This window comes from Ciconia boyciana, chromosome 3, assembly GCF_034638445.1.
Source record: "Ciconia boyciana chromosome 3, ASM3463844v1, whole genome shotgun sequence".
In the NCBI taxonomy this organism is placed as follows: Eukaryota; Metazoa; Chordata; class Aves; order Ciconiiformes; family Ciconiidae; genus Ciconia; species Ciconia boyciana.
Genome location: NC_132936.1, coordinates 56,164,159 through 56,597,413, shown reverse-complemented (window position 1 = coordinate 56,597,413; position 433,255 = coordinate 56,164,159). Strand labels below are relative to the sequence as shown.

General features: G+C 41.8%; 4 protein-coding genes across 4 annotated transcripts; 1 reads left to right on the top strand and 3 right to left on the bottom strand.

Moving 5' to 3' along the window:
• Positions 1 to 36,087: 36,087 nt before the first annotated feature.
• SLC35F1 (solute carrier family 35 member F1) lies at positions 36,088 to 299,708 on the bottom strand. The gene is made up of 8 exons (XM_072857893.1): positions 299,433 to 299,708; positions 154,733 to 154,908; positions 98,322 to 98,449; positions 78,443 to 78,602; positions 72,954 to 73,110; positions 67,711 to 67,763; positions 62,276 to 62,430; positions 36,088 to 40,234 (listed from the first exon to the last, which is right to left on the bottom strand). The coding sequence occupies exons 1-8, from the start codon at positions 299,633 to 299,635 to the stop codon at positions 40,010 to 40,012; spliced, it is 1,257 nt and encodes a 418-aa protein (XP_072713994.1). The 5' UTR covers positions 299,636 to 299,708; the 3' UTR covers positions 36,088 to 40,009.
• A 63,661-nt stretch (positions 299,709 to 363,369) lies between these two features.
• On the bottom strand, positions 363,370 to 381,090 carry NUS1 (NUS1 dehydrodolichyl diphosphate synthase subunit). Its single transcript, XM_072855745.1, has 5 exons — positions 380,433 to 381,090; positions 371,382 to 371,504; positions 368,782 to 368,934; positions 364,319 to 364,418; positions 363,370 to 363,602 (listed from the first exon to the last, which is right to left on the bottom strand). The coding sequence occupies exons 1-5, from the start codon at positions 380,839 to 380,841 to the stop codon at positions 363,512 to 363,514; spliced, it is 876 nt and encodes a 291-aa protein (XP_072711846.1). The 5' UTR covers positions 380,842 to 381,090; the 3' UTR covers positions 363,370 to 363,511.
• A 2,397-nt stretch (positions 381,091 to 383,487) lies between these two features.
• On the bottom strand, positions 383,488 to 401,056 carry LOC140649880 (nephrocan-like). Its single transcript, XM_072857716.1, has 4 exons — positions 401,016 to 401,056; positions 391,745 to 391,889; positions 385,893 to 386,794; positions 383,488 to 383,935 (listed from the first exon to the last, which is right to left on the bottom strand). The coding sequence occupies exons 1-4, from the start codon at positions 401,054 to 401,056 to the stop codon at positions 383,488 to 383,490; spliced, it is 1,536 nt and encodes a 511-aa protein (XP_072713817.1).
• Positions 401,057 to 401,600: 544 nt separating this feature from the next.
• On the top strand, positions 401,601 to 432,021 carry GOPC (golgi associated PDZ and coiled-coil motif containing). Its single transcript, XM_072855744.1, has 8 exons — positions 401,601 to 401,928; positions 417,804 to 417,968; positions 424,202 to 424,377; positions 424,663 to 424,828; positions 426,080 to 426,175; positions 426,960 to 427,124; positions 427,807 to 427,987; positions 428,510 to 432,021. Exons 1-8 carry the CDS (start codon positions 401,635 to 401,637, stop codon positions 428,626 to 428,628), a joined length of 1,362 nt encoding a protein of 453 aa, XP_072711845.1. The 5' UTR covers positions 401,601 to 401,634; the 3' UTR covers positions 428,629 to 432,021.
• Positions 432,022 to 433,255: the final 1,234 nt, after the last annotated feature.

Below are 433,255 nucleotides of genomic sequence, written 5' to 3'. Positions count from 1 at the left end.
AGTAGGACCCTATTCTACTGCTCAGTAAAGTGTAATGAAGGATGAACTTCAGAGCAGGAGCACAGTGAACCTGGGGCACCATCACCGAAGGGAGAGACCACAGCTCTCGCAGCTGGGACGCAGTAACTCCCACTGAGACCATCAGCCGTCACGCTGGCTCTTTCAAACTCGCCCCAACATGAAAGTCCCTTTCCAAGATGACCTTTCTGTACTCATTGTGGTGCTTCCTATAAAAGATAGCTACAAAGAGCACCAAAGTGAATGGCAAGAAGTCTTCTTAAAAGAGACTTCCACGCTGGGGCATATTTGAAAGCAGCAGCGGTGCACAAATATCTCCCTTTGCCTGCCATTTTCCATCTCTCTCATGCTCTTGTTGCAGATCTGTGCTGTCTGTCCAAGCTCTTGCCTTCTCACTGCATTTCTATCCTCAGCTGAGCAAGGCCCCACACAGGAAAGTGGAAATGCTCAGGATGGTTGCCAAACTGGCCCGGATACGGCATGATAAACTTAGACCAGTGCATTCCCCAGCGTGCTCCTTCCTGTGGTGGAAAGCTGTTTGGGAGGCCTGGGGAGGTATGAGGAGCCTCCAGACCCTCCCCACCAGCTTCAAGCCTGTCGCAGCCCGGAGCTGCTCTCCTTCACTCGCAAAGAGGCTCTTCAGGTGCCCTCGCTTTCCTTAAAGAAAATCCACTATTCATGCACTATGCTCCTGGTCTCCAACTACCTGCTGTGGCTCGCAGCAGTTATTCTAATGGCCGGTAGCAGTAAGTGTACTGCTATGTTGAAGAGGGACAAGGCTCAGCTTTTTGGCTCAGCTGCCGGCTTTATTCCCAAACTCTACTTCGTACCATTAGCAGGGGCAACCCGTGAGCAGTGCGGGCACGCTCACAGCATGGCCCTCAGGAACAGAGATGGATTTCTGGTCTCCTTTCAGTCCTGGCAGTGCAGACGTGGCTGTAGAGACATCTTTGGGAATAATAATAGTAATAAAAAAGATTATTTCTGCAGCCTTCAAGCTTCATTTCTGCTCTGCAATTTTCCCTGAGTACTCAGCAAAACTATTCAGATGTCTGGACTGTACAGTAAGAAAAAGATGACTTGGATCCCCGTTTGTCTTGGGTGAACATTTATCTTTATTAGTGATTTATCACCAGTCACTATTTAATCACCAACAACATTTACACTCCCAATGGGCACATCGGCTACATTATTAATGCGGTAAGGAATTCGCTTCCTCCATTAGCTGTTCTGTTTCTCTTGCAAAGACAAGAAAAAAGCATTTAAAACCAACCTTTGGTCTTAATTTATTTCCATAACAACAGCTGCAAACTTGTTTATCCTGACAGCAAACACGGGTGCAGCTGGCCAGGCTGATCTGCTCTGTGCCACTCCCAGGCTCCTGCTGGTGTCCGGCACCGGCCGGCAGAGACGGGAGATGATGATACACAAAAAAAAGCTTCTTCACAATGACACCAAATCAGCCCTTAAGGAAAACTGCCCTGTTCCTGCTGGGAATTTCTGTTGGCTGGAGTCAAGAGACATGAGAGGTTTACATGTTTTGCCAAACCCTAGGTTATCGTATAGCAGGGAATGATCACATCTCAGTTCTCCATAAGGAAGTGCAGTAGGTTCTAGAGATGTTTGGCACCAACCACTGTCCATCCCACCCCCCACCCCACAACCTTTTTTGCAGGGATGTTCAGGGACCCCTATTAATTAGCAGTACTGAAAAACTCAGCATTAAACTGCAGTTGGCTATTTATAATCCCACTCTTCCAAAGCAGGATGTGCAGGGAAGCAAATGAAAGGGGTCACTGCTTGTGCCTGGGAGGGCAGGAGCTGGGTATCCCACCCAGGGCTTGCGCAGCTCCTCCTCATGCCGCCCCGGTCCCCGCTGCCCTGCCCCGGCTGTCCTGCCCATCCCTGGGCTGAAGGGCAGAGCCCATCCCCGTCACTCCTGACCACAACACCGCTGCACTCCGGAAGGCACCATACCTGGCTCTGGGAACACATTGCCTTTGGTTTTTTTTTCAGGATGGAGTGGGCAGAAGGTGAGCGAAGCAGCTTGTCAGGAGTATGCACAGCACATACACGTTTGTATGGTGAACACCGCTTCTCCCTCACTGAATTTTCGACCCCTCTGATGAGGCGCGGGATAAAGAAAAATGGTGAAGGGCAGAAAGGTGTTCCTCCCACAGGGGTGAGCACAGTGCTCTGCTCTCTCAGGAAAAAAAAAAAAAAGAAATTCCACATTTGTGCAGGATGACCCAAATTTCTTTTTTAAAATATGCATGAAGCTTTAATCTTTTTCTTTCCCCTGACATATCATTTACATTCAGAGCAATGGAGGTGTCTATATCCTGACAGACACTCAGCTCATTTCATTCAAGGTATTCATAAAATATTTCACACACTAAGGATGGCTGTCACTACAAAGAGCAATTCCTACATAACAGTAGAAGTTATTATGATAGCATTGAAATGTATATATTATTTCACAATAATATTTTTTTTCTTGCCAAGCCAGAAGATGCTAAAAGAAAAAAAAAAGTAATATCAAACAGGAGCACAAACAACTTCACACTAAGCACCTAAGCCTTCATCCTGTCAGTCACTGCCAAAATATAATCTATTTGTTCTTCACAGCCGTGACTGACATTTCTGTTTTCAGCCACTGCTTGAATAGTCCTGGAGGCAGGAAGGGGGTTTGTGGCTGCTCACCTCCAGCAGCTGAGTGCAGAGAGGCAGCCACCCTGACGCCAGCTCCCCTCACTGATCTGGCAAACCTTGTCCCCTGGACCACACTCACAGCTCCCCCCTGAACTCATCTAATCACTGGTTCGCAAACTCACCCAGGGAACCAGAATAATGCTGGAGTCAAACTCACTTTGACTCCAAAAAAGCCAGAACCCAAGTTTTCCAAGTCTCAGGCAAGTGCCCTGGCACACGCTAGTAGGTTGTTACGAGGGAGGAGGAAACAGAGCAAAATGCATAAAGCCAAGCCCTTGCCTCCTTGCTACGGAGCTACTCTGAAGACAGTTTAAGACTAATAGAGGTGCCCATTGTGAGGCCTTCAATCAGGCAACTGTTTGGATCTACTTCTGTGCCTAGGACAAGGTTAGCAGAAGACATGTGAGAAATCACTGCTTCAGATTAAGTCGGTTCACGGCACTCACTTCGTCTATGGCCAGTGGAGAGAATTATGCCCCTAACATGAGGCTTTCCATCACTCCTCATAGCTTCCAGGCACTCTGAAATTTCTCGATAGATTTTACACATTACCTGGGAAGCATCCACATTTTTAAATCAGTAGAGAGAGGAGCTTTGAACTGGTAAGCGTATCTTGACAAGTTTAAGTAAGTCCAGTCCCTCTGGGCCCCACACCCATAGTCAAAAAAAGCCATCTAAAATCCATTGATTTTAAATCTACTTGCCTCAGTGTAATTGAAAAGCAAATCTCAGCAAAACATCTTGGCTAAACTAATGAGTTTCTCTTTCAATCACGCAACGATGCCATTCTTACAGAACTATTTGTTTGACACAAAGTACACAGGCTCTGGAGACCTCAAAATCTACCAGCACTTAAGCTTATGACTGATAAAATTGCCACATCAGAACATGAGAAATTAATTGCTACTAACAGCAGGACTTGTCTGATGTACTCAGTTTAAATGGTGCATCTTTCAGAATAACATGAATTGCTCATTTAATGGACTTTTACATAGGGCACAATTGTAGCAACACCTTCAAGACCTCAAACATTTGCAAAAGCCTCAGAAAAAACACACCAGAGCTGAAACAATGTTTGGGACACCAGAGACTTGGTGAGATGGAGTCATTTTAAATGAACTTTCCAGCCTAAACAGAACCAGAAACAGCAAATTATTCTGTTTTTTAACTCATGACACCAAAAAATTGAAGTGTCTGAATCACTAAGTATCAGCATTTCAAAGAGTTCACTGCAAATAAGAATAAAAAAGTCTGGCAAATTTAATATATTATGTATAAATATGTAATGTAAATACATATGTATGTACATATAGTGGTAATTATGCATGTACAAGAATTAAATTTAATTAAAAAGAATAAACCACCAACTTGTGACAGAAAATATAAAGATGCTTGAGTTCCTGTACGAAAGCCATAGCCCATTTAGATGTTGGATCATTCTGTATTATCTACATGGTTATATCTAATAGTCTTTTTCTTGTTTTAAGGTCAGCACCTAAAATGCTCTTGGGAAATAATTTGCTGTCACACAGCGTTAGAGATGTAGATGAAGAGGCACAACCCATGCTGAGATTTAGAACATTGCCTGGTGCCCATGAATAGGACTTTGAAACTGAGGATGGAATCAGAAGAAGAAGAAGGAAAGACAACTGTTAAGTTATGCAGAAATCCTCAACTGAAAAATGCTAGGAACTCCATTGTTCAATAATAGGCTATCAATCTTCAGTAAGACATTAAAGCACTAGAAAGCACTACAAATTTGTGTCCTACAAGGGGGTCGTCTACTTGACCTAATGCTCCACAGTCACATTTTGTGAAGACAGAGAGGGAGCAAACAGGCAACAGCAATCCCGACGTCCAGGAAACAACCTGCCGCAGCCACAGAGAGCTTGTGGGTGGAACCGTTACAGTGCTGAAGAAAGACTGAACAAGACCAATGGAAGTGCTGCCGTAGACTCACAGCAGAAGTATGGTGCATTTGTCAAGTTCCACTTCAAAACTTCTGGGACTTTGTTGATGTCTGAAAGGCAGGAAACAGATCAGGGCAAATTCTCCTGTGGTGTAAGCCTATTTATTTCACTCGATTTAGATTAGATTTGAAATTGGTTCCTACTGGGATTTTAAATGATGATTAAATTTGAAATGTCACTATCAGGCTTCAGAAAAGCGAGAGCTCCGGCAGGCGCATACGGCCCGGGGAAGGAAGTGGTGCTGAGCCACCTGGAGAACAGCCATCCATCTTCCTGAAAGCAAATCACTAAATTCTTCAACCAGAAGCTTATCAAGTTACAGGACTTTTAACAGAGCAACCTTCGAGGTATCATACTTTGTCGCCCTGAGAGTAGCAGAAGTTGCCAAATTTCGTTACAGCAAGGATAAGATGGTTGGACCTTGTGTCCAACCAGCTGTAGCAGCTGTCTGATGCCTGCAAGAACCACTGCTCAAAGGAGCTCAGTACTTTCTCTCTTCAGTGCTGTGCCGGCTGACAAATTCATGACATGGCTCCGGATGTTGGCAGGCAGCTGTTCAGTAATGCTCCAGGTGGTATAAAATATGCAGAGGTTCTTGTGGCTTGAACATCTTCTGCCCTCATGTTAACCTTTGTCCCGTCTCAGCCAGGTGGCTCTCACCACCTCAGTGGTGTTCATCAGTGGCACAGGTGGGAAGGAAATACAGTATTGACTTTATTTAGACAGTTGTTCAGCATGGTCTGGACTGGAACAACCTTCTCTGCGTTGTAAATGAGTCATTATCATGAGGTGAGGAAAATACTAAGGCCTAGTGGCTGTCACTCCGTACCCCCAACCTTGCCTGCAAACATGTTCTACTTTAATAGCAAATGCAAACAATGATAAAACTTTAAAAATTTGATAAAACTCCTACCTTTACAGTCCTGTTAAACCACTGCCCACCCTAACCTTTTCTGGCAGGCAGTATTGTAAGCTTGGTTTCAGCAACTCCTTTTCCAAAATCAAAATTAATTGCCTTTCTTGTGTCAGCAGACGGTTGTGCTTCCCTCCCACTGAAGATCAGAGGCGCTTTTGTGTGAACACAGTCCCTCCAGGTGACAGCATCGTGGATTTGCAGTATGCTCCCTATTTCATTACAAGCACCCAGTCTTACCTGCAGTGCAAAATAGGCGTGCGCTTAACAGTGACCCACCTTGCCTTGTCCACGGAGCTGAAGCGTGCATTGTAGGGCAGCTTCATATACTGTGGATTCAGAGCTAAGCTTACTCACAACTTGCTTGTGAGCGACAAGAGAGATGTTTTTCTTTCCTGAATGCTATTTTAACCTTGCTGAATGCTGATCAACAGCACTTGGGTGCTACCTCTCCAAGTGCTGGGCTGCTGGTAATGAAATGTTTTGGAGGCACAACTGCCCCAGAATGGTCCCATTGCAAAATGGGGTTTCTGGGAAAGAACACGCAATGGGCAGGTGGGAACGCTAGAGGGATGGCAGTACAAGGGGAGGTACTGCTCCAACAACGCTTGGGCGAATACGTTTTCGAAAGATATTTAGGGACTGACAAATGATAGGATCAATATTTGGACTAGAGGTTTTCAAAAAGTGCTTCAAAGTTGTTCCACTGTTGCCCCTCATAAAAATGAGAGCTTTCCCATGAACTGTGATAGGAGAGAAGTTTGAGGTCAGTGCTTAGTTCCTCTTGAAACAGTCCAGCACCAATGTGTGATACGCTGAAGTGGTATTACGGCACTCTCTCTCTGAGAGCTACAAAAGTACATAAAAGCAGAGAGAAATTTATATCTGGAGACATATGCAACTTTCCAAGGCGGCAAGGAGATTAGTGGAAGAGTTAAAATCAAAACCACAGGCAAAAGGCAATACAATTCTATCTTATTTTGCTTAATTTAAAGGATTAGAACACAGACACTCACCCAAAGAGGAGATCTTGTTAAGAAAATAAGGTAGAAGGGGTAACTGCAAGAGTTAAATCTTTAGAGGGGCATTGAGACAATTTAGATTTGCCTTTTTGGGAGCACAGAGCAAATAAAAAATCACAAAATAATAGAAGAAAATCAGGAACATCGAAAGAAAATCAGCATGGCTATGTGCCAAGGTAAAAGATATTACTAAAAGCAAGAAAATATCCTTCCAAACAAACAAAAAAGGCATGGTGTCCTTCTAATGAGGATTGCAAACTCTGGCAGTACACTGGCCAAAAATGTGCAAGGAACAACTTGTAAAGTTTACTAAAAAAAAAAACCAAAACTTTTTTGAACTCATTAAGGTTGGCATCTAAAGGCCATAGAGATGATCCAGATATGATAGAAATTGCTAGAGAAAATAAACCATGGTCAAACACCTAAGTGAATCTCTTCACATCTGCAATTACCATTAAGTAGCCTGAAGAAGTTCCAGTGCTAGACCTGCTCCCTCTTGTCCACCCCCCTTTTTTTTAGTAGAGGACACAGAGGTTCTCTATCCAGATGCAAATTTTGGCAGAAGGGCTATGGAATAACGAACAAAGTAAAGGGGAGGTGAGCAAGTGGTAAATGGACAGGACGGGCAGCAGCGAATGGCCACGACCTAGTTGCATTCGCTCTGGAGTTCTCAAGAAACTCTGAGATAAAATAGCTGAACTGCTGCCAGTGGTGTGCACCCTCTCACCTGGCGTCAGAGGGAAGGGGAAGGTGGAAACATGATGACAACATTCCTAAGAGGTGCCAGGGAGGTCGGGCCACTGCAGACCAGGGATTCCCAACTGACAGGAAAAATGTTCAGTGCTGTAAAGAAGAGCACCGCTGGGTACACGGATCACTGCAACATTTTGGAGAAGACTCAGCCTGGATTTTGTAAAGGGAAGCTATGCTCATCTATTGTCACTCTTTCAAGAGAGCAACAGCCCAGACCTCCTTGTCCACGTTCCTGTGCCAGCTACTGGTTTTCAAAGAGGTTTTCTCAAAGTCACCAGAGCTTCTTAAGAGACTCTGGTGCCCTGGGGAGAATGGAAATAGCCTCACATGGATAGACAGTTTGTTAGAGGGTCAGAAACAGAGGGCAGAACCAAACAGATCGTTTACACAGTAGAGTGAGATCTCACACAAATCTGTGCTCAAGCTGATGCTATGCAACATATCCACACATGATCTGGGGAAAAAAAAAGTTAAAAAGATTTTCTTCCAGTACTAATTTAATCAAGATATTAAAGGGGATGTGGGGGGGCAAGAGAAGAACTATAAAGGTCTTTGTGATACTGAACAATTGTATTATGAAACAGAAGACGAAGTGCAGCTTCCCACTAAAATTTCAGTTCAGTAGTAGTGACAAAAAAAACCCCAAAACAACCAAGAAAAGAAGAAGAAAGGAGACAGAGGAGAAGGAGAAGGAGAAGGAGAAGGAGAAGGAGAAGGAGAAGGAGAAGGAGAAGGAGAAGGAGAAGGAAGAGTCATTTGGAACAAGATACAAACCCAAACATAGAGCTGGGACCCTGGGTACATCTGTACCCTGAGAACTGTAGGAAGTTCCCTGTCTCAAAGACAGTAAAGGAAAAATGGATAAGTTTCTTAGAAGGACAGTCAGATGTATGGAGCAGCTTTCAGATGAGGAATAACTAAAGTCACTAAGACACTTCAGTCTAACAAAAAAATACCCCAGATCCCCACAAAACTGCGTTGTCTATAAAATTGCAAGTGTCGTAGAAGAAACAAGCAGGGATATTTCCCATCTTTTCCAATATAAGTAAATGGGGCATCAAGTGACACTAGCAAGTGTCAAGTTCAAAACCAAAACAAAGTGAAGAGGTTGATCCCCACACAGCATGGAGAGAAGATGATAAACTCCTTGTTGAACAACATTACGGATGCTAAAAAGCTTCTTTGGGCTCAAAAGAGCACCTGGAAAATTTGATCGAAGAAAAATCCATCACGACCTATTATATACAAGTCACCACCTCTGGCTCAAAGTTCCCCCAGAGCATTTCTGCCTGTGGCTCAAAAATGTGTTCTGGGAATTATTGCTCTTGGCTTACCTTGACCTTATCGTCTCCTCTAGGCATCTGCTGCTGAAGGCAGGAAACTTGGCTATGGGTGTCTTTGCTCTGTCCAAGAAAAGCCTTTCTTTTTCTCTGATTAGCCTAGCCAACAGGAAACATGGTACAGACCTGTCCTAAGAGGAAAAACAGACAAATGTGTAAGTGCAATTGAAGAAGTCTTTTATCCAAGTGCAAGACAAAAGACCTCATTGCATCTGTATATGAAACACCATGTAAGCAGTTTCTGTTTGCATTTTTAATCAGATCCATTTTCATCTTTCACTTTGGAGTCTCAAACCCATTACTAAATTTCCGATAGGATGCTAATCACTGGAACCAGGTACATGTGCACTTTTTTTCCAAAATGGATCAGAAACAAGCACAAAGGAGGCTAGAAGATGAGGTGTGTTAATTATTCCTTCCAGTGGCAACCTTATCCAGAAGATGTCACCAAAACACAAGTAGTGCTCAGAGTTCCTAGAACAAGGAACACAAATGGAAGGACTTCAGACTTGTATAAGAACCACAGAAAAATCAAGAAGGATGCTGAAAGAACACCTCGAAATAAAAATTACCCTTTTTCAGGAAGAAGATTAAACCCTCGTATCCTCACAGCAAGAAGATTGGTATATAGATGAAATGAGGTACAAACAGGAAGTCATAGAGAAAATATCATGATGTTGTTTTGAGTGGAGACCGCATTCTTGTCAAAATTCTTCCCTTAAATTAGCAAAGCACAGGCATAGCAACCAGAAACCTGATTGCTCTATTTTTCCGTCCTCACTGAGTGCCTTTGCTATTTGTCTTCTCTGCTTCCTCCTTATCAATACGTTACTTCCGTCAGGGACTTGCATGTTAACAATCTGCTTCTATCTCAGCTTGTGTCTCTGTACTGTTAGGGAGTATATCCACACACATACTGAATCAGCACTTAATTGCTGCATTATAGGGATCAGCTTCATGCTTCAGAAGAGCATGTTCACCAAGTCTTTTCCTTCTGCACTTGCACTGTGAATTTTAAAGCACTGAAGATCATCTTTGTCTGACTGCAAACAAAAATTGAGCAAAGAAAGAACAAAGGGATTCACAACCCGAAGGAAAGCAAAGTGCATCAAGTGCAGCAACTAAAAACATTAGTGCACACAAATTCAGAGCTACTCTAGTGGTACCTGTTGTGTGACAGCTGAACCCAAGCCACAACAAAAACTAGGTGGTTAGTTAAGGTCAAATCAGTGCCTGGAGCAAAGTCTCTCAGTGCTTCTGAGAGTTTGGTCTAGCATGGCAGAAACGTTGCCAATGCTGCAACCTCACGCACATCAGCAATCAGCAGCTGCTATCTGACAGGTAAGTATCACTTCACTTGTTTGCGACAGCTGAGCGCAGGTATGAGCCAGCATGGCTCGTGTTGACTAACGCACTGTGGCTCAGAAGAGATGCTATTGCGGGAATAAGTTCAACATAAAGCACACAGGCCAGGACACCAGCCAGCAGGAATTGTTCCGAGTGTTGAGCTTTGGGTTTAAGGGTTCTCTTGACCCTCTCTGGCACCAGGAGATAAGCCCCATCCCACCACATTTATCCTTCACTGGGAAGAAACTAAAACAAATCTACCTGGCAATGGTAAAATACACAGATGCTTTAGGACTGACAACCTGTTAGGGTGTATCACCATCTGAATATCGCTTTTCACAGACCTCCCTGATGAAGGTGTTCTAGGAGCGATAACAGTATGAATCACAGAGCTTTTGAACTCAATAGCCCTTTATTCAGATCTTGTTTGTACACTTGACTGTCCCAACGATTTACACCATTTTGAGCATGAAGTTAAAAGTAACATTTGCTCCCGTGGTTTTTGCACTGTTATTGGAAAAAGTTTTGTATGAAGTGCTCCTAGGAGATTGTGCATAGTAATTGCATAATATGAGTAATCATGTTCTTATAATGTCAATTAGACAGGTTTAGCCTAATCTCTAGGACCTTAGGCTGATGGAGAGTGTGTCTTTTCTGATTTTGCATCAATTGAAACAATGGAATGGGGCCAGGTCTACGCTAAAAGAAAAAAATGTTTGTTAACTTGAAATTTGAAAGCATTTCAGCATGAAGTTCCAGCATCCTGAAGCTAGCTGTAGTCTAGGCAGATGTTGTTATATGCTTCTATATTATAAAAATACACACACACACACACACACACACTATTAGGAACAGTTCATTTCCATAATTAGATTTTCAGCCTACCCAATGCAATAAGCAAGTCTTCTGTAAAAATTGATATTACTTTAAAGTCTGGACATCTAGCACCTACTAAACAAAAAAGTTTTTCTTTTTCAATTTCTAAAAACTCATAAAAAAACAATTTAGCCAGTAATGAGGTGAAATGAGAACTCCTTTAAAAGTGGAATTTATTTGGGTTTCAAAAAATGAATAGCATGCTTTTTGGCTGAAGAAGTTCAAATTGCAGACAGATTCCTTAAAAAAAATCAATGCATAGAACCTAGCCTTGTTGCTTGTGTCAGAACAATGAAAGCACTGTTTTGTTTCAGATAAAGAGAAGCAGTTTCTTTAGCAATCTCTGAATGTTAAAAAAACACAGCAACAAGAAAAAAGGTTTAGATGCACACGCATGCTTAAAGTACTAATAAAAATGCTATTCTACTTTACTAGCATGTTGGGTCCCAAGTCATGACTAACAGATGAAATCAGCATCTTAGACACCACATAGTCCCAAGCTCCCCCACAGGGAAGAAACTCAACAAGGAGAGAGGGTCAGGAAGTTAAAAGCAATCTCTGCAGAAGTCAACTGCGTTATAAATGTAATTCTCCAGTGCTTACGGTGAGGACTTGCCTGGTTCAGAGAGTCCTTTTCAGAAAGCTCTTCTGATTTTCCTCTACCCATAACAGGGGTTTGCTTTCTATTTTTCTGAGCAAAAATAAACAGAGGTGGAAGGAGTGGGGCAGGTTGTTGTTTTAGTGTAAGCTGGGACTGGAGATCAGGTCAAGTTACTGACAAAGATTCTTCTCTTTCTCACACATTAAGAAGACCATATAGCTTTATATAAGGGTAGACTTTATATCAAAATCTAATGCCTGATTAGACATAATTTGGGAGATCAGGCAATGTAAACAGGCATCCAGGCTTAATGGGTAAAACAAAATCAGAATTTCAGGCTCTGGGAAGCTCTATTTGCAGATCTACCAGGCAATAAATCACTGGAAATGCACAGGGATTTAGACGGAATGACAGAAATCCTCCTCCATTCCACAAAACCATTTCTTGCTCTCTTTGCCATAGCCTAAAAGAGGACGATTGATAATAAACACTCACAATTCTCATTAATTTTCTGCTGTTTGTGCAAAACCATCCTGGTTTCACACAGATCTGGACAACCAGTATGGTTAGGAAGTAAGCTGTTGGGGCCAACCAGAATCAGCATGGTTATCAACTGGGTAACCGATGAGATCTTTGCAATTTTCAAAATCAATAAGCTTTCAGTGTGTACTTCCATGAGCAAAGATACTTACAGAGAAATGAACACAAGTCAGGAGATGCTGAAATCCACTTTTTTCTCTTTTGTTAGATCCAGATCCTATTCTGTGTAGATATCACAGTTGGGTTTGCTGGTAGATCCCAAGAAGAGCATTTACCTTCCTAACACACATTTTTCGGGAAAAATGCTTTCAAATGCAACAGTGAGTAACTTGAGCTACTGTCAACTGCATGCAACTGAAAAGTCACATTTTACTTCACATGCTGATCATTTAGTCTTCTGTATTTTCAACCAGTGCTTAGCAGTATTCACAGGTTGCCATATACTTTACAATTAAAAATAAGGCATAGTTACGAGAAAATTACTAGTTCTTTACACCTACTTTCATCTTCTGTTCTGTGCTGTTGTCTATATTGGTAGAGAATACAATATTACATATTGCTCTTTTATGAAATTCTATCATGCAGTACTTGCTGGTACGGACTTCTTATATTCTAAGGAGCTACAGTCATGAAGTTTCTGTACCTGGTGTACCCACAGTACCGATTACTTAAAAATGGGATGGCAAATGTAATTATACAAGTGTACCTTCAATTTCATTCAGAGAAGGACCAGGGTTACACTACAGCTGACCTCTCAGTCTCTTCTCTGAATGTTTCACTGCAGGCAGCGAAACAGAAGTGTTAGCTCAGAAGCTATACTATCGTGGTGATGGTGATCCATTGCCAAATCTGGCACTGATGCTAGGGCCAGAGGTTCGAGCTGACACTAAGTTTCAAGGTCTTTTAAATTAATTTGGCATCAAGTAAAACAGCCTGGCAGACACAGTAAAGGCTGTGGTATTTTTCTCTGTCAGTCTGGTTTCTCAATGTTCATTTTTCAAACACACCTCCTTTATCTAAGTTGCTTGGCCGGAGCTCTTGGAGGATGCAGAGACAGTTCCTACCCAAAATACAGTGGGTACGAGGCTGGGTGAGCTTCCCCTCCTGGTCCTGGCTGTGCAATTTGTTTCCTTAGCTGAGACACTATATAGTGATTAGAAATAGCAGACTTGAGGGTAATACGAGAAGAATCTGTATTTCTCTGATGAAGAACATTGGCCACGCCTGTGATGAGATGGGGCTTTGACAATCGCCACCCTGGCAGCAGTACTTCCAACTCCAACCTTTTGTCCTTAAATCAGGAGTTCCTCAGGGCAGGTAGGTATCTTCTCTTGAAGTCCAGAGAGGAAAAAGAATTCTGAGCAGCACTGTAACTAATTAGGGGCTACTATGAGGGAAAATGGAAAAGAAGGTTAACCGAGTTTCTGTGACCATTCAGATGCTTAAGGACTTGCTAATTAAGAGGCTGGATAACTCATAGGCCTAACCTGAAGTATATAGTTAAGCACATGACTGCATGAAAGCCTGTATCTTCAGCCACTCTTGGAGGCACTTGGAGCATCCTGGTATTTACAACATTTTGTGGTACGGAATCCTGTCTACTAAAAACTAGTCTGAACCCTTAGTTTATTTTACAAGCAAGTAAATGAAGAAACTTAGATTTTAATAATTTTCTGTTAGCATGAATGTAGGATGGTTTCAAATAAATCAGAGTAAGTAGGAACGTACTAGACAGCCTATACACTTAGCCATCTCAACTTACATGTCTGTCTTGTTTATTTTTAAAAACCCAACAAAGTAGAAATATGCAGCATCATTCCTTTTGATTTGGTAAATGACAGCATTGTTTCATATAAAACAAAAAAATATTCATGCTGATCAGACACCCACACACATTCTTTAAAGCTCTCATAAATTGGATCAATGTTTATAAAGCACAGCAAGTACTGGCATTTAACTAATATAAAAACAGTCAAGCTGCGATAGCGAATATGTATCCTTCCTTTGTACGTTAGCTTCCCTGTGCACACACGATGTTATGAGATGCTGCTCAGCAATACAAGAACATGATTTTCATGGGAATTTCACAATTAGAAATCACCTCTCCCTTTACATATATGAGCAATGCAGGTAAGCTCCCCCTCTCGCCAGCACCAGCTACTCGCAGAGCTGCTCCCTCATCCTGCCTCTGATTACGTAGTTAACCTCTGAGCCCGGCATCTGCATCTCCCCATGCAAGAGGTTAGCCACAAGCTCCTGGGCACGGTCAACTTCGTGGTACTCCCATGCCTCAATTTAAACTGAATTGGATCCTTACATGCCCTGGGAACAGCTACAGCTATTGCTGCGCCATATCCCCACCTCTCCCAAAGTTCATGGCTTTATCAGTGGTATGTATCCTCTGCTTCCAAGGAAAGACAAATTAAATAAGATAAAACTATTGTAAGATTTGCTCAACTCCAAAACACAGAGTTGCCGTTTCATTGTTTTTCATATACAATGCAGTTGCATGAAAACAAGCTTGGGTTGATTTTTTTTTCCTCAGTGTTTCAGGGGAAAGTCACTGTGAACAGTGGTGGTCTCTCATTCTGCTGCTCTGGCTCTGGCTCTTATTTAAGGTTTCTGTAATGTTTACATTCTTCTACACTTATTTTTAATGTAGCTGTATTTTGAAACACATACACACAGAAACTCAAATTTTAGGATGATCTCTCTATTAAGCTGGTCAGATGCATTATTATCCTTTAAAAGAACACCAAGTCTTCTATGTTTACCCACTTCATTGCCAGTCCCTCCTTAGCACCAGTCTGATCTCCATTTGTTGGGATGTTTGGGAGGGTTTTTGCCTTGAATTTTCAATACAGCTGGAAGTTAGCAAGTCATTGCGGTCTTGTTACTATTCCAGCTGAACCCCTCCAAACCTGCGTGGTCAACCCTGGTGAGATGGATTGCCCAGGAATGTGAGCTGGCTACCGGCTTCTGAAGCACCGCAGGGAGAGTGCAGTCATCCTGGGAGGCCACCCCACAGCTGGCCCCAAACCTGAACATTTTTGCAAATGGAAATCCTAACACATAAACCAGCGTTAGCATATGCAAGAAATATGTCAATCAACTTGAGTCTTCAGCTACCTCACATTTCAAAGCCAGGATACACATGTTAAAACAACGGACCTACTTCAATCGCTTGGGTTGTCGGCTTTCCACTGATGTCCTTGCAGTCCCCTCTGGAGCACATTGACTCCTAAAGGAGGGCAGCCAGCAGGCTTTTGAGTGTAGTGAATGTTACTTTCTAGGGAGGCAGAAGCTGAAAAGGCTTGTAATATTCTCTTTTAGCTTGCATACCACTACCGTTGGTGTCAGAGTTGTTGGTAAGCAATCATCACAAGTCATAATTCTGATTTCTTTGATCTGTATCATCTGCCTGCGTAATCTTCACGGGCTACAAGAGACAGGCAAACACATGCTCTGCGAATGAGCAACTGTGGCATGCAACTTTTTTTTTTTATTCTTTCAGGGAATGCCAGGGCGAAGGGACCGGCATGGGGCAAGTTCTTTGTAGGGCCTCACGCCACCAGGATGGGGAGGGATAGCGCAGCCTTGGCTGGCTGAGGCAGGAAGAAGACAAATCTGCTCAGCGCTGAGGCTTGGAGGAGAGTGCCCAGGACTGAGGGGCTTCCTGGAGTGCAGAAAGGGCCCCTCACTCCGCACTTCCCGAGGGTGGCCGGCAGCTCTGGGCGAGGCTGTTCTTCCTCTCTGCCACCCAAAAAGGCGCACGAAGGCTTACATGTCTTATAAACCACGCCTTGTGAAAGTTAAGGAATGGCTGTGGCCAGGGTGCACTCTCTTTTTAAATAGAAGTGATGATGCCTGCAGCGGGATGCTGGATCCTATCATCTGCCCTCAAGGCAACATCTACCCACTCATTAAGTGGTCCAACAGGTTTGGTCTGCTTGGGCTAAGCACTGACCATGCAATTCATTTCACTCAGAAGTAGAATTTAAAGCAGAGCTTAAAACTGCAGACCCAGAAAATTGATCTTAAAAAACCGCTCGACTCTGTGAAGAGCTCATAAACCTAAAATTAAAGCTTTAAAATAAATGCAAAAGCCATCATCTACTGCATTATGTTTCTCAGTTATACCAATTTAAAATTTTCACACTGAGAGAATCAGAGTAGCCCAACTCTGTGTCAGTAATATCACCTACGCTAATGCCCTGCAAGCACAGCAACAAACCCTCTCAGGCAGGAGGCCAGGTGCCAGCACCAGCTACTGAACTTGAAATCAATTTTTTCTCTCAAGTGTAACTTTATTCTTGTACTCTATGAATATATCACTGTGTACAGGGACAGCTGTACACACATTTTACAGAGATAAGTAAGATGAAATCACTGACTTAATAAATTCATTTTTTATAGATGTACAGTACTTCTGTGCAGCTGTGTAACACAGAGCAGGATGGAAGCAAAGTAATGCAAAGCAGGAAGAAAGTAAAGACAAGGAGATCTTTAAGATCTGTTACAGTTTCTTGCTTTGGAAAGGGAGCCCCATTTCTTTCCTGGGAGCTTTATTGTCTCAGTGAGGGATCGCTTTGAGGGTTTTCACCGTTGTTGTCTCAAGGGGGTTGACTACAGGCTTTATTTCTCATTCTCCTGCCACCCACGCAAGCTGGTATTTGCATCCCCAGTTCTCCTTCTCCCGTGTCACAAATGTTTAGCTTTACCTGGTCTCTAAAGTGTCCCAAAATAAGCTGGACTTGGAATACCCTTTGCAGATGCCAAAAAAAGAAAAAAAATACAGATTAACTACTTTATCCTCTGAGTTAACAGATGCAATTAATTATTTCCAATACTGAAGTATGGCATATAAATTCACTTACCCAATATTTACTTGAAATTGGAGGGGAAGAAAATAAGGAAGAAAAAACCACTTTCAGAATAAAGAGAGCTGACTACTGAAGGCAGCAGTTAAGGCTCTGCCGGCAGCAGGCTGAGGTATCTGCATTTATTCTAAAAACTAGCGAAATGTGAATAAGCAAGTTCTAACGTACCACTGAAGTAGTAGAAAATACCCTCTTATAACCTCCTGTTTGTAGTCATATCATTAATGATATGAATACCCATTTCTTTTCTCATATTAGACCACTTGAGCCTGACCTGAAATTCTTTGATGTCCTCTTTCACCGCAAGAGTTAGTTAACGGCTCCCTCTAACTCCAGGGTCACACATCTCAGCACGGGTCAAGCTCACACTTTGGGCAGAGGTATCCCTCACAGGAGGCAGATCTGCTCACCGCTGGGACCATTTGACGATTTCGGAACAAGCAGAGGCGCTTAGGCAGAAGTGCTGTGGTCATCTTGCTCTAATGGCTTTGTTACCTGGCACGATGCCCGGCATCTTTTGATGCCTCATTATCTTGTAAAAGCAGAACAGCCGCACACGTGGTGCAGTTTTTCCAATGAACAAGTCACAAGACTCTCGGAGATATAACCGACGAAAGGCTGTTGAAATGCTCTTAGAATTATAATGACAACTTATCAATGCTTGGAACAAAATCATCCTTTTACTGATTAATTCACAGGCTCCAGGAAGAGTGTTTGCTTGTGAAATCTCTTCTGCTTTTCTTTTTTTCTTTCTTTCTTCGTTATTTTCTAATGGTGATCTGTAAAAAGGGAATGTTAAGAACAGCACAGCCATGGACTCTTCTGAATTTAGCTCTGTTATCAGATAGCTTTCTTGGGAGACTAATAGATAAAAGCAAAACACGACTTTTCTCACCAAATAACAACTGCTTTGACATGCAGTTTGAGAGATAAGCTGCCTGTGCATGTCATCATCTACAGACCTGTGATCTTTATACTACAGCTCTGTTGCCCACTGGGTAGCCAACCCTAAAATGTGGGCATCAGCCCACGTGTGGCCATGCAGAAAAGGAAGCTCTTTAGAACTCTTCAGCTGAGTAGAGATGGCTTCGCATGAGAGCTGGTAATACAGAACAGCTCCAGATGAAACTGCATCTGGCTTTTATCAGCAAGCAATAGCGAGAGCCTGTATTTCAACCAGTAGCCAGTAATTACAGATCCCTTACTTGACTTACTCAACCCCAGGCAAAAAAAATAAAGATCTGAACCCACATTGCTTGTTAGCAGATATTCAGCTGATGGACTACAGCCTTTAAAAATGATGCTACAAGAAAACAGAGATGATAAGCAGAGCAGACTCAATATGAGATAAATTTACACATGGAGAAGAACTTTTCTATCTGACAGGTCTGAATCACACTCTCTGAGGACAGACAGCTCCACATCTTTCCAAAATAAGCCGCGACACAGCTTCTTTCAAATAGCGGAATGACTCAGAGGGTGCCACTGTCACCACGTCTGGCTGTGAGTCCTTCAGAAGTCACAGTGACACCCTCTCTTGCTTTGAACACTGGACGACAAAAGCCAGAGCGATCTTCACACTTCAGGCTGCAGAACAGCAGGTGGTTTGCATTTGTATTTAGTCCAAGTGGTACAACAGCACAGTTTATATAAGTTCACACAGCGGATAATTACAAAGTCCCCTATGGTAAACCAAAAAAGCCCCAGAAGCCACTCCCCCTCATCAAAAACCCATGATAAGGACTATAGTCTGTGCAGAATAGCTCCTCTGCTAGAAAAGTCCTGTACCCTGAGACCTGACCAGTGCCAAGGCTTGCTCTTTTTGCAAACAAATCACTGAGAGAAGAAAAGGACACAATGACATGTTTCTGAGAAGGCAGATTAGAGACTAAGAGCACTAAACCAATGTTTGCCTTGGCTGGAAGAGGAAGTGTGCTGAAAAGACAAGTCTCTGAGTTTCGTCTGTGGCACTCCTACTTGTGTCCTGCAAGGGGAAGTCCCTCAGGCCAATACTAGGTGACACTACTATGGTTACCATTGCGTTATCAGAAGGTTCTAGTTTTAAGTAGTGCTTTTCTCTTCAGGTCCAGCTACAAGGCAGGGTGAGCGCTGGCAAGAGATCGCAGCACCTAGAGGCACTCTTACCTTCCCGAGGAAAGGAGCCCCGTACGTGTTTGTCAGCCTTTTGAAGTTACATTTCTAAATGGAGACAGAAAACTCTTTGCACCAGCTCCCCAGGACAGGGATGAACATTTCTCAGTGCTGAAACCTCTGCTTTACTCACTGATCTGGTTACAACTTTTCATCTTTTACCCAATCTGAACCTGAAATAATCTACCGTCCCTGCTCACAGCAGACAGTTTATGCAACCATTGCTGACCATTATCTATCAAGGGTAAATTGTCTACAGATGCCCAATATGTGATTATGAAAGATTAAACAAACAGTATGGGAACAGCTTTAGGAATCCCAAATGCCAGTGCTGACGATACATACACTCACAGCTTTATTATCGAAGTGAGCACAACATCAGCTTGAATTTTGAGTGCTGCACAGCCTGAATAGATTTTACATGTTACAGTAGCTTTTTGCTGATGCTTCACAGTGGTTCAGGAAATAAGGGGGATACTTTTATCCCCAACAATATTTTCAAAAAATAATGTAGTTGATACTACTTCTCTTCCCTACTTAAAAATTCTCTGATAATTACTAAATACCGGAAATATATTAGAAGTTTTTGAAAATAGCAACACCCCACTAAAAAAGTTCCTTGATGATCCCATTCCCTAAACTTAAAGGCTTCTTTGGCTTCTAAATTCCCAGGAATCTTAAATAAAGCCAACACCTTTCTCAACATCCAAGCCAGGTCCCCTAAAAGTGAATAGCACTGTCACAAAAAACCCCTACCCATTCACAGATTAAAAAGCAAACAAGCAAACAACTCTCCCATGTCTAGGATGAGCCACAGTAATTTCCCCCCGACTGGTTTGCTCATTATCTTTTCTGACATCCACACAATATGAGAAGCTGAGCACAATCAATGCTGCTTTTTGCTGACTTACGCAGCAGGTGAGTTGCTTTGGAGCATGCTGACTCACCGCTCACCTTTCATTGGTTCCTTTGACATTTTGGCAAGCTGGATTTTATGGAAGTCCTCCAAAATAATACATATGGGGTGAAAGACTGAGGCTGCAACTGTTGAAAGAGAGGTAGAGAAGTTGCACTTTCTTGACAGTGACAGAGCTCATAGGAAGATAAGCTATGCTGACTCAAATGGGGTCATCTACAGCTTTTTGTTTGTTTTGCCTTTTTTTTTGGCCTTCCCCTTCCCCAGTCTTCCTTATGCAGCCTTTGAAAAGCCTATAATAGAATGATACCATATTGGTAACAATTACAGAGTGTAAACAGACGTAGTGAGCTCTTTCATCTCGAAGTTGTTTCCAAGAAACTGAGGCACATATTAAGATCATAAATTGCACACTCGCATTTGAACACTGGCTGTACAGTTGAGAAGGCAAACAAAGTACTTTATCTTTATGTGCTAAAGACCAATTTTGTTTACTTGCACTGAAAAATACTTTACCCCAAAAGATGTCTTGCCAGTATGAGTAGGGTCCTCAGGTTTTTAGTCCCATTGGATCAGCCCTTGGCTTATTTCTAAAGAGACATGGTCCAAAGAGTCCAGAATGAAGGGACTCAGGTGCATAGCTCCAGAAGCAGCTCTACACGTTGAGAAGATGCTCACTAGGGTCTAAGCGGTATTACTTTTTTATTTTTGGCAATAATTAACCCCAATGAACTGCAAGAATTTTCCAACTTGGTAAAACTCAGACAAGAGTGATGTGGCATTACTAATACGGGGAGGCAAATATTATATTAGGATATGAAATATGGTGAACATCATGCACATAATCTGAAAATCACAGCTCACTGCTGACTCCTAATGAGGTTTTGCAATTGTGACAGAAGAGGCTTCCCCAACAAGGGAGTAAAAATCTGAGCTGTTTATAATTTACTAACATATCCCACAATTGTTAGAGACAGCTTCTTCAAAATCTAATATTGTAATATGTATTTTGACAGCTGTAATCTTGGGATAAACAACAAGGAACATAATGTGATTAGCAGCTATAATTTCCATTTGATGTGAATGCAATAACCCTAACTCAAATCTAAACCAGAAAATGAGTAACTATGAAGTTTTCAGCCAGTCAGCCCTGGAGATGTAATTAAGCAGAAAGCACCTATGTCCATTGTGGAAACTGTCTGAGGCTCTTCAGACTGGTTCAGCTGGGCCCCAAGAAATGTCACTTCCAATAAAGCCACTCTAAGCAACTCATATCAATTTAACTGTAAGTTATAAAGGGTGCTTTTGTTAGCAGAATAGGGAAGTTTTCCAAACCCTCTGATTATTTTATACTGCATTAGTTAGTATAGGAAGAACTGATTCCTGACTAACAAATCTGTTATTACTGCCCAACACCACTCTTGGAAATCAGAGACAACAAGCACCTGGTACCTTATTGACAGTGTGGTTTAATCCAAAAGATTTTCTTATCCCTTCTTTTCTTTCATTTTTTTATTCTTGGTGGGTTTTCTTATGTTGCTTTAAACACCTTAAGTAATGTTGCTTCTTCATCATGTTTTAGGAAACCATTCTAATTTGATAGGTAACAATTACAAATTTACCTGCAGGCTAAATTTTTTGTTAATTAGTTTAATGTCACTGATTTCAGAATATCTCCCTCCTTTGAGAGTCAAGCCTTTCAGATACTCGGGAAAGCTCAAAGCTATGGACAGATAGTGTTATTTTACCTACTTGTATAAAGCCTTTTTTTTGCCCAGAACCAATCTTTCCACATTTCAGACATTCCTGACAATCCCTCAAGACTTCTTACCTTCCTGCAATTACTCAAATTTGCCAGAGCCAATTCTTTGGAAGTCAGAGATCAGAGCCCAGTCTTGGTGCAGCTGTACATAAACTAGCCCTGGCTGAACTCTGCTTAATCACATAATGCAGCACACATCTGAGGAAGCTAAAAATCTTTCATAGATTTTTTAAAAATTATTATTATTTTTTTAATCAAGGTGAATTCTGACAGAGAAGAACTTTTTTTCCCCTCCCCATTTTTTCTCACAATCTGAGATTGAACAGCAAATTTTTACTCTCTGAAAGATGTAGTTGCTATTGTGGAATGAAATTAAATAAACCTCAGAACTGAAGGGTGTGTACTGAAAAAGAAGATAAAAGACAAACATGAGGAATGTACAAAAGGTTTCCAGTGGTCTTATATGCTTCGTTATGCATGTAATATAAGATTGCAGGTAGCAGTTCAACCCTCAACCTAAGAGGTCCTGTGAGAGCATCAGCAAAAGACAGTTGATCACTTGTCCTGAATATGCGCTGTAGAAAAGTGACACTAATGGCTATGAAAAATAGTTATCTAAGGAGACTGTCAAAAACTCTAACTCAGGACCAAAGCCTTATACAACTCTGCAATGTACTCTATACACATAGGATAAATTAATCTTTATTTAATAAAGTCAAGCAGACAGCTCCAGTAACACCTCATTCCTATGCATCAGTCATTGAGCTTTTCAGCAAAACACAAGCATCATTAATTAAAAGAAAAAGAGCACAACCATTTAGCAAGAATTACTTTGAACAGTTGTCGTGGTTTAGCCCCAGCCAGCAACTAAGCACCACGCAGCCACTCGCTCACTCCCCCCTGGTGGGATGGGGGAGAGAATCGGAAGAGCAAAAGTAAGAAAACTCGAGGGTTGAGATAAAAACAGTTTAATAGGTAAAGCAAAAGCCGCGCACGCAAGCAAAGCAAAGCAAGGAATTCATTCACTGCTTCCCATGGGCAGGCAGGTGTTCAGCCATCTCCAGGAAAGCAGGGCTCCATCACGCGTAATGGTTACTTGGGAAGACAACCACCATCACTCCGAATGTCCCCCCTTCCTTCTTCTTCCCCAGCTTTATATACTGAGCATGACGTCATATGGTATGGAATAGCCCTTTGGTCAGTTTGGATCAACAATCCTGGCTGTGCCCCCTCCCAGCTTCTTGTGCACCTGGCAGAGCACGGGAAGCTGAGAAGTCCTTGACTGGTGCAGCAACAACTAAAACATCTCTGTATTATCAACACTGTTTTCAGCACAAATCCAAAACATAGCCCCATACCAGCCACTATAAAGAAAATTAACTCTATCTCAGCTGAAACCAGGACACAGTTCAGGTAACAGATGTGATGTCCTAGCTACTGCCACCGTTCCCAGAGCACACATCAGAGCCCTCTTGCTAACAGCGGTATGCGTGTAGCTACAATGTCTGCCTTGTACGTTATGTTCAGCTCTTTCTCGTGCTTGCAAGGGCTCATTGTGCTATGTTTTGGGGACCCCATTCCTCGTGGCTGGGGACCTGCTGGAGTACAGTATGTGGAAACCACAGCCAGAGAGGACTGGTGCATCCCAGACCTTACATCAGTGTGGAGCTGATGTGTGGGTAGGGCATAGCTGCAACCAAAGCACTTCTGACTCGCAGGTCAGATGTAGCCCGCTTCCACCTTCCACCGCTTCTTCCCTGCTGTCTCTTTTTTCATAGCATGCATTTTTATTCTCACTTCTCTCCTCCTGTTGTTGTCTCTGCCCCTTCATAAACAGTTCTGTGGTGTTCAAAGTGTACATGTTGAGCATGCATCCATGTAGTGGGCTACCGCATATCCTTGCATGACTGAAGAGAAAGAGGGGAGATATCTATACACACACTCTTGTATAAAGGATATACTCTTTGCCTTATCCCATGAGAACCAAGATAAAAGTCAGATGCTAGATGTTGCATCACATATAAATGCAAGAGGCCATATTTTCAAGAGCTGCTGTGTATGTCTGAAGTTTTCTTACACATTTAACATTTAAAATCAGTTAAAAAATCATTTTTGCTGACTCACATATCTAAATGTCAATTGTCAGAAAGGCTCTAGCTACTTATTTCACTAAGAAAAGATTCGGCACCTAAGTATTTCAGTTTTCTATCGCATTTCTATTAAAACCAGTCATATCTATAGGGCACTAAGGCACTCATTCATGACCTTCTTAGAGGAATAAATCCTCTGTTTGAATAATTGCAAATGGAAAGTTAAATCCTGAAATTCAATTGCAGTCTGAGTTTTCACTGCAGGCCACAATGTTCTAATAACCTAAACATTAGAAAAACTGAAAATCTACATAACAATGTAATCTCCGTGGAGAAAGGAAACTTCAGATTCAGCACAAGCATTTCTCTCTTACAATTAAGTGCATCTTGTTGGAATTTGTAATCCCCCATTGTAACCCTATCTTAACTATTTTGACAGAATGAATAGTGTTTTCAAGCCATATAATTTTGACATCAAAACAAAAATATCCAACAACAACAAAAAGAAAACAGATGAGAAGCCACTATTTGATCCCATAGTGAAGAATGGTCCCATCACAGCCGCTCTGTGGTAATCAATTAGAAGTAAACACAGTCAAACTCGGATTTAACCCTCACTTGCCTGCCTTTAATCCACAGGTAATTAGAAAATGTTCCAGGCTGAACAGCTAATGGACAGAAGTTTACAGAATGCTTTCATTAACCCACAACAGTGTCTTCAAACTACACGTTTTCCCAATGTGAGGTAAGAAGATGAACAGATATTAAAGTAAGGGAACTAAAAGCTACTGCCAATTCCTTTTTGTAGCAGGAGCAGGAAAAGTGTTCTGGATGGAATAACTGCAAGAAATTTATAATCTCAAATGCTGTTGTAGAAAATAGACAAACGATAACTGAACTATAGCAGCAGAACACATCATGGCAATTTATCTTTTTTTTTTCCTCCAAGCAGACAGACCAAGCAGAAATAGTGAGTTCTGGGGGGAGAGGTAAACATGGAAAGATTACCTGGATTAATGACTTTTTTTTTTAAAGTCTTGGAGCTTAAAATAAAGATGTTTTATTGCTGTTGGGATTAGAGTCCAACTCTTACATACAAGCACTGCAAAACCAGTGCAGATAATTGTAAGATTTTTCTTCATTTGTAAGCCGAAAACCAGTCTAGTAGATAGGAGCAGAGAATGCTCTAAATTGATGGGGTGAAGCAAAGGTCGAAAGGACTTGCAATGAAAGAGACCTTAACTGCTTATGCATTTAATGTTTCACTGAATTTTTGGGCTTGTGTTAACAGCTGGAACTTCAGGTTTGCATTTTAGTACAAGATATGGAGAAAAAAGTCAGGCCTTAAAACTCATATAGCTAAAATTCCTATAGATCTTGGAAGGTTTAGAACTAAGACACACAGGAATGAGGGCTTTAAATGGTCTTTTAATCACTGCTCTTCATATCTGCAGAACAATAATAAAAGTATTGGGGTTGAGGGAAAGACCGTATTGTCAACTTGCAAAAGGACAGCTTAAGAAAGTTGGGTTGCAGAGAGACCCAGTATACAACTTTTCTACCAAAAGCAGTGTTCGCATTATTTGATTATTGTGGAAAATAAGATCAGAACCAGACTTATTTCATTGGAGGGAACGGGGAAGTAATGCTACACAGGACAGGACACTGGATAACGAACATCTCCCTCTTCTTCTACACTATGGTATACATATCTCTTTTTGATGGCAATTACTTCCCCGATTTGAAACAATATCAGCTTTGAAAGAGCCAAAAAGACTGCTCCCCGGGAATCCACCCTCTGCTCAGCACCAAGAGTACAGTCCTCTTCCCCAGGCAGACTCCTGGGGACTCACTGAGTGTTGAGCAACTACTTCATACACACAATCTCAGCTGACCTGCTGCCAAGAGATGCTAATCACTTCATTTTCCAAATTAGCTATCTGCATAAAAACACAAGTGTCTCTCTGCTTTTATACTTCAGGGAAAAAACTAGTTGCATTGGAAAATTATGAAACAGATGCTAGAATTATTTGTGCTCAAGAAATAACTTCCAGCATTTTAAGTTTCTTGGCCATGGTGACTTGTTTCATGTTCGTGTTGCCATCTTTAAATTTTTTATAGGCCCTTGCAACTGGGGAAGTATAAGCCTGTCAGGTAAAAATGGAAACAACTGAAAGCCTGTACCTCTGGTTTATGTCCTGTGGTATTAGATACACATATACCAGCAAAAGGCCAAATGACCAAAATAAATGACCGTCACTGCAAAATTTAGCTCTACTTTGCCATTCAGACTGTAGGTACAGAAATATTTGTAGCAGAAATACCAAGATTTGTCCGAATGTGTCTGCCTGTGTGTGAGGGCACCAGAAGAAAATAAAGGGTTAAAACAATAGCATATAGCGCTAGATAGCCGAGTACATGGGGGAAGGGAAATCAGACCTGTAAACACAATGGAATGCGTTGCTGTCAGGATGCAGGTCTTCTCATCTGGATGTAAACAAGATGATGGCAACAAGGCTACATCACATGTGCCATTGCCACCCCTGTCAACCAGAAGTCAAGTTACAGCCAGAAAGATAACCAAAACAAGGAAATATAGGCAACGGGCAGCAACTATGCCTAAGATCAATGGAAGATAAGCTAAGCAAGGTTCAGAGATGAAAGCTCACCCCATGGTAACTGTTGAGTCCTCAGAGGCACAGCAAGTCTGTCCAGGAATGAGTTTTCTCTCCTGAGAGATGTGCTGAGGACTTGGAAGCTGAAATCCTAGTTCTTGGTATTGTTCACTACTGATCTTGGATAGCTTGTGAGTACCTGGGTGTGAATGAGGGCAATCCATGAGAGAGTGCGTGTGACTGGTGGCAGTTGTTGTTTAAGGTATGTCCTTCTCTTTCCATAAGGTCTTACACAGACTTCTCTTACATTAATTTACTACAAGATTTCAGGTACTAGAGGATTGTTCTATTTGAAATGAAAGAAGTGACTAGCTTCCTTATACTGAGGAAACCTTGAAAAAGAACCCCAAAACAGCATCCACTTGCCTGATGCCAGCTGAATACACAAGACTTCAGTGATAAACAGTGAGGAGCCTCTGCTGCTGGAGACACTTGTGCTAATTACTTTTCCCCCTCCTTATCTGCAGCAGAAGCAAAAAAGAAGTGGAATTGATCTCTTAAGTGCTGTGCCCAAAAAACAACCTTTAAGGAGAAACTACCTTAATTAAACCAAGATGAGCAGCAGTATTTCTTCAGGACAAAACTGCACACCCATCGAAAGGAGCAGTGGCTTCAGGACTGCAGAGTTCACAGTAATTAATAACAGACATGAGCAGCTCCTGTGGGAAGAGACTGAGCAAGGCTTAAGCCATGCTGTCACCCACGAAATGATGTCAGAGAGACCAGCAGACAGTTTAGTCTGGACAGAGAAGGCTGATCTGAACTTGAGAGGAAGATTTGGGAGTCATTAGCATTCACCTGGCAGATGGTATATGAACAAGTTTACCCATGGATAAGATGAAGAAGGAAGACAGAAAGCAACCAAGGAATTAAATTCTCCAAGACTTAGAGGAGAGCTGGAGGGGGCACAGTTAAGAGCATTCAGAGGATAAGTTGTAAAGCTGAGAAGACACAAACCAGAAGAATGACAGATTTCTAGATCTCAGAGGGGCATGCAATTGCCAAAGAGACTTGCTGGATGATGTCAAGGTGATTGCCAGTCAAACAGGCAGAGAAAGTGCAGGATCAGAGATGTGTTCATGAAGATCTTCCCAAGGGCTGGGCAGGAGCCATCCTGACGCTTCAGGAACATCTGGCAGCTGGGCAGAAGGCAAGGGGGTTAGCTACTGCCCAGCCAGCATTTGCACAATGCACCTCCAGAAAAGGTCAAAATTTGCAGCTGTCTGTTATCAAACAAACAGCTTGCTGTAGATGCTGTTCCATGTGTATGGATGCCTGAAGGCATCGTCAGGGGATGGAGATAGGAGGGTAGCATTCAAAACGAGAAAGTCCATTTAAAGAGAAACATCAGTTGACAGCTCAAGAAAAGAATGCATTTCAAGAATTATCTGTCTGTGCATATTTTGCATAAATGCAAAATCTATTAGGTTGCTCCTAATTTTAAATCCAATACATAGAACACCACAAATTCATTGGAGAAACAGGTATAAATGTGGAAACCTCAGTAAGAGCAATTCAGCACTTATGGCATTAGTTTTAAATACAACAGTATGTTTAAATTTTAAGAGCTATGCCATATAAAATTGGGAAAAGGACAAATGTATTTCAAATACTTAGTCCCTTTATAATTTTCAGTTGTGTCCTTTAAGGGCTTTTAAAAGTGTAGGACTTTTATATCCCAAGTATATTCCAAGTAGAGATGTAAATATAGAGAAAAAATTGGATATTAAATCATGGCAGGTTAAATTATTAAATCATCACAGTGGCAAGACCCAGAAACAAGACTTGGCTCTGCCATCACTCAGAATTAGCACTGATCACTTGCCTCCATAAGAAGAAAGTATGAAGGCCAAATGGGCATGGTACAAGTGTCACCCACAAGATACATGGAGCAACACTGCATATACAGCTCTGCTGTATACAAGCTCTTACTTATAGTTCTGTGAGCATAATAGAAGCATTCAGATCTTCTGTACCATGTTTCTCCATGTGACAAGTCAAAGTCTCAAACTTTATATAAAACAAAGAAAATATTCTTTCTTTTGAAGCGCTACTGGATAGCACAAATATCTACAGTATGCAAATGAGCATCACCTGCTACATCCTCAGCAGGCTGAAAAACATTTTTGCTTGTATCTAGGTAATATAAATACAGATAGTTGAATGCTAAATTGCTAAAGTGAAACTCACCTTTGCATATGCAAAAGCCAGGTAACTGATTGTGTTCTGGTCACCAACTGTAAGTGCAAGGCCCCTACAGAAGGGTTTGTTCTGTAGGGCTGTGGATAAATACCATGGCCTCAGAAGTATAGCAGATGCCACAGGTGATGTACTTTCATCCCCAGCAGGTGCTATTGCAATGTGGGGACAGTTCTGCATAGACATCTTCCATTTGGGGATTACTCCTTCTGCACTCTTCAATGGATTGTGTGACTGTCTGGTTCATTTTCTGTGTACTACACTTTTCATTTCATGGAAATCAGAATGCCCAAGCAATTTAGCTGTGTTATTTTATCAAAAAGTATTACTGACATATACAGTTTGAAACAGTTCTTGGTTAGTGGTTATAAGCTTCTGTTCAGTGTGCTCTCATATGTGCTGCTTCGCTCTTTTTTCTTTATTCTCTTTATCCATTCTGTGTATCAAAATGGACCCCTTAGGATCTGCTATTAAAGACTCCAGCACATCACTAGGTCTAGGGAGAGGAAGATCCCAGAGCAATTGTGGCTTTACTGCTTTATGAACCCACAGTTACAGAGGCGAAACCATCACATGAGAGGCCCACAGAGCCCCAGCAGTATTTCTCCCTTTCTTTCTTTCCCCTCATCATTTCTCCTTCCTGCAGAACGAGCAGTGACAGAAGTGACACCTTTATTTCCTAGCTCTGTTGCAAGCCAAGTATGAGGCAAGCAGAAGAGGAAATGTTGAACATAAGATCTAGGAGTTGCTTTTGTCCAGAAATGTTGATATAAAAAGATTGAGTTATGTTATAAGTCTTAAAATTCTCCCAAACAAAATATTTTGAAATAACCAACAGAAAGTGCCCGAGACTTCTCATTAGATTAAAGTGTCAGTGGCAAAATCCACGTGCTCCTCTTACAGCTCCTCAAATACACTTACCAATTGCCATTCAGCTTGTGCAAAGAACAGTCAGAAGACAGCCGGTATCAACGCTGTGAAATACAGAAAAACAAACTAGGGTGGGTTATTTTCCCTCTGCTCAGACATACTGAACATCTCTCATGTTCACAGAGATGACATCTCCCCAAAATACAAACATCCAACACAGCAACAATGTTCCCTCGTACACTGATATTAGTTTTTAAAAGTCAGTTTGGGGTGGGGGGCATTGGTAGGAAAAAAAACCCAAAAAGCAACAAGAATACCTTGTCTGACAACAAGAATAAAGTCCCTTTCCACGCTATCATTCTTGTTTGAGGAATTTTTCTTCTGTCTTGAATATCTGGGAAGGGTTGTTTGTTGGCTTTGGCAGTGTTTTTTTTTAGGTACACACACATCCAACACAAGCACTGCAAGATACAGCTTCTAAGGAGGAGCCACCTACAAATTCAGCTGCTTTCTATTTCCACCGTGATTTCAGAGGGAGGTATGGGTGGTATGGAAATGGGAGCCCCCAGGCAAAGCACTGCTGCGTGGGAAGGCAGGCAATGCCAGAGCGCCTTTAAAAGTCAGTGGGAACAGCTAAGAGTAGAAGTCCTTACTTTCTAGCGCTAGTAGAAGTCAACAGAAATGACATTGCAATGTGGAGGAGACCTGTTACTTTATAAAATCAAAAGAACTCACAGCTGGCTGCCTGCAGCAAAGGGCAGATGCTCCTCTGGCAGGGGTGAGGGCAGAGCACGTTTCCCCCGCACCCACTGCTGATCGACAGGAGAGCTAGAGCCTCGGATTTTGCAGCGTTTGGATAGCAGGCAGAGCGACGAACCCCTCTCCCACCCCTCTCCAGACTCCTAAATATCCCCCCAGGCCATGGCCCCTCTGCCACCAGCCTTTCCTTCCTTCACAATTCATGTCCCTTCTCCAACCCTTTTCCATCCCAAGAGACCCTCTGTCTCTCTCTCTCTCTCTCTGCCCATAATCACCACTTTCCTCTCTTCTCCACTGCCATGTCTTTGCCTTTCACGACTGTGAGCCTTCTCCCTCACCATCACAGGGGGCTTCAAGAGTCTGGACCTGGCCTTGCAGACACCTTCTTGCTTGGAACGCTTATTATGTAAGCAAGGTGCAGGACTGAATTTCATGTGACTGAAAGTCTCCTGGGCTGCCAAAGCCTTTTTTTTTGGCCTTTTTGTATCTGCATTTTGCTCTAAGTCTTGAACGCTGATGTGGAAAAGGTCTTTTGGTGCTGTGTGTGGGCAAAAAGCATGGCAAACTCACAAGGAAAATGCACAAGTTAAAATGGGAATGCTACAGTATTTTTTTAATGAACACGTAGCCTCTCCCTGATATTTCATGATGCACACACAGAGCAAAGTCCATCAGTATTCCCTTGTCATAATAAAATACCTGTGCTGTAGCTGGCAGTGATGTTGCCCCTTCCACAGTAGTAGAGACAAGCCATTGCCAGTGCAGCTTCTGCAATTACTTTCTTTAGCTCAGCAGCTTACAACCATAATTCCAATTAAGGTAAACCTGTGGAAGGTGCCAGACTGCTGGCTCGGCTGAGCATGGCCCTGTATCTAGCCACAAAATTTGAACTCGAGTAGCTGTAGCAGCACAAGATTTCTCATGTTGTCTTGAGCATAAATCCTTCCCTCCCACACCCAGAGGAAATAAAAAGAGCTCAGCTGGGTCTGTCTCTCCATCTTCTCTCATGAACTGAGGTCTGCAGTAGAAGTGAAGATTTAGGTTTGGGGGCTGAGTATTCACAGTCGTGCTCCCAGCCTGTGATGCCAAATGCTAGCTCAGCCACAGTTCACATTTCCACCAAACATAGCTCAAAGGAGTCATTTCTACAAGGAGAAAGAGAAGCTGTGATCTATCACAGTTATACCTTGGATAAACCCTGCCCTTTTTTTGTTTTTCTCTTTTCTTATTTCTTTTAATTGAATAAGCCTTTCCTTGGTGCGACCAGCTGCAGAGAGGCTGGAGAGGAAAACACGAGCTGCAGGAGAGACGACTTGGGAAGAGGAAGCCAGTCTCTATGTATGTGAATGGATTGTCAATGCCATCTCTGTAAATAATTTAAGTAATTACAAGCTGGAGAGGCATTTTGCTTTTTATGTTTGTCTTTACCACCAGGAAGGGGTGATGTGGGTTACCGTCACTTGCTCACTCCAAATGTCATTTCACAGCCTGCAATAATATGACTTCTTTTGTTACTGACTTGTTAGAGCCAATGACTTCAAGGATACCTGTAGCTCATCCTCCACCAGCCACCCCTCTTCATTTCAAAGTTCGAGACAGCTTTAGCAAGCAAGTTTTCACCTTCACTGTAAGTCAAATGGCAGGCAAAAGCATATTATTTTTTCAAATCTCTTATGACTGGTTGCATACCATATTGGTATACCATAGTAGAATCGGGGCGGGGAGGGACATTTAAAATTGTTTTGAATTTTTGTTTAATATCTCCAGTTGCAATGGAGCAGAGCTGGAATCTGACATTCATATAGATACTGAAAGAAGCTCCTGTTCAAATATTCTGTGACCAGCTGCCCCCATGCTGAGGCCAGAAGCCCATTTGGCTGGACTACACAAGCAGCAAAGCAGCAAGATGTTGTCTGAGAGGTCAGGGCGCAGGCAGAGGACCCACACTGTGGTGGGAGAAGCAGGGAGAGGCAGGACAGCTAAGGGTCTTGAAGATGTGAATGAATTCATTTAGGTCAGGGATTCAGAAGGTAGTGTGACTAACTTAGAGCAAAAGGGCAGAGAAGATGAGCTTAGCAGTTGTCTTGGCCACGTGGAGATTACTGGATGGTGACTTGGGAAAAAAGATTGTCAGGCAAACTGGGTAACAGAGCCCAGGTACTAGGTAGCTAGGTGCTATCCTCTTCTTTTCTTCCAATACATACCTGTTTCACTTCAAAACCCTGTTTCCTTTTGTTGTATGTTGTATTAAAGCTCAAGACTAAAATAAAGACTAAACTTTTGGGGGTTTCAAATGCTTTGCTGGCCGGTGTGGCCCACTTGCACTGTAGCAGCATGCCCTGCCACAGGAGGCGGCGTGCTCCGAGGATGCAACGTCAAAGCAGGTCCTGCAGTGCTAATGTTCCTCATCAACTTGGTTATTAAATGAATCCTGCTGAATGGAGGCTGAAGCATGGAAGATCTGAACCGCAACAGTTTTAAATGAATAAAGTTGTCATCTTGTTTTGTGGGTACTCTCTTTTCTCTTTAATTAAAGTGTAGGCTCACAGAGGAAGTATGGGGACATAAAGACTTAGGAAATCCACTCCAGTGGTTGCATACGTGTGACCTATTTAGCATCTGCAAACCTGTTTAATGCCAAGAACTACATTAGATAATTCAAGCCAAAGCTCACAGGGAGTCATGTAAGGAGACTGTTCAGATTATTATCATTAGTTCATTCCCTTTCCCCTTCTCACTTAGGAAGTTCATTTAGGCAAGCAGTCATTTCAAGAATATGCAAACGCTGATTGCTAGTCTGCTATGGATCTGGCAAAAAGCCAGGCTTCAGTGATGCTGGCTACTATAGGCACTGTGAAGTTAAATATGCATAACCTCACATAACGTTGATCTGTGGGCTCGCAGGCATTCTGCACCTGTAAAAATCCAAGCCTACCAACTATCAGAGTCACTGTTCTGTAGGCAAAGTGTCTCTAGAGTTGTAGTCGAATCACTTAGTGTTTCAGTGCTCAATGATCATATAAAGTCAGCATGTTCATTATCTATCTGCTTTGGTAAGGTCTCGCATAAACAAAATCCTTTCTTTATCCATGGAAAATCCAATACTTTGCTCTTGACAAGCATGTACATATTTCACATGAGGAGGGGAAGATTTCATACTGACAACTTTGCAGTTATGTTAAAATCGCATGAGTCCACTGCTATCAAGACGTGGGGAATAAAATGCAATAGTTAGTATAAATAATGTATTTGGCAGTAGGAAATTAATAATGCATTATTAAGATCAGGGTAGCACTAGGCAATTGCCTTGAGGGCATTGTACATGATAAGGAGTCACGAAAAAGTCAACTATAGCTCAAGGTTATAAATCAGAATCTAAGTAGAACAAAATTTATAAATCCAATAAAATCAGCTTCACCTAGTCTCAATTTACAAATATTTGTATTGGATATAGGATTGACAATATCTGTATTCTTGAAGATATTCTGCAACATTAGACTATCCATAAAGGGACAAATTCTGACCTTATGAATATCAGAGGAACTCAGTGCATTGTTTTCAATTAAAAATGGAACTTCTAGGATAAGAAAAAAATGCCCCCAAACAATAGCAAATGTATGCTTTTACAACAGAAAGGACTGCAGAGAGGGCTGACTTTTCACATTGAGCCTCAGGACTTTCAGCCAAGTTTTCTTCTTCTGCCTGGCTGCTCTACCATAGCAGTGGTAGCAGGGGCTCCTCCTTGCCGAGGGAGATGCCGGTGAGAGGCAGCGCAGCGGTTCCTCCCTGCACCCAGCAGAGTGACCTCATGGGACCACGGGCCACCATGGTGTTTTCCAAGGCTGTGGAGGCTGCTCTGTGCCACCCCGCCAGCGATGGGGCCTGAAGAAACATTGTGGGCCTTTTACTGAGACTGAAATACCAATTGCAATGCAAATTACGATGTTTGAGGGTTACAACTGGCTTTTTGTGGTCAATTTGTGGGTTTTTTTGTCTCATGTTGGCGGCTCACAGCCAGTCTGTGACTAATCACTGATTAGTGATCCCAGCCCTATGGAATGAGCATCCTCCATATAGCAGCAATCTTTATTAATGAGTACTGCAGTGCATGACCTTGCACTTCAAATTGGAGGAGGAGGATGACATGGCCAATGCTCTTACTCCAATGACATCATCACTGCTGCGTTGTTGGCGTTTGCTACCCACTTCGCAATTGCTGTGGGAACAGCTCCACGGCTGCACAAGCAGAGGTGTTCCCTTTCGCAAAGGGTTGGCGTATTTTTTATCTTAAATTGTGGAGCAGACTTAACAAAACAACTTTGGAGCAGACAGAAAACAACTTCTATAACTGTAAAAAGTATTGCTTCCTTGTTTGTATGCCATAGCATATTGCTGTTAAGCATGCAGCTTTGGATTTGTAATATTTTGGAGAACTAGTTCTTAATAAACAAAACCAAAGGGAGACTGGTAGATTTAAGCTGATTGACTGGCCTTCAGTGTTGAAACATGCTTGATTTAAGCACAGAAAGATCTATTAATGCCTATTTATGATCTACTTTTAGAGTAATTTCAAGCAATTACTTTTCATATGACTCAAGCACTCAGGCTGAATTCTAGCCAGGCAATAAAAGGAGATTTTTGTAATGCCAGAGAGAGCCTTGAGGAGATTTGGAGGAAAATACAAATCAACTGTTAACATGATAAGGCCATGCACACACTAACTCAGTTTCTGGAGCTCTTGACAACTCAGGAAACATTCACACTGGAAAATCAGACATAAACCAGCACATTGGTGCAGCACTGCTGGCTTTGTAATGTCTGGGGTTCCATGCAGTTACAATGCAGGGAGAGGCTGGAAATGAGCTCCCCAGTCTCCATTCCCTTCTTTACTCTCAGCAATGAAGCATGTGAGAAATACGGATGCGAAGTTTCCTGCGGAGACATCAGGCAAAGAGAGATGGACAGATGCATATGCTGGCAAACACTCTTAGAGGTGAATACACGTTCACAAAATCCCTTGCTCTCACACACTCAGGATCTTCCTTTCCTTTCTTCCCATGTGGACTTTAAATGAGCCAAAGTCGCATTTTCTTTCTTTCCCCAGTTATGCTCCTCCTGACACTCCTTTTCCCCCGATGTCTAATTTTTGTCTCCATCCTTTCTTCTCCTGTTTCAGGACTCTCCAGGGAACACTGCTGCAGCGGGGCCACCGCAGGTGCCCCGCGGGGCAGAGCATCCGGGAGGCAGGGCTGGGCAAGGCAGCTGCAGACACTCAGTAACATCTGCCAGATAAGCCCTTCAACATCATCCATGTGCATGGCTCCAGATTAATTCTAGCGTGATTAACCAGTTCAGGAAGGCAGTGGGGGAGTGCTTTTGTGTCCAAACGAGGGCAATGAATATCAGGATACCTCAGCTAGCCATAGGGAATGGCAGGTTAAGACAGAGGGTGCGCAGGAGACCCCTTATCCTTCTGGAGCAGCACCTGGGGGCCAGGCAAGATACCTGAGGGTGCCTAATGGCACCTATGCTTAGACACCTTGCAAGGAGTTGTAAGTTAACCACCTCACAAGGGAAAGAAGCCCTCAGCACAGTGAAAAGTTATGCCCTGCAGTCCAGATTTACACTTCAGAAAAATCATTGTAGGCTAAGAAAGCAGAAAGGAAACAGGCAAGGAAACTAATAACCCCGCTTTCATAAAGCATTTATTTTTTTTATTTGAAAACATTATACAGGCATTACATTGCCACAGCCAGTCCATATAGGAGCATGCAAATATCAAAATGGAGAAAGGTTTGTTCAGCTTTTCGATGCAGGATTTGGGGTTGGGATTTTGTTTGCTTGGTTTTGGTTTTGGTTCGTATTTCCATCTGCGGTGTCAAGATTAGTGTGCTTTATTATGGCATTTAACAATAAAATCCTACCCATGGGGTAAAATTTATATTTGTAGCTAGCGCAGGAATACTAAATGGTTTTAAAAAAAAGGAAAGGAAACAATACTACACGCTTGTCAAAATGTTAATAGCACAAGTTAGCAATCTCTACACTATACATTGAAACTTCTTATGACACAGTGGTGCAAAATTTTCAATTGCTTGGTCTATCATTGTGTGTTTTGAAAGTTTATAGCTGGAACAACGACAAGGTCTGTCTCCCAGTGAAGGTTTTCATCCAGTAGCAGAAAATTACATCAGTCTTGCTAAGGGCTGCTCAGGGCCAGCAGTATAACAGAGTTTCAGTTTGTTCAGGCAAGGAGCTATACAGAGCTAGAGACGTCCTACGCAACACGGAGAGTAGCTGCCGGTTAGATAGCTGAACCTTTGCTGGTGCGTACTGAGGTCTCGAACTGAAGAAAACAAGCAGGTAGAAGTAACGTTTTCCTTTACTAGACCTCAGTTTTTCAGTCAACACAGTTACTTGTAAAGCTATACTACTGCTTTCCGTTGAGGTCCATCCAGCGCTAGCGCGCTGGTGCTCATCCAAGTATCCACCTTGTTTGATGGGAGACACAGGCAGCGAAGCAGCCCCACTTTGCACATCAAACTCCTCCTGTGCGAGTAACACAGGGGACGGTGGCTGGGTGTGGAGGGCACACCGAAACATTCATAACTTATTTCCATACAACAGAGCCTTCTAAAATAGCCTAGAAAAATTGCTCCAGATGGCACCTCTCAGCCACCCGTGGATGTCAAAACCTTGTATGTAAAAAACCCCAGCCCAGTGACCTGGCCGGGAGATGCCTCCTGCCCAGCTGTTTCTGAGAAGCCTCTAACAAACATCTACAAGTTAGTGTCAGAAAAATGAGGAGGGGGAGGCTGAAGGACTACAAACATTTGGCTTAAAAATAAATACTAATAATGAAATTAACCAAAACAATTATGCAAAAGGAAGGCATTGTAAACATGAAACAAACACACACGCACGCAATCCTCAAAGGTCTCAAGACCAACACAGGGACTAATGTTCCGAGAAAGGTATTTAATTGGTATAAAAGGTAGCAAAAAAGACTGAGATGACAGGTGCCCTCCAGTGTGCCCCTGGGTACCTGAGGGAGCCGTGGGGGTTGTAGCCAGAGCCCCTGCTCCTGGGGAAGGTACGAAACCCACCTCAGGTCGAAGCCCTCCTAGGGCTTGACCTGAGGATGCTTGCTGGCCCCTGTGCAGGAGGGCTTCACCCGACCATGTGCTTCCCACCTGGACTTCCACCCCACAGACCTTACCCTGAAGTATCAGGTAATCTTTCTTGTGTGGTTTTTAATTTTTTTTCTTTGAATCTCATAGTATTTAGACTTTCCTTAATATCCCCAGAATACAGACTCTGTTTCTCTGTGGGAATTTTTTTTTTTTTTAAATCCTCAATGGGTTAAGTGAAAAAGCTTGGAAACATGAGTGCTAAAAAGATAAAATGAACAGAAGGCAGGGAAAAAAATCATACATTTGTTATGATTTTAAAACCAAGCCATCTTAACCGAAGCTTTTGGGCCGGTTTCGGGCATGGTTTGGCAATACTTGTGGAGCCTTCCCTCAGCTGCAGCAGGGTCACAGCAGACAGCTTGAACACAGTGGGACAGAAATCGCCTCTCCTCCTCCTCCACAGCAAGCATAAGATACAACACACTTCTGCTGTTCAATAGCATTTTGGCATTTGCCACTTCATGTATATTATGCATACATACTTCTCCCAGTCTGCTTCAGGGAAGTCCCTTCTATATTAAAGCAGAACAGGACTATAAAAGATGAATGTTACCTCAGCAGAAATTCATCCCGCTTGGTTGAACTGTGTGGCCTTTCTAATCTCCACAGTACAGACTGACTTTTTTTCTTTTTTAAACAGAAATAGGTAAGTTGTATTTTTCAAACACGAAGCCCTACATTTTTGCTTGAGACAGACTTCTTCAGCAGAATAACATTCAAATCAAATTCATCTTCTATGCCCACAAGCAAAATATTCATCAACCCTGCCGTAAACTCTATTTTCAAATACAATGAATCTATACACACTTTTACAGCACTATTGTGTACTTCTTAATCTCCTTCCTTCTGAAGATCCTGAAGCATTTAAAATAACTTGGTCCCATAGCACCCCTGTGAGGTAGGTAAAATATCATTATTCCCGTATATACAGATTGGGAAACTCAGCCACACAGAAGGTAAGTCATGCCCAAGATCACGCAGAGATATGGCAGATCTGTGAATAAAACCAAGCTCTCCTGGATCCCTCTCCTATCTGTTAGACATAAGACCATCTCCCCTTCCTTAATTTTAAATTAAAAATAGATGATGGATGTTGAAATAATGATTTCCTTTTATTGGGCTCTCAGAAGAGCAAACATACAGGCAGAGATGGATTTTTCATGGTGGTGGCTAAGATTTACTCCATTCTGATAAGGCTCCTGGAGCAGAAGCACAGTTGTGGAGCACACCCTTACTATTTTCACATGTCCCCAGGAATGTAAGAAAACTGCTGAATTCTTCTGCTAGTTTTTTAGTTAATGAAAAATAATTGGCTGCACCCTGCCAGTATGAATGCCTTTGTGCTACTGCAGCAACACCAGCAGATGGTCTAGTCTTTCTGCTCATGAATTCCTCGCTTAATCTTCCTCACTTTTACGATTTGTGGGTTTTGGTGAAAAACTGACACCTTCCTAAATAGCTATTGTTAGAATAATGAACCACAGGAGACTAAGCAAACTGGAACAGCAGAAGGCGCCCTCGATGCACTGAGTATCTAAAATAAGTGCCCTGATCCACATGATATGTCATCTTACCATGGAGAGGTACAATACATAGGAAACTAGAAAATGCGTTTTTCTTTTTACAGATTAAAATTTAAAAAGTAAGAAATCTGTGTTAAGTCATGACTACAGAGAAACTAACTCCCTGTCACCTGATGCAGAACCTCAGCCACTAGGAAATCTGCCATGGATCATAGAGAGGTCAATGCTTGAGTACTTCACTTCTGCAAATATAGAAAGGCTAAAATGCTCGCCTTATACCTATTCCTAGAATAGAGACGGATATTGTAAGTTGTCCCTCCTCTGGATTCATGGAACAGATTACCCAGAAAGGGCAACTAGACAGATAGCACAGATGAATTTGTTGTCTTTCCCTCACCAAATCCAAGGTGCTAGCAAAAATGTGTCAGGGTGTTGCTACCACGAGTAACCCATCTATTTTGTGCAAACAAACAAATCTTGGAGAGAAATTAACAGTGACTGCACAAGTGTATTTGCTGTAAAAAGGTGGCTTTTCCACAACTGGTGTGGCTTAGGCATAATATAGCTCCGTGGGTGCAAAAACACCCTTCTATGAATTTCTTTTTGTAATTTCAGCTTATATATTGAATATCTTTCACAGGTAGTTTGACATTAACTGACTCATATACAGCAGTTTGTATTGCAAACATGCTGCTCGTATCGTAAATGAGGGACTGGCATCTCCTTGCAATGAACACCCTGGAACAATTAATTTGTATTTTTATGAGCTTTCCTTATTTGCTACCTTGCAGCTCATCAGTGTAACTGCACCTGGTAAATACCTTTCTCTATGTACAATACAGAGATAATGGATATACGAGCTCCACTGAATCATCAGTAGGTGATCAACAGCCCTGGGTTTAAGCAACTCTAACGTGAGGCTCCTCTTCTGTCTCCTGCCCCAGGCTGGTGTATGTTACCGAAGGCTCCAGCTGGCCAGTGGCTGGCAGGTCTACAACAGGTCCTGAAGGGTTTCGAAACTGCTTGTACACCCGAGGATCCTGGGCTACGTAGGTGGATGTGGAGGAGTAGAGCACCAGCCCAACAAGGATAGTGAAGAATGACAACAAGTAAAGTCCTGAAAACTAAGCAGAAAGAAGAGCAGAGTCATTAGACACAGCACCGATTATCCTGAGCTCATGAAGACCCACAGACGGGGGTAGACACAGACCCTTGTTTTGGCATGAAAGGCACAGAACAAACCCCCTATCACTGGGATGTCCATTTTTTATGGGAATGTCTCTTTGAAAGTTGGTTTGCTCCCATTAACTTCCCTGTCTTCCATAAGCAACAGCTAACCGGTGCCTTCGCATGCCCCGAACATCTTAAGTATTGGTCAGGTGGGACTTGGGACAGGTGGGACTTGGGACAGGTCACAGATCCAACGCTGATTTTATTGTGCTTTTAGACAAGTCAACTACTTCTCTGAGTGCAAGTTTGTCTGGCTGCAGTGTGGGGCACCATCATCTACAGTTGTCTGACAGGTAGTGGACAAATCTGAAGTTAATTACAGCTAAACCACATGTCTGAGAAGTATAACATGCCATTGGTAATATAAAAAGATAATCAAATAAGCATTTAAATAATTTAAATAAACATTTAAAACATAGATACTTAAAAAAAAAATTAATAAAGGCACTTAAAAAGCCCACCTGCAGCTTCTCTTGCTTGTAAACAGAAAGCAGATGCTAGAAGACTTAATGTGCGTTCGGAGAGGATGAACTTCAGCAGTGAAACATGCTCTGGCTTGACCTCAAGAGGTTTGAAAGTACATGTGGAGGGCAGTTAACCGAAAGCTTGCGTACAGATACTTTGGCACACAGCTTCACTAGATCAGAGGTCAGCCTGAATTTTCTGACATATCCAGACTCAGTGTGCCTGGACTAGAAATACAACACAAATAACCTTTTTGGCAATACGTTAGTCCTTGCAGGTAAAGGTAAAGGCAGGGATTTAAAAGTAGAGACCATTGGATATTAGCTTTAGATACTGGGTTTCTACTACGGGGGACACAAAAATGGCTTTAAGCCCATATGACTTGTCTCCTGATCCTAGACTCTTGCACGCTGTGTGTGAGAAGCCACAAAGGACAAATTGTATAGCCAGCTTGTTGGTGGGGATATAGAACTGGGGATATACACATCAGTATTCAGTGTGACTTTAAAAAGCGCCTGTATTCTGCAACTGCCAGGGATCAGTACTTAAACACCAATGACTAGCTGTGACCTGTTATTAGCTGCTTCATGAGGTACTTCACTATTTTACATAAAGGTGTCTGCAAGTCTGGTTTTTTATTCCTAACTGACTACGGTGCTTTGATGGATGCCCAGTTTGTTTCCTCTGGATCATTTTAGCACGGCAAAAAATGGACAGAGTGGACCATATTATCTAAGAAGAACCTTTTTAGCAATTCTGCTTTCTATATTTAAAGAAATAATCATTATGGTGAAAACAAATTTTACTTAAAGGTAACTTTGTAGTGATGTTAATCTGTTGTCATTTAAAAGACCTACAGAACCTGTGTCCAACTTCCTGCCTGAGGAAGCATTTGCCTTTGTTAAAGAAGCCACAGTATCTCTGAAAGCTTTGGGCATATAACCCACGGGGCTGTATGTTTTTGTTTCCCACAGCTAGCATGCGTGTTTTAGAGGGAAAGCACCATAATGGGGAAAGTTTAAAGTGTGTCAGAAGGATTACAGGGTAGGAAGAGCTCTGCTTTTCATCAGCTGTTAATTGCTTTCTTCCAGGAATGTCACCAGGTCTTCACGTGTCATCTGGCAGTACGATTTGCTGTAATCACCCAGCTGTCCCACCAGCCACAAAGGCAGTGTCCAGCCTCACCCTGCGTCTGCTGAAGGATTCCCCCATGTGACGCAGCTCTGAAAGGACTGCTTAGGCTTAGATCTCCCCCATGTGGTAAATCAAACCCAAGTCAATAATTTCAAAGCATTTTCCAATGGATTTTTTTCCCCATTTTCAGTTCAATTTTGCTCTCAGCACTTTGCCCCCCATTTCCTCTTTGCATGTGAACTTGGGTACCACTTGGCAGCAGTGGACTTGACCAAGCTGAAGCAAAACTCAGGAGCCAAATGCATCTAGTTTGCCAAACTGGGAACTAGCTCCCTAGCTTCCCACTGTCCCTCCTTCCCACCTCATGCCTGAATTTCTCACCCCGGACAGCCAGCTGGCTTGCTCCACTGTCTAACCAGAGTGCCAGCCAGATTTGTGATTGCCTTGTGTCCTGCTGTGAGGAATCTGTGGGGCTTCCAGCAGCTAAATGTGCCTTTTTTTCTTGCTCTAGGAGCTGCCCAGCCAAAACCAATTCACTTTTGCTTTAGTTTGTGGCTCCAGCTCTACCATATCCCCCTCCTCCTGGCCATGCCTCTCATTCCTCTCTCAGCAGCTTCCTGCTAGTGGGCTCTTTCACTCGATAATATTCTCTCCATGGCAGTGTCCCCCTCCCGTGGCCACTCTCCAGCCTGGGAGAAAGGGTTTGGACGAAGCTGGGGGAAAGCTAAACAAAGGCCTGTGAATCATTTGTCTTTGGTATCTATGCACAGCTAGTGCAAAGAGACCTGGGTCCTGACAGCCCTGTAACAATTCCATCTTTACCTTCCTTAGAAACAAGTTAAAGTTCAGCCTGAATTGTTTTCTGCAGCAGCTCTCTGCAGCACTGAAGTAGAAGGGTTGTTAGTGAGGTTAATATAGGAATATATACTGTAGGTATATGAGAAGTCTCTGGTTTTTGTCATTACTCTGTCAGATTGACCCAAAGCCCCTTGGAATCAATGGATATTTTCCTCCTATTAAAATGGCAGTGAATCCAGCAGTGTGATGGGAGGATGCAGACTTAGTTCAACAAATAAATACAAAATTTGTTGTTTGCTGCACTGTGTTCCTCAGACTCTAGCTGAAATCTTTGCATTTTATTGAAGATAGGATTTCCAGGCACACCCTACTGCTATGTCTACATGTAGGTTTTGGAGGTTTTTTTATCTTGACCTGCAATCCTCATCTGCTGAGATTCACTATTAATAGACAGCAAAAGACACATTCAAAACCAGCAGAAAGAGCTATTCCTAAGAAATGAAGTGAGAGAAGATAATTTTTCATTGCTACCCTCTACACAACTGCAGTACCAAACTGCAGGCTCTCAGGGAGTGTGTAATTCCTCTCTTTGGCTAAAAAGCTACTTGAGAATGATACTGTGCTTTCTTTTTCTGACTTATCTCTTATTTTCTACAGAAACATATTTCCTTAAGAAAAAATATTTAAAAAATACCCAGATTTGTACGTCTCTCCAAATCTCACTTCCCTCCATGCTGAACAGGATAACTGTAAACTGTTCAAAGAGTCACACAGTCAGAAATGGTTTATCTCAGTGTCACATACTAAACAATTGGTGTCACGCCAATTGGTGCCAATGGGTGTCACATACCCTAGAATAAGCAACCAAAAAAACCCTTAATGTTTCTATATAATTGAATAATTTTACGATAGATTTTGTATTTACACATATAGGTACATATATATATAAGCTTGCTTATCATGTAGTTCATTGGCAGACCAGATGACTTTGTGATTAAATCAATGATCTAACACTCTTGAGTCCTGGGATTGATTTTCAGCCTATGAATTTCTTTTGTGAACCAAAATTATTTTAGATGACCCTCAGTTTCTGACCCATTTAAAAGAGACAGTAACACTTGGTTACTGAATAAAGATGGGTTTACAGAACAAAAATGGGAAATAGGGATATCATCCTTTGAGGAGAAGACAGAGACCTCCTTTGCAGAGAAAAACTAAGTGTCTTAGTTACAATAACATTTCAGATTTCACCACTGACATGAAAGGCATCTGCCAAAACTTACTCAGTAGTCAAATCAAATAGTTAAATCATCCCTACAGACCTCACCATGGCTGCTCTGCTCTGACATCTGGGTGTCTATAAATGCTTTCCCAACTGAAAGTATTCAATATGGAACACACAATGATATTTACACACATTAAAAGGTTAGGAAAATGTAAAAAACATGTCTTCTCTCAACATTATTTAGTATCTGTGGCGAAAATAGCTTACACCAAACTAACATGAATTTTCAGCATATAAAAAGCACATTTTAGGTGCCTGTCAATTTGAAGATAAACATACAAAGCGAAACCTAGACAAATGTAACATGATAACATGTATAACAAGATCTGCTCAGTCTATCAAAATCCGCATTGATTTTGGGTGAGTAGATGTTTCTGGTATTTATCTAAGAGATGTTTCTTAGGGACCCAGTACTTGAATGCATCCACCTGGCGAGGCTTAGCAGAAGAGTTAATGGCATCCGATGGCCTAGCTGCAGGAGCAGGGGTCTCGCTCCTCGCTCCGATATGTGCTACTGCACAACCCCACCAGAAAACCACTGCAGCAGTAAGGTCTAGCTGACCACAGAAAATATATCTGGTGAAATCAGTCTGACTTTCTGTTATCCACGCACAAATTCTTTTACATTAAAAAAGAACAGAACCCAAACACATCTGCAGCTTTTTTAAAAAAAATAAAATACCTTACAGCAGTGCAACATACTATTGTGGATGATGTTTACAAAACCCATTTGAATTTTAGTCCATATACAGTATTTTTGTTCTGAGTGAATCAAAATCGGGTGTTTTGGGAGTAAGTCAAGCATCACAAGATTTCTAAAATAACAAAGAACAACATAAAGGCATCTGGTAACTTAAGATTTTTAAAAATCCAGAATGAACAATTAAGCCTTTCAAAATTTACTCCCCACTATTTCTTATCCCCTACTTCTTACTGTCTCTCTGTGCCAAACTTGGCTTTCATATATCCTTAAACCATTATGGCTAAAACACTACTACTATTTCCAGTTGAGAGTCTTGCGCTTTAAAGTAATCCAGTTGAAAAGATAGGTGCAAAATAAACTTCTTGGTGGGGAGCAAACAGTGCATCTGATTTCATCGTCTTGAATAGTGATAAGACAATGACAGTAGAAGGAAAAAAGAAAGAAAAGCTGTTCAGAAGGCAGTAAATAGATGGCTGGGTCTGGAGAGAGCGAGTTGTTCTTCGGTACACAGATCATGAATTTAGAAGGGAAAGCAGGAAGAAAGGGCATGGAAGAATCGCCGTATCACAGCTAGGAAACACTGCACTGACTGGCTGACTGCTGCAGAGAGAATTTGCAGAAAAGTAGTTCTGACTGTCACAGATGTCCACATCCACGTTACCACCGACACTACGGCAAAACAACATCCAAGTGACAAAACCAGACAGATGTGAGTCTGCAGAAAAGCCCACACAGACAAAGAAACTCAATGATTTGCTAATTTTGGTTTTTCACTCAGCTATCATGATAATGATCATGGCCATTATTACAATGGTTATGAAAATGCAAATTCTCTTTTACTCGGTCCATTGAACTGGAAATAGTCTGCTGGAGCAGACTACTGGAGCTGTGGCGCTCCAACTCCATTTGTATTTCACAACAGCAGCCGTAGACTGAATCTCTTGGTAGGTAATATGAAGCCCAGCTCCTAGCCTATGGCAACCTCACTGTGCTTTTTAAGTCTTTAAAAGGAATTGTTGACTAATGGAAAATTTAGAATTGTCCTGTTTCATATATTCAGTGATAAAGTATGAAAAGGAATAGCTAGCTTTTCCCCTACCTCCTCTAGAAATTCTCCACATGTTGACAAAAATGAATAAAGAAGTCAGGTCTATTAATTCAAATTTTAAAGAGAGAGAGTTCAAATTTTCTTTTCAATTGAATTCAATTCAATTACAATTCAAATTTTAAAGAGACAGCTCTCTCTTAGAGAGGAGCGATCTCCTCAGAATCACGCTGATGAAGAGGGACAAAAATGTACATATCAGGTGGAATTCACTTAGTCCCGTATTTCTGTTGACACCCTCCATGCTCTCCAGACAGGCAGTTCCCACCAACATCTTATTCCAATCAGTGGGTCTGTGCAGTCTGATGAACCTCGCTGTTTTCCAAACTAATTCCGTTTGTCGCGTACGCTGCACAGCCAATCAAAGCTAAGGCCAAAAAGGGCTCCTGCACCGACTTATGTCTTTTCCCCCTGGGTAATTTCACACATCAGTACCTGAGTAGGCTGAGCTAAGGGAGTTAAAACTAAATTTCTCTCATTATCTTTTATATAGCAAACACACATTTCCACTCGCTGTGATGAATTGATCGAGAGACTGGGCTTCTTTTCGCACTGTTTTCTATTTTTGCCTCCAATATAGCAAATGAAGTTCACCGTGACCAAGTACAGAAGTTGCGCTGTGGGACGCACACACTCTCCAGCCAGCAGCAGTACCAGGAAGGGGGAGGGCTCTGAGAGCTATGAATTCACACAGTGCTTTCACTTGCATAGCTGGATATTACAGACATATTACTTTATTAATAGGATCAGAAGCCAGCATCCTAGTCATAGCTCACAGTGCTCTCTGGAGACTCCCTTGGCTCAGACCCACGAGGATCTGGCCACATTTGTCTTAGGTCGGGACTGTGACTCACTCAAACTATTGCTGACTATTTTTGTCCCAGCCTGTGAGGGAGATGTCTCTGTTTGCTCCTCCCGGGGAGGAAGGGATGCTCCCTTTGGGATTCAGGGTCTGCCCTGCTCTTTATCTGGTGAATGATCTGCTGGTTCAACCTCAATTATTGCTGTCTGCCTTCAGGGATGAGGGATAAAGACCTGAGCTTTGGCTGATCACTGATCCCAGCTGAGAGTTATGGGCAGAATATTTCCTAGGGATACGTAGACATCTTTCCAAATAGAGTGCAGAACTAAGCTCTAGGCACGTGATGATACATCTTTGTCATCAACAGAAGTTGGGGCTGCCACCAACAGTGGAACGCAGTATTTTGTAAAACCCAAATGGCACCAAACACCAGAAGGGCTGCTGTGAGTTTTCCAGACTGCGTTTGAACAGACAAAACTTGCCCACTTGAACCTTTATATGTCCTGCCAGATCTCTCAGATCTTTAGTCTAGAGATCCCTAAAGGGACTCAAACCACTGAGATATGCTTTAGCATGTCTTCTCAGCTCTCCAACTGCAGAAGCTTGAATGCCTGCACAGAAGTGTTGGTTCTCTTGCTGAGAAGGGTACCAGAGGGTGCTGGACAGCTTCAGTAATGATGATAACTTCTGGGCAGGGAATCCGTCCACTAGCAGCAGGATTGCATTACCTTCACACTTTAATGAGCTCCAGCTATTTCCAAGGCAAACTGTAGGGCTATAGTCTTAAGTGATGACTTAAGGTCCTATCTTGCCCTCTGAACTCAGCTGGGATGCCAAGTGAAATTTGTAGCTAGTTATTCCACATCTTTTTTCTTTTCTTTCCTGTCTATTGGCAGTCACATAAGAAGTTTTCCACTGGATGAAGGAGGCTTGAGCTGCAGGGCATCTCTCAACACATCATTGTTGCTCATGCCAGCCAGCACTCAAAGCAAGAAGCATCTGGCTTGCTCTAAAGACAGTGAAAACCTGACATCGGCCTCATTGCCATTTGGTCAAAACAAAGAAGCCAAAGGAAGTTTTGCCTCCATCATTTCACGGATGACAGACAGGCCATACTCCTCCATTCCTGCTGCCTGCTTGCATCCTCAATGTGCTCTAACTCGGATGAAATGCTGCCTGTTACTATGGCTAATCAACTCCTGCTTATACTGAATCGCAAATGTTGCATAGAAATTGTGATGTGAAGTAATCATATGACACATTTTCTGTATTTTCCAGTTGATTCTCAAAGACCCTGTTCTAGTGCTTGCATGTTTTACTGTAGGTAAAACATAGTGGTCCATGCCTTCTGTCATATAGAAGCACCCTCTTTTTCAGTCCTTGCATGGTATTTGCCGGTGGGCACGGTTTAACTGGTAAGACCGTGGTGAGTGGGAAAGCCCTAAACTCTTAGATGCTGAGGTTATCTATATGGGAGAAAAAGGAGGAGGGGGTTACCAGAAAACTGTCACCATTAATTATTTTAAAATTTGGGAAACTTCATAGTTTTCCTGGAATTCACTGGTGGAATGAAACAAACTTACGGAGAAAACTGATAGCATTTGGAGAAAAATCTCCGAGGTTGATGTAGGCAGCTGTAAGGCAAATACTGGTTTTCCACAAATCTGCATGATTTCATGCTTCTCAAATGCTATCACCAGAAAAATTTCATAATAGGCTGTCCTTTCTAAATACATGCCTGTTAGGGCAAAATATTTGTGTGAAATGGCTTATCTTCCTTTCCTGGGTGCCAGGAGAGATGGGAATGCTGCTTTCTCTTCTGTTTCCCTTTGTTGCTTCTGCCATCAGATGTGGAGAAAAACGAGCCTGTGTTCAGTACCCCTGCGGTACCAGCAGTCTGTCTAATTAAAAAGTGCAAGGTAGAATGAGTCCTGCAATCTGTTTTCATCTTATCTTATCTACATAGGAAAGAGATTTTTATGTGAAGTTAAAACACTTATATTCCATTGCCCTAATTTCCTGTGAGCATCCTTACTGTGGGATAAGGGTGTTTCATTTCTGGTTATTTTATATCAATCACTTGGCAAGAGAGTGGTAAAGCAGTTGTCCTTTTAAATGTTCTTAATACTAAAAGGAGGAGCACAACAGAAATGCTTATGAAAATAAAAACAATTCCCCCTCCCCACTTTTACCTTTCAATATTCTTTGCTGGTTTGCTCTATCAGCTGTCAGTTGCCACGTGCCTTTCTGGTTTTGTGTGTAAGTATTTAATATAGTAGCAGCTGTCTGCTGTACTTGATTCTGTATTACTGTATATGAGGCTAATTGTGTTCAATGTGTTCAAAACCAACATTACAATAATTAATCTTGGATCCTTGGTTTATATTTTTCTGCTGAATGTAACAATATATTCCTGCAGTAATGTTCTCCCAGAATGGCGTTCTTTTCTCTCAGCCGTACAAACGGGGAGCACTCTTACCCTGAGGCACAAGGAATATGCAGCTGCAGTCACCCTTACCACGAGGGACTATGTAAGCTGTCTGGAGGGAGTGTGATACGGCTGTTTCGCATCAGGGTTCTCCGTGGTCTGGTGCGTTTGCTGCATGCAACATGAGGCCAAACTCCAGGAGCTCCAAGAGCTCTCAACTGAGTCAATTCACAAGACAGGCGCACGAGGGAATCAGAACGGAGAGCACGTCCTAAGCCATCGAATTCAATTCCCCATTACTGCGTACAGCCAAATCACGTATTCCACCTGGCAAATACGGCCTGTCCTCCTACAAGCATTATTTTTGTCCAGGTTTTTGTCCAGGTTTCAGCTGGGATAGAGTTAATTTTCTTCCTAGTAGCTGGTATAGTGCTGTGCTTTGGATTTTAGTATGAGAATAATATTGATAACACGCTGATGTTTTGGCTGTCGCTAAGCGGTATTTACATTGGTCAAGGACTTTTTTTTTCCTTCAGCTCCCCATGCTCTGCCAGGTGCCCAAGAAATGGGAGGGGGCACAGCCAGGACAGTTGATCCAAACTGGCCAAAGGGCTATTCCATACCATATGATGTCATGCCCAGTATATAAACTGGAGGAGTTGGCCGGGGGGTAGTGATCGCTGCTTGGGGACTGGCTGGGCGTCGGTCAGAGGGTGGTGAGCGGTTGTATAATTTTTTTTTTTTTTCCCTTTTTTTCCCTCCCTTGGGTTTTGTTCCTCTCTCTCTCCCTCGTTGTTTTCCTTCTCATTATAATTCATTATTATTATTATTATTATTTTGTTCCAATTATTAAACTGTTCTTATCTCAACCCACGAGTTTTCTTACTTTTGCTCTTCCGATTCTCTCCCCCATCCCACTGGGAGTGAGCGGCTGCGTGGTGCTTAGCTGCCGGCTGGGACTAAACCATGACACCCCCTAATCTATTTGAAGTCTGTTCTGCAACCTCCCTGCTACAATTGCCAAAAAATCCCCCTAACTTCTATTCCAAATTTATGCTTTCTCAGTTTCCACCTGTATGTTCTTATGTCAGCATTGGTCTTTAGCTCAAATAATTCTCCTTTCCCCCCTGTGAATTTATAGATTAATTTATATATGTTGAGGTATGATAGTCCCTCGCAGTCCATCAAAAGTAATCAAAGTAATGCTACATACAGCAAACATTTTTTAGGATTTGCACATTCAGTACGTTGTTAGTGGACACACGCTTACTCTGTCAAGGTTTTGGAGCAGATAAGAGAAAAAGCATTGGTGGCTCTCTTGGGCTGGCCAAAAATCTCCATAGCTACAGCTAGCAACGTGCTGTCCTGAGATGGTGAGTTGTCCTGTCCTATGGCATTAGCACTTCTCCATCAATACTAGAAATACCTAGACTGACCTATTTGGGAACAGCTTTGTCACAACTGTGCTCAAATTCCTCCCATCTGTTGCCACAGACATTACCTTGCACTTCGTGCTTCATAGCATTTCTCAATGTCATCCAGTTCTTGTTGCCTGATATTTTAATCCTTCCTACTGAGGGTGCCAAAACTGTTACTACAGTCACCACACAAGACCAGTGTTCAGACCAACTCTTCGGGACCTCCATCAGTGAGCTCCTTCTAGCAAGCTGTTTCTCTCTCAGCACATTGCCTTGTCCTTTATCCTCATTAGCCAGTTTCTTACCTAGCTTCCAATCTTTACGGTGTTAATCCTGTTCCTTAGCTTAACTGATAATTTCCTACACTGCACCGTACAAAAGCCTTACAGATTAGATCTACCATTTGTCTTTTGTCTACAAAAATCTGTTAAATTATCAGACAGACATCAGATTTAGACTGGCATGATTTACCTTTTGTGAACCAGGTTGTGTTTTATCCAATTTTCCATGTCCCTAACTATTCCTCCCTGGTGTCTACTTCTGATTTTAGCTTATTGCCTACTTCATATAGAATTCTTCCAACTGTCTATATTCCCAAACTTCAAAGTATTCAGATTATTGTGTTCTGTTTCTACTTCTGATATAGTAACTTCCATTTCTATTAATTATTGTGCATTGTCTTAATATTTAACTCTCTTCCTTACTGGATGTGACAGAAGGTCCTGATTTTGTTTTGGTGCCAAACTAAAGGTTGTTTAATTTTGGCCTCTGCTGTCTTTGTATACTGAAACTATTTCTTCTCTTCATATACAAGAAGCACTTTTTGCTGCTTGTTTCACTTTCTTCTTCATTGCCAAGCTTGGTTTATCTTTTATAGCAATTAGACTTTACTCCTTTTCTTTTTCACCTGTACAGGATCTGTTTTCTTTTGTGATTATTCTCTATTCCTTGTTTTCTCTCTGTTTATTTCTAACAATTTTTTAAAGGGATGGTTTGTCCAGTTGCATTTGGAGCTCTCCCCTACAAGTTCTCCTCTTGTACTTAAGATACAAAATCCAGATTACTTTAAGTCAAAGCTATTTCAAATCTCCTTCAGGCCGATTATGAGCCTTTTAAAGACCTGAAAGAGCAGATACTCTTGCTTGCTAAACTTAACACATGCAGGTGGTGGAAATAACTCCAGAAGTTTACTCTAGTTAATTAAGTTGCTTAGCAGCAGTGCTGATGACAAGTATCTATCCCATATCATGGGTTTGAAAGCTTCCAGTTTAGTGGGAAGGGGGAGTTTAGACAAAAAGAAGATGCTTTTTCCTAGCAGTTAATAAAATACCCTACTGCTTAGATTGACTGATGTTATGTCTGCCTGTTGACCCGTTACTTCATTTTGGTAGGAAATAGAAGGTAATTTGGATGCTTTAACCCTGTATGTCTGTAGCATTGATTGATTTGGCTGGTAGGAGGCACAACTGGAGTAAGCACTTCAATCCAGTTAGTTAATAAAACCAGATAAATTAATTCATTTCCATTTTACATATGTTTCTTCCCAGCAGCTCATGGACCATGTGGACCGCCAGGCATAATTCTTAACACTCTTCCTAAATATTCTACCTTCTTTTCTCATCACTTCTGGAAACAAGGACTTACTCAATTCTGCAAGAAATCTCCAAATTTATAATGCAGCTATTGTATTTAACCCTTACCATTTGCTTTCAAAGATGATTCTGTCTACATCTCTGGGGAACTTCTAGCCTCTGTGTCCATATGCTAAGGTGGAAATAGCATTCAATTTGAAGAATCATAATTTGAAAATCTTTGTAGATTTTCAGTAACTGAACCTTATTTAAGCTTTTGAATGCAGTTGCTACTTTGCTAATTCATGACTTTTTTTTGGCTGTCTCCTCTGAGTTGCAAATTATTGCTGACGAATGTAACTCAACGCATTCATTGTACTCCCTTGTCTTCAAAAGTATGCTTGACTTGAGAAATGCTGAGGTTCTTATTTAATTCTTTTTTTTCCCCCCACAAATAATTATCAACCTAAGCCTCTTGGTCTTTGTTTTCATATTCATTGAGCTATCATTTAGTAAAGGTATGTTGTTGGTAAGATCCAGCTCTTTTAATAGGATGTCTTTGTTATTTTTCTCTGTCTGTCCTTTTTCTTGTAATAAAGTGAAAGACAGTATTTGTTACAGTATTTTTTGCTTTCTGCAGTTAATTCAAATAATTTTCTTGTTCTCTTTTGTTATGCATTTGTATTGCTCCACTCCCCCAAATTTCCTTTTTCAGCCCACTCTCACCAGCACCTTTAAAACTCATATGGTTTTGTTGAAGATTTATCATTCAAGAGTTAATTAGTTCCAATAGCAGGAAGATTTCCACTAATATGTCTGCACTTTCATATTGGGTAGGAATTATAAGCACTTCACCTTTACCTTCCACATGACTCTTCACTACTTTTTCCAAAACACTACTTATTTCCTTCAGAATGTAAGAACTAAACTTCATAATGTACTCTGTGGTATATTTAAGAGATCTCTGAGCAACTTTTTTCTTATATTGAAACACAATACTAATTCAAACAAGGTAATTTGAGATGACTGTTATTTGGCTCCAAGTGCTCAAAGCCCATTATTACAATACTTGGCTTTTTGCATTTCTTTAAGTTAATAATATCCAATTACTAACTCCAAATGAAAATGATTGATGGATGGAGGCCTTACGCTAAACGTAAGGATACTGTTGCATGTTCCACCACTACAATGCTGTTGCCTCCCTTCGGCTGCTACAGTGCTCATGTGTTCAGAGCACTGCTGAGCCTGAGGGCAGAGGTGGGGACAGAAGAGACTAGTGGGATCACCTCTTCTAACTGCAGACAGCAGTGACTTCAAATTACATACAAAATGAAACAGCATCCTGAATTACACACAACCCCAATTCCCTAACCATTTCTCACTAGTTCCCCAAACACCGCTCTCCCTCACCTACCCCTGCCAAGAAAGCAATGAAGACTTGGAGATGATGGACACAGTATTCTGCAAGGTGTTGAAAATTCAGGTCCCATGACAGTGATGTGAATTACCTTCCTCAAGTAGTCAAAGTATACTCCTGTTTATTTATCCATGTTCAACTCATTCTCCAAAGACAATTAGTTGTTCAAGACACTTAAGAAAGAGTATTTTGTAATAACTGAAAGTGATACCAACCCTCAGTGTAACATCATCCGTATAGAGAAATGTCAGTGTTGGAAACTTACAATCCTGTGGTTCCTCTTCATTTTGTATAAAAAAATTAGAGGAAATGAATAGGTTCTATGCTAGGACTTAAAACCTATGTTCATGATTTTGTTTGAAAAATAACAGCTTCTCACCATAAGGTAAGTAAACCACTTTCCCAGTGCCTTATAGGTCAGAGCACTTAAGTGGTTCATTGCAAGCAAGTCTGAGCATTGATTTAAGTAGATTGCACAAGTAGATATACTGTCTCTTTTCTTTCTCTGCGGACTGTCTGTGAACAGGCTGATTGTACACATTTGCTTACTACAATTAACATTTAAATTCTTTTTTCATTTCATGTATTCTTTTAAGTAGTCAATATCCATTAGGCAATTTGCTATCCAATATGACCAAAGGCAAAACTCAGTTACATAGTGGTGCTTTTTTCCCCCGACTAGTTGGATTGTCAGTATAAACTACTTCTTACTTCAGTCTGAAATTGGTTCTCTTTAGTGATTACATGAGTTTCAACTGACCTCAAACACCCTTTGTACAAATGAAAATTTACTTGTCTGCCTACCTTATGCAGGTATTTAAAAAGAGTATAAATGTGTCAAATTGAAAAGCTCTTTTGAAATTGCAAACAATTCTTTTAACATTTTAATACTTAAGCTATGCAGGAAGATGTGATACTGAGACATCGAAAGATTTGATTCAAAAGTTACACACAATAAAAAGGGGGAAGAAATGGAGAAAGAAAAGAAATATTATGACCATCTAATCTTTGATACAAAAAACCAAAAACCATACTATGAGTTGACAACGAGGTGTGGAGTAGCAAGGCACAGAACAGTGTTGTTGCCAGTAAACCCTGTTAACCAGGCATTCACTAAGAACATTAAGAAATCTAAATTACATGGTTAAGAGAATACAAGCCCATGCATAGGCAGGTAGATCAACTCCTGGCTGTTCTCTTGCTGTAATTATGAACTAGTTCCTGGCTAGGAAACCAAACTGTTGTTCTGTAATTAAAGAAAAGAAAAAAATTCCTAAACTGAGATGAGAAGTAGAAATTGAAGCTAGAAGAACAGAAATCCCACATTTTCTTCTCTTATGAAACACCTAAAGCTGTTGTTTCTAAAACAAAGTACGCTTGCTGGAAACTCTGGCAACTGAGATTGCATCTCCATGGCAGATGCCTGGAAGCCTTAAAAGCTCCTTCTCGGCGTTCTGGGCTGCCTAATGCAGAACTGAGATTTGTTCTCTGGTTTCCAGAATCCATGAGCTGCATAACTTGTGTCTTCTCATGCCTGAGATCTTCCAGTCCTAGAATACCTGGCTGAAAACATTTGAAACTGTGCGTTGCTGCAACCTCTTATGTGAGTGGGCAAAACAACAGTCAGGGTCTGAGAAATGCCAGCCTGTGTCTCCTTGGGAGTGTGATGGCGTGCTCCCCTCCTCCCCCATCAACCTGACCTTTTCCCGTAACTCTGCTCAAGCGATAACCACCAGTGGCGGTCGTGATGGATGCGTCTGGTTGTGATGGATGCATCCAGCTCAAAGTGGATTCGGGGGAGACAGATAACAACACAATAGCCAAGGGCTAATTTATGGCAATGCATCCACCTAACCACAGTGTCGGTCAATGTCTGACTCAAGTCAAATTTGGAAGAAACTAATATCTGCAGCTGATATGCAAATACGACTATGAGTCAATCATCTTACCCCCCATAAACAGTGAGCAGCCCAAGAGCCCTTTGAGCTCTCCTGCACGGCAGCGGGCTGCACGCCAGGATCTCCCCTTGAGCAGGGACGCCTCTCAAGGTTACTCCTCGAGGTTGAGAGATTCCTTGCCGCAACAGATCCTCGGTAAGTGACTAATAGCATGCTAAACTTTGAAATCTTAGCTAAGTGATATAAAGGATTGATTGCACATATATAATCCTTTAGACATAAACCGTTGACCAAGTCTGGGACTAGGACTGGATCTAGCCACAGCTAGACTCCTCTCTGAGAAGGAGTTTAGAAAGCAAGGGGATCCTTTCTGAACCTCATGACTCAATGGGAGGGTCTCCCTGACAGTTTTGTCTGACCCTGTCCTCTTATGCCGTAAATAATCAAGTGTACCTTGCCATCAAATCTTGTTAAACCACTGTCACATTGAACTTTGTTAACTCCCTGTTCTATATCAATAAAGTATATTTTTGCTTCTCTCTTACGAGTGAAGTACACTCTCACTCCATCTGTGACAGGGAGCATACTGAAAAAAGGATGTTTTCACTTAGTGTTTCTGTTTTTATAATTAGGCATTTCCAACAAAAATGTATTTTGCTAGAAAACTCCTAACCAGTTCTGTTGTGAGCAGTCTTTTAACATAAGACAACAAAAAAAATAAAAATAAAAAAAAAATCTCAAGCTAAAAGCCTTGAAAACAACCTACAAAACTTGACATTTATGATGAGCTAGTGTCTGAAAAAATATTGAAATTGAAGCTTTCATCGCAACTTCTGCAATACGAATGCCACTTCTTTTACACTCTTTTTTGATGGCTCCAAAACAATGAGTATCCATGTTTCACTATTCATGCTTTGCAACTAATGAATCTATTGCAAGATAACACTGTGAAAGGAAGAGATACCCTTTTAACAACACAGTATTTTCAGAAAACTGCCATATCTGTGCTGTGTTGTTAAAAATCTATCATCAGACTGTGCAACATCTTGGTGGGAGTAATTTCATTTTCCAGCTTCTACTCTTTTTTGTCATTTTACTTCATAGCTTTTTTATTGTACCGCATCTTGCACCCTCAGACAAAGGGTGAGCAGATGTATATTCTGTCCCAGGAATATACATTCAAGTGTGACCAAAGACACACCTAACTCCTTTCCACCTCAAGGTAGCTCTTCAAATATAGATGCCTAACTATTTTCTAATTGATTATAATTTGGAGGAGGAAATTCAAATAAATAAATAAATAAATAAATGTAAAGAAAAGTGAAAAAGAAGCTTTTAAAATGCCACTTAGATGAAAGGCATGCAGACAGTACAGCTTCATGGGAACAGAGCTGTTGAGAGGGAGTCCCACTGTAAGAAATTTAGTACTCTGGAAAAGAAAGGGAAACACACGCATAGATTTCTGCACATTACCAATGGCATAAAGAATTAATTAGTAATATGATTTATCCTCATTATTATCGAAAGCTTAGAAGCCTTCACCAGGATAGAGGCCCTGTGAGATTACATTCCATTCAAACAGAGAGTTTATGGGTCAAGCAGCTTGCATATCCAAGTTCATCAAGAAAATATCCAAAAGTATATGACTGAGGAAGTAATAATGTAAAAAAGAGTTGTGTAGCCTGCACTGCCTGCTCTACTAGAAATAATGATGCACCACTGACATCACCACTGTCAAAGTTTAAAATACGTAGGTGTCAGTCCCCTAACAAGTGCAAGCAAAGGATCTTACTGCCTTCAGCTTATACTTGCAGATAGGTTTAAAAAAAAAAAAGGTGAGAACACCATTTGAAGTATTTTCTCAGTTTGGCCAGATAATTGGGAAAAGTCTCTCAGGTGTTTATGGATGGCTGCCAAGTAAAAATCAAACTAATAAACAAACAATTCTCCCCCAAACCAAACCACTTCTACCTCCTGCTCCCAAACCACACACATCATATCCATCCTTCACTAACAAAAAAAAGGACTGTGTGAAACATATGGAGTCACAGTAAGGCATGGTCTTTAGCTCCACAGTCATGAAACTGAATTTTTTTAAAGATTATTCCTTGAGTGGCAGACTTTCCTAATTTAGGAAAATGAACTGAAGCCCACTGAAGCCAGCAGAAAAGCTCATACTGGCTTCAGTGATTTGGATCAGGACGGTAAAGTACATGCTTTTAATGGAGGCTCCTAATTCTTCTCCTTTGTTTCCAGTAAGGGCCACATTTTCACCTCAGTGAAGTCTACGTAAATCCCCAATTCATGGGCATTGCTTAGGATCTGTGCTGGCAAAAATGAAATTGGAACCTATTGCCCCCAGTTTGTATCCCCTCTTCTCCATTATGTTAAAAACCACTCTCTTTTATGGTTTGTTTCTTGATGTAATGGGAAGGCTGTCATCTGCTCCCTTCCATTGGAGGGAATTAGCATTGAAAAGTCATTTTTAGAAGCATCAGTAAGCATCAGCAAGCAAGGTTTCAGCTAGCATAATTTCAGATTTCTAGTGCTGAAAGGTTTTGAGTATCACGTTTATCTGTGCAGCCAAGTCCTTTGTCACAGATACTCTCCAGGATTCTAAATCAAGATATATGACTTCCTTAATTTATTATGAAATATATGCATTTTCTTCATTTGGAAATTGCTACTATATCCAGAAATTCTGAATTTTTATAGCTGCATCTTGGATAAAATAATGAATGAATTTGCCAAGGCAGAATATAATTGACTGTGCTTGGCTTGCTAGGTAATGATATGATATAGTGTGATTCGACCTGCTGGTGCAGAACACAATCAGTATGCATGCTCTAGCTGGTGGAAAACATAAAATAAACTACTTAGATTATTTAGTGAGAACCCAATTTGCTTAGAATGACTAAAGCACAACATATGGCTTGCAAATGAAAGTATGAACTTTAAAAATTCACATAAAAATAAAGCTAAGGCTGAGACTAAAATGTAAAAAAGAACACCTCCTAAGCTAAAAAATAAATGAAGTTATACAAAAGTTTGAACCCCGTACACCCGGAGAGCTGGCCCTGAATTTCCCAGCACCACTGGTATCAGTGTATCCATGACAAAGAACGGCTATTGCAGTCTCTGACAGGGCAAGGACAGTCCTGTTACTCAGAACGTTAAATTTCCTCCACGCTATGCCTAGACATCCCTCTACACAGTGTATCTCACATTTGTATCGCATCCTCCTGTTTGGTTCCCAAGCTGTTTACCATCATGTAAACCTGTTACCAACCTGTTAAGTTTTAGGACTCTGATGGCCTTTGTTTTTCAAAGCAAATTTAATTGTGCTTAAGAAGAAGGTGAAATGAGAACAGATAGCTAGGAAAGTTTTGAAGATCAAAATTGTATAAAATATATAAATATGGTGAGAATTTAAAAAAAGGATTGAAGATATGGAGTTGTTAACTTAAATGCTATGGCAGTGGCCAGTATTCAGGCACCAAAGAGGCCAGCCACCTTTCCCCATCCACTGGAATATTTGGAATCAATTATTGATTACAGAAGAACTAAAAAGAGAGCTTTTATTTGGGGGATGTAGATAATTTTAAGAATGATGCACTACAATCTAGTCATCTATCTCAAACTGAAAGTCATAAATCATTACATTTTAATACAATAACACCTTGAACAATTCACATCTTGAATTATGAGTATATCACCAGAGTTGTGTCAAGTTAACATGTATTTCTAGCTTCCATGGGCCTGGGAACTGTTCAATGTGCTACAAAGATATCTGCATATGGGGTAAGAATATAAATGCAGCTGTTTATAATCTCACTGTCCTGCATGCCATGATGTTGCAAGTCCATGTTATAAAAAAATGAAATGCTAACGAATCAAAACACTTCAAATGTAATCTTCCCCTCAGTTTGGTTTCAGAGGCTCTAAAGCCCAGTTAAACTAATTTCCCGCATTTTCCATGGATTTTCATAGATTTACTGCTATAGGTGCAATAAACCTGTCTGGTGATAAAAGTAGCAGCACAGGGAAAAAATCATAACTGTTTCTTGAAAGCCTCATAAAATGATATTCTGCAAGGGGTACTAAACCGCTCAGTTGATCCTAATTCAGCATAAAACCATTTGTTTCCCAGTGAAGTGGGGTTTCGCCCATTGGCCAGTGCAGCAACAAGCAGAAGATCTGTATCTGAAGGAGACGTACAGCTGGGCTGGGAATGAAACAGCTTTTTAGAAGCTAGAAAACAAGCAAGAGTACACAGTCTTATGAGGGGAATCAATTTAGATCATTTGATGTTAACATATTAGACTTCATTATTGAGTGCAAGTTGCACGTTTCACAGTTCTACTTCCCATATAAAAGGGCACCTGATAGTAAACCAGAAAGAAAAGGAGGAGGTGATCTAACTAAGGATAAAAACATGGTAACTAAAGAAGTAACCAGATAATTAAGTGGGCTTTTAAAGCTAGTTGTTCTCTGAATACAGCCTCCCTTTTCAAATTTCCTCTGCAATGTAAGTTTGAAGGGCATGAAAGGAGACACTGACAGCTCGGGAAGTTGATACTGCATTTCAGGTAAAGGCCCTTCCACAAAGTCCTGACAAAGGTCTTCTCCTTATCAGCACTTCAGCTGGGAAGAACAAAGAAGAGACACACACGAGTTACATGGCTTGCAGGATGAGTGCAAACCACAAAGGAAAAGCAGCGATGAAAAAAGTAAATACAGTCTTACTATTTAGGGGCTAACATGTTTCCTGAAGAAATGGAGAGACAAGAGCACTGCACCAGGTGCTGGAGGGATCTTTCCTGCTTCGCGAGTTGAAGGGACTGTCTCAGGAAGGATGAAATCCAACTGGATGAGGTGCAGAGAAAGACAGAGAGGTGCTCGGGGGAACAGGTAAGAGTGTGGCTTGCTCGGACTAGTGAACTAGGGGCTGAGAGAGGATATGATTGCTCTCTATCAAGGTACCAATGGAGTAAAATGTCAAGGAGACAGGGGCACTCTTCATGCTAAGGGATACTCTCGGCAGAACAAGTGGATCAAAACTAACCATAAGTAAATTTATGCTGTAAATAAGAAGGTTTCTAACTGTTGGAGCAGTCATGTTCTGAAACAGTATCCCAAGGAGAGCAGTGGAGGTAAAAAATCTAAATAGGCTGAAGTAAGAGTTTGATAAGAGTTTGTGAGAAGATTGCATGATACGGTTAACTGCAGGAGAATGAGATTTTCAAACAGTTTTCTAATCAGATGAGTAAGGCGCAGAGGGGACCACCAGCTACTTCAGAGGTGGAACTCAAGCGGTTTATCAGGACAGATGATGAGACCTTGCTTTCAACCAGAAAACCGGCTCTGAGCCTTCTCCTCCTGAGCACTTTTTCAGTATGGGTCTTAAAGGAAGGCCAAGGCGCCACTGCGGTCAAGAGCTGAAATGCACATACAGTAGAAAGACAGGGGGTCAATGAGGTTGAAAAGTCTGCCTTCCTGGCTCTGCCAGTGTACTCAACAGTTAGACACAGGGAAAAACTGAAACCTTTTATGCACCTTCTGTCTTTCAAGTGCCTGAAGTTTAATGTTTGCATTTGCAAAATTGTATTTTTTGTCAGGTTTGAGCAATGCTGAGCACAAAGCTGTCCAACCCTGCTGCTTTTTGAGTCTCTCCCTCTAACAGAGTTTGATTTTGCTAAAACAACACCGACACTGTCTTCAGAATTAAACTTGTCTGTCTTCTATTGTGTAACATAGGCATTTTTCTTAGAAACAGTGGAATAACATCACTAAATATATTTTACTATGGGTATCAAATAATATTATTAACAGGGGATAGCAATTTTCAGCTAATACCTAATTTCAAACACTTTGGATTTGAAGTGTGGGGCAGAAAGAACTAGGAACTAAATCACCATGAGATAGACCTGCGAAGCAGCAGACAACCTTTGTTCTGTGTTCTCAGTAAAATTTTTGTTTTATACTTGCTTTTCTTCTGTCTGCAAAATTCTTAAAGCCATAAAAACAACATAAAAGGAAATAGCAAAACCCAATTTTATGTTGGACTCTGAAGCTTTGAACTTTCACTGTCTCATTCAGATTCATTCAGGTACCATTAGTATCACAAAATCTGTTTTGGGCTGGTTAGCTACTCAGTATTTTAAGGCTTTCATTTGCCTAACAATTCTCTGGGCCACCATTTTAGTTACCAAGTAACTTCCCTCTTATGAATAAGTGACGGTACAAAGCAATGGCCTACGGCACCCTGATGCCACTTTCACATGATGGACACTTGGAGGGAATACTTGTGAATAATGAAGTGTCATTCCTTGCAATTGGAGACCAAATGTGTGCCTGTACAACGCAGTGTTGTAAATATCTGAGAACCCGAGATATAAAAGTTTAATTTCAACAAATATCTGCTGCACGTTTTGGCATTTACACTAACAGGCAAGCCATTGGTTTGGCTGACAAGAAAGATGTAATTCATGGACAATTATGAGTAATACATTCAGAATCAGCATGAATGAAACAACCTTGTTAAGGGGCAAAAAATTTCTATGGGATTTTTGGAAGAGTCCTTCCCTTCATGTTGCCACTCTGGGTCTGGTCACAGCAGTTGAAAGTTACCTTTCAACTGCAAGTAAAATGAAATTAGTGACACAGTTGCTGATGAACAGGTACTCAAATCTTAAAACTTGTAACAACAAGACCAAATGAGCTCTCTTTAACAACTGGAAATCACAAAATAAAACTAGTTTTGGTGTGGGAAGCCTGAAGTATAAAAAAAATCTGCACTTTTACTGTGCAGATCTAGCAAAGCTTGGAGGCTTCTTTTGTTTCATTGTTTTGCACTGGTATTTCTTCAGGCTTACAGCTATTACCCAAATACGTCTCTCATTTCCACATACCTTGTAGTGGAAGAGGAATAATCCACAGAAGAGGCTGTACAGGTCAGCTGTGAGTAGGGAGAGGTTGACGGCAGTAGCACTGGTTTTCTTTATGACCACTGGCATAAAGCTGTAGAGGCCAAACATACAGGCACTAAAGCCGACATACAACAAGCCTGCGGAAAAGAAACAAGAAGCAAAGTGACCTTCCATAGCTTGCAGAAATGACTCGTGTTGGGAGGACTAAGGCTGTGTTTTTAGAAAAGGATGAAGAATCCTTTTAAAAAAAAACATGGATTCAAATTATTAAGATGCACATATATATATAGATTAAGAGCATCATTCTAAATATATACAAAACCCATTGAAAATTATACCTACACAGCAGTGGACACATGGTCTGATCTCTGTGGTCCCCATAATAGTAGTGCTGTTTTAAATTGGTGTCTTACACTACTAGTGAATACCTCATGTCCAACATAAATTTGGATGGAATGATGCATTTGGACACATAGAATCTAGACTCTTAAGGAGCTGAATGTCCCCAACACCAGCTGAGTTCAGCTGAGTTGGATGGAGCACACAATATTTTCTGGGAATGGACCCAAAAAATGAATGCAAAAGTATTTGCAGAGGAGTTAATAGATGAATGCATGAGGACAGCACTCAAGTGACAGAGGTCCTAGTCTGATTTTGCCACCAAACCTGATAAAACACTTCACAGTTTTGTGCTCCTGTTCCTCTACCACTTTTTGTCTGCCTTCCTTAATAAAGCTTTCCGGAGCTGAGACTATTTCTTGCTACAGGTTTACAGAGTGCCTCACACAAATTAGATTGTTAGACACTAATATAATAAAAATACATTACAGTAAAAATCTAATTTCATTTAAAAACCTAAATAACTTACTGGGAAAGAATTCATTGCTTCAGTTATTATTTGATAAATCCCAAGACAAATTAATCAATATGAAGTTAAAAAAACAGCAAACACTTCACTCATCTGCTCTCATGCAAATGATATTTCTTAGGCTGCCGTATGCTGCAGAATTCCCAGCTGATATGTGCACGAGCCTAAATTTAGACTCACGCCAGCTCTTCAGAGCATGTTGTTATTGACTAAAAGTTGCAGAAAATCTGATTGCCAAAGTCCTGAAAGGAATTAGAAGGGGGAAAAAAAGCCCATATGATTTGTATCTGCTTGTGGATCCACTTAGTTAAAAACTCTTTAGAAAAGCTATCTAAAGGACAAAATCAGCTGTGATAGTTTGAGTCCCTTAGAAGCATCTGAAGTGTATATTCATCTGAAACAAATACAGTAGTCACAAAATGTCAGTGTCTGTGTATCAATTGTTATGGCATGATAACGAATCTGAATTTACATTCAGAATATGGATAATCATGGTAAGAACTGCTTTTAATAACAGCTAGCAAATTTTTAAGGTGTGCATTGTATATGGGTAACAACTGAATCAGTCTTAGGCTTTGCTTTATGCAAACTCTGCAACTCTTCTGTAGTAGGCAATGGTTGCATCAAATGGAGTGTAGTTTTGATCAATGAGAAATTGTTTGCTTACATGAGCATTAAGTCAACTTTTCTTCCAGGCTTAAATCAAGAAATGGTCAGGCGCAAAAGCCATTCTGGACCTGAAGTCAGCATTCCCAAAGTATAGTCTGCAAACCGCCAGCTGGTCCACCAAGCCCCTGCTAGTCAGTCTGGATTTAATAAACATATTCAGGTGCTTTGCTGGGTTATGCTCTCAACTAACAGTATAATTTTATTGTACCGCCTTGGTGTTCATATTCTTCGGCAGCCAACTACATGCACTTCACAGGCTGCTTTTCCAAAGGGCATTTCAGTTCCAGTGAAAAATTGCTTAAACTGTAGCTGTCCTATCAGAGGTGAATGTAAAGTGGCATTTCATTTAAATCTTAAAAATACATGTAATACCCATCAGCTGGATGGCATTTAGTGGTGACAATAAGCAAACTGGAAATAACTTCATATGATTTTCAGATATTGCTTCTTAGAGGGCCAGTTTTCAGACTAAAAATATGTTTTAAGTCAAAGGCTTGGAGCCTCAGCTTCCTTGGGTACCCCTGCAGTGCTGATGGCAGCCTTGGGAATCACCACTAGTGCTGCAGTCCCAGGTGCTGGGACCTGTGTCTAACCAGGCACTGAGTCACCAGCACCGATTGCCTGTAGCAGGCACTGGAAGGAAGCAACCTGGTAAGTTAGGAGGTGCTTTTGTAATGATCAGCTGATCAGCTGGTCTGTATTAAACCCTGAGAAGCTCATCATTCATAACTGTCTGCTTTCAGATGTGCTGGCATTGTCCTGAACTGAAGGCTTAATCGCAGGAAGGCACCTGTGGGTGGGATTCTTCACACCTAACTCTGGACACATACTGGGGGTTGGTGATCAATGAAGAGATTGGGAAATTGTCCATCCTCTTTTAGACACTAGCTTTAGCATAGTATGATTTCTGTCATGCCTGTTTACTCTTGCCAATGATAAAGGGATTCTATTTAACTAAATCAGATGTCCACATCCCAGATATCTAAAGTTGGTGGAAGGAATCCCATCTTGTCTGTCAGTGCTCACCCTAATGGGTAAGGTCACCAGTTTTCCCTGTTTGGGTGTGAATGCCTGGTAAGTGTCTGAACTGGGCACTTAGGATCATAGGATCGTGGGGTGATTCAGGCTGAAAAGGAGCTCAGAATTCTCTGTTTCAAACCCTGCTCAAAGCAGGCTCAGCTGTGAGATCAGACCAAGTTGCTCAGGACTTTGTCCAGCCTGGTCTTGAAGCCTCTGAGGATGGAGATCACACATCCTGTCTAGGCAACCTGATCCACTGCCTGCCTGTCCTCTGTGTGAAGAAGATTTTCCTTTTATCCAGTCTGAATCTCTCATTTCAGCTTCTGCCTGTTGTCCCTCATCTTCCTGCCATGCACCGCTGTGAAGACCTTGGCTCTGTTCTTTTGATAACTTCCTTGTAGGTAACTCCTCGAAGCCTTCTCTTCTGCAGGCTGAAAAAGTCCCAATCCCTCAGTATCTCCTCACTTCTCTTAAGACTGGGCATCCTCACACAGATGGGCAGGATCTACCCCCAGGGACTCTCTAAAGTAGCGCAAGTACCACCAAGACTAACATGCCTTGGGAACTTCTGTTTTAGCTCCTGAGCATGCTGGTTGAACATTGCATGTTTTATCCTTTGTGTTTTTACTCCAAAAGCTATCGTTTCATTGGGATGAAATGGAATCAGTTATGATTTTTCATGCTGTTTTCTTGGAATAAAGACCATTCAGAAATATTCAAACCCTCTGTAACACAGAACACTTCCTTGGAGATTCAAACTGGCTTTTCTCTTAAATAAAACCGATGTTAATTTATTTGTTATTATTTCATGTATCACTCTCCAAAACGTGTCATGGTCTCATATGAAACCACTCAGTCAGAACAGGATAATCATTCTCCTTTCAGTCAGGTTGTCAGCAAGTATTAATACTTAAACCTTCAAGGATTCAAAGAGAGCTACACTGATTTATACTAAGTGTGAAGATGATGCTAGGTATCAGGGGAATTTCCAAAATTAAAACCAGGAGGGCCACAGCCTGTTTTAAAGATGATAGACATAACAGATTGGCTTTAGATCTTTATATTCCAAAATCATTTGCATTTTACATCAGTTGAAAGGTAGCTCATCCATTCTTAATAGCACAATTATGGCAGATGGCAACAGGCCACCCTGAGTTATTTATTAGGTTGCCTGCTGTGACTTTATCACTACCATTCAGAAGGCTGGTGATTTAACTCTGCTGGATTGCAGGTTTGAGTCTGTCGCAGTGGATAACTATTGAGGACAAGGCTGTGAACACCCTGACATACATGTGTCAATCACTACTTGACAACGTTGTATCACTGCCAATGCAATGGAAAGCACATTGAGTGCAGTGGAAGCCAGGGAAGAACACAAAACTACACATAATTGTCGCCATTTAATCCATGTTCAACTGCACTGCATTTCCAATTATTGCTCTAACAAAACAAGTACATATCTACGATGCTCTTGCTAAGACGATCTCCTCCTTATGAAGCATAGGGACTCTTCAGAATCAGTGACTAACTTTCAATGACATTTTAATGGCATCACAGACCAAGTAAGACTTTATTTTAATAGCACATTTCACTGATACTGAGTTACAACAGAACTCCCATGGAAGTATATATGACATTTACATGGATAGTAGATTAATTCACTATGACCATTGCTAGTTCCATCAGTACCAGATTAATTATGTCCCTGAGCTCCTTATCATGAAGTATAAACAAACACTGATGCAATTATGCTAATTATCTCAGATTAAAGAAGGCCAATACACTTATAGCATGCAGTTGTGTGTGTTTCTCCATGGATACTTTAAATTGATTTGTCATTTAGTTTTAGAGCTCAACCATCAAACTCCAAGACTTCTAGGTGCAGTGTTTTGTGAAAGATGCACTGTTTTTATTAAGGTTTATAATGATGAGAGGAAATTGTGAACTAAGTTTAAAGAAAACAACAGTGTATTCCATTACTTGTACCCCCTGTCCTCAGGGATTCCCCACATAATCAGTTGCCTTTGCACACTTCTGAGTTGTCATTTTGATGTTCATTCTGAAACTAGGTAACAAGCTATTGTCAATGGATTGCCAAGGCTTTAATCCCCTGCTAAGTATATCAGCTCTATACTATTAGTATTTTATTTCTTCTATTGCCATAAATAGTAAAAGAGTGATTATAGGGACGCTCCTAAATGTTGATTTGCTTTTAAAGCAAATAATTTGTTGGGCTAATTAGAAGGAAGTCTTAGATCATAAACTCAACTTCCAAACTGAAATGGGAACACACAATCCACTGCATAGCAAAACACCGTAAGAGCTTCATTGTGCATGATGCTACCTAAATTTGTCTAAAAGCCACATCGGCTATATTCCACCAAGACTACTTGGAAAGCAATTAACCGTTTGCATACAGAAATGCTCCCCTTGGAAATGAGTTTATGGGGCTATAATATGCACTGCAAGTACTTTTATAGTTTTTTGTTAGGTTCCATTTTCTTTCTTTGGCATTCATTGAAAAGGTTTGGCTCTTAATGACTACCTCATTTATTTGTCCCAGTGTTGCATTGAATCTTAGAACTGGAACCCCATTATTGCTTTACTTCACGGCTGTCTGAATAATTATCTTATGGCATTCATATGCTTAACCTAATGGTGCAAGGAAGGCATAGTATGGCAACAGGAGGACAGATCATTTAACAAACGTTATGAGGCATGTGGTTCAACCTTTGGCAGTAACTGGCGGAAAAGTCACAAACATTGGCTCCTGTGAAACTTTGTGCCAGCCTCCCCAAACATTGGTTGTCTCCACACCTCCTTCAGCAACTATCTTCAATGAGTTAAAGTGTTTTCTTACCTATTTGCCAATCCCAGGGAACTTTCAACAGTTCTTTGTGTTCCATGATTGCACTATAAGAGAAGAGAAGGCAAAATTTGATGGAAGAGAACAGAAGTTAAATTACTTCCACTCATTCAATTCAAATGCTGGACAAAACAACATAAATAACCTTATAACAAAAAATCTCTGTAGGAACCAAATGCAATCAGACTTTGCTAATCCACTCTGGCATTATCCCTGTGCCTGTGTATTTGAAAGATCTTCAGGGCAGTAATCAGACGTGATAGCATACAATTTGTACTGGTTTATTTCCAGCTCTCTATATACCTGCCCAAAGTACCCATCCCCCTATATGTTCAATCCTCTTATACTCTTCTGACTTAATATTCTGAAAGCTTTTGAACTTTAATGATTAATAATGTATCTGTCTGAGTTATTCACCCTTCAGAGCAGCTCTGCAGTGTCAAATAAATAGATAACACAGGCTGGCTTTGGGGAGAATACTGTGATTTGTTACACACTGAGAGAGATCAGATACTCACAGCAATGAAAGTCAGGACACAAAGCAAAGGATGGGCCAAGCTGCAAAAGTCCACTTTCAACACCTTGTAAGTCTTGCATTGTACATTAACATCAAAATCCCAGATCCAGAAAATTCTAAGGTGGCAACAAGTCAGCCTTTCCCAATCCAGGCAAATAGACCCTTTGAGATTAGATATCTCACAAGCTAGGTCTTTACTCAGCTAACCACTTTCTCTGATCTGTGATTTGCAGATAACTCCTGCTGTGCAGAACTCTGCATGCTAGTCTGGACACTATTTTAAACAAGTATAAAACATGGAATTACACAGATTGAAAAACAAAGTACCTAGTACAAAAGGTGGTATATGGAAGACCAAGTCTAACAGTAAAACTGCAGGAACTCAGTGCCTTACAGATTAATCTGGCCTAGAGAGTTGCATCCTGGAAATTCTAATTTGCTTGCTGCTGATGTGTGGCAAGTCTAATACTGTGTACAGAATAATAAGATTATTTTGTCTGCAAAATAACTAAATTATAAGTGTCTTTGCACGCATAAGGCATATGTTTATTTTATCAGCAATTCCTGAATTATACCATCAAAACAAAATGCAATGTCTCTTGTTCTGGCAAACAAATTTTGATATAACTTAAATGTAGGAACATTGCTTTCATACTATTGCCTATCCGATACAAAAGAAGTATAAAACAATATGCTATGGTCTGTGATTCATTACGATCTGTGAAACAAAGAGGGGTAAGAAAGAGCAACTTTGCCCAAAGTTGCCATTTAGTGATGCCAGATTCACTGAAGAATGGGAACCACAATGATCTTTGAAAGGCCGTGGTGATTGGAGGAGGTCCCTGATGACCGAAAAGAGACAAATGCAAATCCAGTTTCAAAAAGAGAAAAAACTATAGCCTGGCCAGCCTTATGCTAACCTTTGGGAAGATTATGGAGCAAATCTTCCCAGAAGTCTTTTGCAGGAAATGAAGAACAGATGACTGGAAACCGCCAGCACAGACTTCTCGAGAGCAAACCATACCTGACCAAACTGACTGCCTTCTATGATGAGATGACTGGCTCAGTAAATAAAGGAGCGGGAATGGATGAGAGGATGAGGTGTAACCTACCTTGATTTTAGCAAAGCTTCCAACATGATTTCTTGAAAGATCCTTAGAGACTGAACAGGTATGGACTGGATGGGTGGACTACCCACAATGTAGTCTGAAGAAAAGGGCCAAGAGAAACCTCGTGAAGTTCAAGAAAAGCAAATATGAACTCCTGCACCTGGGGTGGAATAACCCTATGCAATAGTACAGGTTGGGAGCTGACTGGATAGAAAGCTGCTTTTTAGAATAAACCTTGGAGTCCTAGTGAACATCAACCTGAACATGAATCAGCAATGGGTCCTTGGAGCAGAGAAGGCCAACAGCATCATGGGCTGTGTTAGTAAGAGTCTGGCCAGCAAATTGAAGGATGCGATTTGTGAGACAGCAGATGAAGTACTGTATCCAATTTTGGGCTGCCCAGAATAAGACAGACTGACAAACTGGAGGTAGTATAGTGGAGCTCCACCAGAATGATCAGGCAGCTGGAGCATATGATGCAAGAGGAGATGCTGAAACAGCAGGGGTTGTTCAGTGCCAAGAAGAGAAGGCTAACCCAGGGTGAAGGAAGACGGGACAATAAATTTGCTGTCTTAACTACCTAATGGGTAAGTTCAAGAAAAGACAGAGTCAGACTTTTCTTGGAGGTGCACAATAAAAGGATGAATGACAATGGATACAAGTTGCAATGTGGGAAACTCTGATTACATATAAGGAAAAAAATATTGCTCAAACACTGGAACAGGTTGCCCAGCAAGACTGGCATTTCAGTTCTTGGAGATATTAAGAAGTTAACTGTATGAGTTCCTGAGCAACCTGACTTAACTTTGAAGTTAGCTTTGAGTTGCTTTGAGTAGGGGCTTGAACCAGATGACCTTCAGGGGTCCATTACAAAGTAGGTTATTCCATGATTATGTGATTCCATCAGACAGCATTATCTCCATTTGCTGGGTAGTTGCTATATATGTAACTCTTGTCAACAAATGTCTTCTCTTGTTTTCATATAGAGTTCCTCCCTGCTTTAATCACATTCAACCCACTAAACTTCTCTTTCCACCATGCCCGGATAGTTAGCCAATTCTTTCCTTTACTTCACTGTTTGCCCTGACACCTTAGGCTTTCATGTGCTGTCCAACGGGCATTATCTGGGTTTATTTTACATTACAGTCTAATATTAAGCACTCTTGCTAAACTGTTCTAGAAAACAACAGCCTACTTTTTGAAAGTCCTCTTGGAGACACAGCCCTGTACTGGAGCTGAAGCATGAACTAACATGAGTCACCCACACTTATGTAGATATTTGTACTTACACCTGGAATAAAAGGCAAATACCACAGCTTTTTGCTACTATATTATTTTGAGATCAGTGCATGTCAATAAAGGGGACATGCACTTGTGGGTACTGTTTTGTCTTTCCTACATTCAGCATGGTCCTACACACTTTTCAATATTTTCCCTGCTTCAAAATTGTACTGCTCCCTGTAAATCCTATGAACATGAGACTTACATCTCCAGTGGTATTAGCACATATGTTCCCCATCCTCAATCACTTTGTGGATGCCCACCAAACTTTGACCAGCACTGTGTCTAGCATGCTGGGAAATGGCCCTATTTTTGAGTCATTCCTTCCCCAGATTACTTTAGTTTATAGGACCTAAAGTTCCTACATTGCACCAAAGTGGCCAGTAGTGTTTCAAGGAAAGAGTCTGCAATTGTAACATGGGGAGCTGGCTTCTCTTTGAAACAGTTAGTGTATTTAGTTAGAATAAACCTCTGTGAACTCATAACTATGTGATGTCTGCTCTTCATTACAGGTAAAGGTAAGAAAATGCTGAATTGCTTCACGGAGCCAAGTAGCAGAAACATTATTGGCCTCTCCCAAAATGCAAGCTTTTGCCACCTTGTTAAAAAAGTACATATATGAGCTAAGTGTGGTTGGGGGTCCACAAAGTGTCACAAAAGCACTAGCAGCAAAAAGCTGTGGAGGTCGGTGAAGAAAAACCTGCTGGCAAGAACTTTTGGGCCAAAGGTTGACTAGAAAAACCTTAGGGCTTTCAGCAAAGAAATGGTTTCTTATTGCTTCCTTCCAGTTGTGTTCTCTGTATACAAAGATGCCTTGTTCCAGCAGCAGCTTCTTCTCCCCAGCAAAATAACTCACAGACCCTCAATTGTGACTAACTGCTTGGGTCAAGCGTGGGTAATGGCACTATAATTAAATTCAGGAATACGAGACGTACCTGACAGTTTACACACACAGAGCAAGACAAGGGCACTGCTTTGATGCCCTCAGAATCAGTTAGTACCTACCTACCATGAACACTGTCGGTAACAAAAATGCTTTAGCCAAAGATACTAGGCACATTTACGTGCTCTTGAATTCTAGATTTTTAAAAAAGGAACTGCTTGTGCGGCAGCCAGTTAATATAAATAATTTTAAGTCACGTGTTCAGATTCCACATAAATATAATAAGCTTTTTGGCTAAAGAAATAGAACTAATTAAATGCAAACTGTTGGGTCATCGTTTTGATCAGTCTCTGTCTTAGAAGCTGAGTAGCTCAGATGTGCAGGGAAGCAACCTGGTTTTGACTAATAATCAAAAGTTATTCTGTGTGACAAGCACTAGCGAAGGATCTGCATAAAATGTGGCAATCTTGCATGGTGACTTTTACTGCACTTTCATCAGTCACAGTATTACAACACTGGAAGCTACCCTTCAACTCTTAGGCTTGCAGGTGAGGTGCTTATTAGGTACATGTGGACATAGACAGGACTCAGTAGTTCCTGAAATCCATGTGACAATCTTCTGAGTACTAAATATTTTGAAGTGAAAATGCCAGTTTCTTAAAGGCTTTTTCATTTTGCCATATCATAATGTAGTTACATAGAATGAGCCAATCAAGTAAAATACCTTCTGACTGGACATGTTTTCTACCTGTTTAGAAATCTAAGTGACTTTTTAAAAGTATGAAACAGAACCAGAGAGAGTTGTAGATCTTGTTATTCACAGATCAGATCAACATATGAAGTATCCACTTGTCTTCAAGCAACAATGTGGTAAGATGTGTCTTCTACTCCTCCCTCCCCATGCAACTATTCAAGAACAGCAGTCATAGAATCATAGAATCATAAAATGGTTTGGATTGGAAGGGACCTTAAAGATCACCTAATTCCGCCCCCTCTGCTGTGGGCAGGGATACATTCCACTAGATCAGGTTGCTCAAAGCCCTATCCAACCTGGCCTTGAATACTTCCAGGGATGGGGCATCCACAACTTCTCTGGGCAACCTGTTCCAGTGTCTCACCACCCCCACAATAAAGAGTTTCTTCCTAATATCTAATCTAAATCTAGCCTCTTTCAGCTTAAAACCATTAACCCTCATCCTATCACTACGCTCCCTGATAAAGAGTCCCTCCCATCTTTCCTGTAGGCCCCTTGAATTAGAGTACTTAGGTACAAATTTGTGTTATTATTCAAATCCACCGATCTGAAATATGAAAACCAATGCAAATTACAGAATTAGAGGACACCTACTCTCCACAGGAGATGGCTACCTTTGAAGAGAGGCTACCTCAACGGAGGCCACAGCTGCACTTATTTGAATGACCTTGGGGCTCAAACCTGCTCACTTACAGCTGAATTCCACTGAAGAAGGAGCCAAAGAGTCCGATCATGCCCAGGAATTCCACTCGACTCAGATTTCGGACGATATACTCCTCACAAACGTTCGAGATGCCATATAGCGTTGCTCCGCCCAGTACTAAGAGATCCCCTATCAGTTTATTTTCACCTAGGAATAAACAGGGGAAAAATCAGAACGTTTCAAAACAACCATCTTTTGCCTAGAATCATTGCAAGTTCTTCCCTATAGATTTCAATCCTCAGTCAGTAAGTAGCCCATATCTGGGTTAATAAGCAGAACGCAAATGTTCTGTCATTTTGACAGTTTTCATTCAATACCCCAGCAAAGCCTAGCAGAGGTGAAGGGAGAGCATTATCCTTGCTGTGGATAAGAGAATCTGAAAAATTTGTGAAAAAAAAACAGAAGCCAAGTGGCACTCCTCAGTGACTAATCCTTTTTATTTTATTATTATTACTTTTTTTGCAGATAGAATGTGACTCAGCTATAAAGAGCAGTTTGCATCTCATCTTGAAATCTAACCAGTCTAAAATATGTCCAGTATTTAGACGTGAAACCAACTGAAAAATTCTGTGTACCTGTGAAATGAGTGACGAAATCATTACAACCCCAATATTGACCTCATTCTCACATGAAGCTGTTTGACAAGAAAGAGAGGAGGAAGGATAGGGTGTAGACAGGGTGATGATAATGACAGATTTTTAAAAGGGGTTCAATTAACATAGCAGTACCTAATGCATGCAATGAACGCCAATAGGTATTTTCAGCACCTTCAGGTATATATAATTACTAAAACATTGTATTATCAAAGACTGTTTGAAATCTTTTTAAGTCTTGGAGGCTTTTATTATTGGGGGGGTGGGGAGGGCTGCAGGGCGATTTGATCAAGATCAAGTTCCAGCTTGAAAACTGAGGCCCTGGCTTTGCAAACTGATGCACATGATTCCCTCTGCACATATGGCTTGTTAAATGATTTCTACAAGAGCTACAGCTTCGCAAAGCTGTCAGACATTGCTGCCGAACCATATTCCAAAAGGCTGGATATAATGGAATTTCCTTTGAAAAGGTTCAGTAGAAATGCTGAAGTACTAGACTGTAATTTTTTTTGAAAGAAACCTTGTTTTCTTTTAAAATACCTCTTGATTTATTTTTTGAGTTCCTGCCTTTTTAGGTTTTATTATTATTGATTTGTAAAATACACACTGTAGTAAATAAAAATGGAAGCCAAACATTCTGATTGGTTCAAAATGATCTTTTCAACATATTTCTTTATGGAGTTCTTTTAAGCCTTCAGTTTTCATTCCAAACTACAGTTCTGAAATTTCCAGTGAGAAGAAATTTATGAAAATAAGAACAGTCATAACAGGACAGATGAAGGGTTCATTTTTCCAGTATCCTGTCTTCAACACTGGCTATAAGCACCAGAAACGTATAAGTTGTTTAGGGACAAATAGGAACAGGGCAAACATTTAAAATACTCCCAGTAATACTCTCTTAGTCTCCAACAATTTTCAGCTCAGAGGAGATGGGGCTTCTGTGTATTTAGCAAACATTACTAGATATCTCTTTCACGTACTCATCCAGTCTCTCACTGAATTTCTGTTTTGCATGTACCTTGACTGACAGCATGTTTATATTTGACCATTTATCTTTTTGAGATTTGGTATTTATTTTCCTTTTAGCCTTCTTTTGCAATCAGCCACAGAAGATGCCCTTAATTTAAATAAGCATCAGCACTTTACAAAACCTCTTCATACCCCTGATGCATTTGACGTTCCAGTGGCTCCAATCATCCCTCACCGAGCTCACTCATTCGGTATTTATTACAGCTACTCACTCACACTTCGGGGAAGTACTGTTGAAAAAGCTTTTGACCTCAGAGCTCGGCTGCGCTGAACTGCTGAGACAAAAATATCATCCTTTTGCATCTGCGAAGTAAAGACGGCTCAGAGGCTGAGCGTTTTCATAGAGATGGGATGGCCCCAAGCACCACACCATGATGACTCTCCCCAAAGTGCACTCATGCTCGGAGAGCGTGGGCCTCAACCTGCAGGGCTTTCCCAGAAGAGGAAGCCAAGATCTGGTCAGAGCACGGGTCTGCCTAGCCCACCACCCTCCTCTGGCACTGGGCAGCACAGGGTGGCTGAGGAAAGCAGGAAGAAATACAGAAGCACAGGGGAATTTTTATCAGACAGTTCTCAGCAGATTAGAGATCTTCTGAGATGGAAGTTGCATTAGACCATCAAACTTAACAGATCCTGAAGGATTCTCCATGAATTTGTGTAAAGTCCATATAGTTTTGGCCAAATAGCATGCACTATTAAAAAGTACTTTGTGTTTTTAGCTTTTAAGGCTGACACCTCAAAATTGTATTGGGCATTCCATAATTTTCTGATTCTAAGAAACATTTAAGAATCACCCTGTACTGACCCTGTCCTTACCACTGAAAACTTCATGTACCTTTACCATATTGTCTCTTTCTTGCCTTTCCTGGGAGATGAAAAGTCCCAGTCTGCCTACAATCTCTTCATCCTGAAGCCATTTTATGCCCTTGAACAGCTTTCTCACCTTTCTCCATTGCTTCTATAAGCTTATTTTCTGGTCATTTCTTTTTGAGATGCAGTGGCCAGAGTAATACATGGTACTCAGGAGGCTAGTGCATCAAAACTTTATATACTGGCATAAAAATGTTTTATACTATATTTTGGGTTTCTTTCCTAATGATTTCTAGCATCCTGATTGTCAAATGCTTTTTCTTTGCTTCCTCAAAGGGCTGACTTTGGAACTTCCCCCCAAGACTGACATATCCTAATAGACATATTTTCAGGGATGTAAAATCCACATGCATCTACTGGTTTATTGCTAAGGAAATATGTATCAACTGACTAGAGGCATTCTAAAGACTTTTAGGTTAATACAGTTGTACTTGACCAATTTAATGGCATAGGTCATTCTCCTGAAGAAACACAAGGCGAAACACGCTTTGCGTTAATCATTGTTAGCATATTTAATGTTCTCTGGAAGCTGAAGTCATAAAGTCCAGAGAGGAGTTAATGCTTAGGGGACTAGTTATAGCACTATAGTGTAACATAAATCATTTAAGTGTGAATGATGTTCTGACACAATTGCTTTCCACACTCTCACTAGGCCACTTTGCCACATTTTATGTCAACTCCCACCATTAAGTGGTGTTTCTCTTTGCTTTTGATTGTAATTACTGATAATCATAGTATCTAAAAATCAGTCTCAATGTGTTCCATCTTAAATTGAACATACTGTCATATACTTACTAACAGGACTGAAGTGACTGCTTTTCAGAGACTGTGGTAAGCTAAAGCTGTGAAGTGCTTTGAAAAATCTAGATGAAACACTTAGACCTCTGTGTCTTAGACCCCTGTGTATTACAGGAGCACAAGTACCAAGGTACCTCAGGGGTATTAGTTCAGAAAAATGTTATTTTAAGGTACACTTGGCAAGTAAGGTGATAGAGCACAAAGTACGTGGTAGTAATTGCTTTTCCCATTGAGAAATGTGCAAAACATCAGTCAGGATACAATAAAAAGAGGTAAACTACCATATATTTATTGATAGTTGAGAGCATGCCTGCACATTATACCTAATTCCTGCAGATAGTTTGGAAAATACCTGTTAATCTCTCAGTGATGCATTTTAAATTCATTTTCCTTTACTGTAACAGTTGGCAGGCTAGATTGCTGTATGCAGTAGGTGCCTACCAGAGCCTTATGGCACTTCTAATACAGTAAATAGTATGGTCAACAGGGGCACACAGGTGTCAACAGATCTTGTCCCCTAAAATATAGGATAAAGAGAGGAGTTTACTGAGGACTAATTCAGCCTCATTGCTTTTGGTGTATTCCTTTCTTTTGTTTGCCCAGTCCTAGGAAATATCCTATAAATGATGTGGAACCCCTTAATGAAGAGTTTCAAGAAATTTTTTCTTTTGCTTCCAATGCTTCTTTTTATTTGTCGATTTTTAATGCATAGTTTTACCCCTTCAGATAAATTCAACCAGCTGATCTATTTTACTCGGTTAAAGACAACATGACTAATAACATCATTTTGCCACTGAAAAAAAAAAGCTGCAGTCTCCCTGCATAGCAATAAGCATGGACACAGTTTTTCATGTGTAAGTCTGAATTAAAAGGCAATAGTACATGTTAACAGATTTTTCTGGACAAATTTACCTAACAGCTATGCCCGTGCTTTAGTAATGAATATGGCAAATAATATCTAATTATTGCAGCTGGATGGCAAAGTGTCAGTGTTCTTCACTCTGTTCCTTGTCCGCTGAGGTCCATTGCCTGACATGCTCCTGCTGATCCGCAACTCACCTGCCCTAGCATGTTACTCTCTAGACTACTGGGACACAGGATGTTTCCTCTGGAACCCAGGGTTGGAATCACAATCCCTCTGAAATCAGTCATTCCTCATGCAGCTTTGGCTGGCTGATTTCATAGTACAGAGTATACTATTTCCTTTTTAGCTGGGGCAGGGCTATTTCTGAAGGAGACCAATGAACTAAAAGTCTCCTTTTAGGATAAAGGACAGGGATAAAAGGGGGCAGGGAGATATGGTGAGTACTGTCACAAACTCCCTTGTTTTATTTAGTAGCATCCTGGCAAATGCAGTTCTTGCAGCACTTGCATTTGTCTTCAGAAAGCTGAGTCAAGAATTTTAAATCCCAGTGTATTATGCTCCACTCACAATTCAGTGCTTTTAATTAAGAATGAAAACTGTGCCTAATTGACAATCTGTGAAAAGGATTTCCAGCCTTCCCACATCATTTGGGTTGGCACTAGAGAAATCAATGTGACACAGGAAGTTGATCGATGAAATCTAACTCTGTCTAGTCTGCATTAATAGCTACACACACATTATTCATATGATGCCGCACATAAAAAAGAATATTTTACACACAAGAAGGTTCTTTTCAACAATGACGCAGGCAAATCCCAAACCTTTACTCTGAGACTGTGTCCAATTGGTAGAGTTAGTATGTAGGTTCGGTGTCTTTTAGCATCTATCCAGTGACCCCGCCACCATACAAAAAAGGAGCAAAGTTGAAAAGTAAGAGTACATAGTGGATGTGAGACATGCTTATGGTTCAGAGATATAGCCAATTTGGAGAGGAAGCAACTGAGGTTTGCAGTCAAACAACTAAGCCAAAACAGAAGGAAACTACAAGTATTTCGCTCGTCCCCCTGGCCTGCACAGAGGGTGATCTGGGTTGCAGACACAGGGCCCACCGAGTCTGTTTGCAGCAGTGCTGACTTCTAAGTGTTGACCCATTTTTGTTCTCTGTCCCTTCTGACAAAGAAGCAACTTTGAATGGTGCAGTGCTTTGGATCCATGAAGACACAGGGTTTCTTGCCGATTTTCCCCTTTTTCCCAGCGCAACATGTTCTGGTCAATGGCTTTTCTGAGCAGAAATTGGTCATACAACACATCCATCCTTACTCACCTGCTCCCTGCTGTCTCCCAACGAGGACATCTGCTCCTGCCATGCATCCCATGCCCAGAATGCAGACCACGATCCCAATGAAATGTACTGCCTTGTACCGTACCAGTAAGAAGAACCAGGAGAGCAGTATCACCACTGGGATGACAAAACAGTCTAGGAGCTGTCAAGAAAGAGAGGAAAACATCAACAAATCAACCTGCTACACTTTGCCATAAAATAGTAGGATAGATGCCAGCAGAGGGGAGCAGGGTTATTTAGTTAGTAATAGCACTTTCTACCAGACAGAAAGTGTATTCAAGTGGTTAGTCATCCATCAGGCAGAGGATAAGACTGTACTCTGTTCATTGACTATTACACGAATTCAGGAGAGCTGTTGCTCTACGGTAACACTCAACAGCACTGCCTTGCTCTTGGATTCAGATGCATATTTCCAATCCGTGGGAAGGAAACCTGGGCCAAAAGAGAGCCACACCAGTCCATCTGGTCCTCACCCCTGGTGATTAACAGACAAAGACTGAGGGCACTCTTCCCACAGTCTAGACATATGCTTTAATTCAGTCATTTCAGGTCCAATTAGCAGGAATGTTCATAACGCACAAGTTGACCAGATTTATTAAATCTGGCCATATAAATCAAGGGGTTTCTGCATGCAGAATACCTATGAAAAATCTGCCCCCTGTGGGGACTGTTAACTCCTTGAAAATACAGTCCCATATGCCTCTGAAGGAAAAAAAACCACAAAAGACCACCTTGCCTGCAGTGCAAGAAACTCAGTCTTCTTGCCAATAGACCCTGGGTAAGATCTTTCTCAAAGAAGTGTTATGAAACACAATCTTTAATTGTTTTTTTCAGAGACACCCAGCAATAAACCCAGAGAACCCGTGATAAAAAAAGAAACGCACCAAATGTTTGTGAGAGGACCCTGAGATTTTCAAATTAAAATATATTTTAGAAACTACCAGTATATCACCAGGAAAAAAAAATCCTGCGTAAGAAACACCCAAAGAAACTTGACTTTAATCCCACTTCCTAAAAGGATAAAGGTAATTAAGAGTCGTGATTCTGTGGACTAACAACGGGATTTAACAACTTGTGAAGGGTACACTGCTGTTCAATGCCAATTGATATAGCAGGAACTAGAGCTATATGGTTGCATCTGCTTTCTAATCAAAATGTCTGGAACAACCAAAGGAGGAGACTGTGTCCTTAGTTCTGGAAAACTACTCCAGATGTTGTTACCTTGATTTTAGATGATGTAATTTGGTTTTTTCTTCCCTTTGGGCCTATTACCTGCTACTTGCTCTCTCAGTGTGATTTACCACTAAGCATGCTAAGTATTATCAAATAATGATCACATCCCTTTTAACTTCTTTGTCTGTCCATGCGTTATCTGAAGAGAAAAAGACTTGATGATTTCAAGAACGACAGTGCTTAGAAAACTATTCTTTACACGCGAGATACCTATGTAATAAATATTAAATTTGGTGGATCAGCAAAAATATAAAAGCTAATTTTTGGACTAAGGAAAATTTCCCTGAAACTTTGTTTGAAAAACAAGAGTATGCAGTGGAAACCCATCCATTCCAAAGATTCCCCAAAGAGTGAGTGTCAAAAGCCTTCAGAAGAGAAATGGTTCAGCAGGGGGACCACATGGCTCTTGGGAGGCTCATGCAGTCCCAAAGAACTGCAGAACAGATGAGGGAAATTACAAATGGGAAAAGTCCATGCTAAAAGCAGGTTCTGCATTTAAAACGAGAGCTAATCATCTAAAAGGCATGGCCAGGCCTCTTTACAGCGAAAACTTCCTCCAGCAGTCCTCAAAACGTTGTCCTTCACAGACCGAACACGAAAAGGGACAACAGCTGAACGAACCCTAACAAGCTCCTTCGTTTGCATAGGGCATCTGCTCTGCCTTTGAAGAGCCTGTAGCGTGTACAGTGTATAATGGAGCTAGCACTCAGCAACCACTCTTTGCAAAAACACGCATATACAAGACACCACATACACAAGAACAGCTTCAGAAGTCATGCTGCCGGGAGCAGCCGGCTCCTGGGGCAGGGAGGGGAGGACTACTGGGCGTACGCATTAAATCTGGTGTGAGCAAGGTGGCACACGGCCTTCTCCTGTCACTGGGAGGAGGGACGGGACCCACCTAGCCAGCACAGATGGACACTGCTGCATGGATAACATCCACTGCACATTTCTCATGCGCTGTGGATTTCTACACTTTGTCAGTGCAGCCCTAGCAAGCACCAGTAATGGCTGTCACACCTGCGGAAAGCTCACTCTTTGGTGTAAGCCGCGGGATGTGGACACAGCTCAACACCTCCCCTCTCAATCCACAGCTCATGTCATCACGTCTGTATATGCTGGACGTGTGTTCTTCATTAGCTGCGCTAGTATACAGCGCATCCATCATCTCTGCTGAAGACGGAGGGAAGGTGGCAGCAAACAGTAGGGAGGCAATTACTATGTACATTGCTCATACCTATCCCTGAAGGTGTGAATGCTTCTATCCCATTCCCTCCCAGTGCAGCATTGAACACGTGAGCTTAACTCACACAGTTTTCTGACCTCATCACAGTTTTCCAGTACTTACAGTGGGGCTACAAAGAAGAGAGAGGCTCTCTCTTCAAAAGGAGCCACGTGGAGAAGACAAGGGGCAACGGATACAAGTTGCACTGGGAGGAGTTTCACCTCAATATAATAAAAAAATTTTTTACAGTCAGAACAATCAATCACTGGAACAACCTCCTCAGGGACATGGTACATCGGAGGTTTTCAAGATGCAGCTGGACAGGGTGCTAGATAATCTCATCTAGGCTCACTTTCCCATGAAAGGCTGGACCAGATGATCTTTTGTCACTTCCAAGCTGGGGTGTTCTATGGTTCTGTGATTCTAATTTACTGATAGCTTGCGTCAAAACAAGGTGGAAGAGAAGTTCATATGGGCAGGCACCAGTCTTACCTTGGAGAAAGCAACTGAAATCTGTCACCAGTAAGAACTACCTTTACTTGGCTCAGTGCACTTGGCTTCCCTTCAATGTTGTGTTGGGAGTCACCAGTAGGTTATACCAACTTGATTAACTTTGCACTGGAGAAGAGAAGAGGCAGCCTTACACCTAACTCAGAGCTGGATGTGAGTAAAATAGCACCAATCAGAGATACCGCACAGTCTGCCGCTGTCTTCCTCAGGCGAGCACCTAAGATTTGAGCACCCTCTTCCCCATACATACAAATACCATCTCAGAGACGACTGTGCCCTAGACAGAGCAGAAAGCCTTATGCAACAGTTAAGCACAGAGGTGTTTTAGGAGACCACTTATTAAGTAAGACAGTAAGCATCTGCAAGCATCTTTCCAGTTCTTTTCTGGGCAAAGGTGAGTAAGCGAACCTCAGCCATCACCAAACCAACTATCTGATTTTGCAAAATCAGGAGCTCCGGTCACTTACGCAAACAGTGTTTAAGAACAGATTTAAGAATATGAAGATGTCACCTTTCAGCCACTAACTACTGTCTCTCAAGAGACACAGAGTGACTCAGTGGATATTTTTAACCCCCAACATCTGGAATACAGCCCTTGTTCACCTTTACATGCAGGACATGACACTGCGTGTTCATTGTGGGACAGCAGCTCTGACGAGGGCTGCTTTACTTACTCCAGGCTAAGGACACAAAAAGAACATTTTCTTGTGAATCTGATATATGTTAGGGTGCTAGTGTGTTTTCAATAGCCAGTTCTAAAAATTGTTTGTACCTGCAGCATGTGTACTTCAACATGCAAATTCCCCACTAACAGTCTTTTAGAGGAAGATGTAAAAAATTCCTCTCATCCATAAATATTTAAACATACCTATGCTTTCAAGTATGTGAAGATGTGTCTTTTAAGCACTAACATGAAGGGATGCACAAACGGAACTGTCACAAACAAACAACACTAACAGCAGCTGGAAAATGCCTGTTTGGGGCTGGTAGTCCAAGGTCTAATCCACAAATTGCTATTTGGAATACTGCAGCATCAATAGATATAAACACGAAATGTAGGTAATGTTCATTGACATGTCGTGGTTTAGCCCCAGCTGGCAACTAAGCACCACACAGCCGCTCTCTCACTCCCCCCCCCAGTGGGATGGGGGAGAGAATCGGAAGAGCAAAAGTAAGAAAACTCGTGGGTTGAGACAAGAACAGTTTAATAATTGGAACAAAATAATAATAATAATAATAATAATAATAATGAATTATACTGAGAAGGAATACAATGAGAGAGAAAGAGGAACAAAACCCAAGGGAGGGAAACAAAAGGGAAAGGGAAAAAAAAAAAAAAAATAATAAAATAAAATAAAATTATACAACCGCTCACCACCCGCCGACCGACGCCCAGCCAGTCCCCGAGCGGCGATCGCAACCCCCCGGCCAACTCCCCCAGTTTATATACTGGGCATGACATCATATGGTATGGAATAGCCCTTTGGTCAGTTTGGATCAACTATCCTGGATGTGCCCCCTCCCATTTCTTGGGCGCCTGGCAGAGCATGAGAAGCTGGGGAAAAAAAACAAAAAAAAAGGTCCTTGACCAATGTAAATACCGCTTAGCGACAGCCAAAACATCAGCGTGTTATCAATATCATTCTCATACTAAAATCCGAAGCACTGCACTATACCAGCTACTAGGAAGAAAATTAACTCTATCCCAGCCGAAACCAGGACAGTATCCACCCCTTATTCCATACCATTTACGTCATGCCCAGGTTCTACCCTTTCTAATACAATTAATCACCACCATTTTTTTTTTCCTGTCTCTTGGTATATATATATATATATATATATGTACACACAATTATCATTCCCTTGGTCTATGAGTCATCCTTCTAAAATGTTTATTAAGGTCATTTAGTTCATGACTTTGGGCTTCATCTGTCATAATAGTCCTTCAGGGCAGAAGAGATGCTGCATGGTGCTGGATTGTTCTGAATCTGAATTGTTCTGGATTGTTCTGGATGCTGAAGCCAGTTCTGGTTCCATCACTTCTGCACTTTGCTTGCTTTCATCGAAGTTCATTTTTCACTAATCTGGGTGATCCTTATTGAAATACCATTGATATGGTGTATAATAACCATAAAAGTGATGACACACAGTATTATATAGCAATTAACATCATACCATTTAGTTCATTGGCTATTCTCACCCAAAATCAAATCCCCTTGAGGTACACATTGGACTTCCCATCCTTTCGCATTACCCACCAAGTACAATTGGTCCTTGAGCAAAAGCAATCCCACGAATGGGCTTGCCTTTGCCTGAGGCAGGAGTAACCCAAACTGTCTTCCCCAGTATGTTTTTTATGTGTACTACAGGGACCTTATCCCCTTCTACAGTGTGTAAAAGTTTTGATTGGGCAGGGCCAGCTCGATTGACAGATCCTCTAATGTTGACTAACCAGGTGGCCTTTGCTAAATGTGTATCCCAATGTTTAAATGTCCCACCACCCAGTGCTCTCAGTGTAGTCTTTAACAGTCCATTATATCGTTCAATTTTCCCAGAGGCTGGTGCATGATAGGAATGTGATATACCCACTCAATGCCATGCTCTTTAGCCCAGGTGTCTATGAGGCTGTTTCGAAAATGTGTTCCGTTGTCTGACTCAATTCTTTCTGGGGTGCCATGTCGCCACAGGACTTGCTTTTCAAGGCCCAGGATAGTGTTCCGGGCGGTGGCATGGGGCACAGGATATGTTTCCAGCCATCCGGTGGTTGCTTCCACCATTGTAAGCACATAGCGCTTGCCTTGGCGGGTTTGTGGGAGTGTGATATAATCGATCTGCCAGGCCTCCCCATATTTATATTTTAGCCATCGCTCCTCCATACCACAGAGGCTTTAATCATTGGCTTGTTTAATTGCAGCGCATGTTTCACATTCATGGATAACCTGTGCAATAGTGTCCATGGTCAAGTCCACCCCTCGATCACGAGCCCATCTATATGTTGCATCTCTTCCTTGATGGCCTGAGGTGTCATGGGCCCACCGAGCCATAAATAATTCACCCTTATGTTGCCAGTCCAGATCCACCTGAGCCACTTCAATCTTAGCAGCCTGATCCACCTGCTGGTTATTTTGATGTTCCTCAGTGGCCCGACTCTTGGGTACGTGAGCATCTACGTGACGTACTTTTACAATCAGGTTCTCTACTCCGGGCAGCAATATCTTGCCACAATGCTGCAGCCCAGATGGGTTTGCCTCTGCGCTGCCAATTGTTCTGCTTCCATTGCTGTAACCACCCCCACAGGGCATTTGCCACCATCCATGAGTCAGTATAGAGATAGAGCACTGGCCACTTTTTCTCGTTCAGCAATGTCTAAAGCCAGCTGAATGGCTTTTAGTTCTGCAAATTGGCTCGATTCACCATCTCCTTCAGCAGTTTCTACCACTTGTCGTATAGGACTCCATACAGCAGCCTTCCACCTCCGATGCTTTCCTACAATACGACAGGACCCATCAGTGAACAGTGCATACTGCTTCTCATTTTCTGGCAATTTATTGTACAGTGGGGCCTCTCAGCACGCGTCACCTCCTCCTCTGGCGATATTCCGAAACCTTTGCTTTCTGGCCAGTCCATAATTACTTCCAAGATTCCTGGGCGATTGGGGTTTCCTATCCGAGGCCCGTTGTGTGATCAGTGCAACCCACTTACTCCACGTAGCATCAGTTGCATGATGTGTAGAGGGTACACTCCCTTTGAACATCCATCCCAGCACCGGCAGTCGAGGTGCCAAGAGGAGTTGTGCTTCAGTACCAACCACTTCTGAAGCAGCTCGAACCCTTCATATGCTGCTAATATCTCTTTCTCAGTTGGAGTATAGCGGGCCTCAGATCCTCTGTATCCCCGACTCCAAAACCCTAGGGGTCGACCTCGAGTCTCCCCTGGTGCTTTTCTGCCAGAGGCTCCAGGTAGGGCCATTCTCTCCAGCTGCAGTGTAGAGCACATTTTTTACGTCTTGCCCTGCCCGAACTGGCCCAAGGGCTACTGCATGAACTATCTCCCGTTTAATTTGTTCAAAAGCTTGTCGTTGCTCAGGGCCCCATTTGAAATCATTCTTCTTCCGGGTCACTTGGTAGAGAGGGCTTACGATCAGACTGTAATTTGGAATATGCATTCTCCAAAAACCCACAACGCCTAAGAAAGCTTGTGTTTCCTTTTGCTAGTTGGTGGAGACATGGCTGTTATTTTGTTAATCACATCCATTGGGATCTGACGACGTCCCATCTTGCCATTTTATTCCTAAAAACTGGATCTCCTGTGCAGGTCCCTTGACCTTACTTTGTTTTATGGCAAAACCGGCTTTCAGGAGGATCTGGACTATTTTCTTCCCTTTCTCAAAAACTTCCTCTGCTGTATTGCCCCACACGATAATGTCATCAATGTATTGCAGATGTTCTGGAGCTTCGCCCTGTTCCAGTGCAGTCTGAATCAGTCCATGGCAAATGGTAGGGCTGTGTTTCCACCCCTGGGGCAGTCGATTCCAGGTGTACTGAACACCCCTCCAGGTGAAAGCAAACTGTGGCCTGCACTCTGCTGCCAAAGGGATTGAGAAAAACGCATTAGCAATATCAATTGTAGCATACCATTTGGCTGCTTTTGACTCCAGTTCGTATTGAAGTTCCAGCATGTCCGGCACAGCAGCACTCAGGGGCGGCGTGACTTCATTCAAGCCACGATAGTCTACTGTTAGTCTCCACTCTCCATTAGACTTTCTCACTGGCCATATAGGACTGTTAAAAGGTGAACGAGTCTTACTGATCACTCCTTGGCTCTCCAGTCGACGAATCAGCTCATGGATGGGAATCAGGGAGTCTCGGTTGGTACGATATTGCCTCCGGTGCACCGTTGTGGTAGCAATTGGCACCCGTTGTTCTTCAACCCTCAGCAACCCCACAACAGAAGGGTCCTCTGAGAGACCAGGCAAGGTAGATAGCTGCTTAATTTCCTCCGTCTCCAAGGCAGCTATACCAAAAGCCCACCGGTACCCTTTTGGGTCCTTGAAATACCCTCTCCTGAGGTAGTCTATGCCAAGGATGCACGGAGCCTCAGGGCCAGTCACAATGGGGTGCTTTTGCCACTCATTCCCAGTTAGGCTCACTTCAGCCTCCAAGACAGTCAGCTGTTGGGATCCCCTGTCACTCCACAAATACAGATGGGTTCTGCCCCGATATAGCTTGATGGCATTAGGGTACACTGTGCACCGGTGTCTACTAGAGCCTTATACTCCTGTGGGTCTGATGTGCCAGGCCATCGAATCCACACAGTCCAGTAAACCCGGTTGTCCCTTTCCTCCACCTGGCTGGAGGCAGGGCCCCCTAATTCTGGTCATAATATTCATTACCCATTTCTTGTATATACGAGTCAGGAGTTTCTTCATTAAAATCAGAAGTAAGATCAGCCCTTTACTCTGTCTGGGGAATTGTCCACTGGAAACTGGAGCAGCAATTTTCCTGGAAGAACCCCTTTGGTGATTGTTTTTCCTTGCAACTCACGTACCCGTGCCTCTAGGGTTGAGGTAGGTTTTCCATCCCACTTCCTCATGTCCTCTCCGTTGTCACGCAGGAAAACCATAGAGTGCCCCGTGGTGTGTACCCTCTATATCCTCTCTCTTGAGCAGAAGAACGCTGACTCCTAATAGCTGAGACACTGGTCCGTATAGGTGGGGGAGTAGGACATATCTTCTTTGAACCGTTGGAACTCCTGGGACAGTTTCTCCACAGCTGAGACAAGGGAGGAAGAGATACTTTCTTCATATTCCCGGAGGTTACTAGCAGCTTCATTCACTGTTGGACCGTCTCCGTCTTTCCAGGTCAGTATTGCCACGAGTTGGCACACGACGGTGGTGCGTTTCGTACCAACTTCCGCCACATAGGTCTTGTGCACTGGACTTCATCTGGATCTGTGGGTGACCGCACGTCGCGTTCAGGTCACTATAAATCACTTCCAGCACAGCTAATTCCCTCAGGTACTGGATGCCTTTTTCCATGGTGGTCCATTTCCCAGGGCGATATACAACATCTTCCTTGAAGGGATATCTTTCTTTTATAGCTGACAGGAGTCGCCTCCAGAGGCTGCGGGCTGGTTCCCCTTTTCCAATTGCTTTGTCAATGCCCCCTTCCCCTAGAAATAGATCCCAGCTGCTTGGCTTCCTTACCCTCCAATTCCAGGCTACTGGCCCCACTATCCCAGCATCGGAGCAGCCAGGTGACAATGTGCTCCCCTGACGACGGCTGAAATCTTTTCGCATATCTCGCAGCTCACTTAGGGATAGGGATCGGGTGGTTTCTGTCTCATTTACGAGTTCTTCCTCTTCCTCTCCCTGTGATAGCCCTGCTCTTTCATCTTCCCTTTCTAAACGAGTTGACTTTCGCTTCCAGGATTTCTTTTATGTATAGGGGCGACTGATACTGACACGGGTTCGTTCCTGTTTGAACCGCAATGCTTGTAACGGAGTTATCCGGAGCAGCTGCAACTGCAGTGCCTGTCGCAGGGGTAGTCGGAACAGCCGTAGTGCCTGTCGCAGGGGTAGCCGGGATAGTTGCAGTGCCTGTCGCAGGGGGGGCTGGAGCAGCCGTAGTGCCTGTCGCAGAGGTAATCGGGACAGCCGCAGCGCCTGTCGCAGGGGTAATCGGGACAGCCGCAGTGCTTGTCGCAGGTAATCGGGACAGCCGCAGCGCCTGTCGCAGGGGTAGTCGGAACAGCCGCAGTGCCTGTCGCAGGGGTAGCCGGAATAGTCGCAGTGCCTGTCGCAGGGGGGGCTGGAGCAGCCGTAGTGCCTGTCGCAGGGTAATCGGGACAGCCGCAGCGCCTGTCGCAGGGGTAATCGGGACAGCCGCAGTGCCTGTCGCAGGGGCAGTCGGAACAGCCGCAGTGCCTGTCGCAGGGGGCACTGGAGCAGCTGCAGTGCCTGGCATTTTGCCACCGGATCCTTGAGGGTACTGAATAGTGTTGAACAGGGCTCGGTAGGCATGGGCCAGACCCCAGCACATGGCAGTGATTTGTGTCTCCCTAGAATTGCCAGGGTGACAGCATACTTTTTCCAAATAGTCTACTAATTTTTCAGGATTCTGCACTTGTTCAGGGGTGAAGTTCCAAAACACTGGAGGTGCCCACCGTCCTAGGCATTTGCCCATGCTATCCCACACACCCTGCCACTCATAACTATCCAGCCTTGGGGCAGATCTCTGAATTATGTTCTTAAATTGCTTACTAACCTTGGACAAGATCGAAACAATATTCCCAAGCAATACTCAATAGAAGTATCTTAACTACCCAAGGTTGTTCAAAATACTGAAAAGTTATTGTAATGAAGGAGGAAGCATTGTAGAAGAAAAGTAGTGAAGGTACAATTCTGCATTTCCTCCATAAAAACCTCTCAGAGGCAGAGGTATAATTGCGAATTGTCTCCATAAGCTGATACCCGACATACAATAACGGTTTCAGTACAGCACTTAGATACCAAAATAAACCCAAGGTCACTGTTTTAATAACAAATCTCACAGGCAAAACATCACCAATTAAAGCAGAGCACAGCAAACTGCAAAAACCAACACCGATCTTTAACATGTACAGCAAAAAAATGAGCATGGTGCAGATCAGGTAAACCAATGCTAGGAACAGATGGATCAATATCACGTCCCACAACTACTAACAGATCTGAATTCCTTAATCACACTCTGGTTAATCTGTTATTATCTCAACCCTTCGAGCCCCACGTTGGGCGCCAAAAGGACTGTCGTGGTTTAGCCCCAGCTGGCAACTAAGCACCACACAGCCGCTCTCACTCCCCCAGTGGGATGGGGGAGAGAATCGGAAGAGCAAAAGTAAGAAAACTCGTGGGTTGAGACAAGAACAGTTTAATAATTGGAACAAAATAATAATAATAATAATAATAATAATAATGAATTATACTGAGAAGGAATACAATGAGAGAGAAAGAGGAACAAACCCAAGGGAGGGAAACAAAAGGGAAAGGGAAAAAAAAAAAAATAATAAAATAAAATAAAATTATACAACCGCTCACCACCCGCCGACCGACGCCCAGCCAGTCCCCGAGCAGCGACCGCAACCCCCCGGCCAACTCCCCCAGTTTATATACTGGGCATGACATCATATGGTATGGAATAGCCCTTTGGTCAGTTTGGATCAACTATCCTGGATGTGCCCCCTCCCATTTCTTGGGCGCCTGGCAGAGCATGAGAAGCTGGGGAAAAAAAAACAAAAAAAAGGTCCTTGACCAATGTAAATACCGCTTAGCGACAGCCAAAACATCAGCGTGTTATCAATATCATTCTCATACTAAAATCCGAAGCACTGCACTATACCAGCTACTAGGAAGAAAATTAACTCTATCCCAGCCGAAACCAGGACATGACATTATACAGATCTTGAATTGTGCTTAGTTTATACCTATAATCAAACAATGGGGTAGACAGAAATAAATTAGGTTGCTACAGTATAAGCAATAAGATGACCTAGTGTATATTGCTTAACTATTTTTCAGGCATTGCTTTACATTTCATTTCTCCAGGACTAAATTCGCTCTACCTTTCTTTTTTCCTCAGATAAACCTGTCTAGTAGAAGAAAAAATGCACATATATTCTACAGACAAAAGAAGTGAGATTGTGGATTATCTGATCTGCAATAGGGCTTCCTTGTTTATTTTTTTCCTTTTTTCCCCCTTTCTTTTGTTTGTTATTAGTTATTTCAGCTATTAAGAAAAAAAAATTATACCTAATTGTCATGTTTCTGACTATAAAGCTTTTACAATAACAAAGATAAATTATGCTTAGCTTGAATTTCATTTGTAGTACATAAAGGTCAGTTGTTTACCAGTATTTCCCTAAGAATCATCTTTGATATTTTCCTTCTTTTTAATTGCATATTCAAAAGGTACTGCCTATACCCTGTCATTATGTTAAATTAATGAGTGACCTGATTTTAATCAACATTCCTGTTTTAATCACAGAAGTTATCAGATCTCACTAAACTAAAAGAAAACATATTCCCTATTTTGCCATGGGAAGATAATAAAACTGATATGAGTGTGTGGTGCAGATCATGTTCTTTTGACCCTGCCGTGTTTGTCTGTGGTTCTCTTCAGTCACAGCTCTGAATTGGGCTGCTTTAGAAGGCAGGATACAAAAATATATAATCTATTGATATACTGTCCTACAGCAACTCCTTTCTATTATAAAAATGCTGTGTTGTTACAGAGATTGAAGATTCTTATTTCATTCTAAAAGATATCACACTGCATCTAAGTCTGTTGATGATACACAATGTTGAAATGTATTTTCTCTGATTATTTGTTTGTTAAATTATGTTGACTTTATTATACTTGTGAATCATAGACAAATACTCGCTTGCTAACAGTAAATATCCAGTCTCTGATCTCACAGATTCAGCATGTGTTCACACATATATAGCAAGAGTGTGCTGTTAGTCATTGGAAAGGAGAGCTGGCAAGGTTTAGAGAAAAGCTCTGTAATACAGAGGGTGAACTGCTGATCTGCAGCGATATCAAAAAGAAAAAAGCTGGTCAGCAAACTCCCTATGGGAACAGCTGAGCTGAATCTTCCTTTTTAAACATTCATTGCATTCCCCCCTCAGTTATAAGCCCTTTTTTTCACATTAGGGGTTTCTCATTAGCGCTGCCCTCCAGCAAATCATGCGGAGAATCAGCTGCACCCTCTACCCAGCCTACTCTCCAGAGCAGAGGGATGAGTAAAATCAGTGTTGTATCCGTCCAGCGTTGTATGGCCAAGTACCTGTGGTGGCTACTGAATTTCAGCATGCAACCTGGTAAGTTTAATCCAACAGCAAGTGCCTTATCCAGTAAGAGACACACCTTCTGACATTTGCTTTGTTTTTTCAAAGGAAGAAAGGGTTTGCTGCCCATTCAAGGGCTCTTTCTGTTCCAGTTTTCACACTACTTTCACAGTACCACACACACTTGATTCAACTGTACGTTACACATGCACAAAAGCAGCCAAGATGTGAAACCTCACAGAGGTGGCTGCCAGCTGCCAGAACTGTGTGGCAATTACACTGCTCTGCGACCGAAACCTTCTGCAGGGAAGGTGTGGATGCTGGCAGCATTTCTGACAGGGTTATTTCAAGCAATTCAAATAAAAAAGGAGCATTGTTTTTACTTTTTGTGTTTCTATTTGCTAGTTCATCACAACGTAATCACTTTCTTGCGTGGTTGTTATATAATCACAGAATTAATTTAAAAACTATTAATTTTTTAATCCAGCCAAAATGTAGGGTACTCCAGGTAGGAAGATTGGTGAAAGAATCAGTTAGTGATGTAATTTGTTTAAAAAAAATGTAAAAATATTTAATTTCCATGACTTGGATGAAACAAAAGCCAGAAGACTGCTCCCAGCCTGAAGCCTCTTTAAATCAGTATTTTGCCCACAAGATGTCTCATTTTTTTTTCTTTGGGCCACACGACCGATGTTTCTATAACTGTTCCCATCAGTTTGTTTGATCTGTTCTCAGGATTTTCTCTTTTTCCCTGCGGACACAGAAACTCCCTCAAAACTTTCACTAGTGAAAGACCTTCACCTACATCTGACTTGCATGCACTAACACCCAAGATGAGGATTATTACAGCTCCAGCTTTCTGTGTATATAAAAGGAATTCAGTGAGTTCTTGCAGTCATGTTAAATGAAAGGTGGCGGTCATATCCAACCCACAGTTCCTCTGCTCTCAACTCTTTACACATGGCTTTACTACCAACACAAGTAATCACATCTTGACTCTTTTTAAAAAGAAATACCTTAGGATACACCTCTCCATCCTCTCTCTTGTTACACGCACTCCAGCTGTGCTTATGCAAGATCTGCTCAAATGCCAGGAAGAGTTACCAACAAATTGACCACTGAAATGGCCTTTCCTTTAACTGTCTTCCTCCTCTGATTTTACATACCACTGTCAGAAAAAGATCATTCTAAGACAGCAGACAGTTCTGCCAGCAGTCATGTGTTTCTGCAGAAAAAAAACGTTTTCTGTTTTGCTTCTCTCTAAGTAAGATGACTGGATATGGGCTTTGAAGACCATTTTCTCAAGGTTACTTATTAGAAACTTCTCCATGTCACCAGTTGCTGCAAGTTATGCAGGGGATTAGATCCTGGTCTAGGAAAAATCATGGATGTCTCCTGCAGAAAAACCTCTGCTTTTGCATTTCACCTGCAAGAGTATGCAAAATGGGCACAGAACGCCAAAGATCTCTGCTGTTGTAATGGGCACAGCTCCACTGACTTTAATGAGATTTTGCATATTTATGCTAGTAAAAAGTTTGGCTCAGGGTCAATTTTGCCATTAGAGGCAGCAGCTCTGGATGCTGAGGGCTCAATTGACTCCAAAACCATGTACAGAGACTGAGGATACTGTAGGGGCTGGTTTGTGAACCATAGGCATGTAACATAGTTAAAAGACAGAACAGCAACTTGAAGTGCGATAATAAATCAGATGCAAGATACACCCCACAGACTCTCACAGTATCACTGTATGATATGCAACACTTCTGCACATGCTGATCTGCCAACCTTATTAACATTGCAGTATTCCCTCACTGCCCTGAAGCAAAACAGGAAAGTTTGGTCAATCTTACATGCATAGGATGGGGGGAGGAAGGGAAGGAGTGGAATTTATCTCTGCTTTTGAGATATTTCATATTAGCGGGCACTGGACAAGGTGGATCAACAACTTCAATATTGCAAATCCCCTGCTCCTCACCTCCCAGATTTGCTTCAAAATTATCTCAAATCTTCTGCCTCAATGCACATTGAGTCCATAGGGACCAAGAACAAAGCAAAGTCTATTGCCATCCAGCACTGCTATAATAAGCACTTACTGCTGACTCCTTTCCTTTTCTGGTGGCAGTTGTTCAGATATGAAAACTGCCAGAGGTAATTGGAAGTATGATGTACTGCTGAGCCTCACAGTGATCTAAGAGTAGCTGAGAACATCAGCATTGTAGTTTTATTGTCTGTCTCCTGGTGTCTATAAATCCTAGCTTTTACTACCTTTGTTTTCATCATGCCAATCAAAGGCTTGATTGCCCAAGGAATAAATTACCAGATAAATCACTATTTGGAAACATAGCTCGCTCTTTGACAGAGCCTTATTTCTTGTGACATTGTATGCATATTCTACAGTACCACTATGCAAGGCGTTGCAGAAATAGTCCAGATTTCTATGTGATGTCATAACACAGAAAAAGGGTAACATTACCTCTAGAGAGTGCAACACGACAGTGTAATATGCAGGTGGATAGAACAGTATATTCGCAGAAAGGAGAGCTAATTAACGTGGGGGCGACAGGGGAGAAGGGAGAGGACAGACTGCCTCATAACAAAGCTTGGCATGATGAGAAAGCACTTACCTGGCAGCAAAGGTTACAAACGTTAGTATCATAACAGGCTTAGTGGAAGACATTATGGACTTCCATGGTCCATAATGGTAGGATGTACCATATGGTAGGATGTACGTGTGCAGTACGCTGTAAATGCAGTACAGGGAACTTGAAGTCAAAATGTAGTTTCAAACAAATTAAATATCTAGATCTAAATAACCGCAAGAACTTCAGAATCTTTTCATTCCCTTTGGGGGAACTAATTTTATCTGCTGTGTAAAAGTGTCTCTAACAGTAGGTAAAACACTCTTCTTGAATAGTTATTAAACCTTCCACAGGCCTACACCAGGGTTGTTTTAAAAACCATTAGGATAAATATGGAAAGCATTACCACAGGCAGTCCTGAAAGTTAAGTGTATAGTTTTTTAAAAAAGTCCATGGGATTGGGTGCTAGTGCACACAGGAGTGTTTAATGCACTTTCTGCACCTGCTACAGCTGACATGCAAGAAGGCTGCAAAATCTAGTGCAAGGTAGATTAATGCATCAAAGAGAAAGTAAAGATCATTTTGCAAGTTTTTGGCCATCTGGGAATCAGGACACATGTGTCTGAGAGCATTAAGTGTGACTGATCTCTGGTACTTCTTGAAATACGTGGTTTTGGATATCAAATTGATCCATCGACAAACTACTGTGCCTTTTACCTGGTGTATACTCAATTTTTAAATGTACCCTCTAGAGAACAGTCTTCACTTACTAGCCTGAGCATTTTCATAGCTGTGGGAAGCTTGAGTTTCAATACCCTCAGCTAAGATGGAGTTAACTCAAGCCCTCTCTGTGAGCTACTGTTTTAACAGCTATGACTTTATGTAAAAGGTGGCTCTACTCTTGCAATCTGGAAAGCACTCCAGGCTTTCTGTAAGCACTTGAGGCATGCTAAGATCATATCTAACAAATTGAGTTCCTTGGGGTACTTTGATGTAGGAATACTTAGCTTTTGAATTTTAAAATGGAGGCAGGTATTTAGGCATCTGGCTCCATCAATACAGAAGCACTATGGGCATGCAAAGAACCAGAACTTAAAGCTACCAAAGAAGGAGCAACCTGAGAGGTTCAAACACACATTTTCACGTCCCAAGATTGTGCTCTGAGCAGCAGGTTAGTATGCATAGACCAGGGGATGTTAGATGTCTATGACATTTTAGATATGTAGACAATTATCTGTGGGTTACTTGGATCGTTCTATTAAATCTATTTGCCCCTGGATTGCACTGCAGGTACCTAAACGGTACCTTGGATTTTATCCTTAGCAACTGACCTATACCTTGATGTCTGAAACATAAACAGCACATCGGTTTTCAATCTAATTTTTTTGTGTCATCTAGTTTATAAGGGAGGTCTTTTAGTTTGGCTTTTTTTAAAGGGAAAATTATGTATTTCTAGGCTTCACAGTACTTTGTTTTCATCTTATGATGGAGCTGAGTGCCACATTCTCAGACAGTAATTACAGAGTACGTGAGGATTTGAAATAACCAGAAGTACATCCAAAAGTAAAGGTTAGGTACCATTCATCTCTTGATTCATGCCTGTGTGCCCTCGTTTACTGTGGTTCTGAAGGCATTCAGTGAAAGATGTATAGGAAGGTTTATTAGAAAATTTTGTTTTCCCAGACCAAAACCAAAAGGGAATTTAAAAGGAAATTTATTGGGTGTGAAACAGTGGGGAAAAGTAGGGCACCATTTTCAGTCTTTTCCTAGAACCATGATGACATAATGTCAATTACAAAAAAAGATGGAGTTTAAACTAGAAACTTTGATAGTCCTAAGAGTTTAAAGATACTTGGCAAACAAAGCCATTGAGTTCTTGGAGTTGTTTGGTGAAAGCAGAACTGCAAATCAATTGCAATAAAGGTATATTTTTACAGTTAAACTTTGGCTTTTTGCTGGGAGCAGCTTAATGTTTTTTGCCTAAAAGCACCACAAGCCCAGTACACTCGCACACTAGTTTTGCATGATGGAGCAGAGATACCATGTGGAAAAAAGTATATGCTGTAAAACTGATTTCCTACTGAAATGGTCCATGTACCACCACTATAAAAATACTGCAAGATTTCTCATTTACTGAAGTGACAATTTCAAAAACTCTTATATTCTCCCCGTCAAAAAAGCCTTGGTGTAAAGCCTATTGAGAATAAAATCCCCTGGTATTGACTTGAGGGGCTCGATTCTCAGTCAATGTATACATTGGCATAGCTCCCACAGCCTTCAGTTGAAGCCGTGCTGATTTGTGCTAGGTAGTAATGGTTTCTCAGGTCTCAGTTCTGAAGATTTGAACACTTCTTGCTACGTGCCAGCAAGCATTTATGGCCTCACAGGTAGTGCTCTTGGAGGATCGGACCTTTCGGAAGATGCTCTCATGAAAGTGGGTCCTGTTTGCTTCTACAGAAATCGGATTCTAGGAAAAGCTTGCTTTTTTTCATCTTTTACTTTCCATTTGTTCAGTTGTCATTTCATACCATTACACACTTTGACCAATGCTGTTTCAGGCTGACTAATCCCCTGAGCTTCTTCTGTTTCATCTTTAAATGAAATAGGGTGTTGTTTGGCTACATTTCATAAAATGTGTCATTTGATTCAACATCTTATTGCATTACCTCATACTCGTCCCATTCTCACCATATCTTTGAGCTTGTCTATACTTAGAAGCTCATTAAAATTAAGGCATGAAGTGAATTTAAAATGCAAAAGGTATTCCCAGTGACTCCATGTGTATCCGAGCAATCCAGGACAACTATGGGAAAAGGAGACACTGCATTCATTCCCCTCCTGGAAAAAAGCTTGATGGCATTTGAGCTTCTACCTCTTCCCTCTTTCAAGCTACATGGGAAAGAGACCTGAACTCTGTTGTAATCTTTATGTGGAAGAGGTCTAAAAAGGACACAACACAGTTTGTGTCCTATGACAGTTCTCCTGTTCCACCCTTCCTCTCTCTCTCAGTCTAAAAGGAGAGTGTGGCTCATTTCAGCTAACAAATTCCCTGCTGAGGCACAGGCAACGCCCTTGAATTCTCCTGCCTGCTTCCTCCTCGCACTGCAGTTTTTGATCTCTTACACTAAAGGCCATGCTCATTGCAGAAGAGCGGGAGGGTTTGCATCTTCTGGAATCGATGTTTCATGGGTCCGGCCAGACGAACCTGTGATACGTGCTTGTTGGTGGCTGCGGGAGATGGGATTTAATGACCTGGATTGTCTTGCTCAGTCCGCTATTCCTACTTGCTAGGAGTGAACACGTAAAAGAAGCAATTCAGCTTTTGCTTTTCTCTTTGAGGCTTTTAGTAGCTATAAAATCAGACAGTATGAGGTTCGCGTGGATTTATGCTTTACTCCATACTAAGTAACATGATTTGTAAAAGTGTTAAAAGCAATATTACGTTGTCTGGGCACATTTCAAAGAATTCTCAAACCAAGATTCTGATGGCGGAGACATTTGTGAAAATTTAGTATAAACCTCACATTCACATTCCTTGAATTCATAGTTTTCTTCTGGTTTTGCTTCTTATTCAGCTAAACAAGCTCAGTATTTTCCAGTATCACTTTTCAACTAGGGAAGAGATATAGTCCTAATTAGCTTTGATTCTGTAGAACATTAACTGGTGCTCCTCTACTTTACTGGCTCTATTGCAAACTTCAGGCAAATAAGGTGTCAAATACACTGAACACTACCTAGTGTTGCCCAGTTATTTAGAGATAATGTAAAAAGGAAGTAGGTTTGTTTTAGAACAAGTAGCAATGAAGTATGCAATGACTTCCCAAGACAGACAATTTCCAGTGTCTTAAAAATGTTTATTATTCACTTCTTCACTTAAATGGGAAGAAGCCTGATTCTTTTGTGTTTGTATTTAAAATATATAGGTTAGATCTTTGGAGAAATCGCTACCGTAGCTTTTGTTCACTGCACGTATAATTTTTTTTAAGGGAGAGTACACTTTTTGATAGCTGCAGTTAAGCTGTTATATAACATAACACATCTAACTGCTTGCATTAAAGTAAGACCTTTTCATCATAACTACATTCATTTTACTTAATGACAACTTTTGCACTCAGATCTAATTATGGAATCCTAAAAGAAATGCTTGTATTTTTTCCAAGTACAATATGAAGTGAGGAAAACATTTCAGCCCATCTGAAAATACATCCTTAAAGGACCACATTAAGTAGATAATGCCAAAAATGTGATTATGAATGGTTTAGCACAAGAAAATAAAATGAAAGCCAGTACGTTTTTGTACAGTTTGGAAAATACTGAGTAATAAAAATAGTCCAATATGAAAAAACGTGTCTTATGAGACAGCATTAAAAAGTACACAGAAGACACAGGCAGCAACTAGCTATTAGTGCACTGAAGCCAATGGACACTGTGCCATTGACCCCATTGGGCCTATTATCTTACCTCAAAAGGGAAAATCCTTTGAGTCCTTACCTGTACACTAGTAAGAGTGGTGTATTGATAAGCTTTGACTACCAGGTAATTGGCTTCTATGTCTATTATCCCCAGGATCATGTACTTCCACCATCTCCTTTTCAAAATTGCCAGCAAGTTTTCTTCTCCTGTGGTAACAAACAAGAAGAATTATGTAAAAGAGTTAGGTTTACATGCACAAAATACCTGCCTGTCAAGAGAAATTATCTAGAAGATCTCTCGCTTTTACAATATGCAGTTGAAAAGCACCATATATAAAGAGGTACTGCAAGGAGGTCAAAACTAACACACCCTATTTGTCTCGCAGATATTAAAACAGCCAGCTTGGTGGAGTAATATGTGAGGGTCAGATTGTCACTTCACTTAAGATGTAAACAACGCCAGGAAAAACAAGTGCAGCTTGGGCAGACTGTAAATGTGTTCTTAGTTTTACTTTTATATATACACATATATATACACATATAAAACGCTAAAGAATAGAGCAGTTTATTATATACATTTATACTTTCCAGACATACTGATAAATGTTGTATCACACATAATGCAAGAGGGTTTTGCCAGACGTTGGGAGATTACCAGTATTTGCAAATAGGAAGGAATACTAGAGCAGGAGAGTAACAGCATCACCTTTGGGCAGATTACAGATCCTGTTCCAAGGATGGTTATTACGATCCTAGAGGTTCAAAATATCAGACTTGTTTAAAGAAAGGCTGCACTGAGACAGAAAGATTTTGCGTGACAGGTTGCTCCACTCCCAGGATCGATTTCTGAAGTAGGCAGGTTTGCTGCCTTCTATGGGAGCCCTGCCAATCACCCAGTACTTAATTTCCTCCACGTGAAGACTGACAGTACAATACGGCCTGCAGATCAAACCCACAACTTTCAAAAGGTCAAAGCATTGCTCATGCTAGGCTAGGGATTATTATTGTTCTCTGTTCAAAAGAAACCAGCTCATTAGTAAGGGTGGGCAAACCTGTTACTTACTTGCGTTACAGTAAGCTCCAGACATGATGGGACCCCACTGTGAAAGGGGCCAGACATACCGACTGTGACTGAACACAGTACGACTGGAGGTCTTTAAGAGCCTGTAGCCTAAACAGGGATCTAAGTAGGGTTGACTTGGACTGCCAAAGTACCATAAACAGAATTCGAACTGTTTTGAAAGTTTTAAAAAAACCCCCCACTATTCTGAGATTTGTTCATGTTGCTGCAGCCTTTCAAAGTGCCTGTGATCATCAAAATGAGTGGTGGAAAATAGAGAAGAAAAGGAACATTATTGCCAATTGCCACCAAATCTTGCTCAGGCTTCCCAATTGTCCCTCATCATTCTCCATCATCACAAGTGTGTTCACTCTCTGGTTCAAATAGACCCAGTGATATATGTGCTGCCATACCATCAGAAAAGGCAGGCTCTCTATAGCACAGGACTATCTCAGATCTAATAAGATACAATCACAGAAAACCAGATAATTACTTCAGAAGTTGATTCAAGATCTTAGACGTTAAATCGTGGCCCCACTGAGTGACCTGAATGGGTATTTACCTGAGCCAAGCATCTGAATCATTTGACGTTTGTTCATTAACAGATGCGCACACATACACGCTTCCGGTGGGATATTATTAGGCAACAACCTAATTATTTGTTACAGTGATAATGACGCTGAGTGCAGAACTGTAAATGATAAAAAGCTTTCCTTCCTGCCTGCCTTTTTCTTTTTCTTTTTCTTTTTCTTTTTCTTTTTCTTTTTCTTTTTCTTTTTCTTTTTCTTTTTCTTTTTCTTTTTCTTCTTTCTCTTTCTCTTTTTCTCTCAGTAAGCAGCAGAGAAATAGCAGAAACAAGGTGGTGAGTAGGCTAATTATTTAAGACCCTAAATAAGAATGAGTCAGTACATTCAATCATACCACACTTTCCTGTTACCACCGACTCACAGGAGAACTCACTAAAAAGAAATTCCCACCTTTTGTTTGTACAGAAACAATGCACTGCAGACACAAATTATGACTACATTTATGTATTTGTTATGATGATTTGAGCATGAAGAAAGAGGAATAGTGTAGATTTTATTTTTTAATACATTTAGGGAGGTATTTTCAAAAAAGCATTTGAGATTAGATGTCTTAATTCCTACTAAAATCAGTGCAAAACACAGAGATAGACCCTTTCCAGGTACTGAAACTATATCTCTAATTCTTGTGCTGCCCAGATAATACCTTTAAAACACCAGCTGAAACACATCAATGCAATGGAAAAGCATGGTTAACACTTCAGAGCAATTTTTCTTGTTAATTGTAAAGAGAAAGTTTAAAAATCAAAGACATCAAACTATTAGAGAGTATAAACCTCTCAGAGTCACTGCAGTCTCTATCCAACACCCACCTAAATCTGTTTTTGTGACAGTAAGACCTTGGTGGTACCTACAAAGCAGAAAGAAGAAGCAGGTTCAAGAACTGCCACTGGCATTAGGCTGCCTGAGCAAGGACTATGGACAAATCTCAAGGAATCTTTTGGTACCTTTGGTTTGCCAGTGTTTGTTTTCTCCAGCTTCAATTTCCAACTGCAGATCACTGTACTGTTCAGATGTGGCCAAATAAGTTAGCTTTAAAAAGGAATGTATGGTCATGACTTCTGGCTAACAGGTAAAGTCAGAGTTTCCAGAGATGGAAATTAAGTCTGTAATTTTAACTGACACACATGGTTCTCTCTTGCTTTCTCAATTCTTTCTGGGCTAATGACAAAAGTAGGAAAAATATTTGGCAAGTGGTATTTTATCTGATATACAGCTCTGAGATATTCCAAACTGCCAAAGATCAGGTTCAGCTGAGAAGGCTCTGAGAAGCAAAAAGCAATGCTGAAATGAATTTATGCAGGCACTGTGCAGCTCTGATGAACATTGGTTTAGCTTCACAGCAAGTGTCTTTGTCTTGCCCAGTGGAAAGCAGAGAGATGTACAGGAGTTCAGCGTGACAACAATAAAACAGAGAATTTGTTCCGGGAAAAAAGCCTTCTGCGGGAGCTGCATCTTTCTCTGTGGACCATACGTAGTCTTCCCTTCCACTCACTTGCTGCATCTCCTGTTACTTAGTGTGTAAGAAAGGTCTGGCTTCTGACCTGCACCCCTCTGCCCACATAATTGTTATCATTTATCATTAACATATCAGTTGTGCAGATCTACGAGCATTAGCAAAACTGAGGGACCCCGTTTGAGGGTATAGCTGAGCAAAAAGCAACGCATGTTTAACATTGTTAATCTGGGGACTTATTTGTTTACTGCTATTTTTTTTGGCATTGTCATCACAATTCATAGAAAGGAATGAATCGCTCCTGAAGTGGGAGATTTTCTGCAGAGAAGGGCAGGAGAAAGATGATTGATCATCTGCAGTGAGTGTCGGTCCAATGCTATGGACAAATCAAGGAAGAGGCAGGTGGAGTCCCGGTTTTGAGATGGGGCTGAAATAAAGCCACCATATTCAAATGTCACACTTTTGCAAGAGTGGCCCAGTAGAAGGCAACAGGGGAATATAGCCTGGAGAAGGCATGGGCTGCCAGCAGGACACGATCTCTGGACAGCAATCAGAGATGGCATCCTCAGGGAATTCAGAGACAACAAGGAGAAGTGAAATGGGAGTTAGGGAGATAAGTGAGAAGCCTTGACTTAACTTGGGAAGACTAAAACAAGAAGCAGAGGGAATCAAGTGCTTCACTCAAAAGTCTACATCCTGAACAGTAATAAATATCACCTTTGCATAAAAACAAAGTGGGGGAAAAAATATCACACTTAATTAAAAACAAAACAAAACCAGACAATCTGGGGGTTTTTATTTCCCTTGTTGACAACTCAAAGCAAACTAATTATTCAGGTCTTTTGAGTTGTAAGCATTGTAGGCCAGAAGGACCGAATGTAGATGCCTACACCTGAACTAGCTGGTAAGGCATTTTTAAAGTATTTTTCACCTAACATATTCCACATGAATTGTTTAGGATGAGATAACCAGTGTTTTGAAAATAAACATCTCTCCCACTGAATGTAAAGGGAAGAGAGATTATGTCAGAACATGTGTTTTTGTTATTATCTCAATAGGACTGTGACTAAGTCTTCCAGCCGGTCATACAAACAAACACTAAACCATTAACTGTGCAGGTTAGCTTAAAGGCAACATTTCCAGCGAGCCAACAGCACATATTGATGTTGGTGAACATGCATTTATGTGAGTGCACAGAGTAATGCCATCTTCAGTGCCATCTTTTGATGGAGATCCTCTTTCAAAAAACAAACCCCTAACTTGTTAGCACTCGAGCTTTTGAAAAAGTAAGCCTTCATATTCAGTCTCATCCAATGTAATGTAGATTTAAAAGCAAATTGCATATTAAGAATGTTTTTAGATTCAGAAGTCTAACATACTGTTAACACAGAGAAATACAAACCTCCTCTTTGCCCCTTCTAGAAGGATACGTTTAGGTTTTACATTTTTTGCTAATTTTGCAGTGAGACACACAGTTGACAGTTATACATACAGAGGAGCTCTCAGTGTTTGGAAAAAAGCTACAGCTTTGCCTCTGCTGGCTCAAATTAAAAATCAACAAATAAGCTGCTTTGTAGAAGAGATGATTTTACATCATATAATAAGGATTTACCCCTGAGGGGTTACAAAATTAAAAATAAATTAGAGGGAAAATTAAAAGAGGCTTTAGCTGTGCAGTGTCTACCAAAAACACATATATACATGTGCAAAAACCTTTTCACATTCACCCACACAGCCGCAGAGGTACAATAAAAAAAACCAACAGCCATTAAGACAGCAAATTCCCAATTACTTGTGTATGGGCTTGGGACACAGGTAGAATAACAGCACTGCTAGACCAGAAAATAAGCATATTGCTTCTCTTTCATCCACTGCAGTCTCTCCCTTTTAATTCAGATGACAACTTGCTATTTAGATCAGGATCATCAAAGGAGCTGTGCTCTCCTTCTGCTTTACAGAGCTCAGCTGAAGAGATCTAAATGTGTGCAGGAGACTTGCAAGGGGGAAGGCAGTGCGGAGAGGGAGGGCTGCTGGGCACGCTGGTCCTCCCCTGCCTCTAACAGGAGTGTCAGAGTCAAGGTCTACATGGTAAAGAGGCAAATGTCTCACAGAGGATGAAGATTAGACCAGAAATTACTTATTATCACTTTCTTTGAAAAAGAATCTCAGTCACAAAGCACAATTATGGGATAATTGTTTCTTTTCCATTTTCACCCACTATAGTGAGTCTTGAGGATACAGAACTCCACCAACAACGTTGCTTCTCTACAGACTTTGTAGTCATCCAGCCCTGCTGCAGGACCAGGGGAAGGAGGCAGTCAAATGGGGTAATACCGTGTCGGGGTAACACAGATTGTCTCTGTATTACTACGTCAAGAGGCTCCCATGCCTGAACAATAAAACCTTGCTTGTCTCCTGCTTGGCCAAGTTGCTGGTTCAGCGGACTTAAAGCCTGTTGTAGAAGGCTTTCAGCTCTCCACAAAGCTCAAAAGAACGTTCCCTTTTCTGTGTGACTTTAAATCCTTGACCCAGAATGGTTTCTTATTTCCTCATATCTATTTGTATTGCTGATGACTACTTTATGGTAATACCGTTGCCTAAAGGCAAAACACCACCACTGCTTAATTATTTACGCAATAGAGAAAATGCTCCCTTACAGGAATGATCCTCCAGTCTGGCTTCACAAAACACCTGAATATACTCTGTTCACCTTATGGATGACTGCTTATAGACTGCACTGCTTTTGTCCTATACCATGCTTTCAGTAAGCCTTTTGGGAGACTAGATAACCTCAGCTCCTTTTGCCTCCTCAGAACATCTGATCTTATCCAGCCTAATCTTATCCAGAACTCCCTTCTGCTTCCTCTCCTGCGGTGGGAAAACTGCGTAACCCACAGACATGCTGCTGGTGTAACAGCCCCGAGTCGCTGCTGCAAGCGGCTCCTGTGCCCTCCAGCTGCTGGCCACACATTCCTGCCGCTTGCCCTGTCCAGCACTGGTGCTCGCAGGGCTGCACAGTGAGCCAGGGCAAAGAACCGCCTGGAAGCAAAGATTTTGGGTTTTCAGATCAATTTTCAGACTGTGTCCTGAACAGTCTGTGAGCAAATTAATGTTAGTCCTGTGGGAGGTGAGTAGCAAGTAACAGGGGACCCAGGCAGGGGACAACTACCCCCTTCCCTTGACACAGCCTGAATCGTGCACATGTCCCATTTGTCACAAGGCAACAGCAGTCATTGAACAAACCCAGCAGCCGTCACCACTGCCCTTGCTGCAAAACGCAGCGTACAATGAGGCTGCAGGTCTTCCTGCCATGTGTGTCGAAGCAAACCTGCAATGGGTGGTGCTGCTGAGGTGGAAGGCAGTCACAGGACATGAGCTTGCGTACACGCCTCGCCAGGGGTGAGCTATGCCATGGCAATGTGCTTTCACCTTCTTAGGAAGTAAATCTTATTTACCAGGCACAATCAACAGGATTTTTCAGTTTTGAAGGGGTCCTATATATTTTCGTTGCCTGTTTCAACTCCATAGTGTTTGAACGTCTACCTATCATACTACTGTTTATTTGGCTGGCACTTTAGAAAAAGGTACTTTATATAACCTTTGATCTCCAGATTATCATAGGAGTAACACAAGGTGAGGTAAGGTTTGTGCCCTTTCTGTCTGCTACTTTTGTCATTTTGATCCTCCTCTTTTCTATAATATGCTTAGCCTATTAACATGACATAACGTAGCTTTCCAGTTACTAAATTACAAGCTCATCTGAAGTATTTAGACTTGCTATTTTCTTTTAGAGATTTTGCAAATCAGTCTGGTTCAGCCCTGGATGAAAATCGTAACAGCTGAAGTCAGATCTAGGAATTTGAACATGCATTTTCATAAAACGTGAAAGGATTAATTTCTGGTGCCTTGATTTTGATCCAGCCTAAGCTCTGTGGTTAGATCTGATAATCTTCAGATGTATTCTTATTTCATGAGATTACTGGTCATACAATTTACTTTTAAGAGTAAATTACAACTAAAACTGCCACAATAAAGTAGCTGGTGATTTTGTAGATGCCTCAGTTTCTCTCTACCTGCCTGCCCACTAGATTACATAGTTTTTCCCTTGGTGGCAGACACAATCCTGTAAGTTACTGCCGTGTGTTACTGCAAGAAGCAGCCCATGTCAAGAACCATGTAAGACCTGAAGAAAGCTCTGAACAGTGCACTGTTTCAAAAAACAGACTTCTAAACTCCCAGCCCTTTAAAATGTCAAGACAAAAACACCGCGATATTTCTAGCACACAAATTTTTCATTTAAGTTGTTTTATCTCCCAGCCTAAACTTAGGTAAGCACCTTTCCTGAAATGGCAGACCGCATCCTGGGAGAAGCATCGGCACCTCTGTAATGCAGAGGGACACGAGCACACCAAGAAGCCTTCCCTAAAACCTGAGATTTGATTATGTCCTTATGTCTTCATGCATGAAATTTTCAAAATTGATTTCTGATCTACAGTACTCTCGGATTTAAGTTACCTCTGAGCTAACACTGTAGTCTGCCAGCTTTCAGGGTTAAATCTGGCTCACTCTCGCACAGAACTACTTCGAATCAATCTTATTACTTTACTCTGTAAGCTCTGCAGTCAGGCCCTTTTTCATTGTTTATCCTATTTTATCTAGTGTGAAGCTACTTACAGCACTGCAAAGAAAGGTTTTCAGAAGAAAAAAGATCTCGTTTTCAAATTTACCAGAGTGTTAGTGAAATTCAAGAAATCTGTATATATCTCTGTATATCATTTATAAATGTGTAATTTGCATTAATAATTTATCTTCCTGGATAATCTTGGGCATGTTGATCATATTCACAAGACTTAAAGTAAAATAATCTTAAAAGAAATAATGTTCATTGTTTAAGGCAGAGGAATCAGCTAGGGTGCATGAGCTTTCTTTTTTTTTTTTTTTCCCTTTCATCAACTCCTTACAAAAAGTTGGTCCCAGCCATCTACCCACTCTGTGACATTTTTTCCCCCAGCAGACAGATATGAATAATGAATTATCTACTTATTATTTGTGATTCCTACAAAATTTATTCCCCAAAGCATGAGATTTGCCTCAGATAATAATAAAAAAAAGACACAATGCAAATTGTCATTATTATTAACCACCCATAGATCAAGCAGATCCAACTGAAGTTGAATTTCTAGCCTTGTCTTTAGAAGACAAAAAGAAGAGAATAAGGATGTCAAGGAATAAGTATCTTTCTCTGTTCCCCATCAATAACATTTGAACACACTGATCCAATTTAAATCTAATCTGACACAGATAGAGTGCAAAGATATTAGTTCCTACAGGTTTAATGTGAATAGGTAACTGAGCAGAAGAGAGAAAACCTAACATCACTGCCACTAAGTATAGGTGCAGAGGTAAACTTGCTGCTTACTAGACACCAGAGTCTGGACTCTGCATCTTCTTAGGTACCAGCTCATTCAACCCTGAGACATAAATCCCTAAGAGATCAGGCAATCCTGGTTCTGGGACTCACCAAACCACTCCCTAGTAGCAGGTGCTGGCATGAAATACGAGCAAGGACTGCATACAACATGCATTAATCATGAAAGAGAACCTGCTTTTTACATGAAGCCTCAAGATATCTATTAAGAAGGAAATCTGTCTGCTGATGACTACTAACTAAGAGGACAGTACTATTAAAAGGAAAAAGGCCATTGGTGAATAAGTGAAAATGGGAGTGTTGTCTTTTGTGGTATGAGCACTATGGGAACATACGCACTCCAATACTATGACAATTCTTAGGTTAGCAATAGCATTGGGACATTTTAAAGTAGAATAAGATGGGAAGCTGATGTTAAAGAAGCACTGCTGGCAGAATTGAAACTTCATCTGGAGTCTATAGTGGTAACTGAAAATACAGAAAATCCTAATACCCAGCACTATTTCATGTCATTGCCCTGGGCCAAGGGGAGAGCTGAAGAGTTCAGAATACATCAGGGCTGGGTGGCTCAAGACAAATATAGCTTTACAGATGCTCAACAATCTCTAGAGGTATTTCAGTATTCTTCTGTGTTAAAAGGCTGCAAACACACAGTCCTCTTGGAGCATCTATTTGCGGTAGCAGCCGTGGGACAAGCTAGCAGAGTTATTCCCCTTCTGGGACTGTCCTCACACCACTGTTGGTGAAGTGGAATAAGGTTTGCTAAACTTCCAAATTAAATATTAAATATTATCCCTGGAGGAGTATAGAAGCTTTGGGAATGTGTCGCTGTCATGGGTTATAGTAAAAACCTCATATCAGAACAACCACAGATTATTAAAGAAACGCCACTGATTACACATGAAGCCAAAAATATAGGAGCTGCCACTTGGTTAAAGCAACTGGGGGCCGGTCCAGGACACTCCTTGTCTCCAAGGTGACCAGCAGCAGAGGCTCAAGAGAGGCATGCAAAACACACCAACCCATTGTGGCTCCTTCATTGTTGGCCACAAGCACCTTGTTTTATGCATGGCAGGAATTCCAAAAGGCATGAATAAACCCAGTTAAGAATAGAGAAAATGCAGGCATGAGCACATAGAAATATATGAAACACAACGGCTTCAAACAACACTCAGAGCTGGTGCATTCAATAATTTGCCTATTTCATGACAGGCAAATCGGAGGGAGGCAAATAGGATAAGGAGAGGAGTGGCTGGAGAGCAGCCCTGCAGAAAGGGCTCTGGGGGGGCTGGTCAACAGCAGGCTCAATAGGAGTCAGCAGTGTGCCTGGCAGCCGAGAGGGCAAACCGCATCCTGGGGTGCATCAAACACAGCATAACCAGCCGGTCAAAAGAGGTGATTATCCCCCTGTATTCAGCATTGGTGCGGCCTCACCTTGAGTACTGTTCTGAGCCCCACAATTTAAGAAGGATGTGAAGGTCCTTGAACGCATCCAGAGGAGGGCAACAAAGCTGGTGACAGGGCTGGAAGGCATAGGAGAGGTGAAGGGCTACAAGAGGCAGCTAAGTACTTTGGGCTTATCTAGTTTGGAGAGAAGGAGGCTGAGGGGCGACTCCATTGCTCTCTACAGCTTCCTGAGGAGGGGAAGCGGAGAGGGAGGTGCTGAGCTCTTCTCCCTGGTATCCAGTGACAGGACACGTAGGAATGGTTCAAAGCTGTGCCAGGGGAGGTTTAGACTGGGCATTAGGAAGCATTTCTTTACTGCGAGGGTGGTCAAACACTGTAATGGGCTTCCTAGAGAGGTGGTCGATGCCCCACGCCCATCAGTGTTTAAGAGGCGTTTGGACAATGCCCTTAACAACATGCTTTAACTTGTGGTCAGCCCCAAAGTGGTCAGGCAGTTGGGCTACATGATCACTGTAGGTCCCTTCCGACTGAAATATTCTATTCTATTCTATTCTATTCTATTCTATTCTATTCTATTCTATTCTATGATACTTTCAGGAGTCATATACACCAGAAATCTCAATGTTGTGTCTATAATGATCAAAAGTACTTAAAAAACCCCGTTTATATCCTTTGCAGCGTAACTACTGGTGTATGTTACTAAAAGCATAAAACATCACTGAACCATGCTAATTAATTGGCATAAGGCATCACATAGCTACCATGTTAACTGGACATTTATAGGCAATTCTGCTGAAGAAACTGGCTATTTGTTATCACATAATCCTGAATGAGTTACCCAGAATGACCATTAAGATTGGAAATCAGGCCAGATATTTTTTTAGATGACGAGTTGTTTGGAGCAGGTGATATTTTGTTGTATCTATCGTGTACCTAAAACAATGGGTTCTTGATGGGAACTTTGGAAATTTAGCAATATTACTATCAAATAACCAGATAAACAAATCAGCATTATACATCCATATATCTACATAAAGGAGCAAGCAATCTGAGAGAAAACAGGAATGATGGAGAGCAGCCCTCCATCCTGGGTAGTTACTGGGCATGCACTTCTTTCCTCCTGAGCTGGCAGAACTGGGCTAGAAAAACTTTGCAATGGAGTCAGGTCTGTAGCATTTCTGACAAGAAAAATACAAATTTTCCATGATTCAAACTCTGTAACAAGACAACTTATAGGTTTATGAAGCACCTCTAGCATGTGTATAGTCAGAGCAGTACATTTTCGTGTATTTCTTGCCAGCTTTCACATGCACAGTTGTCCAAACTAGCATGGAAGTGCAGTCATACCCAGAAAGGTGGAGAGCTGTGCAGGCTGATGCAATACAGTTCAGACACTGTTTTGCTCTAGATAGAACATTAAATGTTAATTAAATGCTCAGTGTGTATCAGCTTAGCTTCAGTAAATTGGTCAAAGCAGCTTTGTAGCAGGGACTGAAGCTCACCTGGTCTTGTTTTTGAGCAAAATAATGACTGCCATACAAAGTGATAGCCAAGATCTACAGACAAAGGAAATTTCGCATCCCTGCCTAGTGTAGTCTTAAGCTAGTCTATGAAGTCTGAAAAATACAGAATCTAATTATTGTAGCTGTGCAACTGAAATAATGAGGAGATTGAGAGTGAGACTGATAAGCAGTTGGATGCTATGCTAGCAAGCTGGAGGTCTGCAGTCCACCAAAAGCCTGGCAAAAATTACCTGCAGTGGTACGTACAAGCTGAGAGATATTCAGTCAGTGTTATTATAACCTGAATTAAGTATCTAGTGCTGCTGATGACTGGAGATTGTGCACATGCTTAAGGTATCAAAAAAGTAATCAACTGACTATAACATGTATTATCTTTCCATGGCAGAAGGTGATAGCCAATAAAAGTATGACAGAGAAATCCAGGATCTCATTAAATATATAAAGTGGTGTAGTTTAGATCCTCAGGTATGCAGGAGAGCTAATGCCACTGTGCCGCTGCTTAATCAATGAAAGACTAGTAGTATACTTGCTACACTACCACAATACAGAAACCCCAATAATTCATCCAGTATGAAACTGAACTGTGCATCTTGGAAAAAGCCAAGGGTGGATTTAGGAAGAGCTGGTGCTAGGGGCAGAATCTGGAGCCAGCACATAAGCAGGTGCTTCCCAGAACAGTGGTTTTGGGCCCATTGGGGTCCAGTCCCAGGAGAGCTGAAGTCCTGGGAGGTCAGGAAGAGATCAGTGGGGGAGGCAGCTGCTGGAAGAAGCAGCCAATACCCCCATTTTGGCTTCAGGGTAAACACAAGTAGATTGCAATGGTGTATATTAAGATCCCTCCTGAAATAATCAGCACTCGGTGCTTGTCATCTCTGAAACTCTCAGTCACTTTCTGTAAACTCTCCTGTAACGTGTGGTACTGCATCATATCATGTTCAGCAAGGCGCACTAAAAGTTCCATGTCTTCCACTCCTCCCCACCAAGAATTCAAGAGACCGTGTATCTGAAAACCCTGCTGAGCAGTACGCAAACTTGACACAGCAGCTGTGAGGAGTGACTGCTCCTCTCTTGATCCCAGCTGATTGCCACAAAACTAAAAAAATCTCCAGCAATAAAAAAGCAGCGATACTCGCAATGAGTAACCTTATTATAGAAAAGTATTTCCCTTACATGCATCCTGATTTATAAGCAAATTGCTGAATACCTCACTGGTATTTATCTTACCATGTTGCCTGTGCTTTAACAGCAGTTGACCCAGTAGCCTTTCTGCAACATTGAGAAATAACACCTAATGAGAAATATGCCCGAGTCCTTTTTTAGGAGAGGAAATACTGATGTGTTAGGAAGGTATTCTGGCTGATAACTGCAACATGAAGTTCTATTATGTGAAACTGCAGGGTTAGAGTAAGAGGAACTTGCATCATGTACAATTAACATCCAAGCAGAAATTCCATCAACTGATGAGGTACCCTACCATTAATGTGTGAATTACGACCATGTATCACAACTACAGGATGCCCCCTTACACATCCAGCTGGTTAGTTACACCAACAAAACCTTTACCATCTTGCCATCTATCATTTTGTTCAGGAGCACATCTTCCTATGCTTACAAGCATGCATATCTGACTCAGACACTACTGATACTCTTTGACAATTTCATCAATCCAGTTGTGAAAGAGTCATCGTTTTTCTCCCTTCCCTCTGTTCCACAGTTGAAGCCCAGGGACAGTTCAGTCATGCACCAGCTGTTCAGGACATGAAAGAAGGGAGTCAATGCACCTTCCTAGCACAAGCTGCCGATACAAGCGACAGAGCACTGCGGGCTGCAAAGCACAGAGAGAGAACATTTTTTATATTTTATATATGAGAGCGTATATGCTGAGCAACGCATCAGCACAACGCTTCAAGAAGAGGAAACCATCCCAAAAGTAGGGGTCACCTTACCAATTCCATCTCTCTCAGAAAACTCATCAGCACAGGCAGAATGAAGGTACATCACACAGGATCAGGCAGTCAGAAAGCCTGAGCAGGCTGTCTGACCCTCTCAGAGAAGAGATGTTACCTCAGTTTCAGTGTGGAAGACTCAAACGTCATCACAAAGGCCATGATGGATAAGTATGAAATCTTGTTTGCCAGCAAAAGTAAAACAGCCCCAGACTGTGAGAGAAGTAGAATAATAAGCTTTCAGGAAATGCAGTTAATATAATAATTCCCATAAAACACTGGGTGGCATCTAGCATCAAGAAAACCTTCTCATTGTAAAGAAAAACTGGATGAAATTTTTTTATGGAAGACAATTCACAGGTGATGAACCTGCACATGAACTTGATGGGAAAAGGAGGTAGCAGCTGCCGCTGAGCCCTGAACTATAGAAAGGAAAGCCAAGGGTTCTGTAAGCCCATCAAACAAGAATGAAGGCACCACTGAACATCCCATAATTGTTCCCATTACTTGATACTTAAGCACACATTCATAATTTTTTAAAATTATGACGTTGATTTTCTGCAGCCTTGTGCCCAGTGAGTGCAACCTGGGTGAGGATGAGTTACACCTGCTTTGTCCAGTGTGGTAATGGCTCCATGAAGCGCACGACAGCAGAGTCAGGGCTCTCTGCGGTGTGGAAGCAGCACTGGGTGTTTCAGCTTATGTCCTCTACAGCAGATCTATAAACCGTGAAATGTATTCCCGCTGTGAAGGCTCAGCCCTTTCAGCCAACTTTACCACTGACAGTAAGACAAGCTATAAGATGTAAGTAGATGTTTCAGGTGAAATTTATGTGGGGCACCCCAGGTGAATTAGATCCTTTGGGATGTTCACACAGCTGTGGGTTTCTAGTCACAAGCACCAGGCTGAGCTCTTCTAGTGACAAACTCCCAAGAGGCAATTCATATTTGATGGCATAAAATTCAGCATGCCAGACAGATGGCAAAGGAAGAGGAAAAGAATGAAGGTAGCACTTGGACATAACTATGCTGCTTAGACATATGCATTCACCTGTTAAAACCATACATGCAGTACCTGAATAGGAAGGGGTGCTTATCTACTTTGCTAGCGGTGACATTAGGCTTATGCAAGAATTAGAAACACCCTATAGAGATCGTGAGCCACCGTGATTTATAGGCTGGTCATGAGATCTCTATCAATCCCCAAGCAAGTATTGTAGCCGACTATAGCCACAAGTGCACTAGTCGGAGTTCAGTTTTCCTGCTCCCCATTTTTCCCTGTTGCTCTCAAGATTTTCATGGAAAACCACAGACAGCCTTTCCATGGTCTTAGGGAATAGATCAATTTATCATTATGCTCTTTACTGTCTTCCATGCGTATGCAATAACACACACATATCTTCAGTAATTTCAGCCTGGCAATATTCAGCATTTGCATAAAAGATCTTGCTACTCCTAAGTGAGCCAGAAGACAACTCCAATGGGATGATTTAGGCCTGTGTATGGGCTTAATAACAATTTTTTTTTGTTTTAGGCATATAGATTTAGCTTTGTTTTCTAGATAGGAATAAGTAACGAGCCATTTTTAGTTCAAAAAATGGAAACCATCAGTGCTGTCTCGTGTTGTGACAGCAAAAGAGCTCTCCTGACTACCTCTCTTTCTATTTTTTGGTCTCTCCTTACACCTTGCTCTATTTAATGTTGCTGAAGAAGAATGCATAATATTTGGGCATAAAACCACACAAATCCTCCTTTAGGAGATTATGTTACTTTGGATAGAATGGGTCAGTATAGTTCACCTATGTTAGGGCCATGGTATTATATGATTACTTATCTCACCTTTACATTTGTATCCAACACACCCATTACAGATATTGTCCTGGAAAAATATCTTTAAACAAACAAAATCCTCCAATATGTTGGCCCAGGAAAGCATACCCTAACAGGTGAGCAAGCTGTACATAAACATGTATGTCACAGCCATACCCACTTGAATTTATGCCCCGGAACTTACACGCCACACAAACAATACCACATGCAGATATTATCTTGTACACTAGTTTAGTCAAGATATTGACCTACGTAGGCTCATCTGCTGCCAGATTCTGAGTTTCTCAAATGTGTAAGATCCATAATAACTATTCAGGTCTGCTGTGATCCGTCTTACATGTCTCCTTTAAAAAATTCCTGCTTCAAAATAAATGATTGTGTTTATAATTGCTTACCAGTTTACACAATTTGCAAATAGGGAAGGCTGAAAAATTCTTCCTGGGATTCAGACTTCTGCATCAATTTCACTAGTCAAAAAGCAATAAAATTTCCTTTGACAATTTTTTTTTATGGGAATTGAACAGTATCTCCAGTGAGGAGAAAATGTAAAAATGTTTGCATTAGAATTCTCATATATTTGTTTTACAAGTTTGAGATTTCATTTTGATTTTTAGTTAATGAATTTTTCATGTTTTTATTATTTATATGCTTCTTAATAATTTCATGGCAGGTCAGGATCAGCAATGTGGACTGATAGACTCATGGTCTGATACTAATGACATATAACCTATCAATATAATAGTGGAAATACTTATTTTTAATGCATGATCACTTTTTTAAAAAACTCATAGAAAAAATAGAGACACTTTGACATTGAAAAGAAGATAAACTTCCCTTAAGAGGTATCAAAATAAACTAAAATGAAATAAAATAATATTGCAACTAATCATCAGTCACAAGGTACAGAGTGTATTCTGAGATGTGGCTTTACGTTCTCAGCGCTTGCTTCAAACCTTCTGCCTTACAGCATGCAGTCCTCTGTCAGAGGAAAGGGCTAAGGTGGATGGCTTCACCCGGGCAGGAAGGATATCATTCACAACCTTATTTTTTATCATCTTACTCTGTGCTGTCACAGATACCTTTACCTACTGCAAGTATACTGTTAGGTAAAGAATTAAGACTAAATGTCGGAAAGGACCCTCCTTTGAAAGAGGGTTTGATACCAACAGGCCTTTAACAGCTCTTGCAATCAGAGTATTTTGTGAGCTGGAAACACACATGCAGATGTTTCCAAGTGTTGGTTTGACTTGCATTCTGGAAAATTCCAGCATTCAAATGCAAAATACCCCCCAAATAATTATGCGCTCTCTCTCTCTTTTTCCTGTTCACCTCACATACTATTCTCCCCCCTTGTACTTTTTCCCCTGCATGCCCACTGCAGCTTCACCTTCCCTTCTCTGACCTATTTTGCTAGATACAAATACGAATTTATCTTATATTGACGTGCCTGCGCTTGTGGTCAGCCTGAAGCACTTCAGGCTGGAGCCTTCCACCACGCCGCCGTTTCACTCTCTTCGGCAGGTGGCTCCAGCCTCGAGACAGACATTCCACCTTCTGCGTCAGGAGCTGGCACATGGCTTTATGGTCACACTCACAAACCCGGCAGATTTTCCTGCCCCCAACAGAAAAGAGCAGGGCCAGCTGCCTCCAGCTTCTGCAGAATCTCCCCTCCCTTCTGAAAGGGGACAGCAGCCACTGAGCTTCTCGTTCAAGGGACTAAACGCAATGAATACCGCCTGCCTGGTGCACACCATATACGCACATGGTTTCATGCAAATATTTATTTTCCCCTTAGTCCCCTCTGAAATAATTTCAGATTGGATTGCTTTGTCCTCCAGCAGAAGATAGCAGGAATCATGCCGAGCACTAGTTGGTATTAGCAGCAACTACGGATTACGCCCCACACGATGTGATTACTCGTTTGATCCTCTGCACGCTATACATGTACACACACAAACAGAGCGGTATGGGCACAGTTACTCACCCAAAGAAAACAAGCACAACCTGCTCCAGTTTCAGTACTTCTGTAATTCTAACTGTCGGCTATTGGATTTGAATCGTTTCGTTTACGCTTACGTCTTTTCCTCTCAAGACTAGCTGTAACAGAGCTGTCTCTTCTCTCGGCCGGCGCTCATCTGAGTAGCTGCAGTTGGGAGACAGGGAGGAGCGGGTGTGCGCGCGCACGCGTGCATGCACGTACGGGTTAGCACAAGCACGCTTCTGGTGAAGGAGCTCTTCACACACATAATGCTGAGCGTGTCTTCACATTTGGTCCATTTCTGTCCTCCTGCAACAACACTCATTCCTGTAACACGTGTTGGTGCAGGCCAGACGAAGCAGAGGAGTGCAGCGACAGACCATACTCTGTACCCTTCACTCCTCCGGAGCTCTTCCAGCTGCCGCTCCCTCCTGTATCCCTCTTTCCTCCCCTCATTGCCATGCAGCTGATCCTCTCTCCTCTGGCACTTGACAACAATCTAGGGCCCTTTCCAAAAATCAATTAAAAAAAATAAAGTTTTCCAGCCAGCAGGGGTCAAATGACTCGGCTGCTCACAATATCCTTAGCACCCGCAGCACCACAAAGGCTCTGGCTAACTCTGTCACCCCTATCTGCCGCACCAATGCTGCTGCTCTTGAAAGCCAGAGAAAGATACTATCAGCCCCAGCAATAAACTCAACATAAAAATTAGGATTTGGGTATGTTGTTTTAAGAGCTACTTTTACAGATACATGTGTTTACACTCACCCCACTGCAAAATACCAGTAGGTGCTTAAAGAGCAAGACACAGGGCTGGACAATATCCCTTCCATCGCAAGCCTGCCTCTCCCTTGTCTGTAGAAGAGAAAATGTAAGGAGAAAAAGAAACTGCAAGACTCAGGAGTTGCAGCTAGGACTGGAGCTGGGAGCATCAAGGGGGGGAGAAAGCTCCTGCATAACCATGGGAATACCCAAACGCTAACCCAGCATGCCTTCAGTATTTTTATTCTTTACATTTCCACTTCAGTAAAAGATAAGAGGGTTTTCCTTTTCCCTTAATCGCTGTTTCATGCTGTAGCATAAAAAACTGGAAACCTGGGGTTTCACACACAAACTTTATTTAGCTGGGAGTGAAAGGAGATGAAGGATAGCACCTGTGATCTGAAAGGTGACTGGAGTGTTAATTATACAGAGAGACTTGAAGAACTACATTTTAAATGCTGCAGCACATTAATACCACTACATTTTGATAGCTTCAGCTGAACCACATTATAACTTCACCATTTTAGGTGAATGCAAGCTTTCCTACCTAACTATTCCTGTTTCACAATTGTGCTTTTCTTGAGGCCTGTCTGGACATGAGGAAAAGGAGCAGGGGGGAGCCCCAATTCCCAGGCTTACGGTCTAAAAAGTAAAAATTGCTTGTTATATGGGTCTGAGAAAACCTGATTGGGAAAATGCATGTAATGAAACCTCCTGCCAGGTGAATTTCTCAGGTCATCTGTCTTATAAATATTTGAAAAAAACATATTCCAATTTTCCCTTTGCCATGGTTTGGCATCTCCTTGTGCAACAGCTGTCCCTGTGGAAATCTGTCCCTCCTGGCTTTCCAGCAGTGGCTGCCTGAAAAGGCCATCAACCCGAAGCCTTTCACTCACCCACGGTCTGAAAAGCTTTTCTGCTATTCCCTGCAATAGGTGGAGCTTCTCATATCAGGTTGTCAGCCTCGTCCGTGCTCTGACAAGGGTTTGCTCTGCAAGTCTCCTGCTCTTCCCCCCCGCAGGTCCCACCGCTGCCCGTCTGCTGCAGCTGCCTGGCTCCACGCCCCACAAGTCACCTCTCCTGTCGACTCCCCCCCGGCCCCTTCCCTGATTTTATTAATGAAACCTCAAAAAATGCCCTTTTCTCATCTGCATGTTTAATTCCTCCTCCTTAGACAAGTGAGGCAGCTCATGAGCGTTCATGCTGGCATCCCCTGAGCTCTTGTTTCTCATCCACCTCCATGTCTAGCACTCCAACATAAGGCAGAGATAACAAGTGCCTTCCCAAATATTGCTACGCCTGCTTTATAGTTTTACCTTTAATGTACCTCCTCGACCATCAGCCTGAGCATCAAGGTGCAGTTTGAATGGACTGTTGTCATTTATATATGAGCTGCCACTATAACTTAGCTGCTTTTTAGAGGGACACCGTCAGCTCTAACCACAAGAGTCACATTTAAGGAAGGAAAAGATTGTGGTGAGTGTGTTAGCTTCCCTTAATACTATCTTTCAAAAACCGCAGTGATAATGCTCTAAAAAATCTTTTGTACTTCCAATTCTCATCAACTCTATCACTCCTAAGAGCATTAGCCAAAGTTGGAGCAGTTCATCATCTCTGTTACATTCATTTACATGCCATTGGGCTTGCCACTGGATAATAAGGGCTTATCCAGCAATACTGCACTTTTTGATCCGGTAAATTTACTATAGGCCTTATTCTTTAAAGATATTCTCCTTTTTTTGCCACCAATTGCCTTTTTTATTGTAGCTCGCAGCAGCACTGATTTTTGAATATAAAATAGTTACGGAAACATTGATCTTTAAGTTATTAGACCTCCTGCTCCAGTTGCCTTGACCAAAAACTCCCTCTCCAGTAATGAAAGGACCTTTTGTTTCCTTCAGAGGTGGCGTGAAAGCTATTGTACATAGGCACCATTTACTGGATCACAGACATCAATCATATTTCTAGTGTTCGGTCTATTATCACCTAACAAAGACAGACAACTGGCAGTTGGACCGGAAAAGACCCCAGGCCATGTTTTCCCACTGGGATTCACACCCATGTACGGTCCAATTTAGCAGCGTGAACTCGCCGTGACATGTGGGTCCTCTGAAAAATGTTCATCTGAACCCTTAGAAACGTTTGTGATCTGCTTGCTGTTTACCAGCTGCCTGCACTAGGCAGGTGGGCTCATGCTGTGAGCATCACCAGTGCTCGTGGGTACTAAAGGCAGTTGTTTAGGTGCTGTAAATTAATTTGGTAGAAAGGGACAACATTATTTTAGGCATATAGCTGACGTGCACTTCTCCTCTCAAGATAAATAACCTAGTAACTACGCAGAAGACAGTTAACAGCTTCCCTTTGTGTTTTATGGAAAACAAACTTATTTTAACATTACTGTAATTATTGTAAAACCTTTCTATAAAATGCAAACCAGTATATTTAACAAAGATTGAGTGAAAGGCAACAGGCCATTTATCTAGCTAAATCTGCAAAATTAAAGTGCTAGCTTGTACTGAATAAATATATAGAGAAACAGTGAGCCTGGGCAGGGGTATTAATTATGTTTACTGCTATTAGTCTGCAGTGCCATTTGTGTGACCAAGAAGTGACTTCTGGCCTTCTGCAGGGCACTGTACTAATTTATCTGATTTTTAAGACCACGGCAATGTCACTAATGTCTGCTCCCCATCTTTCAAGAATATGAGCTCTCACAAACAGCTCCACTGGGAAGGAGCGGAGCGGAGTGCCAGGCATGTGTGCTGGGTGGGAAAGCAGGCAGTGGCGGGAGACTGGGATTCAACAGCGTGCTTGGCCGTGAAGACAAGTGTATGATCAGTCAAATATGCGGCTAACAAGAAGCCACATATTTTCAAGTATCAGCACTATTTTACCCATGAACGGCTGGATGATAAAGTTTAATTAGGTACATATACAAGCAACCATGACAGTTATCATCTCTATACTACAACTTTTTCCACTTAAAGCACATTTTGCAATGCAGCTAAGGATTTCTTAACCAAGTAACTTCACATTGCCAATCATCAAGAGGAATACCAAGATTAATGGCAGCTAAAAAACACGCTTAAAACTCATCCAGGCAGAAGTGAACCTTTCTTCAGAGGCTTCCATATGCTGAAGCGTTCAACACAGGGGATGTTGCCTGCAATGGTAAAGGTGCATGCTCTTTTTCAGTATGCTATGTGCAGGACTGTGCAAATATGGATTAACAGCAAGTTGTGATAATTCACCATTTATTTGTTACTGCATTGACAAAAATCTTGCTCCTATTTCCCCGCGATACTCTGATGTATGCTGTGCTGCACCTGGGTAGTAGCTTACAAAGTAATTTTACTGATGCCTGGCAGACTAACTCAGGGCAAAGGCAGAAATCAAGAGATTACTTTGTTCTGTTGCCCTGATATGGCTGCATATGTGTCCTGGATTAAAATGCATAGCACACGGATGTTGTTGGACGTGGATAAATATGAAGGGAGTGATCATACCCCTCACATAGGACTGAGGGTCCCTCACTTTAATGTTCTTAACCTGACATTTTTACCACAGAGATGTGGGGGGAAGCAGGCTTTCGAGGCACCTTCATCCTCTTTCCCTGCAGGTATTTTTGAAGGAAACGGGAAAATGATCCCACATTGGTTACATGCTAGAATATAAAACTGAATGGGGGAGAAAATGATCTAGTCTTTACACTTGCCTTTTCTTTTACAACCAAGAATTAAAAATACATTTAGATTACTTCACATTTGGAACTCTCACACTAAAAAAAAAAAAAGGCAAGCGAATCGCATCTGCTAGGTCAAGCTTCCCGTCCCCCATCCCAGAAAATCACCAGCCCAAATGTCACTTGTCTGTGTTGGCTCTCACAGAAGGCAAACCGTATGTTATATTCCCAGTGTCCGTGCATTTCTGCAGCTTCTAAATAGCTGGCTCCCCCGAACTGCTCTTTGCCAGATTTTGGTTCTCTTCCAGTGCCGAAAGGCACAGGGTAGGAGATGTCCTGCTGCTACTCGCCTTTCATTTAGAAAATGGAGAGGTTGTCTGGCTGCCAACCTGTCAGTGCAAATAAGTCCCCTCTGCAGACCTTATCAGATGAATCCCAATGTGAAAACTTTTTACATATGAATTGCTTTGCAAGGAATGCCCAACTCTTTTCAGAACAAATAAGGAAAAGAACAAAATAAAGGAAATGAAAAAGTAAAGAACCTGCACTGAAAGGTTACTTCAAAGGAACGAAAGTCCACATGGCTTCTTTCTCCTGTTCTCTTTCTTCGCAGTTGGCTCCCCAGCATGTACATGCTGCTCCCCTAACTGCAGCAGGCTTAGTCACCACAAGCCTCATCAGTGTACGATTAATTACTCCTGTTAATCAAAGCTGAAAGGCTGAAGGAACTTGAGTGCCCAGCAGATCGGTAATGGAACACTGTACCCTCATCAGTGCCAGGGGTTCACCGACAGCCTAGGTGAGTACAGACAAGAACAGCTCATAGCTACCAGGTTTTCAGCAGCCTAGGCAGAATGGCTAGCTGACGGGAGTGTCAGTCTGCAGGAGAAGTAATGCTTATCCTGGAAAATCACCAGCGCTGTAAACGGTAGCCAGGACTGTTGGTTATATTAAATCAATATTATTAGTTACGTTATTAAATATTAATCTAAGATACAAAAACCAGAGGGTTCTTCTGGGTTTGCCAGAGAGAGACGGTGTAATCTTACACAAATCACTCCCATTTCAGTTCCTCTCAAATTCCCACCCGTAAAACTGAGATAATAATATTTCCAGCCGTCCACCTTTTGCAAGCCTGTCTCTCTAGGCAGGCTCCCTGGCCGCCTCTCACATTACATACGTACAGCCTGCCGGAGGCTGGCACCTCTAGAGGCCACTGTAATGTTACAGATGAAGAGACACAGCATGGAAAGGTCACACAGCTTGCTCTGAAGCTCTAGGGTCTCACCAGCTCTTGCTAGATGCAAAGGAGTAACAGCTTGGGCTAGAAGAGTGAAAGGATAGATTGGAGCGCTTTAGATAAATTTTGTGTCTTAAAACCAGCTGACTCCGAAGAGCCTTGTCCTCGGCTGCTGAAAAGAGCTGTTGAGACAGCCACCGAATTGTTATCAGTTCTCTTTGAGGATTCATAGAGCGTGAGGGAATGCAATGCAAAGATGGGTAACAGTGACACAGATTTGTCAAAAACAAACCATGTAGGACCAAGCTTATTTCTGTCGCAGGGAAAGAACTGTTACGGGCAAGGGAGAGGCACTCGGTGTCACATTTACAAACCTCAGCGAGGCTAACGCTGTCCCTCCTCTGGCCTCTTCCAGCACCTGCTTTTGGCACTGCTGCGGGGAAGGGGCCAGGGAAGCCGGGGGAGAAGGGGAAGGGCTACAGCCCATGCTACGCTCTCACCCAGTGCAGCGCAACCAGCTTCACCCACTTCGTGTTTCCCGGCTTCTTTGCTTCTGTTTAACGAATACAGGCCTTCAAATAGATACTCTAGGTACACAATCGCAGGAGTCGAATCAGAGCACCTTGAAGCAGGATCGGGCCATCAGATCATGAAACTCAACAGTCACAAGTATAGACCCTATAATTCTGACTGCATTACCTGGCCTTTGTCAGAATACAGCCATTCTGATTAAGAGTTAAATGAACCAAATGGTTGAGAACCGACAGGTAATTCAGTACCTTGAAAGGGACTGGTGCACCCACCCTGAACACCTGCATGAAGGGAACCGTTAATCCTGCTGAGCTCCATCAGAGGGTTTGTCTCTTGTTAGAGAAGTCAACTTGAAATAATAGTGGGTCAAAATTAGCGAAAGCACATGTGAACATTTCCTCCATGTGAACAGAAAGGGGTTTGAAAAGGGCTAAGAAGGGAAAGAAGAGGTAACAATTTCATGTTAAAAACAAGCATGACAAAAAATGAGGACAGGAGAAACCTCAGGAATAATTAACAGGAATAATTAACAGGAAGGAGTGCAGGCCTCAACTGAGGTTGTAGATAAACGTGTGCTTGAGTGATATTCTGACCTGGGGACAGGTATGTATGAAAGAACATAGATGACAAGTGGGATTAAAGCATACAGAAATGCCAGCTCAGCACATGCATCCTATTTCTGCCAACAGTACTTTAAGCACTCCAGAATACTACTGAAGCCTAAACTCCTGACTAAAGTTAAGCACATGCTTAAATGGCTTCCTGAATTAAGATGAACTGATGAAATGGGATCCCAGAATATAATAACCGAATGACAGGGAAACTTTAAGTCTAAGCAGCCATAGAGAAATCAAATTCTTTATGCTCTTGACAGATTCCTGTGCTGTGTTCATTTTTTTCTTCCTAAGTACAATTCTGCGATAATAAAAAAATAAAAAGCAGGACCACACTCGGACTCTGGGACCACTCCCTTTTCACTCAGTGAAAAGCCCCTGCATGTCAGTCTTTCAGGTGCCAGCAATTCAAATTGCTTTTCCCAGGGGGATGGTAGGCCAGGCGAAGTGACATTGGCTCAGCAGAAGGCCACTGGGTGAGGTAGTGGCCAGCACTGATTGCAGCATGGTGTCCTGTGTCCAGTACCACAGCATCGGTGCTCACTTAGAGTCCAGTTTGCTTGGAGGGCAGACGTGGATTTCTTGTGCATCTCGAAAGAGCTTACTGTGTAACAGATAAATAGTATCAGGTTTAAGTAATAACAGGAGGTTGTTAATACTGAATATGAGGCTGTTGAGTTTCACAACTGATTGAAGTCTCTCACCTGTACTGAAGTCAAGCCTTAAGCTAGCTTTTAGCACTATTACAACTTTGAAATACAAAATAGAAGATGCTGTGTATGGAGCAACCAGGCTGACAAGTTACTGTGTAGGGAGCAAAGTCTCTTATTGCTACACAAAAAATCAACTTTCCTTTAAATTCAACAGCAGATAAAAGTGATTTGTGTTCCATCTAATTTGTTTTGTTTCTCTGAACATATTGCCATATTATATTTTTCTATTTGATCTTCATTCCCCTTTTAAGGCTGGCTTATTTCTTCCTGGTGGTTTATGCTAATTTGTTACACTGTATTTTACTTGAGTAATAGCTTAATAAATTCTTTAAGAGCCTAGTGATTGACACAGATGATGAGGCAGTAGGGAGATTAGCTTTCTGTGGAAGTCGTACGCTCACACCAACCTACCCCATGGTGGGGAAACTGCTCAAGCAGAGTCAAGCTTGGATAGCGATGGATAGCAGTAACACTACAGTAATGCCTGGATTTTGTGGTCTCATGGCGCATTCTTAGCCATAAATCATTAAGAAGCTGTAGAGAAAGAAAACATGAGAAAAGGGACACTGTTGATGGGTTACTGTTACTTTCTTTACTATGGGCAGCCCTGTCCGTTAAGAGACTTGATGCTGAACAGAAACAAGCGAGCTGATGTCTGTAATACAATAACTGCCAGCTTGGTATCCACTGGGACTTCATAAATCCGTATGCAAGAGATCTAAATCATAAAAGAAAGATTAGTTTTCATTACATCTCTCCTAACATGATAATTTCAATGGCTATTTTCTAACATGTTTGCCATAAGCATCACACAGAATTTGTTACTTCTTTTAGCCAAGACTCTCACAAACACATATGGTAAGCTTTGTACATGTTATAACATCTTATCTGCAGGCCAGGATGGGTAAGAAAAAAGCTTTCGGAAATAGCTATTGATGTGGGGTGCTAAAGCACTCAAAAATTAATACTTGCAAGTCAATGAAAGAAAAATTTGGCCACCAATACAAGTAGCTTAAAAAAAAGCCTGAGTGCAGGATGTGAACTTCAGCCTGAACTGGAAAGTCTCAGTGATTAAATGACTCCACAGCAGACAGGGTCAGACTGTTCCTAGTCCGTCCCCGAGGAAGAATGAACTTCCCTTCTTTGGGGGCCCTCTATAAAGGACACGTGGGAGATGCAGGACTGATCTCTCACCCTGGGGAAAGACAGTAGGAATGAAAAGGACTGTGGTGTGCCTATATTGGTATGAAGCTATGGGTCTGGTCTTCCAACGCATGGTGGGGACCCTAACTGGGAAAAACACTTGTGATGCTGTCTTCACAGGAGGGTGGCTCCCAGTGCAAAGGCTGTGCCATAAGGAAACATCGCCCTGCAGCAAATAGCACCTTAGCCTGCTGCTGCCCTGGTGCACCTCGGCTTTCAAACAGGGCCCCTTGCATCGCTCTCCACCCCTGCTGTCACTCCAGGACTGAGGCAAGACTCTCACCACTTCTGGGACGCAACAGCAGCAAAGCAAAGGAGAAGACATCTGTCTGCTTTTGAGAGCTATTGGCTAGAGAGCTAGAAAGCAAGAGAGCAGCGAGCACCAGCTGAAACACCTTCACGTCGGGACGTCAGCTAGCAGCCAACCTGATTCAGCTCTGGTTTTGTGAGTGGACCTCCCCGCAGTTGCTCCATCTGTACTTGTCTGACTGCCCATTTGGCTAATGCCAGCGTTGCTGCCTGGACTTGCTGCCGTCGGTGAGGCCCCAGAGCACTGTGTTGGGAAAGCACCAGCTTAAAGGGATTTTACTGAATTCAATGGGATTACAATGGAGGTACCAGTGAAGGGAACTCTTATTTCTACCAGTCTTATTTCTACCATTTACTGTATTTATTTTTTTCAGTTTGTCTTGGTCCTACCCATAGCTGTAACTAGTTAGATACATTTACAAATGCTGGTCCAGACTTTCAGCCAGCCCTTTAAGACCTAAAGGCTTCTTCCAACCTAATAAAATCTTCCTTTCTCTATAGAAAATGACGACCTTCTATCTGCTCACCTGACAACAGTGATGCCATAAGCCACTGTAATTGAAGTCCAGAAGCAAGCCTGACACAGAGATCAGCTTTTTTGCTGCTCTCTATCAAGACAAACAACAGAACCAGAGACCGGTTTTGCAGCTAAGGACTAATGTAATTTCTCCACATGTTCTATTGTTCTGTTGAGTGCTATGTTTCCTTAACCTGTATTAAATTGTTCAACAGACTGACTTCTTTCAATGGTGTCTGCCAGCTAACTGCAGACCAAACTTTCCCTGGCAGAGCATCTCTACACTCTGTGTGAGCGTTTAATCAGTTCCCCAGCTCATAACGACAGCGTATCGTCAGTTCTGGTACCCAAAATCTGATAAGTTTCTGAAATTAGAGAAACCTTATAAATATCCTGCATTAAACATAAGCAGTGAGATCCAGAAAACATTGTGCGGTTTTTCCCTCCACCATCTCCTTGTAATTCCCAACCCGGAATGCTATGAAAAGCAATAGCCAAGTCGGTTTTCTGTGGAACTGCAGTCTTTAATTGGGAACGGGACCGATTTCCTTCATAGCTGTTCTTGGAGGCGAGAAAGCCCCAATTCAACTCTTGCTTTTCCCCGAGTGAGCCACAAAGAGAAGGGAGCCAGGCTAAACAACAATAGCTTCAATCAGCCACACACGCACGAAACAAAGGGAATTTTTTTGCTGCACAGACAGAAGAGGAGGGGTCTGATTGGCATTCAGACTTTGCAGCATCGCACTGTGGGAGAGAGGTCTTCTGCAATCATTACTCTCCTATGCTATTGACAGCTCTTTCGACTGACTCTGGCAGAGAATAAAAGTATCCCTCTCGGTAATATCATTCACTTCCCCCGCTTGCTGTTCCCCCTCTCTGTGCCTCATCCAGAGCACATGTGCAGCTGACACAGAGTGAACACGGTGACCTCCTCTGAATATGCATAAATGCTAAGGATCGTCTTTTTTTTTTTGCTCTGCTGCCATGGCTGACTGAAGCAATAGCTTGGCCAGCATTTTGCTTATGAAAGAATGTGCTAGTTTGCAACTGTTAGCCCACAGATGGTCAACTTCTGAGTCTGGCATCCAGACCTCGTATTTAGTCTCACAAGTAATTTAGAAAGCATGTAGTTAAAACTGATGAGACATTGATGTTCAAATAATGTGCACCTGCTTTTATTTTCTTACAACAGTTGGGAGACACATCAATGTGCTGAGCATGGAGTAGAGAGGCAATTTAAGGGAAGAGAAGATTAATGTTACCAAATGATTTTTTAGAATTTAGCTCTCTAACGCTTGGCAGTCAGAGTTTGCATGACTAAAGTACACTAGAGCTGTGTGAAGCACACTAGAGCTGTGTAAATCCAACACTGCTGAACTTCTGTAGGTTATACACATGAAAAAGGGGGATTCACCATCTCCATTGCTTTAAAATCACAATGGGGGCTCCTTGCAATGATAAGAATAAACATAATTAACTTTTGCTCATAATTGTTGAGCACAATGCTCTTCAGTTGCTTCCTGCTTTTTGGCAATTATGATCTTATTTTAAAGCATTTTCTTTATCCCTGAAAAGTTAAAGGCTCACTGTTTAATTTTAACAGAAATTGACTGGCATATTATTTACACTTTAAGACCAGAATTTTCAAAATAAACATGAAAGTGATTAAAATATCAGAAGAAACAGTACTGCAGAATATGGAGATAGGTCTGCTGAGGCTTATTTGCTCTTCTGCTAGTGAGTGCTGGGAGGAAAACAAAGAAAATGGATAGTGTCATTGTCTGATGAGTGCGTTTACACAGGATTTGCTTCAAGGACCTTGTAACACAGAAATAAGATTTCAATTAATCACAGACAAAACTTTAAGAAATCAGTAAGTCAGTGAAGTATTTGGGAATGTTACTGTACATTCATGATTCATGCTTTGCCTTCCTTGCAGAGTTCAAATCATTCTTAATTCTCAGATAAAAGGAGGAGGAGGGCAATATAAAGATGAAAATCCTACATTTCTTATATTAATTTCATTTTTCTTTGTATTCCTACTAGTCAGCTCACGCTGTCTGTTGGCCACCAACTCCTTGGCTGTTCTAGCTGGAATAATGCTTCCAGATGACCGTAATCACCAGTGCCTCCGACAAACAGAGCTGCAACAACTTCACTCTTCTTGGGCCTGTGATACTGATTGCTTGCAACAGGTCTCCTGTAAACACCACCAAACACCCAATTCTCAGCCAATACAAACCATTGTAGCTGAATTAGGGTAAGTGTTGATTTATACTAGTTAATTCATACCTGTCCTGAAGTCCTGAACACAAATCCTCCTCTAAGCAGCCAGAATAATAACAAAATTTTCCTCTGAGGAAGCTTAAAAAAAAATATCTAGGTTTCCATTATAGCTTGTTTGTCATTACTGTTGAATCAAAACCTTGGAGCTCTTGTAATGAGAAGGTAGTTTAACAGAATCAAACACAAGAATATCACAGCCCACAGCAGGAATGAAGGATCAGAAATCATCTCTGGTAAGTATTACTGCTAATAGGAGACCCGCATCCTAAAGAAATGAAAATAGTTGTCTGCCAGTAAGAGAAAGCGAATGAAGCAGGCAGATGGAGAGAGGGAGGAAAAGAGGGGAAAAAAAAAGGAGAATTTGTAAGGGCTTGTGTCAGGAAATAGAGGTAAGGAACTGATCAGCACTGAGATTTTTAGTGAGCTTTTAAGCAAACCTGCTATTATCCCACAATTAGATAAGGGAAGAACCCCAACTGAAAAAAAAACCCCAACTTTGCTTGTTCTACTAACAGTTCAGTGAAAGAGGAGTTGCTGGCACAGCTTTGTTCTCCAGAAAGAAGTGAGGATCTGGTTCTGCTACTGTGACCTCAAAAGACACTCATCCCTCAGAGTCAGCATTGCAAGGTCCAGATTAGATGCCTGAAGCGTTAGCCATCACTTCTGAAAGACTTGTGAGCTTGGAAAAAAGAAAAAACCAAACCCCTAATAAAAATAAATTAAAAGTAACAGACAAAATCTTCACAGATAGGAGTGTTCATTACCAATGCTAAAAGTAATTTAATACTTTAATATAGAATTCAGTATGTATTCTGCTGTAACTGTTACACTGCCTTAGAAATCTGTGTGGCACAGCAGTCGTAGCATTTCCTCTGCCTTGTGGCAAACAAATAAAAAAGTGTGTTAGTGCTGAGTTCTGTAAATAATCCTTGAGAAGTGATAAGAAATTAAATAATTCATGCTTTTGTCCATTGTTAAGTATGTAACCCAAGGGCATGCGATGTCATACCATGCATGGCTGCATAGCATGTGACTTGAAAGAACCTGCTTGCAGTTTATATTTATGTAAAAATGATAGATCACAATGCAAAAAGTTTAGAAAACAATTATTTTGCTTTGACACTGCCCTCTGGAGTGTGTCTAATTTTCACTATTTTGATGTATCTCATGATTTAAATAAGGTAATGAACAGATTTGTTTTTACATGCGCGAGCAACATTAGACAAGAGCAAAAAAAGATTTTGTATTGAAGACAAAAAATTTCAAATGTCAGGAAAATGTTTTGAGGATATTTGGGATTGAAGAAAACATTATTTAAAGTGTTTTGATTGTTAATTTGATCAAGCATTAAAATAGAATACAATTACACTATTTTTAAAAATTAAAAGCTTTCACATTTAAGAAACAAGAGTTTCATTTTGAAAAATGTTGAAAGGGTATTCTTGGACTTTTAAAGAATTACATTATGAAACATTTGAGAAAAATAATTGAAAAAAATTCCTAAAACATTTCACTGCTGCCGACCAATATTTTCTTTGTAAAACACTGCATGCACAAAACCATCCCTTAGTTCTAGTTACAGTAGTTGATATTTCCCTCAACATACGGTTTCTGGCATCAATTCATTTTGCTTCTACTGGAACCTCCATTAAAACCTGAACCCAAGCACTGACTTCATATAGCAAAACTTCAAAATATGGCTTACGTGTATTCTAAAAGTTAAAACCTGCCATGAGCCAAAAGGCATCCAAAATGTATTATTCTTAGAATTCAGAATTTTTTCATTTGTTTGATTTTTTTTTTTTAAGGTCAGTTGCATGGTATTTGAGAAGTTAAGGCTGACAAATCTGGTACCATAAGCACAACAGAAATATAAATCCTGTTTCCCCAGGCTATAAATAAGAGTTACTGCATAAATGAATTATACCTTGAAGTTTGTAAGAGAAACAGAAATAAGCATTGCCTTCCTAGAAATCACGACCCTTGGGAGCATTGGGAAAGATCACTGTCGTGACAATAAATTTCCTGTATAGTAAGAACTTTTTCAGGAGAAATAAACTCTATTCAAACCCAAATACCTTTGAACTGAGACAAAGCTAAAGTCCAGAGTTTGTTCTTCAATTCATATTTTAATTAAAGAACTCAATGAAATATAGAGAAGTGAAAAACAATTTGTATGTACATAAATAAAATTTGAAATGTAATCTAACAAACAATACAAACCAACCAGACCGATAAAATACTTCTTCTCCTACACAGCTGCAAAAGTAATTTTGGTTTTCACCAGAAGGAGATGAAAGAGCTGCTATTTAAGGCAACACCTGCTTATATCTTCAAGTGCAATTTTTCATTTGAATTGTTTCTAGTCACAGCTGATTGTATTCAAGCACACAGAAGTAAATTAAACAGGTGAACAGAAGTAACTCAGCCTCCAAAAATCAGTATGTGCAAATTGTTCTTGTAATTAGTGTTAACTGAAAAAAAAAAAAGGGTTGGCTGAAGGTCGTTTTTAAATCAAGGGTCAAGATGATTTGTTGCCCAAAGAAAAAACAATCCTTACAGGATAACTGTGATCACTTCTGCGATGAACATGACTAAGCCAAAACACTGAGTAATCTCTGTGGACAGAGCAGCTACAGAAAACTCATATCAATAAACGATCAACATAGCTTTTAATGAGAATGTTAAAAAACAAACAAACAAATTTAAGGCCTTTTGTTTTCTTACCTAAAAGGGACAGTTTTCTCTGCTGAACAGGTGATTAATGGACCTGCCACTAGAAGGTGAAGGCTGCATTTTGGTAAAGGATATGTGAAACCAGGCCTGGTCAAAGCCTTGGGACTGTCTTTCCTGCTTCCACACTGCGGGACCCCGCTCACACATATATCAAATAGAAGATGAAGCTTCTTGCTGATAAGAATAACGTTAGGTGATCCTGGACTTCATGTGGGAAGAAAAGTGCAAGCAACAGGAAAGATAGAGCAATACTGAATTTGACATGGTACAGCTTCTCCTGCAAGGAAGGCATCTTCTTCCTGTCCTCCTATGCTGGGAAGCAGCAGATGTAGCTACAAAGTTCTGGGAAACTCTTTTAATGTGAAAGCTTCTGGATTCAAACCTCTACTGCCTTACAGCCCCCTTATTGAACACTATTTTGCCTGTGTGGTGTTAACGTGCTTTATAACTCAGGATGTGAAGAACTATATTGTGCATGATTTTCTTATATAATTACATGATATAAATTTGCATTGCACGAACACAGAAGTCAAAGTGTTTCACAGCATTATTTGAATAGGCTCCTTTGTATTTCACACATATTTGCATTCCCTGTCTGTTAGATTATGACATAATAATCTATTTTTGAATAAGGTAGTTCCAGTTTCTTGGTCAAACAAGCACTTTTGCCATCTATTACAAAAACAAATGCACTTACTTTTTTTAAATTTTAGTATATATCTGTTGATGGGCAACATTTCTTAGATGCCTATGTTCTAAATTTTAAATGGGGATAGCAATTTTTATTGCTTTTGTCTCAGAAAGCCTTAACTGATGGGACAGCTCTGAACGGAAACATATCCACAGAACCTTATGCCTAATTGAGCTAAGTATGTCCAATGATCCACTACGCAGATGAACAGAAAATGCTTTTTTCTCTGTGCTCATAAAAATTCATAGCATATTAGGCAGCTATTCTACAACCAAACTCCAAAAAGAAGCTGTCAAACTGCAAACCACTAATAATCCTAAAGGAAAGTTTCAGAATATTCTTCCCAATGCAAATATGGATGAACTAGAAATCAACAGTAACCTGGTTTTGGAGTCTGTTCCTTCCTGTTTGTAACTATATCACATCGGTTCAATTACAGCAATTGCTTTTATAGAATACCTGTCTGAGAAACATAGCTGGTTTTAATAAGCATTTTATCTTGGAAAACTTAAACGGGCTGCTCCATTTTGCTCTTCATTTAATCTCCTGTCCTCCACTACTTTTTATCTCTTAGCTTAGACTAACTGCACCACATAACAAGCCCAGGGAAAGAACTGACTGGCGGTCTCGCAACCACAATTTGTTGACTTTTTTATTGGAGCACACAAGGAAAGTCCACCAGAAGTGCCTAAAAACAATTAGGGTATTGGCTCTATCAGGAGGCCCTGTGGAGTTACAAGATATCTTAGCATGAGACCAATTTATGGATGCTTAAGTTGTAATGAACCAGAAATTGCAGAGAAAAATAAACAATTTAAAAATATTTAAGCTTTTGGAGCATGCTTCAAAATGAGAAAATTTCTATCATATTTTCCAAGCCGCAGAGTACACTATGATTTAAGAATAGGCTTGTTTCTTGAGAAACACTAAAAATTGCTTTAAAATTAAATGGTCCCATGTAAAAGCCAAAAAGCAGGACTATATTAAGCTTGGAAACAACAGAGGACTTAACCCTCCATTCAGCACAGAACCAATACTCCATTAAGAGCTAGGAAACACTAGGTAATAGAGATGAAGGCCAAAATTTGATCTTTAGACAAGCTGTCAAACAAAATCTCATTAAATCCACAAGCACTGAAAGCACTGAAAGAGCTTGAAAAGTAGACATCACGGCAGAGGATGAAATGGTACTAACCGCAAACATCCAGCAAATGCACTGAAGTCAAAAGTTCAACTTTCCCTTACAAATTCTGCTGTGATAATACTGATCATGATGTGTTCAGAAGACTAGCAGCATCACGGACAAATATATTTATGTTTTGGATTTGGTTTTCTAATTTTTTTGATGCAAGTAGCAAATCGTGACTGAAGAGATGATGCTCTTAAGAAACATGTACCAGTAGTTTCAAATACCCAAACAAAATTAAACAACAGACTGGGGGGTTCTAAAAGGCCCTCGAGAATAGAAGACATCAGGCACAAGGAATGTTATGAAAGCATTTATGCAACTAAGCAATAACCTTGAGAGTCAGAAATCTAGAAGGTAGTGACTATGTTCTTTGTTATTAATATTTATCACAACCTTGTGCAAAATACTGTAAAGATAGTGCTCTTAAATATAATACAAATTGAATTTGCACAGATCCGATTTTTTTCTGGGAGATCTAGAAGTATTTCTGAGAGGGCTATGTTGGAAACTTAAATAAATGGCTGAAGATGAAAGTCAACTTCTTCTTTCTTCAGACAGTCCCTGCTTCCTAACTTTTCTTGAATAAAATAAGAAAGTTCTCACTGTTGAAATTACAAGTGAGCTAGTTAGAAGAACTGGGCCATTAGTGTCAAATCACAGAAACATGGTGGGTTGAGTCGCAAAACTGGAGTGTTGCAATGGATGGCTATAAACTCTTCAGAAGGGATAGGCAAGGAAGGAGAGGTGGTGGGGCAGCCCTGTATGTTAGGGAGTGTTTTGATTGTCTAGAGCTTAATGATGGTGACGATAGGGTTGAGTGTTCATGTGTAAGAATCAGGGGGAAGGCCCACAAGGCAGATATCATGGTAGGAATCTGTTATACACCACCCAACCAGGATGAAGAGGCAGACAAAATAATCTATAAGCAGCTGGGAGAAATCTCACAATCGCTAGCCCTTGTTCTCGTGGAGGACTTCAACTTACCAGATGTCTGCTGGAAATACAATACAGCAGAGAGGAAACAGTCTAGGAAGTTCCTGGAGTGTGTGGAAGATAACTTCCTGACATAGTTGGTGAGTGAGCCAACTAGGGAAGGTGCCCCACTGGACCCATTGTTTGCGAACAGAGAAGGACTTGTGGGTGATGTGATGGAGGCCATCTTGGGCATAGCGATCACAAAATGATAAGAGTTCTCGATTCTCAGAGAAGTAAGGAGGGGGGTCAGCAGAACTGCTACCTTGGACTTCCAGAGGGCAGACTTTGGCCTGTTTAGGAGCCTGGCTGACAGAGTCCCCTGGGAGGCAGTCCTGAAGGGCAAAGGAGTCCAGGAAGGCTGGACATTCTTCAAGAAGGAAATCTTAAAGGCACAGGAGCAGGCCATCCCCATGTGCCAAAAGATGAGCCAGCAGGGAAGAAGACCGGTCTGGCTGAACAGAGAGCTAGGGCTGGAACTCAGGAAAAAAAGGAGAGTTTATGACCTTTGGAAGAAGAGGCACGCAACGCAGGAGGACTACAAGGATGTCATGAGGTTATGCAAGGAAAAAATTAGAAGGGCCAAAGCCCACCTAGAACTTAATCTGGCTACTGCTGTAAAAGACAATAAAAAATGTTTCTATAAATACATTAGCAACAAAAGGAGGGCTAAGGAGAATCTCCATCCTTTATTGGATGCTGGGGGAAACGTAGTGACAAAGGATGAGGAAAAGGCTGAGGTACTTAATGCCTTCTTTGCCTCAGTCTTTAATAGTAAGACCAGTTGTTCTCCGGGTACCCAGCTCCCCTGAGCTGGAAGACAGGGAAGGGGAGCAGAATGAAGCCCCCATAATCCAAGGGGAAATGGTTAGCAATCTGCTACACCCCTTAGACACACACAGGTCTATGGGGCCGGATGGGATCCACCCAAGGGTACTGAGGCAGCTGGCGGAAGTGCTCACCAAGCCAAGCTCATGCAAAAGGGGGGCTGTTATCGCCTGAACCGCAGCGGGGGGTGCTATCAGGGTTGGTGTAACAAACAGGGTCATGTTCTGCCTCTGACCTTCCACTTTGTTTGAAACATGCCTTTAATTTCCTTTCAAATTGAGTCATCAGTAGTGACTTCTTTTTTCTCCCTAAAGTATTTAGATTATTAATGTAGGAAGAATACCCAAGAACGATATGCAGTCATTCCAGGCCACCTAATTAAATTTAATTTTATTCTGGCTGGACGGTGAGTATTGACCGATTTGCTTGCAGTTAGCTCCTGCCCTATTTCACTCCATTCAAATACCTGCTTACTAGCACAGTGAATCTTCTTTTGGCTATTAACACTACAAGGAAATATCTCGTTTTGTTTTTGTGAAGACCCTGTTCTCACCAGAGTTAAGCAACAGAATTGCTCTTGGACCAGCTGACTTGCACTAGAGGTCCAGAAACAGCAAGAAACATCATCAGATGGTGGCGTAGTGCCACTGGGCAGGATGCTGGAGACACAGACTGACGCACAACGGGAGCAGCCATCCAGACTCCTCTCCACGGAGCACAGAAGCAACCTAGGAACACGTTGCAAAGTGGACTAGTCTTTCCTTAACTGTGGGACATTTCTACTCACCAAGGTATCGTAAATGACAAACACGTATCTTCTCCAAAATATTGCCCTCTTCATAGACTAATATTAAGTCTATAAACCAGCACAAAACACAAAGCGATAAGGAGCTGATGTGAATAATCTCCTGTTGAGAACACCATAATGCTGTAAGAAGCAGCACACCTTTGATTTGCAGAAATAGTCCCCAAACTCTTTGAATCCAGTTCTTTCTTGCTATTTATTGCCTAATTTACACCTGCACAGAAGTCAGCAGAGTCAGATTAGAGAAAGTGAGAGAAGAATGGGAGTTTTATGACCTTGTTTTCCATTAGAGAACCCTCTAAGGAGAGCATGGAAATAAGTACCCACAGGAGAGGAAAAGCTGTAGGATCCCCTACTTTTGTTCACAAAGAGCACTCACTAGAGAGACTAAAATGTTTGCATTTATACAGTGCCCTTAAGCATTATTACTTATTATCATTTATGTAATTACAAGCTGTGTTCACAGCAATAAAATAAGGCTAAGCTTGGGTAGTATTAATAGCCCAGCTAATTACACTGCTATAAAAGGTTTATGGGTGGTATAAATTTCAATATTATTACTACCATGCCATGACACTGGCTTTGTCTAAAGGAAGGTGTTACAAAGCCAGCCTCCATGTGCTCTATTTTCGCTCTAATTCATAAACAATTAGTGAAGACAATAGGATATAGGAACATTCCCACCTGGTTGTAGGGCCAACTTAAGTCATGTCTAATCCTGCAGCTACAGTAGAAAAGCATTATCACTCTGGATTCCTGTTTAGAGATGGAAAAGAGCAAAAGGTTTTTTTCTCATTTCTACGGTCATTTAAAATGCCAGCAGCGTTCCTTCAGCTGTGCCCAACCTTGTCAGACATCAAGAGCAATCTGAGATATTCAACTGGAAAATTAAAAACTCTCTAATCTTCTACTTTGTGAATTTGTTCTTATTAATAGAGAGACATGACCCTACTATTATCTAGACTTGGAAACGGCAGAAGATCCATTTAGGCAGGATACACACGAGCTTAATGATACTGCTTTGTGGAATGCTTCACAGGTTCTAGGTCATATTATAGATAAATTCAGAAATCTCAGAACGATGCTATTTGGTTTTAGCAAATCAAGATTCTTTTAGCTCTTTGAGTAAAAGAAGGCAGGAGGCTATATATTATGGCAGTGAACCTCAAAGTTTATATATGGTGTAAGAAAGTAGGATCTGAATTTGTTCAACATTGTTCTACCACTGTCCATATCAAAACAGAGCTGTAGAAAATGGATAGCTGCTATTTCATTCAGGAGGGGAAGCAATCTTCCAACAAGCTAGCTAATCTTCCAGCAAGCTAGCCAGTGGGGCATTTGAACCAAGCGGAAAGTGTAAAATGGAAACACAGGAGAGCCCCTTGATCAGGTGGCTTTTCTTCCATGTTACCGCGACAACTGAGCTTTCTAATATGATGGATTTAACAAGGCAACTGGGAACAGCAGGGAAGGAGGGGCTGCTCACTTACTGGAGCCAGAAGATGAAAGCCAGTCTGTCAAGGCCAGACAGAAAAATATTGATGGTGATCATCCAGAATCAGGAAATGAGGATTCAACGGTTACTGGAAGGAACACATTGCCACATCATGTTGCTGAGTGGGAGGGTGAGATGGTAAAGTCATTACAGCTGGTTTTAGAAATGAACAACTGGGGCCATTGCTGGGGCATCGGGCCACCGAAGACTGAAAGAGATCTTTTAAATTGGATTGGAAGTGCATGTCATCCACTGCATAGCTGCATCTGCATTAGTCTTTGCAAGACTAAGGCTGCAAGACCCGTAGGGACTTCTGATACTGGATTCCAGCTGGAGTGCCGGGCGACCCATAGTACTCATGCAGGAAAACATGACTGCTTCAGTATGTTCCTAAAAGATTGTTCTACAAGATAACCATCAAAAGTGGCAAATAGCATCTTGTCCTCCTTCACATTCTGTACTTGATGCCAGTAGGCTTTCTTCCTTTAACAAGTGGAGGGAGCAGATAGCCACCATAACAGTATATAAGGAGGCTGTGTGCTTTTGGTGGCATGGGACTCCTCTGCACTCAGTGAAGGCTGTACAGTCCGCTATACTTCTAAAAGCTGGGATCAGTGGGCAAACCGCTATGCATTGGGCATAATACTAGCAGCACTGTTCATTATAATATTTTCCCTGGTTTGTCACTACTTGGTCTTGCTCTGGCCAACAAAAGCACAGGCAAATGTAGTCTCTTCTTAAGAGCAGCAAACTTCTGAACCTATCGATCAGGCATGTACTGTTCTCAGTACAGCCAACCACAAACATTCAAAAATTTATTTGAATGAGATAGCTCATTCAAAATTTGAGAGCTTTAAGAATCACATTATGCCAAACATACTAAGCTTGAGATTAAAAATAAAAAGGATTTGAGATTCCATGTTTGAACACTTTTCTTTGCAACCATGTAAGAAACATACTTCTTGTAAAACTCAGAGGAGATATTCTCAGCTGACAAAACTAAATGAGGGTTTTAAAGAAAAAAACAGACACATATTAACACAAATCTCTTTAAATTACAAAAGTGTTCTATAAAAGTTGGCAGGACTATTCTGTACAAAGCACAATCTTTGGCAGTTCGGTTCACTGCCTCTGCTGATTTTCTTTCCTGTCCACAGCAGAGAAACAAGAATAAGATTATACTTTAAACAACTTGTTCTGTGTTATACACTGAATCAAAGCTAGAAATAGAATTTTGACACTTTAAATGTGTTGTGTAATATATTTGAACATATGGGGTCTAAAATAAAATAGCTTTTAAAGGCACTCAGCTACCACAGTAATGGACAGATGGACAGATAGATAATCTGTGTGCTTTTGAAGTGATTTACTGCCTGCCAGGAACCTGTGCTCTACAGCATTGAAACTATAAATTCCCTAAGACTCTGTGCTTGACTGAACTCTAACCACAAGGGGTATACCTTTCAAACATAACTTAATTGGTTTTATTTCCACGGCAGCAGCTATGAAAAGGTTATCCCACTTAGACTAACTGCACCAATATTTGTGATGAAATGTTTAATCATCAAATCTCTGTAAGTTACTATTTATATATACCATAATTCAAAAAGACAGAGATGCAAATTTGTCTGTGTTACTGGAGCACATAGCTCAAAAGCTGATCAGAATCTTCTGTGTTAATAAAATGCCTGACTTCAAAACAGTCTATTGTCCTGGTTTTGTCTGGGACAGAGTTAATTTTCTTCATACTAGCTAGTGTGGGGCTATGTTTTGGATTTGTGCTGAAAACAGTATTGATATCACAGGGATGTTTTTGTTATTGCTGAGCAGTGCTCACACAGAGTCAAGGCCTTTTCTGCTCCTCACCCCACCCCACCAGTGAGTAGGCTGGAGGGGCACAAGAAGCTGGGAGGGGACACAGCTGGGACAGCTGACCCCAACTGACCAAAGGGCTATTCCATACCATATGGTGTCATGCTCAGCATAGAAAGCTGGGGAAGAAGAAGGAAGGGGGGGACGTTAGGAGTGATGGCGTTTGTCTTCCCAAGTAACCGTTACGCGTGATGGAGCCCTGCTTTCCTGGAGATGGCTGAACACCTGCCTGCCCATGGGAAGTAGGGAATGAATTCCTTGCTTTGCTTTGCTTGAGTGCGTGGCTTTTGCTTTCCCTATTAAACTGTCTTTATCTCAACCCACGAGTTTTCTCACTTTTACCCTTCTGATTCTCTCCCCCATCCCATGGAGGGGGAGTGAGCAAGTGGCTGTGTGGGGCTTAGTTGCTGGCTGGGGTTAAACCATGACATCTATTTTTTCTCAGAATTCACCTATATGAAAAATTCTCCTTACAACTCAAAGATAAATCAAATTGTTGTGAGATTTCATTCAACTTCTGTCTGTATCGTAGGTATGGATGTAATCCATTACTGATATAGTGAAAATGCAGCTCTGTAACAGAGAAAACATCTTGTTCTCAAATGCAGGTTCTTTTCTTTTTTCTCTTGCTCTATACTACATACCTCTCCTCTATACTATGATTCTTTCAGACAAGGGCCCTGAGAAATGACCTCAGAATTTGGTCTTATTGTGCCTCGGTCTTATTGTGCCTCTAACAGTGTGCCTTGTACAACCTGCTATTGCTGCTCTGATGTTAATTTCATTTCTCCTCCTAAATATAGTAAACAAATTCATCCATATGAAACTGTATTAGAATAAAAATTGTTCCTGACATGTTAACATGGAGTAGGTGGAAAAGAAGCTAATGCCTGGCTCAGAATCAAATGCATCGTTTGAGGCAGTTTCAAAGATGTCATCAGTTGAGAAGCATTTTCCATCTATAGGCAATATTTGGAATAAATCACAAAAATGCTTATAGGATAAGGCAGGGAAGCAGGGAGTGGTGCCTAATACTAGCGAAAGGACTCAGCAAAAAAGGAAATCAGAACACCAGAAGTGAGAAGAGAAACAAAGCTTTGGATGGCACTGATAGTAGGGACAAGCAGCATAAAAATAATTTTCGTATGACGGGGAAAAATGTAATCAGCAGGGAATTCCTCTGATCACAGATGCAACACAAGGCTCTCAAATTAAGCAGAGGATGAGAATTCCTGTTCTCCAGGCATGCTGACTCACTCAGCTTTCCGCAAGCCTACATCAGTGTTTCGGTCTCAGCTCCCACTGCTCGTTACAGCTTTGTTTTCTTGATTTACATATCTGTTTGTCTATTCAGCAAACCCTTCACCAATTCTTTGTACACGATCTCCAAAATTGCCCAGAAAGCTACATGAAAATCATACTGTATTTATGTTCTGAACTTAAAATAATAAATCATTTTGTGCTGCACTTTGCTTTTCTCCCGGTCCATCCAAATCCTAACCCTAAATTCTGTGTTCACATTCATGGCCATTTCTATTTCATTTTGTCTTTTCAAATGGAACTGGACAAGGTCAAAATGCAATTCTTCTCTGTACAATTGTCCCCTGAGGGAGTGAAGGGAGTTAGAAAGGGGTACCATCAACTCTTGTCCTTAAACTGAGCTACTGCCAAAAAAACCCCACAAATCTGCAGTTTGTATAGGGATGGTCTGGTTTGTAATAATATAAACCTGACTGTCCAAACAGCCAGCCACCATGTAACCATCTGGAGACTGTGCCATCAGCAAATCCAGACATCCAGAGCATAAAGTATCACAGCCTGTGCCTGGTCGTTGGGTCTGACAGAGGTAAATCACAGACACATCATGGAATCAGATTTCTACTTCCACATGCTGGAACCAAAATCCTTTCTGTTCCCCTAGGCCATTTCACCCCTGGAAGGAGTGTCAGTTCACAGCATTTACAAGAGACGATCACTGAGCAATGTCACTTTGTGACTCTGGTGCCATTCTGAGTTGGGGAAACTGAGGTTAGTTCTCTAGGAAACGTCCTTGAGGAACTATTCCACTTAAGTGCTCCTGTCTGCAGTCCCTTTCTGTAGCAGTTCCCTCACAGAGTCCTTTTGTCAACTAGACCAGCAAAAACAGAGTTCCAGCAGTGATATTTCAAATCCTCTTTGCAGTGACACACAGCTAATTGAGTACCACCTTCCCATGCTGGGAACACTTGACCAGCAGAGGGGAAGAATGACCTAGGCAGGTCTCGGGGAGGGACTTGGACAGTACTGGTGGAAACACTCCTGTGTTTTCTTTACTCAGAAGAAAATGCTGACCACAATCCGTGGAATGCCTGTTTTGTGACTGTACTACTCAGCCACAGACGCCTGCCACACACCTATCAGCCTGGTGCTTAGGGCATAGTGAATGGCCCAATACAACAAAAATAATCCTCTTGTTAAGGGTGCTCCTGTGGTGCAAGGGCAGGTCCCAGTGCACATATTTGCATTTCCTGAGCTTTCCCACCTTGCTGATGTGGTCTGACAACTTTCTTAAGAACTTCTTCTCTGACCATATCTCCCTGAAGCTTCTCCAAACTCAGTTTCTTATGTTCACAATCTCCTTACCTACTAGATGGTACCTTCCTTTGAGAGGATGTGATGGGAGCATGAATACTGTTTGTGCTTGGCCAAAGAATTACAGAAATGTAAATAACTTAATCCAACCCCTTGCAGGATGATTTCTTGTATCTATGTATTATCTCTAGAAGATATTTTTCTAATACTAGTTCTTAAAACTGAAGGAGGTGTTAAAACCTCCATTGGTGATGGCTGATGTGGTGGTTTAATTGAGTGGCACAATGTTTTCTGCAAGTTTAACTTAGGAGATCTTTTTACTTTTTATGATCACGTAATTATCACCAGACAACATAATTTTGGAAGAAAGTGGAAAAAAACCCCTTTCTGCCAATCATTTGAAGCTCTGATACACTTACTATCATTTTATCTACTAAAACACTTATTGTCCTTGCTTTGAAGTTAGTAATATTAATAGGTAGTAAAAATAATTTGTAATGAAGAAATTAGTTTACTAAATTCCTTGAAAAGGAACGGTTTATTCCTGAATGTCACTTTGCAGCTAAACTGTTGATATAGGATATGATTTTCTGTCAAAAAATCACTATCAATAATTTGCTCAAAACTCTTCACTAAAGATACAAATTTTGACTTCTACAACTAATTAGTTCCAACCTAACAAATATGAAACTTTGTGAGACTGCAAAAGGCAATGAATGACAAACGTCAGTGCTATTGATCCTGTTACCTGCTGCTTCTTAATTCTACAACTTTTTTGACCTGCCAATAATCTCTCTCAATACCCAGGTTTTCATGAAAAAACTGCTTTTTTTCAGTGTTGCTTACTTCTATAACCATTAATCTGTCAAGTCCATTAAATACTATTCAGTACACAACAGATTAAATCCATAAAACATGTTAAACAGAGTTTAAGAAAGTACAAAATAAAAGCAACAGTGGGAAATATTAATACTACGATAGATAATTATTTTATCAGAAATATACTCAAGTAGATTATCTCTCAATATTGTCATTAATAAAAGATAGACTGTTGCCTCACCAATGCAGGATTAGTGGAAATTACGGAAATAAACACAAGAAATAAACTCAAACGCATGAGAATGCAATGAATATGACAGAGACAGCTGACAATGAATTTCCATTTTTATTCCACTGTTCAAAATATTAAGAAATAAGGAGATGACATTTCATCACATTACTGACAAAATATGAAATATATTAACAAGGACTAAAAAACCAAGGCTTTTGTGAAAATTGAGAAGGAAAGTTGATAGAACCTGACAATTTGCACTAAGCAGCTTCCAATTAGGAATGAGTTGCTGCTGTACTATTAGGTGGGTATATAACAGAAACTGAAGGCAATTGTGAAACTTTTAGGAACATCCTGTTTAAATTTGAAAGAAGTTTTTTCTTTCTTGTGTCAGTTGGCTTGTGTTTATTAGACTGTTTAACTTGGAATTTCAGGTGCACATACTTAGAAACATCTATTTAAATGCTTGTTGTGTACATTTGCTTAGAAAAGCTTTTCTGTACAAGTTCATTGACACAGCACCTCTAAATTTTAGACCTTCCTCCTTTTTCCATGGAGAGGGCTACCACTGTCTTTACTGCTTGACAAATGAATCAAGCACCTTGCTTTTAAATCAAGATTGTTTTTACATCTAGATGATTTTCAAGAAAAATTAATCGGCTGTAAAGATGACATGTCTTTACACAGCTTTAGGCATGGATACAATCCTTATAAACAGAGACACTGAAATGCAACGTGTGTATGAAATGAGTCAGCCCTGCTAGAAATGTTTCTATTGTCAAGGCATAGTAATGGTGCAATTCTTTCACAGATGCTCTGGGAGCTCTTCCTTGCAATCATGCATTTCTGTTAATGGCAACACAAACATATACAGCAAGAAGTAGTTGTGTATACATGTCCAAACTTCTGTGTTGCCTTGTGTCTTACATTTATCTCAATGGGCTGCATTATGAAAAGCTCTTGCTGAGTGTGATCTCTATTTTGAAAAAGGATCCTATTCAGCAGTCATTGTATTATTGGAAAAAATACTATCGTAAATACCACAGTCATTTGTCTTCTTAAAGGCAGGTTGTTCTGAGATCTGACTTGAATTCTCTCACCTTGAAACAACACCACGTTTCTTTTCTGCAGCAGTGTGCCATATCCTTTAAAGAAAAAAGAACCCTACTTTTTTTTAATCAGTTTTATTTCGCTCCATATTTCAGAGAAATATTCTTCTGATAAAGACAGACTATTTTATATTTTCTAAGCAAATAACAATAGAAGAAACAAACACATTCAAAATCCTCACTAAATTAAAACTGACTGGATTCCCACATTTCCAATACCCCATTCACCAGAGAAAAAGCAGGTGGTTTTGAGTGTGCAGATCTCAACCATCACACACTGCAGAGCCACAAGCATTCCCAAGTATTATTATCCAGGCAATTTCAGTGTTACAGCTGCAGTGTGGGGAGACAAGTTGAGAAAAGTTTGAGAGTCTTGCTTCTGCCCAGTAACCTCCAGTGATTATTCCTTTCCCTATACATCCACAATAGGGCACTTTCCCACAGAGAGAGGAAGAGTCTGCTGTAGGAAGAGGAAAACACCAGTGGGAAGAGGAACATGCCACTTGGGATGTGACAGTGATATATACCAACCACAGTATCATCTGAACAGGAACTAAAATACCAGGGCATACCCTTGTTGGTACAATGTGCTTGTCCCTTGACACGATTTCTCCACTTTGCCCACCTGACATGCTGCGGTTCCTTACGTACCAGTGTTCAGGAGTGCACTGGGGCAGGACCATTTCCAGCTTCCACTTAAAAAGATGTTTCTCACTCAGACTTCTGATTGTGAAGCTGCCTCTGTCACTTCAACTTCTGCCAGCCTGCCGCCCCCTCAGCTAGCTGGTTTTCTTAGAAAGCACTCAACCCGATGATTTCAACCCAGTGACTGCTGGCTGCCTGGCTCAATGGCCAAGTCCATTCAGACCTCTTATCTCCAGCTTTAGCAGGGACCCGTTCCCAACAAGCATTTCTACAACATCAGGTTTGGCTCAGAGATGAGGGCATCAGAAATTCACTGGAGTCCTTCAAAAGTTTTTGCTGCTCTCTTCAGCTTTGGAATACAGTCTTAACATAAAAGCCTTAACACAAGACATCTTTTGTCTTAACACAAAATTTAACCCATGGTTTCAGCATGCTGTGGCAAAAGGCTCCATAGGATCCTTCATCAGTGTCCATGCATTCAGGAATTCACCCTGGGGCATGCTTGGGAAGAGCTCACGGGCAACTTGGTTCACATGGAAAGCATGGTTATTGGCAAGCTTCTGTCCCTTATGGCATTTCATCTCTTTGAACTGTTATAAAAGCTGTGAGTGGACATGAGATGTTCCTGGTTACATCATGGCCTGTTTCTTATCATATGCCTGTCCGAATAAGCATGAAGCCCAGCTCAGGAACACCTGAAGTTCACTGGGATCTTGAGATGATAAGCAATATAAAATAATACTAAAAATAAATTCTGCTGACAATACATAGGGGTTTTTGTATATGTCTATATGTATGTGTGCATGTATGTAACTATATGTGCGTGCATGGAAAAACTCTTAGGACCACTCCATAAGGGCAAAACACTACAAGTCCTTTAAAATGGAGCCAAACCTCTTACATGACCAGGTATCAGATCGCAGACAGATACTCAGAGAAGCATGGACAAATAATATTGCATAAATATTCTAGTAGCTGCACAGAAACAAGTTCATGAATATTAAAGTCAGAAAAGGTACAGATGTGTAACTTTCCTTTGAAACCTCAGTTGCTATATTTCTATAACAGTTACAAAAATATCCCTGTGAATTGACTGTCACTGTCATATTACTGAAAACTAAAGGATAAGTGCTCCTCTGAGACATGCACATGGTCTCTCACTCCCCTGTGTGTTCAGAGCACTCACTACTACTGTCAGCAAAGCTCCCACCTTCCCTCAAAGATTCCTCCTCCCATCAAGAAAACATGTGCAAGAAATGGAGGAGGCTGCTAGACGGCATATATTATCCTTCTTCTTGTCTCTTTAATGCTAAATCAGGAAAGTTAACGTAGGGAATGGTTCTAACACAGCTGGTTGCTAATGACCCTGAGCTGCTCTATTCAGTAGAAACCTGACCATAAAGCATCCTCAGGGTTTGTGAAGCAAAGTTGCAGCCAAAGGGAGACCTAAGCCAAGAGGTGAGTCCCCAGGTCCCTGAATTCTGAGCATCTTCCAGAAGTGACTTGGTGCTGTGCTCGGCAGCTTATGAGCAGAAGGGAGAGCATACAGCACAACTGCAGCTTGCATATTGAGTACTAAATGTGTAAATATTTTTTCAGATGAAGCTGCAATTATTATTATAGCACCATCATCCAGAAATGCAACAGGAGTTTGAAGTAACCATATGCCAATGGCTAACAGCTCAGCCAAATATAAAGGCAAAAACATGCTTACAAAATGGTGGAAAAACTTACAGGATATTTGTATATTTTTGCCTGAAAGATGTATTTAGTTGTAACAATAATTATATGGATTACCCTGATAATAATGGAGATGAAGGAAGAGAAAATTACTGCTTGTGTTATGGCTTGGTATTAAGTGTAAGCCAGAAGAATAAGTCGAAAATAGCTTTTTCCCACTAGCATAGCTTTTTATTCCCTTGATTCATGTTGTCTCATAGTCCTTATTTTAGAAAAGGCAGTTTACTTAGATTCAGTTTTATAGTTGTGGCTGTGAGTTACCTGAAGCATCACATACGTTCTTTGCTCTTCCCTCTGTCCCAATACCATCTTGTTAACAGAAGCTAATGAAAGCAGAAAAAGAAAATGGAGAGGTGGGCTATTTCCCATGTAAGAGAAATATACTGCACTTCCAAACCTTCAGAAAGGATGTGATCTTCACAGGGACTTTGCTGCAAGTCTTGTGTACGGTTTACAACTGGGCTCTGCAAAATGGGATGCCGCTGAGTCTTTGATTTAATGAAAACTTAGGAAGGCAATCCAATTCACTGCAGGGACTGCTTTGTTCTTGCATTATGATTCTTTTTTAATGAGGAAGACGATCACAAGGATAAACTCTATTCCTCAGAATTTTTACACTAATTACATACAAAGCACCATTCTGGCAGAGCGGGACTTATCTCCTTCAGGCAATACAGTTATCATCTTGTAACCACACTTCAAGTCTCCTGTATGAATGCGGGAGCTACGTGTGCTGAATGTGGATCCTGCTACCCTGGCTAGCTGCTTGAATTGATGAATGTTTAAATATTCAATAAATCACAGGCAAATACTGATACTGCATAAAGTGGCAGAGACAACCCTCTCATTCTGCTTACAGCTGTAGGATCAAGGGTACACTATTTTATCAGAACCATTAACTTCCTCATTGTGGTAGGAAGGGATGGTTGGTTTTGTAAACAGCACTTGAGATGTTTATGTATTAATAAGAAGAGTCAGACCCATATACTAACACTACAAAGGACAGTTATCCCTTAATTCTACAGAAAATCAACTGTTATGCTGTTTGTGATTCAGCTCACACCCTTAAGAGACAATTTATTATTCGACATACTGTAAGGCAATCTTGGCTAGATAGGGAGCTGCTTTACCCTCAAATAAAATTACCAAGAACCACATTCACCCCTGTGCAATGCCTACTGTGGGCCAAATGTCAAAGCTCGGTATGTGCTCACTGCCATGGTATCCGAGCATTTCCAGGATTGCACCGTGCAACACCTGGCTTGCCGCATGCTCAAAAGCCTTGATTCTTTTACCCAGAACATCTGTGCCCCTATCTGAATCTGTGGTACAAATATAAATACATGTAATGTCGGCTGCTGAGATGGGCATGCAAATCAAGCAGCAAGATGCACGAGTGTTCAAACTGCACTTCTTCAGAGCTTCCTCGAGCCTGCCCACTCATGCCTCTAGTGACAAGGTTTATCTTCTCAAACAGGTACTCACAGACTGGTGTTCAGATTAGCACCACGTTTGAAAGGCTGGCATTGCTCCAGTAAAAGTGTGCAAAGAGGGAGCTTCCCAGGCTCAGCAACAAAATCTAAGTCCTGATCCAAACAGAAATGCTTGCAAATATGTTGCAGATTTGCCCCAAGTCTCAGATTTAGGTGCTGGAATCACCAAGAAAAGCATCACAGTATAAAACGCCACACTGTGATCCTTTTTTGATTCTTCTAAATTCCACTAGCTACCTGCGATGTTGCAGCTGTGAGCTGAATAACTGCATTGCCTCCCGTTTTATTGCATCTGTGGTTTCTATTTATGGCCTTACTGGCATAGAATGGCCACATCTGGCTAAATGTACCTAATCTGTATGTACGTTTACCTCCAGGGTAAAACTGCCTTATTCTCAAGTAGTATATTCAGTACAGACATTGCCTCACAGCAATGATGCAGTGTCTTGATGCAAACATGGTCCATCACCCAGGACTTCGGCCAGCCTAAAGCTTGGCATCTCTTTTATGCTCACTGCACTTAGTGCCTGTAAGGTTTGCTCTCATAAAATATGCACTAGTCTTTGACCCATGGTGCAAATCTTAATGCTGTTTCTTGGAGAAACTCGTTGAGGGCATAAACCTGGCAGCCAGAAACATGACCAGGTCTGAACTTCCTGAAGTGAGAGTGACCTGAGCATCTGTGCGTTGAATTGCCTGATTTGAATCCTCCAGGGACTTTGTTACAAGGAGAGGTACCCTTAATTCACATGCAACCTTAGCCCAAATACACTTCTCTGTGCAGACAAGACCTCCCATTTCCTCATTTACATCAAGAGGATGGTAAGAGATGTCCCTTTTTTTTTTGTCCTCTTGTCTACATCAGCAGGCACAAGAAAAATGAGGTGCTCCTGTCCTTTCGCTTGAAGCCCTCTTGCAGCTTCTTTTGTCTCTGATGGCACAAAGGATACTTCTTTGAGCAGCAAAGCTATTTTGAAAGCAACCTAGTAAAACAAGAGGCATCTCTGGACTGAATGAGCTGCATCAAGGATCATGAGATACCACTACAGAGAACGCTACAGCCTGGATGCTTGATTAGGCCTGGTCTTTATTGCTTTGGGGCCATCAGAAGTGTATTAGTGTTTGCATCATTAAACCATGACACACAGCGTTCATACTTAACTGCTGCCACCTGCACCCTAAAGGAACAGTACTTTCCAATTTTCAATTTGTATGTGCTGTGGGATGTATATGATTTATTCCAATGATATGAGGCAAGAGGATAGACTGTGCTGCTTTGGCCAGGATTAACAGAAGGACACATATTTTGTAACATGGGACACGTGCTGTGGGTTCGGAGAGCAGGTGCCTAACCTAACAATGAGGAGCACAGAACTGAGAAATAAAAACACTAGAAAGAGCTGAGGTTTCTTTTGTGCCTTTACCTGCCAACACATTTTCACTAGGTTTGGGGCCAGGATTCCTCCCTGTAAGTGTTTATTTGTACCTTGCTAAACAGCTGGCAAAGCAAAACACACCTGATAAAAATGAAAATTCACTAAGCCCTGAGATACCCTGAGATGCCTGGTCCCTTGTGTGGGTGGAAAGGAGCAGCAGGGCCAAAGCAGAAAGCATCTGTCTGCTGGCTAGTGTAACAAGGACAGCTGACAATGAAAAACCCCGAGGACTAAAAAAAACCACCCCACCTCTCCACTAGGAATAGCAAAACAAAACAAAACAAAAGACAGAAAGGTCAAGCCTACTGGTTTTAACCCTGCCTTCACATCAGCAACGTGGTCTATCATTTTTTACCCTGTCTTCCTACCAGCTATGTGGAATAAATCATCCTCTGTTGAAATTGCATCTGTTTCTGTATTATGGCTAAGAATGTGAGAAGACTTGGTTGGACTGGGAAGGGAAATTCTGTGGGTTTGGGACCACAGAATAATAGGATCCCAGAATAAATAATAGGATCCCAAGGTCCATACAGGATCCCAAGGTCCTCTGAAAACTAGACACACAGGAAAAGTTTAACACCTCACTGAATTGTAACCACCTACGCAGTAAAATAATAAAGGTTCATGCAGTAGAGAGAGCCGCAGTATTCAGCATTTTACAGCAGGAAATTTTTAAAACTCATTTGAAAATAGAGGGAAAATTCAAACACAAACACAATGATTATGTAAATGGGACTGAACAGGAATCTGGCTCTAGTCATACTGTTTTTTTCTAGCTAGCTTGTTGTGGTGTCCATGATGTGACAGGCAAATCCCAAACACATATACATCATAATTCTTGCTCCTGTGAGCATGCTATCCAACACAGAAAATTGCACGTTACAAAAAAGATCCCTGCAATTTGACGTGCCTGTAAATAGCCAGCATTCTAGTTTCATTTCTCCTGAAGTACAGAATTCCCTCTGAATATGAAAAGGGCTCTTCAAAGCCCAGACAAAAGGACTGTTTGCCTGACCATTTTCATAACAAACATATCCCACACAGTTTGGCATCCCTAATTAGAAGCCCAGAGTAATTAGGAGAAAGTGCACTGCAGACTGCAAAGCGCAACACAGCAGGGAGAATCTGCAGTGCTGCTATGAGAATACCAAAGACCTGAAGGTCATTATTTTTCACTGGTCCCAAGCCATGCTCACTGCCGTGTTTCATTTTTACAACCCAGGGTTAGCCTGGCCCCCTGCAGTGGGAGGGCCAGAGGAGCTGGGCCAGCTTGACGTGCCTTCCCCCATGCTTCAAGGGGAATGCCGCCGCGCTTTGCGACGTTTGCTATGCGTTTGCAGGCCAGTGTGTGGGCTGGGTCATCGCCTCGAGGGACCGAGGACCACTTCTGTTGCAGGCAGAGAGGACCATGAGGCTGCTTGGCTGCAGCTTGTGCAGGTTTTGTTCAACACTGGAGGGATAACTGAGCTCTTTGTTCTACAGCAGAGGCACGAGCATACTTAGGAAACCGAACGATGATGAAATGCATCTTTTCTAATCAAAATCGCTCCCTGTCATCCTCAGTGAACAGACAGTCCCATATTTCTGAAGGCTTCTCATTGAAAATGCTGACGGGATCAATGCCTTTCCAGAAGACATTTCATCTCAATGGTACAACACATATTGCCCAAAGTACATTATATCTAATTTAGTTTGATCAGCTTAAATCATGTACTCTCTTTGTTTCCCAGGCATGTTCTTATGGGCAGTCGACAAAAAAAGGTGTTAATATCGAAGAAATTCTGGTACGTCTACCTAAGTTAAGAGCATAATACTAGCTTTGTGTTAATATAACATTGCTAGTGGAAAAAAATTGAGTAAAAAAAGAGACATTTACCCTTTCTATCATTCAATAAATAGCTGACAAGCACTGCAGTAAAACAGAGCAACTCCTATATAGCTCTACTTTCCTTCAAGTAGCCTGTTTCAGTCAATTTTGGGGAAGTAGGAAGGATGTTAGGGTGGAGGGGGGTTTCATGTATCTAAATGCAGATACATATTTGAATAGCAGATAAATCATGAATTTACATATGACTGAGATACTAATGTTATAAACCAATCCTAGACAGAAATGCATAAAAAATGATATTCCAGTAACAGGACTGCAATCCTTAACAGTCTCACAGGACTCTCTAGCTGACTCAGGGGCACAGATCACATCTGATTATATGTCAAATCTAAGACATTACAGTTACTCTAGGGAAAACCATATTTCCATTGACATATGCTATAACCTCATCACTTAGCCTAGAAGCAGAATTCATCCAGGCATACACATATTCATAAAACCTTTTCTGAACTAGCAAATTATTGCCAGCCCTCAGTAATGGTGGGCTGAAAATACTCGGTAACTTGTTGCACTAAAATTAAAGGAACAGCTTGCAATGTGGAGCCCTACTTGCACAGAATCTGGGCCTTAAGGCTTTATGGTTCCCTTCTGTTCAAAAGACATCTCTACTGCTCCCTCGTTTCTTGTTTTCCAAAATAACAAAAAAATAGCAGTTTCATATTTTTTTCTTTTTTTAATGATGTCTAGTAGATGTGTTGTTTTCATTTGTAGCATATGTGAGGTGGCTTTTAGAAGTAATTTATTTTTGGTGGCAAGCTGCTGATGCTTGCACCCATGTTGACTGTTAGTAATTAACACCTTCTGGTCCACTATGGACAATTTCCCACTTACTGCTTTTTAAGGTGTTAAAACTAATCTCCACCAGCTCTATATCCCATAGCTCCATTTCACTGATAGGAGGCTTTTCTTTCTGATAGCCAAGGCTTTTCTTTTCCTCAATTAATAATAACACACAACCCAAAGGAGTATCTGGAAGTGTCCTGACAAGATTTTGTTAAGCAGAATCCTCTGCTGACGAGGGGACTGAGCTGAGATAATACGTGTTAAAACCTTCTTCTAACTCAGAGGTGTTACAATGGACAAATACAGGTTTTGGCTGTGAAAACAACACGCATGAGAGGAAGTTACCTCAAGAGAAAGAACTGAGGAGGTCTTTATTACCTATTAAATTTTTGGCATATCAGCCAGATAAAACATAATGACATTCATTGCCTTATAATGCTGCATTAGTGACATTAATTTTATAGCATTGTTCTCATACAAAGAAAACTCCTAAAGAATTATATTCAGACCTCAGCACTGGTGCATTAATGAGCATTGGACTGGAAGCTCTAGTGGATACGTATTTGTGGGTAAGTGGCTACTGGCATCTGTGCATGCCTGAGTGTGTGCACTCCTAACTGTGAAGAACCTCTGCAACTCACCTCTTTGGGGAAATAATAAGTTCAACTTAAATTTACCTATAACAAAAAAAATTAAAATTAGCATTAAAATATCCAGAATAAAAGATAGAGTTTTCTAGATACGGGATTAATGTTTTAACGTTAGAGTTCAACTGACAGAAAAGGTGGCTGGATTTTGCATCAGAAAAATCCCAGTTTGGTCAAATTCTTTCCCTTTTCATGCCCTCTACCTGAGTAGTATCCACAGTTTAAGGCTCATATGAAAATCTCACAAGAACAGACCTCCTTTAACAGCTCTGTCACTTTTTATTTCTGGTCATGAGAACAAAATTGCAACAATGATGAAAAGCCTTACTCATATGGATTTCACCGCTTAAAACTGTTGAGTCCACTTTTACTGCCTTCAAACTGGTTCCCCATCTAGAGCTACAGGACAAGCTTTTCCTCTTTTTTTTTTTTTCACCATGGGAATGAAGCTTAAAAGTCCTCAGAGATTCTGGCACCTGCAGGACTTGTGCATCTTCTACACTGATGACGTGCATTCATTGCAAGGTGGTAGTCCTAATCTTTGCACCTACTCAAGGGCTGTGATAAAATTATTTTGGAAAAAAAATCTTGATCCACTATTTAAAAATGTAGTGGAAGCTGCTGGTGCCCATGGACTAACTTTAGCTGCTGGAAGCTGGGCATTCACTGCAGAAGGCTTTAGTCAGAAGAGCTCAGGAATCAGGAGCTTTAATCATCTGCTAATGATGATTTTCAGAGACCAGTGCAAATTCTACCTTTTCATTATCACTCAGGGAGTTTATATGGGGTGAGAAGACGAACAGCGAGGGAAGGCTAAGTCAAAGGGGATCCACAGTAAATCAAAATTTGAGAGAAGCTTCTAAAGAAAGAGGAGTTCCTAATGTCTCAGGAAATTATAGTTTTCAGTCTGCAGTGAAGTAAGGGTTTTTTTGGCCACCTCAAGTGACACCTCCTTAGCCTGTACATTCCTGCAAAAACCCCAGAGATTAAGAAAGCAAGCAAAGAAAAAGACAAAGGGATGCAGTTATTTTTGACAACCAGCCAACTTAGATGGTTTGATTTCTGAAGGAGAAAGAGGATAATTTAAAGAATCTTAAATCTTGCATAGAGTAGGAGAACCACATTTGATAAAAAAGCCTTCTGATGTTCTCAGCACTCGGAACAGAATCTTCCCATATAAAATTAATATCATTATTATGTGATTTCCATCTGTCAACGAAGCCAAACGATTAGAGCTGCTAGAAAAACTGCCTTAGTGGAACAAACACAGATAATGAATTTGAATAAATACACAAGCAAAAAGACAATGTCAGGCTCAATCACTTGGCCATATTAAGTGCCGAGTAAATGAGCTGGCTGTGTAGTGCTATACCATCCAGCAGGAATGTTATGCTGAGTGCCTGCATCACCGCTGTCCTTGCTTCTGTAGCCAATTCTGTTCTGGATTTTTTTGGACCAAGCCATCTTTCTTTTTTTGACAGCTCCTTTTCCAGACTATTCCATTGGTATTCCATTGGTACGCTTTACGTTGTTTGTATGGTCCATATTCAACAGCAGGCCTGTTCAAACACCTTCCCCAACCCTTCTCACTTGTCCAGAAAATATTTTTCACATATCCCTAACACTTTCCCTATTCCCTTCCCAAACCTGGCTTACTGGCACAACAGATAGCTCTGACAAACTCTCTTTAGTCCACCACTACATTTTTAAACAAAGTCAGAAAATTATTTATAAAAATAAAGTACAGTTTTAGTACATATTTTTATATGTGTAAAACAGAGTGCTTGACAGCATTTTTGAAATGTCGATATATACCAGGTGTCAAACATTATTCTAAATAAACCCCTGTAATGCACAGCAGTGTGCTGGCCCATATATCCTGTCACAAGCTAGCATCTTCAAAACAGTAAAATCTATTTAAAAGTCATAGGGACTTGGCTTCCACAGTATCTAAATCAGTCCCAAGAAGGACATTTCTGGGACAGAACTTGTGAACACCTAGGCAATCCTACACACAGAAGAATTATTTTTAAACACAGTTCTCCAGAAAGATGCTACTAATACAAGTTTTAAACCTTTTGCAGAGCAAAGCATGTGGTGATGTTTCCCCCTACACAAACTGAAATACCAAGACATCGAAACGCTGCCTGAGCAATCTCTCCTTATATAAGAGCTGACACTTCCTCTGCAGATTGGCCTTCATCACTTCTGAAAAATGTCAATGGAGACCAAGGTTTATAAAACTTAAGTTGTAATACATTTAAGCACTTTGTGCTGGAGCACAGCGGTATATTTTTGACTGTTCTTTTTTTGCACGGAAATTAAGTCCTTGCTGTTTTGGAACAATTGTGTATTGTGTCACAAGACTGTACTATGAGGGAAGAACTTAAGCTTCAGGGTTGCTCCCAGATCATTAACAGATGTGACATCAAAGAACGATCCAAAAATATTTGTTCCTGTAAGAAAACGTGAACTTCTCAGTATGCTGATAAATGTACCACGGCCTAATACATTTTGTAGTTCTTTCCCTCCATAGAGCCCTTCCCTCTTTATGTCAGGAGAGCCGAGTCAGGAAAGCACATGATATTTTTGCTCTTTTATTTTGCTTCTAATCCACGTGTTCTGTGAAGGTGAATAAATAAAACGATTACCAAAAAAAGAGTGGGTGAGAAATGTACTTAAACGCATTCACCTCCCACACCTCATCTGGATATGAAATCCCAAAGAACAGAGGATGGGCAGGAAAGGCACAACCCCCCTATATTATATACAGACTATCAGACAGAGGATCATTTGATACACAGTACCAAAGCATACTATAATGGATTTCTCACTTTGAAGGTCAGACTGGTTACACAGGCCCCGTCGCAAAGCAGTGGCAGGACTGTAGAGCTGCTCTGTCCACGCAGCACCCCAGTGAGACAGCACCTCGAATTCCCTCCCTTTATCTACTGCTTCCCAATGGTTAAAAATTGGCTGCTGTTTTTTTCTAACAATAGGTGAACTATTGAATTGCCTCGATCAGCAACTAGAACTAGCAAGCTCTTCTTTGCTTGCATCTGAGCTCTCCTTAGGCTACGTAAGATGTAAAGCATACTAATATTTCCAAGTAAGACATGCAGTCAAATCCAAAGCGAACCCTGCGTGTGTGGTTGTGGTGGCAGCAAGGCAGGTGTAAGAGGAGCATTCCCATGAAAACAGTTAGGAAGTGAAAAGTATTGATGTTTCTTTTTGCTTTGCTTTTTGTACCACTGTCCTCTGATGGTGGTACAAATCGATATCTACTGATTCATTCTTTGCTAATTAAGATTTGTTGGGTTTTTTTCAGTTCATCCAATATGTATTACTAGATAACGTAAATATGTGACAAATGTTAATGGGATATGTGTCTAAATCACATGGCTTGCTGTTGTTCTGCAAAAGCCTTTATCCTCGCTGTTTTCTACAAAACAGTTTCAGAGAGGCACTTACCTTGTCTGACAGCCAGTGTCGTTGTGTAGACCAAGAATAGAAGGATATAATTGAGGAAACTCTGAAAAACAGGTGTGTTGGCATGGAAATCTTCTGACAAATACTTGCTCGTGAGACCAATGCCACAGATAAGGAGGGAGAGTACCTGGCCAAGTGCCACAGACAGCAAGAGATCCCTAAAAGGAATGAGAAAAACACAGACATAAAACACTCAGCCCCCTTGCCAAGGAGGAAATTCTCATCGTCCTACAGGAATCACGTTCGACAGCGCTAAGACACGGGAAGAAACGCGATGCTTTGGTCAATGAAGGATCTGCTGGGTGTAGCCAACATAACGTTTCCATTTTATCCGCTCTTATCACGGGCTTAAACGATGCCCAAACACGCTAGCTTTTATTCGCATATTAAACAACAGCAGATGGTACATCTCTACCATTTAATTTTGCATTTCACATTTCACAAAGGATAAATGATAGTTTAACTCAACCAAAATACAGCACTGCTTCCTTTGAGCATCTTCCCTAACAGAAAGACCCAAGAGTATCATTCAGACAGAGCAGGAATCACAGCTCTTCCAGGACTTAGTAGCCACAGAGAAAAATCAGAGAAAGGATTTTACAGTGTTTCACTATCAACATGAATTTACTGTATAACTTCCTTCCCCTCATTTCATTTCCATTTCATCAAAGTATTCTTTCGATCTACTGTGCAACTATATGTATCTTTTCTTTCATCTTTGTCACCGCATACTTCCCCTTCTGTTTGGTGGGAGCAGGAGGTTCCACTTTTTCCCTTTCTGTCTCCTTCTGGTTCTTAAAAATGTATTTTCTGGTTTGGTTTCTTGCTTTAATCTGTTTTTCTTGACTTCGATCTCCAGTCTCCTCTGCATTCTCCTGTTACAAAGTTCCCCATTCTCTCTCCCCACAGGCCTCCGATAGTTGCTCCTTTTGTGCATGTTCTCTGTCTTCCTATGGTTTTCTCCTCTTTACTCAAGAAACTGCTATATCTGAAAGCCCACCCTTTTACAGTGTACATTATTTTTATATCCTTTCTTCAGTCTTCTCAGTGATATCCTTTTCCCTTCCAATTATCTTTGTCTCTTTTACTCTTCTCCCAGAACTTTATTATCTAACCACACAGCCCAACTCAGCCCAAACAATTCTCCTTTTCCAATTTTTGTCACAGGACCTCCTATACCCGCAGCACAGGAATACATATATTTTTTAATTACCCTTAAGAGGTTTCCCAGGTTCCCCATGTGTCAGTACTTTCGTGCTGACCAGGCTTGCTCCACAGCTACACCTTCCCCATGCAGAAGCATGAAAAGCAAAAGTGTTGGCCTGGAAGAGGAGCAAGCACAACTGCAAGGGAGAGCGAAAGGACATCGGAAGGGGACGTTTAGTCCAAGCCCAGCCAGCTGCTGCTGTCGCTGCCACCAGCCCCCAGAAAAGAGGAGCTGTAGGTCCTTGAGGGACCCATGAAGGAGAGGGGAAGGTAGGAGAGGAGCACGCTCTGCAATGTCTCATTAGAGCCTGGTTTGAGGAATGGGGATTAGGCAATCCTAAGGGAGTAGAGGAAGGAGGACAACACTCTGCTCAGCTGTAACAATATTTCATGTGTGTTCTCCTCTGCCAAACGGTTAAAAAAAATTGCTTCAAGGCTGCTTTGCTTTCCCTGACAGATTTCCCTGACCTCGGTTGTGCGTATTCGGCAGCAATGAGCATCTGTGCTCCTGCAACAACTTTCCTGGTAAACTCAAGTGTCAAATTTGTTTCCCTTTTTCTCATAAACAATCCTCCCACTAATGTGTCTCTGTGTCAGTCATGGTGTGATTCAACCAAACAGACACTGGAAAGCACAGGAGACTGGATAGTTATATTCAGCTAACACACCTCGCTGACAAACAGCCTGACACAGATAGTAAGAGAACAAACTTTATTGTGCTAAACCCCGTGTTTTGACGGGAGACTGCTGGATAAGTAGCAAGTTAAGTCTCCACAACTGCTGCCTCCACTTTCAAATTACTCACTCTACTGTGAAACATAACCATGGGAAACAAACATACTCCACGGAGATGACATCTGAGACTACGATGCAAATGCTGCCAAAACTATGGATCCTCAGTTCCTGCTGTTACCTGCTATGCTGTTGATGTGGAATAGGAAATTTAAATAGTGACTGCAATTTAAATCCACATATTAATCTCATAAACTTGTTTACAGTTCTTCATTTAGTTGAATAGAGTTCCCTACGTCCTTCTCCTGCAATGAAGTTTCACACAGGGCTGTCCTCTTGCCTACTGCAGTTTTTGTAGTTTTATTTAATTAGTAAATTAAATGTTTGCAAATCTGTATCTCTAAATGCATTGCCTCCTTTACCCGGGATGCAGGTGGTTATTAGCTGTTCTCTGTATCTCAGCTATGCCCATGAGCGAATGTTGTATTACATCCATTCTGGGACTGCATCTGTTCTGGAAAGAAGGATCTTGGATCCTACTTTGATTTACAGAAAGCTAAATGTATCGTCACTCATGAAAGGATTTTCCCAATAATATATTCCTTGCTCCATATGGCAGTTAGCTGTTGGACGTGACTAACCATTACATTTTTTCAGACTGGTGGGAAGTTTGATGAGGTCTTATAAAAGGCATAACTTTTTTATCTCAGATCTCTATATTCAGGTGTGTCACCAGGCCTAACCAGGCAGTACTGACCTCTGTATTAAAAATCCAACCAACAAAAAATGAAAAACACCAGGTAATTTTTCAAGGCTGTATACGATAACTATAGCCCTCTCCAGAGTACATTCAGATTCTGTCGTTGCCATTTTGCAATTTATAAAACAGACATATTTTTTTCACAGTTGATTCTTCGGCAAGTCATTCAACCACATCTACAAGTGGTAGTTTTCCTAAAGAGTTCAAGCAGCTGTCTACAGCCTTATATATATATAGCCTGTCCTCAGCTTCCATATTTTACATTTCATAAACATACAAACAAGAAGGTAATCCAAGCTAATTCAAATTCTATGGTCTTCTTCCTAAGAAGTCATTTAGAATAGCTTTCTATGTCTTCTGTCAATTACAAAATATGTCAAAAATTCCATTCACTATTGTATTACTGAAGTCATCAATGAAGACGAAGGATAATTAGGAGTTCAGTAAAAACAGACTAGACAAGACTATGAACCTGAACACCTCCAACTCTGTAGATGAAGGTTGGATGTGGATCAGAGTATAATCTCTGTAGCTTGAAATAGCCTTTAAGTAAAAATTGTCTTTTGCATAATAACAGAATGTAAAAAATGCAGAAAACTACTTTGTGGAAGACCAGTGCAAGTAGTACTGTCAATGCCACCGGCTTTCAAAACACTGCGTAAATGATATTGAATACGTACTGCTTGTCTCTGATTTTTGCACACATTTGGTATTTCTAATTATGTAAGAAAACTCATTCTGAAATCAAGCTGTTGTGTTCCTCCTCCAGTCAGAACTTAGTTAAACATTTCACAGATTATATATCACATAGAAAGATACGTCTTCTTTTATTCTTATCTTGTCAGTGCAAAGAGTAGCATTTAAGCAGAACTAATTCAAACGTCCATGAAGTGCTCAGACTTCAAGCAGAGATGATCCATTTTATACAGTATAGTTATTCCTAAAATTGTTCATGCCCACATTAAATCTCCTGCCATACCTAAAGATGTCCACTACAGACAGGAATGACATGTAGCGGCACAGAAGATTTGGTATGCTCCCCTTCTCTCATCGGTGTAGGCTGCAACTGACACTAACCGTTCCCATGGAAAACAAGTGAAATGAATAAATAAGAGAAACCAAAGCACAAAATCAGTAAAATGCTGGTTTTTGCCTTGGGTGAATGGAAGAGAACAACCCATTTCTCTCCAAGCAGAAAAGTAGAAACAAATCTTAAACTATTTGTTTTAATTAGTGACAATGTCAGCAGCAACAAAGAATAATACAATGTTTGGATAACCCTAATAACCAATGTAAGATGCCTGAATTGTACAGAAAGTGCCTGATAGCATTATCTCTGTTTCATTTTTCCTGCCAACAATGACCTAATAATACAGGAGTCTTAGCTCCTGCGCCTTTAATACCTGGGTAAGAATAATAACATACCTGTTCTTTTTTAAGAAGAAGTAAACAAACATGGAAAAGAAGCTTTCAGTGGCTGTGGAAAACCTACTACTTCCTTTAGACAGAGCAAAAAGCAACTAACTCATGGCTGTCATGTCCGGCACTCATTAATACCTTTCCTAAATATCATCATACTGTTGAAATATGCAACATGGCTCCTATCTGCAACACTTTCCCTGTTGGTTTTCATACCCTCCACCACTCAAAGACTGGCACAAAGCATGATTTCTTCCCTAAGCCTTTGGTCTATCATGCTGGCTTCAGTAGTACCTTCATTCACTAAGGAAGCAACATTCATTCATATCTTGAAGAAAAGCTGTGTGGTTTGAGGGCCTTCAAACAGTACACCAAAAAGAGTCTCACTGCAGAAAGCTTTATAAAAGTGAGGTTTTCTGCTGTTCAGGGTCCAATTTCTCTTTAGTTGAGTGCTATTTTATTTCTCTACTTGTATTCCATTTAAATCAAAATAAAGCAATTCTACAAAAATCCCATTTTCCCTCACTAAGATCAACAGCATCTTCTCAAGCCAAGTTAAAACAGGGAAAGATCTTCAGCTTGTCTCTAAACTTTGATCTCATGAATGCATAGAATCATAGAATCATTTAGGTTGGAAAAGACCTTTAAGATCATCGAGTCCCACTGTAAACCTAACACTGCCAAGTCCACCACTAAACCATGTCCCTAACCACCACATCTACACATCTTTTAAATACCTGCAGGCATAGTGACTCAACCACTTCCCTGGGCAGCCCATTTCAGTGCCTGATAACCCTTTCAGTGAAGAAATTTTTCCTAATATCCAATCTAAACTTCCCCTGGTGCAACTTGAGGCCATTTCCTCTCATCCTATCGATAGTCATTCACTAATACAGACCAAATAGAAGACATTCTTCTCCTGTAAACCACCAATTTAAGGCCTGCTCCTTGAATTTTTTTGCTTGAAATAAAATCCTGCATTGGAACCAATCAAATTAATTTCACTGTAGCCACGCTTGCTAGCTAATCTGTCCAACACTTCTTATTGAGTCAGATGAGTATTTTGAAGTAAGAAGTACATCAGAATTACTCCTAAACCTCCAGGTGTCACACTGCTAGGCATCTATCACAGGTTTTTCATGATATCCTAACAGAAATTAAACAATATTTCTTTATCGCCTCTTTAGAAGTGGAGCCAGAAGACAAAGCCTCATCTTCGCATTGGGAGACATTTAATTCTGTTTAAATGCCTGGGCTGGTAGCTGCTGTGCATCATTTCTACTTGGTCCTCCAGGCATATGGACATTTCTGTCACTTGAGTTTCTCCTTGTTTATTAGCCATGATAATGCCATAAACTTCTGAAGGCAACACATTCTCACATCAAAGAATTCCGAAGCTAGTGCTTGGTTCCTAGCACATACACACTGGCAGGAAAGTACTAAACAGCTATCCTCAGGTTCTCCTGTAATTATTTTTCATAAAGTTAAAACATTTAGCTTTGACTATTAGTTCATTTCCACGTCTTCCGCAGAACATTGGAATACCATTCACAACACAAACTCAATGCAGTGCAGCACTCAGAAGGGGCCACACAATCACAGCTGCTGTATGCTGGAGAATCAGTGACATGCAAAGGGTGGCCAAGTGATTGAAACATTCGGGCCTGTTTTATTCTGACACTAAATCCTGTTTTAAAGCACTCTCCATGTCAGTTTTCTTTTAATTTAATTGCTTTCCTTCCTCTCTTTTGTACTTTATTTGGTCTCTTTCCACTGATAGGTCCCCACTGTATCAGCTAAAGAGTACCTCAGAGGGTAAAGAACAGAGGCTACCGCTACTTTTAATCTCTAGCATGAGGCGTGTTAATCCTTCAGCATACCACAGGCTCCAGCAGATGAGAGATTAGCAGTCTGTTTCCTGAGCTGAGATTTCACTAGAGGAACACATCTGTAAAGGCTGCTCCATAGCACTGTTAGAGCGGGCCTGCAGGCAGGACCACGCTTTCTCCGTGATGGTAATGACTGCTATACAGAGTTATCACTCCAAATGTTCCAAGCGTGTATTTAAAAAAAAGAAGAGACAGATACACTTCATTTAGAGACTGATTACTGCTATGCCATAGCTAAGTTGATGATGTCTGTCACAGCACTGTGATTTTGCCAAGCTTCTTCACTTGAGTGCGTTTTAGTGTTCTTCTATAAAAGCGCAAGGAAAAATAAAACAAGGCCTTAAAAACTTTGATTCAAAGTGAGCTGAAGTTATGCCCCTATAAGAATCCAGTCAAATTTATTTAAATGTTTAAAGGTGGATGTGCAATCTTATCTTAAACACCTATCCCACCTACAGAAATGTTGACACACATTACTATAGCAAAAGCAGGAACGGCACACATGTCAAAACCTCAAATACCAACCACACATCCCGCTCCCACCCCCTTCCCCGGGATGTAGCTGCTTCCACTGTGGCTAAGTTCCCACACCACCCCACATTTGAATAGCTACTTAATCAGGACATGGACATTACTTGCATATTTTGCTTCTCGCACTTAATGCACACATAGGCAGCTTGTGAAAGAATAAATTAACAAGATTTGGTAAAACTTTTTTCAGGACAATCAATTGAGCTGTCATTGAAAGCTAAAGCTGCAGATTTTCTAATAGGTCTTAAGCATATGAAGCCTCCTATTAGTTCTGCATTGCTCTGCAATCGATTGCATCTAGAGAGCACAATTCTACACTAATTTTGCACGGAAACTTATCTCTTCTTATTCTCCCATTATTCTGACATGTCTGTTACACAGGGGAGAAATTCTACAAGTTGGTACGTGCAACCCTTCCCTCCTCTCTGCCTCTCTCAATAAGGTAAGGACTGCAGCGAGTATCTTCAATTAATGCATCAAAGCTGCTGCATTCTACTTCAGAGCAATTTACAGAAGTAGTCACAATATTCTATAATAAAACGTTCATAGCACTAAAGAGCAACCGAGTTACCCCACATATATACTGATAATAACACCCTTGGCACATGTACCACATTTATTCTATTAGTCAGCTACTCCCATAGTGTACATTCTCCACAATCATACTAGATGATGTCTCAAGAAAACAGAATGGTCTTGAAGGTCTAAACAAAAGATTTTTTAAATATGTCTGGTAAGGAAGAACAAACCAACCTAAAATATTTTCAGAATATAAGCATCAAGCCATCGTTGCACAGTGAAATGCCAAAGCCTGAATCCCAGCTAAATTCATATACTGCATTAGAATATGAATAACACTAATATTAACCTACAAATCAGAGAGTGAAACCCACGCAACACCAAGCCTATCCATCACTTAATTCCTACTGAGTCATTATTTTGAAATCTTCAGTTGCATTTAAATGATGTATAGGCTTTGTACTGGATCTTGGCACAAAGGGTGTATTTTCTGCATGGTGAGCTGCAGGGGACCTCGAGCTCCCACTGATGCTCAAAAGAAATGAAGATTCTCTGCAGTATCTTGAGAGGATTAGCTCTTCATTTTCCAAACGTGAACACTTTAGTCTCTTTACCAGAGGACAGCACTGTGGACTCCATGCATCTCAAATCTGTAGGCTGGTCTGAAAAGCTCCAGGCCTTGATATTCTAGGCCTATTTTTCGAAGAAAAGCCAGCAGAGGAGTAAAACACTACCCAAGAGTTCCTCAGCTGTTTTCTGCTCTGTATCCCAACTAAGCTAAAAATTACTTTTTTTTTTTTTTTTAACCAAGACTTTGAGCCCTTCCAGGTGGGCCAGAAGTACAAAATTAATTCCTTCTCCACCACCTTTAATTAAAGGTGGTGGAGAAGGAATTAATTCAAAATTAATACAAAAATTAATTCCTTCTCCACCACCATTAATTCCACCTCCACCACCTCCTTTGCACTGCAGCTCTGGACCAAACCTTACAGATATTTTCTCAGCGGAGGGAAGCTCCGTATTGCACGGTATTGGCTGTACCCGCGTGTTCCCAGTTCCCGTGACGTGTCTGTAACAAGTCACTGACTGGGATGGGCCCCAAAGGAGGGAAGTGGGGTCGTTCTTCCCTTCAGTGGCCCCAGGGAGAAGGCTGTGGGGACGGCAAGGCCTGGGCGGGCAGAGGAGAGTCACCGTGCGAAGCCGAGGGCTGCAGCTCAGGCAGCGTCCCAGGGATGGCCCTGAGGAGCAGGGAAGGGACAGCCAGACCTGGCCACGCGGCTGGTGCTCCCCAAGAGCTGGAGAAGTCCCAGCAGTCACCACATTGACTGGAAGGACACACCGGGCAAGGGGAGAGCTGCGCGCATTTCTTATTCTTCCTTTGGCTTTCCTAGTTGCTTTGAGGTTTTCCTATTCAAAGCATTAAGGTTCTAATTTTTATTCGAATACAACTGGGCTTGAATTTAAGAGTGTTTGGGGGAAGCGCACTAAAATTCAAGGTCTAGCTATGTCCACCTCAAAGTTGTGGCTGACTCGGGCTCTGCTGCTTGTAAGTGACAGCTTGAGGGACCAGCACGGATTGCTGGCTTCAGATAAAAACAAAGCAGAATCATATTCAGCAAGTCTTGGGAGTCTCTGGAGCAGTTCCTTAAAATGAGATCTTACCTAATAAATTTCCCAATTTCTTGTATATTGCCAATTACAGCAATTCTTGAAAACGGGTTTCATTTATTATAAGCTTTTACCCCAAGTTCACACACACACATGCTCATAAATTATGTGTGTTTTACAATTCTTTAATAACAAAGGAACTGGAATTTTTTAAAACTATTCTTACACATCTAAAACTTACCCCTGCACTTAATATCTAGCAACATACTGCTGTGACAATCTGCCGCACTGACTATTAGTGCAAAGAAGGCACTTTAAAAAATTATTTTTTAATAAGAAATACATTTAAAAATAGCAAAGGAAAGTGTGGTGACAAAATTTCCATGCTATTATCTTAATGGAGTCCAGTGGTAAATCATTACAGGCAAACTGGAGACAGGGGGCTGTGTGGGTGCAACTTGTTAACAGTCAGCTTCATTCTACCAGTGAGCCAACAAAGAAAAAAAAGCAAGTTCATCCTAAAAACATGCCTAAGTTTTGAAACAGCCAGCTGCCTTCCAATCAGCAATTTCCTAGTGCTTTTTCAGCTATGAATCACAGGACTTGGAGCATGACAGGCTTTTTCTCTTTAAGAATGAAGGTCTCTCCATATACAGTTCTTGGCAACTTCCCAGTCTATGGAGCACTGGATAGACTGAAAATATTCCAGTCTTTCTGATGGAATAAAAAATATAATTATAGATGACCATGTGATAGAAGAATTGTATTTCAGGTTATTTTGGCCAAATAAACTGACTGAAGCTAGCTGCAGCCCATAAACTTTTATAAATTGTCACTGTCTACCCAAGTATGACTAGAGAAATTAAGACTCCTAGATCTAAAGATTTGATCTAGATTGGAATAATAAATGACAGAATTAACTTTCCACACAACAGCTTACAAAACTGGTTACAAACACTAATTGAGGAATACAGTACTTTTAAACAAGTAACTCTTCTTCCATAATTTTCCAGAAACTAGTTCAAAAAGTGAGATTTCCAGTCTTAGAAATAGAATAAGGGACTCAAGTATGGATAAAGAGTAAGCTGTAATTCCTCTAGGCTAGAATTCGAACACTGTGTTCAGTTTTGGGCCCCTCACTACAAGAGAGACATTGAAGTGCTGGAGCGTGTCCAGAGAAGGGCAACGAAGCTGGTGAAGGGTCTGGAGCACAAGTCTGATGAGGAGCGGCTGAGGGAACTGGGGTTGTTTAGTCTGGAGAAAAGGAGGCTGAGGGGAGACCTTATTGCTCTCTACAACTGCCTGAAAGGAGGTTGTAGAGAGGTGGGGGTCGGTCTCTTCTCCCAGGTAACAAGTGATAGGATGAGAAGAAATGGCCTCAAGTTGCACCAGGGGAGGTTTATTTAGACTGGATATTAGGAAATTTTACTTCACTTAAAGGGTTGTCCATCACTGGAACAGGCTGCCCAGGGAAGTGGTTGAGTCGCCATCCCTGGAGGTATTTAAAAGACGTGTGGATGAGATGCTTAGGGACATGGTGTAGTGGTGGACTTGGTAGTTAGGTTTATGGCTGGACTTGATGATCTTAAAGGTCTTTTCCAACCTATACGATTCGGTGATTCTGTGATACTGTGAACTCCATATGAAATATGACAGCTGCTGAAAATATTACATTTTAGCCTATGAAACCTAGGCAATCATAGGGCTGCTGATCACTGTTATTTTTATAATTCAAGAATAAAGCACACAAATAGATGTCTTTTTATTAGATAGATACTTCTTCTTACTCTGTTCCAAATGCACCAGTTTGAGCTTTCAGCTGTTGGAGGAAACTGGGACATGGAAGGACTGACAGCTCTCTGTCTCTTGGAGAAAACAAAGTTCTCTGTCAAATTTCATTAGTTCATCTCACTTGCAGTGGTTTTTATGCCTGAGGCTCAAGGCATTATAAATACAGAGATGAATATCTTTAGATAATATAAGAAATGGTTTTAAAAGTTTCAGTTCAATTGAGATCATCATTAGCTCCCAGTTTTCTCAGAGGAGCTGAGAGCCCACAGTAATAGACCTGGATGATTCCCAGCGCCAAGAAAAATAGCTCACTAGTGCCCTAAGAAGTACAACATCACTCCTTATTGCCCTCTTGCCATTACTGTACAGCGCTAATACAGTTTAAACTGATGGGGGTTTATGGACTAAGTCTTACAGCTATTGAGAGACAGCTGATAAAGAAGGAGGTGAAAAGCATTACAGCTCCTGCTATACCCCTGCCACTGATAAGCCAATCTTGATTGAATGCTTTGATGGAAAACAAGTTTAAATGACTCCAGATTCCTCAAGTGATAGATGCTACTGTAACTTAATTCAGCGTTGTCAGAAACAAGAAGTATGTGCTTGGAAAATTAGTCAGGGTTCCTAGAAAATGGTATGTATGATGGTATGATGGATGATTTCAGATTTGTCCTGATGCTCCTGGAAATTTCAAAAGTCGTTTCTGAATTTCTGTCCCTGTAAAATGCATAACTCTAAGCATATGCATTTCTGAGTACTGGCTGTGCATCCACAATTAGGCACCTAAAGCAATTTTAGTTTATTTGCTCCTCCAATAAAATTAGAGGTTAAAAAGGTGGCAGGTATGAATATTGAAAGTGTGAAGGTGCATCTATGAAGATCATGGCTGGTTTTTGGAAAACTAAAACTACTAGTTCAATTATTAAAAGATGTAGATTTTTAAAAATTTTTTTTAATATCAGCACATCTGCAAAATGCAGATATTAAATAACAATGACTGTTCATTCTAGAGAGCATTTAATATCTAATGTAGAAGTTTAATTTAAAAATCAAATTGATCTGCCTGGCTTTTGCAAAATCTTTTGCTTGGCTAAAACTAACTATATATAATGCTTCAGAACACAACTATTACTTTTTTTTTTTTTTGCAACTTTTCTGGAACTTATCAACGATGTTTTCAATAACAGTGAAACCCAGAAAAATTGAAAAATCCCTGCTTCAGTGGGCCACGTTTTCTCCCCAAGTAGGCATGTGCAATTCCCATAAATTTGAATCTTCTTTACAGTAAGTTCCAACTATCGCCTACATTCTTAAAACACCTAAAAGAAACCTTACGAAAAATGTCCTTACATTGGCCCCTGCATATTGGCCCCTTAATTGCACCACTGGTACAGAAAGACAAAGGACACCCACATTAGCATTTCACTGAGGATGGCACTAAGCTGCTACACACTTTCCCACATCTCCAGCTACTTCAAAGGAGAGAAGCCCGTGTGCCTGTGGCTTATTCTGACTTCGACTCTTCAAGGCCTGACCTTCTTTCACTGTTTCCCATGTGTGTGCTAGTATTGCTGCTGCCTCGTTCTGCAGCCCCTCAAGCAGGAGTAATGCTCAAAGTTGCTTGCTCATGGATATTATGACAAACGCAAGGACATTAAAATTTTATGCTTTTTTTTTTCCCCAACAGTTCTTTAATGCACAGAGGCCAGGATTTTTCCCTTTTGGTTAAGTGTCTTTCTCTGCCCTCTTCTTGCCTGTGAAAGCTGCATACTTAGTTTCATGGTGGCACAACTTCATTAAGGAGGACCAGAAAACACCCCCATCAGATCCACCTCTAATCTGGTGGTTAATACACCACAGGCGGTAGAATGTATGAGTTTGAGTCCTCAGAACAAGACCACTGAAGCCACATAGGCACACAATTTAAAGGTTCAGCTGTTTCACAGAGCTGGGTATCACCTTCTGGAAGAGAAGTTTGTGCTCCAGAGGAACTGCGGAGGCACAGCTGGAGAGTGAATTCCTGGTTTAGGTAGGTAGGTAACTACCCCAGGGCTGCAGTAATGAGGGATTTCAGTAGGCTACACCCTTCCTGGCCCAGCTGGTTTCCCTTAATAGGGAATTATGGTGCTTAACTCAGGCTGACAAATTCTGCTGCAAGAGCTATCATGTAAAAATGATGGTAGCAAAGCTCAGCATCATCACCTCCATGTCCCTCTGCAGATCTGGGCAAAGCTGGGTGCCCAGAACTGACACAGTGATAATCCATAGTTGCTTTCACAGGTCCTCTCTACCTTTCTACTTCAGTGATACCACAGGTCTGCGGGAAAGGAAGCACTGGGTGAAAGGGGCCGCTGCAACACCAGCCTCCTCAAAAGGATGTGGAATGCAGGTACTTCTCCCTCTCCTTGCTTTTGCTTTTGCTGTTTGCTCACTACACAGCAGCGATGGCCATTACCCAGCCAAAAATACATGGGAGGCCCAAACTTCTGCATCTGCATTTAAATTTCTATTCCATATAATTCAGAAAGAAAAAAGATATTTTGAGCGGAAATTACAACTGGAGAGAATTCACCTCCTGCTAGATGGAAAGTCCAGCTATCTGCAGCACAAAGTTCTTCATTTTTAGGTATGAGTGCAACGGTTCTGGCTTACTGCTCTACCCTCAGGCGCCAAGATAAATCTCTCCCTTCTTCTCTTCCTTTCAGTTCGGTGAAACAGCATGACTGCCTCTGTCAACACTGTAAATTTACTACAGACCTGACACACAATGATGGAACAGGCTCAGTTGAAAAAACATAAGGGCACTGATCTCATTTTTGCTGTTTTTAATAGAGTTTAAAATTGCAAGGTGTTTGAAATAAAAAAAAAAAAAATTGGAAGTGATCTGGGAAGGTGTTAGCTGCAGATTTTTAGAGGGTCAGGAGAGAGAAATTCCTGGCCTACAGGATCCTGCTGTCGTGCCAAATGTACGACCAAAGCGACCAAGGACCTAAAGGATGAGAATGATGACTCGCTTAAAGTAAAATGAAACCTGTGAAGAAAGGGCAGCTATAAGGTCCTCGTGCAGGAGATAAACCGAGTCTGACACTTTGATAGAGCATTGATCTGCCTATGCTCCCTGCCTCTCAGGTTGCTTTATTGCAACTTCTTTGTAATATTAGCATCTATATTTTGGATATGCAAGAAAAGAAAAGAAAACTCAATCATGTACAATAGATGTTCTTAGTGGGATTTGGCTATAATTTTGCCTTCCCAGCACTGAACTGTGGAGTCACACAAAGGTGACGAGCAGGCTGTAACCCGGCCACTGAGGGTCTCCTCAGCGTGTGTGGCCGATACACCATCTCCTTCCCATACAGAGGGTGACGGCAGGCCAAAATGCACTCCTGAACCAGGAGAACATGGATCAGAATCGACATCCAGCTGCAGTAAATGAGATCAGCCTCATGAGGCTTTCCCAGTTTATGCTGGGAATTCAATCAGCAGCACACGACTCTCCTGACGGTGGCGGGTACGGAGGAGGCATAGATCTGTTCTTCCCCTTATCCTTCAGGTGTGCCAACCTCCCCATCCCTGGCACTGGAAAATGGCACTCCTGTATTATCCCTCGGGATGCTCCGCATGTAGCGCTTCACTGGAGGCACTCGAATTGGTTCACCCTCACGTGCATGGATTGGAGAGCAGCCTGCACAAGCTGAAACTGTCCTCTGAAGAAGCTTGTCTCCTGCAAAGACAGCCATGGAGGATGCCATCCCAGCTCAGGCATCTCTCCAAAATGATGGCTTCTCAAAAATGGAATAAAATGTCCATTGGGGCGCAGGGAGGCTTCCTCACAGACCAACTGCTTTTCTTCAGCAGAGGATCTTTCACCTCCCAGCCATATACAAGCGTGGTCACAACCTTCGGCTGGCAAGTTTATTTTATTTCCCCTCCCAGCACAGTTTAGATCTGTGCTTGGAGCAAAAGGAGCAGGGGGTCAGTCTGACAGTTGAAATGAAAAGTGTGAGGGAAAAATCAGGAATTACATCATTTTCTGTGCACACATGACATTTGAGACACTGTTCTAAAGCTTTACGCAGCTACTGTTACAAAAATACATGCATAAACCCACCATTAGCATTAAAAAGAAGAAGAAGAAGAATTTCTGTGTCACTCAATAGCATTTGCTCTCCACAAGTTACCCCTCTGAAAGGCATCTAAGGCTGTAGTTATAACCCAGGGATAAAATCCCAGCCTTAGCTCTCTGTTTCCTTGCCTTTTGGAACTGAAGTTAGCCATTAAATAGGATTTCACTGTAACAATATGCATTTCATTTTCCATTGATCCCCCCCCCCCCAATAAGAAATAAGAGAAATGGAGAAAAGGCAGAAATTCTCTCGTAAGCTGCATGAGTGAATCAAATGACATACCTATCATATACAGCACACGCGCTGGGCTAAGGGATTATATTCATGCAGGCCATACTGCGACATGATTGTAGGTATCTTACACATTGCTTTTGAGCAAGATGCACTGGTTAATTTATGTGTGGAAGGGATTACCTGACAAGGGCCACATAAGGCTGTAAAGCACCTAAATACTTCATAGATATAAAAAAAATAAATGAGCTTTTAATTTCCTTCCTTAGTTTACTTATGGATTAAACCAAAATTTGACTAAACTGTAATTAAATTACTCTGTATAAGTCAAATACTTTTGTTTATGAAGCCCAGTTTGAACACGTGGATCCATATTTATACCTGAGTTAATCAGGTGCAACTCCTCTGGGAGGTCCCACTGCCGGTGACCCGAGGCCGAGACGGGGCTCACCGTGACTCGGGAGCATGCTTTCCTAAGGTCACTGCACTCACCCCGCAGTTCCCCACACAGAAATTTGGCTGCAGGTCAAAACATCCCAGTGGCCTGCCCAAGCAGGAACAGGGAAATGCAGAACAAGACTGAAAAGTTGTTGAGGCTTGTGAAATATAACGAGTATGATTTACCCAACGGGATGACATTCTGCTTTTTCAGATTCTGTTCTTTATAAAGAAGATTTATTTTCTTGGGAAGACAGATGGAAAGGACATCACAGAAGACTGTTTGCAGCTGCAAAAACATCTTTACCCACTAAAACCAAATTTGGCATGACAACGGCCCTTCAAATGTTCAGCTTCACATGAAACTAATGAGGAGGATTTTTCTTCACTGTGACTATTTTCCTATTGCTCCCTAAGTCTGATCACTAGGCCAAGTGCCTGGACAGACATCAGAGGGCTTCAAAGTGGAAATTATCTGCACAAAACAGTGGCAGTCAATGAGAAAGTTTTGGTATCAACGGCCATCAAATCATGCCACATTGCTGTTACAGCTTCCTTACTGCATGCATCTTACTATACAAAGGTAGGTAGTATATGGCCCTTCAAACGTGACAGCAATCTGAGAACCAGATACTATTTTTTGCTAGTTTTCAGTTTACGCTGTTGGGATGTATCACACTTCACCTGTGTGTACTGTACAACTATGTGAGGTATAGAATATCATCAGTATCATATTAAGGTGTACATATAAATATTTTCATGCTCAACTAATATGATTATGTATATGTAGGCATACTTGAGAGATAGCATGGGACCAGATGAGAGAGATTAATCTTGTAATTAATTGTGTGCTTGAATTTAATTTATATGCTTTTATTATTTAGTACCTGTGTCAACCACTTAATTTGCCTGCAAATCATTTTCTTATATAATATTAATGAAACATGCTATACTGAAATTCATCAAACTATGGAAATTAGAGATTAGGAAGACTCATTATACCATCAATTTATCCTCTTCTAGTTTGAAGCCACAGCTCTTGAATTGTTTTAGAAACCACTCCTTCAACAGTTCAAGAAAGAGCATTTGTGGCAGAATGGACAATGATTATTCATAGTCAGAGATCAGAATTAAAAATCCGATTTACACTGTGGAGCAAACTACTTATGGGAGTCTAAACTTCATTTCTTTCCTCAAACAAGACTTTGAGAAGGAAGAATTAATAACAGTAATACTCATTTCAACACAAACCTTGCACAAAGGTCAATGTTTTTACAGTTCTGTACATATGACATTCTGAGCAAATGAAGATCATGAGATTTACACAATAATAAACCTACAAATCTGTCTGCACAACCTGCTCAAAACAATTCATGCCCAAACATGGAGATGGGACTGCTTGGGGTGCTGAGGGGCTGCTGACTGAGCACAGGGAGAGATCAAATAAATGAGAAACATCAAAGTAATCGCTTGTTTAATCTTTGCTAAATTGCTTGCTTAATCTTTGTGTTAGTCTAATGAATGTTTAGGGCACTCCTGGACTACTCAGTTGGGAGGGTGCACTGCTGTATTTCAGAAAGAGTGTCTGGAAATGAGAATGGCTGGGAACTGGCACTGTTGAGAGAAGGGGAAGAAATTGCTAAGATGAGAACAACCTGTCTACAAGGTCCTTGGAGGTCATACTGGGTCTGGCTGGGATGAACTACCTAAACTACCATCTCGACCCATGAATTTTTCATCTTACTTTCTCCCCCTGTCCTGCTGAAGAGGGGGAGTGAGAGAGCAGCTTGGTGGGCACCTGGCAGCCAGCCAAGGCCAACCCACCACAGGGGTGGAGGAGATATTGTTGCAGATGGATGTGGGGGAACACTAGCAAGTCTCACACAACCACAGGAGCACTTGAGACACTTCTGCCCTCCCTCTGCCTGTGCCCGACACCAGGAACTTGGAAGGTGTAGCAGCAACCATGCTGAGGCCACATTGCGTGCTGGGCTTGTGTCATAGCAGTGTCAAGCAGTTAAAAAAAAACAGCAACCCTGCATCTTCTGACCCTCTGGCAAACATTTGTTAGGCTTTCTATTGTGTCTGATTATTTTTGCAAGGCCAGACAGAAGAAGCACTCCAGTAGTCCAGCCTGGCTGGTGGGATGGAAATTATGGTCCATTTGCCCAATTATTGTCCAAAGGTCTTACCCTTGCAGTGGGGATCAGGAAAAGCAGGCAAAGGTCTTTAACTGTGGGATTTTTTCACCAAGGTCTATTCCCAGTTCTACCACAGATCTACCATGGATATCTTCAGCTCTTCCTGCCTCAATTTCCTCTCCAGTAATGACTGTTGTGGCTGTTCAGGTCATAAAATCTCAGAGAAAGAACCCTCATATATTAAACCAGCACCTATGAGAAAGCCTTTCTTTATGTAGGAAGCAGAACAGGAACTGAGACGCAGCACAAAAATAGTTTCCACAAGAAAACCCAGTGGAAGGTGCCCACCAGTGTTGGTGGTTCCACCCCTCCTAACTCCTGATGGGCAAGAGCTTCTCATCCCTCAAAGAAAAGCGTATTACATTGTCTCTTTGTAACTGTGGTTTATTTTTCACAATTTTCTTGAAAAAACTAAAGCCTTAAACTTTCCTTGTTTCCATTTTCAGTGAACCTTTTGTTGTGTGATGGCTTTTAGTTCTTAGTAATAAAAATGCTTTCATTGCCCGGTTATATTGACTTTCAGTTTCCTGAAGCTTTGTGTTTTCCTTCTTCTAAGGTTTTTCTGACACAGCTTAGGCTGAGTCTCACAATCCCATTCCCCCCTGCTCCTGACTGAAGAAACAGTTCTGAAGAAACTGGATGAAACTCATCAAGCATTTAAAAATTATGCACGTTCAGCTCAAGCCTCCTATTTTGTCCATTCTTTTCATCTCTTCCATCTTCCTCCTGGCATTTCAGGACAGGAATTGAATGCAATTCAGAACGTGTGTTTTAAAAGCAAACCTCTACCTTGGCGAACTTGTTCTGCAGACAATTGGCCTGTTGCAATAGGACAAGGGGTAATGGTTTTAAACTGAAAGAGGGTAGATTTAGGCTAGATATAAAGAAGAAATTTTTTAACATGAAGGTGGTGAAACACTGGACCAGGTTGCCCAGAGAGGCTGTGGATGTCCCATCCCTGGAAACATTCAAGGCCAAGTTGGACGGGGCTCTGATCTAGTTGAAGATGTCCCTGCTCATTGCAGGGGGGGTGGACTAGATGACCTTTAAAGGTCCCTTCCAACCCAAACTATTCTATGATTCTATTCTATGATACAATTACGACAGTTACAACTGTGATCTATACACATGGGGTTTTATAAGTAATTTTGTTTCTATCAAATATACAGGTACTGAGGTCAGAATGTAACTCACAGAAGAAATTTACACTGACAAAATTCAATGATGGCATGTCCAGTCTCACTAGAGGTGAACCTGGTGCTATGTCTCTATTTCTTATTTCGATCAATTGAAAAAGGACACAGAGAAAACCAGATTCTTTAAAGTGAAATCTGAGTCAGGCTTGAAAGCCTCAGCAGCCAAACATTTTTCTTGTCATTGAGAATTCCCTGGAGAAAATGGCAACACAGATTGCCAGGGTAAGTGCTTTTTTGTTTCATTATGAAGCAAACAAACATCAGGCATAATTTCATACCCAAAGTACGCAAGGTTCACAATTTGACAAGAAACTCCCAGAGAAGAAACTTCTTACATCAGCTAACTCCACATCTAGGACCAAGAAGTAACATTTCCGTATTTTCATATCTCAGTAGGTTTTCACTGACTACCTGCTAGTGAGTTCTCTCAAGCTCTCCTCCTGCACTTACTATCTCAGAACTTTCAACATTCGATGTTTATTGACCCTAACATTTAATCCTACGATTACATTTGAGAAGAGTAAAGCATCACAGCACAGATGTAGACAAGACAGAATGCAACCTCCAAATTATTCTTATTTTTTCATAATTCCTATCTGTCACTTCCTTAAGAAGTCTAGTATTTGCCTGTTTCAATTCCTTCATTTTTTCCAACGAAATTCTTTTGATCCCAATTCTAGCATTCAGGCAGCTTCCCATCAAACAGCTAACCCGAGCAGTACAGGATATTTAGAAAAATACACAGCTTGATACTTTTCATGCCATGATATTAAAATTAAAATGGAAATAATCCATTCAGGCAATCTAACCCTGTGTATAACACACACCAAAACACTCTACAGAGCAACTCCAGGATCAAAATCAGCACTTCTTGCACAAAAGCCTCTTTCAGAAAGACATCCAGTTTTGTTTGACTTCAGGGCATGGGAATCTGTCAAATTCCTAATTAGGTTGTTTGAAGAAATGCTTATTTGAACCTTATTTCTAGCATGAATTTTTGTAGTTTCAACTTTCTACCACCAGGTCATATTATGGTTTTTGTCAGCTATCTATTATATGAAAGAAAGTTAAAACGGGAAAAAGAAAAAATCTAGCTATAAACTTCAAGTTTAGCTGAAAAATTGGAAATATAGCTCAAAATACATTGAAGGAAAATCAGTTTCTCAGAACAGCTTTATGAGGGACCAGCAGCTGGCTGACCGTGTAACCAATTGTGCTTGGCGCGACTTGCCACCCTGGCTAAGCTGCCTCTGGTTGGGAAGCTACCGCAGAATGCTTTTTTCCAAACAAAGGTTTTTCCTGTGAAGCTATCTGTTAGAGTTACAGCTAACATGTATGAAAAGAAAACTAAAACAAATACAATTACTGCAGATACTTATTCTAACTCTTTTTTTTTTTTTTTTTTTGCATTTGACTAGTTTGAGCTATGTGTAAGTTCCAACAAAAGACCATAGCTATAATAAGCTAAAACGTCAGCAGGGATCCACATAACCATTTTATTTGACCTCCAGCATAACACAGGTCATGAGACCTCTCAGAATTAATTCCTGTTTGAATCAGAGTACATATTTTATAGAGGCATCCAATATTGTCCTAAAAATGTCCAGCAATGGAGAGACTTGACAAGTTGCTCCAGAGATTAATTACCTAACCATTAAAAATCTGTGTCTATTATTTCTAGGAGGAATTTGTCTAGCATCAACTTTCACTCTACCACTGCTTCCTTATGTTCTATTACCAATTTTTGCTTAACATGTACAAAACTCTATCAAGTCACCCTCTAGTCTTATTTTTGTTTAATTAAACAGGCTGAGTTTCTTCAGCCTTTCACTATAAAGCATTCTTCCTTTTAGCGCTCTTGTGGCTCTTCTCTTAAACTTCTCTAGTTTATCACTGTTCTTCACTCTTGAACAACAGAATGGGACACAGTGTCCCAAAACCAGTCACACCATAACCAAGAAGTGTGCTAATGTAGTTACCCTCCTCAATATTCCCTTGTTCACATATCAAAAAATCTCATTATCCCTTTTGCACCACATACTCATAGTAGAAGGTCATACCCTGCTAATTACACACGAAATGTCTCAACTCTTTCTGTTACTGCTTCCTAGGATTGAGCCAACGATCCTATCAGCGTGGCCCACTATTCCTACATACGGTCCTTTTACTTAGCCTCATACAAACCCCTACTGCTTTCTTGCATTTTGTCCACAGCAATCAGGGCAGACCACTCTGTACAGCAACTTGTTCTGTTAACTATTATCACCGCCTTTAACTTTGCGTCATCTGCAAATTTTATGTGGAATTATTTTCTCACTTCTTCCACATCCACTGACAATAATGTAAAATAGCATGTAATTCATCATCCTGTTTGTTCAAGAAACACATTTAGGTTTAGAAATGGCCACTAAGCCAGTTTTAAAACCATTTAATGTGTGTATGATGTTGATTTTGGATCATTCTATGTTCTTAATCAAAAAGTTGTGTAATACCAACTTGAAAAGACTGAGAAGAGTTGAAAAACACAACTTCAAGACTGTCCCTAAACTAGCAACCACCTCAAAAAAGGCACAAAGCTATTTTGACGAAAGGTATTCACCATAAACCCACACTGATTAGAACTAATTATTTTAACCCTGCCTTAATATTTGATTAATCAGATCCCAGATCTGCTGCCATTTCAGACCAATGGCAAGGTGACAGGACACTGAATATTTGGATCACCTGTTTGGCCTTTAATAAACCTGTACAACACTAGCTTGTTTCCTCTTCCCTGGAACCTCCCCACTGCAAACCAGCATTAGCAGCACAGAGCACTCCTCTGGATGCAGATTGCATTAGCTTGCTCATTTACAAGTATCCAGCTTTGGTTTTATATCTTCCTTAATTACTGCTGGAACGGAAAGTATTTTGTCGTTGCCATACAATACACCACCTGGATTTTTCTCAGAATCCTTCTACTTTTCTGTTTTCTCTCTTGAAACAAAATGAACAAACAACTCCCCCTTTCCCTGCAGGACAACACAATCACCAACCCCCAAGCAAAGCAAAATCAGTTCTCCTCCTGCTTTCTGCCTTTCCTCCCCCCACACGCTTTCTACAGTCCTCAGCTTTTGCTGCGCACGAATTCCCATCTGCTTTCATTTTCTTTCACTGGTTATACATTTTAAGTCTTTTTGTTGATTTTTTAATGTAATCATGAAAGCACAACTGACTGGAAGGTAGAGTATTTTAGGTGTTCTTTTAAGAAATGCTATGAAACACTTTTCAGAAAAACTAAAAAGAGGTACCCACAGAAGACCAGAGAACTATCTAGAGAATGTTTGCACTCAATCAGAGAAATCCATTCAAACACCAGTAATGCCGAGACTGGTGGCATTTCTCAGCTCCATTAAATATCAGGAAACTTTCAACCCCTAGAAAACTTCACTGTAGTTCAAATCAAATTTAGTTTCACTGTTATCCATCTGTCCTGATCTTTCACTATATGGACTGAATATTGTTTTCCAAAAGACAGTTTGCATAGGGATGAATACTTTGCTATGCTGATCAGTGGGGACTGTGATTCTATAGCTCAGACTTTGAAGTTTTTCAAGATAGGGAAGAGTAACACTTTTTTAATAATTCCCCACAGCAGGTAAAGAATGTTGTAGCTGTGAGAAAGCTTATTAGAGTTACATGAGTCTAATTGATCTGTCCTGGTAATAAAAGACTCATTTTCTTTTTGCAAACCAGAGGTTTTGCACCTGAACATGCAAGAAGTCTATACTTCTTTAAATCTATTACAAATGAAAAAAATCATCTTTGCACAAAGAACAAGCATAATTAATTTAAAAATACTGTTTGAGCCATCAGAGAAGGTCTCAAAAGGAAATTAATTGCTGGAAAGTCCTTGTGAGGCTCTTCATGACATAGAATGAAATCTTGGTTTCCCTGAAATCAATAAGAGAGAAATCAATACTGACTATTGAACCACAGGTTTTTAGCTCCTTATTATGGCCCACATTGCCTTTTGAATTTCATTGTAAAAACAGCTGGATTCAAATTAAAATCATTCTCCCTACTGCTTCACTGAAATAACAGTTGTATTGTTCTTTAGTGATCCAAGGGAATAAACCTTATCTTCACTATTAAAAAGGCTGGCACTTTATCAAACAAAAATGTGTGTCGATTCTGGTTTACTTTTCCTGTAAAAATAATGGCTTATACTTTGATCTTTGAGAAAGAGTGTGTAGTGAAAATGAGAGCATAGTTTATACATTTTTAGTGAGAAAGCGACAGAATCATAGAAATGCTGATTCAAAGGGATCTCTGGAGGTCATCCTGTCCAACCTCCTGCTCACAACAGGACTATCACCACCAGCAGATCAGATCAGCCTTGTCTTTGCTTATCCTAGACTTAAAAACCTCCATGGATGGATAACCCACATCTTCTCTGGATAACCTGTTCCTGTACTACAGCACCCTCTTGGCGAAGAAGTGTTCCCTAATGTCCAGTCCAAACCCACCAAGCCACAATTTGTCCTACTGCTGCTTTTCATGTTGAAGCTTGAGTGATTCAACGAACTAGAACCAAATACAGTGCCTGATGTCACGGGACGCTGCTTGCCATACCCTCCTATATAAGTCAATGGGAGTTAAAAACCACTCAGGCCGTTAGCAGAAAATGCTTGGTTTCTCAGTGGCTTTTTCCATAAAAGCCTTCTCATGATTCAGCAGTATGTATTTAGCCTGAATAATGCAAAGGCCTATCAGTCCATATTTCCACAACAGCTAGGTCTAAGCACTACATTCCCCAGTCAAGGCAAGTCAAGGCTGCACTATGGGTAAGATCCAGGGCTGGGCTCCATGTTTGTTCTAAAACGGCTCAAAAGACTGACAGCTGTTTTCTTTCATTCAGTTTTCTATCGAATAATATCAGTTTCTTCAAGTGCAAGGCAGAATGTTACAGATATGTCATGTTTTGAAACACAGGTATGTGTTGTTCATAGTTCAAAACGCAACTTATATCCCACTTGCCTTACTCATGCAAATAAATGCTCTTGATGTAAGTGCATAAGTATGGCCCTATACATGCCTTATTCTCTACTTTCATTGCTCTTAGTTCAGCTTGCTGGCATGCACTAAAGGAAAGAAATAGTATGCCAAGATGTGGAAACCCATAATCTTGATAAAGAGGATGTTGTTCAGCTTCTATGGGAAGTTTAGCTGATGGAAAGAGAAAAGAAAAAAGCTTCTTTATTCCCACTTTTTTTTTAAGAAGAACTGTGCCTGCTACAAGGGTATACAAGGCTAGCTGTAAATGGTGAAAAAAATAGCAAGGAAATAAACCAAAGGGCACCCATGCAAGTCTTATAATGCTATCATTTAGAATATAATTAGAATTATTTCTATTCCTGATTTCAGCAGTCCCAGGAAGCAAATTTCACCTCTTAACACTCTCAGCTTTTTGAAAGACTACATATACATACAAATAATTTGTCACTGCAGCCTGGGTTGATAGGCCTTCCTCAGCCATTAATTCCTGCTATATTTTGTCCTCCATTTGCAATAAGCATGCTTCTTCGGTCAGCCCCGAGCTGAACAAAGGTAACGAAAAGAGATACGCTTGCAGAGCAACTTTAACAAACATTAAATCTTTATTTATCCTAGGAAAGGGTGTTGAAAATGAAGGCAACAAACATTATGAAAGGGTATTAAAATGGATGTGATAAAACAGGGACTCAGTCATCTGTGCCTCATCACTTTCGGTAAAAATCTCCAGCACCAGGGGAGGATGAAGCCTGAACGGGCATATCCCTGTCCTGTCTCTGTTCCAACCCCCTTTTCAATTCAGGAACTTCATCCTCCACTTCATGAGCGTCATTGTGAAAGGGGCCATGACCCACGTTTTCTAAAGACAAGCAACATGTTCCTGCCTTTCTTTATCCTCTTGACATTGGGTCTATCTCTAAAAGCAAATGATGTGACTTACCAGACATAGTGGAAAGCACAATTGATTAACCATGCCCTGGATGAATTATCAGCAGCAGTGAATGAAACCCACCTGCATGTACAAAGTCTATAACCCAGCTGGACTTTTAAAGTGTGATTTGAATGGTGCTTAGGCTTTCTGCCTTTGTTTATCTTTTCAAATGGATGCTCTAGTCCACCTTAGAAAAAGTGAACAGACTTTTGAGGAAATTGCCAGTTGGCAACTTGTGAGAATTAGCAAATGAAACCGAAACGCTCCCTGCACGATGTGAATCCTACGCAGCCATAAAGCCCTCTCCTTTCGGGGAGCAACAATAGCTCTTTGTGCGGAATGCAGCAATATTTCAGTGAGCAAAACTATGAATTTTCCTTTTGCTCTTGGTGAAAGGTAATGATTTTACTGGATGAATACGCCTTTGACATTTTAATGTTTAAGAGAAGGAGGTATTTGCATATAGTGCTTCCCCCTCCATTCTCTCCCTGGTTGATGCTAAGCTCTGGCGTCCCCCTCCTCAGGCAATTTCTCAGCACCCTTCTCTTGCCTCACCAAAGTCAGCTTTCCCCTGTTGTGATCTGCTTATCAAAGCATGGCTTTCTGGTCTGAAAAGGGAATCTTTCCACTTAGGAAAAAAGATGGTAATTACGTTAAATGAATGTTAACTTCTTGCTAATGAATGCATTACATCTCTCCTAAACATGTCTGGAAAAAGAAGCAAGCAAAGAAACAAAAAATAATCAGACATGCCATTCATTTACCAGAAGTATTAATTACAAGTAATTAGAAAAAGTGACTCATTTTTGAAGTATACAAGATTCCTAAAAAGAAATACAAAGGTTTTAGCAAGAGCTGAATAGATGTATCTGTACCAAGCAGATAATACTGTAATGTGTAAAAATACAATATTACATACACAAAGGTTTTAATTTTGAAGGAAAAAAAAATCCAGTCTTGACTTTTAAATTCCCAGTGATAGTAATCTACAACTGCCATAAACTATATCAGTACCTGATTGTTTTCACTGTTCAAAAGATGTGTCCAAGATCTAGTTTGCGTTTACCTTGATTCACCTGCTCTTGGGCCTTGTCCACCCTTGCTAGACCAAAGATTTCCCCACCATTTATTTCCTGCTGCCTAGGTCTCTACTTACAGATAGCCCCTAGGTCAGTTATCATCTTTTCTCTCTATGGCTTCTCCCTTCCAGCATGTATCAGGTACAATAGTGAATTAAAAAAAAAATCTTCTTCCTTTTTTTCCCCTTTGAATGCGATTGCAAGCTCCCACAGAATTTTAGTAACAGCTCCTACATTTTGAATATGAATTTCCGCAGTTGTTGAGTCTAGGCAAAAATTAAACTGAATGGATCGAATTCATCCACTCTCTCCCTTTAATATTTTCTAGTCTTTCTTTTGGGGCTTTTTTGAGTCACCTTCACCGTACCAAAAGCCTGGCTGAGCTGTGGCCCAGCTGCCAGCGGGTGGATGTGGCTCTGGGACTCACAGCCTGGCCTGCCGTTCCGGCTTTTCCGAAATCCCTGTTTCACCGACATCCCCACGTGCCCTGGGAAGCTGCAGGTCTCCCCATCCCCTACGGCATTTGACCAGCACGCACGCCTTTTTGCCTTTTTTTACCGCCGGATCACCCTATTACTAAGACCCACGTAACTTCCCAGTTCGCAAGTATAACATTTTTTTAATCCACTGGAACACAAAATACTTTCAGCAACAGCAGATGGAAACATATATAGGTATTAATCACTTCGTCTTATTAAAATCCATTCACATTAACCATCTCGAATGTCAAACCTCGCAGCTATTGAACAGCACTGGGGAGCGCTACAAAACTGGATAGGAGAGAAAATGTCCGGCTACGCACAACGGGAGCTGCAGCGGAATTGGGCTAGCGAGGCCATAATGCAGGACGGGACGTTCCCGCCTGCCTCAGCCCGTGTCTTCTTCAGCGACAGAGGAAGAGGTGGTGTAACTCCCCAAAAGGTGGCACCAAGGCACCCCTACTTATGCGTACCAATGAATCTTTAATGGCTGTTCTCCCTTTATTGAATGTTTAATACCAGGATGTATGGCATAACCAGAGAGCAGGAGCAAAGCTGTCAGGCTACTTTAATCTTTGCTGCATGTGAGTTTTCTTGATACCCAACAAACAATAACAGTTTATGTTCTAATACTGCTGTACTTCAATTTCTATGTACAGAAGAGAAAAACAAATGAGGAGACTGGGGGAAAATTGCACTTCTTACAAAACAAATTTGACAAAGTGAATTATTTTATTATAATATACTGTTGCAGCATAATTTTGCCTTGGATGTGACATCGAATAAAATATCCCTGCCTGGCATTGCAAAGGGGAAGTAGAAGATCCTTTTACTGGCTCTGCAATTCCTTAGGGCTTTATTCACTATGTGAAGAACCTGCTTTAAAATGGGATCGCTCTTTTCCTCAGAGGTCCTGGTGGGAACAGTAAATCTCTTTTACAGAAGTGCAAGATGAATTCCCAGAAGTGTTAGAGACAGCTCAGAAAATGCAGCAGGGTACAGCAGCATATCTATTTTTTAAGTTCTTAAAGTACACATACAGCAAAACACTATACAGCAATTCATTGTACATTCATATGCACACACTTAAAAATGGAAAAGAAATGTGGAAAACAGTGAATAATGTGAAACGCAAAAAGGAGGGAAATGCAAAAATCTGTTGAAGCTTGTCTGTCATTGATGGTTAGTTTAACCTCACCATTTATCTCAACAGAAATGTTTTGTATTTTAAATCAAGTATGTGCTTCCAAACCATGTGATATTTAAAGGTATGAGAGCCAGATTCAATCAGGTTACTGACAGCGTTGTCGTGCTTGGCACTGTGACTTCCATTGGGAAACATTTATTCTATCATGACTGCTCAGAGAGAATGGAAAGCCATTACCTGACATAAAGGAAGATATCTACATTTGATCCTCAATAAAGTTGAAGGAATAGGGTTCCTCTTCATGGTTCATTGCCTTTATCTGGGAGGTTGGTTTTCCTACACGCAGTTTTATTTGTTCAGCAGTTTAGGATGAAAGAAACATGTTAAACCATCCCTAGAGAAAGATGCACACAGTCCCTGAAAGGCTTCTCCTGTCATACGCTCTGCCCTGGAGGAGGAATGAAGTCTGCAGGATGAAGATTCGCTTTTGAGTCTTACTGCACACAGCAACTCTCCTTTGATAATTTACCAGTATCAGACCGCATGCTTTGAAATAGTTTCCAAAACCCACATGTACTTGATGAGTGATCACAAAAGAGTTTATTAATAAACTTGGCTGTCAGTGCTCCCATCTTCCTACAACCATCCCCTACGTGTTGCACAGGGACACTGTTTTGAGAAGATCCCATAAACATCCCCAGGCTTTTGTCAGCTAAAACACCACTAGTTCCCTACTTGTTTCCACCTTTTTACCCCTCAGTTTACCTGCCTTCCCCACTGTCAGTTACTGTCAGCTGGGCTGCTTTGAAGTTCTGTACTCAAAGCCCTGGAGACACGAACAAATATTTGTATGTACTATCAATAAAATTCAATTTTGCTTTTTTGACCATTATTTATCAAGTTCTCTCCCTTGTGCTAATGTAATCTCTCTGCTAATGTTGTTGTGGGGGATTTTCCCAATCTCTTACAATCTCTGGATTTGTTTGGTCATGTCTCTCTGCTTGATATCAAATATAATACATATGTGTGTGTGTATTTATATATGTATATATGTACACTATGTATAAATCAAATTTATTTTCCCATGTTTTGCAGTCCAAGTATTATCATTAAAAAGGCCAACATGAATCTCTATTCACACTGGGACCAGAAAAGAAAAACACCAAACAACTAAATATAGAAGAAGAAATAACTCTTAGCTGAAATATGCCAATAGACCAAACTATGGTTTGAAAATTTCACTTTAAAAATTAGAACTATTTGTAGAAAAAAAATGCTATTAATTTCATACTCTGGAGAAAATGATTGCGATGTGTGCTATGTGTAGTTCACATGTTGAAAAATGTTGCTTTTCTCTAGGGCACCCTCAGGGCAGTTCAGGGATGGATTTCAATGGACAGCAAGGGCGCACCCGTGTTGGCGGCTAGCACAGCTCCTAGAGAGCTGGCTTTTTTTTCACAATTTGTAAACCATAACACTGTAGGCCAGGTTGTTAGGCTTCATGTGTAAGTGATCCACTCCATTAGGTACATTATCTCAACTTCAACCAACTTCAAAATTATACTTTCTTACTTTTAAATTGGTCTTGAGAGGCATCATTTATACCTCGAGCACAGAAAAGATGAACGCAATGATACTTCTTTCACACACTGCAAACGTGTGCGCACTCTGAAGGACTCGCAGGTGGCTCTAGACCTCAGCAAGGGTACGTTTCCTGCAGTAACCACTTTATTTGAAAGAAATAAAGTCCCTGTCAAATTCCCTATTTGTTAAGAAGGACAATCTCTGGGTCTCTGGTGTCATCCGTTCCTGTTTAAAATGGAAAGGCTTGAACAAAATTAGAGATTTTTCCTTCTGTAAGAAGGGAGCACAACTTCCCTGGTGACCTATCCTATTAGCAAGCATTGAAACTGCGTGAAGCTGCGGAGGCTCTGCTGTCACAGTGGGGCAGACATTGCTCATTAGCTCTGCCCTGGGCACTAACAAAGCCGGAGTAATTCCCTCAGCAGGGCAGTCAGGGCAGCTGAGGGTCTTGGGAGAAATCCTTTGGGTCAGAAAGTTTAAGGTGGTAGTGTATGCAGTAAGGATGCTGTAGGGCCTCCAGATCAGGTCTAAGGAATGATATTTGTATGTCTAATAAGCAGGATGAGTCAAAACTGAACGCTCATATTCAAACTACTCAAGTCCTAGGCCACTTCCCACTCAGCTCACGTGAAGCTGGCCACCCACCTCCTTGTTCATCTTCAAAGCTCTCTAGGCAACCCGAGTTCTGCATTTAGGTAATCCCTAATTTACAAGTTGCCCACCTGCAAATTGAAAAGTTAAAGGTTAGAGCACGCATCTATGATGTCACAGACTGGAGTACGATCCCTCATCAGCTTTGCTGCACCTTCTTTCCTGGACATGGGCTTCTACTATGTCACGTTGAGGCTGTGCATGATGCAGCAATTAAAGACACACATAGGGAAAACTACAAGAAAGAGAGCTTACAGAGTGATAGGAGGTTAGGGTATTCCTTTGAGTACATGAAAATTTCAGTCATATGTGGTGTTGTGGGATTTCTAAGCCATATTTGAGATTCCTTTTAATGTGATCATTATAACCCTTCCTCTCCACAGGTGTCATTGCATGTACTGCACTGTTCTTAGCAAAAATAAATCTTTTTTTCTCCTTCTGTCTAAATACGTATCTCAACCTGACACATATTCCAGGAAATTGAACTGCCTTTATATTATCCAGCCTCCAAAACAATGTGTTTTCTCCTTTCTCCTCTTAATGAAACTTGGAAATGAAGACTTAAGCGATGATATGGAAGAATAACATGCCAGAAGAACTGAGTAGCAAGAGATCTTAAATTTTGTCTTGTAGAGTTGGTATATTATGCAATAAATCCTATTTGTACACCCAGACCACTATATTTAGCTATGCAAAAAAATCTGCAGTTTGAAATATACTTGACAGGCAAGAAGTAAGATTTAACTTTAGAAATCTAGTATTCTGACAGCTGTGCATAGTAGCCTCATTTAACTCACTTTTTAATTGTCATTTTGAAGTCTCTGCCCTTTGTTTTGTCTGTGAGCGGCCAGCTTGCTTTACAAGAAGCTGAGCACCAACCTTATTCTTTTCTCTAGCCCTTTGTCCATCTAAATCAAGAATTAATTCTACGTCCATTCTGCTGCTTCTTTTGGCTGATTCAGAAATGATATAATTAAGCAATAAGACATGGCAGCAGTATACCCATGGGTATCAGTATCATACCACAAATGTCAGGCTAAGATATTAAATTTTAACCATCCAAGAAGTGCTGCAATTGTCCAGAGATATTGTTTGAATTTCCTGTGCTATTATTAAGAAGAAGAATTTACCAGACATTGAAAAAATTAGGAAGACTGGAAGGTTTGCACCGTCTACCTTCACAATGGGTAGAGATGACTAGGTCAACACTTTCAGAAGAGGCGATGGGTGTCCTGCTTTTCAGTTGTGCCCAGCTTAGCCTTTCAGAAATTGTTGCAGAAATCCTCTGCTTGCACCTTCTCTGAGAAGCCCACCAGAAAGTCTCAAATTGGGCAGATGAGACTGATGGCAACCACAACTGCCAATAATCAAGTTTTAAACTCCAACCAAGTATTTCAGCTAAAGCATTGATGATGGGAAGTAATTAGCTTCACAGGACACACTGCTTTGGTTAATCTTTCCTTAGAGTTTCACCCCAGTCTTCCCACATTGCCCATAACAGTGGTGTTGCAGTTTCAGCACTAGACAACGCTACGGATGCTATGGGCACAGCATCCCAGCTGGCAGCCAATGGACCAGTTTATTCATCCCTGAATTATTTTCAACTGTGTAAAGAAGGGTAGCTGGGCTTGGATCCACTTTGGGCAAAGGCAAACTAAAGATGGTAGGAGGCATGTCGATGCTGATCAGGAGCTCCACACGCACCTGTGTACTGCCAGGCATGCATTTCTGTGGGCTATTGCTACGAGGCAGTGCTGCCCTGGGAAGGGAGGGGGTCTGGCTGCAGCCCTGGGGCACTGGGGGTCCCCGCAGGCAGGCAGGCAGGGGGCAGGCAGGCTTGTGTGTGGAGGAACAGGAGCATTCCTGCCTGTGGTGGGTCTCCGGGTAATAACACAACTTTAGGAAAAGGGAATCAGGTGAGAAAACTTCATTTTGGCCAACTCACACTGACAGTGAGCCCAGAGTGGTTTTGCTTAAGAAAGGGAAGAGGTGGGTGGGCAGGAGGGGCCTGGGGTGCGTGTCCTGACCTCTGTTATTTGTGGAAGAGCAGATATCGGTCTCAGTCCATAAGCTGCTCTCATTTTCAGAGCACAATCATTGAGCAACCCTAAAACACTTCACTGCACCAGTAACCATGGAGAGCAGGCACTTGTCACTTGGCCGTATATTTTCTGACTAACTGAAAAAACAGCAACAACAGGAAAGCACAGTCACTAAGTCTTCTCAGACCAAAATTTTATCATCACATTTGTTCTCACAGAAAACCTTGGCTCCTCTGCACTGCTTCAGTTTCTCCTGAAAGCAGCTATTTTTCAGAAACTCCTCCCTACTTCCAGTTTAGCATTACATCGGGTTTTACTGCCTTTTAAACACACCTACTGTTAAATTTCTAAAGCCCAAACTGTCCAAGGTCCTGAGATTCATGGCCAATACACATTGCCACTATTCAGAAAGAGCTTTAAAAAAAAGCCTGCTATATTTATTTCAATGGTTGTGTTATACAGGTGTGCAATGAAAAGGGACCCAACTTCTTCCCCCACCTGGCGGTCTCCTACTGCATCTACAGCAGCTCTGGCACTTGCAACTTGGCAGCCTCATCTACTCACCGAGACGGTTGGATTTTCTCACCGCATCCCCCAAAGAAAAATCTTGCAATAGCACAGAAGATGGCACTTGTCAACACCAAGATAAAACATCCTGATGATGAGCCAGATTGTACTCAGGCATTCAGACTAGCCAGAATAAAAGAAAAGGAAAAAAAAAAAAAACAAACCACCCAAGAGATGTTCCTTTTCAGGATCTCACAGACAAAGCAAGCTACAGCAGTCAACATTGCAGAAATGCCTCCTTTGGTGAGCTGGCATGTAGGCAGGCATGGGGGAGGGCCCTGACTTCTAATGAAATGTAGTAAATAAACAACAGATACCACTTAACATTATGAGAAGCATAATTTTCATAGTATGGGAAAAACATACGTTCATTAGAATTTAGAAAGCAAAGCTCATTTTTTCAAATACAATAGGAGTTGGCCAAATACACTTGAATGTGGACCACCAAACTGGTCACTTGCAGCACGTGGACTAAAAACAGTCTAATCAAATAGCTACAGATGGAAGGAAACCCTGAGCAGCTGTAGGCAAACTAAGGTTTGTTTCAGTTGAATCCTGAAAAACCATTTCCCATCCTTCCATATTACATATCAGTTGACAGTACTGACGGTTACATGCCAAAATACATGCAATGCATGATATTTTTTATTTAGTACTTTGGGCTTCTCCCAGCACATAAAGAAGAGCTAGTAAGGGAAAAGAAAGAAGAAGGAAGAAGGAATAAAGGCAGACCCGATTGTTTCCAATCATCCAACATCCTCAACAGGGTTAACAAGAGAGAAAAAGAAAGCGAAAATTGGGAGAAAAGAAGAATAGGAAAAAGCCTTACAATGGTGTTGTGGTGCCCTCCCACTATTTTAGCAAGGATGCAAACAGTTCTGCTTGTGGCAGTAGCACAGGCCTGCTGATAGAGAAGAGCCTATGAGCGACCAAGCTACAGACCCTAAGTTAATTGATTGCACTATACCAGTACCCAACAGAAGAGAGGATATAATGTACAGTATAGAAAATCCAGCAGCCACTGACTGAGAGAAAACAGCAGGGATACAATGTCTAGCAAGAGAACAAAGTAAAGATGAACTAGGAAGGTAACACCCTGGGCTTCTGAAAGAGTATTAGTCCTAACTGACTGGACACATTGGTCCTGAGAATCACAGCAGACTGTCAACGGACACACTAAAAGCCATGATGACCAAGAATGATGACCTAGTATCAACAGACAAGGAGAAGGCTGAGGTACTCAACAACTTTTTTGCTTCATTCTTCCCTGGCAACTGCTTTCCTCATCCCTCCCGAGTCAACGGACAACATGATGGGGACCAGGGGGGTAAAGCCCCTCCCACTGTAAGGGAAGATCAGGTTCATGACCACCTGAGGAACCTGAACATATATAAATCTATGGGACCTGATGAGATGCATCCCAGAGTCCTGAGGGAATTGGCTGATGTAGCTGCCAAGCCACTCTCCATGATATTTGAAAAGTCATGGCAGTCAGGTGAAGTCCCTGGTGACTGGAAGAAGGGAAACATTGCACCCATTTTTAAAAAGAGTAGAAGGGATGACCCTGGGAAATACTGGCCTGTCAGCCTCACCTCTGCGCCTGGGAAGATCATGGACCAGATCCTCCTAGAAGCTATGCTAAGGCACATGGAGGACAGGGAGGTGATACGAGACAGCCAACATGGCTTCACCAAGGGCAAGTCCTGCCTGACCAACCTAGTGGCTTTCTACAAGGGAGCTACCACATCAGTGGACAAGGGAAAAGCAATGGATGTCATCTATCTGGACTTCTGTAAAGCCTTTGACATGGTCCCCCACAATATTCTCCTCTCTAAATTGGAGAGATATGGATTTGATGGGCGGACTGTTCAGTGGATAAGGAATTGGTTGGACAGTCACATCCAGAGGGTAGCGGTCAACAGCTCAATGTCCAGACGAAGATCAGTGATGAGTGGTGTCCCTCAGGGGTCCGTACTGGGACCAGTGCTGTTCAATATTTTCATCAATGACATTGACAGCAAGATTGAGTGCACCCTCAGCAAGTTTGCAGACAACACCAAGCTGAGTGGTGCAGTTGACATGGTAGAAGAACGGGATGCCATCCAGAGGGACCTGGACAAGCTGGAGAAGTGGGCCTGTGTGAACCTCATGAGGTTCAACAAGGCCAAGTGCAAGGTCCTGCACCTGGGTCGGGGCAATCCTTGGTTTCAATACAGGCTGGGGAATGATGCGATCGAGAGCAGCCCTGCGGAAAAGGACTTGGGGGTACTGATGGACGAAAAGCTGGACATGAGCCAACGATGTGTGCCTGCAGCCCAGAAGGCCAACCGTATCCTGGGCTGTATCAAAAGAAGCGTGGCCAGCAGGCCCAGGGAGGTGATTCTGCCCCTCTACTCTGCTCTGGTGAGACCTCACCTGGAGTACTGCGTCCAGCTCTGGAGCCCTCAGCACAAGAAGGACATGGAGCTGTTGGAGCGGGTCCAGGGGAGGGCCACAAAAATGATCCGAGGGCTGGAGCACCTCTCCTACGAGGACAGGCTGAGAGAGTTGGGGCTGTTCAGCCTGGAGAAGAGAAGGCTGCAGAGAGACCTTATAGCAGCCTTCCAGTACTTAAAGGGGACCTATAGGAAAGATGGGGACAGACTTTTTAGAAAGGCCTGTTGCAATAGGACAGGGGCAATGGTTTTCAACTAAGGGAGGGCAGATTTAGACTGGACTTAAGAAAGAATTTTTTTGCAATGAGGGTGGTAAGGCACTGGAACAGGTTGCCCAGAGAGGTAGTGGAGGCCCCATCCCTGGAAACATTCAAGGTCAGGTTGGACGGGGCTCTGAGCAACCTGATCTAGTTGAAGATGTCCCTGCTCATTGCAGGGGGGTTGGACTAGATGACCTGTAAAGGTCCCTTCCAATCCAAAGCATTCTATGATTCTATGATATTTGTAGGTGCATTGCTCTTGGCAGGTGCCATCAGTCAAGTAAACAACAACAGAGACAAAGAAACCATAGGCAACAGCACAGCTATGGGTAGTTACAATGGGCACTGTCACATCCCTAGCAGAACTCCTCTTGTGCCACCGCATGTTAGGACTCTGTGGTTCCCTCACTGTGATACACCAGCTGAACCTTGCTTTCGAGACCATACAGTGAACAATACGCATTGCTGGCATAATGAACAGGAGAACTGCATGAACTGTGCTTCTGCCCTGCCCTGTCATCCTACCCAAACAACAACGAGTCAAGCTGCTGTGCTGTTTGCTCTCACAGCAATGTTTCATGGGTCAGCTAAGTTCATGCTGGTGATGCCTCTTGTTCTTAATTCAATCTTATCCACACAAAACCTGCAGCAAATTTGTGACTAGACTCTTTACTTTGTTTCTGGTGCCTTTATGTTGCTCTGATGGCGACCAGGAACCACGTCGGCTGCAGATCTTGGAGAACTCCTTAGGTACAGACAAGCTCTCTGCCCAGTGCTTCTCTGTCAGCTCTTGACCACTGCCTCTGTCCCCATCAGTGTCAATACAGTCTGTTCAAAACCACTGGCTCTCCACCCCTTTATATTGTTTTCACATGGCTGTAACTTCATTGATGCTGAAAGATTTCCTCCAAGTTTTCATAAACAAAAGTTGGGACAATCATATCAGTTATGGGCCAAATTATACAGAGCATAAATGGCATTACTCATCCAACAACAGTGGAGAAGCACCAGAGTACGCTAACAGAGAATTTGGTTCTCCGTGTGAAGTTATGTCATAACTGTAATCAAGCATCTGTCCAGATTTTAGTAGGCTTTGATTTGGACTCTCACTGCATTGTATAAATGGACAGCACTGTAATCTGCAATCTCCTTACAGTTCAAATCCTAATTTTCCAGACACAGAAGATTAATTTCACAGGAGTCAGAGAAATGTTCTTTCTGAGCACTTTGTCTCACACTTTTTCTTTTTTCAGGGGCTATTCAAACAGCCATTTCACCTACCCTAATATCCACAATGCCTTTACAAAAGGAATAAGAGGACTAGGAAAAGAGATTAAAATAGCCAAGTAAGAAGGCATTACAAAGCAAACCTAGAAGTCATTAGGCAATGCACATTTCGGAAGACAATGTAAGATATTTTCATTTTTACTACCCAAGAGGGGGTCTTTTCCCACCCCTCTCAGACTCCCTTGCCACGTGGCCTTTCCTGTTAGGGACCGTTTCCACAGGTCAGCGAGCACATTCCACTTCTCTGTCTGGGTGCAGTGCACGCTGTAGCCCTATTTTACATCTGCCCTTCTCAGATTCACTAATGGCTGAGATGGACAGAATAAAAAATGACCACAATTGGACCGCTTCCTTGTTGAAATGATGAATGGGTTATTATTTAATTAAGAAGAGCACATTATTTTTTTAATGATGAAAACTTACTTAATCTTACTTTGTAATAGAGAATGTGCCTGTAGTAGACACAAGAACTGGAAAGGAGGTGCAGAATGTGTGAAGTAACTGGTGCTTACACCCAGAGGCAGCAGGAAAAGTCTTGCACATAACGAATTTAGCATCCAGCACCACTTAATTTTCTCATCCTAGCTAACTGCAGTCAAAAGCAATGTACAGGCAGCTGCAGGTGCTCCAAGTACAGGCTTCAAATAGTAGCAGTAACTATGAAGTGGAGTTGTGCAGGCTCTGAAAACAATTTGTCCAAGAGCTATTGATAACTGTGAGTTCTTCTTGCAGAGCTGGGGCTGTTTTTCTGCCTGAGAAATTAAAGGATTTTACCTGTGATCTCAAACAGAACTTTAAAAAAACAAGCCTCAATTCACAACCATAGTGTCTTTTAAAATTTGTTTCTACCAGATACTGATTTCAACTGTGCAGCTAGTATCATCAAATATCTTTCCATTTCATAAATAAATACTTAGAGCATTGCTATTGCAAAACCCAATCTGATGACAGCCATAGGGATTATAAAGACCTCAAAAGAAACCCATCCTTTACCACAAAATCCTTTTTTTTTAATAAGCATTTAATACAAAGACAAAGAAACAGAATAAACTGAGTCTGATCTCCTCTGCTTCCAGAAGCAAAGCATGCCTTCGAGTACATCTTACCCAGCCTGGATGAAGAGACACTTCCCCAAAGCACCGCGTCCCTATTTCGTCTAGAAGAATTTCTCCCATGGATCATCCAGATCAGATGAATGAGATGTGTACAGACAAGAGAAACAGATGTGGGTAATCTTCTTCAGAGCATTCTCTGTCTTGAGACAATAGCTTCTTAACTAGATATTGCAGCCCAAGGAAATAACTGTTTTAAAGCAATATTCAGTTTAGGCTCCATTCTTTTACTCCTGTCAGAAAGGAAGGAAGGCCATGTACATCAGGGTGGTTGACAAATGGGTTTGTAAGAACAGTGTGAAAGGGCCAGAGGTGTTTAGTAGCTTGGTAGATAAAGCGGTATTTTGAAAGCTAAGAGACATTTGGTCAAGTCTCATCATGGAGAGTAAAGAATGAAGTCTGAATACTTCACCAGCTATTTCCTGACCACCAAAAAAGGCCAGAAGGGAGATACCATCTCTGGCAGTTTACTCAACCTAAACCTCAGTGCATTTAATTTCTAATAAAACTATCTATCTAGTGGATTATTCCAACAGAATTAATGAATTGTTTTGTGACAACTGAAACTGAATTTTTGACAAACTTATTATTCCCTTCCTCTTCAGTGTTAGGCAGCTCTGATTTGCATGCTTAAGGAACTCGAGTCTCCAGAGCCAGAATCAATAGGATTTGAAGGCTTCATCCAATACCTACAAGCTGTGCATGTGTGCTAATACACACGAAAGGAAAAGGAATAAGGATGTGGTTGATTATCCATGCTGCTAGGAGGAAACTTTGACTCCCACTTCTTTAGGCCAAAATCCAAGAGTTTCCAGTATTTCCATAAGAGGATTTGCTTGACCCATTGTCATTAATGAGAGATCATTTGGAAACTGAAGCTTTCTAGGGTCAATCCTGCTCAGACCACTACAATGGAAGGATTATCATTGACTTCAGTAAGAACAGAATTAAGTCTTCTGTTGATGTAAACATATTTGTTCTGTGGTAAACATTTTTCTTTCAAATTTCTATGTTTACCTAGAACATATGGATAAATATTTTTATATATGAAAAACCTTCCAACAAAAAAACTCCCATACATTCTTGATATTAATAAGATATGACCTATACTTGATTTCCCATGAAAATACTGCAATGTAGCATACACACATGTATATATATGTGTACGCACATGTATGCACATATATTTCACATATTTTTGCTGCTGCAAATGAGCATACAAGGTCCCTACACAACTAAGCATACCATGATACCCATCAGGATTACTTCATCATGCAAGAACCAAAACATCAAATGGAAACAGACTTTCATTTGTACCTAATAGTGACTCCGCAAATTTCTTATTTGCATCACCATCCTTTTTGGTCTTCCCTAGGTCAAGAATGCTGACCCAGGATTGCTCGGTTCCTCTCCTTTGCCATTTGACATGCTGATTTTGTTCCTCGTATGTGAGAAAAAGAGTGTGGCACTGCACTGGATTTTGAGTCCAGACACAGGCCAGACCCCGTGACGTGCCTGTCGGGCACCCAGTGCGTTTCAGTTCAAGGAGGGACAGAGATAAGCACGTGCTGCTGCTGCGACTGAGATTCCGGGTGCCCGGACACTTACCCCCGCTCAGTCAAAACACCTACGTCTCCTCCAGCCCGTCAGCAGCTCCCGCCACCAGGAACACTGACAATACCCCTCTCCTCTATAAATGCCTAAACTAGATTATCCTTTTTTTTTTTTCCCTATGCCAGAACCTGCATTTGGATGACTGAGTGCTCACGGGCAAAAGCACAGCAGAAGCTTGTGCTGCTCTGAGCTGCCCTAAAACTTGTGCTCCTCTGCTCCACTCGGGAGAGCAGAGAAGGAGAGGAGAAACAGGCTCCTAGCCCCGGAGCTTCCCCAAAAGGCAGCTTGCAGTCCTTCCTCGGAGACACCCAGCTCAGCTGGAGGGTCGCTGGACATCTGTAATTCTTCCCGCTGTGCACTAGATGCCACTGCGCAGACTGTTTTTAGCAGCCAAACAGCCATTGCCTTTTCTCAGGCAGCCATACTCTACCAGTTGGAGTTCCCTCATTACCACTGGCTTGGATGTTCAACACACTTAGCCTAGCAAAGCTCCCATCAGTTAGGACGGGACTATCATTGTTTTACAGACGGGAAATTGGGGTAGAGAGACTATAGCATGATTTTGCTGTGGGTTGGGTATGGCAAGGCTGACAGAGCATGGACTTCAGCAGCAGTCACCTGCATTCACCACCAGACTGAAGTCCCATCAAGCAGACTTGCTGGCTTTCTCCCCCTACCACTGTTGAAGCCAGATCCAGATAGCAGATCGACCTGCAGGCAGAGTGGAGAGGATGGGGAATAATAGTCACAGTAGTGGCAACAACAGCAATGTGACCAGCTAATCGCAAATAAATTTAACGCTGCATAGAGGTTTCCCATGGCCAACTTGGGTTTCTCAACCTCCTGTTGCCTGCTCAAGCTCCTAGGCATCTCCTCAGGAGCCACCTCCACAGGTCTCATAGCCAGGCACCCTCTTCCCTCTGGGCACATCTCCACATGCCTTCAACAGCAAAACTTTCTGGTGATGAGGAAGGAGAGGCAGCAGGAGAGATTTCCTACAAAGGCTGGAGAATCTTCATCACTCAAAGTTTTTAAGAGCGAGTTAAAGGCAGCAGCAGCAGGTGTCCCCAGATTGTGACACTCCCCCCATTTCAAAGCAGCTGTATGGCCTGGGATAAGGAGGAGTTACTACTGCTGCTACTGGCTCCACAAGCCAGGTGAGGCATTGGGAACCTCTGCAGTGACACAATCTCTTCCAGCCTTACTTTCCTTTGATTCTGGGAATGGATATACAGATCGTGGAGGAACGTCAGTTACTCCTCCTCCTCATCACGGATTTCCTGACAGGACACTCTGTCTGACCCAGACATGGCACCTCACAGATGCCATCCAGCAATCCCAGACGCCTTCCAGCACACCCTCCCCTCCGGCCTGCCCCGTTGGACTCTTTTGCACAAACCTACTCCAGAAAGAGGTGCTAAGCCTTGTGCATCTCCTTGTCCTACGCTTGACACGCTCAGTGGTGGAGCATGTTCACCACTAGCTGAAGGTTATGCGACGTCTGATTTATAACCTGTAGTATAGCTCACTGGAAACAGCCGTTCACAGCTGTGAGTGACAGGGTGCTACTGGTACTTTGAGGGCTGGTACCATTCCCTCCATCTGCTGCAGCAAGAGCACGTGAGCCCTGGCTGAAGGGGCCAGCTTTAAAAACGCTAAGCCCTGCCTTCCGCTTTCCACCTCCCAGCACAATCTAAGCTCTTGGTTTGGGGACAGGCCAGAAAACACGTCCGTGCGGTAACTCGGTGCCAAGAAATACGGCAGCATCCCAGCATCAGCTGCGAGCATTTGCACACCTGCGTGTGTTTTTTATGTTCGCTCTGCCAAGTGAGCTCATTCACAAATTCTGTTTCTGCAGCAGGTTTTACTGGCTTTCAGGAGCTGAGCAAATAAAATTAAGGACTCTCTGACAGAAGCAGGTTTCATCCCTAGGCTAAGCTGTATGAAATAGGAAACTGCGGAGTCTAAATTGAGGTCTTCCTTGAGGTCTAAATCAATTAACCACAAGGTCTGTCAGAGTTAAAGCTACATTACAAAAGATTCAGCTACGATAAATACTTGTGTCAGCTCTTTCTTTCCTAAACGGTGAGTTTTTAAAAGGTACTTTTGTGGCCATGGTAATTTTCTGGGTTTTGATTTCTGCTTGCCAGTTGAAAAGCCTTGATTTTTTTTCTTGTGTGAATTTTAAAGTTTACTCTCACCTGGGCAGCCACTGGGTAGGTCTCCATAGTGGAAAGATGGACGGTCCCAGAGGTTGCAGAGGCTGAGGGCACAGCATCACGCAGCTGTCCATGTTAGTCCAGACCTGGGCAACCGCACGACAGAGGGCTGTGCTGCAGGCGGGCGAACGAGCCTCGCTGCTAACCAGACCCGGTATGGCAGCCCCTCCTCGTGTCACCCATAGCGTTCCCAAACATTCCCTGCTCTTACAGGGGGGTTGGACTAGATGACCTGTAACGGTCCCTTCCAATCCAAAGCACTCTATGATTCGACGAGTCTATGACAGCGCTTCTTCGACCTGGTGTAATCGGTTGCTTCCCTTCTGCTGCACTGCCCTCGCCGCTGCACTTCCCCCGCAGCCTGCATGCAGCTTCCACCCGTGGGGACCCCCTCAGCTTCCCCTTCCCTCCTGAGCCCAGTGGAGCCAGCAAGCATCTGCTGGAGCCAAGAAGCTGGCTGTGTCGGGGCACGTGCTCGGCCAGCCCAGCAGCGAGGAGAGCCGGGGCAGGCATAGCGGGCAGGCAGCACGGGATCGTCACTTCCAGCCCACACCAGCCTGGGGCTCTGCAACAACTTCCCCACCTCCCTAAGACTCCAGGAGCGGTATATATCCAAAGCCTCCACGTTGTGACAACAGGGTTTACATTTGCACTCTGGAATAATTACTGTGTAATTGGTAATTTTTTTCTGATGATTATTAAAGCTTTTACCTGAGTGTTATTTGTTTATTTTATGGATTAGCATATTTTGCGTAGCTGGTGTCAAGTGTTTCTATTGCAGGTTTATCAGCTATTGGTTGCTGCCAGCTGAATAATTCGGTAAATGAGATTTGTACAAACTCTCCCATGTAAGTAAATCTACACACAAAAGTGTCACTCCATGAAAGCTATCTCCTGCTCAGTAGGTAAAGCGTGTGTGCACACCCATCGGACAGTCAGGCCATAAACAGCCCTTGCCACTGAACAGGGGATTGTGGAAAAGTACAAAGCAGCCTGTGGGAATGCATGTAGTATTTTTTAAATCTATAGAAGAAAGAAGGCAAAGGAAACTGGCAATGCCTGTAGGCAAATATTCTTAAATAAAACAGAGTGAGAGAGACACAGTAGCTACTAGAACAATACGGCTTTTCTTATTCTACAGTATTTCTAACACCAAGCATCCAAATTATGAGTTATACCACCCAAAACCAGGGTCACGAGTTTAGTGGGTCATTGCTTTGAGCCCTCTTGTAAAATCTTTAATTCCAAACACACAAAAAAGGATGAGTCCAGACCTCAGAATATTATATTTGCGTTTTAAAAATAAAAATCTGTCAGGTTCATAGTAAGTTTTCCAAGTTTTCTTGAAAATAAGTATGTAAACATTTTCATTTTTTAAAATGAAAGCTAAGATCTCCTTTGAATCCTAGTCTTCCAGGAGCTAAGGCTTTAAAAAAAAAACAACCTACCCAATAAACATTGACAAACCTATCAATAAAATGTTGAGCATTAGCAGCCCATGGACCACAAGGTTTTTCCCCTTTTTCTTTTTTCCAGCAGGGCTAACGCTTCATCATCATCAGGCCTCAGGTTCTTCTCAGTAACCATATAAAGCTTAAGTGACCGTCACCACCATTTGCGGGCAGTTGCTTGAAAAGAAGAGAGGAGGGTGGAGGGCAGACAGAAATGTAATCACGACGGTGCTCATCTGGGTGAGCTTCTAGGAGCTGCAGACAGGGAGCAAATTTACCTGCCAGCTCCGGAGCACACTATGCAACACCGCCGGGTCTTAACAGAACATCAACTAAGCCCATCCGAGTCCGTAAGTCTGCAAACTAACCTCCAAAAAAGAGGGACCAAAATCTTAAGGATTCATAGCTAGGAGGATTTTCTTCCATAAGACCGTCTTAGGGTGTTTACTAAAAAAAAAGAGGAATGTACGTCTTCCACCAGTAGTTGGAAAAAAGGCATCAGTTTGACAATATAGTGGTATTTTCTCTCTTACTTTGCTCTGTGCAAGCTCAGCAATTACCTTTGCTTCCCTGACACGTCAACTAAAGGGCATGATCAATTAGAGACTGACTCAATTACAAAGAATGAGTGAAATGTGATTTCACATACTACATTGGTCCTTTTGTCCTCAGTTAATTTTGGGGGGCTTACAATTTCTTCAACCTTGTGAAAAAAAGCTACGCAAATGGAGGAAAGAAATAGCTGACTAAAAATGAAAGTAATAATGTGTAGGGAGCGTAACTCACCTCCCTACAATAAGACTACCATAAATACCTCTATCAAAATATGGAAAGTTGTAAACTGCAGAACACTTTCTACGTACATGTACGAGTACTGAGTGACTGCTTTGCAGTCTAGTATTAAACTGTTTATTTTCATGCTGTTGGACAAATCGAAAAGCTATCTGTTAGAGCAAGTCTCTAAAATAAGTAATTTTATTACCTTGACTCAAGTGATGAGGCAAGCAGCAGCATCTTAACTCATCTGATTTAGGATTCTCCAAAACCACGCAACTAACATCTGCCAATAATTCAGAGAAATCCTGGTAGAGGCTGGAGAGAGATGTAAGAGACTCGGTACTGTCCGTCACTGGCAGATGTCCCACTAATACATGCTGTTCACTTTTCTCTGTCTCTATCCTCTTTTTTTTAATGAAAATAAGTTTTCTTTACAAAATCTGGACTAACCCAAAATTTACTCTTGGTTCTACACCAAATGTTCAGGTATCCATATCATGTGTGGGCACAATTACGATTTCTTTAAATAACGGAGAGAATATTGGTACAAACTATCAAGAATAAGAAAACATTCTTTGGCTAATAACAGAACAAGACCTGTTGCGCATCAAGTCACCAAAACGCCCTGGGTCTATGGTGTAACCACAGATCCTCAGGAAGGTAACCTTGAATGTCAGACAGTATTTCTTACTATTAAATTCAAGTGAATGACTAAAGTTAAGTCTATATTTAAGTGTTTTGTTGAGAAGGAAAGAGCTACTAAATCAGGATCCTTCAGAATAACCAATTAACATGAAAGTTGTTGCTAAGTTATAAAATTTTTGTTAATCAGACAGACAACTTAGAGATGCAGCAGAGATAAGTGTCATAGTTTACACCCATCTATAAGGAGTGTGCTAATGCTCAGCAGACTTTAAGAGTAGTCCATGCATACCCAATATAGCTGTTAAATCATTAAAGTATGTATAAATTATAGAAAAAAAATACTGAAGGTGGAGATGGGATGCTCCTTATGATCATGCAGTCCAGCTGCTCTACTGCCTCTCCTCTTTCAACACTCGACTACTGCAGGTCTTTGGGCATAAAGCAAAAACTGTGAGAAGCTACAGTAAGTCAGCAGGAAGCATATTTATTCCCCCCAAAATGGCAAGATTTAGAAATTTTGGAAGAAATGTTGAAATCTCATAATTTTCACACAACAAATAATTGCAAAATATTCAGTTCTGAACCTACAGAAATGTTTTATATGGAAGTGTTTCAATATTTACTTGATAATAAAATATTACAATATAATTTATCATAACATTACATATTACATGTGCTGACTAATCTCAAGCAATCATTTGAGTAATTTATTTCCACAAATCTAAATACCAGTGATATATTTCTGCAAAATGTTTCAGTAAGCTTGAATAAGGACTTTCTGTTGGTAAACCCTTCTGTGAGCTGGTTTGCCGGCAGTTGCAGACCGCACCAGGCTGGCTGGCACAGCCCAGGAGCAGCACAATGCCAGCGGGTGCAAACCTGAAGTTTCCCGACCATAATAGAGTGTCCCCCGACAAATGCACACGAGCGAAGGTTTTTAGAAATTCTGTAACAGCCTGCTTGAAAACAAGCATTACCAAACATAAACTACTCTCATCTTACACTCCCAGAGCTCAAAAACGATTTAATCCAAAATTTCCAGTGGCAGTACATCAGTGCTGCTCTGAATACCCGAGACAAGATTCAGCATGCCTTCTGTAATGTAACCAGCTCCTACAGAAGTTTTACTCTGTGTTCTACTGCATGGCAGTTCTTTTAGTCAATGTATCCTATCCACAAGTGCTGGCAACAGCAGATCAGTCCCATTTGAAAAAAATGCTGCAAAGACCAAGCAGTGGACTTCGTATAAACCTTCAGTTACAGGCTGTAATGCATTTTAAGCATGGAAATTATTAGGAGCCCAAGCAAAACTGAACAGCCTCCCACTGTCTTCTCAATCACCATTTCAATCACAGAACAAGCACCAGCATATGCTGAAAGCACTTTGGTGGTATTTCAAACCTGGCTCAGCTTCTAACAGCTCAATTAGGTCCAGAAAAGCCATTATCAGTCAATCACAAGAAATACCAGTATGGAGTTTGATAGCTCCCTCCAAGGGTATCTGTCTGGTTTATTGTACTCTGGCTTCCTCACATTTGGTAGTCCATACATTCAGCAAGGGCACGGAGGTTACAGCCGAAGGAAACCTTGCATGATGCATAGGGGAAATGCAGGTTTGGAATCCCATTCTAATATTTGCATTTAGATTCTGCAACGTAAATATCAGCCCCAGCGTGAGGGAGACTCAGAAGAGAAGCATGGTCTTCTCAGGCGAGATGTCTGTGGTAGCCAGATCACAGGGCAATGTATTTCTTCTTTGCAGAAACATTTTTGAGAGGGAGACCAATTTTCCAAGCTACAACCTGCAGTGTTCACAGTTTCAACAAGACTTTCAAACTACTGCAACAACAGCTTTGACAATTCTAGCACTCGTAATTTTATTCACTGATTGATCCATTTAGAGTGTAGACTTACTTCTCTAAGGACTGGTTGTAGTACGGCCTTCTCTTTTTTAATATCCTTATAGCTGTCTCTTTTTTTTCTGTTGCTATTTAAATGAATGTACCTGAAGAACAAGCCTTCTATGCTGCTGACCTTGAAGAGGGTTTTTGCATAACCAATTCATTTAAAAGAAAGGAAAGAGAAAGACTGACAACCTAAAAGACAACCCTACCAAATAAAAAACCCGACACCTGATGACATCGGTGAAATCCAACTGAGTGCTTTAAAATCCCCAGATGTCATCTCTGAACTCAGGTCAATGCAGACCTGTATCACTGCCTGTTTTACTGGCATGGGTCAAGTCTGAACTAGAAGCTGCCTTCTTAAATGATCTCCCAAGGTGTATATAGAAGTACATTCTGTCAGACGAAAAAATTCATTAAATTCCTTCAAAAATAACACACATTGTATAACACAGTTATCTTCACTTCTGCCCTGTGATACGCAATGCAACTATTTTGTTTTCTTCTAAGTAAGCTGTTGTGTAATGAAGAAATGCATGTCTGTATATAGGCCCCAGTTCACCACAATATTCAAGTACATACCTAGATTACAATATTACATTAGAAAATCTGCTAATTAGACTTCAGAGGCTTCATGCAACCAACCGAATATACAAATTAATATATATTATAAATGTACATACATACACACATACAAACATACATACTCTATTAGTCGGTGTTTTCCTGTTGGTGCTATCTGCACACCTAATTATGGCATTAGTCATCTTAACATTTTCATTACTCTTTCTAATGCATACTGGGCTGCAGTCATCTAAGTCATACAGGTCCTGCAGGAAAAATGTGGTTTATGGGACCACTGTCTGTAGTGTACGGTTTAATAATGTTAAAAAGATACCACCATAAAATTAATGACTAAATTTTTCATGAAGGGAGCATTACATTTCCACTTAATGGGGGTTTAAGCAGTTATTTATCTATTATTACTATATTGCTGAAACTAATACTCAGTAGTCCGTTGTATGATCGGACGGAGAATCCAAATTACTATCGGCGCTAATGATAAATATCCTTAGAGAGTAAATATCTTCTGAATGCTGTGCCAGCTCTCATCTGACTGATTTTATTTCAGCTAGTGTAGCAAAATCTCTTCTGGTGTTTGGAAGAAAAAGATGAAATAAGACTTCGGTTATTTTTCTGTGTCAAAGGGAACATTTTCAGGCTCTGTAATTTCAACTAACTACAAAGTGGAAGCTTTCTAACTGGTGTTGGGCTTCAACATCTACATACCTGGCGTCAAAAACCCAGCACACTTACCTTGGTGCAACTGCACAAGCAGTCGAGAGTGGCGTGCTGCGGTGAACCATGGCCAGCTTCGCTGCGGTACCCCTTCCTACTAAAGGGCAAAGCAATCTGTTCTCAGCACGATACAGGAGGATCTGGGCATGAAAAAGCCAAGAGGATCTGAGCATGAAAACAGTGTTTTCAATTCTTCTGAAACACACATGGCAAATGTTTTACATTTCTTCTGTGTTTCATCTGATGAATTTGAAGGTATTTTAGATATCCACGTTGCCTATGTTCTACAATACATAATCCAACAGTGAGTATTTGTTACATAAAGGGAGGACATTGTTCTCTTTTCTTTCTCCTCCCTTCCATTCCCTCCCATACAGTGCAAGAAGAGCTGGCCTGACAGCCTGAGGAAACAAGCCTTGCATCTCCCAAGAGGAGGCACAGCTTGGAGAGCATGTGCACAAGCTTCCCCACCCAGTCACACCAGGGTGCTTCTGCTCTGGAGGGATGCAGATGCCCTCTTTTACCTCTGTATCCTTTACCATGAAAGCAGGTTCCAGCCTCCTTAGCCACTTCAGTTCCAGTTACTCCACGCATCCCTACCTGTGTCTCATTTTTACTCCTCATTCCTATATGTCTAAAATCTACCCTTTGTCCTCGCCGCTGCTCACATAGCATCTACTCGCATTTAGCCCTTTTTCTTTCCAAACGTGATTTCTGTGACCTTATGGCCTTTCTAATTCCCACATCTTGCCTATGTTACTCATAAAAATAGATTTTCTCCACAGACATCTTACTTGCCTTTTGCTTTGCTCACATTACCTCCTCTTTCTTCACCACTCACACTCATCTTAAAATACTCTCCCTAAAATATTAAATATATCTTCTGAACACTCCTTTTTCCACCAGGGTTTTTTTGCTCCCTGCCAGCCCGACAGCAATGCTGTCTTATGCCTTTGTTCTCCACATTCCCCCGCTGCAGTCAGTGTCTCTGGTCCTGCACACGTCGCTTTAAGCCACTATCTGTTTTCTCCTGGAATTGCCCAACCTCCACCTCCCCTAACGACCGCAAAGCCTAGATGACCGGCAGATCAATCATCCTCCTCTAGCTTCTCACTTGCACACACACCCTTCAGAAAGAAAAGGTTTCCTTTCGTTAACTGGGATAATAGTTTCTGGCACAAACACTTGACTACCCGTATCTCCTCCTCCACCACCTTGCCTCCATGGTACCTGCTTTGGTTCATCCACGGTGCACATTAAACAGGGTTTGGGTTCGTTTTAGTGTTCTCGTTGAGGACACGGGTAAGAAATGATGCAGTTGCCATAGGTAAGGGGCAGACACCTGCAGCCAGGGTTGGGGAGGAGCAGGCACTCCTCCTCAGGGGGAAGGGAAAGCCAGGCAAGGGGAGTGTCTCAAACTGGCTGCATCCCCAGAAAAATCAGAACAGGGAACTGCCGCCTAAGTCACAAGCTCAGTTTTCCATGCAGTTTCTGATAACCGTATAATACTGGTGTTTCCCCGTGAGGCCAGTGTTGTGAAGCAGAGCTAGTGAAAACAGCTGGTTTCAAATAACTATAGCTGCTAAAGCTCACCAAACATCTGAAGCTGAACTAATTTTGATTTGAGAATGACCCCTTCCTCTTCTAAATTGCACGCAGCAATTCAGCACAGCGGGCCACGACCATGGCACAGCACAAACCTAAGCTGGGATGCCACTTCTTCACTGACAGTATTTTAATGCCATTTAAACCTAAATTTATACTTGTTAAAATATAAGTATTCACAAATTAAACTTAGAAGGTGTGGAAAACTAACCTGGTACTTAACCTGCTTCTGATAAGCTAAAATACTGGCTCAGGGAAGTAAATGAATGACAATCCATCAGCCACGACATAAAGGCAAAAAACTGGACAGAGAGACTATGGGAAATGGTTTCTTGGCTTGCACACACATTTACAAAGGCCCAGTAGAAGGAAAAAATGCAGGAAAAAGCTATTCCTACACAGGAATTTGTAAAGATTTACCACCTAGTTTACCACATACAAAGCCTGTGATTCCCCACTTACATTTGTAAACAGCCCAAATGTTTTTCATGACAACATGACAAATATTTCCTCCAAATTTGCATTCTGTGTATGATGACTTAAAGATGCCTTTGAACACAGTGACACCTCCCACTCTTTTTGTTAAGTATTTGCTTTTGTATGACTCGATTTAATGCATCACATTTCCCCACACTGACATTTACAATTTTCCCATCACTGACTTAATCACAATAATTTATTTCAACGGTTTGGCCCAACCTAACATTGTCTGGGATCCAGTCTTGCAAGAATACAGAAAGCCTTTACCCATATTGCTCATTCTTTTTCAAATGGGCAGAGCTGTACCCATTAATGGTTACCCATTCATAGAAGGATTTATATACTTGTGTCACTAATAACAAAATAGAAAGTTTTTATTGAATGAAATGTGCTGATTTTTGATCAAAGTGCCAGAGTTAACACCAGTGCCCCTAAATTGGCACAAAAGACACGCACCATCACCTTGTTCTGGGAAAGTTGGCTTAAGAAGCAAAAAAATGTTTTCCCTCCAATTTAAATTGGACTCTTTCCACTGACTTTACTGTACTGGGCTTTAGATGAGGGCCTGAAGCTCCCCAGAGGCTGCAGAAGGGTGAAGAAAGAAGGTGTCTATCACGCCTGAAAGGTACAGTTAGAAACCTGAGGAGGAAAACTGGCAGTGACGTTGCACCGAGTGTAGAGCCCCGTTCAACAGATGGGTCGTAGTCCTGCTTCATATTTTTCACTTTTAAAAATTAACATTTTTTATATCAGAACTTAAGAGAATCCCTGAGGCACTGGATAACTTAGCCACCATTCATTTTTTATTAAGTTATAAAAAGAAAATAAAAGATCTTTGTGACCAATTCAGGATGCTTCAGCCAGGCTGTAAAGCAAAGGGTCCCCTGAGCTATTCCTTTGTCTAACAGATCATTTGCTTTGTGTAGGATTTTTCTTCACAGCGTGGAGCATGCAGCCCAGATCCCCTTTAATTCTTCTTGACTAAACCGTAAGTCAGCCCTTGCTCCGTGACAGAGCCATGGGAAGTATAAATCATTGCAGAAAACAAGCAATAATTATCTGGCAGCTTAGTTACTGATTTAGATGTCAAGTTACAACCCACTCCCCAAACGTCCCTCTGCCGCTCGCCATAAGCACGCATTCCTACAATAAAATCAAAGAATTTTAAGTCCCATCAGGGCACTTGGAAAGCTGGCAAGCCATGCGAGACTGCCTGCAAACTTTACGGGGTCCATGGGACAAACAGCAACTGTAAAATGATAGTTACAGTATCTATAAGGAATAAGGATGAGAATTTCCTCTGTAAAGCAGACCTACACAACACTAGCTTGGTCTGAGCTCTGACCTAAGGGTCAAGCTTTTGGGAATGGTTTAGGACCACAACACAGTTCTCCGTCTGAGAGAAAGGATGAGAGAAAGAACAAACCCTACAGTGACCAATGCTACCACACTACTTACCACGCTACTTAGGTGCTGAGGGTGTAAGGACACGTGTCCAAAGAAGGGCAACGAAGCTGGTGAAGAGTCCAGAGCACAAGTCTTACGAGGAGCGGCTGAGGGAACTGGGGTTGTTTAGCCTGGAGAAAAGGAGGCTCAGGGGAGACCTTATCGCTCTCTACAACTACCTGAAAGGAGGTTGTAGAGAGGTGGGGATCGGTCTCTTCTCCCAGGTAGCAAGTAATAGGATGAGAGGAAATGGCCTCAAGCTGCACCAGGGGAGGTTTAGACTGGATATTAGGAAGAATTTCTTCACCAAAAGGCTTGTCAAGCATTGGAACAGGCTGCCCAGGGAAGTGGTGGAGTCACCATCCCTGGAGGTATTTAAAAGACATTTGGATGAGGTGCTTATGGGCATGGTGTAGTGGTGGTCTTGGTAGTGTTAGGTTTATGGTTGGACTCGATGATCTCAAAGGTCTTTTCCAACCTAGACGATTCTGTGATTCTGTGGCTTTGGTAAAGTGGAATAAAACAGTCAAGCTCGCTGGACTTCTCATAGATTTGTGCCCATGGATGCTGAAACAGCTTAGCTATGGACCTTGAATTGAGTAAACTGGCAAAGGCAAAAATGAACAGAAAGCAGAGACAAGAGCTCTTCTTCCCTGCTGAGGCAGAGGAGGCCCCCAGTCATGTCAGTCTACCCATGGCAAGACTCTGTCTTCAGTGGGAATTAACCAGAAGATCCTCAAGGCAGTCTACTGACAGTATGAAACAAAGACTGGAGCAGCTCTGAATTAAAAAAAAAAACCAACCAATAATCCCCCCAAAACCCCAACTTTTAGTCAAGACTTCCACATCTGTTTGGGATATTGGAGACAGTTCAAAATATTTCCTACATTTTCAATCACTCCTTGAAGACACTTCTCCTCCAGTCCTCAGAGCAGTGCAATAGGAAGCCAGCACAGCCATGTCACCTGACAGACCAAAAAATCTGCCAAATCAGTCAGCAGCAGCCCTGGTGGGATGACTTTTTCTCCATCTTACACCATACAGTCTCTGCTCCTAAAAGTTCAGACAGCAACTGCAAATTTTCTTTGCCACGCATCCTAGCAAGTCTCCACCAGCAATGACTGTCTGATCAGAAAGGGTACCACTATTAATCAGAACAAAAGTATATCAGGCCAGCTGACAGCAAAGCAGGAAAAAAGGGCAATGCCCCAACCGTGAAATAACACAGTAACGAATTTTATGTATGGTTTCATTTGTTAAAGTCCTTTTGCCCACTGACATTTAGACCTTTTTCTCTAGCCTAATTTCTTATAACATGAGAATATGTCTTCAAATTTCAGGGTCAAGTGGAATGTGGCCTACACATATTCCTTGTGCTGGGTTCAACTTGTAAAATTTCTCTTCTGTGGATGCAGTTACACCAATACAGGTTATTACCTTTTTGTATCCTTTAGCGTCTAAGACACTCTTGTAGTGGTGTAGCTGAGCTCACATAAGGCAACAAAACCCAGTTTAATCATATCCATACTATATATTATTGTCATGAACTTAATTTTGTAATCACAATGCGAAGGAATAAATTGCAACCTTTTTTTTAAACCAGAACTGCTTACATGGTGAGACAAAACCTCTCAAAGCAATTAACTCTATGGGAAATAACTGGATTATTAGCTCGAAAAGAAAATTCCAAACAAAATTATTTTCTACAAATACTTCTACAAAATTATATTTCTAGTAACTTCTCTCCCCTAGTTATTAGAACGATAGGAAAGGGAGGAGCTGGGCTTACACCATTTCTGGATGTGGCTAATCGCCTATACCTCAGAGCCGAGGAAAAATGAGCTGCAGAGAAGCAACCTGGAGGAAAATTAATCCTTCAGCTTCCTGTTTCTGAGGGCCAAATGAAGCCAAGTCTCCTCTCAGGGGTAACGTCTGCCAGGCTCTGACATATTTCCACTCAAGGCCAACTGGCTCACTCCCCAGGAATGGCCACCTCCTCCTCTGCACCCGCATACCCCGACATGCTCGGGGCTGGCACAGGCCATCACTCCCAGCACCTCCACAGGCAGGTCCACACTCGCTGCACAGCTACGGCTTTGCAGTGAGAACACAGGCTTTGACCTCACATTTGTAAAACGTATAAAAAGCTTGACGGTATATTCAAGCAAGAGGAAAACCTTTAAACTTTGTCACACTCTGGGCAAGGTGCTTTAAGGGTACCTAGTGCACCTCTGTAAATAGATTCACTGCTACCCGAGTGCCTCCTGCCTAGAGAGGAGTTATCATGCGATGATGTTTAAGACAGAGCAGCTCAAATACAGCTGAGTAACAGCTTAGGTATTTGACTACAAAATGGGGAAAAGCTACAAAAAAGGAAAACCAGACAAAGTACAAAGTCATAATGGAGATCAACCTGAAACTCAGATGTGGTGCGGTGGCTGTGCAGATTTCCTTCTCAGGGCTGGTCTCTCTAGGGAACTAATCTCAGCACGTACTCCATCTTTCCAAATGTAAACTCGGAGAGCCAACCCCTTCCTGTGCCCTCCATTTATCGGTTACATCCTACTTTTCGGAGTGAGTGCTCAGTCTGAGGAACCTTCCAAACGTGCCTGGGTCTCTGACTTGTCTCTTGTTCCTATTCAACTCATCAATATGACTGTATACTGTCATCCTCTGTCAGACAAAATGCCAGGGAAACGTCTGACTTGGCCAAAACAAAACCACTTGGAAACTCTTTTGGATGCAAATGAATCCTTTTCAACTTGCTTTCCTGCCTATGAGCCTTGGTTTCTCCCAACATCTGTCCTTCCCATACAATGTAAATACCTCAGGTGAGGCTCACCTGGAAGCTGTAACCAGCTCCACTCAAAGCCATTCGTGCACAAGTGCATTAGAGTTAATCCCGTCACTGCGCTCTACAAACCATATGCCTTAGGAACCACTTACACACATCTTATACTATACACACTTCTTATTGACTGTACTGTTTTCTGTTTGTCCCTAGCACTGCAGAAATTCAAAATGTGACATGAACATGGATCTGAGACTGGGGGTACAGGGACTCAGCAAATCCCTCCCTTCCTCCATGCAGAGACAGGGTTAGGGGAGTCGGCACAAATTTGACTGCTTCTCCAAAAATACTAAAAATAAATATTCCAAGACAGTTTTCTTCTTGTTTCTCTCTAAAGGTCCCTTTCTTATGTCTTTTCATAAAACCAAAGGAAATCCTGATGTAACGCTAGAGCACTTACTAGGTACCAAACACGACTTATGATCCTGGGGAAATTTCTCTGAAATTTTCCTTTTTTGCAAATAATATATTTGGGGGATTTTATTTGTGCATGGCCTCATACTGAAGTCTCTTTGCTGTAGAGATATTCCTGTTCACTCTTTGGGGATTTTTTTTTACATCTCAAGTTAATTGACTGCCAATTAACTGAAGCTATTTAGCGTCTTTGAAAAAGCAAGTCAGAACTCTCCCCAAACATTTGTAATGGGCTACAAATATTTGTAGTCTGGCTTAATCTGATCCCTAAGGTAAACTAGAAATGTTTGTAGTATACATTTTAAGATCGCACTAATACATGGTTGACAGAGGGGTTTTCACTTTTTGGAGAAGCTCAGCATTGAGTTGGGTTGCCCTTTGGCTTTTTACACTGTTTTTTTTAAAAAAAAAAAAACAAGTAACAACTACCAAAGTTCCAGCTCTTGGGTCTACGCCTACACAGCTTCCTCTAAATAACTTTTTCATTTAAAGAGTGCTGGAATTTAACTATAATAGAACCCACACCTACCCAAAGATAATTTTGAGGATCTTAGATCCTACAATAAAAAAATAATATTGGGCACCTGAATAGTGCAAGATAGAGGGAGTATTTTTAGGAGTACCAATAAAACAGAATACACCATATATATAAACAACCACAAATATTTTGTAATTTGTATTATTTGATTATATGCAACTTGTAGTAACTGATTATGAACGCCCATCCCAATAGTCTCTACAATTTAATAATGTCAAAGCAGGAACATATGCAATCTCTTCTTTCACTAGAATTTCATTAGCATTTATACTCATGCAGTCTACACATATGTTTATTTACTTGATTGGAAAGAGGCATCATGTATATTACAGCAATTTACTCATGTTACAGACTCCAGTTGCAAGAAACTCTTTCTCTACCCTGACATGAACAGACACCATTTTGTCAAGAAAGTAAAGGGTTCATACCAATTTTTTGTTTCCTTTTTTAATCAATCAAAATTCTACCTCTTCAAATATAGCTAATGTATAAATTAACTTTTTCAAGTTGAGAAGCATAACTACCTTCTTGAATGCAGCAACTGGACAGAAAAATGGCCAGTTAACTCCAATTTCTTTAAGTGGGTGGGATTCATCTTGTCCTTATATTATCTAAACATAGTAATTTAAAACTTCAGTAGCTAGTTGAAGATTGCTGTTTAAGTGCTTTCTCTCTATATAGAAACACATGTCTATCTCTATCCATACAAAGTAGTTGATGAGATGTATCACAAACCAAGTAGAAAAGGATTTTCAGAGAACAGGTATTTACTCAGCTTTGCATATAATGGTTTCCCTGAATCTCAAGACCCTGATGTGCGATTCGATTAAATGAGGATTACTTGCAATGACTTGCAAAGTAGAAATAAACAAATCTCTAGCTTTACACTAAAGCTCACCAAAATGCGGCTATATTTAATTCAGTGTTTGGGTTGACCTACTCTTGCTTTGAGCTGGTGGAGTGATAGAAAAACATAATACTTGGAATGATTAGACCAACCTGCTTAATGGGTATAATCTAAGCATCTACACCCCAGATGTGGTTTGGTTGTTTTTTTTTTCATTTCCTATGAATTCTAGCCTTATGCTATTACTGATATGCTTTTATCTGGAATGATTATATGTTTGAAACATACAAACTATTGGTAAAACATCCATCTTGAGCCCAGTTACTCTTCCCAACAAGAGATTGTACATTTCCCCCCATATTTCATTTATTGTAGTCATCTGACAATCAAATCATGCAGCTCTTCAGGGCTGTTTAAGATTTACATTCGCATGTAGCTTATAAATGCATTGACCATTTTAGCCAATAATGTCTTAGAGAAATTACTTTTCAGAGTCTGGAATATTTTCTTGCTAGCCCATCAGATTGACATAACTCATACCCAAACCTCTCACTTTCTGACAATCCAGGCTTTCTTTAGATACAAATGTTAGCAAAGCCTTGGAGCTCCACAGAAAAGAATAGACACATGAAATTGTTTTCTCATGTGTTCCTGCAAATCTGTTCTTCTGTCTAAAGCTTTCTTTGCTCCACAGAGTAGCAAAGCCCTGAAAGTGAATCTAGGTTTATCTCTGTATAAAGTGAAAGCAGAGTCTGCAATCATGTCACTAATTGCTTATAAAAACATTTATATCACAATTCTGCCATAATATGGGTCCATAAGAAGTGCAAAGGTAAAGCTGTTTCCAACTGCATCGCTCATAGCTTCTGCTACAGCCCACGGAAGTTCCTGCTGTAGCTAAACAACATTAACATCCCTTCCAAGGAACCTACTAATACCTCCCTAAACAAGAGGTAAAATTCAGATGAAAAATTTTCTGGTCCTGGAGTTTTATCATTGTTCACATTTAGCATAGCTTCGAAGAACTTCCTTCCATAATTTATCACAAAGATTTTGTCAACATTTGCAAATCTCCCACATCGAGATACATCTGAATAACCTCTGGTGGGATATCTGAAATACACAGGGTTTCATCACGACCAGGAAAACCTAGTGAATGTGTCTGTTTGATAGACATACCTGCATTGATAAATACATACTATTACATTCAATTTAACAGAATCTCTGAACAAAACTGATGTATAAGTAAAAAAAAGGCATGCCTGTAACATGCTATTATTCTGCTAATTTCAGAAACTCAGATAAAAATTGTCCATTAATACAATAAACAACAAAGGCGAGCTTCTGTTTGTAATGGTTAGTTTTGCTTCTGTTAATTACAAGCAACTGCCATATGAATATTTTAAATTTCCTAAATAAATATTTTTTTAAAGATAATATAGGAACTCAAACAAGGAGGAGAATCCTATGGTCTGTTTGCTTTTGTAAAAACCATCTGTTTGCAGATGTTTAGGATTATCGGTATAACTTTTGTTGTGATCAGGAATGAAATAAGTCAGTAGTTAGAATTAATTCTTGACTTTATTTATACAAGGAAACAGCTACAGCTGAAACATGCTTCAGATCTGCTCCACAGTAAGTGATTTACAGCAAAATCTGTGTGACCCATGTGAGCAATGTGCCGGCCCATCATCAGTTCTGTGATTGCTCCTCTTGCCTTCCACCTATCCATCCCTACAGCATTGCAACCTTTGGAAATAAGCACTAAGCATCTGGTCAGACATCCCCTGGTGCAGTATTCAACTGCCACACCGTAGGGTTCTGGGTGCACAGACACGTGCATCACTGTCCCATAGTGGCTGTCCTTGTAGATCAGAAAGCGGGGGCCATAGAGAAGGTTATTAATGGGCTTGCACAGGTAGACCCACGTACCTACTCTTCACTCCTCATCCACACACACACATATCCTGGAGTTCAGGACAGAAAGGGTTATTTTGACAAACTGCAAGGCTCTGGTGATCAGTGTGGAAGGTTCACTAATATTAGTATGGGATCGTCTGAAGACAACCATAAAGCCAAGCTTTTTATGATGTCTGGACTATTTTCTTCCATGGAAAATTTCCATGGTGGTATTGACAGTCGTGCTTTCTTGCCTCTGCTTTCTTCTTATTTCTTAGACAAGAAGATGGTGAGTTACAGCCCCAGCAGCTGAAGAACGCTGGTGGAATGTGCTTTTAACACACTGAAAGACAGATGGAGAAATGGGATGCCAAGGCTGATGATAAATAACCACCTCTTATGACAAAATAACTGCTTGCTGTATTGTGTATGACCTTTATGAGACCCACGGACAGAAGCTCAGAGATGGATGGTAGGAAGAAACAGGCAGACTAAGGTGTTTAACACCTGCTGCACAGGTTTTTTTTAATTCTACAATACATACTGGAAGATTTAGGGTATGTGGTTTGGGGCTGTGGCTTTGATGAAGACTATGCTGTGATAGTCTCCAGTGTTTTCAGGATAACACCCACACATTCTTTGACAGGTTGATAAGATCCAGGAATTCATAATCGAGTTCTTCCCTGTTGGCACCACAGATGACAATGACAGCAGTGGCAGGACCAACATGCAGCCACACCTACCGTAGGAGCTGTGGAGCCTGAAAGCACGCATGGGGGTCCTGTGACTACTCCTTACACTGTTAAGGCTAATGAAGCTTTTTGGCTCTGCAGAAAGGAGAGTTGGCAGAACATACAACAGAGAAGCTTGCTTCAAGCTACTCCAGTATCTGGAAAGGCCACAACAGTCTCAGTCATGAGTTGTAAAGAAAATATAGATGTGTCATTTTTCTTAAGTGAGAACATCTGGAGATGTCCAATATAATTATCTTTTTCCTGGTGATGAAGCAAGGTTAAGTGGCCCAGCTTAACAGCTGAAGTGAGCAATTTGTGCAGCCCATAAGAATAGAGCATCCAAATGCAATAAACAATAGGATGAGGAAGGGCTTCTTAAATGCCTCTGTGAAATGAGTAAGATATAAATGGCACATTTAAGAAGCAATTCTTTCCCAGGTTACTTTCATTTACCAGGCCAAGTTAAGCAATGACAGGAACCAGGCTGAAGAAAAGATACAGAAGTACTAGTTTGTTTCTGATAATTGAAAAACATTAATTCCCTCTGATTTCTGTACAAGTAAAACCCGAGGCTCTCTCTGACGCAGAGGAAACCTCTGAGAGGTAGAAATTCACAAATCTCAGGTAGGTCCTATCTGACCTTGGTGTAACTAGACAGCCAACACCGCTCCCATAACCGGACCACATCTCCTGGCCTCTCCGAGGCCAGCAGCGGGGGTCCCAGCGGTGTTAAGGCTCACCAAATCTGGTGCCCGATAGAGGGGAGGCTGCTGAAGATCTGTGTCCCCGCACCCAGGCAGAAGCCAGGCTGAGCATGTATTCCCAACCGGGCACAGGTGCACATATTCATACATAATATAGACATACATGCGTGCAGTCAAGGACATCAACTCAGATCGGGAATACAGTACTGACACAAAGACAAACAGCGTTTACAGCCTGGCCAGACACAAGCACTAACCAGCCACTTGTTTACATGTGACCAGCCCCTTTTATATCCTTTTTCTCTAGTTTTCCATGCTGGTTCCTCCCCCAGCCCCTCCCTTTCCCCACCCTTGGTACTCTCCCCAAACATCCCCCAGTAAGTTTTGTGCAACCCCTAAGTGCTCTTCCCCCAGAACGAGCCCATGCTTCCCAGCAGCAACCCCTAGCCCGTAGGTGATCTCAGGACAGGCTCTCCCACTGACTCTGGGTGGTGGGTGTCACCCCAGCAGCCAGCACACAAGCAAGGAAGGGACATCCACCCAGAATAAGTCACCCGAGCAGAGGACAAAGAGCAAGTGGGAAGGATGGAAGAGCCACGCAGCCAGGAAGGCATGGAGGAGCCGGCAGATGCACAACAGCTTTGTCAGGAACGGGATGCGTGAGAGCTGGTGCAGATGACACATAGATGGTCCAATTGACGCACAGATGATGGAGCCTCCAGCTGGTCTGGAGCAGAGGCGGATTCCAGGCACCTACTTACACTTCCCTTTGAAATGGAAAAACTGGGCGTGGATAACATCAGCCTTCCCCCATACAAGCTAGGCCAACTCCATACTGCTGGCAAATAAATACAAATTCTGTGTGTTCTTTGAATTTTAAGAGGCAAACATCCTTCACCGATGCTTGGCCAATGGAGCAATCGGAGATGTTTTAATAGCTGCTGGTTGACAGTTCACAAATTGATCGGGTACGTAGATGAGAGAGCACTTCTTTCTGATTTTGCAAGTATGGGGCAGGTTTATAGACTATGCACACTGCATGTACAGACAATAAATTAACCTTTGAAATAGTATTAATGATCTTACATTAAAAATATTTATCAAGAATCAACCAGCACTAGTGAACATGCAGTGAAGAACTGCTCGTTTTAAAATTTTAATTCAGCTCCTTTGTGCATCTGGAGAGTATTAGTTCAAGAAATTATTCCAGCATGTGCTTAAATCCCTCTGAAGTGAAAAGAATATAAGTGCAAGCTTAAAGTTAAATGAATACTTATGGAGCCTTCCTAGACAAGGGAGTGCAGTTGGGGCCATAATCTTTAACTGTATGATCTTATATTCCTTCAGTGTTATGACATTTCTTACAGGCTAATTAGCATCTTTTTGTCACATGTAGTCTTTGGCTGGAGTCAAGCATAATTCATGAAATTAGTCTCATCCCACAGTAAATTTTACTCCCAGGTCCTTCTACAAATCAACGAAAATTAAAGTGTTACTGCAGGTTGGTTGCACACATACCCTACTTTGGCTTGCACCTCATAAATTCTTGCAGTTTTACAGACAGGACTCTAAGGCCCATCTATCAGCCCATCTGAACTAGGAAATTCTGCTGTCAAAAGACTTGCATGTGCCCCACTCCTGAGAGAAATGTCAACTGGATCCACACACTGCAATAGCTTGTGCAGTACCAGCACTTCTTCCAGGGGATCGTGAACGTCTGCAACCACTTTTCTGCAATCTACCCTTTTCACACTAGTTTTCAATCACTGCTATCTCACCAACAGCACGTATCACTTCTGGCCTCTGTTTTAGAAAGCTGATTTCCATTCTCTTTCACCCCAGCCTCTTAAGTTACTTCTCATAAACAATGATCTTGCTCAGAAGCACAGTATCCTGCAAGACCTGCATAGGGGTGTGTATATATATATACACACATATATATAACCCAAAAGAAATTCATATGAGAACCAAAAGGTACCACTCAAATGGATCCATGCTATTCTTGTATCTTGCCTTTTGCACAGAGAGCTGATTAATTTCTATTTGTGGGATCAAGGCAACTGGCTGCTTAGGACAGAAACTCAGTATACTAAGAAGCAAGGAAACAGCACAAGCAGTCCTTGAACCTGGCCTGCTGCTGTGGCCAGCTGAAAAAGATGGAGCGGTGTTTCTAGGTCCGCCCAGTGACCATCAAGATACGTCCCACTGTTATGCAGATCGGAGGCAGCAGAAGCGACTCCAGAATTTCCAAGCGTTGTAGGGCTTTCAGGGCAGCGGGAACGGGGATGCTTTCCCAGGCTGACATACTGACCACTGGTGGGTTCACAAGAACAAATAGTTTTCTTGAGGATCTGACCTAATCTTTGCTCCTCCGGCTGAAGCTATACAAAAAGTAAACAAAGAAAACAAAGAAAGATGGAAATAGCATGTGCCCTGCCACCATTCATCTTACTCAGGGGCTACTATCAGGCTTAACTAATAAGCATAATCAGCTCCAAACATTAACTTCTGCATCTTTGGGCAAAAGCTTTCAACTGCTCGTAAAATGGGGGCAGAGTACAGGTTACTGGTGAAGAATCCTTCCCCTGGGCACCCCCCGCTCACCTCCAGGCAGGTCTTGGACCAGTCCCAAGAGCAGGGCTAGTGCAGAGCTGCTCTTTTCTTATGCCGCGGTCATGCATGAATAGGGGCCAGATACAAAGGCGGCATTGTATCGGCTTTGCTGGGGAGGTTGCAGCCTCTCTTTCCTCCTCCAAGTCATCCTCCCGATGCAGGCAGCTCGCTGCAGCTGCACAGGAACGCCACGTTATGGACGGAGTATTTTAAAAGTTCCAAAAATAATTCCTGTGAGGAGTGAGAAACTGTGTCTGAATCCCAACAGAGTAACAGACAGGCTGAAGCTGGATGGAGGACAAGTAGATCAGAGACAGAGCAGTCATGACAATACTATGCTATTGAAAATCAGAGGACCTAGTCAAGGTAGAATATCTGCAGTCTGGGGGAGATTGAGGCACTTTTTTCCCTCCTACACAGAGCTAAAAAAGAGAAGAAAAAAGCAAAGGAGTCTTGATAATCAGAGATCTCTGAGTTATACCTGCACCCAAAGCACACTGGACAAGTCCTAACTTTTTGACGAAGTCCTCAAAGCCTGCTGATAAACAAGCTCAAGGACGAAGAGCGTTGCTGTTAAATGAAAATGAAAGGCAAATCAGCCCATCAGAGAGGCAGACCCGAGGCATCCCATATAAGCATCCCAAAAGGCATCTACTCAAAATTTAGAGATTACTTTTGAAAAATTTTGAAAAACACGCCTCGCACTTCAGCAGGTAATTGCAGAGCTGCAGACCATGCTGTAAAGAGCTGCTGGGCTTAGACCCCCATTGCTGTTTTGAAAGGTTGGTTGCAGATTCAGTAATGTTGACAATGACTTTCCTTGAATTGCACATTCTGGAGTTTAGCCTCCCATTATATTTTCATTGCAGTGAAATTAAATTAAAACTGATCAAATGATGGCTGAGGATTACAGCCTATTTTAAGAGGCTGTTCTTTCACTTTGAGCTAAAATGAAACATTGCCAAGGGCTGGCAGAAAAATAGCAAAGAAGGAACATGATTAAGAAGGAAAGCATTATTACAAAGACAAATGGCACATTTTGCACATTGGCTATTAAAGATACTTACAGACCTTATAAAAATAATGCACCGAGCTACCAAAAAGGTGTTTTCAGGCAGGTGTATGGGATTACAAAAAGGCACTGGGGCTGTTAAAGGGAGAAAACCCTTCGCCTCTAGGCAAGGGAAATTAGAGAAAGGCTTTGTACCATGCACTGCTGCCAATCCATCAAGGCAGAGAGAGAAACAACCCCAAACAGCAGCTCTCACCAAGGCGTTAGGGGCAACATGTCTTCACGCTTCACTCCCCCTCTTAATTCTCGCTGCCACGACCCACATGCCGAATCTCCGTCTGTGCTACACGTGCACCGTCCCCAGTCCCCCCATACCAGGCAGGAGGTGAACAAAAGCCAGAGCTGGTCCAGAGGGCTGGAAACCTCTCTCCCTTGGGGCAAAAAGTAAGAAGCAGAAGCAGCTTGCTTTATTTCCCTGCTTTTTGAAGGGCTGCAGGAGTTAAAAATGGTATTAAGAAGAATACAGGATTTTCTACTAACGCTTTAAAAAAGTTCATTAACACCTTGAATGGCAACTCTGCTCATGGTATTTTCTTTGGGTGACAAATCCCAACAGCATTAAAGTATGGGTTGACCTTGTTTTTCTCTGGTTGCTGGTGCACTTAAACCTGAAAATCAAGGTACCATTTAGGTCAGGTAATAAGCCTGGTTGAAAATGGTGAAAATAGGCTTTCAGGAGGCAGTTTCACCGAGTGAGCCCCGAGTGTTTGTGACGGGGTGTGGAGGTGGCATGGCCGATCTATCCCTGGGGAGAGGGGGACGCCCAGGCAGGCAGCGATGCCTCAGCACCCGGCGGGGATGGATGGCAGAGAGCAGAGCTGCAAACCGCTGCACCGCAATCCAGCACGGTTGTACCGTAGCCAACCGCATCACTTATTAAGATAAAGAAAACCTATTTAGCTGACATTTGCTTTGTGTGCCATTAAGCCCGACTCTGCCTTTGCCCGCACTCACCCAGTTGGCACGTATGTTAATGCACAAAAGGGTACAGACAGGCACCCACGCTGCGGCAGCCTTTCCCGGGGTTTCAAAAGGAGCTGGGCCTGGCACCGCCACCCCAGGTCCTGCTTTATTCCAACTGCAAATGGCTTTTACTGTGTGCCCAACTGGCACGTCCTTTGAAGTTGCGACAGGGGGTGGGATGATGGGGGGTTGCTTTCTTAAGTGAATTAAGCGGTTCTGAAGAAGCCAAATTTGCAATTCTGAAACCAGACTTGTGTTTAACTGCAGCCCAGACAAGGGGAGCGGGAGGAAAGCAGCCTTTCCCACACCTTCTCCCGGCAGTGTTCGACACCAGCCGGAGGCACTGTGCCGGCCAGGGCAAACGCTGCTCCCGCCAAGCCAGGTGCCAGCTCAGCGCCAGCTGTGACGATGCTTTCTGTCATTTATACAGCTGTCCTGGAGCAACTGGGCTGCTGTCACCTACTCACTCGCCACCAGACGTTTAACAGCTGCCTAATAACAACCATCTTTGCTCATTACTGGTTTAAACCAGGAATTCAGCGGAGAAGGACAGATTAAATTACTACTTCCCTGAACTAGACTGGCTTCACCTAATATTGTTAAAGCCTTATGTGAAATAATACAGGATGAATTGTGAACCTCTTTATTGGTTTCTGGGTAGACAGCTTTAAATGCTAATTGCAGCTAATTAAATTACTTAACTTCATTTGCCTCTGCCAATGGGCCATGTGATAGGATGACTTTGGAAGACAGTGCTCTTGGAGGCTGTGGCTCTTATATTTTACACCGGGGCAATGTTAATCACCAGAAAATGCAATTACCACATTATTGCTAAATCCATATGTATGAAATAAAATGAACTCCAGCAACGGGAAGACATGAAATATCCAGCTTCTTGAATAATGACAAGAACTCCTATTTAATCTCCTCTGAACACTCAACTCTTGGTTAGTAGGTAACGCTCACAGCACAAGAGGAGTGTGTTTATGACCAAACTAATATTTAATATATTTATTAAAAGTCTACCACTTATCTCCACATCCCAGAGAAGTATCCAGTCGAACATTTGCTGTCGCTGTCTCAAAATTTCAAGAGGTCCCTGCCAAGAACAAACACTGGCACAGAACTCCTCCTCGCAGGAAGACTTCTCGCACTCTGCCTCATCACACAAAATATTTTTCACAGCTCCACTCTACATCTGGAGAAGCTGAGGCAGAGATGTGAAATCGTTTCTCCCTAGCTGTTGATGGAAAGGCTATGAGACTCTGGACTGTAACTCAAGAGATCTTGGGCCCTGTTCTTCTTGCACCTTTCTCCCACATAACACTGCTGTCTTTCTGCTGATCAACACCATGTTCAAAGCCTGCAGGCTAACCTCTGGCTAACTGGCCAGCTGCACCCGCCGGTTGCTTTCATCTCTTCTATGCTAGCAGGCCTGCCATTTGAACTACAGCACTGCAGTCGAAGGACCACTGCCACTCTGCATTTACGTTGGCATGAAAATGCTCCTGGATGATGACTCTGCTGAAGTCAGGAATAGGAGTCCTGCACAGATCATTGGCCAAAGAGCGTAATTTGAAAACACTAGGTGACTGGCCACTGAAATTTATCACTCAATTTCCATCCCTGGCAACAGCCTGCTAAAGAAAACTCCTTCCCATTGCAGCCTGGCACATTGGCTACACCAGTTACAACAGCACAACGTATTATTCACGCGGGGGAGGTTCAGTCCCTCTGTCTTTGCTGGGGTCATCAGCGTCTCCCTAAGAGTGCCTGCTCTAACCATTTATTTTTAACATCAGCACCTGTTCACACTGCTCCCTTTTCCCAAAGGGGGCATTTTTCACGTAGTGGTTGTTCCTTCAGTTCTCCTACCCACCGCTGAGCCTGGCTCCAGCTGGGCTTGCAGTTATTCATTCATTCGGTCTGTCCTGTATCCGCTAAAATAACTCTCATCCTCACTATAATCTCATATACCCACTATAGCCTCGCATCTGTTAAACAACTGCCCATGATGTGAAACACCAAGGCCTCAAGCTCTGCAAACAATGAGACTAGCACTCAGGCCTTCCCGTGCTAACAGCAGGATTTGCGATGCTCTGACTCCATCAGTTTAAGAAAGCAAGTTAGAAACCTCCCGCTCCTTTCTCCTAATGACGCAACTTCCCCAGCCAAAGGCAGCATCTAATTACAATCGTACGTTACCCGGCAGAAAGAGAGTGCACACATCAAGATGGACGCGGGAGACAAAAGGAGAATTAGTTGCTTCAAGAAGGAGAAAACTTGTGAATTCACTGTGAATCACAGAATGCTTTGGATTGGAAGGGACCTTTACAGGTCATCTAGTCCAACCCCCCTGCAATGAGCAGGGACATCTTCAACTAGATCAGGTTGCTCAGAGCCCCGTCCAACCTGACCTTGAATGTTTCCAGGGAAGAAGACCCGGTGAATTCGGCGGTAGTGATACCCTCCATTGGCACAGCCTGGGACTCTCACCAGTCGCTGCATGGCAGCAGGGCGGTGCCGTAGCCTGCAAGTGATGGGCTAGCAGGGACGTTTCTATTCAAAGTATATGCAAACATACTCCTCCTAAAAGGAACGTATATATACAGACATGTCTAGCTTTCCCTTTGGGCCATTTTAGGAGGGCATGCAATTTTCACAATACATTTCCCGCAGAAAGAAGCAAGCAAAACATTGGAGTGTTATTACTTTGTGATATCTTACTAGCGAAGAAGACTGTGAAAAAACCTCTTTCTGACAATATGTCACTACGAGGCACTTTTAATCAAGAGCAAACTGACTAAAATGTTCAGCCTGGATTAAAAACTGCTCTTTTGCCTTAACTACGCAATCAATCAAAGCGACACAATTACCTGGCCTGAATTAAAACACTCGGTGATTTGTAGCTCAAATGCAGACAACTCCAGAAATACAATTATCCCTTTAATATTCAGAACCAAAGCAAAACGCTTCTGAACGCTTAATAAATCTTCAGACGGAAAATTTAACATTCAGTAACATGTTATATTGGTTTTGCTCCCGGTTTTATAAGTACCAATTTGTCTCTTCAAAAAGAAAGGTAAGACTGACAGCATTTCTTAATTGAGTCAGCAGCTTTGCCAAAACACTCCACACCACTTCTTAACACAGGGGCGAAAAAAAAACCTGCTTCAAACAGAAACAGTCATGCCAGGCAGACCTTGAACGTACAGTCTGCACTGAAAAGGCCAAGGAGAAATCCCAAGGTCTTCACGATCGGTTGAGGACTGAGTAAAGACTTGAAGGTCTGGTGCTATTTCGTTCGCATACAGGGATATTGTCCAGAGCAGAGTAAGGTGACTTGGCTTGTTTTTCAGTGATATTATCCCATGAAGTTGCAGAAGAGTGTTCCATGCATTAAGGTAATATTGAGATATATTCTAATTGTTTAAAATGCCGTGTATAGCTTTTTTCTCCATCATCTCTTGTTGTTATGAATTATAAAAAACAATAGTCATTGTTGCAAATAGTTGTAATTGGGGTAAAAAGACGCATTCTTGCTTTCACTGTGTAAATAACCAAATGTTCTTTCTCTGTCAACTAGAAATGAAAACATGATCATGCAGACTACTAATAAGCATTAATAAAGAGATTAACTGTACTTAAATCACTAAGCTCAATATAAATGTTAACTTCAGTTACACACCATGGAGCATACATCACTGTCACAGGAAGACAACTGGTTTGCAAGTTGCAGATTAGATAATAATGAAGCAAATATCATTGTGATCAGATACAGTCCTCAGCCAGAACACAGTGGTTTTATATCAGAAATGGGGTTTGAACTGAGAGCATTTGAGTAAGTTCATTTTCAAATTTGTAAAATTAAAATTGTAACACTTGACTGTAGCAGCAATAGAAAGATGTCTATGCTTGTACAGCAAGACAGTGCTTCTGAAGGAATAACAATCCCAGACGACGCGACGTCAAAGTGAATTTGTCACATCTTAAGATCTTCTTTAGAGTGAAATCGTACCGAGAGGGGCTTTGTTCACCAGGGAGGAGTAGTCCACCATCATGTTATGCCTCTAATGAGTGCACACAAGTTCTGATGTGGTGGCAGCCAGGCAAACCAAAAGGGAAAGCAGAGCATAACACACCTGTAACTCACCTTTGTACCACACCATTTCTGAGTAAAAGCCAAAACTTCATTTCAACAGCTGCCAGCTCTAGCAAGCGAGAAAGAGGGAGAAGAGCCTTGGCTGCAGATGAAAGTGAACCAACTCCACCCATCGGTCCCAGGGAGCTGGGGCTATCTGTTTCATCCTGAAGGGATCTGTGACATTACTTGCATCATGGTGCTGCAGCTGAAGGTACTGGAGGGAAAAATTGGCTCAGTACTAGGATGTAATTCAAACCAGTAAGCTGTAAGGAGATTTACCAAATGCAAAACATTTGACAATAAACAAAGTTAGCAGCAAGGATGAGGGGAAGGGGAACCCCAGAGTATCTGAAGATCTTTTTCTGTGGGTGTACAAAAATTCTAAATTTCCAACAACAACAGTATGATCAACGTGTCTTCCTTTAGATGGATAACAGGTCATTCGCTACACACTTCATAGAGGCGAAGTTGCGTGGGACAATCTTCCCTCTCATTTTACAAACCAAAATATGACTTCAGATTTCAGTTTAGCTTTGTAATTAGTAATTTAGCTGAGATGTAGAAAGAATACGATATATCCATCAAATCTTAACTTCCTTCATGCAGAGGACCTGCATAAGACCTCACGGCATATATAAACCTTGCAGTGCTTAGATGGCAGCTTTAGAGCTGTGGCAAAGCCTTTTCAACCTAAGAATTTTCGCTATGTTAAAATAACATTCAGCATGTAAAAAGCTAAATTAGTTACCTTTGTAAAGGTATATTCTATTTAATAAGATATTTGGTAATCCAGTGCTCTTGCACACATATACTCACATAGAGTAATAATCCTTTCCTTTCCAAATCTAATCCGGAATTACAACCATGTAATCATAATCTTTTAATTAATGGATCCTCTGGGATGAAAAAAAAAATGGTTGGCAGGTATAAATGCAGAAATAGTAGGTACCCAAGTTACTCAAGCGCTAAATAAAAAAGAGAAGCAGGAGATAAGAAGAGAGAAGCCAGAACCAGGACTACGCATGGGAGGGAAAGGGTGATTTTGTTTCTGTGAGAGCCACTGCTGTGACCAGTGCTGGAATGCTGTGCATCCTTCTGCTACGTATCTTCTCCAAAGACACCAAAAACATGGAAAAGGCTATATTAAAAAAGCCAGTAAAAAGGCTACAGATCTTGGACAATACCTCATTGTGAAAGTGTAATTGGTTTAGTTTAAAAAACTTGATTACAGTCTATAAATACCTTTATAAAGAGAGACTATTGCCTGGCAAAAATATTCTTTAATTAAGTTGAGAAAGTGCGGAGAAAAGCTAGATAAATTGATACTGGAAAGAAGCTGCAAAACCTAGCTGCTGGAGCAAACAGCTGAGAAAAGTGGTACATTTTCCATCTGTGCTGTCTTCAAGCCAAAGCTGGGAATCCTTCTGGAAGGTACGCCTGACTCAAAATCAAATTTGGGCTATCACAAACAGAAAACTCGGCAAAGCGTAATAGTTTGTCATTGCATGAGTTTACATCTTATAGCCCTTCTGGGCTGAGCACCTCTTCACCTGAGAAGCATGGTGAAGTGCCTCCCATGGGAGTGCCTCCCCGAATACCGCCCGTGCTGACGCTGGCAGAGTGGCCTCCTTTGGCCTCACATTTCCCATTAGCAAAAGCCTAGAGCAGCTGAGATCCAGTTAAATGAATTACTCAGGTGAAGAGAAACCCGACAGAAGCTCTGTAACTTTTCAAAGGCTTTTCAAGTGAGAACATCACTTTTCAGTGGCTATGGTAAGTCTTTGCTACATCGTCTTTTAGGGTCAAAATAGAAAGGACAACAGTTAATGACACAAATTCCTTATAACAATCAGACCAAGAGCATCTAAATCCCACTCTTGGACAAATTCACAGATTCAAAATTTATCTCAAATACAGGCATCCTTCATGTGTTCTGTATCTTTTTATTATTCCATGGGTATATACTATCAAAGCTAGTCATAGTATGGAAAACATTTCCATGCAACTTTTTAAAAATACTAAAGCAAATTTCACTCTGAACATCTGCGTACTTTTATTCAAAATTGTTCAGAATTTTTCTTTAAATAGCCTTCCTCTTATGGTTTTCAGAGGTTTTTTTATACCATGACCACTATTAATAATTGTAATAATTTCTATGGATAAGGAAGAACCTGAAAGTCTTAACCAGATTTTGGGCAAGGTAGTTGCTGTTATGCATCAAAGACATTACAGTCTTATCACTGCTGGTATAATTGCCTTCACTCCTTTTTGTTCTGCTCTCTACTACAATAGCTCTATGCTTCATTAACCTTCCCTTATTTTCATAAACTGTACCGACCATTTCCCTTTATTTGCTCCTCTATTGCTACATTAAAACAATTCAAGAAGATTAACTAGTGAAGCACAGGCTGCCTTTGCAGAAGTCATCCTATTTTGACCTCATCTTATCATGATTCTCCAGCTGCTTGATAGCAGTATTTTTTTTTCTTTTTCAGTTTAATCAGTTTGCCAGGTACTGAGACAGGGCGTACTGGTTTGTAATACCCTGGATCACCATCAGTGCCTATAAAGAAGACAAACACCAGTGTGCTCATTGCCAGTGCTCCAATACATGTTGTTTTAATCAGAAATGACACAATTTTACTAGTCAGCAGGAATACTCCCAAGGTATATTTTGCCAAATCCGGTGCAGAGGCGAGGCTGCCGCTGCTCCACGTGTCCGTAGCAAATGGTACATCAACAGCTATCGCTACAGTGCAGAAACACAGCACGGAGGAATCGAGGCTGGACCAAAAAGAGCACCGATAACACAGGCTGGAGCCTTGGCAGCGGAGCATGACTGCCTTGGGTGGGCAGCGCTGCTGATGCCCCTGCACTGCCTGGCATCTGCCTGCGGCTGCCTGCACTGCACTGTACGCAAGCCCGCGGGCGTCAGACGGGGTACTGCTTCGTGATGCTGCTCTGCGCGGTCCGGCGAATTAAAGAAGTTGTTGCTATCATGTTTCGTAGTGTACTTTCCTTTAAAACTCAGCCGGGAATACAAGCCACACATAACGGTGCAGGAGTCTTTGGAGAGTGGTGCTGCCACCTGGACCATGGAAACATTAGCATCTTACAAAAACGTAGGAGGAAAGTATACTGCTTGTCTATACTGCTTGTCATTTTTAGGAGCTTCTAAAAATAAGCCATGCATGTTGCTGAGTTGGAGATCTACAGAAAGAAGAGCCTGCCTGTTACTCACCAGTGAGCCTGCCAGACACCAGGCCATGGCATCTGCTCAGCACTACCTGCGAAAGGCAACACGGTGAACGTGTCTGAGCAACAAATACTTGCTAAGTTTGTAAGGGCTTGTCAAGAAAGTTAAAGGCATCTGTAAAACAAAAAATCTTACTATTCTTTTCAACGTTAAAAAAATGACAGGTGAAGCATGACAGGTTAAACTAAACATTTATCCAAAGCCATTTTCTTTTCCAGTTTGGTGAGGAAATAAAATACTATTCTGTAGCTGACCTGAATTTTTTTTTTTTCCCAGTTGGGTAAGCTAACTCACAAAAAAAGAAATTATTCAGAGTATTACTTTAAGAAATTGTGTGTGTGTGTGATATCCTTGCCAAGTTTCAACTCTCTAGTCCAGACCCCAGAATTACAAGGATTTTTAATAATTGTAAAGTAATATTTTTTTTCTAAATCTATTCTTAGATATAGCTGAATGGCTTTTGTAGAAGTAAAGCAAGCAGGTATTCCTCTCCTGAGAACTCCCTCTTACCTCCAGGATTAGGTCCCGCAGACAGAGGCGGTCAGATGGGAACACTTCAGCCCACCTCATCAAAAGCTACAGCCCAGTAGTTAAAACCAACTTAAAATTGGAACCATTAGGTAATATCAATTAGAATTGTCATGAACCACAATATGTAAAAAAACCCCAAAAGCTCATATGATAGCAATGGTTTCAGTGGAGTGGTACTGAATTACATGAGCCTGCAATCTGCCCCAACGCTAGAGCAATTGTAAGGTATCTGTCACCTGACAAACCTGTCACACAGTATTTCTGCAGCTGTTAGAGACTGGCATACTAGACAATCATCCAAAGATTATTAGAAGGGCATGGCAAAAATATTTCTGAAAGTCATAACAGCACATATTGAGCAGCTCTTCTTAAAGTTATCAAGTTAATCCTTCTTTTATTCCCAAAATCCCAAAGAATCTAAACCAACAGACAAACGTTATTCCTTCAAGGCACATTCATAGATGGAAGCTATACGGGCTACGCAAAGAAGAATGAACAAATTAATACAGTTAACTTCTCATTTGTTTTATATTCATAGCTTTTAAAGATGGTCAAATTTATTCTTCCTTCACTTGTTCTTTAATAAGACTCCAGAGGATGGTGCTGACCTTCTGAGAGATGTGTCATAGCAGGGTTGTTAACAGTCGTCTTCATTAAATGTGTGTAATGCCTGACTGATTTTAGCAATGGGATGTGTACATCTAGATACGCAACAGCTCAGTAAAATCAAATGATGAACAAATGCAAATGCACATGGTCAGGTGCCTAATATGTAAATGCATTTGTTAACTGGACTCCATAATTTGCTAATAGTATGCAGTCATTAATGATATAATCACAGGAAAAAATAGGCATAGTAATTCATTAGGTAATAGTCTGTAAAATAATTAGCTGCTTCATAGCATCTTAAATGAATGCACTCAAACTCCTTTAAAACCTACCAAACAAAAAATCCCAAACCTGAATCTTTGTGTGCCTAAGAGTATGTATTTGGCCACAGCTTTATTTAATTCAAGCAATGAAGTGATAGACATTTCTACCATTACAAAAATATACCTTGGAAGATACCAAGTATCTTCCTCACCAACCTCTTAAGAGAAGTGAGAAGTGTCATTTTGAAAAGCATGGTCTCTCTCGTAGACACATTTTTCACCCACCACTCTGGACCACTATCAAGCTGCAAGCATAAACTGGTGCGACAGCAGCTCTACATACCTAAGAAGAACCTGGTGACAAAATGCTCAGCTGTGCTGATCTGAGCCTACAATTTACACATCAAGTTTAAAGTACCTGTATCAATAAAAAAGTTACAGATTATGCCTATAAGCCTGTTTAGGTGCCTGCCTAGCTTGGAAAACCCTCCTTCCTGTAGGGTCCGGCTGTAAGAGACCTAAAACCTCACCACATATCCACAACAAAGCAAGGCACGGAGCAGAGCAAGATCAGTCACTGATATTAATTCTCCAAAACAGGCACTAGTGAGAAGAGCGAAAAGGTCACTGGGGCATTATATCCTCTCCCTGTGGCTCTTCTAATCAATCTAATGGAAATACAGTACAAACAAGTTCAGGATGCACATTTTTTCCAAGAAGGCGCTTGGAAAACTGATGTAATTTTATGTCTTTGCAATTACAGTATCTGCATTGCAGACTGATAAAAGTTTACAACATCAAGCGTGGAACTAAAGTGAACCTTGTGATATATGCTCTCATCTGAGTACCAGAAATTATGCAAGCAAATCATTACTTCTCTACATTGGAGAAATATATGTCGGGAGCAGGAGGGGAGAAATCAAGGGATCTTTGGGGTGGGAGTGCACACCAACCATCAGAGCCCTTCTCCTACTGGAAGGGGAGAAACAAATTTCCTGATGGATCCACTTTATTTGAGTAGTAGTATCTGGAACATTAAAAAAAAGAGAGAGAGGGAGAGAGAAAAAAAGAATCAAAATCTCAATCCTACACCTTGGATTTGCCCTCTATGGCTTATGCTCACATCTCAGAAGACTGCACTTTGAAAACTTTCTTTGCCACTGCTTATATGAAAATTATTACAAAGTCACTGTGTTCAAGAGACAGGTGACGCTATTTATTCTCATAACTTGTTTTTACTGCAAATGTTCTTGTTCTGTGCAGAGAACACAGCTTGTTTTTGTAGAGCTCAAGCTAATTTCTTACATATGTTCAGAACGTGCTCTAAGGCAGGAATGCTTTCAGGTGATGCGGGCTATATGGGAAAGATGACAAAAGTCTCATGATACTGCAGACGGTTTCAAGTTTTAGTTTTTAAAGCACTGGTGTACTCCAGGCACTCTTTTATTGTGTGCTGGGAAAGTACAAGTATTCATCAAAACACAGCAGGAGTCAGTTCTAAAGCCGGGTACCTGACATTTAATCCCACCGGTAAAATGCTGCTGGTGCACAGTTTTTAGGGCAGCCAGGTTAGCCGATAAAGAGCCCTTTTCATCCTCTGCTGTCTGTAATTACTGCATCCCCGTCAGGAACAAGCAGCACATACCCTGTCCTGCAAATGCGGCAGTGCAAATAGTAAAGGCTAAATTTAGTAAAGAATACCAAGTTTAAAAGCAATCACCTACATCAGTGAAGCTATAAGGAAAACAGCTTATTGCTACAGATCAACAAACATTATCACACCTACTTAAGCGCAGCTCTTCATCGCCAGTAATTCAAATCTTTAGCAAAGCAGTTGCTTAATAGCACCTTCTAGCAGAAATAGAAAAGGGGAAGAGAAGGCAGAAAACAACACACAAATGCAGAGACTGGCTCTTCTGCAGATGCAGTGCATGAGGAGGCTTCTGGCTCTGCTTCCAGAGACCTCCGCCACACAGCTTCTCCCACATTTCTGCAGTGTACAAGGCTGGCTGCAGAACTGAGCTTCACAGAGCTAAGACAGGGAGCAACAGCCTCCAGAGACACTAAAATGAAAGCACTGGATATAGAAAATTAAAAGGAAAAAAGAAAAATACATCATTCAAGAACTTTGGTCAATCTTTTACAGCCCCACCTTCTAAACACAAGATAGACAGAGTTAGTCTATTGCAGCCTAGAGAAACCAAGTGTAGAATAAACATCTCTGTGAAACTGCAATTTCAATATTTTTGTGCCACTGAATACAGGAGCTTTCAAGGACATAATTAAGTGAATGCACTCAACTTATCCAGTATCATTGTTCTTTGCAAGAGGGACCCAAAAATTTGCTTTTGACTTATACAGGAGCATGAGCCACTTCTGTAGCTCAATAAAGGCATGCAAAGTCTGGGTCAACAGGGTGACACTGTGGTGAATTTGTTAATGCTGGACAGGACACTAACTCGGATACAAAACAAAACGCTCAAAAATACTTAGAATGTTTAGACATTTTAGAAGCATTTGAAAGCTTTTTATTCATACCTGCAAAAATATCAGAATCGATTGTCAGGCTTTCAGTTGGGCTACCTGGTCACTTGCTAACGGGTCACCTTGAGAATTTAACACGAGAGGTCCAGGAACTCAGGAAAAACTAGTCTAAAGCATCATAAAGGACCAGAAGGAATTGTCTTGCATAGCAGACAGAAATTTATGGCCTAGAAGAATGGGAAACATATGCCAGTAGTGAAAATGTGGTAGGCAAAAAGATCTAGTTTATCAGCAAACTAACCACTGTCTGTCGACTCTCTTGTGCCTGCTTTTAACAGAATAGAATGAAAATCCATCATCCCATGCACAGGGCAGGTACCCCCACCCATGAGGTTCACTAACGCCATCTTCCATCTTCTCTCCTATCACCCCCAAGCAAGTTTGAACTCTTGGGTCAGTAAGGTGTTATTGGTTTGAGTCTTGCAAGATGTGGACAACCAGCTGTAGTAGATGACCTGTGCAGACAGCCAGTATTTCGCCCAGTCCTGAGAAAATTAATTTACTAATAAACTTTGCTTACAGTCTCTGAAATTTCATTTTAAAAGCACCTGAATTCTCGTTTAGTCAAAAGAGCCAGATGGATTGACATCCCAGGATCTAATGCAGTTCTGCAGTCTGCAGACAGCTGAAGAGTCTGCTGGCGGACTCCAGTGGATACATTAATGTAGCATCCATGATTTTCATGGAAACATCAATCACAGCTTCGCCAGTTTTAAATTCAAGGAAGACTGGGGAGTGGGAGAGGGAAAAAGGTGACCCAAGAAGGAAGGCAGGCAGACAAACAAATGAATATTTTAAACCTTATAGATAACATGTCTTCAAGTATCCTCATATCACATGAAAATTCTTGTTTCAATGCCCATGTATTACTTTCATGAAGGTTTGTCCTGACTTTTAGCTACCTTCCTGGGTAGCAATCTGAACAGCGATCCCTGTGTAGGTTTTCTATCAAAGCACTACACTGAAATATTTTTTCCTCCAGTTGACAACATGGGTGGCGAGAACTGTAGCAAGGCTCTGTATGTACCAGTAATTTGATTCCTGAGGAGCCATCCATCCATCACACACCTGTTTGGCTGAACCCCCCCAACAAACGAGCGGCATTAATCCATTCCTGTGACACCTCACGCTGAACAGCTCAGCACGGGCTCCGACACAGCGCCAGTTGTCTTTGCCAACTTCCACCACACTTGGCATTTTATGGATGCTTCTCTGAAAGTAATCAGTCAAAAAAAATTGATAAATAAGTAAGGAGTCTCAATACAGTAATCAGGACAAAAAAAATATTCAGATACGTTGTACTTGTGGCCTTCCAAAAGACGTAGCTTCTCAAAAAAGTTATTTTAAGTGCCGAGCCAGTGGGAGTCAGGAGTTAATAAGGCCATGTAGTATCTGCCACCAGCAGAGTATACGCTTTCACGCAAAGAAAAATTGGTGCTGCTTTAGAATGCAATATATGAAAAAATTACTTGGTAATGTATGGACCCTGAGAATGAGAAGGCAGAGGGAGAAATTTGTGGCCTGGAGGAGGCCAAAACTGGAACGGCTCTGCTGCTTAGAGTGAGAATGACATATCTCAAGACAAGGACGAGCGGCATCATTTGCTTTAGCACTGTACTGTTCTTAACCTGAAAAATAATTCTGCATCAGGTTCACTAATAGAAGGAATATGTTGCAAAGACATCAGTCAAGTCTTTTACATGCTTATCTATTTGTAGTTCAGCCTACAGGTAACAGTGTTATGAAGATGATAAATTACAAAAAAAAAAATTCAAAACTCAGGAAGGAGCAACATTATGAGTTGGATACCAACCCTACACAACCTTAACAGTGGATGTTGACTGATCCCAAGTGCTTCACCATGGAAACTTGACATTTTCTTCATATAGGAAGTATTTTTATTGGATGTTTTTTATTCCTTTAGGATAGTAACAGAAATATGCACACTATATAAATTAAGTGTTTGAGAAAGTCTTAGCAGGATCAGAACCTTGATTTCTACACTTTTTTAAAAAATCACTACACCACTTTCCCTATTTCATAGACAAAAAGAATAATTTATATGCAAATAGTCAAGAGCACACTTCTAAGTTGTCATCGGAGTTCCTCCATCATGATGCATCGATTTTAGCAGATATCTCTATTTCCATCACGGGTTTCCTGCACATTCCAGCAGCTTGGCTGATTTTGTCAGGCATGTGACAGAAACTGCATTTATACACATTTTTATGTAAAGCAATTTCTGAATGTTTACCAATTTAAAGTTTGAGGAATGCAAGTGTCCTATAACTTAACAGGTAACAGTCCCACCATCTCTGTCCACCCAGACAAAAGTGTGAATTCAAAATTATTTCTTCTGATGTACCATGAGAATGGAAGTTTTCTGTTCCAGCAGGTTTATCACTAATCTTTGTCTCTTTCAATTTCATCAGAATGATTGGAATAAAATGCAAGTCGGACTTTCGCTATTACTTTCAGTAGGCATGACATTTACAAAGCAATTTCCATTAGGTGCTCCTACTCATGTATTGGTAATTTCAAAGAGAAATCTGTTTCAGATTTAAAATTTCCATAGTTGGTTTCTGCTCAGAGTTGCATTCTTTATTTGAAAATTTGGAGAGAGAAACTGTGCAATTAAGAGGCGGGGATTTTTCAAGCTTTTAATACTTGCTAAAGAAATTATAACCATATTTTCAAACTGTTAATCTTCTAACTTCTGAAGCTTGGCATGCTGAGGCTTTCTCCTCAAAGCCAAACCTGTTAATCTTGCTACAGGCTTGTGTGACTGAATGAGAAATAGGAAGCCTCCAGACATATTCCCCTGCCACCGCACCCTGAGTCTTGCGTGGCCTCTACACACTGTTGCCAGCACCACTCTACAACACAGGGTCATGGACCCATCCTCTGGACCCACCGTGGAAAAACAGAAATTATTCCGTCAAAGACCAGCCATTCCACATGGTAGTTCAAACAGTTAAACCATTTGAAATGATCTGATTACTTTCCTAACTATTCAGGATGATGTAAAGCGCTAAGTCACGGTAAGCGTTTCAGATCCTTCCAACGCTTGGATCATTATAGGGTAGTTTGAGAACTTATAGGAGGGATAAACATGTAAGTTAATTAAAAAGGAGTGAGGTTGTATGTTATTTCTTTTTCCAATATTCTATCCATCAAATACAGTATTGACAACACTTGGGGTTTTTTTTACTGATTAGGAGTTAAATAGAAAATGAAGTGTTAATATAATATAATTAAAAGTCAAAAGTGTCAGTAAACTTTTAAATAACTGTTCTACTAGAGATAATAATTCATCCTTATTATGTATACTTAATATTTTTCATCTTGCTTTTCTCATTAATTATACAACTTAATATTGTACTACATTTTACACTATTTAACAAATAATGTAAAATACGCAATACGTACAGTGACAATGTTAATAGTCTCACAGGAACTTTTACTTTCTGATGTTTGGTGATCTGCCTTTTTGCCTCAGTGTTCTATTAACAGTTTAATATCACTACTGCTTTGAGGCTGAGCAGGTCCAGTTCCAGCAGCTGTTTCTTGTAGAAACAGCCCAATGTCTGACTATTGACCAACGCTGGGCATTCCTGAGCCCTTAGAGTGAATGCTCAGCCACCAGCAGAATAGGGCTTCAGCCTGGATCGTGTGAAGATTTATGCATCTAAGTTTAACTGTATGTCTTCTTGTGCTGGCATTATTCTCATACAGGTAAGCATATACGAGATCAAGACCAAGGGAAGGTAACCTCAGTTTTGAGGAAAATCAAGAGGTGACATCAGCATTAATTATTTTTGTTAAGATTTTTTTCCAGTGAATGACAAAGTAAGCGACGTTTTCATGAAAATCCTTAACTGAGTCTTGTGGGAACCAATTTATCTATGATTTGTTTTTTATTTCCAATATACTTATGAAATTGATTTAAGAATCCAGTTAAAAACTAATCCTTTGCAAACATGCCACAGCAATAGTTTGCAATCAAAGAGTACATCAGGCATCAATGGGCTATATGAAGCAGATGCGTCAATTTTAAAAGAACAATAAGGATAAAATAAAGGAGAATACGGTAGAGTTAGGACAGCATGAAATGCAAATTATTTATATTGAAAATATTGTTTATATACTATCTTTCTGGGATTACACAAGAAAAAAAGAAAGCAAATTATTTACTGCATGTAAGTGGCTAACGAAGTAACAAAATCAAGCTTATTTCAGATAGTGGATTCAATTTTTATTGTCATCTGGTGCCCAGCCTACTAAAGATGTGTTATTTTATTTCAAAGCCTGAGCTATTGAAGAAGCAGATGGAACAGGCACAAAGCATTCCCAGCCCATTACGTCGACGGCAGGTAGGCTGTGCTGGTTTATGGACGCCTGCGCTCAGTTTCACAACTTCTACGGATGCCGCTGTTAGTACTTTTTGCAAAATACTGATCTGCTGACTGCAGTACCTGTGCCATACTGGGCTGGGTTCAAAGTTGACCACAGATGATGGGAGCCTTTCCAGCTTTTGATTCAAGATCCCTGAAACACCAGATACTAAAAGTAAAGATAGGAAAGGTTTGTTAAATAGCACGGCTTGGCATTCTGTCTGGTACAGTTACACACCCAGGTATGCAATTATAAGCTTTATAATGAGATGTTTGATTTCCTGATACCCAGAAGCAATTTTGGAAGTAACATAGCTCCTGTTTTGGAGGGGGGAGCAGGAACAGCCACCAAAATGCAAAGAATGAGAGAAACATCATAGAAGTTGAAGACTTTGCAGAAAACCTTATGATTGGCAATGCTGCCCATTAGAGAGTGTAAAAAGAGCAAGTCCTCCTCAGATATCTATTAGATCCTGTCCATAGAGATCCTGTCCAATAATTAGATCCTAGAAGAGCAGCCCATATTCTGAGAATGAAATGGGGAGAGTGATAGTAAGACCAAAAAGGCGTAAAAGTTCATGAAAAGTGCTCAGTATTTGACTCGGGCTGTCGGGCAGGAAGAAGGAGCCTCACCACTGTCGCAAGGGCAGCAAACCCTTTGTGAAAAAAAGCCCTGTATAAAGGAGTCGGACTCCTGGGAAAGCCATTGCTGCTAGCTGAAGAACAAAACCAAGAGCCCTCTTGTCATTCCTTGAGGGTTTGCAACAAAACATATGGACTTGCATTTGCTCACTTGTATTGTGAATCTTAGTTGAATATGCAGATTGAGTGTCTACAGATTTTTATGAAAGGCCATCATTTTGAGCCTAAGAATAAACAATCTGGGCTCTTTTCCAGTAGATTTGAATTGTTTAATTTTTGTAAGAAGGAGAGTCTCCTTCAGGGGAAATCAGTCTTGGCCACAATACCCACGGGCAAACTTTCTTAGAGGAGTTTGTGCCAAGCCGATCAACTGTACCTGCAGCAGCTCCAGGTAATTTACTAGAGAAAATTAGATTTTTCTGGGACTATATTTAATATTTTTCACTTGCTAGAAACCATCCAGCATTGAGCGGAGGTTAATGAAAACCAGCTCTAAACTTCAATACAACTTGTGGACAGCTATAAAAAGTGCAACCACTCTCACCTGTGACTGAATCTCTTCTCTTTAAACATGGAAAGTTTCCTATGGCCTCAAGCAGATAACCCGTCCCCACAAACAGAGGATAGACTCAAGTCATGGTGTTTAAAACAGGACTTTTCTTTCATTTCACGTGAAGAGTTTCGGATTGACAGGCTTGCAGCCAGCCACACCACAACACTTCCTAACGAGCGGCCAGCCCCGCCAAGCACTGCTTTCAAGGGTGTTCAGTGCTATCAGCAGGGGTGGTGGCTGGAATCAAACTCCTGTGATTTAAATTGATATCTGCTTCTAAATTACAATTTGCAGATCCATATGTTGTGACTTGTTGAAAGCTTGCTAAGATATTATCATAGTTAATGAAGAGGCACACAGTAACAGATCTAAGCATAGTGTGAGACCCAGTTATGCTCTACATATAAGGGCAGGTAACTACTTGTAAACCCACCCTTCACCTATGCATTCTTCTTCACTATGCTGATAAAAGTACTTGGTAATAAAGCTTCTGGAATAAAGCTTCTGGAAACCTGTGTGTTGCTTTAAGCTCCATTACTAGAAACAAAAATATTTTTTTTCCAAAATCTGCATAATCTTGTGTTCTCTTTTCAGTATTTGAAAAGTATTTGGCACTGTAAGCTCTTAGCAACTTTGAAAGACTACTCAGAAATGGTATTGTAACATGCATTTCAGTGGCATTAATTTGAAAAATTTTACCAGTAGCACAGTAAAATACTTGAAAGCAAAGTGGAATTTTTTTTTTTTAGTTTAGACTCACCTTCTTTTTTTTGTTTCTTTCTGACAAAAACACAGTCTGATCAACTGTTGCTTTAATTCTTTCACTTTGTTTTCCCCTCCAAAAAATAAAATTGCTGATGCTCTCTGATTTTGCCTCAAAAGTATGTTGTTAGCTTTCTGTACTGGGAATAGTTGGAGGAAGAACATCTTTATTAAAAAAGGAGACTACTTGTTCCTTCAGTGAAAGTAGGAGAAATCAAACAACCTTTCATAAAAACTAAGAGAACAGCGTTAACATTACTGGTATTTAGATTGAGAAACTTGAGGAATGGTAGAGAAAACTAATAAACAAGGCCTGAACATTAGAACAACACAAGGAAAAAGTTATTTTCTTTTTCCTTTGCCCATCACTTTACAATATCTGTATCATTAAGAGTATTAGGGCCTTATGATAGATTCCAGGAATCTTGCACATAAGTGAGATACTCTAATATACAGAAAATAGAGAAATCATTTAATGTACCTTAGAAAAATGTGGACAGTGACTGTGAGCCAAGGGATTTGGGGGGGAGATATATGCTCTCTCCTTTTTGCCAACACAGTAACCGTATGAAAACTTCTATGTAAACTGTGATTATCTTCCCAATAAATGGATAGAAGACAGCCATCACTGGGTCGAAGAGCATAAATTAGCTTTAAACAATCTAGGTTGTAAAACTGCAAAGCCAAATCCTTAACATCATGCCTCCCCAAAGCAACATTTAGCTTATCATTCCTATTCTCATTTGCTGGCTCCATATGCTGGCGCTCACTTTCCAGATTTCTCATTTTCGCCATTTCACAAGCAACATCTACAAATGCATAGCAAAAATCAATCTGAAGAAAAACCCTGAGTAGCTGTGTTTACCAAACTCCATCCGCTCAAGTGACAGACCAAGTGATGGCCTTGGAACTCAGGGATGCAACGGGAAAGGGAGGAGGGCTGAGCTAGGTGGCACTGCATTTAGGGAGCACGGGTGAGTCTACCCGGGGACAACACAGAAACTTCTTCCAAGGCACAGGGTCACCTTCCCACCCGTGCACACTGCATGGTGCGTGGGAGAAACCTGGCTGCGTGAACTGCAAAGCTCACATGTGGCAAAAATACTTCCAAAACTGATGGAAGGGAGGAAAAAAAAAAGTCATTTTCTTACCTCAGATTCAGTGATTTCCAGAACTAAACAATGAAAACAAAATAGAAAGAGGGGGTCTTAAAAGACTGATTTACCACTATGTCTTTATTTTGTTTTGGAAGCAAAAAGACACAAGGATCTCCACAAAGTTTTTGAGTTCAACTATGAAGTGACCTTATGAATTTCACTGATGTTTACAGGTTCCTGAATTACCTCCAAAATTTTAAAGTTATACTTAGAAAGCAGAAAAGATAGTATCAGTTTCAATAGTTCCTCTTTTCTTCACTTTCATCATAAATAAACAGAACGCTTCAGCCTTTAGGTGGAACGGGAAGATCCTAATAAAAATATTTCATTTTCATTGCATCCTAGTAAACACAACTATTTAGAGAATCAAGTCTAACTTGTAGTTTATGAAGTGCTAAGCTTTACAAAAATGTTTTAGAATCAGCATGCATAGCATGATCGTGTAATAGGTGTAAGTTAAAGCTGGAGACATCTTCTAAATGACAGAACCAAGAACAGTAGCTGGATCTCAGCTCCTCCATCCTAACAAACATCCCTAACCATTGAGTTACAGAAGCAGCCTCTCCTGCGGGCTGCTAGGTGGCCCTGCTCTAGTGAGGGACTATCAGTGGTCAGGCTATGCTCCAGTAAAATAGATCTGGGTTCCCTCAGGCTGAAAACCACCCAGAAGCTTCTCCTATCTGAGCTTTCTGGATCATCATCTTATTACCTTAACACCTGAATCCATGATAATCAGCTCTGAGTTGCTGCAGCTGCCATTCTACATCACAGCCTACTTGGATGAAGAAAGCCAACAAGCCCTTCTCATAGCTGCAGGGAAAGAAGGCTGTATCCCGAATGGGTGGTTCTGCCTAATGTAGGATTGCTGCCTGCTGAAGGACAGTTAGGAGCAGAGCGACATTGCTGGGTGACGCAATACCTACCCGTCACTTTTCATTTAAAGACAGCGATTAGACAGAAATTTCATATGCTCACAAGCTGCTTCGAAACTCATTAAAATTCTACAAATGCTCCTTCTGCCTAATTCTAGCATGTTTTACTCTATTATTCATGGGCATCAATGCTCATTTTAAATGTCCTATTAGTCGGAAGTCCAAGCAATCATCAAGGAAACTGTAATTTTGATTTATGTGTTGTGGGAGTCACTAGTTTTCATTTTCATTTCAGCCCTTGATGTAGTGACAAAACAGGCATCTTTCTGCAGGAAATGGAATAAAACAAAATAAATCTTTGTTAAAAATGACAAAACTCCAAATCCTGTAGCTTAGCATACTGCAATAAAATGAGGTGATTTTAATGGCAGAAAAATTACAAACAAAAAAAACCCACCAAAAAAGCAAACTCCATATGAGAAAAGCAAAATTTGAGAAAAAGTGTTGTAGATCTGCACCATAAGATTAAAAATCTGCAATGAACCTAACTGCCACAGCAATCTCACGCACCAAACTGACGTATCACTTCAGGCAAAGGAGGACAAGTGCTGCTATTTAAGCATGCACAGCTGAATGCCAAAGGCCCATATTTAAACAGCGCCTAGTGGGCTTCCTTCTTCCCCGGGGTATTTATCAGGGATGCTGCAGCATGTTATGCAGCGTCCCTTTCCACTACCCAACACAGTTGGAAAAGGGGAAACGACAACCAGCGCTGCTTGGACATTCAAAGGACTGCAACCACAAACCACCACGCTCCAGATCAGCGTTGTTGCTTATGTGAAAGCCTACCACATCTGATTCGACCTTAAGGGCAGCCTTAGACATAGGGTACGTACAAAACTGCCTTCATTAAATAAGACATCCCCAGAACAGTCCCCTGCCCGCCTCTGCCGCCTTATTAGTTGCCTTTCCCTGAATTTCTCCTTTCAAGCTGCAGTTCCTGCTGCGAGTGCAAATATATCCAACATAACGGCACATTTGGTGAGGGATGCTAGAGTCCTAGGTGCCCTTTGCTACACCACCTTGCTTGAGGTACTGCTGTAGACAGCCCTAAAGATTCAGAGACTGGTTTAAACTGAGCCCTGATTGCACAGAGTTAAACAGTAATATTACAGCTCATGTAAGGGTTAAACAGAACAGAATTTGGCACAGCAGGGATCTAAAATACCATAATTTTTGAGCTTTCCATGCAAACACAAGTGTAACACAGGCAATGAAGACACACCGGGCAGGAGGACAGGAGCCCCTTGGATGGTGAGGGCAGGACTCCGAGAGCTGCAAACCTGACAGATACACTAGTACGAAGCCAAAATAACTGCACCCAGAGCAATCATACCAATCTGGGGTTGGGCCGGCAAAGGCAACTAAACCTTCCTGCCCCCCAAAACTTCAAGGGAGGGGGGGAGCACTACTGCGACCTTGGCTGGCTCTCCTAAAAACACAGGCAGCAGCCTCCAGGCACCCAGCAATGTGCAGGCAGCAGCATGGGCACCAACCAAACCAGCCCAAGAGTGAGGAGCCCCTGCCTGGAGAGAGGGCAGAGTGTGAGGGACCATTTCCAGTCCCCCCCTCCACCACTAACTCATCCTGGAAGTGAGGGCGAAGGGCATGCAGGATACAGACAGAACAACTGGAAAGGTTCACCTAACAGGTTTTGAAGATTTCCATTTCAGTTAACATCTCCACTCTTTTTTTTCTTTCTTTTTTTTTTTTTAAATCTGTCACAACAACACTAAATCATCCTTGAGAATCTTTTGCCTTATGATCTCCACAAATTATTTTTAACACTTATTATCTACAAAAGTGAAATGATTCCTTCATCTCTATTTGCATAACCTTTTAAAGTGATAAATCCTTTCTTGACAGGCCTTCAACGTGCGATAAATGGAAAAGACAGAGTCAGACTTAGGTAGTAGCTATTACTCTTTCCTAAAGCATCTGGATCCTGTTTCTTAAGAAAAACTCATGCCAAGAAAGGGATCTGAGGGGGAACAACAGGGAAACCCAAAACATACAAAAACGCTTCTGATGGCGTTTTTTCAGTTGTTGGAAAACCACAGGGACAGCACAAGATCCAATTAGCCACTCTAAGATCCCAGCTTTATTTCCCTGGCTTCTGAGAACATTTGGCTAAGTTTTTACAGATTTTCCTGCAGGAGGCAAATCTTTCATATGAATATTGGACTGCTTATATCCCCACTGAGCTTGCCAAACTAATACAGCAAAGCATTGCAAGGTTAAATATGCTCTGCTTGGCTGAGCTGCATCCCTATTAGACAGATACTAAAAGAGAAAAACTAAGCGGAATAAAATGAGAAAGTATACCAACACGCTAACAGGAGTCAGCAGAAGGATTGGCTTCACTAGAGTACAACAGTCACAAAGATGAAACGACTTATTCTCCAGCCAAATAATATCAAAATATCTTTCCAGATGAGATGACAGGAACTGTAATGGTAACTTTATATACATAATATATATTATAATACTATAGGAATGCTAAAGGAATGGAGCTTTGTAGATGACCTGAAAACTTTTCCAAATGCTGTGCGGGAAAGCAGCCTAAAAACAAAACAAAAAATGGGAAACTAAGGAATAACTAAATGAGGCAGCAATATGGGAAAAGAAGGAAGAGAAAACAAAGTAGAAGTCGTCCTTTGTTCCCTCAGCCTTAAAAAAGCCCCACGTATTTTCTCCAGCCTTTTAACATATTTGTATTTACTTCAAAATTACGTATTTTGTATCAAAAACTAGCTGTCTGCATCAGCCCCACATAGATATACGTCACGTCAAACAAACAGGGCTTGATTTACTACAACTGGCTGAAAACCCACAGACTGATCATTCACAATAATTGATTCACAGTGATGACAACCTTTGGAACAAACATGGGAGGATGTTCAGAAACGCTGACTTTACCCTCCTAAACCTAATTTTCCAAGGTTCCCTTTAATAAATGGAGAGAGGGAGAAGGTCTTCCAGAGGTGATTCAGAGCAAAACCTTAACTCAAGGTGTGATTTCACCTTCTAGTCCATCCAGCCCAAGCAGAGGCTGCAGCCAAAAGGGGCGACTCCACTCCTTCCTCTGGTCCTCCTCCCTCCCTCACCCTGGACCGGGCACTCACGCAGCTGTGAAACAACTCAGACCCACCAGCTCGTCCCGCTGAACGCTCTGCGCCAAGAAAGTACGGGTTTTCTCTCAGGCTTGGGTCTCCTGTATCTATCAGTGTTGTGCGAGCACACTCAAACAAGCCTAAGGATCACATTGTCTTGAAAGAAGATGAAACACCAAAGAAGCTAGAAGCTACAAAAGATATCAAACCACAGCTGGAAGATGGAGGCGAGAAAAAAGATGTGGGCAAAGAGGAGCAATGCAAGGAGCCAGAACCCAAGACCGACAATCACGAGCCCCGATTAGGGCCAAGGCCACGCTCACACAACAAAGCTCTCAATCACCCTGGGGGGAAATCCAGCATTGCGTTCTATTAGGGTCATCTGTTTACTTGCTCCAAACCACCCCGTAACACCCAATTGCTAGATTTACAGCTTTTAACCTAATCAAAGATTTTTCTGTTAAGCATTTAACATTTTTGTTAAGAAAATGTCAAAGGAAGATATTTGGACAATTACTTGGTTTGTTTTGAAATGGGAGCCTTCAAAGTCTTCTCCAACAGTTTTGGTTTCTGTGAATCGGCATTTTCTGATAAAAGAAACTCTTGCTGGAAAATTCCTGACCAATTGTTAATTGGTTGATCGTGAAGCCATACAGTTAATTGCTGCATGAATACTTCACCTGAACTGCAGCACCCTCTTCATTTCATAGTTTCTTCACTCACATACTGAATATTGAGAGGTATGATAATTTATCACTTAGGCAAAACCTATTGACTTATGAGTACGGATTAAGTGGTATTTCAGCATCCTTAGTTGCCAAGGTTATTGGTGTCTTTGCTGTCAGAACTGAAGAGCAGTTGAGGCACACTCTCTATCCCCCAAACCCACCCAAAACAAATCCTGCCAAATGAATGAAAGGCATCAGTGATCCATGGGTAAGCACGTGTTTATCTGGGACAGAATCACCTCTTCAGTGTTTCCTTGCCCCAGTATGAACAAATCTAATTTTAATCAAGTGCTGGTTTCATGAGGCAGCAGAACTTAGTCAAGCAGTGAAGTGGAGAAAATTAGTGGCATTAACAGCTAATGTACACGAGTTTCAAGTAGTCCTACACAAGCTAGTACCGGAAGGGCACTGGGGCAGAAACACCAACGCTGATGTCTGGCGTAGCATATTTAAACAAAGAAGAGAACTACTTTACTGATCCCCATATGCTACTATTATTGCATTACAAAAGTAGAGAAAAGCAAGAAAAAATTGCATGAGGTAGACAACTAGCACCTCAAAGGGTCTTTCTGTGTACAAAGCCTTGAAAACTTCTATTAAGGTCACACAATCAATATAAAAGTATTGACAGGATAGTCTTGGCAGTTTTATGCTCTTTGGGCTCTCATTGAGCGATACCACAAGTCCAACTCAGCTTTTCCATCACTGGCTCCTCAGTACTTAAGATTGTGTGTGCAAAAATACTTTCCTGTCTTTAAAAAGTCCTAGATACTATCTTATACATTGCCTTGGTTTTTATCATAAATTACAGAACATGCTGAGATGTTCTGCAACATTATTGCATTACACAGAAATGGCAAGGCTCAGCAGGTCAAGTTGACAGCTAATAAGATATTAGCAACTGAGGTATCTCATACATCTCCCATTTCACATGGGTGGAACTTCCTGGAATTTGGGATTTTATGAAAGTGCCCAGAAACAATACTATTGGAATAATCTGCCTCTATAAAATACATGGTATGCATAATCACCTTTTTCATATCTAATGCAGCATTTTTGCTGCTCTGCTCTACCACGCCTGACACTGTTGCTTTTCACCAAAACGCATGAGAGAAGCGACACATTGTGCTCTTCTGCTGCCCAGGGAACGCCTGAAAGCAGGGCAGCAGCCCTCCCCGTTCATTAAGCATGTGTCCTGCATGTGTGGAGAGGAAAGTAGCCATCACACAAGGCTGATGAGGCACAGAGAATGCACAGAACTTGGCACCTTCTATACACCACATATGCAGCATCAGACCAAGGATGCAGCACTCCAAAGAAAAACAGAAAGGAGTGTTTTGGCAATAAAAGCAACTAAGATAAATATGTCCATTAAGTAGCTCTCTCCCAGTAACTCCACATAACTTCTACATATTGTTGTCTAAGCTAATCTTCTCCATGACTGGTGCTTAAAACTGTCCTAGCATCACTTACAATTAGGACCTCTTTTTTGGGATATAATTTCTGCTCCTTCAGACTCAGTCAGATCCACTTACATCCACTGAGTTACATGTAACTGAAGCCACTTCATCCGTCAACTCTGAATCCAGCACAGTAACTTACCTACTTCTGCATTTAAATTGTGCTTGGCCTTCAATTTCATAGCGCAAGTAGCCACTCGTTCCTTGCTGTGGCTCACATGTCTCTCATTTCTTCTTAGACTACAACAGCTTCCGCAAAACAACATAAAAAGGGTTGATTTCAAGCACTTCAGTCAATGAGTACCTTCTACAGAAGAGCACTAAAATAACACCACTGCGCTAAAATAGCACCACTTCCACATTAGGGCTAACACAAAAGCCTACTGCTGAAGAATGATAGAAATGTAATTAGTACGAGTTCACAGCGTTGCTTAAGTTGCTATTATTTAGAAGAGCCCTCTATACTTGCAGTTGGCTTTTGACATGCTCTGAATTTGAGAATGGGTAGTAACAAGGAGTGCCCCAGAACAGCTCACAAGCATTGTAGGAAATCAGAGGGATTTCATTAGCTGATAACACACCAGGCCCTACTGCTGCTAAGAGATCTGGCAGCCAGCAAGCTATGTTTATGACCTGAAGCTTTGCAGCATGCTGCGAAGGGAGGGGGGGAGTGCTCTAAAAGAGCGCTGCAATTTTTGCTCCTATTTTACAAGGCTGTTGAAGAGGTATTGCTACATTGCCAGGCATCACAAGTATGGGCTGGTACCACGGCAGGTGTCAAATTCCTTCCGTGTCACCTAAGAACAGGCACGCATCACTGGAAGAGATAAAGAACAGCAATAGTGTCCAATTTCATGGTTTCCTGGTTATTGGGGCAATAGCCATGAATGTTGACAATCTTCCCAACAGTATTAAAGGTGATAATTATAAAATCTTCAGAAAAGTTCCTGAGATAAAGCCTGACAATAACCCACAAAGATTCTGCATCCAGAGTTAATGAAAGGTAGGAAAAATAAAGAATAGTCTCCAGAATAAGCAAAAGCATATTCTAGAAATTAGTGATGTAGCCAGACTCATTATAGCATTTCCATTAACCACGCACCTTTGCTACCACAAATGCAAATCATAATTTAAAGTTGCCTTTAAAATTGAGGAAAATACTAGATTTCTTTTATGCCTTTGCTGTGATTTCTCTGCTCCTGAATCTATGTTGTCATATGCAAAACGTGCCCCATCTTTCCAATACAGTGCTTCTGAACCTCCAATGACTATGCCTTTTATTTTTTTCCAGTCTAGTCTGGAATTTTTCAGACCTCTACTTGGTATAAGGAATGCTACTTTGGTTTTTATCTTAATGGTTACATTTTTTTCTGGCATGTCAGCTTAGTTCTCTTACTTTACTAATTGATCTGCTGCTAATTTACATCATAATGTACATACACTGAAATAAACTCATGACTGAAATCAGAAGTTTTGGGGGTTTTAGTCCTTACAAAGCAGCATACAGAATAAAAACTTCTATTCCCTGAAGAATGTGAGTCTGGCAACTCCAGCACTATTTTGAATGTTTTATTTCTTTGTTCTTCGGGGAATTAATTTTCTATTCTCTTGAGACTTTGTACACACACCCCAAAAAAAGTCTTCTCAATAACCTTCTAATTTTATGCTATTTCTTTTAGGTTTTTAATGACCTTTGATCCTATTGCTCACACAATGTTCACATTTTATTCTGGTGGGGTATACAGCACAAGAAACGTTTCTGCACTCCCCCTGCTCTCCCCACAGAAAGGATTCTGCATGGTACAATGGAAGGACAATCTTCTGCAGGACAGCAGGGGCAGCACCCACCAGACCTTCCTCTGTTTGCCATCTACATCAGATCACGGGGGAAAAGGTTTGGGGTAACGGGTTGTTAGAGCAATGAGCAGTAAGTGTCTTTTTTATTAGACCTTGCCACCTGACTTTCCAAATGCCTTCTTAAGGATCCTGGACAAAAGACAGTTATGTGCCAAAGCGATAATGGACCAAGAGAATGGGCATCTTAGGGGAACAGGGAACGCAACATAAAATATTACTGAACCAGAGACAGAAGAGTATGCTTACTGGATTATCAGGTTTTGAAATCCTACCGGATAGGTCACTATTTCTAAATCTCCAAGCTACGACGACAGTGTCTTTTTCTTTTTTTCCTTTTTTTTTTTTTTTTTAAATAAATTATACTGTACATTAACCAAATCAATGATACAAAATCTCCAGTTATCACAGCATTCACAACAGCACATCAAACAGAGCAGTCATTATGTTCTGGTCCTTCCCGTTCTGACAGATGAGTAGGCACTGCAAACAGAGGAACGATGTATCAGGAAGGCACAGCGAGTCCTCCCAAGATTTCACTGACCACACAGCAAAATCCCAGGATGGGGATGTAAAGTTCTGCGGTGCAGAAAACCTGGAGGCAATGCTAGTTTGAATTAAACTGACACATTTTAGACATTTACACAAGCATAAACTGAAACAGTTTAGGGATTTCAAAAACAGGTCTGCACTTCTTTACTTGTAATGGTAAATTCAATATGGATGATTTTCTTAGCACCCTGAAAGCTCAAATTGTTGATAGGGGAGGTGGTTCCCCAGGAAATGGCATGCGAAAGGGTAATTATATGACATCTCACCCAATACGACCTTGAGATTCAGAAGCCATGAATCAGTTTAACACTGCCCTGTTCAACATTTTTTAAGTTTTTTCTGGTATGGCATATATGGAGAAATTGGCACCTGGACAAGCATCAAAGCTCCCAAATTGGGGATTAGAGTGAGCTCATCCCATCATGGTAAGAACTAGTCTTTGTTCTCAGTGTGACATCTTGCATTAATAGGAGATCATTTTCTCACAATCACCGCCATTCATCTGGAGTGCAACAGGGTCTGCATCGAACAACTCCTCATTGAATTGCAGAAAACAGGGAAATAACTGCCGAGTTTTCCCGGTTACGCTATTGATATTTAAGTGCCGTTCTCTGTGGGGACGTAACAGCTTAACTCCAAAGAGGCTGTGACCTATTTCCATGATTACTGCTGCACTAATGAACAAATGGTTTCTAAAAGGACATAACTGCACCGCAAAAGTTTGGAGAAAGATGGACGCTCCCAAGAGAACAGGCTGGGTTAGACAAAAGATGTAACTCCGAGAATTAGTTGCTCTAACTCTGTACTGAACAACAAAATAAATGTTTGTGTACACAACCACAAACAAATACTTTCATATTGATTCTGTGTTTTAGCTCTGAATCCTCTTGATTTTGAAGCTATTCTCACAGCATCTTAGGTTTGGAGGAGATGGAAGGGTGAAGATCTGAAAATGTATATTGTCCACATGCCCAGCTCTACCATGTCTGTAGAGCGTGACAAAAGAAGTCCATACTAATGCAAAACATTTCCTTTTCATAAGACAGTGGGTGTCTTCAGTGCTGTGTCTGTTTCACTAAGGAAAGCTCAAATCATAGACAAAAATCTCATTTTCATTGAGAATCTGCTTTTTCACCCTATTTGGCATCAGGGGTGGCAGGACCAAAAGGTCAGCAAGATCACAGGAGCCCATGAATGAATTTAAAATAGCACTTGAGCTCATTCAGGCTCCGAGACCTTTGTTTTACACAAAACAACCATCTGAGTTGCTTTATTCATGAAAGCACAGTGATATGGTACAAATCTTCATCCTTAAGAAATCATACTCAGTCTCTCATCTTTGTGGATTGCATTTAAGCAGCACTAGGTGGGAATCCAGCTCAGTCACCTATGTGAAAGGCCACTGTCTCTTTTGAGAACATACATATGCAAAAACTCACAGATTACTAGAAAGTTTGCAAGTTTAACTTGAGAGAAAAGAAGCCTCTGTGCTTCTAACCACTGACTGACTGGGCTAAACTTAACACAGAAGCACAACAACAGGCAAAACTCTCTGCTCAAAACAACAGAAGTGGTTCTACCTCGGTACGTAACAGAGACCAGAACTGCTCATAAAGCTCCTTAATGATCGTTTGCCAGGTGAACAGCACAAAAGTGCAACCAAGTCCAGCCATGCCCTCCCTAGGGAGGGCAACTCTACACAACACATGATTTTTAACAAGCTCATTACATCACCCTTTTTCCTTTCCCCTATAACTGGTACATAATTTCCAAAGCAATTTACATCCACAAAAAGATTAAAGGAGTAGAAACTAACTGTTTTAAAGTATGACAAAGAGAAGAATTTCACCTCTGACTTCAGCCCTGCAGAAGTTAAGCATCTCATCTAAGACCTGCATCTGGGCTTGCTCTAGTTCATGGATAAGACAGACACCTCCAGAGGGTTATTCATCTGTCTTGCACAGCTCTATCTACCACTGCTGAGGAATGTCCTGGTTCCTCACTGATCTCTTCTGTTTTGACCAGCTAATCTTACCTGGCACTTCAAAAGTCTTTCCTGGGGAAAGTCCCCAGGAAAACTAGTGTATTGCCCAAGACGCTGTTCCTTTGAATCAGTATTTCCCAAGAAAAAGCAGTTTGTGAAAACATAAACGAGCTCTCCTCACTTAGGCTTTTCTTGCCAAGGAACTAAATCAACAAACCTCTACAAAGAGCTTTGTCAAGTAAAACAATTTTAAAAGGGTATTAACAGTTCAGAGACTATTCCCTTCAGTCGCACGTTCCAACCACCAGCCTGCATCCACTGTGGATATTTCCTGCATCCCAAATAAAGAAGTCTTGCAGCTACAAAGCAGCCACAGCCTCTTTGCAAAGCGGCCTGCAATAATTCACAGCCTGTGAATTAATACACTTATCACAGGTTATTCTGCACTGCTGACCTAAATGCTCCTTGGGTCCTTTACTGGCTAAGAAGAAAGAAGGTCTAGAAGCAAGCCCTTAGCAACTTTCTCTCTTGATGGTAATGGATTAGTTTCAAAGAAAAATGAAGAATATACAACTTCTGTGTTAAACAACGGAGATCTGTAGATGGGAAGCTGTCCTGGTTTCAGCTGAGATAGAGTTAATTTTCTTTATAGTGGCTGGTATGGGGCTATGTTTTGGATTTGTGCTGAAAACAGCGCTGATAATACAGAGATGTTTTAGTTGTTGCTGCACTAGTCAAATACTTTTCAGCTTCCCGTGCTCTGCCAGGTGCACAAGAAGTTAGGAGGGGACACAGCCAGGATAGTTGATCCAAACTGACCAAAGGGCTATTCCATACCACATGGCGTCATGCTCAGTATATAAAGCTGGGGAAGAAGAAGGAATGGGGGGACATTCGGAGTGATGGCGTTTGTCTTCCGAAGTAACCATTACGCGTGATGGAGCCCTGCTTTCCTGGAGATGGCTGAACACCTGCCTGCTCATGGGAAGTGGTGAAGGAATTCCTTGCTTTGCTTGTGTGCATGGCTTTTGCTTTACCTATTAAACTGTCTTTATCTCAACCCTCGAGTTTTCTTACTTTTGCTCTTCCAATTCTCTCCCCCATCCCACCAGGGGTGAGTGAGCGAGCGGCTGCGTGGTGCTTAGTTCCTGGCTGGGGCTAAACCACGACAGAAGGCTTGGAACAGGTTGTCCAAAGAGGTTGTGGAGTCTCCACTCTTGCAGATTTTTTTTTTTTATCTGAACTGCACAAGGCCGTGAGCAACCTGCTACAGCTTTGCAGTTAGACTGACTTTGGGCAGGAGACTGGACTAGAGACTGCCAGAGATCCCTTTCAACATAATATTTCTATAATCCTATGAGGTCTTCCAAAAACAAGTTATATCTTTTAATACGCATTCTTCAATTTGAGTTTGTCGTTGGTGGATGAAGCAGCCAACATTAAAACAGTTAACCAAGTACTTATTTATTTCCGTTCGCTTCCATTTACATTTAATATCTTCTTTCATTGCTGCAGGGGGGGGTATAAAAAAGACCTTATAATATATGAGAATCAGGAGCATTAAGTTTTGATTTTAATCCATAAAACTTCATAAATATGCAACAGAGTTTCTTGCTCTGAGCTTTACTGTTTGTGAGGAGCATAGTATATTTAACTCCAGTTAGCAAGCTAACATAAGTAAATATACATCTGTATCAATATTAAACTACATATTATGTCACAAAAGAGACTTTGCATGTGTGGATTTATTGATAACTGCCTTGAGCAATTATACCAACTATAGGGACATTCAACACTGCCATCGTTACATACTGCCTAGTCCCCTGAATATAATTCCCGATTTACATGTGACTTCTGACATACTTTTCCCTACCTTTGACCCCTAAATAACACAGAAATTGCACAAAGATTGTATGTGCCCTTAAGCCCATTATACCTGAGTAATTACAAGACTTCAACTGAGGATGATTACTCTTGTGTTATTCTCAACCTGTATTTTATTAAAAGCTTGAAACACAACAAATAAACGTTGTTCTTTTAAGCTAGATCCAAAGCCAGGGTTTATAAATATGAGTCATGGCTCATCAGTGATGTGTCAGATAAATTACACTAGTGTTTTTAAAGATATGAGAAATCTCTCAATTGTTAGCATTCTGTCTTATGCCCACTCAAACTTGGTGCCACGAAGCATCCTCCAGGCTAGGCTGAACAGGACCCTTTATTTTGTTTTCTTTTTGTCTGTCTTTAAAGTAAAAGTAAAAGGAGCAATCCATTCCTAAAAATCATGCTGCTTCATCAAATTACTTTTTATTGCAGTGCTCTAGTTAACTGGTAACATCCCTAATCTCTCCTGCAGTTTTCTGTGGCACACTATTCTCTGAAGTTTCTATTATTCTTTCTGAGAAATATATGTACACTGCAAATTCTTTGAGACAGGTCTGTTCTGTCAGTGTTTATGCTATGAAGCCCAGATTTTTCTGGACCCTCCAGGTGCTACTGTAACAAAAGTTAAATAATGTTCCAGATGTTCCACACTGCTCACACTGAAGCCAACAGTTTTCAGCAAAGACTCTGGAAAGTTCAAGATTTCTGATTTGTAATAAATCTGTTAAGATTTGTATATCATCCCAGATTTTTATGTTCTTTTCCCGCAATTAAGGTATAGAGCATACATGTGCATATGCTTTCTAATACAGAATAAGTCAAAGGAGCTGAGCAGTTCAAGCTTCCCCCTCATTTTTTTAAGTAGCCAAAAATCAGCAGCAGATGTTGTTCCTGACTGCTCTTTTTGGCTCCCAGATTTTGGAATGTTTTCTTGCTAAATGTCAGACAAGGGAGAGACTTAAAATATGAGCTATTTTACGATACCTTTTAAATTCAGTGGCAATAAAGAGGTACTTTTAAGGACCAATTCATTAAATCCTTTTTTTCTTCCCCATTTTGCGTGAAATGCATCGATCCCACAGGAGTCTTCTCTGCACTGATTACATGGCAGAGCCCAGACATGAGCTAAGACATAGGTTTCTACCTCCATGCTGACAACTCCCGAACACTTCTGCTAGTCTTAAGCTGTGCATTACCCCTCCCATCAGACTTCTCTAATATAACAAGTGTTCCTCAGCTCACAAAGGTGATGAAATAAAACCTTCCAAGTGTAGTTGAAACACAGAAGTTTTGGCTGATTTCACATTACCCTGGCTTAAGCAAGTACATTTTCCATAGTTACTGATACTTACTCCCATGCTGCCTGAACCTGCAATCGATTATTCTTTCTAGAAATCATCTGCCACAGACAAGGAAAACAAAGAAGAACTTCAAACCATAAATCATTTGACAATACCAGTGCCTCAATCTCATTAAATGGTAATCCCTTAAGCATTTTTCTGACCCAGTTTTCTTATTTCTGTTGTGAATTACCAGGCTGCAGACAACCTTTGCGACCCTGGACTCAGAATCAAGGGATAACGCCTAAGTGTTCCCCAGTGACTGGTGGCTCTGGGTGTCCGTCTTGAGATATGGGAACAGGGACAGACTTTAATGAATCGTAAAAACTGATGCATCTGAAATCACTGCTCTTCTCTGAAAGCCTAGGCCATGGCCAGCTTAGCTTGTTGGCACATTTGCATGCCAAATGTTCCTCAGCATGCCATATTGAAAGTTATCTTGATTTAATTCCTGGGCCATTGCAGTCCATTTTACATTTGTGTGCTGTACTACAGCAATGCAGCACAGCTAACGGGACTGCTATAGCCAAAAAGTGACTCACTGCTTCCTTTGACCAAAACCTTGCTCTCATAATAGCAACACTCATTGTTGATTTGCTCAAAACCTATCCATGGAGTTTGAAAAAGGTTACAACCACTTTCAGTGCAGCACACAAACATAAATTAAACAAATTACCTATATGTTCAAAATCCTACTATTACAAAACTCTTTAGGAGAGAGAAATTCTCCCCTTCCATACCAGATTTAACAGCCTAGTGCAACTAAGGATAAAACAAACAATGTAGGAAGAAGAAAATAATTTCCACCTTTCTTTAGCTCTTATTACAGCGCAGAGCGTTGTACTATCCATTCGTGCCTCGAGGGCAGCTCTGTCAGAGCAGAAAGATGCCTTTCCCTCCTCCTTTCTGGGCCTAATCCCCTGAGACACTGACTTCAATGAGAGCTATCGGTACTCGGTGAGAATGGGCTTTTGTTAATAAGTGGTGGAGAAATACAATCCTAAATCTAGTAACTTTGCTGCCAACTAAGTGAAGGAATTAGCACACCAATTCAATATATCCAGAGGAGCTGCACTGAAAGTGCCAGTCTGCTGGGATCTCCTACCTTCTCCAAAACACCAAAACACCTTTGATCCTAATCTACCTTCTCAGCTGCTTCTCATATTCCTTCTTCCCATCATTCGTAGGTAAATTTAACAGTGAAGAGTTACATTTCACTCCTCCCATTTCACCTGCCGTTCCCAGCAATTTCACAGCTGTCCCTCGTACTGGTTTTGCTCTCACCGAGGTCTCCAGCAATTCCTTCGTATTTGAGGCTTTTACCTAGTCCCCACCCCCCTTGGCATGTTTATGACTTTCAACACAACATCCTGATTCACACCATCCACTCCCCTCCCGCTTTCTCCTTCTACTTCAGTGCCAGGGTCTTATCTAACGATTCTTGCTACACTTCTCTATAAAGCACCATGAATCCTCCGTTGCTTCCTCCATTTCCTTCTTTACCCCTGTTAAGCCTGGGATTAATGGTACCTGGTTTATTTATTTGGTTTCCCGTGGGAGTACATTATACGGCTGTTCTGTTCCGTGCAAGTGGGTTGCAGAAAGGGAGGGTCTCTGCCTGCTCCCAGCTGCGGCACGCTGCCCGGGGTGGAAGTCACTGGTGGGAGAGGGAAGCTGTGCCTTCCCCAAAAGCAATGGGCCATGCTAACCTGGGGGAAACCTTCCAGACCACAGGACAGGCAAAAGTCAGAGATGCACAGGAAGGAAGGAGGAAGCCGGGTGAGCATCAGAGGTCATGTCAAGACTGAGGTTTTCCCTAGAGCAGCAAGGAACTCTGTGGAAGCTATTCAAACCAGGAAGTCACCAAAATGAAAAAGATGGGCCCTGCAAGGACAGAGTGAGCAGGATTTGTTTTCTTGTCCTTCTATTTTAATCTGTTGCTATTCAGAAGTCACTGTGTTAACAGAGTTAACTGCACCCTGGTCACTTTTAACATCCCTCAGTCAGTATGCAGGAAACCTTCTCCACGTTCTCACTCTCTTGGGTCTACCACATTGAGGTTGTATCCAAACATTGCCCTGTTTCTCTCTGGAAGATTAATTTCTATCCATCAAGTCCCTCTACACTAGTTTCAGTGGCCACTACTTTCTCTTCTGAACTTCAAATCCGTTATTAAGACCCTCTTCTACCATGTAGAAATTAAAATATTACACATGTGGCAATATAAACCTATCCATCGTGACCCTTCCCAGTCTGTACATTGCTCTGCAGAACAGAAGTTGTACAGGGAGCAAGATGCTTCCATTTAGGTGTCTACGCATAGGTGCCCACAGAGGTACCAGTTGTCTACACTACCATTATAATCGATGCAGATCTAGTCAATACAATCAGTGGAGCCTAGAGAGTGATTGAACTCATGTTTAAGTCAACATCTAGGGTACAATCCACTTGTCATAAACATAGGACATAGACAAGTCACTAGACATAGCTGTCTAGTGTTACATTCACTTGAATACCCATCCTAGCTCCCAGCTGCCTGTCCAAAAGGGCATGGAGCAGGTCTCCTGCAAGCCTGTGTGCCCATGAAGACATGCCAGATTCTCTAGCACGTCTCAAATACCCCTATACATCTATGTTTAGGCAACTGAATTGAGCCCATACTGGTAAATAGCTGAACCACCGCTCTCCAGGCTTTACTGACCATACTGACTGGAAGCTCAGGCACGCAGTACACACTGTAGCACTCAATGTAGGTGTCTTCACCTCAATCTGAGTCACACCTGCTGTGTCCTCCAGGATGCACTGGCAGTGCTTAGAGCTTTGTGGCCATCACAGGAATTCAGCAAGTAATAATAGCAAAGAACATCTACCCTTCTTTCATTTCACTATGCAAACATTCACCTGTAATCTCAAAATCAAGATGGATATTTTCTATGTATCTATCCTGTACCTTGCTCGTTAGATGAACAGGACGTGGGGTTTTGCCCTCAGTGGCAACAAACTTCTGAAGCTGCCTGTAGAAAAGGAGAAATTCTTGCAAATCCAGTGCGATAAATAAGTCACTTAGCTTTCTTTGCATGAACGGATTCATTATGTGCAGATGTTCAGTGCACTTCTACAAGTTTTTACGGAAGAACAAGTCACATCATTATTGTGTTATTTGACCAGAAACGAAGCATGGACTAATGCCATCGGGGGGGCGGGGAATTTCCTGTGTTTTTCAGTTACAACCTTAGGCAAATCTAAAAGATACATGCAAAATGAGCAAGAACACACCTGGAGATGCTAGATCTCCTGTGATAAATAACAATTCATCAGAAAATAAAAAAACTGAATTTTTCATTACACTGCTGTCTCTGTAATATCCTTTAATCTGCTTTGGCAATTTTACTACAACATGCAGAAAATCACTTTAAACTGTACTCTGATAGATCCTCTCCAAGATGAAGCAAAAAAAATGAGCACAAACTATTTCATTATAGCAAGCGAAGAAGCTGAGCATCCGTGGCAATTTTCTAATTCCATTTATGCCTTGGATTAAAAAAAGGTGACTCTCATGAGTACTTACACTGGCAACTACAGAAAAAAAAAAGCTAATTATAAATTGTATCTCAATACTTTTGTCGAGTTATATGACAGAGTTCCTTATTTTCAAATCTTAGCGCAGCAGAGTACAAAAATTCTCTTTCAGATACTACTGACATCCATATAAGTTAGACAAAACAGTAACTCAGAAGCATCCCTATGTACTAGCAAGGAATCAGATGACAACCATAAGTTTTCTAATTTCTTCAACAACAGACGTGGTCTAAATAAAAAAAAAAACATAATTTGGGGCCAAAATACCTCAAACACTGCAGAAGTCATGCTAGGGCAAGGTAGCTGATGAAGAAAATGCTTTATGGCCTACAAGGTTAATCAGTAACTTTTTGTTAGGAGGGACATACATCAGGGAAAGCAGCAGCACTTTCCCCCTACTGTCAGGGCACAGCGGGGGCTGGGGTCTCCCCTGGGGCCAGGAAGAGTGGAAGCCCCCCCCAGGGCAGGGCTACTACTTTAAACTTTCCTTCATTAGTCTATGATACTAATCCTGTTGAAATACACTGTTTCTAAATGAGAGTGAGTAGGAAATGCTTTTTCTGCGAACAATCAGACTGACCCTGGCAAAACTGAAAACTCCAGTCAACAGCATATACAAAATAATTTTTTTTTTTTTTTTTTAACATTAGTAAGAGTATAATGCCATGTTATCACAACCGGTACAGAGTTAACATGTTGTGTGCATCCTATACCTGATGCTTAGGTGCCTCAGCAAAAGACAAAGAACATAAATAGAAAAATACTTCATTACAGATGTTCAAACCTGAAACTCTCAGGGTTTGCAGTAGGACATTTTGGTTTGCAGTTCTTCTATTTGTTCGCTTATTTTGGCATGTGATTCACTGTAGGACTCTAGAGCACCCAAAAGCAGGTGCGATGATACTGCAGAACAGGATAAGGACAGGTGTTATAAGCAGATATCCTTCAATTAGCACAGGGCAAAGAACCAGCAAATTTATCCACAAACCTATGCACACCTTACATGGCGAGTCAGCCCTACCTACCTTCTGGTCACCCTAGCACTGTAGAAGATTTGCAGTAGATGTTCGCTCTAGTGATTACCTCCCAGTCACATGCAACAGCTAGGTCGCCTACCTGCCCAAATACACCAGCTAACCTACGGAAACCACTGAAACTGTGGTTCCATTGAAGGCAACAGATCCAGTAACACAGTTTAAAATTAAGAAGATGCTTAAAGGGCTTTTGAATTTCTTCCTATTAGAGCTTCCTATCATCAGCTAAAAAAAAACCCTCAACTGTTAAAGTATCCAGTGTAAACAAAATTCTACTACACAGTATTTTGTTTCCATAGCACAAGTCATAGCTGAAAAAGATGCTAATTACAGCACTAGTGCAGCTGTATTAATTACAGCTGCATTAATTAGAGCAAATTTCTGTAATTTAACTAGGTTGGCACTTAAAAGTGCTTGCTCAATTGCAATACATTTCAGACCTTCGTCCATCTCTCCTCAACAAGTCAGTGAAATTTTAAGTTAGCACTGTGGGGGTTACGCAGGTATCCATTCAAAGGTGATGCTTCATAAATGGTTTATCTTCAGCTGTTCTTGTTGGGATATCAAGAGAGCTAATAAAACTGGCCAGCAGGCAGAGCTCAGCCTCTTCAAGATATTGCCTACAACAGCCCTCAGATCCTAGGATTTTTCCTCTCATTTTGGGCCTACCCCGACAAGCGTCAGTCTATGACATTCTACACTACTAAAAAAAAAAAACAAACAAAAAACCCAAACAAAAAAACCCCCACCCTGTTAAACTCAAAGTTATAATTTCAACAACAACCAAAACCAACACAGTTAGCCTTTACAGGCTACATGAAACAGGGTAGGAGAAAGAGAAAACTTCTGGGTCAAGATTTGAGAAATCCTGAGGACATTGCTGAGTTTTTAATCAGCCCACACTCCTATTTAAAAAAAAAAAAAAAAAACAAAAAAAAACAAACCACTGCAACCATGGAGAGATTTCCTGTGCAAGGATGGGGTAAAGGAAAAATGAGCAAGAGCCAGACCTCAGGACTTTGCGCTTTACGTGCGGTCAGTGCCTTTTCAAGTTTTCTTATGTTCCAGTCCATGCCTCAGCTGAGGTTCTTGCCAGCAGACACTTTCACTCTAAGTTTTTAACAGTATGGAGGTATTTAAAGACCTGCTAGTCTGCCCCACATAAAAGGAAGAAAAAGTGGAGAATAATGACTAACATAAAGCTTTTACCTTCAATATTGCCATTCCACTGAAAGGAAGAGACAGATAGTCCACATGATATTGCATTTGTACCACAACGTTACCATTGGGACACCACAGCCCCATGATCAAACAGACTGTGCAGAAAGTGGAAGTGGTGAAGGAGAAAGACCAAAGAGAAAAGTTGGGGAAAATGTGAGCAAACTGTACAGCAGAATGGCACGCCTTTACTTGAAGTTGGGATGCCAGCTAATAGCATGACTTTGCCACATGACTCCAGTGATGAGTTACCAAGCAGCTAATGGGCTCCTCTTGTCTTTAGCAACTTGAGACTTAGGTATACACTTGAAGCAGTTAAGGTCTAGTGATGCTCTATATTAATATGGGAAGGTAGATAATATGTTCATAAATATAATTAAAAATTTTAAAACCTCTGAATATTTAAAACAGACATGAATCACAACATACACAATCATCGTGTTTCTTTAAAATTGGTGTTTTACATAGGTGTATATTCTCATAGGTGAATTTTTAACTAGACTACAATGACCTGAAAGACAGAAAATTGTGAAGACATACTCATTTTTAAATGGCACATAGCCATAACATAATCTAACCAGATTTTTGCAGGTTGTGATGACTAATTAAATAAATATCACTGTCTATGGGAACATATGTTAACAGAAACTCTGTGCATGAGCATATATGTGTGTATGTGCTAGTGTGATACCCAAATTCAATTAACAGGTCTCTACTAAAAATGTCTATACAACAAGGGAAAGCTAAGTAAAAAATACATCTCAGGCTTGACTGAAGAGGCAGTGAAGAGGCTGAAGCTGTGGAAATGGAATGAATACACAGAAAATTATTTTAACTCCAAGTAAATAAATCCTCAGACCAGGAAAAACTCAATAATAAATATTGTTACTGATACCACTAGAGACAAGCTTTGCTTAACAAAATGGTGACATAAATGTAGAAAGCTATGCTGCGCTCAAGATACATAGTGGCCCGAGAGGAAATATTGGCTGTAGTGAAGTTGGAGACATAAACTGCCTGCATGTGGCACACAGCCTACAGGCACATTGATTACCTTCCTATACAAAATCCAAAAATGCATTCCTTCCATGTCAGCCAAAATACCCATCACAGGACGTTCAAAAGAGCGTAAGGGATTCAGACAATCATTTACATACATCTCAACAGGAATTAGGTGCCCTACTCCCTTACTGTTATTATAGATATTATTATAAATGGTTTTAATCAGTGGACAACTTAATAACATCGACATCTGTCTACTGTAGCCCTGATTGTCAGCATGAACTACAACACTTAATATTCTACAGATGATAGCTGTCTGAGCCACCAAGAGCAGCTGTTAGGCACTGGCATGGCAATGAAGCAGGGGATATGGATATACCACCTGCTGATCTGCTCCATCTTAAATATAGGTAAAACTGTCATTATCTCCTGAACAGTGACCCATCTATGCTGTCTGTTAGCTTAACATTGCTTTAGATTGGAGTTGCATTATACTTAAGGGAAGATAAGAATAAAAACTCCCTATCCATATATATATATATATAAACTAATCATGAGTTTGTACTATTGTTACCCACACAAGTTACACGAAAACACAGTATCAGGATCCTGCTACCAAAACCCACTTGTAGCACCTTCTGAATTGGCAGCACAAGCCAATTCTTGGCAACTGGCAGCACAAGCTTTTTCCATGTTGTAAATCACAGTCAACTACCCAAGAAGCCTTCAGGTCACTCCATCTTGTCCAAAACCACAGAAAATTTCAGCTATTATAACACTCTCCCCCGTAATGAAACCTCAAAGTTGCACTCTCATTCCTTAAAGCAGTAAGTGGGGCAAAATTTTATCGTCAGGAATCAGCTCAGGGACAACTAAGCCTGTGCAAAAGAGTATAACAATTAATGCTTGTCAATCATAATATAAATTGGAGGCCCACAGCTCCAGGACTAAAAGTGGTCCACGTTACCCATTTGTGATACATAGCTTGCTAGGTGATTTATCTTCTAAGATCAAAACAATACACTGACTTTTTGTTTTGTAAAAATGATTAAGTCTTCATCATTCAACATCTTGAACTCATTCCAGCCTAGCACTAATCCTGCCCTTTCCCATGCATGTTAGTTTAGTGACCACCTTCTTTTTTCTTACTCTTACCTTCTGTTGCTATTTTTCCTGGGTTTTATGGAGGTCTTGACACTGAAGGCTGTGACATCAAGGGTCGACATCAAACCTTCAGCTCCATTACACATGGTTTGTCTCCAGCTATCTTTCTCTTTCTCAGACGGTTAGCAATCTCTACTGGTAACTCAAACTGAAACTTCTTCTCAGAAGAAATGTAAAGAATGAAGGGGGCTTCAAAAATCCCTAGCTGGGAAGTGGGAACAACCTTAGTGTTAAATTTCATCGGCATTCCTCTATGAAAAAATGCTCAAATGGCATTATGGTGGAGATGTCTTTTCTGCATCATAAAGAAACAAATCTTTGCAAAACAAACCCTATAAACTCAAAGCGAGGTAAAAGTTCGTATCTGTTAAAATTTGAGATTCTCCATTTTAAAGTGGTTATACTGTTCCTGTTTGTTGTCAGGACATATCAGGGCCTGAACCCAAGTCTACTATGCTGAATGATGCCTGACACCGCAGAGATTCAAATACGGCATTACATGGTGCAAGTAAAAGGGTAGTTTCACCTAGTGGCACCATCAATGCATGCTGCATTTCCAAAATACACCTAAGTTACATACGTAGGCCTGAAGATGCTAAATGCCAAAGCAGGGACTGAGAATTGCTGCTCATGAGCAGTCTCCCAAAGCAGAAGCTGATTTCCACAAACTCTTCTGCAAGTAGGTGATCAAAAAACTGCCCCTAGTAAAATGAGAGCAAATGCAAAATCAGGCTGGCTCTGGTCAGGAAGGGGGTGATGTTGGGTTGCTGCGGGTAAGGAGGGACTGCTTAAGGACATTTGGAGAAGTCAAAAGAGGCATCTCAGATAACTGGGTGACCTGCATAATGATCACAGCACTTGGATTCTTGTTGTAGAAAACTACTTCTGACCAACTGGAATTCAATCACAACACAAAACCAGACAGGGTTTCCATCTCCATCTCGTATCCATATCTCATGGACTAGCTACAGAGGCATTTCTGTTTATTTATTTGATTATCTGTGTCACCGACAGTTGTTTATTGATACAGAAAAAGGAACTGAATATTACCACATGATCTGTCTCCCCTACAGAAATGAGAAGAATCCTGCACTCGGCACTGCCAGCCCACTCCCGTTCTCTCAAGACACCCAGCAGCCACAGCATGCAATTATGGGTCAGTACAATGGAGTGTGCAAAAACTCTTTATATTGCTGTCACCAGTGAGACTACAGAGAAATTTAATCTCAGGCAGTCTAAAGAACAGAGAACCAGAGACAGTCAACTAACAAACAATTTCCTACCGGCATCAGTGCAGTTAGCGCCTTGCATCCCAGACATTTATTAAAGGGCAGAAAAAGAAAAACTAATAGATTTGGAATTTTTTTTACTTCTGTAAATAGCACTAGTTAAATGGATACAGAAAGAGAAAAGATTTAAAGGGTAGTGTTCTCCTTTTTTGTTTTCAGTATAAATGCCAGCGATTCATTAAAGAATATGTGCAGGGGACCAGAGACAAAGCGTTCCTACAATGGGAGTAAGTGAACAGCAGCTAAGGTCTAGTAATTATATAGGACAAGGAACCCTTTCACCTTTCCATTTTATGGCCCATTTTATGGCTTTGGCGTTACATGGGATACTGCTAAAATGAAAAGAGAAGTGGTTATAACTACTGCTTACTTAAACAACCCAAGTTACATACATAATATTTGAGCCCTTATTTTCTCTCTGCTTATTATCCTGTTGTGACAAACTCTCCTATTCTGAATTCACACCAGGGTGTTTGCATGGAGCTTTATACAGAAAAATCAAGCCACTACATATCGCACAGACTTTCAAGCAATACTAAGAGATTGCTTTATTTCTAACAGTGGTAGAAAGCTTTAGTACTTGGCAATTTAATACAATATCTGAACTGCAATAATTATTTTGGAATACTGTCATTTTTCTGAAATCAATCCCCCTGTTATTAATTAATATCCAAAACGTTAACTGTGCTTTCATTACAGAGTAAAGAAAGACTCTAGAAAGGTGGTGGCTTTTTTTCTGGAATAATTATATCAGAATATTTACTCTGGAATAACTATTTCAGTAAATTTCTGATTGAAGACTAACCCCTTTGCTACAACAATGACTGGAGCTCCCCAGGAAAAATTTTTTTTTTTTTGCACTCAACATTTAGTTTTTCAGCAATTAAGATTTTTAAGTGAACGGTAGCTTCAACTGAAAGAACAGATAGGACAAACAGGGTACTGAAACTTTGTAGCCACAGAAGAAATGCTGCCCTGCGGCACAAGTGGCATCAAAACCTTCTTCCCCAGTGATGGGCCAAAACTGTCCTAAAAGAGCACTAAGGGCCACTTCTGTTGGGTGAAAGTATTTCAGAGTTTAACCTTTTCATTCATGCCTCAAAAGTTTTAACATCAGGTTCTACGTTACATCAGTCAAGATGAGCCAGCTTGCATTGCCTCACTAGCAGCTAGCCAAACCAATTCACTGCACGAGGCACTGTTAATTTTTTTTTCCCCCTACACATTCTACTATTTAATTTATCTATACCATTTATTCTGATATCGGTAACAAACTTTGAAACACTTCCTCTGTATTTAAAGACCTCAGTGCCATGCAGGAAGGCAAGAAGGATACTGAACACAGGACTCTCCTCTGAAAGCACTGAACTCCTCAGAGAGGTCAGAGACAAAATATACTGCACTCTCCTGGTGCAAGTCTTACTGGGAGGCTCTTCTTTGTCATCAACGCTCCAACGCCCTCAATTGCCACGACAAGAGCATCACCACAGAACATACTGATCACACTTCATTTTATACTGCTACATGCTCAAATAAGACCAAAAAAATTAGTCCTAAACAGTGTAACAGCATAACTGATAAAACCAAATAAACCATATACAGCCAGAGATGCATCACTGAAAAAATATTAACATTGAAGTAATAGATAACATCAGAGGAGACGACTCTTCCTTTGGTGGTTCAGACATAGCTTTCAACCTCATTTCAGCAGATAACATCAACTTTATCGTCCAAGCTGCTGTTTCACACTACACTTGATATCTGACAATTTCATTGTTGAAAGTTATACACATGAAAAATACAGACCTGTAAAACTACTGTTATTAAAAGTTAATACTACTGAAGGCATGATGCCACAGTATGTTGACCTTCACGTCTGAAAATTTTATTTCACATGTCCCACATTTTGGAGGTTTGTTAGACGTACCCAAGCCCAGATCAGGGGCTGAGGGGCACAGCTATAGAGAGAGAAAGATGAATCCAAGGATCCATGCTCTGTGATGCAAAGTACAAATGCAGCTCAGAATAAAGTGATCTAGTTGAAGATGTCCCTGCTCATTGGAAGGAGTAGATGACCTTTGAAGGTCCCTTCCAACCCAAACTATTCTATGATTCTATGAAAATGCAAACTTATATACGGTTGGCTTTGTTACTTAGATAAGGATTAAATAAACTAATTTACAACCTTCCAAAACTTTATGACCCACACAAATGAACATATCCTGACTTAAGATGTCAAAACCCAGCTGAGAAATCTCTTTGAAACACAAGAAAGCTACAAACTTTGGGAGGTTATCTTTTCTTCTTTTCCCTCGCAGGTACTAATATTCTTAGGAAAAGAGATACATGCTGAAAGATTGTTTCTCTGCAAAAACATGACCTTTGAATACAGAGTGAAATTTCCAAAGGCAGAAGAGGCATCAAGGTGCCTGACTCTCAGTGAAAGTCAACAGGAACTGAGTGCCAGATTGTCATTTATGTTTTATTCTAATGAAACGCAAGAGCTTAATTATAGGTCGTCATGGAGCACCCTCAACCTTCAAACTGACTTCAATGAGGGTGGGAGGAAAACAGCCTAATCAGGCTTCTAGGCTATAACTGCCATCCCCAAAACAAAAAAAATAAGCAGCAGAAGTGTTGTGTACAATGCAAACTAATTACTTTCATGGGAAAATTAATTATTGTGACCCCAATCAGTAACAATGGTCACCTGATCAGAGGAACTCTGCCCTCCCCAAACCGATTGAGCACATGAACAGTAAATTAAATTCTAGCTGCTGCAACGTGCGAGTAACCTCCCACTCACTAGAAACCATGCTACACCCGAGGGTCTGCAGTAAGTGCCACTGGGAGAGTACCAAAGCCCTATATTCACAGGAAAAAGCGTATTACTGAACTTGGTTTTCAATACTCACTGTCTCTCCCTGCAAGCAAGCAAAAATGGTCAACATCAGACCTCTGTCACTCTCTTTTCTTTTTTCTGACATGCTATGAGCAAACCACAATGCCCAAGTTCTTGCACTAACAGAGCTGGCAGCGCCAGCTCTCCACTCCAGTCAATAGGCAGGCAGGCTACTCTAAAGTCCCCACACCAACCAATTTGAGATGCATGAGCTCCTGGCAGCAAAATAATTATTTCCTCAGAGGTCCTTATTGTCTCCAGCACGCCATGAATTCTGTTCAAGTTCAATGTCAATTTATCACTCTACATTACTGGAGGCAGCTGACATCATGGGTGCAATTGTTAAAGAAAAGGGAAATTATTTCTGCCCTCGTACATTTAGATTCCCTCCCCTGCCAAATAAGTGCAAAAGGAAAAGGCTTTGAGCAATGTGAAATTGCAGAATACCTCTTTCTATACAAGCATTGCACTAGTCCAGCAAACCTCTTTATCTACCACCACTGAATAATATCAGGTACTAGACAGCCCTGAAAGGGAACAGAGAAAGTGTGACCTGCAGAAAGGTAGTATTTTTAGAATACAATTTAGTTTTTTCCCTCCCTCTAACATGCAACACTTTCTTTGGGCTTGATACAGCCAAGTGCTGAGTGTGCTGGCCCCCTTCTAGCCAAACATGGCAGTTATGTGCTACCTATTAAGCACAGCTAGCCTGGCACAAAATAAACTGCTGGGCTGAGGGGAGACCAAAGTGCCAGCACCTCACAGGCTGGAGCCCACCAGCCTCCATGTCATGATCCTGATATGATGCACGATACATCATTTTGCTTGCAAATAATTTTTTTTTTTTAAGTGGTGTAGTAAGTTGGCTTAAACTAGTGACATCCCCCAAAAACCAAGGAACTGCTTACACAGGATGTGTTACTCACTGTCAGTAAAAAAGTGTTTTACCTTCATCTACCATCAATCTTCAACTCTGAGTTAAAAAGCAACTCAAAAAGCCACCATTTCAACAGAAAACAACACCACTGTGAGAGACAGGACTCGTTTCAAATAACCATTCTGGAAGTTACCATTACTATACTTTTTTTCCAAAGGAATTAAGCAATTTTTAAGTAAAAAAGATGAAATAGGTATCAGACAGGTGCTTCTTCATAGAGTCCAAAAATTCTGTACCTGCCCTTGAAATCTTGCAACCTGTTTGACAATATGGAAATCTTCCAAAATGGTCTAAGCACGCCCTAGCAGTGCACAAGGTGGAGGGGGGTTAAAAGTGACAAGACTGAATTTTAATCACTGCTAAAAGGGAAAACAACAACATCTATTTAATTCAGTGTGCTGAAACCTGCAGTGTGTGCAGCACAACCCCACCAGCAAGCAGCTACAGCCCAGGTGGTGGTACCAATTCTTCTCACTGGTGCCCACTGGCAGGATAAGAGGCAATGGGCACCTACTGAAACACATGAAACAACTGAAGGTGAGACAACTTGTTTACTGCAAGAGTGCTCAAACACTGGAATAGGCTGCCCAGAGAGGTTTTGGAGACCTGACAGTATAACAGGCTTACATGTCTACTCACAGTATTATTAAAATTTGATCAAAGGATAAGAAGTTTTCTTGTTACCTTTCAGTACCGGATAATGTCACAAATGGCAGAGAAATTCCCTTCCTTTAGGAAATTAACCTCCATGGTTTTAAAAACTTCAAAGATGCTTCATTATTGATTGCCTAAGCTAACTTTCCATGGCTTGAAGGCATTTTTTCCCTTTTTTTTTTTTAATGTTCACTCTAGTCAGATTCTTAAGAAGCAGTTTAGCCTGTAAGCAGCAAGTTTTAATAGCCTAACAGATGTCCACCCCGACTCTGTGTTTAGCATTACTAGCTAAAACGCTAAATCCATAAGCACTTGAATGCTTGTCACTTTGAATCCTGTACGACTCATCCTTCGAGGCAGCCTCTGACACCCCAAACTGCTGAAACACTCCTCTGCCACCCTGCAATTCCCTTGTTTGCTGCATGTTTTCCAGCTTCTGATACTGGGACCGGGTCAGAGAGGCAGCAGCAGCAAAGCTATAGTACAGTACCCCAACGTGGTCCTGAGCAAGTCCTTCTGCTTACTGACAGGGCAGGGAATTTGCAGCACACAATTGTATGATCAGAAGCTCTACTGTAGTAGAAAGGGGAAGCAAACTCAGTGTTTACAGGTCATTCATTCTGACAACTGAGATACGCTGCACACGCAACGCTAACAGTACCCTCCCCATGTGAGTGTTTGCATTTAACCATTTAGATTGCCAATAATGAATTGCAAAACTAGTAATGTCCTCGCTGGGCATCCTGCTATGCTGCTAAGGTTCACTGGCACAGTGGGAACTTACCGATCTGCCATTTGGGCTAATGAAGTAACTGAAATGGGTCATAAGTTGTCATTCTTGTGGTGGACCAGCACTAGAAAGAGAAAGCCCTCTCTGCCATGAGATTTCAAGGTACTTGGAAGCTCAGCAGTGGTGAGACCCGGAAAACCGTGTCCTCTTCCAGACCTGGACAACACTACTGCCATGGCAACGTATCCTTCTGTCCACACCCGACAAGCATAACTCCTTCTACACTCTTACCTTTGCCCTATGTCCAGTCCACCTCCTCCTACCTGCTGTTGGATCTCTTTCCCACTCCCCCCCATATCTCTGATTTCTCATTGTCATACAATCTTCCCAACAAATTATCACCCCTGAGCAACACAGTCTGTTTCAGTCTTGCCCTCATCCCCAAAAAAACCAGTTTCTTCTGGTCTTCTAGATCGTGTCCTCTCTACATCTGAAGTGGGAAACCTCTCCCTCTACACAGCCTAAGTCCACAGTGAGTCCTAATGGAGGTTGCAGAAGACAGACAGGTCCTCTGTCCTCCATCCAGTTGCACAAAACTAGCCCTAAGACAGCCCAGGTAAGCCAGAGCTGTAACCACTGGGTGACTCCAGGTCAGCCCACAACTGGAACACATCCAGTATAAACATAACATTCTCAGCAGAGTCTTTTTGGGTTACCTGCAATTTCTCAACACCATGTAATGACACCACTTTCCTAAGTGCGAGGGATTGACAGACAGCACACACTGCACCTCTTCCTTGGAGTTCAGGGTTTATATTCAAACTCTGGAGGTAACACTGGTTTTGAACAAAAACAAAAAAAGAGGGCCAAAACAAACAACAACAACAAAAATCACTAGAATTTCTTAAGGCAAACAACATCCCCTTTCTCTGGTCATATTTTCAGAAACGGTAAATTTGGGCTCAAGCTCAGAAAATAAAATCAACCAGAAATATCCACTGTGCACCCTACCAAATACACCACCCTGGGGAGGGCAGGCTCAGCCCAGGGCAGCAACGAGCACCAGAAGACAGCACGAGAAGACAGCACGTCAGACGGGGACAGTGCCAGGTCCTCATCACGGGCGGAGGTGTCAGCCCCCACCACCACACCTCCAGAGTCACTCCAGTGTACCTGCTGCCTCTCCCTGTCACACAGCCCCAGCTTGGGGGAAGCTCTGCCTCACTAAAAATAACCTTTATCTTCTCATTTTTTCCTCGTCGTACTCTGCGCTAGTTACGGCGAACACAGCTTGAGACGAAGGAGCGGAGCTGAGTTCAAACAGTGCAGGCATTCACTGGAAGAGCGTAGTGGGGAGCTGAAGAACAGCTTTAAGGTCTGGGGGATTCTTATGCAAATGTGGTGGCAACATGAAAGATTTATCCGCATTTCTAGAAGTAAATGGCTAGTCCCTTATTATGACAGGGTTGCTACATACTCCTCAGACCCAGACGTGTAGGATTTTGCTTTGCTATAGAATAGCAAATTCATCCCTTTGGTGTTTTTCTTTTTAGTAGTTACAGAATTAGCTATAGGTACTAAGGCATATTAAAAAAAGCAATAAAATAAAATACAGACAAAACCAAAATACATACACTCTGTGGTAGTACTTATTCTTGAGGTAGTTAATAATGCCATTTCTCAGGGTACACAAAGAAGCTGGGAAATACCCCATTCCCCACCAAATCAAGGCTTTTGCTGTATCAACTTAGTTTAGTCATAGCCAGGCCTAAAATTTGCAAAAAGCTAACTGCATAACAAGGCAAATCTAGGTCACAGAAAAGTTAATTTGCAGTTACATGTTATGCTATGGAAGAATTTTACCTTGCAGATGAAAATAAAATGACAAATACATCAGCACTCTGAGACTGCGAGTCAGGAAGACCTTATGAAAGAAAAGCAAAGACAAGTCAAGTCTTCAGACTGTTTGAGAACTAGCTGCTTTCTGAAGAATAAACTGTACCTCTACTACATACAGAAAAAAGAGACAGAAAGATATTGATGACTTGAAAAAGTTTATTTGAAAACTTGAGGCTTGATCTAATGTGGGACTGTGTTACTGTTTTTAAAGCCAAGGCAACGCAAAGGTCGGTCTGTAAAAAGATGACTCCACTGCAGAGAAAAGGAGCTAAAATTGGATCTCCATTGAATACTGACTTTTATGTCTCTCTCTCCATATATATACACACACACTGCATTTCTCCAGCTTTTTTCATCCAAATAAGACTATAAAATAAAAGAAGAAAAAGTAAAATATAGGATATACAATAAATTCCCATAACTGCAGGGTGTAAGATGTATAAATATGTACTCCTGCAAAATCTATTGCTTCTTCTCACCACAGCCTTTGAGAGAAAGTTGACGTGCATTTGAAATATGCATCGATGAAACATTTGGGTAGTAAAAGAAAAGGTCAAACCAAAGGAAACACTATGGGAACACATACTTAATATAACATTTTCACCTCTGGGTTAAAATAATGCGAGAGGTTCACAAGCAACTTGTATCAATGTAAATCAGCTTTGCATTGTGGTTTGTGTAACCCTTTAGTGTACATTTAGGGGGAAAAAACCCAATTATTTTTACCAGATATTCCCTAAAGCACAGTTTAAGACAGTTCTGAGATTAAAGAAGCTGAAGTCTTTTCATATGCTGCTGACAGGTTTGGGTTGGTTTTTTTTCTTTAAAGTATAGGAAAAACCTCCAGCTGCATGGATGCCTTGCTGGCTGGGAACACAAGCATTCTTCTAAGCTGGGTTGTGTGACAGCTGGCTACACCTATTTCTAACACTTGCCTCTAAGATAAAATGCAAATACAGAATCTCCCGATTACTTATGATCGTTAAAGAAACCATATAATTTTGGGCTTCAGTAGTCTATTGGCTTGGAGACCTAGCCAAAATCCAGCTTCAGTAATTACTTTGAGATGCATCCTGTTGCCCTTAAGCTGCATTCAGCAATATTAACTTGTTTTCATTTTCCTCCCTATGGTTACAGAGAAAATGGTGTAAATTTTGTGTGTGTGTGTGTGAGAGCACTCTCAAAAGAGAACTTCAGTGAAGTTCTACATGTATATGGAGAGACTCTCCTCCCGAAACCTTTCCATCAAATCCATAAATTACAAACAATAAAATCTTGAGTAACCCCACTTCATGTCAGTGATTAAAAGTATAATCAGTCTTCCTTAATACGACAGAGGAGCACAGGCTGGGAGACAGCTCTAGCTGCTGCTGGTGGCCTCTGAATGCTCCCAGATGGGCAGGGATTATATTTATCATCCAGGTAAGTGAAAAAATAAATCATTTCTCTCACCTGCGGTGATATAAGCTACATGCTTCAAATGCAGAACATGTAGTTTAGAATACCTCTGCGTGCATTTTAAATGCACTGCAGTTATGGGAAATCTGCATCATGAAAGATGCAAAAGAAAGACTGTTCATTGGTTTTTGTTTAGAAATTATTATTATTCTTAAAACAGCTTGGTTTTGGTAAAGCAAAGAGAGACATGTGTAGGAGTATGAGAGTAACAAGATTATGAGAAATTCATTAATTGAAAGGAGAGAAGCGTGAAAGCAAGCATGAAGATGTGAGGTGGTCAAGAAGCATGCTTGAAAGGACCAGAAAACCTAGGGAGAGGTAGAAAGCCAGGCACAAGGTAGGAGAAGAGCATGCAGAAAGCAGATCAAGACCGGGATTTCACAAGACAGCCAAAAGGCACAACATTTGAAAGAAAATCAGAGACTGAACATGATGCCCTGCATTGCCTCCACTGCTGAGCGGGGAGGACCCCCAGGGAAAGTTCTCCTCACCGACTGCTGGACAAGCTTCTCTCTCAGCAGGCGAGCTTCTCTCTGACAACGTAAGAGCCTAAGTGACTGATCCAGTCTTATTTATTAGCACCCTGGCAAAGGGACATCCAGCACTTGCAACTTGTCCTGGTTGGACCCTGCGTGCAGAATCGCTTCTTCCTGTGCTGCAGTGACTGCTGAAAGAGCAAATCGCACTGCACCTGATCCAAACCCCACTGAAGGTAAGGAAAAGACTGCTGCTGATCACTGTGGCATTATCATTACAACGAACAAAATCTGAAAAGCACAAGAAAAACAAGATACCGGCTCAGACCCTGCCGCAGGCTCCTATCCAGGCGATGGGACCTGCACCCCTTCCCAGCTGCCTGCCCCACAGCACTGGCTGTGCTGCCTCTGCAAGTCTCTTCAGGTGCTCCTGAAGCCGAGAGAGCTTTCAACTCTTGCCTTGCACAAAAAGTAAGACATATAAAAGCCCTTTTAAATTCGTCTTGCTTTGAAAGACAACTGCAGGGCATTTTATAATTAGCTACTAACCCAGGGAGCCAACGCTGCTGTATATCTAGGCAAACAGATTTTTTATGAAGAGGCCAACTATTCGGAAAAGGTATCAACTAGAATAAATCACCATTTCCCGTTGGTGCAGGCTGATAATCCTGATGCCTCAGGATTTGTAGCAGCCTGAAGACCTGCATTAGCTACAGACCAAGCAACCTCAGCACCTAGTAACTTTAATGCTAAGTAACAGCATTCAGCATTATTTTGGCCACAGCAAAGCACAGCTTTGGAGAACTCACAGGACAAAGGAGTAGTGGGAGGATACTGGATAGGCAAAGAAACATCCAGTTCATAAAGGTTTCTAGCAATACTGTATGTATTACTGATAGCTACTGCAATATGGCAAATGCTTCCTGCACACATGGTCCTTGCTTAAAAAGCTCAAAGTCTATCTTCTCTGGTACAAAACACAAAATTAACCATAATTAAGAAACAATGAGGGGAAGACACAATTGTCCTTTCAGATTACAACTGGTTTTGACGTGGCCATCTGTTGCATTTTAACAGTATCAAAAACACAGCAAATCACTTCTACCACTAAAAATTCCACAAAGATATACTTTTGGGTGTATAATATTTCTTAGAAGTATTATTTGCCTTTTATTCCTCTGTCAGCATGCATATCACTTCATCAGCCTCCCTCCAATTTCCTTTCCCTCTGGAAGAGAACACTTCCTGCCTTGCCCTAGAAAATATGAAACCTTTGGAACAGAAAAGCTCATTTTTCCACTTCATCAGATGCTGCTGCTGTTCAAACTCATCTCAAGAAATACTGCCTGTGTTCGTGGTCTGCACACTCTCTCATTTTCCCATGCCAAGAAATCAGCTATAAATGCCAGAGACAGAATTTCTTCCTGCTTCTGTCCAGTTCACGTGAAAGTCAGCTGGAAACTACCACTATGGTTGTTGTGGAAAATCACGTAGAAAGCAGTAAAAAAAGGGTGATGCCAACTTCAGTAGAAAGAATCTCTGTTCTCCTATGTAGCCCTTCAAGATTTAAAAAAAAGAAAAAAGAAAAAAGCAGCTGTAGCAAAGTTATTTTAAATTGCAAGTATAAATCAGATTCAGAATCTATTATAACCCATAGCCCATCTATGTCTATCATCAGAGGCTCTGGCCGCTCAGTTATTTTACTGCTTTTTGCTAGGGATGCTGCCCACAACAGTTTCACAGGTGCTCACCCACTGGTTTGCTCTATCTGTACCAGTGCACGCCTGCTCACATCACAGCATCAAACTCCAGCTCCCACTGTAGGTACCAGGCACTGAACAGCATTGGAGGTGATATTTTGTTTGCAGGAATTGGACCTCATACACCAGCACGGAAGCCTGGCGGCACGTGACTCCCTAACTTTGACCCATCTGTTGATTCACAAGTGCCAAAAGTAAAAGACATGGGGGGCGGGGGGGGGAGTTCAAAGCCACACCTGGTCGCCACTTGGACGGACGAGCCTGGAGAAGGCACTTCAGAACATGTGCATGTGGATTGCAGATGGAAGCAGCAGCCAGTTTCATCTTGTAAAACCTCCTCGGGGGAATGCTGATCCCCAAAATGATACACTGGATTATTTACGCTTGCTTTGTGATCTTTACGGTACCCAAAACTTGTATGCAGGCACACAGAGATACATTTAGTCATTTACTGAGTACATCCAGGTGTCTATAGTTCACCAGTTATTCCCTGCAGAGAAAAGCCTTTCTAATATATGACAACTTTCTTTTCAGTAAACTTTATATCATATGATCTGTATTCAATGGACAAGAGCCAACAAGTGGGCCGAGTTACAGTCCTCCTTGAAAATCACAACTTTCTACTTAGGATACTTAGACAATGTAGAAATGATCTGATCTGTTATGCCTCTTTCCCCAAAACACCCAACAAGGACCCCACATTAGAGGAGCAGCCAAACCAAGGGAATGTTCCAAAGCTGTTGGTATCAGCAAGCCTCTTTGGAGGCTAAATAGTATTCAATATGGATAAAGATAGAAGCTGCTGCTTTAAATATTCTGGTGGGTATGATTAACAACTATATTTTACAGGACCACTGTGCAAAATTTTAGATGAGTCTTCAACTTTGTTCACTAAATTTAATGTTTGGGGGGTTTTAGCAGTTGTTGGTTTTATGGGGTTTTTTGTTGGTGGGGTTTTGGGCTTTTTTTGCCTCTAAGTCAAAGATTAAAGAAAATCCCATTTGTAAAACTTGTACTGAGATGTAGAGTCCACAGAACTCAAGATTTCTCTAGATCTAAAAAGATAATTGTTCCCAGCCCTGAAACACATCTCACGTTTTGCGCAGACAGACAGTCTCAGTATTTTTTCTTTAGCTATCAACACTGGCAGCCACTACAGTGTCAGAGAGCAGGAGACCCCTGCTCCCCTCAACTGACTGACAGAATTAATTCTATCAACTTGACTGATCGAGTGCATGTTCTATATTCTTCAGAGATTGTGCATATTCTTTTTTCTTGTAGAGACATCAAACTATTAGAAAATCGTTTGCTAAATGTATCAGTGAGATAACAAACCCTTATTAGAATTAGCTATGTTATTGCAGCTAAAGACAAGGGAGGTCCTTCCTTTCCCAAATTTATAGTTTTATAATTGAGTATGTCAATTAAGATTTAACCGAGATTTAGCAGGCAGTAGCTGGGTAATTACTGCAAAGTCACGGAAGTAAAGATATGTGCCTTTATTTTTCTAGAAGCTGAATTAATTTTATCTAGCCATTTTGTACAGCAACCATCTTCTTTATGCAACTTTGCTGCCTATTTGCAAGATACTAGACTTTACATTAGCAGGCCAGAGGATGGTAGTGTCACACTATGGAATATTTTATCTTCTTCACTGTTAAAAAAACCCCACCTTTTATTTGTCCATGGGAAATCTGAATGTATTTTCCTATTCTGACTCTGATGCTGACATTTATACTACCACGATTCCAAGACCGATTTCCCAAACTTAGGTCTTGTTCCTGAAGAGAGAAGCATATTTACAGAGCTCTGAAACTCTTGGTAGGAGACACATTTCTGAGGGTTCTAGATGACGCTCACAAAACACATTATTTTAAAGGCTTGATCCTTAAAAGTGACCATGCTCTGCCTGAACTAAGTGGGGTTTGAGAATGTGAAACATTTCCTAGGAAGACGACTGCATCTCAATGGTTAGATGCCAGGCATCGTTAGATGTTAATCCTAGATGCTAGTCATTAGATGCTAATCATTAGATCCAGGCAGGCAGGCCAGATGCCAGGCATCTATCCAAACAACATATTGATATCAACATGATGGTTTCAAATGGTGATGGTTTATTAATATCATATTGACAACGAAGACAATTTGAGATATGGTATCTATGGGTTACGATGGGCTATCCATGCCCAGTACTACCTCTTCCGAAGGTTAACAATTATTTTAACAGTGGAAAGCAAAAGCAGGAGGAAGACGACACTTTCCTCGTGCTCTGTTGGGTGGCTCCATGGCAGAATTACATTATTGAAGTAGGAGATATATCTATGTCTTATTAGAGGAATGCTTGAAGTCTGGCATGTTGCCAAACACAAGCTGTATTACAGGACATCTGTATGCGACTTGGGGTTTTTTGTTGTTGTGGGGTTTTTTTGGTTTGGTGGGGGTTTTTTTGTGGTTTTTGGTTTTTGTTTTTTGTTGTTTTGGGTTTTTTTTTAAGAAGCGTAACACTCTGCCAGATTAGAGCAAGTTTTCATAAAGCAAGCAGATGGTGTCCCTCAGCCTCCACACCTACTCAATGTTAAGGTCTCACTGAGAGCTCTCAAGAGCTCTCCTGATATGAAGCCTTCATTAAAGCTACAAGAATTATTAAATGACAGAAGTCTAGTACTCACTGTTGCTTCTCCATAACACAGACACTCACCTAAAACTACCCAAAGCTGATAGAAATTAAAGCTGAAGGAACAGACTACGTATTAGCAACAAGGATTAGGTTTGACAGCTTTCGACAGCTATTCGCTCATCAGTGTGAATGCTGCAGAACTGCCCTGGTGTTATCCAGATGAGGATCTTTCCAATGCTGTCTCCAAGTACGAGGCAAAACATGGGATTATTGTTGCAATTGTCTGGAGTGCTAAGATTGTATTAGCTGTAGAACAGCCCAGTATCACCACACAGCACAGCAGCATGAAATATAGCAGAAGCACAGGGGCAGGGAGAAGGAAATCGATTGGTATTTAAAACACCATTTAGTTGATTTACCTATAGCACGAAGCACTGTCATTTAAAAATCTCTCATGGAGATGTCTCTTCTCCAAATAAATGCCTGTACTGAGGAGATTATTTACTAAAAGGCTTTTAAATGCTGCCATTAAAAGCAACACATTAAAATCAATTAAAAGGTTTTCTAAAAACACCCATCTTCTCTCTCGTTTCCTATGCTCTTGCCAGCATGATTCCACCCTTTCATACTCCTACTAAAGCAACAAGGTATTTTTCCCCCCGATTCAAATAGCACAGAAGAGACCATATTCTAGCCATTACAACATGACATCGGAAACCTCATTCGAAGCACCGCTCAAATGTTCCTGGACAGGTGTATGTGCTTTCATTTAACTTTAGTACTCTCTTGTATAACATAGGTTTACCTTGTGTATGTGTTGAGGAGGAGGCAGACAGTCTCGATCAGGCAGTGTTTGTCAAGGATTTTTTATTCCCTCAGAGCAACCTATTAATATTAATTTAGGAGTGGAATCCATCCCACCTAACTTAAGCCATCAAAAACTACCTGTCAGGTCACCACTTCTCACTCTTCCATGAAGAAGAGGGAAAGGCACATTCAGAGGACAAGGACCCATTTTAAGACAGGACAAGATATACTCTGGGTGGGCCCATCTTCCTCCACTGAGCACAGAAAGAATGTGTATTACCAAAGGCCCAGTCTAGAGACAGACAACATCAGGCAAAACAAACCCCAATACACATTACGATTAATAAACTATTCTTTATACATGGGTTCACTATCAAATTTAACCCTATGTCCATGAAAGCTGGCAACACTTGATGATCATTGAAGCCTAGGAGGAAAAATTGCAGAAGTAGCATAAATCATTTAGGAGTCTAAACCCCATTTTGCAAAAGGCATAGTGATGCTTAAGCTCTCACACAGAGAATACAGAAGGATGCAAAAGTGGGATCTATGACTTCCCCACAGACCAGATTTATTTTCTTAAATTTTATAAACGCACATGTATTTATTAAGCATGTGCCCAAACTCAGAGCTTAAAAGAATAAATAAATAAATAAATAAAATCACAGTGGCAATTTATCACTGAAATTAATTACTTTTTAGCCCTTTCCAGCTTGCAGAAATAACTTGGGCTTCTGGTTGTGGCAAGCCTGCTTCAGGTAGCAGAGCTGGCTTAGGTGAAAAACACAACATTCGCACCAAGAATAAAGGATGGCCAGCTGATGGCTGCATCACATGGTTGGCATCTTGAGATAGCCAAAAAGCGAGCAGAAGTTTCCCCTCCTCTTTTTCCTTCTCCGCCTTTTTTCAGTTTGGCTAACCTTTGGGGAAGCAAAGTTTTCCTCCTCTCTGCCAGCATGAAGATGTCTACTCTAAGCAGCAGCTCTGTATCTACACCAACGACAACAAAAAAGTCTACAAGGAAAACTTCTCAAGCCTTTATCCATCAGCATCAGGAGGCTGAAGGTCAAACAAAGCATCATGCTTCCAGGCACTACAGCAGAGAAAAAAAAAAAAAAAAAAACACAAAGAGAAACGGAAGAAAAAAAGAAGGTGCAAGCTCTGCATTATTTTTCTGCTTAGCCCATGAAAAAGAAGCAGCCAGAGAATTCTCAAAGGACCAAAATTTAAAATTAATTTTAAATCACAAACTAATTTAACAGTTCCACTTGCAAATCTCAGAAAATCATTATGTGCTCAGAGTTTGTGTGGTAATTTGAAAGACATGCCATTCCCCATTCATAGCCACGCAGTTGGATTATCTGCTTTAGAAGAAAAATTCCACTCATTCACAGCCTCGGAGCGCAACTGGGGCTTCCATAGGAAATAATAATTAGAGCAGGGAGAGCGCTACCTCAAACTGGTGCTACTCCACTAACTCAATGGAATTGCACCCATTTATTCCAGATGCGATATTTGCTCTCAGGCCGGTAAGTAGAGAAATATGTACCTCATGCCCAGTTTATTTATTGTTTGGCTAGCAGGAGATAGCCATTGTTTCACACTAGTGTTTGGGGCAAAAAAACCCACCACTTTTTTTTTTTCTTTGTTTGTTTTTTTTTTTATCTTTCAAAGGAGCCTACAAAGCGCTGTTTCACCTCCTCATGCAGCAGGTCTCAGCTACGCTTCTGCTTCCAAATGCTCACAGTTCTATGGAAAAGTCGTCTGAGCCCCGAGTTCATGCAATGTTTTGTGGCGATATGTTATTTTTAACACAAGAGATTTAAAACCTCAGAGCGGGTCCCAAGAAGCAGCTTCCCGGCGGCTTGGATTAAGCGACAGAGGGCTTGGGCGACAGAATTTGGCGGCGGCCAGCCTGTTGGGGAGGCCTGGATGCACTCGCACAAAGGCATCATCATTCTTTCAGGCTTGGGTTTTATCAATGAACTGAGCGGATTCCAGGCGCTGTTCCCCCGTTGCCTAGCGGAGGGACACTCATTGAGGCTTTAATCACAGTTTAGGTGCCACAAAGGAGGGGACCAGAAGACTGCACCGCACAAAGCAGCCCAGCAGCACATCAAAGAAGTGGGAGCTATAGCTGTGCCCAATCTCATGTATGCTCTCCCACCCGGCAGCGGCCGCCAAGAAAGATGGTGCTGCTCTCCTCCCTGTCATGGGAAATCCCCGCGGGGGATACCAGCCGGGGTCTGGGATGCCGCTCTCATCCCCGTCGCTGCTCAGAGGGGAAGGGCATGGGGAGCTCCGCGGGGGGACAACCAGAGCCCGCTGCTCAGGGTCTCGTACCTGCCCATGCACAGGGAGGATGCCCGCAACAAATTGAACCCCTGCACCAAGGGAAACAATTTGAAAGTGGCATGCCATAGTGATCTAACAAGCCTCAAGGTCTGAATGTAAAATCCTTCATCCCTTTCTTCAATAACTCTGAAATTGCAGCTTTGACAAAGAGCTCAAAAAAAAAATCACGGAAATCAGAGATACAAAGGATCATTTAGATCATCTGTGCCTCCCTCTTCCGTTCTCTGCTGATGGGAGATTTCCTCCACGTGGGTTTGGAAGGGCTTTCTGTGGTTTAGTTTGGACGATATCTCTTCTTCCATGAAAGATTAGTCCACATTCAAGTAGATATCTCCATCGAGTCCTGTTTCCTACTACCCAACTTTTGTATCTATCCCATTAGTCCTAATCCTGTCTTTTTTGAGATATCCCAAATGCCTTCTGCTACAGCACAGAAAATAAGCAAGACTTTCAGGTTTTGTCCCTTGAAAATAAAAATGAGTAGAACATACAGGTTAGCTAGCACATGTTCTTTCACATCCTTCAGCCTTTCTACCCCAAAATGAATAGAACATTGCAATATGAATGTTGCAAGACAACACAGAGCTAGGACTTAGCAGAAAAAGATATCACAAAAACTTCTAGCAAAGACAGCAAGGAGGAAATTTGACGAAAAACTAGGGAGCTTTTTGGGGCTAAATCAATCTTTAACACACTGGAGGGTGCAGATCTCCTAATTTTTATCCTAAATCAGCCAGCAAAATTCAACTCAACACATGGAGAAGTAATATTTTATTTAGGGAGTTAATAAATCTTGTGTTAAGCTTATTACTATAGTCCAGGGTGAACAGGCAGGTTCTGTGTTCAAGTTGGTAGGTTTTCATGGGTATGCCATGCTGCCCTACACAGACATCAGAACACTTGAGAATTATATTCTTTCTGATTTCTTTACGTCCCTCAGACACCACACAAGATGCGATTGTCAATTTTTCCTACTTCTGTAGGGCCAAACTCTACAAGCTTTACAGGAAAACACCTGTTTTTCTAACACACACTCCACACTGATCTTTATTTTCTATATGCTAAAGACAATCTTTTTCAAATATTTAAGACTGAAATTTCAGGTTCATTAACTGCAGTTAATGTTAGCTTGTCAACACTTGTCTCTTTGTCCAGGTCACCCTGTTTGCTGTAGATTTCTGCACCCTGAAATCTGAATCCCCATCTTTTTTCCTTGTCTGGGCTTATGAATGCATGTATTAGGCTATCATATCATGGCCAGACGACTGCACTTGTAGAAGGCTATTCTGCCTCTATCAGGAGAGAAATTTGTGTTCCACTGCTTAAGCAATAAAGATACCAGTGCCTCAGAGTCACAGAACTGAGATATAGAACAGAAGTTCCCTCAAGTTAAGGAGGATGCAGACACATGGCAAAGGATGCAAGCTGCAAAGCAGGCAAAGAAATGTACTTGCAGACACGTTTGGATGTGAAGCTGGACACAAGCCTTCTGCCCAGGTTTGTTATTACTGTTTCCAGGTCAACTTTAAGACATAAAAGCTCTAGAAGCACTATGTTCATAATATACTTTACTAACTCTTAATTTTACCTCTATTAAAAAGGTACAGTCTATTTAAAACTATGTTGGAGGCCATTCTTATTATGACAAGCGATTCCAATGGTAAGAAAACTGAAGAAAGGCAATGAAGCTGTCAGCAGAATGGCTTTTCCCATTTTTTGGGTTGAAGCATGTGCGTTTACGTGGTCAGTTTAAGCACTGAAGTATTTCAGATGCAATCCTAGAATACCTACCAGGCTGAGCTCAATATTAATTTAAAAAGTCGTTAACAGTCAAGGGATAATTGTATATAATCAGGCCATGCAAGCAAATGAGGAGGCAGCTTATTTACAGAGACTATTCTGTTGGCAAGAAAGAAAGCATTACCAAAATGAAACTAATAGAGAACTCAGTGCCAATATTATACATAATTCAGCAGCGTCCCAATTACATTGCCCTTTTATGTTTTCCTGAGCTGCAGCAAGAGATGGAAGAGGCTCTTCCATATCTGTGCCATGGCCTTTAGAGCCTCTTACTCTCCTTCACCATGGCTGTTCCTCTCCCTTGCCAGCCTGTATTTACAACAAAAATTAGAAGCATTTATAAATATCTTTCCTGTTTTTTCATTAAACAGTCCAAGTCTCCTGATGTAGGGCTGGTGTTTGCATCCAAGGGTGAAAACCAGAAGCAAACTAGGGAAATGCCTTGCTTGAGAGGCAGGGACTGCATGTCAGAACGTGGGTTAAAACTAAAGAGGCTTTGTTCTATGTTCATGCCACTACATTGTAATTATCCCACTACAGCATTCATCTTGGCAGCTAAAAATAACATAACAAAGATATACGTGAAATCAGTTAAAACTGCTCTTCCACTAGAGGGGATGCTGTGCCTCACATGATTTTAATCTGAGTCTGGAAGATCCATAGCCTCGAGAGCAAGACACCAGAACAGCAACTCAAAGCCCTGCACGTGGTGACAGCGAAGCTGCTGCCACAAAGACATCGTTTCCAATCCAATGGTTATTGTCACACTGCACATTCTCAACCACAGAAATCAAATCTTAATGTAAGTTTGTCTTTATTTTTAATCAGACATGTTGCTTTTGTGGGACATGCTAAACAGTTAGATTAAAGCCATGGGAAAACAGACCCAGCTTACTTCTGCTCCTCAAAGCCCCTTCAAGCGTGCACATGTTTAAGCAGAGCCAAATACCTCCAGGAGAGCCCAGAAAAGTTGGGGGAGAGGATTCAGGCTAGCAATTCCTTCTAGCAGGCACCAAAAAGCAGCTGTGCTATTTCAGTCTCAAAACCCTGAACTACCTTCCTCAAGAGCCCTGAGCGGTTGACCCTTGCCTAAGAATATCTTCTCTCTGGGAAGGGCAAGAAGAGGGGGCAGCCAAGCCGGGGAGAAGAAAGAAGGGGAAGCTGCAGGTGATGGGGTGAAGGGAACGGCAGCCACACAGGGAACAGAGAAAAAGGGACAACTGACTAATGCTTCACAAAAACAGAGCACTAAAAAGACAAAAAGTAAAGTAAAATAGTTTCTCAGCGCTGGCCCCGGGGCAGGTGGAGCAGGCACAACACTGCAGGGCTCGTTGCAAAAGCCATCCCATGTGAGTGGTGTGGGGCCACGGCCAGCAGCAGCTGCACTCTGCTGGCTCCTGTCCACTGCCTGGTGGCCCACAGGGGGCAAGGACCTGGGGTTTTTAGCAGGGAAAACTCAGGGATGGGCCACTTTCTCGTGAGGCAGATGTCTCTTGCCACCCCACCAGCCCTGCTGTTCACCTCCATCCCTGGCACAGCTCAGCTTCAGCGGGTGGGAGACCGTAGGAGCAAGCAGCTGCCAGCTCAGTGACACCACACCAGAGTATTGCTTCATCTTACAATATTAGTCGATTTTCCCCTCTCTCTCCCCCTTACACCTTTCTAAAAATAGGACAGGGATCTGTCAGCTCCACCACGTTCAACAAGCAAGCCCCTCACGAAGTAGTTTGCTTGCGTAAGAGATGCAAGCAAGGTCTTCCTCCCCAGACACAGCAGTTCGAAGGAGCCCGTGCACCAACACCAGGCCCCAAGGCCACCAGGACATGCCAGGGCACATCACTTGGCCTTTGCAGCTTCCCATCTCCACATCTGGGCAGCTTTCCACCAGAGCCAGCTTACTTCGATGGTCCTGCTGCGAAAGCTGCTGGGAGTTACCAGGCTAGAGAGGACAGGATGGTATCTGCCGTTCTCAAACGAGAGCGAGTTTCTTCTTTGCCCCTGCTGGCAACGTGAGAAGCTGTTATATGTCATTGTGCTGTGCTTCAAGATACTGTAACTGAAGAGAGCTATCTCAGCTTTCTGCTATTGCATTAGGATATCTCCTCCTGGCCTCTCTGTAGGCAGTTCCACTGGGACCTGGGGAGTTTCACCTAAAAAAAGCCCTGAGAACCTGGGCCATGATTTCCACAGAGGGGAGTCTTGGCACTGCAACAGGTGGAGAAGGATGGAAGGAAGTTTTCAGGACTTCTGCAAGAATACAGGATGACTGCTGAATATGATGCACTGCACAACACCAGAACCTCTATAATCACACTGACATATTCAAGACAAGCACTGCTCACATATGCAGGGCTGCCTGGAACATTTTCAGTGAAGCAAAAATACCATTATGGCATTATATTGCATTAAAGGAAAAAAAACCAAAAAAGAAAACCTTGTACTGGAAAAAAAAAAAAACTGACTTCAACAAAGTTTCTTGGGAAGAACAGGGCAAGAGGCTAGAGTCTGGTAGTTCTGACAGCAGCATGGGTGCAGGCATACCCAAGTTCAAATCCTTGTTCTGCTGGATCATCAGAATCATCCTGAACAAAGAGCCACTACAAGTACGGCAGGAACTGAAACCCACTCTATCTCCTATCCCCAGCAAGCCCTCTCAGTCTGGATGCCAAGACAGGGCTCTGACTGCCAAAGGCAAGACAAGGCCAGAGGACGTCACCATCTCTGACTAGTACCCCCAGGACTATTAGCAAGAGGAACAGGTACTACCCCAAAAACGCCATCTGCCTCGGGGCCTTTCATGAGCCTCTGCTGACCAGGAACTATGCGGACCTGGGAAAGGGGTTTCCACAGGCTCTGTAAAAAGGAAGGAAGGAAGGAAGGAAGGAAGGAAGAGAGAAGAATGCTCTTTATTTAACTGGTTCTTATTCTTCCACACAGGAAAGCTGATCCTGGGGGATACAAACTGAATAAACAAGACCTTAGCCTGCAGTCCTTGAACAGCAATCTTGCACACTTTCAGTTTAAAAGTCTTTGGTAAGGGGGAGAGGTAATAGCTGCAAAGCCATGCATTGTTGGTCGGGTCCATTTTGATTACTTCTCTAACTGCTCCGGTTTGACCAGTCCTGAAAGATCATACTGATTTGCCATACAGAAGATGAAACAGGACTCTTTCTTCAGCCACAGTTTAGTTACCAGCAGTAAGTAGTACCTGATGCTCCTCCAGTATTGAAATATCAAAAACAGAGCAAGTCAATATTATGTTCCTATACTCCTGTAAATTGTATATTCCTGTGTCTGTGAACAGTGGGACTAAACTTAGCAACCCAAACCAGGATATATAGCATGCACTCAGTGTGCATTAATGTTACAGTTAATCAAAGTTACCTAATCTGTTTTATCACAACGCTTGACTCTGATCTGGCATAGCGAAGAACACCAACATCTTACCCGCTATCTCCAGTAAAAGTAATTGCAAGTTTCCACGCACATAAGTTGTGTATACAACTGTGTATATATCAAGGTGACATTCATTAAAAAAAAAAAAAAAGAGACTGTGCTGAATCATACCTATCACTTTGTTTGAGGCTAAGAGAGAATATTGTGCACTTGATAACTTATCCCTTTAAACTTGTTTCCCTTCATGGGGTTTGGTTTTGGTGGATTTTTTTTTCTGAGAAGCAGTATTAAAGGTAACAGACTTTAATGCCTCCAAGGAAAAAAGAACTTCTGGACAGATTTTCCAACCATTCTAATAACGTACCGAGGAAATTAAGACTGCCTTTCAAATGAATGGAGCTTTAACCTACAGGAAGACGTCTAAGAAGAATTTGTGTTCACTACTGTTCAGGTTTCTAGAATAATGACACAGTAAACATCTCCTATTTCTCTCCCATTACTTATGCAAACAGACAGATACAGAGTACAGTCTTGCTGTAGCTGGTTTTCATTTCCTTCATGGTTACATGAATTGATACAAACAGCAGAGTAATTCCCAGTTGTTCTTTTTACAGCACAAAGCAAAGCCACACACATACACATTAATTGTCTGGTGTAAGCCTTCCGATAATAATAAAAAAAAACCACGCGCACCTCTCAAAGACTATGCTTGTTAAGTTGCCCAGGCAGGCATGATCTGCCGCTCGCATGAAGATTACATGCGGAGAGCTGGAAGCAACCACATCTCCATCTATTTTGCAGTTGTTCTTCACAAAAGTTCCCCGTGTCTCAGCAAGCCTAGGAAGGTGAAAGCCAGTGCAACAGCATACACCAAGTTATTCTGGCTTTTTTCATGAGTAGGAAGAAAAAGAAACCCTCCATCCCATCTTTTGGGGTAAAATCAAATAGAAAGGTGCCTAAGGAGCAGCTTTAACTAGGGTTCTGGGCAATTTACAGGGATTTGTAGTCGACACCAGCCCTTAAAAGCGGCGATTGCTTGCTATGGCAACCAGGGCATCACACCACAGGCACTGGGGCTGGGATAGGGCCTGCAGCGTGCCCTCGCACCCACACCCGCACCTCCAAAGGTAACGGGCTCCTCCAGGGGCCACGGTGCTCGGGAGCAATGGATCCTTTCCAACAGCCCCTCTGCACTGGGGATGGGGGCCTCGGCCCCACGCCGCTGTTCTGTACAGGAAGTCTGGCAGCCGGGGGGCTGCTGTGGCTTTGGAGCGCGCCTGCACGTAGCAGGAGAAGGAGGAAAGGGGAAACGTTGGACACGCAGGGAAAACAAAACTGGGGGTACCTTGTATTTTGGGATCCAGGTAGGAATTCATCTTAAGAACTGAGGTACCATGTTTTCCTTTGCTGCTGTTGCATTTTCTTCACTCGTTTCATGGGTCTTTCATAAAAAACAGATGTCCCTCCCTGTTTCAATACATCACCATCACTGCATTTATAAGAACAACAAACGTGTTTATGCTATATCCACACATGCAAGCTAGTTCACTGCAAGCCACATGGTAATCTCTGCCTGCCCGAAGTCAGAGCAAAGCTATAATAATTAGGAACACCCAAAAGGCAGAGAAACAAGTCCTCCTTCCCTCCCTCCCTGACAATTTATTTATATGCCACAGAAGCATACTTAGACACAGAGAGACAAAATGAGATGGAGATTTTTGCTGTGTTGCATCTCTCCATTCCCATCAACTGGGATTCAAACACTGGCAGAATTTACCTGGAAGCTTCTTCCCTGGCTTCCTGCTCACTCATTTTGGTATCAAACCACGAACGGCTGTATATTGCCTGTAGCACTGTTGGGGTTTTTTTTGGTTTTGGTTTTTTTCCCTTAAAAATCAACAGCGCCTGTACTCCTACTAATAGAGACCTTCCCAGTCTGAACACGATCGGTTGACTTGCCCATGGGACATGTGGGATTACTGTTTAAGGGTTTGGGTTTTTTCCTATCAGTCAGATACCAACCTGGATTGTATTTCTTTACAAGCTGTTAAAGCTTTAACTGAGAGCAGGAGTGCAGCAATACTAACGGTTTCAGCTTCCCCAGAACAAGACCAACCCCAGCAAACAATCCAGGTCTGTGCTGGACAGTAATCCAGGGGATAGAGGGGAACCAAGAACCAGAGAAATTCCTGCATTAGGGCATAAACCAAAAAGAAAGGCAAACACCACAGCTGTCCCATGGCCAAACTTGCTGTCAATACTGTCACCAAAAAAATACTGATGTTAACACCCAGATCTGTAAGCAATGATACATTCAGTTCTTCATATGGACAGAAACACAGATCTCTGACCTGAACCACAAAAGTGAAACCTACCAAAATTCCATTTCAGGGATCAGAAAGTGGTTATCCACCACTGCTCATAAAAATAACTGGCCAAGAAAGTCAAGCACAACCTCATATTTGCTAAAAGCTGGATAAACTGCAATGTACTTTTTTTTTTTTTTTTTTTAAGAGAAAATCACAACCCAAAGAGGCTTTAGGCCCTGATCTGGAATTTCTATTACCACTTCCATCTTTTTTCCATAGGATCACAATAAAGAACTAAAAAATGGGAGATGTTCTCTGTCTGGATTTGTTAATCCCTTATTTGCCTTCAGGAACAGTACACGACTATACTGTTTTATGTTTATTGTCTTCTACAGCACCTGTTTTCTTCCTTACCTCTGTCTGCCTGTGCTTTTGGTGCTCCAAATCCAACAGCTTTACCTGCTGCAGGAGAGGAGAAGGTGTTGTGAAGCAATTTAGCTGGATTGTGCAGCACCTTTCCACAACGGTACTGGCAAGTGACTGTATAACAGCATGCTAAGAGGATACAGGATCAGTTCAAGAAGCAGGACTAACAAAGAAACACTCCCAGAAAACTGTTTTTCTATGTCAGTGCCATCTGACATACCCAGAAGGAGCTCTGGTGGGACCACTCCCAAGGGGATCAAATTGGTGGATGCTTTGCTCTTAAGAAATTCTCTCAGTAACTGAGGCCATGGGATTGCTGATCAGAGTGGTCCCTCAAAGGCATGGCTTTTGGGAAAGAAAGCACACAGCTGCTGGCTCTAGGGAGAAACAGAACAGAAAGAGAGAGGCCAGGGAATGGCAACAGGCCTCCAAGATCACATCAGCCAAATAAAAACACCTATTCACAGAGCACTGTATACGGAAAGGCCGTATGCCATCACAGAAGGTGGGATGAGCCAGTTCAGCAGCCACTGATCAATTCCTGTTTTTCTAGCAAATCAGCAGCAGCAGAGAAGTTAGTGCACGCCTTGCCAGAGGGACAGAAGTGAGTCATAAAGCCCACAGTGGCACTGCCACAATCTAGATATAATGATTTTAGATCTGCTGAACATGCACCTCTATTTCAGTTACTGTGAGAAAAGAGTATCAGGGATAAGGCTCCCATTCCATCTTCTACCAAGAGGGAAACACATAGTATGCTTGTATTAAGATTTTGCACAAATACCCATCCTCACTGAACTCAGCCCTTTCTAAAAATAAATAAATAAAAGGTATCACACGGAGGAGTGTTGTCCATTTAGGGCTGCATCACACCTCCATCATCACCTCTGACAGCACAGCATACAGCAAATACTTACAGGCCTAACAGAGCATATTTTTCCCCCAACTCCACCCAGACTCATACTACCAGATGTCAGACCTTCTTCTTTTTCCTCCCTGGGTACATCGCTTCCTTCTATTTGAGTGAGGAATTGGCTACAGCTGACTGTTTACCAACTGTTGATACCCACCAGGTCTCACCTGGGGTCATCACCACTCTTCTCAGGAACATCAGCACTAGGGTTTGTAACAAGGGACAGCATGGGCACCAGCAAACAGTTAGCTCAGGCACGATATTACAATACAGATGAACCAAATAAAAATCTTGTGACCACAGAAAGAGATACTTTCCCTTCCTTCTTTCCAGTTTTCTTTTACCTCCAATCCCTATTTTCCCCATCTCCTCTGCCCCTGCTCCTCCCTGTTCTCCTGCTCACAGGCTCCCTCCTTTTGCCAGTCCAGGCACTAGTCTAATCAAAAGTTAGCTAAAGACCCAGCAACAACAACCACCTTTTTCAGTCAGGTTAATTGTCTGCTATTTTAGGGAGCTGACTGTGAGATGTGACAGGAACCAGATCTGGCTTGGTGAAAGCAGAAGGAGCAATTTGGCCAGGAGCAGGGAAGAGACAGAGGTGAGACCTCCTTTTGGCAGTTTGCGAAACTGTGATTTAAGAACCAACTCGTTCCTCAGCCTTAGCTCATGTTTATCTTACCCAGTTCTGTAAAATGGCTGAGAGGGTGAATCTTTGCATCTGGTAACCCACTACCCTCTCCTAACAGCTTCCAGGTATTAGTTCAGGAGCAGCTGATTAGGAAATGGTTTCCTTCCACCACCACCTCTTTTTTTTTTTTTTTTTTTTTAACAGTCTCCTATTAAACCAAATCAATATCTGTGTGTGCACGTGCATTGTTCACATAGTGCCATATATTCCCATTGTAAGTATCCCAAATGATACTGTCAAGATGCAAATCTCAGAAATTATTGCAGGCTCATCTCTAGCATATCTTTAGCTCCTTCCCCCTTGTTAGCAGTTTCACAGACTGTGTGGTGAGCTGCAACCAGGATCAGCTCTTCACCAAATGATCTCTCTAATGCTGTCATACATGTGCCTCCAATGAAATCAGTGTAACATGCCTTAGGAGGCAGGAAAGAAGGTTAGCTCACTAACTTCTGTCACACCTTCAAACCCCTGTGATGGCAACACCTTCTGTGTTTGGCTAACACGGTCTGTGGCATCATCTTTAGTGTCCAGAAGAGCTTCAGCAACCCCAGTCCTGCTTTCTCTCCACTTGTTCTCACCCCTGTACCAGCCTCTTCACTGTGCTAGTCCACGTGTTGGTATCCACATGATAAACTACACTGGAGAGAGGATCCATCCAGAAAAACAAACCAACAACAATTGAAACTTTTTTCCATTATTTTTCCCGTCTGGATCAAGCCACCAACCTGGCTCTCCATGCCACCACGCAAACAGCTCTGCCAGCATGACAAAGGGGGAAGGGGCTGGGGATGGGGACAAGAGTAAGAATGAGCAGCAGAGTGGAGCAAGGAGCTCTTCTGCCACCTGCCAGAGCCCCCCTCTGTGGTCCCAGCCTCATCCGACAGCAGTTTCAGTGCCAGACCACTGCAGGTGCTCTCGGGAAACCTCCCCTTGTATTCTGACAGTAGGTACCTCAGGAAAGTTAGGCGCCTTTGAAAAGATGCCACCCCCTCGTCTCCCATAGCCCCACATACTGTGCACATTAGTCATTTTGTTTCTTGGCAAACGTTTGCCCATAAAGTTTCAGAGAAGCACTACAGTAACTGCAGACCAGATGCTTCCGAGTACTACGCTGTATTTTATAGCACTGTATAGCATTTTACAAGCATTAACTAATCAACAACTCTTCCAGGTAGTTAAGTTTAATTATCCCCATTCTACAGGTGCTGAACCAGACCCAGGGAGGTTGAGAGATTTGCCCAAGGCCAAAAAAACAATTGGTGTCCCATCCTGGACTGTAAATCAGGCGCTACTGTATGTAACTTCTTCCTGAGCCTCTCATTGCAGCAGCAGCAGCGTTCCCTTCATCTGCTGCTGCAGTACAAGCTTCTCCTGAAAACACAACAGGCAAAAGCCCACCTCTCCCTGCCCTTCACTGCAATGGGTTAGTCGAGCTGCTTTTTGTCCACCAGCTCTCCTGTAACTTAGTCAGCACAGCCAAGATGACACAAATCATCATGCTCTGCTTTGCTCCCAAAGCCCGCGACTGAATCAGGCAGGCAGTATTCACAGGGCATCTCCCCATCTTTCTAACTCTGATGCCTACTTATATATGATGGTTTTGGGGGTGGTTTTTTTCCCCTCAGTTTCCCTTAATCAGCTGACTGGTCTTTTTGTGCATGCTGTTGTTTGTTTATCAGGCTTGAGCTTTTAATAAGCAGCAACTGCAGTGGTGCACAAGCGGCAGCTACAGTAGCAACAGTAAGTCCAGACCAAAAAGCGGTGAGATGAGCAGTATACTGAATGGATACAGCAACTTTTGCTACAAAACAACAAAGAAAGGCTGGCTGGAGAAGAGTTAGTTTTAAGGAGCTTCACCTTGCAGGCCACTGGATAAAACATTATCTCTGTGGGCTTGCAGCTGCTGGAGATTTCTCCACAGAAATGTTTGGTGAGCTGCTTTGGACTGGATTTAAAGGCCGGGCTAAGGTCAACCACTCTCTGTAATTCCCTTCCCGAGAGTTACAGAATATTTCTGGTCCATCCAAAGGAAGGAAGGATGGTATCTCCAGGCACCACTGGTGCTGTGATGGGAACTGCCTGAAGACTGATCTCTCCCTACCATCAGTGCTACCAGTCTTGAACTCGCAGCGTGGGCAGAGGTGGCCAAATAGCTTTCCTCCCCCGTACTTGCTCTGGCCCCCGCCTTCCTCACCTCCCACCACGAGCCTTCAGCAGGTCCCATCTGATGCTCGTGCTCTGGAAGCAAGCAAACAAGCCCCACATCAGTTACCCATTTCGGCTGGTCTTTGCTACTGCTCCTCGGATAAACACTGCTGCTTCTGAAGATAAACACACGCATGGCCACTGCTCAAAGAAAAACATGCAAATATACTACATTTGGCAGGCAACTTAGTTGTAAGTTACCTTTGTTCCCTCTCCTGCTTCGGGTCTGCCATCCAGAACGGCAGCCAAAACACATCTCGAAGATGAGGTCTGGTCTCAGGGTGTTTGCAAGTCTCAATCTTGCAAATACCTCAGCTGCCGACTAATCTCAACGACTAAAGTATGGTCATGACTTGTTTGATGCTTGATGCGTGGTATTTTGCTAAAACAGAGCCCACATACATGGAAAAAAAAAATTATTAAAGGACAAAGAAGAAAGACAAGTTTAAAATTGTCAGAGTGTATGCTTCAAAATAAATTTCAGCTAAATACTCTCAAGTGTAACAGTATTTTGTATGTTAGTAAGACCATTCAAATGAGAAAAGAAATTGGTATTGATTCTGCGGGCTCATGTCTCAATACATCTATAGGTTGTAAAAGTGTAGGAATAAATCTAATAAATTAATCTAGCTGAGTAATAATAAGTTCCATTAACACAGTAATACCTACCAAATCAATATGTATGAACAATTTCAGACCTCAAATTTAACAGAAGTTCTTCTACGAGTTGGAATGTGCTAGAGTTTTTTTTATTTATAACAGGATGTTAAATTGGGGTAACTTTTGTACTTCATCTTAAAAGATCTTGCATGCTTAGATACACAGCCCTTTCTTCAAGTGAATTATTAGGGCATTATTTGGTGTCTTAAACTCAGGTAACCTCTTCAGAGCAGGAGAAATTCTGAATCCCAGAGATTTTGCTTGGTTAATATAGATGCAACATAACTCTTTCACTTCGGGCAACCCTCCAACCACCGCATGGCACTGCCTCTCACCCTGACCACTCTGCCTCACTCCTTGGGAGTATTCTGCTACTGAATGGTTGTTCTGATAAGACGTCACTTTTTTGTTTAAATGAGAGAAAACCTGGAATTTTCCTTTTCAATGCCAGTAAGCGGTGCCTTCATACGTGTACTACAGCCATCATACCACCTTGCCCCTGTGCTTCTAGATTAAGTCCTCCAAATGTCCTAGACTCTGCTGAATCTCTTCAAAGGCATGATTCCCCCTGCTGCAAACTGGACCTGAAAAAACACTGAAGTATACTGTCAAAAAATGCTGGTGAGTGAGCAAAGCAGCTTTGGTAGAAGAATGTGAAGAGGAGGCAACAGAGCAAGGTCTCCAGGTCTCCAGGACTACACACAGGTGTTGTCTGCTCTGGGAAGAACTGAACCACGCTTCTGCAAATGGTGATCTCTAAATTCCAGAAAAACAGTAGTTTTTCTACAAAGCATCCCCCTCAGCACACCAGGTACCCAACAGCAGGGGTATGGTATCCAAAATCTGACTGGAAGTTACCTGTGCATATCAGGTAGGTCACGCAGGAAAAGGAGGCACTTCAGTCTGACCATTTTTGGGTGCTGGCTTTTTCCTCACCATGTTAAATGAAGCTTGGAAACTTTTTCTGCCTGACGGTACTTAATCCTCATACTCAGCCTGATGAAAATTATATCTACAATATTAAAGTTTTATTTCCTTCAAGTATCAAATCCCATACCCATTAAAATATTTTACAGCTCCCTGCTCAACTCTTCCCACCCTACCTGCTATTTGCTGTCCTTACTCATTTCAATCTACCCAGGACGGTCCCTACAGACCTCAATATACTGGCAGCAGGGAGTTAAAAAACCATAATCAAAAGCATTTCATGTTTGTAGCAGCAGCAGAGAGAGAAAAGGAAAGGAGCAACAGGAAAGAAACAACTTGCTCAGTTTCATTATGGTGCTCAGCTTCTAGTAAGAAGAGATTTCAGAAGGTAAATGGCCCAAATCAGGCTGCAGAAGCCACTGAAAACACAGAGCTATTTAAACTCCATAAAATATCTGGGCTTAGAATAATCAAAAGATAATTCATTTAATTTCATTAAGTGTTTTCCAGCATTTGTCTCATCATCATAGGGGGAAAAAAGATCCACGCAGAAAAATATGGCACCCTGGGATAGCCACAGAGGCACCTGGGTAGACGAAGATCCAAATCCTGGTAAAAAGCAGAAAGCATAGGATAGGGTACAGCTTATGCCTTATCCCCCTTGGAGCATTAGGCCCCTACCTGTCAGTGACTCACTTCAGGCCTCCCCTGTCTTCGATTCACAGTCTTGAAGAGTTAGACATCTACCTCCTCTCTTCAAAAAAAGGCAGAGAAGTCCCCCCGCTTCTGCCTTGTAGCCACCGCTCTCAATCATCCCATCCCCCTCAAACTCCCCCTTCCGCTGAAAGGGTCTGAGCTAGCAGCCCCAAGGCTACATTAAGGATCAGGATTTTCGTTATTAGGCTGGAGAGATCCAGGAGTGGAGCTGTGGAGCTCTCTTCCTCTTCGGTGAGGCTGATGAAGAGGTATCAGAGCAGGAACAGACTCTAGTATCGCCCTCCCACGCTGTCGGTGGCTTCCTCTCCATTTCACCAAATGGGGGGAAACATTTAGTCCCCTCTTAACTCATTTTCCATTTCTACCAAATGGAAACCAGAAAAAGTCAGGCACATCAAAACACTTGCTAGATGAGAAAAGTAATGGGAACGAATTTTGTTTTCGTTCTGTCATCAGCTAATGCTGGCTTACAGGTTGCAATTAAAGCTAGGGCTTGGGAGGTAATAATTATGGTCTTGCTACTGGCCATAAATTACCTCATTTATCTGTATTACAGATGCAGCAATCTGTTTCAAGCATAGAGTGTTTTTGTAAATTAACACCTTGAAGCCTGAAATGCCTTGGGAGATGAGCTGGGCAAAAAAGCATCTTCTAGTTCCAAACTTTTAATTTTCAAAACTTCTCCCATTTTGCATTAGGACAAAACCACAACCTTTTGAGGTTCTTCATCCCAAGAGAACCTCACAGTCCATGTGTTCACAGCAGCCCTCAGGGATGCAGCAAAGCAGGGTTAAACCTGGTCTCCTGCGTAAGTACTCCCATCACCAGATTACCATGAAGTCTTACTCGCTCTCCATCCAAAAAAATGCAGTCTGGACATAAGAAACATTGCTGAACATGCAGTCTGGAGAAAATCCAATCCTTCTTGCCAAGGTTTTGACTCATCTACATTTTCTGACAGGAAAAAAAGTTGTAGCAAAAGAGAGATTCACTATCCGGCTCCTAAGTTCCTATGTGCCGCCGCAGGTCAGACCTATCTGAAGGTGGAGCGTGGCCTCCCGCATCCCTATGGGAAAAGGCAGTGCAAAGAAGCAAGTGACCACCACACCAAGGAGAAACTGAAATTAAGGGCTGAAATGACTGTATCGGCTGCAAACAGAAGGCTGGCTTAATAAGCGTCACTATTTTTTACAGTGGCACCTACATGGTGTCATTTGTGGACAGACCTTTCTGGTGAGATCAAGGGCCATCCACCCTGTCTAGGAAATTATTTGGCTAGCACCACATACCGTGGCACATCCCAAAAACCAGGTGCGCTCCCTGCAGAAGTACGGCACAGTATTGCCGCACAAGGGCTCTCAGCAAGCATGGCGGGGCTGTGGGGACACTCCCTCCTCTGTCTCTTGCTCCTTTGTTGCAGCCGTACCGAGAAGAATGTGATGCATGGGAGTAAAACCCACTACCTCAATCATTTGGTGTCTCTGAGAAAAATGATGGAGAGTGAATACGTATTGAAGAAATGCTTTCTTAAATCACAAGAAACCAAGTCAGCGAAAACTGAAAGACAAGCTTCAAAACTGGCGTGGTTTAAGTAAAAATCCCAGGGAGACAGATGACAGACATAAATAAGCAGAGACAGGTAGATTAGGCGGTTCACAACATGAATTTCACAACCACCAATACTTACACACTTTACAGTCATAGCAATTTATGAGTCCCCATGCAGCTGTTCTTGCAACAGGTGATTTCAGCTGAGTTTGAGCTCAGCTCACAAGCCTTTGAGCATGAGCTTTCTGTTGTTGTTGGGTTTGGGGGGCGATTTTTTGTAGTTTTTTTAAAGTCGAGCTTCTTCAGCAGTTCTTTTTCCTAAGCTTTCCTGGTAATTAGCCCTAATCAGTATTCAAATGCTCATCTGTAAGGCTATCTGCTGACTTAAAGGAAGGGAACACCTCACTAATAGCCCCAGTGTTTCCCTCTGCCTGCAGAAACAACCATGATAAGGACAGAGACTCCAGCCATCTCCAAAGAGACAGAGCCACAAAGAGCCCTTCTGATCGCTGCTGGCATCTGGCCTTCCCCTCATTAGCACATTAAAGCTGCTCTGTCCATCCCATAAGAGCCACTCTGTCCATTCCTCCAGCTTTCTCTATGGAGCCATTTACAGTGCTGCTCCTTTGAAACCCCCCTAGTTCAAGAGGCAGTAACCCCTTCCCAAAGCCCACGGCACAGCCAGTGTCAAAAATTCCCACTTACAGACAGGCACCCAGTAAGTACCGGCCTTCTGAATGTCATAGGTAGACAGAAGACACCCACATATTTCGCCTTGCCAAATTGCCCCTCCTCAGGAAAGTCTTTCCCCAGTCAGTATGTGGGCTGTCGGGTTTAGATTACCGCGCACTTACCGTATCAAATCACTCCAAACAATTCCTGTTTCAGAATAGGACCGGCAAGGCTTGTGTCTCCTCAGGTGCAAATTCTCAGGAGCAAAAGCGAGACAAGGGGGACAAAGCTTTCTAACACCGACTCCAAAACCTGTTAGGAAACCACACTCAGACACTTGGAAACCAGGCTTCCAGTACTTGCTACAGCAGCAACACGGAAGCTTTATGTACTTCAGCTCATCTTCACTCCTAAATCAAAGCATTTTAAGCGTACTATGTGTCAATTTTAAGTGTACTATGTGCCAATAAGTGTGCATTCACTGAAATAAGTTGTTTGGAGGGGAAGGGGAAGAATATTTTTTTCTCCCGTTTTATATGTATTTCCCTTATGCACCCAAATTATTGGAAACGTAGCTAATTCTCAGAGGTCACTTGCTTTCAAAATGGCGATTACAAGTAAACTAATGAGAAAAGAAAACAGTGGACAATTTTTCATCACTTGATTTCTATATCCTCTGCCAGGATGCTTTCCTACGGGCAGATATGACCTTCCCACTTCCCCGACCAAAAAGAATAATACTAACAGGTATTATTAGCTAACTATCATACTAACAGATAAAGCCAGCCTAGTTGCTTTATCTACGCTCTGAACTCATTTTCTTTGACTTACTTCAGAATGGTATAAATATTTTTACCTAAAAGGCAAGCTACAGCTATCTGAATTGGGCTCAGACTCATTCTTCTACAGTCACTGTTATTCTGGGTGGACTTTGAGAAGCTATTTGTACTTTTTAAGAATAAAAATCCCCAAGGAAGATAATCCCTTTGTTTTGAAGAAGAAAGAGAAGCAACTGAAGGTTATGAATACTCACTCTTTTTTTGGATTCCAAAAATGATATGTTTGATCCTTGACTTGCTTTTCATTAAGGAAAAATGCCATAAATTATTTGGTTTGTTTGCCTCTCTGATCAGTCAACTGAAAGACGTTATTGCTTTGGGGCAATGAAATACATTGCCTCAATTTCATTATTATTCAGTTTCAGGTTCTTTTTAGTACATAAACTCCCTCTGTCTGATTTACTATGTGGATATGCGTCATTAGAAAAAAAAAAATCATTGGGTTATAGCTTTTGATACTTGCAGTGTCATTTAAACAGCTCTCATCTCTGAAGAGTTAGCAGCCTTGACACACGGTTCAAGTTCAAAGTTAGTCAGGTAGTGGGCCAAATTCTTCCTCAACTCCATTATCAGGGATGAATTGGGCCTGTAACATACTGAAAAGGCAAAAGTTTTACTTAGACTGTATCCAAACAGCCGGGTTTTCTAACAAGAAGAATCCACATTGCTTTTCTTCATATAATTTTGTTCAATAAATCACTGCCTAACTTAATGAATTGTACTTATTAGCAACATTACTTTTTCTCCCTTTTCCTAAGAAAGGTAGTGGTAATTAGACCATACACTGGCTTTATGCACAAGGCTAAAATTTACCTGATAAAGTGAATAAGTGAGCAAAGAAGTAGAGAGAGACTCACACTGCTCTAGAGAAAGCTTTCACAATTCACTAGTGCAGAGAACATAACTACAAAGCTATTTAAAAGATGGCATGGGACTGAGTGCCCAAAATTACTCTTACTCCATTTTCTGATATCAAGTTGAATATGTCTGTAATATTCTGATATGACTTTTAGGAAACTTCTGAAAAATAGAAAGTGCCGTTTAGCAACAGAGAGCAAGAAAAACCACATGAAGACATCCTTGAAACAGCAAGATAAGGCACGGCTAGATTTTATAGCAAGTATTCCTTAAGAAAGTACTAAAAGATAGAAGTGGGTAAACCTAGAAGAATGTATGTGCCATCCAGCTTTCTAAAAAAGTCCTCATCGAGGAAAGCAATACAACAGCAGGGCCTTAGACATTACTTTGGAGACCCGAGTTCATGGACGCGGCTATGGTATTTTTTGTTTCCCAGAATAATCTCATTTACTTCAATAAAATAACTTTGTCATAGTATCTAAAGATATTAATCCATTTTCCTTGCAGAAATTTCATTTTCCCTCCTTGTCCTGGTGCCTAGGACTAGAGATTATGTCCATGTATAAGCAGGCACCTCATTTGTTGGCTCTCATTTAGATAAATGATTTGTAAGAATCCCCCAAAGAGATCATTTGGCAACCTGCTCCCCCTGTGTTTCAGCAATGTTTATTCTCTGCCCAGTTCTCCTAAGGAGGTGATAACCAGCTTTCCCAACAGGAGATCAACCTGTAAATTAGTTCAAAAGGCTTCAGGGGCCACGGGCAACATTTTGCAGGTGATTCTCTGCTCTTGACCCTTCAGGTCACCCAGAGAGTGCAGGGAGGGGAGACAAGCCACCACTCTGTGCTGGGATGCAGCCAGACAGAGCGAGTTCAGACCCACCAACAGGTATCTCTGAAATATGCAGGTGCTGGGGTGGAGGCATGGAGAACCGCAGAGCTCCAAACCGCATGATCTTCTCCTTTTTTTCTTGCTTCCCGCTATAGGTGGGAGGCAATAGGGAGCAGGTGAGTCACTGCTTATTAAGTGGTCCTCTACAAGCAGACAGAGCTGGTGGAGTCCAATTTTGGCTTCGCAGAGGCTGTGGGGAAGCAAGCAAGCAATCAAGCAGCCAACATTATTCTTTCTCTCCCCTGCAATATAGCAGGGCAGGGTCAGCCAGGGACACCTACTGAGCAAATGTCACGAGGAAGGTGCCAGGCAGGGCCCTGCAGCTGGGATTCACGGGTGTGAGTCACACGTCCAGGAACGCATTTGCAGTATGTAATCACCACGACATTTCCCCTTAATGCAACGGCAATTCAAAGTCATCCTCTCCGGACTTCAAGGATAACAGGAAGCTTGTTCCTGTTGCAGCAGGTCCTGTGCACCATCACTGGCAGCTCAGAATTTATACCCAAACTATTCCAGTAAATCCCACAATTTCATTGAGCATCTCCAGTCCTCCCTGATTCTGACCCTTCAGTTTTGTGTTTCGCTTTGGTTTTCTGTTATGGCCAACTTTTTCACAGTGTTTGCCGTGATCACTGAAATAGAATTTTACGGTCAACCAGCTTTGCTTTCAGTATGTTCTCTCAAACACCCTGGGGGGGTTGTTCCAGTGCTTCCCTATTACCTTGGGATCTATTGAGTGAACAGGGAGGAGAGGTTGGAAGGTGAAGTTAAAATAAGTTTGCATAGCTTGTAAAGCAATTTTAAGAGGAGCCTTCAAAGGCAATTCAGGAATCACCAAGTGCCTGGGTAACCAAACTACTACATATGAAGTGAGAGAGGAATGTTTCAGTTTCTGCTCAGTTTCTGCCAGTGCCTATCCCCATTCTCCTGCTGTCTTGTTCCCTCCACGACCATACCAGAGCCTGTCCCCTCCCTGGGGACAGATTTTTTAGTAGGGCCTGTTGCGATAGGACAGGGGGTAATGGTTTTCAACTAAAAGAGGGTAGATTCAGACTGGATATAAGGCAGAAATTTTTTAACATGAGGGTGGCGAAGCACTGGAACAGGTTGCCCAGAGAGGTGGTAGATGCCCCGTCCCTGGAAACATTCAAGGTCAGGTTGGACGGGGCTCTGAGCAACCTGATCTAGTTGCAGATGTCCCTGCCCATGGCAGGGGGGTTGGACTAGATGACCTTTAAAGGTCTCTTCCAACCCAAACCATTCTATGATTCTATAACTCTATGAGCTACAAGCAGGTTTCTGGCAACCCCAGCTGTTGTCAACCTTTTTCTTTTGTTCGTCTGCCTGAGGAGGCCCACTTTGTCTAGCAGAAAACAGAAGCACATGAGCTCAACTCAGTGAGTCAATCAGGAACCTTTCACAAATGGGTCTCAAGCAAGTGGTGCACAGAAAATATAGACAGCATGGAGAAAGTGCTACCCTTTTCCAGTAGAAAAACATTAACTGAAGAAGCCAATGCTTGGTTTGTTCTGGGCTCCTACTTCTTTAGGGATACTGCATACATATTTCTTCCTTTCCCTTACACATTTGCATGCTATTGTTTCCACAAGAGATGAAAACATAAACATTGTGTCAGGATTAATTTCACTGTGCCAGGATTCATTTCATTGTATCAACAGAAATATGGCATGAAAGCCGTGACGTTACATGGGTTGAGTCCTTAGTTCCCATGTAAAGTTGAAGGAAACCTAACTTGGGCAAAATTTCCCTTGATACAGACTTTGGGATGGACTACAGAGTCTCTTACAAAGAAAATGCTACAGTAACAAGTCTTCTTCCTCTCCATAAATCACATGAATTCAGAAAAAATTGACTCATTTCATGTTTGAGGAGGGAAAAGAATATGTTCGTGAAAAAGTGCCTGGGCTCCTGTTCATCAGAGTGTTCCTCTGGGTGACGGGAGATCTCGCTTCTGGATTCAAGTTTGTGAATCAGAATAGAGATTTGAACCTTGGTCACCAGAGCCAATTTCTATCCTTTTTCCCCTTCAAAAAAAATCTAGATATTCTCATTTCAATCATATATATATATATAACAATAAATATTGATTTGACTCTAACTATGGCTTATGAATTAATACAACACCTCCTAGCCAGAAGACTGTGGTCAATTTGATGGCTGCCCAGGGGTCACTATTACCACCCTTGAACAAGAGTACCTGCTCCTGTATCTGATTGCTTCCGTATCTGATCCCCTTACCACATCTTCATACATCTCTTGCTGCCCCTGAGAAAACTTCTTTTCTCTAGCGTCTTATTTCAGGACTGACACACACCTCAGGATGACCAAGCAGAAGGAGAGCAGGATTTTGCAAGCACAGGACACCTAAGATGACACAGACCGTTGGGTTGAGGAATTGAGTGAATTTTACAATACTGGGACTTGCAAATGTGCACGTACAAGAAAATGTGTAATTGAGTTTGAGCTGAAGCAGCTCTTTCTTGTTTCAACTTCTTTTCAATCCTTCTCACGCTCGAATAACAAAGAATAAATATTTCCTCCCTTAGTGATGCTTTTGAGGATCCTCCTAGAATGGCAGCAGTTAATTAACTGCATATAATAGCAATGATCTGTGAGCAAACAAATACCTTCAGGTATTTGTAACAAAGATAGTAACAATGATAATTTCCTAATGTTTAAAAGCTTGAAGGAGTCAACGAGCGTCATCCTCAAAACTAGCATATCCCGATAGAAGAGCTGATGTTTTTCCTAGCAGCTCATCCGTATTACACTCATCCGTATTATTACTCTTTAGTACCCAAAAACTAAAGAGGGGACAACGAGGCCGACACTGGTACGCACCATCCCATCACTGCTCATAACGCCGCAACTGCTCTATTTAGCACGTAAAAGTCATGAGGCAGAAGCGACGGGGTCAGCCGGCTTTTCAGCCAGGAGCTCAGAGGCTCCTTCTGGAGAAGTGCAACCAGTTAGGCTTTGGAGAGACGCTGTTTCGTAGTAAAAACCTCAGCCCTAATCAAATGCAGTGCAGAAGAAACAAGTGGCAAAGAGGAGAGCGTAAAGGATTTCAGTAAGATGGTTCCAGTGTTTTCTTTGCGGTCGGTGAAATAATTTGCCCCGCGGACCCTGCAGTGTTCCTATCTTTGCACTGACAATTCTGAGCCCCACGCACAGGCGAACCGACCAGCCAGCGCCTCGCCCGCACGCCGCTCCGAAGCCAGAGGATGCTTCTCCCTGACCACGCGAGCTGGTCGGAAATCGGGCAGAAATCCCACGCGGGGCCACCCGGCACCCCGGAGCACCGGGCTGCGCCCGGCCGCCGCTGCGGACCCCGGCCGGGACGGGGGCCGCCCCCTCCCCGCCGCCCCTCTCGCCCGCGCTCCAACTTCCCCGGCGGCGCCTCCGCCGCTGGCCGCGCTGCGGCAGCGGGGATGTCGGCTGCCTTCCTCCCCGCCGCCCCCCGCGTGTCCGCGACGGGCCAGGAAAGCCGAAGCGGGCGGGGGCCGCCACTGCCGGGGTGTGCCTGCGGGCAGGGCAGGTGCGAGCGGCACCGGCCCCGGCGGGGAGGGAGCGGGCCGGGGCCGCGCCTCCCGCCGCCGCCTCGGAGGCCACAATGGGCCGGGGGAGGCTCCGCGCCGCCGCCCCCTGCCCGCGGCTTCCGCGGGGAAAGGCGCTGCCAGCCCAGCCGAGCCGAGCCGAGCCGAGCCGAGCCGAGCCGAGCCGCCGCCGCCCAGCCGGAGCCTTCGTGCCCCCCGCTCCACCCCGCCGAGGGGGCCGGGCCGGGGCTCCCCCGACGGCCGCCCCCGGGACCCGCGCGCCCCAGGGCGAGCGGCGGCGGGGCGGGGAGCGGCGCCGTGCCGTGCCGCCGGAGCGCCGGTCCATCCCCTGGCCTCACCTGTTCAGCACTTTCCTGATCCTCTGGCGCACGCTGGAGGAGGGCGCGGAGATGCCGCTCCTGCCGCCGCCGCTGCCGCCCTCCGCCGGCAGGTTCTCGATGGTGGCCACGACATGGCTGGGCTGCAGCGGGTGGTGCGGCGGCGGCGGCGGCTGCGGCGGCGGGGGGTGGCGGTGGTGGCGGTGGCGCTCGGGGGAGAGCATCGCGGCGGGGCTGCGCCTCAGCGGAGAGCGGGGCGCATCCCGGCGGGAGGGCGGCGGGCGCTGCTGCCGCCGGCGCTGGCTCCCTCGGCTTCCGGGCAGCGCCAGACCCTTGCCCGCTCCTCCCTCACTGGGCTGCCATGCAGCGAGGGGCGGGCTGCCGCCGCCAGCGAGTGCCGCTCACGGTCGACGAAGTGGCAGCAGTTTGGCGACCCTCCTCCTCCTCCCCACACCCCCCGCGCCCAGCCGGTGCCTCCCCCCGGCGGAGCCGCTGCCGCTGCGCCGCCTCGATCCCCTTTGTTCCCCGCTCGCCGCCGCCCCGCGCACGCCCAGCGCAGGGCTGCCGCCGCGGCTCGGCCCGGCCCGGCCCGGCCCGGCCCGGCCCGTCACGGCGCGGCGGCGGCGGCAGAGCCCCCTCGGAGCCGTGTGCGGCGGCGACCGCCCCTGCGCGCCGCGGTGCCGCCGGCCGAGCGCGGCGGAGGCGCCGGCGGCGGTCGCCAGGGGGCGCCGGCGGCGGCAGCGCCCCCGCTGCCGCGGCGGGCGCCCGGCGGGGCTGGGAGCCGGGCGGGGGTCGCGGGCGGCCCCGGGGGAGCGCGGGTCCCTCCCCGGGGAGCGCGGGTCCGTCCCCGGGGAGCGGGGCTCCTTCCCGGGGGAGCGCGGGTCCCTCCCGGCGGAGCGGGGTCCTTTCCCAGGGATGCGGGGGTCCCTCCCCGGGGAGCGGGGCTCCTTCCCGGGGGAGCGCGGGTCCCTCCCGGCGGAGCGGGGTCCTTTCCCAGGGATGCGGGGGTCCCTCCCCGGGGAGCGGGGCTCCTTCCCGGGGGAGCGGGGGGCCCTCCCCGCCGGCGGGTGCCGCCGTCCCGCGCCCGCCCGCTGAGCTCCGCGCTGGGTACGCGAGGGGGGAGCCGGGCCAACGGGCTGCCCGGCTGAGCGCTTGCTTACCCCCAGGCTTCACCCCATGAAATACCGATTTTCTTTCGGGGTTGCCTTTTTGGGGTGTTTTTTTTGCTGGTCAAGTGACCCTCGCCCACAGCTGGGCAACACGGCATCTTCTCAGCAGTGTTAACACCTAGGAGCTGCCGTACATTTGCCCTCTGAAACGTGGCGTGGCCTCTCTCGGCATCGGTGAATTGGAAAAAGTGTAAATAAAAAATGCTTCTGAACAGCACCCTTGCTCTTACGCTGCCAGAGAGGCACGCAGAGGACTGCGGGAGGGATGGCAGTTGCCATAAAGTTCAGAGCTCCATACATTTTTCATAGGGACGGTGCACTTCAAGTTCATGCCTGGGCGAGGCTTGTTACAGACTATTGTGTTAGTCCCTTTCAAATACAGGGAGTCTCTCTGAAAAGAAATGGAATGAACGTGGTTTTAATATTTCTTATTCTAAAGAGTAAGAGATTTCGTTTTAAAAATTGAATTAGGCTCAGAGGAAGTGAAACATATACATACCTTTTAAATCGATCATGTCCCTCTGAAACGTATTACCTGATAATTTTGCAAAGTCCCATAAGTGAAATAAATAAATTGGAAATTTCACCTTTTCCATTCTATTGTCCCCCCTACTTACTTTTCTCAAAGATTCCTTCCCTATATTCCTGTTCGTGTGAATCTTACACAAAGGCGTGAAGGTGAGAGGAACATTTGTAAAAATCAGGGAAATGTGGTTATAAAGCTGTGGAGTGTCCCCCAGGGAAATCAGATAGATGTAATACTCAAAATTACTTTTGCTTTTTTTTTAATGACTAGATTTCAGGCCGGTAATGTCTGTTTATAGGAACTATTCCTTTAGCCAATATTAATTTTTAATATGTCGGTTTACTCTGAATACCTCAGCAGCCTCAGCCTAACAGGTCTTCAGATGAGATCCAGTGGAGCATGTTGCTCTACCAGAGGAATGCTTTTGAAGATGGGCCTCACTCACTCGAAATCCTCTAAAGTTCATTCTCCATTCTGGGCAGAAAGCCAGCTGTTTGCAGCATGAGCCGAACCTCACTTGAATCGGATTATGCCACTAAGAGATTCTCCTCTCTCCTGTTCCCCCCATGGCAACCACATGTTTCCATAAGTGGAGAGAAGATGAGGTTCATTCTCCCTGGCAGCTCTTGGAAGTGGAAGGGACAGAGCCTCCAAAGCCTCAGTGTCTGCAGCCGGGGCGGTCCAACATTAGCTGCAGGGCCAGCCGCCCGGTGCAGCCATCGCCGATGCGTGCCGTCACCGTGTGGGTCCAGCTGTAGCACCCCCAACTCACACGCTCTTCTCTATCCCAGGTACCTCTAATATTTAGAGGTACCATGTCTAACCTGGTAACATTTCCATGCCCTTCATTAAACACGCTGTTTCTCCAAACTGCAGCTGGATGGCAACTGCAAATATTCTGGAAATACTCTCTGTGCCTGTATGAGAGGGTTTAGATAAGAGATGTGTTTGCTTCTGAGTGCTCAGTGGCCATTTCAGACTAATCCAGCAGCTGAGCGGATCAGAACAGTGTTTGTGTAACTTTATTCCTACTGATTAAACCAAATGAATGCATACCTGAAGTCCAATTTGGGATCTGCCGATAAACAGGGGGCTGTGGGAAGCTCCTGTCCTCAGGACAGCCCCCTTATTTGGCAGCCCCCTTTTTACCGATGCAGAGGGAAACCGTAGGTCCGTGCAGACAGCCCTGCTGCCACCGTGATGAATGGAGTTCTTGCACACGCAGGTCTATCATAAATACGGTGCCAAACATTTGCTGTGTCCAATAAAATTGTTTCTAGTTACTTTTCAGTTTGTCTCACTATCATACCGCATGTGTAGCATTACGCCATCCCATGGCTTTGTGTGTTTAATGTTACAGTTTACTCATGCTGGTTTTTTTCCATGATTAGACAAAATTACTGGGAGGAACAATTATACTGGATGTATTTTGTTTAGTAACATTAGCAGATTGACTGCATCAATCTGCTGATATTACTAAATATTACTATTACTAAATATTACTAATATTATTAAATATTACTAAATATCAGCAGATTGATGATATTACTGATTGATTGATTGTATAATCAGTAGCGACTGATTGAGAGCAGTGTTTTTTAATGTTTTAATAATTACTCAAGATGCTGTTCATGTTGCTAAATATCCCTTGCAGGCTGAGCACTCTTGGCCTGATGTCAAACACAGTGCTAAGCATGGTCAGCTCCCTTGTAGCTGTTTCTCAGTGTGTTGACATTCAACTATGGCACCCCTGGCATCTTCATTAATGTAACACCCAACTGGATTCATTTTACTGAAAGGTAAGAATAGAATTTGTATAACTGGGAAAATGTATTTTTTGTTAAGTGTTTCATCCCCCTGATTAACAGGTGAACACGCTGGAGGTTAGTCAAATGACTCCTCTTTGTGGTTTACACTGAAGAAGCATTTTGCCTTCTAGCATGAAGTCCATTTTTAAGTCTAGGTTTTCCAAAGCTGTCACGTGAGCTGAGCTGACTCAGCCTTTTTGGTCACCAACGTCCTCCATAAATAAAATGAAAACACCTCTCCTTGGTGGCCTGAGTTCACAGGGGACCAAGTGCTTTTTACTTTTGAGTTTCTGTCAATAAACACGCACAAAGCCGTTGCAACAGCAGCCACACCAACTTGCTAATGCACTGCCCTGGTTCAAGCCTACATCCTAATGCCTGAAGCCCAATCCTTAAGCTAAGTGGGGAAGTCCTCACCTGGGGACTGACCTGGCAGGACTTACAGCAGGACCAGAGGCTAACCAGTAAACAGGGGGACGACACAGCACCCGTAAAACTTACAAGCAGGGGAGCAGTGTCAACAAATGAGAAATTTTTATAAAGACGTGCACATCCATCTCTAAGTAGGTTGAATGCTGGATGCGGAGACTTGGGCTCCCAGCTTAGCCAAATTTTAGCCAAGTCTTTTCTATTCCAGCTGAGTCTTCCGGAATTACTGAAATTGCTCCTCTGCAGTACTGTTGGCATCCCTTGGTCCCTAGTTGATGAACAGCTCCAAGAAAAGAAACCCAATTCCAGTGGTTGCAGCTCTCACCTAAGATGTGGAACAGTGGTGAGTGTCGTACTCCCAAGGCTGTTTGGCTTGTTGTTGGGATTTAGTCAGGCAATCAGCCTGCTCCATCACATTTTTTCAGGTGTCCGAAAACTGAGGTACCGAAGCAGCTCTGGCCAAGACTTGACGTGGTCTGTCACTTCTCAAGCAAGCACCAGGGCTACCAAGAGGATGAGTTGTGATCTCTTTTTCATCTGTCAGAATGACTATTCTGTATTTGCTTTATATCAAAATTTGATTTATATCAAAATTATACTTTGATTTATTAATACTTAAATTTTAATATTTAACATTTTATTTATATTAAACATTTTTATTTTATATAAACATTGTTTGATTATTACTAATAAATCGAATATTCCATTTGTATTTTATTTTATACCTGGAATGAAATAGTTGCAGCTGGAGGGAATGAGAAGACCTTTTGTTAGCACACTGTACTGCAACACCACATGGGTCACCGTTAGCTCAGAGCCGAGATTCATCCCGCTTGTTCCTGCATGGCGTTCCAGAGAGGAGGTATTCACACGTCTGGTGAGTTTGAGTTGAGCGCTGTCCTGAAGCTGTAGTGCTTCTGCCTAGCTTATTTAAAAGTAACCCAGGTATCTTTACAGGCAGTGCTGCATAGGGCAGTGGCGACAGCCTTTGTTATGGTGTTTTGGGGGGGCAAGCAACAGCCACAGCGGCAAGGTGTTTGTTTGCACAAAAGCCCTTTACTCAAAATCCTTCCAAGCCTCTTCTCAGGCAAGTTGTTATTACGAGAGCCCAACTACTCCAGCCACCTCCCAACACCTGAGAAAGACTCAGAGAAGGGACAAGTTTCCCACACGTGAGGCTGACTTTGAGAAAAAGAAGCAGGAGTAGAGCACAGCAGCACATCTTTCATGTTAATCCTCAGCCTCCACGTACCAGTGTCCCATTTAGGCACCATCGTTGCCATCCGCGAGGTTGTTTCAGATAGTGAGGACCTCACAAGTCAACTTCTTAGGAGATGAGAAGTCACCAGTTCTGACTCCGAGTGTAGCATGTTTATTCATACACGCTAGTGGATGAACAGCTGTGGAAAGGCAACATAGCTGTGGGGAATCTCAGCACACAGCCCACGTACAGTTCCTAGACAGCAGCTCTGCATCGAACAAAACAAGAGAGCATGGAGGCACGCAGGCAGAGCTGCTCCTCCCGCTGGCTCCTCACTCCCTTGCGGCACAAGCGAGGCGAGGCACCCCGCCTGCACCAAACAGGGGGTGAGGAAGGTTGTGGGTAACCACGCACATTTTTCACATCCACCACAACAATATTTTATATTTCTCATTAGTTGCAGGAGGGAATATACCAACTGACTGTAATAATTTTTGGTCTTGTAGGGGAATATTTACGCACAGACACAGAGAGACAGGGAGAATTACATTGCAATACTGTTGGAGCCTGAGACCAAGCAGCTGAGTCCATATAAAAGAGATAGATTATACAATACAGAAAAGGTAAAATTAAATAGAATTTATTTGTTTCCATCACCTTGGGTGAGCAACAAAGTCACAATAAAAAGTACAATAAATAATCTGCGAATGCCTTAGCTTACAATAGTACAAGATTCACAAGCAGTTCAGAAATGGAACATCTGGTTTAGCTCAGTTTCTCTGGAGGAGGATGGGGAGAGCTCCTGTCTCACATACGATAGCCTCTTCTTCAAGATTTCACTTGCTTCACTGCTGCAGCTATCGTTTCAGCAGAGTTTGTAGTAGCCATGCAGTCACCGGTAGCTTTTAGACAGCTGGAGACATTTATCTGCTTGTCCTTTCCCTAATTTGCTTAAAAATAAATGAATCCTGCAGAGGTTAATTAAGAAGTGTATTAACTTTCCTGCTTTGCTTGTAGCATAGGTCACACACAGACTCAAAACCTCAGATTGGAAAGCAAGCTGAATCTCCAAAGAAAGCAACAACAGCTCATCAGCTCAGAAAGCTGCAGGGAGGCAGGCTGTTATTTCCCTTGTTGATATTCAGCACCAAAAAAGCAAGCGGGAAGAAGTCCCTAATCTGCTAGCAAAAGAGAAATGAACTTATAATAGTTGTGTGATGCTATTTTTGCGCAGCCCAATAGCATTTTCAATTTACTTCTTCTTTTCAATAAACCGCATTGCAATTACCTTTATTTGGTTTACTGTGTGCTTCTTCTCCTTCCTTATTACATAATTGAATGTCAGCCTACAGTACGCCCTGATTTAAGTGTCTCTGCTTGTCCAGAAATAACAATTTTTTAAAATAATACTGGTTTTCTATGAAACAACAATAACCCTTTTCAACCTGTTACTGTTCAGCAATCAGAAAATGGGATACACAGATGTGAAAAATCAAACTAATTCCTTCTGAGATTGAAGCAACAAGTCTTGAGAAGTCCTTTTCAGGAGGAATATGACAATTTAATATTGCTTTATTTCTTTACGTAGCTGTACTTTTTACAAAAAAACCTCAGTCTTGCAGACTTTGTTCACTCGTGCATCATCCCTAGCTCTCCTTCCCGCATTTGGGAAACCCTTCGCCTGCCATGTGAGAGGGGCACTCCTCCTCTCATGCCTTGGACAGGCCAGGCTGTACAGGAGAGCTCTTCTCTGCCTGGGGAAGGGCAGACTCAGGGAGCAGGTCGGAGGCACGCTTTGACCTGTGACCTGGGAAACATTTTTGGGACTGACACAATAGACGTAGCCATTCTATTTGTCTAGGAGCATCCATCTGTTTCCCTGCCTTGGGAATGAACTTTGCCCATGTCCCTCCTGCATGCAGAGGTATCCACATGTCTAGGCCCCTCATTGTGAATTAGGAGCGCTAGCCCAAGGATAACTAGAGACTGACTCCCTAAAATGGGAAGGGATACACACTTTGTGGCAGAGGTGGTTTATTAGTCCATTTCCAAGCCAGATAATCAACAATCTGGCAAGGAGAGGACTGGGTTTACAAGAGTGATGTTGCCCTTGGCCTAAGAGCCGTCTCACTGCTCCAGTTTCATCATACAATTTCCATACAGAGATAACTCAGTGAAATGTAGAGGCCTGTGAGGTGTAAGAGGTCGTATAAGGTGATCTTGAGGTCCTCCTGGCCATGCACTCTCTGAGTAAGTGGCATCCCAGCAGACGCTCAAGGTGAGAGGACAGAGACATACTGCCAGACTCCAGGGCAAAGTGACACAGCAGTTTTGCTGCACAAGAATGAAATGTGGAAAAAGGATTTTGACGTCTAAAGAAATTCACCTTGGGAGAAGAACGAGAGTGCATTTTGTCAGGGAGGAAAGCCATTAGACGGACTGTGGAGGAATTAAAGGGGCTTCCCAAACAGAAAATGTGCTAACCCCTAGAGGAAAACAACCATACATATTGTATGCTTTAGTGTTTTTAGAATACATTTCATTGCCAGACTGTTGTCCTAGTTAATAACACTTTGCTTTCAGAGGCCTCTGGGTTTCTAATTACTGCTGTCGTAGCTCCCAGAGGAAACAAAATGGCAGGGCTGAAACCTAAAGCAAACCTGCTGGAGATGTGAGCGAGACCCCAGGGAGTGCAACCCCAGCCCCAGCCGAGGGCGAGAGCAGTGTGGTCCTCCCTCGTTCCCCGGGGCCATGGGGAGAGGGGTCCAGCTGTGGGCAGGCTGCGGGAGGCAGGAGCAGAAGGGTCGTGCTTTCAAGCAGTAGTCATGACGGTGCCGGTAGGTTTAGCTTTTCCCTCTTCGTTTTATCTGCGTAGTACGGCCATTTGAAATGGCACTGCCGTGACCACATCTGCGTCTTTGCTGGCACTGCCTGCCCTTTGTGCTCAATACAAACTTCTCATGTCTTCACTCTCTAGCCTTGTGTACATCTAATCCCACCTGCCTTGGCTCCTGCTGCACAGAGATGCCTTCTCAGAGCTGATCCATACATCTGTGACAACACAGCAACATTTTAATTAATTCTATAGGGGGAGGAAGACGACTGACCTTTGCACTGCCTTTCCTTCTGCTTTTTTTGGTATGGTATTTGGATCAGCTGTATTGAGGGCAGAGTAAGCTGTTGGAAGCAAAAATGGCTTTCTATCATTTCTAACTTCCTGAGGCCGCCTGGGACTGTCAGGATCTTGGTTAGACCTCAAGGCTGCCCTAGAGTCTGGGATATAAAGCAACAAACATGCTCTTTTTCTAGTATGGTGATGCTCTAAAGACACCAAATCACAGCATCTTTAGGGTACAGGCTACGACAAGAACTGCCAGGTGCTTTATTAATTTCATCAAGCAGTGGCACAGACTGCCCAGGATGGATCCTTGGAGGTTTTCAAGACCCAACTGGAAAAAGCCCTGAGGGACCTGGTCTCATGTCATGTTTCACCCTGCCATGAGCAGGCGGTTGGACCAGAGACTTCCTGAGCTCCCTTCCAAGGAGAGTTATCCTACAGTCATGAATTTTGATTTTAGTTGTGCTGAGTTATGTTTCAACAGTATGTGCATGCGTAACTGTGGGCTCAGAAAACTCCAGAAGGGGAAAGAGTTGGGAAGAGTAACCTTTTCACTATTTTTCACTTTGTTAGGACAAAGTTACAGAAAAACACAAAAGAATGAGGATCCATAAAGAGACTTATTTCCACATGGCATTATACAATAGTGAAAATAAAATTAATGTAAATAAAGCAACAACAAAGTGCTTGACCAACGCAAATTCTTAATTACTCAAATTTATTGATAGAAATAGTAGAGATTCAGCTGTCTTGCCATTTTTCTTGCTGGACTGGAGAGACGAGCACTTCTTGGGATTATTGCCTCAGTCAAGATTCAAAATGTATATGACTGACTGGCCATTAGGGTATCCATCAATAGAGGTAACAGCTAATAAAACCAGAGAAAAATCAGAATACTTCCTTCAGGAGCAACACTGTTTGGGGATATTTATTATTGTTTTCCAGTGATTCTTTATGTCTGGTACATTTTTGCAAAATGTCTTAATCTTTTAAAAATAAAGACAGATACTAACAAGTTCTCCTTGTCAGTGTAAAGTGCCTTTCCATGTCACCTTTTTTCATGTGTCACTTTGTTTTGCAGGCCTCATTGGCAAGACACAACTGTAATTCTGCAAGTGAGTGAGAGGAGGGATTGTTGTTGAGCCAAGTCCAAAGGTTAGTGCTCTGAAGGAATTTAAAAATAAAGACAAAATATATTGTTTTGGGGGACAAGAAAATCACACCTGCTAGTCACACGTTACAAATAAGTCTACTTTTTGGGTGATTAATGAAAGTTATCATCAGGTTCAAGGCTTTATTCAATTGTTATTTATTATTTTAGTTCTGAATTACTGAAATAGCAGCAGCAGACATGGTTAACAGGGCGACTCATGCTTAGGAAGGTATCACCTAATGAGGTCATTATGTCACCATCATTAGCACTGTTCAAGATAAAGATGGATACACAGAAAGTGGAATTATTTCAGTGCTTAATCCTGCTTGATTCCAGAGATTAGATTTGATGATCAGAGAAGTCATGTCCCACAGTACCCTCTACAGTAAGTTTTACAGTCTAAGAATATGCTAATGGTTAATAAAGGATTCTCTGAATGAACACTGAATTTCGAAAACAGATATGGAAACCAGGGTCTGTGGCCAAAGCATTGGAACAAATTCAGCTCTTTTTGCTGACTGAGATGCTAGCTCCTTTTGACTTGTTCCTTTTAACTTGTTCTCAGAGCATGTTCAACTAGCTCCTAGGTTAAACACCACATGCAGGACTGACTTAGGCAGAAATTTTACCTGGTTCCAGCCAGATGACTTTTGCTGCAGGTGCATAAACTGCTCTGGCAAACATATTTTCTTCTTATTTCTATGCACATTTGTACCTAACTGCAGAGCTGGAGCCCTACCCTGCTCTGCACATAGCACGAAGAGCGGAGGAACAGGCTGAAGAATGTGCTTGTCCTCATGTACATGCAACCAGGATTTGCTCCTTACTACACTGGGATTAATGAACACGCCTATCATATTCTGGAGAGTATTTAACTGCCATGCCAACTGAAGCAAGAGCTATCCTCAGTGGTAAGAACTACTTAGCAGAGAGATATAACGTCTGTGTTGAAGTAAAAGCAAGTAAATCCCACCATAATGTGCTCCCGCACATACTGCGAAATCCTACTCGAGGAAGCAGGGCCTGTGTAACAGAGTTTAAATCCAGTTGAGATGACCGGTTTTCAGCTTTGTCTGACTCAGTAACCCAGCACAGGAGTACTGGAGACAAAGTACCAGAAGGGTGCTAGACATGCAAAACATTTCACAGCTGGATTTGAAGGCTGACCCCTACCCATTAAGATGTATTGCCTGACAGCTAATCCTGTAAGCTACTGCCTACTGTTGTATGAAAAGCCTGCCAGATACTGCCGGTCCTTCTGCTTGCTGAGTCCTCCCTTTCCTTGGACTAGCACAGACTGCATTTGCAGATTCAGATTCAACTCTCTTCACCTCAACCTATCTGAAGAATTTATCAGAAAGAAAAATGGGCAGCAAAGCTGATGTTACTGCAGGGCAGGTGTCCTTTCAAAGTCTATGAAATGCACAAAGACATTTCAAATTTTACATCAAAGACTTTTAGTAAAGAGTGGAGATCTGTGATATAAAAACAGGACCCACCCTGTGCTTGAGACCCTCTGAAATTGTTCAGGAGCTTTTGAAGTTACAAGGAAGAGCAGAGGGGTTGATGCAAGAAGCAGCCTCAGTACTGTGGTCTAGGAACAAACAAACCACGAGTCCCTTGCGGTATGGCATCTGCCATTCACTGAGTGTCAGCTGTTTAGTGCTTTGCAGGCAAAAAGAGTGCTGATTCTTCTGTTCTCCAAAATACCGTAAATGGTCAACGCAATAGCTGCGCATGGGATACTTATTTACTCCAGATGAGGATTTTCTGGGTCTCAGAAAGCTGAATATGCAAGCCATGCCTCATGACAAGACAACAACTTGTGCATTCATGCTGAGTTCATGGCAAACAGTGTACAAAAGCTGTACTGAAAGCCATTTGTGGAATACTATCATGATTATGGTATTTCCACCTGCTGGACCAGCTGCCAGACTTGGAGACCCTGTGGGTGACATTCATCCCTGTATGAGGGGATGAGCACAAGAGATTATATACTCCAGTCATTTTACTTAAACTAAAAATACTGTGCAAGTAAAATAAAAGCTATGTGCCACTCCTTCCCAAGGGCCTGGATTGCAGACAGAGCGAGGCAGTGTCTTCTTGCTTTGTAGACTACTTTGAGGCTGCAGTACTCAGAAGAAGTGTTTACGCTGAGTAGTTGGACTTGAGCTCTGGAGCTGTGTTTGATGGTAATGCAGCAGTAATCTGTGCACAGAATAAGGTAGACATCTTGGCAGGCCCCTTACCAGCTGTAAGGTTATGTATGTCACACTTCAGTGTAAGCAGCTGCTATGGCTTTCTGAAAGGTCTGGAGGGTTTAAGAGTGACATTACAGCAAGAAAACATACCCAGAAAATGTCAGTGTGACAATTTCGTAGGCTTTCAGCATGAAACCCAGAGAACCCTGAGCATATGCTGGAAGACCAACCATATTTTTTCTTACAAGCCCTACCATGTGCCTGAAGGTCATCACCACTGACTTTTCTGACAGAGGGAGGTCTTCAGGAGTCTCTCGTGGTGTTTTGGGATGCTTCCGCAGCAGATTAAAAGGTTTCTCCAGCACAAGGAATTGTGTGTGTACAGTAACAATTAATGATCGAGAGATGACAGCTGAATGAGCAGTTCTTCTGAGATGGAAAATACAACTATCATCGCTGTTCTCAAATTTTCCTATTCCCCAAACCCTGCCCCACTGTGCGTGTTTTGCCCGTTTCTACTACCTCCGTGCCACCTTCTTTCCCTTGTTCCACCATTTCATGTGCTCTTTGCAGCACACAACATGGTATCAACAAGCTCCATTTTGCTCCAGCAAAGGAAGAAAACCCAAGCTTTGACTTTCTTCCCTTGCCTTGTGACTTTGCCGGTATTAGATGAGTGCACTGGTTAAAAAATAATCATGATTGGCATTCATGGCAGGAGCAGAACTGATGCAAGATAAATCAATACAAACATGGGTTAAACCAGCTCCAGTACATCTATCATAGTTATTTACATAAGTTTAAATCAATTTAATTAAAGCGACTCACTTTTCTGGTAGAGACAAGGCTTTACCGTGTGCCAAATTGAATCCATTGACAGAATTAAAATAATATAAAAGGAGTGGCTGGTGACTTTCAAGTTCAAAATGATGAGTGACTGGTAGTGTCATGGAGAAGGAGCCATATGAAAATAACTGGATGTACTCTTAAAAGAAGAAAATGAATCAGAATGAAGAAATCTCCTTTACAGTGCAGTGGTATGTGATAAGCAGGATTACTCCGAATTGTTAACCCCGTGCATTATCGATACCTCTGTAACCCTTGCCTCTGGCAGACGGTCACCTCTGAAGAAAGCAAAACACCTTGCCTGTCGTCTGATAGAGCATAACTGATCATTGCATATTCTTAGCTGGCCACTTTTACAAAGTAAAACCTGTTGGTTTAAATCACTTTCCCCTTTAAACCGCTTGTTTTTAGGGTCAGTCTTGCCCCTGAGAAAGGTGTAATAATACAGCGTATGAGTTTTACTTAAAAAGTTATATCAGTTGGGCACCTGGACAGTTAGCTCAGCTCAGCTGATTAGTAGGAACTTCCTAAGTTGTCATTAGCATCTTCTAAACTCTCTAGGCCAGCTTAGACTTTGCTGCCTAACTGCAAGACTTCCAAGTAGACTGTCATTTACAAATTTCTGTACCATGGGATATTTTGGGACACACCAAAATGTCCACCAGACATCTCTGGCTGAAACACTCATAGAAGAAAATGGTAGGCTACAAAGCCCTGCCCTTCCCAATAAGAACATTTTGCTTACGGCTGGGACCAATGTCATTTTTACCAAAGCCAGTTTTGCAGAGGTCATCGATTACAGTAAGTCAAAGAGTGCCTTTATGTGAGAACTCTTCATCATCCTCTCTTTCCATTCCAGAGATGATCTCCAAGGAAATACCATTTTCAAGCCCCTCCATTACAGTGAAGATGACTTGTTGACATGTTGTTATTGCTGGCAGTCTATATGCCTGCACTGTGACTGCTCTGGGGCTCACATCAGACACTGGGGTGCTGTTACCAACTTAGAATTTTCCCCTGTAGAAAGGTCGGAGATTTTATGCACAGACCACGTAATGATGCAAACATATTTGCTCTGACTCCCCAACTCCACGAAGAATGTCTTATTTCTCTCTAATGCACAGTCCATTTTCAGAGCACATATGATTTATATGACCAGGATGGAATATGTTACATAGATGTGGCTTTCTGTTGCTTCTCTGTCCTTCCTTCCCTGCTCCAAATCCATGTGGGGATTTTAGGTGCCTTGATGACTGATGTTTCTTTTAAAACAAACTATTGAAGATTGTATGCATGCAATTTCTCATTCTGGGTGAGACTTAATTAACTTTCACCAGGCTCTGATTTCCCAGAAAAACAAACTATTCCAAACTCAATAATAACAAGCCCTAAACAATTTTCAAAATCAGTTTTTTCTGTCTGAGATCATGTAAGATTTCACTTCAGCACACAAATGTTCTCATACAACTAATTCTGTTCTTCTGATCTCTGAAACTCAGGAGAGGCTGATTTTATTTGGTCCACTTACTTCTGTCTGATTTCGGACTCTGCTTTTTTCTCCAGAGTCTGCCTGATGTCTAAGGAGCAAATCATGGCAAATAGCTCCTGTCTTGTCTAGCTAATTGCTACACCGACACTATGGGCAACAGCAAAAGAAACAAGATGGGAGTTTGAGCAAGAATAATGCAAAATGTTTGGTAAAACAGGCATAAAAGGAAAAAGACAGAACTAGGAAATCATCAGTGTTGCACTTGTATCTCATTTCTTCTACCATGTTTAATAATTCTTTCTCCTAATCACAGAACTGACCATCACAGTGCTTCCTCAAGATTGTACCCCACAATTAAGTACATTTTGTTGGTGCATGGAGACTCCCGAATTACTGGCCCCTACTATTGCCATAGTAGTGTGATACTTTTCGCTATCCTCTTCTAGCAAGCATTTTTGTTGTGTCCTGTTTGCTTCTCTTATCCTTCTTGGCAATGTGCAGTTTAGGATAAAATGGTTTCGTCTATCTTAGCAAAGTCACACGTAACTGCTGCCAGCTTGAGTTTTATGTGGCATGCATTTAAACTTTTACCAAGATTTTGCCTTGATTGGTAAAAAAGGAAAGGTTCCCACTGAGTGTTTTCCATTACCAAGAAAAAATCTTCAAACATATTTTGAGCTCTCTTATACTGATTTTCTGCCCCGCTGTAGTAGTCCATTAAAAAGTTAGGGGTTTAGAGCTGACAGAAGACTAACAACAAACTACATGGGTGGGCATCAGCCTTTTATAGCAAGGAGGTTACTGGGACTTGAATCCATTCCTTCACACCCAGCTGGGCATAACAAATAATGCGTTTGAATTTAGAGAGCACCATCTCTTGCACCAGTCCAGATAGCTATGGCACAGGCACAAATATTAGGGCTCTTGACAATAGCTAAGAAAATACAGCTGGGGCACAGTTCAGTCCAGCTGGGCTTCAAAAATTTGGACTGCTAAATTCAACCCCAAATCTAGGTATCCTGCACCAGTAAGCTCAATTTCATTGAAAATTTTGTTTTCAAAGGAGGGAGGGGCTGTTAAAAGTTGGACCCTGATTTTGTGGCTTTATGAGACAAGGTCTTTGGTGACAGTACCAGCCAGAGGCGTTGACGGCCTCCCCTCCTCTTCCCCACCGCCCTGTCTCTTCCTACTGCTCGGCTCAAACACATCGCTCCCTGAGGTGCGTGGGCACGGTTGTCCCTACAACACTGTGAACATGATGAAGGAATTAACACAGCTTCTCTAAGGTTGTTTTTAATATGGCATTTTTAAGTCGGGCCAGTTCCGCGCTGGGTTTGCATGAAGGTCTGGGGTGCAAGGGGACCTGGGCAAGCAGCGGCTTGGAGACTTCATGTCACGAAACCACAGCTGAGGAAAGGACTGCCAAAGGGCTGGGTGCCATCAGACTCCAAAGGCACAGGGAGAGCCCACTGTGATCCCCCGTTGCTTGTGGTTTTCAGATTTTGACTCATTCGGTCAACACAGAGCGGCACTAAATTAAATACTTGACTCTTAAGGTCGATTAAGTGACCTCATTTGCAGTGTAGCTCCTACTGGTGTCACATTCAGAGTAAGAAGCCAAATTTCTGGAGTTAGTTTCGTAACGCATGGGGCCAGATTTGTCTTCCTGCAGAACTACACCCAGCAGAAAGGGGCTTTGTGTCTGCTTCGGAAAAACCCTGCCTGCTGCCTGATGTTCGAGTACAGAGATTATCTCTGCTTCCTCACCTGTAAAAAGATAATTACACTGCCCAACTTTCTAAAGAGCCTTTGCGTCTCCAGATAAAATATACTACAGAGAGGAACTACATGAATTATTCAGGCTAAATTAAATTAATGAAGACTGTGGAAATTCAGTTGCTTTTGTTTCTTTTTTTCTGTGCTAGGTTCAGATCCTGCAGGGGCTTTTGTGGTCTCAAAATATACTGAAAGCAGAGCGCTGCTAGCTCACAACTCTGCTGAAAATACTTTCTTCATTGTCTGAAAATATATTAATTTAATTATTGACGAGCCCATTTGTGAGAGAGCTATTGAAGCATGACCAGCTCACCACAGTGTTTTCTCTAACCATAGGCTGCCACAGGGAGTGAAGAATGAAAAGTCAATGCAACCTCTGCGAGACAGCAAGATGGATTTATGAGGAATTACAGGCTGGTTTATAAGGAAAAAATGATCACTTGGTCAACAATGTAGGATTACAAGGACAGTTCTTGCACCGTCCAGGAAGGACCTAGACAGAACATGTACAATGTTACGCCAGGACACCTTAAATCCTTTGCAACGGTGCTTTTGGGTTAGCTGTGCTACTGTCCCTGCTCTGGGCCTCTCCAAGCAGCCCCTCTCCCTTCCTCTGTCCCCAAGATGCCAGGAGATGCCTCCTGAATGAAATTCTGCAATTCTCACCCCAGATTTTGCGATGCAGGGCTGCCAGCACCGGAGCATATAAAGGTCTCCTTCTAGCAGCCTACAACAGCAGCTTAACTGAAATAAAAATATGATATATTTTGCCAAAAAGCTGCACACCTCTTAGTTGAATGGATTTAAGAGAGGTGCCTTACACATTATTTTTGTACTCATACTTAACTTTCCTCACTGGAGCTTAGGCAGACCTGGTATTTTTCCCCAATATGGAGAACTGGAAGCTGTCCATCACACTTGCAGCCTGGTTCCCCTGATTAATTTTTTTTTTTTTTAACATATCTTTAGCCTGCCAGCTTTTCCCGGCTCACATAATCCCCTGCCCTTTCCTGGAATCTCGGAGGTGTTAGGGGCTCCTTTGAAAGCAGGCTCAGCTACCGGAGGAGTCTCCCAGCCTGGCTGGGTAGAGCCAGACATTGTTATCCTCACTCCTTTGAAGCTGTGTACCTGAGCCTGGCTTAACTGAGTCATTATTTTACTTTTCCTTGCTCAGATCTGTAACAAGCCCTTTATTGCTTGCTTTCAATTAACTCTCCAAATTCAGGCAAGCAGCAATAGGAAATGTGGGCGGGGGGCAGAGGGAGCATTATCTTTGCATTATATAGCATTAATCAAAGGGTCGTGCAGGCATTTTCCCAGTTTGCCCCACTTTGTTACCATAGGCTTCCACGTGATCCTGGAAACAGGGATTCTTGCCTACAGCCTATAACAAACAACCTGTCACCGCTGGGTTTCTGTTTATTTTAATTAACAAAGAGCTAATTCCTGGCTGGCACGCAGCAGAGCGGAAAGGCGAGAGGAGACCAGGCTTGGCCGTGCCACCCCCTTCCTGCCGCTTCGGCGAGGCTGGGCTGAGCCCCGGTGCCAGGCGGCCCCTGCCAGCCCCCAAACCGTGCCCAGGGCTGTGGACACAGCTGGGACATGGCCCCTGTGCCAGGGAAGGGCAGGGGATTCATAATTCATTGGGAAGTACCTACCTACCTACCGGCCAAGCCAGCACGTTTATTTTTCTAGAGGCAGATCTCAGACCCAGAGCATACTGCACTGCTGGAAGGGGCCGAGGGAGGGAGGGAGGGAAGAGAGGGCAGCAGCTGCTCGAGGTGAGGTTTTGGCAGCCGCCAAAAGCATCCACTGCTTCTGCACATCCACTGGCATGAAGATGGAGCTGAGTGCAGCCTATCTAAAATTTGAAGGGGAAGGATGAGGTTCAGGGAGACCCAGCTATGCATTTTCAGTGCCTTTCCCCCTTCCTTTTCTGGATGCAGGTGTGCTCCAGGTTAAAAGCAACCATGGTCTGGAGTAACTTTACTGAACCACTGGAAACAGGCAGACTGCCAGGGGAAGACTGTCTTGTAGAGCCCAGCTCAGGTAGGACCGCTGCCTTTCCATGGCAGAGTAACACGGTGCTGTGACCCAGGGGTGGTGGGAGCACGGGCTGCCCCGGGAAGAGCAGCTGTGCCTTGCCCTGCAAAGGGCTTCACGGCGTCTCCCCACGGGAGACAACTTCTGTGTCCGAGGCGAGGCTGTGGCCTGACTCACAGCGTTTGATGCCAGCTGCTAGCTACGAGCGTGCACAGGCTGTGGTGTGGGTCTCTAGCTGATGAACAGCTGCAGGGGACTTTTGTCGCAGGGTGCAATTAGAGAGCATGTGTTTTCCTTTGCTCTGGCCCACGGCGGACGTCTCTGAACCTGCCCGGCACCTCAGCCACATGTAGTGAACCAGAACATAAAGGTGTTACATTTTTGGAAACACCATGAATTTTTTTTTAATTTCACAAAAACAAATCCCAGCCATTAGGAATGTGTCTAGAAAACCCCTTTGATATTCCATTTTTTTGAGGAGAAATATCAACAAAATGGTGAGCACATATGGATGCTCTTGGCTAGCTGGCTGGTGAGCTAAGGGTGTTTTTCACTTCTCTTGTTTCCCACGCAGTAAGCACAACGGAGTATGTGATCCCCACTCTCATTATCTGATCGCCTCCAAAAATAGGTTCCTGCATATTTCATCCACCAGAAAACTTTGAGAGAGAGAAAAGACCTACTTTTCTTTTTTTTTTCTGCCAGTTGTGCCTGAAGCCATGCAGCACTCTGAGCAGCTACTGAGCAGCTTTCGTACTTTCTCCTGCTTCACAACGAGTCAGCTACATAGATGTTACAGCCCTGAGGGCAGCCACAGGCTTTACTGCTCCTGCCCAGTCTTGCTGGGGCCACCTGGGCCCAGGAGCCCCACTGCAGCCCAGCCTGGGGCTGTCAGTCCCATCATCCCCCAGTGATGCTGCAGCAGTGCTGGTTGTACACTGGGACCCCTTGGTCGTTACATTGTAGCTTTGTCTCTGGTACTGTCTCCAGTCCCCTCTTCTTTAGCTCCTGATGGGAGCCCCTGGATGGTCCCTGGCCCTGGTTCATCACTTTCCATCTCGGGATGTTGATGGACCCCGTTACAGCCCCTGGCTGTGCCCACTGTGGTCAGACCCTGTGGGACGGCACCCACCAGCGAGGGCACTGGGGTCACCCTTGGGTCCCAGCTCATCTCCCTTTGGGAAGAGCTGTCCCTTACTGAGAAGCAGGAGAAACCAGCCCTGACAATACAAGTGTGGAAAAATGATGGTAACGAAGCACTTTCATCTTGTAGTATTTATGTGTGCAAGCAGTGAGGACCATTACTGGCTCTGTGCTAAGTGATCAGAAAACATCTGCAGCCTGGGTCATGTGTGTTGTGGTGGCTTTGCACGAGAGCAAGAGGGAAGGGTTGGAGCACATGCTCTGAGGTGTTCCTGTTATAAAACCATCTAAAAGTCTTTAAAACACCCATTTAACTATCTGTAATTTTAGTTACATAGCTTACTAATTGTCTGTCTTGTGATAATGCCTCGTTCTTACAGCAAGTAAAAGGCTAACAAATCCAGTCCTCTCAAGCCTTTCCTCACTTGGCACATGCTCCATCCCCCTGACCATCCCAGAGGATCCTCTCCAGCTTGTCAATCTCTCTCTCGTACTGGGGGACAAAGCCGGTGCTCCAGCCGTGGGCTTGCAAGTGCCCAGCCATGGGGAGAAACTGCCTGTGGTCACCCTCTGACTAGCGCAGCCCAGGAGCCCGGGTCAGCCAGGCTCACCGAGACGTTCATGTTTTCTCTGCCCATTCACCCCCTCTCCTCTGAACTCTCTCCAGCTGATCTCATCTTTTCTGAGGATACTTAAAAATAACAGCAATGCTCACCTGTGGAGCAGGTATGTCATGAGACATAAGGTACCTCCCACACAAGGCATCACTTCATGGACACTGGGGGGACCGGGACAAGGCTGTGAAGGTTGGAGATACTTGCACATGAAGTAAATTGTTTGTGTCTCTGTGTCAGCTGATCACAAAATGGACACAAAGCTCAGAAACAGGTTGCAGAATATGAACAAGACAGTCATAATGATGACTGATTGTGTGACAAGTCGCCTTCTTAATTCTCATTCTTCCCAAGTATAGAAATGCTGGCATTTCTATCTTTTCTTTAAAAAACAGTTGCATACCTTATGAACAGAAGAGCTGAAGCCAGACCTCCATACCCTTCTTACCTTTTATTATTTGTCAAAATAACATTTGGTAGAAGCAAGACTGTGAGAGAACACAGATTTTTATAAATATTGCCTAAAGTGCACCCCTAAATTTCTCTCCTTTCCTACATCCTCCTTCCTATTTCTTACTTACTCTCTGCCTTTCATCATTTTCATTTCCTTCTAACTCTTTCTTTTATTTCTCAAAATCACTGGTCCTTCTCCTGGTTAATTTAAGCTTCTGAAATAGCTATGAAAAAGCTTTTTTCCCCAAAGAAAAAATAAAATGCTGACATCGGAAAATAAATCACTTCTAAGAATACCACTACTAGTATTTCATATTCAGCAATGAAAGATCGACAAGGGGCACAAAGAAGTTAACTTTTTAAAAGTTATTAATAGAAGTATGGTTTAAAAAAAAACTTATTAAAAAAAAAATTTATGTATAAACAAATATATAAGAACAGGTAGCTGCAAAATATCTGCTAGCTCTAATGATAACTGGGAAACAGACATCTGGCATATCAGATTCTCAGTCTAGTTCTGCACTGTCCTTATATGAGTTAATTTTTTTTCTTCAAAAGGAATTCATCGAGCACAAGCAGATATTCAATTTGTCTTTGCCCACAGTTTTCCCCACTGGTATTAAGTCAGGGAATACCCAGAGGAACAAATCCAAATCATGAGGTGAAATGTGGGAAAACATATAAAGAGAGCAATTATGAGTAAAATACCAGAACTTCAGCTTTATGTTTACAAAATCTTGTCTTTTCCAAGTTTTACTCCGAGGGTGCAATTTGCTAACTTAACCATAGCCATGTAGGGCTGTCTGGGGTGCTGTAGAGTGTTGCACCAGCCTCCAGCTGCTGCTCCAAGGTGTGCGTGTTTGGCAAGTTTTGTGCCATGGCTTTCAGCCTTGCACAGATGTCTTGTGTACCTGAAATGGCATGAGTTCCCTCTCTCAGGCACTCGAATTGCTCCCCTAGTTTTGATATTGCAAAAATGTCAGTGGCAGGCACACAAAACTCCCCATATAAAAGGACTGGTAAAGACCAAGAAGCTTGCAGGTTTGTGCCTCTCACCTTACTTTCCATGTAAGCAAATTATTTCAATAGTGCCATGAAGTGCAAAAGGAGACGGATGCATTACGGAGTAGATAAGCGTAGTGAAAGGCAGTCCCAGAGAGCCAGCACATTACACATTTGCACACAGCCAAGAACAGGTCTTAGCCTCAGCCCAGTGCCCCTCTGAAGAAGAGGAAGGTCACAGCGTTCCTGCAGTAGCATGAGCCATGCCAGCCTGTTAAGCACGACACAAAATCCCAGAGAAGCAGGTCAACACGACAAGGAAATGCAATCCTGATGTCTTGTTTATCTGCTAGGGGGTGAGAAAAGATGCTGCTGCTGGTTGCAAATGAAAATGTGTTTTAGTACAACAGTACTCTCTGGAGGCTTTATTGTATTCACCCATCATTATTGGTTAGCTACGTGTCCTGGCATATATTGTGTGTGCTTCAGAAAGCTCAGACTCGACATTTCCTGCATTCCTAACAGTTAAAACTATCTGATCCCCATGGGAAAGCTGGATTTGCAGTACTATTCAGCAGCCACAAGTATTCCTCCTCGGCATTTCATGGAATACTGAGGGGATGAGCTACCACAAGTAAATGAAAGAAAACGTTAGCACGTATTAAGAAACCAAGGGAAGATGGGGCTTTCTTACAGGATGCTCATCTGCTTGACTTCGAAAACCCACAACTTCAAAGAGGAATGACAAACTGGAAATATCCTTTCCTACAAAAGGAAGGGACATACCTATACTTCATAAGCCATTAGAATCCAGATTGTGAGCTCCATCAGAAGTAAAGGATGTGCAGTCTGTTAATTACAGATTAAATTTACTGACACGACACTCTTACCCCGGAATACTTATGTCACCGACAGAGATTAATGCCGTCTTTAACAACCTAACTTACTGGATGCCAGTTTTTGCTATGACCTGCCCAACGGCTGTGTGTCCAAAGGTGTGCCAGCCTCACGCGGCTGCCTGCTGGAAGAGTGACTCGGGAGTGGAAAGAAAGAAGAGGAGAAAGTGAATTTTCAAGAGATCTCCTCAAGAATTAATTTATCCATGATGTTAAACCCCATAGTAATGTGTCCTGTCCTCTGTGCTTGACTTGGTTGAAGTCCAGGGGGCACATGGAGCCTAATTAAGGCAGCAGATGACTCTTCCCCTACCAAGTTCACCACCATTGGTTTAGGCTGTGGTTTTCTTCAAGCTTCCTTTTCTCATAGAGGAGAGTAGAGCACCCACGATCAGAAAAACAACACAACCCACTCCCTCTGCAAGTACCACACAAAGAAATAGGAAGTAACAAAATCCAGAGGCTTCGTTTGTCCCTATACTGGGATCCACTTTTTAATCCCCATTAAAGGAAATAAATCTCAGCCAGGAAGCAGCTCGGGCCCCCATCCCGCTGCTGGCCCACCTGCAAGGGCTGCGCTGGGGCAGGGGAAGGGACAGGGAGGGAGTCTTGGGGAGGGCCACGAGCTGCTTTACGAGGCACTGCCACTGCAAGAAGTACACACATAGAAGCAGGCATCTGCGAGGGATGCGACCCATGGGCGGGGATGCATCTCGCTCCTCGCCCACCTCAGCAAGGCCTAATGGAGCATGGCCACAGGTGAAAAGATGTTACGGAGACTGCTTTTGCCCTGTTTACACTACAGCAAACTTCCTTTTCCTTCCTTCTATCTAACTTCACTTGCAAGTCATTAAAGCTTGTTTGGCAGCTGTTTGCAGGGGAGGCGGAGGGCTCCAGGCACTCAAAGTGCGACGGTGCATCCAGCCAAGGGGAGGGCTCGGCGGTGAAGGCAGCACGCCTTTCACATCGCAGCACAGAAACAGAGGCAACAGAAATTCATTTTACACCGAAGGAGAAATTCCGGGTACCAGGAATTTCAGCTTTACTTTGGCCAAAATTGTTTCTGTAGTTTTGTCAACTCACTTCCATACCATAGGATTCACCGTAATAGTAGTGCCCGGGGCTGCCAGTGATGCAAGTCTTCCAATGTCAGAAGTTGCCTCCCAGGCTAAAAACTTAGTATTTTTTCTGTTCAAAACACTACGTGACCTTTTTTAATAGTTTTGTTTCCATTGCCTTTGCCTTCTCTGAGTGCTTATGACACAGTATAAGGCACTAATTTCCTTATAGCAAGGCATTGAGCTGACAATAAATTGTATTTATCTTCAGGCTTCACTGGAGTGATTGGGGGATGTCCAGCCTCCTCCGTACTGCACTTTCTTTCTTTTCTTTTAATGTGGTTTTCGAATGATCGGTGTCCCTGAGGTGTCTGTGACTCCTCTTTTGCTCTTTTTTCTTCACTTCAGAATGTGCAACCCTCTTTTTTCTTTTCTTTTTTTTTTTCTGCATTTGCCTCTTGAGAAGGTAGAAAAATCAATGGATTTGTGAAGCATGAGCTCCTTTTTTGAACAATTTTGAGAGGTGACTATGACATAAGCAAAATAATTGCTTTCTCAAGTCGAATTAGCTCAATTCTGTCTGATTACTTTTTTGAAGCTACATTTCAATACAACTCTGATCAGATCAGCCATCTTCCATAGTTAGTATTTTTGGCCTGTGTGTTATTTTAAGCTTATCATTACCATGGGACTTGAATTCATTTGGAACTCATTAATAATCAGTATAATTCCCTTTCATTAGAAATCTCTTATTGGAGTAACCGCTTGTGACAATTCCCATGAAGTGACCATCTTTGTAGATATACAGCTGGTGACGATGAATTAATATGTAACTTTATATTAAACTAATATTCCCCAAAATAATAGAATGCCTTAATATATTCCATGCATAGTTAATAGAAGATCAGAAGGATGAAAGGTACAAGTGGAAATAGGATCGTTTTCTTGGTTATCAGAATTCCCCTTTTTTGGTGTGGTACACTAGAGGGATTTTATGTTGCATATATATGCAACTTTCTCTGCACAATGTATTTTTCTGCCATGTATAACGGAACTCACAATGAGAAACACTGACATACCCGATGAAGACAGAGTCCTTCCCAACATTAACACAATGGCTGGCAGTTCATCATGTCTGAAGAAAAGATTTTATAATCAAAGACATTGAAAACCTGTGAAAGACAGGGTTAAGAAAAAAAGAACACTTTCTTCTTGGAGCATGGACGGCAATCTTCTCTGTTTTTCTCTGAACTTTCACTGAGCAAATGTATCTATATCTTGACCCTCTTCACAAGTTATATTTTTTGTAAAAATACTTGTATGCAGGCTAACAAAGCCGTGCACAAGTATTCATGCTGCTCTCAATGAGTGTCAGTATGTCACATTTCCCTGAACAATGATGGGCTGTAGAGGGGGAAGAGATTTTAAGTAGCTTTGAAAGAACGTGGAACGATTCCCTTGTTTTGTATCTCTTCCATGTGTGTAACTACTCCACCATGTGACAGAAAACAAATACAATAGTTCTGGCTAAATTGGGTGAGACTGAGATTTAAGAAAAAGCTTTTTCTATAGCCACACTTCTGCTGATAACTTTTGAATTCTTTTCTGGAAGACGAGGAGGAAAAGAGTAGTCAGGCAAAGCTGGGTCTGGAAGCAGATCCCTGTATTGGAAGGAGGTGGAGGACAGGGACAAGAGCATGTCCCATGAGCAATTCATTGCCTGTTTTGCTGTCCAACTTGATCCTACTTCAAAGGTGGCAAGCATCTCTGGGCAAAAGTTTCTTTCAAATGTGTGCAATCACCGGTAGCATTTCTGTTGCAACAGATCAGGCCATTTTCTCAAGAAACTCATGACTGCCTCTAATAGTGTTTGATGGCTCTGCTTTCAGATTACTTCTATCATTCCTTCTACCTCTGTGGCTGGATGGGATAGGAGGCTGCTATTAAGCCATTCATATTGGCTTGAAGTGTTAACATGATCCACAGGAAAATAATTCCTGCTGCACTGATGGCCTTACCAAAGCAGCAATGGCTCTGTGCCAGGCGAAGGGCTGCACCTCATCTGCCCAAATGTACTGTGGACAATTCTCTGCAAACTGGTCGTCTAAACCCCTCTTTGGCCCATGGCAATGAGTCTTCTCTTCTAAAGTGGGCATTTCTGCCGAGTTCGTCTCAAATAACTCCCACCCTGGAAGTGCCGGTTTCTCTCTATGTACCACGGTGGAAACCTAGCTGGCACCTTGGGCAGGGGGAGCTGCACTGTGGGAAATACTGCTAGGAGAAGTCAGTCCCACCCCCAGTGACAGTGCCCTGGGACCTCCCTTCTGTTTTCAGCACGAGGAGACGAAGTTCCTAATAAAGCAAAGAGTTTCCTTGGACTCCTTCACAGCTCAGATGCACTGTGAGGAAAGAGACCTTCATCCTCCTAATGAGCAAATGTGTTCAGAGTAAATGCACTCCTTGAAGGGCGTTAATGCTTTCATCACCACTGGCTAATGAGCCTGAACTTGCACCTTGTACTAGATACTAATCAGATTCCTCTTTCTGTACTCTCTAAAGCAGTGCAATGCGGTCTGCCAGCTGGCAGTGATGCTATTTAAAAATAACTGCACATGGGTGTTCAATATTTCTGTCACAGGAGTTGGTAAAGGTCTAGTCCCAGGCAAGACTGGGGCCCATTTTAATATGCATTGCATTCTTAATTTCTTTTAAGGTTATTATTAACTTATCCCATTTTCAAAGTCAAATAATAAGCCTTTTAACTGAAGGGTAACTATTTCTTGTATAATGTAATTTGTTTTTTTTCCCCTCAAAATTTCAAATTACTTTGGTCTTGTTTTTTTTCATAATCATTTGCATAATCTACAACACTTTCAGGACTTTCTTAGTTTGCATAAATCAATTTCGCTTCTTGTTCACCTCATCACTTTCAAGGGGATTCTTTTCTGCTTTACTGGACTTAAATTAATCCTCTGGAGGAAGCAGTGTCACGACACGGCCAGCATCTAAATCTGCATAATGAAAGCAATTTTTTCCATTTAAATTGGCACTCAAGAATATCACTGCTCATTAGCAGACTTTAGATCTTTTATTTCATTTTAAGTGAGAACGACAAGCATTCTTTCCCTAATATGAGTTTCTTGCATAAGAATTTATTCAGAGACCTTTAAATTTATTGCAGTGCAAGTTAGGTGCCTACATACCTTTAAAAAACAAGTCTATGTGATTTGTGGAGTATTAACATCGCTAGCAAGACCATCAAAATTGCCATGCTTGATCAGAGTGGTGATCTGTCTGGTTTGGTCTCTCTCTGGGGTGAAAACTGATCTGAGAAGATGGTTGAATAATGGATGGATGTGGAATCACTTATGATGAAAGGGAAATCTCTTCTAATTCTGGGCACTCAGCAGATGCTTTTGCTGGTGATGATCTTAGATGAGGTTTAATATGAAATCTCTACTGAAACTTAGAACTGAGAGGAGTGCTTAGTATAACAGGAGAGCATGCAGAAAAAAGCTCTTAGGCTGGAAGGTGGTGAGATGCAAAATCTGTGTTGCTTGTCTCTTGGGTACTAGTACACAGCTGCAAAGCAGCCACATCTGTTTCACTAGAAGTCTCCAGGGCTATTTAGCCTTCCAGGGTAGATGCCGTCACACTTTCCTGAAGTCTGAAGGCTTTATCACTAACAGTTCTGTATTTATCTTTCACAGTTTCAAAAGAAGTATCTGTCTGTGGGGAGGAAGAGCACTTCTTGCTCTTGGTCCTGTAACACAGCCGCAGGATGGAGCAGCTTGAGCTCCTCATGCGCATGTAGCCTTGGTCAGGCTCAAGAGCCAGAGGCTGCCCACTGTTGGTTTGTCTCTATGTCCTTGCTTCAGGCTCCGATATACCTGTCATGCATGACTCAGCTAAGGCTTCCCCAGACAGTGCTACTGATTTAACGATCCCAGGCAATCTGTGGTCTGCACTGACCTTTTCCATTCTGTCCTGTCACATTTCCTTGCAAAATACATGTTTTACTGGTTTCGGTCCAGTTGTCAAAAGTAACATTCTCTTTCTTTGTAAGATGAAGATTTTTTTCTTGACTTTGCTTGCAACTCACTGTTTCCATTGGCATATTTTGCAGGATCAAGTAGCAATGGTATCTGCTTGCCTTTTGTTAAGTTTCTTGGGTTATGAATGAGAAGTTGCTTTTGTTTCCTAAATACAATGATAAAGAGCATTTAAACACTCGGAAGAAAGTGTTGGTGCACCTACTTCTCATGCATAAATGCGTGTTTTCCAATCATTGACTATTTCTTTGTCATTGCTATGATATACAAGGAACACAACAGAATAAACTGAACACAGGGAGCCTCTGATAAGAAAATATATGTTTCAGAAACAGCATTGAACGTTATATTTAATTTGGTAACATTTGTGAAAGACTTTTTTAAAATTACTTTCCTAGTTGGTATGTATTATTCCAAAATACATGCCTTTGATTTTAGAAATTGTCAGAGGAAATGAATAATTTTACCACAATTGTTAAATGTCTTGTTTGTCTTACATATTCAGTGCCAAATAAAAAGATCTGTTTATGCAAAGATTATTTATGCTAAGTCTTGAAACAGATTTACACGCTAGAAAAGTGGAAGACATGGTGATCTTTTTTTGCAAGACACGTTAAAAACAAAGCTTCTGTCTGACATATTTCAAGGTACACATTTTTGGTTCTTCTTCCATCAGTCTTCCCCTGATTCCCTGATCTGCTGCAAAATAAACATAGGCGTAAAGTAAGTGTTTTTGACCTGAGATCAGCATTATTTTCTAGTTTATTTTTCAAATGTTTTTCAAATAAGATACCTTGGCTGGTCAGATATACAACTGAATAGAATTAATACTTTTTGGAAAATGTGTCCTATTTATCCCAGTATCTTCTGAGAGCTGTATTTGGGAGAGCACTCACATTTTCTGCACTCATGGACAAGACGCCTGGAGCTGGGGCAAGAGGAGAAGACTGGGGATAGTGACAGCCCATCAGCTGGACACTGGCAGGGTGGAGATGGGGAAGGTGAGTTTGGTTCCTTCACCCTGTGTTGTTTCAGAGCTTATGTTGTAGTTACTGGATAAAATGGTTAGTGCATGTAAAGGCATGATGTTACTTAGACCTAAATCTTCCATTTCCTTGGTGTCTATGCCAAGCCCTTGGCAAGAGGGGAGTAGCCATGCTATTGAAAGACAGGGCTTTGCTCAGCCCTTTGGATAAATGCTGGTAAAGCATCCATACACCGCACAGCGCTGACCTGTGGATAGAGGCACCTGCCAGAGAGATGCAGGACTTTGGATACAGCCTTGTGGTCAGCATTTTCTCTGTCAGCCCTGAGCATCCTCCTGCTGACAGTATTCTCTCTAGGTGCTCCCTGTTCAGGCTGCTGTTTCCTTAGCCCCTAACCCTCTCCAAGCCCTGCACAAAGGGAGCACAGGGCTGGCAGTTCCCTTTCATGTCTGTACTTGAAAACATTGAATTTCATTGGCTGAGAATAAAGAATTTGCCTTCTACCAGCTCTTAGGTTTTCAGCCAGAAGAAAACAATTTGACCATTTTATGCCATTGGGAAGAGCAGATCCTTGGACCATGGGGGTGCAAGAAGGACAGTATACTGCAAAACAGAAAAAAGCCTACTGAAAAAAGTTATGGGCCTAGTAGAGCTGGAGCTCCTACGGTCAGGATGGAAACTCCTCTACCTCCCTGAGGTCAGCTAATCGTGGCAGTTGGAAGCCAGAAAAAGATCCTGCTACAGAGCAGTCAACTATGGCAGACTCTAATATTGGGTTTTTTCTTCTATTTGTTTTAGGTTTTCAAATGAAAACAGAGAGCATGCTCTTCATCCCAGGAGCTTTCACTCTAATGGGCTGTTAATGAGCTATCAATTACTTATGCAAAAGGAAATACACACATGCACACATTACTATTCCTTAGCTGAAGGTTTGCTGTGTTTAAATGTTGGGGGCTATACCTTCCTCACCTGGATCACCAGCCCTACATACATCTTTGTCTGCATTCACTCTGTTACAAGGTCTAGCATGTAACATTTCAAGCAAGAATGCATACCTGAGGTTCGTGGACTCATGCTCTAATCTCATGCAACATTGGCAGTTCCCTGGGTAAGTTGATATGTAGCACTTCTCTGCTATCAAACAGTCGCAGCTTATTAATCAATCCTCAAGCCCTCTTGTGAAGCACACTAGCTGTTAATCTTATTTCTAGAGGCACGGTCTCCTTCTTGACTGTGGATTCTTGAATTACAATGGCTAAAAAGCATTTCTGTCCATTCACAAGGGGACCAGAAGCTAAACTTTCTTCCACCCAGCCTTTGTCATCCACACAGTGAGGACTGATCATTGTCATGAGCTCGACCTCCTAATGAAATCGGTGACCTTGAAGGTGGCACAGGCAATACAAATCCTCTTGTTCACCCCAAGTTTAGAAGCTGTTTGCCTGACTCCTTTGATCAGCTTCCTTATGAATGAGGAGCCCTCAGCAAGACGTGCCTGAACCACTTAAGTCTCTCCCTCCCATATGGCGCAGAGGAAGCATTTGTGTGGCCCAGGAGTATCAGGACAGAGATTGCTAAGCTCAGTGCTTAGGCTGCTATGGATCCTTTTCTTTCATTCAGGTCCTCTCTTACATTTCCCTGCATATTTCAGTCCCTATTAATCCTGTAGTTGTCCCCGGGGTAGCCTCCAGCCTGGGGATCAACAGCGTCCTACCACCCATCGCCTTCCCTGCCTCATCTCCTTTACTGCCACCTGCCAGAGCTCCCCACGCCCAGGCTGCCTAAGCAGAGCAGCACACAGAGATAAAGTGGGAGTAAAAATCAAACAGAAAATGCAAAACAGTATAGAAAGGAAAAGTTTCGTTTAAAAAATGCATTGTTCTTGTGTGCGTGTGTGACTAGACCACGTCAAACAAGCTTAACATCCTGGAATTAGCCAGGCTGCTAAGGGTTAAGGCATTTATGAACTTGTTAAGAGATGGAAACATTATGCACTGTTCACAGTGTTTAATTTTAACTGCCACGCTAGAGAGAATCTTTGATTACATTATCAGTTTATTCTCATCGAATGTTATTTGTTATATCTTTTTTTTTTACAGTGCTATTTCTGTGTTAGAAAAGATATTTCTCCTAATTGACTGGAAATGGAGGATTTTAATTAGCCAACCTTTTCAGGCAGAGGATTCCAGCTGCTGAAATCCTGGGCCAGTGTAGGGTTAAATGTCAGTCTAAAAGATTAATGACTTAACCGAAAACATTTTATCACAGATACAGAAAATAAATCCCGTTCCCAGCGAGCCACAAACCATGCGTGCCATTGAGGAAGGGAACTGCACAAACCAATAACAACTGATTGCTCCTGCACCGGCAAATGGCAGCGATAAGACAAAAATCATTATGAGGATCAAAGTCGCTGAGCTCCTTGGCCAGTGCTGATGCTGCAGGGCTGAAATATGAGGTGCATTGCCTATCCAGAGGTGACTTTATCTGAAGATGCTCAGAGCCTGTGCCCTCAGCTGCCTTTCTCAGCACAGGAAAGCAGGGATATGTGCTTTCATGCCGGGTTTATGTGAGTGAGAATACCCCATGCTGCTGCAGCAAGAAAACGGGTGCTGGTTTTTATCCCCGACACTGGAGTTTAAAGCTCTGGTTTGGATTCTCAGAGGCTGCTGCCAGGTTCGACACGATGTGGACTTTGAGCTTCAGAGCCCCAGCCAGACACATACTACGGGACCAAATATATCAAATTTACAACAGCTCTGAATTAAGCATATTTTTTTTTTAATTTCCAATTTCTCCTCCTTTCTTAAAAGTAAAGTAAAAAACCACCCCAGCACCTCACCTTTGCCCACACGCTTTCCCCTTCCTTGTATCATTCAACACACAGCTGGCTGCAACTATAGCAAGATGCACCAAACGATACACCTATTGACTGGCAGGGGAGTCCGGAGAACATGCACAAGCAAAATAGACAGAAATCTCTCCTGGAGCACAAACATTTAGCAGTTAGGAGTACAGCACACTGAATATTACATAAAGGTTTGGCCGCATGTGTTTTAAGGCTTGCTTGCCCATAGATAAGGAAATTAATCTGATGTTTAGATTAGGTTCGTGTCTACACACTGTAAGTACGGATTTAGTGGCTTTTTGGCCAGAAATGAAATCAAAGATGCTCAAAACCGCAAGCTTTAAAATGTTCTCTCTTTTCCAGGACTAAGTCCTTAAGTTGTTAACTGTTAAACAGGCAAAACTTTGTCTCGGTGAGGACAGAAAAATATTGCTCCTTCATCCACAGAAAAATGTATCTTGGCTGGGTGGGCAACTCCTCTGAAACTGCTGCCTCACTGTGAACATTGACCTGCTCAGGAAAAAAAGTGTATAAAAATAAGTCCTTCAGGGCAAGAACTGCATCATCTTACATTACACTTCCATTTTTCAATGCAAGACTTTGCTCTGTAATTTTGCAAAAGCAGCTCTCAGTAGTAAGAGCCATCTTTATTCTAGCAGGCTGAGGGGCATGAAAAGTCCTGATCCTCAAGGAAGGCCCTGTATACCAATACCATGGACATTCTCAAAACCCCCACTTACTTCAAAAATATTAGGCTGCAAAAACCAGGCATGAAAAGAAGAGACAACATGACAGTTGTTTGGACAACTTCAATTCAGTCCACTTGCGTGACTGTGTATGGCACAGTCTTACACAGCCTTTCTCCCTTGGTCCCCTGCACTGTGAAGTGCATGGGAGAAGGTAAAGCACTTGTTGAGCAAATGGTCAATATTTTATTTTATTTCCTTTTTTTCTCCAGTTTGTAGCCCCAGGCCTCTTCTACTGCAGACTTTTCAAACTAGCTCTGAATAAAGATGTGCCTCTATTTTCCCCTGGCCTTTTCTATGGCCTTCATCATTATTACTTCTGACTGCTTCAGACACCGGTTTATTTTCGCTGCCTTGTAGATACTGGCTCCTTTGGTGGGTGGAGACTTGAGGCATTGAGACATGAAGGTCAGGGCAGCGTGTGCCTGACTGAGGCCGCTGGACCTACTTTTCCTTGAGCAGCACACTCAGGAGTAGGCTAGCTGTTCAGGACTTGGCTCCCATCTACTTCAGCTGCAGGTATGGCCATATCTATGCCAGGGTGGGGTGTGAAAGAAAAGAAAACAAGGAGCTCCAGGCTCGTCCCATAGAAAAAGGGGAAGCTCAAATTCACGACAGTAGGCCTAAGTGACTGGAGTCTGCAGTGATGAAGAAAAATAATCAAAAGATGACTCAAAAATACCCAGAATCCAGTTGGTACTGCGGCACTATGGACAGCCTGTAACAAAAGCTCTGCCAGGCGTCAGCTGCCGTTATGCACGGGGGAGTGCCAGGCTGGGGCACATCAGAGGAATTTAACCTGTCCCAATGTGGTGCCTGGTTTTTGCTTCCCAAGAGCAAAGCCTATGTGGGAAGACTTGCCCCATCGTGCAGCCCAGCACAGCTGCCTGCTCCTGTCGCAGCTGGAGGGTCTCCTCAGTCAGGTCCCACCAACAGGAGATCTGCACTGCAAGGGGTGAAGGGGCAGCGTCGCCTTGTGTGGGAAGGGGTCCTGCTGGGACATCCTTGGGTCCCAGTTCTCCTGTACTCTTTCCTGAAGTAATAAGCTGCAAGAAGGAATCTTCTTTTTATAGAAAGTTACACAAAGAAGCTACACAAGTTCTTTGATTCTGTGTTTGCATCCCAAAATATACAACTTTCTTCCTGATACTGTATGATCTTCAGTTACCACACAAAAATAAATTATCTGCGGGAGAATGAGGGCAAGCTGAAAACTTATTTATCACCCAACCATTATAATGTGGTTGATGATCAAACAACCTGTGAAGCTGAGATAATTTTCTTCATCTTCAAGTAGCCACTGGAAAGCCTCATTACATGCCTGAAGTTGCATTGCTTAGCAACAACATTTCAGAAATTCAAGTTATCAGCATGATCACTAATAAGACAGTAAGCTGCAAAAGAACCCTGAATAAACTAGATGCATTTGCATTTCAAAATAAATGAGAGTAAATGTCAGATTGTGTTTTGGAGTATATGAACTCCTCTTAGCATAGATATATTGCATTTACTCAAGCATTTGTAGATGGAGACAAATCTGAAATGTTTCTAAAATTTTATAAATACAGCATGCCTGTGAGCTCCAGATATTTTACTATTCTTCAACTGTTAACTTTAGCTAAAGAAGTCTGCTATCAGAAAAACATGCTGTCAAAGTATGGCACACACAAGAACAATTAGAAGTGGTATTTTCCACGGCAGGACACGACTATGAACAGGAGTTTCTGAACAATGAAGATACAATTATCACGCTGCAATGCACAGGATCCATTTGAAGGACTGTTTGGTTTATTCAACCATATTTGGGAACACTTTTTTAAACTTTACAAATACTCAGAGAAGAAATTTCTTAAACGTCATATGAAGAACTTCTGTGGCCTCTGTGTAAAAATGAAAACAGTTAAGAGTGGCATGGTTCACAAAACCAGAGTAAGTCTGGGACTTTTGTGTAGCCCTGGATTTCTGATGCAATGTACAGAAAACAGAGGCATAGGAACGCTCAGTGAAAGTGAACGATAGCCCAAGCCTATCGGTGACACGTTACCTTTCTTACCTGGTCATAATATTGATCAGCTACCAAGAACAAAAGTACCTGTCAGAGACCACGAAGCAGCTGGTTTGAACTTGTCCTCATTTTGTCTCTAGAGAATTGATCTTGAAACGTTTCCTTCACTCATTCATTCACAGGAATAGCATTTAGGAGAAAAAAACCACTTATTCCTCTTCCCTCTACAGGCAAGCCTCACTTACCTTGAAGGCAGAGAAGAGACATTGTCTTACCTACCTACTTGTAGCTAGGCACCTTCTCTAGCCAGCATGTGCATGAATATTCAGGCATTTCCAAAAGATGCCACGTCCCACCTGTGCAAAACCTCCTCTTTGGCTGCAGAGGAAGATTCCTGGCCGGCTTTGACTCATTGCTTAAAAAATACACTCACTGAACTAGAAGAGATGAATTTTTTTTCTAAGAGCACCACTGGGGACGAGCGAAGCCAAGCACAGCAGTGATGGCTCTGAGAGCAGGATGCACAGGAATGACCTTAGAATAGCAGTAAGGGTGCGAGGGGAAGCACACAGAAAGGACAAGTGATCAGGGTGAAGGTTACCCATGAACCTCATCCAGCCCACCACAGCAGCCTCTGAGGTGACCTTTCAGGGCACCTTCTATCCCATAGATCCCCTTGCTTTATGTAGGACCCAGGACACAGGGTGGGCAGTGTTCACATGAACAATAGTTGAAACTCTCAGCTTTATTTAGTAAACACTAATCTTTATTCATATTAGGCCTGAATTACTAGGTTCATCATAAGTTTATTCACTGTGGTTAATCTCAATGATTTTGCAAGTTCTATTTCCAGAGCACTTTTGAGACGCAAGGAAAAAGGGCTGGAGAATCAGGTTTTACTGTTGGGAGGCTGATGCACAGAGACGTTAATTGGGGTGATCGGTCTGAGAGGTCTAAAAGGTGACTTCTCAAAACTCTTGGCAATATGCACCACTCTCCTCTGTCCAGAGCATGGCTCATCTCCGTTATGTTGGCAGCCACAAATTCTCAGCACTTCTCCAGCCAAGCGTCAGGGTCTCAAGCTTAGCAGTTACGGATTAGCTGTGAAAAGTTTGTCTTCAGGGTCTTGCCTTTACTTAATTGGACATGTCAGATAAGCTTAGCAAAAGACAAGGCTACTGACTCTACCTAGACCACAAGTCCCCTTTTGCACCCCTGATGGAGAGATCTTATTCCTTTAGCAGTGTTAAGAGCTGTACTTGTACAGCCTGTATTTTTGCGATTCTACCCAGGACAAGTTAGATATTTCCTTCCCAACTTCCTCCCAAGAAAAGAACAAGACTCATCCTTCAGGCTTTCTTTTAGTATCAGTTGTCAGAAAATAAAGACAAATTCCAAGCCAAGTTTTCTCTAATCTAGAGGTCATTCAGTGGGAGAGCTCTTTTCCCTGCAAGGGAAGAACATGAATCCAAATGACAGGCAAACATATCTGAAGGAGAGAAAAAGAGCTTGGCCTTGCAAAAGAGACAGAGGTAAGGTTGTTTGGATACTTCGAGAATATGAAGATGCATAGTTTAAATGCCATGCTTCTTTCAAAGAGTGTTTTCAAAACACTTTCTGTAAAGTACAGAATTATTATTTTGCTGTAGTATTCAGGTCTTTTCCAACCTAAAGACCTAGCCTGAAGTTATTTTGTCCTGCAAGCAGATATTATTTTAATTTTATATTTTTTAGGAAAAAAAGTAAATACATGTGAAGTGGTATTTCCCTTTATTTCAAAGCCTAATGTTGGATATAGTTTGGAAAATGCTATAATTTTGAATACTGTGAAACCTCTTGTATTTTGACACCCACACACAGCTCCTCTGGCCTACAAAATAAGGCAAGAATGGAAAATAGCTCATTCTAAACTTCAGTCATGTTTAATGCTGAAAATAAAACATGTAGACAACCTTTAAATTCTTATAAATAATGATTCTACAGTCCAGAGCAATAAATGTGAAAACTATGGTTTATGATAATGTATTCTGCAGTGACAGTAGAAAAATAGGTCATCATTTTGCAAAGGAGAGAAGCTATCTATCATGTTGAACACACTAACAGGAAATCTGAAGTATTTTCAGAGGCAGTTAGTCCAAGATACTGTTCTTTTGACCCCTGCGTCCCCGAGTACAACATGTGAATGAAGAGCTTGTCGTGTCCACTGTGCAGGGAGGGTTGCTACATGTGTCTATGCCAAGGCCTGTCATATTTTGTGTTAGGAATCTATCTATCTATCTGTTTGTATCGCAGAACATTGATCTGCATGCCATTAAACAAACCACACAAGTTTTACTGAAAAAAAAGAAGGAAAAAAAAAAAAAGAAAAAAAGATGTTTAAAGAACAGAGGTTGCTATCGTTAGCGATGTGAAAGGCATGGTTAACTGCAAGCTCCTGCAGGTACAAGCTACCATAGAGCAATGAATCATGTTTTATCTTTACCCAGTTAAACCCAGTTGCCCCAATAGGTCTAATTAGCCAGTTTTTCAGGCAAATAATTAACACTTTGGGGGCTGGACTACAACAAAACCTGTGGATTACAGGGAAAAGTATGTGCAATCCATACCTCTCCATTAGCACTAGGTGAGGATGGTCAAGTCTCTGGCAGAATTTGGTTTTACCTTTGTCTACAAGGCTCCTCAGTGTTATATTTCTCTCTGCAGGTATAGGGTGTGAGGGGAGGCTCAGTTCCCTGCAACTAGGGCAGGATGCTGAGCCTGTGCTTTAATAAATATTTGACACCAATCCTTTTCCAGACAGACAAAGGCAAAGGTTCCTTCATTTAATTGGTTTTCCAAATTGTCAGTGTCTGATTCATTTTAGTCTGATGCTTTAATTTTTCTTTGATAATTGATTTATATGTCTTATCCACTTTATCATTAAGTTACAAAAGAGGAATTCACCAAGTCCCATTTTATTAGGCTTTTGTTCCACTTTTTTCCTTTCCGCACTCTCTTTAGCAGCTGCTTTTCAGCAGGGAAAAACCTGCTCAGATTTTTTCTTGCTCTCAGCCTTGTTTATCTTTACCCAGTGTTCCTGAAAGTGCACTGCTTATTCAGTATATCAGGAATAGTCTGCTTCTGCAGACTGATCTCTGCATAAACTCACAGTAATTGCCCTCCAACAGCCAATTTAACAAGTTTGGTGAAAGTCTTGCATGTGAACACTAATTTTGGAATAAAAAGATTAAAGGCAAAGTCAACGAAGACCCATTCTTTACAAAAGTAAGTAAACTGACTTGTCTTTATTTGACTTTGCGTCAAACAGATGCCTATAAAAGGTCCAATAATAAATGTACATCATAAAAATAGTTCTAGAAACATTGAAAATAACATTTTTGACCAGGAAAGAAGGGTGTCTGCTCACCAGCAGTGGATGTCTAACGGTAGGTTGTCTCAGTCAATACTTTGGGCTTTCTTTGTATGCAGCCTTGAGCAAAGAGCACTTCCAGAGGGCTATTCACTGTCCTAGTCTCAGACATTTTTTTGTGTGGCTGTGGCTGTGGCTGCACTCCTCTTTGCAATGAGGAGTGCAGTGGCTGTGGCTGCACTCCTCTTTGCAATGAAATAACTGATGTCTGTTTCATTCACCCCATAAGCTACTTCTGTATAAAGATATATATTAAGAGCCCAAAGGTATTCTTGCAAAGCTGACCTGGCAGGAATTTCCAGTAAAAAATTTTATAGAGGTAATGTTGCTGATAAGAGAGGCCCGTCACACAGTGAGATTGTGGCATGCGTGAATCATGGTCTTGGTTACCCCTTCCTACTTATAGACAGCTGCTTGGTTTGATACAGAAAACTTATTCCTGGATTTTTTGTTTAATTGTTTTGTTTGACAGTGGTTGGAATAAAAAGCTAAATTCAATCTAACTAAGGTCTCTTGAGGTGGCAGGTTCGAAACAAACAAAATATGCCCAGTTTTTTGTGCATATTGGGGTTATTCCCTCATAGCAAGGTTTGGACTTGACTTAGTATAATGCATGCAACACTTTTTTGCAAAAAAGGGCCTGTTTTCATTTCGTTCAGCTTCTGAATGGTGACTCCTCAAAGTATGGGCATATATACATAGAATCACAGAATCATAGAATCATTTAGATTGGAAAAGACCTTTAAGATCATCAAGTCCAACCGTTAACCTAACACTGCCAAGTCCACCACTAAACCATGTCCCTAAGCACGACATCTACACATGTTTTAAATACCTCCAGGGATACCACTTCCCTGGGCAGCCTGTTCCAATGCTTGATAACCCTTTCGGTGAAGAAATTTTTCCTAATATCCAATCTAAACGTCCCCTGGTGCAACTTGAGGCCATTTCCTCTTGTCATATCACTTGTTACGTGGGAGAAGAGACTGACACAATATGTTTAGATTTTGTATATATTCAAAAGCATATGACAAGGAGTTATTCACCTGCCTAAAGTGAGAGAAGGAAGGAGGAAAAAAAAAAGGTCTCCAGCATAAAGTGCAATTTTGAGTATTTTCTACACCAACGACACTAAATGATCAGAATCATCTCTCTTGCTCCATTCATTAAAGCAGCCTCTTCTTCATCTAATTCCTTAAATATATGCATGGCTTGGCTCACCTTGGACTTTAATTCTAGGTATCTACCTTTGAAATGTCCCAGTAAAAGTGAGAAAGAAGCCCCAACTCTCATGAACCCAGACCACAACCCAAAGGTTTTCTAGCAAGAGCTGGTAAGCAGACCCTCCCCAGCATGTCAGTTCACAGCGGTAGACCCTTCAGATGTTCTTGCAATCAGCCTGTCTCCTTATGTACCCCAAAGTATTGTCTGAAAACTGCTCCACAGAGGAAAACAGGCAGCTGCACTGGTCTTTTATGATGGGAAAACCCAAAGGAGGAAGGAGGTGGAGGAAAGAAATCCTTGAAGACAGACTTGTCAGAAACTTCTGTGTTCTCCCAGTCTAGCAGTGGGAAGGAAACAGGACTGAAGTAACTCTGGGAATTTCCTAACCCCAGGCAGTAACAGCAGCCAGTTTGGCATTATGGTTTTATATATATGTCGTATTTTTCACAGCTGTGAAATGAATGCTGGGAGATTTAAAATTTCTTAGTATCTGGCCTTCAGATATTCTCTAGCAGCAGAATTCACTCCAACTTTTATTAGCTCAAATTTACTCTAATCTAGTTAAAAGTTCAGCTAAAGAAATTTCTCTTTAACAATACACAAAATATATGGATGCCATAACAGTATCTTAAAAATAAATATTTACTTCTTTACATGAACATTGTCTCAGATTGGGATGCGTATGTTTAAGTATGGAACTGGGCAGCTGAGACTTGATATAAAAATCTGACTGGGTTCAGAGGAAGTTGTTATCAATGCCAAAAGAGCTTAACAGAGAATTACCTCATATTTTTCTTTCAAAAACTATCCTAGAAGACTCTATGGTAGACCTGAACATGACTGCTAAAGAGAGCAAGCTGCTAATAATTTTCAACTGTTTTCTCATGGCTATCTTGTGGTTTGACTAATAGGAACCCCAGGGATTTTGGTGTTACTGCATGGATTTCCCACACAATATATGGTATGGGTTTGATTTTTTTCAGAGTGCAGATGGCTTTAGTTGTTAATCTCTGCAAATTCCCACTGACCTCTCGTACATGCACAGTTCTCTCCTTAAGAGTTGGTTCAATCTGCCTCCTCTGTTATTCCTCTTGCAGCAATTGGAAGATGTTTTAAGCCATTCTGGAAATAGATTTTGGTGGTGAGCTCAGTCCCAAGAAAGTAAGAATCTCCTCCTTGTTTCCCTCTGTTTTTCCCAGGGAAGGCAGTTTTCTGGCCAGTGAGAAAAATAAGGGGGGGGAATGGTGGTGAGGGGGAGAGGGGGGTGTAGGGCACAAAAATACTTCAGAAAATGTCATTTAATGTTCTAGTTCCTACTTCAGCAGTTGGTATCTTCTTGTTTTGCACCTTATTCTGTTCATCTCTCAAACAAACTCTACTCTTTTTCATTTGTATTTGAGTCATGATTCCATATTACTTAAGAGTAAAATTCACTGTTTCTGCATCATTCCTAGACACATTGGGGGGGGCAGTGTTTCTTTTTCTCCCTACAAGATATTTTAAGCCTTTTGCTACAAAATTATGATTCAGGTAGCTCCCCAGGAGCAATGTCTATCCTCCTGTATTCCCCAAGCACAGACAATCTTTTTACTATTTCACGTGGGAGACTCTTGAGCTCCATCTTCTGGAAAATCTGGGACAAACTTGCTTTTCCGAGCTGGTTCCCGGGAAAGCTGGGCGGGTTTGGGGCAGTGGCCAGCGTAAGCTGGCAGAGCACGGCAGGGCAGATGTGCCCGGGCTGCCACCCAAAGCACACACCCCCCTCCCCCCCCCCCCCGCCTTGCACCCCCTTTTTCCACGTTCTCAAAGGAGAACCAAAGCTTCTGCAAGGCATTTGGAAAATACAGGTACAGCTCCAAGGCAGGTACCGCCCAACAGATCACTTGGGCAAAGGGCCCTTGTGATTATTTTGATACTGACAGTGGCATCATGGGTGGGTGGAAATGGCTTTGCAGACCCATTGCTCTGAGTTTGAACATCGGCAAGAGCAGGTTTCCCCAGGCCAAATGTGAGCACACATAAATATCTTTAATTGCGTTTTTCAGCCTGTTGGATGTTTTCTGTGCTTTGGCTTCGTTGAGGTGTAGGTGATTTAAGTATGCCTGGCCAGCAGTGACAGGCTGTTTCTCTTTGTTACAGGAGAGGCTGAAACAACACTTGAGATTATACTCTTACCTTGATCTCCCTTACTCAGCAACCCAACTTTTTGTGCTGATTTCAAAACAGCACCATCAATTCTAAGAACTTAATTTTGTTTCTTCTGGACCACTTCTCCCAGGCCAGAGTGGACGCAGCCTCCTTCCACCCCTGTCCTGAAATACTGCCTGGCCGAGCAATGCAGGCTGAAATGCTGGCACTGGCTTTGCCAGGCTCCACCACGAGAAGTCCTGGTTGCCACAGGCTGCTCCCTCAGGGACCACAGCACCAGCAACCCTAAGCCAGAGGGAAGGCGGGGGAAGATGATCTCCAGGGAATCCTGAAGGTGCTTAGGTGCCAGATGATTCCTAAAATGGTTTTGCTGATTGTATCCCAGAGAGGGACATTGAAGCAGGACTGTCCTCCTCACATATGCAAGGGCCAGCACACACCAAGGCACACAGTCAGCCCTTAGGGATTCTCAGGCATTTGAGCATTTTTGTTCTGTGACACTGTGTATTTAGGTGTCCCTTGCCCCATGTGCACTCCACGGGGCCACAGATGAAGTACTGCATGAGAGCACAGAAGCAGTGTGGGCAGTGCTGGGCCTGACGGGGAGCGAGAAGAACCAGGAGATTTGTAGAAAACTTCTCGTGGTGGAGACAGGAATATGCTCAGTCCTTCCCTTAGGACATGCTTGCAGAAATGCATTTTCATGACTATAGTAGTGCCCAGAAGCGCCCAAACCTGAAACAGGCACATCAAAAAGAAATGATTACTGACGAGAAAAGTTGCATATCTTAGTAAAAGAGGAAAGCTGGATATACTACAGGCATCCATAAGTGGAGAGATGCTATGTCCTTACTAGGCTAAGCAGGGTTGTTTGAGGCCATTTAAGAGGCAAATATTTATTTTAAATATTTGATTTTCATAGGGGCTGGGTGGAAGCAGGAGGGGAATTTAATGCCATTAAAAGAAATGTGGATCCAAAATTCCACTGAATCCTAGAAAAATTTAGATGACTCCAGAGGTCATGTAATCCAACCTCCTGTTCAAACCAGAGCCAACTTCAAAGGTATTGGGGTCCCAAGGTTGCCTGGGACCTTGCCCAGTGAAGTGCTGGAAATCTCCAGGGTTGGAGAGGCCTCATCCTGCCTGGGCCCTGGTTGCAGCACATGACCCTCTCACGGAGACATCTGTTTCCCTGGTTTTCCCATGTGTGGGTGGAAATTCCCCTGCTGTAGCTTGCGACTGTTACCTCTGGTCTTGTCACCATACATCTCTGAGAAGTCTGCCTCTGCCTCCTCCATAGCCCACTATTAATTTGCTACTTAATTTCAGAAAGCACTCTTCATTCAGAGAAAAGGAGTGGAGAAGTTGTAGTAGCTAGGATAACAATTGCACTGTCAACTTGAAATGTTTTGGGTTTTGTGTCTAATTCTTAAAAAAAAAAAAAAAGGGTGGTGGGGGGAACCCCAAAGCAGTGCTTTCACTGCCAGAATGTCAACAAGAATAAAATTTAGGCTCACCATCATCCTCAGATTAATTCAGTGCTTTCATTCGCAATGACACTATTACATTATGTCCTGGTTTCAGCTGGGATAGAGTTAATTTCCTTCCTAGTAGCTGGTAGAGTGCTGTGTTGTTTTGGATTTAGTATGAGAATAATGTTGATAACACGCTGATGTTTTAGTTGTTGCTAAGTAGTGCATACACTAAGTCAAGGATTTTTCAGCTTCTCATGCTCTACTGACTGAGGAGGCTGGGGGTGCACAAGAAGCTGGGAGGGGGCACAGCTGGGACAGCTGACCCAAACTGGCCAAAGGGCTACTCCATACCATATGGCATCATGCTCAGCATATAAACTAGGGGAAAGCTGGCCGGGGGGCTGCCGCTCAGGGACAGGGTGGGCATCGGTCAGTTGGTGGTGAGCAATTGTTTTTCATTTGCATCACTTGTCTTTCTTGGGTTTTATTTCTCTCTCTTTTTGTTATTTTCCTTTTCATTACAATTATTATTACTATTATTATATTTGATTTCAATTAGTAAACTGTTCTTATCTCAACCCATAAGTGTTCTCACTTTTACTCTTCCAATTCTCTCCCCCATCCCACCAGGGGCAGGGGGGGTGAGCAAGCAGCTGTGTGGTGCTCAGTTGCCAACTGGGGTTAAACCACAACAAATATTACTTTGAAAATAACTCCACTTCCACTCACCAACCTGGTGGGACTAAAGCTCTGCCAAAACAGCACTGACACTCGATGTGGGGCTAGAAAATCCTCTTGAATTGCCATGACTTGAACACTTCCAATTTTTAGCAGGCTTACTTGCAGGAGAAATCAGGGTGCAAAGGGGAACCCCCGGTTAGAATGCATTTAATTTAGAATAGGTGCCCACTGTATTTATATCAGGGATGTTATTCCGATTTGATGTGATCAAGAAGGCTAAAATGAAGGGAAGCTATTTTGAAAAGAGATCATCGATTGCATGTGTGCAAAAATCCTGTACTGAACAAGTGCTGGATGCATTCAAAGGTTTAACCTGTGTGGACAAATAATCTCTGTATTGCAAATAAACATCACAAGATTTTCCTCTCAAAGAAAAGAAGGCAAAGAAAATAAGGGAAGCACTCTTTACAAATACCATCATACTTTGAGGCTATTGCCAGGAGGCTATTGAAAGCTCTAGGTCCTCACAAGACAGAAAAAAATCAAGTTCATCTGAGAACTGAGTCACAAAACACATTCTCTCTTTTCGATTAACAAGATACAAGGAGCAGATTTTCCTTCCTCCCAATTTTTGACAACTTCCCCCCACATTAGGAGCAGCTAAGCTGATCAAGATTCGCACAAACTCGTCTTGGTCCCCCAAGGCATTCCTCCAGTGCTCCCCTTCCCGCAGGACAAGCCGCGAGCGCAGCATGCCCGGGCAGGGGAGCGCGGCTCGGCGCTGGAAAAGAAGTCGTGCGTCCTTTCTGGGCCTGCTAGAACCATGGGTCTCGTGTCCTGCTTTGCTCTGTTTTGTCTTTTGGACTCTCAGTGTTGGCTAAGTATATGCCTGTAGCCCCAGCATAGGGTATGACCTGCAAGCACAGCCGTGCTGTAGATGTTATTAATAAAATGTTCTTATTTTCCCAGCACTCTCAGGATTATGGGATAAGTGAAGGCCTGGACAAAACACTGCTTAAAAGAAGGGGTGTGAGTACTCTTCCCCTTTCCGTAGCATACCCACCAGAGGGTGCAGTCCTCGGCCCCACATGCGGCTGCACAGCAATATTAGACTCTTTCATTAAAATAATAGCAGGCTCCCAAATAAAATAGAAGGTTTCGTTTCCCTTCTCAAAGGCACACTGTTGCTCAAGAGCTTGGGGAATGCTGACGGATTAGAGGTGTCTGGGAGCAGCACTGAGGAGGGCGGCCGGTGGCGGGGGAAAGGGAGAGGAAGAAAAGCGCTGCGGCCCTGCGCTGAGGCGGGACAGCCCGGGCAGAGCCGGGCCCCGGGGGGAGCAACGGGGCCGGGGGCTGGCAAAGCTGGAAGAGAGGAATTGCCTTCTCTGGCCTGCCCTGAGGCAGCCGCGGCTCCCCTCCTTCCCCACCCGCAGCGGGCCAGACTGAGGCGGAGGGAGGGCCAGGGAGGGCCTGCTCACAGCTCCTCCGAGGGGTCACCTTTCTCCGGCAGGAACGTGGGGTCCTGTAATGAAAACTGGAGCTCTCGCCGCTCCTTGTTGTCTTTCCCTTGCCATCCATTGTCTGCAAAGTAATTGGGGCCCTGCCCGCTCTCCCTGCGCAGCGGCCAAGGCCGCAGGCAGAAGTGCTGCTGGAATCAGCCTTTCCACAACGCTTTCCTCTCTCCTGCTTTTTGTAACGCGGTGCCTGCTGAGGGTTCAGGCACCCTCACCCGATGCTTCCCTCCTCACCACGCTTCACGTAGCGTTTCAGATGTGTCTGGAGGGAAATGTGCTGTTTGCGGTGGTAAAGCAGCCAGTAACGCAGATTTTTCTAGACCTTTGAGGTGATTTTAATTCGTTTCTATTACCTGGGAAGCCTTCCCACAGCAGAGGCAGGATCGCTTCTCTTGCGGGCATGGAGGTTTTCTGCCTGTGTGGCCTAGCACACTTTTAAACGCAAGCACTTTGGCAAGGAAAAGGTGAGGAACACGTCTTCTTTTCCCCACAGCCTGAATCCACCAGTCAGAAGCAAATAGAGCCAAAGGGAGAGAGATCTTTAAAACTTAAAAAGTTGGAAAGGAAGGCTCCTTGCCTTTTCAGTTCCAGTGCACAGAAGTATTCCCCACTGAACAAGGCCCACAGGAGGTTTCAGCCAGCGGCTTAGGTAAAATTTCTCCACCCAAATCTTAGCTGGTGTAAACCACTCTTGCTTAACCTCGAACCAGAAGTCTGGAGGGTTAAAAACAATGAAAAAACCCCCATCCAGGCAGGGGTGAATTACTTCTTATAAGGAAGACTACAAACATTTATTACTCTCTCTCCCCACCCACCCCACCCCTTTTTTTTCAAGAATAAGTTTAAGAAAAAAGTTTAAAGAAGCAACCTCCTTTTTGCATCCTTTGCAGCTTGGCTGGCCTGGCAGTGCCCTGGGAAGTGCACGGCAGCGGTGATCCCATCCCCTAATACGTGGGTGTGTTTCAGCAGTTCCTCCATGTGCAAGTTGTTGTAGATCTTCCTGGCTTTAGAGCACTGTTTCTAAAAGGCAGACTTTTGCCTTCTCACCTCTTTCAATGTTTGTCTTTGTCTGCTTTAGCTATATAATTTTCCTCCTTTCTGCTTTGCTAGTTTTTGCAGTAAAGTAGTGTGCATATTTGCCATTATATATATCATTTCAAACATAGAAATTTTCAATCAATTTTGTATATCCTAAGTACATTTGAAAAGCAGCATGCCTTGCTTGAAATCCCATTTCTGTGACATTCAGAAGCAACACCAGCAGTTCTGGCTACAATCCTTTTAATTACTTTTTGCTTTGATTAAGACAAATTCATTTCCCAGAGTTACGTATTTGCACAAAAATACAAAATACAGAAAGATCCTATATCAAAATGACACTGGTTTTGCAAATTACCCTGACTGCAAATATTTATCACTTGAACATCTGTCAGAGCTGTACTTCCTCAAAACATTTATAGTAAATTTTTGCTTAATGCAGATGGAAGGAAAGGTGAGGAAGGGAGCTTAGAGGCAAAATTATACAGCATAAGAAATACGGTCTAATCAAGTGTCTCAGGTACATGGATATTAATTTTGCCAGCTGCTCTTTCCTAAATAATGCTCAAGGCTTCCTGTATTTTTTTAAGTTTCCTTCCTCTGTTGCCTCAATTCAAGAGGTTCAAGTGGAAAGCGACGCTGATAAATTTCTTAACATAATTTCAAATAGAGCGAAAATATTTTTTTTTCCAGTGGAGCCCAGCTAACAGCCAAACCTAATATTATTTTTTATATGAAAAATTCCACATCTTATCAAAACTCGAGAAGGCATGTGTGCACCTGGGAAGCAGTTGTTGAAGGAGCCAGTCTGTATCCGCTCCATCCCAAACGATCCAGCTGTTATCCAGCTGACATCTGTCTCCTGTGCAAACTTTAACTTCAGTCTCTATGGTCAAAATAACAAATGGCTAACGAGCTTTCATCCCATGTTGGAAATGTAATGTGCTCCCAACAAACATCTTCGAAAAGAAGGCATTAACCAAATGTTTAGTCACTGAGGATAGGCTTGTCCTAATTGAATAAAATACTCAAAAAGCCTTCAGGATGCTGCCAATTCTGCAAGCTACAGCCTGAGATGCTCTCCTGGCTGTTGAGGGGCAGAGTATGTCAGCACCATATGCCAGGTCTTTCAAGACAAATGTTTAATAGGCTTAAGGAGATTTCTAGGTTTGCTATAATAAGAACCTGAGAATGGCCCTACTGGGTCAGACCCAAGATAGTCTAACTGTGTTGCCTCTGGCAGTGGCCTGCAGCAGACGACTAGGGAAGAGCGTAAGACCTGGGTGACAGTATATCGTACTCTCCCAGCCTCCGAGTTCCGCCCCTGAGTTAGAGGTGTTTTCTTTGCATTTAGCAGATCTCAACAGGTTTTTCTGTGATTTTCCTTCTTCAAAATTCTATAGACATTTGGCATTGTCAGTTCTCTCTCTGCCATACCTGCTCCAGTGGCAGGTTTGTAATGCACAGCCTGTGCTCCCTGGTGTGGGTATTTCTGAGAGGGTATGGAGAAAAAAACAGCCTGCTCCTGTGGGAACAGCTTCTGAAGGATGTTTCTGAGCATCAGAAAGGCAGATTGGTGTAGCAAAATCACCAACAACCAGATGCAAATGCACTAGAAAATACATCCTAGGAATAATAACATGTATTTTTGTTCAGAAGGTGAAGGCATGTTTTAAATTTCATAGTGACTTTAGGCCAGGTAAGGAAGACCAAGTCCATGAACGGACAAGCTGAGGCACAGCAAGGTCAACAGTATCGCCTCCCTCTATATGACTCAGGCAAAACTGGACTAGGACACTGTTGTACCCTCTGCTGGTTTTGGCTGGGATAGAGTTAATTTTCTTCATAGTAGCTAGCATGGGGCTATGTTTTGGATTTGTGCTGAAAACAGTGTTGATATCACAGAGATGTTTTCGTTATTGCTGAGCAGTGCTCACACAGAGTCAAGGCCTTTTCTGCTCCTCACCCCACCCCACCAGTGAGTAGGCTGGGGGGGCACAAGAAGCTGGGAGGGGACACAGCTGGGACAGCTGACCCCAACTGACCAAAGGGCTTTTCCATACCATATGGCGTCATGCTCAGCATAGAAAGCTGGGGAAGAAGAAGGAAGGGGAGGACGTTCAGAGTGATGGCGTTTGTCTTCCCAAGTAACCGTTACGCGTAATGGAGCCCTGCTTTCCTGGAGATGGCTGAACACCTGCCTGCCCATGGGAAGGAGTGAATGAATTCCCTGTTTTGCTTTGCTGTGCGTGCAGCTTTTGCTTCACCTATTAAACTGTCTTTATTTCAACCCACAAGTTTTGTCACTTTTACTCTTCCGATTCTCTCTCCCATCCCACTGAGGGGGAGTGAGGAAGCAGCTGTGTGGTGCTTAGTTGCCAGCTGGGGTTAAACCACGACAGCCTTATTTGGCACCCAACGTGGGGCTCGAAGGGTTCGAGATAACAACAGGTTTGACTGGAATGTGCTAGGTGGAATTTATAGCTGTTATTGCTGTTTAGCTGTTAATCAGCAGGCTCCTGTGCTTGCCATGGGGCTTGCTTGCCTTACTGTATATTAGAGTCCAGTGCTCGTTAGTGGCTGCTTTTTGCTTTCGCTGCTTGCTGTGCTGCTGTACTGCTTATCGTCTTACTCTGCTGTGCCTGGGAACATTTTGATAACAGCAATGGCGATGTGCCTGGGCTGGCAGATGGCCAGGGCATCGCTGCTGTTTCTGTGCTGCTGTACTGGACAGGCTGGAACTCCAGGGTGAACTCGTGTCGAAGGGACTGTCACCTGTGGATGAGTCCACACGGGAGCAGGACACCCCAAAGCGTCTGTGGCCGTGGATAAGCCCATGCCAGAGCAGGTACATCTCAAAGCGTCTATGGCCATGGTTATGTCTGTGCCACAGCAGGTATACCTCTGAGGGGATGGTGGCCCAAGGATAAGTCCACGCTGGAGAAGGTACACCTCGAAGCATCTCTGGCTGTGGATAAGTCCATGCTGCAGCAAGTACACCTTGAAGCATCAGTGGCTGTGCATGAGGTCATGCTGGAGCACCTCAAAGCATGTGACCATGGATAAGCCCATGACAGAACAGGTACACCCCTGGAGGGACTGCAGCTGTGGGTAAGGCCATGTTGGAGCAGGTTTACGTCTGAAGGGACTGTGGCTGTGGGTAAGGCCATGCTGGAGCAGGTATATCTCTGAAGGCATTGTGGCCCATGGAGAAGGCCATGCTGGAACAGGTGCACCTCAGAGGGACTGTGGCTGTGGATAAGGCTATGCCGCAGCAGATATACCCCTGGAGAGACTGGCTCATAGATGAGGCTCCACTTGGAGCAGGTACTCCCCTAAGGGACTGCAGTCTGTGGATAAATCCAAGCCAGAGCAGGGGCAAGGGGAGGACTTCATTGCAATGTTAAACACTATGGTCTGGTCCAAAGGGACCCAGGGTGGAGATTGTAATGGAAATACCTTTAAATTGTTGTAACCCATTATTTGAGTTGCATGTTATAGGAATTACTATAGCCATAGCCACCTGAACCAGTGGAGGACAAACCTTACAAGAAGCAGTGCAAGTGCAGCAGTGACTGTTGCATTAAGAGTTATGGTTGTGTAGGAGTCTGAGGAGTGGCTGAGGGGGTGGGAACCCTCCCGTTGAGTCATGAGGTTCAGACAGGACCCCCTTGCTTTCTAAACTCCTTCTCAGAGAGGAGTCTAGGTGCGGCTAAGTCCAGTCCTAGTCTCAGACTTGGTAAGGACTGTATATGCAGCCATTCATCAGAGTAAAGGCGACAGTGTTAATTTAAATGCGCCGCACCCCCAGTCTAGTCGTGTTGCATGAACTATCATGGCCACATTAATAAAGAGTCCGGTTTATTAGAGCAACAGATACACAGATTGTTTGGATTACCGGTGATAAATTTACTGTCTGCAAAGCACGTGCAAAATACCAAGAGTATGAGTGACACTGCCGGCTATAAATGCATTAAAGATGATAAAGCAACTCTAGAGAGATTTCTAAGTTTTCCGGGGAGGCACTTGGAATAACCAAGTGTTCGACTCTTACCCAAAGGCGTCCCGATGGGGGGGAAGAGAGGCTCAGCCCGTCGACTGGTCCCAGAGGTCAGAGTGGTACGCAATGGTACCACTAACATTCCCTTTCTAACATTCGCTTTCTCTTAAGTAATTTTATGCTATCTTTCACCTTTCGGGTGGAGCTTGAGTGACTCTAGTCATACATCTTTGTTTAGGATTGGTGAAAAGTTTTCTCGCTTTGCTTTTAAAGGTATAGGCTAGGAAAAATTCAAAGTGCAAGCTCAGTGAGGGGTGGTCGCACCTTGGAGGCAGGTAGCTTTTGGGATGGAGGTGTGTTTTGGTATTATGATGATGTTATAATGAGCAAAGTTCATCAAAGGACAGCATTTTGTCAGAAACATGACAGACTGTTGGCCCAGGATAGCAAATGTGCAGCTTACTGGTCACACACAATACCTTTGAGTTCCCATTTAATCGCAGAGCCTGGCCGCGGCGTCTCCACACCGCCCCACCCTCCGAGCAGTACCTCTTAGAGTCAGCACACCAAGCTCCCCTGGCGTCACTGACGTCTAAGGTTACAGGCCTAGGGAACTTCCATGGAATGGCCTTGCATGTCAGCTGCATTCCACCCGGGAATCTTCTTCAATGCTGTACCTTACCTAAAAGTGTGAATATAAGTTTAATTTCTAAGTCACCTCCAGCTATTATCCCACAGTGACCTGACCTGAGCTGGCTTTGGTGCCCAGTAACTCCATGCCACACACCACCTCTCCTGTCCTGAGTGACCACGATAACAGATGGAGCCCAAAGTCATGGACTAAATGAACTCAGTGGACATTTTGTGGACATTTGTGGACATTGTACAGACATTTCACAGGGCTGGTCCGTAGACTCAGGGAATGATATCTGTGCATTATGTCAAAGGATGGGAAGGGAGGGTGGTGGTTAATGAGGATGTATTGGATAGTGTGAGACCTGAGCATGACGTAAATGGTATGGAACAAGGGGTGGAGAATGTGCTGATTTTGGCTGGGATAGAGCTCATTTTCTTTATAGTGGCTGGTATGGGGCTATGTTTTGGATCTGTGCTTAAAACAGTGTTGATTCAGGGATGTTTTCATTATCGCTGAGCAGTGCTCACACAGAGTCAAGGCCTCTTCTGCTTCTCACCCCACCTCACCCCACCCCACCAGTGAGTAGGCTGGGGGGCACAAGAAGCTGGGAGGGGACACAGCTGGGACAGCTGACCCCAACTGACCAAAAGGCTTTTCCATACCATATGGCATCATGCTCAGCATATACAGCTGGGGGAAGAAGAAGGAAAGGGGGGACATTCAGAGTGATGGCGTTTGTCTTCCCAAGTAACCGTTATGCGTGATGGAGCCCTGCTTTCCTGGAGATGGCTGAACACCTGCCTGCCCATGGGAAGTAGGGAATTAATTCCTTGGTTTGCTTTGTTTGCACACGCGGCTTTTGCTTTCCCTATTAAACTGCCTTTATCTCAACCCATGAGTTTTCTCACTTTTACTCTTCTGATTCTCTCCCCCATCCCATGGAGGGGGAGTGAGTGAGCGGCTGTGTGGGGCTTTGTTGCCAGCTGGGTTTAAACCACGACATACCCTAACCATGGTATGCACGCTCAGCTAGGGGACAAGGCATGGCTGTAAAAAAAAAAGGGAACGATCTGAGGGCCAATAGGTTTTTTTCCTAAAACATCCTTTTGAAAGCTGGAAGCCAGTTTGGGCTAGGAGGAGTTTTTCCAGCATGGAGCAGGAGCACGTGGCCAGTTTCCGCATCTTGCTTTCTTTGTGGGAAGAGTAGTCCATGGACAATTTCTGACTCTGCATTTACTATAGGGATACACCAAATCAACAGTCTCCATCCTCCTTTATACCCACAGCAGCTCTTTGATTTTGTCATAGTGTTGATTTATAATGTCAGAAACTCAAGTGTTAAAACCAGGAATATCGGATATTTCCCAAGCTTCCTAGTAGACCCAGCGTATTCTCCATAGATTTGAAATCTGCTACATTAATGGAATCTTTTCTTTTTCCCTGTATTTTACTATTGCGACCCTTCGTTGACCAAACTAGGGAATCTGCAGATTCCCTGCTCAGGTGCACTTGGCTGAGTACTAAACTGTTGGAGCTGTAGTAGCAGTATCCAAAGCTGGCAGCTCCTTGGAGAAAGAAAGTTGCCGAAAGCACCCTGATGCTTGTGGTTTCAGGTTTGCTGTCAGTCTGGGCATTGTAAAGGTACTGTGCTAAGGACAGCCAAGGCTTTACGCAAAATTTTGAAAAGCGGTCAGTAATGTTGACTGTCCCAAAAGGCCTGAGTTTCTGGAAGAAGATACTCAGCACTTTTTAAAAGATGATATTTATTTCAGGCTGGGTCCCTGAGAGCATGAGTAGGTCTTGGCAGTTCATTTTTGCAAGTGAGGGTTTTTTGGATGCCAGCTCAGCATTGTGCTGAACATAAAAAATAGTATTATGCACTAGTCATGGAAAAAACTTGCCTTTCAGGGGCTTTTTCCACTTCATTTATTTATGGAGGGTGGGGTGGGGGTGTATTAGACCTGCAGCTTCTGTGTGGCCAGAAAATTTTCATTCTTTTGTTATTTAAATTCCTGACTTTTCTCCAAAATTCACACCTTGCTATACCCATCCCCACTCACAATTGTTTGTTGTTAAAAAAATGTTACTGATCAATTTGCTTTGAACTTGCTCCTTCTTTTTTTCTTTTTAATATCACTAACTTTCAGGTTTTGTGTGCTTGCAGATTCTGCAGTATAGGATGTCCTCCTGTTGTCCTTGTTTCTGATGTTGAAAAACCTGCTCCATCCCTTTGCAAGTGACTTTCTTCTATCAGCCTGCAAACAACAAAAGAGGCTTTAAAGATAAAAGGAAGAGGAAGCCAGATTCGCTTTTTAATAGTCTGGGGACTGGCCACTACCCCCTAGAACAGGGGAGTTTGACTGCAAAAGCCTAGAGATGATTGAATTAAGCTCACACATGTAATGTCTTGTTCCCACAGGACAGCCCCAGGTGGACTTTCAGCATCGGTCTGTTGCTAAAAAGATATATATAAAAAAAATCCCAAACATGATCTGGAATCAATATGATATTATTCTTTCCTTTTCTTGCTTTCCACTTTGCTGCTTTCAGCCTGACAATACCATAACCTTCGGAGTCACCTCTGCAGAGATCCTGCTCCCTCCAAAACAGCAGTGGATGCTTTGCAGCCGTTTGCTTCTTCCCTAAGGTCAGATAACAAAAGTCTCACATCTAAACATTTGTATCTTCTGGTTTATGCTTTTTTTGGCTGAACACAGAATCTGCAGAATCTTGTGCATTAAAAAATGGTACAGATGTATACCACAGATTTTAATTTTGAATGCTCCTTTTTTCTCAGCAGACTATGGCTCAATTTGTTTTCAACAGCCTTCCTAGAATTTCCTCTTTTTAGAGGGGTGCTGGTGCCCCCTGTGTTTGCATTAACTCCTTCAGCCTTAGCACTTCTTTCTTCACAAATGTGCTTTCTTAGAAAGCTGGGGTTTTGTTTAACATATGAAGTACTTTAACATATCAAAGCAAATATTCAAAGCAATTTTCTAAAAAAAAGAACACATAACCCCTTACATAACAATTTACTGTTTGACTCTTTAGACATAATCTTTTTAAACTGATAATCTAACTTATTGAAGAAGAACATGTTATCATACTGTTTAGGAATATTGCAAATTCTGTGTCAATGGAACTGCAGCCTTTTTTTCACCTGGAGAACTAGGTTAGGCCACTGAAAATAAACATATATTTTCGGAAAGTATTGTTCTAAACACGTCAAAGCATCAATATTTATTCAGTATTCGTATACAGCAGAAATTGAAGGTCAGAATAATGTTATGATAGGTCGCTCGTGGGCCTGTTGTCAGATGATATGTTCTGGCCATGGAGATTTGAGTTACTCGAGCCATCTTTATTACTACTGTAATAAAAATGAATAAGAGTAGGTTATGTCTCCCATTCACTGACTTAATGTCAAAGCTGATGATATCTGGTGGGGGTTGCCTTACTGTAAAAGAGCTGATGACCTATATTTTCTAGTTGTTAGTTGTTTGCAAAACAGTAATCGAAGGTGGAATTGATTCTTCCATTTTGGTCAGCAAAATGCTAAGGACTTGAAGAGGAGACGTTCTCCTCAGGTCAAAGCAAGAGTTGATACTTTCGGGAGAGTAAGTCTGGAGCTACCCATGCAGGCTTCCCAAATATGCCCTCTTTTTTCTTCTGGGTACTTTGTCCAAGCAGAATTTGGGCATCTCCACCGTCTGTCTGTTTTTTCTGGACCAGTGACCTCCTCCCTAGAGCTACCGCACAGTAATTCGAACCAGGCACTGTCCCTGGGTGTGATGGGTGTGATGTTTCCATGAAGCATCACAAAGATTTACGGTGCCTGTGTCTGCAGGGCGCGTTAAGCCTCAGGCTTGCAGCCAGGGTTGCACTTGTAGTCCACGCAGAAACCGTGCCCACGGAGCACAGGCAGTAGCTCCCGTACTTCCCGGGAACAACGGGCTGGTTGCTCCCCCAGGCACACATTGTGCTTTGAGAGATGCCAGGTAGGAAGGTGGCAGCCCGAGGCCATCAAGCAGTTTACGCTGCCCTGCTGGTCCTGTGGATGCAGTGTGAGGAAATGGGACTCCAGCTGCAAAAGCATGACAACTCTTTTTTATATTTCTCCTACAAAAATATATCCAATACACTTACAGGTATTGATACCGAAGGAGATTCTGTTCTTAAGATGGTGAAAAATGCAAACAACTAAGACAAGTTTTGTTACAAGCAGACCCATTTCTTTTCATTGTACCAAGGTTTGGGATCAGATGTGCAACATCTGTAAGTGCCTAAAGATGCAGGAGGCTGTTGTTGAAAGCAATAGGAACCAACACTAAGGTGATCTGAATTTGTGATTAGAATGGGCACAGCTACATTGGCAAGCTCTTAAAAAATGAAAAAGATGGATAAACCTGGCCCTCACACCACAAACAACGACATAGTGAGCAGTAGGGGTTGTGATGGCTGAGGTGTATTTTGGCTCAGTGCTTGAAGTGGGTGAACTTTGCTTAAATAGCATTTTCCCCTTCCAAAGAACTGTTTTAGCTGCATACTACAGGGAAAAAAGATCTCCTGGCACAGCCAAAACATGGAGTTGTACTACATTTCCAGGGCTTTTCAACATGCTATAATGAAATCAGCTCTTGATATCATGTAAAGAAAGGTTCTGTGATTGATAAATCAATACAGAAAAACAGCCTTTCTTTTTTTGGGGGAGCTCTGCATGTTTTGGAGCATGGCACATCATCAGAGCTGGCCATTTGCCTCGCGTGTTTGCTAAAAGCGCAGTTGCAGGGGGTCTGTGCTCAGCCTGCTTCATGCCCTCTGTTAGCAGAGGCTTGGCTTTTTCAGCTGGGGAGCCAAAACCCGACCTGCCACACTTTGCCAGAGGGCAGCCAGAGAGCGCAGCTCCGCTGACATGCTCCGGTGATGGGGCGGCTGAGGTGTATCGAGGAGCTAGCGAGGAGGGGTCGCAGGTACAGGGCTGGGCGCTCCCATTGCTCCTGCCAGGTCCGGGCTGCAAAGAGCGCTGAGGAAGGCAGCAGGGTGATGAGTGCGGTGGGGCTGAGCAGCCCTGCTTGCCCTCAGCTACGGTGTCGTGTCCGTCCATGCTGTGCTTAGCATCACCTCTGAATGCCTGCAGCTGAGATACAGCGTACAACCCCATCCTGAAGCCACAGCGGGTCTCCCGTGGGCCCCCCCATTTCTCTTTTGCCTCCTTAATACACTATGAGAGTTAACTTCATGAATAAAATGTAAGTGATCCTCAGACTTGGATGCTCTTTTTCCTGATAGTTAGCTTTTGGTAGTCTAACACAGCTGTTACTGTAATGCATTCGTGGCTGGCCAAGGGCTGTGAACACCGTGTACAAGGAGCTTTCTCAAAGCTTGCACTTATTTTTCAGATCTGATAGTTCTTTTCTTGTGAAGATATCCTCACATATAACTCTGCCCTCGTAGGTTACCCCTTCCCTCTCAGTTTACAGCACAGCAGGGCAAACAGCAAGTGCTGGGAAGTGGGTAGAGCGCCCTAAGAGCTGAAAGCAGTGCTTTTGGATTACAACTGGGATTGCAGCTTTGCTGTCCACTGCCTCAGATATTTACAATTACTTTTAGCAAGGCTTTAGCAGCTGTTTCATTGATTATCTAGACAATTAATTTACTCCTAAGTCTATAGATGGGACAACCTAACAACTGTGAGGAGTTTGGTGTGCAAAGTGACTTCCATCTCCCTGGTCCCCTAGAAAACCAGCACGTTCACAGACACTAAAAAGAGCAGACATTAAGAGCAAGCTTATTTCAGGTTTGTGGTCGCTAGCACAATGCCAGCAGAAGTGTGGTCAAGGTCTCTGAATGTACATGCCAAAACTCTCGTGCAGAAAGCTGCTGTCTCTTGTATCTGCAGGTCTCCACAACCTTCTCCACAAGCTGCACAAGCTTGTATGCAATGCAAACAACAGTTGCAATGGTTGTTCCCATCTCTGTACATGCCTTGTGAAGGCAAGAGACCTTGTAAACGGTCTCACCAGCAGTAACAATCACAGGTCTTGCTTCTGCTGTAGGAAAGATGGATTAAGTTGACCTGGTCACAATAAAAATGTAGGATAAACTGGGTAAACACAATCTCGGTGTATTAGGATTTAAATGCCACCACCAGTAAAATGAGGGAGAGCAGGAAGCAATAAATCTCAGCAGTACTAAACTGCTAATATTGCACAACCGTTGTGGTATTAATCAGATCGTTTTGCACATATACAATGTGTGCAATGCAGCTGAGCTGGTGTCAGTGTAAGAAGTTTTATCTTTTTACTCCCATTCCTATGCAGTTTTAAATTCAAACTAGAGATGATGCATAAATAGAAATTTAATTTTCTTTCCTCTTTCCATTGAAAAGAAACCCCCCCAAAAAACCCTCATCTTCCAGCATTGCTGTCACCTCCCACACATTTCACATATTTTAAAGATTCGCTATGAATAAAACCACACACTCACTTTCAAAGTAAGCCAACTTCTAATTTATTTTGGAAAAAAAAAATAAAGCTCCTTAATGAGGATAGACTTCTTGATTTGGAGATCAAGAACTTGAAAGCCTTACTAGCGAGGGCTGCAGCTGCGGTACCGCAGGCTGCTGCTGGGAGCCTGACGCGTGGAGAGAAGCGTCCCCCCGTGCCTCTGCCTGTACGGGGGGACACTGCAGGATGAGGGGCCTCCAAGGAAAGAAGCTGGTCCTCAGCACGTTCTCTTGTCAAGTGGGTTTGAGTCATGTGGGAGCAGGAGGGACATGCTGGGCCAGGTGGAGGCTTCCTGCCCACGCAGGAGAAGTGGGGTTTTGCAGAGGAGAGGACGAGGCAACAGGCGGTTGTGGGGAGGAGAGCTGTGGCTGGGAGGCATGGTGTAGCCATGAAGGGCTCCTTGGTGGTGCACTGGCAGGCATCACCCTCACCTCAGCCTTCCCCCTGGGGTGGACCAGCCAGGCTATGCCCAGGCTATGCACAAGCAGTTGGAGAACTAAGTCAACACAACCTTCAGAAGAGCGTCTGGAATTGCTTTGAGCTGATGGAGGCTGCAGGCTTTCAGGGCAGAGATTGCCGTAGCCAGACAGCTAAATAAAACATGGTCAGAAGCAGCTACATGGAGAGAATTGCAAGGCAGTGATCATCATCAGACATGCTGTTCTATGCCTCCAGAATATACTTACACAGAGAGGCTCATGCAGACTGAACAGGGCTTCAGTAATGAAGCCAAGGGGTAGGAAACGGTCTTGGCATCGCTAGACGGCATGGGGGAAAGCCCTGCCAGTCCTCTGCCACCGTCCCTGGTGCCAAAGCAATGGGTTGGGCAATGAGCTGAACCCACCCTGCAGCTGACGTGCAGCACATACAGCGTTTGCCAGCGAGCTCCTGAGACAGGCTGCATGGGTTGTTGGTTGATACGTGAGGGAAATTATGGATGCTTTGATCAGTTAAAACTACTTTAAAATATATAAGCTACTCATAAAATTTGAAAAAAATTTGAGTCTGAAAATCCAAGCTTCTGCTCTAAAAGATACAGAGGACCAGAAGCTGCTTCTGTGCAAACAAGAGGGGTTTCTGCCAGGGCCTTCTGCAGGGCAGCTCCCCAGACCTCGATGCTTCCTCTCCAACCCCAGAAGCGTGCGCTGGTTTTGATCTGACAGCGTCCACAGCAAAACACTCGGCCTCATCTCTGAAACCTTCCTGAGTTTTCTTTCACACCTGAACGCTGCTGGTTCAGGGTGCTGAATTACAGCAGCCCAGCTCTGCAAGCGAGACTTTGCAGGGATGGAGTGCTGGAAAAGGACCGAGAAAACCTGAACCCCAGGTTGGACTAGGTGATCTCCAGCCATCCTCCCCCTCCTGAGCAACATTTTCCTGCAATTCTGTAATTCTCATCACTGCCTTCCTCTGCTTTCTTTCAACACCACCACACTACCAAGAATTTGGGCCGGCACAGTACTTAATTCTGTGTTAAGATATTGTTATTTCCATAATGCAAATATGTCCTCCTGGGATCCTGATTCCAACACCGTGTCTGCTCTGTCGTGATAGAAAGAGGAGATTTTAGTTGGATTTCAACTTTAAATATTGTAAATTGCAGAAAGACTCATGACATTAGTTTAACAAAAACGTCCTCGCAGTGACAGATTTAGAGAGAGGGCCCCTTTGAAATTACCTTTTTAGACACCTTTGTGCTCGCAAAAAAATATTAGGCACCCTGCCAACAAAGTGGCAACTTTTGCAGAATTATAGAATACAAAGTCTAATGGGACGCTTTTAACTTTGATAGCTGACTCTGAGAGAAATTTTCCATTAAAATTACAACAAACACCTGCAGCCAAGGAGTAAGACAAATGTTTTGTGTCAGTTTATCAGCTACTGGGCTGCTAACGTTTACAATGTGAACTCTATTACAACACTTGTACTAGTCATGTTTAGTTCAATTAAACATTCCCCTAAAAATATGTTGTCTGTATGATCAATCCATTAGGGTCTTCTGCTGTGGGGTTTTTTCTGGGGGGAGGCAGTATTTTTGCAGGCCAGGGAGATACGTGTAGAAAACAACAGTGCTGAAAACTGACTGGCTGCACACGGTTGGAGAAAATATGCTGTATTAAAGCAGCAAGGCTTGTCAGGGAGATGAAAGAGCCCTGGCTCGTGTTTGTATTCAGCCAGTTAGATAGTACAGCAAAAACCTCAAGGCAAACGGTTTCATTAAACATTAATTTGTGAAGCGCTTCAAAGTTAAGGTTGAGGCATGCTTCTGTATAATACATAATATTATTCATCACCTAAAAAAGTTGGTTTGGATGCAATTAAGGAATAATCCTACGGCTCTCGGCAGTAATTCAACGGAATTCAGGGAGGTCTTGCATCATTTAACACAGACAAACATACAGCAGAGAAGGGCTTGGAAGTCTCTCTCCCTTTTAATTTGGCAGATCTGAGGAAAAAGTTGTGTAGGGGTTTAAAGCATGGCCTTTGATTCATTTGCTTTAGCATTTCAAACTTATCAAAGTAGCTTAGCTCCTAGAAGACAGCTAGAAGCTGTTTGCAGTCATTCATGGTGTGGTAAAAATTGGACAAATGGTAACCTTCACAGCAAGACTAGTTGGGAAGTTTTGCATCGGATGGGCTACAATTCAGCCTTATTCTCCAGTTCCTTCCTCGCTCCTGAGCCAAAGCTGCTGCTGTTGCATTAAGTGCTCAGGAGCAGCAACGAGAACCTCTTTCCAAGTGAGCAGAGCACTGGGGGGGCTGCGACCCCGGAGAGGACGGCAGCGTGGAAGCCAGCACGCCGAAGCAGAGCGCCTGTCCCCAGTGCTCCTCCCGCCAAAGGTGCTAGCTGGGCGGCACAGTCCCAGCCGGCAAACGGGGCAAAGCCCGCCTGCAAGGCAGCTGGTACACCAGGAGCAGCAGACAGGGGCTAAAACTATCCACACGTACCCTTCGGTTTTTCTAGGTATACCTACCTTTCAGTGCCAATGAATAAACGTGGTTAATAGTGCAACATTAATTCAACTGTAAAGACAAAAAATATCTCTGCTTAAAAACGTCCTTATTTCGCACAACACTTGGAGCTACTCAGGGCAGTTACGATTTCACACACAAGCTGAATTCACGAGACATACAGGAAGTCCAACCAGCAGGTTATTTTTTATTGTAATTTTTGTGAAGTACTTTTGAAAGCATTTACAGATATAAGCGTGTAAGAATATACTTTCCTCTAAAAAGAATGACCTTTACTTTACACTCTACTTGCCTACCAGCCTTCACTCAATGCAGCATGCTATGCTGTACGGTTCCTCAATGCACATTCATAACAAGAAGTCCTAAAAATCACTCTCACTTCAAGAACTGCTTTGTAGGCCTGTTTCCTGTAACAGCTGTTTTATTGACCATGTCCCCAGATTCCCTGCTGCAAAGCAACTATTTCAGAATATCATCTAGTTCCTTTACTAGATATCAACTACTGTGCAGCACTGGAAGGGGAAAAAGAAGAAGAAAGATGTAGAAACTGGAATCATTTGTTAAAAGAGTAGTAGTTACCATGAGTGGGGGCTCTCACCTGGGGCACTGGGGCAAGTGAAGATGAATTTTCCACCATACAGGCAGCTCTAATATTCTTTGGTATTGAAATGACAAATTAACTGCAGCGAGCACCATCGCTGACTATTAAAAACCAGCTGAGGTAGGAGAGCCCAGCAGCACCATACAAACACTGCTCTAGAGCCAGCTGCAGTTTGGGAACTACTATTAACCTTTACAGGCAGGTTGTATCTGTGCAAGCAATAACTCAAAACGCACCAGAGACACCCAAACAGCTTTTCAAGAGCCACCTTAATGCCGGCAAGCGTGAAGCTAGGTGTAAGCCAATTTGGTGAAAAGCCATACAAGTTCCTCTGCATTCACTGTCCACCGAATTGCATGGTAACAAATTTTTGGTATCATCTAGAGTATACCAAAGAGTTACTTTCAATAACATGACAATTTTCTTCCCAGAAGCTTGCATATCTAAGGAAACAGAGTGCCAGCAGCACTGGGTAAGAAAGGAAGGAAGAAAAACCTGAAGGATGTGATAACAGACAACACAGAAGACTCTCTATCACAAAATAACTGAGCAAAGAATACAGTTTTTCTGTCAACAGTTGGGATTTTGAGACCCAAGTGTTAATTTGCAAGCTTACTGAAAACTCGCCACTGTCTGTGCCCAGCATGCTCTTTCACTGTTGTGAGCAGAGTGTGCCAACCAGTCCTAATAGTGCTCCACCACCTATTGCTTTCCTCTAGATTAAAGTCTATGCAGTTAAAGCGAGCATGGAAGTGCCATACGCTGAACTCTGGCCACAAAGACAATTTGCCGTAAACCCCCTTCTCTGTAAAATAACTTGTCTGCCTCTTGAGTTTTCCATTTCACAGCACACCTGAGGTTGAAGGCACCTTCAGAGATGATCTAGTCCAACAACCCCCCCCCATGTGTCCAGTCAGGTTTTGAAGGAGACTCCACAACCCTCTGGGCAACCTGCTCCACTGCTTGACCACCCTCACCAGAAAAGGTTTTTTTCTGATGTTTAAATGGATTCTCCTATATTTCAGTTTGTGCCTGTTGCCTCTCAGCCTGCCACTAAGCACCACTGAGAAGTGTCTGGCTGTTTTCACTCCCCCTCCATCATATATTTATACACACTGGTAAGAACCCTCCTGAGCCTTCTCTTCTCCAGGCTGAGCAGCCCCAGCTCTCAGCCTCTCCTCGTACAACAGATGCTCCACTCCTTCATCATCATCATGGCTGGACTAGGTCCAGTAAGTCCATGTCTCTCTTGTACCAAGGAAGCCCAGAACTGGACCCAGCATTCCAGATCCCAGCAGGAAAGATCACCTCCCTTGATCTGCTAGCCAGCCACACTTCCTGGGAGACTGCTGGCCACCTTTGCCAGCCTGTTACCCACTGTGACCCCCAGTGCTTTTTCAAAACTTGCCTGAACACAAGCTTCCCCTTTCAAAAGGGCTCATGCTCAGCACCCAGGCACCACTCGGGCTGTGGAGGTTTCTTCCACGCCACACCCTCACTTCACCCTGCTCCAAACCAGAGCTGGCAGGAGGCCCAGCCCAGCTCATGGTTCAGGACTGACTCAGCAGCAGGGAGAGGAAGCAAGCTTTTTAGTAGCCAGGAACAAGTTCAGCAAGTTCCCAGGACTATCAAAGAGGTATTTTTACAGTAAGTGCTTTACTAGAAGAGCTTTCACAAGGGCTTCTAAGAAGTTGGAAATGGCAGATACAAAAATTTGTCCAGTTCTTACAATACAGGAAGCAACTGAAGAGGAGCGCAGAAGAGCGTGCCATTTGAAGTTCACGACTTTCCCGGAGCAACGTAGCAATACGAATAAGGCTACATCTCCCCAGTCAAACCTGCAGAATTATTCATGTATCACCATAGCCTGTAGAAAGATTATAGTCTTTTATTGATTTCTTGTTTTACAGATTCAGATTTAACTTTCAATAATAAAGTTCAAGAAATTGATTCCCTAATCATAAAAACTTGTTTTACACATTATGTACAGGTACCCAGACACTACAGCCATACAGCATGTCACAGCTATACCACAGACCTTCACACAGAACAAGTTGGGGAGAGGCGCTAACTGCAATGACATACATTCAGAGATCAAGTTGTGGATATGCAGAGTGCATTTGGCACAGCTCACTGAAGATTGCCCACACAGGGACAGTAAAATAATCCCAACTAAGTGATAACGTGGATTAGTTCAACTACATTAATTCCAGGAGGAACACTTAATTCACAATTAAACTAGCCATTGGAATAGATTTAAGTTGAATCAAATGCAGCTGAACTAATCATTTTAGTTTCATTAAGCATCCCTCTATAGACAAATCCTAGACCTTGAGATCTGTCTCCAATATAAAACCAGTCTTTTTAGTTGAGATATGCAGAAGTTTGAGGGCCGAGGGGAGCTCAGGTATTAGAAGTATTCTTTGGCAGTTTGATACAAATATAAAAAATAGATTACTTTTGAGGACTAAACTAAGCTTTTCCTGTTTTATATCTTTACTGCCAGCACCAGAACTGCTTCAGTGACACAGTAACACTTACATATGGTAACATAAACACAACCTTACATTTTAATGAAACAAAATTCATATTACAGATAAACTTCAATACTCAAGATACCCTCAAACAGGTTATCTGCTCCCCACAAAAAAGTTAAACTTAACATTCAGTAAGAAAACTTTTCTATGGCAATGACAGAAGCCAGGAAACGTTGCACGCCTGCTCATCTTCTCTGCAATAAAGTAACTAGCAAACATCAGAGATCAGTCCGCAAAAGGCAGCCAACTGTGCTCTGAGCATTCCAGCTCATATGGAATGTTATTTGATGTCAAAACCATTAGTTACTTGATTAAACATCCCTTTCTCTTTTATGAGATCAAGTAGACCGCAGCGCTCTCATGTAACTGCAATCTGATCTTAGTATGACGAAAAACTGCAGCTAAGAGTTTATGCAATCTGCTTTATAACATTACATCAAGCTACAACAGTTAAAATGCACTGTTTCACAAAGAAGCAGATGTTCATTTAAAATCTGGCAATTCCCTTTCAAAAGCCCAAGTTTTCCCTTCTAGTGACATGCCTATCCTGAATGAGATAAAGCCAGACTCATTTTGAAGAGGGGGGGGAAAAAACCCAAGGAAACACTTCCAGAATGAAGTGTCCAACAGTTCTACAGCCTGCAGGGCAGAAGGCTGCAATATTAGTGTTTGTCTCCAGTAATGCAGCTCTAAAGATATTGCTTTGTCCAAATGCTGCTATGAAGACTTCCAATTTCAAATTACTTCCAACAGGAGTGTAACTCAAATAGGACATTTGATGATGAAGACCATTTAGCTAGTGTGTCGATTTAGTTATTTCAGTTTTGAGATAGTGTAGCACAGCTTCACTTCATCTTCTTTGTCTGCTGCACTCCCATTCAAACTTCTAATGCACAGTTCAGAACAAACCTAACAAAAGGCTTAAGCAGACTCCCCTGCTGGGTACACGAGCACAAGTCACATTAGCCATGGAAGTGGACCTAGTCCATTTACAGATTTTTCAGCAAGTGATGCCAGAGCCTTAGCCAGCTTGTCATCTTAGGTGAGATTTTTATGGGAAAGATAGATACAATACATAGTACTGTTTATGCTTATTCCCTATGGAAAACTGACCTGATGGTACAGGAAGTTTCACTCAGGGCTGTAGGAATATTTTGATTTTACCTCTAAAAAAAAGTCTGGGTGCTACACAGACTGCCTAATCCATTCCTTTTTATGGACTCTTCTCAGTATTTCTAGAACTTGATACCTACTGCTGGCACAGTCATCACAGCCAAGTAGCAGTTTCTATTCTCATAGTTAACAGAACCAATACTGACCCCTCTGAAACTCACATATTACATAGTAAATATATCAGAAGATAAACCAGGTGATTAGCTCCAAAATGCCTGACCATGAAGAATTAAAAAGAAACAAGCTGACATCAGAGTTCCTCCTTGGGTTTAAGGTCCTTAAGTGCAGGAACTCCTATTTACATCGTCCTGTAGATTTCACAAGAATTAATTCTTGCATGTTCTTTTGGTCACTTGGACATGAAAGTGAGTGTAATTCAGCTTTGAACAGCTTTGCTTGCAATAACTGGGTTTTTTTTTTTTCATAATGGAAATCTGTGAATTTCCCCCTCCCCATAGATTCTCACGCATTCACACAGACTCTCTAGAAAGGTAAGACACTTTATTGAATTTGTTGATAAATTAAGAAAGGACTATGAACCAGACTTATGGATCACAGGTGCTTGTAAACAGACATCAATTCCTTCCCACAGAAAGCCTGACTCCATGTGCTCAGCCAGAAGTCACTTTCCCCAGCGTTGCTCACAGGCTGCATAGTGATGGAGGGCAGAGAAAAAGTCTTCATAGCTGATGTTCAGGTGGGAAGGCAAAGAACTGAGAAAGCAAGTTAGAAAAGTTAACATAAGCTTTTATAAACACCACACGATTTGTATGGCCAACCAGGAATATCACTACTTAAAGCAAGCTATTGTCTGAGTAACCTTGTGAAGTTGTTCACAACACTGTTACTGTCACTCAACTCTAGTAACTAAACTAGCCATTAATATCTTGTCACCTTCTAAATCAAAACCTACCCATTACAGTACATAGGGCACTTCAAATTAGTGACAGAGTTGGAGAAGCACAGGTCTCCCAGACATTGAAGTGCCCTATAAATGCTCTCAGATTTAAGAAATACAGCAACTATAGTCAGTTCAGTTATTGCCCAAATTGGAAAGTAATCCAGAGGCATGATCATCGTACATTATCCTATTTCCCTTATATCATTCGTTTCCCTGATAGACTTGTAAGCCACTCAAAATCCACATAAGCAACACCAACAGAACTGGGATTGGACCAGTTCTGGTGACAGAAGCTGTTCCTTAAACCTGAAGAGTAAAGCCTGCTGCCGCGTAGTTGTGGCTGAAGGAACAACAATGAATGTTTGACAGGTTTCATTCAACAATTTTAAAATACCCTCAAATCCATCTCCAGGCACCTTTGTTTAGACAGATCTCCTCTCATGGCTATTTCCATAAAGTCAGTCACATAAAGTCTTGTTTAGTTAGATATTATTCCAGCCTGTTTTACAGTATTTATAGGCAACTCACATGATCTCTGTCAGTCTGATGTGCCACGGAAGGAATCCTAATGTGCTGTCCACAGGACCAAACTTCAAGACTAAATCAGGATCAGGAAATCCATTTGTACCTGTAAGAACAAGTCAAATTAGGTTTCATCAAATTCACCAGAAGATTTGGTTTAATTCTAAACCCTAAGGCATCTGCTTTTTCATTGAATGCATTTTTTTTTTTTTTTAAATGAAGTGAAGCTCCTGAGGACAAGTTAACAATTAAGAGCCCAAGAGGACAGACTGGTCTTGCACCACCTGAACAGGACCAACTGAGCAAAAGCTTAGGCAGCCACTGCAGGCCCAGTTGGACTGTTATTTTTATGTCAGGTAGTTTTCAAAGACTTGGTAAGGGAGTGGTAGGAAGTTACATTGTTTTGAGTAACAGCAAACCTTAACACTGCTGTTTAAACTGACTTGTTCTAGTTTTGTCTTGGCAAACTTGATTTTAGTAGCATAGAATATGCTGTACCCTGACCCATACCTACTACAGTCCTAACTCAACTATGTGGAGTTATAGTCAAGTACAGTAAAAGGACTAACACACACACAAAAAAACCCACTTAAGAAGGAGGTTCCACTGAAGAACAAATTGGTATCACAGACCATCAAGAAAAGAAGTTGTAAAAAAATACCCTGTCAGATGAACTGTCTTTCTCAGTATGGAGCTAGACAGACAATTTTAAAAAACAACTCTTACTATGAAATTTCAAACAAACTGTTGCAGGTGACATCTTTCTGGTTAATGAGAGAGGAAGAACAGGGCAATATATTTTTTTCTGTTACTAAGTGGACAGCATGACCCATCCCAGGGCAGGGCTAGATAACACTGAAGGACTTCACTAAGTGCTCACACTTACTACCCGTACCTTAGAACCCTAGTCACTGTCATTCCACTAGTCTAATCCTAACTCAGATGACCTCATTGTCCCTGCCCAGTCTCTGGAACAGGGCATACAAACAGCTGTTTGAAAAAAGCTACTAAACTTCATTCCCTGAAAACCTGAGACCAAATACTACAGTTTGGTGCACAAGGAAGTCACCCCGAGAAAAGAGAAGCTAATTAAATCTTTAGTAGCTTGCTGTCTTGCTCACCAGCAAGAACATCCTACTGATCTCCTGAGGTTTAAGACAATCAATGGCCAAACGACACTGTCTCCCTTCCATACACTTCTGCCATACCTGAGCTACTCCAGGCTAAAATTGACAGATAGGCAATAAGCTTAGAAGGAACAGTCTTAGTCCAGCTTTCCCTGCTAATTCTAGCAAGGTGATTAGGGCAACATGTGAAAACCAGTTTAGTACCCCAACGGGACCCAAGAAGGTGAGCTGTTCTTCATGTACCTACCTAGCTCATTTGAAAAGCAATCCAGAAGTTACAACCCTACTTTGCTATAATGCTGCAGTTAGTCATGATTATTGCACGCTATTTCTCGTTACCCCTTCTATTATCCACTAATCCTACAAGTTAACCGCAAGAGTGCTTACATTGCGTAATGCCTACCTTTAGCAGGTAAAGTTTAATACTGCCGATTTACTCTGAACTTCAGATGTTATTTCTCAGTTCTTTTCTCACTTGTTTAAAAAAAACCCAAACCAGTCAAGAGCCTTTTACAAGTTTAGTTGTAAAGGAACTTAACTTTGGGAATAACAGAACAGGAAACTAAGGTCCTATCAGATTTTGCTCCACCCAGGTTTTGAAACTGAAGCTGGAGATTTCAAAAAGCTCATATCCTCCCTCCCCACTGAATCATCACAATAATAATTCTTTTACCAGAGGTAAAGAAGCTATTTTCCCAAGCATGTGCATTTCTAAGGAAGGATGAAGTATTTAGATATGAGAGCTGTGTGCCACAGTGCAAATCTTATCTCAAAGTTAAGAAAAAAATTATAAAGCAAAAGCCGCTTATGTGTTCAGAAGCTAGCATGTTAGTATGAAAGAACTTTGCAGGGAAGCAGTGAATACTTAGAAGTGGGGACTCTGGAGGAAGTGGGCAGCTTTACTCATCAGCTGATTCAGTAGCTGAGTACTCCTCAGCTGGCCAGTTCAGCAGCAGGATCTTCAACACTGCAATGGCTTTTCAAACAGGAAAAGACCTTCAGAGAGCCCAATTAATGCTAGTATTTCCTTCTGGTTCCTATCTGAAGGAAAATGAAAATGTACACTGTAGTATTACTGTCAGAACAGCCAATTCACACCACAGTACTGTGCTTTCCACTCCGCATCCATTTCTCTACCTAAACGTACCAACACTACAGATACTTTACATGCAAAAGCTTCCGCAGAGCTGCTAGAGTTACAGCACTCCAAGTATAGCATACACAAGATAAAAGGATTTGGGAGCAGACTCAAAAAAAGGCCAAAAGACTTGGACACTCAAGGGACAGGAATCTGGCAACATCCCTTCTAGGTCAGGAGTTCTGTGAGGGGAACATGAAGGAATTTGTAGAGCTGACAGCACTACCCTTCTCTTCTCCACATAGATTTTTATAGGGCAAGTTCAACGGCCTTAATTGATAGTCATGTTCTTTACTAGGAAGGCAGATGGCAAGTACAGACAATATCATAATGCAGCTGGCACCTATTTTTCTGAAGACAAGCTGGTTAGCTGAGGCATTGCTCAGAAGACAGTACCCTTACACTGAAGAAAACTCAAGCTGTAAGAATTAGAGCATGACTAGATTAAGAACCAGAAAAGCCACATGACAAGCTAGAACCATACCATTTTAGGACTAGACTTCAATAACTGCATCCTGAATATGAACAGAAAGTTAAAAAACTACATTGTCAGGCATTTAAATAAAAATGTGAAAAAACAGAAGCTTACAGAAGTCACCATGAACACAAACCCTAAAAACACAGCTACTCGAGTACTGCTTTTCAGAACTCACTCTCAATTTAGATCAGCAACTCACAGATGTTTACATTCAATACCTTGCCACTAAGGATGCACAGAAACTAAATCTGCCTACAACTAAAATGAGTAGTTTCACAAGCTGCTGCTAAATAAGTTATGAAAGAGTAGTTCTTCACCTCCAACTGTCCTAAGCATTAAAGCCAGGGAAATTAATAAGCAGGACTAGTTATAGATACTATCCTTAGTTATTAGCTACATAGATTAAGCAGCCTGTTTTCAAAGTTTACAGTTTTGACAGATTAAAAGTCTAGGAGATGTCTTTTTCTGTGCTCAGCTAGCATGCATTACTTGAACAATAAATCTGCTAGTTTTTAAGGCTATGCAGACTGGACGTAATACTTTTAACACATCCAGACACCAAAATGTGTGGATAGAAGATCATGAACAAGTGTTTGAGAAGCTCCAGTTAAACATCACTGGCCAAAATACATACATGGATATCAAGTGTCACCAGTTCTTCACCAAGTGAGTGACTGTTTTAGACAAGCCATTATTCATTTCCTTAAGTTGCCTCTGGGCTCTAACAGGATAGATATCCAAGTGATTTCTTCAGGTGCCTTATTAAACACGTTTAATTCCGTTACAGTGAGAAGCTATCATGCAGCATGCTGACAACAGGGACAGAATTCAGTTTCAAATTAAGACTAAAGTGTCTAAACTGTCATTGTATTCAGTCCGCAGAGCAATTCAGCTGACCACCCATTTGAAAAAAAAAAAAACAAACAACAACCACTCTCTGAAGTTCAATTAATGGGAGCCACACTACAATAATGTGCCTGCAGACATCCAAGTTCAAGCGTGCAGTCTGAAACCTAAACCCTGCCAAGTTAATTACAGCTGCAATTAACATGCATGGATCACCTAGGAAAGCTGAACAAGTACTACAGCTCCACAGCACTGCCAGGGAAGCGCAGGCTTGTTCTAAACTACTTCTCCCAGGTGTGAGATTAGGGCAGCCCTGCCCTTTTTATAGCTATTGCACATAGCCATGCACCTCAGTGCAGAGTTAGTAATCTGCATGAATTAGTAACAAAGATAAGTAAACTAGTGTGGGTTATACAGCAGCAAAAGATCAGCAAGTGCTCTATCATTTGCACTCAGGGTGGTAGTTAGGCAGCAGTAACAGCTTTAATTGCTGTAACTAGATCTGGAAAAGACTCTCTGCCCATACCCAGGTTTGCAGCATGCTAACTTGCAAGAAGTTCACCTAAGTTATAATAGTCTAGTTTCAGTGGTACTTTTTTCAGAAAGCTCATCGCAGAACATCCCACAGAGGCTGTAAACTTTGAAAAGCTGAGACTCTCCAATTTAGCTTAAGGTTTCCTTTTTCTGCTTAAAGAAAAAGCTCAAAAGGGAGCAAACCAGCAAGAATTTTTAGCAGAAGCCTGAAAGCAATAATCATAACTTACCCTGATAGACTAAGCATCAAGATACGTATGTTCTAAGCAATAAATATACTAGAAACCAAATGCATTATGAATCAAGTACTGTTTCCCCTCCTCCCCACAGACCATGTCATACTTACTACTTAATAAGTTGTCTAGCACATTCACATCCAAGTCTGTGTATGTTCTTTGCTGCTGTGCTACCAACTGACAAAAGTTCTGAGCAGCTTTTACTATGTCTGCTTTTCCATCTTCCGGAGACAGCACCTTCAATGTAGATTGGCAATTTAAAACTGAAAGTACAAAACACAGTTTAAAAGCAACAGAAATATAGTTGTTTTGAATATGCTTTAGATATTCACAGGATATGATTGAAAGTAACTTGTAGATTACTTCATATATTATACAGATAGTCATAGATATACCTCATCCTTCTCTTACAGAAGTGGGTAAGAATCTTCTGGATTTGCTGTATCACTAAAAAGCAAGTTTAAGGCAACTATTTTGAGGAGTCTTGTGAAGGTTGGTTTAATTAATGTCAGTCTTGAAATGTAGAGTCTTCCAGGGAATTTACATTGGTTCTTATGCTGTCAGGCAAAGCAGTGAGAGGAAGGTGCCTAGATAGTAACTTGGAGGGTGGTAAGCAATGCAGAAAGACTTGCAGTTCAGGGAAAGGAAAAAAAAGATCTAATTCCTACCCTAAAAGAGGAAGGTGTTTTAACAGCTACTGTGGACATTCATGTGACACAATGATTAAGGTGGGGCCCTCCCTGAATAGGATCACAGTATCTTTCAGCAGCACTTGAAAACTGATGCAAGAGTTACAATATTGATCTAAGACTGCTGCAGACAAGCTAGGAACCAGGTAACAGTACCAGAGTTCACCTGTTAATCTGTAATTACTTCTGTGACATAAGAGGACATTTCACAACAATCTTGTTGTCTACACTATTGTGAGGTAAGAGTCTTCGTGCACTACATGACTTGCATCACTGTCACTTCTGATAAGGTACCTAAGAGGTAAACTTGCCAAGGAAGCTGAAGGCTACACATAGCGCACTAAACCCAGTTTGATGTACCTGGGTTAAATACTAGTGTGTGGACACATTAGACTGATACAGAACTTATGATAGTTATAACTAGATACTCAAAAATAGCATTTCTTAAGACTGTAGAACCTGCCTGCAAAGGACCACAGAATACAGTCAAGAGGACTCATAAGAACACCTAAAAAACCTCAGTTAGTCTATCCAAACCCACTAGAATGAAAATAATTGTTCGATTTGTCATATGTCCTATGTTAAAGAATATTTCTCTAGCAGTATTCATAAGTGCAAGACATGCCTTTTTGCTTCTCAGAAGTTAAAAATTGCAATTTATTATTATAAACTGGATAGATGTCAGCTTGTTCAGTTCAAAGTATGAAGCACCTGGTCTGACTGTGGAGCCTTCTAAGTAAAAATGAAAAATTCTGAAGAGAACAGAAAACACCTCTGCTTTCCATGGCTTTCAGCACAAAAGGTTCCTGAGACTTAAATATACCCTTTCAGTCAGCAAGTCTGAGCAGTCTTCCAGTAGTTCATTTGGTCTGGACATAAATATCCAGATTTAGGTAAGTGTGGCTAAGTATGCTAGAGTTTAAGACATTAACAGCCTGTCTACCCTGTTTTCTGATGGTTATTTCAACCTTCACAGGAATAAAGAGAAATAACATGAAACTCTAGTGTTTCCATGTAAATGCTAGCACCTTAGCTTAAGTTGCTTACAAGGCAAGTTTATGCTACAACATTGGATTTTATACTGGAAAACTGGCACAAAGGCTCTCACCATCCTATTAGCTCTTGCAGGAGAAGCAAAACTCAGTCAACAGCATCTTAAACGCAGCTAAGTGTAGTTTAGCTTGAAGTGTAGTTCAAAGACTTAAGACAAAACTATGTAATACAATTGTCTTAAAATGTAAGGGCTTTTTATTATGAGACCTATTTAAATATTATGAGTTGTAGAAGAGCTGTAAGTATCAGCCTATCCCTCCAAGGCAAAGGCTTGCTTTAGTGAGTACATGCTTGTGATTTACTACATTTTGAACAGACTTCGAGCGTTTGTGTTAGTCAGCATACCTAAATTAATATTTACAGCAGACAGTATTGAATAAGGAACATTAACCTTGAAACATATTCCTGTTTTCCACTTCTACTACATGCAAAAGCTGCTATCACAGACTTTTAAAATTTTTTGCTTTTTTTAAAGCTTTTTCTGGTGTCATTATGTGTCACCACGACAACCAGCAGTTTTGCTCTTTCCCTTCTTCCTCCCAACTTTGAGATATAAGTTTGGAAAAATGGAAGTGCACGCATTGTTAGCTTGACATCACTTCCCTTACAGTAACTCCAGGGCCTTCTCAACTTTCAGCAAAAGAATTAATCTCACTGAAACAGTGGGGAGTTGAGCTACACTGATGTATTAAAGGGGTCATGGCACAACAGTCGGGCTAAAGGGAAGATCAGACTATCCAGTAATGATCACTATGGGAAGGAGAGCGCAACACTTCACTATTAGTTAAGAACAAATAAGCACAATGAAAGTTTACTACTAGCCTAGGAAGGTTGCATGTGTTCTGATAATCAGTGCTTAATGAAGGAAAAGGTCACTGTACACAGGAATGTGTTTAAGTAAAAGCAGAGTTATGATTTATATACAACTATTTTGAGTCATGCCAATCCCCCCTCGCAATTCATCTTACCTTGATCAGCTTTGTCTCGATTTGCAAATTCCATGGTGTACTTGGAGCAATCTAGTCCTAAGAGTTCTTGCTGCTGTTTTAAAATTTCATCCATCAATCTTGAATTATTCCTCTTGAAAATACCTTTAAAAAAGGTTGCATTGTCAGCCAACTCCTATAAAGAGCGCTACAAAACAAATCTTACACTAGGCAGGAAGAAAAAAGAATCAGGTAGTCAGTACTGGTTTCAAACTGGAGTTCACAAGTACGATAAGAATCCAAAGCAAGTGCTATTGCACATGACTAACTTCGGTGACCTTGGAAAGACAACTCATGTGCTTTTGTTCCTTTTTCACTCAGCCTGGTTTAAGTAGCAAGCTGCAATTGCATAAGGGATAGTTTAAGACTTACTTCTTGGTCCTTAGCATGCTAGCAATAGTTTGCTATAGCAATACCCTACCAGTACAGGACCACCAAGTCAGATTAACACCAAATTGCTTTCATGCCCATGCTGCTGTAGATTTGCAGCTTAAGTCTGCCACCACTTACTGCCACACCATTAAGGCTGCAGGCTAACAAAGCAAGTCATCACAAAGCAAGAGCCACAAGACTAAATCAGCGTATCAGGCCACAGTGACTGTCCGTTCTTATGCCATGGCCAATGCCATGGATTTCCTAATAAGAGGATTTCATAAGCTGTATATTCCAAGGAGTTAATGCAGTCCCCAAGGCCTTTTTATACTTACATGTTTATGGTAGACACATTTTGAGTGCAACAGATTACAAAAGCTTGCTTAACCAAACATACTTGGGTTCCTGTTCTAAAATAAATTCTAGCTCTTAAGAGACATAACACAACTATTTCTAATTAAAAGCCACAGTAAAAATTAAGTGTCACAGCTTAAATATTTACAATGCAAAAGTGTGGCTAGGCACATTTACTTAGGGACTGATAACACTTATCACATTGTATTCGGGGGTTGTTACTAAGAGCCTAAGTTTCATTCAGAAATCCCATGTCAAGCACTTCTGTTGACCAGTCTAAAAACGTCCACACAATAATCTTACAAGAAACACTGAACTCATATACAATTTTATGATCAGGCTTATGATTCATCACCTCAGCCTGACTCTGGGACTAGCAACTGCTACAAACAGCAGTTTCCACATCAGTAGTGGTCAAACAGTGTATAAGCATTGGGTTAAGACCATAATACATCAGGAGTTAGTTTGCAACATGAAGTGATACAATGCATTTAATATGCTAGTCTTTTAGCCCCAGTGAGTTAGTATTTTTATACAGGGTTCATTAGAGGTTTTAATAGGTGGTAAAGCATCTGGTTTTCCTCCCATCCTGGATACTTCCTGCAAAAAAATAATTCACTTCATTACACAAATGTTAGTGATGCTTATAACTGATTTCACATGTTGACAGACAAGCAAATCTCAGTAGGGTGGCAACTTTGATAGAAAAAATTGTTAGAATACTTTCACTAAGTCTAAGCTAAAGTTAAATTGTTACACATTGTGCTCCTGCTTACTAGTGTATATTCATACATGTTAGAAGTTGAGAATGCTGCTTTGAATAATGCTATTTGATACAACAGACTTACCCAAGCAGAGTTTAGTGCTAGAGTTAGCACTGATTCTCTTCCTTACACTTAAGGTCAGCAGCAGTGCAGCTACTGCAATTGCTAATCCTGCACCATCTTCAAGTGAGATCTGTACAAGGTTGCATGTACCTCACCTCTAAGAGTCACTTGACTTCCATCCATTTTCAAGATGAGAAAAGAAAAAAATAAACTATGTTCAATATTCAGAAAAAGAGTTAGCTAATTAGGAAAGGCTCCCAATCTGGGAAACAGACAGCTGCGCTCTTCTTCCCCTTCCCCACCCAACGCTAACGATATAAATTCGTTTCTCATGAAAAGTTGTTACTTATTCCTGTCAAAGACTGGAAGAACAGATTTAAGAATCCGCACTAGAGTGCTCTGAAGTAAATGAAGACATTGGGGATAACGGGTAGGAGAATATACTAAGGTGCTTCCTGCTCAGTACAAAGGGACATCACGTAAAGGACTTGGTCCAGCTCTGAAATGAAGGTCCTTAATACACACAGCAGATACTGAAGACATGCTAGATGTGTTCTGAATATCACCAGCATCTCCCTTCTATTCTCCTTTATCTCACCCACCTCCTTAGATGTTCAAACCTGGGTCCTGAGTTACTCTTGGAATAGCAGTTTAACATGAACTGGAAGCTATTGTAGTTGTACTGTATAGTTGTATGTCTTTCTTGGAAAGACCTCTACACATACATTCCAACTGATCCACCAACCTTGACACACCTGCAGTTCTCCTGCAGAGAAGACCCTGAAGCACATCAGAAGGTAGTAAACATCCAAACTAACTGAAATCTTAATTTAAAACCAATAGCATCTGGGAACTTTACTCCTTCAGTGTTTGGTCTCTCACTCAGTGCACAAGAGACTTTCTTATGAACATGTATGATGGCAAACACAGCCCTGCCAGAGGCAATGTCCATGGGCCAAATTCACATTTAACTTTAAAAATTATTTTACATGGTTGTGGCTCAGACATACACCCCCTTCCCTTATAGTATCTCAAAACCCCATTTGTCTACAAGGTGCATTTTTTTTAAATTTTGAAAATATATCTAAGTTAGTTCTGGAAGATGCTGTTGGTAATTTATACATGATAAATATAGTAAACAAGAGTGCATGAGCAGACCAACTCACTAACAAAATTCAAGTGTTCCTAGGCAGCGAGACTTAAGTCTTTATTTAATGATACCTTCCAATTTTATCCACAGTCTTCCACAGAAGTTGAAAGCACATCCATAATATGATTTTAACATTACAGAAAGTTAATGTTTGACAAGAATTCTAATAAATTTTAGCAATACAACAGCTGTTTGCTGTTAAGTGAGGAAAATTTCAGCCCTGCTGTTTCTAATATGGAACACAAACATGAAATTGTCACTATCATTTCTCATTAGAAATAATTTTTGGTTTTGAAAAGCAGAAACAGTTTTGTTCAGTCAGAACTCTGGAGTCTTTGCAAGCTGGTGCAAGTGTGTATATTCCAGCAAACGAGGTGTTTTAAGAATTATGCATATTGAAGCACTACAATTCCCAAAGCGAGAGAGTATAAAACTTCAGTTTATGTTTTTTTAAACTACCACGAATGTGTGAGCTGTTTCCAGAGATAATTCTTGTTTTTACAACACGAGCTGCAAACCTGCTGTTGATCATTAGTCCCCATTAGAGCAGAGGCAAACCTGAAGTGTTTTAGCTTCCTGCAGTAGTCCTCCATTACACAGGTCTTTTCCAGGACACATCCCTTTTGCTCAGTTTTACAATAGTTACAAGCCATGCCCCTTTGCTATCAACTGTGGTGTTGCAGCATTTTAGGGTTAGAGACTGACAAATGCAGTTTGTAATTAAGAGGCTCTGAGTTCAGCAGAAGCAAGGCTCAAAACTGACAGGAATTGCAGGCTGGAGGGGAACAACTAGCACAGAGAAACACCAGGTGGTGTCAACCATGTGTTTGTCTGGCTAGACTATCACAGCCACCACCTGTTAATGCCTTGGTAGCATCTCAAAGTTCAACATTCTCACTTGCCTGCTTTTTAAAGCAGCAGAATCTGGTAAAACACAGGAGAAGGGTCAGCTCCTCCTTACAAGGCAACACCTTAACCAAAGTTAAGCCTAGGAAAGAATACATTTCCACAGCATTTCAGTTATCTGCTTTTTCTCAACTCCCTTCCAGTGCCAACAAGGGAAGATTCATAAGGTAACAAGTCTGTTTTAATCATCGAACTATTAAAAGTTTGAGAAACATCAAATCATAACCCACTTCAAATAACATACATGCAAGAAACTGTTTTAACACATGAACAACTTCTGCCTACATCCTTGTGTTGGATCATGCTGGTTGCAGTTTAATGGAGGAAAGCGGGGTTTGAGTCATTACACTGGACCTCACAGGATACAGAGAGCTAGAAGAATGTATTAGGTTTGTCTGTTCCAACAATCTAGAAAAAATATAATCCAAGTTTGAAAGTGACTGCAGCCACTTTCAGTTTCATTCACATTAAAGCCACTTAAGCCAGCAAGCACTAACCTAACAGGAAGAATTCAAGTTAGAACTTACAACCTTGTAGGTGACCATTCCTCCACATTTCTTTTTAGAGGGACATTCTGTACCTGGAGAACAAGAGCTCATCAGCAATTAAGAGAAGAGATACTACTTTCATATTACCCATACCTATAAGGAGACTATCTTCTACATATTAGCATCAGCTCTTTTAATAAATGTGGTCTGAGGACCCCTGCCAACTCAACACCAAAACACAGTTGTTGAATTTGAAGTTTCACATGGGTGAAGACCCACAGCAGATGCCATGTGATACTAGTATCTCAAAGTGTTCCAGTGACACAAAACTAGAACATATTTATCTCCCCCAGTGAAGTGAACACACTGAACACCCAGGAAGTTTTATGGATTGATCAGATGTGCTAAACCACCAAGTAATTTGGAAGAGACTAAAAGCCTATGTTTGGGGCTCATGAAGTAATTTATTTTGCTTACTGCAGTACTCTATCCTTCCAAAGAATTTTTAAGAGAAAATTGGTCAGAAGTAAAGCAGTTCACTGGAAAGCTAAACCCAGGATGAAGAAACCCAAGTTCTCAATACAGTCATACTATGAGCTTTAAAAAGCCTTCAACCTGAAGCATCTATTCAGGAGCCCGAAGTACTCGAATGCCAAAATTCAGCAAGCTCCCAAAAACCACTCTAGACTTGTCCCAAACTATTTCACGAAAGCTTCACTGATGGACAGAAGTAACACTCAAGCAAGCTCTCGAGTGGCAAAGTAACTTTAACAGAAGGAAGTTAAGGCATATAACACTGGTCAAAGGCTTCTGCTCCCCAGAAGATATTTTAACTGCTGTTATATAATTGCATAATCACTGCCTTCTGACTGCAAGAAGGCTGCATTATTTCCTCAGAGTAAAGGTCTTGACCAGCATGGATGGATTTCTATCAATTAATAGGATTGGCAATACGGAAGTCCACAGAAATAAATCCTTGATCAAAAAGATAAAATTTTAGTCAATCTGGACTTAATAACCAAAATGCACACAGTAGCATTAAGTTTATTATGGCTCTGTCCTGCTGCATATAAATGAAAACTGGGAGAATGAAAAGGGGCCCTAAACACCAGAGGCAGTAAAAGCATGCCACCTTAGGCCTCCAAGCCTGCCGAGGCAGGGGGGGAAAAACCTCAGTTTTGAGCACTGCAACTCATAGCACCATATATTTATTACAGTACAAGACAGTTGGTTATGTTATGGTCCTCTTGCGTTCTGCAAAGACCTCTTTACCTCAGTCTTCTGGCATACTGATCTTCATGGATTCAGAGAAGACAGCCAAGTACCTGATCACGTTCCACAAGTATTATCCAATACATTTGTAACATATTGGGTTCTGTAATTGCCTATGAGAATCAGCACAACTCCAGCCGAGTTGCCCTTAGAGTTACTGGTGCAGCTGCTGTAACACACTAATGTCAGCTGGGATGCAGCTACTTATTTTCACACTGAAGAATACAGAAACAACCTTCTATTTAGTTATTTTGTTAAAAATATAGACATTCACTACTGTAAACAAATAAACAGCTTATCTGGCACTTCTTTAAAGAACATCATGCTTCTTAATTGCCCCTTCTGTAGGACGAAATAGGACACATTTTTAATTTAAGCCTTCTAACAGGAAACTGACACAGTATTTCTTCCAGAAAACACAACCATGGAAGATCACTCTTGTAATCAAAGTTTCCTGTTGCAATGAGAAGAATCTCAGTACTACAAATGTGCAATGAAAAAGGAAACAAATTAAAGTATACCCCACTACATCTAACACAGATTCAGAGCACTTGTCATTTTGTTTCCTTCTTCACCACAGACAGCATCAGTGGGACAACGTATCTTTGATAATTCAATAGTTGGTAAAACTGTATGCAGACAGAACCTTACTGAAGCAGCTCAGCAGACCAAAAGTAAGTCTTACCACCTGAGAAGATGAAAACAAGTGCACAGCATAATTAAGGTTCACCCTCTGCTACTGGTAAGAGCAAGCTGTACCTGACTTTATTCACCTTCACTATACTAGTGTTACGGCTGAGGGTTCCAGACATCACTATTATTCAGAGCCAGATTTAGCAACAACTACAACATCCTACTTAACAACAAGTCTATCTGGAAATGCTGTATGCTCAATCCAGACACCATAAGGAGCTTAGCACCGAAAGAAAGGCAACATATCTGCTATTACCAGAAGTAAGCATATACTCAAGCCATATGAATGACTACTTGCTCATTCCCTGAAACCAGTTCAAAAGGCTCAGCTGATAAGATGCTGTGCAAAAAGCACTTGTGGCTGCTATCCCAGAAAACCCATTGAACACCCATGAAGAACATGCATGTGTAATGGCAGGCTACTCTCATCAAATCTGAAAGTTTGGCAAAAGCCACCAATTTAAAATGGTTTAGTTACTCTGCATTAAGTCTTGCCTTCTTTAATCATGTTCCAACAAACTGGAATTCGAGCTGGCAATTAGACCAGCATATTCTAGACTAACAGAAGAATGAACTACTGAAAAGCATTATGTCTTTATACTAAAATCATGAGATAATAGTCATATTTTCAGATTTCAAAGGTGTTAACAAAACCTCTTAACATGCAACTTTAGCATAAATGTAACAATACATGGAAGCAGCAGCAGCAAGTAATCTCCAAGATTTTTTTTTTTCCAGAACTGGTAATAAAGACAATTGTTCTGCAAGGTTATTTCAGCTACACTGCTCTTCAGAGGACATAACCTTGTCATTTCTGGTCATCATATTTACAGTCTTGTAATAGTCTGTCTTCAATCTGACTGGATCTCAACACGTGTGCTGGAGAAGCAGAAGTAGCTTCTCCATAATGAAGGCATCAGACACTATAATAGTGCTGGCTCCTCCCTGTCAGACAGGAACTCAGCGGCAGTGGCTACCGCCTTCTCCCTCCTCAGTGTTGAATACTTGCATGGTGAGCAATCTGAAAACCAAGACCACTAAGAAACTCTCAGCTGGATCTGTTCCTCAATTCAGTTCTCATATATATAATTTGTGCAGCACAATGCAGGGATCTATACAGGAACTCAGCATACATACATAACGTATTAGGCAATACTGCAGATAGCTTATTTGAGGTTTGACAGAAATCAGAGATCCTGTACAATAAAATGTCTCTCTTCAGGCTATGAGGGAAACTCTCACTCTTGTTTGGTACTAATGTTTGCTTTGCAGCATTTAACCTCATTGAATGCTTTCCAAATTGAGAGCAAAAAAATATCAACACATAAATGACTTCTCAGAAGGTGCTGGCTGTTTTCTGTGTCCTCAAGATGTTATGCAAATGTCTTATTCCATTCCTTGACTTCCAAATGAGGAAGTATTCTCCCACTGAAACACAACATAACCAAGTTCCACAACAGACCTGCACAGATGGCCAGTTTAAACTGCTAAGTGACTGGTATTAAGCCTAGTTTCTAAAAAGATCTTAAGAGAATTTAGTGGAAGTCAAGCCATTTGAGGCTCATATCACATACGAAGGACCAAACATGAAACAGAACTATTAATGTCAGTGGTTTTAAAAAAAAAAAAAAAAAATCACAAATGCCTATGCTCAGGAAAAGGCCTGCATACTCCAGATGCTTTTGCACACTTGACAATAGATTGCACCTACTTAGGTGGGATGCACTGTTGAGTTTTTCCTGAAAGAGAACTAGAAGACAACTGTTAGAGACTGTAGCTCTAACCTAGCATAAATCTACAGAGCTAATCTAATTTCCACGACATCTCTAGATAGCCATCAGAAGTGGCTCAAAACAACAGTTAAACACTGGTCTCCTACAGTCTTACCATTGACAGCAGGAGCACAGCCATCTTCAGCATGAAGCTTTCTCCTCTGGAGAGGACAGAAATGGGACACAGTCCGTCTCATGTATTATTAGCCCTTCTGAGTTGATAGCTTGTCTAGTCTCAGTTAGCAATCATCTCTCAACAGCTGGGTAGAAAGCTCCAGCTAAGAATATCTTGAATATGGGTGGTTTCATCTCCTCAGTAGGAAAGGATTGGTATGAGAAAACAGATTTGTTCCATGATTATTCCACAGAATGTTAAATCCAAACTCCAAGCTTATCTTTAAGATACTCAATGACATGGAATCAATGGATCTACAAGAGTGAGAGTTCAACAGTCTTACACCTGAGACCCAGTAATGAATAAAATCACATAGCGGATATGAAAAAACACCAAAGTTTTCACAAGCACTGGCTCAGCGTTAACTCAAACGTCAAGTAGCACCGGTCCTTATACCAAATGCAGGCCATGTAATTTAATTTTACAATAAAGACAGCACATAGGGCATGCTTTTATGTTTAACTACCTTTCCATCCTAGGTCTTCACATGAGAAAGAGTACATGAAAACAGATGGCTACTCTCATTCATCCACTTCTGCAAGTTCAGACATAGCTCATGAAAAGAGCTCGTCAGAGCAGGTAGCTTAGAGCTCTTCTCTACTAACAGCCCGTCCCCTACATGGTCATGGCTCTCAGATGCCAGCGGTTCCTGTCCACCCGGGGCCGGGGACAGGGCTTCGGAGAGGCCCCAGCACCTGCCCCCTCCAGTGAGCGGGCAGGATCGGGTCACCCCGACAGAGGGGCTGGTGCAGGAAGGCACTCGGGGCATTCCCTGGGCTTGCCAGGGCCAGGAGCGCTGCAGAGGCCAAGCAGCTCCAGGGGACGGGAAAGGAGCCGCCAACGGCGAGGCTGGCGCCCAGCCCGAGAAGACCCCGGGAGAGGGAGGCCCCATGGCTCCGCGCCGGCGGCGCAGCGGGCCCGGGCGGCGCCCGCCTGCCAGAAGGCGCTCCCCAGGGCGGGCGCCGCCCGCGCCGGCACTCGGGGCGCCCCGGCCGTACGGCCTCGCCCCGCCACCCCCGCTCACCGTTATGGTCGTAGACGCTGACGTAGGAGATGCCCACCGCCATGCACCACACCACCAGGCTGGCCATGTCCGCGTAGCTCGGCTCCTCCTCGGTCACCACCAGCCCCATGTGCACCGGCAGCTTCTGCAGGGCCCGCCCGTCCGAGCGCCACCGCTGCCGGCCCTGCGCCGCGCCCCCGGGCCGCCGCCGCCGCCGCGCCGCGCCCGCCTTGCGGAAGGCGAACGCCCGGGCGGCGGGCGCCAGGAGGGCGCAGGAGGCGGCGGCGGAGGCGGCGCGGCGCCAGAGCCAGGCGCGGGGCCCGGCGGCGGCGCGGCCGCGCAGGCAGGCGAGCAGCGCGCGCTGCAGGCAGAGCAGGGCGCGCAGCAGGGCGTGCAGCGCGCGCCACGCCAGCCCGCCCGCCCCGCTCATGGGGGGCGCGCGGCGCGGGGCGGCGGCGCCGCCGCCGCCAACCGACAGGAGCGCGCGGGGCAGCCGCGCGGGAGTAGCGGCACGGGGCCGCGGGGGGGGGGAGGGGCGGGGGGTGCCTCAGCCGCAGCGCGCCGCCTGCCGCGCCGCCGCCATCCCCTCACTGGGTCCGCGTCCCCCGCCCGGCAACCGCCGCCAGCGCCGCCATCTTCCTGCCGCCCCGCCTGATCTTTCACCTCTCACCCCGCCACACGCAAGGCGCCCGTTGGCCGCCGGGCGAGCTGCCGTCACTTCCGTCCGCGGAGAGCGAATGACGTGGCCCTGAGGGAAGGGACAGGGCGGGGCGAGGAGGGGAGGGGAGGGGAGGCCGGGAGCGGCCCGGGGCGGGGCGGGGCGGGACGAGCCCCGCCCCTCGGGAGTGGGCGGGCTCTCGGGGCGGGGCTGCGCCCCCTTGCGGCCGTTGCCGGCGGCGACCCCGCCCCCCGGCGGGTGGCGGGAGCCCGGTGCCGGCGGGGCTCGGGACGTGGCGTTTGGCAGCGTGGCTCGCCTCCGCTTAGCTTCCAGCCTCCGAGCTCTTCCTCGGGCCGGGCGGCAAGGCTGCCCGAGCTTCCGGCCGTTTCCGGGGCTCGTCTTAAGACCCTCCCCGTGCCCAGCCCCGTGCCTTGCTCTTCTTGGCGCCCGTAGCGCCGCGTTGGCGCTGGCGTTCGGAGCGGGGGAAGGCCGCAGGCCGCAGAGGCAGCCGGGCCTCACGGCAGTCTCTGTTGAACGGTGCCTTTCACCCTCGAAGCACGCTGCAGATACAGCACGGGCAGGGGAAGCGGCGGTAGCGCGGCCTGCGGAAGCCCGCTGAGCGTGCCCCTGCGGGGGCCGGGAAACGGGCTTCGGGGGCGCCCGCCTTGTTTCTGGGTCTCCCACAAAACCTGCGGTTCCTGGGGTTTCCCTGCTTTGGCTTGTAACGGCCCACAGACCTGAAGATACAAATCCCACTGCAGGCAAAAGAGTATAAGCTAACAAGCTAGCCCTGTGCCGTCAGAGAGGTGGGTGGGCTGAAATGACATGGGGAAATACTTGAACTACTCTGTTAAAAGAATCCGCCAGTATAAAACTGAACGAAAAATACTGTAGCATGAAAATATTTTTCTTGCTCAGAAGATAAATGCTTCCCAGACTTTTAATACAGTCCAACATTAACCAACAAAAGCAACACTGTCAAACTGCTAGGAAGGCTTGTGCTGTTCCGTAAACATCTAAATCTTTAGCTACCAAAAATCTGGGTGGCTGATGATATGTTAAAAAGTTAAAATGTAAAGAAAAATGAACTGTTCCAGTTGTATAGCTTCGTGTGTTGGGTGCCTAAGAAACCCAAGTATCAATTGCATTTGCATAGGTGACATAACCAAATAGCTGCACTCCGACACCTGACAAAACAGCCTCTGTGAATGTGAGTGATTACTCAGTTACTGAATGCCAACAGAAGATAAAGAATAATAGAAACTGTTTGCTTTGAAAAGTAATTTGCTGGTGTTATTACTCCTCAGTTATCAGCTGAGATTTATGAACTGCCAGGAAACCCTTTAGATTGCTGTTTGTAAGTCACTGGGTTTAGTGGTCTCGGTAATCCAGTTTTGTTTAGTTTTCAAGCACTTTGCTTGATAAAATTTGTACGTACATCAGAGTTGATGCATATACCATTAAGTCCTTTCTTTGCGTGCAAAAGTCTGGAAGGTTCCTGCCAGTGAAGGGGGGCACTTGCAGTGTGTACTCCCACGTGAAGTACACCTAACCCAAAAGGAGGCACACAGCATCTTGAGCTATATTGTAGTCAATTAGCTATTCAGCTACCAAAATAAACTCTTCCAAAAACTTCGTCTCACTTGATCTTACCCTCATATTTGCCAGAGGTAGAGATCTATTTCCTGAGAATCTCCCTTCTTCTGTTTATGATGATAGAATTGGGTCAAATTGACCCCAGTGTTTTTATTCCTCAGTATTAATAACTTTGGAACTAGTATTAAATCTCATTAACCAGGACACTGATTCTTCTGTTTGTTGCATTTGCTGTGATGAAGATGAGCCTTCTGCGTTTTGCCTGGAGCTCAGCTAATTTAGTCTAATGTCATTTAAAATAGTCTAAAATAAATAAGAGAGGCAAATATTTCACAAAAACTGAAATTAATTTCTCAAAAGCAAGAATCTCTGAACAATCCTGAGAAATTGCCTGCATCAGTGTAACTCTCCATCTCGAACTGTAGACCTGTGAGTAAATGTATTGAATGCCAGACTCTTAGTAATAGTATCTTGTGGTATTGCAGGATTTTATTTATGTTTTTTTAATGTGACTATAAGAATGCTCTACTATAAAAAGGTCCATACAGAGTTACAGATTGCTCTTCTAGGAGATAGTAATTGTATTCTTACTTCCCTCAAACTACATAGTACTAATGGCACAGAAAAACTATTTTTTTTTACCATTTTCAGTTTACAATGGCACCCTTTCTATAGCCCTTCTGTCACCAGCTATTAAGTCTTATAGTACAAATTAAAGAGGAAAAGTTAATGGCAGACCAGCAGGCTGGTTCTCAGTAAAGATGCTGGTGGTAGAGGGCAACTCTGGACAACTTTAAGGTTCACCATAGATTAACCATGGGGTTAATCTAATTCATAATCATAGTAATCATCATCTGTGTTTACTCCAACGCTGGAGGCCTCACTGGGTTTCATTTTCTTTCTGTCCTCTTTGCCCCTTTCCATGGAAGACAGATTATCTTCACACTGCTGCAGAATCTTTTTGGAAGACATCCAACTTTCTCCTCGGCTTTCTGCTGGCGCCGCGCACTGTCCTCCCCTGACATCTGTTCCTTTGGCCACCAGCGCTCTTCTGGTTCTGAGAAGGTCACAGGTGCAGTTCCAGGGGTTTCCATCTAAATACAGATGACGGAGACGAGGTAAATACTCTAAGACTTTGCGATCCAAGGCAGATATCTTGTTGTTCCGTAAATTTAGAACCTGAAGCTGTTTCAAGTCCTTCAGCTCTTGTTCTCCAACATCCTCTATGTCATTTCCCTTTAGATCCAATCTAGCAAGGGTGTCTGGAAGTCTGAATAAAAATAAAGCAACACAAATGTGTTATGTTCATCATATTGATTCTGCTTGCGTAAGTGGGTAGTGGGTATTTGCCCAGGCACATCTGACATATTAAATAAAACTATCACTAACAAAAATGCAATCTCTGCAAAAAAGATGTGGTCCTGAAATTTTCCTGTCATTTTTTTTTAAGTTATAGGAATACTGTCTATGCACACTTGAACTGTTGTCCTAAATTACTGCAGTTCTGACCTGTACTGACCGTCTTTCTGCAACTGAACTAACCAGCAATTTTAGTCCTACTGTACTATGAAGAAAGTTATATGTTCGACTGAATGTCAAGCTTAAAAATGCATTTTGTACTCTTTAATACCATAAGGATGCCAATGACCAAATTATAGTAGCATTAAAGACCAGAAGTTTAGAGAAGCATGGCAACACTGGTCCTTCAAGTACTTCTTGAAGGGTATCTATCAACTCTCTGGGCAACTTGTTCCAGTGTTTCACCACCCAAGTGAAGTGGATTATTTTCTTCTCAGAAAAAAACAAAGGACAATTTCTTTCTCCTCATTCCTGCCAAATAACTGCTAAGACCCATTAACTGTGGCACATTAACTATATTTTTTAGCCTTTGACACTGGTGACTGAGTTCTCAGATAACTGTCAGAAGTAATACTTTCATTTCTGTATATCCATGTGTACCTGGTGATCAGCAGACAATTAAATTAAGTACATAAATTTTACTTCTTGTCATTTTTTCCCCTCTTTTATGTTTACAGCCTCACCTTGAAATCTATATTCATTGCTGAGTTGAAAATAAAAGTCCCAAATATCTCCTTAAAAGCTGTACTGTTTAAAGGCTAATAGAGAACTCCTTCCTGTTAATTCTCTTGACTACGAAGGTTGTAAAATAAGATGGATTAGACAATACTAAAGTAACTAGAAAGCATTAAACATTCCTGTCAAGCTAGACTGAAATCAAATTATACACTGCTAAATCACTTTCTGATTATAAAGCTGCTGCCAAATAGATTCAAATGCTAAAGGACCGGATGCTAAACGAATTGAAATTTTACTGCATTATTTATTTGGGCTAGTTAAACCTGTCCACAAGCCATAAAAATACAATTTAATAGTGCAGTTGTGTTAAAGAAGTTGATGTTAATGGAATTACTTTGCTGTTTTTATGCCATCTTATTGCACAGCTTTTTGAAATAATAAAATTGCCATTTTATATCAGACCAGCCTCCATTTGGCTTAATATGCCATCTCTGATAATGGCCAGGACCAACACTCTGATGCATGTGAGAGAACCTGTAAGCAGGGCATTAATGAACACGGTGTGCCCAAGGGATGTTTCTTCTGTGCTCCTTTGACTGGAATTTTGCTTATAGCCTGAAGCCAGAGAGCTTATACGCATTGCAAATACTTTGTAATGTGTAAAATTAATGAAGTTGGGAATGCTAATATCCACTGAAAAAGCACATTCTTTTTGACCAGACTCAGCTCCTGAAACCTTAATATTTTATCAATAATAAACTCAGTGTGGGTTGGTAGAAACATCAGCTTTAAAATTGCTGTCTTTTCTTTTTATTGAATGCTCTATTGTTGTGGGAGAAGATAAATCTAAGCAGCAGTGTAACTTCCCTGTAATCATTCTGTTATGTTCTCCTAGCAGGTTCCTCTTATTCGTGTGCTAATTAAACAAAGTAGTCTCACTGGCAGGGAGAGATGTGAAATGAGTAGATTCACTGGGGGCCACAGGTCTAATGAAAACAGCTCTACTTTTATGCTGAGACTGCTTACAAGAGTGCTAATTAGTGCCAGTTACGGCAGTGGGTTTATGGTATGGATAAACTTCTACCACGACTGGGTCTGAATGCATTTTTTTTTCCATTTTGGCCCTCTTTCTCGTAATGTAAGGAAGGAGAGATGACACCTGGGAACCAGCTGTCCTCAGATTCACTTGCCTCAGCGGAATAGAAATGAGGAGATTCTGTTCCAGTGCCAGATTCGAAAGCTGCGCACACTGCTGAAGAGCTCCTGCCTCAAACATGCTAACAGCGTTGTTGTCAAGAAACAAGTGCTTGAGGTCTTGTAGTCCTTGGAAGTCCTGCGCTGTCACCCTTTGAATCAGGTTATTGCTGCAGTCGAGCTTCTGCAATCTGCCGGGCAGCTTGAGTGGCATAGTGTGGAGCTGGTTCTTAGACAGCTCCAGTGTTGTTAAGTTAGGAAGAAGCTGGGCACCATCTATTGATGTTAGCTGATTTTCTGATAGGAAGAACTCAGACAGGTTTTCTAGGTGTTTCATGTCTCGAAGTCTTATTGTTTTGAGTTGGTTTTTCTCTAATTTTAGTGACAGCAGGGATTTAGGTAGGTCAAGAGGCACTTTTGTCAGAAAGTTGCCACTTAAAGTGAGAAACTGTAGATTTTGGAAAGATGCAAAGAAGTTGGTTGGGAATGAGTTCAGTTTATTATCAGCCATGCTCAGATACTTCAGCCTAGGAAGCTTAAGTGGTGCAGACACAGATTCCATATTGTTGCCATCCAGAATCAGACTTTGTAAATTGCAAAGGGAAGAAAATGCACTCGGAGGCAGAGTCGCAATCAAGTTGTTCCGAATATCGAGCACCCTTAGTTTCATCAAACCTGCAAAATCAGACGCATGCAGAGTGTTGATGGAATTATCAGCGAGTTTTAAAATTTCAAGGCCAGATGGGAGGAAGGTGGGTATTTTTGTCAGCTGATTTTTGTAGAGTTCCAGGGACTTCAAGGTGCTCAGAGCTTTGAAAGTGTTGTTTTCTATTGATTCTGTGCCACTGCATGACAGGACCAGCTCTTCAAGGGCTGACATTCTCCTGAAGTCAGTAATCTTAAAGAGAAAAAAATAATTCATGTGATATTACACCATCTATTTATGGATCTCCTCACTGGTTACTTCTTCTGGATGCTCTGACAATTGCTAGTATATATTGAGAAACTATACATTTAGAATGAGAAACTAAGAGAAATGGTAACGACAGAGGTGTTACTATAGGTACCTCTGGTTTGCCAGTATTTACTTACATTTCTATAATTTTGTTGTTTAAGGCCATATTGTGTCTGGTTTTGAGCAAACGCACATGTTTGAAGAAGGAATATTCCTTTTATTTCTGCCTGGTGAATAGCCTATGTAAAATGGAGAGCTAATACGTGGCAGAAATCTTTGCAGAGGGTAGATGGTTGTTAATGTTCACTGTGCTCAATGGAGCTTGCTGGAGCAGTTTTGAGTTAATCATACAGCCATTTCCATATATCAGCAGTATTGTCACTGCAGCGTGTATTCCCCAGAGGAAGTACACATGGATATCATCACCTCTCCCTGCTATAAAGTTTTGGCAGGAAACTAAAATCCGACGCTTGTGTTTCTTCTCTCCCCACACTCTCTCTCCTTTTCTTTAACGTAAAAACCTCACATATTAAGATGACCAAACCAGAAGTGTCAGATCAGCTTGGTCTGAGAATCAGCTCTGTGGAACAGATTGCCTTTACAGGAACTTAGTTTTTGTTAGTTGGTAATAAACAGATGCTTTGCAGCCGTAAATGGAACTTAGATGTTGACTGTGACTACAATATACAGAGGCATACTCATTGTTTCATTATTTTTCTGCTCGGTTGGAACCTGCTTGTTTACAAAGCTTGCCATCTTGTGTCTCAAGTTAAGAAGGAAACTTAAGTGAATCTGGCAGTTTCCTCCAAGCCGAGATATGAGGAAGCATGCAATGAGGGTGAACCCGGGAGTTCTCCGAGCACACCAGTTGCTTAAACAGGAGTTTTCTGAAATTATCAGAGATGCTGCCTGTTGACCTCGGTGCTTGATTTTTAAAAATTCATTTATATGGGAATCACAGAAAGCTCAGAGCAAGATGAGCAGGTGTTCTGCATGGGAGAGGTGGGAAGGAGTGTCCTTATCCATTTTCCCTTCCCATGTCCAATAAACATCTCACTACAGGTCTCAGGAGTACCACATCAGTAAGAGATGTTAAACTAACACTGTAGTCTTTGTGCTATTTCCCCCAGAGCTTAGTAGCTACCAGCACATTTTACTCTGAGAGAAGCTATCAAGCATGTTCTACAGCATAACCCCTCATCCCAGTCAGGAATCTACACAGAAGGCAGTACAAGTCCTTTTGCAGTGCAGGTACTGGGTAGGAATTTTGTTCTATGATCCTGATGGAATACATTTGGCTATCATACTTGTGTGTGTGAAATCAGCGTATAAAGGTGGCTGTTAAAAGATTCCTTCCAGCTTCATTTATCCAACTCTTGCATGTTTTTGGGTTGTATCTCTTTATCTTGGCTACAAACTCTGCATTTTAACTTCTGTTAAAATTAGAGCCCACACAGCTGTGAAAGAAGAGTCAGATTTCATTTTGCTTTGGTATCCTTAGTTGTCACTGCCTTCTGATTACATTTATTCTGTCTTGTAAGGTCATTTCTGAGCATTGCAAGATTTGATGCAGTTAGTGAGAAAGTAGAGATATGGAACCTCTATTGATGCAGGTTTCTCCATCAATTACATTTAAGTTTAATGAGGGAATGTACCTCTATAAAAAACCTTATATTCTCAACAGTAAATAACAAAGTTGTTAGTTTTCTATTTTTTCTATAAATGCAGTTTTTTAATATATATATATATATTGCTATATAGCAATGACAGAATTGCGTGTCCAGTTTTGGTCATGATTAGGAGGCTAATCTTGCAAAGCTTTATCATGAGAAGTCCCATAGGAATGAACTGCATTGCTCAAGAGGATAAAAGCATAGTCATATGTCAGTGATAAAACAATCTTAAGGAAATTGAAACAAATGTGAACCTTCTTAAGTTCAACACGTTTTCTCCTTTAAGTTTAAAAGCAATATTTCCTGCTTTTTCTCAGTTGATTGCTGTATGACTCTAAGAGGCTTAATTTTCATCTTATTAAGTGACAGAGAGCTACGTGAAGGTCAATGTACAGACATTCATTCTGTAATGATGTTAGACTTCTTAATGTGGATTATTATCATTTCTATTTTCCACCTATTTGGTATGCTTTGCCAGGCTTTGTGACTGTGCTGTTTTGAGGCTTAAACATTTATCCATGTTGTTAGAAACCACCCAGTCTTTCTAATATGAATCTAACATGAATCATATTTGAAAGCCTATCATCAGCTCTCTTTTTGTTACACAGTGATGTTTTATTCTCTAACCAGACTGTCTGTAAAGTGATACTAATATAGTTTTACATTTTAAAAAGTACATCTCCTGAAAATGGATCAAAGATACTGTTACTTTAATAGAAACATTTTAATAATTTTGTCATTTTTTAAATTACTTTTCTTTTGCTTTTAGAATTTTTGTGAACTGGGATTTGTTATAAGCAGTTTCTTAAACCAGTCCCCTATTGTGGGGGCCAGATAAATGATTTTCTTTTAGCAGATAAAACCCCACGTATTAATATAGTTAGAAATAAACTAAATCTTAAAGTGAGGGTAAACAGATTATAGTTGGTCCTCAAATCAAGGAGGAGGCAGAAATTATTGAAAAAGAGATGCTAAAAATAATCTAGTTTTGTTATTATGAAGCCTGTTTCTAACAAACCCCAGTTTGTAAAAATACCAGAAGCAAAAATCCCAGCCAGTGTTTTCAATGATGATCAACCCTGTCAGAACAAATACAAAGTTGATCTGGGTAAAAAAAGGTCTACTTTTTTTCTTGTTTTTCTTCAAAACATACTGTATTTAGCATACAAACATATCTTCTTTTCCTTTTAATTTCTTTACAATTTTAATAATAACCAATGCAAAGTAATGTCCAAAAGTAATTGGTGCTCAGTTTGAAGCAATAGTTGTTTATTCTTCTGAGGCAGCTAATTGCCAAACCGTAGTATATGTGAATGCTTACATATAAGGTGTCTCTTGGAGGGCAGCTGTGGAAAGTCTAGGCTTCCATTCAACTTCTTTTTGAAAATACATTATTTTCTGTAAGATTAGGTAAATGAAGGCATTTAAAAAACAAAAAACAAAAACAACACCCAAAAACCCCTATAGAGTTCTTTTAGCTCTTCCAGACATGTACTTTACAGGCAGAAATCAAAACCTGTTTCTACAAGCACTATGATATGTGCCAGTGGAATTGCTCAGCTGTGTAAAATTAAGCATATGTATTTATGATGTCAACACCTCAGAAGCGTAATTTGTTGCACAGAAAGAAAAGTGAAAAATATATTCACAGACCCAGTCTAATCTTAAGGAAAGAATTTACATAGCTACAGGCAGATAGCATGAAAGGACTTATTTCCTTTCAGTGCAAAGTCAGTAGTAGAAGTAAGGCATACTGATTGCTCAGTTGAATTAATGTATAAAGTGGAAAACTCTCTCCTTAGATGGTTTCATGCACCATTTGTTCTGAACAGTCATAAAACGTTTATTCCACTACTCTATTCACTTCTATCCAACATTTAAATGCTTTATAACACCTGTCTTTTGCTCTAGTCAGAACCTAAGGCCACTTTACTTGTATCTGAGGAGTAGCTGACAGGTATGGGCAACCAACCTAAGAAAGGAAAAATAGCTCATCTTCCTTATCTTGGAAATAATCGGGGGGTGTGGGGGGATGTCACAGAAAATGTATTTCCTAACAAAGAATTTATTTGACAGATCTTTTGTTTAACTAGAGCACATCAATATAGCTAAATCACACCAATGAACTTTGACTCTTGTAGGTATGGAAGCTAAAACAAGAAAACCAGAGATATTAGTAGCAGCTAAAAGAGAAGTAAACTCTCAGTGGGCAGCAGGTATCCCAGATGCTGCTCTAAGCTGCCTTGTAGCCTATTTCATTCAATCCTGAGAGCAAAATCAAAGATGCATTTCAGAGCAGTTAAAGTTATATTCTTTGTAAGAAGACAAGCATACTTAAGAGAAAATGTATCTCTTGAATCGAACATTTCTTATTATTTGTAGTAAATTGATACACAGCAAGCCTGTATAATACAGGTGGTTGTGTTTCCCTTCTGTCTATCTATAGAAGGTGAATTTATTAAATAAATATATTTCAGGGTAGGAAACAGAGAAGCACCATTCTAGAGTGCAATGCAAAATGAGCATAAACTGGTCATGCCTTTAATAATGTGATCCATGATGCCTCAAGAAACTCAGAATAAACTTTTTTAATAACACAAATAGCTAGCAGCTTCGGTTAGAAGCTGCTATTTTTATGTGGGTTATTAGTTAGGCCTAGCATTGCTTTTAGAAACATCTCATGCTCTGCCTTAGACTCTAAATTAACTCCCTCTGCCATTTCTAATAGCAGTTGTACCTGACACTTGCAACTCAAGAGGGGGAAAAGAACTTCAGTTTCATTCATTAGGGAAACAATTCTAGCTACATAAAACCTTTCCATTTACTGTGAAAAAGTATTATATTGTATCAAAAGTAGCAAAAGATTTTAACAAGTTAAAAAATGATCTGGAAGTCAATGGTTATTTGACCATATAAAAAACAAGTCAACATTTGGCTCCCAGTTGTAGATTACTATTTCTTGAGTTGCATACAAAATATCATTGTGGCAGCGTGAACTAGTACTCAGAGACTGCAGGATAATGAAAACACTATAGGAATATATTTACATATCCTTAAAAAGTAAGTTAAAATAAAACCAGATCTGGCAGCATTTCATCAGTTTTTAGAACGTGGAATAAGATTCTCTTTCAAGTGAACTTGAAAGCCACCACCATCTGGGAAGCACAGCTTCCAGTTATGGTGCACTACAGAAAGTATTTTTACTGGATTTTTTTCCTACCTGGAGTTGTTTAATTTTGCTGTGACTGATGTAGAGTCTCCTGGTGGTAAAAGGAATCTCTCTGGGGATCTCCGTAGCTCTGTAGCATTGCACTGACTGGGCAGTGTCACAGCTGCATCTTCTTGGGCAAGCAGTACTTAGACCACTGTGAAAAGAAAAGACGACGACTAAAAGGTAAGATAAATACATCTTCCAAAACAGGAGCTCTGAAATTGTCTTGACAACATACAGCTTGAATTAAGCACCAAAGTCCTTTTATACCATGAAATCTGATAAAAGGATATTATGACTGTGTATTTTATCCCAGTGAAAAAACAGCAAAAACAATACCGTAATTTGCTTGGGTTAAAATGTTGGCAGGCATTACAAAGAGTGAGAAACTTAAACAGTGATAAGGTGCCTTTACATTTGTAGGTATGCGAAATTAGTGTTATTTATTACCTGACATCTAATCTGCAAACATCCATATTATCTCCAGTTTCCTAGTTTTGTTAAATGTGACACCACAGAATTAGTGGAGAAAAGATAAAGAGCTGTTTTATAGTGGGGCTGTAAAACCTTTGTATCTTCTGTGACCCAGTATTAGAAACAGTAAAAACACAACTACAGCCAACACTGAAGCTTTTTCACTCTTCCTCTTGCATTATTGAGATCCCAAAAAACCCTCCAAACTCAGGTGGCTATGATTTTAAAGCTAAAACATTCTGTTTACTTTCTGAATATCTGTGGTACAGCTTAGTGCTGCTGGTTGGTACACACTTTTTAAAGATTGGGCAAAAATCCAAATTACCTGTGTTTGTGTAATTCCCATAAATCAAAGTTTAATTATTCTTCTATTTGAAAATTACAAATGTGAAATGCTTGAAAGCATTTAGTATAAATCAAGTGGTAGATGATCAATAAGGCCTATTTACCCCATGACAGGTGGAGAACACTAATGTTCCCCCTCAGAGTTTTCTCTCTACTTATTAGTGCTTCTCTCACGTATCTACTAGCTGTGCCAGCTAGAGATGTAAAGTTCTGAAAGGCTTACACAAGTTTGGCTTGTGATTATTTTACGAACTTTCTATGCATTGTTTTTTTCCTTTGTACTCAGCAATTTACAACATACAAAGCAGCAGTGTACTTAGGAAACCTCTGTATCTTATCATACTGATCTGCTTTGCACCATTACCTGCTTCCCTCCATCCTCTCCGTCGTATCTTCAGTAGTAGCTAATCCTATTCCTTGAATGCAGAACTAGGACAGTTATTTTTCCAAGCAGAAGATTATGTCAAGTTGATTTGACAAATGGATAACTGAACTGGGGACTGTCCCCGATGGGAATGCCTATTGGAGGCAGCTGGGTTTACACTGGACAATTGCCATATTCCCTCCTGGAGATCCTTCTGTCTCCTTAATCCCCTACGCTGCGAGTACAGAACTGCAACCCAGCATCTGCTAAACTAAACAGCAAGAGCAGAAACCTTTTCCTAAAACAGCCTGTCAAATTGGCATGTTTAACAAGCTATGCAGAAAAATCCTGCCTGACTTATGTCATAGTGATCAACTGAGCAAAAGATGAGTGGGTAAGCAGGATTAGCAATGGTGCTTTAAAAAAAAAAATTTAATGTATCTTGATCTAGTGTTTGGTACCTGGTTTGTGGTTTTGCTTTTATTTTTTCTAAAAGAGTCAAAGTACCCAGACAAAAGTGTAAAACCTTTCTGCATACTGACAGCTATTTGTGTTACATTTTAGCATGCCCTGGAATATTCTTTGATCCCATTTTTCCACTGACTTGAGTTTAAACGCTGAGGTCACTAAGACAATAACGCTCAGGATCTTATGTATGTATTTGTGTTCCTCAAAAATGTCATCAAAAAACAAATGCTTTTTGCTTAAGGGGGGTCAAAAGAAATGCAGATCAAACCCTACGGTTTACAGTTTCAAGCTCTGGAGTAATGCAGAGTCAGTCTGAGAATCCCTTTAAATAAGAACCATATATTGCATCCTTCCCTATTTTGTAAATTATAAGTCACTCAGCTGATGTTAGAATTCACAGCTGTAGTTACAAGGTAACGCCACAGTAAGGTGCAATATTCTTGGCTCTTTGCTTTTTTAAGTAATATCTATATCCTTGGTCTTTTCAAACTAATAAAAGAAAACTTTATTGGTTTAATAGTTCATTTATGTGACATTAACAACAATTATTTCATCAAGAATTATATTATGTATCCATTAATTTCTGATATTAGCAGCTTGGTATTTTAAAGTGATAGCTATGAAAGATGATCCTATTAAATCTGTTCTGTACAAATTCTGACATGCATCCACCAGAGCTGATGCCTTTGCTTTTGCACAAAACTACAACCTGTGGGGTTTTTATTGATTCTAGGAGACCTGATGGCAACAGAACCGACGAAGAGTCACAGGACTGTATGAGCGTAAACCTAGCAGGAATATGTGAGCTACACAAAAAAAAAGGTGAATAAACATTCCAGGATCTCTGTTGTGGAAGCAGCAGTGCTGGCCCATGAGTTGCACAGCTTCGCAGGGGGATGTTAAGAAAGTCAATCACTGGTGGCCATTTCCTGCCAGCAGTTTTTATGTAAACTCTCCACACCTTTCGATGGGGATTCCTGTGCAGGACTAATGGCATGATATTCCCCTCCGTCATTTCTCTGTCAGAAAGAATGAACGATAGCACCCGTAACCAAAGGTAAACACTTCAGATCAAAACCTGCTAAACCCAAAGTCCATGTTGGCCTCTTTTGTGTTGTTGGCATTTAATCTGAACATTGGTTATAGAGTATCATGGCAAAGTAGTAAAATATATTGGACAAATTTGGATAAAACATGAGCTTGACTTGATGGAAGTTAGAAGATCTTTCAGGATTGCTGCTTCTATTTCAGATCTGAAGAAGGGCTCATAAAGGAGTGTAAAGTTTGGGGTTTTTTTTCCAAATGTATCAGTCTAATAAAAATTTTATCTTTTTGTACAAGCCTTCCCTCATGCAAGATGTCAGCATCTACAGTACTGGTGTTTGGGCCTTTTCTTTCTTCACCAAAGTCAGAGGTTTGACAAAAGCACACATATGTATGTCAAGACATAATTTTTTAACCTAAGATTCCATTTAGAAAATCACAAAAAAGACAGATTACATTAAAATTAGAAGAGTGAATCTGGAAAACTCTAGTTACAGAGTGCTTAGAAATGTCTGAGTTAAGACAGCCCATGAAACCTGAAGGTGGATCCCTTGTAATGTACATGATGGCAAGACCATACAAGGGGAGATGCTGTCTTATCACAAAAAAAAGGGAGAAGCTGAGCTCTTACAGCCAGGGTGTCCCTTGTCTATGGAAAGGACAAACTGCAGGAAAAGACCAGCTTACGGCCTGCAGAGGGCACGGGTAGGAGTTTGGTCCCTGAGAGATGTCACAAGCGCAAGCAGTTTGGCAACTAGGAGCTGCTAAGTGATGGTGTATGCTCTAAAGAATCCTTGGCATATTTAGCTGCCATATGCTATCAAGTGCCTGCCACTGAGTACATGTGAATTTATAATTATTTTTTGCTGGAGGTTTATAACTTGGATTTGGACCAGTTTTTCATAGGGACAACAAATGGCATTTGTCTGCTGCAAAGGTTACCTCCAATCAAGCACTTCTCTCCAGAGTGGATTGGGCTGCTAAGGGAAACAATCATAACATTGTTTTTAAAAACATTATGCTTCCCTTAATCATCTGCTGAATAATCTGAACTGCTTTACAGAAATGTTTCTTAAACAAAGAGCCTCATAGGGTTACACTGCATCAAGAATGTCAACCTAGATACATTCTAGGCAAATTAATGATATCTAGTTAATATAAGGATCATAAATTTATCAAAAGTGATTTTGTGTTTTATTCCTACAAAATAAAACCGCAAGTAGACTTTCACAAAAACAGAGGCCTGTCTGAAAATGATGTCTCAATCTTCTCCATAAGCCAAGAATTTTGTGGAAATATTTTTTATCCACTTTCATAGTATGTGGAGAATGTGCTTTCTGACTCCAGGCAAGGTCATCTTCATACACTGGAAACAGTTGCTGGATGACTTAAACCAGATTTTTCCTCTGCACAATAAGCAAGCTAGGTTTCCTTTTCTTCCTCCACACTGGCTACATAGAGGAGATGAAAGTTGATAACCCCGTAGGAATTTCTCACATTTCACCTGTCCATGGCACATTTGCATTCCAGAGGAACTAGCACAGTGAAACCTGTTGAAAAGGAATGAAACGTTGTTAAATAAAAATTCACATATCGAGGAGTTTTAGTCATTGCCAGTTTTATGCTAGTGCTGAGGGACGCCAACCAAGATCAGATGCATCTGGGGCAGGCACCCCACAAACAATAAATAAGCAGCACCCATGTGGAGGAGATCAGTTTGAATAATTTCATACACATATGCCACTAATGCTGCTGTAATTGGCCTTCGAAGTATTGTTGCTAATGGTATCCACTTCATGGAGAACTGTTACTCATTAATAACTGAGCCACCGAGAGCAGTGCCCATGAAACCACAGATTATGGTATGGTATGATGACAGTTTTCTAGTAATGATATTCTGAGTTAGTCCCAAAAGCAATGAAGAGGGGGAAATAAAGAGGGCAGACATGATGGATGAATCTGTTCTCAACCTAGAATTTAAACACATGGGTCTTTTGTATACAAGCATTTATGTAAGATCTGTAATTAACCTATGTGAGACCGTGACTCTTGCAGTACCACCTAAAAGTAAAGTGCAGGGATGGATCATCCGGTTGATACTGGAACCATGACAATTCTATTTCTAGCGTTTTGCACACACAAAAGTGGTTCAGGTTGGTAGTTAACAACCGTGACCTGTAAGGGCTTTTCAGAGTCCTGTATGAAGTGAGCTAGTCCTGGCCCGTCCATTTCCTGTGGGTGTCTTTAGCCTTTAAGAGCAGCCTGCTAGTGACTGCGCATCCAACAGAACCAGAATGGAGCTTAAACTGAAAAAGTTGTCTACTGTTCAAACTATGAGGCACAGTTTCAACAAGATGAGGACTCTGAAAAAGCAGTTTTCAAAATTATACCCGCTGTGTGCGCAAAAAGAGGGTTTCATTCTTCCATGCTATAAAAGCTGAACGTTTTTGGCACGTGCTTTATTAATTTTAAAAAATAAAACAAAAATTCAGAATGAAAAGAGTTAAGCATAAGTGTATACATAGAAATAAACACGGGAATAAGACCACAATAAGCACTGTAAAAAAGAAAAGCTGGTCCGAAGAAGTGACTTGTGGAAGCTGTCTTGTGTAAAAAGGGACCAATAAGGAGTGAATGTTCCCTCAAAATAGTAGTGAGTGAATTGTTGCACCCATGGACTCACTGCATGGATGGCAAAAGGCAGCCAACTATCAACTCCCTAGGCCTGCAAGGCAGGAATCACCTAAAATGTAAAAATATAAAAATCTGGGGTTTGGTAGCAGAAATTTTCTGTAATGACAACTGAAAATGTATGTCCCTTTAAGTATCAGTGCGGATGGATAATTTCCTCCTCTCTAACATGCTTTAGAAAGGCACATTCTAATCGTCTAGTCTAACTCCTTTTTTAGAACTCGTAAATCTTGCTTTATCACCTCAATTTTCTCCCATACTTTGATACTGTAAGGTATTCTTTGTTTTCTCTCCGTTTCCCCTTTGGTGTCCCCACTTGTGCCTGTACAACCAGCCACACAATCAAACCACTCAAGATGCTTCAGCGCTAACCACACAGAAGATGGCCTTGACATGTGCACACGCTGCAGCCTGGCACGCACAGCTGGGCAGCTGCAATTACAGAAGTTTCCGGGTGAGCTGACCCTCATGTGCAAACACATGTGTTTATATTGTAAATTCTTTGTGCAGAGGCTAGGGCTAACCAAACGTTTGTAGAATATCTCACACAACACTTTCCCAGTCTTGGCATGGACACTAGATACCAATATACAGCAGCAGTGATGTTGATCAAAGTATTATTTTTTTTCCTTTTGATTTGAGTATTACTTTGCTTTGTTTTGCATGAAAATGTGTCCATGCTTGAGGTCATTTACTCTTTAATCACAAAGTAAGTTTTCAGATAATTTATCAGGTTCTCCAGTAATCCGTTAAAGTACATAGGTTTAAATTTATAAAGTACTTTTTGTACTCAAATGTACTTAATAGCAGAGTAATACAGACACCTTACATTCTCAACACTCTACCTTATCTAGAAGAATTGAAATTATGTGCATAAATTATATGTGAAGAAATTACATATATTTCTGCCACATGATAGATAAGGTCAAATGAGCAGATCAGAAAACTTTCAGTGAATTCCTTTTGTTGAATACATTAAAAGTATTCAACAAATTTAAATTCTTCTTGACATAAAACTTTCTGCAACTATTTGATTGTTAGAAATGTGACTTGGGTGTAGAAAGGATTCTTACTGCTAGGCCAGTTGACTCAAACCACTGCTGTTCTTTAAATGTTCTTCAATTATTTTGTTTATATTATCAGGGTAGAGGATACTGCAATTTACGTTAAATGGATTTAATCTAATTGAAGGCCACAACTACTAACCTCTCTTAGGTTCAATTGCGTAATTACTGCACAGCTTGCTTACAGAACAGAGTTCAGGCTGTCTGGGGTCTTTTGGCAGGCATTTCAAGGATAACTGGAATTTATCAGAATTTTCTAGGGGACCTACAAGTATAGTTTTGAGATAAATTATTCATGTGTTTACCCTTATATCAGTGATATCTGCTTTTAATTTCAACACCTTTTTTTACACAGTATTTGTGGTGAGGAATATAAATAGTACCTAATGATAACTACATTTACTAAGATTTGGTGTCACAACCACAAATTTTCTTAATAATATATAGCATTCCTTCTCATTTATCCATAGTCTAGCAAGTATTAGACAGATACTACACTGCAGGTAGGCTTCTAAAAGAATTGTATTTGAGAAGCTAATCTTTCAGTGGAATAAGCAGAGACAAAACCTTGTTTGACTTGTGAAATGTAAGGACATGCAAAAGAAAGGTGTCACTGATAAGGGACGAAAGAATTAAAATTAATGACCACAAAACTCTGATACCACTGTAGATAAGGACAGTTTAAGACAGAGCTGGACCAACCCCTAAGCTATAGGGAAAGGACACTAGAAAACTGAGAATATGTGATTCTTTAAAAAGAAGCAGTCATATATAAATTATATTCAGTGTAAGTTTTTAAAGGCAATACTCGCTATAGATATGTTACATAGTAGCTGTGGGAAGCTTCCTTCTCAAGATAAGCAGATACTGTTCAAATGCATTATTGAGATATATTAGCAGAAAATTCTAATGCTTGGCTAAGTGATAGATTACTGTTCCATTAAAAAAAAAAGGCAAAGAATGTAACGTAAGTCTATAGGTACTTCTCCAGTGTGATATCTACCAGAATCAAAGCCAAAACTAACATACAAACTGATACTCCTGAAACAATTAATTTTCTTATGTGGCTGAACTAATTTAAACAATAATAATAGTTTAGCTTTTGATACAGCAAATACTTTGATTCCCTGTCAGATGCTGTTGTGTATAAAAGACAGTCGATATGGCTGTGGAGAATGAACGTTAGAACAAAGGTCAAGCAAATGCTCCGTTAAGCTGGGCCCACTCAGAAGCACTGGGGTGACTTTAGACACTTAAACCCTTTGCTCAGCTACTATTCTGAATATGCCAATTTACAGAGCCAGGTTTTTTTCTGTGGGTATATATAAAGGTGTTTGTAGCTTTTGTTTCCATCATGGATGGGCTTAACAGTAAGAGCACTGCCATTAGATGCCCAGTTTGTTACTACCTACCTTCAATTACAGTGCATACAATTTGAGCAGTAAAGGGCAAATGAGCAGGCTTGTAATAAAAATCTGTAGCTTCTTGTCAAGCCTACAACAGCAGATCCCAGAGGAAATGTGGTATCTACTGCTAGTGGTGAAGTTTGTTTTTATCCAGCTCTTCTGAAAGCACAGATTGATGGAAATAGTTCTTTCCTGCTTTGACAGATCTCTTCACATTCCAGGTGAGCAGTGTAACTACTGAGCTGTAAAGGGGTATCTTTCTGTCTCTCTGTGTCCCAATCAATTATTTATGCAAAGCGGAGCAAGGAAACAAACTCACCCTAGGACGCCCTACAGCCCAGGGGCAGGGCATGCAGGGGTCCATTTTCTTGGTATCCACTCCTCTGCTGACCAGAGGACCCCTATGCTTCCCCTCTGTTGCCCTGGCAGAGTAGTTTGTGGGGCCATGTAGCAGGCAGGATTAGGGTCCTGATCTGGGTAAAAATGATCCTTTTTCTCTTTTGAGGTGGAATTACAACTTTGATGCAATAAAGGCAAGCTGCATGAGATCTCTTCAAGACCTGCTAATAAAGCTCCCACTGAAAACAACATCACAATCAATCACAGTATTTCAAAGGAGACGAGCTGTAACCAAGGTGAATGCCTTGGAGAAAGCATCCATGTAGAGATAGCTTATTCCCTGAAATTTATTTCATTTTCAGAACCAGAATGAGCTAAAAAAATATGCAAATACTTTTTGTATGGGTATAGCTGCATTCATCAGTGCTTCTAGGGATGCAAAGGTGCCTGGGGCAGTCCTTTTTATACAATACTTGCAAGTTTGCATCTTTGCTGAGCACGAGTGATGAATGTCTAACTGCAAATCCAACTGTGTGGTTTGCACCTGCTTACCGCGCTTGTGAATATGGTAGGGAAGACTTCTCTTTCCTCTCCCACTCCCAGAGAAGGAGGGAAAGGTATACATTTTAGTAATTTTGTTGGTATTCCAGCTATTGATACTCCAGTCTCTTGAACCCACCCAAAAAGCAGAACTTTTCTGGAAGATACAAACGACACCAGGGAAAGGCCCGTGAGAGGTGTGCTGTAAGGGAAATCCTCAGGTCCAAGTGACCCCTCCAGGCCCATGTCTCACCATGGCCTCAGGCTTGGTCCCAGGTGGGGACCCCACAGGAAGGAGTAGCCAGCTTCCTCAGGGGCAGGCGACGTGCCTCAACACAAAGACTGAAGCTGAGGAACACTAAATGCAACTAAGAGTAACATTTCTCCTACTGAAAATCTGTGTTTAGGTCGCGCCAGACGCCACGGGCACTTTTGAGCGGCTTTTTTGGAGAGGGCAGGGCGGGAGGAGCCGTTACTCGCAGCCAGGGGTGAGACGCGGGTTGAACGCCTCGTGCCTGCCGCCGGAGGCCGAACGGTGGCCTCACCGGGCGGTGAGGGCGCTCCCTGGAAACCGGGCGACCGGCATGGGGCCGAGAGACGGGACGGGAGAGAAGGGGGCCGGGAGACAGGGCCGGAGAGACAGGACGGGGAGACGGGGCCCAGCCCCGCCTCAGGGCCCCGAGCCCCCCTCACGGACCTGCGCGGGCCGGCCCGCAGCGCCCCCTGGCGGCGCAGGCTGGGGAGCGCGGCGGCCACGATCGGGAGCTTGGGGCTCGGCCGTTGCTGCCTGCCGCCGCTTGGAGTTGTGGCAGGCAGCACGAGCCGCGTGCTGCTGCCCGCCGGGCGACGGCGCGCCGCCTCCGAAGCCGCCTGTCAGCGCCGCCGCGCATGCGCGCCGGGCACATTCCTTTCGTTTCCCTGCGTGGCTGCCCCGGTGGAGCCGAGCCGAGCCGAGCCGAGCCGGGCCGGGCCGGGCCGGGCCGGGCCCGCCGCCGCCGCCGCCTTGTGCTGCGGGGCGGGAGGGGGCGCCCGCAGGGAGCGGGCCGCAGGGGGCGGGCCGCAGGGGGCGGCTGAGGCGGGGCGGGGGCTGAGGCGGGGGGCGCGGGCTGTGCCCTGCCCGGGGGGCCGGGGCGTGCGAGGGGAGGGGGCGGCGGCAGCGGCAGCATGTCGGCGGCGGGCGGCGGTTCCTGCGGGCCGGGCGCCGCGGCCTGCGGCGGGAGCGCGGCCGGCTCAGCCTCGGCGGCGGGCGGCGGGGTGTCCATGTTCCGCTGGCTGGAGGTGCTGGAGAAGGAGTTCGACAAGGCCTTCGTGGACGTGGACCTGCTGCTGGGCGAGATCGACCCCGACCAGGCCGACATCACCTACGAGGGGCGGCAGAAGATGACCAGCCTCAGCTCCTGCTTCGCCCAGCTCTGCCACAAGGCGCAGACCGTGTCCCAGATCAACCACAAGCTGGAGGTGAGGCGGGGCGGAGGAGGCCCCCGGGGCCTCTGGTCGGAGGTGGGGGCGGTGGGCTTCTGCCGCCGGGGCCGTGCTGGTCTGGCGGCGCATCCCCCGCCGCGCCCCGCGGGGAGGTGTCGGGGTGGCTGGCGGGGACCGTGCCCTGCCCGTGGTGGCAGCGAGGGCCCCTCCCGTGCCCTGCGGCTGCTGGGCGCCGTGCTGGAAGCAGCTGGGGAGGGTTAACCTTCCTCCGCGTTTTGGGAGGCTGTGTCCGGCCCCGCGGGATTCAGGCCCGGCCGTGCCGATCCTCTGGTTTTGGTTACTGTAGCGTGGGCATGAAGCGGTGCGTGCCAAAAAAAGTTCTCTTTGATGTTGAAAGCAGCAGTCTTGAGCAACAGATGCCGCTGACTGGTCTTCTGTTTGCATTAAGTCCCTAGTGAGTTTGGAAAGCCTTTAAAAAATGGGACAAAGGCGTATGATCAAGATGCTTAAAGCTTATAGTCGGTAGTCAAAATGAGGATCTTATTCCTGCTTACAAGTAAATGAAACAGAAAAATGGATTGGGGATGGACTTTGACAGGTCCCCTTGTCCCTTGGAGTACTCCAAGGCAGATCAAATAGCTCTCTGCCAAACTTAGTGTCAGAAAATTAATAGCGGAGATCACACATTCTGTGAGGAGAATAATAACTGCCCTTACTGTTGGAAAGTTTTTTTCATGCCTGATGCAGAATTTCAGGCAGGGTGGGAAGAAAGAAGCATCAGCTGGAGCCAAGCTGGCTGGTGCTGATGCTGCTCAAGAGGCTGGGCTGCAGGTCCTGTGACTTGTGCAAGAACTGGAGCACTCTGGAAGGAGATTCTGGGGAACTTTACGGTCATTTTATAACTGTCCAGAATGAGTTGTCTTTGATTTAGTAGGTGATGTCATTTGTCTTGTTCTTAACAGGTGGGGATGTTAGCTGCCCTCTTGTTTTTCTGTTACATATTAGAAGACTGTTGACGTCTCTTCCCTCAGTTAGCTTTTCCCTGGCTTAAAACCCTCCAGTTTCCTCAGTATCTCTTGTAGGCCGTGCTTTTTCACATTGTATTGCTTGTTCTACTAACTTTTAAATATATGGGAGAAAGGGGAAAACCTTCTTCAAAACCATGAAGATATGTGGTTGTAAGAGGTTCAGTAGACAAGTAAACCACAGAATTCAGTTCTTTCAGTCCTTTGTGTTATACTTATTAAAATAAAGGAATTTAAGAGTCTTCAAACAGGAACCTGGCTCTTCTGAAAGTCTGCCTTGCAGTAGGAAGTAAAGTAAGTAAATTGGCTTTGGTTTTGATCAGGTTTCTTCCTGGTATGAAGACATTGTTATGCAAAATAATCCATAGAGTTTAACAGAGGAACAGGATATTTCAGAGTAGAACAAAGACCTCATTAAACTAGGAGCTTTTTTCATTGCAGTCTTTATTGCACCAGAATACTTAATGTAGTGATGTTTATGGTATTCTTTGTGTTTATATTGCTATGCTGTCATATACATTTTAGTATTGAGTATGTATATATACTATTATTATATATACTATACAGTAGGCTTAATTGTATAGGCATAGTAAAATAAGATTTATGAGTTTATAGTAGACAATCACTATTTATTGCATATTACACAGGGGTGGTGGGTGTTGTGTACAGATTTGTAAAACAGATGAGTTTTCAGGTTATTTTAAGAGAATGAGTCGATGCTTGGTAAATATTTCTTTGAAAAGTTGTTTCAAGCTTAAATGTTTTGAAAGGAAATGATAAAACTCAGATCCTGAAAGGTATTTTGGTATCTAAATAAAATCATCAGGGGCACCTAAATAACTGAAGATCTATGCCTCAATCTCGAATGAGTTGAAGAGCAAAGGAGCACAGTTAGTAGTTGTAGTACCAAAATTATTGTGTATGTCTAAGTGCATGAAGTAATTGTTTGATAAAAATGACACTGAGAATCCAGAGTGAGTGCTTTAGAAGTGCTCACTTTCAGAATAAAAAGTCTTTTGTTTTGTGAAATATTTTTATTACTGATACAAATATTAGGCCTCATACCTGTAAAGGAGTTTTTATCTTTCAAATAGACCTTTAGAAGATTATAGTATTGCCTTGAAGGTTGTTAATTTTAGGACCTCATGATTATTAGAGTCATAAACTTGAAATAAAACCTGCCATTTAAAATCTCCAAAGGATGGAGCTGCTCTGTTGAGAATGAGTGTCTTTTTTTTTACTTGCACAGAGGTCTAGTCAAAACCCTCAGTGTCTAAAATGAAGGATACAGTTATGTATTTTGAAATAAGTCACTAACATTAATACTGGAGTTTGGGATGTGATCAGTGGATTTACTTTTTTTTTTCCATAATGCAAGTTACTGTGTTTCATGTAACTTTTTAAATTGCAGTCATTTCTTAATAGCTCACAACTTTATAGTGCTTGTACATTTTAATACAAAGCTTTCATCACATTCACAAAAGTGTCAGTAGTCATAGTTTACTTAGGTACAAACACTTATTCAAGCCAATAAGTTAAATCCATCTTCAGAAATATGCCTTTATTTGGATTAAAATGATACTTTTGACTGAACGTGTCAGTGACTGTTAAAAGCTAAGACTTTACTCCTGCAGCTGCGTTTGCCTGCTGTTGTCTTACTGAATGAGTGATACTGTTTCCTAAAGGAAAATCAAATTAATAATAAAAAATTATGACTATCATTCTGTTGTTTGTGGGTTCCATTTCCTTGACCAGAATTGTCAGTTCTTATTATAACGTTACAGACAAGAATAAAGAAATGCAGTTCAGACTTTGATTTATCAACTTTATCAGCTTAATACGCATTCTCTGATTGATACAATTGCTTTTAAGAGGCACAGCTTAGTTGGTTTAGTGGATGGAAGCTCCTGCTGTAGGACTTGGGTGCAAAAAATGTTTTGGCGTCATTGGTGTCTACCTGCTGGTAGAGAGATGAGTCTAGGTAAAATACTGTATGAGGGATGTTTCTGAGTAGTGAAAGTAGTATTCCAGGAAGGTGGTAGTTTCCAAAGAGGGAGTTATGTGTTGCCAATTTAGGGGTAAGTTATTTTTAGAAGGAACCTGAAAGTATGCAGATGCACAGTGGATGTATACAGGTAAATTTACTTGTGCTTTAGGGTGGTGAAAGGTTATAAACATACTACTGTGCTAATAACATTTGCAGTCCTAAATTAAACTAAACAAAAGGGGAGGAGGATTCGTTTTCGTATGTTTCCTGCTGGTCGCAGTAGGACAGAGTTGAATTAAGTAGCTTATCAAAGAGGAAAAAAGTGTTAAGTGATAGAAGCAACCGTCTTTTCTGAGATAAGCTTCACTTCAGTATGAACAAATGAAGAAATGTATCTTGATGGAGGACAGTAAGGGCCTCAGGCTGTTAGAACAAAAGGAGGTAACAGCCATTTTAAAGGAGATTTTTTGTGATGCTCTGTCTCTCAGAAAGCATTATAAATCAGCAGATGTAGGCTGGCAGTCAGTGTGTGAGATTTCAGTAGATTTTTAATCGAGAGGAAGTTCATATGATTTGTTTTTACTGTTTGACTGTAACTTGAGGTGAAAAAATTACATGATGCTGACTGTGACATTGTCTAAATGTCCATTTCAAAAAATAAAAGTTCTGAATAGTGCAATTTTGTAGAAGTAAAAGAAGTAGGTCAATGTGCCAGTGAAAACTGAGCTTGACTTAATTCTGGCACTTTGACTGCCAATCTGATTCTGTAATTTTAAATGAACAAGCTAGAAAGGAATGTCTGGTAGAGCACACCCTGTGTCTTGGCAGTTGTGTTAAGCCAACATACATGCTAAAGTTAAAGAAAACATTTAAGTATATGTCTAAGAAGTTTATCGCCTATGTAGTTTTATGTCCTTGATGAACTTGGAATCAGTTAGCAGGTTTAGAGGAACATGTTCCTATAAGCTGAATTCTTCTGTAAGTAACTTGTTACTGTATCAGCTAAAGCATATGTAGTCTTATGTAGGTAATCTGAAGATGCCTATTAAAAAAAAACAACTGAAAACCAAAAAACCTAAATGTAACTGGCTTTATGTGCATGGTGACTTTTCATATGGTGTGTGAGTCCATTTTACAGAGCATATGGCAGAATTGTAGTCTTGCTTTGTTGTTTAGCAGTACTTTTTAAACCAAGGTAGGATACCATACACCTTCTTATGAGGGTCTGTTTGGATTTTTTCCCTTTTCTCCTTTGCCTTGTAGTGAGAAATGCACCTGTTGAAGACCAAAATATTTCTTTGCCCCATGATAGATGTGCCTATAAAACTGGGAGCATAGTTTCAATAACTTTGTAAGAAAAGTAAATTGTTTACTTTTTTCAAATGTCAAAAATTTCCAGTATTTACTGAGATGTTATTTTATTAATTACACTTTTAACTCTGAATACTTTTTCTCTTTTGGAATAGAAATCTGTTGGTACTAGATAAAATGTGGTCTTTTGGAAAATCAATTGAATGAGATTTGATCCAGCTAATTTTATATCCTAAAATGTGAGTAGTTTTCAGATATTTGGGAAGTAGAAGTACAGGTTTGCATAAATTTTCCAGTTGGCTTATATACTAAATTGTCATTAGTTTGATACATATAACTTCTCTCATAATAATAACAAAGCCGTTTTTAAAGGGATCACCTATACTTAATTCATATTTTCCTGTATCAGAAGCTCTGGAATTCTATACAAGTTTAACTAGCTTACTTGAGTTTCAGTCAGCATGTAGTAAAGTGTTTTCCTTTTCTCCGTCTCATAGGTCATAAACTCAAAGGTCATAAACTCTCCTTTTTTTCCCGAGTTCCAGCCCTAGCTCTCTGTTCAGCCAGACCGGTCTTCTTCCCTGCTGGCTCATCTTTTGGCACATGGGGACAGCCTGCTCCTGCGCCTTTACGATTTTCTTCTTGAAGAATGTCCAGCCTTCCTGGACTCCTTTGCCCTTCAGGACTGCCTCCCAGGGGACTCTGTCAGCCAGACTCCTAAACAGGCCAAAGTCTGCCCTCTGGAAGTCCAAGGTAGCAGTTCTGCTGACCCCCCTCCTTACTTCTCTGAGAACTGAAAACTCTTTATCATTTTGTGATCGCTATGCCCAAGATGGCCTCCATCACATCACCCACAAGTCCTTCTCTGTTTGCAAACAACAGGTCCAGTGGGGCACCTTCCCTAGTTGGCTCACTCACCAGCTGTGTCGGGAAGTTACCTTCCACACACTTCAGGAACCTCCTAGACAGTTTCCTCTTTGCTGTATTGTATTTCCAGCAGAGATCTGGTAACTCAAAGTCCCCTATGAAAACAAGGGCTAGCAATTGTGAGACTTCTCCCAGCTGCTTATAGATTATTTTGTCTGCCTCTTCATCCTGGTTGGGTGGTCTATAACAGATTCCCACCATGATATCTGCCTTGTGGGCCTTCCCCCTGATTCTTACACATGAACACTCAACCCTATCGTCACCATCATTAAGCTCTAGACAATCAAAACACTCCCTAACATACAGGGCTACCCTACCGCCTCTCCTTCCTTGCCTATCCCTTCTGAAGAGTTTATAGCCATCCATTGCAGCACTCCAGTTGCGTGAGTCATCCCACCATGTTTCCATTATGGCAACTATATTTTCTGCTGCACAGTGGCTTCCAGCTCCTCCTGTTTGTTGCCCATGCTGCGTGCATTGGTGTAGATGCTCTTCAGTTGGGATATTGATCCTGCCACCTTTTTTGGGGGAGAAGCCCTGATTCCTACATGACCATTCTTAGGCGCTTTTGTGGTTTCTAACACATCCATAACCTTTCATCTTTGCTGCTGCATGGATCTCCATCCCCTGCCTCTACTGAGACAGCAGACTGAAGGATCTCGCTAGCCCACTGTCCCTCAAACATTGGTGTGCCGCCCCCAGGCTTATCTCTAGCGAGCCTGGTTTTATCCCTTTCCTCCTTCAAATCTAGTTTAAAGCTCTTTCAATGAGCCCTGCTAACTGCTGTGCAAAGACCCTTTTTCCCCTTTGAGACAGGTGTACCCCGTCTGTTGCCAGCAGGCTTGGTGTCATGTAAACTGACCCATGATCAAAAAACCCAAAATTTCTGCTGGTGACACCAGGCTTGGAGCCAGGTGTTGATCTGCTGGCTGTTCCTGTTTCTTCCCTCATCATTCCCTGCAACGGGAAGGATAGAGGAGAACACTACTTGTGCTCCTCATCCCTTAACCAGTCATCCCAATGCTCCGAAGGCTCTCTCGATTGCCCTCAGACTTCTTGTTGCAACTTCATCGCTGCCTACCTGAAAAATCAATAATGGATAATAATCTGAGGGCCATACCGAGGTAGGAAGCTTTCTCTTCACATCTTTAACCTGGCCCCAGGGAGGCAACAGACTTCCCTAAGAAGTGGGTCCGGTCTGCATATTGGGCCTTCTGTTCCCTTCAGAAGGGAGTCTCCTGTGCCCCATCTTTTTTTCTTTATGGAAGCAGTTTTGATGCAGGGTGTAGGCCGACTTAACCTTGGCAACACCTCCAAGCTAGATGAACCATCATCATCTTTATTGTTTGGTTCCACTTGCAGAGCCTCATACCTGTTATCCAAGGGCACCTGGGACGGTGGGGTAGTCACAGAGGAGACGCGCCTGCTGCGCCGGGCAGGAACTTGTCACCATTGCCCCATCCCTGAAGTCACTGTGTTCAGCCAGGCGGAGAGAGGATAGGGAACGCTCTGTATCACGCGTCCTGTCGGGCCTGTCTCAGGGAAGGTCGGGCGCAACTCCAGTAGTCTCTCTCTCTCTCTCCCGGACTCCCTGACACTCCTCATCCTGCTCGCCTCCTCCCGGAGCTCTGTCACTAAGCGGAGGAGTTGTCTACCTGGGCGCACTCCCACGGGCGTGCTCCCTGCGGCCGTCCGGTACTGCCATAAGAGCAGGGCACACCCTGCAGCCTGGCACCTGGGCGGCAGCGTGTTCCTGCCGGAGCTTCCCACAGGGGCTTCTTTTACACCTGTGGGGGCTTGGCCGCCCTTGCTCCTGGCCCCACCCAGGTCTCGTCAGCCGCTGTCACAAGCTGCGGGCTCCTGGCGGGGCTCTCGGCTGCCCCAGAGGTTTCCCCGCCTCGGGAACCCCCTGTGCACCCCACTGGAGCGCTCCGCTGCCGATCCTGCCGGCACCGGAGCTGCTCGCCTCGCCGATTATGTTGCATAGCTAGTATGACTTTCAAAATAATGGCAAAGATGGATTTGCGTCTTCTTAATGAACAGCTAGAAGCATGGGCAACCCGAAAAAAATGTCTTTGTGAGGCAGGCAGAAAATTGGCACTGGGAGCAAAATGTACAAGCAGCGATTAAAAAAAAAAAAAGTAGTTTGTGCTTCTTTAAGTGGGTGCAAACAGAATGATACAGTCAAATACAAAGTAAAACAGTGGCAAGAAACAGTACCTAAAGCAAAGTGAAAACAATAATAGTTTGCTGCAGTAACAGGTATTTTAACAATAGAGATGAAAAAGATGAGTGACTGGCATATAAATGGTGGTTGATATATCCATTTATGTAAATGGAAACCAAATTTTAAAGATGCTTTACATGTATTATTATTACGTTATCTTTTAATTGCTGGGAGGAAAAGTGTGCAAATAATTACATATCCAGAATGGTCTTCAGCAAAGAAGATAAAAAAGGATAAATGTTGTTTTGCATCCTTTTAATTTGCTGACCAGTCTACTGAATGTTTTGTAAGGAGTAGAATGGAATCTGAGAAATGGAGCAATTAATTTGTAGCTGTCTTGTGTACTTTGTATTCTGTATGGGACATATTAAAGGTGGACTAAATTAATTTATGATTCATTTGTGTGTTCAGTTTCATACATTGCATTTTTACCAAGACTGCCTACATAGCTACACTACTGTAGTGTTTATTTAGGGAGTCAGTAGTCATAAATTTTGTCATTCATGTTTTTATTAGCCACATGATAAAGACAATTTTGTTAAATTTAAAGCTTTAACTAAAAACTTGAATCACATGTGTCCTTTTTGAGGTCACAAGGCTTTTAATTTCATTTAAAAATTTGTAAGTACAGTCTTTTAAAGTAATTTCTTGAAACAGACTAGCCATTTTCATCACTGACAAGTGGTAAGCATTCTTTGGTTGTGTTGAAATCGGGGGTTTTTTATCACCAAAACTGATGGTTCCCAAGTGTATCATTTATTCAGAAACTCACATTTTGTACAGTGCTGTCACATTGTTTAGTTTTGCAAGGAGCACAGTGAGATTAATAAGGCTCTGATCTGTTTCATGGTTTCTCATTCAAACCAGTCCATTAAACTTAATAGGGTTGTGCGAGAAATTGCAGCAAACGCTGCTTAATAGGCAGGAAGAATGAAATAGTCAAGACTGAGGAAGGGTAGAGTGTTCTCTTTTGGAGAGCTGTAGTCGAAGTGATGAAGTTACACTGGTGAGATAATGGAGACAATTCTTTCTTCCAGCAATTAGAGAAAGATAGTACTTAAGAGTTTTGGATACTTCACATCTAGGGGCTGATGCCAAAGTTAGGGGTCCCCATGAAAACTTACTAGTATGTGGGCTGCGTGGTTCATAAGTGTGCACGACAGGCTCTGTTCTTGTTGAACCAACACCACTTGCGTATCTGGTGTCTGTAAGTATGTTTAGGCCTCAGGGTGTAGGAACTACAGCTGTCACGTTTCTGGCTTTAAAAAAATGTGCCCAAAATGTAATGTTAAGCAAATATGCTAGTGTCGTGTCTTGGTATTGATATTGGTTTTTTTGTGCATATGCTGGGGCAGAAGCCACAGAGTAATTGCAGCATTGTAGTGTGCTCTGTTGTGTTTCATGACCCTAGATGCTTCAGCCTTTAAATCAGAAATTTAATAGTCCTCATCAGGAGTGAATGTTCAATTACATAAACACATATGTTGGTAAACTTTCTGGAGTCTAGCATAAATTATATGAGGACACGCTGCTGAAGAAGTAAAAACACCTCATATACTTTATTTGTCTATGAATTTTGGTTTGATCCCATGGCAAGATTTATAGGGACCTCTCTTGTAAAATTGGCTATTAAAAATATATATATACCGGAGGTGCTTTATTGGTAATAGAATCAATGGAGCTTGTGAAATCTTACTTCCTACAGATTTGGGGGGAATGATTTGTCCTAATGCAAATGTCGAGCACTTTCTCAGGTCGCTAAGACCTTCCAGTTCAGGCACCCCCAGTTCTCTCCCATGATCTGTGAGTTTCCACACCACAGCATCCTTTGCCTTTTCATCTACCTACGGTTTTGGTTAGTTGGCTGGACAAGAGGCAGCAGCACAGTCACTTGCTCAGCACTGCGCCCGTGGTGCCTAGCCACCACGCTGTTTGCTCTTGTCTCTGGATGGATTAAACAAACTAGCTAAGGTCTGACTCTTCCCACTTTTCCCTCTATGAGGGCACTAATCCATCACTCTTTCCTCCTGAGCAACTGTTTTGCGCAAAACTTGTCTGTTGTAGGCACTTTCATCACACACACCTTTACCCCTCTAATGGATTTGTTTCAATCTCGAAAATGGATTCAATTCAAATTAGCAGGGAGGGAAGGCGAAAGAGGGAGAAATGTACATGTACAGATAAAATGATGGCACTAGACTGCCTTGTTTAGGAAACTAAGATAGAAATGATGAAATGTTACCAGTTTTTGTGGGTTTTTTATTGCTAGTCTGCTTGTGTTTGATGTTTCTTGAAGTCCTAGCTGCTGGCATCTAGAGATGATGTCATGGAAAAAAATAGTCTTTCATTTAAAAAAGACAGTTTTCAGACCTTTATGAGTTTAGAAGGCTTGGTATGAGAATGAATTAGGTGTACCCTAATTCAAAGGCCTGAAATGAAAGGAAAATTAAAAAAATCTTTAAAGAACATTTGCTACTTTAAAGGCATTTGATGAGTGCTTGGCTTATGACTTTTAGTCACTGGAGGCTGGTAATATGATGGATATTTTTGCATGTATCTAGCTTTCCTTTGCTGAAAAATCTGTGTGTTTTCTAATATGTCCATTATGCTTAGTCTTTTTTTGAGCTATAAATTGATATACCAAAAAGTGCATCATTACAAGCCTCAAAAAGCATTCATTACACTTTGATGTTGAGGGAATTCAGGTCTTCCTCTCATTTTTATTTGGTGTGGTGAATGATGCCACTGCCTTGTCCTAGGATTATTCAGGTATATGACTTAGCTTTCCAATTAAGCTTGGCTCTATTTTTGAGTCCTCATGTCTGGGCAATGGATAAGTCTTCAATATTTTTTCATATCTGTTAGCTCAAATAAAACTTGTCTGAACTGCAGAAATTATTGGAATGATAGCTCAGAAAACAAAAGCGCTTTTCCTAAAGGTAAAAGCATTGTCACTATTTTGTCTGACGATGCCATCTCTCAGTTTGCCCCCCACCCCCCTGCAACTGGTTTCCCTTTCACTAGTGAGAGGTAGATTGTTTCCTGTCAACATGGTACGTTAGTCACCATCATCCCAGTTTCTGAAGTTTTCTCAGTCTGTGTGTGCTCCCTCTGATGCTTTAGATCTCAGAGGTCGCAATATTGCCATCTTCTAAGGCCTCATTCAAGCAGTGACAGTTATGAGAAATAGCTAACTTGTGGTTTTAGCATGCCATCTGTCTTCTTCCTGTTGTGCGGTTCTATACACAAATACCCCTGTATTTATATTTCTCTTTCATGTTGCATTTATTCATCATTTCCTTCGTGTGTTTACATTTTAAGTTGTTCAGGGCAAGGTCCACATTTTTATTTTTCATTACGTACAAACTTAGCATAGGATCTTTGAGTATGGCTCTGAGATCTTATAGAAATAAATTATTTTTGCGTAGTTATATTCTAACAGTCACTTTTCTATGAAAAATGTACAGGTGGATGAATACGTAGTTTTTTATGAGAGTTCAGACCAACATATGAAAAAAATGGTAAGGTATGATACAAAATAATCGGAAAAGACTTCAATGATATTTATTTTGTTTCTAAGGCTCAAAGCCCTCTCCCTCCTAATGAAAAACACTGGTTATGACTTCAAGAACTCCGTGACTGTCAGTGCAATCAGTCCCAGCATTTAAGCTGAAATTGATTATACTGACAGCTTAAAATACATATTTAGCATAAGATGACTTATATCAAACACAACTTTTTGATAACTCATAACTGCTTGAACAAGAAATAAGAACTGTTGATTAAAAATGGGAGGACATTGCATCTGGACTGTTTTGTCTAGAGCTTTTTTTTTAAAAAAAAAAATTTGTAATAATGTTTTTGAATGCTCTATGGAATAAGTATTTGTCTGTTGCTTAATGCCATGATTTATTTTCTTTTATATCTTATGGAAAAAAAGAATAATTTATAAATTCTTGAGTTATTTAAATTGAAATTTTGTTTTAATTTTCATAGGTGTAAGATTTCTGTGAAATAGAAAATGTCTGGTAAATGGCAAAATATGCCCCAAAATTGAGTAAATATTTAGTTAGCCTTTCAAAACTATTCTTCTGGTATCATCTGTGTGTTAAGATTGTTTGGAAGACAAATATTAAGTTTCACTATTTGATTAATTTGACCAAGATCTGCAATTTACTCGAATTGTAGACTTCTATTTAGAGTTAGCAGTAGCTTGATTATAGACCAATGGAGTGATAATCTGAAACAGTATCTCTTTCTGAAATAACATGTGTTTACTGGTACTTTGTGGAAGAAAAGAAAAAAAACCAGACTTGTGGGATTACCTGTCCTCCCCCCACCCCAGACAGATCAGATCAGTATTAAAGGTTGGTTTGTTTTTTATTGAGAACAGCGAGGAGAAAAAAGGTAAGAAACCAAGGAGTATGTCTTGTATAGTTGACAGTGTATGGGTTGTAACTGGGACAGTGAATACAAAGAAATTAACAGTAATGTGTCTAATAATTATTGATACATTGGAGAACATGCTTGAGTGAGGTACTTTAGAAAAATAAGTGATTCTGTCAGTAATGCTGTTCTTTTTTCTTAGTCTTTTCCATAGTGCCCCATTTACGTACCTTCACAAGAGTTCTCAGCAGCCACTATTGAACTGAAACATTTCTCAGAACGCTTCAGGAAAAGTTAGTGATCATTGTCCCCAGACAACAGAGGTGGGAAAATTGGGGTATTGATACAAATGGTCTGACTTCCTTTAGTAAAGAAGAAACTTGGTTATTTTCTGTTTGATTTCAGTAAGCTTTGGCTTCCATTGTAAGGTCCAGACTGAGCACTTCCCATTGCCATTGGCACCAAATTCCAGTTAGAGATTTTGGTCTGAGACAAGTATCCAAGACTTCAGAGTCAAATAAGCATATCTCAAAAGGCAATGACCTTGCCAACAGGTGTCAGAATAAAAGGAAAAAGAGTTGTGCAAATTCAGTCTCTCATATCCTGTCTGCTTGATTCTCCAGTTCTCTCTCCATCTGTGCTATAGGGCTAGATGTAGGTTTTCATGATTAAATCATGCTTCCAGGAGCCACAATCCAGTCCTGCTGCTACCTGTGTGTTGCCTAGGGCATAGACTCACAAATGAGTTAGGAGAGAGAAACTGAGGTGTTACCTTGCAGTGTGATACTTGATAATGCATGATAATTGCTGATCTGCACGGTTGAATACTGCCTTAAGTACAGAAGAGTTCCTCTCTTGGCTGAATCAGCAAGTTACTGCTAAAGGATGTTATGAAAGTAAACATACTACCTTCTCTTCAACCTCTGCCCCTTATTGTTCCCCAATGAAAGTTTCTGTTCTCTATTTGTTGTTTGGTGGCTCTTCCTAATCTCTCCTAACCATGAAGCTCAATGGTCTCCTGTGGGTGGGCATTCATTACTTCTGCCCCAACTGGCTTCTCCACAAATTCTAGAACAGTCGCACGTGACTTCAAAATACACGACATCTCTTGTTCGACAGTCTTGTTGGAAAGTACATCCAAAAAGCTACCAATTAAAGGATTGGTACAGTTGCTTGTGCAACATTAATTTATCCTCATTGTGCTTATGCAAATTGAAACATTATAATTATATGATCTGGCACCATCTTTCTCTGTAGAACCCCTGTCCCATGCAGTGAATGGTGCTCTCAGGAGGCATGGCCTTACCAATAGTTCTTGTTTGTACTCGTCATTTCCTCTGCTGTCTCTGCCCCCTCTCTGGTTTTTACTGAGTAGCTTCCACAATTGAATGTAGAGCTGTTGAATTTCTAGTGGTCTTTCCATATGATTCCTTTATAACAAAGTGAGGGAGTGTGGATAAAAACCAGTGCTAGTAAGAGTAGTATAAAGGAGAATTAAGTGAGCTGGCCAAGCTGAGAAAGGCAGAAATTCTGTGAAATAATGTGAAGATTTGTGAGCCTTCACAGAAGATCACAAGATTTGAAACCAGCTTATTGTGTTTGCTTTTCGGTGTGACTCTTGTATCTGCATCTGTTCCTGGGGATAGATTTATGACTTTTCATAATGTACTTTTCCATGATGTATGCTTATACCATTTCTCATTTTGCTCTCTTTATTAAAACAGCAGGATATGAATTTAAATCCTAGGTCATATGCAGAGTACTTTTTTTTTTTATTATGAGTTTGACAGTCTCCTTGTGATCCCTTTGGAACATCACGCATGTCGCAAAACTGGTAGCCGTCATTCTCGCTGCTTTGTAATTTGCACAGGGAAATAACTTTTTTCTTTTTTCCAGAACTCTATTCTATTCCTTATGTGCCATTCTCTACTAGGTGAGGCTGGGCAATATTAAGCTGGTGTAATTTATCTGTCCTGGCACTTTCTGCTTCTCCAGGCATTTCGAATTAGAATGGATGAGTGTTTTTGTGTGTATAAAAAAGTAATAAAAGTTAGCATATTAGCGGTTAGTACCTGTGTGAAAGGAGGAAGACATTAGTGGTCTTTTTTAAAAGTAGAAGTAATATCATTATACATTATATAATAATAATAACAACAAATAATAATAAAGCAGAAGTAATATTGTTATACATTATGTGACATTGTGACTGGGTCAAACAGACCTTAATAATGAAGGTACATAGTTATCTGCTCTGTACTATATCATCACCTCTTATGCTGGTGATTCCCCCCCCCCCCCCTTTTTTTTTTGCTACTTTAGTTCAGGTGTGTGTCTGCTTTTGTTTGAGGGTAGCTAATCCATAGCAGAGAGACTTTAGCAGTGGTTGGTCATTGAGGAGAACAATGCAGTTTTGCAAGTAACCCATTTCTCTAAAATTGTAGGACTTCATGGTATTTTAAATATCACCTTACTGTACAAGGTAATTTCTGCTTTAGAGTTCTGCGAGGGTTTACAAATTATTCAAGCTTTTTGTCATTCTGGCAGGTGGAAGGTGGAAATGCATGCAGCCCCATTCTTTGACAAAAAGTAAATGCTAACCTGGTTTGGTGAGGCTCCATCTAAGCAGACAGAGAGAGGTGATTCTGCTCTGTTCTGGGGAGTCTGGTCTGAAATCAGCAGAGCTCTCTGGTCCTGGGGATGCGGGGCAAGGGGCATGGCTGGGGGCAGGAAGGGAGATCGTTCTTCTTGGCAGCAGCAAGCTGGAGATTGGCTTGACCCATCTCATCAACTTGCACTCTAATTTAGGTGCTCTGAGTCACCTCTGGAAGAGCCTACTTATGTCTGATAATTATGCTGGAAGCTTAAGGAGGCTGTCCATCTAAATTGTGTACCTAAAGTTAGACCCATAAGTACTCCCCACTGATAGTCAAATCCTTCCTGCCTTTTTTTTTTTACTTTTTTTTTTACCTTTTTTTTTTTTTTTACTGATACAGACCTTTTAAAGCAGTGATGTAGTTGAATTGGGTGATTGTTGGCTTGCAATTTGATATTCAGTGCAAATTTGAACATTACTATAATGTTATTAAATTATCTAAAATACCCTACTTTAGTATGAGATTTTTTTTTGAAGAATCAGTGGCTTTTCTGTTTTGCTTTTTAGTTCCACATTTTTGGAAGCAACAATATAATCTGGGAATTTACCTAAAAATATTAAGCATGATCAAAATTCCTCTCCCCTGAGATTATCTTCTGTGTTTTTTTGGGCAAATAGTAGCTTTAAAGCTTATATAAATGTATGTATGTGTATATATATATACACATTTATATATATATAAATGTTTATCTTACAAAATGCTACTTCAGGATAGCAAGTAACCTGGTAAACATGTTAGAACTTGTTCTTTTATTCCAGATATACATACTACATGTAAACTATATTTAAAATGTTTCAAAACCACTTTTTTAAGAGTTGATAGCTATTCCTGGTTTTCTACAAATGCATTTTAGGGGCATGTTAATTCATGGCTTCTGGTTTGCCCACCTCATTTATTATGTCAGTTAAGCTGTTGATAACAGACCAATTGTAAATTGGGTTATTTGATTTCAGCATTGCATTAATAATTGTCATTTTACTTTGATCAATAATTTTTTTCAATAAGATTTATTATTTTTAAAGTTTTAAATTGTTTTTACATTGCTATGGTTGTAAGTCCTACGTAGGTTGAATGCCATTGCCCTGTTCTGGAGTCGACATCAGCATCACATGCCGTTGTCTGCGTGAGGAAAAACCCAGCTACTGTTACTTTCAGCAGTATGGTGGTTTGATGCTGGGTCTGTGGAGGAATGAATTTGGTGGCAGTTGGGGAGTAGAAGAGCCTGCAAATGATCCAGTGCTTAAGTTGAGCTACAGAGGAACTTGTGACAGCATGTACTCTTAATCTGTATTACACCATGTCTAGCATATATGTACCAGCAAATGACATATCTATGTATCACAGTTCTGATTTAATCATTGCTCTAATTACTGTGATGGATTATATATTCACAGGCACAGTTAGTTGATCTGAAGTCTGAACTGACAGAAACGCAGGCAGAGAAAGCGGTATTGGAAAAGGAAGTGCATGATCAGCTTTTGCAACTCCATGCTGTTCAACTTCAGCTGCATGCCAAAACTGGTCAGAGTGTTGATTCTGGGGCTATCAAGGCAAAACTGGTGAGTATGGTGGCTTGAATGGAGGATTATGTTATACTTTCCCCTCTCCTGGCTGAAGTTCTTCCCTGGAAGGTGCGAATAAGCTGGTTACAAATTTTCAGTTTAAAAATGTTAGAGTTAACTTTTTATTTTTTTAAAAAAATTTGTAGTTGGTTGTTAGAAGCCATTAAAATAACATAAATAACATCAAAATAATGAATAAGAATTTAATAAGTTGTTTTTACATAAACCGTTTTTTAGTGGTTTCTTAAAGTAGAATAAGAAAATATTTTGGTGGTTTATAAAGCTTTTCTGGAGACAGAATTTGCAAAAGATAATAGTTTCCAATATACAAATACAACCAAATCTTTATGTATCTTAAAAAAGTCTAAAGTTAGGTTAGTCTATTGTTTTTATTGTAGTTATAGTCTGATAAGAGTAAGAATGGGATTGTTTTGCCATACAGAGAGAGGGTAGATGGCATCAGAGTCCTCTCTCTGTTGTCATTCTCTCTCTTTAAGAATGCTGCAGGTGCATCTACGGTGCTATCTATTGCTACATGCAGCAGACTGTCATCAAAGAACTCAATAAACCACTGATAGTTTTGTATTATTTGCTTTTTAGAAACTTAAACCTTTACAAAGACCACCAAAAGTTAACAATAATTAATCTGTGCAATTAGTTGGCATTGACTGATAACCAGAGTGTAGTCTACCTTGTTACTAGCCACAGCACAGATTCAGGCTCTAATACTGAGACTTTGTAAATTAGAAAAGAAAAGTAATGTTGTATAGATTGTGGTTTCTAACTGTTGGCATAAATCAAAGTCTAGCTCTCTGGCTGTTTTTAAAATTGCTTCACAGGTTCGTTGCAAATACCTAGTCCCAACATATGTGGATTAGATTAGTCTCCTCTGCTATTTTGTCCTGTTAATTAATGTATAATTAAACACAGTAATAGGCTATAAGGCTTAAAGGCTATCTAGGCTAATCACTGAACAACAGGAGTAACCCAAATTCTTCTTGTTTCAGATCCAAAAGCTATAATTGAATTAGAGTTATGTTCCTAGGTCTACATACTTGCATATTCAGTGTAAGAGTAACATTTTCCGGATTGTCTGCACATAATTTATTCTGTATTGAATTATGGGTTAAGCATGATGAAGTTTCTTCAGAGCTGTTAATAATTGTTATGGCCCTGTAAATAAGCATTAGTTAAACATCACCAGCATTTTGTAAGTGTTAGGCTGCAGGTTTACATGTAGCAATTTTTTTAAATCACTCAACACATCACTGTGAGTGATTTAGGTCCCTAAATTTTATTAGTGAGACTTAACTTCTGAGTGACATAGAGAGTAATACTTTTAACCTTTTCGTTTCTCCTTACCTTGTTATAAACAATTTCTAAAGATATATTAAATCTCCATGCTATTGACAGCAGTCTTTTTCCCACAGGTGACAATAAATACATTTTACTTGCATTGTTTCAGATTTTATCTGTGTTGAAATTGAATTTATTAACAGCCTAGACAGATATTCTCTCCTTAATTCCAGTTAGTTCCTCCTTTTTTATAAACATCAGGGCTAATCTTTTGAGTTTGCTTTACTTTGCCTTTAGGGATTTCATAGTTCTAATGGAGAGAAACTCACTTTTAAACTGTTGTAGATACAGAAAGCTATAAAGGTCAGGGCAGCTTGAACAAGAAAAACTGAAGCTGCTTAAATGACAATACAATGGGAAGTCTGAGTTTTAGGTAAATAAAAACTTCGGTGCTGACCTTCTGGCAGTCAGAAAGCCTCTGAGGGCGAAGAGGGACTGTCTCAACATAATATGCAATGGGGAAGTAAAGTTCTGTACTAGTTAACTTCCTGCTTTCTTTGTTAACGACAACCACTCTTCTTTTGTATGTAGACTCAGCATAAATGGGTGCTCTGCAAACTGTAAAATTGTACATAGTGGTGAACTAGGACATTTTTGTATGTTTCAGATTGCTAAGCAACTGATAACATCATGTAGTTTAGGCTGAATCCCTTTTTAGGGGTGGTGTATCTGCTTAGTCCAGGCACAATAACTCTTTCTTTGTAAGAGTGTGAAGTTGCCTAGTGGATTTTTTTTTCTTGAGTTTTGCAGTTGATACATCTTTTTTGCTACTTCTCCCTGTCCTTTATGTCCCTCTTGTAATACATATGTTGTTATTCTTTCTGAAAGGAAAAAAATCTATTATCTGTATAACAGATGTTATATTACAGAATATATTTCCTATGATACTTTCAAAACTGCTTTCATGAATTTCACATTATCTTGCTATTCTTTACAGAGATTCTTGGTATTTTAGGAGAAGGTATTGTTTTCAATACTACAATAAGGTTAAAATTTTTAATAAGATTTTTAATGACTTTCACTGCAACATACCAAAATGGCTGCTAAGTACAATTATAGCAGTGTGCTTGTTCTTTATGCCTTCTAATGAAGTACAGAGTCTGCTGGTAAATGTCTTTTGGAATAAGTCATTTATGTTGTTGTATTTTCTTGAAGTTTCTATTGCCTGTTTCTCTAATTATGGAACTCTTTTCTTCTGTCTTAAGTCTGTCCTTTCTGTGGATGAAATGGTAAGTATGCTGATTGCCTTTTTTTATGTTTAAGCAGTGCTTTTGTTTTGTGCAACAACTTCTATGTGTTGGCCTCAGAAACTGGCAAAACAGATCTGGCTTTTTCCTTCTTCCTGTCTGTTGGCAAGATGCTGTGTAAAGAATTTTCTTTGCCTTTTAGTTTTCCTTTTCTAGTTTTCATGTCCTCTTTCCTAAGTCTGTGTGTGTTTTATTTATTATTGTTACAGCTAATTTGGGGTGATACCTGACAACTTGACATTCTGAAAGATTGTGCTGGCAGTATCTCAAAAATTTTTAAGGTGTTATACAATTTCTAAAGCATAAACACTGTACACATCTATCAGTGTAATATGAAGTATTTTATATATTGTATTTTAAAAAAAAATCCTGTCAACTTTTCCTTGTTTTCCCTTTTCTCAGGGGAGATTTATGGGCGTGCTTTAATGTGATTTACTGGCTTGTGTAACAGCCCAAAGCATATAAACTCAATAATACATAGATAAGAAGAAGAGGTGATACAAAGTTAATTTTTCTCTTTCGGTCTTTCATGGTGATAGACTTGAAAGGTTTTTAAACAGCTTTTCCAATTTTATTATGTTATATACCTCATTATCATTGCTCAGTATTTGTTCTTTGAAAAGCCACAGGATAGCTCGTAACTGTAAGCTTTGATCTTCAACATTGCAGTTGCATTTTTGGTTTGGTGGTTTTTTTTAATGACCAACAGAAAACACAGTTTTTTCTGTTTTGCAGAACCTATGCAATACTATGAACACTAGAAAGCATGAAATGATTCTGTAACTTCATCAATTTTTTTTAAAGATTTTTGGAGACTTACCACATCTCGTGACAGTCGGTCAAAAAAAGACATGTTCTTTCAGTACATCTTCAGATATTCTGTATTGCAAACCTTTGATTTTTCTTTGTGGTGATCAATTGGAGACAGTCCGGAGTAGCATTAAGAATGGCTTCTGGGTATAATTTTCCACCTCTGTCACAGAGTAATAGTCATAGTAATGGAGAAAATAGGAAAACACAATTCTGTGGGATTACATTGTTCCTCATATTTTAGGTATAACATTTAAAATGCATGACTAAAAGTGATACCACTTAGAAATATAACATTTGACTTTCTGTTTAAAGTTAATTTGAATGATGAATCAAATTCAGAGAAAATAAATGGAAAATTTCAGTCTTAATGAGAGTTTTTAACCTGGCTACTTTGTATAAATACAATAGAGTGCTACATGGAATTGGCTAGGGTAAGCAAATATCTTGGATCACTTTAGCAATTCACCTTTCTGGGAGAGGTTGGAATTCTTCTCCCAAGGTGTATTTCAGATACATCAAAGAACTCATGCATCTCTAAAGCTTTTTTCTGAATAGAAAACAGGACTGGTACATTCTAACAAATTACTTGCAAAGATACTATGAATTTTTAGCTTATGACTTCCTATTCAGTAAAGAAATCATAAAAATATCCAATGAGGAAGAAAATGGAAGTTTGGGTGTGAATAACGTACCTTCATATGCCTGTCAAATTCTAGTCTTTGTCTTTTTATATTTGTCAAATAAAAGATGTTCTAAAAGTGAGCACACGCACAAACAGGGGGCCTATACTATTTAGAGCAATATTGGCAATATGTACATAGCTAACTTAAGTGTTACAGGAACACTGTATCTGTATACGGACTCTCCCGCTACTGTGAATCGAGTGTTATGTCTGAACTGTGACCCTTCTTACAGCTAAAGTGTGTGGCAGAGGCAACGCAGCGCGTTGGCACTCTTGAATTCTTGTAATTGCCCTTTGGCTACTGGCAGTAGATGTTAATTAAAATAGCCCAAGACCGTCATAATAATAGAATTGCTATAGTTTTAGAAACTCCTGTTCTCCAAATGTCAAAATTCTTGGCTTACGAGTGATCCTGCAGTTCAGAAAGAGATTTGTTGAAGAGTCATCTCACAAGACAGCCCCCAACACAAAGGCCAGAGACCAGAAGCAGCTTTGTGTGACAGGTTTTCTAACACGCATGTGGAGTCAAACCTGATCTGAAACTGGGTCAGTACGGGAATTACAGGAAGCGAAATGCCAGCGATTCAAGCAATCTTTGTGCCACTCCTCCTGAGCAGTATGCTAGGCAATTTGTGGCCAATATGCATATACATGTAACGTACTCCATTCATTTCACCTGATACAAATACTTAACAGATGAGGGAGATTGTAGAGTCCATCAAATTCAGAGTTGTCTTTCTGGCAAATAGCTATAAATGCCTACATATACCTATTGTGAAAATACCTCTCTTTGGAAGGACCAACCTTTCTTAATATCTCAAATGTGGTAATATCAGCCATATTCATGGTTTTATATCCAGGCTTGGAATAAGTGGAATTGTGAATAAGCTTATTCACAATTTGATAACAGATTTGTCTTGCCAGTTCTGTAAAATTTTGTTTCTGTCCTTTCGCTTTTTTAGTAGGAGCTCCTGGTTTTATTTGTTTAATAATGTAATTGGTTCAAGTACAAAGAACACTTCTAAGGTACTCTGAATGTTTTCAAAAACGTGTTATGGTGAACTTAGTTTTTATTGCTATTTCAGTTGATGGACATTTTTAAAAGGGAACAGTAATAGATCCTGTCTCTCTACTGTTTTCCTGGTTTGCGGTGGTTTTTTTCCCCCCACTTTGTAAAAGGGATATAAAAAAGATATAAAATATACAAGTAATCAGATGTGCTCTTCTTAAAGTAGATTTCAAAGAATAGCAATCTGACTTGAGCATACTAATTCCTTTGACTGTGGTACTCTGGGAATTAGAAAAGATAATGACTGTGCATTTTCTGTACATTTGAGATGGACCACTAGGGAAGTAATTTGTATTTCCATAATTCCTTTTTCATGAGGGGGGTGGGGGGGAAGGTATGTTTCTTAGAGTGGTTTTTGTGTGTTTGGTTTTTTTTTTTTAAACAAAGGTATTTTGCACTAACTTCTCTTTTAAGTTTTGTCAAGGTAGGCATCTTCATGTGTAGAATCTCTAGCTTTATTTTTGTGGTCTTCAGAGTCTGATTTGGAAATGTCCATGGCTGGACATTTGGTTGTTTGCATGAAAATAATTGTCATTTTAAGGATATACAGACTTAAAGAACATTTCCTTGACATCTGGTCATACTAAAAATTGTATTAAAATCGTTAAAGAATATTATCAAATTGAAATATTTAGTGATTTTAATTTTAAAAATAATCTTCTCTCTCATTGCATGAATCTTATATTTGAACACAGGAGAAAGTGAGGACGATATTCAGGCTACTTAAATTTTGCCACCTATGTGTGACAGAGAGAAGGAAGCACTGTTGCTAGTTTCAGTCCTTGGACTTTGAACCAGTATATGCATTTTGTGCTAAAGAGTTGCAAGCTGGATAAAAATCATGTCAGGAGCACAAAGTTGAATGCAAGGCTTCCTTTCCTGCAAGGGGAGTGTACAAACCACTAGCTGCAGTGCCAGAGTCCCTGCTTTCATTTTTTTCCTGCATGCATGTCCTGTACACAGGAGAGTTACTGTTTAAGCACACACAAAGTGAAGTAAGTGCTCTTTCATGATTAACTTTGATAAAAGCTTTCAACTTTTTTCTTTTTTTTTTTTTTTTAAGGAAAGGGAACTTGAAGCTAACAAGAAAGAAAAAGTAAAAGAAGCTCAGCTGGAAGCTGAGGTGAAGTTGCTGAGGAAGGAAAATGAAGCTCTTCGTAGACACATAGCTGTGCTTCAGGCTGAGGTTTATGGAGCAAGATTGGCAGCCAAGTATTTAGATAAGGAACTAGCTGGAAGGTATGTAAAGTCAATCTGTGTCCCTTAGCATGAGATGTTTTTTGTTGTTGTTTTCTTCCTTTGCATCCCCAGAGGCAGGTCTAAAGTTAAGACTAAGTAGGAAAAGTCTTACATTTGCAGTTAATTGAACAAAAGGAAGAAACAAAAAATCCCCACAGTTACTGCACTTGCACTAGTTGCTGCGTGACTGTGTGCTGTAGCCAGATGAAGTGTGTGAATTGTACAATACATTGATTTTTCAGTTGTAAAACAGCATGTTGTTTTACTTTCTTTGTCATTATGTAGGGTCCAGCAGATTCAGTTACTGGGCCGAGATATGAAGGGACCTGCTCATGACAAGCTCTGGAATCAACTTGAAGCAGAAATACACCTTCACCGCCACAAAACCGTTATTAGAGCTTGTCGAGGTCGAAATGATCTAAAACGACCAATGCAAGCACCACCAGGACATGTAAGTTGAAAAGATGAGCCATTCCTCCATAATTTCCAGCATTTGTGGAAAACAAATAAGAGTTATTTCTTCATTTTTGTGATTGTTTTCACTTCAGTATTGTGTTCTTTCAAATGTCACTTCTAAATATATAATTCTTTGGTATGCTGAAGGACAGTTCCATGCTGAATAGCATGTCCCCATAAATGACCATGAAAGATGATACAATTCCTTTGACTTACCTAGGAACACTCAATCCTTTTGAAAACTGAGCCTCTGCTGTGTGTGTATAAATATGAATTTAACAGCATAATTTTGTTACCTTGGTTTCAAAATGTGGAGCTAACTTATTTACAAAAAACAAGAACAACATTTTTAGGATTACATTGAACTGAAATTCATTTTTAAAAATTTGTTAAAGGCTAGATAAATTGACACTCTGTAAAATAATTGATTTGGGTTTTTTTCCTCCAAAAGGTACTTTTAAAAATAAAACCTTTAAAAGGCATTTCACTGTAGGTAGCCTTGGTAGAACTCACGCAACTTGGCACATGACCTGTTAATCACCCCAGTGTTCAGTGCATAAAACCAAATATTTTCAGGAAAGTGCTTTACTTTGATCTTTCTAAATACCTTAGTTGGTCAGATGGATCTCACTGCCTGTGTTGTTAATTGCATATAAAATATTGGTGGACAAATACCTATATGTGTGATTTTAAGGGTATGCATAATGGCAACAGCGGCTTAACAAAAGCAAAATAAATACCTTGATTTATTTAGTCTCTCTTTTAGTTTTGAGTTGAATGGCTTTTGGTATGGTTTGTTTTTATTACAATAAAAATAAACTTGAGCAGGCAACCTCTTCCTTGGGACTATTACATCTTCTATCATTTGATTAGTTTTAAATTGCAGTTACGTCATATAACTTTTCAGCAGTGATCAGCATTCCTTCATGTAGTCCCTTATATTTTCAATATGTAGCTGATTTCCTTCTTTTGAAGTTAAGTTCTGTGTTGCGCATTGCTCAGCACTGAAATAATTGAAATAAATTATTCTCATCAGGAGTGCATAGTGAGGAATCTTTTCTGATTTCATACCCTGTCTGTAAAGGGGCACTGTAAGTTTGTCCTGCGTGGAGCTAGTCTAAAACTCTGTTGCTGCTATACTGCCTGTATACAATTGAAAAAAAAAAAAAAAAACAAAAGGCAGAAATGCATCACTTTTTGGTTCACACATTTATATTTATGCTATGTTTGTTTTTTATCAAACTAGGATCCTGATGCCTTAAAGAAGAGTCAAGGTGTTGGTCCAATCAGAAAAGTTTTGCTAGTTAAAGAAGACCATGAAGGACTAGGAATTTCAATCACAGTAAATACTTGCATTTATTTTCCATGACACAGAAGAAGCAATTTAAATTTGTATTTGTACTTCTGTAAAATATGTGGATCAGTGAATGTATTGTTAGAACACAGGAAAAAAGCATACACAAATCCATAGCTATGGTCATAGAACTTGAAGACTCATTTTGATAGATTAGGAAATAGGTAACTGCTACTTTATGTAAAACTTACGATTTCAGTGATGTCTAGGGTGTAGACACTTTAGCAGATTAGCCAATGGTGAATTTCAGGTGTGATAAGTCTGTAGAAGAGCAGAAACAATCTTGAGAACTAAATTCCAAAGCTTAGCTGTTGTGCTTGTAACTTTTTTTTTAAAGTATCGGTATTGGCATCTCACACCTAACAAAAGCTGTATTAACTTTTTACAACAAATTTTGAAAATTCTGACTATTATACTTTTATTCTAAATATGAATATTGTTTCTTGCAAGTCAATATGGTGCCTGATATGCTTTTTTAATAAGGTTTTGATGTTGTCTCATCAGCTTGTATATGATGTTATACTGTTGTTATTATTCAGAATTGTCTCCTTTGACTCTTTGAGTATGTATTTGAAATTTGTCCATCCCTTGGTGGGGAGAAGAATTAAGGGAAGCATCTCATGTGTTCTTTTTACGCATTCTTTTTGTCTGAAGCATGCTTTCTAATTTTCTATAATAAAAGTTGAAACAAGCACTTTAAGAGCAAGTACCAGAACGTTGATTTTATGCTAGTGGGCATCTCAGTTAATTAAAATCTACTTTTTTTTAATAGGGTGGGAAGGAGCATGGTGTTCCAATACTGATCTCTGAAATCCATCCTGGACAACCTGCTGATCGATGCGGAGGACTGCATGTTGGTGATGCTATTCTGGCAGTAAATGGAGTTAATCTGAGAGATGCAAAACATAAAGAAGCTGTAACTATTCTTTCCCAACAGGTCAGTGGGGACCTGTTGTCCATAGGCACATTTAGGTGCTTCCTGTGTTCTGCCTATTGAATTACCTTGAATTTTAATGTTTTCTGTTAAGCACAGTGTTATGCTAAGCTACAGTGATTCCTGAAGCTGTATCACCTTACACTTTATCCTCTTATGTCTTGCTATTTAAGGAGAAAAATGCTGGGTCAGTACTGGTTCAGTTAAACTCATGTATGGGCTAATGATTCTTCAGTAAGGCTGGTAGAAATCAGCTTGTTACATTGCCCCACAGAAATAATTATTTAGTGACATACGTTTTATTCTTTTATGACTGGACAGCTCCAGCCGAACAATGTTTCTCGTATGTTTTGTGGTCTAGAATCTTCTTCCCGCCTTGCTTCCCATTTTCAGACAGTTAACAGGTGCACTTAATTTGCCAGAAAACTTACTCGTTAGAAGTCACTGTTTGAAATGTATTGGCATATAACTAAGAAATTCAGGTAACTTTGGTAAATCTTAGCTATAGAGCTGTACTTTTTTGGTCAGTAAAAACTTAATTCAGATACATATCCAAAATATTCAACACAACTCTAAATGTGTTTACAACAGTAAAATGTATTTGTTTTAGTAACTAGCTCATCTCGGTAATCCTATTACATGGCTGTGCAGTAGTAAGTAAATTTGTAATTTCGTTGCATTTTAGAGAGGCGAGATTGAATTTGAAGTAGTGTATGTTGCTCCAGAAGTTGATTCAGATGATGAAAATGTAGAATATGAGGATGAGAGTGGACACCGTTATCGTTTATATCTTGATGAATTGGAAGAAGGTGCAAATTCAAGTTCTGATAGGAAAGATGCAAATGTGGATGTCAAACCCTCACAAGGTAAACCTTCTAAAATGTGTTACATGCAGTTTAATTCGGAAGTCTCAATATGCAAACCAGTTTCTGGAAAACACTTTTTATATTCATTGTAAAATTAATCCACTGTTAATTCAATTAACCTACTAGTAGACTGTCAGCTCTTTTGGTTGGTCCCTCACTTATTGGCCTGGTTTACTTAGATACAACTGAATTAACTGAATTAATTTGTGGGGGTTTTTTTGTGATCGCCTTTTCCCAAAGGTTGAAATTCAAATTTATTCTTATCTTTTCCTGACTCTGGTCTAGGAGTAGTTAATTCCCCTTGACACTTCATGTTGTTGGCTTCTTCAAATGCATTTTTTAGATCGGAGAGGTATAGAAACAGTTCTGTTTTCCTGTCATACTACGTTCTGCTAAAAGCCTATTAGCTCTTATTTTAGTAGTCATTTCAGCACACTTTCCAGTTTCTGAAATAAGGCTCACTGATCTGTCCTTCCCAAGATTACTTCTCTTCCTTAAATAAAATTTCTTTTTAACTTGCAGTGTTTGATAAGAAACCAAATATTGATGGACATGAAAATGGAGACCTGGGGAATTCAGTTGAAGCTCGGTTAGAAGACACTGCACCCAAATTAGCCCGTTCTGCTGAGTCTTTATCCTAAAAACAAACAAAAAATCAACTGGACAGGTCCCGTCTTTGGGAACAATTGATAATAAATATTGACTGCTCCAAGTTGCATATACTAGTGTAGGTTGTAAAAGGATGATTAAATGTCAAAGGGAACTGTATTATTGTTGCCTGGAAAAAAGGCGGTTACCTCAGGGCTTCATTGTGAGCAATTCTAAATGTGGAAAACTGTCTTTTGCGTGACACACAGTAGTTATCTAACACATGGCATGTGAAATGAATTTTCTTTTAATAATAAGCACCAAAGCATGGGATTTCTAAAAAGGATAACCTCAGTACATTCAACTTTTAATCTCACTGATGTCCCCAAGGAAGTAGAATAAGATGTGGCCAGCTTCATTTTGACCCTCTGATGTTTTAAAGTGACAACTGATGTTCAGTTTGGTGTGAAACAAGCTTTAACTCTAGAAGGTTGAGGGGGGGGCAACTGTACTATTGATCCATGAGCTTTGTACTTAGGATTTTTGAACGGTAACTTTTAAAAGAAAGCATTTTTTTTTCTCAGAATAATAAAAACCGGAGCTTTTATTTGAGCAAAGACTGTCAAAACCCAAATGGGGCAGTGGAGTACTTGCTAATCATGATCCTTCAGCCCATGATCATTTTATGAGTGAGATTTTTGGCATTGTTGTTTTAATGAATTCACTGCCAATTGTTCCATTTGAAACCTCCTCCAAAAGTATTTAAACAGAGTATTATGGGGTTTTAAAAGCAAAATTAGTTTAAAAAATACTCACAATTATGTGGGCCCTTTGGTATTTTTTTTCTGAGCATCATCAATTTAGTGTTCATTCTTGAATGGATATGATTACTGCTAATGCGGAGTGGTTTGAGTTGGTCATCATTAGCTTGACCTTATGAAATGCTGAGTGCTTTTGATGGGTATTGAACATATTTGTTTCACATTAATCTTTAAAGAAGTGAAAGTTGAGTGCACAGTACTTTACAGGAGGTGCTCAGAATCATATGGTGTCTGGCCCTATCTGTGTTATGGCAGTCATATTAACCTATAATTGTCTTACTGTTGAAACAAAATGTTACTCCTTTTGTAAAAGCACTGTATCTTAAAATAGCTTTTAATTGGTGTACATATAAAGGCCCACGGCATGGCTGCAAATGGGAATGTTGAGGATGGTTTCTTGGCCAGTTTCTCATGCTCCATTTGTAGACCTGTTGGTGAAGTGCAGCACTGTCCACATGCAAGCTCTACATTGTAATCGCATTTATTATTTCAGCATGCAATTCCAGCTTTCTTGTTCACTGCTCTGCAGGCTGTTGAACTGTAATGTGAAAAGATAAGATTTTGTACATTGAGAGAGGAACTAATGTGAAAAGACATCTTTGCGAGTGTTACTCTGTGGGATGTACATACATAAGAAAAAACCTCAAAGGCCTTTAGAGTAACACCAACTAATCTTATGTTCTAAATTGTGATGTAGAACACAGTTACTTGTCTCTCCTAGAAGCACTATATATATGTTTATAGAAAAAGCCTAAAAATGTATATACTTTATTCAAAGATTTTGCTATTTATAAATCCCTTAACTTTGCTATTTACATGATCGTTTTGTGTGTGTGTGCGTGCGCGCATGAGTTCCACTTACTCAGTGGAATAACATTATTTGGTTCATTTTTTATAATAGTCCTTGTCATACAGTATACCGTTAAAAGTTTTTGAAATAGTCGAAACTGTACAGTTTTCACCAAACAGAAACTAGTACTTAAAAATAAAGCTGTGTGAAGAAGAAACAGGTCCCCAGGCATGTTTCTTTTTCTGAAGCTTCAGAAACTTGAGGACACATTGGCTGCGTGTTAGCAGATAAATCCACTGCCATAACTTTGCATCCAGATTTGTGTTTTTCCCACAGTTACTCAAGCAGAGCGCACTCTGAAACTTTCTGTGGCCTGGACACTCAATGTCCTCTCTGTCAGAGAGGATAGTTCAAAGCCAAGTAGTGATCTTCCTTTCTTTGAAAATCACCGCTGTATGAAATCTTGCTGCAGCTCTAAGAAATGAGGCTCATCCAACTAGTCTAGTGACTTCTAAAAAAGGCATTAAATTTGCCTGTACAGTTTCCCTTTATTTGAGGGAAAGGTGAAATTTTTAATTTATTCATTCTTCCTTACTTCTTGGCACACCTTATTTTCCACTTAATGCTTTTGATCAGTTTTAGCCTGAAGTGGGAGAATGTAACATTCCTTGTCCACCAGTTTCTCATGATGCTGTTCTCTTTTCTTCATCTTCTGGAAGTTGCTGGACCCTTTCTCTGCTCTTACCTTGTCTATTTTTAACCTATATGTGAGATCAACAGAAGGAACAATTGCTGAGGAATTGAGATTTGAGTAGGCAAATCAGGTAGCAGTAAATTATCACCAGATTTCCTTCCCTGTAGTTTTTATAACCTTTATTTAGAAAGCCCTGAATGGGAGGATTTTGCTCAGACACTACAGTCTGTCTCCATGTACACCATACTTCCTACCAGCTGATTTAACATACTGGTTTATTGTAGTCGTACTGAGATGCTGAGAGATTAATATTTAAACTGAGAAAAGTTTTGCAAATTTGGATTTCCAGATTCAATAGACAAATGTGTATTCTCCCCTTTGTCAGTAACTGGAAGACTCAGTCCTGCTGATTCCCAGAGGTTGAATGAATTAGACTTGGAAGAATTTCCGAGGAGAGTCAGTATTCAGACTTCATTTTTAATTTTTAATGTGTAAAATGGTTTACTTGTGTGTATATATATTTTTACTTAAAAAAAATAAAATAATATTCTAAAGAGAATTTTGCCATTTTTTTTAGTAGATAATTCCTTGCCTATTAAAAAAAATCTGCAGTGAGACAATTGTATTTTAAGCTAAAGGTGGACAGTGTTTGTTGGTGTCTGGGACCAATGTTAATTAAGAGCATGTAAGTTAAGGAAAGTGCTTTATGGCAATAAATTTAACTCTGATCAAAGGCTGTATGTAGTATTTCCTTTGTAGAAGTGTATTCTTGGCAGTGAAGAGGGTTTGTATCTGTCTATATATGTTAATCCACAGTTGTATCAAACAAAATTCAGGTTTTCATTGTATCTGTCCAAACATTATTACATCATGGATTAATCTCATTTCTGTAGCAGATAGGACATTTTTGCAACAAATGTATACATCTAGTTAAGCTGAATATAATATATTTTTATTAGCCTGTAAATAAATACACTCTTCTGCATTGCACTGGTTTCTCCACCTAATTCAGACTGGCATTTAATTTTCTTGTGTTTTTATATATAAAATACAGACACCTAACTCTCTGTGATCTTTTTCTGTTAAGCATGTAGCACACCTGGCCAAAAAGCTAATATGAGGAAAACCAAAACTACATAACATGAAGTTTGACACTAATCCAGTCTTAGCCAGCAGTGCTTAATAGCCAAGTACATTTTTTAAAAGATAGAGTTACAGGGCATGTCTCAAATGTAATTATTTGAGATGTATTTTCTGCTGAATGTTTTTCAATAAAAGAAAAAAAAGGGAAATATTTGCAGTGTCTGGCTGATTAACAATACCATAAATATTGTGAAGCCTTTGGCTAAGAGCTATAAAGACCCAATCCTGTCAAGGGATGAAGTCATTTAGGTAAAATTGTGGAAACGGCCATTTTTCTTTTTTCTGTCTTTTTTTGTTTGTTTTCCATGCATTAGGAATAATAGGTATATTCTGATTTTTCCACTGAAGTTACAAAACACTTATCTTTAAGATATAATTTTTAGTCCTGATATTGAAGTCTTTTTGTTCAGACTAAGTGTCTGTTTTGTGTTTTGAATTATATTTTTTAAAAAATCATCTCTCACCTATACTTAAGTGGTCATCTTGCCCTAAAGCATCAAGTTCATCTCGATGAACAGAGAGCTCAAATCAAAGATAATGGTAACTGTGGTAGAAGTATAATTATGGTAGTACTTAAGGATTTATTGAGAACGTGGAAGTAGGGAGTAGAAGACTGGGAGGGTAGGAACTGTCTCAATAGACAAGCTGAGTCACATTGGAGGAAAAGATGTATAATGCAAAACTGGTGCAGGCTAGAACTGCAAGTATTTATTTTTTAGCTAATTTTTTTAGGAGGGTTTAGATATGGGTGACTTCAACAGATGGAAGAGGGAAAGGAGAGAAAACTTACACTTGGCTGAGCTGTCATGAAACAAGCAGAGGATTAGAGGCAGCTATGAATGAAGATGGAAACGGATGGAAAGAGGAGAAAAAAAAATTTCTGTGTCAGCTGGGGTCAAGGAAGATCATTCAGAATTTCTTTGTGTCCCAGTGCCCGACTGAAGGACCTCAGAGGCTGCTCCCAGTGACCATGATCACTGAATAGTCCTCTGCATTTTTTTCCAGAGATCCACACATGACAGAAAAGAGAAACGTGTCCTGACTCAGGGTATGTGTAGGGAGTCCATTTTTGCTGGTTAAAACCTCAGCTCAACGACCTGAAAAGAAAATTACCTAAAATATTTCAAGCTTGCCTTTTGTCCAGAGTGTGTCTTTTCCAATACGATGTGATCTCCAATTCTTCACAAACTGTAGAAGTTTCACAGCTGGAGGGGAACCCAGGAGTTGCGAAG

What these genes read in the sequence shown, in the direction of transcription:
- SLC35F1 (XM_072857893.1), bottom strand. Translation starts at nt 299,635, where the DNA reads ATGCTCTCCCCCGAGCGCCACCGCCACCACCGCCACCCCCCGCCGCCG. An exon ending in CCACTCTTACTAGTGTACAG is followed by an intron (nt 78,603 to 98,321) that starts GTAAGGACTCAA and finishes CTTTCTTGACAG; the next exon opens with CTCCTAGACTGTTTTGTCAT. An exon ending in TATTCCTCTTCCACTACAAG is followed by an intron (nt 40,235 to 62,275) that starts GTATGTGGAAAT and finishes CTTTCTGCTTAG; the next exon opens with TTTTCAGGACTTTACTTGTT.
- NUS1 (XM_072855745.1), bottom strand. Translation starts at nt 380,841, where the DNA reads ATGAGCGGGGCGGGCGGGCTGGCGTGGCGCGCGCTGCACGCCCTGCTG. An exon ending in TCGAGACAAAGCTGATCAAG is followed by an intron (nt 368,935 to 371,381) that starts GTAAGATGAATT and finishes TTGTACTTTCAG; the next exon opens with TTTTAAATTGCCAATCTACA. An exon ending in ATCAGACTGACAGAGATCAT is followed by an intron (nt 363,603 to 364,318) that starts GTGAGTTGCCTA and finishes TTGCTTTCTCAG; the next exon opens with TTCTTTGCCTTCCCACCTGA.
- LOC140649880 (XM_072857716.1), bottom strand. Translation starts at nt 401,056, where the DNA reads ATGCCGGTCGCCCGGTTTCCAGGGAGCGCCCTCACCGCCCG. An exon ending in GGGAGCGCCCTCACCGCCCG is followed by an intron (nt 391,890 to 401,015) that starts GTGAGGCCACCG and finishes TTCTTTTCACAG; the next exon opens with TGGTCTAAGTACTGCTTGCC. An exon ending in GCAAAATTAAACAACTCCAG is followed by an intron (nt 386,795 to 391,744) that starts GTAGGAAAAAAA and finishes TTTCTCTTTAAG; the next exon opens with ATTACTGACTTCAGGAGAAT.
- GOPC (XM_072855744.1), top strand. Translation starts at nt 401,635, where the DNA reads ATGTCGGCGGCGGGCGGCGGTTCCTGCGGGCCGGGCGCCGCGGCCTGC. An exon ending in AGATCAACCACAAGCTGGAG is followed by an intron (nt 401,929 to 417,803) that starts GTGAGGCGGGGC and finishes ATATATTCACAG; the next exon opens with GCACAGTTAGTTGATCTGAA. An exon ending in TGCAAGCACCACCAGGACAT is followed by an intron (nt 424,829 to 426,079) that starts GTAAGTTGAAAA and finishes TTATCAAACTAG; the next exon opens with GATCCTGATGCCTTAAAGAA.